The sequence below is a fragment of the Pezoporus flaviventris genome, unplaced genomic scaffold, assembly GCF_033815535.1.
Source record: "Pezoporus flaviventris isolate CSIRO_AGI_PZ_B2104156 unplaced genomic scaffold, CSIRO_AGI_Pfla_v1 ptg000002l, whole genome shotgun sequence".
Lineage (NCBI taxonomy): Eukaryota > Metazoa > Chordata > Aves > Psittaciformes > Psittacidae > Pezoporus > Pezoporus flaviventris.
This window is the reverse complement of record NW_026892550.1, coordinates 86,560,492-87,002,136: the sequence shown is the minus strand read 5'-3', so window position 1 is coordinate 87,002,136 and position 441,645 is coordinate 86,560,492. Positions and strand designations below refer to the sequence as shown.

The following is a 441,645-nucleotide window of genomic DNA, read 5'->3' as shown; positions in this document are numbered from 1 at the left end:
ATCCGCAGAGCAGCAGGATTTCAGAGAAGGTAAAGGCTGTCCTATCACAACCTGATATATTTTATGGTAGTCAATTAAAATTACAAGTTGAAACATGCAAGTGCAAACATCCTTATCTTTCATTTCAGTTATGAATATGTAACCATACAACCTTTTAATGTAACAATCCTGATGACAGATTTGAGGTTTATATTTCACCCTTCACACTGGGGGCCATCAATGTGTAAAAACATTTCAAATTCAGTCTGATACCAGTGGTGCTGTAGCTGGTAAATAAATGCAACGTTAATTTACTATATGGGCGCAGCAAAATCATGATGGAGTCAGGAATACCAGACCCTGTGGAATGGAGGGAAGGACCTTCAGGCATGAATTTATCAGAGGGTCTTTCCTGCAGAGAGCTACACACAGTATTAAACATCTCCTGAATGCAGAAATAAGCCAAATAATCTAGTTAATATTTAAATGGATTTTAATTAATTACCTGACAAGCTATGCTTTCCTGAGATAGGTTCTCCCATCTGGAGATAGGTGGCCTGCACTCAACAAAAAGGCTGCACAAGTGTGAGAACCAAATGCACAAACTAAGCAGCTTGCCAAGTTTAGAAATTTCTCTCTAATAGCCACATTAATGAAGAGGATAATTATCAGCAATTCCTGCTATGCGATGGGAATGTGTAATGGTAGTGGAAAATGCACACAGACTCTGGAGAATAACACATATGCTGAGGACTAAATGCTGGGACAAATTTATCTTATCTGTAAAGGAAGATGTGGTGGAGGCAATAGGAGATGGCTCTTCCAGCACACAGCCCATTGTGGAACAGCCAGCAGAGTAATACAGCCTTAACTAACAGAGTAAGTGCATTCATTTCAGTGACATTTACTAACAAGGGATAATGTAGTCTCAGTGTACAGAATGTAGTCATAGCCCTTGTTTTAATCCCCAAGCAATTTGTGTCCTGGCCATAACTCTAGCTGTGGAATTAGTAGACTACTATCAATCTTTGACTTGTAATATGTTTCTCAATGACTTTAGTAATCTTGTGTGACTTTGTTTCTGAGCTTCTGATTTTTTTTTCAGAAGATTCGCATTCACATTGTTATATTTGCCAAGCTTTCTTACTGTATTTGATGTACCACCTGAAAACTTACAGTTCTAAACCCTAGTATTGAAACTGGTGACCAGAACTGGGAACACAGCAGTTATCAACCAAAATACATGAGATAAAACCCCCCAGTGTTCTACCAAAAATAAGGAATAGAATACTACTTGAAAAGAAAGCTGTGTAGGAAAGAGAAATAAATTTATTATTTATGCCATACTTTATTTTGGGGAAATCCACGCCTAGTGATAAATGGAATTTATTTATGGTGCCTCACACGATGGCATCTTTGGTCTGTCTGCTTAATCCATCATGACGGAAGATAAATCATTAATAATTGTAACTATTTCTTGGTGATATGAAATCCTGTCTACTGAAAATTGATATCATCAACTTTCACAGAGACTAGCTTTCATTATCAACATAAGTCAAAATCACAAGCTAGATGTGAAAGGCTGGTTTCTGCTATCAAACCCAGAAGCCACCGGGTTAACTCGTACAATGCAGTACAGCCAGTTTATCTGGTATAGCAGCAGGTAATGCATACTTGTAAATACAAATCCTGCCACCTCCCATCAAATTCTTAGTTATGCACTGGGGTTAGATCCGCCTCTTAATTTTCTTAATTTGAATTCAGATCAGAAAACAAATCCAGTTGTTAAAAGACAAATCCACTTCAGATAGATTGTCCACTACCAGCACATTCATCTGATTTAACCAATACCTGAACTTCCAGAGAAAAAGGTTTTAATGAGTCAGTAAGGAAAATTATATGTCTACCTGACAGCATCTGTCTCTTTGTGAGCATTTGAACATGTCTTTGTCTTTTCCCCCAACCAAGAAAAATATAAATTAAATGCTCCAAAACATGAATGTCCAAAATGCAAAGACAGATGTTGATGGAACGCAGATACTAATGACAACAGTCATGTTCACTGTTATCTTGGCCAGAAAATGTGAAGCAGAACAAAACTTACGCAGTTGTCCAGAGTTCATTCATTTTTCATTACTAGTCAGAATAATGCGTACTTAAGAAAATTACTTTGCTCTCTAGGAAAAGAATGTTAAAGACATTTGTTGAGAAAAAAAAAACCAACTGATTTTTTTTTAAACTTCCCTTTAGCACCCATATCGGTTTATTATCCCCCTCACTTTAAGATATGCTATACATCTTTTCATATCTCTATGGATTGGTGTCTGCTCCAGTGTGAAGCAATAGGGTGAACAAAGCTGCTTTTTTTTTTTTTTCCTGCTTTTTTTTTTCTCTTCTCTTTAAACTACTCCTGCACCGACCTCTTGTATTTTTATCTTTGGTAACTTTCTGAGAACTTCTAGGATACAAGATTTATCATTCTGTGATGCTGCTAAACTTCAAACATTCATACCTTCAGTGAGAAATCAGGTAATATTCAGGTGCTGATTTGAGCTGTGCAGCTGAACAGCCTCAGCCGTATTTTATTCAGTTGATGGAGACTTCATTGCCGTTTGCTTTTGAGTGAAATACACAAGCAGAAGTGATGAGAATGGATGGATACTAGGAGAAAAAAAAAGAAGTAGGGAAAAAGGAGAAAATGTGAATCCCCCAGATTCTTTACTCAGTTTTCATTCTACCATTAAAAGCAATGCTGATCTAACAGCTTTCTTTTCTATATAAATAATAATGTATTCTGGATCTTCTTGTAATGATATTGGAAGTATTTACATAGTTTTAATTTGATTCCAGTATAATTTATTTTAAAGTAATTATTTATAAAACTGTAATTTCTTATAGTTTATATACCACAGCCCAAACTTTCAGAAAGTAAACCCAAAACATTTTCCTTTGGAGGCAACGTGTGGGAGGCAGGGAGCAGGGTGATGGGACAGGGAGCAACTTTGCATATAGGTCCCTTTGTACCCTGCATGTTCAGCGTTGCAAGAACAAAACGCAAACCTGCTTCCTTCCTTATCTGAGCACTGATTTTAGGGTCCAGCAATGTATGTGCTGCACTGCGGTGCTCTGCCTCTCTCTCTGCTGGCTTTCTGCCTTCTCTCATGTGCCAGCATGAGAAGCTAAAGAAATCACACATTTCATTGAAAATAAAATAAAATAGTATAAATACTGACAGATGTGGCATATAAGGGACCACTGAGAGAGAGCATGAGGCCTGAAACCACTGTTAAGGGAACAGAAGTAGCAGCCAGTAGAAAAGGAGGGGAATCAGTAGAAAAGGGGGAAAAAAGATTAGGTGGAGAGAGAATGCAGTAGAACTAGGCACTGGAGAACAAGATGAACAAGATGTGGCTCTCCTAGGAAATGAGAAGCAAATGAAAATGGGGAAACAAAGGAGTAAGGAGCACTGATTTTCCTGCATGACATACTTTGCTGAAACCAGGACCAAATCTTAATGTTTGAGAAGATTAGTCAAGACAAGATACCTTAGCATCCCTTGTTGTTTCTTTAACATATTCAGCTTGTTTGGATATCTGATTTCTGAGTCCTTTGTGTTGGACAGTGATAAGCTGATCAGCTTTAAAGACTGTATAGTTTTAAATTTCTCACATTATTAGTCCAGTGTGAACAGTCATATTTCATAACTCAAACCCATCCCATTTAGGCACAAAAAACTGCTAATGAGATTGAGTGAGTTCCAAGAAAGGATAGGAAAGGATACCACCCCAAACAAATTATTTTGCTGTTCAGAAAATGACTGTTCATTTATGTTGAAGGATCTTAGGATTTTTTCTTCGTAATATCCAGGCTAGCTGAGTTTCACCTGGCCTGAATACCTGCTGTAATTTGATTCTCCAGCACTTTACAGACAGACTGGTAACTCTCTACACCTCTGATCTAACAACAGTTTTGATAGGAACTGCACCTTTCAGTTTCTAGCCTCTTCACTGAGCAGGAAAAGTCCTTTAGGGTTGGTATTGGCCTGGAGTAAGGAAACTTTGAGAGTCCAAAAAGGCTAAATCAAATATATGAATCAAAAACAGAAACTGCAGGTTTGACATGGACCAGAGAGAACATGGTGACTGATTACGGTTACTCAGAGCAAAACTCCACGTTGCTGGAGTTTCAGGAGTTCTTCTTCCTCGGTGATAGGTCAAATAGGATGGGTGACCTTTTTAAATAAATGATTATATTGTAAAATACACATCTGATGTATTCAAACGTAGGTGTCTTTTGTTGAGAGAGTCAGTATCATAGTTCATAATCCATCCTTGTCTTTTAATCCTTGCTACCTTGTCTTTTAATCCTCGCTACCATCAGAACAACACAAGCCTCACAGGCACTTAGCCTCTCCCATCAAGGCAAGCTGCCTGCTGTGTGGGAATTGGGACAGTCTCATAACCATGCTGCTATATTCTCATTGCTCCTGCAAGTATACACTTGGCCAAAGGCAAAATTTCTGGTGCAGTGGTCAATGACCTCTTGCTGCTGTGGATTGCTTGAAGCTTGTGGTTATGCTAAAGGCCCTTGGATGATGTGGTTATTCCACTTTAATATAATATGACTTCTCCCTCTAGAAGACACATTTGTTTTGGTAAATGAACCCAATTTCTGTTACCCACCTCTAGGGGAATTCTTCAAAGCTCCAGCTTAGATCTTTGGTTTGTCTTATTTTTAAGTGGTTAGCATGGCTAGTCAATACCCTACTATCTGTCCTCAGAGGGCATTAATGTTTATTAATAAACTTGATGATGCTATCAAACAACTTGAGTTTGAAAATACAGAGACCCATCACATTGTTGGCTGTTAACTGGTGTCAGGCAACAGGGCAGTGTTTTGGCAAACAAAATAAACAGCATATAAGCAGAATGACTAAGTGCAAAACCAGAAAAATAAAGAGGCTGCGGTGTTAGTTTCTGGTTGTTAGTAACAACTCTGGTATTCCCTAGCCTCATTAGTACTTTTTGGTTTATGTTGTTCATTCAGAAAGCATTTGTGAAGTTTAGAGCTTGTGAATAACGCTTACTTGCACATCAGTTGCACCAAACAGACCCAGGACAGACAGCCAAGAAACAACACATGCTGCCTCACATGCAGCCTGCCTATCAGTCACCTCCCATCCACTCACACAAGAAATATCATCTTTCTAGGTGGCATCTGCACTGCCTCATTCATGGGCTCCTCTCTGATATAAATGTGTCAGTTTGGACAAGCCAGCTAAATACTGCTTTAGGTTGGAGTCTTCATGTAAATGCTCCTATGCCTACAAACTGAACATAATGCTAAGGAACATCAGTCATATCTCTCCTACATAAATAAAATGCCAGCATAAGCTGTGGCATCTTAGAAATAATTTTCTTAATAAAAAAATACATGTAATAAGCTTCCCTGTTAACTAGCCAGCTTGCTACTGAATGCAATACCCTCGCACCTTCCAGATCATCTCTGTTATTGCCTGCTGATCCCTCTAAGCAGCAGCTGGATGCTGCCTGTCACAGACCCCTTCCCATGCACATGTAGGAATTAAAAATGTGGTACCTTGTCCAAAAGGTTGTAAATAAGATGGCATCACCCAGATGCACAGCACACCTCAACTGTACCACTCTAATCTCTCAGTAGGTGAGGCTTTCCTTAAGCTCTCTTCTCTGCAGAAACCAACTCGTGGTACCCAGACAGCCTAATATGATTCTGATCAACACTGAATATTACTGGGGAAGCAGCTATTGCATGCATACATATGACAGTCTCTAGAGAAATGTTTCATCAGTCCTGTACTGAAGAGACCATCATTAGTCAAAGGCTAAAGGGGCCTACAACCCTGTATGCTTGGCATAGGATTTACCTAGCTATTATGCAGAGGTAAGTCCCATTGATACCAGTTGGAGATACTCAATATTCACACAGCTTCTAAAGTTAGACCACTTCTGCGTGTGCTTGAATCTGGAATCACATTTTAGACATCCACTTTTGAAAGCTGGGGGCCAAGGGACCCCATTCATTTTTATCCAGGCAAGACTACAATGGAAATTAAGGAATGTGATGCATTTGCAATTACATATTTGCATCGACACACCATTGTGTGCGGCAGCAGAATGGATTTTAGACTTTCTGGACCTCAGGTGGTTTTTGCTCCTAATACCATTAAAAGCCTATTTACTGAAACAGCCCATAAAGCAAACATCAGACCCACAGAAACAACTGAAGTGGGAGAGACCCTCTGAACAACATGAAATATTTACAAACAGCTTTAGGAGCCCCGGGATGAAGTAAAGTACTTTCAAGCATAGACAGAAAACCTAATGGATATAAAAATCCCTTTTTAGCTCTTGGTGAGATTTGTTTTCACAGACCTAGCTATGATATGAGGTCATGCAGTCTGCCTCCTCCTCTTCCAGCAGAGAAGTGGTCCCAGTGCTATGTTTTATAGCACTTGGCTCAGCCTAGTACTATAAATAGCCTTGGCTCTGCCTGACTCAGACAACAGAAGCCAAACACACTTCTTGGGAACTTTCTCAGTTTTTCTAAATATTTCACTTTGGGGAATTTCCCCCAGTATTCTACTCAAAACAATTCAATATAGTATGAATAGAGACACTTCAATGTCATGGTTGTTATCCTGTTCATTTCAGATTTATCCCCTCGCACAGCCCTAAGTAATTCTTCAGCCAGTGTGGTGGTGATGTCCCTCTACCATCTGTCTACAGTCATGCTTCTCACCATTTGGACATGCTATAGTTGTGCTCTGCTGTGACTGAGCCTTCATACGCAATTCTTTCAGATGTTTTCATGTCTGTTCCTTTCTTTCTGTACTTAGGACATATTATTACACCTCAGGAAAAGGACAAGTGAGGAGGAGAAGGAAGTGAAAAGATGAAAATGCCTTTCTTCATGCTACCCTAGCTCTGCAAGCACAGAAAAATCCATTCTAAATATCTGGCCCACAAAAATCACTAAGTTTTACCTCTAGGATTTATGATACGGGTTTTGTTTTAATGTCTGCTTCCTTTTATATGCCTAATAGATTCTTTAAAAAAAAATAGACTCTTTGAAGTTTCCATTGTTGTTTGGTCAGTTTAGAAAAGCGATGCTGCCCTTAGAAGAGGTTAAACAGGAGGAGTTTCTGCTCTCACACATCTTAATATCAAGATGACTAACAGAGAATGTCCCATTGAAGGATTTTGTTTCCAGGGTCTACTCCCAAAGGACTGTACCAAAAGTGTCACAATCAGTTACAGAGAAGAACTGAGTCTAAAGGAATTGGAGATCCCCACAGCATTTGTTTGCTTTGCATTTGCATTCATTTGTTATCCTTTGTGCTTTAAATGAAAGAAAATGAAGCATACAAACCACAGTCATTCCCTTATCAAAGCAGCCTTTCAGGTTATGAAGCTTTTCCAAAACATATGGACTTTGTTGATTGATGGTTTTCTGAAATGATCCTAAAATGGCCTTCAAGATCAAAGTGGTAGAGGAGTATGTACACAGATACTTTAAAGTCTCAAAAAAAAAATCACAGTTTAAGAAATATGTGTGATATTTCACATTATTTTTACTTTCTGACCAAAGATTTTTTTCAGCATTTGAAGTCTCTAACATCTAATGCAGAACAGGGAACAGAGTAACTTACCACAGCTTATTTTATATGTTAAAAATATCATCAACTGTTGTGTACAATCATCTCTCTGAAATGAAGCTCTGAAATACACAGAGGTACAAGTCCTACCATAACCAGACTAAGCTGCTCTTTACACAAGGTTCTCCTGGGGTAAATTCTCATCCTAGAAGCAGCTTACCCTCATGATGCTATTCACCAAATTACCATTATTCTAATTTTACTCTTGAGGAAATACACGCAAGTAAGACAAAACATTTGTCTAAAACCATAGAGTCACTCAGTTGCGTTTCGCTGACCTGCATAAACTCAGCACATTGCTTTAATAAGTGGAATTAACTCTTTCTACATCAGGAGAAACTTCTTTCAATTTAATACTTTCCTAAGCAGAGCACATACTTTAACACACTGGCGCCTTTGCCAGAAAGCAAGACTGCTTTTGTGGGGTTTTTTCCCTTTCACCATTACAGTCTGGTCATATGCAAGTGGACTTCTGTCTGTCTGCAGGACTTCCAATAGTAAGAGGTTCTTGCAATAGCTGCACTCCCTGTAGGATATATACAGCAACTGGGGCAGCCTGTTCACAAAATAACTCATGATTATCAAGGAAGTACTCGGCAGCTATGACTGTATTATACCAGAGTACAATTAAAGACAGACATAGTTAAAGCATTGTAAAATAAGGAAGCAGTAGTTCTTAATAAAGCTGTTCAAGATTGGGAAGAAATTAGGGTCAAACTCATTTCCTTGGAGATCAGATAACTAGGTTTATTCCAATGAAGAACTGAAATAGCCATCTAAACATCTGCTGAGGACAGTCAGCTCACACACTCAGGAAAAGAGTGAATTTATTAACAAAACACAGCAGAATTAGAATGGTGAAAAGAATCACAGTAAGGGGAAAGCCAGAAATAAAAATCTAATTGAACTTGATTATTTGTACATAAAATGGATATGCCACTACACCAATAGTTGTATAAAGCATAAGCATTTCCATCTTTACCCCTCAGAATACAGCTGAAACACTCCTTCCCCTCCTAAATATACATATTACATTAATACCTGGCATGATGCTTCAGGGTTGAGTTCCAGTTTGTCTGGACCCTAACAAACATGTGGTCTTCTTCAGGCAATGTCTGTTCCTAAATGACAGAGCACAGGTTAGAAGTGAGATAGGAAAGTGCCTATTTCTGTTGCAGCTATGAAGAGGAGAAGGCTGTATTTTCTGCAACAAAATAATTACGCTAACACTCACAGCAGGCAATGGATTATCCTAATATTAGGATATACTCCAATAATGGCTGAATCATCATTGTTTTATGGCGGAGCCTCAGGGAGGGGAAAACATCGTTTTTGAGAAGATCTAGTTCTAGTAAATGAGTACCACAGAAGAAAGATCATGAAAAAAAAGCAGCAGCAGAGCCTTTCTTACACTGCTCTTTAAAAAAGTTATACTTTTTCACTCCATTCACTTGGCTTTCATAAACACTGCAGAGAAAAGATAAAAATCAGCAGTTCGCTCCAATTGTCTCACATGTGTTTACTTCAAAGGCACTTCCATTGGTTCTCTCCCTTTTTGAACAGACTGTTGTAAGTATCTTCCCAAAGTATGTACCCAGCATTGTGCTTTTAGAGCAGGTTTGCTCTGTCAGGTTGTAAAGGGGATCATTCTAGAGGATGAGCCAAACATGCCTTTTGCTTTCCTCGTCATGAGAGGAACTTCTCAAAATCCATAAATAGGTAGGTGGCTTGGAGTAGGCAAGGAAGAACAGATTCGATCTCCAAACCTAATTATCTAATATTACACTCCTGAGTCCATATCTGTGTCTAGCAAGGTTCACACTAAGATACAGACTACCTGTAGCATTCATTGCTGCATCCCTCCATAGGCTCTATAGATGTTCCATCCTTAAGTAGGCTAAATGTGGATTCAGAAGCATAAGCGTGGCCCATCATGCTGTATTTCATATGTCATTATATGTGTACTCATAACCAGGTCTTCCCACACACACGAAGTTTAAGGCCATGTATAGTTAATTTACTAGAGCAGGACCATAGTTCACTTTGTGATGCATGCACATTTTCTCTCTCTTGCATGTTTATACTATCAAGGCTTTAAGTGTTTCACAGGAACAACAAAAAGAAAGATGCTGTTGATTTTTCTTCTTCAGTTGCAGGGAAGACATCTTCATTGATCTTTGGTTTAATTTTAGAAGACATCAAGTTCTTGCAGACATACCTGTTGTAAGTACAATCACCAGCTGTCCAAAGCTGCCGCAGTAATTCTGCTGAAGAGGTTCAGACCTGGTGTTTTTTCTCCACCAAGGCAAGCAGCTGCACAACTTCACCCCTCACAGCCATAGGCAGAAACACAGTGTCTGGCAGCAGTAACCTTCCTACTCTGGCAATTCTCTCTCTCATCTACATGGGAGTACATGGCTCCATGTTGCTCTTCTTTCTGAAGAGGAATTCAGGGGAACCAGACTGCATCCCCATGGCTGCACATGTGTCCCAGGAACCAAGTACTTCTGAGAGAGCCCATCACAGGATCTGTCCACTTCGATACCAGACAGGGCACAGCCCATAGACAACTCATAGAAAACTAAAATGCCACAGGCACATCAAAGTTGAGCAAATGCTGTAAGTTACTAAAAGGGTTTTAAGTAAGAAACTTACTGCTACAGTATAGATTCATATTTTACTAACTTCCATGGTGTTTTGTTGATTGTGATAAGAACACAGGTGCTTCACCCACAACACTGCACATACCTTACATTCAGCTTCTCTTTGAGCTTAGAAAACCAGGTAACACTTAGTACTGATCAAGAACTACAAAGCTCATCAGGACCACCTTTAATACAGTCAGCACCTCTTCAGTTAATAATCTCAGTGACATACAGCGGTTGAGATGTTACAAATTTCTGTAGATCCACTGATTTCAATGATCAGACAGATCCCTTCAAATACATTTACATTTGAACAATCTTGATTTAGAAATGTCAGGTTAGTACTGCTCCATACTTCAGAATGCCTCTCTATGCAAAATCAAGCATACCCCAAGCTAACTGTGCAAATACTGTCTGCTGCAGTCACTCTACATTTTTAATAGGTCTCCTTTACTATCTCAAGGATGTTCCACATGTTCTGGAAATTAAAAGATGCTGTTTCAGGGTACACACACAGCAAGATGCACACGTGGCCATGCAGAGCAGCACAGCTGCATTCTGTATTTTCTATTCCCTGACAGGGACTGACAGTTAAGAGAGGTAGATGCATGCAGTCATTAATAATAGCCACACTAAAGTGATAGCCACCCTAGTGATAAACTCATGTACTGAATACCAGTAAAACTCTTCATCACCTTATGAAGTATTTCATACACATCCTCCAAGCAAAATAAATTCAAAATCCTTTTATTGCAGAAAATATCATAATTAGTAGGGGGCTTTCAAACTGGAAAACAGGTTGAGCTTTTGTATTTCAGCCTCTTCAGTTTCAGTATCTAAATATTCAGGATACCACGAAGAGTACTGTGGGCAGAAAACGGATCATGAATTATTGCCCAGTGCAAAACACAGAACAAGAGATGCTAACTGTTGACAGGTATTAATCATTTAGCTTAAGTAAGTTTCAAACAGAGTTAGTCACTTAAGAGTCATAACACTGCATGGTTTAGCATGCTGTTTGCTTATCTTTACTTGCTCAGCCTGAGTAGCTAGATTTGCTGAAGCCTTAGGCTGTAAGCCACGGACTTTCACCTAGGTATGGTTTTGGATGGAATTTTGTTAGTAATTTTTCTAGTAGTAAATTTTCTAGTAATTTCTACAGTGCTGTGTCTTGTCTTTAGTATGGGAAGAATGTTGACAACAGTGATGGCTTAGTTGTAGCTAAGTAACATTTATCTGAGGTCTAGGGCATTTTTAGTGTCTCTGCCAATGAGCACAAGAAGCACAAACGAGCAGACTGCAACGATGACCAGAAGCTGCAACTCAAAAAGATAAAAACAGTTAAGGGCCTGTCTGTGTGGAGACAGAGAAAAACATCCAGTAAGTGGTTAGAAGACCCCAGACCAAAAATCCCCATTGGACTGAAAAGGCACGCAAAGAGCCTGTAAGGGCAGGTATGTAAGTCATAAGGGTATAATTGCCCAAGGATTTCTTTGTCGGGGTCCCTCTCCAGAAGCACCCAGCTCTAGCTGTCCCCATTGCTGTACCACTGATTTTTTCCAAGAATCAAATGTCTGAGACTCTGCTGCAGGAAACCTCAGGCCCAGTGTGAAGGAGAGGAAGTACACCAGAAAGTGTGTGTGAGCTAAGGGTCAAAAGGGGCAACATCCATCAACTCACTGAAACGGACTCCAGGCCTAGCCATTTTAACTCTCAGGTGGTGTCTTTAATGGTGTATAAAAGCTCTGGCAGCAGCTTTTCCCCTAAGACCACCAGCAACTTGGAAAAAGACTCCAAAACAATGAACACTAAGGCAGCCTGAAGTGAAACTCCTAAAAACCAAGATGATGAGCAGAAATAGAAGCAGGAAACCTTACTTATTTTGTTGCCACATGCACAACAGTGTTGATATTAATCCAAGAAAGTAAAACAGACAATGAAATTTTCCAGATCCAGAAAAACTGAAGTAGCTACAGGTGTTGGCAAGAAAAACACAGAGCGCTTTTTTTTTTTTCCTATTGTTTTTAATACTTGGGTACATGAGGGCTCTGACAAATCAATATGTTACCTATGCAGTGTATTTAAATTACAGAAATTCAAAGCCAGTAAAACCAAAGACCCAAGTGCACTCCTAGGTGGACTCCAGTATTTCACAGTGTGTTTCTCATGCCCCACAAAGAGCTCATATGCCAAGCCCTTTGTTCGCCAGCATTTACAGAGTAATTCATTATATTGTCCAAGTGTCACTATTTCTTCTTGAGAGCTCTTTTTCCTTCTCCCTTCTTTGGTTTTTCCTTCCCACGGAGCTTTTTCAGTCGCCTCATCTCCTCCTTAAAGTCCTGATGCTCATCCCTAGATGGGGGAGGAAAGCAAAAGAAGTTTACTCTATTTCTTGACATACCCAGATGTGAAAGGTTCTTTGAACTGTATGGTAGTGAAAAACAAAAAGCTTTGCTTAACAGTGAAGTCCATAATGAAACTCACTGCAGTATGTTCAAAGTTACTGCTAGCAGTAATTTCAAACTGAGTAACATAAAAGATGCCTTCTGGTACTTTCACAACTAACAAGGTTGCCCTTTTTTAGTAACAAATGGTGTGTGCATATATATATATATTATTTCCATTGCATTTGTTGATCCACTGCCTTTTAAATGAGCAGTAAATATAAAATCAGCAAAGCCAAGAATAAAAATTTTCCCCTTTTTATTTAGCTCAGCAGTCTAGTAATAGCACATTGTGTTTCTGTGCTAGATACTACATTTGGGTCATTAGCTTCTAAGAAAATGAGCATGCTGAGCAGTAATTACAATACATAACACTGCTCTCAGGTGACTTCAAGAATGAGTTATGAAGAAAGCATCAGCTACTGATACAATCTTAATAAGAGAATAAAACAGGAAGGAGGATGAAGGGGCTGGAAGAGATAATGAATCCTCAATAATGTTCTAATAAACTATTTAATCTCTGTCCCTGTATTTTTCAGTGGGAAGGTATTTTTCACAAGTCACAACTGCGTCTTAATGGCCTAAGAGCACTGTGCTGGTATTTTTAATACAACTCTTCTAAAAAGGAGACAAAAAGCTTGAGAGTTATCATCAAGCCCTACTAGTCTATAATTCTTCATTACATACTTCTGACCAGCAAACCAGATCCTCTACAAGCTCTCTGTATACAGAGCAGCTAGAGAAGAACTTTGACACTAGAAGAGGAAAGAGAAAAGAAAAATAGCATGTCCTTGAGGTTTTCTGTGTCAACAGACAGCTACTCTAGAAAGTGTTTGCATGCCCACCTAAATCAAGAGCATCCTGGATGCAATCCCTGATGGCTACTATTACGACACTAGCAATAGGAATTAATATGTTTTGACTTTACAAGGTTAGTAGCCTCACTCTTAAGGGATTTCTTTAAGGCTACCTGACTGAAGTCAACTGCATTTGACTCCTGCCGATGAGTTTTAGCAGTGCAGTGCAGTTTTTCCTACTTGAGACTGTGGAAATTCATTTAGAAATTAAACAACTGGTTTGGATGAAGCTGGAATTAACAAGGCTATTTAAAACACATCTGAGTTTCATTTAACTTATTTTAAAGGCTAAAATGCCCCTCCAGCCTGACTTCCCTTCTCTTCTAGATTTCACTCATTAGCTGTTGAATGATTGAGGAATATATGGTAAGACTGTCTTAGTGCAATTTTTGCATTGAGGTAACACCACCTCTTTGCAGCTCATTCATGTGCCGTATTTTGAACTACAGACCCATTTCTTGTCTATGAGAAAGCTCTCTTCCCCACAAAGCCAAAGCAACACCTATTTCTTATATCACTGGTTGCTCGTAACTACACCTAAAGTCTCTCTCACCAACGGTTCTAGCTATGATAGTTACCTAGGCAATAGTCACTTATTTAACTCTCCTTGCCCTCAGTGCAACAATCAAGTGCATATTTCCATACATACTTTGAACTAAACTTTTTTCTAAGGTTTATCTTTTCCTTGAAGAAAAAAAAAAAAAGGCACAAAACTGTAATAGAACTCACTCCCACCCCTTTCCCATCTCCAATTCTCCTCCCATCCTTGTAAGCACAGAGATTACCTGTAGAGGCCGAAGTAACGCAGCTTCTTCATCAGGGCATAGTAGGTGTTATGAGGAGGATACCAGTCATAGACCTCCTCCCTCTTGGCCAGAGGCTGCTCACTGAATAATTTTACTACTTTCATAGATTTTGAGTCAGTAGGCCTGACAACTTCTCCAAATATCTGAGCACTCAGCCGGGCCATTCGAAGGGCGTAACTGGAAACATTGGACATCTCCTAAGGTGAAACAGGCACACACAGGCAGGAGAACCTTCCTGCAAAAAGAAACACAAAATATGTTTAACTCTTAAGATGGCTGAGTATTGCAGGCTATTCCAGAATTGAGACAAACAAAATTATCATACCCAGATCACACGTCTGAAGTCTACATTCCTTGCATGAAATCAGTCTTAATTCTGACTACATAATCCTGCATATAAAGAATGTCCACACTAATTCAGGTACAACTACCAGACTAGCTAGGACACCACAAACAGTAATATGGACTATAAAAGTACCTACACCATGGCTGGTTTATTAGCAGATCCCACTCATCTTGTTTAAGGCTACCTTTAAACTCCAGTCACAGGAACAATTACAGCGTGTACTCTACCAAACATGGTGCCCACTGTGATGCCTCTGACTTATACACAGGCACAAGGTAAGAGACAGCTCAAACATATTGAGGGAGCAACCTGGAAGTTTTTCCTCATGAAAATGTGTCACCCTATTTAAAACACTGCATGAGCATTATTACAGTCCATTTAGAAAAAATAGCCTATTAACTGTAAAAATGAAATAAATTATGTTTTGCTGTATGAATAGCACAGATCTTTCCCATCTCCATTCCCTTCCCTTGGTAACTTCCATCAGCTTTGTTTCCATTCTCTTTTATGTCTCTCCTGATATCTAATCTTCTGAAGAGATGAAAGAAATCATTTCCCTATGCTATTCTTTTGCCAAGAAAATCCCCCATCAGCAGCTTCCCATTCTCTTTCAGCCATCTCCAACTTAAAGACACTTCTCAACAACAATACTCTGAGCATAAACCCATTGATATTAGGCCACCAGAAACAACATCTGCTTCCTCTTAAAGGAGTGCAGAGAAGGGTTTTCTCTCAGCTTTCCTACCTCTCCCCATTTTTTCACTTCTTTTACTCTTTCTTTGCAGAACAGGATGCAATGAAGACAAGAGTCCCCTAATCCTATATTTGAAGTTGTTTGTTGCCTGTACTGTGCCTTTTTGAATAAATGATAAACATTAAGTCTCTAGAGAAATCAAATGGGCTTTGTTCCAAGCACACTACACTGATGCTAAAAGTTTAAAATTCTTGTTTGAGGCACAGCTGATTCCAGAAGATTAGCGTAAAAAAAAGAAGTAAAAGAGTGTGGACAAGACTACTCAACAGGACAGGGCTAAATCCATTTTAGCATGATCACAAGGGGCCTGTTGTTTAACAACACAAATCAGAAGTATTCATAACCCCACTTACATACATCTGCCCACTGGATGTACAATTGCCTACTTTTGATTTACTCCTGTTAGCAAAGGACTAGAAATAAAACAGGAAAAAGAAAACCTGTATGAAAATAATGCAAGTATGAAAATAATACAAGTAATGCAAGTACGTAAGTATGAAAATAATACAAGTAATCTGAGTCAAAGAGGATAATGGGAAGAATAACAAAACGGAAATCAGTGTCAGACCTCAAGTTAATGCAGCAGGAATAGTGAGAGAAGACAGAAACTCTTAAATGACTGCAGGGCAGCACTTCAACTTGAGCACCTATTCCATGGGGGAATGATCAGTAAGTCTTGCTAAACCATCCCTTTCAGCACAGCCAGTCCCAGTTCCTACACTCAGAGGTAAAACGCCAAATTGTCCCCAAAACTTTTCATTACATCATCACTCTGAAAGTACCGCCAGACTCAACACAAAGCTTGCTTAATCTCTTCCAACTGCAGCCTTAAAGTCAAATTGCCTTTAGCTCCTAAATGATGCAAACCAGTGGGCTGAGGGATCTGCTTTTCACTTCAGAATCGCTAAACAAGTATATACAGCCCAAGCTGTATAACTCCTTTAACCCTTGCCAGCCTAACAACGTTTGAAATAGAAAAAAGGTGAAGGCTATGAACTCTTAAGTGCCAGAGCTATCCAAAAACCTCTTCTGGGACAGCCTTTGGTTCTGTGAGAATATACCAGAACATTCCTGTTCTCATCGCTTACAGCAACGATATTTTCAGGATCACCTACTGGTAATGCACACAGTGCTGCTTCTTCACCTGTCCCCCTCTCCCTACTGCTACCCAAAGCCTTGCCTTCCCATCCTAGGCTGGGTTTTTACTTCCCAATTTGCTGGCTTGCCTCAGACTGCTTCCTTCTCACTCATCACGGAAAACTCCGTTTCCAGAACTACTTTTGATTTTCCCAGACCACAGAAGGAAATGCAGGCAGCCCCATGCCACCGCCCGGCCAGGGGGGTGTAGCAGGCGAGGCAGGGTCCCCCACAGCCCTCCAGCGAACCCCGCCGCCTCCAGCTCCACGGCCTGGCTCCCCTCCGGGAGAACAAGCTTGGAAACCCACCCGCGATCTGCAACCGCACTTCAGGGTGACCGCCGCCGGCGGCTCCCGGGTGACAGAGGCCTGCGATACCCGCCCAGCAGCCCCAGTGTCCAGAACACGGCGCAGGCTGGGCCGAACCCCCCAGAATCTAGCGCGGAGCCCATCTCCCCCTCTCTGCTCCCGGGCAGCACTCCACAACCCTCCGCCCTCCCCGCGCTAACCCGCGGGCGGCGCAGAACAGCACCGTACACCGGGGCTGGAGGGCCGCGACGAAGGCCTCCGCGGCGGTGCATGCGCAATGGCGTCCCCGCTGAGGCGTCGCGGCGGGTGACGTCGGGCTCCGTGAGGCGGGACGGCCGTTGAAGGGGGCCGTTAACCCTTTTCGCCAGGTTCAGCCGGTACCTGAGTACATGGCAATTACGGTGTTATATTTGTAAGCCAAATGTGTAACGTCATCAAAGAATGAAAACCGGGTTTGGCTGGTTGGGTGTCTTTCTAGAAGAGCTGACTGGCATTAAATAACATTTCTTAGTCCTTGCTTGGTTTTCCCTCACCTTTTCCATGTTCGCTTTGGCCTAGGCACCCTCCTCACTTCTCTTTGCCTTTTTTGAAATAAGCGTGATCTGTCATTTCTCTCAGTCCAAGATTTAATAAAAATTAACATTCCTGTGTTATTTTTAGCCAGTTTTCCAAAGATTGCTACACAAAGGTTCTTTAGATAGCCTAATTTTAAAATGCTTCATATCACACAATCACAGAATGGTTTGGGTTGGAAGAAACCTCAGAGGTCATCCAGTTCCACCCCCCTGCCATGCGCGGGGACACCTTCCACTAGACCAGGTTGTTCCAAGCCCCGTCCAACCTGGCCTTGAACACTGCCGGGGATGGGGCAGCCACAGCTTCTCTGGGCATCTTGTACCAGTGCCTTACTGGGCTCACAGGGAAGAAATTCCTAATGTCTAATCTGCGTCTCCTCTCTTTGAGTTTAAAGCCATTACCCCTTGCCCTGTCATTACACGTCTTTGTTAAAAGTCCCTCTCCAGATTTCTTGTTGGCCCCTTGTGGTACTGGAAGCTGCTCTGAGATCTCCCCGGAACCTTCTCCAGGCTCAACAAACCCAGCTCTCTGAGCCTGTCTCCGTAGCAGAGGTGCTCTAGCCCTCTGAGCATCTTTGTGGCCTTCTCTGAACTCACTCCAAATGGTCTACGTACTTATTGTGCTGGGTGCCCCAGAGATGGACACAGGCCTGCAGGTGGGATCTCATGAGAACAGAGTAGAGGGGCAGGATCACCTCCTCGACCTACTGGACACACTCCTGTTGACACAGCCCAGGTTGGTTTTGTGGGCTGCAAGAGCACACCGCTGTGTTATAGTAAGCTTTGCCATCTTATATTGAACTTAATACTTGTTCTAGTAGGCTTTGTTTATCATCTCCGTTACTCTCTAATGTACTGAAAAGTGCTACTTTTTTTTTTTTTTTTTTACTAGATAATAAAGTACCTCTTCCGTAATCTTTCTAAGGACAGAAGAAAGTTTTTACTATTTTTGCCAGTTCTGTGCTATTTTACCATGTCTATCTAGTTGTACACCTCAGCATTACTGTACTCCCCATGTTACTATCTGTAGTTCATCACTCATGCATTTTCTGTGGCCTGAATTTTTTGCATACTCCAGAACATTTTTTTCCTATGGTTTTGGCTTTCCGCATTGTCCTATGCCAGCCTTTTAACTTTTGAGTGTTTCTGTCATCCTGCTGCTGACCCAAAATTGCCCTTCAGCCAAAATTGTCCATTTTGTTAATTAAGCAATCACCATGACTTTTAGACTATGGAGTAAGATAGTAAGAATTCAAAGTTACATTTCTATCTCTATTTTTGAATCATAGTTTTCTCATAATTCCTCTTATCTTGATGGAGATCGTCTTTCTGAAGCAACTCTGTGTGTGTAGGAGAATATTTCTCCAGCTGGGATTGTCCTTTTTCACTCATTATAATCAAACTGTGATTGCTGGCTCTTAAGCAACCACCGCGGGTTTGTCCCATGATTAAAATTTTTAACATTAGGAGTTCCAAAATATTTTTTCCATATAGACTGGAATAACTTCTCTCATAGAAAATAAGTTTTAGAAAATCTAAGAGCTATAGCTGCTGAATATTTGGGATGTTTTCCTCATACAGCTCCAAACTGAGGACACTTCTTGTGCACTGGAAGAGTAAGCAATCTGACTCCGTAGCCATTTATACTCCATTCCACCCTTCTTCAGTGGGGTTAACTGGGCCAAGTTACTGCCTCTGCATTTCTGAAATAATGGTGGTGGTTTATTACATACTGTTACCCTCTTACATCTTCAATTTTCTTTGTTTAAAAGGATTATGGGAAAATATTTTCTATATCCTAATTGGGTAAATCATCCTGCCTGTTCCAGTAATTACCTCAGTTTGACCTCATTTCTCATCATCAATTAAAATATCCAATTCTTCTTGCATGTTGCCCACACTTAGAATCTTGACCACTGAAAAACATCTTATTTTCCTCAAAGTATTGATTTACCTAAAAATGGACCCAGTAGCATGGTTCTGGTTCTATTTCTGTCTTTCTGCAACTTTATCACCCTGGGGTCTGATTGTCTGAAGTTATTCTTCTGAGCTTCAGGTCAGAGACATTTAGTGGATTAGGCTGAGGTGAGAACTATGGCTCTTCCTGATCAGGGCAGTAGCAAACTGACTTTCTCATTCATAGTTACACATCACAGGTCTGGATCACTAGGAAAGAGTCATAATACAAAGATTTTCTCTTTGGAAACCACCATTATTGGCTTTGTAGGCTCCAGCGTGGCTCTTTTGGCGTGATGGAAGCAGATACATCTGAACAATTAGTGAATTTCTTCTGGCCTTTTTTCCTCTAAAGTCAGTTGTTTCTCCTGCAATAACAAATATTATTAAATCTGAGGTCAACAATGAAATAAAAACGTGTACTCACAGGAGCATTTTTTTGTTATTATATCCCTGTTGTTACTGTGGTTATGAGGTGCAAAGCACCCAGCCAGGGTGAGTGTGCTAGCCAGTAAGGCAGTGTACAGACACTCAGGAAAGAGTATCAAGGTCGCAACAATCAACAAAGTGACAACACATCTGCAGATTTGCAGAGGCAGAGCATGGTCTGTTCTGCAATCCATGCAGCCATAAATGGCCTTGTGCACCCCATCTGACTGTCTGTATATCCCTGGATTATGCCAGGGTGTTGAAGCTCACTGGGGAATGTGCTTCATCCGTGGAGTACACTGTCCAAGGCTCTTTTCCTGAGATGATGGTCATTTTGAGAACAGGTTAGACAGGCCAGCCTGGCTGCCTAGAGTACATCCCTGGGAGTAATTAACACCAGCAGGATACTGGTGGCTGCGCTCCTGTTTTAGTTGGTAGCTATCTTCAGGATGACAGCTGAACTGCTGTCCAAGCTCTTTATTTCTGTGCTTCCAGTCACAGAAGGTACTGCTTTGATAATTTTTTAGTTATCACTATGGGGAAATAACAGGTGTGGACAACATTTATGTTCCACTACTTCATCCCTGTGAAGCTTATCCACCTTCATGCTATTGCAGAATGGTGGGGTAAATATGGAGGTGGGGTGCACGAGAGCTAGACCTCCAGTTCCTGAAGCTGGTTGTATCTAGACTGCTATGCAAAGCCACCTGTCTAATCAAACCAATGTACTACTATTTATGTAGGATAGTAAGTGTGTGTGGAGTGTTTCAGACACATAAAATGAACGTTCCCGCTCTGAGGTTTTCACAGTCCTCATTACATTTGACATGCTAAAGGCATGACCTGTTATGTTGATAACAGGGAATGGAAGGAAGCAGCAGAAGCAGACCATAGGAGCAGGATTGTGGTGAGCTGAATTCTGTGGATGTGTTGTTAGACCTTCCTGAGCTTTTTTGTTGTAAATAGAGCAAGGTGTTTGGACTTGTCAGCAATTATTTAGAGGAAAATCAGTGGCAGACAGGTGAGTAAAAAAGGTGTAACCCTAGAAAGGAGTTAACGTGAGAGTGAGTTGACATGGGGCTGGGAGACAACATGAGCATTCTCTGCATAGGACTGTTGTGAAGGAAGAATTAAGGGAGTGGAGAGACATGCATGGAGCACATCAGAGTAGCAAAAAAGAGGAAGAAAGCTCATGATAAAGCATAGGGAAGTCCTTTTTACAAATTGTTGGCAGTAATTTGGTCTGGAATTATTTTATTTGATCAATAGTGATCTGGAATTACTTATCTGGTTAATTCCTCTTGAGTATGTATTTTAGTTATAAGTGAATGTTGAATAGCCCTAGGGCAGCTTCTTGACAAAATGCAACACTTGAGCCTCTGTGAGTTTCTTAGAACTATCATGTCATGCTGTAAGACAATCTAACATTTTCTTGTTACAAATATTGACGTGAGGGAATGAAATCATTATCTGAGTCAAGTAGAAGGACCTCTGAGCATCTGGTAAAACTACATTGGCTACGTATGTGTTTAGAATACATTTGTTATTCTTCTTTTATGTGAACATGATTAATTGGTGAACTTCAATTGCATTTTGTTGAGCAGGATTCACGCTAAGCCATGGAGATGTCCAGCAATGCAAATTGCTCTGGAGGGCATGTCTTGTTTTAAGACATTGATAGACTCTAGGTGGACATTCGAAGGCTATTTTGACTTTAAAATAACTCTTCAAACCAACACCACAGAGTGAAATCTGCTTATATACTGCTGCTCCGGCTAAGTAACACTGGAAACACTTGGGAGGGAGATGCAGCATAAGAGAAAAATAGGAATTATTTTTCAAAGCCAGTTGGCATGTTGAGTTTATTGCTTTCCCAGTCAGCCAGGCTGTTGAGTCAGCCTTCTTGCCTCCTGGGGAAAGAGAGCAAGTGCTCTTCCTCTCTGTCAAGATGATATGATATTGACAGTTCTCCAGAAGAACTGTAGCATGTCCATTTTTAATGGAAGGCGAGCTGTTTGCCGTGAAGCTGAACAGGCAAGTGAGGGGAGGATACTGTAAATCTCCACACATTTACATTGTCATTTAGACTGACTAATCTGTAGTTCAACGATATGTCAGAAAAAATGATCAGTGATAGGTGTAAATGAAGTACTTAGGACTGAAGAGAAGAAATATTTCTTAGTTGTTAGATCAAGAGACTGGGTAAGAGAATAGTTGAATCTTAGGGTTTTGTAGCTCCATTCCTAACTCACTGGATGACCTTGAGCGACTTAATGAAATGAAAATTTGCCATTTCATCCCTCTGTAAACTAGGGATAATAATGTCTGCTTCAGAAATGGGTTGTGAAGAATAATTGATTCTTAGAAAATGCTTCAGCTTCCCCTAGTGAAAACTTGCTGCAGAAGTAAAGCATTCTTGTTATTTTACCAACAACATTGCACATAAAACTTTCAAAGGCAACACTAACAGACACATCTTTCGTGGCTGGAACAAAGTATTGCAAAGAGAAGGAAAAAAAGGAAAATTATGGAAATGCTGGAATCAGCTGAAAAGAGAAGAAATAATGGAGACATCTAGCTTACTGCTGATAAAAGCTCTTATAGTTTCTCTTCCATCATTCCTTGCAGCACTCATCTGAAAGGACATCCACTAAGGTTTTCAAAAAGGGTCAGAACAGCTGTCCATCTCTAGCTCTGTTTGACCAAGTGTAGAAATGAATAGCGAGTAAAAATGCTCCAGCAATAATACTTTCAGGAAGACATCAATCTCTTAAACAGAAAATCCAAGGAGATTGGTTGAGTCTGTTTGACTTCACATTTCTGCATGCTGAACTCTTGTCAAGATCCTGTATTAGATCTAGACCTCTTGGGTTTGTGAGCTATTGCCTCCTGTAAGTTTCAGCAGACGTTGGTATTGCGTATCCCTGTTGACCTCAATGGTGTATTCCAATGGAAATTTCTCTCTGTGTTTTCCTGGTTTACATCAAAGAATCATAAAATCATATAATGGTTTGGTTTGGAAGGGATTTTAACAATCATCTAGTTCCAACACCCTGCCATGGGCAGGAACACTTTCCAGTAGACTGGGTTGCTCCAAGCCCTATCCAACATGGCCTTGAACACTTCCAGGCACGGGGCAGCCACAGCTTCTCTGGGCAACCTGTGCCAGTGCCTCACCACCCTCACAGTGAAGAACTTCTTCCTGATATCGAATCTAAATCGACCCAGTTGTCCTTGTCCTAGAAGTACTTGCCCTTGTAAAAAGTCCCTCTCCAAATTTCTTGTAGGCCCCCTTTAGGTACTAGAAGCTGTTCTAAGGTCTCCTCTGAGCCTTCTCTTCTCTGAACTGAACAAGCCCAACTTCCTCAGCCTGTCTCCATAGGAGAGGTGCTCCAGTCCTCTGAACATCTTCACAGCCTCCTCTGGACTCACTCAAGCAGCTCCATGTCCATCTTGTGTTGGGGGCCCCAGAGCAGAGGTGGGGTCTCAAGAGAGTGGAGCAGAGGAGGAGAATCACTCCTTGACCTGCTGGTCATGCTCTTTTTGATGCAGTCCAGCACATGGCTGGCTTTCTGGGCTGTGAGCACACACCACCAAGTCATGTTGAGCTTAAAATGTCCCTTCTTGTCTTAGAGTTTCTCAACCAATGCTGACCACAGGATAAGTTGTTAGGTCTTTGAGAGCACTCTAGATACCCACTCTCTGACTGCCTCTATTTTTGCGAGTCAGCTTTATTTTTTGCAGATCTGGCTGGACTCCCAGGTACCCAGTCATCTCAGTAGCACTCTTTGTAGACCTAAATATCATTGATCAGCCTTTCCTTCTTCCACAGTCTTTTGGAAGGAGAGCCACATAAACAAATAATTTTGTTTGTTTTAATCTGGAGTTCATCATTCCAGTCCCAGTGCGTGACTTAAAGCTGTCGTTTATTATGTCAGGTTATCCCAAGGGTACATGCAGCGACCTTGTACAGCACTTGCGACCAACATTGCTCTTTCCTTCAGAATTGCTTGCCTAGAGAAACATAATCAATCTTGCGTGCATTTCCTAGCCTTAGTTTCTTCAGCCTGCATGGGTATTCTGTCTGGCAGCAAGGTTTTGGGGAGTATTCAGGATCTTTCTTCTTGCAGCTTGTCTTTGAGCTGCAGAGGTTTTTTTGATTCAGCCATTGTCTCCTGTCTTGCCATTACCCAGTCTGAACAAACCCTGATCCTACACATGCTCTCTGGATATCTGTTCCCTTTTTCCTGATGAAAAATTCCTTCTTCAGACTTTATGACTTGAGTCCCAAAAGTCTTTTTTTTTTTTTTCTTCCCTTTTCCACCCATTTTTGTCCTTGGGAAATGTGGTTCCTTCGTCCATTTCTCTGAAAGCAATCAAGAGAATTAGCTTCCTGCAGGCCAGGCTCTTTAACATACCTGTTCGGCAATCAGAGAACAGTCATTAAAGCTTAGTACTCCCCATTGTTTCTTGTTTGGTGAGTACTTAGTAGAGGCCTTTACAGCAGGTAAATAAATGTATGTCTTTCTTGGCACAGCAGTTCTTATTGGAACAACTTCAGAGTAGGAGCAGTAATGACTATGTGGTAGATGACTGAATACCCCAAGTAATTGTCAGAAGCAATCAGACTCCTCATTTTCCCCCCCGCTGTGGTGGGTAGTCTGCACAAACTACTCTCTGGAGGTGTTAAGACCTTTTGTTGTCTGCTGCTTTCAACTTGCTAAGTGGTTGAGGCTCAGTCCTGCTCTGTGAATGGCCCTGTTGTATTTAGTGCTAACAGTATTCAAAACAGGGATAAATTTGCTGCTATGATCTTAGAAATGTCCTCCTATTTAGATGTTATTAAACTAGGATTACTGGAAGTGCTGAAGAAGTCTTGGAGTGCTGTTCTTCCATCAGTTAAGCAGCTAAGCAGCTAACTAGTACTGAGTTGAAAGGCCAAGTGTGTCCAGCCTGACTGGTATGGTCCCAGTCTGCCCTAGTAATGGGTCAGTTCTGCTCTGAAGAGGATTGAAAAAAATACGGCAACAAGGGGCTTGCCTGCAGAACTGAGCTTTCCATGAGGTCATCACAACCACAGTTCCTTCTGCCAGCATGCAAATTTCCAATCATAGAACCTTATGAAGACAGGACTGCAGAGATTACTCTGACCCTAAGTCAGATGTGTGGGGAAGAAAGTGACTCACTGTCCTGGCTGGACAGTCTAAACAGCCATTTCCCTCAAACACCTTGTACCTACGCAATTTGCATCCATTCACTGCACTGTAAGCATCTCCACTGTTGTTCTAAGGCACTCTGAGATGCTCAGCTCCTGAAATGTGCTCTAGAAGAGAGACATCAAGCTGTAGGTTTTTGTAAATGCTTTTGTTTTGTGCACTGGATTTAGCTGTGTAATATATTGGATTGAAATTTTCAATGAAAAATTACAATGGCATGTGAAACTAACTGCTGTTGTGATTTCAACTCTGTGTTGACAGAAGAAGAATAGTCCTTAAGGAGCTGCTGCCATCTCTTAGAAAATGAGCCCTGGTAGCAATTCTGCTGAAATGTATAGATATTCTTTCCTCCTCTTTCCTTTATTCTTTGTTAAGACTAACAAACCAATGGCAATTGCATGGAAACTAGGTCTTGCTTAGGCATTCATCTCTTCCTGCTGTGTGTTTCCCACCTGGAACTCTAATCTTCTCTTTGTGATGTAATCAATTCCTCTGCAACCAATTGCAATATCACAGTGTTTTCTATTTCAGGTGGAAATGAACTGCACAAATAGATGACCTCTGAAGAATTAAATACTTTATTTTCATGCAAATACTCTTGGTGATAATAAATGAGAAGTAAATGCACTGTTGAGGATAGCCGCATACTTATGTCTAAATAGAGAGTTTATCATCCTAGATGTCAGCTGCTTTTACAGAAACACACAATGTATATGTAAAGATTTATACACATTATTTTCTTTGTTGTTTTTAAATGAATCTACTCTGCTAGAATTTCACAGCCAAATGAAATACATGAAGATTGAGGTCTTACTTCTGAGTCATGTTCCAAAATTGAGTAGTGCTTTCAGAGAATATAGATTTTCTAAGCAGGTGCTATTTTTGGTTTTGCTTGCTGGTTTGTTGTTTTTTTTTTTTTTCCCAGTGTCTTTTGTGATGATTTCTTATGATCTGTGAATTCTGATTTTTAACTAACTCTTTTCTTCTTCTGCGACTAAAAGAAGCAACAAATTGAATTGGCAGCTGAGAGCCAATCACGGATGTGATTCACTCATTACCAAAGACTGTTATCAATGTACAAAGACTGTGGCATCAGTGTACAAAGACTGTGGCTCTGTCTTTCGGTGGATTAGTTCACAAAACACTGCTGATAGAGCCCATGTCCAGAAATCTCTCTGGGACTGAACAATGGCTTCTGAAATCTGTCAGAAGCTTAGGGAAGGATGTGCAGTGTGACTTGCTACATCAAGCAAACCCACAGTCCTTCAGATGCACCTTCATATTAGACTGCCCATATGAACTAAATATTGGTGCACTACAGCAGAATCAGAATTATTCAGGCTTTAATATATTGAAGATCAATGTGTAGGTGTAATTTTAAGAATGTCACTTCTTACCAAATATGCTTATTATCGTCAGCTAGAAGTCTGAGTTTTTGCTCTGAGTCAGTACTCTTTGGCCCTAATATCTCATCTCTGCCATCCTGAATTCTTCTTGCTATTTCTATAAAAGTGGCAAGATCCATGAATTTTAATGACAAGTAATATCTCCTGCTTTCAGCTGAGCACAATCATGGTGATGTCGGAGACCCATCTTCCTTCTGTAGCTGGCTTTAGGCAGCAAGTAACCTTGCTATACAGCTCCTGCAGTCAGAGCAATGTCACCTTCATCACTGCAGCAGGCAATGGGCTTTTCATGCAGCAGGATCTAGGGTAGGAGGCTGAGCTTGATGTATCCATAAGGTGAACTGGGGGAAGCACAGAGGGGCTTGTATGAAACAGAAGTCCTTTCAGCAAGGCATTTGGGGAGGCAGGTCTGTGGGAGAGAGTTAGTGCAAAACCTAGTCCAACTGAGAGAAGCAGAAGCTGTAGAATATGAAGATGTTGACTACCAGTTGGCAAGACAATAAGCAGGATGCAAAACAAAGGGGCTGCTGCGTTCACAAAGTGCACCAGATTGAATCTCTGCTTGTGAAAGCAAGGACTAAGATGTGTTTTCTGTTGTAGGGAGATGAATTTGAAAGAGGCCTGAGGGCTAAAGCTTGCCTGTGTGCTTTGGTTGAGTAGTCTCTTAGCCCAGCAGAAATGTCTTTCAACACTTACACATGTGCAACTTAGGTCTTTTCTTTTTCTTAAACCTTTTCGTGATGCTCCTCTGGCATTGGAAGCACTCCAGTGTTTATTCTAGATTCAAAAGGCACATGGACAAGGCTGGCTTTCCTGAGTCACTTCAGTGCTCAGGTGCATGCATGGTACATGTTAAAAGTACCATGATCTACATTTAGAGCCTACCACCTGACTTGAAAGCTAAAACTCATGGCAACACCTTTAAAGGTAGAGCAATAGCTTCCAAGTTATTCTGGAGTTTACCAGAGTGCCCATGAAAACCCAGACTGTGTGGAAGTGGTGCAGGGGTGCAGGGATAATGTCTTCAGTTGACTAATGTGTTCAGTAGCTTATAGCTTTACTAAAATTGAACTGCTTGGGCTGACATTTTCCCAGCATGATGTCTGCATTGGGCAGCTTGGGGTAAAGGTTATAGTTTACTTTAAAAAAGTTCATCCTTGTTTTACCTGACCTCAAAAATATTATTGGAGATGCTCTGATGAGAAGCAGTAGTTATCATGCATAGTTAGCTGTTTCTACAGTGTAGCCTTTGGTTGTTAACAGTGATGTGGCTTTGACAGTCGACAGCTAAATAACAAAGAGTAAGTTTTCACAGCAGGAAGCAATTTTAGTGGTGGAGAGCTTTTGAAAAAAAAGTATTATTCTGTAGGGTTTTTTTTTTAGTTGGGTACTGCCTTTCACCCATCTCTGTGTGAGGCCATTTAGTGCTGGCCATTCCCTCAGCTGTGTTGAAGATGATATAGGACTGCTCACCTACATGTCTTCCTGCTTTCTGCCCAGCAATTCATTTTCCTTCTTCCCGAAACAAACCTGTTTTTTTGATGCTCCACTCCATTCAGCTGCTGACCCCCTGATTAATTCTGTCTCAGCTCATGCAGGTTTCTCCTGTTTGTCACAGCTTTGGGACACTAAATCAAGACTCTAAGAAAACACCAGAATAAAAATTGCCCATAAATTGCCATTCACTTGTGTCTTGTGTTCATGAAATAAGATACATGATCTAATCCTGCTTTCTACACAGACTCTGTTTCCATCCATGGTAGATGATGGATGAACTAGAACTCTGGAATCCTGACAGGAGGGCTGTTTGGTAAAGAGTTTGAAGGCTATGTAGTAAGCCCAACAGATGAATACACAGGTAGGAAAAATGGTCACAGGGTTAAGACAATTGAATTAAAAATTGGATTTTATTTCACTCTTTGTAAAATTTGCTATTATGAAGAGAGGTGACTCAAGTAATCATATTCTTCCTAACTACTATCCATGTGGTCCCCATTTTCTGTGCGTCCAGTTAACTCTAATTTGTGGAAATACTGCTCACTGTGTCTAGAGCCAAGGTCACTGGGATCTGTTCTTTGAAGAAGGAAAGTGCTAAGCACTCTGAAAGTTTTGGTTCTAAGCTTCTTTAATTGAGTGCCCAGAATACACTGGCATGTTTGAAAATATTGGCTTTTATCTTTGTTCCTCAGCAGAGAGCTGTGAAGATAAGTTCATTGATGTTTGTTAAAAAACCCCAACCAAACAACCCTCAAACACTACAATGAGAACATCACTATAGAAAACCCCATGAGGAAATTAATCATTTTGTATTCAGTGCAAGATCTGGATGCTCTGCAGTAAATAGTACATGCACCACACACTGGATGATAAGGAGTGGAGAAAATTTGAGTAGCATTCATTAAGTGAGCAACATCCATCCTGTGTGCTGAAAAAAGCAGGAGACCCATGGAAACAAAAAACATGTAATTAAAGATTGTATCATAATGTGTTTGCATAAGGGGTGAATTAATGTTGCATGGGTGATCTTAAATCTGGCATTCACTAACTTAACTTTGCAATCCAAATTGTTTGAGTTTTTTTAGAGCAAAACAAATCTCTTTTGGAGTTGGCAGGGGGAGGGCAGAAGTGTGCAGCTAGATACTAGTGTGTGCACAGCTGAACACCAGTGTGTACAGAGATGCCTGCCTAATCTGTGTTTGTGTGTGTGTCCACGTCTCAGTGCGTGTGTGTAAGGTTAGCTCGTGTTTATGCAGCTGGTTGATGATTCCCTCTGAAAATGCCTTTCTCTATTAGAAAATAAAAAATAAGGAGCAGTAACAACTGGTTTGGTTGCCTGGGTTTTAGATGCCAGGCTTTTATGTGGTGTTTTATTGTCCAAAATCTTCCTTAATAGAGCCTCTGCTTGGTTCTGAGTCACCAGAACACCCAAAATCCGCTTGACTGATGGGTCAAGTATTTGTGGGAGTTACTGTAAGATACTTTATGGGATAGGTGGCATCTTTTACGTCTCTGTTTGTAGAAGGGCTGGCATGCTGAGGATTCACCCACACCAGTATCCAAGGTGCATTGGGAAGATAAAAAATATTAGTAGATATAATTTGTTGTATCTATGTTTGGTTTGATTACTGTCTTGTGTTTGAAATCCTTTAATTAGAACCGTGAGCTGCCTCCTGAGCCTGCGGTACTCCAAGTAATACACCACCAGTACGAGTTCCTTTGGCTTCAGTAGGTGATTCGTTGCAAAGAATGAAGGCTGGAGCCCATGTAAATTAAACATCACTTGTTGGAAAGTGAAGGTCACAAAGAGAGAAACAAAATACTGAGGACCATTTCTCCCTGCTGGGTAACTGAGCTAGCGGTACAGAGCCCTAGAAACGGGAAGCGCATTGACTGGCTCAATCCCCTCCCCCACTAGATGGCACTGAACTCTTTTTCTTTAAAAGAAAAAAAAAAAAAAGAGGAAGAAGAAAAATATGGTGGAGGTCATTTTGGTGTAAAAAAAAACCACAATCGAAGAAAAGCAAATTGCAATTGGTTGTTCATTAATTCTGCCCTTCCCCCCTTCATTAGCCACCCCTCCTGTGTGTACCTTGGTAGCGGCGCTCTCTTTGCTTTTGTGTCTGAAGCTTTCTTGGAAGGTGGTGGTAGCTAAGGAAAGCCGAAACGATCCTGGGAGGGAATGGAGAGGAGACTGGCACTGTCTGTAAGATAACATCCGTGGTGAGGGCTAGCAGGCAGTGCACAGCTTGTCACAAGGAATTTGCTCTGCACAGACTCGCTGGGCTCCGCTGCTCTGTCCCATGCCTTCAGACTCTTCCCTGTGCACCCATGTACTTTAGCATTCCCTCTAGATCACTGAAATTATAACCTGCAGAAAGGATAGCCTTTCAGTTGTTTACTAAAACTGCATTTTCACTCCCCGATTCACTTAAGACTCATGAATTACCTCCCTTTGTCAAGATGCACTGAATTCACTGTAGGGAATGTGTCCAAGTGTGTGTGGAGGTGTGGGGGTTTCTTTATGCCTTTTTCTCAGCTTACACTTATCTGAGGATCCACAAGGATTGTTTTTTCACCCTGTGGTGAGGCGGGGGTGGGATGGGATGAAGAGAATTTAATAATGATCTGTTTGTTCTGGGAAGGGGCTGTCTGTAATAATCCTGGGAAGAGATAGAGGGAAGGTTCCTAATGCCTGCAGCAGGCAATATTCTGCTCCTCCTGAAAGAAAGGGAGAATGATGATGATAATGAGGGAGAGAAATGTTTAATTCTAAGAGTTAAAGTGAAGCTCATCTGAAATCCAGCACTTCCTCCTACATTTATGTGTTTAAGGTGACTTGCAGGAGGATATAGATTGCCATCTGATAAAGCTACACATGCAAGCAAAAAGTAAAAATGCATAGAAACTGCCACTGAAATGCCTTTTCAGAGAAAAAGGTAAAACCTGGAACTGCATGCCAGTGTTTGGCTTTCAAACCCATGTTTAAGAATGAAAAGAAGAACAAGTCTGGCTTCTCCAGGTAGAGAAAAAGTCCCCCTGTCCCAAACTCTCTTGCTGCCTTGGAGTGGGATGGAAAAACCTGGCACCTGGACCTACCTGGGTCCAATCAAATCTTGGATCATTGCACTGTAATTGTAATGTTTAACTAGAAAATAGATGTAGGTATGATTACGTTATGCAATTTCCCTGTCCTCTAAAGTACCTTTTGCCAATATCATGAGAAATGCAGCTCTAGTAGCTGGATCCTCCATTTTGCTCTTACCCCTAGTCTCTTCCAGTTCTTCCTAAATTGGAAGTTTAGACAGCAAACAGTTCTGTCTTCCAGTTCAGTCTAAATAGAGGATAAATGTAGCAGACTTTTGTGCTTAAATCAAAAATCCAACAATCCTATCAGCCAAAACCCACATTTGGTAAAATTATGCTTGTTCCCTGTTCTCATCCTTCAGCTGGGGACTTGATGCTAAAAATGACAGAGAAATCCAGGTGCACTCTCATCACTGTGTGGGTGCAATGCAGGAAACCTGTTTGCCATCTTCATCTTGGACCTAGCAGCTTTTTTGACCACAAACCTCTAGATTTTATCTCCAAACAGAGAAGAAGCATGGCTGCTCCGAGCCCACTATAAAATGAGATTCTTTTTATGGACTGACATGTAGCTGCTCGAGAAATCCAGTTATAGAAGTGGATCCATCTGTGCTTAACTATTTTTAAAGAACCTTAGATCCTTAAATGTTTGCCTTTATTATGAACAACAAAGGGAAGTTACTGCTAAAAAGAAAAAATAAACCAGTGTCTTGTTTCAACAAAACAATTAGTGTCACCTAGAGCTGCCTAGGTACAGTTAATATTCATAATCTAATGCTGAAAGTTTGCAACAGAGCTGTTGGTGATGCAGATGATTGCAGTGTATATGGTGTGAATGACTGACTTGCTTTTGCGAGACATCACAGTATGTTTCAAATCAGAAAGGTTTTAGTGGTAGAGATGCCCTTCCATTTTTTTGTGTTTTGATACACAAAGAGCTACCATGTCCCACCTCTGCTTTCCCCACTGGAGCAAGTACAATTTGAGTGGCTAGGCTTAAAAGCTAGCAAAATCCCAGTAGTCCCCTTTTGGAGCCAAGGGCTGTCAGCAGTCACCAGGGGCTCCAATGGAGTTCTGTGCTTATCTTCTATGCAGATGACACAACTTGGGCTTCAGGAGCCAAAAGCTGGTAGGGTCCAGCGTAGATGGAGATTTTTGCATCACTCATCCATGGAGAGGTGTCCTGCTGTGGACTTTTTGGTGCAGTAGGAGTGACCACGTTCTGTTCTATTCCTGCTGTGGAGTCATTGGTGTGTGGGATGGGGCCAACTAGGCTCCTCTGCCGATTCCAGGGTGTTGTGGTACTCATAGGTCAGGATGTGCCAGGGCAAGGGCAATGACTGTGCTTGCTTCCTTTTAAAACAGTAGTTTGGAGTCTGGAGGCTTCAGGTGCCTGGATCAGAGAAGGTCTTGAATCCAGGTTGTTTTTCAAGCTCACACTCTGTGTTATGTAGTATGTTGGGATTTTTTGGTGCAGTAAGAAACAGCTCCAGTCATCTTGGGTTTGGTTGACACAATGTAAGGGTTTGTGACCAAGAATAAGCAGGATCCAGTTAAATCCAGGTTTTACCTTTTCCCCTCCTAAGAAAGTAAGGCATCGACATTTCCTGCCTGGGAAGTGGTGCAGTTTATCTTTAAGGAGGCTAGAGAAATAAGAAATGAGCCTCACGTTGCATGGGTGACATCACTGGCTTTTGGCTCAGCGCTCTGTATGCTCGGTCTGTCTGCTTTAGCCAAGGCTGCAGGGCTCGGTGTTTGAACAAGGAAAGATTCCCAGGTGTACAGAAGATTGGATTCGCTCTTATCTGGGTTAAAAAAAAACGGTGAAATGAGATTTCTAAAGCTTGGGGACTTCAGCTCGCCTTCTGTTGCACTTGATCTCTACAAGATGGGTGAGTTATTCCCATTAGAGAGAAAGGGAGTGGAAATTTAAGGAGAAAAAAAAAAAAAACAACAAACCAAACCCAAACATGTCTGAATATATAACTGCTGATGCTGGGGATACGATGCGTATGAAGATGCTGAGCTAAAAACCTCAGCTCCAACGTGGAGATCGGGCCATATGGCAGAGAAATGGTGCAGCCCGAAAGCTGTTGACAACAGTTAGTGGCTGCTTTCCTCTTCTCCCCGCTGTAAGGTGTGTAGCTTGCTTTTTTTTCCCCCTTCCCCTGGTTTGTTTTGGTTTGATTCCCCAAGACCTCCCTCCCCTCCCCGCTCCTCAGCATCCTCGCAGCCAGCCCTAGCCCTGCCTGCCCGCCTTCATCTTGCAGATGGCTAACGTGCCGCCGTGTTAGGAAAACTGTGCTCAACACCACCACAGCCCAGCGCCGGGGAGGGAGCAAGCTCTTCAGATACCGGCTGAATAGAAGGGGGGTGCTGGGTGAGTTTGTGGGTGCGTTCGGGGGGGAAGGAAGCGAGATGCCGGGCCCGAGGACTGCTGCCGGTGCTGCCTAGCGGGAGGTGCGCGGTCGGCGGCCGGTCCCGCCGGGGCTGCGGCTGCTCCCGCCGCCCCGCAGCCCTCGGCCCGGTCCTCCCCGGTCCTGCCCGGCCCGGCCCCGGGAAGGGATCTCGGCGTTCCGCTGCCTGGATGACAGCGCAGACGAGAAAAGCAGGCGAGTGAATGGCAAGGCGAGGCTGGCGGAGAGAAGGCGAGCCAAGATGTCAGTGACTGTCAGCGAAGTCTGCTAAGGGAGGGAGAGACCTGCGCGTGCCCGCGCTCCCACAGACAGCCGGGGAGGATCTGTTCTGGCCACGATTTAAAACAGCAGCAGCAGCAACAACAGATTGCTCCCCGCCTTGCGCTCCCTCCCCTTCGACCCCGCTTTAAACCCAAGCAAGTGACGGACCGTCGAGACCATGCAGATGACGATGCTCCCGCTGAGCCACTGACAAAGAAAAGGCAAGTCACCCATTCCTGAAACCGGGATAACTGCCCGCCTGCAAGCGGGAGATCTCTGGCTGTTGAACTTTTCTGTCCTGTGGTGATGCCGTGGTGAGCCTGCTGATCTGAAAGAAAGCCATCTCTTTTGGATCCTGAGCCGGCCAGACTGAAAGAGATTAATGGAGTGATCAGCAGTAGCTGTCAGTTCTCTCCCAGGGGATACATCCCTTCAGCCCCTGTCACTCTGGTGCTTGTGGTGAGGGGAACAGGACATCTTTGTGAGGGTGGGTCACTGGCACGCTCCCCTTCGAGGTGGAAGTCTGTGTTTCTCCTCTGCAGAGCAGAAGAGGCAGATGAGACTCCAAGACTGCCACCAGGGCAGAACTTTGTAGTGGTCTCAGCATCCCTCTGCATCGTGGATGTGAGCCACGGGAGTTGGGGATGTTTGAAGCAGCCTCTGCCAAGTGACACCCAGCAGCTGCTCCAGAGGCTTTTGCGTGGTCTCTCGCTCAAGGGCTTTGCCTGTTGTGAAGATGTCCATGGTGTTTCTGTGAAGCTGAGGTATGGCTGCTGGAAGGTTACTGCTGTACGCTGGCCTCTCTTTAGCTCTGTGTGCCCTGGGCATGCTGGCTGTGGCGATCTGCTCTGACCATTGGTATGAAACTGATGCCAGGAAGCACAGAGAGAGATGCAAGAGCATCACCACCAAGAGAAATGATCCTGGCTTCATTTATAACTCCAATAACAACCTGCCTCTCAGGGCCAGCAGGTCTAGGTTAGACCGTTGGGAAGGGAAACTCCTCTTGGCAAGAAACAGGAGGCAGATCTTCGCTATGAGTGCAGTCGATGAGTGCAACAGACAGTACAACTCGACCAACATGGGGCTCTGGAGGAAATGCCACCGACAAGGATTTGACCAAGAGCTGGAGGAGCTGATTGCCAAAGGTAAGGGCTGTTTTTTTACCAAATGAACGTTTCAGCTCCCCCCCCCCCCCCCAACCTCCGAGCTGAACAGAGGCTGAACAGAGCCATTTGGGCTCGCAGATGGGAGCTGGCATCTCTAGCCAAGTACCTCTCCTTGTGGTGGGTGAACTGGCCTGCCTGTTCATCGCTTCATGAAGCATTGCCAGGGCAGATTCCCATGGGTACTCTACTGCTGAGGTGTGGGGTTTGGGAGCAAGAAGGCAGTGGGGGTGAGAGCAGACACACCCCAGAATGTCTGTCTCATGTCTCTGTCTCTCTAAGCTTAATACAATCTGCCCATCACCATGGTACCAGATTATTTTCCCCATACAAATAAAAAGTATTAATAAAGCAGGCATTGGATTATTATTTTTTAAAATATTCTTTGAACCTGGTGACTCAGGCAAAATACGTATTATTTTATTGGAGGCTACATATGTCTGTATTTCATCCTTCTCTTACTGAATGCTCCATCAGTCCCAAAATACACCATTTGCAGTGCTCACATGTAGGCTTTTTCTATCCTCAAATGGAGAGTAAACAAAGAGAAATGCTAAAGAGCAGGAGGAAACCCAGCTTGCTGTTTACACTGAGCTATGTTTTGGAATATTTTTAATGTCTACAAAACATTACATGAATTTATTAGGAGTGTTAGAAAGGAATAAATTTCTCTTGGGGTAGAGATGCATCTGTTTGCCTTTAGCATTTTTGTGCTGTTTTTTCCTGTCTTTTAGTCCTCCTTCTTCTCTTTTCCCCCAAGGTGCCAGTTGAAGGTGATGGTCAGTTTGCCTCAATGTTTCTTTAAGCCCAAGTATGGGAAGGGGACATATGCGTAAAACCCAGCCTAAACATCCTGCCGATGAAAGCTGTATGTTTTTGTGGGATGCTGAGGGTTTCAGTGGAGGATGATAGCATCTTTGCTATCCACAGCATGGTTACTCCATACAACAACATAATATTTCCCTCCCATGGTTCTGTTGCCTTCAGATGATTCCCCAGCAGTTTATTTCCATTGCAATGAAATCAGTGCTTCTTGCACTATGCAATATTTAAAAATGCTCTTTTTCTAAGTGTGTTCTCTGCCCCAAACTCCCTTCATAGCTTGTGTTAATTCCCTCTTCAGACACTGCAAGCAGAACTATTGCTCAAAGCTATTTATTCAAGAGGGATATACTTTCACGTGTTAACCAATGTATACATTTTGTTCCACGTTTTAAAAGTGAGCAGCAGAGGAGAATAGCATGGTATAGACTTGCACTGAAACAGTACAAACAGGTGGTGTATCAGGGAACTTAAATCTCTAGTTGGGATCTTGACTATGTTTATAGTCACCCTTAATGTCTAGTTGCTATTTAATGACATCTATGGAGAGAATTGGTGGCTTTGGTCCCATTTGTAATGGACAAGCAAACATGTCCAAAGCCTGGCAGCATCCTGGCACCCTGCTGCTGATTTCAGTGCAGAGGGAGGGATTCCTATTCCCTGTGTAGGTGAGGGTGCGGACGTGCTCGGCTGGCTGCAGAGGGCTGGATCGCTCTGCCACGTGTGCTCCCTGTGCTTGGGGCATAAACAAAGAACGTCAACCTTGACAGTGGGCGGACGTGTCACCAGAGCTCACCTTTGCAAGTGGAGTTTCAGTTGTTAGAGAGGTTTTGCATCTTGAAATAAGTGAGACTCGTTCCTCTTTCACCACCTGTCTTGTCCTGGGTTCAGGAACGTCCACTTCTCCTGCCAGAAACTGCTGAAATTGCCTGGCACTGTGTTACGTGCAATGGCAGCTCTGATAAGTGTTAACCATAGAGAAAATGTGGTAACTCAGGCTGAGGTGGTTAAATGCAGGAGATAGATAGTCTTTGAAAGATACTGCTGTAATCGCAGAATCACAATACTTTTAGGGTTGGAATGGACCTCTGGATATCATCTAGTCCAATCCCCCTGTGAAGACAGGGCCTTCTGTGTATGTTCATATTGTGTGTGTGAATGGGGATGTGTGTGTGTGTGTGTATGTAGTGAATTAACTCAAAATATACAGCATCTAGCTGATAGGAAGGGATTCCCAGGCTCAGGTACAGTGTGCCTTCTTGCACACGTATTCCTGGACACGTATGTCTGCAGATGGACAGGTAGCCACTTCATGGAGTAGCTGCCCCAAGATCAGAAATGCATATTGTGCACGTGGGGGACGTACGTGCAAATATCAGTGTGTGTGTCACTCCTTGCCTTCTTTAAAGGAGTTTTGATACACATTTAACAAACTTCATTGTACTTTGAGATAAATGTTAACGGAGGGAGACTTGTAACACTGAATAACATCATTGTAGTTTGTTTGATTGTCTTTTTGGGGTGAGGATCTATCTATACTATAACTCTCAACCATGATGAAGAGTCACACACAGTAACACTAATGCTATAGAAGTGTTTTCCATTGGCATCTCCAGATTAAAACACAGAAAGCAACTATAATGGCAATTTGATAAAAATGGAGTGTTTGACTTGCTCAGAAATAAAACTGGAGATACAGGATTGCTTGTCCACTTTACATTTTGTTAGATCAAAAGGAACGAATGGGTTTTACTCTCCTCTTCTAAAAAAGTAATGCAAAATACTTTTCTGTTAAAAATCCTTGTATGTTGGAATAATTGAATTAGAAGTAGCCATCTTTACATGGGTAGTTAACTAGTGTCCCTGTTCCCGCCTATGTCTGCTACTACACTGTTTCTTTATGAGCCTCAGCTGTATAACGAAGTGGAATAAGTACATTTGCCACTTAGTGCCTGATGTTGAGAACAGCTGTGAGTTCAGAATGAGGCAGGTATTCCATGTTCACCCCAACAGCACCACCTTTATTTTCAGTATTTTTGTTTCATCGCAGACGCTCATCTGGAGTTGAGAGGTTGCAGGGCAGAGCACATGTTGGGCAGGTGTGAAGACCTGCAGATGTTCTCTACCTGTAGTAATCAAATGCTTTGTCTGGGGTACATATTCCTGCACAGATGAAATCTCTCTCTGTATGAGCTCCAGGGCAAATGCCATATAAAGAGGATGTTACTGATACATACAGGCCTTTTACTCTTCTTCTTCTGCCAACTGTTAATTTAATCTAGCACACCTCTTCCAGAACTGGACAAGCTAATGCAAGTTCTGGCCCCAAATATTGTGTGTAATGCTATATGTAATTGAACGTAAATGCTATTAAGATTTATTAATTTATTTTTTAAGCTGGACAGGATCTAAGTGATCCATTTATTCTGAGACAGATCCTACATTTTTCCCAAGGCAAAACTTCCGGTATTGGGAATGGTAAGCTTGTCTATCAAAGGATAACGAAAAATGGTCATTAAGAGCCTAACTAGGTTTGCAAACACCCTGCAGTTATTCTGCTTATGAACTCTGCTGAAATTAATACAAGCTGTAGGCAATGGCTTATGGCAGGATCAGGCCCCATGGTACTCAGCAGTATTCTGATGCCAGTGGTTTAAAAAACAGTTCTTTTTTCTGGATAGGCTGGGTCACTTCTTCAATTCTGTTTTGTGTTTATTAGTTTTTACGTCCCAGCAAATAAATGAAAGCCTTTATGTTGGATTTTGCTAGAAAAATGGGAGATGTGTCACTTCAGATTTCTTATGGATGGATATAATAGACATGAATGCATATATAAAATGGTCCTATTTGTATTTCTACTATCCTTCTTTTTTTTAATATTTCCATAGAACCCACGAGTATATTTTAAGATAATGCAATTAGATAAATAGGCAATGAATTAAAACAGATTGTCACAAGTAAGTGTACTCGGAGAGAGTCAAGCAGGCATGAGGCCAAAGGCCTGAAGAATATTCTAAAGCTGCACCAAAATTAGTCAATCTCTTCTCTTTGTTATCATGAATGAAAAAAAAAAAAATCAAACCAGAAACAACAGAAATTACAGTCATTAAAGAAATTACTGGAGTTGAACACTGAAACCCAAGGCCCTGTCTTGCTGACTTTTACTCACCTGAATAATCTTTATTCCTGTAAATGGGCTACTTGGACTGAGGAAAAGCACCAAATCAAAAAGAAAGAGCTTACAAAGCTGATCCTTTGATTCTGCTTTCACATCTGATCAAGTCTTTTAGCATCTCAGGACCAGAGTTTCACTCCTGATCCCTCAGGCCTTGCAGAGTCAGGAAGTGCTGGCTCTGGATTTGCTCAGCACAATACTCTGAGCTTCTTCCAACTCTCAGGTGCCTGTCAAGTCTCCTCCATGAATTAAAATAGCCTTGCTGCTTAAGACCCCTTTGAATATAGTGTTCCCGATATCCTATCAGATCCCCTGTTTGCCTGTTTACCACTGAGTTTCTCACAAAAATGACATTCCCTCACACTACCAAAAAAATCCCACTGAACCAACCACCTCCACCACGAAGCAAGCAGAGAGCTGACATGCAGGTAAGTGTCCATTCATGGCTGGGAGAAGGCAGAGTTTATGTCCTGCTTTGACAACCACAACTCCTTGTATATGATTTACGGTGAGCCAGAAAAAAAGCTGGAAGCCACAGAGTCTGTCTGCATTTTATGGCAATGTTGCTCAGATGCTTTCCTGCGCTGGTTGAGAGGAAAACAAGAATGGAAGAAAAGGATTTACATCATTTAATTATAAAGGTACAATAAAGTAGACGAAGAAGTTGCACAATAACCAAAGTCTCTTCCATTTAGACGATTACTACTCAGAGGACCTTTCTTCTTGCTTTTGGAAGGCCGCCGGTTAAACCTGTCTGGGTTTGGATGGGGCTCTGCTGCCTGCTACTGGAATCCAATTTTATTAAATAATAAAAAAAATTACAGTGACCTTATTATTTCAATCCCTCTTTTACCTTCATTCTTCCCCCAGCATCCACAGAAATCATAGTAAATCCTATTTTTAAAATATTTTATCGTGAATATACTCAGCCCATGCCACCACTGGGGAAAAAATAAAAGACGAGTAATTCCTATGCAACCAACCTCCACCCCAAATAATATGGAGGATTTCTGGAATGAAAGCATTCTCTGTTTTGGTTAGTCAGATGCACAGCACAACTGAGGAAGAAAGGCTTAACGGGAACACTACTGCCGTCACTAGGGATTATTTCTACGCAACTGGAAAAGCCTGAAGAGAGGCTACTTGCAGCCTCTACTCTAGGATAAAAAGATTTATTTTCATAAAACTATTTCAATACCTTGCAATGCTGTAGATCTGACTTTTAAAATGCAATGGTTTTGCCAAATAAAACAGGACAGCCATTTCTTCATGTATTCTTCATACATTAAAGGGTCCAAATGCTTTGTGTAAAATGTGTGTTTGAAATCCAAACTATTTTCCAAATGGACTCATTGTAAAAGGGACTTTATTGAAGTCTTTTTTCTGATTCTAATAAAGTCAATAGTAAATGTTTTATTGAACGTGGTGACGCAGCAAGTTCAGGCCTTCGGTGTTTCCTCTGAGCTTAAAATCGCCCCGGAAAGAAAGGCCAATCAAGGTCTGTGCTCCCTTCCATCACAGCAGAGTTCTGCTGGAGGGATCCAATGAAATTAAAGGTGTAGACAGCCTTTGAGTTGAATTTTAAGCTACCCAGGTATTTAGCCTTCACCATTTTTGATGCCGTGATTATTCCTAGTCTATTGATGTAGACTGGAAATCAAACAACTGCATGTTTCTAAGTTACAGCAAAGACATGCTCTTGTTCAGAGACTTTCTAAAATCATTTAATGGATGAAATCACCGTTGTTTCATACATGTGAGTACCCCTCATATTTTAAATAAGCAATTTTAATATCTTAATTGCATCAAACTTAAATAGCAATTAATTAAAAAGTATCTTTACCACAAGTAATGAGAACTTGACATGTTCCTCTGACACATCTGAGATAATTGCTTTGATAATATATATCTGCTAAAAATACTAAGAACATATATGTAATTTAACAGAGCTGCAACTGGCTTTAATCATGCTGTTTTATAGGGCAAATTTCAATCAAGCTGTTGGCTTTCAAGCAAAATTTCTGGTGAAGACAAATGGAAATTTTGCCAGAGTAAAAATGATGAGATCAATCCCTTCTGAAGAGAAACTGGCATTTGCAGAGCTGCCTGCAAGACTGCATGCTTAATTCCTGTTCATTTAATTGAGCATCCAAATCCTTTTTAGAAATCTCAGCATTTTTATCCTTCTTGCCTATTGCTTAAAAACTTCTTAAGAAGTGTGGAGGAAAGATTTAATCTGAGTGCAGATGTGCTCTGTTTACTGTAAAAGTAAAAATAGGAAAATTCTTTCACTTAGAGGTGAAATTGTCTAAACTATTTTGTCATCTCCAGCCATAAAAGTTTAAATTAGTGTTGCTTTTGCTCATTGAAAAGGTCTTTTTGTGACTCAGAGTAACTTCAGTAGTGGAATGAGTTCATTAACTATTGCAGATCCAGTAAATGAGGGACAAGACTTTATGTTTTGTAGGTTCTGCAAAAAAATAATGACAATCATTTATAATGTAAGTTACTTAATGGTTCATTGCTAACAAAGTGTTGCTGGAACCCTTGAGTACATACTCAGCTCCTTAACAGCAAAAGAAAGAAACGAGACGGTGTTTTTTAATTTTTAAGGAATAAATAAATAATGTGGATTCTGGAATCCAAGTGCCCTTAACAGACCATTCAGAACAGAATCCACTTAAAAGAAAAGAATATAAACTAACAGATTTTCTCTGCAGGAGAGAAATCAGACTATAAAATGGAAATTTCCCCATTTTCTTTCTCATAAAGCATAATTCTTCCACAAATAAATATTCAGGATTGCCCAGCTGAGCCTGCTGAAATAACAATCTTTTGTAGATAACAACCAAAATAGATGGAAGAAAGATACTACTGCAGTTAGGGCAGGGCTTACAAAGCCAGAATTCAGTCCGAGCTCTGCCGTATCTTTCTTCTTGACCTGAGGCAAGTCACTTAATCTCTTGTAATTTAGCTCAGTAGCAGTATAAAAGGGATTTTGTCCATTATTATTAATACCTGTTAGCATTCTACCGTAGGATTTATGAGCCTTAATCATGGATCAGAAATCATGGATCAGAGAAATGTCCCCATCCTTTTGACATGTTGCTGTGCTTTAAATATTGGCGAGTAATGCAGCCTTATGAGAGAGTACAAGGGGATGACAAGGTAATTATGTTCAGTGTGACCGGCAGTGGTTTTAAAACACCAGCAGGCTGACCACATTTCTGTAAGCACCATGAAATGCAGGATTCCTAGAAGAGTTGTAAAGGATAATGAATAAGAAAGGTGCAGATGTTTACAAAATGGTCTTTCACAGATTGAAGGATGGCACCAGGAAAATCATGGGTCACATCTGCTTGAAAAATTAGTAAGTAGGTGACGGGGATTGACCTCTTTGGTTGACTCAAGGAAGAAGTTGACATTTTCTTAATGAAGACAAGTAGATTACACTAATGAGATAGATATTGGTTCAGCAATCTACAGCTGCTAAAAGAAATGACGTGGTCACTGTGATGTGTTAGGAAAGTGATATTTCTAGCAGCATCCTGAATGAATACATGGAGGGCAAGATCACGTTTGTAAAGGTCAGAAAAAGAAATATTGTAGTAATAAAGGCATGAGATAATGAGAGCCTGGATGGAGAAAGAATATGCAAACCTTAGACAGCCCCTGGATCTATGGACATAGTGAGAGACATGATATGAAGATGTTCCAGTTATTTACCAGAATAACAAGGAAAGTAGTAACTGTTGCTGTGACAATCAAGAGAGAGGAATTACTAGAGTGACCTTATAGTAAAGAAGGGAGAAGAACATTAGGAACTCTGTTTTAGCTATGATAAGCTCAGTTTAATATCTGTATGCCTGTGAGGGAATATTAGAGAGACTGTGGGTATGGACCCAGGGAGACAAGTTTGTGTTAGAGGAGTGATCTGAAAACTGCTGCATGCAGATGGTAGTGTGATCTATGTTTGTGATAGGAATTACAGAGGAGTAAAATACAGAGAGAGAAAAGCCCTGTGAACTTCCAGGAGAGCTAGGAGAAGAAAAGCATCTTCTGGAGAACATGGCAAAAGAAGCAGATTCAAAGGTGGTGCAAAAGAAGTGAGTGATGTCATGGTAGCTGAAGAATGAACATTTCAGGTTAAAACAGCACAGGAGACTCCTGAAGGTAGCCATCATGCTGCAGAAGATGAGAACAGAGTATTCAGACTATGCTGAAATTTGCCTAGTATGTTAGGCAGAGACTTGGGCAGCAGCAGTTGCAGGGGAGAGAAAGCTGCACTGAACTGGCATTGGGGAGAATCAAGGCAGTGTTTGATCCTGGTGTATTCAGAGAGGTGGGTGGTGAAAGGGACGACAGAAAAAGAGATGGTATTTGGAGAGGAAAATAAATGTTTTAAGATGAAAGAATGTTTTATAATGAGAATATTTTAAGAGGAAAAAGATTGAATGGTACTTGTGTTAGGACAGCTAAGAGACAGAGGGGTGTGAGAGGCCAAGAAGAGAGAACAAGATGACAAGAATGGCCTTAAGGAAAGCCAGGGGCTGGGATAAGACTGGGTCTATGACAAAAAGAAAGAAATGAAGGAAGAGAGCTGCACAGGAGGTTTTTCATCTGTGGGAGGGAAGAATGAGGATGGAGTTGTAGGAGGGGAAGAGGAAATAGGATGCAAAGGTATTAGAAGAGGAAGATCATAGTTTGTCTTTTTTCTCATGGAAGAACTGGATGAAATGCTGTGTAACAGCTGAAGCAGGGGCTGGGGGAGGTGGGAGGGTCTAAGGAATGAGCCAAATGTGACAAAGAGGTGACTATGGCTGAAAGTCTGAGATTTAGCTGAGCGGAGCTGGAGTAGTAAGTCTAGGAAATCAGCAGAACTGAATGGTGGAACAATACATTTATAGTGGAGAAAGTTAGCTAGGCAGCAGGGTTCCTATTGGAGATACTCTGTTGTGTGAGACATTGCAGAGACCCACTGGTATGGATCAGTTGGGATTTGGGATAGCAGGAGTAGATAGGGGAATGCAGGGCAAAAAGGACTCTGAATGAAAGGGTGCAGCACAGATAACATCAGCACGTGGAGAGAGGAAGTAAATGATAAAGAGGGTGGTAAAAGACTGTCAGGAGTCATAAAGCCCTTAATACTGATGATCTGAGGTGACTGAAAGGCCAAACAAGCTTAGTGTGAAGGTGGCAGCAGGTGTTTCTTGCAGAAAGAGTCCAGGGGATGGTCCAAGAAGTGGAGCAGGAGGAAGCAGGGAAAACACAGGGCCCAGTATGAAGCCCCATTGTTTTGATAGCTTGAACCTCCAGTGCACATAATATTAACCACAATATCAGAATATTTTCTACAAAGTGGGGGAATGGAGAATGGTATTTACAGAGCTGAGGGGCTTTTATGGGAGAGGTCTTTTAGCCTGTTGTACACCCATGCCAATTCATCTGCACTTAAAGTGCTGCAGTCTCTCAAATAAATGTCAGGCCAGCAAGGGAGTCTTAGGTCAGGAGGAGCTGCTCAGACCATGTGGCAATCTGGCATGTGCCAGGTACTGCTCTGCTGGGTTTATGGTCAGATTTCTCCTTACTGAGTGGCCTGCTATTGTCTGTGCCCACTTCTGTGTCTGATTCCAGTGATGATCCCAGAATCACAGAATCATTAGGACCGAAAGAGATCTCTGGATTTCATCCACTCCAATCCCCTTGCCAAGGAAGAACCGCCTAGAGCAGGTTCCACAGGAATGCAAAGATATAACCTTGAAGAAGCTGCAGTAGCCTGATGAGTTTTGGGGGTGCCAGAGAAGCCAGAAAAATGGCATTCACACTTCCTTAACACAGAGCTGAGAGGATCTTCCAGTATTCCCCCCCCCCGCTTTTTCCAGCAGCTCTACTTCGGTCATTCCTGAGGGAACTCTGCGCAAGGCTGAGAAGGAAAATACATGTCCTGAGCTGGGTGATTATCAGCATGACAGGGAATGTGCTCAGGCTCTGAAACCTTTTCATCCCGCTGTGCCACCTCTGCTCAGTGTAAGTGTGTGTCTGTGCAAAATGAAACATTGAAACAGAGGTTCCAGGATGTCCTGTGTATACAGCAAAGTGGGTCCCATTAAGATATCCCACCAGATTGAGTGAAAGTCACTGAAAATCTCTTCTCACAGCCCTGATTTAATTCTGAGACTTTTTGTTGGTTTTGAGTTTTAAAAGCAGACATTTCAAGAAAAGATTCATAAATGTATTTCTAGACTTTCTAATAAGACGAAACAATTACGCCAATTTTGATGGGTAGCAGGAGCTATTTGAAAAGATCTTTCTGCTTAAATATGAATGTATGATGCTTGCCTCTGTGTCTCCATTAATCTCTGTATATGCAAAAGAGCCTTTATAATGTAGATACTTTTGCTTTGTGCTGAATGGTCATTTAATGACATAAATATTATAACAGAAACAAACAAACAAACAACACCATTTTGCAGTTAGATATTTAAAGTGTAAATTAAGGCTTTGAAGGGGTGATGCTGATTTATGGCAGCTGATGATCCAATTGCATTGCTTTGTCTTGGGTACTTCAGAGAGAGTATCTGGATATTGTACTTCTTGTACCTCGTAACCATAGAGGACTTCTGAGGAGTGAATTATCCCTGTTTTACACAGAGACCAGTTGTCCCACAATGCAAATATCCTGCAGGACAAAAGTTCACACTGGAAAGAAATTTCTTGTTAGTACCTAACTGCATGAGCTGGTGTTTTGTGTTAAATTTCATCCCTTTTCTATTCACCAGGCCTCAAGATTACCCAGTTCTGCTTGTATGATATCCCATAATGGTTAAAGAGACAGGAAGGAATTTTGCACTGATCAGAGAGACAAAGGAATCAGCTAACAGGAACAGGGGAAATGGGAAAACTCAAATAGCTTAATGGCCTCAAATGGGAAGTTGGATAATTTCCATCTCAGACTTCTGAAAGATGTGGTAGGTGACATTGCAAGTCCAGTAAAAAGGATTTTCAATATATCTGTCTAATTAGGATGGTACATTAGGAATGAAAAGTAGCAAATCTATATTTAAAGAAAGGAGGAAAAGTTGTCTGGGCCACAGTGGACCTTTTAGTTTGATCATAATAATACCAAGCAGTGTTTAAAGTAAGTTCTAAAGGAAATATTAATTCAATGCACAAGGGAAATGAAATAAACATGCAAAATACGTTTTTCTATTTGAAATTTTCCAAACTACCCTGATGTATTTTGCTAGGAAGATATAACTAGGTTTTGAGACAAGGAAATGCCTTAGACCTAAGTTATTGAGATTTTGGTAAAGGATTTTATATTTTGCCCCTAAAGAAAGGGTTTGATACAATGTTAAGGTAATTAGTACACAATTTACCTTATGTTTAACTGACTGAAGGAGAGCAACAAGTGCTGACAGAGGGAGTATCAAGATGAAGGGCAACAGTAAAGTTCCTGAACTAGGGGACCAACCTTGTTTAATAATGTCATTAATGAAATTGGAGTGTGGTCTGTGAGGAGAGGTGATAGCTCCCATTGGGCTGGGCACAAAGGAATGAACTTAAGACATTTGTTGCTGCTACAAGAATGAGATGTTGCCAAGAAAAAGAAGACCTGGAATATTATATAAAGAACTAGCTAATGTTGAAGACTGGGTAATAGAAAAGATGTGAAGTTTCTTTCAATGTGAGCTTCTGGTACTGGAGGATGTTTTTATATTGTTGGGCAAATATCCTCTGTGTGGAATTCCTCACTGGATTTCCACTGCCCAGACATCCAGGCTGGGGGGGTTCAAAATTCCCCATCATCCCACCATCATGATGATCTTGGCGCTCAGATAGCTTGGCTTGCCCAGGTACTGCAGAGGGTTTTATTGCAAGATGGAAAAGTGCATACCTGAATCTTACTCAATGTGCAGTTGAGATGTGAGCACAGAGCACATCTCAGTGGTAACAAGAGGTTCTTTAAGGTGCACCTATCTTGAAGTGCGGAGTGGTGGAGCCATGACCAGGAGAAAGGCAGATATGGTTGACGAACAGAGCTAGCCAGTTATTTGATGCAGAAAAACGTTAAAGTCATGGGCAAGGTGTTAATTAAGCCTTCTGTGTTACAATCTTTGCTATTCTTGTCAGCCACCTCTGAGAAAGATAAATTCAAAGCAGGTCCAGAGCAGTGTTGCCAGTGTGAGGAGAAGGGAAAATCTACCGTACAAATACAATTGTTATCTAGAAGAAGTGGGGTTAAGCACAGGAGAGGGAGAAGATGTGTTTAAAATAAGAACAACATTAGCAGGGAAAAGTGTGCGTCAGGCCATGAATGGATGTCTTGCAAATCTTATGAAGAGTGGATGAGAGAAGTGGAGTTACTTAGCCTGGAAAAAGGAGGCTCAGGGTAGACCGTATAGGTGTACAACTGCCTGAAAGGAGGTTGTACTGAGGTGGGTGTTGGTCTCTTCTCCCAAGCAACAAGATGAAATAGCCTCATGTTGCACCAAGGGAGGTTTAGATGGGATATTAGGAAAAAAGTGTTCACCAAAAGGTTGTCGACACTGGAACAGGCTGCCCAGGGAAGTGGTGGAGTCACCGTCCCTGGGGGCATTTAAAAGACCTGTAGATGTGGTGCTTAGGGGCATGGTTTAGTGGTGGTCTTGGCAGTGCTGGAGGTTGGACTCAATGATCTTAACTTTTTTTTTCAACATAAATTATTCTGTGATCCTGTGATATATATGCCTGCTCTACAAGAAAAATGAACATGGTGCTTTCTAGTGCTGCGTCCTTCTGAAACATGTCATAGGACTGTGAAAGGTTAATTTATTATTACTACTAATTCCTCTTTTTTTCCCCCCAAGGAAGACCATATTCACCCCTGTATCAAGCAGGACCTCATGGAAAAAGTGTTTGTCACCGGGCTGTCTAATGCCAGCCACAGGTGCCTGGTCAGAGGAAAGGGACCCAAGACAAGTCCAGCTGCTCCTTCCTAGCTGCTTTGTCTCTTTCACAGAGATACGAGCTGCACTTTGTTTTCTTCCTGTGACACCCCACACATCCAGGAAGGACTGGGGATGAGGACCGTGAGCATTTAATGAACATTTTACGTAGCTTTCCTTTAGATAATGCAGTTAATAGTGTTTTCTGCCTCCCTCATCTGCTTTCATTTCATATTGCCTTAGCTCAATGACAGCAAAGGCCTCTTAGGTTCTCAACCATTTGTGTTCATAAGACGAGAGAATGTGGAGCCTGCAACTTCTTCATTAAAATAGTTTGTATGAAATATAAGAGAATTTCTGTGCTATATTTAAATGTTTGGGGTGGCTGGCAGCAGAGGAATTAAACTAGTATTTGTACATATTTAAACTACCATGTGTATTTCAGTTCACAAAATGTTCAGCCATTTGGCTGGTGATGCTGGGTGAGTTTCCTTATAGTGGGAGGGATTTTGCCACAGGTTCCACCAGCTTATGAGGGCTAAAAGCATCCACTCCTGAGCTTTATTCACTTGTGTGTGCAGCAGTAGACCATTAACTCTGACAGAAGTTTTGGGGAAAGGTGTTAAGGGAACAGAAAAGCTCCACAGCACTAAAGGTAGGAAAGGACCATCTGGGGTAGCCTTCTGGGGTATAGTTCAGCTCCTAGAAAACGTAAAAGTAGGGTTTCATCAATCAGCATGGAGCAAAGCAATCTGGGATGCTCTGCCTGTCTGGATGTTCAGGGAACCTTGCCTCAGACTAAGCAGCAAAGCTTCATTCTATGTTACAGGAAGAAACAGCTACCCAGCTCTGCGCCCAAGTACCTGGAGGGTTGTATTTGGGGTGGATCAGAGAAGGAATTTTTGTTTCCTACTTTTATTGAGATGTGATCACAGCCTTATGAAGAGCAGCCCCATTCTGCTTCAGGTGAACTGGAATGGATGGTGGCAGAGACCAAGGGAGGGAGTCTGCAGGTTGTCGGTGTTGCGTCTGTGGGCATGTCACGTACATCGGAGCAGCCGGATGTGGGGTCCTCTGCCTGTGCCACTGAGCTGTGTGACTGTGAGACAGTTTTCCCTCTTATCCCTGCTGTTAGGAACCCTGTCCTGTCCTTACTGGTTTCCCCTGCACTCTGTGCCACCAGAACTGGTAGCAGCTCTTGTGTGCTCTTGTTCATCAGTTACTGTCAGCATCCTGCCTGTGAAACAGCAACTAATTGCATTGCCAATGTCTTCAAATGAAGAATAAGCAGCAGGAGCAGATGAACTCTTTAGCACTGAAGAGTTCACGTACTTCTTTTCCTGTGCATGTCTCTGAGAATACAAGTACCAAGAGAGAGAAAGGGGGAAGAAGCAGGACTTCTCTTAGCAGAAATTTGCCCATAGTGCTGAGGCATGAGCGAGTCTTTGGGTCCAAGCTCTGCTTCACTTGCTGCCAACCAAGGGGTTGTAGTGCCCATTTGGTAGTGTTACCACACGTCAGCCAGGGTGTGGTTTTTGGTTCATGTCATAGGGGTGAGTGGAAGAACATGTCTTCTTTAAAGATTCTCCTCTCTTTGAATGTAGTTCATGTCATTTTGGGAGTTCCTGGACCAACAATTTGAAGTGACCTGCACCTGATTGCTGTGGTTGAATGGTACATTGTATCTGTCACCTAGAAAATCAAGTTGTTTGAATGTTCATCTTGAGCATGCGAGTTAGGCACTGAAATAGCTCTTCTGAGGAGCAAGACTTTTCAGGCTCCTTGTTATGATGTTTCACTGCATGTCTTTATGGTCCATGTTTTGAAATGAGATCCAACTGTCCAGCTCTGAGAGCTCCATTTCTATCCATCCTGATGGCAGTTCATACCAGGGCAGGTAGCACTTGGTCCTAACGTGGGGATCAGACACAAGCACTTCTCCACTTCTTTCAACACTTTCCAGGGTTTTGGTCTGTGCCAAAATGCTGTTTGACTTGCACCCCTCCTCCAAAGCAGGAGAAATGATAGCAAGTACATAAAGACCATGCTTCCCCTTTGTTAGCAAACTGTCATAGTGATAGCATGTTTGCTAGGTGTGGGGAGACCTAGGTGTGGGGAGACCCTGAACTCCAATCCTGCCTGTGAACCAGACTCACCATGAGGTTTTTTTTTGCGAAGGTGCATTTGGGTCCTTGCCTGCAGTATGGGCAGGACACGGGAAAATCTGTGACCAACCTTGTGAATCTTGAAGGGGTAATTTTACCTGCTACTTATGTCTGTGCAGAGCTTCCTTGGGGACAAGTCTTCCAGTAGAGCACTTTTGATCAAGTTTTCCTCCAGAAACTGAAGCAGCAGCCACAGTCCTTTGGAAAGCCCTGCATATAAATATCTTGTTTAGTTAGTCTAATAAAGGTATTACTAACAGTGCTGCTTGGAGGATTTATTGGGGGATTTCACTAAGACAGTGTTAGCAGTGGAATTATAGTCATTCTCTGGTAAGACCTTGTCAATGCGAGAGAAAATAACATTGATCCAATCAGAGATATTTCACAGGATCAATGTAATATTCCTTTGCATAATCACAACCGAAGGATTATGGACTTGTGCTGGGAGGGACAAAGGATCATTTGACAGGTCACAGCCTCATTTGTTCTCATTGTTTTAACTGGTGAAGAAAAGGCAATTTATAAATGTGTGCATATGTACCCCTGTATTTTAAATAAATCAGGGCTCCTTCCGGCCACAGGCATTATTTTCAGTCTATTGCTTTTAAACAACATTTTGGGCTATGTACATTTTTCATAGCCGAGCCATACTGAAGCATTTTGGTATGACCTTGAGACAATTCCCTCTGCAATCCAGGAAGCCAACTTACATGAAATGGGAGAGGAGGCCCTGAGGCGGGCAGGGAGGAGGAGAAGACAAATCAATATACATTACAAGCCTTATAGCCCAAACAGCATAAGGGACCCTGAATAAGTTTGCGGAATTGAGCTTTTGGATAATGCAGCAATTCTTCCAAGGGGATATGAGCATTGCAGATGGCAGTGAATCCAGGAGGCTCAAGAGCATACTGTGGTATGCTGGGAATAATTCGTAATAAAACAAGTCCTCCTCATTGTTTACACTACTGTCTTTGCATTTTTCAAGTTCTCAGTACTGCTCTATTGCTTTGGTGACAGCTTCGTCATGCATTGTGGAGGCCCTTAAATTCCTCTACTGGCTACAGCTGCCTAGATATCCCCCCGGCTTTAGTGAAGCTTCTTCTGCTGAGGAAGAGGAGCAGTATGTTTGATAGCTTCACTGCATCTGACTGACTGGCTCCTTTGGATTTGCACATTTATCTCAGTGAACAGTGGAAAGGGAAAATGGTGGCTGAGGAGTAGAGCTATGGCTTGGCTGGGTGATAATATCAAGGACCATTCAAACTCCAATCTTGTGGTTTTAGATGACTTCAACTACAGGGCTGCAAAAGTTATTTGGGGAAGGAAAAAAAGGCTATTATAAGTGACATTTAAAATTAGATGGGACACAGCTCTTGTGAAAATACAGCAGGGATCAGCTTGTTTCCATCATGGGAAAGGACAGATAGCTGAACATGTTCCTTCTGCCATCACGGGCAGAGTGTAGCCTGTATCAAAGTATGCAGCTTTGCTAGGAGGTTGTGACTAACATGAGGTGTGTGTACAGAGGAGTACATGAGAGGATCCAAGAGCCAAGAGGGGTTGGAATCAACCCCTTCAAAGGAGTTTAGGCCAGGGTGAAGACCTCCAGGAGACTGTGGTCTCTGGGGCTTTGCCTTGCACCGAGAAGCAAGGAAAGGGGTAGGGGAGGCAAGGCCAGCAATACAGACAGGTCAGCTTCCAGACAGCACCAATACCTGCTGAAGTCCCCTTGCTGGACTTGCCCTTGGGGGCTCATATTTGGCAATGCAGGTCTTCCACAGCTGTCATTGTGGGGTGATTTATGAGGGAAGACTGGCTTGAAGGCTCCACTTTGCACTGACCAGTACCTCCTGTTCTCTGTGGCATGGGGAGGGAACCAGCTGCACACCCCCGCCTTGTGCAGGCTGTGACCCGCTGCAATGCTGCACCTGTGCAGGCTCTTGCTGCCCATGGGAGAACTGCTCCTGCTTTGCTGATGGCTGTTTCCATAGATCTGTGTAACTCTGCCCTGTGTGTAAGCACTGGGACGTCACCACGAGTCTGGCACTGTGGGTAGCACACAGCAGGACAGGCTCAGGTTGCCAAAATCAATAAGTGAGTGTAATCACAGTGCCTTTTTCTTTCCTTGCTACCTGGAGTAATCAGTGATCAGATTGCTTCTACAGAATGCGTTGCTGAGAAATTATCTGTCAGAGTAATCATTTACTGTATCAGCTCTGACCACCACAGCCCTCTGATGTATTTATATCCTTGCCATTCATGGCTGTATGTCAGCTGTTCTGTTGGTGAGCCTCTAGAAAATCCATATTAAATGAGGTTAGGGGTTCTGATTTAAATCAAGAAAAGCATGAAAAAATCAAAACAAATCCAAGCTGATAGTCTGTTCTTTGTTGCGTAAGTTCAGGATGGACCCTTATCTGGGATTTTCACTCTTAGCTCTCAGGGTCCTGGCTCTGGTGAGTCTCCTCAGATCATGGATACTTTTGGACCGTGCATATTTCCGTGTTAGTTGATCCATAGGAGCATGATGATCATGCTTGTGTAATTTGCATTTTAAAGTAGTTTTAAGTAAGCTCTCATGTCTGCAGCTGGGCTTTGAGAGAATTGTGTTCCCTGGAGTTAGCCCAGGGCAATGTGCTGAGGATCACACATAGCTTTTACTCTGTTCTTGCTCAAGCAAAACTGCTTTTAAGTCTAGGGGAGCAAAGTCAGTCTTGCTGGAGCTAGAAGCAAACATGTCTTTGACTTCAGTGGGACACAGATTATGCCCAGCATTATTTTTTGGTAGTGAAAAAACTTGAGGTAAAAAATGGAGAAAAGCTTTCTAGACCCAGCCTGCCAGGGGCTTGCTAATCCCACTTTCTTGCACAGGTTCACTGCCACGTATGTCCCCTGAAACATTTCCTTGAGTTGAGCAGGAGGTTTGCCTAGAGAAAATGACCTACATGCAAGGCAAGTACCATGTGACACTTGCAGTTAACATTTAATTTGTTGGTATAATAAAAGCACGTCAACAACCTAGTCTTGCCAGATTCCACTTGCCTGTTTGGCTGGGATATGTATTTTTTCCTGAGGAGGGAGCAAAATGAAGTTCATTTGTTTCTTTACTGTGATCTTGGCAAGGAAGAAGTTTTTGTTCCCGGGCTGATAAATTTTCAGGTGAGTTTTTTAAGGTTTTCTGAACCACTGCCCCCAAAAATCCAAGGAAAATAATTGGAGACTTTATAGCAATTCATGTAACTACCTTTACAAATGAAAATGTTGGGTCTTCCCTATGTGCTTCTAACATCACTGTCTCTGCAGAGCTCATTTTTCCTGTGCAAGCTTCAAATGTAAACTTTCTCTTTCGGTGTCACTCACAAATAAATAACGCAGTTCTTCCCTGATGCACGTTGTGTTGACCAAATAACTTCCATCGTCTTATGCTTGTTACTTTTTCATTGTTCCCAGAGGGGTTTGCAATCATTACGAGTCACTTTCCATTTGGACTTGTAGCCTAAGCAATCGAACACGAGTGCAAGGCTTCAGTAAGAGCTGCTCTCTGCAGTTAAGTGCGACCCCTGTTAATGAGCAAGGTCAGGCCTTTTGATCGCAAGCTCATTGGAGGGGTTGATCTGTCAGGCTGTTACACAAGAACCATACCATGATGTTCTGTCACTGAAATTTTGATACCGTCCCATCACAGTAGCATCTAAACACAGACATGCACATCTCCACGAGGAAATACAGCTCAGAAACTGTCTGGAATAGATATACCATGAATTATTAATTACCCAGTTGAAGTATCTGTAGTAATACTTGTACTATGCCCTCTGCAGCTCTCCACCCTTTTTAAAACGTCATTTGAATGTCAGTATTTATTTTAGGCTGCCTGGTGACGCCCAGGCTTGAGGAGCTTAATTCCTGCTGTAGGCAGGGAAAGTTAGGCACTTCTCTGTGTGTGGTCCTTGCCTGATGTGGGCTTATTCAGCAAAATGGCCGATGCGGGCAGATGTGTAAATCAGCGAGTGCTGCAAGAAGAGCACTTAATTGAAGCTTTATCAAGTGCCTGCAGAGCTGACCTCAGAGCAGTAGCTGAACCACAGTTGGAATGGGAGCGAGCCAACAGCTTTCACTGATGACTAAGCCCATGTACTGGGAAAGGATTTGCTTACAAAACTTGCCTGCTTTACCCATGGGTGGCAGAGCACTGCATAGCTAGGGGTTACTTAAATCATTCTGCATAGCTCACTAAAATTGTTCCTTTCAGCACAGATTCACAGCTTTTGGTACACTTTGATGACTCTGTGGTTGTGTATGGGGGATTTAAGCTAAAGCCAGGCTGATGACTGTTTGGATCAGCCTGGTGCTAATGACATGGGGGAATGTCAGACCGTATGGTGAAAGGACAGCATGTTCAGGCCTCTGAAGTCTTTTCCTGCTGGTCTGGCATTGGAAGAGTAGATCCGGTATGTTTTTTATCCGTTCTGCATAAGCATCTCTGTGCCCTGCATGTCTGCAACTGTATATACAGAGACAGGCAAATATCAAATAGTTGTAGATATTTGCCTATGGAAAAACAGATCCCATCAAACTCTGCCAGTGTACCAAGGAAAACAAAGCCCTGAAGGTTGAAGGCAAAAGGAGAAAGAAATATGTAATGTTTCACAAAGCTGAAATAATGAAGGACTGAATTAATTTGGAGATAAAATATCAACAATCTTAACAGGTAATTAGGAAGTACAACATTTTACTGCATCTGCAAAAGCAATGGCGCTATATATGAGAAAGAAGACCATGTTGTTAAAAACTACATAACGTGGCTATGAAGGGAAGTAAAAGTAGCAGGAAATTACAACTGTAAATATGCCTGTTCTCGCATACAAGAAGAAGAAAGGGCAACGTACTGAAATACTGGAAATTTGAAGCTAGGAATAGTAAAAGCTAGATAGGAAAAGAAGTACAAGAAGGGAAAAGCAATGTGCAAAGCTTCAAAAGCTATTAAAACCCAGACACTTCAAGTAAATGATTATTATATACTCTGTAATAGCAAAGCATAGTAAGGATAGAAATGCTAACAATAATATTTGTCTTTTGCCAAATGGAAATGATTAAAGTAAAAAATGGAAATCAAGGATATGTTTAATAATTATTTATATTCTTCTTTTGGAAAAAATCTAGATGAGTTATTCTTCCATATGATGGCAACACAATCCTTTCTTCTCCAGCAGTAATTTAGACTGGCTGAGCACAGTTAATAAAGTCAGTCATTTTAATTTAATAGATCTGAGTAATTTGATACCAAGCATTTTAAAAGAGCTGGCTAAGGAGATTTCCAGACTTAATTCATATAAATAGTGATTTTTAGAATTTGTCAGGGTACTGGTGAAATATCAAAGACCCAGGAGAGAGCTGATATTATTCAAACTCTTGAAAAGTGTAAATATAGCAGTACTAGGAAAAGTAATGTAGCAGCTAATGTAATTAATTAATAAATTAACAAAGAATTAAATGCAGATATGCTAACTAATGCTAATCAACATGGATATATAACAATAGATCTCATTAAACTAATTTTTGTTGATAAAGGAGCTAGTGTTGATTAAATATTCCTTCTCTTCTTTTAGGCACTTGACTCGGTACCAGATGACATTTTGAATAATAAGCTACAGAAATCAACATGATGCACATTAAATGGATTTAAAAGCTGGCTAGATTATAGAGTTTAAAATGAAATTTTCTATAGACATGAAATGGATTTCACAGGGTGTTACAGGTAACAGCTTTTTGCATTAGGCTTTAGTTAAATTTAATAAAGAACTAGAAAAATTAAAACCCATGACTAAATGATCCATAAAGTCTACTAATAATAGTTTGGGGAGTGATCAATAATAATTAAAACCAGGTAACACTGTGGAAATGGTTTAGATCTCTTTGTAAAGTGGGCAGAAACAATGTGTACTTTAGGTACATATGTTAGGGATAGTGAGATGGCATATAGAAATAGTTGATCTACCCTAGTGTCTGTCCTCAGCTATGTCTTAGCTGATATGTCTCAGGGTACAGTTGGCCCAGACATCATCCCTTCATGGCACTCCACTGTGCTACAGAGGCTTCATGAGGCTGATAATATTTAATGAAATAGGTTTTGTGGCTTTTCCATTTTTGGCACTCACACACTCAGGAAGGGTTGCAGCAGCGGAGAGCTAAATTCAAATGAGGTATGAGGCCAACAATGGTTAATGCCTTCTCCGCTAACCAGGGAAGGCATTAACCCCAGGGACAGCTCACTCCCAGGGGTGGCAAATTCTCCATTGGAAACACTTTGAAAACTTAGATTGTATCTTCCAAACAAAAATGGATTCAGGACAGTCCCATGGCCTGTACCAGATATCTGAGAGCTGCCAGAGATCACAGAGCTGCCTTCTGGGCTTGTAATTTATGATTTAACATTACAGGGAAGTTGTTGCACTGGAAAACAAGTTCTTGACTCCAAGAGTTCAGATTTTATGTGTCAGCCAAGGGGTTTTCTGGTTTTCCTGAATGTAGATCAAAACTCGGAGTATTTTATGTGTGTAAGTGTGCAAAGCCATAAACATATCTACTTCAAAGCACACATCCTTGACACACTTTGGGTAACTGGGTAGATCAAGTGGTGTAGGAATTCAGCACTCTCAATGCAGGGCCATATTCTTCTGCTGCTCCAAGATCAAGCCAAGAGGATTTTATAAACTTCAGCAACAATTTGCTGTAGCAAAACTCAGAGCTGAGTTTACCCTGGCAAGTCAGCACTGCCAGTTGTCCCACAAGAAGGGATGTGGTGAGTGATGTCAGGAGCAGGCAGTGAAAGAGGGGAAGAATGTAAGGGAAAGATAGTGAGGAGGAGCAGATGGGGGAAACCATCAGGAGCATGATGGAGGCTAGAAAGCAGAAAAAAGGGAAAGCTGCATTTTAAGCCATATTTTTGTGTAAATAAGAAAAAAAGGGGGAGAAGTATTGCACAAAAAAGGAAGATTTGGGAGGGTGAGACTGGAAGAGAAAGAACATGTAAATAAAGGACAGGAGAAAAGGAGAGGAAACATAAACATTTGTTAGTCTTCATGACCTTCCGTTGCAATTACTGAATTATTTATTCTGATATTTGCTGGTATCTTCTTCCCAGCCATTTAGTGTCACGATATAAATAAGAGCAGAACCCCATTACTGCTGTTCCTGGAGGGATTTTGATGTTGAACGGCAATAGCACACCTCCTCCCCCCACCCTGCCATTAGGCGATTATGAATTATATGCCAAGTGCCTCTCATAACTAAAGGGAAAGGGCTGCTCAGCACATTTGGAATGTAAATCTCATTTTTTCCTCTTTTGTAGGTCATGAAATGCAGCCCTTTTTTAAACCCCTGTGCTCACATCACTAGTGCCTGCTGCACACAGATTCCTCAGCCTATCCTCTGCAAGGGTGACGTTTCACCCAACATTGAACCCCTCGGCATGCTGTCTACTTGACATAAGATTGTTATTATTATTATTTTAAACACAGACATGCTGCATCATACGACTTAAGAATTCCTATGTAGATGTTATACCATATGGGAAAGCAGACTATTAAAAACCACGAGATTTGTTGTATTTCAATTAAAAAGCAAGAACTTCATTTATGTTTTCACTGGTCTGCAGACAGTCACAGGATGCAATTTGCAGGGAATCAGCACTTACTAGCCAAAACTTCTGAAGTGTTCACTGCTCAGCCCCTCTCAAGTAACCCATATAATGTAACAAGGCCTTTTGGGGTCCATGTTTATTTTCTGAGCTCTTACATGTCCTGTCCTTTGGACCTCTTTTGCAGAAGCAGGTTCTGGGCTGTTGCATGAGGAGCCAGTGGCTTCTGGAGAAGATAGTGCTGTGGTTGTGCTTTGCAAGAAGTGAAAAGGAGGGAATTATCTCTCAAACACAGATTAGCTGAACTCTTTTGCTTTATGATTAGGGTCATTCAGTTATAATTCAGGTTTTTGTTTTGTACTGTACTGACATTATGGGTTGTGGGGTTCAGACCTCGTTTCATTTTGGAAGAGTGAGCAAAATATGTAAACAGATAAAAGGAGGGGAAGCAGGTCAAAGGGGAAAAGAAGTGAAAATTACCCGGTGTTTGTTTGCTTTTTGGATAGGTAGTTTCTGTCTCTGGGGAGATGTTAACTTTTCTACTTACTTCTACTTACTTTCTACTTTACCTCTGCTACTTAAATTCCTCTTAAACACATAATATAGAGCTCTGGGAGTGATATGGTGCTGAGGCCTTGGTGCCCTTGGTGCTGGCCAACTTCACTTTATCATATTCGCTGAGAATTATTTCTAGCCCAACAGAGTCACATTGCTGACAGCCCTGTGCAACCTCCAAGATATTTCCTTGCTTGCAAATTAAGTTTTCTCGGCAAGCCACCATGCTACTTTAGTTACCACCACTGAGGAATGGATGTCCTAAGGGACTCAGAACGGACTACGAAGTCTCTCACCCAAGGGTTTTAATTTGACCTTACTCACATCACTAGTGACCAAAAGTTATTATCATAAATGGCTTACGTGAAATGTGTTGGTCTCAGTCAATTATTAGGAGACAGTTGTCTGCATTACCAAACCACCATCACAAATGGTGCTTTTTTGGGAAGTCTTAAGCAGAGTCAGGGTCAGTACAGCTGGGCTGAAACCTCAACAAAAGTGCAAGGAGAACAGGTTTCAAGTTTTGTGCTTATTCACTTCCAAGAGAATGAAAATAACACAGAGCTGTAAAAGCTATTTTAGGCCTGCATAAATTAGAGCAGTCCCTGAGGCTGCTCTGACTTACTCATGGGACAGTCCCACTCCCCAGACAGCCTCCATCTTCAGAAGAACAAAACCTTTCTGGCAGCCTCTGCCCTCATCTCTGCTGAGGCAGGGCAGAGACCAGCAGCAGCCCAGGCTGTGGCCAGCACATCATTTTTTACATAGCATGCTGATTCCACAACATGCTCAGCCTTGGTCTACACAGGGTGTCATACAGTGGGCAAATAGGAATGTTCTCTGCCAGGTCTTTCCGAGTCATAGAGCACCATCAGATGTACTATGACTACCCAAAGCTACTTGGCTTCATTGGGGTACAGATGGGGTGAGGAGCAGGGCCAGAGCCATGCCCCAGGAGGAAGGAGAGCAGTTGGGCTGTTTTGCTTGAAGCTACAGGCAGCAGATTTCCAAGCTGGGGAAGGCTTACAAGAACTGATCTGGAAAGTCAAAATAGCTCATTTGTCTCAGAACCAAAACACCAAAGTAGACATTCAGTTTGAATCAGCTGAAAGACCCAGTTTTAGTAGCTGAGATATTTAATTTTGATTTTGCTTTATTTATTCATTTATCTTGGTAAGCAGTTATTGTCTACTGCCTGCTGCTAAATCCCCTGAGCCTCCCTTTTTCCACCACTCTTTTCTCCCTGAGCCCTGACAGTTGTACCATGCCTGAGATGTCTCTGTGCACAGCTATAGGAAAACAGCAAAGGAAAGTGCCTTCTTGGAAGCATACCCTTTGCCATACTCAATCATATCTTTATAGCTGTCCTTACAGTGGGGGAAAGCTTTGCTTCGTGCCTCAACTCTAGCTACTTTGCATCTGTGTGTAGTCCTATAGTTGTGGGTAAAAATTGGATCCAGCTGGCTGGCCACCCCTGTAGAAATGCCCCTGCCCAGTGCCCTAAATGCTCTTCACTGGGGTGATTTGGAGTGCAAAATGCCTCATGTGGCTGTCTGTGCAGCAGTGCTGAACAGAAGCCAGTGGGGCTTTGCTGATCATGCTAACTGGATTTTCAGAGTGAGACCATCTTTTCTGTAGCTGAACATGGGTTGCACGGAGCTATCTGTGTCCACTGACCATCGGTGCCATGGTAGCACAGCAAAGGAGATGGTATGGTGGCAATGAGTCTTACTGAAAGGGATTCTCCAAAAGGAACAGAAAACGTGGGGAGGAGTATCCTGGCATACCTCAGTGGAGCTGCACCACGGCACAGGTATACCGATATCCCAGGGGAGCCTCCAAGGAGCAACATCTCTCCGTTGGCATCTGCTGACACAGTATGTGGCTTGCTGGCACTGGCATATGGTACCAGGTGGGGACCCTCGAGGTGCAGCTCATCCAGGCAGCTGTCTTAGGTGAGCTGAAGGAAATGGTGGTTTCAGTAAATGAGAAGGGCATCACCAAGCAGAAGCACAGGTTGCTGGGAATGGTGCTGCCAGCTTTTGGTAAGCTCTGAGGACTGGAAAAAACATGAAGCTTCAGTGGAACTGAAAATAAAACAAATCCACCTCAAAAGTATTAAAATTGAGATTCAGCATGAGATTTCTACCAAGGGGTCCAGCAGAAGGCTTCATCCTCAGTTAAAGACTGCTCATCTCATTTCGGGTTGACTAATGTGAAGAAAAAGAGTGCCTTAAAGAATTATTGAGAAATTCTGCTTTTTTTATTTTGCCAAGAAACTCAGGATGCCTTGTCCTCAATCACACAAAAGTCTGAGCCAGAGCTGGAAATGTGTCCAAACATCTTGACTGCTAGTCTTATGCCTTAGCTATAAAGGCATCTTTCGTTCCCAAATAGCTCAAGTAATGATCTAGCCAGGGAATGAAGAGAAATGTAGACTCTTGTCTCCAGTATTATAAATCTGAATAAAGCCTTGGGTCAATGTAATCAGACATATGGAAAAAAGAAGGATGACATCCCTACGACATGGTTAGATTACTGGCATTGCAGAGGTGGCCAAATATCTTTTCATAAAAGGTAAGCTTATCAATTTGGCCAGAATCAAAGGCTTTTGTGAATTTTTATCAAGTATAGTGACAAAACGGACACTTATAGTGTTAGAAGGTAAAGAAGGGTAGAGGGAAAAAGGGGTGAAAAAGTACATTTTTTTTCAGCATGAAAAGTAGCAGTGGTGAAATTATGGCAATTTTTAGTATTCTTAAAATAGACTTTCATTTTTTTAGGCAATATTTCTCAAGGAAAAATTGATCCATTTAAAAACACTAAGAATCAGAACATTTCATTATGGTTTGACCAAGACATTTTGGGTTGATCTAAAATGAAATTTTTTGTCTTAACATTTCACTGAATGCTTTAAACATTTTATTCATCTTGATTCAAATTTAATTTTTCCTGATTTTTCCATTTAGCCAGCTGTATATGATGGATCATTCTTTACATCAGCATCTTTACTTTTGCTAGCTTGATCTTGTACGTTTGATTGGACATTAAATATCTTTTTGTTTGACAGTTTCTAGTTTATACTTCTGAATGTGAAAAAAGGCAGAAGTAATTTGAAAATTAAATGCATTAAATATTCATAATGTGTAACTTTATTATGGGTCTGTAAATATTTTATCCCACTTTGGTCCCTCTAAAACATCCTCCCTCCCATTGACTGTAGCAATGGGTCAGGTAAACATCTTGACCTCCATCTATTCAACTTAAAAATCCTATAAATAACTTTTATTGGTTTCTGTCCTCTGCAGCTGTATGTAGTGTCACAGCTAAGAATGTCATTGCACAAAACTGACAAATATCTTTTTTTCTTTTGCTTTCTTTTTCTTCTTACATAATTTAAAAAGTACAAAGACAAGAAAAGTCAAAAGGAAGGTCTTCATTCAAATAAAGGTTAAGTCCTGCTGCAGACAGAAAAGTGACTTTAGAGAAAAGTGACAACACCAGGTTCTGTATTTATTCTCTTCAGTAGCATACAGCATCAAATTTACTTGTTTTTCAAGGGGATGTTCCTAACCAGCCAGCACTTAAACTCAAATTGGGATCTGAAAGTCAAGCTGTGTCCTTACTGACTCATACATAATCATCCTTAATAAAGTTCCTACAGACTGGATTTAGCTGACAAGTTGGTGTTTATCATACAGAAGACAAAAAAGATTAATCCAAGGCATTCATCCGTAGCTAGGCTGACTCTTCATCATTAATTGGTTAAATGCATGCTGTCTGTAAAGCAAGCTGGAACAGGATGATCTGAAGAGCAGATCTCCTAAGATGGAGTTGTCTTTATGTAGTGCTTTCCCTCACCCCAAATGCATTTCATTTTAGCAAAACATTTCCTAGACAAACCCACTGGTGGGTCACTGTGATACTAAGCCTGGGAAAATCCCTTTTGACTTCCTTCTCCCTACCTTTGTGCCCATCTATTAGCTTCCAAGGCAAAATGGGTCCATGGGATTAGAAATGGAGGGGAGGGAAAGGCAAGAGAGGAATATGTAGGGCTCTGTTCTGCAAAATGGTCAGCTGGCCAGTGGAAAAATGGTCAGATTTGGAAGTTCCCAGGCCCAGAGCTCTTCTTGTTGAGCATGGTAACGTGTGGGGTTTGGCACACGACACTGAACAGCATCGCGAGCTCCTTGACATGTGCATTTGTGTATTTAATGTATGTGTGTGGCAGCCTGACATGGGCTGTGACAGAAACTGGCAGTGATCTGTGTGGCAAGCTGCCATCTTCCATCTCTTCAGCGTGAGGTGAGGATGCAATTTGAGCTTGCTTTGAGATCTCGCCTCTTTTAATGAGTGGGAAGTCTTGTCTTAAATGTTATTTTAATACACCTGACATGTGCTTAGCATGCTGAGCAACCAGGCAAGTAGGGAGCTAGGCTGGTGCAGGGTAAATGGGGTATCTCTCTGAGAGGGTTCTGGTCCTTCTCCTTAACCACATTTACCTTCCTCACTTCTGATGATGAATGTTAAAGGGAAGACTGGATGTCACCTGGCTTTTATCCTGCCACCAGGGTAACTGTAAGAACCTGGAGGAAGCATATTCTTCAGTTTGACGTGATCCCTGTTAAGTAGAGAGGGAAGCAGATCACGCTTATAGGAAGCATTGCTTAGCAGCTAGTGCACTAGAGCAGGACAGTGGTGGCCAGTCTGTATTCCTTGCTCTGCTGCTAGACCCCCTTATGAAGCAACTTCAGCCACCTGAGCCTCAGGCTCCTTACCTGTTATTGGCGACGGAGATACCTCTTTTGTAGGGTGCTTTGAAATTCACTGATAAAGGAAGGAGTATTACTGTCACAGTGCTATTAGAGGTACTCAGTTTCTGTCTGGAGAAACATGAGATTTTGTTGGCTTCTAGAACAGACATGTGGCCAGGTTTTATCTCATTAGAAATGGCTGTTGGCTGTTGCTTTCAAACACTTACTCACCTACTAGCAGCTCAGTCTGGGGCTCCTCCATGCTGCATCAATAGTGTTTGAAATGCAGAGGGTGTCTCTTTGGAAGCTGCCAGGGCTTCTTTTGAATTGCATTGGTGAGTGACATGAGATTGTGCTCCTTATGGCCTGACACAGTCTGCTGCCCTGTGGTGTGACAATCTGGGGCTAAGCAGCCTTCTTCTTTGCCTCCATTCTGCTATCTGTTCATATCTGCTATCTGCCTCGTATCTGCTATCCTGCTCCTTTGATCCTGCTGTTCTCTGCTCCCTTCCTTTCTCTCCCTTTCCCTAGTCCTATTTTGTTTTTAATATTGTCCTTTTAAGTTAGCCTGTTATTTAACCCAACCTTCATCACCCATTTTCCATTAATCTTGTGCCTTCCCATGCAAATTGTACAGTGTAACTCATAAGGTTCCCTGTCTTTGAAGAACCAAGATGGCCGGTACATAGCAGTCCTGGCCTCCCACAGCAGGAGCATGCAGGTAACTGGTTTCTCAGAGAGCCTCAGGGTAGCAGGTGGGCTGCAGTCAGTCCAGGGTAAGAGAGGAGACTTACAACTTGCCAACAAGGCAAGGTTGGGAGGCTTTTAAAGAGGGCTGGGGTGATGCTCCTCTGTCCTTTTGTTTTGTCCCTTTGTTTTGTGCCCTGTGTGAGTTGGGTGATTTTAAATCCCCTGCTCCAGTACTATTTCCTCATTGTCTTCTGAATTTCCTGTCCACCCCCCGGCAAGATTTTGTACCACACAACCTGTGATTGGAGGCTCAGCAACTTCCTTCAGCGTGGGAATGCAGCTATATTCAATCCAAGGCTATACAGGTTGCATATGGTATGGATGCTGCTCCACAATGGTCTCAGGACCATGTGACTGTGGGATTTGCTGGTCCTTTGCTGTCCCTGGAGTAATCTCTGCACATACAGAAACTAAACAAGGATTTAGCTAAGAGTGTTTTTTGAAGGCAAAATGCCATGGAGACTTTGGAAAATATGTTGAAGCCTTCTTTTCTGATGATTACAGCTTATTCCAATGGTCTTCCTATTGAGATTTTCTGAGCCCATGAGCTCTGTATCTGTCTACTAATGCAAAATGCAACATATGAAAATAATCTGGAACCCACGCCACTCAGAAAGAAGCAAATACCCAGAGATCAACTCTGAGACTTGGACTAGGACATTACATGTTAATTTATAAAAGCAGCAGAAAAGTGACAATATACTTTTGAGCTGCATACATGGAAGCATTGTATTGCAGCTCAAGGTGGTAATAGATGTACTCTATACAGTTCTGATGCATTCACACCTAAACCCATCACATCCAGCCTTGCTCAAAACTTTACTAGCAAACTGAAAGACTTGGCAAACTGAAAGGAGTTCAGAGAAGAGCAACAAAAATTATCAGGATAGCTTGAGGATTGATTTAGGTGGGAAGATTATAAGTGCTAAATATGGGTAAGAGATGACGAAAGTGGGGATGCACTAAGAGACTGCAAATATTTGGCGGGTGTTAATGCTAAGAGGAGAAGAATTAATTTGTGTGATTCAAAGGGATATGTCATGAGAAATGACACACAAGGAAATGACAAATTAGTCTGAAAACTGCAAAGAACTTTCTGCTGTCAAAATACTTAAGACTAACATTCTCTTCAGGTTTTGTTGTCAGTAAAGGTATCAACAGAGGTAGGTAACAGGCTCTGGAGACAAAACTCTGGAGTTAGCCTGCACCAGAAGGGAGGTAAACTGAAGATTACCCCTTCACGCAACTTCCACCTACCACACATTTTGTTCTGCGTGATCAGTTTCTTTTCCATATATTCTGCCAAACAAAATTAGACTAAAGTAAAAAGTTGACTGTCAGATATGAGATTATAGAAACTGGTCAATACTAGTCACTTTAATGAAAATTAATACGGTAGCAATTCGTGAGGGAACAGTCATCTGCTTCATTAGTACCACCAAAGAAGTCTTCTAATGCCACAAACTTTGTACGGGCTTATCCCATTCATACATGTGAACTTCTGACCTGACAGAACAAGATGCTCAAGAAATATTAAAAATATCTTTGTGAATGCATCGTTCTTTCAACCTGTCCTCTTCTAACCCAACATATTTTATTTGCATATTAATTTATTGCTACATGGTTATGACTTCCATATTATGTTCCCAGTGAGTGTACTTATTTCAGGAATCTTATTAACATAGCTCAATCTTGCAAATATAAATATCTAGTCTAAATATATTAAAACCTGGTGAGTTAACCCATCATGTGCCTTGCCACTCAAGAAGAACAAAGGTGGTTTTCTTCCTTAAGGATGGAACTCTTCCCTTGTGGCACTTCACAAATTTCTTCCTTGCTGGAGACCCAGCTCCTCTCTATCTACCTGCAGCATAGCCTCCAGCAGGAGCACCCATCTTGGGGGTGAGATCTACATTCCTTTTAATTTTGTTTTCTTCCCCAAGTAAACTTTGCATTGCTTTCATTTTGTTCACCTGTAGCACAACAGACTGTTTACATCCAAAGGCTGTCTCTGCATCAGACCTTTGGCTCTTGCTTGCAAAATATCTCTGGAGGGTGTTTTCATCAGGTGTGAAATGTGCCTGTGTGCCGCTGCAAGGCTAGGAGTGAGGACAAGACAAGGAGATGAGCAGGAGGATGCCTCAGCCGGCTGCAGGTGCCCCCAGTTTCTGTATGAGCCAGGCAAGCAAGAGGCAGAAGCCCACATCTGAGTGCTGCTGCAGGGGTGGAAGTTCTGGGTGCTTTTGTCTTGCTCTTTGCTTGACAATTCATTTATTTCAGTGGCTGATTACTGCTGGAGGGGGAGATACAGAAGCCCCCTCGGTGTTAATTGCTTCTGCCAAGTGAATAATCCTGAGAAAGTTTATGGGGAGATTTGTTTGCCTTTTATGAGTTTGAAGTTTTCTTGAAGGAAAAGGAAACACCTCATTTCATTCTCCCCTGCCATTGAAGGGCCAGATCCTGACCTGATACCAGCATTACCGCTTGCTATAGCTGACATCTCAGCCCAGTGAGCACAACTGTAAGCAAACACTGAGGCAGCAGTAGGGAGCACAGCTTCGGGTATGGCTCCTCCAATAAGCCTCACACACCACATGGGCCTAATGGCAAGTACAGATTCCCCTCAGCTGATGCAGTGCTGGCCTGACCACTAGCAGGTCTTAATGGCCTTAACTGACTCCACCTGTGGCTTCCCTCCACTCACACCCTGGGCCATTTTACCTCAGCCTGGGGCTATTATCTTCTTACTGATCTCTGCTGTGAGGTAGTGGTTTTCTCATCCCATCTTTGGGGTGTGCTGTACTTCTGACTTGCTCTTTGTTGTGCTTGCTGGACGCTGTTAGCAGCTCTCCATGCTCAGTTTTTTGGGGCTGTACCTCTCAGGAGGCTTTACCTGCTATTTAGAGCAAAGTATGTGTGTGTTTGGGCACTGTGGTACCTGTAGGACCTGGTTTGTCTGCTGGTGGGAGCTGGTACTGGTGTGTCCCTGAGGGCTGAGGACCTTCAGGTGGTGCTGTGGACAGCAGTACAGCGTTCAATGGTGTCCTGGACTGGGCATAGCTCTCCTTGCTGGGAGGTTGTGTGGAGGGAAGCAGCAGATGGCTGAGACCCCACTGTGGTGAAGGTGAGTGAGACAGGAGAGATTGTGTGCTCAAGAGCGTGACTCCATGAGTATAAATGTGGCATCTCCCTCAGGTGGGGAGCTTCTCTGGTCTGGGAGGTGGCATGGGATCTGCTACTGCTGTAGGGGCCTCCCCCTTGTCCCCATAGCTTGTGCAGCCAGAGAAATTGAAACACCAGATTAGCTTGGGTGTGAAATGGTGTCTTTTTCTTTCCTAGCTCTTACCTTGGCCTAGGGAGACTTTGCTATTTGTGGCATCATCGTATCTTGTGAGGAGCTGTGGGGCTTTTCTGTATAAGCCACTTAATGTGATGTCCACCTGAGGGCTTCTGGTGCTTGGGCTGGGTGATGCACTAGCAGAGGCTTGATTTGTAAAGCAGCAGCATGTGATCCTGGTAATGAAACTGGCTGCCTGTGGGGAAGGCACTGCACTGATCCCACCAACACCATGGGTGCCTGAGGCTCTGCAGGGGTGGCAGAGGGTTGTACTTATGCAGGCTGGCTCAGTCTGGGGAGCTTATAGCATGGGGTGTTCGTATGCCCGAGAGCTTCCATTGAAGCTGTCCCAGCACTGCAGGCCACAATCGGTCTGAGCTTCTGGGGGGTAAAGAGGACCAGGGCCCAGTGTGACTGGGCCAGTGGTGCTGCTGGATGAGCAGTAAAGAGAAAGTGCTTTGTGTATGTCTGATCTAAGTTACTTATGAATAAGTGGAAATAGATTTAAACAAGCAAGGGATTTATCAACACTCTCCCAAGAAGGTTCTTAGTTTAAGAGTCAAATAGGTCAGGAAATATGGGTTCAAATTAATTAACAGGCATGATTGTGTTCATTTTGGTGACTTTGAATGTGGGGATGTGGGGCTGGTGATCTGCTGAAAAGGGCATGGGGGGAGTTAAAAGGTTCTCATTTTGCATTCCTTGCCTTTACCCAGCAAATGCTTCTGTGTGTGATTCAACACCTTGGTGTTGTTTCCTTTATTGTACTGACACTGCTTAATGGGGCAGTTGCTCACACAGGTACGTGTCTGCCAGCACAGAGCTGAGGACTGGCCGGTCATGGGAGTTTCTTCTTTGCTGCCATGTGTGTAATTATTCAGCTTATAACTTGGTCAGCACTACTGCATGTGTCAGCATGTAATTCTCTGCTGCCTTAAAGTAATGGTCGTTGACCAATGGTCCAGGGACTATTTCTAGGGGTTGGTGAAATATGAGAAAAGTGAAGCTATTGTCATTAGGCTTAAATTCATTATCCAGGGATCCATACCTCTATCCAAGATGTTTTATACGTCCATGAGTTGAAATAGGTTGAAAGCCATGGCTCTAACAGCTTTCTTGCCTTTGAATGGTTCCTCAAGTAATGCAATACAACACTTTTTTTTTTTTTTTCCCCTGAGTAACAAATAGCAAAAGCACTAGGTCACACATCTGTAGAGCAAACTATCACCAGGAAGACATAATTGTAGCAGCCTAATTGAATTGACATTTTATGTATTATAAGTTAAAATATTAAATGAACCCTACTTTAATAGGTATCACATTGTGTGTGAGATCTGGGTGGATAACTACTACTTTGTGGTGAGTATTGCTGAGAGCAATATTATAAAAGGAGAAAGTATTAGAAAGGCAATCTCTTTCATGCAGGATTTATGTCTAAGGTCTAGGTTTTAATACTTTTTTTTCATAGCTGAATTTTATCCTGTGCATTACTTGCCGACATCCACTTCAAAAGTGCAGAAAAGGTCAATCTAGCTGAATGAGACTTAAAGCCATACACAGCTGAAAGATATTGTTTTAATTCTTATTTTCTTCTGGTTATTGATCAATAATTATATACCCAGAGTATGTTTTCAGCTGTCCTTCATGAGTATAACTGCTAGGTTCTTGGAGCTAAGACTTTAAAAATATTGTGGGAAGTAGTGGTAAAATAAAGGCTGGCTACTGCTCTGCAGTTGGAGCATAATACAGAATTTGATGTTGCTCTTTCTAAGTACTATAGTCTTGTCAGAAAAGATCATTTTGCCTGAGGTATACTGTTGGTGGGACCATCATCTATACTGTGGGAGCTTTCTTCAGATAAGAATCTAATAAAGCCTACTCTGAAGAACTGGAATAACCTGCTTTTGAATTTAATATTTGTGTGAATCTTGCATATCCAAAAGATATGAGGTCCATGTACATTTTCAGCTTTATTTTGGGTGTTAAATTTATCTTAAATGGCTTATAGGCACTGTCATGGCAGATTGCATAGGGATATTTTTATTTGGAAAATGTGGTAATATTAATAGTTGTAGAATTTATCTAGGCAGAATAAGAAAGCTACTAGAATAGCACAGTGGAACATGGACAGGAAGCAACAAGAGTGCGTGTCTTGTGGGGGGAGTACATATGACTGCTTGTACATTCGGGGAAAAATAATCAGGGACATGTTACCACTGCTAAAAGAAAGTCTTGAGCACAGAGAGAGTCCCAGGGGTGAGGACTGTCTGAAAAATGAGAAGAGAGTTTTTGAAAGATAGTCTCAGTTGTTTTCAGGTAGTTCAAGAGAGGCTTATGTTATTTTGTCTTTCCTCCATTAAATTTCAGTGACATCTTCATATAACCTCTAAAGTTCTTATAATGAAATCCTTATTTTCTAATTGTTAAAATGAAATTTTAAGTAATATTTCTGTGAAAGTGTATAGTCATGGGAAGTAGCATGGGAAGCAGAAATTTAAAAAAAAAAAAAAAAAGACTTGCATAATTTGGTGACAAAGGTGTTTTCTCTTGGAGGCAATGATCCCAGGATCTGATTCACCACTGCCCTACAAGTTTTGTCAAGAGGTGCTTCACAAGCATACTGCCAGTGCCCTTATGAGGGTCCTTGTTGATTCAAGCCTGAGCTCTGTAAAGCTCCTATTGCTGGTGGGCAGAAACAGGAATAATTCCTTTTAGTGAAAAATATGAGCTGTGCAAGAAAAAATGTTAAATTGTCGGGATTTTAAAATGTATTATGAGTGTAGAAGAGGGTAAACCATCAGAGTACTGCAGAACTGTTAATAGCTATTGTCTGGCTGCATGGAAATAGTTCACTCTGCTACCAGAATAATGCTGGGGAGAAGAAGGGGGAATCAAGCAACAGTAAAAAACTGGGACACTGGAGTGATTGTCTTAAGAGTTATGTTTTTTTTCAAAGCTAAATCAGTAGGGCCAGATTTCAGAACTTCTGTTCATGTTCAGTAGTAGCTCCATTAAAGTCTCCTCCTTCCTCTTGACTTTATGCACAATTAAAAGGGTTGCTTCTGAGAGCTAGATTAATGGTATCAAAATCCAGCTTGTATCTTGGTACAAAAAATGGAGGGAAAGACAGGAGATCATCAAGCTCTCCGCGGCTCTAGTAAGAGGAAAGTTTGGAGAAACATGTAGAGGAAATGATTAATGATGAACCGGAATGTAAATGTTTAGTTCTATACAAGATAGAGTTGACTTTGATGATTAGCTATGGAATTAGATTCTGAAATAAATGGCAAACCCTTGTTGCCTGAAGCTCTTAATTTGTTTGAGACACTGCTTGAAGTTATCTTCTGTAATGTAGTTTCCCGTATTTATCTTAAACTCCTGAAATAGAGTGGAGATTCAGGAAGGGAGCAAAGGAGTACATGGCCGATGTTAGGAAGGGAGCAGAGTGTAACCCCAGTCATAGAACTGTAGATTAGTTTGAGTTGGAAGGGACCTTCAAAGGTCACCTAGTCCAGCCCCCTGCAATGAGCAGGGACAGATGCAGAGTTTGTTATGCACGCTTTGTGATACTGGAAGAATGCAACAGCGTCCTGGTATACGTGCATTTGCCAAATCTTGAAGTACTATAGAAAAGATGGAATAAATTGACACTTTTCTGAATTTCAGAATATCATGCTTAAACTGGAAGTTTGAAATCTTACTACTAGATCATAACGATATGTGGAAAAATGCTTTATAGCTTGAAGGCTTGCATTCTTCATTGGGTGTGGGCAAAGCAAGTTTCAAAGCGCATCCTCAGTGAAAGATTTAGTATTTGCAACCTAAGTCATGTGGCATTGTTTGTTTCCTGGGAGGGTGATTCCTGCAACCACCCAACTGCTAACTGGGAGTGTGAAATTAAAAATGTATGCTGTGCTTGTCAGCTGTTAAAACTCTTCAAGCTGATTATGTAATGAATGTCTTCCCCTTACGTAAGTTACACCATGAATTGCAAATTGTTTACTTAGTTGTGACAGTCATAGCTTAAGATATTTGTAGACCAAGAGTTAGTCAGTGAAGGCCTTTATGAATCATTTTGAATAATGAACAGATTACAGATATTTTGCAGCCTGTTAGAAGACAATTAACAAGCAAAAGAAAGGACAAATCTTGTCAAAATTGCGTTTAAATTATTCAGTCTGCTCCAGATTACTGTCTTAAGCTGTGTAGGTGGGTTTGTACTTTTGACTAATTTTGGCAGTTCATATCTTGTTGTCAAACTCCTGAGTCATCTAGACTTTCATATGTTTTTCTGCATAACTGTATAATTATAATGAGAAAATAGAGCAAGTACATTGGTAAGGCTTAATTAAAACACATATATGCGCACATACTTTTGTATACAAATGAAAGTACCCAAGCTTCTATGTTATTCTAATTGAGCATCAGAAGCAGTAGTACTCTGCAGTGCAAATTCTCTGTAAACTTTGTTTAAAGTAATTTCTCCACATTGGTAAAGTGTTTCAAATGGCCTGTTAATGTGTTAGCAATTGTGCTGGTAAAAAAAGTTGGTATCTGAATTTTCTTAGTTAACCTCCAAATTATCCAACAGAATAACTCATTCTAGTTCTGCAACCAAAGTTAACTAGATTTGTACTGTGTGGTTTGCCTCTAACTCAGTGTGCTGGATCTTCTGCTAGTATGATTTTTTTTAAGTCTTGACGTTTTTGCAGTATTGATGTGATAACATTATTTAAATACAGATTAACCCTTGAGTCCGTATTCTAGGGCATTCTGTTAATTCCAGTGAAGCCTTATACTATGGGCTGTTTGCTGAGAAGAGTTTGTGTCAGGTGTGAGTAGTGGTAGCCACCTCCCAAAATAGCAAGTGTCTCTGTCCTCTTTTCCTTAAATATGGCTGACTTGGCTAGCTAAGCTGGAGTTCATGATCCTGTGGGAAAATGTGGGGTCTGGCTCTGTTTTTCTTCCCTTCCACCCTGTTTTTCTTCATCCTGGCCCATGAGAACTCATTAGAGATGACTGAAGGTCACTTGTGCTGACAGCCTGTGGTCTGGCTCAGCTGCTGGGTTAGTTGAGGATTATCAGTTCATGGATGCTTGGATCTCTCCTCTGTTTTCTTGGCTGAAGCTTTTGGGATGATTGACAGACACAGGGGTGCTGTTGGCCCAAGTATGTTTTCTTAAAAGAAAAGTAACTCCTGTGGGGCTGGAATGGCTCACAGCAAGTTGGCTGTATGTCAGCAGAACAGTATGAGGTTGTCCTAATAGGAAATGGCCTCTAGCTTTGTCTCTGATCACCTGCTTGATGTAGTTTTCAAGTAGTTTGGTACCTTACAGGTACTTTGTGGTGATTAATGAATGTTTATCATTCTGTAGATCTTCCAGGGGGAAACATTCAATAACACTCCTGTATACTTATTAAAATGCATTTCACTGCCTAGCAGGAAAATATGTATTTAATTGTTTCTCTAATTACTGGGCAATTCTTCAGGAATGTGAGCTGTATGTGCCCCACACAGAGCGTTAAGGTTATAACCGCTGAAATGGATGGTGGATGGCTACCCAGCCTGGCAGGGGAATGTCTTCAGAACATGACCCATATAAAAATTTCTGGTGTTGGCATGTGTGTCTGAGCCATGTGTACTTTGAAAGGTGGAAGTGGCCTCTGATTCACCCTGAGTTCAGAGCCAATGAACCAAGTCACCTGGTGAATGAAGAAATATTGAGAAAGGTCTACATGGGAGAAATGAGTATGGGAAAAACAAGAAAGAGGCTGGCTGTAATGGTCAAGGTGTACGAGTCCTGCATCCTAAGGTGTTATGGTGTCACTCAGACTGAGAATGTAAACCTGAGCAACTCTCATCCAGCCAAATATTGTTGCTTGTCAGGGAGATAAAGCAGATAAGCATGGAACTCTGGTCTCTACTGTTACCTGGGGTGAGCTGGGCATGGAGAGGACATAGTCCAAGTAAGGTCTACAGTGTTGCTCAGATTTCACATGCACTATCGACCTACCAAACACAAAATAATTTTGAACACAACCATTTCCACTCCAGAAGTCAGTCTTCACTCCAGTGTTGCCATACTAGAAGCACCCATGTTAAATATAAGGGAGAAGAGAACATTCAAGTAGTGAAATATTTGGGGCTTTTTACCCTGGTACTTCCTAATAATACCAATTAATGAGGTTCTTCCCAAAGTAAAATAGTTTGCAGGTTTTCTGTTTTCACTGAGATTGGTCATACCCATCTTGACTAATGTTTTAGCAAGGTAAGAGAAAACTCAATTTCCCTTAATACTGGCATTCCTTTCTACCCTGCTTTTGTAGTATTTTGTCTAGCTTTCATCATGATAGAAACAGATCTGTGAAACAAAGCAACAAAATTAAACTAAGGGGAATACATGGAGCAGGAATCACTATTCCAGATCTCCAGTAGGGTGAAAGAAGATGCAGTTCATTACAGGTAAAGTAATTTTGAGAATCAGTTTTCACCTTTCAGGAGAAAATACTAATTAAAGTATTCTCTGCTGCTCTTTTGTATAAGGCAGCGGGGCTCTGGTGCTATACAGAGGGCTTTGAATAGCTGTACCGATCTAGTCTTGTGGATGAAGATGGGTGGGTGTAGTGGAAAGGAGACTAGAAGCGAGTGATTCTTCTTAAAAATGTTAGCTGAGTGGAGTGTTCTTCAAATAGTGCATTGTGATCATAGTGGCAGAATATACGGGGAAGAATGAAAATTGTTTAGTTACTTGTGTACTTTCCCCTCTCTTCACTTCCAACAAATCCAGATCATTCTTGCTGTCTTCTCCTGACTTATCACTGTGCTGAATTAGTGTAGGCTTCTGCTATTGCATACAACTGCTCTGTATAATCCTAGCCATAAGTGTCTTAAGCTACATATGAAAAAGTAGAGCTTTTGCCCTTCTTGCATCCCACCAAAATGTAAGGCTGCACCTTTTTCGTTTTGTGGGTTGGTTTTTTTTTCTTTATTTATTTTTTTTAAGTTCAGCCTCATTCTTAGCCTTCTGTCTTTTCATAGTTGGTAATCTTGTGCCATTGATTTGAGTCTTCTTGTTTGCAGCTCTTGCCATGAAAACAAGATTTTTCTGTCTCATTGACTTTCCACCTCATCACAAAATGCAGAAAAGGATGTACCCCTTGTTCCTGAACACCTTTCCATACATGCATTACTTATTTGCTTTTACAGTGTATTTTGAGATTTTAGCATGGGGAGTATGCTATAGCCAGGTGATGTGCTTAGCTACAGCTGCTTGACTAGATCTTTCCTTGCCCTTAAAAAGCAAAAACAGGCAATGGATGCACCTTAGTTATTAAGTGGTCCAGTTCTTTCAGGCAGAACTCTTGTGATAAAGATGCTAATATTAACAAATCTCACAAACCTGTATCCTGTGGCGGTAGTAGGTGCATTTACTAACATCCCACATTTGGATTGTGGTATAGTGACTTTGACTACTTTGGAATCAAAGTACTTGAGATTGGTTACTACCATGGGACTTGCAGTCAGTACAGAGAAACTCTGGTGATGCTGAGCCTTGAGATATGGAGCCTGTGTACCTGTCCTAACCTGTGTAATTCAAAGGCAAAATGCTCATATGACATGTGGGCAAAAATGTATTACAAAGGCTTGAATTGTTCCTGAACTGTTTACTCGGACACTTGCTTCAGTTTCAACCAGTGATGGGAGTGCTTTGAGTGACCTGAGAACTTGTGTGTGAGTTGCTGGGGCAGTCAGAATTCCCTCGTATGTAATTTTCCCCTTCTTGATTATCCTTCGCCATTGTCACAACTAGCTCACTGCTTAACTGGCTCCAGCTGCAGCTCACTGGCATGGATCAAAAAATTCAGCAGTTGAGGAAAATATAAGCATCATACTATTTCAAATTGGTATTTGACAAGGAAGACGGCTGGAAATGACCCAATAGTGCTACTTGTAAATGTATGAAAGGAACAGGCTGCCACCCTGAAAAGAGATTTGTCATCTTGCCAGGGAGCCCCAGGGAAAGAAACCAGCACAAGCTGTGTCCGCTCACCTGAGCATCTCAGCCACAGTTAGTTGCACGATAGCTTTGTAATAGAACACTTCAGTTGCCTGTGATCTGTGAGCTGTTTTGTTCAGAGCTTTAATTCTCAGGATGTGATTTTTGTTTTGCCTTTATTGTTGGTGGTTATCTGAATGTAGAGTTCTGCTTGGGAAAGAATGCTAGTCATGCCCGGGAATGTGTATTTGAGAGATGCAGAAGGGGGAACCCTTAACGGTGCTGCATTTTTCAGCTCTCCTTAGAATCAACTCCCTTTGATTTCCAGAACTAGCACAATAGTTCATGTTGAGTGATACCACTTAATCGTCAAACAATCCACTTGGCTTCTGCAAAGAACATTAGTTCAGCAGCACTGGCAGATTACCGATGGAAGTTAATTTTCATGCTAATTTGGAGCCTGGCTTATTTATCTTTTAAAAGGCTTTTACTCATGAAATAAATTTTTATTGCTAATTCATTTCATAATCATCTGGTGTGGGTTTGTGCTAAGAAGCGCAGTTCACACTAAACTTCTTTTTCTGGAGTAGGAAGAAGCTATTGTCCTCTCCTGAATACTCATGTCTTGTGATTCTTGTTTGTAGTTCAGAGAGGTGAACTGCATGGCTGAGGAGCCAAAGGTTAAACCAATGAAAGGGATATTTGTTTTTCATCTTGCAACAAGATGCACTTCATCTGATCAGGTAATTCATGACACAGGCTGGGTCTGTCTGCCAAGACATGCTCTGGAGTCTCTGTCAAGACAGTACCCAGACTTTTCCTATTGCGTTTCTTTTGGCTGATGGGAGTAGAATAGCCCTAACCTTAATGAAAGATACTCTCAGAACCTTCCATCAATCTTTTATGTGATGTGGCAGAGCAGTACAGTTAATGTGTGAATATCTTCCCTCCCTGCCTTGGACTGTGTGAAGGCTTACAACTTGGATCCCAGATGCAGTACAGTTGCAAGTATGTACATTACTGCAAGTATGAAGGTACCCATTTTTGACAAGTGTCCTGGGCTCAGCAGTAGCAGTCATTTTTTCTGTTCCTTGGTAGCTGGCGCAGTGCTGTGTTTTGACTTTTGGCTCGGGAACAGAGCTGATAACAAGGATGTTTTGGTTTGGCCAAGGACTTTGTGAGCCTCATGCTCTGCCAGGAAGGAGGGGAGGCCGGGAGGAACCAGAGACAAGATGCCTGACCCAAACTGGACAAAGAGGTATTCCATACCACAGCACGTCATGCCCAGGATGTAACTGAGAGTTACCTGGAAGGGCTGGGACTGCAGGGTTGGAGGAGGTATCAGTCGGTGCTTGGTTGGGCTGGGGGGTGGGGGGGTGGGGGCGAGTTATCAGTTGGCTGGTGGTGAGGTGTTGTATTCTTGTCCCTTGTTATTTCCTTTATCATTATTATTATTGGTGGTAGCAGTAGTGATTTGTGTTATACCTTAGTTACTAAACTGCTCTTATCTCAGCCTGTGGGAGTTGCATTCTTTTTGATTCTCCTCTCTGTCCCTCCGGGAGTAGGGGGTGGGAAAGAAGGGGGGGAAGTGAGTGAACAAGCTATCTGGCTGGGTTTAAACCACCACAACAAGGCACTCTAGTGATTGTCCCTGTTCTTTCTAACAGTAGGCTGGGGATCCAGCAGTTACCAACATTCCCCAGACAGAGATAAGTAAGAGACAACACCTAGCATAGCTTAAAGAAAAAATTCTCCTAAAAATTGATTAAGGGTGTCAGCGATGTCTGCTCTTCTCCTGTAAGAAGTGAGACTGGCATCCTTCAATTGTTGTGCACACAGAACACATGGTATTACTCAAATTCATTTTATTGGACTAGGAATGATAGCTGTGGGGAAATCATGCTCAGCTTGGTGCCCAGGGCAGGATATTTGCTTGTCTGGTTCTGCAGTGTCAGTGGTGAGAAGCCAGAGCTGTCTAGTGCTGAAATGCCTCAAATGTTATGCGATTGCTGCGGATCATGTGCAATCGTTGGTAGTAAACCCCCTTGTTGATTTTGTACTTCGTGGCATGGAATCAGGGCTAGGGCATGATCAAAACCTTAGATTTAATTTATCCTAATCAAAGGCATCTGATTAAATCAGAGCATCAAACAAGGCTGCAAAGGCAATCTGTAGTTTACATGACCCTATAATACTTCCCCATGGGACCTCAAAAGTCTACGTATTCCTACTTCCTCTTTGGGAACAGGATGATGAGTCTTCTAAATAATCAGGACTATTTCAGACTGTGTTCTGCACTGTTATAATATGAATAATAAAATTACAGGCTTGCGCTTAATTCTTGGGGTAGGTGAGGTGTATGGTTGAGCATAATGATACTGTTTGACCTAGTTGTGTCTTTTCTTGGACATTGAATATTAGTAACACATACAGCTGTTTTATTTTGCTGAGTGTGGGTTTTTTTTAAGTACATCTCCCCACTCCTGTACAAAAACCAGCTTTTTAAGTTTGGGATTGGAACAATTGGAAGCAGTAGATTTTCTTATAAAATGGTAAAGGAATTGGGTCTGGTACAGTTTTAATTTCATTATTGCATAGTGTTTGGCCTCATGGTAACCTGGTCCAAGACTGAGGCTGCCAGACATTGCCACAGCATTGCTGAGATACAGTAAATAACAGAATGTTTTGAGTGGGAAAGGGACCTTAAAGATCATCTAGTTCCAACCCACCTACCATAGTGGGTCATAGTAGACCAGGTTGCTCTAGGACCTATCCAGCCTGGCCTTGAACACTGCCAGGGATGGAGCATTCATTTCCAGTTGTGAATGCTGTTCCAGCACATATCTTCCTTAAGTCCAACCTAAATCTCCCGTTTAATTTTAAACCTATTACTCCTTTTTCCTATTGCTACAGTCCCTGATTGAGGAGTCCCTTTTCAGTATTCTTGTAGGCCCCCTTCAGATACTAGAAGGCTGCATGGAGACCTCATAGCAAGGCTGGAAAGCTGCTCTTCTCCAGGCTGAACAGCCCCAACTTTCTCAGCCTGTCTTCATATGGAATGTGCTCCAGCCCCCTTATCCTCGTGGACCTCCTCTGGACTTGCTCCAATAGCTCCATGTCCTCTTTATGCTGGGGATACCAGAAGTGTACGCAGTACTCCAAGTGGGGTCTGACAAGAGCAGAATAGAGGGAGAGAATCACCTCTTTTGACCAAGTGCCACCAAGTCTGTAGGAGTTCTAAAAAGAGCAAAGGTATTTTCTCCTGCTCCCTTCTTTTGATCCCAACCTAAATGTTCTTAAATATTATAGTAAAAAATGACATGTAGTGCTGCATATTTTGCTTTAAAGTAATTTGTATTGTAATTTCATAGCCAGATTTTTTCTTCATAGCTGAAAGGCTGTGGAGGAATGGAAGAACACTGTTGGTTTTCACTCCTAAAGGTAACTTCCTGTGGGACAAATGTTTGCTGGAATGTAGGAAATACTACCTAGAGATTTCTGCTTTTCAACCTATTGAGGGGTCTCCACTTCTGGGCCATTTGCTTCCTAATTTTGGAAAGATATTTATTAAACCTCTGGGATTCTATATTGCCAAGTTCTCCCTTAATCTATTATGAGGAGCTGACATCCAGCCTCACCCCTAGGCAAGCTCCTGGCAAAGACTTCTCTTGTGTGGATGAAGTCATGTTGATGCAAGCTCCAGATGTTCACTTTCTGGTATCTGAGGATCAGAGTATTTTACCAAAACTGTGTCCTTGTAATGAGAATGGTTATCCCTCTATCCTGCAGCTACTGTGGATATCTTTAGAAAAGATGTTTAATCCTTAAGGTGTAAAATCCACCACATCTGCAAATCAGTTTTAGAGATAAAGGATGATGTTATCAGTTCCAGAAATTAGGCTTCTGTTTTTCATATATCTCCCCTTCTCTTTTAGAGCTTTGTGCTGCTAGCTCCTTTCTACTTGCATGTTGCACAGTTGTGTAGCTACAAGCCTAGTGCTGTAACCCATCCTGTTAACCGTGCAACCCTGGGTACTCTTTTCTCTAGGCATGATTGTGTTAATCAGTTAATGCAGGAGGCCATGTTAGTGTTTGTTTCCTTAGCTGATTCCGGCAATGAAAACCATGTCTATAGCATGACAGTTTGGGGCATTGACTGCTCTGACAGAAAGCCTGGCACTTGTCTACCCTCACTGCATTTCTCCTGCAGTACGAGACTAGCTTTTTATTTCTCCTTCCTAAGCCTCTTTGTCCTAGGAGTGCTTCCCTGAATCTCAGCCCTGTACCTGCCACCTTAATCACTAGGTCCCTTTGAGTTAGGTTGTACTTAGAAATATTTCTGCTGAAAGTGATTTGAATGTAGTTTGCTTTCTGAGCTTGTACTGCAGTCTCTTCCTACTTCTGCATTTGGCTCTTACTCTGGTGGGTGGAATCTCTGGGCAAGATCAGCTTGCAACTCTGTCTCTTTACTGTGATTTTTGTCACAATTGTTATAATTAAACTTGATATTGGAGAACCCTAGGGGATAAGAATAAAGATAATGGCAAGTTTTCTTAAAGGTTTAGATGTTTTCTAAAGAATGTGTTTTTTACTAAGTTGGCATGTTCTCTTCGTATCCTTCGTCAGAATGGCTGATGGCTCAGTGGAGACATGTTAAGAATCATCCTGGATCTTGTTCACCTTATTGTGCAGTCAGTGAACTGAAGCTTTATGCTTTTGGAGTCTGAGAGGCTGAACACAGCCCCTGACAAAATAAGAGGAAAGAAGATTGGGGGGGTATGTTAGTGTCTTCCCAATCCTCCTCTTAAGCTGTGTGGTAATTTAGAGTAGGAAGATCTTTATATTTCAATAAGATGTTGGTGCCTAACTTGGGACAAGTGGTGATTACTTACTGTCCATGGTTTTATTGCCTTCATTTTTAATTGGGATGTTTGAAGGGGCAAATAGAGATCTGCTGCCTCTTAACCTAATTTATAGTAAATAGAATAATGGATAAAGGTCTGCATTAGACCTATTGCAAAGGGATTGATTGTACTGCCCAGAAATCAGCGTCCACAAGTTAGCGTACGAAGGAAGGAAATGAAAGGACTGATTATTTTTGGGGGGATAGTATGTAAGTCCATGCTGGGCAGCAATACAGTCTTTAGCAGTACTGTCTAACAGCAGTTAAATGCTTTGAGATGGTATTAAGAAATATACCGTGCAAGGTATTGTTAGTGGCAATTAAAGCATTAACAGAATTCAACAGTTTATAATAACACTTGGATTTAGACTTAATTGTGCAGATAAAAATACTAGTCCAGAAGAACAGAGGATGCTGAATCAATAAATTCTACAATAAAACATTAAAGTTCAAGACTTATCTTTACATATTAAACAAAATGAGCAACTAGATGGGCAGGAAAGGTATGAAATGGAGGAATAGCGAAAGTCTCCCAAGGCAAAGATTCTGTTCACTGTATTTGTACAGCATGTTGCCTCAAGAGCACCCTTTTTTGTTGGGTGTCATCAAATGCTACTGAGACACAGGGGTTTATTACAGCTCAGACTAGGAGTAAAGATTAAAAGAAAAGAAATCCTGAGCTGACAGTGTCTGTGTAAATGCCTGTTTCCATAGTCCCTTCCTTCCAAATATGAAGCAATGATCAAAACTGCTGAAATTCCAATGTGGAATTAAAGGGCTGTTCTGTACCTTGCAAGTGGTGGTAGGAAGGAAGTACTTCCTTCTCTGATCCTGTGTATGGTGATGGGTCTTTAGGGTTATGATTGGCCCCTCCTCTGTCAGAATGAGGATCATAAAGCACGTTCTTGAGTTGTGAATGTCTGAGTAACACTTAGGGCTCAAAGCCCTTGTGGGGTTCTGTTAGCCTCTCAGGCATAGAGGTGGTGTGGTGAGATGGCTAGTGGCAAAGATCTGTAGAGGTGTGATGCTTACCTTTTAAATAATACTTGTTGCTGCTATCAATAGTTATATTAACTAAGGGCACTCTGTACGTTTTGAATCGTGTCTTTCACACTATGAATCCTTCCTGACAAGCAGCAGAAATATTTAGTCCAGCTTGCCCTGGCCAGGACATCTTATGTTGCAGTGAGTGGGACATTTTTCATATGGTGACCCTGTAATTTGATTTGATGTTTCAGACAGGAAGATGCAAGAAGTGGTAGATTACTTTTCTCAAATGACAAGGGGATGTTATTGGCAATAGAACATTATGCCACAACACCCTCCCTAAGCAAAGCAATATCTATGTGTCCCTGCAAAAATCCCTCCGAAACAAAACCAACAAACCCCAAACCCAATATCAGCAGCTGTCTGTTCCTCAGTCTGCACTGGTCCAGCAGTAGACATACACATACCTATTGGGTGAAAATTCTCATCCCACAGTAACTTTTCTATATTTAAAGGTACACTAGCTCTGGGTCTAAGCTAGGGTCATATGGTTTCACAACAGCCTGTAACTCTTTGTCAAGTAAAGTAATAGATGGTATTAAAGCTACTTGGGCTTTCTCTACTTTGTCTTGCTGGGATGGCTTCTGCCATTTCTTATTTCTGCATTAAATGGCACATCTTGGGTATGTCTTAAGAAATGCCATGAATTTTAGCTAATGCCCTGGGAGACTATAGATGCCTTTGGGATTTGACTAGAGCAACTTAATTCCCAGCTGAAGACCATGCTAGGAGTAGGTCTTCTTACTACTAGGTTTCCTGTTGATGACCAGCTATCAAACTGGTCCTCACAGATTTGTATTGGAAATAAGCAAAAGGAAGGCTTGAGTCTGGAGATGAGTTGGTCCCTTTTCAGTTTCTGCCCCCTCTAGTGCTGTACAAGGGCATTTATTCTTTGAATATTTTCAGCCACTTTGAAACATGCGCTGCTCATCTGGTGCAGTGTCTGCAGTGATGTCGAGTTTCTAGCCATAGGTTGTTGACTTAAGTACATCTGAGTGCAGCCAGAACTTGATGCTAGCACCAAAAATGAATTACTGGAGCATTTGTGAAGAGGCATTCAATATCTAAACCTTCTGAACACAAAGGCATATGATGGTATTGCAAAACTCATCACTGGATAAGTAAGGGCAAAGTCCGGTCAGTTGTAAAAATATATTTTTTTGATCACATCCACCAACCTTTTCTATTTCAAATACTTCAAGAATCATTTTCTTCTGTAAGGGAGAAACCACTTATGATTTCAGATAGCTGCAGAGAGATTAATAATATCTGTGGTTCATAGGTTTTAGAATGACCAAATGGTGCTCTAGCTCATATTGGGTTTCAGAGTACAGTTGTCTGATTTTCTTACCGCCATCTTTATCTTCTTCCTTTCCTTCTAGTTGTGTCTTTCAGTTTGTTTGACTCTTCAAGGACTACTTTTTAAATATCTACACAACATTTAGTTTCTCAAAGCCCTTATCTGATACAAGCCCTCATGTATGATAATCTAGTTACAATAATGCAGTAAGCAGCCTGGGCAGTCAGCTGTGAAATCTTTTGTCTCTCTGAATGCATACTCCCTTATAAAGGAGGATGGAGCATCTTTGCAGTAATGGCAACTCACCAGTTAGTGAATAATTTGAACAAGGTCTATCCCGGAAATGACTTTACTGGGAAAGAGCATGGTCAAAAGTGAAACTACTCCTTACTTTTGAGAGCCATTATACATACTATCTTTATAATTTAATGGTCTCTACTTGCTAGTAAACAGTCCCAAGGTTTATTTCAAGGTGGTTTTAGTAGCTATGGTCTAGCAGGCTGTGTGATCCGAATAGATATTCTCTTGGTAGGGATTATGGGGCAAGAAACATTATGAAATTGCAGGGGAAACTCTGCTCACTTAGGGATAACCTTGTCTGTTAGCTTTACATCGCATGTACATTTAATAACTGTAGGGTACCTTTGCTTGGGAAATGCTTTTTTGTGTGTGAAGTGATATCTTGAAAATGCCTTTCTTCCAACCACACCACCTTAACACTCAATTGAAATAACTAGAATGGGAATAGCATAAAAAAGCTTGTGAATCTTAAGGAATCCAGAAGATAAGGATATGCTTATTAAGAAAGGAATCTTTCCACCAAAGATGATGTCTGAAGTCTTCTGTTTGCATAGTTTTAAGTCTCAATAAGGTCCTTAATGGATGATGTTAGTACATCTTATCAGCAAAGGAGGTTACAAGCCCAGTGTACAGTAGATCGAGAGAACAGTTTATGGGCATAACAGGGTGCGTGCACCCTTTTGGTCTGTCTATGCTATAGACTTCTCATGGGGATAAAACCAAGCCTCGCTGAAAAGCTGATGCTGGATTCCTTCCTCACTTATTTCTTTGATAAGCTAGTTGCCCTCTGGTAGATTTTTTTTATTTGGGGGGTGGCACAGGGACCTGTTATCCTTTCAAATCCTGTGTTTTCTCACTACCTTTTGTTTAGAATGTGCAAACATTTTAAAATTGTTTAAAATTGTTTAGGAAGTGCTGTAGTTCCTAAAACTTAAGGCAAGTCAATTCACCTCTTGCATATAACCATGTGAGTTAGAAAACTGCATCTTAACTTAAGCATATAAGGCAAACACTTTTAGGCTATGAGCCTAAAAATAGCCTTAAGATAGGTGAAGTTATAATTAGTCTTCTAAAAACTGGTCATATCAGTTTGATTCCTGTGAATGCCTGATATATGACCCCTGCCAAGAACTTTATCCTTCTTTTTCCTCACCACAATTTATGTTCAAGTGAAACTTATGAACCACCTCCCCCCCCCCCCCCCCAGTTGTGGGATATAATCAAAATAATGTCATGTAGATATGTTGCATAACTCAAGTCTTTAAATGATGCTCTTCAGAAACTGCTGTAGGTGCTGGATGATACTGAGCCTGCAATTGGAATATTCAGGAAGATTAGTCTGTGTTAGGTCTCATTTTAAGTTCCCTAATGTGGGATGCAAAGCATCTCAATAGTTCTCTGTGTTGTGGTTTGTTGTTTAAACGCGAAGTTGAAGTGCTACAAGAACTTAAAATGCTGAAAGAAAGCTAACAGCTCTCTCCAGCTCAGCAATTTGTGGAGCCAGCTGTAAACTAACAGTATGGAGACACAGAAAGGCTTATGTTCCTATCCTTTTAATAAGTAAAAAGGAGTAAGGGGGTACAGCAAGGCATGTCTGCATTGTAATGAAGCATATAAGATAGCTTTCCATTGTAGACATAAGTGTCCTTAGTTTTCACTGCATGTAATCACAGATCCTCAGCAGAGTTGGTGATATTTGTGGACCCACCCTTATTTTCTTGACAGTCTGGCAACCTGCTTCCCAGACATCTCTTTGAAAGAGGTTTCAAAGCTGGCTCAATAAATACCAATCTTCATGGGAGTATCTTTCTATGAGAATCAAAAGATGTAGATTAATATAAAAGAAACCTGCCCATGGCATAGCCTTTGCTGTGCTTTTTCTTTGGCTTGACAGCAGGGCTGAGATAATGCTTTGTTCCATCAGCTATTGGGTCATCAGTGAATTTTTACTGGTAATTGCTGTCTCAGTGACATTTTATTGATTATTTAATTTCTGCCTCCAAACAAGTAGGAGCAAATATTTTTCAGCCCTTTTAACCTCCTTAACTTTTCATTTGTGCTCTGCTTCCCTCTCCCCTGTGGCCAGCCCAATGCAAATAGGTGGACAAAAAGATTAATAGAAGCAAGGAGATGCCTTCCTCTTCTCAAGTGCCCTGTGGCTTGGAGACTGTTATTAATAGCTGCAGTAAAAAAGTGTTTTGTAACCATCCTCTTGCTCCAGCTTCCTTGCCAACCCCCTTTCCTTGGTCCCTGGAGAGAAAGTGTGAGCTCATCGCTTTCCAATGCAAATTCAGCTTTTGGTCTCATACTTGGTTTCCTTTCTTATCATGGGTGGAATATTTATCTTCTGCCAGCTGGTTGCTTTAAGCAAGCTGCTATGTTCTGGAATATCCAGAGAGCATGTGGGGAGAAGGCCTGGCAAAAGCTGTTCAGGTACTTTGGTTTTAATCTGCTCTGAAAATGTTGCTGTCTGCTTGATGCAAGCAGGTCTGCACCTCTATCTGTACTCACCAGGTGGTTGAAAAGGAGACGTAGATATTTCCCTCTAGAAACAGAAGTTGAAATTGAGGTGTAGGTGTTTTATTCTGAAATATTTGGAACTCCCTGTATGGAACCTGGTCTCCATAGAGCCCGCGGCGGAAAAAGCTGTTGTGTGCATCTGGAGATCCATGGATTGCTTCCGTTTCACATGCACTTTGTATGTGATTCTTTCCATATCTCTAGAGATCTAATGGATCAGTACTGAGAGTAAGCTGGTGGGTTTTCATCCCAGACAACCTGGGAAGAATGGAATTGGCACTCTGTCCTCTATAATGCCATTTCTATATGGATAGTACAGCATGATGGAGCCTTTCAACCATCCCCCGCTGCTGTGTTTTCAGTGGGTTTTTGCAAGACTTCACCAGCTGAGCATTTTCTAACAACTTTTATGAAGCTAGAGGCTTTGAGAGAACCTTATTTGGATCTTGAGCAAGATGAAGTGTAAAAGAAAAATGGGAGGAAAAAAGAGCAGGAATGTTCTGCTTGTCACCCTGAAAAAAACATTGCTCACTTTCCTAATGAAAATCTTTAAACTGAACATTCTGTTAATGTATTTGCTGGGTATGTGCCATTTCGAGGATGAAGTAATATTTATCTTATGAATGTCTCATCCTTTCAGTGGCTGCCAGCTTGGTGAATAGGAGCAAGCTTTTCCTTTAGGTAAAGTAGAGGGTGCTTGTATCTTCTGAATGTATTTTGCTGAAGTTCTGTGTTTTGTGTTTTTTCCTGGTGGTTAGTAAAGACATCTACATGTAAAAAGTAAGCTTAGGTGATACTGTAGAGTTCTGGGTATTGAAATATTCTTATGCCTCTGGTAGCCTTTCTGTATTTTACCCAGCAGGGAAGATGTAGGTGTCTAGTGTGTTTGTAAGTACACTTCTAGTAAGTACAGCTAGCAAACTTATTTATTTTGATGCAGAAAATTGTCTTGGAAGTGAAGAGCTTGTAAAAGACCTTTAAATGTCTTTTGACACCTTTAAAGGTGTCAAAATAAGTTACAGGTAAATACAGTTTTGTGGCTGTATAAAACTTTTCAGTTGATCTGAGATGCTGGTTTATTTTTATTCCTCATTGTGCCAGTTTCCTCTCCTTTATCCCTTCCCCCAATTTTTCAAGTTGTCTTTGAACCCTAAACTCAGACTACTTGCCCACTGGAATTTGAGTTTGGCTGGTGTGAGTATATCAGTGATGACTGCAACTCTACAGAACTTGACTGCAGACCTGTGCTTCTTGCTGTGGTACTGTACATGTCATGGTGGCTGCTCAATATACTTTTCCAGTCTTGGACATCAACCATCTAGGTAGGTAATGTGTCCTTCCAGGTGGCTTTCCTAGAGCTACTGTGACTTGCTGAATTTCCTTTGTCTGCCTTTACTAGGATGATTCCAGCTGCAGAGACACAGCGCAGGCTAGGTCTAACTTTGTAAATAGTGTGATATAATGAAGAATGATTCGTAAGAAACAGTTGGCACTTAGGACCTAATGTGCACTTTGTGTGTGTTCAGGCTGGCTCTGCTCTTGCACCGTTAGCTCATCTTCCAATTTACCTTCATTTGTGAAAAAGCTAGTTAGCATGGCCTTGCAGCATGGAGTGTTATGAACTGAAGCGTGGTAACCAGAGATGATCAGGAGGCCATTTCCAAAAAGAGTGCACTCTTGATACTTGCAAAGTGTTACCATAGACATATTTGTTGCCTTCCCAATGTGACCTTTGGGTCTGTCTGTGAGTGGGGAAGGGAGCTGTATCACATCGTTCTTTTACATGAACCTATAAATGGTGAGTAGGACCTGATAGTGCACCTCTACCCTCTTGCTAGCTAGGGACTAGCAACTTGGTCTTAAACCCCAAAGGCACAAACCCAACCCATTAACTGAAGTGAGGCATCAGCCCTATTTCCTTGCAGCCCACAGCAAGCAACAACCAGTACTAGAAGTTGTTTCACTTTATCTAGGACAAGCAGCAGCAAGTCCTACTGGTAGACCAAGCTGAGCCTCAATTCAGGATGATGCCAGAACAAGACAGAAACAAATATGATCTCCTGTTCTAGAAATCTATCTTGAGCTCCATTAATTAGAACATTGGCTTCTATTTATGCATATAAGTTAATGAATATTCATCAGACATGTTGATTAAGGTGATGCTATTTGCATATTCTTCCTAGATTTTTAGACCTTTACCCTTAGGTATTCTAGTATACAAGATATTCATGTGGCACCAAGGGAAATTCTGATTAGGTACCAGGGGAAAAAAAATCATAATGAAGATGGTCAGATGTTGGAGCAGGTACTCAGAGATGATGTGCATCTCTACTCTTAGAGGTATTTAAAACTTGACTGGACAGGGCCCTGAGCAATATGAGCTATCTCTGAATTTGATTTCAATTTTGAAATCAAAAATTTCCTTTGGGCAGGGAATTGGGCTGGTTGGCCGGTTCTGGAAAACCCTTCTAACACAAAAAAAATGTTGCAATTAATGCATAAGAGTAACATTCCCACATTTTTGTCATGAATAGGTTTCTAGATGGGCACAGATATGTAACCGGTACTTTCATGGTTAGTATTACTCCAGAGGTAATGAAATAATTCTGTTAAATGTGTTGCAGTACTTTATAATGAAGTCTCTGCTTTCATTAAGGCCATAGTTACTCATCATGAGTTCATTAACTAGTCAGCATATCTGATTGCAATTCTGTCATAACAGCTGGTCAAGGAAGGGCTTGATTTCTCCTCCTACCATCCTCCAGGGTTTAGTTTGGCCGATTAATGTGTGCTGAAACTGCAGCAACAACCTTGAATATATTAAGGTAATTTCAGATGAATTCTGGTGATTTGTATGAAATGATTTAGGAGACTGAGGGCAACACATACAACTGAGGGTGATAATTCTTAAGTTGTACCAGCCTGAATGGCCAAGGCTGGCTTGGAGGCTCTATAATATGCTAGCACAATTTAACAATTGATTTTTCCAAGGGAGATGACTTTTTTAAGATATTAACGGATATATATACCATGTGCAAATGGTTGATCCTAGCCCTAATTATGATTATAGCCCTTGGAAACTCTACTGAAATGCTAAGAAAAAAAAATATAGATTTTCTGTTCTTAATATTTTCTGAAGATAATGTGAAACAATTAGAGGTTAAATGACCAATCTACATCTTCTTGCTGCATGGTATGGATATAGTTGCCCAATAAAGAAACAGTAACTGAACCATGGGATTAAAGCAGTATCTTATACAGAAAGCAGTTTCTCATAGTGAATAGCATATACATGTAGTGAGTGCAGTTTGCAAGCCAGAGGTGAGGATTCCTCTTATTAGGAAATGTTTGTGCAGTAATTCTTAAACAGATTTGTAAAAATTAAAGCTAGCACAAAGGATGAATTTTGTGGAATAAATTGCTTGATACAAACAGTTCATCCAGAGGTATCTACAACACAGAAGAAGGAAAAGCTGCCTGGAGGTAGCAAAGGCTCAGAACATCCATGTTAGTCTTTTCAGGGAAGCTCATCATATCAAAAGCTTTGGCAGGCAACATAATAAATGGTAGCTGTACAGCTGGATCCATTGTAGAGATCAACATACATACAGCAAAAGAATGAGTGCTATTCAGTTTCAGATCCTTGCATGTTAGGGGAAGCAAGGTGACTGTCAGTGCTGGATTTTGTAAAGTCTGGAATGTCAATGCCATTGTTCATCCAGAGCAAGAGAGCTGTTGGTTCCATGCATTTGTCTGAGATTCCTGACAGCTTTTACACGAGGAGTGCTGTGAAAAGTTTTAGAGTGAGAAATTCCGTGTGTTGCTGTGAGCCTTCCAACTACCAGAGATAACTTGTTCACAGGCATAGGGCTAATCTGTACCAAAACCTTAAGGATGGTTCCATGAGTTGCAGCCCTGAAAGCTTTCGGAAAAAAATGGGAAATCTTGTAGCCTTCATTGGCAGGAGGGGGATGTAGTCATAGAATCATAGAACGGTTAGAGTTGGAAAGGACCTTAAAAATCATCTAGTTCAAACCCCTTGCCCTAGGCAGGCATGCCTCACACTGGGCCATCTTCTCCAGGGCTCAGATAATCCATGCAGGCAACTGTTCCGTGTGCCATCTTGGGACTGATCTGACATGACATTACTGACACTTACCCGAACTGCTCTCACAGTTTTCCAGTTTAATGAAAAATCATCTGAAGGACTATTTTTTGTTGCCAGCTCTCAGATCAGTTGGTCTTTATTATGCAGAAGACTAAAGTATATGATCCCAGTGACAGTGTAAATTCCTGAAACTTGACAAGCACCTTTGCAAAAGTCAAGCTGACCTCATAGGTCAGCTGCCTCTGGGCACTTCTGTGATCTACATTTTAGGACTGATGTGACCAATAATCTAGTGGAATTTAAAATTTTCATTCTATTTCTTAAATTAACCATGGGCAAAGACTGTTTCTTGGAGCAATTTAAGAGTTTGTAATATTGTATTTCACGGAGGGGGAGGCACTTGGTGAAGCAGGACACTGGCCCCAAAGTTCAGAAAAAAGTTTACCCACCGAACAAATAAAATATAGATACCAGCAGCACTATGACCTTCCTTGTAACTGATCTCAACCCTGTTCAGCCTGGAGTGGAGGATGCTTCAGTTATCCCTTGCATTACCAACAATGTGGGGCCTCTACTGGGGTAGTGTTTACTGCCCTAGTAGTGCAGTGGGAGCTGAGTTTCGCTAGCTGCTCAGCTAACATCAGGGTATTGGGGGAGTTTTGAAAATTGAACTGAAAAAAATTGCACAATGTTTTCAGGTGATATTCCTGCTATAGCGCAGGTTAAGGATTTTTCTTCTGGTGGAGTGTAGAGGAAATATGTAATAATAAGGTTTTAGAGCAATGCTCAATGGATATGGTAGGAGAACTGAGCAGCTAAGTGCATCAGTCAGAGGAATGACGCGTTTGGTGCTGTGAATACTTAGCTGCTCTGGATAAAGCCCTCTAGTTTCTTTATCTCAATTTAACGTGGCATCTGAACTTTGCTAGACCAGGGGGTTGCCAGCTACAGAGTTACAGCTGCTGAATACCCTCTGAGCATCTGTACTTATGTGAGGATAAGGCATAGTTTTGGACAGTTCTAGTGCATCTTCCTGCTGATCCTTTTCCTAGCATTCTATTTGAAGATGTCAGCCACTTTAAGATTATCAGCAAACATTTCCTGTTGATCAGAGAAACATGGAATATGCTACATCTGTCAGTGGAGCAGCTTTGTGGCTCTTTCGTGTTTGTTGTGGCTAGCTGTAACACTTGCTATGGCAGCTGCGTTAAGTGAAAACTGCGTTCACTGGTTTGCTCTAGAAATACTGTTCCCAGTTATATGAGCAAAGTGCAGAGCTCAGCTGCAGTTGGATTTCGTCTTTCTAAGTTAGTGTTGAAAGCTGCAGATGCTCCATAAATTGAAGTTACCCTATGGAGGATATGAAAGGGAAAGGACTATATATATATATATATATATATTTTCTTTTTTGTTGCTGTTGTTCTTGCTCTTCCCTCCCACTCCAAAGACTAGAGTGAGCATAGCTATTAATTTATCTGTAGGTAAGGATTTCTTATGGTTTTTCTGAGGATTTTCCAGGAGGGAAGTAGATCTGCTCCTTGCTGCAGCCACAGCCTCTGCTCTCCTAAGGGGCTTCCAGGAGCTGGATGTTTGGGGGGTCTTGAACCCTTTTCTCTGTTGTGTGGAACAAGTAGGGAAACATCACGAACTATGACATGTCACTGCTATAATCTCCCCCTTTTCCTGTTTTGCTGGCAGGTCCAGGCAAATAACAAGCCTTTTTCTGAGTTTCTAAAAGGTAATTCTCACCTTTAGCTAGATACGTGCTGATGCAGTTGCATTAACTCAGCAGGGTCTCTCCTCCAGACCTGTGAGAGCAAGTTTAATAAATAGCTCATGTTTAAATCCCAGGCAATCACAAATGTTGTCAGTCTGGGCCATGCAAAGCTTGAGGTTCCCAGTAAGATCCTGCCTGCCTCTCCTGTCTGCAGGGGCCATGCAGATGAAGATGGCCACATGCTTTTTCTAGTGATGCTGCTGTTCTAGAGTCTGAAGTAATTAAAGTGCTGGAAGCTAATAGGAGACAGCTCTGAAACACTCTGAACTACACTCTCGTGAGTGTATTAAACTCAGTGTTCACTGGAGAGTTTAATAGCCTAAAGCCAAAAGGGCCCATTAGCTCTTGTGGGCTGACCTCTAGTATGTCATAGACCATTATATTTCACCTGTTTATCCCTTTATTGAGCCCAGTAACTTGGATTAGACTGAAGTATTTTGAGCCCTGTAACAAAAAAAAAATTAATTTGGCTTAGCCATTCTAGCAGTCAGCCTATGCTTAATGCTTCACAGAAGGGTGAAAATCCAGGAGCAGCATCTTGTCTGTCTGACCTGGTGGTCTGTTTCCCTGTGTAAGACAAGTAGTAGGGATAATTCCTAAGTATAAATGAATTCTTTGTGCTCTACTCAGCACTGTTGAATACACACAGTGGCCAGCACTGGTATTTCAGAGACAAATAGGAGATAAAGGAGAATATATCTCACCATGTATGCCGAAGCTCGCTTTAATTTCTGGTACCTACAAACTTTTGATTGAAGTAATGATGTTTATTGGTTAATAGCACGTTAATTAGAGGTGGGAACAGCACTGAAATATGTTGCATGGCTAGAAAGCAGATCATCATGGAATTTACCACTAAAAATTTACCAGTACTTTAGCTGTCATTGAACCATTGCTAGTGGTATTCTTAATTCTGTTAAGAATAGAATCTTTAAACATAGAATCATTGAGGTTAGAAAAGACCTTTAAGATTGAGTACAGCCACTAACCTAGCCAACTGCTAAGTCCACCGTGTCCCTAAGCACCATATCTACATGTCTTTTAAATACTTCCAGGGATGGTGACTCTACCACTTCCCTGGGCAGACTGTTCCAATGCCTGACCACCCTTTCAGTGTAGAAATTTTTCCTAATATTCCATCTAAACCTCCTTTGGTTTGGCTTGAGGCCATTACATCTTGCCCTTTCACTTCTTACTTGGCAGAAGAGACTGACAGTCACCTCACTACAACCTCCTTTCAGGTAGTTCTAGAGAGTGATAAGGTCTCCCCTCAGTCTCCTTTGCTTCAGGCTAACAGCCCCACCTCCCTCAGCATCTCCTCATGGGAATTATTCTCCATACCCTTCACCACCTTCTCTGGACTTGGTCCAGCACCTCAGTATCCTTCTTGTAGTGAGGGGCCCATAACTGAATGCAGTATTCAAGGTGGTCTCACCAATGCTGAGTACAGGGAGATGATCGTTTCCCTGGTTCTGCTGGTCACGCTATTTCTGATAAAGTCCAGGATGCTGTTGGCCTTCTTGGCCACTTGTGCCCCATTATAGAACAACCAGGTAAGGGGCCCTGGTTAGCATGGGTTTATGCAAGGCAGGTCCTGCTTGACTAACCATTGCAGCACTCTGGCTGTGCGAGTTTTTGTGATAGCAAAACCATGTTTTTGTGATAGCAACTATGTCATAGCTTCCTGCTGTGCAATGACTTCCAGCTCCTCCTGTTTGCTACCTATGCTGGTGTGTTGGTGCAGGTGCACTTCAATTGGGCTATTGATCCTGCCATCTTTCTGGGGGGAAAGCCCTAATTCCTACATGACCATTGTCAGGTGCTCCTGTGGTTTCTAGCATATCAATAACCCTTTTGTCTTTGCTACTGCCTGGACCTCCATCCCCTACCATCACTGAGACAGCGGACCAAAGGACCTCACTAACACACCCCATTTTAGGCTACGGTTACTTAACCTCAGTTACACTTCCATGCTGGATGTACCATGGTCATTTTTACTGTTTTCTTCCACTTGCAGAGTCCGTAGCAGGGACCTCCCTTTTATGTGATGGCTCTTGGGCAGGTGTAACAGTCACAGAGGAGATGTCTCCACTCTGCTGGGCAGGAACTTGTCACCATTGCTCCCATCCCTTAAGTCACTGTGTTCAGCTAGATGGAGAAATGGTAGGGAATCCTCCATATCATGAGTCCTGTCTGCCTGCTGCGCCTGTGTTAGGGAGGGTAGGGTGGAATTCCAGTAAGTCAGCCTCTTTCCATCCCTGATACTCCTTAACCTACTTACTCCCTCCCAGACCTCTGGCACTAAGCAGAGGAGCTCCTCTACCTGGATGTACGTCACATAGGTGTGCTCTCTGCTGCTGTTCTGTACTGGCTGAAGAGCAGGGCACAGCCTAATGACTGGGTGGTACAACGGTCCCACCAGAGCTCTGCCTGGGAAGCTGCATCAGCTAAGGTGTGTACAGAGCTTAGCGAGGCTATGGCTTTCTGCTGGGTGGATACCATTGCTACCTGGTTGAGCTGGCAGGGCTTCAATGCCCTTACAGTATACATACCGTTCTGCCCAAACGGTCCTTGCTGGTGAGCCATGCCCTGATTGCCTTCCCTGGTCAGTAGCACTTACTGAGAGCTTCTTTCATATGTGAGCTTAAATCTTATTAAAGCCATGGGGTTGTAACTATAAGCCCAAAATTATATATATGATGAAGACAGAATCTGAATTCAGACCACACCCTCTCTTTCTGCTTTAGGTTTTGGTGATATAAGGTAGTGCAATGCATTACTACTAAGGGTATTTGAAGTAAGAATATACAGCTTGATGAACCTTGCTAGAAATTAGCCTCTTTGGTTTCAGAGGAGGTGCTTTCTGCTGATTACTTTAAGAAATGCCAGCAAATGGAACAGGGTTTTTTTTTTTTTCCTTGCTTCCTTCTGTGCCTTTATTTTGAATCTTGGCTCTGTGTACTTGTCTGCTATTCTATATAAATCTCTTGTCTGGGCAGGTATCTGATAACTTAAAGATTATTTTCTGACAAATAAGCATTTTCCATTTGCTTGCCAATGCTTCTGATCCATGAAAGCAGCTCAACAAAAAGGGATATGAAAACCTTTAAGAAGGCAAGGTTATGATCTGGGGCTTTTTTTTTTTTTAAAAGCTCATTGCACACTAGCTGTCTTTTTTTAAATACTATTCCTGGTTTGAAACTTTAATTCTGGGCGTACATTTGGTGCCCAGATGGTGCAGACTCACACAGAAGCCCATCACGCTGTCAGGGCAGGCGGATACATATGTAAATATTTTGCCTTTTTCCTCTATAATATTTGGCTTTGTCTAATCTAATTGCTGTCAAAGGCAGAATGTGAAGAATACTTAGGAGGAACAAACAATGAGGACCTCAAATGTTTGTATTGCACTAACTTTGGAAGATGCTAGTAGACTGCCATGTAACTAATAATTTTGTTTCCTGGATTTTCTTCTTTCTCTTGCTGTGAATTCATGGTGTATGATCTAAGTTCATGCGAAGTAATGCTTTACAAACTGAAGTATAAATCTGTATTTCTAGCAACATAAAAGCATATTTAACCCCTTGGAGCTGTTGATATAAAGCTAATGGCTCTGCCATTTCAGTTCAGGCTGACAGTAAGCGTTCTCTACCTGCCTTTTGGTGTATAGCACTCTTTCTTATTCATATAATTCATTGCTTCATTTAATTATTCTATTGAGTGCCTGTCAATGTATTTTTAATACATAAAAGCTTTTCCAGCATAGTTGCTTCTCTGACCAGTAGTAGCTAGTAGCAAAGAGTGTGGTCAACCACATTAAGGATACTTATTTAGTTATTGGAGGCCTGATCCAAAAATACCGTAATATTAATGGAAAAAACACTTTCATTAGCTTTGAATGTGAGTTCTTAGTGAGCAGGTCTAATAAAACCAGTATTAATTGAGGATGCTGGGAAAAGAGATGTAGGAAACATTGCTGTTTTTCATCAATGCAAGAATGGTTGCATTATCACGTTTCTGATCACATGTGAAATTTGGCTGGGCTGTAATTCATGGAAAGCATCAGGCTATGCCAGACCTATCCTCTAAGGATACTAACTACACAGAGAGGTGCCAGGAGATTGGGGCCGGGAGCTGTGCTTATTGTAGAAGAAGGAAAATGACTGTAAAAAGATAATGTAATAATGTGACCAGAAGACAAAACAGAAGCAGCATGTGCTTTTTTTCCATGGAATGTGGATGAAATCCTGCCTACTGGGTATGTGTGTGTTGTGTGTGGAAATTGTCCATTTCAGCTATTCATGGTGTCATCTGAGTCATTATTCAGGGATGCCAATAAATTCTGGTTTTGAGCCTGCAATGGAAGTACCTGGATACTTTCAAGAGACCATAGTCTGTCACATATCCTTCTCTTGTGTTGCTGTTTGGCTCTGGGTGGAGGGGGATCAGGAAAATTGCTCACTATCTGTATGTATTATTTTTCATGTGCTGCTTTTGGTTACCGAAGGAAAGATCAAAGATGTTTGCTTTATGCATCTCCTGGAGCATGGGCACTGAGACACATTACTGCACAGTAAGCTAAGATATGCATTAACACTTTCTGCACAGTAAATGCTGGTATGGCTGCTGCTAGTTTACGGTTCAAAGAAAAGAAATAAAAGGAGGGAGTAATTTGCCACATATATGTGTGTATATATATATCTATCTGATGGTGAAAGCAGACACTCTGGCAGCTACTGCAGCGACTTCGGTGTATCGTACATTTGTATGTGAGCTTACCATATAGATAGCTTGTGCTTGTCATGGGCCAAAGACAGTGTTGGATGTCACAATGGACTGATTGTAGGGATTGCTTTGAGCTTAGCCGTTGCTGTTTGTCTACCGTTCTGAGGACGTGTTGCATTAATTTAACAGTGCTTTCTCTTCTGCATTTTGCCCTTATAGGAGCAATTGAGCGGTGCACATACATCAAGTACCACTACTCCTCAGCAACCATTCCCAAGAACCTTACCTACAACATCACCAAGACAATCCGCCAAGATGAGTGGCACGCCTTGCGTAAGTGGTGCTGGCTTTCTTCTCCATTCTCTTCATGTACGGACTAACGGAGGAACTCACTGATAAATGAGAACGGAGGCTTTGACTGACAACCCATTCAGAGCCCTCTTCTCACATGCAGTTTGTCTTTGTAGCAGACTGATCGATTGTTCTTTGGACCTACATCTCTGTTTCTGCTGCTGGCTAGAAATTCTGCTGAGGCATGAAGAAGTGGTGGTGGGGAAGAGGCATTTGTATGCAGTGATTTAATATTGAGATAAATAAATAATAAAATCAATGCCCTATTTTTTAATTCAGTAGAATACTTTGTACGTGAGTGTATTCTCATGCAGTTCATGCTGCTGGTGAGTTTCCAGCTTCCAGGAGAAATTATTGCTGGCTTTTATTGTAGAGTATGTCCTGCTGCCAGCAGCTCCTGGGTGTTGCATCACTCTCCTTTGAGGACCTAGAAAGAGAAATGCTGCATTCTTTAAAGCACAGGGAAAGAGCTTAGCCCTCAGTGATAATTGTAGACAGTGGTCACCAACTTGCAACATTTGCTGAAGCAACAAGAACTGACAGGGCTGGAATTGCCTTGGGATGCATTGGCTGGCCTTAAAGCTTTTCTTCTTTTTATCTTGGAATGATGGAGCTGACTTAGTAGTTTTTGATTTTATCTTTTTTCGATGTTTGACATTTTCAAGATGGAACTTTTGCTCCAAATTCATTGCTTATGACACCAATAGATGGGGAAATACGACTTCACTTCCCAGCAATCACTTCCTTTTAACTATCTCCAGTTAAACAGAGATGAAGGGAAGGATGATTGTGGTATTGCCAGCTTTTGCCTGTCACAAGCACATAAAAGTTGTTCTGATTAGACAAAACGAGCATTTAAATGAGATGGGAGGGAAGAGAGAAGGGAAAGAAAGCCACATCTGACAACTTTGAGCATGAGTAACTGTCTCTTTATGGAAGATGCTAGTGTAATAATATGACCGAGTCACTATTAGGTATTCACCCTGTGACATTTTGGACCCAGCCTTGTGCACGGAAACTTGATCCGTAGTTCTGGCTTCTGAAAAAATCCAGCAGCATCGCTGATGCTTTTTAGAGATGGTATATACTATTTGAGTAGAAATCCAAGAAAATCTGAACAGTTCTATATTTATTCACATATTCAATTCCATCTGGTTTATGCTGCTCTTGTAGTTTCACTTTCAGTAGACTACACATTTGTGTTCACAAAACATCGTGAAAGTGCTTATGGCAGGGGTTTGTGCTGTAAAATATGGTACAGTGGTTTGGAGGGGTGAGAAGCATTTCCAGGTGATGGCATAAGCACTTTAACTGCATGTACATTGTACTTTAAGAAAGCTGACCATAAAAAGGAAGCTATGGGGATGCTTTTTTTTTTTTTTTCATTTCTCCTTGTACCCAAAACCTTCAGGAAACCATTATCTGGTATATTACGGCAAAGATGGTGAAAGGTTGCATTTCTTTGAAAATGGTAGTACCACCAAGGCTATGACTGGATGTGCTATATTCAGTTTGGCTTCTTCAAGGAACCACCAGGGCAGCTCCCTAAAGCCACTGTGAGGGGTAAGGCACTCAAAGCCCAGGGATTATTTAGTGTTCTGGCTTGTTTGCTTCTTGGAGCAAAGCAGACACCTGTTGGGCTGATGCTGGTTTATGCCATCAGGAAGACTTTAGAAAGCAATTCCTGTTTGTCACTTTTGGTTAGTTTTTTTGTTGTTGTAGTCCCTAACCTCTCCCTCTCTGATAGGCTGTAGACAACCCAGGCTTAAATTTCAATTTTGCAGTCTTTAAGAAACCACTTTCTGGTGAAAAAGGGTAACCACAGCATTGTGGATGCATTGAAGATAGGAATTTCTAAGTATGCTTAAGCAAGCTGTCTACATCTTGTTGTCTTTCTGGGAGAGCTAGGATTAGAAATTTTCTTGAGGCAGCCAAGTAGTGCAGAAAAGGGATTAAGACACAGATAAGAGGAGGGGGATGGTCTTCATACTTTTAGAGCCAGTCTAGCATGATGCTGTTTTATTTTTGTCTCTAGCTTCTTTTATTTAAACATTTTGCTTCCTTGATCATTTTTACTTTTGAACATACTCGTATTTGCCATAGGACTTCTTTGTGTACTTATTCCTTGAACAATTTAAATAAGAAAAGCTTTGTTTTTTACTACAGGATTGTGGGTTAGCCTGCTGTGGGCTCAGACCTGCCTAGAGACTGGCAGGGTTAATGCTTTTGGGTCACTGCAGTCGTCCTCATTGTTATCTTGGCAAGAAAAGGGTAAAAGGGGGCTTTATCATGGCCACATTTTCTCCAAGGCAGGTGATGAAAGTATTGTGGCTTTAAAGTGAAAAATGAGATGAAAAATTCTTCCTTTTCTCCAAAAGCTTTTATTTTGCTGACTCACAGAGCCTATTGTGTGTGGTAGATAGCTGGGTCTTTAAGTTTTTTGTTTTCTCTGCATATATCACAAGCCTGAATTTGTGTTTTGGATCAAATGTGGCCACAAAAGAAGGGATTTCTATTTGTCTGCTCTTCTCCAGTTTTTCATTGCCACCTGGGCCTGTCTTCCCCAGTAGCTGTGTTTTGTGTCCAGGAACATGGAGAGTGGAAAGTGCTGCATCTGGGCAGAAAGTGGCTGGAATTGCTATGGAAACTGATCTCTTCCTGCACAGCTTAGAAACTGTCACCAGACTGCTTTAGAGAGAACCAGTTCACAAATAGGTAGTTGATATTTCCTGTGAAATGTTTACAGTTTCTTGGGGTGTTGTTTGGGAAGTGCTCCTTGTCTGGCATTCTGAGATCTCCTTTGCCTGTCTCCTACTCCCCCCACTTCTACTGCAGGATCACGAGTATGGGCTCTGAATTTAGAACATTGGCATGGGGAACTGCATTGTCAGAAGAGGAACTGTAACGCCTTGTGTTAATTGAAATGATAACATGTATGTGCTGTTGAGAACTGCAGTAAACCTGTATTTGTGGTGGTCTAAAAGCTATTTACATGAAAAATGAATTGTAAAGTCAAAAGTAATAACCTGACACATTCTGAGAGGAGCGGGTATTGGAGGAAATGAAGGTTTTCCACAGGATGTTAGTGGTAATATTTTAATTCATATAGCATATATGCTGAAAGCTGAATATATTTTATCAGCCTTAATGGTCCAAACTTTTCAGGGGATTAAGGCTTCCTCATTTAGGTCTACAAAGCACTCAGGTACCTTCTTAAAAACTAGTAAAACTACTGTGGGGGGAGCTTGGAAAACCTCATTTTGTAGCCACTGAAGGTAGTGGCAACAGTTAGCAACCCTGGAAAAGACCATATACTTTCTACAAGCTTCCCAAACCTTCTTATTCCATGGAACACAATGTTGAGATTTTCACAGAAGCTCAGATGATAGCTTGACAATGCATTAGTAACACCAGTAGGCTCATGGGCTTGACCCTGTCTGCTTTTATAAGCAACAATAAATATTTCATTGTTGTATCTGTATTAAGTGCTGACCCAAGAGAATTTTTGCCCTCCCCCCCTCCCCTTTTTTTTTCTGGGTACTACTGCAAGCAGTGTTTTTAACAAATAGGCAGCATCCCACTTTTCTTGCTCCTTTCTTCCACTCTTTCCCCCACGCTCCCTTGGGTATCTTTCCGTTGCTATCATACTCTACAAGGAAGTGCTGTTTCATTTTTAATCAACTGCCTTGACCCTGAAGGTACACCCTGAAGTATGACACTGCCCTGCTGGTCAGAGCCATTTGGCTGACAATATGATGTCATTCCTTAATGCCCTGGTTGTTAAGGCAGATGGGGCAGCCAGCCTGGAGATTAGTCAGGCGGCAGGTGCTCATGCCTGGAGGAGGTTTAGTGGTGGATTGCCACTGTATTCATTGTTCTTATAGCTAATGACCAGGTGGTAGTGACAGACCTTCTCATCCTCACCCCTCCCCCCCGCTGTAAGGTTTTCTACATATCCTGCTATTTCAAGCTAAGGCATAAAAATGGTTGGGTGCTTTTTGGGGGGTTTTGAGGTTTTTTGGGGGGATTGGTTTTTTTTTTGGCATCAAAATGAAGACCTATTTTGAAATCTGTAAGGGATTTTATTGCCTTCTGCTAGGCTTCATCTTAGGATCTGCTAATATGGCTGTGACCTTAATACCTACACTAGTGAATAGCTTTCCCAGCTGTGCACTACTTTATATTTCCTCTACTACCTTTGCTTCTTGGGGACAGAAGAGCAGGGAAGGAGTAAGAAGTCAGTAGACCTCACAGTCCTGAGTTGACAGAGGTGCTGAGTAGCAATCATGGGCAAAATTAAGGAAGGGAGGAAATGAAGACTTGGAAATGGGTGAAAATTTTTACTAATGAGTTGAGAGAAGTAAGACAACGGAGTACCAAACACTGAGATTGGGGTAAGGGTTGGAGTGGGTTTGGGAGGTAAGGCGCAGAAATGGGGAAGCTCTCTCTGTTTGTGTGTGTTGGAGTGGGGTGGGAAATGAACAGGGAAGGGTCTCCTCCAAAGCCTTTTTCAAAGTGCTCAAGTCGGGAGTCTTATTGTACATCTATTCCTAACACACCTGTGGAACACTGGCAGAGGGGAGGTCTCACTCTGCTCCATCAGCCAGCAGGTTCTTCCCCCAGCTTGGGTAATGGGGCTCAGAGGTGAATCGGAAGTCTCATTCTGCTGATGAACCACTTGCCGCTTTTCTGAATCAGTAGAATTCCTGCTTTTGCCTTTTGATGATTACTTTAAAGTTAAAAACTTGGATGGGCATTTTTAAAGTTGCAAACAGAAGCATGTAAAGTTAAGAGACAACACTGCTCAGGCTGCATACCTGACCTTAATTTATCTCCATTCAGCACATTCATTATCAAGTCTTTAATTACTGTAATCACATACTCTGTTTTCCGCAGCACCCCTGCCTTGTTCCATACATTGGGGATATGCTATTTCCATTCAAGGTCTTCAATATTTTTTTTCATTGCTTAATATATTGTTGCTGGTCTTTCTTACGGAATACACAACTCCTGATCCAGAGACAGAGCTAACCACTTCATGGCTTTGTCACATTTTTAATTATTGTACTGAAGCATGGCATGTAAAGATGAAAATACTAATATCTAATAACCTTTTGAGATGGGCTATAACTTCCAAGTTAGGTCTGGGAATCAAAGCTAACTGGCGTGGGGTTTTTTGGCTATCCAGTTGGAGATAATGAAGACTTGGGTTTTGCAGTACTTATTAAATAGTCTTTTTTTATGTTCAAAGCATGCCTCCCCATTGACTTTCAGAGCAACTGTAAGTGGTCTGCACCCTGTAAATCAGACTTTAAGAGGTCACCCAACTCATGCTGAGTCAAGTAAATGAGGAAAATATGTCTAGGGACCACCTCTAAAGAGATTGTTGGACTAATTGACTTACTCCAAAAGTCTTTGGTGTTGGTAAGTGTAGAAAGGAGTTTTTGCATGAGAGGTAGGAGGTGCTCTATGTCAGCTGACTGATCTCAGCTTTGACTGCTCTTTGCTAGAGGGGTTGCATGTGTTCTCGCCTTTCAAACCGATCCTTTTGAAGGGTCACATTCTTGTATTTCTTAAGCTTGGCATGCTTGAGTAAGTGACTTTCATAATGTTTTGATACTTCTGCTTTTGTTTTTCGTTGTATTCTTAAGCGTAGGCAATTGGATTTACCTTGGCTTAGGTGATGTTTTCTGTTGTCTGCAACTATTATGTTGGAAAAAAGAAAGCATGTTTCTTTGGTGAAAAGAGTCTTAAGGTATTTACAGAGCTGTTCTAAGTGGAGGAAAATTGAGAGCAAACCCACTCCAGCATTACTATATTTTGCAAAGAAGTATTAGAGATTTTGCCTGTTGCAGTGTGAAGGTGTTGACAGGTAAAACATACCATCTCTAATAATTTCCAGTCATTCAGCCAGTCAAAATATAGCTTTATTAATATGCATACAGAGCTCTGTTTCCCTTTTCTCCCTCTTGAGAGACACAGAGGGGGAGAAATGGGTGGTTTTCCATGTCTCTTGGCTAATCAAGAATGATGCTTTGTTCATTCTTAGGGTGAGAACACTGGAAAGAACAAACAGGATGATCTAACGGGTCTTTTCCATCTGATTTATAATTTTTGATTCATATACCAATTTAATGCATGGTTTATGATTGATATCTGAAGTTTTTTATACCCCAGTCTGGTTCCCCACCTCATGTTTTAGTGAGATGAAAGCCAGCTAGTTAAATATTTCAAGGTGATTACATGCCACACACAGAGTAATGAGAAGTGCTTCCTTGCTTCAGTGCAAGAAGAAAGACTTAAGTGGAACATTTTGGAAATGAGATTATTGTGATTTGTTCACAAAGCCAGCCACTATCCACAAGGGAACATCACAGTACCCAGCATGAGATAGATGCCAACAAACCTTGAATCAAACAACCTGGCTTTGACCCTGACAGAAGCTGCAGGCTGAAACATGTAGGTGATTTTTATATGTTGAGAGCTACTAGGCAGTGGTTGCTATCTTAATTACTGGTTTGCAGTGATGCTTTTTGTATGTTGAATTGCAGAATAAATGTGATCCTCATTAACAACCAGGACACTTTCCTTCTTGCTACTTTGGAAAGGTCTAAAATGCAGTTTTACATTCAGAGATTCTTATATTAACTGGGCCATAATGATTTTGCCCATGTTGTCAGAGCTGAATGTGGTTTTGGCCTAGGAAGACTGGATGAAGCTGAAGGGTTAGTCTTAGGGACCATCCCAAGACTCCTTAATTGGCTGGGTGAATCACAGTTTAGCTGTTCAATTATTCCCTGCCCACCTCCAGGATCTGATTGCACAGTTGGTGAGGGAATAGGAAGTCAGGAATATAAATCAACTGCAGGTATTTCCTGTGGGACTTTCAGAGTTTGGTCTCACAAATCTCATCTGGCTGCTCTGGATTTAGGTTATATTTAATGGAGCTTGAGCCTGCATGTCCCTCTGCATCACTGGAATTATGACAGCTCATTTGAGTCTATCTGTGGCTGGCATGTGCAGTTGATCAATATCTTTCATATATACAAACTTTCATCTTGGCCTCCATCAGCTTTTCTTCTCTGGCTTGCCCTTTGCATCCCTATTTCTTTTTCATTTTTTTATGCCCCAAAATCCCCCTTGATCCTCACCTAGTTATTCTGAGGAGTAAATCGATGGAAGAATATCACTTGCTGACCTAGGAGGGGCTTCTTTGCCATACACAACTAAGGCTGTAAATAATTCAGTAAGGTTCCTGTCTTTTCTTTCCTTCCATAAGATTGGGTTTATTAAAATTTTATGGGAGGGGATGCAGAGGTGGCTGAATTACTGGTTTTGTCTGATATGATCTTTAGCAATGCATTAGCTTGGTACTAGCTTCTCCTCACTCATCATCATAGGCATCAGTCTCCTTTATAGAATCCGTTCTGCAATGTGTTATAATCACATATTTGAGCATGACGTAATGCCATTCCTTGTAAGTCATTGTTATGCCTGATTGTGTTGCTGTGGGAAGAAAAGCCTTGCCTTGACAATTTAACACTTAATCTTTTTTTCCTGTATTGGGAGGAAGTCAATAGTGGCATGAATCCATGTAAGCAACAATCCTAATCAGAAGAGAGCAAGAGGCTAGAGACTAAGAGTTTGGTTCTGATTATATTTGTACGAGAATAATAATTCTACTGAAACAAGAATGGATATTCTGAAATAAAAACAATGTGAAATCAACATCTGGTTGCAAAAAATATTCAATAGATTGCAAAAAAAGAAAAGATTTTAGACTTTCTGATATTTCAGTGAAGATTAACAGATTCTACAATTGCACTTTTCTGTTAGTGCTACTGCTGCTGCTGACAGTGTGCCTTCCAAGCCAACATCTAGAAATGCTTGGGCAGTGGCTTTCATTCTGTATCCTCCTGACTTTAACAGGGTGCCGAAGGAGGACTACAATCCAAGTACAACTATTGCACGGAGAAAGTTAGAGAAGTTAATTGACCTGATAAACGTCATGCAGAGAGAGTGGGAGAGGCAGAAACAGAACTCAGATCTTTGGACACCCACTGCTGTGAGTGCTAGACAATGCTGCCTCCTGTAGTGCCAAAGATTATGCAGCATATCTCCTAGAAAAGACCACTGCAAAACCCTGTATCAAGGATCATGGTTTTTATTAAAGATAAAAAAAAAAACAAAACCAGAAACAAACAAACAAACAAAACCCCTCAAAAAAAGCACAAACCAAACAACAACCCACCCCAAAGCAAACAGCTCTTAACTTTCTAAGTGAAAGGTTACTGGCCAAATCCAGAATCTGTAACATTCATTAGTAGTTATTTTCTCTTAGAAATAATGGCAAAAGAGCCTTCAAAGACTGGCAGTGAATAAAGGTATACAATGTGTGTGTTACTCAGCACCTGCTGAAAACCAGGTTCTCGCATGTATCTGAGGGTGAGCAACTGGAATAAATAATGTCAAAATGGCCTTCCTGATATGACCTGGGAAGAACCTGCTCTATAGAGTGAATTCTTGTTGGCTAGCAGAGTGATCACAGCCAGCTCTGTACCTCATGTACCCCAAAATGGCATGGGTGAGGAACTGATTCATTAGTAGGTATAGTCCTGTGCTGTGATTGCTAGCTCTGAAGCATCTGCTGTCAGGGTATATTAGAGCTACCTATGATTTATTCTAGCACAAATCTAGGTTGAACTGGTATTTGGCTCATTTCTAGAGTATCTTCATCCCTCATGGAACTTGGCTTATCAGGACCTACATGTTCACTATTTCTGATGGGTTTTGTTGCTGTTTAGATCTTTGAATGAAAGCAGGAATTTTATTCAGTAAGTAAGCCTTGGCTCTAACACTTGACCCTTCACTGAAGAACTAGCTCTCTGTACTGACTTCAGTCAATATAGTGGAAAAAAAAATCTGTGGTGACATCACATCCAGTGAGGGATATGGAATAAGGAATGAGGAAGGAGGAATGAAGGATCCTTCTTAATGTGGAAGGAGTTAAGGATTTTCTTTTAAGAAGCTGACAATTCATGCAAAAGCCTTTTCTAACATGGAACAGGGCAGAGAAACGCAAAACCAACTTGATATGGCAATAGGATTAGCTTTTCAGAGTGGTCCCCCTGAAGATTTCTGGGAGGAATCAGTGGTTCTCTGATGAGCTGAATTGACAGCTCTGGTAGATGAAGCTTTTTTTGATGGACAAATGGTAGCACAGGCAGGAGCAGCGTGAAAATCTGTGAGATGCACAGGTGGATTAGATCAATTGATGTGTCTCTTTGGTTGCTAGTTTGTAGGATTCTCTGGCCTTGGCCTTCCACTGAAAGGCATCCCCCCCTGTAAGTAAGAATGCAGAGTTCCAGAGGTAAATGAATTCTCATTTTATGGCAGTTGAATGGCACCAAGTGCAATTTAATATTCTCTTTATCATTACCGGGGTAGACTCAGTATTTTGCTAGCCACAAAAGAGAGGCTGTTTGTCATCAGCTTATTGGATTCATGATGAGTGTTTTGCTGTCCTTTTCTCACAGACCAGAAAAGTTGATATGCTAATATACAAAAGTATTGTTTATAGAAGGCATAGTAGATACTGTTGTAGAGGCTAAGACCCTGTAGTAAGATTTAGGAGGTCCCCTAAATGTGTTGGTGTAGTCCTCAGAAGTGGTGAATGAGTTGAAAGGGTTCCACCTGAGTGGGAGACTGGTGAGAGCTAATTCCCATGTAGTGATGGCCTATAAGAATTGAAAATTTGGCTCTGAAATTGGCAGAAGGAGCTTCAGTCAAAGAGGGTATAAGTATGATACTGATGTGGCCCTAGGTTATCTGCAGAGGACTCTGACCCATCCAGCAATCTCATCTTGGTGGGGCTGGGAGGAACTAGCTTGGAATAGAAAGACACCTGCTTTGACAGCTACCAAAAAAGCTGTTTTATAGGCATGAGTAGATAAAACATTCCCAAGTGCAGAAGCAGGACTTGCAGCTTTGGAGAATGGTAAGTGAAGAGAGAAACTCTTTGTATGACTAGAGCACAGGTGTTTTGTTTTTTTTTGGGCTGGTTGGGTTTTTGTTCTGAGGAGGCAATTGGATGAACTTTTAGTGATGCCTTTAAGAATATGAATAAGGAAGCTAAGATAATGTATGTAAACACCTGGGGAGAAGCAGAAAGAGAAAGTAGAGAATAATGGAAAAACTGCTGGGGGAAATAAAAATGCAATGTCTAGGTGCTCTTCTGTATATAGAGAGAACCTCTTCTGTGTTTATTATGCATCAATGTGGATGCATTAGATTCATGTGAAAATCAAATAAATTCCTGACATTACTGGTACTGCTGAGCCAACAACCAGAAGCCATTTCCTTTTGCAGCAAAATCTGATAGTGAATGAGACTGGCATGAGTTTGCCGTCATTCACTCATTACTTTCTGAAATTTACTTCTCAGTCTGTGTGTGTCAAGCTCTTGGCACAGCTCTGATAAGCAACAATAAGGTTGAGCAAACAAATTTAGCTTTTCCACACATTGAGAGAGATCGATCTCTTCATTTTGACTGAATGACAAAACAAAACCAGCAATTAGAATTATGTTTGTCGTAGTTTAAACCCAGTCAGGTAACTCGTTCACTCACTCCCAGTGAGTGGTGCCGAGCTGACAACAATCAAGGTCCGTTCCCCCCCCCCTCCCACCGGGCCTCTCCCCTTCCCCACTCCCAGAGGAACGGGGAGGAGGATCGAAAGAGTGCAACTCCTACGGGTTGAGACAAGAACAGTCCAGCAACCAATGTACAACACAAGTCACCACCGATACCACCACCAACAACAATGATAAGAGAAAATAACAAGGGAAGAGAATATGATACCACTGGCCAAGAAATGAGTTCCACCTGGAAGCCTGTGTCCTTCCGGGTAACTCCCAGTTACCCCCCACCCCGGCCATGATGTGCTGTGGTGTGGAATACCTCCCTGGCTAGCCTGGGTCAGGTGCCCTGTCTCTGCTTCCTCACAGCTTCCCCTCCTCCCTGGCAGAGCATGAGCCTCACAAAGTCCTTGGTCAGGGTAAACATCACTTAGCAACAACCGAAAACATCGGCTTCACCAACACTGTTCCCAGGCTGGAAGTCAAAACACAGCACTGCACCAGCTAACACAAAGGAAAAACATGATGGCTACTGCTGAACCCAGGACAATGTTTGATGTCGATAGCTAGCAGGCAGCTCCCAAAACCAAGTACCAAGGGACACATAGGAGAATTCTTGCCTGCACATTATTTATACTGACCCCATCAGAGGGATGATGTTAGTATAGGCTAGCACAACAGGTTGATGTTCCTTGAGTCATATGCATGGAGGATCCTGGATGAAGTTTTTGACTAACGCTAGGTTTATTATTGCTATTTACCTGTTGTCCATGACACGGGCTGCAGTACCATGCAGCTTTTGGGTGCATGTATGGATGCCACACAGAACCCAGGGCAGAGGTGTCACCATGCATATGACAGGAAGATGAGACTATACTTTGGTGTTAGTCAACATCTGTAATGTAGATTGGCTTCAAATCGCATGCAGCTGTCCAGTAATACAGCACATCTGGTGTACTGACTTACATAAAAGTTTAGGAGTGGGGTAAGTTCATTTAGGTGTCATTAGATCATTCAATCAACCCTTTGTGGCATGGCCTCGCCAGCACACTGAACTCCTTAGAGGTATAGCTTAAAGGCCTCCTGACTAGATAGTGTATGAGGTTCACTGGATTCTCTTTCCTGACAGAGCAGTCCATAATGAAAGGCTTGCTTACTGTTGCATTCAAATATCCAAACACAGGTTTTGGTGAAGTAGTTCTAAAAGGTCTGTTAGTACACAGCATTGACAAAAAGACAATTGTCCTGGTTGGATCCACTGTCTGCTTGGTACGTGAATATCTGGGATGGATGTACAACAGGTGGCAGGGGAGAGTAAGCAGTGTAAGTGGAATATTACTCTAGAATATATCAATAATTGGTGCTTGATTCTGCTTCTTGTACAAAGGAGTGGAAAACTGATTTTTCAGTTGTCTTGAATTCCATGTGGTGTTTTGTTTCTCTTGTAATAATGCTGGTATTGTCAAAAAAAAGTAAATGAGACACAGTTGATTATGACTGTTCTGGTGGGCCTCTGGTGTGAATGAAGTCAGTATGAACAGAACATTGGCTCCCGCAATGAGTTCTCTTATTTGGGCGTATGTGTATGTGGGAAGGCTGCAATAATGTATTGGTTGTGAAAGCATGAGAATTGACAGCACCAGCTAAAACCAGGCATGCTGCAGGGAAGTACTGGGCACTTTTCCCAGTTACAGCCACACCAGTGTGCTTAATCATCATGTACAACCTGTTGTTCCAGCAAGAGTTGATCCCTTGTTGGTGTGGTACGCTCCCTTGTCTTCAGACAGCTTTGCTGCTGTGTCTTCTCTTGCAGCATTGCCATGCTTTCACCAAGATGTAGTGCTTTCACAGTTGCAGCCATGCAGCAATGTTCCCAGGTCTGCCACTCATGTCACAACACGTCTTGCTTCAGTGTCATGCTCTCCTAAGAGGAAGTCAGATCCTGTAGACTGGCATCTGTTCATAGGCGATGGGTTCAACTTATGACCCTTGACTTTATCCAGCCCTTAGTTTTGGGACAGAGAGTATCTGTATGATGCATTTATGCGCTTCTCATCATACAGCTATCTAGAAGCATTCTGGCCCCTGATGCAAGTGTGTTCTAACTGAACCTGACAGACATGGCCCCAAGAACTTGTTGCACCAGAAAGTTTCATTGGAGAGCAAAAGCCCTTCGGAGGGTGCTCCAAAGTTGTTAGAATTGTAAAGTAGAAGCAGCAGAGTGTGGAGTCAGTGATTTTTGCTTTCTGTAAGCTGGAGATGAGACCTGCTCAAGGAGGGGCTGAAGGTGCTGCTGCAGTGGTGCAAAGGGGCCATGAGCCTCCCTTCAGCCCTTGGGAAGGGAAGGCTGAGGTTCAAGAGCTGCATGCATCCCTGGACTCCCTTATTTTTCCTGGTGATGTCCCTATATGGGTCCTTCTGGGGACCAAAAGCATGTGCCAAGAAGACGTATTGCTGCTGAATACAGAATAACAAAACAGCTGCTAAAAAGGAGGTCTAAAAGCTTAGGAAGCACCATCACATGGAAAGCACAGGACATGGAAATTTTTTGCTGTAACATTAAGTGAGACAAAATCCAAGCACCTCAGGCAAACAAGCCCCAAGTTGACAGGGCTGCCCTCCTGCAAAGCTTTAGCTGCTGTGGCTGTCCTGCTCTGCCAAAGCTGCTCTGAGGCTGCTCAGCAATGATTGCTTCTCCTCCCTCTTTAGGGAAATGACAAGGGGTGGGCTGGGGGAAAGGTGCCAGCAAGCACAGAAGGGAAGAGAGAATAGAGAAAATTTGATGTTCAATGTATTCATCACCATCTATTCTAGAGTCAGTTGTTTGTTTTTTTTTTTTTGGTGTGTGTGTTAAATGTAGTGTTATATTTAGATTTCCAAGTCCATACATAGAAATTATTCTCAAGTATTCCTGCTTTCATCCTGTATTAAAAAAAAACACCACCAAACAAGCACCAAAACAAAACCCCAATCTCATCTTCATAGCACATCTATTGCATTATTTTTGTGTGATTTCTTCTATTCTTCCTTCTTCCTGCTCCAAAAAAAATTACCCCTTCTTGGGTAATATTACCCTACCTTGGCTAATATTACTGGAGATGCAGAAAGAGAGCTATTCAATGTTTTCACTTGTTGCTTTAGTATTCTTAGAGTTATGGAGGGGAGTGCTGGTGGGCTAACAGGAGGCTTAGCCTGCAGCCCACCCACTTCCTTGTGATTTTTCTTCAGAGAAGAGTCTGACAGAAGAGTTGTTCAGTTGAAGATTTGCTGAGTTCAAAGCAAGTGCCCTACAGATACGACTCTGCGATTAATCCTCAGAACTGGCACATAAAGCTTATGCTATGTCACTGCTACTAATGTTAATGGGAGTCAGGCAGCTTACTCACAGTGCACTGCTTTAAAAAATAATAATTTACCCAGAGAAGTCCTGAGACAAGAGAAGGGATATTCTTTTATTAATTCTTTTGTAAATCCTTTTGTCTATGGTGCTGACATTGCTTTCCATTAATTTCAAAGACATGACATTTTGGTGAGCCCTGGGGCTTGAAATGGGAAGGCAGGATGGTCTTTCCCATGTCCTTGAACTCTGCTGCCAAGAGCAGTTGCGTATAGAATTCCAGGCTATGTTTACGAAGGAGACACAGAAACCTCCTAAGATCCTCTGTTGTACATGCAGAGCTAGTGGCTGGAGAGAAAAATGTGACCTTTAGGCAGCCTCAAAAAGTAAATGAAGAAAGCTGCCCTGTTAACTTTAATAGAAAGCAGTCCTGTATCTGGAGCATAATTTTGACATCAAAGAGAGATTTATTTATAAAAGCATGTGCTTTTTCAAAGGGGAGATGATTTGATGTACTTGATTTTGAGATGGCTGACACGAAGCATGTTTGAAAGGGCCTGATGATCAGGGCTGATACCTCAGCAGCCTGAGTAAGGTTGCCAGCAGCTGGCTGTGCTTATGTGCAGCAATACCTCCCAGTATAAGCAGTTGCCCAGCACAAGTGTCCCTTTGGCAGATTTGGCTGTGTTATTTCTGAGTTAGTTAGACCTGAGATTTCCAGTGAACATGCTGCTTTCTCACTAGAGAAGAGAACTTTGGCTAGGAACCAAACTCATGGAAAAGGCTGTGTACAAAATTGCACTATAGTACTGGATATTTTTTGCTATGTGTGAAAAGCTTTCTCCACACATACAGTAGATGTTGGTGTTCCAAAAACAGAAGTATAATTTTGGGGTAAATTATCACTGTGTTGATTTCTAAAAGCAATTGGACTACTTGGGATCCCAAATGACCCTGAAAATAATCTATTTTTATTCCTAGAGTAAACGAACTACCACAAAACCTGATGGCAATTGGCTTTGGGGGACGTGGCCACTAGCAGCTGAAGTCAGAGGACCCTCCTGAATACTGTTTCTATCTTGAGATGAGTAGTCATGATTGCAGCTATACCTGTAGCTTGCACCACCACACTTGAGATTCCTTCAGAAATGCTATTTGAATAATGATCTCATGGTACAAGCTTAAGTATCAGTTTGGGGGAGTGGGTCATTCATTAGGTAGAATTCCCTTTCCTTCACACCTTCCAGTAAATATTTCAGATTGTTTCTTCACCTTACCTGCCTGTTCCTTCCTTCTTTCTTTCCCAAATGCATCAATTTTATATTCTTTCTCACTTTAAATTATCTAGTATCCATATGCATATCCCTTTTGTTTCTGTATGTAGCTATGGAATCATTTCTCAGCTGATTTCTCCTTTTGGTTTTATTTATTTACTTACAGCAATGAGGCTGGTGCCAAGTACCTCTTGATAAGAGAATTTTTAGTTATTTTAATAATGGCACCTCTAATACCTGGGTTCATTTCCCTGCCCGCCTCTGCCTGTGGTAACAGTCAAAGGGTAGAGAAGTGATTGAGTTTCCTTTGATCCAAGAGAAGTGAGTAGTGGCCAGATGACTTCCTAGCAGGGTGAACTGGTGAAGAGTTCTAGATAATTCTCACTATGAAGCATTTAAACTACCAGTTAGAGCTTAGGGCAGCAACACTCAACTAAAAGCACACATCATCCCTTCTTTGCTTGCTGGCATACCTCTGAGGGATATGGGGGATAACCTGCAATACGGTGCTGGCCATAGTGGGGCTGGCAGAGGGCTTGGGAGCAACATTTGGTGGCAGCAGTTGCTGCTGGAGCATGCAGCTGCTATTCCAGGTAGCAACCTGCTTGGTATCAATTCTTAGTTTGCGTAGAAGGGCTAACAGACTTTAATATTTCCTATTGAGCTGTGCAATAATCTTTTGTCCCCTTTCCCCATTTTCAATCCTTTAACAAGCTTTTGGAGTACTATGATTACCAGCAAAGCCTGTTTTGAATTTGGAGTGGGAGTCATGCAGAACTCTGGTTTAACTCCAAATGGGGCATGATTATATTGCAGGCAAAGTCTCCATTGCTCAGGCAACATAGGCTCTACTGTCTTGTTGAGTTCACAAGAGCAAGAATGTAACCAAGCAAGATGTTTGGCAATGTCATCACGATCTATCATTATTGTAGAAAAATGTAGTTGTTGAGTTTTATTTCTGACAACACATACAAGAAATCTGGAATAGACCGGAACTTTTTTTAAAAGATGATTGCTTATTTTCAGAATTCCCCATAGACCAAGCGCAGGAAAACCAACTTGTCTTTCAGAAGAAGATTGAGGTCTGTAATTACATAACATAGCAGTGAGTTGAATTTTCAAATTTATATGTTTAAAAAGAAACCATATTCATTAGTTGTCCTTTCCCCAAACTGTAGCATGAACTGCTGCTCAGAGCATAGTTTTTTCTATTATTAATTTCTAATCCATAGCAATTAAAGAAACAAATTCTTCTGCAACTCCCTAATAGGATTTAGAAGTTGCCATGCACAAGTCACAGCAGCCAGACTCTAAAATCCTTCCTTTAAAAAGTCATTGTGAATCCTTCCTGTAATACTCAATATGGTTATTAAATTCTCATAGCGCTTCCTGCCAACCCTGTTCCTGTGCTTTCCTTGGCTTCTTCATCTCTCTGATGTTCTGCTAGCACATATTTATCTATCAGATATGGGTATTTTTTTACTGAACATGTTTCTCTAAGGGAGACAGCAATTTGCTACTAGAAAGCATGTAATAGGGCAGTTTTTGTGAGCTTATGGTTGAAAATTGTTTGTGCACTTTGTCTTTGCTCTGTTTCCCTGTATTCTCTCTCCATGTCTGTTTTTCTGTAGAAGGGCAGACTTGCACCTTGCTAATAAGACGTGCAGCATATAGGCTGGGGCATCTTCCAGGAGGTGCTACCAATGCATTGGCCTAGTGAGCCCCTGATGTCTCAGGGGGCAGCAGGAGCTGCGTGGTGGTGGCTGTGCATGGGCAGGCAGGAGCTTGACTGTGCCCAAGCTGAGAGGTGACTTGGGCTTCTGCTTTCTTACCAGCCAAGCTCCAGAGCACATGTATGACAAGTTTGCTCTTCAACAGTTTGATTATGAGAGAGATTTAATGTTACACACAACTTACTGTCAGCATCCTGTCCCCATGCTTTCAGCCTCAGGATCCTGCAGGCAGCAGTTTCTCTGCATGTGCTCCTGCCCAGGGCTGCTCAGGTCCTTCACAAGCTGCTTTGGCAGCTCTCAGACCCTGACTGCACAGCTCTATCTTTAGAGTTGCAGAAAGTCCAGTTACTGCAGTGCCACATCCTACAGAGCGGGTGGTACAGCAAGCTGTGATCTGAATTTGAATTTCTTGCAAATTATATCTTGGATAGGAAAATTTGTCTGGGTTTGTGTACCTCAGTTTTAGAGAAGCATTAACTGTAGAGAGAGCTTTTGATGCCTGCTTGCTGCAGAGTTTAACAGCAAGGAGGCTATCTGCATGATGGAATTACTTTTTGTAATCTTTTGATGTCATTTCCTTAACCTTGTGCTAGTTTTATCACAGGGATATCTTTTGTTACACCCTACTTACAAAAGAGAAGAAAATAACTGGTTATTATTCTAGTTGAATCACTTACAGAATAAAATTCAGACAGCTGTCACGCAGTATCTGAGGAATATCAGCATTATGAACTGAGTGTTATTAGCATATTTATTAACGGTGCACAGAATTTATTTATTAGCAGCAATGCACAGATAATTCACTCTTTATGTGCTTGCACTTCTGTTTTGATGTAGCTAATACTGAAAAATGCTTGTGTTTTTCAGTTTACATGAAAAATATTGATGATTAAGATTGAGTTAGTTTGCTGTTACTGTGTGCTGTGTGTCACCTCACACTCCCTCAGGGACAAATTTAAGGCTTCACTTTCTTAATATCCTTTAAGTATGTGGCAAGGTGGATGTTCTCAGCTAGTATTGATTATTGCTGTTAATTCTTGCAAATTTCAAAATTGCTGTAGTAAACATTTGATGTAAAATTTAAATCCACTGTAAATGCTGAAATCAACAAATACTTTTTCACCTTCATATTTTCATAACATAGTGCAAAACAAATAGCATGCACTGCACTTTATAAATTTACATCACAAGAATAAATTATTTTTGTAATTGCTGTGGATTTTATTCACTGCCAGGATTAAGACATAATGGCACAAGCTACACAAATACCCCTGGTTCCAGCTGTGGCTGCTCACAAATAAACAAGACTATTTTGGGTAGTAGCAGAACCAAAGCGATGGGAGAACGTGCTGATGCAGTATGTCTTTGGGAAGCCCTCAGCAGCAGTGAGCTGACAGATCTCTGGTTGGAAAAAAGCCCCATGTGTTTTCCTCTCTGGGGAAAGCAGCAGCTGGCCCCCTCCACTGGGATTGCATCCTCCTCTGTCCTAAATAGTCTCATACGTTTGACTGGCACTGTGTTTGCAGCATGATCAGAAATAGTGTAGCCAGCAGGGCCAGCTCAGTGATCATCCCCTTGTACTCAGCACTGGTGAGGCTGCACCTCAAATACTGTGTTCAGTTCTGGTCCCCTCACCACAAAAGAGATACTGGGGTGCTGGAGCAGGTCCAAAAAACAGCAATGGAAACCCTTAAAGGGTCTGGAGCACAAGTCTTAGGAGGAGCAGCTGAGGGAACTGGGATTGTTCAGTCTGGAGAAAAAAAGGTTCAAGGGGGACTACTACTACTTGAAGATGGAGTGTGGAGGTGGCTGATCTCTTTTTCCAAGTAACAAGCGATAGGACAAGAGGTAACGGCCTCGAGCTGCACCAGGGGAGGTTTAGACTGGGTATTAAGAAACATTTCTTCACCACGAGGGTCATAAGGCATTGGAACATGCTTCCCACAGCAGTGGTGGAGTCACTGTCCCTGGAAGTGCTCAAAAATGTGTAGACAATGCCCTTGTGACATGGTTTAGTGGTGGTTTTGGCAGTTCTGGGGTGAAGGTTGGACTTGATGATCTCAGATCCCAGCTAGTTGATTCAATGATTCTCTTAACCATTGTTCAAGAACATCTTGGTGGTGGTGATCAGTTAGTGCTGCATTGGACTGTTGTCATGTTGTCATGTCATGCCTCCCCAGCATGGATGTGACTCTCTTGAAAGCTCCATTTCCCAACTTAGGGGCTTCCTTCTAGGGGAATTGGAACAAGACACATTGTGTGTCATCCAAAGGGTGTAAGAAGTTTCTGTGGCTGATCCAGCCTTGTGGTGATTGTTGTCTACTTGAGAGTCTTAACTGGGTTTTTAATATCTGCAGAGGGGAGAGATGCTCTCTGCTCAGTTAGAAAGAGCATTGATGGTTTGAGAGAGACTGTTCCCTTTACTTGTAGGGGATGGTGAAAATAAAGCATATATGGAGGAGCTCGAAGGATTTTGAGAGCTGTTCTCAGTGCTTTGCTGAGCTCACGTGCAAGCTCTAATTTTCTGGGATAGTATGTATCTTGGATTTTTTTGAAGCATGTTGTTAACTCTCACTTTCTAATCACTTGCTACAGTTGTCATATTAGACTAGATTCAGCCTTTGAGAAAGCAAAGAAAACAGAATGACATTTTCTATGTCATTTCTGCCATAGGGAACATCCTGTGGCTGGCAGGAGAGAGATCAGGCAGTACATGTACACATTTGTGCCTGTTAGCTACAGCCCTGCAGGGGACTGTTGGAAGTTTGCTTGGCTGGTCTGTTATCCTGGAGGCGAAAAGACTGATAAGTAGATTGCACTAGACTTTGTACTGGGGAGCTCCTTAGCCGATTGCTGCTAATTTAGTTATTGGAATTTTTGTTAACCCTTTGAAAAATGAAGACAGATCTTGTTTTACATTAAAAATCCATGAGAAATGCATAAGCATATGAAACAACAACTCGTAGCCAGGGAGTGCCCAAGGGGTTAATCTGCAGTCAGGGGTTTCTTCAGGACACTTGATTTAAACAGGCTGCTTACACAAAATATCAAAGGTGTTTTATTTGGAATTAGTTAAGTGGCTAGACATAAATTTAGAAGTATAGCTCCTTATCCACAGGCATCAGTTCAAGTTCAGAAGTGTGTGTGTGGGTTGGGTGTTCTTAAAAACAGTCTGGCTGAGGCACTTCTAGTCTTTTCGGGCAGAAATTTTTAGCTACAGTCTCAGTGGTTCTGGGCACAGATTGATATTGCCCACTTTCCAGTGGCAGGAGCCTTACAGTGTCTGAATGAACTCTTCACTTTCCAATGATTTCCTTATGTTGCAATTGTCCGGCTTTCCCTGTGCAATAAATATTCTAAAGGAGAGCTTCCCTCTCTTCAGTTCAATTCTCCTTTTTCATCCTGTAAGTATTTGAATATAATTTTTCACAGGGTAGTGAAAGCAGAACCATACTGACATCTAAGGATATTTACTTGGGTTTAATCCTCACAGTTCATGTCCCATTTCATTTCCAAAGGAGGGGACTGTCTTTCCCACTGAACTTACCTAAACTAGTCCATGAGCAATGAGGCTGCTTTTCCTCCTCCACTTCTGCTGTACCAGGCCCTTCTGAGTCCTAAATATCCTCTGGTTTGAGGGAATACAGTCATACCAAGAGGATTCTTGGTGTTTTGTCCCCAGTGCTCTGCTCATTGCAGGACTGTGTTGCTGGTATTCTGTTGTTTCAAGCAAGAGCTTCATTTTTTCCTTCCATGTGATGGGATTCCCTAATTTGAAGTGTAGCTAATAAATCGCCCTCCCCAGAGACTGTAATCTTCAGTTTTCATTCCTGGTAGAATGTGTCTTTTTCCAGTTATCCTTGCTTACTCTCTACCTTGTACCCATAGCACATCCGTACATGTGTGTGTATATATGTATGGGACTGAGGGCAAACTGATGTTGCCTAGATATGTCTATGTGTCCAAGAGATGAATATAAGGAAACATTTAGTTGTTATGCAGCTACTAATGCTGACTATGGATGTTGTTGTCTGTAGTAAGGAACTGTGGAAGTCAATGGAACTGGATAGTCTGAGAGCTTGTCACATGTATGCTGACATCTTGCACATTTTCCCTATGCGTTCTCAAGGTTTAGTGCCCTTAAATGAGTGTCTTAACATTGATATACGAATGCTGTCAGTGAGAATACAACATCCCTGAGTTACTCTGTGCTTAGACAGAAAGAGCAACGGCCTCAGTGTGGAAAGGCAGGTGCTCTGCCTTCTCTTTCCATGAGCTTCCCAAACATTTCACACAACTACCTCTGCAGTCGGCACCTTGCAGCAGTCTCGGAAGAGAGGCCAAGAGCTGAATCAATTAAGGGACTGCAGTGGTCTCAGTCTAGCAGGTGAGCTCCCTCCTGGTCACAGCTGAGTTTTTGCTCTTTTTAAGTGTGCTTTTGCAAGCTGCCACTCAGTGAGCTGTTTCTGCTGTGTGAATAAACTGGGGACTTCAGTACAGCAAATTTTCACTCACACTACACAAACAGCAGGTACTTGACAATGTTCTTTGGCATCATCCTGTACTTTTTGCAGGTATTTATGCTGCTAAGAGAAGTTATCTTCATTCTGTTGGCTCACAGAAGGAAGACACTTCTAAGATAAGGAGCAAGAGGGACCGGGCTTGCAGTAACTTTGCAGTAACCCCAGAAACTGGGTTCTGAAGAGGGCTCCTGGGCCTTCTGAAATGCAGAGAGCAGGCTTTGGCTGAACTTAGATTTAATTTTGAGGTTTTTCCTCCCTTCCCCCTAGAAGATTGCCAGAGGGAATTTACATAGTGCTGCTGAGCAAGCTGAGGAATAGAACTGGCAATAAAACTGTGCCACCCGAGTAGCATATATGAGGCACCTCCTGTATATGGGTGTATGAAAGATGTCTTGTGGAAAGCAGTTCCTCCCCCTCCCCTCCATTTTTACTTTTTATTTTTGATCCTATTAAAATACACTTTGGTGAAAACAGGCTTGGGCATATCTGTGCCACGCATATTGGATTTGGCTCATGAGTACTTGTACTCAGGATCTTGGAACGGCCGCATTTTTTGAGGCTCTTAAATTAAGAGGAGTCAGCAGTATTGAAGGAACTACCTAAGAAAAAAGTGTCATGGCATGAAGGCATCATCCATCTTTTGTTTGCAACTAGAAAGCATCTCATCTGTCTGAAAGTTTTTGGCAGCCATTCCAGTTAGTGCTGTTAAAGACATGCATGAAGAATTATTCTTTTTCCTTTTTTTTTCCTAATATGCGTCATTCAAGCCTGTTTATTCTAAACTGTTTCTGGGCCTTTATAATAGCATGAGATAACCTGAAAAGCTCAGCAAACACGGGGAGGAGAAAAGCAGCACAGTGCTGTCTCATGCTGCTCTGTAATCCTTAACTCACTCCCTGCAAGCTTGCTGAGGCCCAGGTTATCTCATGGGAGGCAGAAAGTTGCCTTGCATTTCTGACATTGTACAAATGAGGATGGCTGCTACTGATGTGATCTTTGTAGAGAAGATGCCCGTATTTTTGACACACTCTTTGATGGAGGATACCAGTTTCTGGGATGCTACCACTTCTCTTTCAATTTCTTTATTGCCAGTAGATTTTTACTTGCCTTTTTTTTTGTCAGATAAGCTTTTTAAACACAGAGCTGAGTTATTTCCCACTGTGACTTTAATGCTTCCTGCTGCGATTTCATTGCCAAACCTCGTTTACAGTTGCTGAATGTCAGTATGTACTTACAAAAAATACACAGAGAAAGAAAAGGGAATGTGGAAATGCTAGCTGAGCAGGGTGGTATTTTTATATTTACTCAGATGTGTTTCATGGGCCAATGGAAGTGAATGTCTTCTAATGAAGGCTTGTCTCCATCGTCAACTGTGGACCAGGTTGGATGAGGCTTTGAGCAACCTGGTCTAGTGAAAGGTGTCCTTGTATGTGGCATGGGGGTTGGAACTAGGTAATCTTTAAGTTCTGTTCCAACTAAAACCATTTTATAATGCTACTAGCGCTTGGGAATTCTTGTGGAGGAACCTGGGTCCCGGATGACCATACTATTTCTTCTGCTCATACACGAGAAAGAGCAATAGGGTATCATCTTGTTTTGTATGTACACCTGTTCTGCAGAAACCTCCCAACAACTCACAAACTGCATCCAGGTTTGGAATTAATGTGATTAGTACATTGCCTCAGGGAGGTTGAGCCTCAAGTTATATCATCGGGTCATAAATTACTGAAAGGCTTTTACAATGTAATGCTTCTTTAAAGATGCGACATGTGAATACAGTTCATAGGAGTGAGATGCCCATAGCACAGTTAAACAGAGCAAATATCTTTGCTAGCAGCTGAGTACAGAAAATTGGCATCATTGAATCGGCACAAACACAGTGTCTTCTTGGCTGAGATGTGTGTGTGGGCAAGTGTTTGCTTCAATGACTATTTTTGACCTATTCTGTGAATAAATAGGACTTATGCCTCTAGAGCTTTCAATCTGGCAACTTTCAGTAGCACTACAGTAACAAGGAGACAGAAAATTATTAGTAAATACACTCGAATAGAAAAATTCTTGCATAGCATTCAGAATTCCATATGTAAGCTGATATTGTGTGAAATGCACCTCCAAGATTATGAATAATAAGGGTTTGTTTAAAAAAAAACCTAAAGATCTGATAAAAGGCTTTTCTTCCTGAGTTCCACACATGTTGTTGGCAATGATAGGGGATAAAAGAGCTGTAAAGGAGAAATCTGTAGACAGAAAAATAGCTGTGGAAAGAGTACCAATGTCCCCTACCTGCTTTGGTTTTCCTATTAAATTTACTTAAGATAAATTGCAGTTGCAAAAATCTTGAAAACCTACGTTTGTTCTGAAATACAAGGTGGGTGGTTTTGCTTTTTGCAGAAAGACATGAAGATAAGTTACCAGAAAGAGGTTAGCTAATAGTTACCGTGATGTGCAAGGCTGAATACAGTTCAGTTTATTCATTTTTGAGTTAGCCCGGTAAAACAAAACCTGTTTGCATGAATGAAACAAGTGGCTAGTATAACATCAAGTACAAGAGAAAACATGAACTGAAGCTGCTTGTTTAAATGAATCAAGTTCTAACTGCTCCAAGTATGATTAATAGGAGTGATTGGAGACTGTTTCTTCGCCAGAAGTCCTGATGAAAAAAAGCACTTGTTTTTAGAGAAGGTTGATGTTTCCCAGTAATCCTTTTATAGTGTTCAGGCAAAATCTTTTTGGGTCTTGATCTTTTGTAACTACAAACTGCTAAAAGCTCCCAAACTTCAGACAAATGCTGAAAATTCTCTAGCATTTATTTTTCCAACAAAACCCCTTTTTTTCAAGGCAAGCGAATGCTTTCCACATCACTTTTTGTCAGAAATCTAATTATCTATTTAAGAAGATGTTTCAACAGAAGATTTTTGACAATCTGAGTAATGTTGAGTTAAAAGGCTCCCATTTTAAAACATAATAATTTTTTTGACAGTACTTTACAGCAAGCTGTAATGGCATGTATAAACAACCAGATGCTCTGAAGAGCTAGCAGGGGCTGCACACATTTTGTTTAGGGATTTTTTTTTTTTTTACCTTTTCCTGTGATTTGGTTTTAAGGTGGTCAGATCCAGCCCAAATCCAAGATCACGTGTGCATTGTATGATGTGGAATGGTGCAGTATTCCACCCAAGTTATACTGATGCTGTTTATGTCATGTGGTATAGTGCAGTGATAAACCCACTGGATGCATCACCTTGCACCTGGGGACAGGAGACCTGGCTGCCCGTGGCACTGTTCCTGTGCTAAAGAGATTGCTATCACCCAGACCTGAGCTAACCCATGTTCTGCTGCCTTTGATATCTCAGCATTTCTGTTTCAAAATTTAGTATTGAAATTTGGCTTGGGTGTTTCCATCCCTGGGGTGGGTTTACCCCTAAGTCTTCTTACATTTATGCTGCTTCTACATTGCCATCTGTCAGACCTGTCAGAGCCCTTAGATCCCTCTTCTAGGTCACCTTCTTGCCTTTCCCAATGGGAGTATAGCAAGCCTTAACTCCCACTGAGCTTTCCTATGCTCATGCTAATAAGATGTTCTTAGTGTCACCTTCTTCACCAGAGTTAGATGGAATAATGGTTTTGGGAAACAGAGACTCTTGGCTTTTCCCTCAGTGCTGACACTGCACTTCCAGTGGCTTTTACCAACTCAGTTGCTATCTCTGACTGAGTGTCTGTAATGTTAAAATTGAAATGGTAACACTCGTCTACCTGACAGGCTGGAGGCGAGAAGTGGTTGTAAGGATTAGTTTCCTAAAGGCTATAGCGTGCCAAATGTTATTAATAATGCAAAGCAAGAAATGTTCTGAAATAGAAACAAAATTCCTGCATTTTGCTTCAAAGGAGAGATTTACCAGAACACAGTAAAGACCTTGTTTTCCAGTCAGGTGGATTAGCTGGTGTCTTATGGCATTACATAGATACATGAAATAGAGAGTGGCAGGCCTTGAAGTGTTTCCCATACCTGGGTCACTCTGCACTGTTTAGCACATTAGTGGATGGGAGAAGATGACTCCTGCCCATGAGGTGCACCTGCCAAAAGCTTCCCAGGTTATTTTCTTGATTTAACATGTCATGGTTTGCTCAGGTAGTTATTTATATCCTTTGCTTTTAACAATCCCTCCCAGAAGAGTCAGTGGAAGTGTGAGAGAGGAAAAGGCTTGTCTCTGTGTCACTATAGGGGTGAGCAGAGATAAAAGGAGGGAAGGATGGCAAAGGACAGAGAAGAAGCCAGTGAGTATATGGAGTGAGATAGAGGGGAAAGGAGAGCACAAAAAAAGAGAGGAAAGAGAGATTCAGTAGCACAAGCTAAAAATAATCAGTGAAAGGAATGAAAGTTGTTTGCAAAGGATGGAATGTCAAAGTGCAAGAGATGGCAAGGGAGAGTGAGTCAGGGAATAAAGAAGAGAGGGAGAAAATTAGTTGTCTCTTTTATCTGGCAGTATTGATGAAGAGACAGCAATTACCCTGATCCATGCAAGCCTCTGCTTAAAAAGTGGTGAGGAAATAAATATGATTTCTGATCAAAGAGAGACAGCTGTGTTCTGCCATCTCTTGTGTGCTGTGGGATTTCATACTTTTCTGATGGTTCTCCACTTTCCCAGCTAAGCTGCTAGCATGCCCATCATCTAGACGCTAGTATTATGCAGTGCCTAGAGGGGGTCTCATCCATGCCAAAAGGGACAATGTAGCAAGCACTGGAAACACTCCTAAGAAGCACTAGGGACCAAGTTACTTCATTAATTGGTTTTGTGCATTGGCAAACCCCAAAAACTTACATGCTGCATATCACATCTCTGTTTACACAACATCTCGGAGGCATAAAGGGTTGGGTTCATACCTCTAAGTGACTTCCTTCAACACTGATACCTGTGGAGGCTTGGGGGATTTCTCTGGACAAAATCTCATTTTACTCTGCTGCTCTGCTGCAGTCCCACTCCCTGTCACATTCATTAACACTCTCTGCAAGAGGTAACATGCACTTCCATGTCCCTGCTGTAGGTACTGGAGTCATCTGTGGTTCTTGTGTTTGCTGCTGCTATAAGTAGGCAATGCAATCCCATGGACCAGCTCTACTCCTACAAAAGCTGCTTGTGAATTAGAAGGGTGCAGCACCCAGGCTTCAACCAGGAAAAAGCAGAGAAATGTCTTCGTAGCCTGATAGGAATTATGGTAGCTCTTTCAGCCACTTCCACTGCAACTCCATGTGTCCCTGGCACATTCCTTACATGGGACTAGTAAGGGTTGGTTCCTCTGCAAGCCCACTGATCTGGTGCTGCGGGATCAGCCTTTGGCTCCTTTGTCTTCTGTGGCTCCAGCAAACCAGTGCAGCAGTCTGGGCATTCTGGAAGAGGGTCCCTGTTCCTCATTTTTTTTGTAGAAGAGGTTTTGACCTTTGACGAATGAAGATGGTGGTGTAGTAAAAACTTTGGGGCAACTGCTGATTCCATCTTTTTATTTAATTTTCAAGGAAGAACTTTCATCTCTACGTCTTTAGCTTCCATCCACCTCAGAGGTAATGGGTGTCAATCACTACCACTTGATACTCTGGATGTGTATTATTGCTATCTGATCCACTGCATTTTAAACCATGCTGATAACATACCTTGCTGACTATCAGGTTAGGAACTAGTCAACCAGGAGCATAATTTCATAGAAATGAGCTGTGAGGAGAAGCAGCGTGAAGGCTTGATTTGAGTCTAGAGTTCTAGATTTCATCACTGATGCCTGCTGATGTGGCTGTGTGCAAGCCATGTAACGGCAGCACCTCAGCTGTTTTCTCTATGATTGGGATATATATTGCTTCCTTGATGGATGTTATAAATTATAAGGTACTTAATACTATGTAAATGAAAGTCCTGTAAATAATGCAGAAGTGTAGATGAGAGTAACTGAGTGAAGATGAGTAGAATGAAAAGTTCAACCTGAGGCAGAATTCCAGTCTGCTGAGTGAATATATATGGGGGGGTCCATAAACTGTACTTATTTTCCAAGTAGAGCTAATTGGTTAGATATAAATCTTTAGCACTAAATAATTTTAAATATTTATCTAGTTGGTTCAGTCTGATTTTCTGAGTTATTTAAGAAATATGTTTCCGAGAGCATACATTAGGTTCAGACCCTGTATTTTGATCTAGGCCTGCTTCTACATTATAGGGACAAAATTCTGCTGTGAGGTACATAAGCACAGCTCTCTGGGATGTTGGTGAGAATTGGATCTACAGAGCTAAATTTGCTACTCAGTATTTTTTTCATAGTGGCAAACTTCAAAAAAAATTTGAAAGTTTTTCTTTGTTTGTTTTGTTTGTTTGTTTTTGTTTGTTTGATTGGTTTTTTTGTTCAGTAGAAGCAGTGTTCAGTGGTGATGTGCTTATTTCTGCTGGGCGAACTTAGAGACTGAAGAACTTACATACTCCATAGTTTCCAGGACAGCACCAGTTTCAAGCTGAAGCTATGGGTCTGCTTATGAAGTGGATGGGTGGTGCGATGAGCCTTGTCCTGTGTTGAAGGGTGAGCTTTATGATCTCAAAGCCTGCTGTGACTTGGCAAAAAAGCTGCAGTTTTTCTATGTATTGCAGTAGATAGAGCCTGGTTATAGACTTGTGAGAGATAAACATAGTCAATCACATAGATGCAGTACATGAAGCGTGACAGTGGGAAGCATCCTCTGTGAATGTTTCCAGTGGTACACCAAATTTTGCTGCTTTCATGTTTCACCACAGGACTTGCCATTTCATTGAAAATGTCCCTAAAAGGAAGCTGGAAAAAACCTAGCTGAGAGTATAAAGGCAGAAGCATGTGCTTAACCATGGGCAGTGCTGTGCCTATGTGTGAACATGATCTGAGTGTAACCTATGAACAGCACCCAAATACTTATATTTTGGTAAGTAGATAATCTTATTTTAGATATAATGGTTTCAACAGAAATCATTGATTAGATGATTTCTAGATAATCTAGATAATTATCTAGATAATCTTATTTTAGGTATAATGGTTTCAACATACAATTGCATCAAGTCTTGTAGAAAGAGGTAATGTCTTCCTTTTGGTGGAGGGAGTGCATATTGGCACTTCTGTCAGCTGCTCTAACAAAAAGAACTGCCTTTTCCATTAAAGTGTTCTTTGCTCTTTTTCTGATACGAGCGCTTCAGAAAGTCTAAGGAACAGCTAGTCAGATCAGTAATGCTTATGTATGGACATAGCAGAAACCAAACTGGAATTACATTGGCGCGTGAGGCTTTGGAAGGACAGGGAATTAGAGCTGTCTGCCAACTACTTAAAGGAAAAAATACCACCAGAGGCAGGAGCACTGCTTTTTTCCCCTGCAAGCAACACAAACTTGAAAAAATGAGAGTCAGTTTAATTCCAGTGCTAAATTGCTAACATTCTTCAGCTGATTTCTTTCCTTGTATTGTAATACACAGTGAAGGTAAAAATGCAGCAATTCAGACTGAATTTTGGATTGTGGCTGGACAGCCAGAGAGAAAAGCTCTGAATGGTGACTTTATAGGCATTAGTGAAATTCTGGCTCTTGAATGTAAAGGGAGCTCTGAAACACCTGTGTAACTAACTGCGAAAAAGCTAATATGAGATGGAGTCAGGTTTTTGGCAAGAAAATAAGGATTTAACTTTGCTTTTTATTTTGGGGGTTTTAAATTTTCTCATATTTGTGAATTTTCTCAAGGGATCCTCCTCCATTATGCCATGAGGTATATATGAGATAGAGACACATTATATGAGTGTCATTTAAAGTCTTTTTTATAGCCCTCTGTTCCTAGTAGGTGTAAAATTAACCTGGCTTTAGTGCATTATTGAAACACCTGCACAATGCTGGATAACATCTTCTCTGCCTTGGGAATTCATGTTTTTTTTTCAGTTGACAGATGCTCCCTCTGCTTGTTTTGAAGCTGGAAAAGATAACACAAGGTAGGACCTACATAAACAGAGAAAATTACTCTTTCAACATTTCTTGGCAGCAGTTGTAGGTTAGATACACATGGATGTCCCCTTGCAGATGTAGAGGTGATATTAAACTGAGAAGTCATGTGATACCAATTAAACACATATGTCAACTGGCTTCTTTTCAGTAACTTATTTTTCTGAGTGTATTCCAGCATCTTTAAAGAAAAAATAAATCTGACACTAAATAAAAAATAATCAGGTTTGGCAGAGTAGTATCTCCTCTTCTAGCATGTGCTTACAGTTTGTTTTCCTTCAGGGTTACTGACATGGCCTAATATTGTCGCTGTTTTGTCTTTGAACCTTTGGACATAATGGTTTGACATGATATGAGTCAGATGGCTCAAGCTCTGCATGGCTGCAAGTTAAGAGTTTTGTGCAACTAAGAAGGGAAGTCGCCCTCTTTTCCCAGTAGGACCAACTCTCTCCTACAGCTTTCAGAAGGTCTGAGGTAAGAGTTAAGGTATTTTTAGATAGAGGGAAGTTATTTTTAAGGCTTGTCTAACCCCTCCCCACCCCCAGTTTTAATGGCTTCCTCTGAGCTGTCTGTGATTGGGGTTGTAGCTAAGGTACCTGGTGCTTAAGCTGAAAAAATGAGTAATACAGTCCTAGCAGTGCTTTAAAAAGCTCTTTGTATTGTCCCAAAAAGGCCTTTTTTTTTTTTTTTAACATGTAGTGTATAGAGAATAGAAAATAGTATAAAGTTTTGGAAGTAGGCTATAAAGTCTAGTTGAATACAGAATAGATAACCTGTGCAGTTCATGGTTTTGCCACTTAAGTGGTCCTGTGATGTGCATATTTCTCAGTAATGTGCTGTTTCTCATCCACTTTTTCCTACCTCTGTACCATCTCCTTGGAGACAGTGCAAAGCCTTAGGTGTCTGTACAGTGAACTAGATGAGGGAGCTGATCTTCCCTTCATAAGAACCCAGAAAGGAGGGAAAAGGCTTATTTTTTTCTTCTGAATCAGTTTCCTAGCGCAGATTATTAGAGGCCCACAGCCCATGAGATGCCTGATGGGCAGCGGTGTAGTGGTGTGAGAGCAGGGGGAAGTGGTGCTGCAGCATCAGTGCACGGCTGCTCATATACTCTGGTCTCTGCATCAGTATTCTTCTGCCAAATGTGCACACTGTTTTTTCACTGGGATATATAATCAGATGAACAAGTGAGAAGCTATAAAGACCGATACCAGAATGGCAGTTTTTAAATTAAATGAAAGTTTGAGCCCATGTAACATAGCCATTTTCACTAATGGATTACAGCCACTTATTCCCCATTAACCAACACATTTACTTTCATCCGTATGGGCCAATAGGACACATAAAAAGTATCAGTTTAGACTTCTGTGTAGCCCCTGCCAGGCAGACAATAAATAAATTTAACCTTCTCCTTGAGGCTATGCCTGATCACAGTATCACAGTATGCTAGAGATTGGAAGAGACCTCAAAAGATCATCTAGTCCAATCCCCCTGCCGGAGCAGGAACACCTAGATAAGGTTACACAGGAATGTGTCCACACGAGTTTTGAATGTCTCCAGAGAAGGAGACTCCACAACCTCCCTGGGCAGCCTGTTCCAGTGTTCTGTCACCCTCATTGAGAAGAAGTTTCTTCTCAAGTTTAAGTGGAACCTCTTGTGTTCCAGTTTGTACCCATTACCCCTTGTCCTATCATTGTTTGCCACTGAGTAGAGCCTGGCTCCATCCTCGTGACACTCCCCCTTTATATATTTATATACACTAATAAGGTCACTCCTCAGTCTCCTCTTCTCTAAACTATAGAGACCCAGCTCCCTCAGTCTTTCCTCATAAGGGAGATGCTCCACTCCCTTCATCATCTTCGTTGCCCTGCGCTGGACTCTCTTCAGCAGCTCCCTGTCCTTCTTGAACTGAGGGGCCCAGAACTGGACACAATATTCCAGGTGCGGTCTCACCAGGGCAGAGTAGAGGGGAAGGAGGACCTCTCTCGACCTATTAACCACCGCCCTTCTAATACACCCCAGGATGCCATTGGCCTTCTTGGCCACAAGGGCACAGTGTCGGCTCATGGTCATCCTGTCATCCACTAGGACCCGCAGGTCCCTCTCCCCTACACTGCTCTCTAACAGGTCGTTTCCCAACCTATACTGGAACCTGGGGTTGTTCCTGCCCAGATGCAGGACTCTACACTTTCCCTTGTTATATTTCATCAAGTTATTCCCTGCCCAACTCTCCAGCCTGTCCAGGTCTCGCTGGATGGCAGCACAGCCTTCTGGCGTGTCAGCCACTCCTCCCAGCTTAGTGTCGTCAGCAAACTTGCTGATAGTACACTCAATTCCCTCATCTAAATCGTTGATGAATATATTAAATAATACTGGTCCCAGTACTGACCCTTGAGGCACTCCACTAGTTACAGGCCTCCAACTAGACTCCGCCCCATAGACTACAACTCTCTGGCTTCTCTCCTTCAGGCAGTTCACAGTCCACTTCACTACCTGATCACCCAGACCACACTTCCTCAATTTAGCTGTGAGGATGCTGTGGGAGACTGTGTCAAATGCTTTGCTGAAGTCAAGGTAGACCACATCCACCGCTCTGCCATCATCCATCCACCGTGTTCCATTCTTTCCTTTGTGTCCCCTATGAAGGGACATATTTACTTCAGGTGTTTTCCAGTCTGTATCCTTCAACCTTCACAGGGGGCAAAACCACAGAGCCTCCTGGGGCAAGGCACTGCCCTCAGTCCAGCAACATGTGCTTCCTCTGTGACATGAGTGAAAGGCTGATTAAGGTTGCAGAAGAGGAACACCATCCTGTAGATTTCACACATGTCCAGGTTGTTGGTGGCTGATCTGTGTTTTGTGGGTCTGTAAATCCAAGCTGTGCTTAGGACAAACTTCTGACAAATCCTATAGATATTCCATACTGCCTGTTTTCTGTAGGGAATTGTCTGAACTGTTTTTCTCTGGTGAGACACTGAAAAAAGCTTAATTTCATAGTGTTCTCACTGTTTACAGTGTTTCTCACTGTAAAGCTTTGAAATAGTTTCTCACATATATACATGTGCATATGTATGTGTGTATATAGGTGTGTATACATGTATGCTAATATAAATGGAGGAACAATGTATAATGAAAGATCCGATTGTGCTGTACATCCAGAAAAGGGTTTTATTTACTGTTGCACTCTACAGGTTGGTTTTAATTTATTTTTTTTTTTCAGCTATTGCTGAGAGCTGAAAGAGCCCTGAGCCTGATTTAGGCTGTAAATTTTGGCAGTCTTTGCCACCATCCTCATCCTCCCTTTAGTGACATTTTTAAAGCTTTCAATACGGAAGAGAATAACTATAGTGAAAGTCATTACAACTTTGTTTCCCTTCTTTGGCTGCAAACCTGATGAGGCTTGGAAGCTGCGTGGATTTTTTTTCTTTTTTTTCCTAACCTGTTGCAGATTGCTTTCAAAAAGACTTTGCATCTTTTCCCAGCACGCAGTTCAGGGAATTCTTACACTTGTAACCTATTTTTCATGTGAGATCTGTGTAGGGGTATCTATCTGATAAGCTCAAGATCACTTGGAGACCCCTCACACATTATGCATGGAGGCAAGGGAGAGTTCCTATACGCGTTGTGATAATTCTGTCAATCGCATTCCTTCATGAGATTCTTCCTCTGTCCTTTTTTGCCCTAAAAGGGACAAAGAATTTATGACTCACAAGCAGTTTGAAATTTTATTTAGAAGGTCCTGTAAATGTTAGTTTAGGATTTTCCTTTTCAACCATACACCAGCACCACCTTTACTTTCTATTTCATGTTTACCATCTTTTCAAGCTTTTTCACATTTGAGTTACATAAATCTTGACCAATCTTTTTTTTACTAGCACATGGATTTTTAGGACACATTGAAACAATAGGTATATGCATATATCAGCAAGAGAGTTGGGAGTGAGGCTTGTGTGTGAGTGGGTGAAAAGACAAGCAGTGTCTTGTCTGTACAGCATTAATAGGGTCAAGTGGGCTTGCTCTTCCCCATCCCTCCAAGCTTGCTTGGAGCCATGTTCATGCTGAGCATGGACAAAACAAAAGTAACATCTACCTAGCAAAGATTATGTAGGTATATGCAGGAAGAGGAGGAAATGTGGGGACACAGCTCATGTTCTTTGTTGTTTTCTGGAGAATTAATAGCCTGGTCCAGCTAACTGAAGAAAACGTTTTTTTTCTGCTTTTCAGGCTTTACCATCTACCTTCACTGATGACACAACTTCAGTTACTGTTACCTATCAAGGCCAGGTTGCACAGAGCCTTGGGTGATATGATCTAGTGGGTGGTGTCCCTGCCCATGGCAGGAGGATTTCAGTTACATCTTCTTAAGGTCCTTTCCAACCCCAGATCATTCTATGATTCATTCCATAGGGAGGTCTGCTCACCCACAAAGGGATGAGGCCAAAAAAGGGTTAGTGCTGATCAGGCTGCTGTGTTTTCACAGACATCATGCAGGTAATAAAGGTCTGTGAGACTCTCATTTTAGGTGCAGCAATGTGCTCCATTTGATAGTTGTCAGACTCTGAATTTGGGTTTCTGCATGAGGGTAAAATAAAGCCTCTAGGGCTGTGTTAATTTGGGATTTAGTACTGTTCCAGTATCTTAAAACAACAGAGCATAACCAAAGCATATGTGCAAGCCTGTTTCTTCTGCATTCATTCATCCAAGCATTGATCTTGAAGAGAAAAAGTAGTTCTAGGAAATCTTTGGTATTACCACTGTATCCTATAAACACTTTTTTTTCTGAATGAAATTTAATAAGGTGTAAAAGGCTGCTTCCTTATGCTTTTTCTTAGCTGTCTTTCTATTTACTGAGGAGATGAATGTAAGGTCTTCGTTCTTTATTTGCTGTTGGTTTATATTAACTTTAGAATCTCAGAAAAGGATAAGGAAGGTGCTGGTCTTAAAAAAAAAATAATAAAAAATTAAAAGGTTCTCCACAGTATAGGTATAGTTTTAGGGCTTTGAATTTTTGCATGAGATCCTGGGCTTTAATTGGGAATGATTAGAGATGGCTTTAATTCAGTGCCACTCTAGAGTACATTTCATGTTAGGTGTGCAGTTAGCAGAGCATCACTTACCATCTGGGAGAAATAAAGCTTGCCCTATGCTGTCAGATATTTCCACCTCATGTTTCTGCCTGAATTCGTGTCATTGGTCTTGCTGCATGTGGGATTTCTGTGTGAAATGGAAGTGCTACGTTTCCTTGGTGCATGTCTGGTGAGATATCTAAACCAGGGAGATGAGATCTTTCTGAAACAGGCCATCTCCACAGCCTCGTACCACTGCTCATGGCAATGGCAGGGGTTGTTTTACTGTTAACCCACACTAGCATTTTGCTCGCAGTCCTTGGTGTTAACTGCTTAGGCCCCTGCTCAAATGAGGTGTGATGTGCTCCATTTTGATATCTGTTTGTTAAGCTTTTAGGCTGGCCTTTTACCTAGCATGAGTGATTCAAAAGTACCACGAGATGGCACTGCACTAGCTCTGCTGCAGGCAGCAGCACACACTTCTGAAGGGAAAATCAGTGCGCCACTACGAGGTAGTGCTGCCGATACACCTTCCGACCCCATGCCTACGGTATTACTGCTTTAGAGACAAGTCAAAGACCATTTTCTTGCTTCCCCGGAAGCTGGTGATGAATCTGCCCCCTAGCAGGGGTTGTTGTGCTAGGGTTTCAGGTGGAGAAGACAGGAAGGTTTGCAGAGGGAAATTTGAGAGGTGGCAAAGGCTGCTTTGTATGTTAGTTCATTGTACTGTCAGGCCACCACACTTTGCTGTCTAGAGAGAAGGTGCTCCCTTTCCCTGACACTCTGCTTCTTCTAAGGCTGTGCCATGAATGTGCAGACAGTGTCTTCTCAACAGAGGTTTTGTCTTAGAAAATTATACGCCGTCCTTTTTTGAAGGGGTTTTGTGCTCTTTTGTGTGCTTGTGAGGCTCTAATGATGAGCTGGGCTGTTCCCTCCTTTTCTTCCTCTTCGCTCTGGCATCTTTAATTGTTCCCTGACCCTTCCAGTTTCTTTGCTGCTTCTGGTATTAATTGATTTCACTTTAGAATCTCCTTAGCAGGAACTGTAACAAGGAGTCCCAGAGTGGCTTTTGAGCCATATTCTTTTTTTTTTGACAGCACAAGACTTCAGTCTTTACCCTATTCCCAGGCAAAGCTGACTTTGCCAGTGGAACAAACTGGGGACAATTGCAATTGCTGAGCATGACTTTGCAGCACCACAAGTTAACAGCAGAGCAGGGAGATGACCAAGTGGTGCCTGCCTGCCTTGCCATGTGCGTGCCCTGCTATGCCATCTGTTAGCATTACCCAGGGCTAATCTGTTAAATTTTCAGGCTGTCTAATGGTATTGACCGTATTTGTTCTGAGAAATGTAGGTCCCTTGATTTTTAGTACAGGTCAACTCATTTTTGCTGTTCTGAAACAAGCTTAAAGCTAAGAACTGACCTCCAGGTTCCCAGGGAACAAAAAGTTGAATTTGAGCTCACTATCCCCTTGGGAAAATCCTTAATGGGATTTTCTCCATTTCCTGCAAAGGATGCAAAGGTTGAGGTACAAACCTCGGACGATTTGCTTAGGGCACATCCAGAGAACTAGTACTGAAACTGTGAATCCTTTTTGGTCTTGTGTTCAGTCCTTTAACAGATGTATCGTGTTAAGGGGTATACCACCGATATTAAAAAATGACCTGCACATGCTCCATAGATGTCTGCTGGTAAATGCTCTGATACAGGGAGCAGGACTGCCATGCTAATAATTCTATTTGGTAGGTAATTCCTCTGTTGCCTCTTGTTTCCCTTGTCCCTCTTCCTTTTCTGTGTTCCATCTCTCAATCTCTTTATGATTCCTTGGTCTTTCCACACCTGTCTTAATTCTTCTGCCCTCTTCTTTGGTTTCCTTTTCTTCTTCTGCTACTTTTTTTCTTCCTTCCTGGAGACGGTCACACTTGGGCCATGGAGCATGGGCCAGACTAGCTCACTTTGCAAGCAGCAGCACTCTCATTTTCTTACCCTCTTTTCCTATTTTGGGAATAGCGGTATGGACAGAAGTCCAAACCTCTATCAGTGGGTAGCAGACAGGGCTCAAGCTGCCATGTGTATGCACTAGAGGGAAGCTGGGGAACAGGCTGCAGTGAAAGGGCAGGCGCCACTGATCTTCTGCTCTGAGAGAGGCAAGAAAGGAAGAGTGTTAAATCTCTGCTTCATTTAGCATCTCTCTACCCACCCACCTTTGGTAGAGCTGGCTCCAGGTAGCTGAGCTGCTACATGGTTAATAGTCACTATGCTGCCTCTACCCCCAGCCTGCACTTTTCTGTATTGTGTTTTTTAAGCCCCTGCATTCTGCTTTAATTTGGGACCAACAGAGTGCTTCTGTTGCAGTCTGTGACCTGAAATTTAAAGGCCATAGGAGCCCTTTCTCCTCTTTAATGAATTCAGCTGCAGGAAACAAGGGACTGGGAAGGGGTTTTACTGACTTAGAAATGGGTTGTGGGCCCTTCCAAGCATATACCTTCCAGACCTGATGAGAGCCTTCCAAACCCATCGCACTCCCCTTCTAACTTCTTCATTTCAAACAAAGTCAGGGGAAGATAGGAATTGCTCCCAGTTCATATGAATTCCTAGAATGAAACAGGGCATTTTGTATTTGTTTTCCAGGCATTTTTTTTTTTTTACAAACACTGGGGACTGTAGATTCTGCAAAGTAGTGCACAGTGTAACTGACCTTGTAACCTTCCTCTTGGACTTTTCAACTACTCTACCTTTGCACACTCAAGTTGGCTTCTGTATGTCTCAGCAAAATGATGTGTAACGAAGAAGCCCTTTTAACAGCTCCCTGTGCTGGACAAAAAAGACAGTCCAACCTTCCTAAGACTAGTGTCTTTAGCTAGGGGAAGAATAGCCTGCCAAACAGAGAAGAAAAATTTGTGATGAACATGCTACATGGTTTTTCTTGTCCGAGTCCTTAGTTGTAATTTCACCATCACTGGGAATGTTTTTCTCTTGGGTATGTTTGCAGAGAATACCCCTAGTTAGCACTTATGTTGCCAAGACAGTTTGCAAACAACAGCTGAAAAGTCAATGAGGAAGAGAAGCAAAAACCTGTATTTTGGAGCTAGGGAAACTGAGTCACACACAGACATCTTGCAGAATATTATAAAACAGATCAGTTGTAGAGCTAGAAGAAGCAGCAGTTAAATCTAATGTGACTCCATGCCCAGTGCCAGCTCCTCTGTGATCATGACAAGATGATAGCTGAACCCTAACTCACAGCTCTGGAATATGGCACTTGATATTTTCTCTCTTGCCACACATAAAACTTGGAGGAGCTTCTGGAAAAGTTGTCTATCTTCTTTCTATACTCTTTTCCACTTCTCACAGCAAGCTGTGTCTGCCTATATAACTGTTTCTCAAGGACAGATTGCTTTACAGCACCATTTGGCCAGACTCAGTCAGAGCAGCTAATAGCTGTTTTTTAATAGGTTCCTTGTAGTCCAGTTTGTTGGATTTATTCTGCTTTAATATGTTACCCATTTATCTCCCGCACTGTGCAGTCCCCATTGTGGAAATGCCTCCTGTTTGGCACTCTTTCATGTTTTTTTTACTTCTTGAGCCTGGTGGTAGGAGTTTACATGATGATTTGTCCCACCTGGCACCATGGGGTACTTTGCAGGATCCACAATTCCCTCAAAGCCAGAGTGTTATGAAATCCATATTGAGCCAGACTGTCCAGAGCTGAACCAGGGCAGAGGGCAAGTAGGCAGCTGGCTGAGATTACAGCTGGCCTGGTTTCCTGGGGAAATGGAGAGGAGCTCTTCCATCCTGCCCCTTCCTCTGCTTTACAATGCCTTTTAGGAGCTTCTCCTGGCTCTGCACATCCAGCCCCTGCTTTGCCATACTTTATTCCAGTGACAGTTCTTGCCCTCTGTCACCAGGCCAGTCCCCTTCCTGGCAGTCTGCTCCCTCAGCCCCAAAGCACAGCAGCCCTTATGTCACCCCAAGCAGAGCCCAGGCAGTTTGAGCTGCCAGGGAAGGGACAGGGGGAGACTGGAGGGGACAGCAACTGGTGTGGATGTCACATCTCCTAATTGCAAAAAATCACAGGCCCTGCCTTTGCTCCTGGCTCACTCCTGGCACAAGGGAAGCAGAAATCCCTGCCCTGTGGGGACCTTGCTCTTTCTCTGCCCTGTATCATGTGAGAGTGGAGCTGATGGCCAGCACTGCACTTTCCTCTTTTTAAGCCCCTTGTAGCAGCCAGAGAAGTAGGGGAGAGTAAAAAGAGGTTTGTGGGGTTGGAGAAGGAGAATATTGTGGAAGTTTGTTGGAAGCGACAGTTTAGGGATCTCAGATTAGACAAAGGGAAGTGCTGTATCCCAGAGTACAAAGATAGGAGGAGAGGGCCAAGGAGGAAGAGGAGAATGTACAAGTAAAAGGGTTCCTTAAAGCTCCTTTCTTCTCTCTTGGCTCCTGCCTAGATCCATTATCTCCTGAAAGCCTTCAGCTCACTCCCAGCCCTCTTGACCCCTCTGGTGTCCACTGCTTCTTACTCCCTGAACCTGCTCTGTTGCTGCTTAAAATTTAAATTTTACCAAAAAAAAACACCCAAGAATCTTTGAACAAGCTCTGGCCCGATGTATATGCAAACATCATTGTTTGCATTCTGTGTTCTGTGTCCATGTGTTGTACCAGAGCTGCATAGTACTCATGGACTTGCATCCTCTTCTAATTTCTGAGCCGTGTGTAAGGTCTCTGGTGGGTAAAGCAAAGTCATTAGCAAACTGTTGTTTAGAAAAGATAAAGTTTATGTAAACCTCTGCCTTGCAAGTGCCTAAGGTTGTGATGCTGGGTATACAAAACACTGAAACTGAAAAGCTTCTTTCTGGGGTTAAGGTCTGATAAAGTGATTTTCCTGCATTGCAGACAAAATGCAGGCATTCAGAAAGAAACAAATATTATGAATTTGAAAAGTAGTACTAGCCTAAATCCCATGCTTTAGCATACATACTTCTTGTTGAGAACTGGTCAAGTTTTGCAGCAGAAAATGTAGTATCTGCTGTCTTAGGTGACACTAGCTTTTTGGTTTCCCTCTCTCTGATGTTTCCTGATTCTGGGAGTGTTGAGTTAAATGTTCAATGGATGTTAACATCTCTTTCCTGTGCAGTGCTTCTTTTTGACTGTCCTACTATCCTTTTGGAACAACTGGCAATTCACATAATTTAGAAGGGTGTTCAAGCTTACCTGTGATAGCCTGGAGCAGTTGTGAAAACATGAGAAATGTAAGTTCTGATCTCCTCTAAAGGCAATGGTGCATGTCCAGAGTTCAGCCTATGTCAGGACCAAGTACATGATCCAGTGGGCCAGCTGTTCTATATAACTGAATGGCAAAGGATGCAGATTCTTTAGAAATGGCTTGTTTTCCTTCAAATGCTCTATAACTTATTTTAGAAATTATGTTCATAAGCAAGCAATATCCTTTGCACATCTGAACCCAGATATCAAAACCACAAACCGCCGAATCTCCAAGCTTCTAAATAGCACCATTGTAATCCTTTCCACTAATCACTCTTACAATTTCACTGGCTTTAGACTTCTGATAAATAATACTTCACAGTCATAAATACTCCTCAAGTCATAAAGCATCTTCCAGAAAATATTGGGACTTCACATGTAACATACCAGCAGGAATATATCATTTAAAATGCAAATGCTTTTGAAAAAATATTTGAATCTTCTTGTAGTTCATAAAGCAATAAGGAAGGAGCTCAAAAAAGAGCTGGCTGTCCCTTTACTGATCACCTTCAGGGTTGCTGAGCTGTGATGGAAGGTATTTCTTCCCACTTGATGAGAATAATGCATTTATTGCATGGGCAGAATGGAGTTTATAGGTTCCTTGGCTTTTTGTTTCTGGGGCTTGAATTGAGCTGGGTCATATTTGTTCTCCAGTTCCACACCCTTGTTTTCTTAAAGGAAGTCACTGATGTTCCTATCTGTGGAAAAAAAATATGAAAATGAGTCGGCAGCCTCCACCTGAGTCTGCAGGCAGCCTGAAACCGTAGCTTGTGGATGTGTCAGGAGCTGTCTTGGTAGAATGCAAGCTTGGTGCCTGGTTACTTATGATTTCAGTGGTAACATCACAGATTGCTGCACTGCTAATCAGTGTGTGGTGCGGTAAACGGATGAACGCATTACAAATTGATGCTTTTTTGTCGTTGTTCTTTTCCCTCTTCAATGAGTGGAAGTTGTTTATTTCGACTGGTGTTATCAGGATCACCTGGCATTCTAGGGAATAATATTCCTATACCCAGGAAAAACACCCAGTTAAATATTTCTTAATTTTAGTTCCATCTCTGAAACTCTCCCAAGAGACGTCTGACAGAACATGTATGAAAGTAGATTTAAGAGCTGCAGACTTTGTAGCTGATGCAAGTTAGAACAGTATTGTACTTTGTGAGTGATGCTTTAGAAAATATTGCTGCTTGCTTTATCCCAAGTTCAGCTCTTGATAGCCGTATTTTATGGATAAACAAACACTTCATTGTCATTTAGCTACATTAACTGTTGGTTAAGTCAAAATGTCTTTGTTTATGATTTTTCCAAGACTTTACATATTGCATAAAGCATTTAATTTCTTTTTTGTTGGTACACAAAGGGACGGTCGTGCTTTAAAATTTATGAAATAGCAATTCAGTTTAAGAATCGAGTCTTTCAGTCTAAACTAGTAATTTCTGTAAGTGACTTTGATACACCTGTAATAGCTTTGAAATTGTCACAAGAAAAAAAATCTGCTAGTGAAAATGTATTTTATAAAAGATCTATTAGCCCAGTATCTTTTGGCCAAAAGAAAGGATTTGTGAGTGATAAGGGCTCTCAAAAATATATGCCTTGTCTTTCTTCCATCAGGTTCTGTTTTAGAGAATTATGTTAGATTTTCAGATACTGGCAATTTGCTGAATGTTTTGCTGTTCCTCATCTTTGAAAAGTGCCTGTTACACTAGCAAATGTCAAAATCCATGGATTTTGCCCTTTTATTTATTGCCCTTTATAAAGTGCTTATCACTGATATTCAGGGACTGTACATGCATTAAAAATGGCAAGGAAGCTGTCTTGGAGAAGTTGGCGTGACTTGGCGTGTTAGGCATGTTACAACATAAAGTGTAGCATACAACTGGGATGGGGAATGGACACAGGTAATCAATAAATATTCTTTGTAGGAAAATGTAAAATATAGCTACTTAAAACAGCAATCTAGGGCCATAACCACATATGTGCTGTGACTCATAACTATACCCTCATGTCTTAATTCCCTCTGCCCGTTTTGCAGAGGTGAGCACAATGCTCTTCCCCACTGTGACACTTCTCCTTCAAGTGAAGTAAGTATCGGTATCATCTGCAACATGGAGAAAAAGGGGTTATTTTATTGCTTGGGGGAATAATTGCCTGGGTGGCCCAGGCTGTGCCACCTACCTCCTCCTGTTCACTGCCAGGGTGCTGTCCATGTGATCCTTGGAGGTGAGAGCAGTGGTAGCCACACACCTCCCAGGTGATGCCCATCAGGCTGTCTGCAGATGATGGCTGTCAGTCACCCCAACTTGGAGTATGGTTCTTCACAAATTTGAAGGCTTTAGTATTTTCTTTTTCTGAGAAGCTGAAGTATACCTTCTGAAATGAGAAGCTTTTCTAAGGATAAAATGGGCAGTGCTTACTGGTGGTCATCTTCCTGTGTGGCCCCTTCACTGAGGTGAAGTCCCAGTGCTGGGACATGGTGCAGAGCTATGCTTTAGCCTAGGCATAATAAGAACTTCAGCCATCTTTGTAGTTCATGGACCATGTTTTTAATTTGTCCTTGTCAATGCCATTTAGTTATAGGAAACTGAAAAAAAATGAGAGTTGAAGCATGGTTTTTGTTGAGACACGTACTAGTGAGTGGAAGGTCTGCAGCCCACACCATGGTTGGAACATGGGGTCAGCAGCCCGAGGCACAGCTTCATCTTTTGAACCCAAAGCAAGGTATTCACCTCTGCTTAGCTCATGCAAATGCTTTATGGGCAGGCACTGGCTTCCCAGCCACCAAAACTGCTTCTTCTGCCTATGCCAGAGGGTCCTGCAGTCTTCTCCTGGTCATTTGATTGTCAGCCTTTTTTTGGAAAACAAACAACAATACAATAACAAAATAACTTCCATAAAAAGATGCCCTTGTGAGAAAAATAAACAAGCTTAATACCATCATATGTGGTATATTATTATAAATTGAAAGGTGGTTTTCTTTCACCCCCACTAAATTTTGAAGAAAGCTTCATTTCCAAAGGAAATGTTAATTTTAGAACTTCTTTAAGTTTATTTTTGTAATGATTTCAAATGTTGATGTTACAGTTACTGCTAAAATTAAAATGTTAACTTCATCTAGTTTTAAGAAGAATACTGATTTCTGTGTATGTTTGCAGCTTTGAAGCACAGGGGATGTCACATATTTACCCTTCATGGAGATGAATGTAGTGCTCGAAGTTCTCTCCAGTTTAATATTGCTTTCATGGGACCACACTTGGAGTATTGTGTACAGTTCTGGTGTCCTCAACATAAAAAGGACAAGTTCAGAGGAGGGCCACGAGGATGATCAGGGGGCTGGAGCACCTTGCATATAGGTAGGGGTAAGATAGGGGAGGGACTCTTCATCAGGGACTTTAGTGACAAGACAAGGGGTAATGGGTTCAAACTTAAACAAGGGAAGTTTGGATATAAGGAAGAAATTCTTTCCTGTGAGAGTGGTGAGGCACTGGAAAGGGCTGCCCAGGGAAGTTGTGAATGCTCCATCCCTAGCAATGTTCAAGGCCAGGTTGGACGAGGCCTTGGGTGATATGTTTTAGTGTGAGGTGTCCCTGCCCATGGCAGGGGGCTTGGAACTAGATGATCTTAAGGTCCTTTCCAACCCTAACTATTCTATGATTCTGTGATTCCTGAAATGAAAACTTATGATGGCACTGATGTTATCTTGATGGGTGGTTAAGAGCCTAAATATTAGATTGTCCTATTTAGTTCACACTGTCCTATTTTATTACCACCGTAGAACAGTAGCACTGCATGCTGTAGAAATACCAGCAGCAAAATAGTTAAGAAAAAGGAATAAATAAAAATAATCCCCTTACAGTGAAAGAGTTCCCTGAAATAATGTCTACTTGACATAGTTTCTGACCTTATGCCTTTGCTTTCCCTCCTTTCTCCCCCTCCTCCTCAATCCAGTTTTTCATTAAGATGTAGGTACTGGATCAATGGACTGAGGGCAGGTGGCTGCTTAGGTCCCATAGTCCTGGGTGAAATTGACTGTGATGATGAAGTGGACCCTCATTTTGTATTAAAGGCTTATGCTAATCCTTCTTCTCCATTAAGAAACTGCCACCAGAGCAAACTTATTTCCTTGTGTTTTGACAGAAGATGAGCAATTGCATTTGCAGAAGCAATTTGGGAGAGTGTAAAAGCTGTCACCACAGCTAGAGGTGTCTTTCACTGTGTGTGTTCACATGCAGAAGCTTTGTCTTTTGAAGGTATCAGCTTTTTCCTGACTGCGCATGTCCATACGTTCTGGTGTATGTGAAAGGATGGGCACGTACTGGACTGCAGGAGACTGCCTGCCAGTGGCTGGCCAGACTTCCTGTTTTCGTAGTTCTAGATGTGAGAGGTTTCTCAGTGGCTGACAGCAAATTTATCTTCTTCAGGGAAAAAGGCTAGGAGATATATTCTGATCCCTTGCTGCCTTGTGCCACATGCAGTCCTCTGCATCACTGCAAAAGGGACTTCAAAGTACCACTATTTTCATCTGGTGGCATGCTGCATGCCCAGGAGATTTGCTCCACACAGTGCTGGAGACATTCTGGTTTTCTTTTAAACAAACTGCTTTAGCATTTTGTTATACAGGAAAGAGCTCCACAAGACTCCATGAGAAATCAGACATGAAAAACAGAGTTAGGAAATAGCTTCAGAGGTAAGCATTGCTCTGCAGCCTACAGAGGTGGTGCAGATGAGAGCTGGTTCTTTCACTCCCTCCCTTCAAAATAGTAAGAGCCACTGAGGACTGCAGCCATCAATTCAGCTTGGTGTCTCCCTTTTGCTACATGGTCTTGGCAGTGCTACAGGACTTCATTGTGTGGTCTGAGAGGCCAGAGATGGTCCTTTCCTCCCTCTCATTGCTACAGAAGATGCTGTAGCTGTTTTGTGCATTCACTTGTCATAGGGAAGCTCTTGGCAAGTGATTGTACACAAGGGAAGCACAGTACATGAGGGCATATGGGGATCTGCAGGTGTGTTTCAAGGTGTGTGAGTGCCCAAGGCAACCTGTGCTTGTGCTGGAGTTGGCCTGCTGATGGCACCAGACAGGACAGAGGGATGTGACTGATAAGGCTAAACATGTGGAAGATGAGGGATGTGGTCCTGCTTGTTCACAACTCTGGGAGTTGAGGGGCTTGGATTCCACTCCTAATCTTGCCACCACCCTCTGTGACTGTAACCCAGTTGCACATCATCTCTGTGCCTCAGTTGTCTTCTTGATAAAAAGGGACCACAGCTTTTTTTGCTGTATTGTTCTGGTACTTCATCTTAAAATTTGCAAATGGTTTTGAGATCCCAGACTAAAGGCTATTATGTAAACATAAAATATATGATGCTTTCTTGCAAAACAAACACAAAATTTTTAATTTTGCATTGTTTGAGCAATCTTTTGTTGCAGGAATACAAATAAAGATCACAGCTTTTCACATCATTTGAAAGAGGCAGTTTGTAGCAGTGTGACAGTAAAATACCTTAGGAAATTCAAGCACAGTTATCTCTGCGGAAAATACTTCAGGTTTTGCCCTTTTATCTTTCCTTTTCAATTCTGAGTTTCTTCCCCACACACCCTGCAGACAGTATCCCTGCCTGAGGAGATGCCCCCCTTCCCAATACCCAAATCTTCATTTTTCTCGCATCAGTGGGTGTATATTAAGGAGTGGGTGGTAGGGGGAAAGATATTATTTGACAGCTAATATTGTAAATGCTGTCTAATATGGTTTATATGTAGGAACAGTAATAGCTACTGCTGCTGTGATTTTGTTGCTGAAGGGAAAATGCAATAAATAGGAATTTCAGAGGAAGATGTGGTGATGAAGAAAGGTCCTGGGATTTCCTTTGTTCCTTTGTGCTACCTCTGTTAAATTTTCCTTCTCATGTTACTGGAATAAAATATAGATTAAACATATCCTGGCGTGCTATGGATGTACCACATGAAGGCAATATACATACCTGTTCCCATTAAAATTTATCTGCGTGATCCTCTGTGGAAAACAATGACGTTGTGTTTCATAATAACTTCCATTTCAAGATCTCAAACCGCTCTCCAAAGACCATTCATCTTTATACTGCCCTGTGGTAGGTTAGCATTACTGTTCGCCTTTAATAGGTGAAGAAGGTGGGATGCTCCATAACCACATCATAAGCCAGTAGCAAAGCTAAGAAGAATGCATGCTTCTGACCTTGTTTGCTTTATCCACTAGGCTGTACATTTTCCTTGCAACCTCAGCAGTGTCTGCCACTGCACATCATTTATTGGTTTTCTTGCTCAAAGCGCCTTTTGTCAAGGCGCCCAAGCATGTCAAAGACCACAGCACATATTGAGGAACAAGACTGTAAAGGAATAAGGTGCTTGGCTTATTAAAATAAAGGAATTCATTTAATGTGTCCCCTGACAGTAGAAGTAGTAAACAAAATAGTGCTTTCCTTCCTTTTCTTGTGTAGGCAGTGTTTCTGGAGACCCTTGGAGGAAGCTACTACCTGACTTCTGATGCTGCTCAGGCACAGTCTATGATAACAGAATATAAATCAAATATTTTATTATAACTCCTCTTCCAGAATCACTGAAGAGAATTTGACTAGCCAGAAAGTTGTATGATGTGGCCTGTAGATGCCATGGGTGCACTCACAAACTGGTCTGGTACCTTTTCTCTGGCTGTCCATTGCTGCATGTTGGAAGGTAGGTGGAAAGGACCACAGGGTTTCTCATCTGACCAAAAGCTCTGTGTGCATATCTTGTGCTGTCTTATTTTCTACAGGGATACTTGGGGTTTGTTTTTTTTTTTTTTTTTGAGGGGGGGCAGTGCCAAGATACTTCTGCATACATTTCAGTGAAGCATTTTTAAGGGTAAAGCAAGGGGTTGTTTCTTAAGCCTTAACACTGTTCTGACTCAGGCAGGGCTTAAGATGTATTTTTCTTATCTGAGGCTGTCATGGGTGGCCTGTTACTGCTTTAAAGAACTGTGGTATTTGCACATTTAAGGACAGTTCACAGAGTGGACTCTGTAGGGTTTTCTGCCAGAATGTGATCTTCTCAATCCTGAATGTTACTTATGTATTGTTTAATCTTTCCATAGTGTCTTAACATGACCTATGTCAGATTCTCAGTCCTGGATCTCTCTGCATAATCTGGTAAACACAGCATATTTCTGTCTGCCTTCTCCACCGTCTTGGATCTTCACTGAATTTGATTGAATCTTGAAGAGATTCACTCTCTTGAATCTCCAGTCAGTCTGAAAATCTCTCAAACATTTCTATGTGATCAAATGCATATGTTTTAATGAGCAAATCTTTCAGCACTTCTAATCTCTTTAGTTTAAGTTTTCCTGGAGATTACCTGCATTATCTGCGTGATGGCATCCTGCTCTTTCTGTGGCCACCTGAAGTTTGGCCCTTTACAGCCAAAGGATGGGAGTTCAGCAGAATAATTTAAGAGCAGTCTTGATGCAAACTCATTTCTATTTAGGATAATTAAACCAAATTCTGTTTCTCTGAGTGAACCAAATTACAGTGGGGGTTTTCAAAGTTTATTCATCAAAACTGCCCAAGCTCTTCCTTCTGATAATCCCTGTGCCCAAGGAGGCCCACACTCTGACTTCATTCAGGGTTTCTCTTGTGAGGACTTCTGCTGCTTTCTATCTCCAGTACACAATCTGGACACTGGCTCATCCCCTGACTTGCAACATCTGCATGCGGGAAATCCTTCAGTAGAGACAGCTGTGATCTGGCCAGTGTCCTGCTCTTGCTGATGCAGTCCCTTCTGCTGTTGTTTGGTTTAATTTTATTCTATGAAATGGCTTATCTGCCTCTGCTGATGAGTCTGAAAGATCAAGACCATTGTTTTTAGCATTGTGGCTGATCATTTTCAGATTGCCCCAATGCACACTTTGATCATTTGTTCTTTCCCATTATTGAACTGGAGAGTGTCTAATTCAGCCCAGCAGTACTGAGTGCATCTGCATAAGGCTCTGCAGCTGCATCCCTCATACCTAATCCAAATTTTTGTTCATCCTAGTGCATAACCTATCTTGGTGAATGATTGTGGGTGCAGAAGGGTTAACAAGATGCAGGCTTATTCTGAGCTGCATAAGACACTGAGACCCAGATGGTGTGCTTAATTACTCTGGCCAGCTCTGGCACCATTCTGCTCCAGAGGGAATTAAATGAGGAATGGTACATCAGAGAGTGTTCATTTCCATCTCCCCAGAGCACTTCAGTAATACAAGCTCCGCAACACATTAGGCCCAGCCCAAACATCCCCTAGACAAAGTGGCTTTGGGGTGGTGGCTACCCTTGAGGTTCCCAGCTGGGCTTTGACACACTCCACGTAACATCAGGGCTTCACTGGGAGTACCTCATTACAAGTGACTTCACAACACCATTTTCTTTGCAGAAGCAGTCTAATTTTGATCATGAGCACAGCTATCATTCTCACAGCTTGCAGAGCCTTAAATGCATCATGAGAGCTTGTTCTACTAATTTTATTGTTAATCTAGTTCCCCCACTGCTCGCTGTCACTTGCATGGAAATACTATCTTGGTGGCTTGCTTGACAATATACTTGCCCCCATACAGAACTTACAGGATTGATCCCTGTTTGCTGTCAGGAGGGAAAATCCAAACCACATGCGTGGAATGTGGACTCTATTTTAGCTTCTTGCATGTGTCTCTGCAGAGTAAGGCTGAACATCAGGGGAATGCATGTGGCCACATGGCAAGATGTGAGCTGTTCCCAGATGGTGCAGCTCAGCCTTTCCCAAGGAGTTATGGCCTGGCTGCAGTGGTTGGGTCCCCAGTTAGATCTGCTCTCGCCTGCAGCACCAGATCTGGTAACCAGCTGTAAGGAGGAGGCTGGCTGTTCGTTGCTTAGCAGGGCAGTGGCAAACACGCATATGCCTTGATTTACTTCCTACATTCCTTCTTCCCATAACCACCAGGAGTTTTAAATGATAAAAATGCTAGAGAATGAATGCTTTTAGTAGGGGCTTGTGCAGTTAGAATTGCACTTAAGATTATCAAGGTGCTTTAAATTTCAAAGTCCTGTTTTTTAGACTGAACCTGGGAAGCATTCTGCATTTGTCGTACTTAGTTTATGGTCTGAAATAAAGCTTTCCTCCTCCATCCCATTCCCCACCCCCACCCCCCCCCCACCCCCTTTTTTGTTTTTCCTTCCTTTTTCTTTCCAGTCCCATTTTCAAGTAAGAGCAAAGTTAATTTAGTTATTCCTGAGAAAAATAAAAAGGGGCGATAGGAAGTTTCCTTTAGGTGGTGGTGGTTTTCTGAAGCTGTTTTTCAGTAGTTATGCCAGATGTTTGAAAGCTGTGATTTAAGGTAGAAATGTTCCTCACTGAGGAGTGTTTCCTATTTTTCCAGAGGAAATTGGGTTTGACTTTACCACACTATTAGCACCAAAACTCACATACTGAGCCTGAACTGTAGAGTGTTTTTCCTGGGCTGAAGTGTACATCTTGGGAACAAGGCACTGTATGTGAGTGAATAACTTCACTCTGCAGTCAACTAGGCAGGCCTCAAAAGGGATTTAAAAGCACTGGCTGCTTTTCACGTGGCTTGGAAACTTAGGGTAAGAAAAGCGTGTCCCATAGCGCCTGCTGTTCCACCAGTCAAATAGCCTCGGTTGCCTGGGGAAATGCACTCAGCTCTAGAAGTCAAGAGGGCATGAATCCTATTTCCAGGTCTGTGCTTCACAATTTTCTGTGCTTCACAACTCCTCCTTACTGTGTCTGGCTGGTGCCAAGCTGGCTGGAATTTGAGAGCTGAAGTTCATTATGGAAATAGTTGCCACTGGGGAACAGCATTATGGCCCTGATCCAACAGCAACTGATTTTTATTTGACCAGTTTAAAGGGTTTTGAAAATCCCACACTGAATGTGTAGAGCAGAGGCTTTAGTTGGCACATTAACACAGCCCCTGAGGATGGCTGTGCTCCACAGAAGTGTCTCGACTCAGGTTAGGCAGAGACTGAAGTCTCCTATCTCCTCAGAAATAATGAGCCTGCGCACACTTTTCGAACAAAAAGGGGTGAGAGATAGCACAGTTCTGGTGTTCAGTAGATTAGTTTATGTATTTTGGGAGCTTTATATTCCTGCAGATTTAAGATTATCTCTTTCAATATTCTGCTTCTTTCACAAGCAGTTGTAAATACCCTAAGAAAGTAAATGGAGAAACACATATTGCATTTGAGTTTAAATCTGTATGTTGTCTTGAGTCATGCACACACTCATGCTTCTGGTTCAAGTGTTGCCACTTGGCACTGGGCATGCATTGCCCCAGGGACATCCTGGTTTGTTACCAGGACGTAGAGGGGGAGACACTTGTCAGTGGGATTGCATGACCTGTTTGATTTGCTGTCACTGAGCATTGGGTGGTAGTGGGGAAGGGGGATGTGTGTTGCTTCAGGCACATGTTGCTGGCTTTGTCCTCTGCAGGTTAGTCATCTAGATCCACCTGCACCCTGAGTGTGACAGGCAGGGTAGCTGTGAGAGGCATGTAAAAGCTTCCTACCCTGGCAGATGGAGCCTGGGGGCACTTTGCAGCCAGCCCTGGAAGGCAATAATCATGAGAGGGATAATGGCTTGTTTCTGGTTAATAGATCCTGACAGTCTAATTTCCCCTGGTGAAAATAAAAGGGAATAAATCTTAGAAATACTGTAAAATCAATAGCTAGCAGTGAAGGGGCTGACAACAGGACCCTATATCCACAGCACATTTTTTTTAAATTGTGAATTCTTCATTTCACATTTCAAGCAGATCAGTTCCCTGTGGCTTTGCTAGAGCTAGGTAGTCCTCCAGTCTCCCTTCTGTCACACCAATCTCTTCAGTGCTTGTTTTACTGGCCTTTGAGTAAGGAATCTGAAGCCTTGAGCTTGTTGAAGGGAAAAAAGGTCTTGCCCAGGTAAGACCCACAGTGCTCTTGCTTCTCAGCTGCCCTTGGAGTCTGCTCCTACCTCTTCTCATAGGTATGCATGATTAACCTGGTTACAGGTCTTTATCTGTAAACAGTCTGACAGCCCTATCCTGATCCTCCAAAATAACCAAGCCATAGGGACCTTTGCTCAGCGCTTCATGGCTGTGCTCTCCAGAGGAATACCCGACCCTCTGTTATCTTAGTGATCTGAAATATTGACAGAGTTAACACTTCAATTCTTTGCCTTCCCAAGGTCATAGTTTAAGATTCATGCACTAAGCAACCAGACTCTTCTGCAGGTAAATCTCCTAGTCCACTGAGCACAGTCTGCAGTGAGTGTGGATGGATTGGCAGCATTACAGAAGTAGAAGATAATGAAATAGGGAGTCGTTAAACACATAGTAATGTGTTAAACACATGCCTAAATTAATGCTTTGGGGAGTACCAATGTGCTGGTATTCAGCTTTGAGTTGTTGGACTAGGGTAAGGAAGCAGGGAATGGGATTTTCCTGTTGTTCTGCTGTGTTGGTAAGGGGTGGGAGCTTGCTGAGAAATGCTGATGGATCCTTGCTGCCACATGCTTTGCAGACAGAAGCACAAAATCTTTCTGTGCAAAGTAAGCTTGAGGGGGGACCTCAAGATCCACGCTTCAAGAACTCCTGGCTCCTTGGGCTGGCATGAGCATGGCTTGAGCAGTCCACCCAAAGAAATGTAGATGCAAGCTTGAGGAAGAAGATTTGTGCTGGAATGAGTGTTTTCTTGTCATTAGCTTCCCTGTGAATGAGGATCAGTGGGAAGAATGGTTTCTATTCAATACTCTCATGGACCCTATTTTAAAACAAGGGCAGAGAAACTACGTCTCACAATTTTCAAACACTAAGGATTATTTAGGTTGGTAAAAACAGTGGTAAAAAGCTATCTTTTTTAAAAAAGTATCACCTCTCAGATATAAGAATCACACAACAAGGATTTAAGAGAAGCCTGCGTGAGTGGTTGATCCAACCTCTCAAATGTAGGATTGGCTCTTTCTGGTTGAGGTCTCACCTTTGAGCTCTCGCTTGAAATTATGTCGTTCATTAAAAGGAAAGAAAGTTCTCACTTTCTTTATTCCCAGAATGCAGACGTTCTTGGATGGAGCCAAGTGAACTTTTTTCCTCAGCCTGTCCCAGCTCCCCCCTTCTTCCTCCCTGCTGAAAGACCCTGGAGGCAACCTGTGTTTCCTATGTCAGGGTACTGTCCAGGGTCTTGGATCTCAAACTCCCTCCATTGAAACAGGCTTCTTCTGTGATGTTGAAAGTGTTAACTCTTGGACTCAGTTTTAAGTCTGTCAGATGGTTCCTTCCTACTGTTTCCCTTTTCTTCTCTTCATCATGTAGTTTTCAGACTTTTCAGGCTCTCTCCTCACTCTCCATGTGTAAGTACGGTGCCCATTCTGTGATATTCTTTCTTTGCTGGCATTTCAGTTACTACAGGTAGAATTAAAGTACTGCCGGGAGAAGTTTGGGAGAGTTTTTCTTCACAGATGGCTGTGGTTCTCTTAAAAATTTTCTCCCCTGCCAAGATGTGCTCTTTTATGCCCTGATTTCCCTTGTTATTTGCTATTTATAGTGCTGATGACCTGGTGCAACACCTTTTGCTCTGTTTTGTTACTACCCAGGAGCTGTGGGGAGATAGTCTGCATAAAGTAACTTAAACTGAAGTATGTTTTTAAGAAGCAGAGGTACCACTCTTGTTACTATGTCACGCAAGCAGTGGCTTAAATCACCATTCAGAAAGGGCTGATCATTCTGCTGCTTACTGTGGGCTCTTTCTCCCCTCAAAACAAGAGAGAACCTCCATCCCCTCTCTCCCACTAAGAATACTGCTGATTCCAAGTGACACCAAATGCAGAGCAACATTAATGAATTTATGCAAGGAAGCCTAGTTTAAATTGTACATGTAATTATGGTTCTTGGGTGTTGTGAAAAAATGAAGAAACTGATGTGTTAGAGTTTTACCTCTCCATGTGAAAGGTAAACAAAAATTAGCGTAACAGATAGTCCATGCTTACAGAGAAGAGGCTGGGCAGAGACTCCCTTAGTGACTCCTATTCATAGTACATATTTTCCTCTGTCAGAGTAAAGAATGAAATAATCATAATATTTAATAATATTGATAAATAATGGCTGATTCATATGCAGTTTTTTTTCGGTTAAAGATTACAATGCTTGCTTGATGTATTTGCATTTTGAAGATACAGTAAAATACTTCTCGGAAGTTGTCCAGAAAATAATCAATGACAACCTTGGGAAATGGGATCACTAGTGATGTACTTCAGTCATTACAGAGGTGGTTTTGTGGAGGAAGGGTCTACTGGGTGGGAAATGAATCTGTAGTCATGTAGTCATGAAGGCGCAGGAACACTTTTTGGTCCTCAGGAGAGCTGAAGCCTCTTTCTGCTGTGCAGAGCCTGGGAAATGATATCCTTGTGCCAAGCAATATTTCATGTCAGTGGAAGCGGTAGAAGGAAACATAGAGGCCTGAAATGGAAGTGGGTTTCTTGACTTCCCGTGTTTTCTGTGAGACATATGCAGGTGAACACTGAGTGTGTACATCTGCTGACAGTCCATGAGTTATGTCTCATGGAAGAAGCCTTTGTGGACATATCAGGCCTTGAGAAATGGTGAGAGAGCTGAGATAGGTGCTTTTGACAAATACTTCTTGTAGCACTGAATAATTCCTCCTGCTTTGGGCCCCTGTATGCCAGACACAGCAGGTTGGCATGTCAGGAGGGGACTGGTAAGCTGTAGCTTATGTAAGGGATCAAGAGGCAGAAGAGAGACCCTAACTCTGTAAATGTGCTGGATAGAGGTGCTACGAAGAGACAGCTTGAGGAGGAATAGGAGAGTGCGAGTCTCATGCTCGCTGTGTGAAACTTGGCAGATGTGTTGAAGTCATTTATCTTGAATCATTCAGCAGGTCAGTGGCAGAGGAAGAAGCAGAATACAGAATGCCAGGGCCACCATCATATCTCCAAAACCATATTGCCTCTCCAAAGTTGCTTCAGAAGTATGTGAAGTGTCAAGGGATACTGCATTTTTCTACCCAGTGAGCTCTTTGACATGGCCAGACAGGTGCTCCTTGATCATGGCTGCATATTCAAAAGCTGTAACAGGTCAATTTTACACAAGAGTTGTGAATGAGTTTTTCATGTGGTGAGGATCTTTTCCTACTGTAGGCAGAGGCAGGACTGTGATGCTGGAGATAAAATGAGTTAGCTCTTTCCACTGCAGCTTTCAAGGTGACCTTCATATTAAAAGAAAAAAAAAATCTTTGAACATAAATCAGGAAGTCTTATGTATGTATTCGTTTATGATTTAGGAAATGCAGTTTAAATATGTGGTGCTTTACAGGCACCTAAGAGAAAACGTCTAGGAAGCTTCTGCATGCATTCTGACTCATACACTGTGCTACGTAACGATGCAAAATCATGAAGACCTGGCTGGTGTGGAAATCAACCCTGGGAGGATTTTTAAAGCAAGAACCTGAGCCCAAGTTGTCTGAAATCAGTCCTCTGGGATTTCAGTCAGACTCTGCATGTGCTTTTGCCTCTTCTTACCCCGGTGCTGGGTTTTAACTGCAGCTGTGACTGGAGTCTCACCACAGATCTCCAGTGATTTGTTCAGGCTATGTGTAAAACATATTCCTCTGCCAAGAAGACTGCCTTTACTGAAGGGCTTTCCTCTGATGTGACACTTTTCTATACAGTCTTTCCTTTTAGGCCTCCCATACTCGAGGAAACCTAACTGCAGCCAAGTGGTATAAGGTATGGCATGAATAATCATGGTTGCAATCTAAAGGGTCTTGTAGCTTTGCCATATCAATAAAGAGTGCAACAGTGAAGAATAGGCACCATGCTACCTCAAACACTGCAGGCATCAACATGGAAAGTGTTGATTTTTCTTTCAGCAGTGAATGTTGTGCTTAGCAACCTTTTCACATCAGCTGTGCGGTTCTCAGTGATGCCTGGTATTGACTGCATCCGTTGTGAGGTGGCAGAGGCTGAGCACAGCCTGCAGGCAGACTGTGAAGCCTGAACCCTTGCCATGCTACAGTCATGCCTGGAGCTGGTAATGATAGGGCAAAACGTGGCCTTTTCAGTGCTGCCCTGCCATATCCTGTGCACCCATGAAACACTAGTCACCCAAAGGATTTGGTTTGTCATGTCTTGTGTGCTATTTCTAAACCCCTTCAGGACCTGGGGGAGGGTGAAATGCATTTTGTACCTGTGTGATTCTGCTACTGCTATATTTGTTTTCCCCAAAAGAAGGTAAACCTGGCATTGCAATCCAAGCAAAACCAAGGTTAAGAAATCCTGAACTGCCAAGAGAAGCTGAAACAATGTTTCTAGGATGGGACATCTGGTCTGGTGCTATCAGGCCCCTGTGCTCCCCTCAGTGGCTTTTGCTTCTTTTTTTTTTTAGACTTTAATTGAATATTTGTCTTGATTTGGCATTTATTGTTCATTTAACATTTAAACATGCTTAATAAATTCTGAAATGAAACCACTGTTGTATGATCATTGGACTTCTAGTCTCAGCAAGGGCAGGCATCAGCAGTAAAAAGATAAAAAGGCCAAAGTAGGGGCAGTGACAGCATAAAAAATGCTGTTCTCTGCCTCGATAAATATGTTGTGGGCTTGTCTCTGTACTGGCAGCAGCAGGGCAAAGGGTCCTCTGGTCATGCAGTGCTGTGCTGGTTGTAGCCCCAGTGCCAACTACAGCAGCAAGGAACTCCAGGAAGAGATGGCTCCTTCTCTCTCTGCCCCTCTCCCTGTGGACACAGGGTGCCACCTCTGCCCAGGTACCAGTGGTACCTCCTCTGTAGGGGTGCAGCAGAAAGTGCTGATGGCATGGCCTCAGGCACAGCGGGTTTTGTCACAGATTTAATTTCTTGACCTGACACTCTCAGTGGTTCCTTCAGACTGCCTCCAAGCTGTTATTTATCCCTCACTGTCAGGAGCCATCTCTCTGCTCTGGCTCCATTTGGGTCAAACTCTTTCTGAAGACAAATTCCTCAAGCCTCCATGTCCCTGCTGTTTCAGCTGCAGGTTCTGCTGGTCCAGGCACTTCAACTTCCTAGCCTCTCACTCTTCAAAACATGCACTGTCCTGGGAACTTGTTTTTGCAGAAGATCCCCCTAAATCTAGATGTAAAGGCCTTGAGAAGATCCCTATAGCTTTCCTCCTGTTTCCTGTTGGTGTTTGTCTGGGTGCTCACATCTGCAATAAATGGAAATTCAGTTCAGCGGCCTCATGGTCAGGAACATTATGTGTTTCCATGATAAAGCAGTCATGAGAAAGCTTAAAATAACAACAAAGAAAACACCCCAACACAAAACATATGTAGGACTGTTCTGCCTTAAATAAGTTAGTCCTGTACTATGCAAATATACTTAGTAGGGGATGAAGGAGTCTTGAGTTTAGTGTACCAGGAGACTCTTCTTTATGAATAAAGACATTGAAATGCCTACATCAGGAAACAGCTCCGAGCTGTACAGACACAGGGTATCCTAATGTCTGGTCCTCGCCTTCGTTTTCTAGCTATGCTTTCCTCAGTGGATTGAGGCTGTGCATCTTAGGAGTCAAGATGTGCAGGTGATGACTTGGAATGGCCACTGGCCACTTTCAGGCCTCTGGAGTGCAGCTAAAAAAGCTCAATAGAAAATAAGATTTGGTCCCATATATATAATCAGTGGGAACCCTACATAGCTATGTGCAGTGGGTGCTTTGTTGGTGTTAAAACTGTTTGTCATGGTAGGGCCTGAGCAGATGCCATTTTCCAACTCATTCCTGTTTCCTTGGGGAGTAAACCTGGGAAGACGACAATGACAGAGCTGCAGTGGTTTCCCCACTTAGGTGGACCCCAGGGCTTTGGGGTGCACTGCAGAATGCACCTTCCTTGCAGTGAAGATGAAGCCAGAGAGAACTAACTCAGATGTGGCTTTCCACCTTCTTTTTTATAGCTATTAGGAAGTGTTTTAAGAGCAATATGTGCCCTTGCTCAAAACCTGTGATGAATATTTTCCACCTGGTGCTTTCACTTATGAAATCTATTGCTCCTCTTGGCTATTCGGTGGAGCTTAATAAGCCCTATCCTGAGAGATATTTAGCTGTGTGCTGATGCTGGGAACTCTGTTTCAGACTAGAGAGCATGCATTCTTCACGCTGAGCCATGTACTAAAACACCATGCTGCAAAATATACATCCTATCTTCTGTGCAGACACACAGTGAGCATACATAAAAGGTAGGGAGAAGCCTACAATATAATAATCAAGTGTTTAACAGACAACACTCAAGAAGCTCTGCTGCTTATCTAAGAGAGGGAAGTGAGGAACTACTCCCTGTTCTGGGAGAAACTGTAGTAGTGGTAATAAAAATGTTATTGGTTGTTAATATTTCAGACTATTCAGAGCAATAATGAGATTTCTACCAGTTTTGAAGTCCATATGCCTGAATACAAACCTTAAATCTCAAAATCCTTGGAGTTTTTTTTGTGAAGTTTAGATTATGAATTTGAAACTACATTTTACAGATGCAAATCTGTGTGCAGTTGGAAGAGTCTGAAACTTGGTCTGACAGTTGTAGCTTTGAAACTTCTTTGCACATTTGTAAAGACCCCTCTCCTCCTGCCTTCATCCCATGATCTGTCAGTAGTTCTTTTTCTTTCCTACGGTTCTGCAGCAGCTCTGCGATGTGCTTTATATTAGGTGTAAGTTAGAATAACATCCTGGACTACCACAGGTTTGGGAAGAGCACTGGAAAAGCACTTGACTTGAGGGGGATCAGAAAACTGTTTTCCCACTGTGTAGCTGTAGTGGGAAAACAGAATTTATGAAGGCAATGGAGAGTGGTACTGGCTAGCTCCAGTGCTTAGTCAGAATTACTATTATTACAGCCCTGTTGAAATATTACAGCAAAATATACCAGTGATTGTGTGTGTGTGAATTAAAGGTAAAAGAGCACTGATGCTGATTATGGGAACAGGTGTATAGGTCCATCCTCATTCTCCACTGAGATCTTTTTCAATATGTGAATCTCACCTAAGCATGTTAGAAGGCTCTGAGACAAATTCATTCAAAAAGTTAACCTAGGTCATGTGCAGAAGCCAGCATGGATGTCCTTTTACCCCCATTCCACACCTCAGCCTATTATGTGATTGGCCATGTACACTATTACCTTCTGAAGATCAGTCAGCGGTGGGGTTCAAGGCTCAAAGAACCAGTGACCCGACCAGAGATGGAAAAATCATAAGAGGAAGAACTGAATGTCATTAATTCCTGCACTAATAACTGAGAACACTGACAGCTGGGTTTTATTTGGTCTTCATTTTCCTGATTGTCCCTACTTCTGCCAGTACTTTTCAGATGCTGTCTCCAGTCTGACATTCTCTCTACAGTCTTGAACACCAGTTGAAACACTACTACACCTGGGAGGATGGTGTTAAATGGCCTGCTATTCCAGTGGCTGCAAGGGTTGGCTGCTAAAGAAATTTGTTAAAACCTTCAGTGACAGGAACAAAACTATGCTATGTTAATATGCAAAGGCTCTAAAATGTTCTTTCCCTAAAAACATGCTGCATATGACTATGGTGCCTTTTAAGGATGCTCTTTAAAATATTTTGTTCTTTTTTTAATTGATCTTGGAATTGTACTGCTACTAGTTTATAAGGAGTAGTTGTTGAGTGTTAGTAAAATGTATTCATAAACAATTTGGCAAATTTTATTTTGGGTCATATTTGTTCCTTTTCCATGTTTTACACAATTGTTTTCTTTCCTTGTAAGTATGATTTTGGTACCTGTTTATGAAGGTTTTTTTATATTGAAAAACAATGCAGTCTGTCAGTAGACAGACTTCTGGAATGAAAGACTTCCCACTCTCTTCAGTCTCTGTTTTTAAAACACTTTGGTTTCTTCTTAGCATTTACATTCATCTTGTTCAGAGAACTGAGGCAGCTCTGTGGGAATCGAGTGATCAGTCGTATAATTGATCTTATAGCAGCCTTCCAGTACATAAAGGGGGCCTAAAAGAAATCTGGAGAGGGACTTTTTACAAGGGCATGTAGCAACGGGAGAAGGGGAAATGGCTTTAGGCTGAAAGAGGGTAGATTTAGAGCAGATATGAGGGAAGAATTCTTCACTATGAAGCTGGTGAGGCATTGGCACTGGTCGCCCAGAGAAGTTGCACCTGCCCCATCCTTGGCAGTGCTCAAGGCCAGGCTGGATTAGGTTTTGAGCAGCCTGGTCTAGTGGAAGGTGTCCCTGCCCATGGCAAGAGGTTGGAACTGGGTGAGCTTTAAACTCCCTTCCAACCCAAACCATTCTGTAATTCTATAATTGTAACAGTTGTTCAGAAAGGGCTTTTAATAAGCAGTTCATAGGTCAGATTTGGTCACACTAAATCTTTGCTCGTCAGTATTAAGAAATGCATTTTTAGGAGTTAGTTTTTTCACAGCAAAATAATAAAATATCACGGAATATCAGCCTCTAAATAAATTATTTATTTTCAGTAATTCACATATCTCTACAAGAGTCTAATCCAGCATCCACTGGAGGTAGTATGAATTTATAGTGATGTCGGAGGTCATTGCTTAATGCTGTCAGTGATTTCAGTGGGGTTTTCTTCTATTTTTCCATCATTTGGACTTTCTGAAAAACCTGTTCTGGACTCCCTGCATCTTGTGCTAAATAAGGAATAGATCAGTTGTGGTGGTCTTTGTTGCATACATAGACTTTGTACTCTTACCAGGAATAGAATTACGCATTTTTAGCTTGTGTCATAAAAGATCCTTATTTTTTTGCTGGAGGTTCTGATCTCTCCATCTGTCTGATAGGTGATAACTGGGGTATCTGCGTAGCCACATGCTAAACTTGTAACGTCATGGGGGTTGTGATTACCACACATCTTGTTTTCACTGAGACCTGCCAGGAATGGGGAAACTTTGGCATGCATGCTGAAAGCTGACTTGCATTCCAAGTCTCTGTTGGGCAGGGAAAGACTGGACATTTTCCTCAGAAAGCAAGGGAAAAAATGAAAAAAGGTTGGGTTTCAGTATTCTTCCTTAATTGTACCACTGGGGCTTTGCGGTGGCCTCTTTCGTGGTTGATTGTGTAGTGTTCCAAAACAATGCCACTACAACATCTCTTGACCCCATACTCCTCACTGGCAGACATATGGGGCTGTGCAGTGGCCCGCAGACCACCACTTCCAGAGCAGAGGTTTCAGCCCTAAAGTTAAGGGTCCCCAGCTGTCCTTTGTTGTTTGTGTCAGGGACGGGTAGCAGTAGCTTAGGAAACACAGTGGGGTGGGAGAGCTCTGCAAAGCTTAACAGCTAAATTAATGCAAGTTGGTTGTTTTTAGAGGCCTGAATCTTAAGGACTCTTGTACCTGCCTTTGCTCAGTTTCTGCAGGCTGAGCTGATGTGTTTTTAAACCCTTTCTTCTGCATAGATGTCTGTACTGTGCTTTTATTTGACTCTTCTGGCGCATACCACTTCCAAGTCTCCTAGGCCTCCAGGGCCAGTTCTGGTCCTCACAAAATATACCATGTAAACCCATTTTTTTCCCAAATCTTCGTTTTATGATTGCTCCATTTGATGGCTTATTGCCCTGGGTCATTTGAAATACTTAATACTGTCTGAGAGATTCCAAGTTGGTTACCCTTCAGCTCACACATCACAAGATGTGACAAAATCAATAAGATACTAAAAAAAATTTTCTGCTTCAGCTTTCTTATTCCTTTGGCATGTTCCTTGTGTTTTGGATTCTCTTGTAAGACCAGGATCCTTCCTGGTTTTCTGTACATGACCTCTTCTCTGCAGTGGAGTATCTGTGGCATATTCTGCCTTTCTTTTAAGTAGGTGATGAGCAAAATTTGTGTTTAAAACTTGCTGTCCCACTTGACAGTAACATCTTGGCTGGCATGGTTGACTGATCACATTGCCTCACCAGCTTTCTTACTGTTTAATTACCAGCTTATCAAAGTGGATGTTTTTTCCTGATCTGACTGTCATTTCAGCTCAAAGTATTTCTTCTAGCTGAAAATTATCAAGGTTTATTGGTTCTTTTTCAGTCCAGTCCTGCCAGCCTTACAATTTCATTTAAAGACAGAGATCTAAGAAGAAAAGAGGCAAGCAAGCCGCTCATACAAAAGCTGTTTGCAGTTTGAATGCAACTCTCCAATATTAAGCAGATCTCTGAGACAGAGGAAGCAGATCATCAGTGCTGCTGTTAAGAAAATAAGAAAACAATTCAGAGAGGCCATACCAGTCTGAAGGAGTCTGGAGGCCTAGGGGAGGTGGCATGCAAGAGATTTTCTTCCTTTTCTATTTTACAGTCAACTACAGAGATTTTTTTTAGGATAGTGACATATCAGTATGCCTTCTAGCATTATTCTCCTGTCCTGTTTTATTGGGGTTATAGTCAGTGATGCCTAATGGAATTAAGCACTGGCTCTTTTCTCTGCAGCAGTCCAACTGGTCATGCAGTGGTTAATGTGAAGAGATGTAACAGGAGAAATAAATTGCCTACTTGTTCCTGATGGCTACCAGAGTGCTTCAAGCACCCCAAACCCAGTGTGTGCCCCTGTGCTCTCATTTCTGCAGGGATAGCTGGCTTCATTCATTGACTGCTTTGTATCTGATGAAAGGAAGAGGATCTCAGAGAATACACACCTCAAACAGGCCGTGAAATCTGAGGCAACATTTTTGCTCCAAGGCCTTCTTTGGGCCATGAGGAGTCAAAAAATAACTGCGAGCAGGGTTAGCAGAACAGCCAACCTTTGTTCTACATTTTCAGGACTAAAAGAAGGTTGTTGCCCTTAACATTATCTCCTATTCCTAGCCAGTGTTTTTGTTAATGTTTTCAGTGTGCATTTGCCACAACATCCATCTTCCTCCAATGCTTTTTTTGAAGCTAGTGAAATAAAAGGGAGAGAGAAAAAAAAAAGATATTTTAATTTCTAGCCAGAGGGGATAGCGCTATCTCTAGGATGAATTTGGAGAATGTAAAATATGTTAAATAAGCTAGCTTTGTAGGGGTACTGGCTGCTTATAAATGATGTTTTGCTTCTGGTGCTCTCTGACATGCAAAGAGCTTTGCCCCGCAAGTGTTCATGTCCCTCATCTGGTAGTGAGAAAACACTACATATGCAGTAGCTGATGTTATGGGAAAGTGTCCTTTGCTGCTCTTTGGGCTGCAACTGTGTGAGGAGTGCACAGTGAATCTCTCTTTTTGTTACTCTACATTCTCTTCATCTCTTTTCCTGTTTTGTGGTGGCTTTGCTGTGGGCTTTACGTCCCCAGAAACTGTGCTTTTCTTCAGAATGAGGACAGCGCAGGCAACAGAAATGCATGTTTCTGCCTCTCACCAGAGCACTTCCATCCTTAACAAGAAGATAAAAGGTGAGAAGATAGTTTGTTTTTCAGACCTGATTTCATTATTGGGTGGTAGCATTGGCTTCAGATGACTGCACAGTTTTCTATTGATGTATTTTACTTGTTTATTTTCTGTGACATGGAGCTCAGTGTTTTCTGAAACTTTTAATTCCTTTCTCACAGCTGTCCAAAAAAAAAATCATTAAAGTAGAACAACTTTCATTTTTCTTTCATTTTGTGTGGAGATGATTTGGGTTCTTTCTGGTGACCTCAGTGGAAAAGCTTATTGTCCCATTACCACTCACCCAATCTGTGCAGTCACTTATTCTTACGTCATCTTTGTGGTTAGATAAAGATTTTCTTTGTGTGGTGTGATGTGATGCTGGTATGTGAGCTCATCTTCTGCTGTGTATGACAGGGGAAAAAAGCAAGTCAAAAGAATTAAAAGGTTATAAAGGAAAAAAAGTGGAGATGAAGAGGAAAGCCAGGCAATGAACTTCAGGTATTCCAGGTCCCTGTGGGACTTACAACAGGGGTTTGGCATGGACTTCTCTCTAGTGCATTAAAAGAATAAGTATTAATATCAGGACATCTGCAAACAAAGGGCTGAATAGCCACAAAGGGCATGTATTTTGAGTTCTGGGGACTTAGTTTTTTCCCCTTTACCTTGTAGGACACTTTCATACCTATTAAATTCAGGGCAATGTGTGTATAAAATGCTCTTAAATCAGCATTCTCTATTCCTTCGCTGCAGGCATTTTACACCTGCTTGATACTCACAATGTGTGGGTGAAAATCACTATACAAGGCAATCAGGCCCTGTACTGCTTCAGAATGGCTTCAGTAATTCACAGTTTATTTCAGTTGTGTTCATGGAAGTGTACAGGTTTTTACTTTACACCTTAAGATCCTCTAATCAGTGTGTGCAGCTGGCTGGCTGAATTGAATGATTTTAACTTCTAGAAGCTGTGAGTTCACACCCTTCTCCAGGGTTGTCTTTCAGTCAGAATATGCCACAAAGCCTGTTTTCCTCAGTGTGAAACGAAGGACTAAATTTCCTACATACTGTTATTCTTATCAGCCCAACCATGCTGCATAGGACTACAGCATTTCAATGGCTTTTTGTACTGAGGAAATAAAACCTATGAACTCAGGTCTGATTTTCCAGAAAAGGTGCATGCATGAGGAGAGCTTTGCTCCATATGAAGGAAGGGGTTGCACTTTGAACTCGCTACTGCTTTGCTTGAGGAGCCCTCATCCCCTCCTATTGCTGTTCCCCTATTCTTCTGTGCAGACCTTTTAAGCAGCTGTTGTGCCAAGCTCCATGGAATGAGAGTATTTGCCGGTGTGTTTGCAGCAGCCCAGGAGGAGATGCTGAGCAGCAGCATGCATCTAGTGTGCAACTGGCAGAAAGGAAGCAGTTAATTAGCTTTTTTTATGCCAATGTCAATATGTTTGTATTACAATCATGGGTCCATGTTGGTACCCTCAGGTGGCTAATTTACATGAAATTTCTTGCTTGTGTTGAGCTTTAAACAACATCCTGGGTAGCCTAGTGAAAAAGGTTGTTGATGGCTTTTATACAAAAGATTGGAAATTAAGGCCCTGTTGGGACTGTGCAACAGCACAAAAATATTAATACCTGTCTTTCTCTCCCTTTTAATAAACAAATCCTTATTGCTGTTTTTTCCCCTAAACAAAAGAAATGGTCCAAAGCATTTAAGACATACAAATCCAAGATGTGCTATTTATAAAAAGAGGCAAGGCAGATAAGGAACGATTTATGATGCTTATAGAGCAACTTTCAGCCAGCTGGGTCACACTGATTGTATACACTCTGAGTGACTCTGTGTGTTGTGAGATAAATGAAAAAAGTAACTTTTTCCAGAAGTAAGTAAAAGTAAAGTATATTACTATAACAATAGTTTAACAAATCTGCACATTAATTTGAAGGAGGCAGAAAACAACTGAACAGCTGGAAAGATAAATGTACTGTAGTTGAGTGGGACTTGAAGCAGCACTAAAACCTTTATTTCAGTGAGCAGTGATGTGTTACATTAGTAATGATGAATGTCTGCCACTTTGAGTGTACTCTTGTGCAGAGCTTTGGCTACCCAGAATTCAGGAAACCTGCAACAATTTTTGCCAACCAGAGCATATGACCAATTCTACATTGTTTCTTCAGTCTAAATGAATTCCTGAAAACCACAACCTATAGCTGTTTTGGCAAGAGTTGGAAAGTTTTATTGGAGAGGATTTCCTTGGAATCCTTATTACTCTCTGTTCATTATACACCTTCCCTAGAAATATACTAGTTTAACTCCTTCCTGTGGTGCCTCACCTCAGTCATCTTCATGTCAAGGTGTGATCCCAGCTGAAAGAAACAGCAGTTACTGTTTGTAAGGAACACTGTCATTGAGTGTTTTCACTTGGAATGTGGTGAGCCTCTTTCACCATGGGCCCTCCACTCTGAATTTGGTGGTTAGAAATCTGAAGATGGTGGATGGGCTTGCCATCACTGCTCCATGTTTTAGTTTTCTTCTGGCATTGGAGAAGTGCCAGACTCTCCTGACTGCTCTTCTTTCACTGTGAATTAAGAATCTCGTATCACTGGTTGTGTTAACAGCTCTGGCTGCTCTGCACCCCTGCTCTTTGCAGACTCTTCTGTTTCCTGAATCTGTGAGTTTCCCCAGAGCATTACCTGCCTTTGGAAAGCTGTCTTGAAATTGTGCTTTTGCTTCTGCATCACTATGTTGTCATTCTCTGGGGCCAGGACCCTTTATAATTGCAGAAGACTGTAGGGGCTTTGGTTTTTCTGTGCCAGGGTGACCATGGGAAACATGTACGAGATGCATCCTCTCTCTGTGCCTATTTCTAATGAGATAGCAGTATAAGAAGCCTCTCATCTTCCTGACATCAGAAGGATTAATGCATTCAGTGCTTGCAACACCCTTGTTCAGTTTCTTCTGTAAATCAGGCATGAGGTTTTCACATGCAAGTTGCTGCATCCTGCATTTCATTGGTGCTGGTTAGCAATGTCTGCGGTGCATAGTGTGCTTTAACACATCCATTCTGCAGGATGAATAACTGGAACAGAGTACGGGTGGATGGGCTTTTCCAAAGATGTATGGCAATCAACTGCAGAAAGGAGAACTTGAGAATTCTAACTGACTCTGTTCCTGTAATTGCCAAGCTGGCTCATGGTTGGAGAGATGAGGTAGTTTAGGAAGCATCAATGTTTGATGATTGCTTTCTGATCAAGTAACCCAGCTAAAGAACTCAGTTTACCATGTGAACTCCAATAAAAAATGACGATATATAAGTTGAGAATCTTTCAAAGATCATAAGTGCAGCTTCATTCAAATCCTTGGTATTTGTAGTGAGGAATGTGAATGCATCTATTTCCACACAGTAGCTGAATGTGCTGTTAGAAATGACAAATATGTACATGACAAGTAGAGGCTTATAAGGATCCTGTGATTGTTAATACTCATTTAGTCCAGAGAAACAGCTGATACATCTGCTTTTTTGTAAGGTATTTGAAAGATGCATCTTTCTTTTGTCTTAAGAGATATAATCCTGAAAGAATTAAAGGTGAAAGACGATCAGTTGAGCTGTTGATCCATTGATTGATCAAGATATCACATGAATACTTATATGACCTTGTAAATAAAGTGTGTGAGCTTCTGCTAAGGTATTAAAAGGGAAATAATATTATTATTTTTTTTTACCATTCCACAGAATGTTCATGTACATGCATATGTATACGAGTATATTACAGCAGATGAAGGCGTAACTTGCAATTCCATTGAGAGACAGTTACAGAGATTGGTTTTGTGTTCAGCTCTGAATGTGGGTAGACCTGCACTTTTAACAAGTGCAAATTTAACAAATATGTGAATGATGCTTATAGCATGTAATATATCCTGTGATATATTGTATCCTGGAAGCCTTCCACGGCTAGCCGGTGGTGTAATTGCTTAGGTACAGTGCAGTTATCTTGGAGGTCGCAGTAAGGCCCCTGAGTAGTTACTGTCAGGATCATGAAAAAAAGCCCACACAACTTCAGCAGAGGACAGAAAAATTGAAATGGCCTGAATCTTAGTGAGGAGTCTTTGATGTGTACAGAGACCTGATATAGATAGTAATAAGCAAGCAGGTTCATTTTACATGACCTGAAGTTTCTTCTCATTATATGGATGGATAACTAAGCACAACGAGTTGTCACAGTCAAATATTGACATCATGGATACCCAAACCATTATGGCCAGATATGTCTGATAAGGTGGGATATAATCCTTATGGCAGCATAAAGGGTATAGTTTACATTTTTCCTGGCTGTTATTTTGGTATCCAGTGACCCCAGGATATAGAAAATGCATGTTTTTAAATCCAGATTTCTTCTCAGTCTTGCCTCCTGCCAGCAGGCAGAGGACAGTGAAAGGGATGAATGGCTGGGGGACGGAAAAGCAGGGCTGCCTGTTGTGGAGGTAGACTGTGAGGTCATGTGGATTTAACATGTTGGGAGAAGACTTGCAATATTAGTGGAAGAAAGGTCTTTGATGTGGTTCCTTCCTTCTGTAAGCCTATGTTGAAAAAGCTGTGAATAATGCTGTTGATTTTGGTTATAAGGAAGATAATACACCTTACAGTCATGTGCATTTCATGCTGCATGGTTTTATCACTAATACCAGCAGCTTGAGTAGGAGGAATGAACACAAAAGGGCCATGGAGGTGGACAAAAAAAATAACCGTAGTGACCATCTGTCTTTGTTATGAAAGAAAGGACCTGGGTTATTTTGGAGTGGTTAAAATAAGCAGTAGTAGGATTTCTGTGGTCATGATTGTCTAAAATACATAAGTAAGCAAGTTTTAAAGGGGGGAAAAATCTTTTATTAGATCAACTGATAGACCTGGAAAAAACAAAAACAAAAACAAAAAAAACAAACCAACAAACAGGTTTTTCTGGCTGAAAGTTTTTTAATTTCTTTCTTCAAGTTATACCAGTTGATCTATTAAAGGATACTCTCTCTATAAACCTTGCTTCAAGAATGGCCCTGAACACTCCTGCAGCCTCTCACAGGATGACATAACCCAGAAGAACAGAGAGGCACTTTGCCTGCCCTTCATCCCACAGTGCTGCCTGTCCTGTCTTCGGGCTGTGCATTGATCCAAAGGTGACAAAACAGCATCCAGTGCCCTGACACGAGTCTGGATTTGTACCAGGTTCTCACCCAACTTGTTTTGAGGAAGGCTGGTGGCTTGAGAAGGTGCTAGTGTCAAATATGGTTTCTGTATTACCCAGCTGCTTAATGGTTAATTGGGATTCTCCAGTTGCTAAACTAGGTATCCATCATGTATGTTGGGAGAGACCTTTAATACATTCTCCATTCCCATACAGCTAGGAGGAGAAGTCACTGACAGTGACCATGGTTAGGCACTCTCCTCCGGACTAGTCCACAAAGCCGTTCTGCATGCTGTGACCCTTTTCATGAAGTATGACATCAGTGCAATAGTACTTCCAGCTTCTTGAGCTGAAAGGTGGCAGCCCAGGTTTATAAAAGGGTTTATGAATAAAAGGTTAAGTAAGGAAATGTTTCTCCTGCACTTTTGTCTAGATGTCATAGACTTCTAAAGGAGCTCATAGGAACAGTTCTGATAAAGTAAAGAAGTTCTCAAAGGAAATTCAGACATCTATTTGCAAAGTGCCTTTGATACAACATCTAGCAAGCTCTGATAAAAAAAATGACCTTAATTCTCTCTCTGTCAGTTTTTGGATCTCTAAATACTTGATTTCTTGAACAATGTCCTGTACTGAATCCCACAACCCCCCATGCAATTTCAGGCTAAAGAGGGGCTGGGTGCTCTCATATTGAGGGCAAAATTTCCCCACAGACAAGGAAGTTAAAAGGGCCTGGTGAGGGTAAAAATCATGGGCCTCTAGGACACTACGGAGCTGTTCCAGCAAATAATTCGTCTCTGTATTTAAAAGTAATAATAAAACAAATGTACTTTCTTTTTTACTTAACCTGAGAAGATCAAAAGTGAAGATTAAGGTAATATTTTTCCTTTGTCAGTATTCATGTTGTTTGACCACAATACAGTTTCCTCCATTACTAAGGTGTTAGTAATTTTCATTTTTGCCTCTATAGGCATTTTCTACTCAGTTTCAATTTTAGTCTTTATGCAACATCACAGAGGTGCAATCACCAGAGCAAATTGTTGGTTTAAATATATAATGCATCTACTGTTACGTTTTTGTTTTTTTTTTAATTAACATATAACCCCATGGAAACAATTCCGTTGGGCTTGAGCATTTTAAAAGTCATTTAGAAATGAAATTGTAGAAGTGTGAGTTCCAGTATTCTATTAAATTAGGAAATAATTTTTTTCCTAATAAGCTCTAGGACAGCCAGTAGATAAAACCCAACCGTTGTGCCACTGCAAGTCAAAAGGAAATCTTGAGGTTGTTTTTGTACATTGAGAACTTACAAAGCATCCATTTGAATTTTCTTAACACATCATTTTACTTATATTAAATGCATTAAAAAGGCTCTGGGCAGTTTTCAGGTCAATACGGGCAATTGCACAAATACTTGAGAAGCCACCACTGCTTGCAACTAGGCATCACTGGGAGCAGACTAGAATTAACTGTTCAGTTTGGGATCTTAGAAGTGACTAATAACGTTCACCTTCACTTGACCCCAAATATTTCTAGCCATTGGAAACAAAACCTTATGTACGAACTCTAGCTTAGACCACATGTATATATATTTCAGAATTCATCGGTGACTTACATACATTTTGCAATATTGTAGTATTGACTGTAGTGTAACGGATGTGTACTGCTAACGCCAAATCTGTCTCAATATATACTGAAGCAAAGGTTGTTGCTTATTCCTCTCATCTTGGCAAAAAGTTACATATTAGACAAATGAGTGGTGTAATCTGATTATCAGGATTGAACTGGCTTTTTGGAGTGATGAATATGTGGAAAAAATATCTCTTGTGTATGGAAATAAGTGCAGGATGAAAATCTAGTTGCCTTTGTTTTCTATTGAAATAGATTAAAAATAGCTGCATGGAAATCATGGGAGTCTCACACTTATTATCGTAATGCAAGACAAAGAGGAAAGCCATTGTTTTGAACCAAAAAAAAGGTGCATTTAGCAAATACAGTGCACTAAAGGGAGTTTTAAAGAAAGAAGGACCATTTTCCTACTGCAAGAAGGACAATTTTGGTTCTACCATGTGTGATCCCATGGGATTTTTGAAGGGTATACATCCTTCTGAAGCATTGCAGATTTAACGTCAGGGGCTAAGATGACATAAACTTGCTCATCCATGTTCAATTTAAAAATGCCCATTAACTGTCTACTCTTTGCTAGAAATCTCCAGAGATAAAGGTTTTTTACATGTGCAGGTAAAGACTAGAGGTCAAGAAGCTGTTTAAAGAACTGGGTACATTTGTGAAAAAGTATAAGCGTTATAATTTAGGAGGAATCAGGGCTGTAAGATTTACAAACAGAAGGTATGAAGAGTCAGGTACAAGGCCATGGATGCTGAAATCTGCTTGAAAAGCTGCCCTGGGAAAGTGCTAGAAGGATGTACCAATCTATCCCCATGTGGAAGAGGTCCCAGAATCCTTATCGGTTGCATAAAATTTGGGTAGAGTGGGTAAAAAACACACCATCTATCCAGGGCTTGCTTTGATGTCAAATTTGATTTTGGCTTAAACTACATCTTTGTTTTCAGAAAATAAATACTTCCTTACAAGAATATATCTATGTTTACAAATCATTAGCAAAATCCAAAAACATCTGGACAAGTATTTAATCCAAAATATTTTTTTTTTTAAAGTTTTATTTTCTCATAGAAGTTTTCATTAGTAGTGTAGCAGTTTCTGCTGTTTTGTTTTGTTTTGTTTTGTTTTTTTCATTAGAAGTGTCTGTAGGAAACAACCCAAGCAGACCATATTTCAACCTCCTGCAATGTTGTAAAGCTTGGAGGCTAAAGAACTCGGTGAGCTTTGCCTTGATCTGTGCCATGTGTCCATTAGACACTATGGTTTTGGGAGCTTTTAAAGGAGGGAACTGCCAGGCTGGGTCAGCAGCCTGTGCGTGCATATGCCATTGAGCTATGAAAAGATCAGCATCTTCTCAGGATGCCATTTCAAACTTTCTGCATTGCTGACACTCTAGGAAGCGCTCTCTGAGGAAATGAGTGTAAATATGTTGATTTCCACCTAGATTTCAGCATGGTAACCAAGACACTGAAATAACCAAGAGACAAGATGCTATGGTCTTTGTCTTCTCTTCTGTCTCCCTTTTCTTCATAGAAGAGAATTGACAGGACTAAATATCAGTGCCAGGTCAGGATATGGGGATTTTATATGGTTGCTACAACCATCTTATCATCAAGAGGCTTAGTTTGAGATCTTCCAGTCTCAGCTCATCCACAAGTCTGGAATCAGACCCAACTAAGAATTATTTTCAAAGGCCAAGGTACAGAGGCTGTTGGTACTGAAAGTCCTGTGTTTGGTTCTTAGGGTCTGCAAGGATGTGGCTGAGTATATGGAGCTCATGTTACCTTCTTCCTCCCACAGGTTGTCAGGATCAAGACTGTAAGAGGAACTGCTTGGGAGGCAGAGAAAGGCTGGTTGGAAAAGCAGGCTTTGTTTCTCAAGGTCTTGGGGTTGAGCTTCAGCCAAGGGAATGCTCTCTGTATCAATTAGATTGTTTTGATTATTGGTTATGAATATTATCCTTAGAGTTTCTGCAAAAACTTGGCTTTGCTGAGACATTGCCCTGTTGAGCATGCAGTTGAGACCAGTAGGGAGGACAAGGTGCACATTGCAGTGTGCCATGCAATCACCATAAGATCATGACATATCTGTGTGCTATGGTTCAAATTTAGCTACATTTCTGTGTCATGTAGGGGCGAATGGAGTATGTTTTCTGCATGCATACTTGTCTGACACTTTGTGACATGCCTGCAAGAGATACAGTGTGAGTCTTGCAGACCTGGAAGGAACTCAGCTTCGTGCCTGATTTGATGCATTTCCAGTGTCTACCAGCAGTCTGTGGTAAACCGTGATGGAGCTGTGCAAAAATCCCATCACACAATGTGCCTGTCCACTCCTATACTCATTACTTTCCACATTCCAACATGCTAATGGCTGCCTGGCATTCTCCCTAGGTAAAGGAAGTCCTCCAGTGACATTCAGGGACCATAGCAAGTTTAGAAAATCTAACTATAGACTTGCTAGTGTTAGCGTTATCCTACTTCTGAAACCAAGTAGTTTGGTACGGTTACAGGCAGCTCCAACATGCTGAGTGTAGTAAGTCATTGCTACGGATACGCAGATGTAACAAGGGTTGGTAGGCCTTGATAGTACTAGGTTTTTACATGCCTTCAGACTTTAGGTCCATCTCCACCAGTTCTCTCACCAGAACTGGTAAGGAGCAACCAAGGCTGATGAAGAATTACCCTCCTATTAGATGTTAGCCATGCTGACCAAGGGCATGGACACAAGCCATGTTGGTAAAGCCTTACCAGATACTTCTGGTTTGAGGATGAAGAGAGCAATCTTTGAAACTGCTGAACACCTATGAAGAGAGGCTCAGCACCCTCATCTTCCATTCATGGCTCAAGTGTTTTCAGAAGGCTCTCAGCAGCTTGCAGAATTAGACACAGAAAAGGGCTGTCTGTAAATCTGGTCCTGTCCACAAGCAACAGAATTGTTTAAGAACAATAGAGTGTATCCGAGTCTTCCCAACTCGACTTGTAGATATAAATATATGTATGTTCAAATGATTTTTTGAGTCTGATTGTGAGTGGCAGCTGAGAGCAACTCAGATGCCTGGATTTTAATGCAGTTACTTCATCAGGAGAGTGGAATAAGTAGTAATGAAGCCTGTTAAAAGGGAATATGGCTGCTGCTTGTTTTGCTTCATAAATATTCATGACACCCCGCTTTCCTTTCTGTGCCCTTTGACTGGTTCTATTAACCGGGAGCCATTAGCTGTGGATTAGGCTTGAACCTCATGAAACATTTTGTGGTCATCATATGCATTATTGGAGGAATTTACAGGCATGGATATTCTTGACATTCACATCTGTTCCATCTAATTATTCCCAAATTGAAATTGTAAGCCCCTTTTTGTGACAATGCAGTATATTTCTGTGGAGTTGATTGCATTATTAGAAGCAGGGGTTTGCAACTTCAGCCAGGGAATGAGCAAGGCACTGATGAAATTTCAGTTTTTTCTTTGCAGTATTTCTAGCAACATCAAGTAAGTTTAAGAGCACATATATAATATATGTACGAGCCTATGGAATGTATAGAAAATCATTAATTTTGATATGACTAGAAGGTAGTAGTAGAGAGCTTATTCGTTGCTTTGAATAAAGAATGACTAAACCTCTTTCATTTGGATAGTAGAAAATATTCCTCTGTCACGAGTGCATATGCCATGGGGAAGGTCTAAGTTTTGAAGTAGCTTCATGCTTGGAGACTCCTAAAGAGGCATGTCAGGCAGTGCACTTCACTGCCTTGGTGCAGCCCAGGCGCTCTGTCAGAGAAGACTGTCAGTGTTCAGGTCTACAAGCTTTGGGTGGCTAAGTAGTCATGAGGAGGATGGGAACATAGCCATAAACAGTTTAGCTATGTGGATCTTTAGTGGGAAAAGCAGTCATGTGAATCACTAGTTCTGCTTTTCCCTTTTCTCCTTTGTCCCACTAACTCTTCCCCTCCCCCTGAGTATTTTTTAGCTCCTTTTTCATTTTGGCTTGTATCATGGCCTGGTAGGTAACACATGCTGTAAAGTTTGCCTTTGTGGGGTGAATACCTGTCCAGCGCGAACCAGATGAAATCATCAGCTCATTTTACAAAGGATGCTAGATGTCTAGTAAATGCTAACAGATTTTGAGCAGCTCTTGACTAGAGAAGAAATGCTGAACTGGAGGTAAATGTTCCCTTAAATGGTGTGTTATTTTATTGTGCTCTCACTTTTCTGCATCCATTCTTTTCTTCACCCACAGACAGTGGGACAGATCACCAAAATCAGATGTGTCACCCCAGTGTTGAGAATAGGTGGAAACTGATGTTGTTCTTTGTTACAGCAGATTAGCTGTGGGGATTTAAGGATGAAGAAATAAAATGACCAGCTGCTTGCCTGAAAGGAAGATCCAGTCCATGTCTCATTTATAAAAAATAATTGTTTGTTTATTTATTACAATTATTTACAGACTGCTGATTCACTGGCACATTTCAATTTTTATTCTCCACGCGCGCACACACACCCCCCACTGCAAATATGTTATAGAAAAGCTGCAAATTACAGGATGTCTAATTAGAAAGCTTTGAGAAAAAGATGACAAAGAATCATTCACCATGGAGACAGAAGTTGCTTGCTGGTTTATAGCCAGCTAAACAATGCCGGAGACTCTGATAAGCTATTCCGGGGGAGAGTAGGAGTTAGCCTGTGTGAAAAGCAGGGAGCTGGTATGCAGCGTGTCATGGAAGAGCAAAGCTCACTTCTCGTAGAGAGAAACCAGCAACAAAGATACATGATTCAAGAGTGGTGAATGCTACATCTTAGATCTGTTTTATAATCTGATACAGTGCCTGATTCAGACCTCTGAAGACAGCAGAAAACCACTCTGCTTTCAGAGACTGCTGTTAGGTCACAAGCAAAACAAATCTGTGTTTTTTTCTGTAGACCTGGTCATCAGAGAAGATCTGGACACAGTAGATCTGAAGTGCTCAGATAGGAGGATTTTTTAACCTCAGCTGCAAAGTCGAAATGTTTGTTCTTGATTTGTATTCTCTGATTCCTGTGGAACTGGCCAGAAAAAGGATATTTGGTTCAGGGCTATTTTTATATGTGAGATGTTTTTCACTGGGAGAAAATTTGGTGTGATAGGCAGCCTCTGCGTAAGGCAGTCTGGGACAAGAATAGCAGAAAACACTGCAGATGAAGATTGAGGCACATTGACAGTGGTCTATTATTACGTGTAGAAAAATTGCACTGTGCATGACTGAATAGAGCATGTAACATAAGGTTCTGTATCCGTTTCAGAGATACGTCATTCTGAAGGTTTCAGATTTCTGCTTTTAGTAGAAAGGGTTCCAAATTCTTCCACATTTCTTGCATTTCAAGAGCTCTATAGTGACTCCTGTTCACAGCTTTGAGCTGTGGGCATGCATGTTGTCATCACTATGGGATGTCACACGTGAACCCAGTGCAGCTCCACAGCAGTGCTGCACACAAGGTGTCAGATCCATCACAGTACTGTGTGAGACACACTGCTTTCCTCAGAGATACAGGAGGTAGGGGTACTTTCACTAATGGTTTGAGTTAGACTGTGTTCAAGCTAGAGACCAACCTGATCAACCAAGACCTCCCTTGCAGCAACAAACCCTAAAGCAACCAACCAAAAAAAACCCCGCAGATGTTAAGAACCTACCTTAGTTACCAAGAGAGGGGGTAAATTTCCCAGGTCTGAAAACGTTACAAAATCCTTACCGTAAAAACATGTGAGGTCTAAATTTATACCTTTCTGCTCAAAATACTTGTCTGCCTCTTTAGAAGTAGGTTTTGACTTGCAGTTGGAAGTGATCATCAAGCTTTAACTGAGTGAGATCAGAAGTCACCGAGGGTTAGGTAAAAGGGTTCTTATGAGAACTAGGTGAAGTTTAGATCCTGCTTCAAATAGATGTGTATCAGGTGAGATGAAGGAATAAGTTGACTGTATTTTCAAAAAAACCCAAAACCAATCCAGGATATTTTGCCATTCTGAATTGCTGAACAAGCTTCATTAACATAAAAAAGAACAGGTTTGATAATATCTACACTCAACTTTTCACTTCAAACGCTTGTACCCTTGGATTGCTTATTGCTGGAAACTGTAGACAAAATTTTACTCAGTATAGCAATAAGCCCTGGAGAAATATTTTGTCATTTAAAAAGCCCCAAATATTTCAGCTGGTGTAAATTAAACTAAGGCAGTGATGTTCCTTGATTGTTGGGACCTCTTCGTGAAAACAAACCTAGTAGATCTGGATATACATATTTCTCAGGAAAACTTTGCTGTCATGTATCATGGAGGGAAAAAAGGACGACTTCTTGCAACATATGTAGACTAAGCTTCAGTTGATTTTGTTTCTGGCTTTTTTTGTGCAGAGCTGCCATTTTGTCTGATCATCAAAGGGAAATAGTTTGGAGATGTTGCTCAGAACTTCTCAACAGCACAAGCAAAATGGGATATTTTCATTCCCAGAAATCTGAATGTGAGTTAATGTAATGTGCACTAATGAGTTTTCCAAAGTTTTGGACATTTTGGATATTCAAAAGTCGAAGTCAAGTTGCACAAAGTTGTGTGAACTGTGCTTGCTGAGACTCCTAGGAATGTCCTCACATTCACATGCCACCTTTACTTCATGTGCCTGTATTCAGTGGTCCATGCCTGGTTCCCACCACATCTTTCACTGAGATTATGCAACTCGCAGCAGGCAACATGGAATAAATGATCAAAGAACTTGACCTTGAAATGAAAATTCTCCGTTTGGGTTGTATATTCATAAGGAGACTGGAGAAAGGCTGAATGAAAGCCCCAGTTAGTGGTGGTGGTCTCCAGGATGGCATCCTAAGCACAGGAGAGGGATGTATTGCATTTAAGGATGTCACATTTGACAAATGTCAGTACATACATGCTGAGATGGAAGAGAAAAACAAAGGACAAATAGGGGTTTAGATAAATAGAAAAAAAAAATTCTTTGCGAACACAATTGTGTTCTAAAATTGTAAGGAAAAAATGGTGGATTGCTTCTGTATAATTAGGTTGCTTATGAACAGAGCTCCTGGACATTCATATAGGATGAACTAAGTTGGAAAAGACCTTTAAGATCATCAAGTCCAACCATTACCCCAGGACTTTCAAGACCACCACTAAACCATGTCACTAAAGGCCTCATCTACATGTTTTTTGAACACTTCCAGGGACAGTAGCTCCACCGCTTCCCTGGGCAGCCTGTTCCAATGTCTGAGCACCTTTCTGGTGAAGAAATTTTTCCTATTATCCAGTCTAATATCTACAAAGCAGTTGTGAGCGATACAACTCTGCAGTGCTGTTGGGTCAAGAAGTCCCTCCATTGCAAATAGTTCTACCATCAAATCAATGGCAACAGCGAGCTGATGAGCTAATTAAGATATGGACCTTCTTTTCAGCACCTCTTCTTCTCCCACAAACTCTTCAGGTATTGTCAAGGCAAAAAAAAAGAATAGCCTTTTCAATCTGTGTGGGCAGGATGCTGCTCCCTCCTAGAGTCAAACCCAAACCCACCTGGAGTAGGAGGGCACTGTCAGAGGAGAGTCTCTAGACTGAAATTTCTCCCACCTTAAGGTTCCAACAGATTAAAAGATTGTCTGTGTGTTTATCTGTGTTCCTGGCTGGGTGTACAGTATTCTGTAGAAGGAAAGCACTTGAGCCAGGTAATTAAACATGTCAGCTCTTTATCCAGGAGAGTATTATATCAAATTATGTACAGTAAATATTTTTGGAAGGTGGAATTCTAAAGAGAACTTATCGATTTATGGCAAAAGGCCAAGCTGCTGATGGGGTTGGCAGACGTGTTCAGCATCCAGGGTGAGCCTGGGTATGGTGTGTGTTTGGGAGGAACAGTGAGCCGGGCGGATTGGCACATGGGGAGGCTGCTCTGTGCTCTGCAACTCTCCCTCCTGTTTTGCAAGTGCACAGAAAAACTGTGGGCACCCCTCGGCTTTTTTTGTATGCCTGTTGAATCAATAATGGTGGTGTGGAAGCGCCTGATCAGCACTACTGTCACAGCTGCTCTTGCAAATGGCAACATTAGCAGGACTACCCGACCATAGCAAGCAAGGGTGAGAGTGAGGGGCGGGCGGAGAAAAATGTCAGCAATATGGATGGCCTTGCCAATGCTGTCAAGGACTGGAGGTGATAAACAGGCAGCTAGAGATGTCATTTTGGCTCCCCAGAGAGATTGGGGTCAGGCGTTCATCATATCTCTATTCCCAAGGGAAATGCTATATGTGAGACATAGGTGGTGTACTTCTGTATATCACCTTCCGTTAGGGCTGGTCAAAGAAGTCTAGAAGAAATCATGCTGCAGTAGCAGAGAATAGGTTAGGTACCTTGAAGAGATTTCTTATTTGTAGTACCTTTCTTTTACTCTGTGGGGATTGTTTGCATCTGCATGTGTTAGCAAAGGGCACAGAATCCTTGCATGGCATTGTAGGAATGTAATGCTACATATGTCTGCCTGTGGTCATGGTGCGTGCAGCATAATGATGCTAACTCACCTTACAGCTGTGCGATCACAACATGGTGTACTACAGAGGTGTGTGTAGGCAGGAGCACAAATATATTATGTATAAGCATGTAGAACTTTACCCTTATATTTGCTGGTTATTAGGGTAAGGTATATATTTCAGAAATGCATGTTACTTATGCACCTATAGATACGTTCAAGTCTATGCTTGTGGGTGTCAGAGTTTTAGGTAAAACTTTTGCATGTATGATATCCATATTTAAGCTTTGTTGCATACGTGTGTGTTCATGTGTTCTTATATTTTTCTCAGGTAAGTGCTTAGGCAGGCAATCTGCTACACATTTTGGTGGTGTAAAAAATATTATGCATACGGGTGCATTTTTATAGTAAAGTATAGAGACATATGAGTATATTTTCCTGAGGTAATTTTCTTTTCTGCTGGGAAGTTAATAATGTTTGTGATAGTTTCTCAAAGGAAGAGAAGGATCCGGTGTATGGCATTATGTTCTCCACAGGGAGCCATCAGTTTGTTATTTAAAAACGTCTCTTCATTTCGCAGCGTAAGGTCACTTCATGTCTGATGAAAGTCCATTTCCCCCCATAAAGATTTTAATTTAAAGTGCCCAGTGCCTCTCCTCAGCAGGAAAAGAGCTATCACTGGCTTCTTCTGTGGCTATCATAAGAAAAAAAATGACCCAGGGCAAGCAAAGTGGCTTCTATACTGACACTTTCATGGATATCATGTGTATCCAAGGGAGCTCTTCTCCACTTTGAAGTGGTCAGAGATTTGGTGCAAAGAAATGTCATCCTGTTTTCAGAACACTTCTTCATTTTTCCAAAACTAAGGTGAGTTTCACAAGGACACATCTTTGAAGAGGTTTGTCAGTGTTACCTTCTTACAGCTGGAAAAATAAGCAATATCAGAGCAGGCTTGAAAGGTAATGCATGCAAAGTTGGAGCACTTGCAAAAATAAATGGTGAGTGAATATGCAATTAATCCAAAGTTTGGCAGCCAAAATACCACTTTGAGGCAGCAAAGGAACATGCATGGAAATGCTGGAATTGGAGTGTAACATGAAATTTTCATCTCATGAAGTTTGAGCTTTGGCCTTGAAAAGCATGTCCCTTTCTCCCATCTCACAGCATAATAACTCAGTAAGGTTTACCAAGATCTTTCTCCAAAATAATTGCTGAAATACCTATTGCAGTTTGACTGAATGTTCTTGGAGGCTGCCAGACAACCCAGATAAGATTTGCATTTCCACTCTCCCTCTTCCACAGCACAGTAGGCAAATGAGTCTTGAGGTCATATTTAATCTGCTGACTTCACTGGAGTCCTTCCAGGTTAGGCCAGCTGTGAAAATTTGTCCCTAGGTCACTAATAAGAGCTCAGTCACTGGAGCGCCAACCTTGCAGCAGTCCTATTGACACTGCTGGCACTTCTCTGATGCAAAAAAAGCAGAAGAAAAATTTTGGTTATGATGCAGTTAAACCCTCTTTAATTTGAAAGTGATTATAATCAGTGGAGAAAATCCTGTTAATTAGGCAATTATATACTCCACTTCTCTTCCAGCCTCCCTCTTTCTTCATTCTCCACCTTGTTTTCTACTTTGGAAATCAGGAGAACAGACATGTTTTTCTTGGCTTCTAATTCTAAATTCATCTCCTGGGTCAAGCTCATTCCAGTCAGCTCACCTCTCCCTTCAACAGCAGGACGATTTAAAACCTCCACCCTATCACTGTGATTGTTTAAAACCAAAAGGTGACACCGTGTGTGTTTGTGTGTGTTCCTGTCTTTCAGTACACCCTCTCAGGATATCGCAAGCGTCTCTCACAATAAGACTTTCTGAGATAAATTGACATCTGTTTTCACTGCAGTTTGAGGATGCCTGTGAGTGAAAGCTTTACTGACCAAACATCCAAGGCTTTCCTGTTCTTGAGCTTATTAACTGGTATGCTAGATGTCAGGCAAAACTCACACACATAAAATATGTACCTCAGTGTAGCACGCACAAACATAGCTGTATAAGGATGGAGTAAGGTCCTGTCAGCTCATCACAATCCTTATCCTTTGTGTCCCCTTTCATCCCACCTTGGTTTTGTTTGATACTGGTTATCTTGGGGAAACAAAGCTATGTTTTACTTTCTTTAACAGCATCACTGCTTTTACCCAAAACCTGAAAACCCATGCGAGCTTTGGGGTGGTCTTGTCTGTAAAGGTACCTCTGAGGTTTCATGCAGTGCCTTCTGGGCTAAGGAAATACTGGCTCTTTTAAAGCTTTTCCAAAATGCTCTCGCAGTCCCTGCAGTGATGGTTGCTTGTGAAGAAAGACCAGACGGGTAATCAAAATCAGCAGTTATGCATGCTTGTTAGAGAAACAGGCCATCAAGACAGTACTTAAGGGGAGATTAAAGTATATCATCAATATAAACAGGTGCAAGGTTGGAAAGACAGAAGAGAGAGGAGCACAGAGAGTCTGCAATAGCTCAGCATTAAGGTTGTCAACCCTTCCCTACCCTAGAAGTGGGATGATGCACAGAAGTAGAACAGGAGTGGGTCGAGTGAGTGGAGACAGAGAGGAAGCAAGGGGGAGGCAGGTGGAAGCTAAGACTACATGGGACCTATGGAAGTGGAGTAGGAGTGGTTTTGACATGTGAAAACAAGTTTTGGAGAGGGTGGAATGAGTGGGAATGGAGCAAGTGTGGGTAGGGCCCACAGTTGCTTAAAGGCCACTTTCGTATTTCCAACAGCTTTCCATTTTTTTTTTATATGGGAGAGCAGTGTCCTCTCTGGAGCACATCGGGAGCTGATGAGAGGATGAGGAGAGGCAGCTGGCAGCATCCTGCAGCTGAGAAAAGGGGGAAGGCAGGAGACATTTCAGAAGCATTTAAAAACTTTGTTCACCAGCAAGGAACCAGACACCGGGATGCCGTCAGGTACCACGCTTCTTGGCAACAGAGCCTCCCAGCATGTGTGGTGACAGCGTTAAAAATGTTTGTTTCAGTTTTTAGTCTCCTACTGCCCGGGGGTGGTTCCCCATCATGTGGACGGGTGACAGTTAGTTGGCCTGAGGCCCTCCCAGCTCCCAGCTCCTCCTACCCACCCCTGCAATGGAAGCAAGAATCTAGGGTTGGGAAAGAGCACAGCTCAGCCTTGGAGCCAGGGCAGACTTAGACATATCTTCTGACTCCAGTCTTCTCCATAGCATCAACTCAAAATTGGCATGAGGCTTTGGAAGGGATTAAGAGGGCTGGTGAGTTTATAATAGGCAAAGTGGGAATGAGAGGGAAGGGGCAGAGGAACAAGGGAGCAATTTAACCACCCTTGTCTCTCCCAGGGATCTTTCAGATAGAGCAAGATGTTGAGCAGCATACAGCACAGGGTGATGTGTTTTGGATGTGGGACTAGTGTTGTTCCCTTATATTTATATTCATGAGTGCCCTGTGGTGACAGAGGTGTTCAGAAAACACTGAGCCATTTAGCCATTTATCTTTATGTCTCTGCAGTCTTACAAAAAGCTTATTGTCAAACCTAAAGAAATCAGAAAAAGAAGTGGAAGAAGTTTTAGCTCCAGGTAAAATATTCAGTGAATATGGCTCATTTGTGTTTGCAGACTGATTCTGATTATGGATATGGCTAATGCATTCTTTCTGAGTATTGTCCAAGTAGTGTGGGACTTTTTTGCTCAATGAATATTGCTGCTATCTGCTGCACAACTGACTCATCCCTGGAGTAGGTTTTCCAGTAGTGCTTTTGCTTTTTGACCAGATGCCCGAAACATTTTCAGTAGAAGAAATCCAGAAGGAGAATAGCGAATAATACATTTCTGTTGTCAATTTGGACAATGTTAATTGAACTTCCTGGATTTTAAAATGAGATATTTGAATAATAAGGCAACAAATAACAATTGCAGCACTTATTAATGGCTCATTGGAGCCCCTCCTGCTTTTATTCATAAATCCAGTGCCCGCCCCCCCCCCCCCCCCCCCCAGTGTGCTGCATGGCACATGTGCTGGCAGCCAGGCTGGAGCCCACTGTCCTGGCCTGGGTTTCTCTTGATGTGTGTGTCTCAGAAACATTCCAACTTGCAGGCAATATGGCTGATCTGGCTGTCTGGAGAGGCACCTGGAAATAACCCACATTTCTCTCTGCTGTTTTGCGAAGGAAACCAAGTGTGATAGGTTAGCTTCTGTCCCAGTGCACCAAAGAGAAAATAGAAAAACAGAAAAGAGGACAGCAGTGGGAAGCAGGAGGAAGGAAGACAGCATGTTTTCTTGCTTCCCTGAAAGCAAGGACTACTTTTGACCCCTGGTTGAATTTGTCTGTACTGGAGCCGAGGAAAGAAGGATGCTTCTGTCGGGCTGCTGTTGCCATGGAGACCAGCAGAGACAAGAGAGGCAAAAGACTGCCGGAGACAACGACTTCAGAATTAAAAACAGGGTATTTCTGCCCTTCGCACTCCAATAACCCAATTCCCACTGGTCTCTGCTCTTTGCGGGCTGTGGGTGTAGTAGCTTTGATGGAAAGGGGGAGGCAGCTCTTTACTTATCTCATGGAATGATTATTTCCACACCTTTCACAACACAGCAAAACAAATACAGCTTTTTTTTTTTTGTCTCACACTTGGTCCAAAAGAAAAAAAAAAAGAAAAAATGACTGTGTGAAATTGCTCTTCCCACCCCTAAAACTCTCCACCCCCTCCCAGAGACTAAAAGGAAGTATCATGATTTTAATATGAACTATCTCTTTCAACTCTAGTGGGTGGGTGGAGGTGGGTGAGAGCTGAATTTCTAATTTCTCTCTCTGCCATCAAGACTGAGTGTGAGGATCAGGATCTGACAAAGTCTGTTACCTGCCTTTTCCTGTCAGGTGTGTTTGGGGGAAGCGGAGGAAGGGAGGCAGAAAAGATTGTGTTTATCTTTTGTCTCTTCCTCACTTTACCCTAGATTTCCAGTTATTCTAGAGAAGCTCTTGATGTTCAATTTGTTTTGCTTGTCTTGTGCTGTCAGGGTTAGGAGGAACTCCGAGTTGCAAAAACTTCCCAGCCAAATGCACTCCTCCAAATCCTACTTCTCCTGTTTCGATCCCCATCCCTACACATCTCTGAGTGGGTATTTCCAGTAGCTGACTGTCAGCATACAGAGTAAATGCTGCATTAATACACATCATTTTAATCACCCTGCAGGCACTGGCTGTAAAAGACTAAGGAGACATGAAAATTGCTGTACAGGAAGGATAAATAAGGAAGGTCAGAAACAGAAGCCTTCAAAGTTTTACCCTGTTTTCCCAGGCCCTCAAATGGCTCTAATTTTCCTCTTTCATAATTTCTGATGGGATTAGCTCCGGCCCCATCAAAACATCATCTTTGAGTTGAGGAAAGGCCTCCTTAATCTGTTTGAGATCTTTTTTTTTGCATTCCCTAGTCTGCCTTTTCCTACCAACCCCCAAGAATCCCAATCCTAACCTTTTCTTTGCAGCTCTCTGCACCAGCTGGTGGTGAGGAGATAATTAGGATGGGTGACATTTGGTGTCTAATCCTCCCCAAGGCCTTCCCCTGAGCTTCACTGTCCAGTAGCAGTTAAGAACATTTGTTATCTCCCAGGCTTTGGGCCCAAGCAGGAAATAAGTATTTTTAGGAGACAGAGATGCATTTGATATTGACATCTGTTCTTGTTTTAATGAGGAGAATTAGAAAAGAGGATGGGTTTCAGATGGAATTAAGTTTCCCTTTTCTCCAGCTAAAGACCCCATTGCGAGTCCTTCTAAAGACATTGTTTTGTTTTTAGTAAAGGAGAAGGAAATCCTTTACATACTGATAGAAATCCAAAGACCAGTTCAACATTGCTTCCCTCACCAACTCACTCTCCTGCCTCCCCTCATGTCTCTGTTAGTGATTCCTCCCAGGAAGTTTTGTTTTCTGGTGAATCACAGGTATAACTTCTCCACTTCGACTCACCCACTGCTTTGAAATGCAGGTCTTTCCCAGTAATCTTCACAGAGATCCTTCTATAACTGTTCTTCTGTAATAAAGACTGACTGAGGAGTGAGATTGATGTCTGACATGATAATTCAATCACTGGCCTTCAGTAATCTATTCAATCAGCCTGTGATACCTTCTGATCTGCCTCTTGCTGGAAAGAGCCCTTGCAGCAGTGGAATCGCTTGCTGCCTCCATTAGTTTGTAAATAACCTGTCCATTTGGACGTCATTTTGGTATGACTTCTCTGGCTCAGCAGGTGGCCTGCACCATTGAGCCCATTGAATTTTTGAAGGCTTTAAGTCAGAAAGAATAACTGAGAGAAGAATTTAAAAAAAAAAAAAAAAAGAAAAGAAAGTTCCCACTTTTCTGTCCTTCCAAATGGGAAGTGTGGGAGTGAAACAGTGAGTCTCTGCTCCCTGTCCTTGCCCCTTCACTTGCCTTCCTTGCTCTGTTTCTCCCATTCCTTTCCTTCCCCTCACATCTCTGCTCTGACCTTCTACTAGGATGGGTGTATTTTTTGTAAGAAACTCTCATCCAAAGATAGGCTACTGGCTTGTGCTCATAACTGTGAGAGAAATGCCTTTGGGTAGCATCTCTGGAACAGACACCTTCCCAGTGCTGATGAGCTTGACAGCAAGGAACACACTGTGCTGATTTTTCCACTTTCTAAGAGATAAATTCCACCTTTACCTCTACATCATTTCTGCTTCTCTCTCCACTTTTGAGAGGATTTTGGGCTCAGCTTTGCATGTTGGCAGGTGTTGTCTGGGAGTCTGTCAGCATGTATGGAGTGGTTTGGGAAGGCTCCTGTTTCCCCTTGTGAGTTCAGTGGCTGTGAGAGCCCAGCTTACCTCTACTGCTGCAAAATGCAGGGTGAACATGTAGGAATGTTTTTCCTGGCTTGCTGGTTGTCCGTGGTTTGGATATAGAGAGAGCCTGAACTGGGAAGGGTTATTAAGTGAGGTACAGTGCTGTGCGCATGAAGCTGCATTACATCCAGGGCCATATGATATCCACCAAGAGTGCAATTGCTTGATGTGTCTGGGCTGTTCTTGGACTTGGAGTTACTGGGTAAGAAGGGATTGGTGGCAGGAGAGAACTCTGCATGGAACACTTGTGAATCCAACTGATTTTAGAAGCTCCAGCCATGCCAGACTCATCTGGGCTCCACATGCAGAAGATGCTGAAAGCATGAAGAGGCTCCATCCTCTGCCTGGTACAAAGATTCCTGGCATCAGGAACACTGCAGAGCATGATGGAGGTACACCCCTCTTCAGAGGCTGTGTGGCAAGTAATCTAGTCCAGGGAGGATAACATTCAACTGGAGTTAATAAATCCATTTGGACTTAAGCTGGCTCCATACAGGAAACCTGTATCACATTCCTGACTGATTTAGCATGACTAATCTTGTGTTATCTCAGGTAACCCAAGTTCTCCCCTATTTCTCCTGGTAGCAGAACATTGATTGAAGTTCATTTTCCATGAGGGATCGTAGAGGCTGAATGGCCTGATCACCAGTTAGAGATGAAAGGTGTCTCTTCTTTGGCAAGTACAACATGACTGTATTTAGTTTTCATTACATAGCATTACATAACAGAGGTGGTATCACTGATAATGCTGCCATGTGGTGGACAGATGAAAGACACCATTGCAAGCGTAATAAATTGGACAGGCAATTTCGTTTGCAGTAACTGCTTCTGTGCCCTACTTATACATCTTGAGGAGAAGTTCCTGTTCACATTGGGTAAGAATATGTGTTTGTGAAGTGTACTGATGTTGTTCTGGGCTCAGACTGAAATTATCAAACCTGTTGTGCTCAGTTAATGTGTGAATTAAGGTTCCCAGAGGCCAGTGTCCTGACTTACAGGGCCATCTCTTTCTTGTAACATAGCTGTTGATGAAAATTCCCCACTGAAATCTATCTGTTTTCAAACAATATAGTTCTCAACTTGTATTGAAACATTTAACTTGTCAGGTAAATAGGTTGTACTGAATGGAAAATAGTTTGGTACTGGGTTATAGTGCTTGTGTTGTACCATACTTCCTTTCTAGTTGGGATGTTTTCTGCAATGCTACTAGAAATATGGAAACTCCCATTATATTAATCCTGAAGATCTGAAAATGGCCATACTGTAAAAAGAAAATGGCAAGGCTATAGGATTCTCCATGTGGGTAGAAAAACCTCATGCCTATACAGTATAGGGTTCATTTACTGTTTCTGAACAAGCGACTGATAAAATGAGTTTTAAAACTTAAAAATGAGTTCAGATTTACATCAGTGCAAATAGGACGGAATTTGCTCTGCTATTTCTACCCCCTTCCTCCTTTAGCTGTGTTGCCAATTAGGGCTAATTACAAGGTGCTGACTCACCACTCTCCATTACTGCTCAGGTTTATGCCACTGTAGCTACCATTTAAGTGAATTGGGCTATGTGGCTGTCTCAGCCCTGCCCTTGTTCTCCTGCCTCCTACCCAGCTCTTTTTGCTCCATTTTCAGATGCTATGTGCCTTCCTTAACTCTTTCCATCCAACGCACCTGCCCCATTCAGCTCTCTGCCTGTGGTCTTCTCTACTTGGCTTCCTTTTGTGAAGCCCTTTTCCCAGCTAGTGCTGCCTGCCACACTTCGCAGGAATTCAACATTTAGCTGCTTCGCCTAGGTTGCAGTTGTTTATCATTCATCATTATTTTTGTAAGGCTATCATAAAGATCATTTGCCAGACTCTAGGAGAGAGCTGTGCAGGCAACAGGATGGCAATTACCCAGCTTGGGTCAGTCCCTACTGAGCTCCCTTCGCAGGGCAAGAGAGACAAGTTTCATAGTGGAAAGCTGAAAACCTTTCTTATTTCACACTCAGTCCTTCAGCATATTTTCAAAGAGCCTTGCCTTGCATAACATCCTCTCATGTTTCCTTTTGATATTCTCAACTTCCCACCTCATATTTTATTCTACCTTTATATCAATGCTGTGTGTGGTGGCTGGAGAGTAGCTGGATAGCTGACACCACAGGCTGGTATTTGTTGTTTTGATCATGGATTTTAGATTACAGAGGTACATTAGGAGTATCGGGTGGTAGATCTGCTGCTAGTTTGTGAGATGTAGTTTCTTAAGGAAGCTTTTTAGGTTTACTTAGGCTGTCTCCAGGAGAGTTGAAAAAAGGAGCAGGACATACTGCTTCTTCTTGGCTCTTTTTTGAGAGTGAATTGTTAGGCTGCAAGATGCCCATGCAAACTGGAGCTGCTCATGGTTTCTTTGGCAAAGTCAAACATGAAAACATGTATTTCAGATATAAAAATGCAGGTAGGATTTATACGTATCTTAATGGAAAGAACATGGCTTGTGTACTCCTTCCAATTTGCCATCCTGCACAAGCTCCCCCAATCGCTGAAGAATGCATTATTTCCTTGTGGCAGCAGCAGCAATTGCCTGTTGAGGAAAAATGTAATTTTTAAAGGGCATGCGATGTGTTTTTAGGTGGGCACTCTTTGAACAGACAGCTCTTGGCAAACAAAGAACTTGTGCCCAGCAAGACGTGCATGGTTTGTGGCACATCTCTGGGGAACCCATGTGCTGGATTTTGCTACCCTGTGACTTTCTACAGCAGTGCCACAGCTGGAATTCAGTGGTTTTGGGGGACTCACTCAAAGGCCAGGAATAGAAGTGATATTCACTCTAGCACTGAGAAGTGAAGCACTGTGGTGGAAAGGGAGTCCCCAGGCCAGAGTTAGAAATGCTATAGCTGCTATTCTTAACCACTTAAACTCAGCAAGGTCCAAGGGCCAGACTTCAAGAGAAATTCCTACATTGAAGGGCCTGATTCTCTTTCATACTGGTGTGGCCTGAAAAAGAACTATCTATTTTGAAGTGGATACAGCTAAAATAGTCTGAGAACAGTACTGAAAGCTTACTCTACTAATTGCACCAATGTATCGATGCTAACTGTATACTGAAAACTTGTTTAATATGAATTCCAGGTATGGAAAACCACAGACTGTATTACAGTTTCCACTTAACAGCAAAACAGCTTCAGAAACACCTTAGGAGTCTTTGACCAAGCTTGTTGGTTTGTCCTGCTCAGTACCTACTACCCAGGGACAAGTCAGTGCTTATTAATGCACAGATCCAATGAAACAGGAAGCTTATTGGTGGATATCCTATCCCTGGGCAGGACTTCCCAGAGCAGCTGGGACAGAAGAGTTGCCTAAAAAGAAGATAGTGAGTTTTGGGAAGGCAGTTATGACTGGCCTCATCCTGCAGGGTGAACTTCTGTGGTTAAAAATTTCTTGGTTGCTCCACCAGCAGAAGCATGTTCTGCACAGTAAGAAAGAATCCTCTACACCAAGTGATAGCTCAGGGAAAACCTTGTTTTAAGCTTTGTACATAGCAAATGGGTGCTGAGCATGCACACAGATTCAGCCTTGGCTTGGAAGTACGACAGTGTGTTTGCATGATGGTTACCAATGCTGGTAAGTTGGTTGGATCTATATAGAGCTAGACAGAGCCAGCTCATGTCATGAGTTGTCATGTCATGTCATGTCATGCTCAATACATTCACAAACCAAGAAGTCTGCTTGCAGGTAATTAAAGTAGACCATGCCTTTCTAATGACCTTTTTACTAGAAAGAACTGCAGCTGGAACTTCTTCCCCCATTGAATGATCTAGTTAGAGTATTTCCATAGGCTTGGTCCCTCCTGTAATGGGGGAACTCTCAGTCTCACTGTGTAGCAGGGATCCTCACATTCATGCACTGAGGAGGGAATGTCTACTCTTTGCAAAAAAATAATAATGATGGCATATGTGCACGTAATATGTAGCTATTTAGTAACTGAAAAATTGCTGATTTGGAACTTACTCTCTTCAGTTGTGTACAAGAATAATTTGAGTCCGCATTTTAGGTAGCTTGCAAAGTGCAGGACCAACCACTTATGTATTCACTTCTTGCCTGCTGCAAGTCACCATAACTAACCAGATCATCATTTTGTGATAGAATGTATTTACAGGACTGGAAAACCTTTAGTTACAAATGAGTTCACATTTTAAGAGAGCTAAGACATGCAGGATCTTTTCAGTATTATCACAGATTTGGTCTTTGGAGTTTGGTTCATCCTAATAGGACACAGCAGGATAACATCAGTGAGACTTTTGAGAGCAGTTTCACGATCAGAGGCTTCCAACTCTGAAGACCTAAACTGGAACGATAAAAGCAGTTGTTTTAATGCCCCCACAGGGTGTGATGCCATTATGCTAATTTGCACCACAATGCCAAAGACTCTACTCTAATAACAATAATGTCTTAGTTAGACCAGTGGCTTAGTAACTGCCTTTTAAGATGCAGTTGATGAATCAGGGATTTGGGAGCAAGTAAAGCAAATTAGCTTTGTCAGCTTATCCTTGAGTGGAGAGAACCACTTCTCTTTGCACTCACAGACAACTTCAGAGGTGGGGGAATTCAAAAGAGGAGAAATAGTCAAAATGGAAAATTGAGTGCTACTTATATGTGCTTTACAGACTCCTGTTGTCGTGCCTGTCAGTGACAGAAGACTGATTTATTCCCTTCTCTGTTTAACTCCAGGCAATATAATCATCACCACAGTCATGATGTGTCAGTGCCATCTCTATTTTTCATCATTCTCGGCAAAGAGACCATTGTCACTGACACCAACATCTTTCTATTTTCCTCCTGTTTCTCCCAGCACATTGTGGTCAGAAAGCACAGCATGGTGTCTGGGAGCCAGAGGAATTTTGGCCAGAGATCCTACCACTCTGCTTCCAGGAGCACTGAGTCCCAGTGCCAATCACAGCAGGGATGATGGTGGCACTGGTGAAAATAAAGGCAATTTTTTACTCTGTTGAGGCTGATGGCAACATTTATGGAATAAAATGGAAGCTCCAACAAATTGGGTTTTTTTTATGTTCTCATCAGTTCTTTCTCCAGTACACACTCCACAAAGCATGGGCAGGTGTACCCATTTTTTCCACTGCCAACCACTGTTCCTCCAGCTGCAAGTGATCACTAAAGTCTCTCCAGCTACTTTAGTAGAGGAAAGGGGCCAGCAAGTCTCTGTAACCAAGCAACTGGGATAAAGTTGAGTTTCTGGCTTGTAGGTACTGTACTTACACCTCATATTTTAGGCACAAGGAACGTAACCAAAAAGGAAGGACTATGTTCCATAGTCACCAAGCGCAGTTCAGAGCTATCTGGAGTTGCCAGGATTATGATAAGGCTATAGACAGTTTCAGAGAAGTTCTTGGCAAGTCTCTCTCTCAGCTGCACACAGCATTTTTGTTGGGTCAAAGTGCGAATTGAATGCCCCTGGAGTTCAGGTGTGCTTTAACACTCCCTTGTTGCATCATGATCCATTTTTGGGGAAGTGATTCCTTTGCCTTTCTATTTGTTTCAGGCTTTTTGTAATGATCACTTGCCATATTGTGCATTAGTTGATCTCAGTTCTTTCACAAATAGACAGATGCCAACACCACTAAGTGCAAATTGCATTGGCTAGCAATTCTTCCGTCACTTTGAGCTGTATAACCACAGACTGAATTGTATGGACAACTTCGGTGTTGGCCTCTCCAGCCAAGGGTACAAGCACATTGGCAAGACAAAGGTTATAATGATGGCATCTGAGAGTCACACGGAAAAAACCTGGATCACATCTCCACTGGCAAGGCAGGCCATCACCCTACATAGAGGCAGGATCAGCCACACTCAACACCCATTCTGCCAGATGTCTGCATGATTTTTTCTGCCCTGGAAGCTCTAGTCAGCCTAGACACCCTGTTCCCATGTGAGCCCCCACTGGAGACAGTTTCCTAAGGTCAAATCCACATCTTGCTCACTAAAATTGATTCAGACTTGTGTCTTGTCCTTCTGTGAACAAGAACTGCTTATAGCCTGCCATTGTGCAGTCAACTCTCACATGTTTGAAAGCAGCTGTATCTCCTTTCAGCTTCCTGGAGACTAAATACTCTGAATTCCCTTCAAAGTCTGATCCCTGTGGTCATGTTTTCTAGATATTTTAGCACTGCTGTTGCTTCCCTGTGTTACCTGTGAGATGCAGATGGTGAGCTTCTGTCTCTAAGGCTGTCAGCACAGTGCTTTTCACCAGCATCATCTCATTTGAAATAAAAGACATGAGTAAAGCAACACTGACCCACAGCATCTGTACACTTCTGTTGAAGGAGTGAGGATCATGACTGTCACCTAATGAATATTGGTTTTAACCCAGACTGCATCAGTCCTTTCTTGCTATGCATTGCTAGCCATGTTAATCATCAGAACTGGAGATAAACAAGGTCTCAAGTGAATAAGCTTCTTGGCTCCGTTTTATGGACTCCTGGGAGATAATGATTTATCTTCCATATGATATTGAGGACTGGCATCTGTGAAAGATGAAATGACGCAAACAACAAAAGGACAGATTTGTCATTGCATAGTTACATCTTCCTATATGAAGACAGGCTGAGAAAATTTGGGCTGTTCAGCCTGGAGAAGGCTGCATGGAGACCTCATAGCAGCCTTCCAGTATCTGAAGGGGGCCTATAAGGATGCTGGGGAGGGGCTATTCATTAGGGACTGTAGTGATAGGAAAAGGGGTAATGGGTTAAAACTTAAACAGGGGAAGTTCAGATTGGATATAAGGAAGAAATTCTTTCCTATGAGGGTGGTGAGGCTCTGGAATGGGTTGCCCAGGGAGGCTGTGAATGCTCCATCCCTGGCAGTGTTCAAGGCCAGGTTGGACAGAGCCTTGGGTGCCATGGTTTAGTGTGAGGTGTCCCTGCCCATGGCAGGGGGGGTGGAACTAGATGATCTTAAGGTCCTTTCCAACCCTAACTATTCTATGATTCTATAAGTGCCTTTGGGAATACTGAGCTGCGTGGTTAGAAATAAAGGAAGTAAATTAATCATAGTTACTAGGTGTATAAAGGGAGTTAGTTGTAAAAAGGACATGAAGGCTTCAAAACCATAACCCAGCATAAAGCAGTGGGGATTTAAACCTCAGTTAGGCTGCTGGTCTTGTCTTTTGCCTCCTTGGCAAATATTTCCTGCTATTTGAGGAAAAATATAGCTTAATGCAAGCAGTGTTAATAAAAGGTTCTCAGATGTTTCTTTGAAGAGATTAAGCCTGTACTGGAATTTGTTTGAGCGTGACCTGTGGCTGGCTGTCCCTTGTCAGCCATACAGTACAGTTAGGAAGTGTTGTTATTTTGGAAGTACCTGGAGGAAAGCTGCATGAAAGGTACACAAGAGAGTACCATTAGGGTAAAAGCTGGAGTAGAAAATCACTTACAATTCAGGCTGCTTTAATAAAATGTTTCTTTTATGTAAAACTGTGCTATGCCATGTTGTGTGCGTATGTGGAAGCAGGGAGCAAGAGCTTGACTCATGGAGAGAAAGAAACAGTGGAGGAAATGAGGGAATTAGCACTCAGTGTCAGTTGTATTTCTGCTCAGCATTCTCTTTTGCAGTCAGTGGGTTTTACAGTAGATAGGAATGTGGTCCACACAAGCATAAAACAGCCCCCAGGGAAGGAGAGGAAGAGAAGCTGAAAGGAAGAGAGAAAAGGACAAAGACTATTGTTTCCCATTGTAGAAAGGGAGAATGATAAACTCATTTTCTTAAAAGGGGATTCAGTTTGTGAAACTGTTCAGTTGCAGGACAGATTTTATTACTTACATGCATGGATGGTTTCTGTCCTCTCATTAACCCAGTCCACATATTCCAGATGGCCATAGTCAGTGCCCTGTATTTCAGTTCCTTCACTGCATTCAGAGGCAGCTGAGGGTTAATATTTCCTCTAGGAAATAGCGTCCTTTTCCTACATCTGCTCCTTGTTTCTTCAAAGGACCCTGAAAGGCAGGTTTGCAAAGTGCTCCCATGCCAGAGGAGAGCTCAGCAGTACTGGGATTTGCAGCTAATGAAACTGCATCAGAGAGAAAGCACCAGGACAAACAGGTGTCAAAGTGCCTGCATGGTTCTGATCTTTCCTCAGCCACCCAGTGTCAGTGCCACCATGATGCTGGTACTGTACTATAGACATACATGGCTCTTCACAGAGGTACCAGTAAAGGCCCCCGCTCTGAGGGGTCTGCAGACTGGGGATTGCACAGAGGAGACAAAGCCACCAGGCGAAATAGTGCACATGGTGGAGTGCTGTGGGGATGGGGCCCCTCCTGGTGACACATCACTGTGAGCATCCCTGAGTAAATGGGACCAAGGAAAAGTCCAAGACGGAATGAGGGACAGCGCTGTTTGTTGTAAGAGTCCTCTCCATCCTGTCATGTCCTCAGAAGCTTTTGGCTCTCCCATTGCTATTCCCTCCAATGCTTCTGGTGATGGAGAGGTCACACAGTCCAGAGTAATAAAGCAGTGTGCTTGTCTCAGCCTCTCACTATTTTACAGCCAGTAATGCATTTCTAATGAAGTGCCAGTAGGTGCTACCAACTACTGTAGAGAGGCTAAACTGCTTATCTGTGGTTCTGTAGGTCTCAGGCAAAGCTTCTTTGGCTCAGTTTGTGAGGGGTTATGCTTCTGGGATCAGAAGAGCCCAGGCTCTGTCCTCAAGTGACTTTGCACAGTTTTGTGTGGATGCAGTGCAGTGTTGGTGATAATGGTGACATCCCAGGAAGCTATAGGTTCCTTGGGACGGGTACTCCATACTCACACAGGGTATTTTACAGTCTGTAAAGGTCCTCCTTATCTGGTATAAACTCAGTGGTCCTTCTCATGGGTTCAGCTTTAGCTCGTGAGGAGGTGGGATTTGTGAACTTCTCCACTGCAGTAGTGAGCGTAAGAGGCACGTGCAATGAGTCCAGCCATAGTGTTGTTCTGGCAAGTTGGCTTACCTTGTCTGCTGATCTGGGAGCAAACAGAAGTGGCTTAGTGGCAGAATCCCCTGGGTGAGCTTTCCTAGTTTCAGTCTGATCTGTGTGTGGAAAAGCCAGCAGATCAATGCAGGGTATGTGAGGTCAAGCTCCTCCACCATGGGAAGTCTGAGGACCTCTGGTTTCCTGGGTTTGCACACCCCTATGTCATAGCTGTCTCCCCTGACCTTCACCCTCCAAGAAAAACTTTTACTCTTGTGCTGACAGATACAAGAAAGGGCAAAATGTTGTTCTCTTTAATTTTGTTCTTATTTTATCTCTTTCACCCCTCCTCTTCCCCAGGGTTAAAAAGATAAAAGAAGACATCTGAGAGATGGCTAGTAACTAATTTGTGTAGGGTATTTTGTTTTTAAAATCCTTCCCTATTTCCTGCTTTGATTACATATTACTCAAGGGGGTGTTTTCTGTTATTTAACAGCTATGCCTTGAAGAGAGCTCATAGAAGCCTGGCTTGTTTGTTTAGCCAGGAAATAAATTGAAGTCACCCACCAAATTAGTTTTGAAACAAATAAAATGGTATTTTCAAATAAAACATTTTCTAGCTCTTTTGTGCCTTCTTTCTCCTCTGTACTTGATGAATTCCTGGTTCTTTCCTGTCTTTTTGCAGGCATGTAAGAGAGCCCCAACTACCCAGTGTTTTATTTTCATTTGAAGGTTTCTATAAAATTGCATGTTGCGATATATGGTGTTGCTCTTGTGTAACTGTTTATAATCTGCTTTATGGACCTTAACACCATCTAGTTCTCTTACTCCCTTCAGACAGGTGTTGAAATTAAATTGCCCGCAAAGACTTCTTTATTTGTGAAGTTTTTTTAGGGAGGGCTTGTTTATTTTTTTGCATTTGGTTAAATTTAGTTTTTGTTGTTTCTTTTTCTTCATGTTCAGATGATGTAAACTAATTGCTCTGTTCCTCCAGATTTCCAGATTTCAGTCCCATGCAGGAAGAAGAGGGATGGAGGTGGACAGAAAGACAAGGCAGGGGAAAGTGTATGATTCTTGCTTTGTTTGTACAGCAAGGTATTGTCTGTGAAAAGCCAATAGCCATCTACTCACTGTAGAATGATGTGCAACCTTCTCACTGCTCATATCATCTTGTTCAACAGGCACTAAACGACACTGTGGGCTCTGTGTCGTGTCCTACTCTGCAAGCTAAACAAAAGGTCTCCGGGTCGCAGCTATGCTGCACATGTATCTATAATGATTTTTTAAGGATGTGTGATGAATGGGAATTAAATCTACTTAACTCCTTAGCTCCCGACACTCCCTACTCCCACTGTTTTCTGCTTCTGTCTTTTGAACTGGCTCTCAGCATGAAGGTCTCCATTTTTGCTCTTCTTGCTACTCTTTGGGCTATGAAGCCTTTACTAGTTTATGGCCATCTAAATAGGAGTCAGTATCTTCAAACAGCACTAAAAATCTACTCCTTTTTTTCTTCAGCTCTCTAATTAGATGAGAAGCTCCAATGTTCTTTACTAGGTTTTTCTTTTCTCAAATAGCTCTGCTGGTGGGCTTGCAGATTTTTGTATAAAAATAGAAATTTTTTAGACAAGAGCATGTTTGTTAGTTGACACACTAAGAGTAAGACAGTTGGATTTTACTTCAGACTTTGCCCACGCTTTGTTCTTAAATGCATCATTTGCCCTTTTTACAGGCACAGTTCAACCCTGCAGTATGTAACAGGAATTTAGCTGTGTTGAAAACTCACCTAGACTGTAGCCAGGTTTAGTGCTGCCTTGTAATTTTCTGATCTGCCAGCTAGGGATAAGAGTACTTGCCCATTAATGGAGAAAGGTTCCAATTTACCAGGCCAGGAATTAGAAATCAGAAGCCAGCCATGCAATAAGAGAATTGACTTAAGAAGCAATGTTGGGTTTTGTTGTTCTTATTTTTCTTAAGTGGAAACTGTTTTTCGATTAACCTAGGATTTTTGAGTCATAAGACTTGATTTTCACCAACCCCTGACCAATTCTATAGCTACAGATATTGCATATCAGTTGGTTTCTGAAAATCAGGGCTTCTCATAAAACATAGGAGAACAAGCAAACTTGTGAGAGAGGATAAAATGAGGTTATAATACTGATGTTGTAGAGACAAGACTTCATTTGTTGGCATTTGTAGACTGTTTTGAGAGCCTTGTGTGACATGAACTATAGAAAGAAGCATTACTGTGCCATGTGCACCACCAAATGATGCACCACATGTCTCTTCAAAGTGTCTGTGAAGTGAGAGCGTGGGGCAGTCAAGTATTTCCATCTCCATTCACTAATGATCCCTGAGCAGGTGCTCATCTCCTAGGCTCCCTGCACACAGACTGCTTTGTTGCCAGACTAACTCTGTATTCTGCTTTTGTGTTTTTAATTTAGCAACTGCAACAAGATGTAAGATTTCTCAAAAAAAAAAGAAAAAGAAGAAATATGACTAAGATAGTCTTTGTTGTTGTTTCAAGTACCGCATTCACATTTGAATCCAAGATGTGTAACTGATTTTCAGCATTGTAGCGCTCTTAACGGTGCAGATTGTAACCTGGAATGTATCTTCACAGCTTCCACTACCACCAGTGAGCTTTACAGAGTTAAAGCTGAGTGTTCGTTGACCTGTAAGGACTGAATCTTCTTTACCCCCACAGTGACATTAATTCCTGTAATTCCTATAGCAGTAACCCTTCTTGAGGGTTGGTGGTTTTTTTTTTTCCAATTGCATGGCTGAAGGATTTGTGAGCCCACACCTCCTGTATGTGAACTCTGGCAGTGTCAGTGGGAAGGCTGTCTGGGCAAAGAGCAATAGGCTTCAAAAGACTTTGCTTGAGTCAGGCATTTTTTTCTAGGCCACCACTGCTGCTGTTCATGTAGATGTGGCCACACTTGCTTAAAATAGCCAGATAGGGTCATCCTGCATGGCATCTGCCTGTCATCAGCATGAGCTGCAAAACCTACCTAACAGGCTGAGTAAATATTTTTTAGTTAACACATATTGAGCTGCTGTAGGTAGGTGCTAGCATTACCCAAATTAGCTACGTCTACACAAATGTAGGTATATCAGGCATTTAAGGAGGAAAACTGGCTTGTGTTGATGTGCACAGGTGGCTTCTGATAATTCCTTATATGACTGTAGATTGGAATATGATATCATCAGAGAAGAAAAATATTTTTCCTCCATTCTTTTAAGTGGAGAGCTTCAAATAGTTTCCCCTCCCTTCCCCTCTAGTACTCTCCTCCTCTGTTCATTTTCATGCCAGGTCACTTATTGCCAAATTTCCCATCTGCTCATCAGTGGCATTCCAGAGCAGAATGTGCTCTGGGGACTTGGTGCTGATTAATAGCCTCAACATCATGCATGAGCCTGTGTGTGAAAGGAGAGGGAGATGGTTCCAATCAGCATTGGACTAGCAAGATTTAGGAGGTTTCTCTCTAAAAGCCGGTGATCACTGCGCATCCTTTCCCTGGGTAATACAGGTTTCACTACTGTTTCCTCAAATACAGTCTTTAGTTTAAATGTCAATATGGAAGCAAGGGAGCTTCTGCCTGGGTCAGAGGCAGGTTTCAGAGTCAGAACAGCTTCCAAGGAAATCACTCCTGCTTTTTATTATGCTCATTTTCATCTCATTGTTTCTAAATATTTGCTTAACTTCACTCAGTAAAAAAAAAAGACCACAAACACACAGATATGTATGCAACCGCTTGTGTCCTTCTGGGGACATTCTCTTATCTTGCAGCACCCATTGCTTGCCTTTTGCACTCCCCGTGTGTTTTTTCAGATGATCACCTTGTATGTAGAGCATTTTGAGGTCTGGGTCCCGTGATATCACATGATGGGCTCCGGGTACCTGACTAGCATCCTCTGTGATCTTTCTGTACAAAGAATACCTTATGCACAAACCTTTTTTATTTTCCTTATTTAGCCCTCCTATTTATCTTTTGCAGTTTTCCTCCGTTAAATAAATTAGATTAGGTAATAGTCCTTACCTTTCCATAATCATTCTGTTGAACAACCTCAAATTACCTACTTTCCTAAGAGTGAAGTGCTCTATATCTAATAGCTTTGTCACTCTATCATCCTGTTTTCTGTCTTTGCCACTTTCCCATCTCTGTTCCATTTTCTGTGTCACCTCTTCCCTTTCTGTCTCCTCATATTCCTCCCCCTGATCTGAATGAGCAGTGGGAAGAGGTCTTGTTCAGCCATGTCAGTACATCTGTGACAAGAGACTCACGAGACTGGCCCACAACCAGTAGTTTTAATTGGAAGGAAAGGCACAGAGGGAAGTAAAGCTAAAGAGGTTTCAGTCCCCTCAGCCTCTCCAGATGAATCCATGCCTGCCTTCCACTCTGTTTACCCTGAATTCCATCTGCAAGTGTGCTTTCTGTATTGACACCCCCTTTTCCATCAGTTTTGTCTCCATTAACAGCGCTTCCCCCGCCCTGCTTTTCAGTCTTTTCATCCTGCTTCTATTCTTGCTTCCTTCCTGTTAAGGGTCACCTGCTCAGCTTCCTTCTATCTGCTACTGCTCCACTCCTACTTCCCCCCCCAACACCACTTTTTCACTTTCCATCAGGCTTCAAAAAGCACCTGCTCTTCTGGGTTATTTGTTCTGTAGCAATTTCATTTTCCATTAGGTCCAGGAAAAATATAATCGGGTATAAAGTGGGGAAATTTGAGGGGTCAGAATTCTACTCCTTTGCCTGTATTTGCAGTAGGGCATACATATACAACATGGGTGAGTAAGAAAGAAAAATTGTGTTAATTCTAAAACACCTCTCTGAAGCTATACATCTGGGAAAAGATCCCATTGCTTGGAATGGTAGATCTCTATTTCCTCTTCACTGGAGGTGACTGGGATGAGTTGGAAGACAAGACTTGGCAAGTTCTGAGTTGAGTCATGTTTTCTTAAAGGTTGCGGTGGAGGTGTATTTTAGTCAGCAGATTGGTAGATTATGTATTATTAATTTACGTGCCCCCTGACATGTTAGAAGTAATTTGCCCCTGTCTATTGGAACTGGCTGGTGAGTGGGGGTGATGACACAGGGCAAAGGCAGTTGCTGGCTGTGTGGGTGCTCATCTGGCTGCTGACAACACCTTTTGCTGTTATCATAGCTGCTAGAGCATGCATTACCCCTTGCCTTAAAACTGAGAAGGAAAAGGTAAAATGGGGAAAAAATTGTCGCAAAACTCAAAATTATCTACACATATACATTGGTGTGGCTCTTTTCAATCACCAAGGTGATCCAGCCTGAACAATGTCTCTTTTTTCCTTTTCCATCTTACATTTGTTCATCATTGGTACCAGTTTTTTCCAGGAAGGCACATTTAATAGAAAAATCACTGCTACTATTTGCATTCACCACTTCCTCCGAAATACAAATTAGACTTGGAATGGAGGTCTTGCAAGTCTTATGAGGAGCAGCTGAAGGAACTGGGGTTGTTTAATCTGGAGAAAAGGAGGCTCAGGGGGGATCTTATTGCTCTCTACAACTACCTGAAGAGAGGGTGGAGAGGTGGGTGTTGGTCTCTTCTGCCAAGTAAAAAGACAAGAGGAAATGGCCACAAGTTGTGCCAAAGGAAGTTTAAACTGGGTATATGGAAGAATTTCTCCACCTAAGGGTTGTCAAGCACTGGAACAAGCTGCCCAGGGAAGTGGTGGAGTCACCATCCCTGGAGGTTTTTGAAAGACATACAGATGTGGCACTTAGGTGCATGGTTTAGTGGTGGACTTGGCAGTGCTGGGTTAATGGTTGGACTTGATGATCTTAAAGGTCTTTTCCAACCTAAACAACTCTGTGCATTTCTGGGCTTGTGCACGCATGTGCCTCTGCACATGCCCACTGCCTGTGAGGCAAATGTTTACTGTCCCACCCTTCTTTTCCTTTTATGTATTTTTCAGCCACTGTATTTCCTTGAACTCTGTTTTTTCTTAACCAATACTATTTCCTTACAAACTTATTAACACTGAATTAAAATACAAAAATGTCATATTAATGTTTCAATGTTAACTTAATAGGTTACATGTGGCCACAGAGTAGTTAAAGGCGTCTATGACTATAAAATAATTTATTGTGTGGTCTTCTAAAGTATCTCCAATCCAATCTCCTTAATGGCAGAAAAACCATGAGAACATAATACAGTCACAAGCACGGATTAATACACAATTACAGAAAAGTTGCTTGGTTTTGATCAATAAAGCTATGGTAAGAATAGCACAGTTATAAACACCAGCTAGTATTAGATAATTACTTTCTCCATATGCTAAAATCAGATTTCCAGAATTCCTCATAAATCATATAAATGAATGCTGATCAAATTCCAGTTGGGCACGGACAAGGAAAAAGATTAATTCCAGAGTCAGGGTCTGTTGCTGGGATGTTCTAAAGAAATCAGATCAAAAATCTTATCGTTTTCACTTGTCAGAGACCAGTGAAAAGGCAGCATAGCTTAGAAGCTAGGCACAGGAACCAAACCAAAAGCACCTCTGGGCAAAGGGCTGCACTGATTTACTAGCCCACAGGCTACTCTGAAGCTGCTTTACACACGTAAAGTAACAAACCAAACCAACCAACCAAACAAGAAAAGCCACAAAAAACACATTCTGGTTTGCATTTTACATCCCCTTCTCACAATGAAAATGTTCAGTCTGGAAGTTGTCTTTTCTGTAGATACATTTTGTACTTCACAAGAGGTTTGATTCTTAACATGCCAGGTACTGTGCAGCAAATACTCTGTAGATCAAAAGAGCTGAAGAAGGAATCTCTGTTGATCTCTCTTCGCAGTCATCCTCAAGGCAGGAACTGGAGTTTTGGAGGCTGTAGGCCCCAAATACCTTATGCATATCCAAAAGGGTTGATACAGTCAGTATGTAGGCATGCTGTTTCTGAGTTAGAGTTGACATTTTTAACACCACGTTACTCCTCTTTGGTCCCTCACTTTTAGAAACCAAGTGAAAATCATTCCTATGCACTAGTTTCGGTTGAAGCCATTTAAAAAACCCACCAATTTTGCAATGACTTGGCATGTACAACACACGGAAGGCCTCGATTATTCATGAACTATTGGTAGCCTGTACTGTAGGTTTATGTTTGCCTCCTCCTTCCCTTATTTCATTGAAATTCCCATCTCCTGCTATTCACTCTGGATCCTGTGTGTTTCTGGTGTACCTTTCCTGGTAAAGAACATCTGAATACAAATCTGAGCAGACTGTACCACTGGCTAAGCAGCACTGCACTCAGCTTCATTCCATGTTTGATAGTTTAAATCCTGTGTCTTCATACACGGTAGATAAACACATGGAGATGCCAAATCCCGCCAGCTGCAGTAGGCAGCACTGATCCCCCCAGAAAAGGACGCTGTGCTTCCCAGTCCTGGCAAGAGGTAATTTGCTGTATACATCTTGAGCTAAATTGCTGATGCTTCAGTAGCCAGACGCGCAAGCATGTGTGTGTGCACATGCACTCCCTTCCAGGACTTGACAGTCTGTGCTGTCAGGAGATTAAATTATACTCGTGGAAAATGGTGTGAGGGAAATAGCCTGAGACAGATTTCTCAGATATTGGCCAGTTTTCTGCAAGACCTGTTAGTGTTAATTCTCTCTTCTTTCACTCCAGTTTTCCTCAGTAGCAGTTAGGTGCAAAATGTAATGAAGTCAGCATTTTGGGGGTGACACGTGCAGAGCATTAGCCATGAAAAGCAAGTCTCTTAGATTAGCCCCCAGCTCAGGAAAAGTGTTAGGGTTATGGCTTCTAGAAATGCTGAGCAGTCTAAAACATGGGAAAAATCAATGAGGGCTGTGGGGCTTCAGCTTCTCTGAAACTCTGGCCCTTGATGTACCACTGATTTAGCAAAGATTTTATTTGGTCTGTCTACTAGTAAACCAAGTAGCCTTCCTACATTCCTTTCTTTTCTACCAGTTTCTGCCATTTTTCTGCTCTCTGGCAGACTTCCCCTTCTATTTTTTCCTCTATCTTGGATTTTTCATGTTACCTAGCTTTTACTGTCTGAAAGTTAGGCTATTAATTTAAGCTGGCTTTGAGGCTATCTTGACAGCCACCCCATGTGAGACAACTATTTATTATGGAATAATTCATTCTTCAGAAGTGCTTCCACTCTCTTCCCATTGCCTATAGCATAAAAATACAGCAGGATTAGACAAGACACCTACCCTAAAGTCACCTGAAGTTAAGGACAATGAATCCTGCCCAGTCTCATTTCTACATATCCATTTTAAAGCCTGAAGGACTGTGTAGCCCCAGCCAGACTCTTGCTGGGTATTCAAAGGTCCTCAAAGATGCTGAACACTTGGTGCCACTGGTTTTATTCTGTTTTCCCTTATGGCTGTGAATGCTGAAATTACAGGCCTGCAGAATAACATGCCACGTTCAAGGCTCTATAAAGCTGGCTGGCTGGGTTTCCACATAGGCTGCCTGACTCCCCTTATGGCACTGTAGCTGTAGAAATACCTTGAATTATTCTCATGCACTTCTCTGGGTACAGGCTGTGGGGAATGGATTGAGGGGGCCAGGAGAGGTAGCAGTCAAAAATGGCAAAATAGAAAAATAAGAAAAAAGCAGAAGACAGAAAGTGTAGAATAGGAAAATGAGGGGAAAGAGGCAGGATGGAGGAATAAGTGAAGAAAAAGAATCAAGGTAGAATAAGAAAGATGGAAGCAGCATGCAGAGATAAGGGAAGAGTATAAGGAAGGCAGATGGAAGGAGTATACGAGGGAAACTAAAGAAAGGAGAAAATGAGAACCTGACAGAGCACAAGAGAAATGTTTATTAAGAGTTAATATTCTTCCCAGTGGAACAGTCCTGTTAGGAAAAACCAGTCATCTAACAGACAGCATGTCAACTTGAAATAACACACAAAATTTAATATTACACTGCATATGATTTGCTAAATTCCACGCCTCTGGGGGACATCTTCTGGTGGAAACAAACTTTGGATTTGTCAGAATGAGACTTTCACTTCAAATTGTTCTGTCTTTGTGTGTGTACCTGGCAGTGATCCATAAGCTGAGAAAAACTCATGCTGGGGAGAGGTAGAGGTGAGAGTTCTTTCCTCTTGTCATGCTTGTGTGCTGGGGTGGAAGGAAAGCAGAGAGGACATGGCACAGTGAGAGAATCTGTGCAGATTAATGTTTCTAAAGAGAAACATCTGTAAGGGACTGGTAAGAACAGGAGGAAGTGTACAAGAGAGAATGAAAGACATGAGATGTAATGCAGAAGTATAACCAATGGGCAAGGAGGGAAAGGTGTCCTCTTACTTTCCTATCTTTTCATCAATGAATTCCCTTCTGATTATTGTTTTACTCTCTGGCTTCCCTGGCATTGCTTTCATGCCCTCAAACTGCCCATGACTTGGCAGGCTAGAGTCTTGGGAATGGCTTGGTTTACTTGAGCACTATCATGAAATAGGTCTCCTGAAACCCAGCTGCCCCATGCTGATGAAGGCAATAACATAAAGATTGTTAAGTGGATCTAGCAGATTAGGATAGGGCAGGGTGAGTTCTCATGGTGAACCATGCCAGCTTCAGGCACTCACTGCAGCCCTACTAATCCCTCTCTCCCACTCCTCTTCATACTAACTCGTCTTTGCCCTCATACCTGAGAGGGCACAGAGTCAGCAGTTTTTCTGGAACCCCACAAGGAGGCCAGAACTGTGGCGAGCACTGAGTCTGCAGGTAACATCCTTGCTGAGACCAAGAACTCAGCATCTTATAGCATAGTCAGCCAACAGTGTGTGGACAAAAGTTCCCACATTCTGATTTGAAAATCTCTCCTATTCATGTTTTTAATTTGCTACCTTTTTGGTTCATTGAAAAGTCTCCTTTTGCAAAGACAAAGAGCTCAAGGACAGAAGAGTCAAGACACTGTATGGAGAGACCTTCTGTAGAACACAGGCTATGTAATTTTGTGGACTTCCACTTGTATGGAGGCTAATAATTTGTGTTTGGTGAAAGCATATCTTCCAAAAAGGCATAAACTCTTGATGAGAGATAGAGAAGTTACTGTTTCTCTTGGTAGTTTGTTCCAGTAGCGAAACACTCAGTGTGTAATCTGTGCCTCATTTCTAGTTTGAAAGTGTCTTGCTTCACTTCTGAGGCTAGCATTCACCCATTTTTCCATAGCTATGCTTATCCACAGTGAACTTTTATCTTCTTCAAGGTCCCTGCTTTCCCAGTTGCAGTCTCTTGCTTTGTAGATGTGGTCTGCATTCCTTGGTCCTTGATCTATTACTCTGGCTGAATTAAAATATATTCAGTTTGAACAGGTATAATTTAGAAGTGATTCACTTTATTTTATGTCTGCTCCACTACCAGTCTCTGCAAACTTCACCTCAAGTATTTTGCATTTATTTCCACATCAGTGATGAGATGTAAAACCATGCTCTGTTTACTGACGATCTATGCAGAACCTTACACCAAATCCTCCTACTGAATGATGATTGCCTGTTCATTGTTTCTTTCTGAGATTCCTCAGACAGTCCTCAATCCATTGAATAGGTACTTTATTGTTAATGTATAAAGCAATTTAAATCACAATGATATGAGTTAGTAAGTCACAAGCACTACAAAAGCCAAAATTCTTCTAGGTATTCATTTACTTTTGTCAAGCAAGTTTTTAATTAGAGTATGAAACCGCATTGCTTTAAAAAACTTTGTCCCCACAATCCTGTGTTTCTTGGCATGAATTTTATTGATACCAATTAAGTATTTAATACTGACTCAGTATTTCTGTGATCTTCCCTGGGAGTAATGTTAGGCTGAGAATCCTTCCTTCTTCCCCTGCTCTTTTAGACTATTAATTCAACATTAGGAGTCTCCTGGTCATGACGAGTTCCTTGATATTCTACAACATATTAAAAATTAACGTCAGGAGGGCTGGGATGTCTGTGAGACAGCTTTTTAAGAACTGTGGACGTAGGCTGTCTGGCCTGAAGAATCTGTCCCTGGTGCCCAATATGTTATTTCCTAATGGAATTAATCATTGCCAACTCAGTAAAGTATATTAAATATCTATTGTAACGGTTATAAGAGATTTTGCTACCATGGCATTAACAATTTTACCACTTTTAACTAGTATCACACTTCCTCTTTTCTTCAGATTTCTTTTGTTCCCAGAATATTTTCAGACAGCTACCTTTTGCCATTCTTAACATTGTGAGCCAGGCACTTTCCCCTAATGTCTTCAGCTTCCCTTATCCGTTACTTATGCTTCATAACTTTCATTTATGTTAGCTGCCACCTGTAACTGCTGCCTTACATTTTGCCATATGTTGCTTTTATTTCTAATTACCGCTTTATTTGCCATCAAACCAAGCATTGTTTTCTTATCCAAGGCTGTACGTTTTCTTGACTGTGAGACTAGCATTTTGACTGGTTAATTAATCCTTCTTTTATGAAGTTCCTACACTTTTCAGTCATATTACCTGTTTCATTTTTGGACCCTCTCAGTTTCACTCTAATTTTCTTCAAATACCTTGTCTTGAAGCCTTAAGAGTATTTGTATGTATCTGTGGATTTTGTATGTGTGGGGGTCTGTACATGAAGGTGGTATTAGTAGGTGCTGACCTTTTGTTGCTCTTATTGATTGTAATCTGGTCATGATAGTAGGTTTCCAGGCAACTGTCATTTTTCAATCCAGTGATAAACTTATCTTCTCATAGGAAGAAGGGAGATAAATATAATATCTTAATTTAACTTTTCATCACCATTTCTTGTTTTCATGCTGTTTTATTCTTCTGAACAGAGACTCTCTCAGTCTTTAAAATCTTTTTTCCCCCTCAGTGTTTCCAGTCTTCTAACAATTACTCTTTCTGGTGCTGACCCCCTGATATTTTTCTTCCAGTGATACTTTTCTTTTTTATTAAATTCTTCTCCATGCATGGATGTCATGGGTTGCTCTAATGAAATTACAATATTTCAAGTGTTCTTTTTTGCTCTTCTCTTCATACATCTTGATATTTAATTTGTCCCAAAGATTGCCTTTGTTGCACACTGGACTGTCCACGGAGTTCATAGATAATTTAGAAGCCAGTAATGTGTGCAATGAGTTCAAATGATTTCTTCTGGTAGCTCACATTTTTCAGCACTGAGTTTCATTTCTCCTTTTTTGTGTTCGTTCTCATATCTTTGCCAGGTTCAGCTTAAAGTCTTTTGTCATCTCCTTCACTCTTGATTAAATGAAATAAATGGCATTGTTGGAGGTTTAATCACCCCCCTCTTCACTCCTTTTCATAGATCTCTACTCAGCATGTTTATGTAAAGTACTAAACAAATATCACAAATCTCAGATCATTTGCTGTGCAATGTTCTTGCTACTTCAAAGACAGGAAAGAAAATTTTTGAGATTCCAAAATGTATTTTGGAGCAGTGTAAACTCTGTTTTAAAATCCGGAGGTAGGAACCATTCTGTTGACCTGTTGTTCACTGACTGGGTAGTGCTGAATTCTCTCCTTAGCCACTAAAAGCCCCCCTCTTCTTCACTTCATTTTCTGTTTGGAGAGATGGCCTCCTTTGTCCTAACAGTTCATTTCAAGGAGTTTTGATAACAATGAGATAAACAATCTTAGATCAACCAAGAGTACTTTCCTGTTAATAAACTGAACAGACATTCTCACAGGAGGCCATCAAATATCGATTTGTCATTATGGACAATATGGACCAAATTCAGCTCTCAGTTACCTGACTTCAGCAAAGCTGTGTTAAAATAATGGGAGTAGAATTTAGCTGAAGATGGAGTTTTTATATTCGCTTGTGGCTGCTTTCAGCTAAGTAATGAATAAGGAACCTGCATGAAAAAGACCTGATTATCCATAGTGTTGAGCACTCTTCACTGCCCTGCCCCCCCACCCCACTCCCACCCCCAGCATGGCTGCAGTGATCAGCTTAGTGGTGCTAGAGTGATGGATGCCATCCTTTGCTGGGAGTTTGAATTGTCATTCAGACTGGAAAGCACTTGCTTTTAGTCTTTATTCTTTCCTTGCTTGGATTTATGTGCAGGACACTTTTTGGATCTGAAATTGGGTCTGTGGAGGGCTTTCTCTGCTGAAAGGCATGACGCATATTCAGTCAATCGCTGTTATAAACAAAGGACATCTCTATAAGGTAGGCCTTACAGCTCAGTATAACTGACATTAAAAGAAACCTTTTTAATGCTTGATTTTGGAGGAGTGGGCTGTTTATGAGAATGGAGCCTGCATACAAATAAACAGACTGTGGAGAATCAGTGTTACTTGTTCCCCACACAGGATGAGGAAAGATAAGGAAAAGAAAGTGAGAAAAGTACCCCCTGGTGCATCTCTGCCAGCTTTCAATTGCAGTCAGGCAGTAAGTCCATGAACGCATCAGTTCTGATGAACTGATAAACAAATCTATCAAATTTGCTAAGTCGGTGGGAATCCCAGGCTGTCTAATGGTAGATGGAGGTAGGGGTTACAGCAGGATAGAATTTACTATAGCTGGGAGCTGAAATACAATAATCATATAGTAATAAATATGTTGCTGCTCCAGCAGAGAGAGCAGAAATACTAGGACTGCATGAAATTTGGGTATAAAAGGGGCAGCAGTGGGAGACCTGGAGGATATTTAGCATAAGGCAGCAGGAAATATCCAGGAGCTTAGGAGATGTGGCAAATAGAGGAAGTTGTAGTCTGTGAGGCACAGTAATCCAAAACCTCGATCATGCATTATATTTAAAATGAAAATGATACATATTTTGGAAAATATTATAATTGTATCATGGTGTTTAGTAAGGGGATGAAATATTTGGTCTCTCTATGGAGTATTACCCTCTTTAGTTTACCATCTGCTGAACACGCAAGCATGTACACAAATGTTGTATCAACCATTCCTTTCTTGCTTTCAAGGAGAATTAATTTTGAGTCAGGGACATTTTAGGCGATGTTGTATCACCTGAAAATTTTTCTTAGATATGCCTTAAATCATTAATTGTCTGTGCACGCAGCCTGTGTATGGTGTGGCTTGCTTTCTGCTTGGGAGCTAAAATCACACTGTACAGAGGCCTCTCTGAGGGACTTCAGTTCAATTAGTGGGGGGGTGAAAGGCTGTGGGTGTTGTGTACCTGGATTTTAGTAAAGCCTTTGACACCATTTCCCACGGCGTTCTCCTGGAGAAACTGGTTGCTCACGGCTTGGACAAGTGTACTCTCTGGTGGGTAAAAAACTGTCTGGATGGAGGAGCCCAAAGAGTGGTGGTGAATGAAGTTAAATTCACTTGGTAGCCAGTCACAAGTGGTGTTCCCCAGGGCTCATTACTGGGACCTGTTCTGTTTAATAACTTTAACAATGATCTGTACAAGGATATCTCAGTAAGTTTACAGACAACACCAAGTTGTCTGGGAGTGTTGATCTGCTGGGGGGTAGGAAGATTCTGCAGAGGATCTGGACAGGCTGGATCGATGGGCTGTGGCCAATGGTATGCAGTTCAACAAGGTGAAGTGCTGGGTCTTGCACTTGGGTCACAACAGCCCCATGCAAGGTTACAGACTTGGGGAAGAGTGGCTGGAAAGCTGCTAGGCAGAAACGGACCTCGGGGTGCTGATTGATGGGGCAGAACATGAGCCAGTTTGTGCCCAGGCAGCCAAGAAGGCCAATGGCATCCTGGCCTGTATCAGCAATAGTGTGGCCAGCAGGGCCAGGGCAGTGATCATCTTCCTGTACTGGGCACTGGTGAAGCTGCACCTCAAATATTGTGTTCAGTTCTGAGCCACTCACTACAAGAGAGACATTGAGATGCTGGAGCGGGTCCAGAGAAGGGCAATGAAGCTGGTGAATGGTCTGGAGCACAAGCTCTGTGAAGAACGGCTGAGGGAAATGGGGGTGTTTACCTGGAGAAAGGGAGGCTGAGGGAAGACCTTATTGCTCTATACAGCTACTGGAAAGGAGGTTGTAGTGAGGTGGATGTCAGTTTCCTGAGGTGGATGTCAGTTTCCTCTCCCAGGTAACAAGCAACAGGAGAAGAGGAAATGGCCTCAAGTTGTGCCAGGGGAGGTTTAGGCTGGATATTAGGAAAAAATTCTCCACCAAAGGGCTGTCAAGCACTGGAGCAGGCTGCACAGGGAAGTTGCTGAGTCACCATCCCTGGAGGTGTTTAAAAGACATGTAGATGTGGCACTTGGGGACACGGTTTAGTGGGGGACTTGGCAGTACTGGGTTAATGATTTGACTCAATGATCTTAAAGGTCTTTTCCAACCGAAGCAATTCTTTGATTATAAAAGCATTTGGCACCAAAGTTGTTTTGACCTTCTGTCTAAATACGTATTAACTTAAACACGGGCATGAACAGCTGAGGAGAGACGTGACGTGAGCATTCAACGCTTGGTATGTCTGACAGGAAGGATCAGCAGCAGCTCCTGCACATAGAGAATTGTGGAGACGGTTTCACTGATAAGAGCAAAGTCATGTTGATGACTTGTTTGAAAAGACAGAGAAATAGAGGAACGGACAACATGACATTTCAATTACATCAGTGTTTAAAAAGATATTTAAGGAAGTAGATGGAAAAGGATAGGGAAAACAAAAACAAAACAAAGTCCCCAGCAGCTCCATGGTGTTAATCTAACCTTCAGCATGATTGAAAACTGCACGGGCAGGTGAGTAGAATTATTGATGTTTGAAGTAATTACTTCAGCAGGCACTGCTATCAAAATTCATGGTGATTGATTTCCCACTAGTCAGCTTATCTCTCTGAGAACAAGTTCACTGGAAAGCAGTTTATAACCTCGTCCTAATAAGCCATGGCACATCACTGGAGAAAATGGCATCAGGCTCATTTTGTTTTGCATTCATGGCTGTTAAAGGTTGACTCATTCAAATTTTTAAGATGCCAGGCTATTTTCTTCTCCAGACAGCCTAGGAACACAGAGATCTGCATTCCCAAAACAACCCACCCTTGTCCTCCTAGGTGCTGTGAGAAATGAAGGAGTCTTTCAAGCTGAATTTCTTTCAGTAACAGCGGGGAAAAGTCATATCTGAACACACACATAGACCATAACTTTGTTTTTAAAGATAGGTTTCAAATATGGAACATTTTCTACAGGCTGACTGGGAGGTTGTTAAATCAGGACATGGGAGGGTATCGCTGAGGTGCCAATCCTTAGGCCACACCAGTGTTTTTGCTGTATATATACGGCATCAGCTTAAATCCCTGTTCCTGCAAACTGTAGATCCAGGTCTGAATGTGGGGTAAAGTCTTTACAGTCAGGTTGGTTGAAGATACAGGCTCTGCTAGGGCTGTTTTCACCCGGAGACACAGCATGTCATCACAGCTGCAGCAAAGGACCACAGTGTTGTGACAAGAATGTGATTACACATCTTTCATGTCCCAGATATCCCAAGTGATGTTAGGAACTAGGAAGTGCTGCCCATGACATTACAACAAATATTCAGGCAAACACAGCCTCCATCTCACCTTGACATTGGTGCATGACTTACAGGGAAAGCCTATCTAGCTGGGGTGAGAAAGGTTCTCTTTTTCCCTCATCCCTTTCTAAAACAGCTGTGGACTCAAAAACAACAGCAAAGACATGGAGCTTTAGCACTAGTTCAGTGTCCAGAGGAGCTTGGACCTTTAGCTTTGCTTCTCCTCAAGCCTCTGTCGATTGGCAGTCCACTACTGCCACAGATCATAGCGCAGGAAAAACTTAAATGAGGGACAAGTGCAAAGAGGCTGAGCTATCTATCCTCCTGGGTTTTCATCAGTCTGTGTCAGGAGGCCCATCACTGGAAAGTGTTTTTCCTTTTCCTTTTGGCTTGTTTCCCATGCATAGACAGCCAGAATGCTTCTTTGTGCACATAGTTGTTTCACCCTGCCGTCTGGCAGGCTGCACACACATGGGAAGCAGATAGTGCTGTTTGTCAGGAAGCAAAGAGTTATTTGCCGATCAGTTTCATGGAGGAAAAGAGGGTGAACAAGAACATGCAGGAAGCCCATTTTGTAGAGTTGGCAGGGACAAGAGCTGGGTGAGATAATTTCTTAGTGCAGAGGTGAGCTGCTCCTTCCAGAACTCAGCAGCTGTCTGCTTAGAAGCTGTGTGTGAGAGGTAGAAGTAAAGGCAGGAGAGGAGTTAGGAGCTGAACTGTCATGGAAAATTTAAACGGCAACGTTTTTAGAGTTTTGGGAAGATTTGGGCTAGTTTTTCCTTTCATTATTTGCCTATTTAACAAACACTTGTGTTTCCTGGTCTTTGGTGACTAGTACATATGCAACGCATGGGGGTGGCTGACTCTCTGTGGGTATAGCGCTTCCCCTGACATGCCTGTGGGTTCCCAGCCTAGAGCTTTTCTGTTTGCACTAGTGAAGACTGAAAGGGTGAGATGGCAGTGGCATCACGCTTCCAGAGGTACATGGTATCCCATAGTACCCCATTATGAAACATCAGTACAACTACACCTCTGCTGTATGGTCAGTGCTAACCTTGCACCCTGCTCTGTGCCACACTTTGGGGCATAGCTCAGTCCTACTTGGTGCAGAGTGAACTGGATGGGTCTCTGCCCTTCCTCCCAGAGCTGAGGCAGCTGCTCAACACTAGCTGCTAGAAAGAGCAGGTGCTGGGTCTTCCTTCTACTGCCTCAGCAAAAAGCGGTACTGCCTTGAGTGCCAGAGGTCTCTGTGTCCAGGAGGGCAGCGGAGGAGGCAGTGATTTTCTTGACGGGTATGAGGCAGAGCAGAACAGCAAGGTCTCTCAGGGACAGGCTCTGGCCTTTTGGCCTGCAAAGACCATGTTCATAATGGGAGAGAGATCTCCACACTGAGCTTCTCAAAATCCACCAGCTCCTCATGAAAATCATAGGATCATAGAACGGTTTGGGTTGGAAGAGATCTTAAAGATAATCTAGTACCAAGGACCCTGCCATGGGCAGGAATGCCTTCCACTATGCCATGTCACCCAAGGCTCAGATGAACCCTGCAGGCAGCTATTCTGTGTGCCATCCTGAGACAGATCTGAACCCAATCCCATCCAACCCAAACCATTCTATGACTCTGAAGTGACTCTAAATCCCTTCTGTGCTGCCAGAATGGTACATACCTTCAGTGCAAATAATAGGCAGTATTAACATTGAATAAAACAACACCGCCCCAAGATTTTCTCCTCAAGGCTGCTCTCCATCCAGAAAATACCCAAGTGTGTCACAGTACATGAACACACTGCAGTTCTCCAATGGCAGCAGCAGTATTCAGGGCTCCTTCCATTGCTCATCTGCACTGTTCAGGCAACCAGGAGAGGACAGTAAGGTTCATAAGCTCTTTCAATAGAAAGCATCTGGCAGTACTAGTATGGGAGATCCGGGCTGTATGAAAAACAAGTTCTGACAGTCCCAGGTGTCCTGTGATTCTTCAGACACTGTGACAGAGCTGCGTTAAGGCAACCCTTCTCTCAGCTGTACCTCACAGATGTACCCTTATTCTCATGGCTGTTTCTTCAGCTCCGTTCTTGTGAGTTATAAGAGTGCCATGTACTGTTGATATGTTCCACTACACACACCTCTGCTCTTTCATGGGCCTTGTAGAGTGGTCTGCAAACCAATATGCCAGCCCTGGGTTTTGGCTCACTTTCCAATAGGCTTCTGTGCTCTTTTTATCCTTCTGGGTTTCCAGTGCAGTGGGCTACAGCAGAGACTGAATTCCTGCATTGCCCTTCTGGCTTGTAATGTGTTTCTGTTTCAGTGCCTGGCTGCCTGGTCAGTGTACAGTGATCCTTATGGGCCACAGGAGTCTGGCAACGGTAGGGGAGCAGATGGTCATAATAGAACAATGAGGTTATATGAAAACTGCCTCTGATGAAGCCACATTTGTCTTGGATGCACAGAGATAACTGTGTCTTATCACATCTGAAGAGGAAGCTAGATGAGGGTCCAACTGCTTTCCCTTGCAGGACACCACTGTTTTAGCTCCCCAAACCTTCAACATCTTGCCTGCATGTTTGTATCTGTTTCCGCTTGTCTCCCTGGATGGGTGCTGCAGCAGCTCACCTGTTCCATTCCCAAGGAGTCAGGAGGTGAATCACAGAATGCAGACCGGATGGTTCCCCCATGGGGCTAGAAAGCCTCTCTCTTTCTGTAATTGTTTTTGACATTTCACCCGTCACATCCTGAGCTGCTTCTAGGGGGAGATAAAATGTTTGGATCTCTGAATATGTAGCTGTGTTCCCTGTCAACAAGATATCAAAGATGTCAGAGCTCTGAAAAAGACAAAAAAGAGAGACTGAAAGTCAAAATACATAAAAAAAGAGAAAGAGACATGGAGAAGGAGAAGAAAGTCAAGTAGAAATAGAACAACTGCCTAGAGACAGGTGGACAGATGCCTAGCAAACCAGATAGACAGACGGCTGTCACAGAAAGACAGCATGCTCCTTGCTGTTCTTGGGCTGTAATTATCAGCTGTTTAGGCAGTAAGCCCAGGCAAACCAGTTATTATCAGTATTCAACAACTCTGAGGTGAAGCCCAAAGCAATTAATGCCCTTTGAGAACTGGGGACTAACTGCAATGAGCACTGATTTCAAGCAGAGTGTTTGTAGGGAGGGAATGGGTTAGGGCTTTTTCATTATATAAGGAATGGAGGGGGAATCTGCTGTAGAGGAGGTCCACACAGATGAGCAAAGCAGGTATGAACTCTGGCAGAGCTAGAAGCTGTGAGCAGGGAGCAGCTGTTGATCACATCTCTACAAGCAGCCCCTTTTCTTTAGAGGAGAGATTCGTGTCTGAACTGATAGAGTTCTTCTGAGAAAGCAGAAGCACTCAGAAATATATAGCCAGGAGAGCAGCAAAAATGCTCTGTGAAGGTCAGGAGTGCCTAATTCCTGTCTTTTTTTTCAGCCTGGTGTAACTGTAGCATCTAAAAAGGAGACAGGTTTCCTACTATGGGGTGAAGAGAAGAAGAAGGGATGGAGGGAGGGAAGTGCACTTTCCTGAGTGGAGGGCTAAAATCCAGGAGCATGACTCACCCCTCCCAAGTATTCATTCCTTGCCTTAACTAGAAAACCATCGTTCTGCTGACCTGGTCCTATAGTGATGAAGGATGCTTGGCATGGCATTACAAGACTCTAACCATTTAGGTTTTTCGGGGAAATACGGAAGAGTATCCCAAAGGAAGCATTTCAAAGCAACTTCTGAAAGACTGCATAGTCTGCAATCTCATTATTATTTTTTCTCATTAATAGCACACACATACACATGTACACACATCTAGCTGCGTCATGAGTCTGATGCTTGACTGCTGTAAAGCACTGTAGCTCCCCTGAACCATGCTGATCTGCCCCTAATCAGGGTCTAACCCCTCATGGTGTTAGTAAGCAGCTACATGCAGCTCTCTGCCTTGTGTGATGGCTCGACAGCCAATACTGAGTGCTTCTGAGTCAGAAACCTTGAAGTTCCAGAAATACGAAGTTTGAGGCACAGACAATTCTGTCTGTCAAGGCAGCCTGAAACTCAGGTTTCCCCTTGACCTGCTGCTTTTTGACTTGGAAAATAAAGTGTGAGCAACTGAGATGAGAACTTAGTGGAAGCTGTTACACTGGGATACTTCCCTCTAGCTCTTACGCATGCTTAGGGGCAAACAGCAGAGCCAGCAGTTTATAACTCAAGATACACAAATTAATAGTGTATTTTGGTGTTTCTAATTAGCCCCTCAAGCACATCACAGAACCTGCTTGGAAAACCCAAGCTTGTGAATTGCTGCTTCACTGTGAAGCCTGTCTGATATATGAGAAGGAAAGGGTTTCAAAGAAGCCGCAAATGTGAAATGGCTGCTAATCCTCCTTAAAACCACCATATTTCTTTGTGATAGTCTCCTGGAAAACACTTTCCTTTATCTTTGAGCTGTGTTTTTTATATAAACTTGATCTTTGAAATTTTAGAGTACAGGAGCAGCCAGCACACAGCAAGAGGGGCAGGGGAGAGAGAAACAGGCAAGAAAGTAAGCCCGTTTCCCTGAGATTTGAAAAGATGGAGCAGTGAGAAGCTGGTTGAGTGAATGGGAGCTGGTGGCCACAGCTGCAGTGAAGGAGGTTTTTTCATCCCACGGTGGTGAAGCTGTGCAGATTGCAGCCTGGTGATAGCAGATGTTGCGGGGGAAAAAGCAGTGAGGAAAATATTTCTTCCACCAATGCAAGCTTCAGAAGTTCTTCCACCGTTGCATGCGAAGCACCCGTGCCCAGGAGGCCCACTTTTGATTTGTGGAATCCCCTACTAGGCTCAAGAATTGGGCAGTATGCAGCTGCTGTGTAGCTAACCATTCCTTGCTAAATAAACTGGGTGACAGACACTTACTGAGTGGGGCATGAAGGGAGACACCCACGTGTCAAAAGAGAGAATTTAGGTAAATGTTTGAGTTCTCTAACCTGCTTATTTATTTGTTCAATCTGCAGCTTTTCTCAAGAGCTGCACAATCCCGAAGCAGAGCTCTAAAGCTGATTCAGTGAATAATGCTGAGATTTGTTTTCATTTTAGATCGACATTAGTAAGAACCAAGCAAACTTGGGAGTGGTGGAGGCACCATGTTTCTTAATCCACTGGCTAGGATCAGCGCTGCACTCTGTGTTGTTCAGCCAGTTGTCAGAGACCCTTGGGCTTTTTGCTACAAAAACTGTTGGAAATGCTTGAAAACGGAGTGTTTTTTCCACACTGGTTTAATCTTCATTTCATTATTTTTAGTTTATCGCATCCATTGCTTTCCTCCGGATATTTTGAACACAGCTAGAAATTCATAGGGCTTGATTGCTCATTTTTATCTTCTACTTTAGATTCTGGCATGGTGTCAGTACACCAGTTGTGATTTATTAGGCCCATGCTGTTGCCTGACCAGTAGAACAGACCAGTGTGTTTGCTTGGGACTATTCATCCATTAAATGGAATCCTGCCCTGCACGGCAGGTGCATGTGGGTGTTTTACTTCTTCCTTTGAAGCACTTGCTCTAGTCACTTTTGAAGAAGACAGCATGGTAAGGTGACAGTTGTCTTTTTCTGATATAATAGTTTCCATACCACATTGGGTTTCAGTCTGGCAACAAGAGGGCTTTTTAAAAAACACCCATTTAAATGTCAGAGGAAACATCACCTCTGTAAGATGTTTGGAAACGAGGTGTCATCTGGATGCCTCACCAGACCTTCGGAAACAGTGTCCTGGTTTAATCCTGTGTAGCTTTGTGCTGAGTCTACTACATGATGAGATGGGGTTTGAGAAGTTTACTGAGTGCTGTGGGAATGCTCATGCAGTACAGACTTGATAAATAAAGCTGGCAGATTGTGTCTTTTCTCTCCACGTTGTATCTTGATTTACAGAGCTTTCAGTGTTTTAGGGCCCCACAGCATTAGAATTCCAGATCATGCAGGATTTGCCTACTTTGGGATTTGATCCAAAACTCTTTCCCTGGACACCAAAAAGCTTGATATTGTTTGGAGCAGATAGTTGAAGCATTTCTTATTGATTCATTCCTCCGCAATAAAATGGAGGGAAATCTGTCATGCTGCTGCAAAAAAAGAAAGGAAATGTTTGGAGAAAACCTTGCTTTTTTTGATCTCTGGGGTTGTTAGAAATCAGGCTCAGAGCAGAAATGCCAGGTGCCTGCCTAGTGGCAAATGAGGATAGGCATGGGAGGTGGGAAAAAAGAACTCGCTTAGAAAGAAAAGTAACCTTTTTCACCCAAATTCTGCTAAGCACTTTAAAAATAATTTTGAAGAGCCAATTAGGAATGTGTCTTTGTTCAGCAGGCTGTGTAAGGATTTTAGATGTGACTGCTGACAGTTTGGCATCATTTTGTCTCCAGCCTGCCCCACTCTAGCTTTGCTTGGAGGGAGGGAATGGAGGCTCCCAGTAGCATCACTCGGAGCTCTGCTCTGCTCCCTGTCCCTTCCTCCCCCCTCCCCTCCACCTTCTCCCCTCTCACTCTGCCTCTTTGTGCAGCATGTTCCCTTTTCAGAAAGTAATTTCATGGCTTATGCACTTAAGATTCCATCAGAAAGTCGAGTCTTTGATCAGGCAGACAGACACCCTGCTGGGATTTCATTGGCAAATCACAATTCCCTTAATTAAGACTATGTGTCTTTATATCACTAAACTGGTTCCAGCTGGGTCCCTGCTCGTTTTACATCTAGATTTACCTAGACTATGGATTCTCACCCCCTGCGACACTGGAGGAACAAAACCCATTTAAAGACTTTTCGTTTCCAGCTTCTTCCCCCCAGCTGCTTCTTCTCACCAGTGCAGCAGTTGGTGTGGGCTGGGAACTAAATCTCTCCCTCAGCCTTGTTTGCACTCTCCTCCAAATCATGAGGTATGGTCATGCGAGGGATTTGCTCTGCTTCTTTCCAGTGCTTGGAAACTGGGATTCAGTAGTACAAAGAGAATTGAACTTGCCTGGTGATTTTTTCTCTTTTCAGAAGCCATGTTTTTACGGAGATTCAAGACGATGCTGAAATTCAGCACAGTTTTCTCCTTCCTGGCTTTCTTTAGCTATCAATTAAAGATGAAACAGGTTAAGAGTGCTCACTTATGGTAATTACAGGTCCTGTGTGGGAGGGACTTCGGTGACATTTCTGCTGTGCTGGGTTTGCTTGTTGTGTTAGTCATGCCAAGGCAAACATTTCTCTGGAGACAAAAAGTCAATAAGTCCTGACTTTAAAGTGTGTGGTCGGCTCTTGCCAAGGAGATAATGCTCTGGGGGGAGTTTCAGTGGGCAGGGCAGTGGTTTTTTTCCCTTCAGTCATCTGCATTTTCCTTTCCTCCTCCTTAATTTCCTCTGAGCGGTGCCCTGACACCTTCTCCAGGGAGAGGAAACTTCCATAGCAACCCGCTAACGGCACTAATTACAGGGATAGCGGCTAGCACGGCTGCCACAAGGCAGCACCAAGCCTCTGACCCGAGAGTCTAGCCATTCCCTTCTATCACAATGCCTGTCTGTGGAGGTGAAGGCGATTCAGGGATGGGGCTTCTCAGTGCGCCAACCCTAGTGGTACAAGTGCGTTTGCCATGCACCAGAGAGAGAGAAGTCTGGCTCCTCTGGGGCAGATATTTTAGGCATTTTCAAAGCCTTCTGTTGCGAGATTGCATGCACTAACAAACATGCCCGGAGTCTGAGAAATGTCCGTGTAAATGCAATTGCAGGTGGGTGCACTCAGACTTTTCCCTACCTGTGAGCAATGGCTGTCCCTGTGCGAGGCCCATGAGATACCACCCCTGGGCTCTGAGGATCCCTCCGAGTGCCAGCTCTGCAGCCAGGAAACCTGGCCGCTGGCTGAGCAGCGGCAGGTAGTGCTGTGGCACATGGGAGGCTGTTGCTGCTTATGCAGTCATGCTTAAAATTAAAAACTAGCCAGCAAACAGGGCAGCTTTAATGGCCAGCAAACCCTGACCTGGCGTTTCCTGAAGCCAAGCTGCCCGCTTAATAAGTGAATCCACAGTCTTGACTCAAGACACATCCTCTTCTATGACTGATTCATCTTCAGCTTTATCATACGGAATTCTTTACTCAAAAATGCCTATTTAATTATGTGCCAGCAGAGCTTTAAACCCTGTCTTGGGAATATGGTGACTCTGTAATGAGCCATAGCGGAGTGTGACTTTCAAGGGTCTTCATTTTAAGGGTCTGGTGTATTTCCAGCTGTTACTCGCAGCAAGAAGAGTTTTGTTTCAGTCAAAGAGGCTGCAGCCTGAGCTAAACCTTATTTAGCATTTCACTTGCTAGCAAAAATGTTCACTGAAAACCCTAATAGGACTTTGCACTTACATGGGTTTTTGATTTGAGGATTCCAAAGGTTTTTTTTTAATGAGAATTGCTGATTATGACTCCATGGTAAGACCAGATTAGATCAAAAGGGGTTCAGGATCTCTGTTTCATTTGAAAGGCAACAAACCTATCCCAAATGTAGAGAAAGTATATTCTGTGGCTAGAAAATTAATTTTATGAGCCTTTATAATTAACTTGGTAATTAATTTTTGTTAAAATTAATTTAAAATCTCATACTTTAAAGAATGTTAACATCTATGTTTATTTTTGTCTAGTCCCAAATCATCTTAATGGAATGATAGAGATGCATTAAACTTATATATAGTTAAAGTTAATTGAAATCTTTCTCATAGGCTCTACATAAAGAAATTAGGGTGTAATTAAGCTAAGTCGTTAATGATTGCTTTGTGTAGATGCTACAGTTATTGGGGCCTGTGCCAGACTCAGGTCACTGGAGGTACAGACAAAGGAGCCAAATCAGTTGCTCTTTCCTCTGTGGTTTATTGAACACAGCAGGATGATGGGCTGCAGGGACTCGGTGGCACTGGGGATGTCTCTGTCCTTAAGGAACAGGTCTCGGCTGGCAGGGGTACATTGGGATCCAGAAACCCAATGTGGCTGGTTGATGGCATCTCTGTGGCTAGGGCATGGCTACTGGGAGAATGGAGCCTCGAGCACAGAGAAACTGCTACTCAGCTGAGTATCCTCTGCATCCCCTCACTGTAGTGGTAGGCTCAGCTGCAGAGCCCCTAGACAAAAACATTGATCACAGGCAAAAAGCCAAAGTCACTAGCGTGCTCTGGGGTGTGGCACCACAGCAACATGAGTCTGTCCTCAGAAAGGACACATTAGGAGGAGGAATGTAAAGCTGGTACTTCAGGTCATTAAGCCATTAGAAACATCAGAAGGTAGAATTATCTTTGGCTTTCCAATACAGCTCGTTATGCGTGATTTTTAAAAATATAATTAAAACAAGCAGAGTAAGAAAATTGCTAAGCGAAACATCAAGCGTTGTTACAGTTAAGAGTATCAGTAACTTCTGGGAAAAAATAGTAGAGGACACTATAAACCAGTAGAAATCCAGGATATTCATAGCTGAGTTTATGCATAAGAGAAAACAACTATATTAAGGTAAGAAATGCCAAGATAAGGTACTCAAGCTCTCTTACCTCAGACCTAGAGAGATACTACAAAGGGAAAAAGTGGAAAATCACTGATGTTGCATTTTAGCAGCAGTTTAATCTCATCTGGGACCATTAAGACTGATGTCACTGTTGTCCCCACTGAACCACAGTCATTGCATCTGACTTCCCTAATATTTTCTTTTAACCTGATAAGGAATCTAATACCTGAATACTGCTTTTCAGATGTCTTAAAAGTCACTGGGAGGGTGTTAAAATGTGTCAACTCTAGAAAGAAACGAAATGGGAGGAAATTATAGGGGAATGTTAGATAAGGGAAGGTGTGCATTAAGAAAGGAAGAGTGAAAGATGATGAAAAACCAGAGCACTACAAGGCAGAGAAAAGCAGATAGAGAAAAGGAGGGGATCTGTACCAGAGATGGGAATAAAGGGATAGATAGGAGCAAAGGCAGGGAGATAGCTGGAGGGGCAGGTGGGCAGCTGTAAAGGGAAGGAGGTGTGTTTACTTCAAATACAGATATTACATGCATTGGACACGCATCTTGGCTCTCTAGGTAGACAGGCCCCAGTTAAAGGAGAGGAGAGTGGGATCCTGGACACTGCTAAAATACAGGCCATCTTTTGGCAAGTAAGCATTTGTGGCAGGATAGGTTCTCGTTGTCTGAGGCATAGCTGTCTGCCTTCTGCTCTACTCCTAATAACTGAGTGGAGAAGAGAGATAAATCATGCCTGTAGCTTAGCATCGGTGCAGCAGAAGCGAGTCCAGTGTTCATCACTTCCTGATGCAGTGCAAGTTCTCTGGATTTTTTTTTCTGACTGCACATACATGAGCACTACACAACTCAGAGAAAAGCATTTCTTTCCCAGTCAAAAGATGCATTCTCCATCTATGACAAGTATATTTACTGTGTCTGTTTCCTGCTCTGTACTGTGCTGAGGCATGTGTTTTGATATGCAAACGTAGCAGACCTGCCTATAATCTTTTCATTACCTTTCAGTATTTCATACTGCATGATGAGATCAAAGAGGTTAACTGAATTAAGAATCTCCTAACCACAGCTTTTTGGAATGGTGCAACTGTTAGCAATGCACAGTGGGCTTTTCTCTCCTTTTGTTCCCCCTCCTTCACATATGTACCCATCAGAGCTTCAAACGCTCTATCAGATCTGGAGAGACCCATTAGGAAGTGAGCAATCCAGCCAATACAGGTGAACTGAAAAGCTGCCTAAAAGTGAGGAAATGTGCTACAAGGATTTCACATCCTAAATCGTTTGAATCACTCGTGTGTAGGCACAAAAATGAAACCATATGTCATCTCAGAAACAAAATATTTGAGGGCTGATGCCGTTTTTACTCTGCTGTCAAAGCTTGGCTTCCAAGTTTAGCCTTCTCATTCTTGCCAGTGATATTATTAGCCCTCTGCCACTACTTAAGTGCCACACTGATGGACAGAGCTGTTGAAATGAAGGACTTTCTGTCTGGAAGGGCAAAATGAATAAAACAGCATTGGGTAAGGGCTGCAGGTGGCTTTTACAAGTTTTTCAGCAAAATGAACAAAATTTACTTTGGAATAGTCAAGATCATTTTGGGTGAATTGAGATGCTTTGGTTGTCTTAACCCTTACAAATCTTTTCTCCTTTGTCTTTTTAATGTAGGTGCAATTTTAAAAACGTATGTTAAAAGAAAAGTCAAAAGTTTTATTATTAAAAATGCCCATATGAGATATTTTGAGGTTTTTATATGGAGCATATAAACACTTTTTAAGTGACACTTAAATTTCCTTATTTTGTAACATCTCAAAGCCAGCAGAAAACCAGAATTGAGCAGGTAACTACACAGACACTACATTGCACTGCTTTTGGGGTGCTCTGCTGCCAGGGAGCTGAGAGTGCTGGCTGCCCCTCAGGGAGACCAGCATTCAGGCAGGGCCACAGCAGCCAGGCAGGTCTGATGGCCAGCAGGGGCAGGGTCTCAACTGAGATTTGGGGTGTTTGTGGCCAGGCCTAGGCCTGGCTGTGATGTGGCAAGGCCATAGCACTCATGGGGCAGGGACTCTCACCCTGGTTGAAAACAGCTCCCAAGGGCAGGCATCAGCCCATCAACCAGACTGTCTCTGAGCTGATCATGTAGATTTAACATAGGACCTTGTGTTCCCCTGGTTCTTAAAGAAGTTTTTGAAGGAGGGGCAGGAGATGGTACATCTGGCCAAATGGAGAATTTGGCCTCAGCCAGTCCTGACTTGCATGCTACCATCCTGGGGTCATGGCTGGGCCCTGCATCAAGGAAAGCAGCCTCAAGGCTGCTCTGATAGTGTGCAAGGGGAAATGGACCACCTACAGCATGTTTGTGCATGTCTCCACTTGCAGCACCACAGCAGCTGGGCAGTGTGAAGAAAATGTCAAGGTAGTTTGACAGCTTCCAACTTGTGTTGAAAACACATCTGATCTACATCAGTATCGCAGACTCAGCCCTTAAGGTGAACACATAAAGCAAGCCATGTAGCACAGTGAACTTTCTGACTTTCGAGTGCAGCCATCAGACCATCACCTAGTGAAAGAAACAGGATAGCTGTGCCTTCCACAAGGAAGAGTCCCTTGGGTGGAGATGTTACAATGCCATGCATCCTATATTGGTATTTCTAGACTTGGAAGCTTACTAAAACTCTCTTCTGGGGCACAGAAATGAAGTACATGTTATATGGAGCAGGTTTTGATAACTTAGATGCCTGGTCATTTCAATATGCTTGTGAGGAATTAAACTTGATATGGAGCTCATTGGAATTGTTCTAGATTTTCACTAAGTCAGGATCTAAGTACAGGTATATTTCTTTTTTCTCAGTAAAACTAGAAAGTCTGTTTCATGGCAGGTTCTTCTAGATCACTGAGTGGTTTTGTGAAACTGCTGTCAAACATGGTATTTATTAGGCTTGCGCACAAAGACCTAGTGTTGTGAACACGCTGCATATATATATTAATGTCACATTCAGGTTGCAAAACATTTATAACTGTCCCCTCTTTCCCCATCTCTCTTTCTGCATGTCTCCAAACACACAATCAGCACTGCTCCTAGCTGATTGATGAGCTAGGTAGGGTAAAGTCAGATAGCATCCTTTGTCCTCTTGTTGCTGCGTGCCTGCCTACTTCAAAGCCTCTGTGCACAGAGACTTCATTTGCTGAGTTGGTGGGTATATGGCAGAGACAAGAATCCGCCATTTGAGATGGCAATTGAAAATTATATGGTAGGAAGGAATGTCACCAGGGTCTGTTGGTGATGTTAAGAGAGCTGTTTATTAATTTTAGGTGATTTTAGATAATCTTATAGAACATGCAGTGGTATCTTCAGGAATCAGGGCCCTTCTAACCTGTTTACCATGCAAGCCTCAGTCCCCTCAGAGACCTCAAGCCACATTTCACAGTCTCACACTACTCTGTCAGACGCTGGAGCTATAGGCAGAATGCTGCCGAGCCACACTCACTGTTTTTCTTAGCAAAAATCAAGGGGTGCTTTCTCCGAAAAGGTAACAGCTCCTGTGAAACCACATACAGCCGCATGACTTTTCATCCTCCTACCACGTCAGTCAGCACACAGAGGCTGTTTGAACTGGCCAACTTCCACTAACGTGTGGTCATTTCTCAGAACATCTCCCACAGCTGCACCGGTCTGGTGTAGGCTTTTGTAATGGTAGCAGCAGCAGGAGCGCTGACACGGGCCATAGAAAGATCTGCCACTAACCGGTGTTTTCACCGCAGCTGCCACCAGGGGAGCCTATGCAGGGGTAGGGCTTCCCTGAGAGAGAGCAAATAGCAGCACAGCTCATTAGCAGCTTGGGAAGTCAGCGAAGCCAAAGAGGCTTTCCGGGAGGAGGGAAATGGGTGCTGGGGCACGGAGGCCTCTGCAAAACTGGGAATGAGTTCACTTGAGGAGAGCAGTGAACATCCATGGGCTATTCTGTGCCACCAGCATTGCCAGGATAAGGCGCGGGCTCGCTCTGTTCCATGCCGTGTGTGGAAAGCCTGCCTGCTTGCAGAGCTGTGGCCAAAGAATGACTAAGTCACACTTTTTTTTATTTGATGAGATGAGGTATTCTTACATGCCAAGTTGGATCCTACCAGTTATTTTAGATGAAGAAATGTGTTGCCAGAAGCAGTCAGAGCTAAGTATGGTATCCTGGCTTTGGAAATAACTTCCTGAAGCCTGACAGGTGACTGACTTCAGATCAAGCATACCACAGTGAAATCCAGCATGCTCTCTGCTCAGAACTGCTGGACACCCTACATCTGTGACCCCCATCATCCTCCCAGTCCCATTAAGCATAACCCCTTACAAATGTCATGCTGGAAGCAGTCATCTGTATCCTGCAATTGCATGAAACACCCACTCATGGTCCAGCCTTGGCCACAGTCCCCTGCCTATCAACTGACATTACTTCAGAGAGGTCTTGGGCTTCGCACTCCCCATGAGCGTGGTTAATACAGTGATCCAGCAGCTACCCTACTATTATTTCTTCAGCACAAAAACACTTCAGGGAAAATATCTCAAAAACAGTAAATCTGACTTTTCCATCAGGCTTAACCCTTCCCAGCACGTGTAGAGACCCAGCTTTCTGAAGTCAGCCCACTTCCATCAGCAGCTGCTGACCTGTGGCTCCCACTACCCTTGCTTAGGGAGCATTTTTGGTTCTTAGAGTTCTTTTGGGCTCCACATTTGGCTCTGTGTTTCTAGAGATGGGAAGAGCATGTCCCCTTGCCTCTCAGTTGCAATCTGCAGTATGCTTATCTAGAGCTTAGTGCTGCCTCTCTGCATGATCTGCCCAGATTCTGCAACATGGCGATTGGACCTCTTTCTGCAAGTTAGTTTTTAGCCAAATATTATGGCATTCACTATAGATGTAATTAGGGGAAGGTGTGTGATCTGTGGTACATGAGCTGAGTAGCTGAGCCAGTCAGTGAACTGTCAGTGATGTTTTGTGTAAAAATACCTTGAAAAGTCAATTCAGACACTTTACAAAACAGTGTTCAAAAACATTTGTTCCCCTATGGCTTGATCACATTGGCGGAGATACTGAAGATTCCTTCTTAAAGCAACTGCTGAGTCCTGTAACGTCTGACATTAACCAGATAGTTTGCACAAATTCAATGCTGTGTCCCATTTCCCTTCTGCTAGGAAAGGGATCTAAATTTGCCACGTGAGGAGAATCTGCTGGGAGGCTTCTTAGGCTGGACTGGGCTTAATTGGTGTCTAAGGCTTTTTTTCCAAGCACATCTTTACTGGGGTACTCCAGCTGTGGATATGCTTTTCCTTTTTGCTGTGCATAACATCTGTGCAGTGGGCTTTTGTTTGGCTGGTTGGCAGTTTCCTCCTCCTTCCCCCAAGCTGCTTTGGCTGCCCACCCAGCTTTCTACCAAATTGCAAATTTATATTCCTTCTGCTTTCGGCAAGCCCATATGTGGAACTGTCAAAATGTCACTGGCATCACTTGTGAAAGGTTAGTGCCACATTATAGTCAGCGAGCTTATTAACAGAGAAATTATTGGGTGTTAGAGAGGGGGAGGGAAGGACAAATGGGAACCCATTTTCCAGGCACCTGCTTCTTCTACTAAACAGTTCTTCTTGTCATGTATGTATTTTCAGAAAGTAGTTGCCATCTGCATAGGAAAAAAGTAGCAAGAGACCCGAGGAAGGGTAAGGCTGTTCCCTGTGAGATCGTGGCAAGCTGGGAGGAAGAAGTGGAGGGGCAATGAGAGCAAGCTGGCCAAATTAATTCAAGTGTTGAGTGACAGGAGGTGTTCATCTTCACTGACCCAGTGATTAGAGACAGGATCATGCTGCAAAAATCAAGTCTGATGGGAACCCAGTGTCAAACTGGGAGACTTTGGGTCTTGGTCCCATGAAATCAGCTTGGATCAAGAAATAGTCATGATGCTCAGTTGTTTTCCCCAAGTTGACATGTGCCTGTATACAGATGAGAGCTACCATTTTGCTTATTTACATCTCTGTGCTTTTTCAGATCTAATCACATTTACTTCAAAATCACCACAGGAAATAAAAAAAAATCTCATATCCTACTGCAAAGTTTTTATCTGTCCAGGGCATTTTTAGGGCTTCTGGTACCTTCACTGCAGAGAGCCTGGCTCACAGTCTTTAATGTATCAACCCTCAATAACCTGGTGAGATGAGGTTATCCCAGTTTATCATAACTGGGGCACAGAAAACCTGACTTTCTTGCCATGCAGTTTTGTGAGACAGCAGAAAGTAGTACCTCCATCTTTAAAGGCTCTCTGCTAGTACTGGATCACTGAGCTGTCCTTCTAATGTGTCATTTTTCCCGTCGGCTTTTCCACCTTGTTTTTTAAAGTCACCCTGTTGAACAGCTGGAAGCACTGGAGAGATTAGAGAGGCAGGAGAAGAAGCGCTGTTAATCTCTAAAAATAGCCAAAGCATGGTGTAGGTGCTTGTCCTTCGAGTTTGTATGGAGCTGCGATTTCACAAGAACCACTGCCCAGCTTTTGAACTATAGCTCACAGCCAGCACCAGCTTCACTTAGATTCAGGCCAGGTGAAAGATAACCAGAGTCCATAGCCTAGCCTTGGGGACACCAACCCTCCTTCACTCCTCATTATTCCCTTTCTGACGTGGCAGAAAAGGCCCTTAAGGTGGCCGATAGTGTACTGCTGAGGGGTAGTATATGTTTGACCTTTTCTGTAGCAAAGAGCTTGAAAATGAGGCAGAGAATAAAGGAATGAATATTAATAATTGGATTGTGCTTCAGTGGCAACGAGGTCCATTATGCTCTGGAATTAGAGGAAGCACCATGTGCTGTGGTCTTTGTTGCTGCCTGAATGCTACTGATAGGTGAAATTTAATTTCACCACTCATGACAAAACCCAAGAAATAGGGATTCTGCAGCAGACACAGTCAGTGAAAGGCCCCTCTCTCATGGGGCAGGGACTTCCCTGCTCCTCTCCACACTCCTGACCATTGCTCTCTATTTCAGTTGATGGCCGACACATGGAATGTGGGGCCCTGGCACATAGCAAGGCTGAGCCTCAGGTTGGTTACTTCGGGTAGAGAGGAGGCAGGCATGGGCACGTGAGGGAGGAAGGTCGGGAAGGCATGCATGTGACATAGGGAGATTGCATTTATTCATTCCCATCTTTCCGCCTCTCCATGTGTGTGTTGGGTATTTCAGCTCTCCCCCACTCAGGAGGCTGCTCTTGCTCTTTCTCATTCTTGCTGATTTTGCTGCAGGAGAGGATGTAGAACTGTGCGAAACACCAGATCCAGATCTCATCCAAGGTTTCTGGGATTGTGATGGACATGTGCTAACATACATGATGAGAGCACAGAGGAAAATGTGGATCAATCTGTGGACCTTTCTTCTTGCCCAAGGACTTATTTCCAAACCCTTTGAGTGTAGCCACCCAAAATCTCACTGATTCCTCAGTTGTAAGCTCTCCTCCTATGACACCACAAATTAGAGCAGTGCTAAGGTGGCTTTCAGGGAGGTGCATGTCCCTGTTTTCTAGATGGTGTCCTGAGGGCACAGAAATGTTTAACAAAACTGAAGGAAGTCCGATTCTCTGCTGGGACTGAGGCCCCCGGTGATGTCCCCAGTGAGGCAGGCATTGTGGTGGGAGTGTGCTGCCCCTTGGGCATAGGGACCATGGCACCAGGACCAGGCAGGAGAGGACCCACTTGGTCCTGCCCCTGGCTGGACTGCCTCCTGCAGGCTCCAGAGGCCCTCCCGTACAATATCCAACCAAAAAACTTAGGTTTTGGGCAATTAAGCAGCCATCCCCCCTCCTCCTTCTCGTGCCAAGCAGAATTTTAATGTACTTCCAATTTCTCTTTTTAGCACACACAAAGAAAAAAGAAAAAAATTAATAATCATCTATAAGAGAAGTTCTTTTCAGACAAATGGAGAAGCATTCAAGGCTGATATATATTTTTCCCCACATTTAAATGGTGTCTATTTAAATGCAGATTTTCTGGTTTCCTATGTGGAGCTTGGAAGAAACGCCTTTCAATTTAAATGTTAATAGAAGAGTAAACTTCAAAATCAAAATTTCTCCATAAGAGAGAGTGTTTTCTCACAGCTTTAAATGTCTTTCTATAATTTCTCCCTCCTTCTCCCTCGTCCTCTTTCTTCTCTTTCCAGTTCCCAGTCCAGCCTCACTTACATTAAACAGTCTTTTTTAAAGACAAGAACGTGCCTTTCAGAGTTCCTGAATTCAAATGCTTAGTGCTGGGGTCTGTGGAATGAGTATGTTAGAGCAGAGTGCTGGGGCACTGATAAAGCAGAGATACCATCCCTCCACCTCCAGCCTTTTCCATGCTGGCCATTTATCAAACCTGCTGCTCTGAATGCTTTATGATGGGATTATTCTCAGGCTTGTGCTTCATAATATTGCACCAGTGGTTGGAGCAGGGGTTTAAAAAGAAGAAAAACCTTTAGGATAATGTTTTTGTTTCTCCTGAATGCAAGCAAGGCTTTGGTGCTGGGATGGAATGGGAAGTCAAATTCAGAGGGAAAAAGGTAAAACAGATGAGGCATTACAAAGTCTTTCTGTATTATCCCTCCTGCTCCTCCTGTGGTCCATTCCCACATACCTCCAACTTCATTTATATTCAGGAGGAGCTTAAGGTAAACCTGTGTTTTAAAAAGATCCTTAACCCTGCCTGATACTGGGGTTTTACATGCAATTATGTTTCTTGCTTCCTGTCACACTCCATTTGTCATCTTTAATACAGACTTTATCTCATCACTCTCTTCCATTCTCCATCTGGTTTTGTCCTCTCTTCCCTCCTCACTGAAAAAAAAAGGGAGGGATAAAAGTATTTCTGGGTTTTTCCTTCTGCTTCCTTCTGCCCCTGATAAGTCCTGGCCATCAAGAAGTGGTTCAAGAAATACTAACTGAAGATTAAATTCTGATAAACTTCCATGTGGACATGTAGATACTGCAGTGGTGACTGGCATATCAAAAGCAGAGTGTAACAGAGCACTGCTCACTGTGGAAGGAGACTTTTGTAATCTAGACAATAAACCCATTACTGTATATAATAGGATATAGGGATTTCTGTATCCAGATTATTTTCATGCAACTGTTACTGCACTCTGTATGTTAATAGCTGAATTTCTCTGAAGAAGAAGTGTTGAACTGGCTTCCACAGCACCCCTGGGAAAGAGGAAATGTCTGCTTTTCAGAGGAAAACTTTGAAGCACCCAACTCCCCCACTGATTTCAGGGAAAGCAGAGCTCACTGGGCTCTTCACTGTAGATGCTCAGTCCCTTGCAGGTAGGGGTGCTGGAGACATCGCTTGCTCCCAGGGCATCTCTGGGTGCCTGTGACACCCTGGCAGGGCTGCATGGTGAAGCTTGCCCTGATGCCTTACTCTGCTTTTCCTCCTGTGCACTCTACATAGTGGGGAGGAATATATGGAGTAGTTGAGTCTTTAGTGGTGTCAGAGCAGTGCTTCTCACCAGCACTGAAAGCACTTTACAATAAAGGGTGTCACCTTTGCTCTGAGACCCAGAGCCCATTGCAGCTTTCTTCCAGACCATTGGAGACACATTTAGAAAGCTGAACTTTCCACCTGGGCTCTCCCGGTGCTGCCAGGGCACAGGGAGATGGTGCCTCACATGCTTCATGAATGATCACTCTGGGCAGGCTGACATGGTGCTAAGGGACTGTGTTGTTCATCCTGCCCAACAAGATCGTATTTGTATGGTGACTCAGGGGAGAGGTCACTCAAAGTAAGAGATGACCAGTATAAGGAAGTGTGAGCTTCCTGAGTTCTCCAAGGCAACAGAAGGGGAGAAAAATGAAAGAAAAAACAAACCCCAAGCTCTGATCTGATAAAGTCCCAAAGTTCACACTGAAATTGAGCAGAAGCTATTTTATTATATGTGCTTCAAATTCCAACACCTGTGTAATCCACCAAAACTGCGTAACGAAAAGCCTCTTGGCATGGCTACAACTGGCAAATGTTTCCTTTATGTGGCCTCATCCAGCAGAAGCAGGAAGGATTAGAGTTTTGAATATGAAGAAGGATGGCCAAAAATGCAGGTGCCTTAGACTTTCTTCCCTGTTTCTAGGGAATGAGAGAGGAAAAGGAGAGATGAAAGGGTTGATTGGGCAAATTACAAGTGTACTCTGCTGGGACCGAAGCTTGGAAATGTTCCTAGATGATCACATATTGCAGTACTAAAAGCCTGAACAGTAAATCTGGAGAGTGAAAGACTCTTCAAGATCAGCTCTTGAGCATCACTGAGTAAGCAGAAATTACCAACTTCAGGTACTTTCTGAGAAAAAAAGTTCTCTCCAGAATCAGAGAAGGGGCAGGAATGGCTTAGGTTAGAGTAGAGCAGAGCATAGTGGAATAAAGCTTTGGCATATGCTCAGCTCGTGTGGCCAACTACATCAGGGATTGCAAGGTTTTGATTCCTTTCCTAGTCTGCTGCCACTCAGAGCAGATTAACAACACAGCAGATAATAAAAAAACCCTTTTCTGCTCTGGCTGAAGTTTCTTTTTCAGCAGAAGGGAATGTAGGATTGGAGCAAAAGCCTGAACCTTTCTATGGGTATTCACAGGCATTTTTTTCCCAAGATCTAACATAAGTTTTCTTCCTTCTACAGTACCACTGCACCTGCTATGTTAAATTTCTTCTGTGCAAATGTCTCCTTTATTCATTGACCTCTCTAATACCCATACCATAAAGTCTCTTGAAGACAAATCCATCTTTTCAGCCTCATGAGACATATTTTCCTAGCCTTTTTTCCCCCTACATTTAAACAAGTCTTGTTTCCTTCCTTTTCTATTGCATCCTTAAATCTCTCCCTTATTATATATGGGTTCTCCTTTGTCTCCTCTCTGCTCTACATGAGCAAAAGGCAAGATTTAAATCGGGACTTGATATTCAAGCTCCTGATGGTGCTTTCAGCCACTGCAGAAATGGAGAGTTTCTTAGGCCCTGGTAATTTTCCCAAATACTGAAGTAATTGCTTTCAAACAGTAATGCACCAGTGCGTGTCCTGGTCTGGGAAGGGCCCCCACCCCCCGGTGCTTTACGAGACAATAAATTGCAGTGTCATGTGGAGCTTGCTGTTTGTCAGCATGAACCTCTGAAGGTGTCAGCCTTTACAGAAGACAGGACTTCATTTCATTTCTCCTGTGATGAACTGCTCACCTGGCTCTGAAGTTGTGGGATTTCTCATGAAGGAAGGCAGACAGAAGTGCTAGCAGTGCACAGGTGGCACCTTCCTTTTGTAATTGTTTCTGTTTCCATAAGAACACTGAAGAATTCTGATGTAGGAAATCCAGATGCATGGTCTGTCCTGACAAGAATTAACCATGTGTAAGCATGTTCATTCTACTCCCCATCCTGAGGGATATGTTGACTAGCACAGACCACAGACAGTTTTTGAAGCTTGCTATCAGCATTTCCATATAGGTAAGTTCATGCATGCTGGCAACCAAACACTTAACACTGTCACACCACCAGCAAAATCTAGTCAAGAGAATTTGATGGAATTTCCTGGTCTAGAAGAAGTTATGTATGTATCTCATAAACACCATTGCACCTCTTGTGATACTAAGGCTCATCTAAACTCTCCAGTGTGATAGTTTCTCTTTCTGTGAAGGGCCTTCTCTTCTTTCTCTCAGCTTTGAGAGGGTGTGTGTGTTTGTGACAGACGTATTTCTGAGTCACTGTCTAGTGCAGAGTACTTACATAAAAATATAATCCACTGTTACTTTTGTTGAAGTGGGTTGTACTCATTGTGACTGCATTAAGAATAATCTTTACACTGAAGACCGAGTTGCCACATGATTCAGTAAAAGGCACTCTGAGATTTAACTGAGTCTCAGGTAGACTAATGCGTATTTCTTTTCTTATCTCTCCATACCTGAAGCAGAAAGAAAAGATTAAAGCCTCACCCTCTATTTGCCCGCCTCATCCAAAGTAGTCTTAAGCTGTGCGGAGAGAATCACAAGGCAGAAGATGCCACTCAAAATCACTTGCATTAATCCCCACTTGTCCATTGTAGCTGCGAGCTGCCAGGACTGGCATCCAGTAAGACACATCTGTCCAATTTTACATCTTGCCCCCCTTGTAGTTTTGAGGTGAGGTAAGAGAATGGATGATGTCAGAGAAGGGTGCCTCTGTGCTGCTGATTCTGTGTAAGAGAAGTCATTTAAACAAAGCTTGATGAAATCTGGCAAATTGTGCTCTTGGGCTGTGTGCAGTTCTTGAACAATTTCCAATGCATATATTTGTTTGGAAAAAGATGAAAAAACAAGTGATTTAGACTCTTTTCAAGCACAAATATTTTAAATCCCACACTGGTAAGGACAAATGAGAATGAACCTAGCACAGAAGAGTATAGATCAAAGTGACCTGCAATGAAGGATTATGCTGAAGAATGATGCTATTCCAGTCTATTTGTTTGTGGTAATACTAGGTTCTGACATTTGGTTCTAGAGGGGCACATACATACAAATGTGATTTGGTTTTTAGTTTCCCCGTTTGTCAGGACATCTCAGGAAAGAATGGCACTATATACAGAAAGTTTCCTAAACTGTTCTAGATATTCTGTATACAGACTTTAAGGTCCTTAGTCCTTATGGACCTTTCTCTACTGGGAGAAGAAAGGAGAAGATGTAGGATGGACTGTCTGAAACACTATTTGCAGCAGTATTGCACTTTCTGATAGTCTGATAGCAAGCGCTGCAGTTTGATGTGATAACAAACTCTTGAGAACAAACAGTTCTGAAAGCAAAAGCAGTGCTGTGCAGTTAAAAGGCTGTCCAGAAAGCCCAGTAGTATAACTTCAATTATAGGCTCCTGCACAAATTTTCCATGTAGCCATGGGCAGGTTGACTATTCTCATCCTGGTTTCCCCATCTTTCATGAAAGGCTCATATTTTCCTTCCTATATGTGATGTTGTGAGCAAAGAAATCTCTAATATTTCAGAAGTATTATTAAACTCCTCTGTGGAAAGGAAGATAGATATCAACAAGGAGACTGAGCCCTTGCTTTAGAAAGATGACTTGCAATTTCAAGGAAGAGGACAGAACATCAGAAGTCAAAAAGGCATATCGAAAATTTCGAGATGCAGCACTGATTCAAAACATGTTATGTTTGCAGCTGCTGGGGTGTGAAACTTCTTCCATGATGTGACAACCAGCATGAATTACTTTATTGCTCATAACAAATACAGATGGACAGATATCAGGGTGAAATGAAGGGCAGGGGCATTTGCAAACTGACAGGGAGAACCTTTCACCAAATGCTGCTTGGAAATAAACTGATCTTAATCAGCACTTCCTTTCTTTATCTTCAGAAAACCTTTAGAGCCAATATTCTCTAGTGGAAGACTAAAATGCTTTTAGGAAATGCATGTTGTTTTATGAGAATCTGTCTCTGTTTTAAGGAGGCTTTCTAAAATGTTTATATTTCTCTTTTCATCACAATTAACAAAGCTTGTGGCTTTTAAATTTACCATTTCAGTTTCAGTCATACTTCACTCCCTGTCCCTTCTCCAGTGTTATCAATCAAGAAATTTGTTGTTTCCAGCTTACATGTGCATGATGCATGTCTGTACTCCTTGTCTGATGATCGACATTGGTTTTGAGTCAGGATTGAGTTCCCTGCCTACTACATGCAGCAGCACCTGTAGCAGTGCTAGGCATCGAAAGTAGTCCCAAGGGGAAGATATTCACACATAGCTTTTAATATGTTCACATAAAAACAGGATGATGTCTCTAAAACAAGAGTGGAAAGATAATACTGCACTTTCAGCCACAAGTGATGGTGGTATGTAAATCCATGTAGTAAATCATTGAAAGTAGTGGTCATACAGGCAAGGTATTGAAAATCAACTTCTGTCTTATAGGTCTTACCGAACAAGCAATGTAATACCTTCCTCATTTGCACCCTGTAGGTGCATTTCTAAAGGTTTGGATTACTAGATGGTAGAGAAAGGGGATTCATAGTAACCCTGCAATCTGTGCACTTTTCTAGTGTGAGGATTTGGGCTGGCTATCCAGGAGGGGATCAGCTGTAGAACGACCAAGCAGTGCACATGAGTGAGCTAAGATAAGGTATGTTTGCTGTTGCAGCTCCCGGGTGGCTGCATAAGATTCAACAATGCATTTTTTTCACTCCTTCAGTTGATTAGGATTGTCATTCCATGATCTTGAGATGCTATAGTTACTCAGAGAGGCTTTCAAAGAAAGAGTGCAGAGAACCATTTATTTCATAATTGAAAAAGAAATAAAAGCAATTTCATAAAAGTAATAAATCCAAATCCAGGATGTGTTGAAATGTCATAAAGTGGTGTTACATGACAAAGTATGACCCTTTTTGCCTTTGCAGAATGTATTCAGGAAAGGTCTATCAGGGCAAATCAGACAAAACCCATCAATCTGTACTGATGAGCTATTTTTTATTTATATGGTGTCCCTTCCTCCTAAATTAGTAAAAGGAATTTATAAATTGCTTCATGTACACAATGCAAACCTTTGCTTTTCTGCTGTCCTTTCCATGTGGAACTCCACACCAACAGAACAGTAGTCATTAAAAGTACCACTAATAGGGGTTGGTGTCCAGACAATATAGGTTCCTGTTCCCTGGTCTTCTCCTCACTAAATACCCTGAGGGTAATGAACTGACCTTGGGAGAAGTAAGATTTCATAAAGAATTGCCATTTTGATTATTTCTTTGTGTGTGCTATTAAGTGCCTGTCAGAGGTTAGCTTTCTGTTTTTTCGAGAGATAATGTAAGCCCAGAGTTACAGTGCTGATGGATTTTGCTGTGTTGTTAGAAAGGGAATTTTGGTTCCATCGGGAAGAGAGGTCAAGTGAAACAAACCTCAGAATTTGGCCTAGAAATCTTGGTCCTGCTACTTTAACTCTTCTGTTCAATGCCAAAACTCACGCTGATTTTAGTGGGGTAAAACCTCTTCCTCAGTTTGGTATATAGAACGTGGGGATGCTTTGATCCCCTCTGGGACCTATGAAAAGTATCTCCATCAGCTAGTCACTGGGGTAGGTCTGAGGAGTTACTGACATCTTGCAGCTGAATAAATCTATTTAAATCCAGCTCATTAAAAGCAGACTGTTAGGATATGTTTCCGTTAGGATGAGCAAATGCTGTTACCTAGAGTCAGCAGTCACAAGTTAAAATGCAAGGGTTTTGCAGAGCTGACACAAACAGCTGTGCAGTGCTTCTGAGAGATGTGTTGTACTGTTACTGAAGATGACATAGGAAACAGTGAACAGTTTATGTTTCTACCTGTCTTTCAAATTGAGCCCAGGCCTTCATGGACAGAAAAGTAAGAAGACACTCTGCTGTCAAAGATGCTTTCTAACATTTACTGCTTGTTTTAGAAAGCACTCTCAGAAATTCCCAAGGAAGATGTTGCCTGCGGGAATTACAAGTTTCCACAGGAAACGATGCATTTTTTTTCTGCACTAGACCTCCTTGAACATATTCAGATACTTTGTGGGGAGTTTTTGTTTGTTTTTTTCCAGTGGGACAGTCACAAAATCTAAGATAAAAATACGAATTTTAAGACGTGTATCTTGTTAATGGGCCCTGGTCAGTGGTGGGCTGAAGTCCTGGTAACCTTTACACTGTCAGAGGGACTCCTTGGAAAAAAAAGTGACAATCCACAGAACCAGTTATAGTTTCAGTGGATGGGTTGCGTTCTGCAACTCGATCTTGCATAAGAACTTCTATAATGAACACAGCCCTGAGCAAACCTTCCACTGAATCGAATCGTTCTGTCCCAACACACTGATGGACCTTGTGGGCACTTAGCACTTTGGACAAGAAGCTTTATAAATCTCTGATGATGCTAACCTGTCACTGCTCACAAATTTTACTGAAGCTGCACTGCTGGTATTCATAGTACTTTTGGTCCACTGTGGGAAAAACGTAAAAAGTATCAAAACTGAGGAACAGCCAAAGGAGAAAAGCTGCTACGGAGACTGGTGGATGAGTCACAGTTTTCAAATCTTCCTGCCCCTGTCATGAGCATTCTGTTTCTCAAAAAAAAAAAAAAAAAAAAGAAAAAGAAATCATTGCTATGCAAAACAATTAAAAAAAAAAAAAATTCAAGAAGGAAACAAATGTTTGCTGAGCTGACTTGGCTGGAATTTTCCCTGCACATACACTCTTGACAGATCAGTGCTTAAACTTCCTATGTGTGCATGAGAGGGGATAGGGAATAATTGAATGCTAGTGAAGGTTGCCCCATCTGTTCCATTATTTGAGGGTGTAAAGATGCTCTTTAGCTCTCACAGTCCTTGTGATTTTGGTTGCCAGGTGGTCTCCCTGCCCAGATTTCACATCCAACACAGCTGTGAAGGTATTTTTTTTCCATCACATGCATCTTTTTTTGCAGAAGGCAAATATACGATACAGCCAGGTCTGAATTTAAGAGTTCCTTACACTAGGTCTTGGGGATCTTTTTCCTTTATTTATGAAATAAATACAGGTAAGCCCCATGGACCCATATCAGATGTAGTACTCTGTCCCTGCTTTCAGAGCACAAAACGCTTCACTCCAACCCCCTCCCCTTCTTCTCCTCTGAGTGCTCCCTGGAGCACTCAAGAACATCCTCATCAGAAATCATCTGACAAGATCACCATCTCAATACAAGACAGGGCAATAAAGTGTCCTATGCCCCAGCTGTGTATCTGCAGTTGTCTCTGACACCAGAGTATCTGCATGCATCACCATCCTGCAGGTACCAAGTTTCACACACACAGTGAGGCACTGTGTCCCAACTTACACATGGGAAAACGTGGCCCAGCAGTGCTCAATGAATTCCTAAAGATCATACAATGGGTCAGAACTAAGGTGATTCCTCATGTTTGCACTGGAGCAAAGCATAGAAACCACTTTGCATATCAGTTTGAGCAGGTGCATCTACTGGATGCAGTGGAGTAATGGATGGAGATGAGAAGGCAGGATTTAAACAGACATTGTGCTAGTACCCAGAGACTAGAAGTATTAGGCACAGCATTGCACTGAGGCTATTTTACAACTTCTAATTCCTGAGCAAATTGCCACAAGTCCCTTGGGTGCATCTGCACTGAGTTTCATTGTGTGGTGAAATGGTCACCTATTTTCTTTCTTTAGCCCAAGTTAGTATCTTAATTTAAGGAATGTCCTCCTTCTGAGCTATCCTTACTCAAATCATCCCATGCCAACACATAGTGAAGACCTTTCAGACCATAGCATTTTGGGTTAAGGTTGTTATGAACCTCTGATGATGGCTATTTACCACTGCTCACACACATGTTGTTTTTCTGTCTTCCCACTGCAGATCTGCGCAGGATGACAGCTGGCTTCATGGGCATGGCTGTGGCCATCATCCTCTTTGGATGGATTATTGGGGTGCTGGGGTGCTGTTGGGATCGAGGCCTTATGCAGTATGTGGCAGGGCTTCTCTTCCTCATGGGAGGTAAGTGTGTTGGTGTTTGAAGAAGAAATGTGTTTTCCTTGTTGTTTTAACGTTCCCTATTTCCATGTGCCCCTCCTTTTCTAAGTCACTGAAAACATTTCCAGAATTGTTTTAGGTGATCTGGACTTGGTTTCATTCCAGACTCCTTCTGGTGTACATCAAGGATAACCCAACTGTCATTACATGTTGTTTTCATCACAAAGCAGTGCTTATAAGTCACAGGGCTGAAAAGGGCCTTTTGAGTTATTTAGTCCAATGCTCTGTTGCTGCAAGTAATACTATCACCCTTAAACATAATGGGCTTAATTAAATTTATAGATTATGCAGATGTTATTCCCACAATTATCATATTTCATACTGAGCCACATTGATAACTAGAAATTGTGCTCAAAGTTTTAACCTGTATGCGTTCCTTGTGAGTTGTTTGTGAGTCAGATGTACCCTTTAGTTTACGTGTCTTTCTACTTTCTCCGGTGTACCTGTGAAAAGCAGTGGTATCCTCTGTTTTCCTTTTCGACTTTACATATGCTGTTTCTTGTAGGCTTTTCTCTGTAAAACCCAGTATCAATCGAGCAGCCCTCTCTGCCACCTGTTCTTGTTTGTACTTACACTTCTCAAACACGGATGAGAAGGACCATTACCAAACAAGGTCTGATCAATGCCTTGTATGAGTGATGTGATGGCTCCCCATCTCTGCTGGAAATCCCTTGCCTGAAGTATTCTGGGGTTTTATTTGCCTTCTTCATGCCGTGTCACACCAGAGATCCTCAGTCATCCTTCAGCTGGATAATGCATACAGGCCTTTCTTTTTCTTAATTCCTGGTGATGATCTCCAAGTTTCAAGCAGAGATTCTGTTTATTGCTCCTGAGACACATGCCCTTGCACTCTGTGCTTTTGAGCTTCTTCCTGTTTCAACTACACCAGCCCTCAAGGTCAAAATACATCTCCCCTGTAATAGTTCAGACTTTCTTACTACAGATGCCATGCAACTTCCTGCCATCAGCATGTTTCGAGGCACACTTGAAAAGAAGGGTGTGAGAGTTAAGTCCCAAATGTAGTGCTGACAAAGAGAACAGCCATACTTCTCTTTCCTCTGCTGGTGGTTTTTGTTTCTGGACTTTTGCTCCTCAGGCAGAGCATCACTTCAACACATTTTGTTACCTGTTCATCTGTACTGTGGTGTGACACAGCTATGTGTGTGAAATACAGGAAAGCTTCTGTAGTCTCAGAAGAGGATTTAAGCGCTCGAGTAACAAGTGTTTATGTTCCAGTGTTGTTGGTGTTGGTGACATAGACATTAGCGCTCTCACTGACCACGAACACATATGAAATCTGTTAGTATCTTGTGCAAGCACACACTGGTCTATGTGTGGATGTCTTGTGGTGGGTGTTGATACTTTATGGGCAATGGGTCTGCTAAATTAGCTTGGTATTTCTTATGTAATTAAAAGCTTAGTTTGCACAGGGGGGCTATTTTGCTTTAATATGTTCAGATATCTGTGTGATTTTAACTTACTACAGCACAACATTCAGATTAAAACATTAGGACTATATTAATACAGAAAACTTAAACTTATTAGAAACTAGCTAAGTCTTGTTTACTAACTGTAAACTATCACTATATATGGCAGAGTTTCTTGTACAGCTGCAGAGATTACATTTGGGCTTAATGTTATTTGTTTGTCAGTAATTTGAAAGATAGCTGATAAAAGTTTTCAGGTGAAACAAGACCCAGTGTAACCATGCATAATGGGATGGGTCACCCATAGCTTACAAAGCCATCTTGGTATGCTCAAACAATACACATTTCAGTGGAGACAGATCCAAGGTCATGCAACTGGGAACAAAAAGTGTCAGTCATCCTTGCAGAATGAGAGGCTGCCTCTCAAAAAGCAGCAGCTCTGAAAAGGTCTTTGGGATCATGGTTGCTGGGATCATCCAGCTGCACAGCAGCTCTCAGCACAATACAGCTGCTAAATGTGCCAGTTTTGCTGGGAATATACAATAAGAGCATGAGGTGGGGTTATCTCTGGGCAAAGCAAAACTATTTCTGGACATCCTAATCTGGTGTTTCTGCTAAAGAAGGATGTGGAAAGATAGGGAGAGGTTTGCAGAAGAGCTACAAGAATGATTCAGGGTCTCAAAACCAAGAAAGGCACACCATGCCACAGAAAACCCATTGCTTGAAACTATTTAGCAGAAGGTTTATAATTGACTTGAATGCAGCGTGGAAGTACCTATACAAGAAGCCATCTGATAGTAGCATGCTCTTTGCATAGACAAAATAAGAAGATACAGCAGTTGGAATCTGAAAGTAATTGTAATGAGAGGCACCAGATTATTTTATCTACCAAATTCCATCAAGATGTGTGATTTTTTAATAAAGATGTGTTGGGAGGAGCTCAAATGTATTTTCTGCTTCAGGATAGACACATGGGTCAGGTTTACAAGAGGTTACTCTCTTGTTTTTGCACAACTCAGTGGCAACTTCTATTGTTTTCCTGATTTCTTTCAACAGCAAAGGTACATAAAGTTACATCTACAAACTGAAACAGTCAGTTAATAAAATACACAACTACTGCCATCTAATCTAAAAGTCAGTAGCTATCATTGTTTGCAGGCTGTGTCATGTTACATAGGCAATCCTTCCATAGCCAACAAACCTTTAAATTGGAATCTTCAAGCTGGATGGTGCTCAAATACAAAGCTGTTACTTCTGTCACGACATAAATGCTATCATCATATTGTCGTATTGGTCCTCAGAATGCACAGAGTGCCTTTTAGTTGTACCTAACTTTGTCTCTGGTCCAATTATAGAAAAAATGCTTTGGGAGGCAGGCTTATGACAATTAACCTAATTGCAGATGAGACTGTGTTAAGTTGGTAGCTGTATAATCAGCCTGAAATCTAACTTTCGCTTCCATTTGTAACACGACTTGTCTTGTCTCTGTGTGTAGCATTTCCTCTATTTTAATTTCTAGACAAACAGCTCTTCTGTAATGCTTAAACACTGCTGGCTTACCATATCTATGGGTTTTGTCCCATATTGCCCATAATTCTTTGAACAGGAAATCTCAGTGGAGCACTGAGAAATGTGCTGTGATAATCTAACAAGACCAGACATGGTTTCCTTAGACCTCTAGTTCTTTATTATATTTACTGAACTGTATTCTTGCTAGCCTGTGTGGCAGTGCCTAATAAGTACTTGTTGTAGTGTGCTTGATGTAATTTCTCAAGCAAATTACTGAAATAAGTCATTAGCAAAATGCAGGCCGTTATCTGGTATTAGCTCATCTGGAATCCAGGACATGTAAACTGTGATTTAGAGTGTGGTTTACACTGTTATTTGGCATGTTTTGTAACAAGTTAAAAACGATTAATAATTCATCTTTTCTGTTTAGTCCAAATGTATCTGTATCAACAGCAATCACAGGTCTCTTATGGCTTCCAAAGTTCGTTTGCATAATTTTCTGTATTTACTGCAGATTTCGTACTTGGATTCCTTATCTTGAACAACAGCATTTGCCTGACCACAGTAGGAATTTTTTTCAGTCCCTTATCTTGTACAGAGCCAGATGGATACTGCAAATTATGTTTAGTGGATTTGACCTCATTTTGCATGATGGGACTATTTCCTAGCCTCCTTTTATCCTGCAAGGTGGGAGAGTTTCTCAAGAGTTTCTCCATTTGGAGTTGTTGTTATTCTTCACTAAGACTAGTTCATTTTATGCATCTTATTTGAGACCATTTAATTCTATTACAGAAGCGGGTCATACTCAAATTATACATTACTCCAAGCACATCCTCTTAACAGCTTCTTGCATTTTCTCTACATGCAAATGCATTAAATGATTGAAAATCTGTGCACCAGTAAAAGCTCCATACTGGGCATGTCATCCAGTAATTTTGCAACTTTATAATAATTCTGGAACCTTAGAAGCATCTGTAACACTGCTTGCAAATGTCAGAATCCTAGTTCTATTGCCAGGTCAAGGCCGATTTCAGTTTTACTTCCAGCTTCATAAACCTGGGATGCTGTGAACTGTCACACTGGCAACTGTTCCAAGGCAAATTCCTATATCTTCAGGAATCCCTTCTTTTAGTTCTTCATCAATGTGTTTAAGAATATTTTCTGTACGATCGTAAGGTCCTTTCTAACCCTAACCATTCTATGATTCTATGATAAATAGTCAAGCTATATATCCATCTAAACCATTGGGTTTTCCACCAGCTCTGCAGTACGTTCATTCACAGCTTTTTCTTGCTTCAGCATCTCAGATTTTGCTAGGTTAATTTTCTTTCCACAACCATGCAAATTGAATCTTACCACGCCTTCTATTATTGTACTTGCTTTATAAAATTAGCTTTTAAAGGCAAACTCTGATAGTCTGTTGTTTTCCCAGTTCAGCTCTGATTTCATTTCAGTCAGCTGTTTTGAAACATCATGTGGCTTGCTTTATTTCTGGTTTTGAGGGCTGGGCTGACTTTGTACCTAAATGTTCCAAAACTCCTTTCCTCCACATCAGTGCCTGCCACAAGGAAAGTGGGGTGAAAGGGCCGCCCCATGGTGGCATGCTCCAGTGTTTTGGCAGTGGTTGCCTTCTCCCCTTCCCTAGCCGGTGCACCTCCACGATGAACTGCTGTCTCTTGTCCCAGCTGGAAATATAAAGTGGCACTTCCAATATCTTGCTGTGGTACTTGCTTCATCACAAAATTATCCCTGGCCAAAGCTACATCACTTGCTTTTGTAGATGTATTAGAAGACCAACAAAGAATGCCATTATAAAATGGCCCTTAGTAGAGCTCTGTCCTTCAGATGCACATTCATGTATTTCCTTTTGTAAGTCTGTAATTTGCATTGAGAACACATTTCAGTGAAATAGAGAGGGGGTTTACTGCATGCCTAACAAGGCAGCCCTTTGGGGAGAGAATACTGCGTTGTCTTATTTTGTTCCAAATTTACTGCAAATAAATGCAATAAATCATCTCTGCACTTGTTTACTGTTTTACCTGCTCTCTTCATTCTTATCTGGTCTATGCCAGTTTTGTCTTGTGACATGCACTTTTGGATCACTTTAGGGTTTTTTCCCCATTTCCTAACAGTTTCCTTAGAGAAGCATATAATTTTACTAGTCTTGCAAATATTCATTATTCTTTGCAAAGTCAAGCGTGTTTCTTGCTGTAACCTTGCTTTGAGCCAATTATAAGTTTTACCATTAATAATTCAGTCTCTAATTAGTCTATTGGAAATTATTCCAGCTGTTAAATGCCCTTATTCGTGTGATTTAGCTTTGCCATGCATATCTGTAATAAAAAGACTTGTAGTGTCACGTAGCAACTCATGTCTTATCTTTGCCTAGTGACATTTTTGCATGAAATACTGGGCTTGGGGCTTTGCTTGGGAGTCTGAAATTCCCGTTTTTACTGGCACTGAAATGCCTGAAAGTCTTGCTGTACACATACAACAGTGCTATGGAGTTGTTGCTCTCTGATTTTCTGCCCTAGCATTTGCTTTCAGAAACATCAGAAATTTCTTTCATCCTCTCTGCCTGACTCCTCTCCAATGATGATTTTCCAATCTAGGGGATTCGAGCACCATTTGCCAGCTCCGCTTTTGCCACTGATGTGGGTTTTGCCTGATCTACCTAAGAGTGCTTTGGAGACATTGCTCTTTGCAGCTCATCCATACTCACAGGACTTAGGTCAGGGTTACAAAAGCTTTAAGCGTTTTCCCAGAACAGAGGTGAACACCTATTCTTTCCAGTGCTGGCTGCTATGGCAGAGATAAGCAGGCAAGAAAGATGTGTGAGAGGGAAGAAAAAATAAAGTTATGTAGGTGTGCTGGCAGAATTTAATGCATTAGTTCAGATAGGCAAGAAAGGATGTTTGTTAAAGAAATAAAGAACAACCCACTTACAAATGTTATCAGTTCATTCTGAATTTATATTCTAATCTAGGGAGAAACACCCTTTTATAAATAATTTCTATTCTCCTCCCTTCTCAGAAGTATTTCCAAAATATGCCTTCCCTCTGTCCAGGGATAAAGCAACAAACTGCTTTATGAGCCCAGAGCCAGAGGATGAACTGACCATTTATACTGGGTGAGTTTCTCTTGCTCCAGCCATGTCAAGCTTGGCGTAGGTCTGTCGCAAGGTGCTGGGGGGAAAAGATGCACTTAGGGCTTTGGGCAGTGCCTGCTAGATCCCAGCAGCTGCCAGAGCACTGCTCGCTGTGTCCAGGAGCTGATAGCCAGGATGATACTAAAGGGTGCAGACCTTATCAGAAAGTGGGACTTCAAAACAGGGCTTGGGAGCCCATGCAGCACAGTTGTTGGTACAGACATGCTGTACATGTCTGTATCGTCTTTTACTCCCCACCTCCACAGAGAGTCTTGTCTTCAAAATCCCCATGCTGTGCTTCCTTTGCCTGTGCTGTGCATATGTTAGTAGATGACAACTGAGGCATCTGTGTATTTGCGACCATGGATCGTTACCAGCTGTTGAGTCATTTGAGTCCCAAATTTAACTCACTGTACTTTGAAAATAGCACATAGCTGAAGAAAATAAGAGTGTTTATTCTACACAATTTGGTCCTGCCATCTCAAAATAATCATTCTGCTGCTGAATAATTTAAGAAACAAAAATGGAGCAATTTAATATAGCAAGTGTAACGCAAAGCTCTGTGATTGACATCTCCTAGGCACTTACAAAGTACCTTCGTAGCAGCTGCCGAGAAGAGGCAAAGAGAAAGATAAACAAAAAGAGAAAGTAAAAGACATGCTTTGGAATTCATCTGGAAATACAGTGGGTCTCACAGGGCGCCTAGGATTTCTACAATCAAGGTCTCTACCCACACTTCAGAATATTCACTTCTGGTGACATAATCCACGACAGCACTGAAGATGGAAGATATTTTCCATGGTCATATTTACTTTTTTCTTTTCCACAACATGAGTCTTTGAAAATCCAGTTTCTTATACTTCTTCCCCCAAAAGAATAGCATTAGAGAGTTTAGATAAAATCTTTCTTACATATGGACATGTGTGTGCACAACTGTATGCATTCAGATCTTAAGAAACAGCACGCAGTCTTTACAAGGACAGAGGTCTACAATAAGTGGCTGTAATCTGAGCTATGAAGCTTGGCATAAATATAGTTTTCACAAAGGCATAATGCCCTTTGCCAGTTTGAAAAGCATTTATAATTCAAAAAATGTTGGATCACTGGAAAAAATGAGATGCCAAACATGTTTTAATCCTGCAGGAGATATTAAATTAGTGATGACTGGAGAGGAACTGAAGAATTCAGCAAAACTCCTTGCAGACCACTGTAAGAACTTATTTATGGGGATTGACCTCCAGATGGAGACAAAGGATGGTTTGTATCAAGAGATGCCATAAATTGGTTATGAAAGTCTGAAACAAGCCTCAGGGCGACAGGGTCAGTCCCCCCTCTGCTGTGCCTCCCACACCACACGTACACTTTTGTTCCTACTTGTGCTTTTGGTTAAATTTTGCATTATGCTCTAAAGTGATTTAAGGCCTCGAATTGGAATGAACTTGAGTTAATGTACAGCAGTAACAGCTTTTAAATGTTTAAACCTCTCTAAGGCTCTTGACTGTTTAAAACCCTCAAAAACATTACAAGGGTGTTGCGGAAGGCAAGAAAGGAGCTGATGAAGGTCTTTACGGACCTGTGATGAGACCCAGAGCTCAGACCAGCCATGCAGGCTTTGTACCTTAGTGCCCACTGGCAGTAATATAACAAAGCCAAGTGCATGCATATGAAGGTAATAAGGGTTAGCCTGCTTTTAAAGATGTCCTTTTCCATCACTTTCAGGAATTTTCAGTCCCTCTTTTCAAACAGCTTTCTCCCGCATAGCTTGTGGCATCCCTCACAGATGGAGTTGTAGATGACGTTCCTTGGTCTTGTTATAGGCTATGTTTCCAGGGCTTAAAGAGTGGCCCTTCTTCTGTATTTCAAACCTGGTCACTGATGGATATATGTCCAGATATGGATATAGGTCCACTGGACATACTTGCAAATGTGGACTGGACTGGGAGTGCTTCTTCATCCTGACCACCTAAATATTTGTAATCAGCCTTTAGAAATTAGTATCACTTTCTTTTTGGAAATTATCAAATTTCCAATTTTCTCTCCCAGAATAAACACTTGGGAAATGATCCATGCAAACAGACAGCCCCCTTGCCACCTTTTGGGAACTTAATACGATGCCAAGGTAGCCTGTTTAGCATTTGCAAGCTAGAAAGCAGTTGCTCAGCTGATGGCATGACAAGCCTCACAATACATTCTGCTTATCTTAGGCAGAGCTAGGATAGCGTGTTACATCTCTACTTCTAGTACTTCTCTGTGCTTACTGGTGCACTGAGAACATATTTTGCATTTTATCTATTAATGCTGGCACCCATTTTGAAATGGGAATAGGAGACCTTAGATGAAGTCAGGTCGACGGAGCGGTTTGCCTTAGTCGATGAGGAATGGGTTAGAGACCAGTTGAGCAATCTGGACATCCATAAATCCATGGGTCCAGATGGGATGCACCCGCGGGTGCTGAGGGAACTGGCGGAAGTCATTGCTAGACCACTCTCCATCATCTTTACCAAGTCTTGGGAAACGGGAGAGGTGCCTGAGGACTGGAGGAAAGCAAATGTCACTCCAGTCTTCAAAAAGGGCAAGAAGGAGGACCCGGGTAACTATAGGCCGGTCAGCCTCACCTCCATCCCTGGGAAAGTGATGGAACACCTTATCCTTGGTACCATCTTAAGGCATATCAAGGATAAGAAGGTTATGAGGGGCAGTCAACATGGCTTCACCAGGGGGAAATCATGTTTGACCAATCTCTTAGCCTTTTATGAGGAAATAACACGGTGGATGGATGATGGCAGAGCGGTGGATGTGGTCTACCTTGACTTCAGCAAAGCATTTGACACAGTCTCCCACAGCATCCTCACGGCTAAAATGAGGAAGTGTGGACTGGATGATCAGGTAGTGAGGTGGACTGCGAACTGGCTGAAGGAGAGAAGCCAGAGAGTTGTAGTCTATGGGGCTGAGTCTAGTTGGAGGCCTGTAACTAGTGGAGTGCCTCAAGGGTCAGTACTGGGACCGGTATTATTTAATATATTCATCAATGATTTAGATGAGGGAATTGAGTGTACTATCAGCAAGTTTGCTGATGACACTAAGCTGGGAGGAGTGGCTGACACGCCAGAAGGCTGTGCTGCCATCCAGCGAGACCTGGATAGGCTGGAGAGTTGGGCAGGGAGTAACTTGATGAAATATAACAAGGGAAAGTGTAGAGTCCTGCATCTGGGCAGGAACAACCCCAGGTTCCAGTATAGGTTGGGGAATGACCTGTTAGAGAGCAGTGTAGGGGAGAGGGACCTGGGGGTCCTAGTGGACGACAGGATGACCATGAGCCAACACTGTGCCCTTGTGGCTAAGAAGGCCAATGGCATCCTGGGGTGTATTAGAAGGGGGGTGGTTAGTAGGTCGAGAGAGGTCCTCCTTCCCCTCTACTCTGCCCTGGTGAGACCGCATCTGGAGTATTGTGTCCAGTTCTGGGCCCCTCAGTTCAAGAAGGACAGGGAGCTGCTGGAGAGAGTCCAGCGCAGGGCAACTAAGATGATTAAGGGAGTGGAGCATCTCCCTTATGAGGAAAGACTGAGGGAGCTGGGTCTCTATAGTTTGGAGAAGAGGAGACTGAGGGGTGACCTTATCAGTGTCTATAAATATATAAAGGGGGAGTGTCACGAGGACGGAGCCAGGCTCTACTCAGTGGCAAACAATGATAGGACAAGGGGTAATGGGTACAAACTGGAACACAAGAGGTTCCACTTAAACTTGAGAAGAAACTTCTTCTCAGTGAGGGTGACGGAACACTGGAACAGGCTGCCCAGGGAGGTTGTGGAGTCTCCTTCCCTGGAGACATTCAAAACCCGCCTGGACGCATTCCTGTGTAACATTATCTAGGTGTTCCTGCTCCGGCAGGGGGATTGGACTAGATGATCTTTCGAGGTCCCTTCCAATCTCTAACATACTGTGATACTGTGATACTGTGTAATATGAAAGATCACCTGCTTTCACTATACAGGTATCTTGTGTGCACTGGCCACTGGAATGCTCTTTTATAATTTAGTGTTATAATACTCCTCAAGGGGAATAATAACACCCATCTTTGCATCTCATACAGCATAAATTCAAAAGCAGAGCTATGTCCTTCTTCTCACAGAATACTGTTTTCACTTTTTTTCCAATACCTTGGGAATTTATCTGATTCTTTAGGTCAATGTTGGCAGGCCTAGCCCCCAAAAGTCGGGACCTAAGAGTTAACACCTCCATAACAGAATGGGGGTGGGATATAGAAAGAGGTTTTTCAAATCAGTAGCACAGCTGCACTGCAGGGTGGAGTTATTTAGAGGTGGGTTTTTTTACTGGAAGGAAAGGCACAATGAGAGAACTCATTGTCAACTCCATAGCATTTGATCTCCATGGAAACAGGATCAGCTGACTTCAAAGTCAACCTTCAAATGTGTCAAATTTCTACACACACACACACACACACACACACACACACCGGCTTGTTTCTGATGCTGCTAGATGTGTGCTTGCACGCTGGGAAAGAAATACCAACACAAGCAATCCTGGCAACATTGTACGTGATCACAGAAGAGCACTCTCATTTAGGAGATGGAGAAGAAAGGCTCATAATGAGGTGCAGAGATCTTATACTCTGGAGCAAAACAAGGACAAGTAGTGTATGTGCACTTCTAAACTTGTTTTTCAGTCTTAAATCAGTCTCTCTGAATTTGGTGTACAGTAAATTAAGGAGTCAGCTCACTCTGGCTTTTCAGCAAAAAGAATTGTTCATATTCATGTGTGTTCATTTGAAGTCAGGTATACTGACTTGCAATTTCTCCCTCACCAGCATGGCAGGTACTGACAGAAACCTACAAGTACCTTCTAGAGTAACAAGAACAGAAAGCGTAGCGTAGTCTAAAAGGGACATTAAATCTAGTTTGCTTCTCACAGACTTCGGTAGATCTTTGGAGGGGCTGACAGAAAGTGAATTAAAGTAGAAGCAAAGCTGGGGAGACAGATCCAATAGAAATACAAAAGACTCTCCCACCCACAGCCCTGGAAACCAAATTATGTGCATTTTAAAATTCTGTGGTTGTTCCTTATCCCTTAATAATGTCACCAGGTCTCTGATCTGTTGCTGCTCTCTGAATTCCAATGGCAAGACACATCAAGGCCAAAGGAAGACAATGAAAATAAAAGTGGCATTTATTACTGGGTTGTTTTTTATAAAAATATTCAAAAAACCAACCAAAACCAGTTTGCTGAGTTGCTTGCATGCCTGGCATCAAAGAGGAAAGAAGACTTCACATGTAACAGGAGGAAGAGTAATACTGGCATGATTTGCTAGATAGAAAGAATTCTTTACTGAGAGAAAGGGGTGCATATTTCTCTGTGTGGCAGATCTTGTTAAATGCAGAGGCCGTAGCAAGGTTTACATTCACCTTCTTGGCTCCTCAGGTTGTCAACTTAGAAAAACAACATTTCCCTTGAACAAATCATTCCTACACTTGCTTGTTCTAATCTGCCTGGGTAGTGTCCATCTGGCTACTGGAAATTCAACAGAAAAGCATCTGAACCTGGCGGAAACTTGATGAGTGGGGCCTTCCTCATTTCTGCCCTACCTGGCTCTTCCAGGGGATGGGAAGGCAAGTCACGCCAATGTCCTTGTGGGGGCTACAGGGGCTGCAGAGGTATTTCCTTTGTAACAGGAAAGATTTCAGCAAGTGATCCTTTAAGACAATACAGAGCCAGGGTAGTTTGTTGCTTGCAAGCATTCACATGAATGATGTTAACTTCATAGGGGTGGTCTGCACTAAGTGGTCGTTGCTGACAAGATAATTGCATCTTATTTTGATTTCTGTCTATTATATCTCAAGAACTGTATCACTTAGCACATATAGAAAGGATGCTTCTGTTTCTGGCAGATCAGCTCAGGGAAACAGTAATAGAGCCCAGAGCCTTTTGCAGCAAAGATCCTCAGTTCACATTCAGTACAAACAACTCAAAGTTCTACAACCAAAGGGTCCTTTGGTCACTTGAAAAAATTCATGCATAGGCTTCTCTTCAGCACCTGAAGGGGAAATTACCCAAACCAGGTAGCCACCACCATCACCCAGAGCTCCCAATGGCTCTTTAAGTAGAGCCTTCAGCAAACAAAAGTATTAAAAAGATATGTGAGTGCATACCTTTAAAAAGTATTAAAAGTATTCTCTTTAAGAGTATATTTAGTGTCTCACACTAGACAATGTGGAAGAAGGCTGCACTGAATTTGTGCTGTGTCTGTTCTCCAGTTTCACTTGTCTTGAAGAACATCTTTCTGAAGACTTTTAAGCAATTTAAGATTTCCTACAAAAGAAATATTCCACAAACCCTCTGAGGCTCCTTCTCTTTCTGAGAGAGGTTCAATTTTTTTGACTGGAATAAAAAAAAACCTCACATGGAGAGAGGCAGAATGATTTGGTTGCTAAAAGACCAAACACAACATGGTGCATGGTTTCCCCGTGCTTAGGGAGATATCCTGTGGCAAGGCAAGCCCAGCCTGACCCGACAAGTTTCCCTTCAGCTCTGGAAAATGCCTAGAATAAGAAGCACCTGCCTGAGGTACAGTTTGATACTAAACTTATGTGTCTTGTCATCTGGTAAATCTGAGATGTGATGGCGTTACTCAGGTTTGCTCAGACATTCAGTGCCCCTTGCCATTTAATCTTCAGCCTCTGCCAGGGCCATCCTGGGGGGGGACTGTACTGCAGGGAATGAAAGAAACCTGCCAGCAGCCTCTGCATGTTGCAAAGCATGGTGCTTGCCAGCACAGGGATAGGACAATTTCACTAACCTTTGATTAGGATGTTTCTTCATTTCGACATTAAGAGATCTTTTTCTTTCCCTTCTGCTCCCAGTAAAATACTGAATCACACTCCACTACTACAATTGGCACAAATTTTGCTGCCTCCTCTGTTGTGGCTGCAAGTTCATGATCCATTATGTTTGCTTAATGGCTTTAGTCAAGTACTCAAGTCACTTTATTATTGCCAAGTTATTTTGGATTGGTCATAGGAATCAGCATTGCTAAAGTAATCAGAGGGTTATTCAACTCAGGCTTTGATCAACTCCCCTATTCCTTCCCAGATCATTTCATCAAAACAATGTGCCTTTAGCTAAGTAGTGTTGCTTTTGCCTTACATACCAACTCATAGCTTCAGGCAGTGCTTGCTCATAGCTGGTGTTCACGGCCTGCCATGCACAGCATGGATATCCACTACCAGTACAGTCCCATGCCCCATGGTATATGGTAGCATAAATGTCACCATGTGCAAATCCGCAGAATGCTATAGTGTGCAATATAAACTGCATGTCAGTTGTATCAGCATAGCAAACCGGAGACCAGCCCTCAACTGCTGTAATATTGTTCCATATTCTGTGCTGATTTACATGAGCCTAAGGATGGGATCCATTATGTATTCACACTCCTGACAGGATACATAGTCCTCTGGTGCCATAACTTATGATGGCTTGTGCAGCGGCAGTTCAATAGACAGGAACTGCTGCTGAAGTAACATGCAGCAGGCGTACAGCTCTGGTGCGGTGCAGATGCCACTGGTACGTTTTGAAGTAGGAGGCCAAAGGCCAAATGCAAACCACATTCTGACAGAGCTATAATGCAATATCACTGCACCACTACAGACCCTGCAGTTTACTCTGGCTCATGGTGTAAAATAAAAATGCATGAAGTTCCAGCCCAAGTGCGTATATGGTCTCACAAGAGCACTGCACCGAATCTCCACCACCCAGTTGGACTTGTCCTTCCATCTCAGCCTTTTTTATAAGGACAGTTTTCCAGTAAACCCCTGGCTATTCTGCAGCCTATCGGTGATGCTGCAAGCTGCTTCTGCTGGAACAGTACATAATTAAGCAATAATTTATATTCTGTGCGTGTATGCACAGAGCAATAAAGTGTTCTCAAGAGCTGCGTGCTGCTGAGGCGTTTAATCCATGCACAGAAGGAGTTTACTGCAAAGCTGCTCCCTCCAAAAGGCTTTTGTCATCACTGTGTTGGGAGGGAATTTGGCTTATTCTTTAATAATTTCATTTGATTGTGATATAATTTAAATAGCAAATGGTACACACTCCACTTTAGGATCAGACCTCATTTTATTTGTTTGTTTGATGTACCTTGAAAATAATAAAAGCTAGTAGGGCAGAGGGAAAGTAAAGATAATGTTTCACTTCTGAGATTTTTTTCTCCCCAAACCCTATAATAAAAAAGTGATGATAGTTAAATAAACAGCAGTCCTTCCAAACACATTAGTGGCCACAAATTGCCATCAATCACAGCTACTAGGAATACTTTAAAAGGCAGAGATTTGCATTTACTTGAGAACTGCATGGTTTTAGAGGACATCTTAAAATCCATACCTTTCTGCTTCTCTTCTTATCTACTGGTGTTTATAAGTAATACTTGACATTTCCATCTCTGGGGAAAAAAAAAAACAAACAACAGCCCAGAAGGGGAGAAGAATCAGGATTTTGGGTTTGTTTACTTTGTACATCTGACAGCACTGTTAGTATGTGAGTCATTTCTGCCTGTTGTGGGGGGAAGGGAGAGAACAAACATCTTCCATCAGGCATGGAAGAAATGTTTTCCAAATAATGAGAAAAACTATTTGCAGAGGGGAGGGTCTCAGAGGTAGGATTGGTGCCTGGATCATTTTACTTACCATCTTTTTGGATTTCCCTTGATTTCAAATTGCTGATGCCTCCTTCAGTCTAGTCTGACACCTTATCCTTGATCCTAGGGAGAAGGATGTTTAGTTGAATCTCCTGTCAGCAGGGTCTGTTTGCACACTAGCACCACTAAGTCTCACCTTCATTTGCACTATATCTAAGAAAGGCAGGAGTTCTTGTCTGGCCAGACACCACAGACCCTGGGAAATCCCTCAAGCTCTTATTGCTATGGAAGCAGACCCAGGTCTGTGGGCAAAGGATGTGGCTTCTGACATGGTTCAGGGGGTCACTAGCATGAGGCAAAATTCAAATGTATTTGGTATGGATGGTTTGAGCTTGTCTGTGTTAAAATCAGTTCACTCACAAGCAGTTCTGCTCTCCCCTGGAGGTGAGGTTTAAAAACTGCAAACGGAGGCATTGCAGCCCCTCACACAGGTAGGCTATCAGAAAGAAAAGGGATGTTTACCAAAAAAACTCAAAAACAATTCCCAGGAGCAGAGCCCCACAGCTCTGCTTGATATAATCATGCTTAAACCAGCTACAGCAAAGTTCTCTGACTCATAATCCACACCGAATTAGGCTTTGACTATCAATGATATTACCTTTCCCAGCCATTCCTCTCCTCACCATGTCTGCCCCTGCAGCAAGGATGGAAGGACCCCAATCTTATACACATCCATAACAAGTAAGTTCATCTCTGTTCTAAACAAACTTCCAGGCTAATTGGAAGAGACATTTAGTGTGATGCTTAATATTCTTCTTCAGTAATATATGAGAAGGCAAAGCACAAGATAGCCACAAGGTATTAAATAGCTCAGGTGCTCAAACTGCTGTTTACCATCAGTCTGTTAGCAAGACAGGCACTGTCAAAACTAGCCCAAGAGGAACCCAGCTGTCTAATAAGGAGTCAAGATGGAGGTTTAAATACATGTCAAACAGCAGTGTCTGTGGCTCAGACATGGCTTTACATGAAATTTCATCTCTCACCTGACTGAAGCGTTTTGCAGTGACGTGAATTTTCTTTGTCAAAACCGCCACTGTTGCCTTGTCTCATTCATTACTGTTTTGCTTATGATGATGTGTAAATCCCACCACAAAGAACTTAGCACTTCTGCTCTCTACAGCTGCTGAAGGAGATGGTCTTTATCTCCCCCATCCAGCTTGCATACAAGCACATCCACGGTGAGCTCTTATTACTTCCTGTCATTCACATTCCGTGTGCCAGTGTTACAGCTGGACCACCAGCCTTCAGATTTGGTCAGAGTTATGGGGAATGTTTTTAACAAAGAAATTGAAGTTTACATTGCTGCCTCTGTCCAGGGATCTGGGGCATTAATACAATGTATGGGGGCACCTCACTGATGGCAAGAACCTGCCAGGAAAGTGAGTAAGGGTTCAGTTTACTTTCTGGGGAGAAAGAGAATCTCAGCGTTGGGGGTGATCACAACTTGCTGCAATCCTGCTGCCTCTGAAGCATTGTGTCCATAGCGCAGGCAATGTCATGGGCAGGGGTGACAGCCTCCCTCCTTCTGCTATCCCAGCTCCATGTCTTATCCAGATTAGTACAAACTGCGTTTTCAAGTTAATCTCTGCATCACTTCCACCCATGACTTTTTCACTAGGATAGCCAAAACCCGTGCAATTTGCATGGATGAACCTTTGTGTTATTATGATTGCCGGTTCATGAGGAAAAGTTACCAAACAACCGTGAGATAGTAACTGTACTCAGTTTTCATCAGTAACCCTCCAGGTGAGATGCCAGATTAACTACAGGTGGGGAATTCCTCCCTTGGCTGAATACAAACAACACATAGGACTCATGTAATGACCATCAAGATTCCTGTAGGTGATATAAAATGGCATTTTTGTGTCAGTAATGAATAGCAGTGTGCCATACAAAACATTCTGAAGAAGCATAGGGGTGTGACTGGCTGAGGACTGTACTATGCATCCTCTAACATTGTGCATGGCACTCAGTATTTGTCGTCACGGGATTAGCCCATTCTCCAGTGAAGGGGCAGGAACGGGACAGGCTTTATTCGAAGAAGTCTCATGCTGATGATTTGCTTTATTGTCTATTGTTGTTACTCATTCTTCTTTATTGTTCGTTTGTTATGGGCAGAATACCCCCAGCAAGATGGAGTGCCAATATATTGGGCACTGTTCGAATACAAAGATAAGCATCACTTGCTGCATTGTAGAGCTTGTGATCAAAACAGCCAAGACAAAGCGTGAAAGCACGGGGAGTACTTGAAATACAAAGTTATTTCCTTCCCTTTTGTACTTAGGAAATGCAGCTCCAGTCTGGCCGCACAGATTTTCCCACCCACCTCTCTTAACAATCTTATATTTTGAGAGAGCTTAAATTATCATGTTCTTGCTTGCAAAGAAAGGCCTTTCATGTCATGTTCTAACCACAGCCAGTTGAAATGAGCCATGGAGCTTGGTTCAGAGCACGGTGGCTCTGATGGATCCTATTATCCTCGATCCAACAGTGTGCTATTCATGTTGACATGACTAGCACAGAGAAAAACTGCGTACTTGCCAGACACCTTCATGTTACTGGATAACCCAAGTGACATAGTAAAACATGGAACAGGGTGTGTGGTTTCTAATCAAACTACCTGATTTTTAGTAAGGAATTCTGCAAGGGAGGCTCCCCCATTTCTCCTCAAAATCTGTGAAGACAGCTCCGCAGCTTGGGATCTCACAGTGCTTTTGCTAAAGTCCAGAGAACTGAGTGTAGACTAATTGGGTGCTGGTGAGAGGCAAGAAGGCTGGTTTTATTTCAACAGGCATAGTACCTGCTACAGCTTGGGCCTTCTGTGCCCATGGCTCTCAGGCAATTCAAAGAGGCCCACAAAGGGAGGAATTAGAGAGTAAAAATAAACTGCCGAGTTTATGATGACTTCAGTTGTTATCTCTTGAGACAGACGCATAGCATCTGTAGCTATCCATTATTTGGTGTGTGGGTGGCAACTGTGACATTTCAGGAACTCGAGAGTTTAGCTTTGATGAAGCTGGAGGCCAGAGATCAAAACTGGACTCATCTGGGTGGGCTAAGGTTCAGCCTCATCTGATGCACGTGTCTTCCCATAACACCACCTGAGAGAGTTATGAAGCCTGTCCTCGCAGTGCTCTCAGGAAGAAATGAAGTATTGCTGCAGAGATGGAAAACAAGAACAGGATATTTTGAAGATTTCCCAGCACAGCAGAGGGCATCTAGATTGGGACTGGAGTCATACAGAGAGTAGAATCCGGATTTTGAAAGAGAGTTTAAGGTTTTGACAGTGGTATTTAAAAGGGGGGTGTGTAATGAAGGATTTTAAATTTTTATATAAGAAAAGTCTGGAAAAAATCTCCCAAGTCATTTCAAATGTATGTTTCATCAGAGCCAAGTATGTGAAGCATTTTGTACTATTTTCTGCTATAAAATCCATCACGGAAAAAATGAAATTAAACAAAAAAATCAAGCTTTTTATCCCCCCAAGAAAGTATTGAAACATGATGACTCATTCTGTAGTTGTCTAAAGCAAAATTCCAGAAAAATCCATAGTCTCACAAAGCATTCAGGTTCCCAAGGGAGTGCTCATAATGAAAACACTGTTCCTGCTGAAGTTTTTCCATACAGCTCTGTTCAGCATCAGATCAGTATTCAAGGCTCCTTTGGCACTCAGTTCTTTCCCCATGGAGCCACTAGACTAAGCCATTTCCTATATAAACATCTTCCCCTAGGTATTTCCTTACTGCTTGCACCAGCTTTTGTCAGGAGACTTGGAAAGTAGTGTGTCTATCACTCTTCTAACTTCTCTTTCTTTTTTATCTCTCCTTCTCCCCTTCCCACTCTCCTCCAGGAACCTTCTGCATCATTTCACTGTGCACGTGCGTGGCTGGAATCAACTTTGAGCTCTCCCGCTACCCCCGCTACCTGTATGGACTTCCCGATGACATCAGCCATGGCTATGGCTGGTCCATGTTCTGTGCGTGGGGGGGCCTGGGCCTCACTCTTATCTCTGGCTTCTTCTGCACTCTGGCCCCTTCTGTCCAACCTGTCCCCAGGACCAACTGCCCCAAATCTAGACCTGAGAATGGGACAGTGTGCTAAAACAAATAGCAAACAAATACACACATACATATATACATATATATATGTCTATGTATACCTATACATGCATATATATGTATATATAATTATATATATATCTAATCTCAAATTAATGCCAGTGCCAAGGTAGAGCTGAGTCCAACACAGCACTCACATCTCCACTGGACTCTGTTGCTTCGTTCTTTCTCACAGCGATGGGAAAGCTTTTCTCTCACATGGCTCTTCCATCCAACTCTTTTCAGCAGCATACCTTAGAGATCGAATGAACATACAGTTGCATCTACCTACTGCCATTTGGGAAGGGGAACAGGGGGTCCATGTGGGGGATCTGGAACCAGAATCTGTACAGGACATGGAGGGTGGGGTACGGGGGGCAAAAACCTGTCCATTGCATCCAGAAAAAAAAAACCAACGCAAACAGCAAGCAAAGGAACAAATCAAGCATTTGAGCCAACTTTACAATGCACCTCCTCAAGGCCATTATCAGAAACCCGCCCTCTTTCCTTTTCTTTCTTGAAACAAAATGACAAAAGCCTGCCCTGTCATTGGTTTGGGGTTTATGGGTTGGGGATTTTTTTTTGCTTAAACCACAGAAAACAAAATGGACAGAACGTGTGGGGAAAAGCAGAAAAGCATTTTCTCTTTGCCTGCCAAACTTCAGAGAAGCAAACAAGTGAAAATAATAATAACAAAACCAGAAAACAACAACAAAAACTTCATGAGGACATCTCAGCGGACTTTCCAACAATGCGGTTTTAATCTTCCAGCTGCCTTACATCCAGGCTTACAACTGAGGCTGAACTGCTAACGCAAACGCAGCAGAAGGCCTTTTGAAAATGCTGTGATACATGTGTGTATAACCTTTTCTTCCCTCTCCTTTTATTTATTTTTTTTTTTAAGAAAAAGAAAAATTTAAAACATTGCAATGTGATTGTCCACTAAACCCATCCATGCTGTGTTTGTGGCCCAAGACTGAGGCACCGCAACTGCGGAAGCGCGAGGACAGCCATCAGGTCTGAGACAGCATGTCTCCTCTGGTGGATTTCAGGATGTTTTTTTTTGTTTTCACGGAGCATCTGAGAGTTCAGGATGGTGGATCCAAGGGAAGACCGACCAAGGAGAAGGGAGGTGGGGGGAGCCATGGCTGTTGTTCTTCCCAGATATTTGCTGGAGTGGGATTTCATCAAGTTTCTAGTTCGGATGTTTAAGACAACTGGGCAAAAGCCATTGCTGAGGAGGAAAGGGAGCCAACTTTTGTAAGGGAGAAGTAAGAGACGCCTCTTGTTGTGTTCATGTATGCCAAATAAGACGTTCCCACATCTTGTCTTTGGAAATCTCCCCGGTTCACTGGACATCTCCACTCTCCATCTGGGAGAACTGTGTACAGATGGAAGCAAAAAGGTCAGATGCAGAGAACAGAGATCCATTTCCCAAGAGCTCAAGCATTGTATGATATAATTGTGAATCTGCAAATGGGACTCTCTCTTTTTTGGTCTTTCTCTTTTTCCTGTTACTTCCACTTCCCCAAAGTGTCTCTTTTCTCCTTCCCTCTGCTCTTCCCATCCTATGATCTATTCAAGTCATAGGTCCAGAAGAGCTAAATGAACAGCTAAGTCTGGAGAGGTGGGTGAATGCTGTTAGAGGAAGCAAAGCATTTTGGTTTTGATGGCAGTGGGTCCTTGCAGGGGACCAGTGGCTGAGGGGAAGGTGGGGAGGAAGGGCCAAAGGAGTAACTAAAAGGAGTCTTAAAAGACAATGACTGAATGGCCATATGCAGGAGTAAGGGTGCCACTGTCAAATGCACAGGCAAAGGGAGAGAAGGCAAAGTAAAAAGGCCTCCCCAAAACCAACTCAACCCAACATGCTCTTAATTCAGGGATAGTACCAGCAATCCTTTCTTACACGATATCTGCATGCCATCAGCTCTCATGAGCCAATAAAAAGTCACCCTCTGCATCTAAAAAAATCTCACCAGGAGACGAAGGAAACCTGTTCAGACTGTGCTGTTGCACAGAAATTGAGGCATTCATTTCCAGGTCATGGCAGTTACACAGCAAGAAACAGTACTTTGGTTAAAAAAATCTAACCAATGAATAATTCTTATGCAAGACCGTTGCATAGCCAGATATTCCTCTGCCAGCCCTGCTTCCCTCCCTGTTACACCTTGTGTCTTGTTCTTGCTTTATTAACAGTGCCCAAATGAATGAAGTTTCTGGAGGTCGTGTTGGAGTAAGGTAGATTTGGTTTTCTTTCATTCTCACCCAGCCACCTAGCTTTTGTTTTCCCTATTCTACAAACTCCCCAGACATGCCAGTGCCATCTGACAAGTCAGTGTGTTGCCATTAAAGTGCCACCCGACAACTGAAGTTTCATTTCATTTTCCATTTGACATGACCAGAGAAAGTATTTATTTATTCATGTTGATTGATAATGCGAGCTTTTTGAAGAAACTTCCTTTTTAAGTCGATTAGGGAGGGTTTGGGGTTTTGGTTTGTTGTTTTTTTTTTTTTTTCCTGGCAAGGTTTTCAAATAGAGTGGTTTTGAAAACCTTTGAAACCATTTGACTGTGCAAGTGCCTACTAGGTAAGGAGGCTGATGAATTACCATTGAACAGGAGAAGGAAATTAACACTAAACAGCTCTTGGAAAGCAAAATGAAAACTGAAAGCAGAAAACCCATAAATGAAAACCAAATAAGGACTATAAAAACATTCAGAAATTTTTTGAAGTATGAAAAGTTTTGTGAAAAAAAACCCTAACTTCCCATTAAGATATTAATGCTTTAGGAAAATGATAACTTTCATTAAATCAGCTTTGAATGCAAATTTTCTTCCTCCTCTGCAGTGCCGAGTGTGATAGGGAAGGTGTTTCATGTGAACACAGATACCTGGAGTGACCCAGGCAAACTAAATAGCACAGAGGTATCTGGTTGGAGTCCACCTCCAGGCCCTGTGGCACGGAAAGCAGCATGAGAGCTCCTGTGATGATGTATGCTTCTGTGGTCTGTGACTGTTCACAGGGTGTCTTCTTATACAGATACAGTTTTGAAAGTGGTATTGCAGCAAGATGTAAAGAAATTGACATGATTTTGCTGTTTTAAGGATTCTCAAAGCTTTCCTTGCTTTCTGCAGCTGGCACAAATAGTTCTGCCTTGATGGTATTCTTGCCTTCTCTGGTGTTGGTTTACAAGCTGCATATGAGCCTGTGCGTTTGTCTGTGTGTGGCAATGGTGGAAGAGGGTAATGATTATTTTTTTTACAACAGAAGAGTGTTAACCCTGGATCTTTGGGCCAATTCTGTGATTTTCCACTTGCTATACCATAGGCTCTGTAAGGCCTGTGTGGCTATGGAGTATCTTAAAAACTATGGGAGTGTCTGAAGCAGCAGATAATCCTGTTACCTTAGTCTCAAACTGGATCCCCAAAGGGACCATTTCTCCAAACACCGGTTCTCTTGTCTTTGCCTCGGGTAAGAGCAAAACCCCCTTGGGATACTGTGAATTTCCCCCCATGCTACTCACAGAACTGGGAGGAGCTCTGTGTGCTTTCAGTACTCTTACATGGGGCTCACAGCTTTCTGTTGGCTCAGGCTCATCTTTAGAAAAGGGTTGACTCAAAATAACATCCAGATCCAAATTTGCAATGGTTAGTGTCTCCATCTGTCCTGAGCCAAAGCACACTCGCATCTAGTCTGAGTTTCTGCATTCTGGGGAGGCTTTGAATTGTCTTTCTGAACAAAGATTCAAGCTTTTTGATGAGTGTTTGGTTTTCTATTTGAGGAGTAGTTAATTAGACATGTTAGCTGTCATCCCAGCATTAAACGGCTTGACCCCCATTCCTCAGATCTGTTCTGGCAAAGCGCCTAAGCATGTTCTTTACTTGGAGCATGTGACTAATCACCTCAGCTTTGGTAGTCTGTTCATATGCTTAAAGTTAAGAATATTCTTTCCTGGATGATGTTCAGCTTCCTGCAGAGTCCAGCCCCGCTCCTCTCTTCTTACCCTCCCCTTGTAGATAAAGTGACATTCTTGTCCTAGCCTGATATACCAGGGCTTGTTTGGTCTCCCTTTCTGTGAGGTGGGAATGCAGGGTCCATAGGCAAAAGGCTCTTTCCCTCCCATGGACTTTCATGTTGCACTGCTGGGACAACATATCTCTATGCTCCAGAGACCACAGAAGAACTTGACTGCAAAGAACATAGATGTCATAAAATACGAGTCCCAGGGACACAGGATGAATTGGCTCAACCTATTGTGATCTGTAGGCTGAGATCTTGCGTGTGGTGATTCAGTTATAGTACAGTGAAGTTTTCCTGTGACCACGATGAGTTAGCTACAGGGGATTTGCTATCCATCTCTGCTGGGAGCACTATATATGTGATGGGGCTACATGGCAGGAGTACATGTGCTCTGAATCTCATGTACTGTATAGGACACCCTCTTCTTCAAGCTAAAGCTGTTTGTGTGTTAAAATTTCTGACTCATATTGGCCACCTGTATTTATCATCTCTCTCTTCTCCCTCTCTGCAAACACACAACTGATCTTTCCTGATCTAAATAGTAGAGCCCCTCCAGTTATATTTCTAGTTGGGATTTTTTTCCTTTCATTCTATTCCAGGGGCAGTCACAAGTGGATCACAAACCACCAGTGACCAGAGCAATTCCTCTGAAATATTGCTTCTGAAAAATTGCAATTACTCTTTTAAATGTTATTTCAGCTGCAGTAACAAATAGAAGAGAAAAACCCAACCAACCAAAAAACCCTCACAAAACAAACACAAAAAAAGCCTCAGAGTCCTCCAAACAGAGGATGCTCATCGTCTAAGGAGAAAATTGTGAGAGTTCAGGTATTCTGCTTTCCTGTAGATGCAAGTCATTTGGGACCACTTTCAACTATGGCATGTTAGCTGTGCAGTTCATTGGATGGTGAACAAAACAGCATTGGTGAGGGAGAGGATTGATATGCAGAGGGTATCTCAGATTCCTAAGGGTTTTTCTGGAAGACTGTGTCTCCATGGCTGTCCATTTACCCACTATGCAGCACCACCAAATCAGGCTCATCCCTGGAGCCCACTGATAAACAGAGCTCAGAAGAAAATCACTGTAATCTGTCCTTAATTCTTGAGTGCCAAGCTAACTGCCAGCAGTGAAATGGAGAGGAAATAATATGTTACCAAGTATAGCTTAAATAAAGACATACATTATTTGGGCTCTTTCTTCTGTGTGTCTCTACATAAGCCTAGAAGGGCTGTAGGAGTGCTCAGGCACATTCACACAAACCAACACTGTATTTCATTGCCCCCAGGTTTTGCGCTTTTTCATGGCCCATACTGCTGTGCTCACCCAGCCAGCAAGGGAAGGCTCAAGGTGAAAAACTGAGACAGCTCTGAATGATTGCCAGGCGCCACTGAGAGACAAAGAGTAAAGAGCGTGTGTGAAGCACAAACAGCATGTAAAGATTACTGATGGATGAATTTCCAAGGTCAGGAACTCAGTTTCAAGAAAGCCTAAAGTTTGATAACAGACTCCAGGCCAGATCTATACAGTCTTAATTCTGACAGTCTAAACTGAAAGCTCATAAAGACAGGGCTTAGCTCAAAACTTATAGCCCTACTGTTTCGAGTTATAGCCAGGAATATAATGCATCTGTTCCATAGTCCGTTGAAGTCCATTAGAAAGCTTCCCCTTGGCTCCAGTGAGTTTTGGATCAGGTGCCTTAGAAAATGTTTTAGTGCTGTCTTGGTTAACACTGAAAATTAAATGCGTGCTTACACACAGTATCTAATCTTTGGCTTTAAATAGTTGTCAGATACTACCTTTCCTTCTGGAGCCTGGTACAATGCTGTCAATTTAATTACAGTGTGCCTTACACGTGTTTAGGATTTAACTTGGAGAAAGCCTAGACGATTGCCTCAATATAGGCCACAAGAGGGAAATGAAATGGTGGTCACCTCTAGTAAAGCACTTCAGAATCACAGATCTGTTGTCCTTCCTTGCTCAGGGAAGATTTGCAATGAAAATAACAGAGGCTTAGATAGATTATCTCCAGGGAAGGTGAGGGATTGAAAAAAAAGGAAACCTAACAGCAGTTGCTATAGGTCAGAATTGACGAGCATTGGTAGAATTACGTGAGGACGCTCCAATGTCGCCCACAGCATCAGCAGCAGGAATTGTCAGACCATCCTAGGACTGCACTTTTATATTTCCTTCACTGATTAACACTCCTGCAGAGTGGCAGAAAGTGACTTCAAACGTTTTCTTGCGTAGGGTGTATATACATGGGCACCCTCACTCCCCTCCTTCCCTAGACACACACACATGCACAACCCATATGATGTGGGTGCTAGTAACCTGTGAATATGTGTACTATACAGAGAGGAAATACATGGCAAAATGCAGCATGAGAGTTTGTTTTCTATTCTTTTATAATTAACTCACGAGTTAGAGCGCAATTCAGATGCCATCTGTGTCTGTGCTAGGTTGTGTATGCAGAACCCATGGAAATTATCCGCTGAAGAGACATGGGGAAGCACAGTACAACTGGGACCATTTGGGTATTCACCATCAAAATGTATTTGGATATGTAAGAAAGAGTTGCCAGTATTGTTCTGATCCCAGAGATGCAGGGGAAAGGAAGCAGCTGAGATGACACAAATACGTGTTTCTTTCTGTGCATTTTGCCTTTGGCCAGATACATCCCCCAAAAAGGGAGGCAGTGAGCAGCTCAGGGCAGAAACACCCTGAAACAATGCAGCAAGACTCCAGAGCTGACCATCAGTGCTCTTCAGTGTAGGGTTTCGACAGAGCTACTGCTGATCCAGTCAATCCTTGAGCTAGCCATCCTACCTCCAAAAATGCAGTTGTGTCCACAAGTCCTACCTGCCTTCAGTTGTGCCCCAGAGTCCTTCCTACCTTGTAGTGCCACAGACCACTCATGTGAAATACGTACAGGCATCACTTCCTGAGTAAGGCTGAAGGAAAATGAAGTCCCGTCAGGCCAGCCTTGTTATTCATAAGATTGATTCTTGCAACCTGCTGTTGCAAGGTGCTTCTCTAACACAGATGGCCTCAGCCACAGGAGAACAAATTGCACCATATCACTTCCAAATCAAAAATGTTTATGATCCTCTGGTGTACAAATCCCTCTGTGCTGAGAGGCAGCGCCCTGGCAGGACACCACCTGAGTCTGTCCTCTGCAGACGGCTGGTGTGGGCTGTCAGCAGCATGAAAACTGCAGTTAATGCTGCTTGGCACAGCAGGAAGCTCCATATCCCGTGGCTCTGAGCCCTACCTGTGGCAGCATAGCATAGGAATATCTCTGTAAAGGCAATCCCTTCAAGCAGCCTTGTTATTTTGCCAGCTGGTCAGAAATATGCAAACAGTAACAGTGATTCTGCTGTGGATGAGATTAAGAGCCGAGCCTTCATAAAACTGTGTCACCCGTGTTTTGCCCCAGTTTCAAAGTGATGTTAGACACCAAGGAGCATGAATCAGGTATGGCTCGGTCTCCTGGGGCCAGCTCCACAAAAGAGCCTCAGCATCCAATTTTTCCTTAGGCAGTGAATAGGAGTAAAATACTATATGCCTTTGGTACCCACATATTTAAAAGCCCCAAACATATATGCTCCTAACTGGCTTAAGCTTTTGTGACCTTTTATCTCAAGAACAGTCTTCATCTGGCTGTTGGGCATAAGGCTGTATTTTTTTAAGAAAGGCTATTCATTAACAATATAGATTGCAAGGAAAAGGTTCAAGTAATCAGAACAATGAAAGTGCAGCCTTTGACCATTCAGTTAGAGCATACTGAATTATTTATAACTCCTGGGCACCAACAACAGTCACAGACGTCTAACAAACTTTTCTGTCACTTACATTGTTAACATTTATGTATTTGCCATTTGATCTTTTGCAGGACAAAATTTCCCCCACTTTACACAGAAAAGCGTATTTGGGGACTTTTGAAGATATTTTTCTGCACTGACTTGGATTTTTTTAAAACTTTTTGAGGCCTAGTAGGACACACTTTACAACTTTCAAAGCTGTAAGCTGTACTTAAAATGGGCTTGAACTTTCAGTTCTTCCTCACGTAAAATTCCCTTTGATTATAGATCATTGGAATCAATGGGAAATCTGCTTCATTAACAACTGTAAGACTGGATCCTATTTATGAGTATATGTGATGAGGGGAATTAGGTAAGGGGGCTGTACTTGTATGTTAGCCCACTTTTGATGTTTTGCATAGACACGGGAACAGTCACTGATAGGTCACTCCAACTTTATACCAATCTGTTTTTGTAAAAAACAACCATTACACTTGTGTGTGGCTGGAATAAGGCAGTGGTAAATCTAGCCCCTAGGCTGACACACATATACATGTAGATATGTGTATATATGTATATACATTTGTAAATCTATGAACAGTGTCTATAGCTTCATGATTGCCTGAGATAAGGTGAGGTTGATGTACAGAATTTCAGGCAAAGGACTGTTTCTTTTTCACAATCCTCATATATCTCAGATTTAAATTGAAACAAATGAAAAAGTTCTATTTCCCAGGAAAATACTCATTCTGCCACTGTGCCCCACTAAAGCCAGCGGCACGCATATCCAAACACGTATATCCAGTCATGAATATATGAGACTTAATCTCAAGGGCTTTTTTAAGAAAAAGAAATAGACTGAAAAAGCCAACAGCAGAATTTCTGTTCCACATTAGCTCTCTCAGGACACTCACCCTTTATTAAGAGGCCCTTTGTATGGATGCTGTTCTTCTGCACCAGGTGTATGTTTGTGTGGAGCATCTTTGCGGATGAAGTCAAGCTACACAAAGTCCTGGATTTTCTGACCTGCATTTGTCCTCGTTAACCTTAAGCACTTAACTGAGCTCTTTATGTTAACAAGCTCATCTTTTTCATTTCTTGTATAGGTAATGAAAAAAGAAAGTTGCTTCTAGATGGTAAACCAGTGAAACTGACATCTAAGACTGCTTTAGGAGCTCTCTCTTGCTCCATAGAGTGACCACTCACGTATCTTGGGTATTCCCAAGATCTTAAAAGATCTTAAATCCTGGTGAGATGAATCAGGGACTTAGTGTAGAAGAGCATCCATATGGGGATTAGCCATGGCCCTGTGCTTCAGACACATGGCCTGGCTCACCATGCAAAACATAGGTATTCATTGTTCACTGTTGGAACAAAAGGAGATGTTCATGGGAGGCTTCTCCTCCCAAATTGCAAAATGACTGCAAAGGATAGTGTTTGCCCCAACCCCTGGAACCTGCATTTAAGGTGAATTCCTTGTGGTGGTCCTAGTGATGGAGGTCAGAGATCTCTGGTCTGACCTCTTCAGCTTTCTCTGCCAGTCTTGGGCATTACTGAAGCAGTTCAAAGTGTGAATTTACATCCTAAACGTTTGAATGGCTGAGCTGTTCAAAGGTTACTTTCCTGCTCCATCCCCAAACTTGCCTGTAAAAAGTGATCTAGCTGGTAGTGATAATCAAAAAATTCTCCTCCAAGGTACAGTTTGGGTAGTTTAATATTTTTTTTTCAATCGTGATAACTGCTTTACAGGCAGCTTGTACGGAGATGAAAGTGATTGCAATTTCATCCCTTATTGTTGGGATTATAGTTTTCCTCAGAAACACTAAACTGAGGACTCAACAAGCAAATGAACTGTGACTGTATTCAGAAAGCTGCTCTGACAAGGCTGAACATACGTCTCCATCTTATGGTTAGAGTCTCTCAGAGCCAAACTCTGGAATTGCATATTGAGTCTGTCTGAAGGGACCAGCAATTTAATCCAGTATAAGAACTTTGGAGATCTTGTATATTCCCATATTTCAGCTGAATAAAAGAAACACAGCCAGAGGAGTGGGAGAATTAAACTGATTTCTGGAAACTCGAGGGCTAAGTGAACCAACATATGGTCACTACTACTTATTTCTACAGCTAAATATAAGTCAGTGAGTTGACGATCTTCACCCATCTCTCAGAACAACTTGATTTTAAAAAATATGGTTAGGGTTATGGCAAGACGGACTTTGGCTGCCCTGCAGGGACCTGTAAAGAAAGGATTCAACACTGTGTATCAGTACTTAGGGAAAGACTTTAGCTAGAAAGTGGAAGATAAAGCTGAGTTCCAGGGATTGCGCTATTTTCCAGCATGGTACCACCGTGACCAAACAGTACTGTTTCATCCTGACATTTTTCTCCTGTTCTCCCTTTCCTTTTTTTGAGGAGTCAGATATATCTCCCTTTCTTCCTTTTCCTCCCTCTGTGTGAGAATATAGAGATGCTTCCCGTAAAGACACATTTCTCTAAATCCTATTCAATACCAACTCTTGCATATGTGGCTGCTTTGTTATTTGAAATGTCTGTGAAAAAGAAATAAAGGCTTTAAGAGTGAGCTCTGGAAATGAAGAGTAGCTTGAGGATAAATCAAATATAAGGATGCAGCTCCATTTTCTGAAAGACTTCTCAGAAGGGTCCTAAATTCTCATCACTGCCCTCCTGCCCTCCCTCTCTGTGAGAGGGGTGGTGAGGGTCCTGGAATACAGGACTCTCAAAGGTTGCTCTTTTAGCTGTCAACTCACTGTGTCCCATGAGGCTCTAGCAGACTTTTCAGAGTTTTACTGTCAAAGGAAACCTCTTTTTAAAAGGTGATAATGTTCAACATCAAATGGGAAGTGGCTCTAAAGGGTGGCTCTGTCCCAGTTTATCTTTCTTTCCCATTCTTTACAACAGCCCTATGTGTCCATCCTGCACTCTCCTCCCAGCTGCACTGACTTTGCCAAGGGTGTAGCTTGCCAAGAGGGGCCTGCCTGGCCTCTCATCCCCATGCTGCTCTTGGATTATCTTCTTGGATAATTCTACACTTTCTCTTAAAAAAAAAAGTCTCACCTCCTAACAAAAGCCATAACTACTCCTGTGACCCTGCAGCAGGGAGCCTCGCATGGGACAGCAACAATGCCTGGCACTGGAGGGATCCTAGGGGATAGGCAGGAAGATGGGTGGAGCTCACGTGGCCCTCTCACATCAGAGAGCTAAACTATCACCTTGCCTTGCAAGCTCCCACCATGCTTCATGAACCACTCGGACAGTTCAGAGTCTGGATCTGACTTCTCACTGACTCACACTTACGCCATCGCACACCCCTATGGCAAATAGGTGTAGGCATGGCAAAACAAGCCTATGTGAAGGCATCAGCGGTTTGCACAAGGGTCAGTGAAAAATCAGACTCACTGGACTCTCCCTCATCCACAGCAACTGCATCTCATGCAGGTATTTGCTCTTTAGGATTTCTTCTGCCCCAAGTGATATTCACCCTAGCCATGAGCTACCACACTAGCCAAAAGGTTTTGGAGGGCTCCCCTTCCTTGGTTCCTACATTGGTCCTTTTATTCCTTAAGGAAAAGCATCTTTTTGTTTAGAAGAAATGAACCAATTCTCATAACCATCCTTTGGTGATGACAAAAGCTGAAATCACCACTGTCTCTAATTTACAGTTTGGGAGGCTTAGGATAATAATTTACTGAAATACTTGTGAATTGAAGCATGTCAGCACTTTTCTAGGACATTCCCAAGTAAAATAATATGACTGGTAGAAGACATTCATCATGTAAATGCATCTTGGCCAGATGTTTATGTTTCCTCTAAGTGCAGCACACACATAACAAAGCTGGATTAGAAAAGACCTAGAATGCCACAATATTCAGGCATACTCAGAGAAATGCATTGATATGATGCATTTATTTGGCATGTTTTGTCTTCAGAAAGTGTTACGAGTCCCACCAGACCTGTCTGAGGCAGGTAGTTATTATAGCCATTTTAGAGATGGGAAGCCAAAAACCTGAGAAAAGACCTGATGTTCAGTGGTTTGATGCCCCCTTGGAATTTCTGCTAGTTGCAGGTGGAGCCTTCTGTTTTCAGCACTCTTGAAAACCCAGACTGTAACTGGTTTATCCAAATCTGCAGTGGCTGTAAAGGTGAAAGCCAGGATTAGGACACTCAGGATCCTGACTTCATCAGAGCACTGCTACAGAGCTTTGATCCCACGAAGCACATGCTTAATTCCAAGCACGAATGTTCCATTAATGATGCTATTGCCATGCTTCAAGCTAGGCACCTGCCTAATTGCTTTGCTAGATTGGGAATTACATTAAAATATATTAAACTTCAACATATTTTGAAAATCAAAAAATGTGGCCATTTCTCATTATGTTTCGAGCATTGTCAAGGATATTTGAACTGTGTATGCAGCCTCTCAACCAAGTGGAGCACTTTTTAGCCAATCTGTGCACAGTTTAATGAGTTTTGGGTAGCAACATCCAGTTGTCACAAGTATTCAAGAGTGGCTTGTCCTGCGAAGTTTGGACTCCTGTGCTGCTACAAGAAGCAAAGTGGCTCCTGTGGCCATCGGTGCTAACAACACATCAGCAACAACTGACTATTGCGATAGGTCGCTCTGGTAAGATGTGAGTGTGGTGGCTGATTTCACAAGTAATGCAGGATCTTATCAAGTGTATTGTACTTTTCCATTTCTTCCTGTAATCTGTTTGAGAAGAGGTGAACAGAAGTTGTTTAAACGTGAAACAACCCCTAACTTCTTGTTCTGTTACTTTAAGGTGCTAATCTGCAGACACACGGGTGTTTGTGCACGGGCATCGGTGTTTGCAGGACTGTTGCCCTGAAGGATCATTTTAGTGGCAGGGTTGAGATCAGGGAACCAACAGGGAAAGTGAGCAAACCCCTATAACTTTGAAGAGACAAAAGTCGCAGAAAGCATCGTAGGACTTTGCCAAAAAAACTGGCTACATCTTACAGTTTTCCTTTTGTTTTGATTTGGTTTGGTTTTGGTTTTATCCAGATCGGCACAGAAGACTGTATTTCCATCGATTAAAATCTTGTCTGGTAACTAACTAAACAACTTGTTCATGGAAAATTAAAGAATAAATAAGTAAACTGTCAGTTGTGGAATGTAAACTGATTAAACAAATAAAAAAATCATGTTGTGTGTTTTAAGCGGCTGCATCTGCTTGTGTTGGGAGTGGGGCTGGAGACCTCTCACCATCCCCTTCCTCAGATGAAGGGAGGACAAAGAGCAGAACAGGAAGGTGGGTGGCCTCTGACCACTGGAGCACTGGAAAAGGACTGGAAATGCTCTTTTCAAACCACTAGTAATAATGATTATATGGCTTCTGATCAGAAACACTGTAAGATGCTGCATTCCTGGAGACAATGAAAGCCAGGCTGGATGTGGTTCTGGGCAACCTGATCTAGTTGAAGATGTCCCAGCTCATTGCACGGGGGTTGGACCAGATGCTTTCGAAGGTTCCTTCCAACCCAAACTATTCTATGATTCCATGACACTATGAAACTACAAGCACAACCAGTATCTCAACCTGACTACTTATGAAGAGGTTTTTCTGCCTGTCATAGAAGGGATTGATTCCTACCAGAGCCTTGGGAACTGTATGTACTTTAATACCATTAATCTCTTTCTGTGGCCACTTAACATCTAGAAGCCTGTGAATTGACTGAAATGTATAGAGACATCGCAGTAGATTATCACCCACCTTCCCCTAGTAAATAAAGAAACAAAAGTGAGTATGAAATACAGCCTTTTGGGTTTTCAGTGCTCAGCTGTAAAGGCTTTGGGCAATTTGGCAGGTACAACCCTGCACTCATATTAGTGCTTCCTCATTGCACTTGCGTCCTCAGGCCAACAATAACAAATCAGACAGGCATTTTCTACACAGCTTTGAGTGTGCAACTAGAGTTGGGCTTCATGTGTCCCAGGTTGAGCACCCAAAGATCAGGGTATTCATAACAACTGTAAAGGTATAAAAAATAGGCCAAAGGTATAGAAGGAAAGTAAAAGGAATGGACAAAAGTTCTTTAGAGCGTGCAAGCAGAGGAAATGCAAGAGTAGGTCTAAGACAAAACCACAACTTTTTTATCTTTTAATCAATTACTTTTAAATTAATTAACTAGAACTAAATTATTTAAAAAAAAATGCTGGCAAGGTATTTTTAAACCACAATTACTTTGTTGGGAATGGTGTTAAATATTGAAATTGCCAGTGTTGGCTGTTTTTACCTGGTTGAGCAGCTGTACCTACCAAGACCTGACAGTCAAAAAGAAGGAGGCATCTAAACATCCTGCCAGAATGTGCCTGGCACATTCTTCTGGCTGATGGCTTTTCCCAAGCTGACTGGTTTTTAGTGACAGACTTTGGGCTGTAGCAATAACAACCAACCTATCTGCTGCAGTTCTCAGGATGGGGTCCATCTTGTCGCCAAAGAGGTGCTGTCTAAAATATCAACTGCAACAAGGAACCAAATGAAAGGTCTGAAGGGAGGAGAGTAAGAGTGAATTCTCTGTCAAAAACCTCATTGGTACTAACATATGTTCCTTGACCTCTTCTCTGTCACTAATGGCTGAGGAAGTGAGAAATCTTGCCACATTTCTAGTGATATCACTTGCATTACCCGTACTTATGACATGCCTGCTCCTACAAATAAAGCACAGAGTAAGAGGGGAAAGAGCTTGCTGAAGGGTGCAGAACCTGGCAACTCCCCCAAGACACATGAAGGGAGTTAAAGCTGTACAGTGGCATATTCAGCACCATGAAGAAGTAAAACCCTTTCAATTAAAACTCTCATCTTCTTGCTTCTGCTGCCTGGCACAGCTGCCCACCCAGCCATCCATGCCTGCTCAGTGAAACCTCTGGTTTAGCAGCAAATAACTAGGGGCTGCTAAGGTCTTTTCTCTCTGCCATGAGCAGAGACAACGTGATTCATTGGTGCTAAAAATGGAAGCCTGTAGAGCTCGCTTTGTTGCAGGGCAGAAAGCAGGTGCCCTGTCTCATGGCACTGATGGCAGGGAAAGCTTCAGGAACATGGCTGCCAGATCAGAGGATTTAGCTGCTCAGCACCTATACGGGGAAGGGGGAAGAAGAACACAAATGGAAGGAGCTGAGCTACAGACACTGTCATGGAAGGGCCTGCAGGAAAGAGAGTGCTGCAGAAAGAGAGTGGCCTGACATAGGGGAAGATTTGTGCATAGAACGCCAGGGTTGCATTAGCCCTGTGAGGGCTGAATGTTAACCCGCAATGCACTGTTGCTCCCTGCAGTGTTCAGGCTGCCCACCCCTACTGCTGTCAGCTCGATGGTGCTTTGCTTTGCTCACTTCTGGGGGTCCAGCCCTCTGGTGCGAGAGGAGACACCAGGTAATGCCATAGCACTGCACAGGAGCCTGCAACCCAGCTAGACAAAGCAGACAGCGAGCAAGAGAAGGAAAGACTCATTAGCTGTAGTTCACCACATAGGACGCAGAGAACGGAGGGATTTGAATAAGTCAACATCACACAAGCCGCCTGTGGCAGAGCAGGGGCTTGCTGTGCCCTTGTCAGGCTATCTCAGTCGGGAAGGCAAGGGCTGAGGCTGCCTTATCTCCCCATCTTGCTGCACTCAGCAGCTCACAGTTTGGGAAGTATAGCAGGAGTGCTCATCTCTCGTGGTCCAAATCCCACTTTGAATTAGCACCATTGCCCTCAAAGATACCTCCATCTATTCAAGACTCTACCTGGTCATGAAGGGAAATAACTACTCACTTGGGAAGGAAAGTAGTGAGTATTTTAAGAATTAGGTTTAGGAGAGAGAAAGATACCCATTGGCTTCCTCTGTGACACAGCGGGGCCTCGGCAGGTTGAACAGAGAGGCAACAACTCCTGTTCTTAAGAGCAGTGAAATTCTTTGCTCTTCCCCTGAGTAGCACCCCAAAGCGCAGTTTTCCCTTTGCTTTGGGTATCTATCTGCTAATGCTTTCTGCCTGCAGTGGAGTGAAGACCCTCTCACTGAAATGCAACCACTCTGTTTCAGAGGCAGGATAATCTCACGGTGACCTTTCTTGTGAAAAGCACATGATAACTGCAGCAGACTGGTGCTGCATGGGGTGAGGATGCTGGTAATGAAATGCTTTCATAGCTCGACACTCATTATTCCATTACATTATCAGGCTCTTCCCCAGGGGCCCTCTAAAGAGTCACGGCTGAGCTCTTTTCCTGCAGAGACCAAAAGCAGACCACCTCAAAAGCTGCATTTACTAAATTTTTTGCTGCCTCCCTGCTCAGGGGGAGTGTGCTCTTGTTCATTTGCATCAGACAGAAGTGGAAGAACTACGCCAGCTCAGCTATGACTTTATCAGCCTGCTAACCCACGCCAAAGCAGTCAGCCTACCGCCAGCCAGGAGCAGACAAGGCTGCTGCTACACCAAAGCTTAGCTTGCAGGGCCCATGCTTGCCAAAGGGTCTCCAGCGTTCCTCGGCCACCCTCTCTCTGCTATCCTGCATTTGCCATTCACTTGCAAAGGCTGTCCGTGAATTCTCTGTGAGAAAATGCGCTTTCCCTTTGCTTAATTCCCTGTGATTTCTTCCCATCCTCAGATAAACCCTTGGTCTTCTCAGTTCTGAAATTCAAAGTGGCTGTCTCCCGGAGGCGAGGACCTCACCTGCAGCTGGCTGCTCAGAATGAAGCCTGCATTGGCTGTGATAGCAAAGCCCTCTGATGGAGCTCAGCTCTTCACCAAGAAATGAGCTGGTGGCCAAAGGGCAGGCCCAGCGGCCTGACAGCTTACTGCCAGCAGATACAGCCCGAGAGAGGTCACATAGTCTAAGCTCTGGGCAATCACCTCCCCCCTGCTCAGCTCCCCAGAGACAACCCTTTCAGTCAAAGGTGATGGTGAGTATTTTGGGAGGTATTAAACAGAGAACCAGAAGCACTACAGAGCTTGCTTTGGTTTATGCTAACTGTTCACAGCAATGCTCACAGTGTGTGCCAGGAACATAAAGGGAGAAATAAACCCTGCCATAAGGAGCATGTGATTTGGAAAAGCAGAAGCAGGCAAAGGGTGAGAGCAGGGACTAAAATGCACAGGTAAAGTCTTCATAGCCACAGCTGGCCATATATATTTGAAACAACCCTGCACAGAAAGCTGCTTAGTACTTTAATGCCTTCTGAGGGCTAAATAAACTCCAAGTGAGCACACACAGCATGTACACATGCAGGCACGCACACCCTCAACTGGTAGGTAAAACATGGCACAAAACCAAATACCCATCTTCGCAGCAAGGTATATTTCCTCCTTTTTAGCTTTGTTTTGTTACAATCTTCCTGCAAACCTGTCAGAGAAAAGGAGGCTGAGACTGAAATAAGTTGCTCCGTGCACTGAACAAAACCTCAACTTTTCAGTTTCATACTTGGGGTGCCTGTCTGACATGCTGCAATTTCTGCTTCATTCAACATACCTTGTTCCCTTTAGGAGTTCTCTACCCACCATGTTTGCAGCAAAAAATACCATGTGCTGAGGTTTATAAGGAGCTTTCAAACAGAACAGGTGACTGCTGAGTCCTCCCTCCCTTCCCTTCTGTCAGATGGAGATTCATGCATTACCTCACACTTCGCATCTCTTCCCAGATACTGACTGCAAGTAGCCAGGGGATTCAAGGGTTGATGGGGACAGATGGGCAGACATGAAGTGACAGAACATTCATTTCCTTAGGAAACCAGGATAAAAATACTATGCTCAGAGTTCAGCTTTTTCTGTGAAGATACTCAGTTTCCCGGGAGGCTGAGCCAGTGGTCGCAGGTGGCAGCAGCAGCTCTGTGTCCTGGGTGACACCCTTCCCACCACAGCTGTCATTGCTGTTCCTGCCAAAGGTGCATCATGTCAGTTTTTCCTTTCGGCCAGGAGGCTCTGCAGTTGTTGAGATCTTCATTCTGGGTCTGAGCCCCAAAGAGATGCCCATCAGGGCAGATGATATGGAAACATTCACCATCAGAGTGGAGATCCACGTTGTCTGAGGCAGGATCTAAATGCTCCCAAGCTAAACCTGGCAAGCTGGAACATCTACAGAGACAGGAAGATGGCCCTGACGGAAGCTGTGCCTCAGGATGGGCAGTCAGCCAGGCTTTTCCCCCTTCTCCAATAGCACCATCCTGAAGGGCCTCGCAAGAAACCTTGCAACCCCCCTGTCTGCCTTGCTTTGCTCACCAATAGGCAGGGATGGAGGTCAAGATCTGCAAGAGCTTATTGCGAAGACTTCTAAGGAAGTGCTGCTGCAAATGCAGCATAGTCCCAGCCTGTACTAAGCAGTCCCTTTCCATCATTTTGCCAGCAGCAACCAATTAATTTTCACCATCCTTGCTACTTCTCTGCAGAGTTAGGTCCGAGTCACACATTTATTAATAACGTGCTCATCTGTTATTGAACATTGAGTGTGCTCCTGCAGCACAAGGCCTTGCAGGACTCACGAACAGGGGTGCAGGAGGTCATGCACCAGGATCACTGCCCAGTGAGCCTGGGTAAAGAGGAGAAGACAGAGAGGAGCTGTGCTGTACCCACAGGCAGTGCCAGGATGGCTGCCAGTGCTTGGCCTCCGGGCAGTGTTCCCAAAGGCACTGTGAATGGCTTGTGATTGTGCCATCAGACTTCGCTGACAAGTACTTAAATTGAGTGAGTTCATCCCATAACATTTAAGGAGGAAGTGGGAGGACAGAGGAATGAAAAGCAATGTGGTTTTCTTTTAGCACCTCTCTTTCTCATTTTGTCCTGAAATGTCAGCACCTTAAATAAAAAACCTTTTATTGCCTCCCTGCTGCCTGTGTCCAGTCACAAATAGCGAGGTCAAGGCCAAGGGCCCAGCTATCCAGCTCTGCCCTCAAGGGTGTCACCTCTGTGCAGAGCCCTGCATTCGCTTTCCTCTCTCATTTCTCCTTTGCTGTCATATTCGCTCCTGCCAGCTCAGAAAACACTCGCCTTTTGCTTCCAGAGATCAGAGGAGGCTAAGGGCAAATCCAGTTCCCAAGGTCTGCTGTTTTAGCTTCCATCCTACCAACAGAATGGCCAAGAGGAACCACACTACTGATTCCAGTTTCTCACAGTGCATTTCCAAACTGTGAACCACGCTGAGAGCTGCCCCTTTCTCCTGCAGCCCCGAGGAGGGTTGGCTAGAAAGGGGTCTCCTACAATTCTGCTTCTTAGGGAGCCCCCATTAAGCAGTGCGAGGGTGTTGGAGATACTCAGGAAAAAAATTCCAGGCCAGAATGAACATCAAGTATGAGTAGAGTTGATAAAAATAATGAAGTTGGATGAAGATGTTTTTGATGTGCCCAGAGAGGAAGCAGTCATAAATGTTTCCATCAGGTGTGCTATGTACCCATAAAATGTTCCAAATACGTATTTCATGCATTTGCAGCTGGACAAGAAAAAAAAAACAAACAAAAAACCTTACATTTGTCAGCAGTTATTTTACCAGTGAGAAAAACAATGATCTGTTGTTGGACTAGACAGTATGAAGCAAAGCTAGAGAGGGGAATTGTTTTGACACATGTTCAAGTGGCTCTGTGCAGGTGTAACACAGCTAAATATAACCTGGCACGGCCAATAGGTATCAACAGCTTGAAAAATCTTGCAGTCTGCTCGTCGTGAATGAATTTTCATTTACTTCCACAAGCTGAGGATCATGTCCCAAACCTTTTAAATTCTGATGGCTCAGAACTCCTCTGAGTTTTTGCTTCCTTCAATGCAACATCAGGAGATGCTGTGTCAAGAAGAAGGTGATGGCTTCCTGGTCTGATGCAAGACCATCCAGTATGTCACCTGGAAGTATCTGACATACTCAAGAGATGTCAGATCACTGTTACAGAGTTCAGCTTCACTGTGTTTCCAGCAGGACTGGTGTTTGCCATGGAAATCCAGCAATGCTGTCTCTGCAGAGTGGTCTCCCTGCTCACATGGGAAGGGATCTGTGACCATTTCTCATTCTGACCATGGCATTTTGTGGCAACCAGGTCACATAAAATGTCCTGTAATTGAAATAGGATTTTCTTGAGCTATTTAAACCTTTATCAGAAAATAATGGGCAAAAAATCTATCAGAACAACCTACTCCAGAACTATCCATCACTCACTGAGATTCAAACTTAATTTGATTGCTATTAGTGCATGTACTTTTATTGTCCTCTGTTTGCTTAATGAATGTTGCAGTTGTAGTAATAAGATTATTGGTAATATGAAACAGATTTGCAGAATGAAGAAAAGATAATTAAATGATACCTTAAGGGTGATTTCTGTTTAAGACACAGTAACTCTGTCACAGAGTAAATAAACTTGGTGAAGGAAGATATCAATGGCTACTAATCTGAGATACAATTATTCCCAAATTAGCAGGATGCACATTTCATTATGGTGAAATACCTGGTGACTGATGCTTGGTCCAGGCTATTTCACCTGCCTGTGAGGCTGTGGGACAAAGCCTTACCCAGGAAAGCAGGCAAGCAGATGTGGTTCCCCACAGCCCAGGGTGGGACTCAGCACGCACACCAGAGACAGCCCAACGTATTAATGGGATTGCTGTAAGTACACCGGGTCATGAACTGTGGGGTTTTGACAAGTCCAAGACATCAGACTGTGCCTGGCTTTCAAGAGCTCTGCCTTACACCTTGTCCAGCTCCCACTGCCCATGTGTAATGGCAACAAAAGCCTGACAGCACAGCAGTGACAGGGGTGCTTGGCCATCAAAGTCATAGTCTTAAGACCACATCTTCCTTTCTAAAGTGATGCTTAGTGAAATTTCAGCATAAGCATTAGTGGAAGGAATCTGCTGCTGCTGCTTGGATCTTCAGTACTGGCTTGGGACAAAGCAGTTGCATAATCATGAACCTGCAGATGCTGAGGCTGCCCACCCCTCCCAGAGGAAACAACAGACTCATTGCCCCCTTCTTCCCCCCCTTTTGGATTTGGAGATGATCACATAACTAATCATGTGATGGAGGTGACAATCTCTGGTGAATACAGAGCTGCTTATGTCCCACTGTTTCAATAAAGCAATGGCAACTGCTATACATACACAGAGCACATAGGCAGCTCTGCAGCTTGCCCTACTTCATCCAAATGAACCATCTAAATTGCTTGCATTTTCAGTGTATGTGGTGAGTTTTACCTGCTTCCTCAGTGCCTTTAATGTCTGAGGAATATTTTCCCGGATCTTTGCTTAGATTTTTCAGTCCCTAAAGGACTTTCACACAACCATTTTGATCCTAACGAGAGTTTCTACATAATTTTGAATAGCAATTCTGCTAATAACATTATTTTCTCTGCAGTCTCCCAGCTATAGCTCTGGCAATCACAGTCTGTCTTTTGCTCAAGGTTGGACAAAAATTTGGATATTCAGTTGGTTGTTTTTCTAAGTCATATCATTTCCCACCAAATCTAATTCTAAGCTGCACTTACTGCACTTGCACACAGGTATCTGTGAGTGGGTCTGGGTCCCCCAGATGCCTGCCAGCTGTGCATGTAACTGCAAACAGTAATTCCTATGAGGAATTGGCTTGACTGAGTGTAAAAGGCCAATTTCAGCAAGCACTCTTTTCTGTAAATTAAAGCCAAAATCTCTTTATTTACAAAAGCATGCCACTATCACATTTCACTGGCACAGAAGTCATTGTTTCTCAGCTTTGAGCATAGCTTTGCAGCACCACTAGCAGCATCTTTAGAGAAATAAGTGCATAACTTACCTCTTGTGCTGTGAACCACTGTAACAGAGTCCCCTAATGAACTCCTTCAGTTTCTCAGACTGATTAATATTGACATTGCACATCCATTAAACATCACTGCACAGCAGTGCTCCAGGTGGTTGCTGCAAGCAGCTAGATTAGGGGCAAATGTCTCTGTGTTACCGACCTTCCCAATGAATGTATATATTTTCCTTGTCCATGTGGACAGGCCCTCCTCTGTCATCTCACCCACAATCTACTCATTTGACTTTTTCAGTTAATGTCATTTATTCGTACATTATTTGCATTGCCTAGAACTTTCCATATTATTTGCCTAGCTTTGTCCTAGCAGGTCTGGCACTAGAAGATACTGTGTTTTGTTCCTACAAAGAGGAACGTGACAGTACCTGTTGTAACATCCTCCGTCCAACGATCCTACTAACATCCCCTGCTTTGCATCTAATTTAAGGGTAATTTTCCTAAAGACAGTAATTGCAGAGAGGAGGTAGTAGCACGAGGCTAAAGGAGAGAGACTTTTCCAGGTCTGCTTTGTATTCAATTGAGATCTTTCCTGGGTCAGTTTCATAAATTATGACTTTTCCAATATATTTCCCAGTTTTGTTCACATACTTCTTAGTGCTTATTAAGCTTGTCACTGTCCATTCTGGTTTCTGTATTTACTTCCTGCTATGTCTGACTCTCCTAAGCATCTTCTAAAACTACCTCTAGCAACAGATTTGCTTCTGTGAAACAGTTAAAAAATAAATGTCCTATTTACTTCCACTTACACAATTTCATCTTTGGCTGCTATATTGTACATTTTTGCTATACAATTTTCACCTAAGCAAGCTGCGCTGTCCTTGTTTTCCTTACCTATTCTATATATTCCTTCTGTCAGTATTCATATGTTTTTGTAAAACAATGTAATCCTTAGTACTCCTTGCATCTTTCATCATATAATAGACATTGTACCAACTTATGTTACCTGCTCCATTGTACATAAACTGCTTTACATGTTTGACATCTTAAATATCCTTTCTTCTATGACTTGAGTTTCTCCATGTATATGTAATGTCAGCCCTGTTCATCCTCTGCAAGATTCAGTCTGAACCAAGTGGTTTCTGTCTCTTGACAAAGGATATGTTCTCTGTTAATTCTTAATTGTAAATCTCCTCTTAGAGGTTTAACTGCTTCATTCTTGCATTTATGGTATTTCCTTAATTTACTTTACTCCAGGTACCTTATGGTATTCACTACTGAAATTACTCTTCCCATCTGTTCTTTGCAAAGGAAAGCAAGAAAACAAAGCAAGCGAAGATGTCACATAAATGGAGTTAATAACGCCTGTGCATTTTGAGAGCATGGATAGCAGGTTTGTAACTGTGGCTCAAACTGCTTTCATTTAATGTAAAATACAAGACTGTTCTAATCTAGCCTTGTTAAGTCCCAGAGTCTTACACTGCCCCCAGTATCATCTTATCATAGATCCTTACAGCAGCATATTGAGTGAAAAGAATGCCTAACCAGTGCAAAAAGCAAAGCCAACCTTTGAACTGACACCAGATCACAATGTGATATGAATTCAAAGAAAATACACTCTATGCAGTAAAAGAAACTACAAGGAGTTCAAAAGCAATGTCTGTGTTATAATTAGAATGTCAGTTAGTAACACAAGAATAACAACAATAATGTAACAATTTTTAAAACCATATCACTTGGGAAATTTCTGGAAGATAAATGCAATGTGAAGCTGTACAAAACCCAAACTAGCTAAAGAGCTCATTGGAATACATTTGCTGAAAATGCTTATACAGAGTTTATAAGGAAACATGTTTGGAAGAACTCTCTAATGTCTTGCAAAACCTAAGGAAGCAGTATGTATGACAGGATCTCCAGCAACCTTTCCCTAAAGGGAGGAGTAAAAAGGTAACCTTTGAAATAACTGAAAGCTGGGAGACAATGAAAAAGCTGAACATCAGATTTTATTCTAATTTAAAAGAAAAAAAAACAACAAAGTATATTTATGCATTCATCAGCACATGAAAACATCAAGGCCTTTACTTCACAGACCAATGAAATGGCCAGTAACAATTCATGAGCAATTGTCAGTATTAGATGTGGGATATATCATTTGGCAGGGATTGAAGTAGACCAATTGATAGTAACTCAGCAGGATTATATTCTTCCTAAGTGGCCATATTTTGTGCTCCAAAATCCATGATAAATTAATCTTTTAGCTTCTACAGAGGCAAAGATATTTCGCTGGTGAAGAGGCATGGGAATGGTTCATCATAACAGTGATGAATCTTTTCAGCCTGCCTTTGCCTGCAACTGATTCTGTTGCTCTCTCAACTCCACCTAAGTAGAAGGATAAACCAACTTGCCATCACAGAGCACTGCCACTGACTTTGGAAGAAGTGAAACTTTGAGCAAACATACTAATGTGCTGGGTATGCAATCTAAGATGTCAGCCAGATGTGTTCAGTGGGCCGTGGTGATGCACACAATTGAGTCAAAACAAAATGAAAATAGAAGCATTTAATAGGAAACCAACTGGGACTCTCTCCTTCAAACTGTGGCTGCTGCTCTTTGATTACAACTGCCCAAGGCCCCACTCCATCTGGTCCACGGATTAGGCTGTCACTGCCTCAGTGAAAAATGAATCATTGTTACAGATGTAACTGTAGTTTTCAGAAGCTCTTCTGAATATAGGATCATCTGGCTATAGAATGTAACCAGGACGGCATATAGCAGCAGCTGGATTTTCAGGTAGGTGATATCTTAACGTAAACACAGGTAAGTAGTATGCAACATTACATTCCAGGACAGACAGAAATCAAGAAAAGCCTTAAAACTTACAGTGTCTCATCCCGATGTACAACAGGGATAAATGGAGAGAATATGACATTTATTCTGGCTATTGAACAATGAGCATTAATGTCTGCTAGAATCAAAATGCTGGACTGGAGATTCTCATGGCTTAAATCACTCAGATTCTGTCTGCAGAAGTGGAAATACCTGCTTGCAGGTGTAAGCCCAGAAGAGGTTATGTATTACCAGCAAGCTGGTTGATGGCTACATCTCTTCCAAATAGATGCTGCTTATCGTGGCACACACACACCATGAGAATGTCTGCGCTATGCATTTGGTCTCTCTCTTTCTCTCTCCCTCTCTGTATTGTACTATTTGCTATGCAAAGTCCCTTAATATGTAGCAGCGCCATAGTAACAACATGAGCTCAGAGATGAGTGGCCTTAGCTTGCATCAGCAGGACTTTCTTAAGGGTCATTTTGTCTGTTGCCCTGCTATATTTAAAACTTAGGGTCCAGGGCTGCTCACCCTAACCACAGAATCACAGAATGGTTTGGGTTGGAAAGGACCTTAAAGATCATCCAGTTCCAATCCCCCTGCAACAGGCAACGACACCTTCCACTAGACACTTCCACAATGGCACCTGCATTTACTGAATCCAAATAGGTTGGGAGTGAGTGCAGAGCCTTTTGAAACCTGTCTGTGCTAAAGGAACAAGTTCCTGACAAGATTGCCACAGAGCAATTTAATGGGTTTCTGCAGCTGTTCAAAAGCTGTGAATATTTCTATTCATTCCCTTGGAAAAAAAGGTTAATAAACTTTGAGAATCAGGGAATATTTCTATGTAATAGCTCAGTCATGGGAAGAGGGGGCAGGGTGTAAAGGTGGTGGTTTTTTGCTGCAGAAATATGCTAGGCACAGTCCTGAATTTCCTTCTAGGGATGGTGAAGTGCATGTTGTGTTCTGCGTACAGAAGAGCCAAAGAAGAGCAAGGAAGGGAAGAAAGGGGAGAGATTATTCTTGTGCAGAGTTTCTCTGAGCTACCCAACAAAAAAACCTGCCAGTGGGATTCAGATCTTTCTCCAACACAGTGAAGCAAGCACTCATTTCTGACATGACTACCCCGGGGACTCACACCTCTAGACAGAGCTGGAAATGAGGGCTAGAGAATCCATCATGAACTTTCTCTGCTCTCACAGGTAGGAACTTTCTTTGATTAGCTTTAGTGGCTGCAGTGCTCTCTTACACAGGATGGTGGCCAGGGGTGGAACAGAGAAAGAGCTCTGTCTGCAGCCAGCCTGTGCCCATGGCTTGTGGGGAGAGAAGAGCTGGAGGGTGATGATCCTGTAAGGCTGGGGCTTCAATCCCACAGCCTGATCTGGAGAGACAGGCCTGCTGCCATCCACCAAGGAAAAGGGCTCTTCCCCACCTTAAATCATGCTTGGTGTTCAGGTGCTGTAGAATTAAAGTAAAGCAAATTATAACCTCCCTCGCTGTGCCAGACACAAGAGATTTACAGCCTGGGTTTTTCTCATCAGCTGCACAAAAGCTATGCACTGATATTAATCATGTGTAGAAAGCGGGGAGGCAGACTACAATCAGTAACAACCTTGCCTCACTCTAGCAGGAACACAGGCTTACATTGGTGTGACAAACACACAGCTTCTACACAGCAATAAATCTGGTCTCTTTGCAATAAAAGCAGCTATCTGCATTTTACTTGCACAGAAGCACTTGAAGACATACGACCACCTTGATGGCAAGAGGTATGAATGACAGCACTGCTATTTTATACCCTCAGCCTATCCTTAGCTGAGTCACGAATGCCAGAATAACCAGCAGGCAGAGGGGTCTCAATTCTTCATCACGATAAGGATGACAGAACGACTACACTGTCTGTTTCTTTTGTGCATGCATAGGCATATATCCTTTACGCTACCATCACGAAAAACTCTTCTCTGCCCTTGTACAGTGCTGATACAGGACTTAGTGGAGATGCACATGGGGTCATCCACTTCAGCCATATGAGGCTTACCTATGGCCTACCACATGGCTACAATTAGCTTTCAGACCATGAATTTGAATAAAGCCCCACTGGTACTAAGTGGTGACTGTGAGCAGGACTTCTGTTCCTGATTCTGAAGCTCCCACGCAAAACTACATATCAAATGATGAAACCAGTAACTTCAGCAAAATGAATATATATGGTCAATCTCATTGCCAGAGAAACAGTAACAACAGAAAAACAGCAGTCCAGATGAGGTAGCTAAGATGAGGACCTGAGGACAGATTGTGCTGGACAGAAGACTAAATCATTCTCTGGCCTTGTCAGTTGTAGGTTATTGCCAAGCAATGGACAAAAATATCTATATTATTTCACCCATATTCTCTGGCTTAGAAGAGCAATTAGACAGTTGAGCATGTGGCTTTCCTAAAGTTACAAACAAGTATGTCCCTGAAGCACAGTCATGTATCTGAGGCCACCAGGCCTGGCACTGGTGGTAGAGGCACAATGACATTTTTACTCTTCAAAAATGGGTTAGACCTGAGCAACAGGGATTAGGTACTCACCCGTCTTCACACACAATTTGTGTGATAATTTTAGGTGACACATCACCAGTCAAGTATTAGAATTGCAGAAAAGCTTTTTGAAGGACTATATTTTTTTCCCCTACAAACCATCTAGTAATCAGAATAAAACGAAACACGTATTCCAGCCTCCTCTGAGCAGTTTTCTGAAAAAGGTAGCAGTCATTTTAATTGGCCTATAATACATAATACACTATATAATCTAGAGGATGTTCAAGATCAACGCTTTATGCTCTCATTTTCCAGTACACATACTCTAATACCTCCTTCTATTGATATGACATGCAGAAAACTAGGACAGCTAAAAGAGAAGTACCTGGTGTGCACAGCAGCATGGCAGGTGTGATCTACCTTGAGGGTGATCAGACAGCCACAACCAAGAACGAGGACATACATGTCTGCCAAGGGGGATTTCAGAATGAATGCTGCGTCCTAAGTAAAGCCAAGTAATGAGACAAGCGCACAATCTGTTATTGTTGTCTGCAGTGTTTCTGCCTTCTAAGAGCAGTTCTCTTAAAAATGCCCCATCTCAAAATCACCAGCCCAAATTCTCAGACATCACACAGTACCTGAATGGTAGAGGTGGTGCAGGACCTCTGGAGCTCATCTAGTCCAGCCACCCTGCTCAGAGCAGGGTCAAGTCCCTCTGCTAGGGATATTGAAAGACATACATCATTGTGAGCTAGAAATTCTCATTTACACTAACCCTGATGTGCTTTCACACGTAGGAACCCAAGAACATTTCCATTCAGACATCTTAGTGATATTCAGTTCTTTCATACATTCAAACATTTTTCTGACTGCTCCAAACATGTACTAGCATATTAAAGAGGATTTATTTTAAAAATTCAAGCTTGTTTTGGAAGCATCATTAATAAACACAACTGTACTCAGTAGAGTTGATTGTGAAACAGGAAGTTATATATGCTTGTAAATTATTTATGGCACCTCATGAGAATTATGAATTTGAAAAGTATTTATTGGCACATAATATTTTTCTAAGCTAAGGAAAAGATGGGAGTACTAGTATCTGTTGCCACCGTTGCTGTCAGCAGTTGACCACACTACCTGAATCCTCACAAAAACTAGGACACCACCAAAAAAAAAGTAGGACATTTAATCACTCCACATTGCCTGGAACATTCAGCAGTGCATCAAGCACTCGTACTCAGCACACTGAGATACCCTGGGCAGATGAACCTGGAATATTTATGTGGGAAGCAATGGCTACTGGACGGGGTGTGCCTGAAATATTCATCAGGAGCTGATCATTTAATGTTTTTCTTAGAAAAACAAATCCCAAATCTTCTACTCTACAAAATGAAGGGAAAAGAAAACCGAAAACGTCATAGGGAAACTAATCCATAGGGTTTAATCTGCTTTCCTTATCACTAACAGCAGAGTGTCTTCTGGACAATCTTCTGCATCAACTCGATTTTTGCAGAACAGACTTTTGCATACCCATAGTCCCTCATCTGGCCCCAAGCGGCCCCCTTATGTTGCCACTCACATACCATCCGGACAGCATTAAGTAGAAGGATTTGGGCAAGCTCTTCACAGAAAATCCATGTTATTGACTCACATTTTTGTAAATGTTGAAAACTGCATTTGGCAAGAGAGAAAAAACATTCTGGAGAAAAAACCTTCTGTCCAGTGCTATGTTCATTACCCTGACCTGCTGGTCCCTGACAGACTGGCTCCTTGTTGTCCTAAACCCTCAAGTCCGGTGCCCTGTCAAGAGAAGGGCTGTTGTCTACAAAAGCAGTGTTGCTTCCTCACCCCACTTATTTAGCCAGTGGTTCATTCTGAATGGCCTGAAATGTCTTCCTTCTTCATAGGACAGGGTCTCTGGCTATCAGCCACACATGCCTCCACTCAGCACTGCTGTGAAATCCCAGGCTGCTCACCATCTTTCAGGTGTTAATGCTAGAAGAGGCCGCCACCACTAGGTTGTCCCAAAGTGAGTTCAGGTCACACAGAACTACAGACTCATAGAATGGTTTGGGATGGAAGGACTATAAAGCTCATCCAGTTCCATCCCCCTGCCATAGACAGGGACATCTTCCACTAGACCAGGTTGCTCCAAACCTCATCCAACCTGGCTCTGAACAGTGCATCCAGCATTCCTGGAGCTGGTCTTGCCAGTTGGCTGTGTTTTCACTTTTCTCTGGCAGGATGTTCATGCTGTTCATGGATGCATGGCATCCTTGCGAGCACAGCCTGTTTTCCATGCATGGTTGGAGACATTTCCCCTAGTGCCTCTGGTCATCCCATTCATGGGGCTTAAAAAGCAAACCCCAGGTACTCCCTAGTCAACATTGCTTTAGCTGAATCTTCTGAAATATTTCCTAGGGAGTTTTTTTTTGGGGGGAAACCATGGATATTTCTCATCAGCGTGGAAAAAAACCACCTATTCAATTTTGCCTTCAGCTACACAGAAAGTCTCCTGCGCCCCTTGCTCGGGCCTGCTGACAATCACCGCTGGATGCAGGTCACTTCATGTGCTGGAGGACAGCCACACAGGGAGGCTCGCTGAGGGCTGGCACATAGGTGAGCGTGACAACACTTGTCCTTGGGATCTGTGTGTCGCTTCTTTTTTAAACCGAGGGAGGGAGGGTGCCGGGGCGGCATCTGGGGGCACTGACGGCCCAAGATGAGATCTCAGCCCTGCACTCCATGGTGGGGTGGGGGGGAGGGGGCAGGTTAGGCAAAGACCCCCCGGTGCCGGGATCCGGAAGGCCGCAGGGCCGCGACGGCGTCTCTGTGCGGAACGCCGGAGCCGGGGCAGCCGTTTCCAGCCGAGCCGCGGCGGGCTGGGGAGCGGCACGGCGGTTCCCGCCGGCCTTTGCTGAGGGGCGGCCGGTGTGCCCCGGCGCCGGGCGGCATGGCCGCAGCGATGAAGGTGTTCGCGACGCTGAGGACTCACTGGAAGAAAACCACGTTCGGGGTCTGCTTGCTGAGCTGGGGCGGGAACTGGCTCTATGGGAAGCACTGGTAATTGCTGCTCGGAGCTGGGCCGGGGCGGAGCGCGCTGGGGGGCGGGAGAGCGGAGCCACCGCCCCGGCTGTGTGCCCGTGGGCTGCCTCAAGCGGCCGGACCAGCTGCCGCGTTCTGCTCGGGTGCCCAGGGTGCTGATCCGCTGACTAAGACGGGGTCCTCTCGCTCCCATGTTCTAGAGACCTGCCCTCGGAGGGTCCGGCAGCTTGAGGGGATGGCTCTCCCTCCCACTCAGCAGCCATGATCTGGGGAAGGCTTGGTGCCTGTTTGTGGTTTCCCGCCTTGGCCGTGTTGTAAGTTTGAGGTGGTAGTTTTAAACAGAGATGTTGTCATGGTGGCTTGAGTAGTTTTGGGGCCTATTGGAGAGGCAAAAGATGTCTCTTTTCTCACTTAAAAAGCAAATGTCATCAGCCAGGTGTGTGTCATTACCTTGAACCAATATAAGGATGAATAAAACCAGAGGCCCTACACCTGCAAATGGTGTCAATGGTACCAGCTGATGCAAATCATGGAATCACAGAATGGTTTGGGTTGGAAGGGACCTTAAAGATCATTTAGTTCCAACCACCCTGCCGTAGGCAGGGACATTTTCCAGTAGATCAGGTTGCTCAAAGCTTGTCCAATCTGGCCTTGAACACTGACAGGGATGGGCAGGGAAGATGTGCAGAGGGTGGCCACCACAGTATGGTGGTCTTGAGCCTGTTTTCCCTCTTCTGTTTTTCTCTTCATGGTGCCATACACCTCGTGAACGATGCTAGATTTGTGTTGCATCAGCACTTGTGCCTTGAGGCCTGGTCCTAGCAGCAGCCGCTGTGCACTGTGCCTCCATGATGAGCCTGCTTTGCCGTTATCACCCACTTAGAAGGAGCCCGTCAGCTGCTGCATAGGTTATACCTAGAAGGGTGTAATTTCCATTGTCTGTGGACAGCATGTTCCTTATAGTGAGCAAAATCCTCTTGCAATTTTTGAATAGCCAGGCTTATTTTAATCCCTGTCCTTTATGGTTAATACAGTTCACTAGAATGCAAGTATAGCCAAATTACTTTTAAAACCTTCTGGATATTTTTGGTGTTGTTTATTCTGTCATTGTCTTAATATCTGTTTAATTATTATGTCATGATTTTAGCAGTGTTCTTTTCTGCTTATATGAAAATGCTGTGGAAGCCTTGGTGGAAAACTTAGGAAAATAAGCCAGTTTATGTTGTTTGCTATACTTTCCTTCTTTGCTTCCTTTTGGCTGGAGACTTTTGCATTAGATCAGTCTTTGTTTTGAATGGTACATCTGCTTTAGTTGCTTACTTTGTACCAGAGGCAGTAAGGCTTGGTTGGCTGCAGGGCAAACAGCAAAAAACCCTCTCCCTCATTACCTTTTTCCTTGTAATTGCTGATTGTAGGGCAGGCTATGGTAGGATGGAGAACAACTGTGTGAAAGCAGTGGTAACAAGGTCATGGTTTCAGGTGTATATTTGCATGGACAGAGAAGTACATAGTATACTGCTATGTTGGAAGCGTTGCAAGCACAGAACAAGTTGAGGAGTTTTGATGCCTTTGTGTAATGTCAGTGGACCCTTGAGCTTGCATTCCACTTGACTGAAGTAAATAAAGAGGAAAATATGAAAGGCAAACAAACGGGAAGCTTTTGGTATTTAAATTTCAGTGCTTGGGAGTTATTTGCACCAAGTTGTGGGCTTGGTGCCTAGCCCATACAATGTAGTGGGTGAAAAAAAAATTGTTTACACATCCCATTCTTCAATCTGCCCTCATATTTGAAAGGGAAAAAACAAAAATTGGAAATGCAAGGTAGGAAATCCTGTGATGACAAACAGGTCTGTGTGATTTTGATGTAGACTGAAGCACAGGTGTAAAGTACTGCTTTCAGATGTTTAAATACTGTTTGGAAAAAGTGATAAGCATTTAGCTGCAGGATTGTTTTAGCTAGGGAATAGAAAAAATGAGCAGTGACACAAGAACCTGATGGCAAGAGTGTAAAAATTCAGAGGTAGTCTCAGCAGCCCTACCGTGTGTGGTACACTGTGCACAGTGAAGACCTTACCTTGTGGCTGCTGGGCAGTGGGGAATAGGTCAGGATCCTTCTTTACAGCTTGTTGTGCCTCCAGATGTGGTAATGGCTTTTGGTTTGGGTTGGTTTTTTTTTGTTTGTTTTGTACATTCTCTCTTCCCAGTTTCTGTACCATTTGTGTGGGGAGCATGAGGTGCCTTTTGCCCCATGCACAAACTGCTGCAGGCAACACTTGAAGAGGTTAATGAGGGCTATTTTGGCCCCGAGGCTTGCTGTTATTGACATCAGAGGCCAAATTACTATGCATGAGTGTCGTGGTTTAAACCCAGCCAGCCAGCTCATTCACTCACTCCCCCCCCTTTCCTCCCTCTTTCTTCCCCCTACTCCTGGAGGGATGGAGAGGAGAATCAAAAGGAATGCAACTCCCACGGGTTGAGATAAGAACAGTTTAGTAACTAAGGTATAACACAAATCATTACTGCTACCACCAATAATAATAATGATAAAGGAAATAACAAGGGAAGAGAATACAACACCTCACCACCAGCTGACCGATAACTCGCACCCCCAGCCTGACCAAGCAGCAACACATACCTCATCCAACCCTGCAGTTCTAGCCCTTCTGGGTAACACTCAGTTACATCCTGGGCATATGTGCTGTGGTATGGAATACTTCTTTGGTCAGTTTGGGTCAAGTGTCCTGTCTCTGCTTCCTCCAGGCTTCCCCTCCTCCCTGGCAGAGCATGAGGCTCACAAAGTCCTTGGTCAGACTAAAACATCAGCATTATCAACTCTGTTCCCAGGCCGAAAGTCAAAACACAACGCTGCACCAGCTACCAAGGAGAAAAATGACTGCTACTGCTGAACCCAGGACAATGAGGCATACTTCCCTGGACTTGTATTTGCCCCTTTTAGAACAGATTAAAGGTTTAGTGAAGTCTTGTGCTTTGGTTTCTGGCATCACTGGAGTGTCTGATGAAGGGGCTTGCTTTTAGCACATTATCAGTTTAGATTAGCTTCTGACTTCTTGGAATTAGCTGTCTGAGACGTTGATCATTTGTTGGCAGCTGAGGAAAATTTTGTTTCTCATCCTGCATTCCTCTTCTTCCCTTTTCCATCCTCATGGGTTTTCTAAGATATTTCTCTTGCAAGGAAATAATAATTTGCCTTTTTGACTTCTCAAGGTTCATTCCCCTTTTTCGATGCAGAGCCTATGATGCCTGCATTAAGTGGAGCTATTGTAAATAACGTGTCCTGCAAATAAATGGCAACTCTTCTACAGTCTTTGTGCCCATCAGAACAGAAATGCTCTGTGAGACTTTATATGATGCTGTGTGGACAAATAAGGACAAAAATAATGTTACTTTTCCCAGACTTGTTTCCCATGAGTCTTCCCTGCCCGGAAATGGATCTGTGTGTCTCCCTCCTGCAGCCTGTGCTCTGGGGTTTCATGTGGACAGCCTTGTGCTCCACAGGCTGTAGAGGAAAGAAGGGCACTGGTGTGTAATGGTTCATCAACAGGTTAGTCTAAAGGTTGTGGATGACGATAACTTTAAAAGCTGAGGAGCTTCTTAGTCCAGTCTTGTACAATACTTTCCTCATGCAGCATTTAGTTTCTGGGTCAGTGTGTTGGCCTTTCATCTTTGGAGGTATCTGTTCAGATACTGACTGATTTAAAAATAAGAGAGTTTTGGATGAATGGGAAGAGTAAAAAGGGAACCTTATACTGATTCCCCCTCCCCTATTTGTGGTACAGTTCTTAGAAATATGTAATAGGGCAGAAGGTGCCTCCTCAAAAGAGACATTGATTGGGAGGTGGCAAGTAAAATACTTGGCTTTATGTCTGGTTGAACTACTGTTAGCTAAAATCCTATTGCTGTCCTTACAAAACCTTAGTGAGTCTTAAAATTCCTTTATTCCTCATAAACAGATATGTTTTAAAAACACATTGTCTTGCATTTAGGATAGCAAATACTCTTGTAGCATTAGAGAACTAAGAAGATAACTCTGTCACATGTAAGATTGTCTCCTTTTAATTTCTCTGGGTTGCATGAATTTTTGTATTATCGTGATTTCAGCTTATAGTGTATCCTACTACAGGTACGAGGTACACTGAATTTAATGTACTAGATCAAAGCTTAGAGGGTATGCAGATTGTCAGATACATGCTCATTCACATAATGTACTTCTGTTTAACATATACATGTGGGGATGATTACAGATAAAGATACTATATGATAGTTTAAAAATCTCCACCAAATTTGGAAGCCTCTCTCACCTGTATGTCCTGGGTCACCTTTCCTGAACTGAGCTGCTGCTGTTCTTTGTATGTCCAGGTGGGGCAGTGATTCACCAGCTGCGTCAAAGCAGCAGAAATTTAATCTCTGACATGATGGACATCAGTTTAACTCATTGTCAGGTTTGGCCAGACTGTGGTGTCACTGGGTGAGTGATCATCACTTTGTCATGATGGGGAGGGACCTTTCGTACTGCACTGAAATGGTGGACTCATCAGATGCTCAGTCTTGCTCTGTAGATGTTAAAGTATTGACTTTCTCCATAGAAAATGCTGGCAAGGCATCTTTGACTGCTTGCCAGTAATCTGAGTATTATGGTTATCTGTAATTTGGATGTGAGTCTCTTCTGCTTGTTTGCCAACTGATAACTCAGTTTGCCACCTTTTTGCATGTAGTTCCTGAGTGGCTGACTTTATTTCATCAAAACCTTGTCAAAAACCAGTATAAATTCTGAGCTGATGAAAACTAAGATTTGTCTTTCATTCCCTTCTGAAGCCAAGCTGGAAATAAATGCTAATATCCAGTAAAGAGGATGCTGTGCTCTTGCCATATTGGAAGCAGCCAAAAAGCCCTCTGCTAAGATAAAATCTCTTTTAGGATTTCTTTTATAGCTCTTGAGGCAATGAGCCTGTATGCACAGCTTTAGTCATGTTTCTGCTCACAAAGCTGTCTTTTGAGGCAGACACTGAACAGGAGACTTTAGCCTGTTTCTTGCTTGAATATACCTAACAGTTTTAGATTTAATGCTGATAAATTTTTTTTAAATGGGATCTCACACATGAGCTTCTTTATACATTTGTAGTATGGTCACTTTTGAGGGAGTTCCTGTGGTCTGTAAGGTGAAGGCTTACCCTTGATGCAGCTGTGGGCCTCAAACAGCTTCTTTGTTTCAGGTTTGCTGTCTTCTCCTTGTTGAGTTCATTGGTTCTCTGGCTGACTTTTCTATATGGGAACTGACCTTTCAGCCCTGGCCCCTCCCGGCACTTGGGCAGAGGATGCAGCCTCAGCTGGAGGAGCATGGATGCTCAACTGTATGGATCTTTGTGGTTTTATGTAAGACTGTTAATTCCCTATTCTAGCTGAAAATACTTACAACAAGAGCAGTGACCACCAGTCCTGTGCCAGAGATTTTGCAGAGAAATCAGAGCAGCCCCTGTTTAAGCAAGTTGTACAGATGTTGTGCTCTCATAGCCTGCTGTGTTCTGGCAGCCTGACACGGCTGACACGTGGTGAGCTCTGCACAGTTGCTCTTTATTTCTGTGTTGGTTCCTTGCTTTGGCATAAGACTGCTTTGTTCTCCAAAGACCTCACACTGCAGTGGCTGCCAGCCTTTCAGGATTGACTTTATCTTTGTTGAACCAGTCAAAGTTCTGCCTGTGGGTTCAGCTTAGGACAACTTCTTTCTTTCATACCCCACTGCCACTGCTTGTTCCTCTCTGTCTCCCAGTCTTTTACTGCTTAAGCAAGTTGGCTGGGCTATAAACTGTGTGATCCTTAATTCTTACAGTGGGAAGACAGCCCTGGGTTGACCAGAAGGTATACTCTAGCCTTAGGCTAGAGTTGTGTCTATAAGCCCTTCGGGGAAGCATTAAGTAAAAATTGATTTTTAGTTTGCTGTGGATATGGTGCAAGTCAGAAGAAATCTCTTTGTGTTCTTTAAGGCAATGCAGCAATTTCCCTCAGCTTCCACCTGCCCATGTTCTGGTATGGTTAAAGAGGCTTTGTTACTACTTAGTATTCGTCAACAAAGTACAAAAAATCAACAGAATCTTATGTTTGTTATTAAAGTATTTTCTCTGGGTGCTGATATGCAGCCAGAGAATAATCTAATCTACATTAGAATATAGAATATTTTGATAATCTGTAATCTAATATGTACCAAGACAGAGGGCATTAAGAAACTACCTCTTTGCTATTATTAACATTTTTCTAGCTGTATTTATTATTTGATAGGACCCGCACAGGACTTCCAGACCCACTCATCATGAGATGAATGAAGGCAAGAGCCTGATCCAGGAGGATGACTGCTGCTTTCGCAGATACACTCCTGTGACTGCACATGTGCTATTTCTAATGAACTGTGAAGATAAGTTAAATGTTGATGTAACATTTTAAGGAAATATTTTTTTTTCCTATTACATGGCACCTTTAAGCCAAACTTAGAACATCTTTAAGCCAAACTCAGATGACTTTGAAATATATGTCCTATTTGAATCAGTGGAAATGCTTTGAGTATGGCTGGGATGGCATGGGATTCTGGGTGCTATGCTACGGGAGAGGTGAGACAAATAACCTGTATATTACTGGACAGGTTCTTCTGGTCTCAGAACCCAAACTTTTCCTTTTGACACCAAAATGATACGTGTCAGGGTAGACTTCTGTGTCTGTAGATGCTTCAGTGTAGGGGAACATAAGCATAAATTTTGACATCTAAACTGTCAAGCCTTAGTTTTATGGTGAAGACTCCAGTGAGTTGAATCAAGCTTGCATCCTTGACAGTTGTTTTGAGGGTCTTTGCAGGTTGGGTCAGAGAGCACAGTATCTGTTACTTGCATTTGAAAAGCTGTGCTGGACTCCATTTTAAAGGTGATTAACACTGCAGTATAAGGTTGCAGGCACCAGGAAAATGTACTGGCTGGTGATGTGACACAGCTTGACTTGGGGACAAAATGGTATCAATATGAAGTAAACAGATAACATGAATCTGACTAGAATTTTTTAGTATGGTTAGGACAGCAGTTGTCAGCTGTGCAGCCATCATTTGAGAGTGGGTTTTTCTTGATACCCCATCGTATTTCAACTTCACATACTGAAGTTGCAATTGCTTTGTGTTTGCTCTGGCCACACATAGTCACAGGGGAAAAGAAGTCCCAAATGAGGGCTTGTGCCCTCAGTAGCACAGTGTGGACAGCCTGCTATGCTGTCTTGATTGAACTGGAATTAGCTGTGACAGTGTTGTTTAGCTTGTAACACAAAACCTTCTCAGAGGTAGTTATTGTAACTACTGTGCTTTCATTATATTATGGCACCCAAAACCAAGTTTGTTGCTCCTCTAAGTAATATTTTAGGAGCCTAATACAAATGACTTTGTCCTTTTGTTTTAAGGAGCAAACATGATAGTTAAGAGCATTCCCTCTGAGGAATTTGGTTTTTTAGCCAGTTACAGGCAGTTACTTGTTGAGGTATTATTCACATATTTTCTTTCTCCATGCTTGAATTCTTCCTTTGTCTTTCTATTATTGCCAGGAATAAATCTGTGGCTTTTTTGAGATAGAGTTATTTTTTCAGAGCCAAGCTTTGTATCTCACATGAAGTCACCCTGCTTCTCCTTTTATGGCATTGCAGCATCTTTTGGTGGCGTCAGAAAGAGCAGCTTACATAGCTCCATTAACAGATAAACACCATGAACGCATGGAATTGAATAGATCACACTCATGTTTGGATCCATAGGTCTGACCAAGGCCTTGCCTTCTGCCATTCCCATTGCAGGGATTTGGCCTGGTGAGCCGCACTTTGTGGCAGGAGTGTTCTGCTTTCCTAGTCACTTGTTTTTCCTGGTTGGCCTTGAATCCTCTTAATTGGTGTATTCAATTTGATATGCTGACTGTAATTGGAGTTTTTTTGTACTAGATATTTTTGAGGCAATAATATACTCTCTTGCCAACTACTGACAAGGGCATGCTGAAGGAGTTCTTTGGTTTTAGCAAGGAGTGGGAGTGTCTGGTATCTAGAGGACTGGTGAGACTTTGAGCAGTGCAGAACAGGACTCCCTGTTTTGTCTGCAAGGGCATTTTTTGGTCTGGGGAAGAATGGAATTTTGTTCCTCACCCAGTAGCTCTGTTTCCAGTTTGCTTGCCAACTGTACCCTGCTTGCCACCTTGCTAATGTGGTCTGTCACCAATGGCAAGCACAAGGATTAGTCTGGAATTTATTTCTGAAATGACTGTCAGTGACATTGCTAATACTTACCTTTTCTTCTTTGTTTTTAAACTTCACTTAAGTGAGTTGAGTCATTTTTCACCTCTCTGGAATTACTGCTTTGAGCCATGCTCAGACCTAGGTGGGTGGTAGGTCCTGCATTAACATGTGTTCAGTTTACAAAGAAAAAAATGGAGAGGGGAGTTCACAATTACAATGCACAAAGGTTTAAGTCTGTGGTCTTAAGTACACTTAAGTCTACTCTAAACCCCTTCTATGTTGCCAGAATGGTATGTGCCTTCAGTGCAAAGTGCTAACATTGGAAAAATAAGCATAGTTCTGGAGAACAGTTATGTATGTATGTATAATAAATCACAGTTATACAGTGTCTCGTAGTTTATGTAATCACAGTACACTGGCATCCTGGTCTTTGTTTTCATAAACTCACAGAATCACAGGACGGTTTGGGTTGGAAGGGATTTGGTTTGGGTTTGGTTAAAGATGACGGACAGGGACAACTTCTACTGGATCAGGTTGCCCAAAGCCCTGTCCAGCCTGGCCTTGAACATTGCCAGGAATGAGGCAGCCACGGCTTCTCTTGGCAACCTGTGCCAGTGTCTCATGACCCTTGCAGTAAGGAATTTCTTCCTAATATCTTACGTAAATCTACTCTCTTTCAGCCTAAAGCCATTACCCCTTGTCCTGTCACTACATGCCTTTGTAAAAAGTCCTTCTGCGTATTTCTTGTAGGCCCCCTTTAGGTACTGGAAGGGTGCTCTAAGGGCTCCCTTGAGCATTCTCTTCTCCAGGCTGAATGAGCGAAGCCCTCTCAGCCCTGTCTCCGTAGGAGAGGTGCTCCAACCCTCTGAGCATCTTTGTGGCCTCCTCTGGACTTGCTCAATAAGAAGGTCCATGTCCTTCTTAAGGATGTTTTCTGCTATTACTATAGAAAGGGTGTTTATGTGCACATGCAGAAAGAAAATATGCATGTGTGCTTAAATAGGTGTGTTTCATCCTTAAAATGTTTTAAATAAGTCTTAACCTGTTTGTTTGGTTTTATCTGTCCTGGTGCTCAGAGTGTGTGTAAAATGGGTATGTACCTACATTTAAAAATGAGCAAATTGTTTTAAGCTTACACAACCTAACGTCCACTTTCTTTTCTGTCTTACCTAATAGTGATAACCTGCTACGAAGAGCTGCATGCCAAGAAGCCCAGGTAATACTGTTTAAAGTGATAAAATTAGATTAAAATCTTCCTCTTATCTTGGTTGTGCAGGGCTCCTGAGATTTTTCCCAGTGGGCCCTCTCTACGTGACAAGCTTTATAATGATGCCATCTGTGTTCTTTTGTAAAGTGCCAAAGGGTGGATGAGGCCTCCTCTGTCCTGCAGCTGCGTACTGTACGCTTTGTGCCCTGACTGCTGTTGTGATGGACGGTGCAGTGTTACCATTGAGGGAATCTTAGTTACTGCTGTAGCTATGCAGACCTCCATTTCTGCAGGTGTATTCTATTCCTGTAACATTGTGATATGAAGATGATGTGTTGATGAAACAGGAGACTGAAATCTGCACTACGATGGGTATAGGACAGAAGCGGTGCAACCTGCTTCAGGTTAGTGCTTAGCTGGAGAGACCTTGTCCTTGTCAATTCGATCCTGAGTGACTTTATCAAGGATACTAACTGTGATGGGTGACCCAGCACTTCTGAAAGCTGTGTACTGGGACCTTAATGGAGACAACCCATTTGCTGATTACTGACAAGAAAACTAGTATTCAGAGAGAGTTATTCTCTGAGTATACTGACTGTTGCATTTTGTAGTTTGTCACTTGTATGGGCAACCAGCAAGGAACAAATTCCCATAATGTAGTATTCCCATAAATAAATCTTGTTCTTAATAAGCAGTCTTTCAGGGGCACAGGTGCTGCTGCCCATGGATGACATTGCTGCACAGGTACTGCCTACTTGCTCTGGTTACCTTGGTGCTGTGCTACAGGATTTTAGGGGTCTTTTTGCCTCCCACAAATAAAGTTTATTCTAAACTTGCTTCTCCGTGCCAGGTCTTAGAGATTTGGCAGGGTATAACACTGCTCCCATTATTTCTACATACTGATGCCTGAGAAGAATGGTGAAAATTAGTTTTCTTCTTTTATTGAGATTATCCTGCTTCTGAGGTGCACCTGAATAATCCCAGTTTTAGCCTGCCTGCTGTTGAGGGAAAGATATTCACAGCACCTTAGTGTGGGCAGTAGAATTTCATGCCAGAATAAATGTAAGAATGAGAAATAAATGAAAGAATAAGAAAAAATGTTTCCCTGAAAGTACTGTTTTCATAAATGAAACTTGCAGCTTCCGAATCAAAAGCATTTCCAACTCATACTGTCGTTTGTTCTTGATTGTTATGTTTTTGATACTCATTTTTATTGCATAATATCAAAGTGATGGAAGTTTTTTTATATCACCAAATATAGCAGTTAATACCTCAGTATTTGAAGCATGCTGACCAAATTAAAAAAATACAGAAAAAAAAAAAAAAAAGCATTGATGAGATCGTATATAAGGAGAAGTCCTTATAAAGTCCTAAGTCAGAAAGGTGTAACTGCTAAAGAAAGACTGTTACAAGAAGATAGTTCTGTTGTGGAAATTCTGGCTTTCCTGTTTCTTAATTCCAGCTATTAAGTGGTGGGATCTGTTCCAATATGGCTTATTCTCATAAATGAAAGTGCAAAAGCACTGTCAATAAAGCTTCCTGCAGTTTCAGTGGTTAAAGCCTGGGAAAATATTCTGCAGAAGACTCCTGCATTAGACAGGAATGAGCCAGAAAGCCTAGTAATCAATTCTTGCTGTAATTTTCATTCTCACTGATGTGACAGGGCCAAATACTGCTTGAAACCGCAGAGCAATGCAGCAGTAAGGCATTAAATGTTTGATACATTCTTTAGAGAAACAACAATCTGTAATTGTTTGAAAAATTGTACTTGCTTTATAGTGCTGTGTAAGTATAGGGGGAAAATAGAGACAGACTCACCCAAGAAAAGGTTTAGTCTGAGTGAAGCGTGGGGGGGGGGGGGGGGGTGTCCCTATTATTTTATATCAGATTTCTAAGTTTTTAAGCCTGTCACAATACCAAATTAATGAGGTACCCACTTTGCTGCTGAAGTATCTGCTACAGCAGTATTTCATGCAACAATTCCACCATGCATGTCTGAATTTAAATATCAGTTTATGATGACAGCCTTGGGGTGGCAGATGATCATAGAAAGAGCCTATAATAAAGAACCCATTGATCATATCTTAAACCTTTTCCACCTTGCTCTGTGGAATAAGCCAGTGTCAACTGACTGTGAACATCCTCTGCAGATATGACCTCGCTGATTGACCTTGTTGGTGCTGAACTCTGGGCATGTGTTAAAGAGGGCCTGTTTAGCTGAAAATTAATTCACTATCTGAAGCAGGGACAATTTCCTTTAAAGGAACGTAGTTTCTCTGTTAGTTTTCATAAAGCTTTATAAAGCCTTTGTATAAAAGAGTTTTCATAGTTGCAAAATAGTGATTGTCATCTTAAAAGTCCAGAATACAATACCTGGAAGTGTGCATTTGACAAGGAAGTGAAAAAGACATTGACTTTCCTAAATTACACCTTCATATATAGATTTAATAACCATTTTGAATGCTTGGCATTAAGTTGTCTTTCCTTATATTGTGTTCTGAAAAAGAAAATAAAAAAAAGGATTTCTAGAATGTTGCATTATTTTTTTATTTCCTGTCTTAAAAATCAGCATTTGCTGGAGCAATGCCCCTGTATGTAACATAAATGTCTAAGTACCTTACATAAAGAGGTGATTATGTCATTACTCATAAATTCTTTATGAGTCTTGTTAGGCTGTTTAAAGCAAGCAAATACAGCACATTGTCCCCCACAGACAAATAATTAGTTGTTTCTAACAACTGTAATGGGCTAGACGGGACCCCTATATTTCCCAATGCCTGCCTAATAATTGCAGTAAAAGAAGTTGATCTATTTTTGAGTAAAGGTTAAGAGTTACTGATTTGTTTCCCTTTCTTTGAAGATTCCTTTTCTCTCGGCACCTTCTCTCATCCTTTTTTTGTCTTGAAGAAGAAATGTGAATGTTTTAAGCAACACGGCCAGCTTTGTGCTTCTTTTCGTTGAGGTTTCCTAAGCAAAGTTGGCAAGTGGAATGGATTAGAAATTTAAACAGCTAACATTGGGTACAGTGTCCATCTTCTTCAAAATAAAAATTCCTGCTAGGGGGATTAATTTTCAAGATAAACAAAAAAAAAACAGGGACAGTTGCCTGTGTCTTATGTTCAGCGCAGTAGTCTTCTGTTCCTACTTTTTTTCTGGGGCTTCTGGGTGCTGCTGCTGAATATGTTGTCATCATTGCACTCAAAACCAGTTTTAGTGTAGAGGTGAGGATGACTTTAGGTGACTTGAAAGGGGTTTGCTTTCTCTGGTAATTGTCTTTCTTATCTTCAGAAACTTAAGCATAGAAAATACAAAAATGAGCAGAAGAGATCGAAGAAGTGAAGTACAAAAGTGGAAAAAGATGCAGAAAGAAGGTGTCAGGCAGGTGTATGAGAATTACATAAGGAAGGAGAATCAAGTAACCTTCAAGTCAAGGATAGCTCCCTGGATCTGTGCCCATGGCAGAAAACCAGAGGTTGACACAAACAAAATGTTGGTGGATTTATAAAATGAAGAGTACTTGTGACAGTGGTGTGAGCTGTTGATAAGAGGGCAGGTCTTTGAAGTGGAGACCTGTACAATGGCTAAAGATGGAAGTTGTTTGAATGGCATGAGGCTTGAAAGCCCATTCGTGTTTGTAGAGATGCATTCTTTTGAAATGATTTACCAATGTGCTTTAAAGATAAACTGAACTCTGCTCTTCTTCTCTTGCTTAGGTTTTTGGCAACCAGCTGATCCCTTCCAGTATGCCATTGAAGAAAGCAACAGTGTTCCTCAACCCGGCAGCTTGCAAAGGGTAAAATTCCCTGTTCCCTACACTCATACATGAGGCCCTCTTTCTGTATTTTTGTTCTGCCATGCACTTTAAAAGCCAGCCAGATTTTTGAGCTCATTTTTACCTCCCTCTGATGCCAAGCTGGTGCTATGTAAATATGCCAAACTTTATTTCACTGAAAATATTGGGATGAGAAATAGAACTAGATGCTTGAGGTGAAAGAGTGATTTCTAAACCTATGTATATATTTAATTTTTCTTTTATTCTGTGTTTCGGCCTTTGTCATTCCTTCATGTGTGGAATTGTCTCGTATTCCTTCCAAACTTCTGTATGTGATGCATTTCCGGCCTCAAAAACTATAGAAGTAAAGAGATGACCTTGATTGCTTCGAGAGTTGAAGTCAGCCAGCAGTGCCCTTACTTCTTTGGGAACCTGTCCTTGAAAAGGGTTGTGTCCACAAACTGAGAGGCTAAATATGGGCTCAGAGCAAGACTTCTGGAAGAGGTCGGCTGCTATTTTTGCATGCTCATTAGCAGAAAAACAGTAATCTTGGATATGCTGTGTGTCTGTTTCTGCTGATCAGCTAAGCTTCATATCGGTTGCATCTTGTGGGAGAGGCAGGAAGTTGGTAGTAATAATATGAAAGGAATAATATATCTTACATGGAAGTGCTTGGACTTACGTGCTTTTGTTCAAAACTCATGACTAGAAAATGCAAATTGTTAATAAATTAAGTCTCTGACTTCTAGACTCATGTTTGCTTGTAAGCAATTTATAGTTAATGGCATAATTGGTTTATTATGCAATTACAGGCAGAAAATGTATCAGTCCTTTAACAAAACAAGGTCACATAAGATTTTGCTTCTAAACTTACAATATTTAATAGTAAATGTTTTTTAAAAAATGTTTCTGAAAACCTACAATGAGCTTTCTTTGTGGTTTTAAAGCTTGGTGCTCTGGAAGGCATTAATTTTCTAATAAGTTTCTGGAGATTTTGTTTTGTTTGTTTTTTTTTTTTATATTATTTTTGGAGAAAGCTAGATAACCTCTTCTGCATTTATTAAAACTGCAATAAAAACCTGACATCTGAGTGATGAGTCTAGAAATGTAATACATTTGAACCAAATGAAATCTCATCTTTCCTGACTGGCAGGTTGAGTGACTGATTGTGTAGATTATATGCTCGTTTTTAAGTAGATTTTGTGTTCTTATTAATTTGTTTCTTTCCTTTTTAATTTTTTTTTAGCTACCAGACTAATGGAATGTTTTTTACTCTGTTATTTCTAGCAAAGCCAGAAACCTTTTTGAAGCAAATGCTGCTCCAATTTTGCACTTATCTGGCTTGGATGTAACTGTAGTTAAGGTAAGAAATGATAGGTTTTGCTTATATTGATATATTGTCTGCTCTGCTTTCTTCTCTTGACGCATTGAAATTAAATTCTGTATTCATTTGAAGTTCTCAGTTGTCCTCTAGACATCTTGTGGGAAGAAATAAATACTGAGTTATTAAGCTGGTACTTAATATTTTTCTTTTTAATTCACAGATAATTTACAAACTGTGTACTGAGTTTTTAATTTTCAGCTAAAGCAGTACACGTGCTTATCTGTCAGTCTAAAGCAGCCCTTCTATAATTCATGTTTGAGAGAAAACTCTCTAAATACTTGTGCTGGCTAATGGTACGTGCCCATCACTGTTGAAATTGTCCATTCTGCCTGAACTTGCAGAATTCAGAAGCGAGGAACTTTGGTGTGCAGTAGACCTGTTCAGAATAATTAAAAATAACCTTCTGTTTTTACACTGAAAATATCTCAGTGTATCCCCAAATAATTTGGCATTTCATCATGAAGGCAGATCACTGAGCTCTAAATGGTGTGAATTAGCAGGGAGGTTTTCTTTTGAAAAAAAGAAAAACAAGTAAACATGAAGGATTCTGATGTTTTTGCAGGTTTTTGAGGCTGTGATATGTGGATTGTTTAACAGTTGCTGTGTCCTAGCAGTGAAGTACTCTAATATGTACCTTTCAGTCTTGGAATCTTTTTCACAAGGTTTAGTGTTAAAATGCTGGTTTTATTAGTGCCTTTCTCTGATCATTGAAAATACATAACCTAATCCTAAGAGAAAAAATTATTTTGCAAGACTTAAACCTGATGCTTTGCAACTTCAGACCTACAAGTTAGCAAAGCAGAGTGGGGCTGGTAACTGGGGCTGAGATATCCCTGTAAAAAACATTGATCTTGCAGAAAATGTTTTGGATGGTTTCAAAAGTCAGTGTACTCTTTATTGCTAAGCCCCTTGTCAACAGCTTGCTGTTGGGAAGCAGCGTTTTATGTAGCTTGTGTTGTGTTTCAGGAGACACACTTGAGCACTTTGGCTGCTAGAGCATCATTTGCTTCTGTTTTTGTTGCAATGCAAAACTACCTGGAAATAAGATTATGGCTTCAATATTCTAGCTCTATTCAATGAGATTTACTCTGATGTTTCATTTAGTCTTTATATGCTTGCACATATTGTATTAGGCAGCAGACTTGTTTTATAAATTGAAGAAATTTCAGTGATTGCAAGTAATGTACAGTATTGTGTGCCTATATGAGAATAACTATTAAGCAAATGGATAGATGATTCTTTTCTTTTTCCTATAGAAAAGAAATCCTAGAAATAGTCACTTGAGTTCTCATGTTTGGATTTCTGTTTCTTCAGACTGATTATGAGGGACAAGCAAAAAAGCTGCTGGAATTGATGGAAAACACAGATCTCATCATTATTGCAGGAGGAGATGGCACGGTACAAGAGGTACTGCAAGAGCTTTGTCCTGGTTTGTTGAGAATCCTAGGCTGAGGGTGAGAAGACTGAGTCTGTTTAATGTAGCAGTATCATAAGAAGTATTACTAGAGATTTGTCCATTTTGCCGTTTGTGTTTTCAGCCAATATTACAGTTTTCTGGGAGCAACTCTGCCAATTGTTACTAGTCTAAAAGTGATGATGGGAGTGGGGGCAAAAAGAGTATGTGACATAAATATCTTCCAGAATTGTATTATAGAATGAGAAAATTATTTGGGGACATATGGTTTCTGTGTAAGACTTTTTCTTTCTGTGCAATGTAGCTGTAATGGTTTAATTTTCAACATTCATTCCTGTCTGTACTTCCCAAGAGGAATGTGTGTTTTGCTAAGTGGGAATCAAATAATATGAAAATTACCAGGGATTGATGACAAAGCATGGTATGTATCTAATAAATGCCTGTTGTCAAGAGAATGAATGACAGGAACAAACTGGGATACTCTATTTTCCAGGGAGGGCTGGGGGATACTCTATTTTTCAATGAAGGCTGTATTTTATGAAAGCATTTCCTGGGGTGGTGACTACTGATTTCATAAGGCAATGGATAAATGAAATGCAGTAGCCTTAAGAGAAAATGGTTAGAATATATCTGCAAGTTTCTCCTGGCCTTAGAATTGACCAGTGCTAATTTTTGTATTATGCAGAGCACTGTTCAGTGTTTAAACATTTACACTGGCATTGGTTGTGGTACCAGCATATATACTCCTGTGTATTCAGAACCCTGTTTCTACCATGTTCATACATTGAACGTGCCTCCTTTCCCATCTAAGCAACTGTAGTACCTTCCATAAAAGAGAAGCTGCTGCTTAAGTCTTTTCCAAATGGTTAATGAATTTTAGAGCTTTCTGCTGTAACTAAAAACCAGAATTCTCAGAGCAGAGCATTTTGCATGTTTTTCAGGTCATAACTGGACTTCTGCGCAGAGCAGATGAGGTGAGCAAGTGTCATTTTAAAAATGTTATTTATTTATTAGAGGAAGTGTCATGTGCATCCACTTTGATCTTTTGGCCTCAGCTGTCTCCTACAGATAGGTTGCTTACTTATCTGGAGCCAGCTTGCTGGGTAGTAAATCAGCCATGTCAGTGTCCTGCAATTCTGCCCATTGTTCTTCATTCCCTTTCTGGGGGAGTGCAATGGCTCCCAAGCCACAGCTTTGGGAGGTTTCCAGCATCAGACTAGGGTCTATGGAGAAGCCAACTGCACAACTTTCAAAGACCCATGGACCAGCTGTGTGTGCTGCTTTGTTTGGCAGAAGCACTGGGCGAAAGTACATGTTTTTCTTGTACAGGCTTGAAACAGAATTCAGTTATGGCCATGCTCCTATTGCCTTATGATTGTTTTGCTATTTTTTTCAAGGGGTGAATATCTACCTATGCAGATGGCTGCAAAAAGCAAATTTTAACCTCTCAAGGTGGATCATTCCAAATGGAAATGAGATTTTTCTTTTTTAAGAGGGAGGACAGTGTTATTGAGGAAAGAAGGGAATCATTGTTCCCAAAACCTTCTGGCAGGAGCTGGCAAAAACTCAATTAAATGATCCAGACAAGATTATGATGATATCCTTGGCAGCTAGAATTGTATCTGTTTAGGCAGTTGCTTTGTTTGAATGTGACAAGAAAAACTCTGCAGCCAAGCCAGACTGTTTAAAGGGGAGCTGGCTATATCAATTCTGAGACATCAATTTTTTAAATTTATTATTATTATAGTTGGCTCCTAAGACTTCTGTAATCTAAAGATCTGGAAGAAAAGTTCTTGAGGCTTTACTGGCTAGTTTTTCATCTTTATTTTCTGACTTTTCTTGGTGGACCTTGGGTTGATTTGCCATAGAGTAGAAAATTCTGCAGCTGGCACTATTTCTGGTGGAATACTGTGTTGCAGTATTGCCACTGTGTAACTTTATGTCTTTGGCCAGGAAGTTCTTCTTGTCCTTCGTATCAGTCTGTCCTCGGAGTAGGGATCTGCAGTTCAGCCCCCTCACTCTGGCTCTGCTTCCCTTTTGGCTTGGGTATGTCATGCTGCTGTTGCCTGGATAAGAAAAGCCTGTGCAAATGTATTAAAACACTGTTCCTAGCAGCCAGGGGAGCAGAGCATGACTGCATGAGCTGCAGCCATCCTTTCATCTGCACACTGTAAAACTATTCTGAAGAAAATGAGAGAAGGGTGTTTGAGATGTGTGAAGACTTGCAGGTGACACAGAGATAGCAAGGGTGAGCATGAAGTGAGGGGGGTATCACTTAGTCAGTGCAGATTTGCAGTATCATCATGCTGCTAGCAGCAGTGCCCAGGAGGGAGATGGTACATTGTGATATATGGTAGTTTACATTGATTTGCTGACACGCTTCAAGAAACACAGCTTATTATGAGGTATAGTATAATAAGTTGATCCTTCAACAAGGTCTTTTGTTGAACTATGGTACAGAAAAATAACATGGTCAATGACTTCCGAAAATTAGACCTTCTGCTGCTTCATGATTTGGATGCCTGAGGAATCAGTTAATTTCCTTTCCTTAACTGGGAAAATCTCTTTGCCATGCAAGGTTATTCCATCAGAGGGGGATTTCTGCAATGGTAAATGAGTTTCAGAGCTTGAGATGCCACTGTCAGTATTAAGAAAGATTGCTGACAGAATCCATGCACTAGTTAGGACGTGGCTGCCAACCTGCATGTAACAATGCTCTTAATGGTTACAGAGAGCTCCTTTGTACCCAGTTGGCAGTGGTGGGTTCACAGATTCAGATGCCATGTTCTGAGTCATTACGTATTACTGCCTCATTTAAGGAAGCGCCTGGCTGTGGAGTGCCAACAGGCTGATACCAGACACAGCTGTGATCTCCACACAGGAAGCTTTGTTCAGCTTATGCAAATGTTAATTTGCTCTCCTCATGTGTCCAGGCTGCCTTCAGTAAGATTCCCATAGGATTCATACCTCTTGGAAAGACCAGCACCCTAAGCCACACGCTCTACCCTGAGAACGCAAACCAAGTTGAGTAAGTATTACATGTTTCTGAAAGGGGGCTTTTTGTTTGTTTGTTTTCAAGGAGCAGTGCTCCTTGGTAGCTTGATACTTCGCTTTTTCTTCTATGTTACATAGAGATTGACAGTCTCTGGGCAGAGCCTGATAATTCTCTGGACTTGCCTGAGTTAAGGACTTCCAAAAACTGACTAAAAAGAATGAAATGTATGTATTATGAGAACATTAAATAATCTGCTGTGGCTAGTTTATATGTGACTGTGTGATACTCAGATTGAAAAAAAATGTTAAAAAGATCAAGCCTCTTAGGAATAGTCAGAAAGGATATGACAAGGATATGACAAAACAAAACAAAAAGAAGTCCTTTTTCCATTCTTTCTCTAGTTTGAGGATTCTAGAAACTGGTCTGCATATAACCTATTTAGTGCCTGCAAAGTAAGGCATACAGAAATACCTTCATGGGAAAGGCTGGATCCCATTACTGATTTTTTCAGGGTTTCTTGCCCATCCCTCCGATGGGACTGATACTGGCAACTCTGCAGCAACCTGAATCTTCTCTATGAGCACCCTATGGGTATGAGCCAATCTGGCAGTATCCTACTGGGCGTGAGCCAGTCTGGCAGTAATTGCAGCCTGCATTTTGGTTTGTTACAAGATTATTTTGTCCACTTCTAAAGTAAAAAGGCCAGTCTTCTAATCTTTCTTTTCCCCACACTTCGTTTCAAGTTTTCCTTTTCTTTCCTCCCATATTAATGAATGTATTTCTCCTTGTTCCTGAAGTCTGTTCACTCTGGTTCTCCCATTAACATTCTTCTTTGTGGAACCCTGCTGGTATCCATCACATGTAAAACCCTGCTTTGAAGCTCAGCAAGATGGACGAGCCTGTAATCAGCAGCTAATATTAAAATAATAATTTATGTTTGGGTTCTAAAGTTTGAAATTAATGATCTCCTTGTCCCAAGGTAATGAACTGTGCAGGTCAGACTGCACAGTGAAGTTGTTGGTGAAGTTGAAAGGAATTCAGTCAACAGACTGCTTAACAATCCACACCAGTAACAAATTCTGACTTAAGTGCAGAAGTGAGATCTTGACAATAAATACTTGGGCTTTGGTTCTTTCAGCATTATCTTACCTTTGGAGTGTAGGAATTGTAGAGGTCTTGCAGAAACTCAAGAGCTAGGAGAAAAGAAGAATTGAGGGAAGAACAGCTTCCTCCTCTGCCTTAGTATTCTAATCCTGATGAAATAAGGGCAAATTTGGCTAATTCACAGGGATATGAGATTGGATCTGAAAACTGCTTTGTTTTGGTTTGGTTTGGGGTTTTGGTTTCTTTGTGGTTTTTGCCCCTGTCCAGCTGAGACATTGGAAATGTGTGCAAGATGGAATTTAAATTTTACTGAACTTTGAAAACAAGGAAGGGGTTTTAATGAAGTTAATGCCTCAAAAGTCTGGACATAGACTTCTTTATAAACTTGTAGTTACAAAATCTTTAGTACCATGCTTTATGACTTGAAATGAGAAAGTGTCTTAGCTTTGGTCTGCAACTTACGGAGACAAAAACCATATGGGTGCTGCTGATAGGTAGATTTATGTTGATTAAAACTTCAAAATGAATTAACATACTCAGGCAATTCAATCCCAAATACATGATACTGGTCTCATGACCATTGTCTCCCAGGTTATCATACTTGCCATCAGTAAAATAAAGCCATTGTTCGGGTCCTGAGTGTGGTAAGTATCCAAAATGGCAGATAACACGAGTTAGCATGATGTGCCACATTAGCTGAAGAAGGAGGAATTTCTGAAAAGCTTAGGTGGAGAATTTCCTTTTGCTTTTCAGGTTTTTTGCTGTTCATCATGTGTTGCAGCCACCCAGTTTGCTGTCTGATTTCATGGAAGTTCTTTGCCAGAGTTCTTTCTCTGGAGTTGTTGTGATTGCTGCAAAAAAAGACCCACATGAACTTGTAGGGGGGTTTGCTGAACAAAAAGTGTAATTTTAAAGCTTACTCTTTTCCTTCCTGATTGTTTTCCTTTGCTTCTTTCCTGTTTGTTTTGCCAGACATATTACTAATGCTACATTGGCCATTTTGAAGGGAGAGACAATTCCACTTGATGTGTTGCAAATCAAGGTAAAAGCATCTGCTCGTTTGGCACCCAGTGTGCCTGAAATTTTCCTGTTCTGTGTTCTGTTTAGGTGGACTGCTTTTCCTCTGTAATGCTGTCATGAATTTTGGTTTATGATATTAGCAGTTCTGATGGCAATAATTTCTCCACTGTATGCAATGACGTCAGATAGTCTAAACTGGAGAAAACACTAGAATGCCTGAAAAATCTTTTCTTGAGGGACGGGCAGTATTGATGAATACAAAACTTAATAACACTGGTATTTCTGTAGAAATGGTGGGAGATAACAATAGCTGTCTGAGCTGATTTAATGCATTCATATGTATTGTGAAGTTAATAGCTTTCTTTTACAAACTGAAAAATATAAAAAAAAAAACACCAGCCTTTAACTATGCCTGTATGGTTTCTGAACATTATTTTTCTGTTATTTTGTAAATGGACACTTCTGCAGGAAGAACTTAGTGTCACTGTGTACAGCTTCTTGCTTTTGGCTGACAGTATCCGCAAAGTCACATGGCTATTGCTGGGTGTGCAGTCAAACTCAAATCAGCCTGTTCAAAACTTCAAATCTTCTGTTCCTCTCTGGGACCAGACAGAATGTATAATGCTTAAATTCTGCTTAGCTTTATTGCTCTTAGCTACTTATCATACCTGTTCTGTGAAATTTTGGTTTTGGGATTAATCATAAATCAGGTTTTATAGAGAATTTTTTTTTCTGGCTGTGAAAAACAGGTGGAAACAAGAGAAAGCCGTTTTGCGATGTTTGTATTTCTTTACAGGGAGAAAAGGAACAGCCTGTCTTTGCAGTGACTGGTTTAAGATGGGGATCTTACAGAGATGCAGGAGTTAAAGCTAGCAAGTAAGAAAATGCTGGGTTTTGAAACTGTACCTTTTTTAGCACCTGCTGCCTAAAAAGACATACCTCCTCTCATAAAGAAGTCATTTTTGAGTGTAGGCATTTGACAGGCAGAGGCACTCACTTGTATTAGGTCTTGCATTACACACATGGGCGTGTAAGATATTTCAGCTTTTTTGTCATTTGAAATAAAGCCTTCTTTGGTGCTATCCTGTTCTTTTAAGTATTTACTTTCTGCTTGCCTTGTGGTGCCCACTTCTGAAACTTTATACAGATTGCATAAGTGGAAAAAGCTCTCCCTTGAGTAAAGTCTAAGTAAAGTAATTGGTCATTGTTTTTCATCAGCGGCCAGTAAAAAGATGCACACAGACTCTGTAACTCAATTCCAACAAGGGACATCAGATGCAGTAGAAATGCCTTTCAGTTCCTGCCAGAAATGGCATGAACTGTGCCGTCTGATGACTGTTCTCTGAATGCTAAACTAATAATTGTTGGGCTTTCTCCAAATGGACATTTAATATGCCACTGTCTGTGTATCAAATGACTAACATTATCTGGTGTAGGAGCAGCAGGGCTAAAGCATTCACTTCTCAAACTGTTAAGGAGGATTTGCAGCACATGCCTCTTCCATGCAGCAGTATCATGTGTTTTGTGAATGAGCTACCTTTGTCTGAAAGCAAGAGGTACCAGACCTGGCAGTAGGTTTGTGAGGTAATGTGGGGTGGGGAGAGTAAATGGTCAGCGTGTTTGTTCATGGGAGGCAAGAGACGTTCTTGGTAGCCTGTGTAGGTGCCGACTTAGTTGTGCTGCAGGCTCTCCTGCTAATTACAGCCCCAAGAATAAGGAAGTGCACTTCTCTTCCCTCTCACAGCTTTTTTGACCATACCCTGCTTTTGCCTACTGTCAGTCTTCACATCTTTTCCTGCAGTAGTTCCCTTTCATAAGAGTCCTTTGGCTTTGGTGCTGGAGGCATGACAGCACCTTTTGCATGTGGGGCATCATGAACATCCTCAAACCTCATTTTCTCCAAGAATTTTCAAATACAGAAGACGTGCCCAGTTGGAAAAGCACTTCAGGCACAAATGAATGGGTGCTCAGAGTGTGCCTGGGACACGAACCATATGTACTTGTCCTGTTTTTTATACTTCTGCTTTTGGTGCCCATAAAGAGATGGGTTATTGGGCTAAATAAACATTGGTGTGTTCCAGTACAATTTATCTTACTCTGAAAAGAAGGCACCTATTACATAGGGTGTTAACCCATAAGACACAGCTCCAGAAATCTGTCTGACTGTCCCTCTGCTAAGCACTGTCCTGGTGCAGACATGCCACTGGTTTATGTTTTTGAGGTTTTATTAGTTTACAGACAATTTCATAGCTTGATGGGAGGGGTGTGACAGTTGCCTGCCTTAGTAATTAATAGTATACTTAGATGTGCAGTACTCTTGAGCTGATGGTGTTTAATGTGCTTTGTTGACCTTCTTTGGTGGAAGACAGTGATCAAAATGTGTGCCAAGCCTGTCTAAATATAGTCACATCTTTAGATTCTATACAATGCTGTAAGGCTGGCAGGATTTTTATTTTGTAAAGCATTCATTTGTCCCAAGGGATTCTCAGATCAAAATCAATATTTGCTGGCTCTGTTCTTTTTTCACTGAAGCTGTTGATTTTTGTTTGTTTGTTTCCTCTAGCCTCATTCTTTATTGCATATTGTGGAGATGCATTCCACCAGCAGTTAGACCGCAGACCTTTAAATCATTCCCAATTGTATCATGTAACTAGGTAAAATTCTGCTAGTGAGATGTCATGCTGCCTGTAGTGAAGATTGTATACTGCATTTTGCTGATCTGTAACTTGGGAAAGGGGTGGCGCTGCTAAGCTGTTGGTGATACGAAATAACATCTTACAGTATTGCAAAGCTAAAGGTGGTAGGGGAGTGCTAACTTCAGAGGCAAACGAGTCTGTGTGATCTGACTTCATGCAAGATTAATCCGTTTCCCAGTATCAACCCCTGGATATTCTAAGGTAGTATTTATGTTCCTTATTTCAGGTACTGGTACCTTGGGCCTCTGAAAACCAAAGCAGCTCACTTTTTCAGTGCACTTAAGGTAAAAAGTAATTACTAGGAAAGTGGTTTTGTATTTGGGAAATGGAAAGGCTGACTATGCTTTTTATAGTTTATCTGCAAGTTTTTGGGAAGGATTATGGTAACAATATAAAATGGGAGTGAAATTCAACTTGTTAAAAACTTACCAACTGACAGACTTCTGAAGAGATGAAGGAGAGGAGGAATACTTAAATAATTTCTTTACTGTAGGATCTGTTGCTGCAAGATCACCAGGGGGAGCCAGTAGCCACCTTTGAAACTGGAGAGCAGTAGTGGTGGTGAAGATAACCATTAAGTGCTCTCTCTCACCTTTCTCAACAGCCTTTCTTATGATAACATTTCATTCTGATTTATTAGTCTGGCAGAAGTGTCTATAATTAGACTGCTCATGCATGTTGATAATCAGGCTTTCATGTGTAGTAAAGTGAACATGAGGATTAATAGCTTATATCTCAACTTCTCTATTGCTTAAAATTGGTCCTGGAAGGATTAAAATTTGACCTGCGTGAAAGGTGAGGCATTTTCATTCACATGCTTTTCCTGGTTTCTGAACATATAAGGAGCCTCATGAAAGGCTGTGGAAATACCCAGGAGCTGGGATGGTAGATCAGACTGTGCAGTCCAGCCGTGCTGTCTGTGATAGTGCCAGTGCTTCCTTTATAGGAAACTTCTGTAAAGGGGAGTTAGATTGTAATGCATCCATTAAAGACATTTTTTTGTCTTTGCTGCTGTGCACTTCATCTTTTCTGGTTTTGCTGTGGCTGTCCTTTGAAACAGGTTGACCTGTAGCCGAAAACAGTATAAGAGCAAAGTGCTCAACCCTGATATTGGTAGGGACATTGTTATGCTGCTTTTCCCTTTAATCATTAAAACTTATCATTTGTGTATTGCCCTACTGATACAGCCTCTGTTTGTACTGTTTATTATGTGAGTATGATAGGGGAGTCTCTTATTGCTCTCAGAGGTGTGAGGTAAATTCGCTTAACAACCTGTACTATATGATCCAAAACTACTTCCAAAGTTCTGTGTGTAGAAAAACAATTGTATTGAGTACATGTGGGCTCTTGGCTGTGTTGTTTTAGTATCTACATTTAAAAAACAATCATACTTTTCCCTCCATAAGGCCTGTGTTTTGAGCATTTCAGAAGTCATTTTTAAAACAAGATGGGAGGAAATAAACTTTGTCAGCACCTGGAAGTATTTTTGGAGCTAAGCCCATCAGTTTCTGGCATGAGAATCTGAAATATCACAGAGAATAATGTGTTACCTCCCCTCCCCCCCCCCACCCCAGATGCTTTATAAAGCTCACCTGACTTGCCTTAAGATGTGTTGTATTGCTGTCTATAAGCACCTGACTGTAAGGTCAGATTTTGATTGTTTGAGTTGTTGGAGAACAAAGGCCTGCCAGGTTTTAGTGCCCCTTGGCTGCACACAGCACTGTAATATTTGTTTGCACTAGACCCCACTGTGTAGTTCTCTTTGAGGTTGCCTTGTGCCATGCAGAAACCAACTGTGCTTTCAAACATTAATGTTGACTTTGCCCGTTTTGGTTGTTCCCTCCAGTTAGCAGCAGCTGTGTTACCCTGCCAAACATCAGCAGCAAGAAAAACATCCCTTTACCTTCTGCTTACAGAGAAAATACGTCTCTGTAAAATTCCTTCTGTGTGGTGAAGGAATAGATTAGTAGACTTGGGAACTGTGGGTAATATTTCTAAGCTGCAAAAAATGTCATCTCATGAATGAATCTGAAGGCTGGAGAGGCATGGGGTAGGCTTGAGGCAGTGGTGGGATCTGGGTACCTCTGCAGGCGTACTTGGGAACACAGAATAAATAGGCTAAAGGACTAAGAAGAATAAACAGGTAGGTTCTAAATAAAAGGCCCTTTATCTTCTGTCTTTTCTTCCCATGTAAATCCAAGGAATGGCCTCAGAAGCATCAGGCTGCTCTCATGTATCTGGGTCCAACTGAGAGACCTCCAGAAGAGCCAGAGGAAAAACCGTCCAGACCTCCTTTGTATGTGAGGCTTTACAGACGACTTCAGTTATACTGGTCCTCTCCTTCAAAAGGTGAGGTGTGTGTAGTTGGGCATAAACTTAAAGGCAGGCTTTACTCTTTTAATAGATCAGAAGAGGAAGGGTTTATGCTTTACTTTTCTGCTTTCTCGTTTTTATACTTGTTGTGGTTATTATTATTTAAAACTGTGACTTTTTCAAGATAGTTACAGTGTTATCTGCCAGAAATGGAGCAGAGCAGAGTAGGTCCTGCCACTGCTTCTGGTCTCATAAAGAAAAGTGCATTTGTAAAGAACCCAGGGTGTTTCCTAGGCTCACAGTTGCTTGTCATTGCTATGGAAGCCTCCACAGGTGATACTTGGCACTTATGAGTGAGCTTCTTGAAATCTTCCTCCCACAGAATGACTTCTTAGTCAGCTGTTGAGAGAGAAGCAGCCCTTGTTTTCCAAGGTGAGGGAGTTGCAGACACAGAGCAACAAATGTTTCTTAAAATAGAACAATGAAACTTGGGCCATGCAGAAGCCTTAAGTGTCTTCACATTTCTTCCTGTACCATAAATTTTCTTCTGTGTGCTCTGGCAGCCTCTCTTGGGTTGGGTTTCCAGCTAGGCAGTGAGTGCAGCAGTCTGCTGAAGGAAAAGGACTGTGTATTTTGCATAATCTGGTGTGATGCAAAGTCCTTCTCACTCCTTCTTGGCTAGCAGAGGTGATTTAGATGGAAGCATGGGCTAAGTGACCCATATATGAGAACTGAACCGTGGAGTTTCCTCCCATAGAAAATATATGTTACCACAGCATCCTGGATATTGTATTCTGTTTGATTTTCTTAGCAGCACTTCATGTGTTTTCTAAATGTTCTCACAATACTAGTCCAGGAGACCTGGGTTAATCCCGTGCCATAAGGACTCACAGAGCTGCTGTATAATGTGATTAATATTCTTTTCTACTGCTGTGTGAATGCTGGGGGTATTTTTTTTTTCTCTCCTTCAGTACTCCCAAGCTCGTTTTTTAAAGGCTTTGACGTCTGAAAGAAACAACAGTAGCGGTCACAATGGGTCAGAGTGATTTTTTGCAGCTGGCATTGATGTTTCATGCTTCATAGCAGTGAAATAATGATCTGTGTAATTAAATTCCACTTAATGATACCTTCTTTTCTTGATTCGCAGAAATCCCCCAGGAGGTAGCCCTGGAGGACTGGGAAGAGCTGAAGTTGTCCACTGTTGAGCTTTCCATTGCAACTCGGAACAGGCAGCTTGATCTGACAGTAAGACCATAGTATAACTGGATTCCAGGTGCTGCCTTCCCACACAGCTTTCCTTTCTTACTAAAGTACCATTCTTGTGTCTACGTAAACAAAACTTACTACCACATGCAGGAGGGGCCCGGGACTGAATCCAGAAATGGGTGAGTTTCAGAGTCAGTGAAAAAGCACTGGAGACCCGTGTAAAATGGAGATGGAAGAATTACACAACAAGGAGGTTCCACTATCCAAACAGAAGCTTAGGTTGCTGTGAAAGCTATTTGGATAGGTATCAGTCTTTAGTTTTACTGGAAAATGCTAACACAGTGGTCCCGTAATGGTGAGCTGCTCTTCATGTCTTCCTCATGGCTGCAGGAAGCCACTGCCACTGCACCCACATTAACAGGAGATGCTGAACTTACTGAAGCATGTTTCTTGCTCAGAATTCTGTGTCTTTAGGAACCTGAAAATTTGTGTTATATTGATACATTGTCTTTGTAGGATCAGACAAAAAAACCCAGGCAAATCTTAAAATGTCCTCCTGTTTTCTCTTAGAATGTACCACGTAAATTTTAGTTTCTTCATCAGTGGCTTATGATTTGGATCACAAATATGTTAGTAATGGTAGAAGCTAGACAGAGATTAGTATTGGGTTTTGCAGTGTTTTCTAGATGGCACTTCAACACAACAGTTTTGGTCACTGACTTGGAGTGGAGTCAGTGATGTGAAGTAAAAACAGGCCTGCCAAGAAAAGGGGGAGTATCCTATTGCCACAGACTAGCCCTTACATCCTTTTATTTTTCTTTTATGCCTTCAAGATAACCTTAAATACTGGTATTGAACAAATAAGTGGTGTGGGGTTCTCTTGCATATCCTAGAGAAATGGACAAGTTTATGTTAGGGGCGTTGTACTTTTCTGTTTCTAGGGCTGGAAATATCTTGATGCTGCATCTTTTTTTCTACAGATGTGGACTCCTTTTAACTTCCGCTTGTGAAGCCATTGTCCCTGTAGCCATCTAAGCTGAACAACAGCTTTCTAATCAATACCAGGGCATGTCTGCTGAGTATTGTCAGACTCCTGTCTCTGTCTCACCTCAGATTCATTATTAGGCTGCCCTGTTGAAGAGAAGCTGGTAAAGGCATACAGGTGCAGCTCAGGCAGTGCCAAGACTACCTCTGCAGATACAGCAGAGAAATAAAACAAATTCTGCTAATAGATGCATTTACCCTTACTTCTGTCATTTGATTGTATCTGCACTAGGACTTTTTCCAGGACAGAAGTGTTGAAATAAATAAAAAATGAATAGTATCTTAATCTGAGTTGCTTTCCTGGCAAAAGCATTACTGTATACTTGGCTTAAGGACAGGTTGTAAATAGAAAAGAAGCTAAGTAAGGAGTTTCAAGGAATGATATCAAGAACACTTTGACTTCCAATTTACATTGTTTAAAATTCTCTTACTGAAGTGTTTGGTGGCTAAATGTTGCATCATTGTACTATGGCTTAAATTCATGAAAGACCCATTGATTAGAAATCTTTGTGAACATAAGTTAACCCAAGTGATGTGCTAATTACTGTCTTTAATAAGTGTGAAGTGTAACAAGAAACCAAATGTGTGAATCATTTCACTTGTGGTATTTATTTTTGAATAGTCATCAATGAGAAATGACTACTTACAATTTATAACCCAAATCTCGAGAATGGAAAAAAGCATAAAATGCATCTTCTGCCTCCTTTTGGGACAAAGGACTGGGCATTGTGTGAACATATTGCAGTATCATGGGTGTGGTACTTTGAAATGTTAACTGCTTGATTTCTGAAAGTGTTTTCTTTGCACAGCGCACAGAAGACTTCATGGATATTTGCATTGAAGCGGATACTGTCAGCAAAGGGCAGTTTGTAAGCAGAGGGTGAGTATGGGAAGGCTGCAAAAAGATGACACTATCTCTGTATGACTTGGAACACTAATTCTAGGAAGTGTGCTGTTTTTCCTCTAATCTTGTGCTGCAAAATTCAGAAGCAGAGGACTACAAAGGACACCCATCAGTGATGCTTCGTAGGGATTACTGAGTATGTTCTTCAAAATTCTTACTACTTTTTCTTTCTGGAAACAAGGCAGAGAAGTCTGCCTTGGTTCTTCCTCGCTTCTGAGTTTGATATACCTTTAATCTTTTTCCCCGTTGCTATTGATCAGTGGTACTTGGATAATACTGTCATAACCAAGTTTTATAGAAAGCCACAGAGACTTATCCCCAGCATCCTTCAGCCTTAGCTGCTCAGTGGATTGAAAGTCGGGTCACAGAGCTCATGTGTTTGTACCAGTGGTGCCCAGAATTTTGAACCTTGATTAGATAGACCCTGCTTCTAAGTGAAGAGCTCCCTTGATTCTTAACCCTGATGAGAAATTAGGTCTGAGCTGGAAGAACTTTTGAAAGATGAATTTCAACAGGGACTTTAAGCGAATATATTGGTACTGCTTGTATGTGGAGTAAGAAGGCTGCAGGTATGAAGTGGTAGAATGTAGAGAAAGAAAAAGCAAACGTATTGCTACCTTTGGGCTTGGATGTTATCTCATAGTGCACTTGTTCCCCCTGCTCTCACTGAATACAAATATGAGCTGCTTTTTCAAGCTTCTCTGTACAGTCCCCGTAGCAAATACATTGCATCTTCAGTGCAGTTTTTGCCAGCACCAGATTTTCCGACTAAATTAGAGTGCTCTTTTGCATGTTACTTTTTTATTTACTAATACCGTTTTCTAATCCTAGAGCTCCATCTAGTGAAATCAATGGAGATTTCAACACAGTTTTACTTGTCATCCCCCTGATAATTCCTGCATTATGTCCTGTATATGATGTTGATAGCAACAGCAGGCTTCTTACTGAGCATCCCATGAGCCTCAGTGGGTATAGGATCTTCTGAGCTACGCATATCCAATAGGTCATGTTACCACATGCAACTGCTTCTAAATTGCGTGAGCCATGTGGACCATAGGTTACTTGGAACTGAAATTTTTGTTTTGAAGGCCAGAGAAGGAAAGGAGATTTCCCATTAACAGCAACAGGAATCTGGCTTCTTAAAGGAGGGGAGGCAAAGGAGGTGCTATGCTGGGATGTGGATGAATCTGTGGGACTTAAGGGAGGAGTATTTGAGTGTACACCTACTATAAAGAATGTCTCCTGTGTGGGCTGGGCATGCTTCATGCAGTAGTATGTCACATTTTCTGGCTGGAAGTGCACTGTCATGCAGAAAAAAGCCTCTGCTGAGGGTTAATGTGCCCTGTTGGCTGGAGCTAATTAGAGGCAGTACCAAAGGCTTTGAGCTGCTGTTCAAGCAAAGTTCAAAGAAACAAGCTCTTTTGATTAAAGTATCCAAAAGTGTGTTGATAACAAAGAAAGAGTAGTGTATGGGGTAGAGGAGCAGCAGGAGGGACTGGTTAGTCCTACAGAGAGGGGTCAGAATTCACCCTGTTTTTGCAAGGTGAAATTGGGGTGTTCAGAAATGCTCTTCACCACACAATGCCCTTGGGCAGCTGGGTTTGAATCAAGCCCATTGTGAAAGGTTTCCCATTGCTTAGCACCAAGTTTGTCTTTGGAAATGTTTGAAGAAGCTCTTTATTTTTTCTTCTTTAGAATGCATAAACTCCAACAGAATTTGGGGGGGGTGGCAAGGTTTTTAGGAAAAATGCCTTATCAGTGCAGATATTGAGGGTATTTTTTTTTCATATTGAAGAGGGCACTGACACGAGCTGAGCAGAACTGATGATCAGAGAGAGGAAACAACATATCCAGCCGGAAACTACTGTGCAGTGTGTGTGTGTGGGGGGGATGCATCAGAGTGCTGGAGAGCAATTACTGTTGGATTTCAGAGAAAGTAGATCATCTCAGGTGTATAGAAGTGCCCTCTGGCTGTGGATGAGGTTTGTGTGAACAAGAGCATCTGCAGAAAGGGTGGAGCTGATGTTTAAGATAAGGTGGGGGAAGAACAGGTAATGTGAAGCGTTGGTGGTATAGTGGTTAGCATAGCTGCCTTCCAAGCAGTTGACCCGGGTTCGATTCCCGGCCAACGCAGAGTTCTGTTCTTTTTCCACTGAATTACATCATCCTAGCTGAGATCATAAAGCACATGCAGGAAAACGGGGTGATCAGGCCCAGTCAGCATGGGTTCATAAAGGGCAGGTCCTGCTTGACCAACCTGATCTTCTATGACAGCGTGACCTGCATGGTTGATGAAGGCAAGGCTGTGGACATTGTCTGTTTGGACTTTGATAACGTATTTGACACTGTCTCCCACAGTGTCTTCTTGGAGAAACTGGCTGCTCATGGCCTGGATAGATGTGTTCTTCACTGTGTTGGAAACTGGCTGGATGGCTGAGCCCAAAGAGTGGTTGTAAATGTCACATCTAGCTGGCAACCGGTCATTAGGTGTCCCTCAGGGCTCAGTGTTAGGGCCAGTGTTGTTTAATAACTTCACTGATGATCTGGATGAGGGGATCGAGTGCACCCTCAGTAAATCTGTGGATGACACCAAGTTGTCTGGGAGTGTTGATCTGCTGGAAGGTAGGAAGGTTCTGCAGAGGGATCTGCACAGGCTGGATTGATGGGCTGTGGCCAATGGTATGAGGTTCAGCAAGGTGAAGTGCTAGGTCCTGCACCTGGGCCACAACAACCCCATGCAGTGCTACAGGCTGGTAGAAGAGTGACTGGAAAGCTGCTCAGCAAAAAAAGCCATGAACACCGCCAAGGATGGGGCAGCCACAACTTCCCTGGGCAGCCTGTTCCAGTGTCACCACCCTCATAGTAAAGGATCAAATGGAAATAAAAGAATCAAATGGAAATTATTTCTGATCCTTCTGTACTGAGTCACTAGAGGCAATCACTGCAAGTGGAGTTGTATCTGCTTGCTTCTACCTTTGGCTGATCTTTAATTCCATGTCTTGTGGTTTTGAGCTTACCTTGACTCTATAATTGCATATGTATAGAGCCTTACTTACCCTCGTGAATCAAACCCATCTACTTGCTCATCAAAGTGCAATATGAAAGACCTTGTTTGTTAAACTTTGAGTAGGTTAAACTTTATGTGGGGAATCTTGCTGCTTGTTTGTACAGCACTGTATAAACTGACAGTATTGCATGCCATCAATGATTTATAATTTATACTGCCAGGAGGATGTTTAATTCCCTCATATTCACTCATTAATCTTTTACTATATATGTATTTGATTAAAACCAAATTTTCCACGCTTAATCCGGCTTCTGTCCTTCTCTGCCCTTTCCTTTGGTATCTTAACCTTTCTTCCTTCATCTTTGTTTATCACCTCTTGCTTCAACCCTCTCTTCTCATGTTGTTTCTTTAAGGGGTGCTTGCATTCCTCAGGGCATAGGTAGCTTGGTGTATTGAGAGTGCTTGAGAGCTGTGATGTATTAATGCTGTACCTCTGCTGTCCCCTCTGGTACTACTTGTTTGCTGCTGTGTTTTGGGAGAGGGACCCAAACTGAAGGGTTACTGCCTGGGGTGTGGTGTCCCCTTTGTCAAAGGTCAGCCAAAAGGTTATGTGTGTTTTCAGTCAGGAGGCCGGAGGTAGGTCAGCATACCCAAGAGCTTGTGCTTACTCTGCAGCAGCACACATTGATCTCTAACAGTTTGTCCAGTGACAGGACAGCAACTTAAGTCTTCAAAAAGACCATGTGGCACTTGCACCACCAGCTTTCTAAGACAGGCATCTGCCTTTGCGCTTCAATTTGACATCTACAGAAATGGAAGAGTAGCACTTCTCTAAGTATAGTACTTAAATAAGAATTTCACAGGTACCAGAAGAGACAAAGACAAAACCAGATAGATCATTTGGGATGTATAAAATGATGATTTTTCTGGGGGGTTCTTCACATGGAATAATATAAAAGCAGCTCATAAGAAATGTTATGCTGACTGGTGTTGATGTGAGATGAGGGTTCTTTGGGGTTTAGATGGTAATTTAGTGGTTCAGTTTAACTATAATTCTATCTGGGTTTTTTGGCTTAGGGTTGTTTAGGTTGCTGGTAAGTCATGTGGCTGCATGGGATATGAGGAGTTGATAGTCACTGCAGGAATTGCAGAGTTCAGCATTTAAGTGAGGAATGCAAACTGTGCTGTATGTTCAAATATACAAAACTGTGTTCAAATATATTCAGTGAGCCTCAGAGCAGAAGTGGGTTGGAGGCTGTCAGTGCATACCGATATGTATTGACTGCAGCAGAATAGGGAATGTCTATTTTCCTTTCTCACATTTAAACCCACAAATATTTGTATATACACATAACCTCCAAATTTACCAGATGCGCAGATTTACCAACCCACAGTGACATGTGATTCCTAAAGATGGCTGTTTCCAAGAGAAACATCTCCTAACATCACCTCTCTTTTGGTTTGAACAGAAGTCAAAAGATGCATGATCCACATATGTGCCCTGAAGGGAGTCAGTGCATCCAAGCCAGCAGATGCATCTTGCAACTTCCAGAGGTGAGAAGCTGAGCGAGCTGGAAAACTGTCCCGTTATTTCATCATACTAGTTGATGCTACACATAAGGAAATCCCTACTCCAGATCTGGAAGGTTGATTACACTGCCAGTAAGACAGTCGGTTCCTCAGTGCAGCATCTAAGTCTCTAGCCAGGAGACACATACTGGAATTTCCCAGTGGTCTGAGTCAAGTGCATGCCAAGCAGTCACCAGATTTGTTCTTAGGTAAAGTCAACCTGCCATTTTTGACAAATAGTTTTAATCATTGGTGACTTTATCAGCATTAAAGAAAACACGAAAATTCTACTGCTGAGTAATTCCTGAGCCATGAATTACTTTGCATCTCACATTCAGATCGATATAGTAAAAGAATACCAAAAGATGTTTGTAACTTGGGTTTAATAGGAGTTATTTAACAGGCACTTCTGCAGATTAGCTTGTGTCACCACTGGCAGACCAAGATCTAAGTGCATATAATTGTGATTCCAATAGCAAAGAATCCTTCAGTATAAACAATGTGGGTCATTAAGGCTCCCTAGCATTTAATTACCACCCGTTAGCAACTAAGTGAGGCAACAGATTCTGAATCTGTTATGTGAAGAATAGCCCTCACTGCGTTGTTGGGACCAAACGGGCTGGAAGGCATAGGGAGGGGGTCATCTTGGTGTTAAGACTTAGATAGTTATTCAGCTGAGTTGATCAGTAAAACCAGGTATCAGCATTACAGCATTGCTGCAATAATGTGTTTGATGTTTAACCCTGCTCACACTGTTATCTATACACAGGGCACTGAGGGATCCTTTGGCATTGATAACGAGGAGTATGAAGCTATGCCTGTGGAGGTGAAGCTATTACCCCGGAAACTCCGGTTCATCTGTGATCCCAGAATGAGAGAGCAGACGCTCCGTGCAGCAGTACAATGAGAATTCATGTCAAAGGGGCCAGTGTTTACCAGTCTTATTGGGGTCTCTTCAAGGCACACAAGACCTTGCTAACTTGATTACCCCCACCAGACTAATAAGTCTATTTGTCTATATAGCCATTTGGCTATTTTTATGTGGGAGGCATTTCCATTGGAAGCAGCTGATTTGGCTGGTCTCAGAGGGGTAAAAAATGCAAATGAAAATTCTGAGAAATGCATGTTAATTTGATAGCTTTTTTTTTTTTTTTTCCCCAGAGAAGCCATCAGCAGTCACTTACAGCACTGCAGGCTGAGTGCTGTGTGCCAGATGCTACTGCTTTAATGCGATTGTATATTAAAAGTAAAATGAAAGCACACTTGTCCTTGTTTTAGGAGGTGAAGTCTACTTTAGTTACCTATGTATAAACCTTGCAAAACCATGGATCTTGGAAAAAAATTATTTTTGGATAGTAATACTAAGGAAGTCTATGGAACATTGGAGTTGCTACATTAAAACGGTTATCTGCTCTGTCACAAAATAAACTGGAAATTGATCGGGGATTCAAAGCTTCAGAGGAAGTTAAAAAAGTCCTATATGTACCTGGGTAAGATACGTTATTTTTCTTCCATCTTGCCAGATACAACAGCACAGCGTTCCAGTTAATAATATAGTAGAAATCTATTCCTTTGTTCAAGTTCAGGTACATTACAGAGCAGGAAATTGGAAAATGTCATCATTGACCCAAAGCTGTATCAAGCACATGTTTTAACAAGCCAAATGAGTCTGGGTTTTTTGTAAGTATTCTTTTTATTCCCATAGTTGAATAACACAAATAAGGGCATCCAAATAACTTCTATTGTTCATTGTGTCTGGTTGCTATTCTCTAATGTAAACAGTGCTCACCATTTCTTACACAATCTACATCCCCTTGAGCCTCAGTACTGTAATTAGTTTTGTTGCTTTTCCAAGTTTTTGTTTATAGCTTTGCTTTAACTGCTGAAACATTATTGACTTAGGCAAGGTTATCTGTTGCTCATTTTATTACAATTCACAAGTTTACATGATTCTGCTTTGCTTACTGGAAGAAAAAAAAAAAGGGTTCTTACTTTTCTGATGTGACTGTTGCTTGTACGTAGTCCCTGTGTTACGCTGCGATCTAGTCTAACTTCATCTGTTGATTCTTTGCTGTAATCAAAATAAGGCCATTAGTGAATTGCAGCTTTGTTAGACTGCATCCTGGATGCTGCAGCAGCATCCTCTGCTGGAGACTTGCTGAAGGAAAAATGCTTTGCAAGGGGAGATAGGGTTGTTTTTTCCACAGGATGCTGAAACCAAACTGAATGCTGTCCTACCCTTGGCTGTATGGCAGAAAAACTAGTTACTTCAGCTACTGGGCAAGCACTCATCCCTTTCTTAAGATCTAATAGGATAGAAGAAGCCTGCTAGTTCTTTTTAATAGTTATGCTGGTGATAGGGCCCAAGTTGTGCTGTCTTTCGATCTGCAGCAGTTAAGGGTGCTCAGTGGACCCCCTGGGTCACTCTCCAAGGAGTATGTTGGCTGTGCGACAGAGACACTTGGAAGATTGCTCTGCAGCCACTGACTCCTTCAGAGTCAGAGGCAGTTCTCACCTTACTGAAGTTTTCCTCAAGCTGATGCTTCTCTAATAAAATCAGCAATGTTGGTTTTATTTCTCTCAAGTGGCAGGACAGAAAGGCAGCAGCCATTTCAAAAACATACACTTTAATTGTATTAAAAAATACCCATATTTTAGTAAGCAGTTTCTCCTCACAGCCACAGCCCTATTGAAGCAGCCACACATCTGCAAGATGCAGACAACATCAGAACTGTTATAACTACAACCAGCCTGCTGCAAGAGGTGAGATGGTAAGAACTAGCTTCTGGTTCATCTCTACCATTTTACAGGGAAAACAACTAATTCTCTTCCACAGTATCAGACGCATGGCTCCCACTGCAATGCTGATTCCTTGCTTGAGGATAACCGAGAGCTCCCTTCAGAACTGGTATTGTTAAAATACCAGTTAACTGATGTTAAAGTACTAAAGATCATCTGAGACGCAGGCTGATAATTAAATATTCAGGTCAGCATAGGTTGAGTGGCTTGTATAAATACCATTCAAGTCATTTTTTTCCCCCCTCCTCTATAGTTCAAAGGCCTTCCACTGTGAGGTGGTTCTAGACCTCTGAATTGCAACATTGAGAGGGGGGTTTGTGAGGCAAGCATTAAATAAAATAATCAGGGTCTGAACCTGCTATCTGCAGTGCTGAGAAAAGGGCTCAGTTCTCATGTTTCTGTCTGACAGCAAGACAAACATCGTATAAACTCCAAGACAGGAAGGACGAGTAGAATCCTAGGTCCCACTCTTGAAAATGCTTATCCTGGCTTCAACTTACAGTCCATTCTAGAAGGGCTTTGAATACTGTAACATAAATAAAAAGGCAGGATAACAACTTAAGGATGGACAGCCCAAGGCACCTGTTTATTTTAACCACAATTAAACACTCCCATTTGAATGGCATGTTGCATTAACCAGGACATGAAATCCTGACCCACAGGCATTTAACACCCTCTGTTTTAGACAGATATATCATTCTGTTAAGTCAGTACATCCCAGTCCCTTGCAAAAGACATTTATGTTAGAAGATAACATAATCAGTAGGCAGGGATAGAGACAACAATCAACTTACTTAGAAGTAACAGCTAGGATGAGAGAATTTGGGTTAGTGTGCATGCTTTGTACCTAGACTGCTGCATTAGGACAGAGTGCTCTTGCTCTACGATTCCAGAAACCGCTGCCTTTCTATGTCTTGAAGCAAAACATGCCTGTCCCTTGTATAGCCTGTCCCCAGGAAGGCCATTAACTACTCCTACCTTTTGCCCATTAAATTTGGCAGTTTTTAAAACTGGAAGCAGTATCACAGTAACTGCTTTACAGAATATGCTGTAGAGTAAGCTGCTTTCTCTTGAAAAGGTGATGGAACTTTCTTCCACCCTTAACGATGCTGGATAGGTGAGCTTATCTCCTGCGACAGACATGAGCATTGGCGCTAACATACATTGGAGTAATTACTTCATATATACTAGAAAAGAAGTCTCTAAGCCAAATCTAAACTCAATTCAGTAAAATGCCTTTCTCGTAGTATCCATTCTAGTTCTTAGTTGTACTTGGCTCTATGCAGCTTGTCCTAACCATGCAGTGAGAAGACTTTTGCATGTTTTCAGTGTCTGATATGGTATCCCTTGTTCAGATTGAAAATCTAGTTTTTATTTCTCTCACGCTTTATGCTCCAATTGAGATAGTACAAGTAGTAATAATTCATTGCTTCTTATTATACATTTCTAGTGCAACTTGAGTTAACATGCAGTTATGAAGCTCTTGCTCTGCTGTTTAAACTCAAGTGAGTACCAACTGAGAACCTGCAGTGGCTATACTATGCCTTGGGTGTTTGTTAGAGAGGAACATTCCAGGTTCTGTCTACCAGGGCACAGGATATACCTGGTTACAGTAACCACCATTCAACCTGGGCTCTGATCACAAGCAATTGACCAGAGGCCTCACACCACAGAAACTGAAGGCACCACTGTAAAGGCAAAGTATGGAGAAGAAGATTTTATGGCAATAAGCTATACCCTACCTTATGCCACGCTTTTCTGCCTCTTTTAATTCAAAATACACTCAGTAACTGCCTTCCTTCCAGCTGCTAGTATTCAAAAGAGCAAGTATTAAGTGCCAAGGAGGGGATTTTAAATGTCTGCACTTAACTGTTCTACCTCGAATTATGTCATCTCCTGGAAAGGTAAGATTCAATTAAATTGGTTCCAGACGAAACCAGCCTGCTGAACAAGCCATCAGGTCCCAAGCTGTAGCCATTTGTTTGTATTATGTACCCATTTATCAAGGATTTTTTTTCCACATGTGACAGCACCAACAGCAGTGTCTGTTAGAAAAGGAGAGTGCAGGTGGAAAGTTCTGCAGCAAATTAAACAAGGAAGGATGAGGAGAGAGAGATCATCTTCTTGTTTTCTGTCTGGCAACTTCCTGACTTTCATAGCGGTCACCTGCCAAGAGAGGCTGTAGAGAAGCAGTGTTACAAAGAAGAGCAAAACAGGCTGTAGCCACCCAGACAGGATGTAGCATGAATGCTACTTTTACAATAACCTGCTTGGTTTGATGTTTCTGCACCCACACTCCTGCCAGCAGCTGAAGACCTAGTTTCGGGAAAGCAGAAGTTTAATAAATGTCAAATAGTAATTTCATGAGACTCTGCTCAGCTCTCTAAGCTCTTAGCAGTGCTATCTAGTAGACCTGATGTTCTGACAGCTTGTGAACAGAGTGCTCTAATGCAAGTTGTTAGAAAGCCTCCAGCTGCAAAGGCTGTAAAATTTCAATGACAAAGGTTTGTTTCTAGTTAGTTCAGCAAAAGAAGACTGACATCAAAGAGAACGGAAAGTCATTAACAGCTGACCACAGCTCAACTATGTAGCAAACCTTCAAGAAAGTGAGAGGAAGAATTGCTAGTTTCAGTTCCTTTTTTTTGTATCTGAGGGAAATCGAGTAAGTGACAGCTACACTTCCTCATGTATGTTCATGTTCACTGCAGACAGCATGTTACAACTGAAGTGGAGGTTAGAAAAAAAACATGGAGACTGTGGCTCACTTTTATACTAGAGGTGCCAATTTAAAACCAAAGCCTTTTCTTAAGGAAAAGAGACCAATCTTTGCATTTAATGATACTCAGCTCTGGTTTTCTCTTTCTCAATTTCTTCCCCTTTTTCTCCCTTTTCCCCCCAACCTTCTAAGGATGATAACATTAGAGCTGTGAGCAACTGGCAATACAAGCAGTAGCACGTTTTATCCTGTAACACCCAAAACCATCGAAAGCCCTGAAAAAGCTGGCAGGGGAGTGACTGCTCGGAGACGGGCAGATCACAGGAACAGAATATGCTGAAGCTCGTACCAAGAACTGTGCAAAAAGCCTTGTGAGGCCCCCAATTCCCCATGGCACTAAAACCTCTGAATCCACAGCAAGCAAAACTACCCCTTTGCTGCTGACAGCCTTCAAGAAAAAACAGGCCATGCCAGCCTCCTTCCTTCCAGAGGGAGACAAGCCACAGAGAGTCTACAAAATGGTAGGATAAATGGATACGTCAGCTACAGTTTACATTCCTGCAAACCACTGAAAGCCTCCAAGGGTGCTGAAGTCCGTTATGGTAGAAGCAGCAGCTAATTAACTATAGCCAAAGTTCAGGAAGAACAGTTAGCTTAAAGCTGATGCTTCTACTGACTAAAGGATTTGGGGCAAAGCAGGATGTCACACCTAAAACCCACAGTACCATTCTTGGATTTCACACAGCAAAGGGATTACTCTTTACTGGGATAGCTTTTGTGGAGGTAACCACTGGTCCTGCATGAACTGAATCCTACTCTTTCCACAGCACAAGAAGAAAACACTGTTCTTATGGTTCTACTGCTTCTCTATCCAGGAAAAAAAAAGGTTTGCTGTTAGACACTGCAGCTGTGCCAGTTAAGAACACCAAACTCAAAGGGAACTTCCTGCAAACTGTGAAGGCACTCTGCATCACACTGAAAGCCAAGGACAGCTGCAGGCAGTGCTGAAGGCTGCCTGACAAAAAGTGGATCAGCAGACAGTTTTAAAGCAAAGGAGTGACAAGTACCATGTGCTACAAAGGAAGGGCTAGTGACATTAGTTAAAGCATACTTATTCAACCCAGTCCAGCCCAGCGCCATCCAAACTGAGGCTGGAGAACATACTGACTGCAAGGTGGCTCAGTGATATTGGTCCCTCTTAAATGGGAGACCATCTTGCTAGTTTGAAGATTTTAAACCAAAGCAGCAGGTGTGATGCAACTGAAGACCAGAAGAAGTGGTAGGAGGGATCATGTAGAGATGGTGCTCTTCTCCAGCTATGAGATAGGGTAGGTGTAGTCTTTGCCAGTTTATACCACTTCAGATGCTGGAAGTGAAACCGTGCCACTCTGGCAAGCAAAGTCATAAGGTCCTGTAGCACCCCCTTATTCCAAACTTGCTTCTGCCACTGATGAGGACGGGTAGCTTTATTCCAACTCAACTGCTAGAAGCTGGTGAGGAGTGCTTAAAGGAGTCCTAGTTTTTATCATTGGCTTAACTGTCCCCACCAATAAACATGGTAGGACAGATGTTTTATGAGACTGAGTTGTGCTGAAGCTCTCTTCAGTCCCCAGGTGGAAGAGGGGATGATAGGAGGGTTTTCCAGTCAAGGCTTGAGAGCTCAGTTACAGCAGTTCACATTGGTCCCTATCAGACAAAGTGCTTTCCTGAAGCCTTAAGCCCTCAGGTATCCAGGCTAGGCCAAACCCTAGCTATCACTGGCAACAGCAAAGACTGCTGCAAACATGCCCCTGGTCCTATCTAAACAAACAAAAAAAAACCCAAAAAACAAAACACAGATGAAAGAGAAAGGAAGACAAAACCGAATACCAAACAAAACCAAACCTGGAGCAGGTACTCACTGGGAGGTTGAGGGAGAGAAAATAAAATCACATTTTGTTTTAAAATTATAAATATTCTCCCTTTAATATTATTTAGTAACTGTGGCTGCGGCGAGTTCCAGTGATCCTCCTAAGCAATGTCTGGTAGTCTTTAAAAAGTGATCTTTGCTCCCCATCTCTTGCCCATGGTTTAAGTGCAGCAGGGGTTGTCAATAACTAGCATAACATCGATGCCATATACTTCCAGCAGGTCCAAAAGGAAACTTCGATCCCCTTGGGGATCCAGGCCCATGCCTCGTGCATGGTCAGCTGTCAGTGTCTTGTCCTGGCTGGCCGACACCTCCATCAGCGTCTGAAATATGCGGTTGTTCTGCTCCATGAAAAACCTACAGGATAAAGTCAGCTTAAGATGATGGCGTTGGACCCCCCAAAAGACAGCATATTTACCAAACAGACAGCAGAGCCCCAGAACTGCATTTAACCCCCTTTTATCATAGATCCCACCTTCTTAGGTGACGCCCTATGGGTGACCTAGAATAAACAAAGATAAAGCAGTAACTTTCAATTTATAGCAGTGCTTCTGTCGGGCTGATGATTTATGCTAGGCATTTGACTCTTGAGAAGTAAGCCACGTTATCAGCTAATGTGTACTTTGTGGTAGCCAAGTGGGTACACCAGACCTATAGCTCCCATAATGCAAAGGAGGAAGCGGTATTCTCATCCATTAGTAAGCCACTGGGTAAATAAATTCTCCATTACTGGTGCAGAACACAGCAGTGAGAGCTACTTCTGACCTAGTGCTTTCCTAGGAATGTGCAAGGCTGTTCAGAAAGAGCTCTGACTACATCCGCACAGTTCAACCATCAGAGCTCTGTCCTGACAGCCCTTCACACAGTTTCATCCCATTACTTGCCTCCTGCTGCAGACTCTGAACAATAGCAACAGGCAGTGAAGGGCTTCAGAAGTGGTAGAGGTGTGGTTTTCATCTAATTCCATACCTCTAACTCTATGCCCAGTTCTGGTTCCTCTGTTTGCCAAGTACAAAGCCAGACACATCAATGGGTCAATCTTTCACATGCATTCTTATCTCCACAATGTACCTCCCCCAGCACAGTACAGTGCCTGCTTCCCGCACTCTTCTTTCCTGAACCAAATGTTCTGGCATGAAAGGTCCTATAGTGCTTAGGTTTTAAAAAATGGGAGGGGATTCCTGCATTTCTAATTGTGTTTTTACAATTTCCTTCTCCCTCCCAGCACCTAAGAGACTCCAGTGGAGACATATATGGCTGCATCTGGCTTGTCAAATTGAAAGGAAGGTGACCTGAAGAGGAAGGGTCAGTTTGGTTCTTGGATCCCTTGAGGAAGAGAGCTGACTATGGAATTGTGTTAACCGTGATGTTTCATAATATACCAAACCAGCGCAACATAAAAATCAGTGAAAGAGGCTCAGCTCTCTAACAGAGACCAACTAAGAGGTAGCTACTCACAAGATGAAAAGGTCCTCTTCACAGGAGTTACAATCATCACCCACTTCCTGAGAATACATTAACATCTGCCTGAAAGAAGGGAGACAGTTTAATTGCACATACCTACAGTGAACCTTGAAGCATTTTGAGAAGACAAGTACAACTAAAAACATCACGTCCATTTCTTGGAGACCAATCAGACTGACAGTCTTGCCCCAATATATGAAGCAACAGGGTAGTCTTTTAAGGCACCGGACTCAAAAGCAGGCTGTTTGCAGTTGTGCTACTGATCGTTGGTGACCGAATGGTGAGTCACAACCTCTGCTTCAGTTCCTGCCCTCTACCTGCTCCATCAGCTGTGACTGTATGTGCAGTGCAGTGCAGTGACTGTATGTGTGCAGAGTGCCCAGGGGCTCTCATACCAGTCAGCTTCAGTGCAACCAGAATCTCAAAGAGATGACCTGAAGCAGTGCGCAACTCTGAAAATACAAAGTACAAAGGAGCAGTGTCCTCTTTATCCCACATCACACTGCTGTCCTATCAGGACCACCCAGAAGTCCATTGTTACCTCTGGTCATTGAGCCGCCGGTACTTCTCCTTGTCAGCATTATTAATTTTCAGGAGTGGTTGGAGATGCTCGTGATGCGTCTTCACATTCTGGTTGTCCACATAGACATCATAGAGATCCCGTTTCTCCTCAAAGATCTTTTCTGTTGTGCCTGCCAAAATCAGAGAAGATTTTCAGAGCAGCTTGCTGCTTTCCCAGCAGACCAACTGTTCTCTCCTGCTTTCGTAGTTAGTCATTCCACACACATCCAGTTTCTCATCAGTTTTATTCCACAGTCTGGTGTCTCAAGACACTTTACAGCCTGAAGTTAACTTCACACCTAATCCATCATACTTACAGGCCACATAGGATACTTCTGTCTCCAGCATTTCTATGTCTGCCACATTCACATAGAAGAATGGTTTGGACTCTGGGACAGTTCCTCCAAGACCAGGCAGAGAAACATTGGCAAGGCAACAGCAGCAGTAGACTGCAGACAAGAGAAGTATATCCTGAGATGCTTTCAGTATTCCCTCAAGGGTATTCTGAAGCCCAGTTACACAGTTCTCCCATACACTTTTTTGAGAACAATGTTTAGAACTTAATGCCTCTGAACACCAGAACTTCTCAAGTGGAGAGATGCTGTTTTGGATAAGAAATAATCAATCAGTTCTCCCACAGGAATCACAGAATGGTTTGAGTTGAAAGGGACCTTAAAGCTCACCCAGTTCCAACCCCCTGCCATGGGCAGGGACACCTTCCACTAGACCAGGTTGCTCAATGCCCCATCCAGCCAGGCCTTGAATACTTAATCCCATGTTCTAGTTTCCACAAATTCATTCAGCACAATATTGTCTTGTGCTGACAGGAACTGCGTTCAACAGTGCCAGGTATGTCTTTACCCAAAAGATCTGAAGAAAAGCATTTTGCAGGAAATGGGCAAATGGTTGCAATGGATACCTCTGCAGGATGTCTGTCCCCTCAGTACCCACAGGCATTTCTGCAGTGCTTCAGCCTACTAGAACAGAGCTCTGCAGTGTCCCTGGAAACATACCTCTATAGCAGACAACTCCAACTGGGGGTGGTGAAAATATCAATATGCGCTTGCGCAGCAGGGCAAACTTCCAGAGGACAAGGATCTGCTCACCGAAGAATTTGATGAACTGAGACATACAGCCAGCAGGGTGTGTGATCTGCAGGTGGAGGGAAAGGGAAGAAAACAGCTCAGAGGTGAATCAGGGACACATGCACAGATGCTAAGTCTAAATGTGGGAGCAAGACCAGCACACAGCAATGACAGAGAACTGCAGCTTTCAACAGTCCAAGTAACAAAATCTTACTTAAAGCAGCCCACAAAGTGCTGGAGTCACTGCTTACATAAAGAAGTATGAGACACCAGCAAGAAGCAGGAGCACACTGACCGTTCCTGCAAGCCTCAGAGCACCTTGCCTCACCTTCATCTCTGGGTACATGTATCTGTGGATGGATGGCAGCCAGTGGACAGGTTGCTGAGAGTTGGAGGTGCCGTTGCTACTGGGGAGAACTCCTTTCTTGTCATCATAGAATGCCTCTAGATGGGAGTAGTGCCCTGGCATCTCCAACTGGTGTCTGGAAGAGAAAGTAAAAAAGGAGAGGTCTGTAGTGTCTCCAGTCTCTACTTATTCAGTGTCTTGCCACCCAGCTAGCAAAGGAACCCTGGGTGTCTCAGCTGCACAGACTTATCCAGGAGGGCAGCTGAAGAGTCAGGAGTAACACCAGCTTTCAGTGCAGCCAGATGGAAGCAGACAGTCAGCTGGTGTCTGCGTAGTACTGGTCCTGTTTTAAATACGCTTAGGTAGAAACAGGTCCACTCAACACAGCTGAAACACACAGCTAGCCACAATCACCACTGCAGATTTAGAAACCTTTTGTGAGTCCTTAGTAAAATGGTTTTCAGAAGAACAGTGAAACTTCTTGTCCTCTCAGCTCTCCCCGACACTTACATCTACACAAAGCAAGTAGGGTTTGGAACGCATCTGACTAGCCTGTTAGCAATGAACAGGCTACTGCTAACCAGTTCCTTGTCTCCTTCCCATTGTGAACATGTAACTCTTTCTAGAGAAGTAGTCATTCAAGGAAATCGTGGCTCAGCGTTGTAGTCAAATTCTCATGCCTAAAACTGCCCTCCATCGAGGCAACATTACTACCTCTCCTTGGCAGGGAGTGGCCAGTCCCATTCCCAAGAAAACTTACCTCACCTGGTTCTCCAGGAAGTGCATGTACCTATACAGCAGGGTGTAGGAAGGGGACAGAATCCCCACGGACTTCATGCGGGCACCACGCTCTAGCTCGCTCTCCACAGGCATGTTGGCAAAGCAGGCCAGGCCAAAACAGAGCCCTTTCCGGAAATAACTGGAAACAAATGTTTGACAAAAGGATTAATGTTAAAAAAGAGGGAAAAGGAAGAAAGCAAGGTAACTGACCACTAAAATATTGATTTGGGAACATAGTTCCTTCTTAAGGAACCCCCTTAAATCCCACTGTGCTACCTGAAAGGCTGAGGACAGACCTTGGGTGTCCTGGTCTTCTCAAGAACAAGACAGGACATTCAACGCAGTTCCCCTCTTTCAAGGAAGAAAAGCCTGCAGTGCATCAAGTCTGGAGTGTAGTCTAGCTACCTAGTCATAATTTGGGTGCCAGCACATTGAAGCATGCTCTAGCTGAGTGCAAATGTTCAGTTCACATGCCTTTGAGAAAGTAACTGTTATTCCTGACCAAAAGGAACCGTGACACTGCAATTCACTGCAAAACACTGCTGCTTTGCAACACTGGGTCAGTAACAGGATGGGAATGAAGAAAATTCCAAGCTTCTCTCTTTCCACTGAAGGAGGGAGCTGTCAAAGAAAGTGAGCAAGCACACAGCACAACATTTAAAGGACCCAAAGCATTGGCAGAATTAAGAATCTTTATCTAAGTCCAGTTCCTGTAAAATCCTTCCCATTTCAGTTCTGCAATTCTTTTCCCTTCTCCCTAGGCCGCTGCTGACAGTCCCAACAGTGGCAGTGCAGTACGATCTGCACAATGTCCATTCAACTTTGCACACCACTGCAAAGCTGCCCTGCCCCACTCACAAGCTGGCCTCCAGAGCCAAAGCTGTCATACAGCAGATCCCCACAGCTCGCTGGTACTTCGTATGATATTGACAGTATCTGAAGAGGACTTCAGCTCAGCTAGGTACAGTTTAGCAGCACATTTATGCAGGACTTAACTTTATGGGTGGTAATTTTCTTGCATGTTCTGAATTAAGGGATGGTGGTGTAGATACAGAGGTAAGAAAGAAGTAATTTAGATGAGACATACTCACATGAAATCCGACTGGATTCTGTGGGACCCACTTGCCATAGATTTGAATTCCACGCCTTCCAAATCAACATCTTGGGGTAAACACCACTCCACCATGTTGCCTGCAGTGAAGCACATTTATTTAGGTAAACTTGAACTCATTTCCAAAAGGACAAACACCAGCAAGTCGCTGCTTTTACATCACCATTAACAGTGCACTAATGCAACTCCTAAACTCCCAAATTGTCACGGGCAGTAGCTAACATACTATACTCCACACAGATCTTGTGAATGTTACTTACTGCAGCACAACACCCAGATACTGCAGGACTTCTAGAGCCATTTTTGAAGCTAGTGCTATTTTGTGGGTTTATGCTTTATAAGTTTGATCACAGAGCAGCTACAATTTTACCTGACAGTGGATGAGGTATTAGTGCTGTTCCACGCAGGCTGTCTGCATGAGTATGTTATAGAAAGCATCTGGAGTATAGGCTGCTGCTCTTTCTCAGGATGAGTTTCCGTGATAGCTCATACGACCATCAGCATTGTCCTTTGGCTGTGCTTGGCAGGGCTGGTCAAACAGGAACCCCTAAACTAGCATCCCAAACACCACTACTTCCCTGGAATCTCTCACATTTCGTTTAGGATAGGAGGATCCTCCTTTATATGGAGGCTGAGGTGATCAGAGTACTGCAACACGTCTGTGCACGCTAGAATGACCAAACAAAACCCACATAAATTACAGGCTAGATCAAGATTGGGAAACATCTGTCACCTGCCAAACCGGCCAGAAAGCACACTGTTGTTCAGGGGAAAAGGCCACCCAAGGATCCTGATCCTGGAACGTGAGATCAGAGAAGTCACAAGGAGTCCCTAAAGTCCTGTTCTGCCACCGCCAAGTTTATCATGGACAAAAAAGGGGACTTCTCACGATTTCCCATCCCAGCACTTTGGAGTCTAACCTGCTCCTCTGGACACTCCCACTGTACGGAGATGTGCTCCAGGTTTACACACTGAGTTTCTGTCCTCTGCCAGCCTGCCCATAGCAACAGCATTTGAAGTAATGTGGCTTAGTTTTAAAAACAAAACAAGCATTCTTCAGTATAATGAAATAGCAGATGCAGCGCAAAGATACTTTATACGGGTACTGTCCTTCTCCTGCCCTTTGGGATAAGCATCCCATGGACTGGACATTTGGAAGAGCCTTACACCCAGCTGAGACTTTTAAAGATATTTAAATATCTTTAAATTTCTGAAGCCTGTCTTGTGTGTCATTACTCATACTTCACAAGTATATGCATGCACTCTCACACAGGAATCGGGCTTAGCTGCTGACATTTAAATGGGCTATTTTTCTTCTCCATAGATACTGTGTTCAGCAGACTTCCCCCAACCCTGCCTGGCAAGGACTTCAAAACAAATCCCCAAACAACAGCGTTAAGCATGGCAACACGAGAAGTTTTGCATCCAAGTAACCACTTCCAGTGCACAACCAGATCTCTCCCGTGGAGCCGGCTGGCTGGGGAGTGGTGGCAGCCTCGTGACCCCTCTGTGCAATCACATGTGGAACCACAGAGCTCTGCTGTGAAGCGGCTTCGCCTCTGAGGCATGTGAAAGGCTGGCAGAGAAAGCCAGTGACATCATGTCAGCCTGCACGGTCCCCTGTAGGGTTTGCATATTATATATAGATATTGGCCTTTGTTGTTTGGGGGTTCCGTATGTGTGTGTATTTGGTTTTCTTTTTAAAGGCACAAGACCCTTCCTTGAAAGGGTGAAGAAGGCAACTCCTAGCTCCTTCTTAACCACAAAGTTGTGGTTAACGCTAGATCCGCTTTTAAATCTCGCATCGCAGAGAAGCACTTATTGGTTATTACCTACCAATTAACAGATTGATACGCAAGAGCACCAGCGAGCAAAGGAAACCGACTTTGTTTAGCTTAGTCACAAACACTACTTACTGTCAGGTTTAATACCCACCAGTGAGGTGTTGAAGTGGACATGGCGCAAACAATGCCTGTTCTGTAGCAGTGTGTAAGGGAAAGACACCTTGAAACAGCTCCTTGCCCTCTGTGTAACCACAAAACCAACTCACACATCATCCAGCCATTTTTTTTTTCCCTGGGATCTGTGACAAGCAGCCTACACCTGTGCTCCTGGCACTCCTCACACCACCTTGCCCCATGGACGTACGGGTGACGTGGCACTCGCAGAACAAACACGGGGCTAAGAAAGGGAACTAAGGAAGTCAGTCTGGTGAAACAGCAGAGCAAACAAAGGAGAGACTTCACCCAGACACGGCAGTGGCTCCCAGCCTGCCTGAGAAACCGGAGGAGGGAGCAATTGTGGAAAAACAGGAAGCACTGCCCTTCACTGAGCAGAAACAGGTCTCGTGCGCACAGGAAACTTCCCCAGTGAAAGTCACCCAGCGTTAGGAAGCGGGCGAGTGGTTTTGCTGAGAGTCAAATCTGGAAATCTCCTGGGAGCTATCTCCCAGCTCCACGCCAGGTCAGAAGCAGCACTCTCTTTCTCGTGTGCAAAGTTAAGGATGTTCTTCCTCTTTCTCTTATATTTTCTCTTCTCTGGATTCTCACATCCTTACAGAAATGAAGGTGGCACTAGCATTTGGTAGCCATCACCTGGCTCTCCTCACCATTAGATCTTTCAGGTCCCCAGCTGTGCTATACTACCGTGCTGGGCCCGGACACAAGAGGCACAAAGTGTGACTTAGCTGTCACTCTGGCTCTGTTTCCTGCCTGGAAGAAATGCGGGACAGAAAACCACAATATTTGCCTGTTCACTGGTGCAATACACACTACTTCCCTCTCTTCCCTCCATGTCTCCCCCCATTACTCACACCACCTTCTAAGCCAACAGATAGTGTGGGACCTCCAGAAGGCTGACTATCATCATCTCCATCACAGAAAAAGACTAAGAAGGTTCAGCCTCTTTTCAGCTATCCTGATCTGACACAGTCGATGTGGCCATGGACTTCAGTTCATCTTCTTTTATCTTTCAGAGAAAAATTTATTGTTCCACTGTTTTCTTCACTTTCTTTACCCAAGATGAGTTTTGTAAAGCACATGTACTTGAACCTAATGCCAAGTAAGTCACACCTACCACATGTATCCCCATTGCTGCCCAAAACAGTGTTGGGTCTTCTGTTACTACCTGCCCGAGGGACCACCCACACAAGGAAATCCAGCAGCCTCATTAAAGCCCCTTGTGACCATGCTCTTTTAAGGGGCAGTGTTTGTGCAGACCTGGTGCTCACACCTTTTGAGGTGTCAGAGCATTCCCAACTCCTCACTCCCCAAAGGAGGGGGCTGCCAAAGGGCAGGGAGCAATGAGATGATGGCACTGTTGGCTCCTGGCTGTCACCGTTCTGAACTTAATGTACGGTTCACTTTCTGCATCAGTGCAAGAGCTGCTTCTCAAGTGCCACAAGGTTTGCCCTGCTGGAGGTGAGGACAGTACTGCTGATTTAGAAGCTGCCTCTGGCTCTCACGTTCAGCCATGCACACAAGCTTCAGTAAGAGTCCCTGGGCACTGAAATTGTAACAGTGGCCTGGCAACCCCATTACTTACCTTCACTAACTCACATGCAGCTGCTAGATACACGAGTTTGTCTGCCTCAAGCCCTTCTAAATTTAGGAGGAAAGCTGTTAGGTTCTTTAGTAGCATAGTTACCACTTCATCCTTCTACAGTAAAACATCAGTTGCTTGTCTGTAACTGCACAGACACTACTTGGCACAACTAACCCTCAGCCACCACCAGAAATTCAGCCTTTTGCATTCCTGAACAAGCTAGCAAAGGAGATCTGCTGTGTTTTCCTGGACAGGAGCAAGCAGGTTCCCAGCTCAGATGCTGACTGGCAGATCTTCAAGTCACACATACTGACAAGAAGGCTCTTCATGCCATCTGATGTGGTTGACCCAGCACTCCCGTATCCTCTTTGTGACCCTAACGAGTTCACACTACTGCAGCTTCAAGACCTTTTCTCCAAGTCATCATCCTCCATGAGGCACTCTGCACTCCACCTGTGATGGTGTCATGTGTTCCTCACAGTCCTATCATGCCTCCTTACATTCCGTATCCATGTTGAGTATCAGCAGGAAGCTGAATCTCACTGGACTTGACAGAGTGCTCCAAGGGTGATGACACCAAGCATCAACTGCACATCAGATGTGAGAAGAGCTGTTTCCCAACTTTCCCTGGACTCCATTCAAAGCAACAGCTGGTTCAGACAAGCTCCTGAGAAAGCTCAGCTTTCTGCCGACCAGAAAATCTCACCATTCTGTACAAGGCATATGCTCTCGGATCGAAAGACAACCTGTTGCTGCTGCAGTCATCCTGACGCTTCCATGTTTTGGATACTTAGGAGAAACACCTCCCCTTCCCATCTCCTGCTGGAAAGATGGCATCCAGTCTCATTGTGGATTTTGATGAGTCAAGAGCCTCTGACCTCCAGACTGCAGGGGGGTAACTTCTTGAAAGCCCTTTGGTGTTTTAGGACACAGTGGCCATGCCGTTTCACAGCATGCATTTCTGACAGCATGTCACACTTGGGCTCTGTCCTCTTCATTACTTCTTTGAGACTTTCAGCTCAAGACCAGGATTCAGTCTTCACTATCATGACCCTCTTGTGAGTGTAATGCCAGTCACCTGCCCCCTCCATGACAAACCCTGCCACGGTTCACAGAGCCCTTTCCTGTCCCTAGCACTTCTGCTATGGATTTGCTAATAAAGTGTTGGCCTACAGAGGAAAGAGGAGCTCACTCCCACATCGGGATGCAAATGGATTCCTGCATCTCCCAAGCTACTTCCTAAACTTTCTGGTCATAACAAGCCTTTGCACCCCAGGTTGTTGCTAGGCAGCAGAAAGACCCAATGATCTGTCCTGGAGCACTGGCCTCCTAAAGCACAGTACCTGTGTTAACAGATGTGCGGCAGGTGCTAACCTTCTGTGTCATAATGCCCTGTTTCCTGGATACCAATACAGCAGCAAGATTAAGAAAAACAAGATCTTTTCTGAAATGAAAAGATGGGTTTTATAAACGAATAAAGGTGGAAAACACATTCCCTCACTCCTCTGCCCTCCTGGGCTGTAGCATCACACTTCAAAGCACTGAGGGTCCCAGAGATCCCACCAGAAGCCACCCTCTAAACACAGAGGCCACCAAGAAATACATAGCCGAGCTGCTGCTGCTGGGGATCACGCTCTGTACCCCTGCCAGACTGATGCCTGCCATAGCCGTCACCCATCGCTGACAGCCGCAGGCAGGTCTATGCCAAGCTACGGCACCGCAGGATGCTCTGGGGATGCTGCTAACAGGTTGGTGCCCCCCAGGCAGCGCTCGGCCCTAGGGCTGGATGCCGTGCGGGCGGCAGGTGGTGCCCCGCCACCATCCCCAGAATCTCCAGACCGTGTCCTGCTGCGGAGCTACCCCCGCCCCCGCCGGTCACCGCTCTCCTCGGAGCGGCACCTTCCTCGCCTCCGAAGTTCTCGGTGGGATGGAGATAAAACGCAGACCCTGACCGTCTCCGCTCCCTCGGCGCTGCTCGGGAGGCCGGCCGCGAAGCAGCACTCTCCGGTACGGGCAGGGGGCAGCCCGGCTCCCGCAGGCCGCTCTCCACGGGAGTCCCGCTCCCGCAGCCGGTTCCCAGCCCACATCCATCTCACACCAGCGGCACCGGGAACCCCAGGCCCGGCCACCGCAGGCCCCGGCCTGCCCCCCCCCACCCCCCCACCCCACGCCGGCCCCGCCGCCACCGGCGCCCCTCACCTGTGCGGGGGTCGAAGGTGACCACGAACACGGCCACGATCTGGTCCTCCTCCGCCTCCGCGCGCGGCGGCCCCACCGCCTCCTCCGGCCCCTCGCCTCCCCACGGAGCCGAGCTCCAGCCGCCGCCGAGCCGCCGCCCGGCACTGCTGCTGCCGCCCGCCTCGGCTGCGGACGGCGGGGCGGACACGGCGGGGCCCTCGGCCGATAACAGCAGCGGCGTCTCGTCTGCGCGCTCCCCCATGGCCACGGCGCAGAGCCGAGCCGAGCCGAACCGCGCCGCATCGGCCGCCGGCTGGGGGCGCTGCCGGGGCGGTGGAGGGGGCGTGGCTTGCCGCCGGGGGCGTGGCTCGTCGCTAATAGCGCGCCGGGCAGGGGGCAGCTTGAGGGGTTGGAGAGCAGCTGGTAGCGCTCGGGCTGGGCTGCAGGGGTCCCTGCGATAGGGCACCCCCTGTTCCTGCTGCACCGCTTCCTGCCCCCTGGCCCAGGCTGGTGTGTTCTGACCCCAGTATGGACCCGCTGCCTTCCTGAGCAGGACCGGTCAGGGACAGCCCAGTCAAGCCCATCTTACCGAGGAGCTGCAGGAGCTGAGCAGAGCGGCCGGCACCACTGACGTTCCCAAACTGCTGCAGTGGAAGCTGCAGGGCACAAACCTGGAAGGGTCATCCAGAGTACACTGGGCTTTTGGGGGCTGCGTGTAAATAAGTATGTGGTATAGAAGGCTGTGGAACAGTTGTCAGAGAAACAGGCAGAATCAGCTTGATGTTGGAAGACGAAGAGAGAAGTGTGATCAAGGCATCCACAGGCAGCCAACTTTTGTGTAATTACCATCCTCATTATGTGACCGCCAATGTCATTAAGTGTCATTAGGTTTAAGTCGGTTCCCTAGGACTTTCTGATTAATTGAATCACCCAATTAAGCAGGCCACAATTAAAGGGAAGATATTGTCGTAAAAGCTTTAATTGTCTCTCTTTGTTTCCTGTTGAGCAGCTCTGTGTGTTCGATAGGCCATTAAGAAACTCATCATCCAGTCTCCTCAGCAGTGGGGTTTGGTTTCTTCCTCCCATTTTTTTTTCTGGTAACATTAGGGTCCATTTGCTGTGAGCTCCACTTCAGACAGCTCCAACCCTGAGTGGGCATTCTGTTACACAAAGCCCATGTACAAACTTACTTTGCGGAGCTATAAACTGCAGTAGGTGGCATTTAGCAGATGGAGTCTTTCGTGGAAGGTGACTGGTATAGAAAAAACCCAAACTCTGCACATTATTTGTTACTGTATAAAGAAAAGCCGGATTCTGCAAATACTTGGCCACATGCTTCACTTTACCCATACAGACAGTGCCAAGCTTCATTCTGATGAATATTTTCTTTGCACGTCAGTGATGCTAAAGCGACAGCTCGTTTCTCTCCTCTCCATCCCCACAGTGGAGCTGGCACGAACGTCAGTCTGTCCCCCAGAGATCCAGGCAGGGGAAACAAATCTGGAATAAGAATTCCTCCACCACACACACGGGCTATTTGTGGTGCACCCAGGCAGGAGGAGGGGATGCGGTGAGGAGAGCAGCCTGCCATGGGGAGCAGAGGCTGCCAGCGCCGGCTCTTCTGCGGTATGTGAACTGTCATCACCCCCCCCAAGCTCTCGGCTTCTGGTGACAAGAGACCTGGTGGCACCAGAGCTATTTACACTGCTTTGGCCTGCACTCTGAGCATGCTGAGGGCATGCTGGACACATACAAAAAACAAAGGCCACATTTTCTACTTTGTTATTTCTCCAAATACGAAAAGAGGTAGGACAGGAGAGGATGTGACCCTTTCAGGGGAAAAACTCACCCTCAAAAGAAAATGAACACGTGTTCCCTCCTGAGGGCTAAGAAAATTGACCGAGATCTTTAGGTAGTCCTCCTGAAAAGAAACAGAAATGGGGCCTTGAGTGACCTGGTCTAGTGTGAGGTGTCCCTGCCCATGGCAGTGGGTTGGAACTGGATGATCTTAAGGTCCTTTCCAACCCAAACCATGGTTCTACAATTCTATGATAAAATGTGGTGACTTTTAGTTAGAAGATGCAAGATGAACAAGTGGGGCCTTCTTGGCAGCAAGTGCAGCAAGTCCACCTTTTCTCCTTTACATATCACATTCCTCCTTAGAAAATGGACACGGGGGGGGGGGGGGGAATAAATCAAAAAATATTTCAGATGGGATTAAAGCTTTGGTCAGAAGGGGTTTCATTGCGGGGTTATTCATCAAAATGCAGATGCAGCGACTTGAAAGCATTATTTCTTCAGATTTAAAATGAAATATTCCTATTCAAGGCTCCAAGTATTGAACATCTCATTAATACAGTCAGATCACAGCAGAACTAAAGTGGTCCTGTCCCATGATCTCAGCTACTCAGATGCTGCAGACAGCTTTTCACAGAGAAAGCAGCCAGCACCAGCACTGCAAGGCTTTTGGATCAGGGAAAGGAGTCTGCATAGCAGCAACAGGCTCTGTGTCTGGAAGAAACACTACATCCTCTAGGACAGATGCAAGCAGTAAAAAGCACTACTGAGCTCCTGGCATGTTCCCCTGACACTGCTTGGGTGTCTTGTACCAAATGAATTGTCCATCACAGTCAACTTCAGAGACCTGTGTGGCCAGACATTTAATTCAAAGACCAGGTTAGGAGGACTGCATGACCTCAGATCAACATGGCCCTTTATTGTCCCATGGGAATGCCCCCTGATCACAGGCTACTTAGCCCAAATTAGCCTCTCCATGCAGGCTGCAGTGCTTGTCTAAACATGCATCTAAATTGCAGGAAGTGAAATTCAGACTTAAGGAAGCACAGGACCCTGTTATCATTAGAGTAATCACTCATACAAGTAAAGCCCACAAAGACTACATCTCTGATGGGATTATCATGGAGCAGACTGGCTGTCAGCAAACATCACCTCCCTGCAGGCCCTGGAAAGCTGGAGGAGGGAAGAGCGTGCAGAAGCAAGATGAGTCAGAGGGAGCCCTGCCTCCCTGCAGAGCTGGTTGCAAGCACATAAAACCCACATCCACAGCAGAACCCCTCGGCCACCAGGCAACTGTGCTCAGGTGCTGTCAGTTTCCCATTAGCAATGGTCCAGCTGTGTGGGGTGGTTATATATGTGCCTGGCCAGGAGAAGAGTTGTCTGTAGGGTATCTGGTAGTTACCTTGGGGCACCCTCTGCTTTTACAGCTGTATGTGGCATGGGTTTTTTTTCTGGTTGTGAAATTTGGAGGAGAATAGGATGAGGGCTGGCGTGTGTTGTCCACATTTAGCATGATGGAAGCTCTGTTTCTATGTGTGATGAGAGTAGTGGATAAGGTATTGGTAGATGGAGAAGTTTTCCTGTGGGTTTACTGGGAAAGGCACTGACTTCTGAGCTGTGCCTGACTTGTGCCAGTAAGACACACAGAAGATCTGTTACATGAGCAGTAGCTGAATGGATTTATACTTGATAATTTTGGGGTACTTTCCCTAATCAATGCCATCAAACAACGTCAACAAGTGATCAAGGCTTCTGTGTATGTGGGATTGGGTGGGGGGTGCATGTGACGAGTAGAGCTAATGTCTTGATAAGGCAAGGAAGAGGATAAGTTATTCTGCCTGTGTAAGTAATGTTCTCTTCCTTTCTCTCTCTCTCTGTCCTTCTCCCTCTAACAAGGCAGGCCAGTATCATACCAGCTCTGTTCTGTTTCATATGGTGAGATGGATGACTGGGACAACAGTGACGAATTCATTCAGCGTCTGGACTTTTCCAGCTGTGGTGAAGAGAGTGAAGACAGAAGTATAAATGAGGAGGACAGCCTGAGCTCCAGCCCCTCCAGGAGCTGCGAGCTCCTGAAGTGTCAAGGGAGCAGCCCTCTGCCAGCAACCCCTCCGAAGAAGCTTAGTGACATCTTCCTGAACAGGACAAAAGCCTGGATGAGTCCTACCGTGGTGCATTCTCCAGTCGCGTGCAAGAGGCTGGGTGATGCTGAGACACCACTGCACATCACCTGGAAAAAGCTGCAGCTCTGTGACACCCCGCACACTCCCAAGGTAATGGCATGTATTCTCTCTGTGTCTGAGTTGGCAAGATCTCCAGCATTGTTGTTGCATTGCTGCATAGGTGGTGAGGAGATCTGTTGCTTCTCTCTGCTCTTAGAAACCTGGACCATGAGCTCCTTAGCCATCAAAGGGTTATATTGTAGGTGTGAATAGACACCTGTGTGTAGGAGCGAAGTCTTGAATCTTTCCAAGCTGCTGCTAAAGCTTATTAGTTAGCATCAGGTAATTCTGAGCTAAAAAAAACCACAAAACTCAGGCAACCAAGTGCCTTGGTTGCCCATGCGCCCCTTGCGTTCTGTTTAGGGCAGTGGACATCTATGTAGCAATGTTCTCCCAGAGGGTAAGTGCATCTCCCTCTCCTTTCAAGGAGCTCATCATTCTAAGGGGAGCTTGGAGACGGGCACCTTTCCCGACTGCTCTGTTCAGTACGTTTTTTCAATGCAAGTGGGTTTTCTCTTGAAAGAGAAATTTGGGAATGGTGTGGTGGCTGGGGTATACTTTGGCAAGTCTTGATTGCTTCCAATGAGGTTGCTGTCCACTGATGCTCATTCTCTTTTTCTGTGGAGCTGAGCTGCTCAGTGAATTTGGGGAAAGCGAGACTTCCCCAGGTTAGCAAATCCCCTGTGGGATTTGGGGTAACAAATCAGTGTGTGCTTGTGGAGGAAGGTTACCTGTCTTCCTTTTGTCACTGTCCTAAAATGTAATTTATCTATTGAGTTTCTTGGAAGAATACTCCCAGCACCTGTTTGCTGTGAAATTTCTTGTATGGAATATAATGTATCTGCTTTGTCTTCTGTAAGCACAAGTGGAGGCTTGCCACCAGCTCCTCTGTTCCTAGATAGCTTCTGTTTTATGCATGGGCTTTTAGCATTCAGAGACTTACAACAAAAGTAGCTCTTTCAGTCCTCTCTCCTGCTCTATATTCCTGCTCTACTGATAGCCTAGTTGCTCCTTTGCTTAAGTGGTAACAGAAGATCAGTCCTTTTAGTACTTCTGCCCTCCAGAAAGCTGATTGTGTAGGGAGAAGGATGATCCTGTGCCCACATTTGACCTTTTCTGTGGCCATGTTTACTGAGGAATGGCCTGCCACTCCCTAGGGGAAAGTGGCTCTAAATTGTGTCACTCCAAGAATTTTCTGCAATGACCATTTATATGAAAACTCCCTGAATCTCACCTGAACATAGGTGAGAGGTTTCAAATCTCTTCCAGACCAGATAATCTACTGGTAGTGGAGGGTGCTTTCAGTGTGTGCTTTTGTGTAGCTGAAATGTTGGCTGGATGCTTCAAGACTTGTGGCTTGTCACCTTGTAGCCCATGAGCAGCAATTGCACTAAACCAACAATTTCTTCTCCTTTGCTGTCTTATGGGATAAAGGTCTTTGTTTCCAAGTATGTTGCAAAAGGTGGGCTCTAAAGAGCCTAAATCTGCTTATAAACAAGGCTGGGAGCATTGATCTCAGAACACTTGAAAGCAAGAGTAAGGGTAAGAGCAGAGTCGCATCCAGCTGCAGACAGATGAGCACTGGGGCCCCAGCTAGGATGCGTGTGTCTATGTGATACATTATGATTGCAGACTTACCCAATCCTGGAACAGATTGCTAGAGCTAGTTGCTTACACTATATGGCAGCAGCTACTCTCAGATGATGATACTGGAGGCAAGTCTGTTTGATTACAAAATAGAGCCCTAGTAGAGCAGATGGGAATTGCATGCACATAACAGCAGGCTACAATGGTATTTTAGGTCCCTTTCTTGCATTTACACTAGAACATAGCTGCAGTTCTACAGAGCTTCTAAGCTGCTGGGTAAATTGGGCTTGGACATCTACTGCTTTTGATATGTTCATATGCAGAGCTTTTCCATCCAAGAGCAAGGAGATGCAAACCAGAGCATGAGAAAGTGATCAATAAACACTTCCAGATTCATGGTAAACAAGTAGCTGAAATTCCAAGTGTGGTATAGAAACAGAGTGATGTCCCAGAAGTAGCTATATCCATGAGTGCAGCATCAACTAGGTGGATGCAGGATACTACATGCAGCTTTTAAAGGATTTTATCCTCAAAAGCTTTTAATAAGAGACGGGAGAAACTCTAGATATGATCCTGGAGCGATGCTTCTGGTCACAAGAGTAAGACCACTGTTGGATCAAAAGCATAGAGAAGTATCTTGATCTTCATGACAGGTAGAGTTCTGGATTCTTGAAGGACTTTTAACTAGGGGTGGTATATATTAAAACAGCCTTTAGACCTAACACCACTCTGCTGAAGTCAAAAAACAAACTTATATTTCAAAAGGTTGAGGGTTACCCAAGGGGTAAAATCACAGCAAGTGTAGATTCTTCTGTCTTCAGATCAAGATAGGGTGGTTCTCTGAAGTTATGCATTAATCAGCTCAAGGCTTTGGACTGGTAGGTGAAACCCAAAGTTCTTCTGTGGGAAGCTGAACTATAGAGGATCCAGAGGTTCCTTCTGAACTTAGCTTTCTGAAACTTTGTTTTCTTCCTGACAAGAACTGTTTTCTGGTCACTTTGCCAGTAGCCATATAAAAATACTTTTACCAACTTCCCCTATGCTAATGCTGCCTATTGCTGGGGAATCAAAAGGAAACTTGTTCTATCTCATCTTCTGACAAACCTGTCCTGACCAAACTGATGCAACAGTCCCTGCTTGGCAGAACTGAGTCTTCCATGTTAATACAACATATGATGTAATTTCTGTGACTCTGTAGGTGGGAAAGATGAGCAGCTGGCTCCTCTTTAGGACTGTGCTTGCCAAAATGGCTCTGCAGGCCTCACCCAAGTGAGCAGAGAATAGAGTCTGAAAGCGCTTAGCAAGCAATGTAATACTCTGTAGAAGGAGAAGAAAACTGTCAGGACTAAATCGGGGATGCAGGGATTTAATGATTCAGCTGTTCTGAGGAAGGGAGCAGAGTTCTCCTTGATTTGCAGGAGAGCAAAGACTTTATTCTGATACTGCAGCAACAAAAGCAATGCTTGGCTATCTTCCCCCCCCTTTTTTTCCCCCCTCAATACAGAGCCTGTTATCGAAGACAGCTTTTCCTTCATCTGGGACAAAGGTCCCACACAAAGGCTTCCGACATCTGAGATTTACTCCTGGTGCTGAACTGGATGACTCTACCCAAGCACCTCTTGTCAACATTAACCCCTTTACACCAGAGTCGTATCGACAAATGCTCTTTCTTCCTAATGCCAAGCAGAAGACCAGAGGAGAGCTGTAAGTGAACTACCCTTAAATAACAGGCTGGAAGGAGGCTGTGAGTAGTAATGATGGAGATGGTCTAGTACCTGGACTTGTTTGCTAACAATGAATCATTCACTTCTGTAGTATTCATTGGTGCAGAGCAAACATTATCAGACACACGAAGGTATTAGGAATATAAATAAAGTAAGTTGTTTCCTTTTGTTCAGAAATGTGAGGCACCAACAGCTAACCTCAATGCTATGGCTGTAGGGGAAAATTGTACCTCTCTTTCTTGGCCATGGGTGGAGAGGAACTTGATTCAGTTAGGATTATACCCACAGCTTGGAAGAAATTAGATGCATGTTTGCATGAAATATAGCTTTTAAGATGGGTGCAGGCTATTGCTGACCTGCAGAAGCTCCAGATCTCATCCAGGTTAACCAAGACACAAACACAGTCAAATACCTGTGCACTACAACTCCTGGCCCTGACTGTAACAGATGCACAGCTAGGATTCCCCTTTGAAATCACAGTGGAGCAGTTCTCTTCTTCACTAGGAGCTTGTTGTACAAGGTCATTGTCCAGTGCAGCTTCACCAGTAATAAGGTGGCCAGGAGAATGATGCCCTGAACAATCAATCAGTCCTGTGAGCAGTACTGAAGTTGATATGTGGAGGCTTTCTAACGGAAACAGAAGGCTTCCTAGCCTGGGACTACAGTCTTTAAGGCCTCAACTAGAAAGTGGTTGTATATTAACACTCTACAAAACACACAAGGTTTGGAGGTTCTCTTGAAAAATGTTTTCATTTCAAATCTCAGTTGGATTGCTGCCTTGAAATGATAAATCCAGATTTTCCTAAACTTCTGTTATAGGAGGGATCCTGATCCAAGAAGTAAAACAAAACGGGAGCTACCTACACTGGTGAGTGTCTGTATATTTCACCCCCACAGATGGAGTAAGATGCTTGTAAAGATTTGGTGCTTGATAAAATCTATTCTGCTTTTGGAGTATAAATCACGGTGGCAGATCTGACACTTTGACAAGTAAGCCTAAAAACTCATTGATTTTTGGTCAGGAGGTCTTTCTAGGAAATAGAATGTAATTTAGGTTCCTTAGGGAGAACTGTACTGCTGTATTATTGAGTTGGTGTAAATAGTGACTGTACCTTTGTGGTTTGAAAAAGCAGGTTTATTGCTGTTTGTATGAATTGGTGTACTGAGCATCTTTGGATACTTCTATATTGCAAATAATATATGGATCTGCACTGCAAAAACACAAGTGGTGAGCTGAACAGCTCTGGTGTGGGCAAGTACTGAAGGCAGAGTTTCAATTGCAGTAGTTACAATGGCAAACTTCTGAAGCAAGGCAGCAAGTTCTGTACTTCAGTAGGAAAATGTCCAGCTGCAGGGTGTCTGTGCATCTTGGGGCCCAAGGGAAGGTCCCTTCACAGATTATGTAGCTACAGGACAGCAAATGCTGTCTTGCAATTCAAACCTAAGTTCTCTTGCTGTTCTTGATGTCTGTGCTTTCCTGGCAAGTCTCAGTGGTAGGGTGTGCTGACCTGGCTGCATGGGGCAGGGTGTAAGGTATCATGTACCCCCACTTGCACTGGCAGAGATGGGCAGCTGGTGTGGGAAACCGTATCTTGCAGCCTTCTTCCTTATTCCCAATTTATCTGGGGGAAGGTACTCATCCAGCTGGTTTATGGAAAGCAAGCCAAGCCTGAATTAAATATCTGACTTCAGATGAGGAAAGAATCTCAATTTTCCTGAGCAGCTCCTTGAAGGAAGTCTCTTGTCTTGTGAAAGTAAGTAGAATTGTTCATTGTAACTGTGAAATACTTAGGCTTACTAAAGAATAATGGTACCCTCTGGCCGACGAGACTGGTATTGCAGAAAAACTTATCGGCATGGAAAAAATACAGCACCAGGCTAAATATTCTACTAGGTAATACCCGGGGCTACCACAATTTATCACCCCCCCCCCCCCCCCCCCCGGGAGAAAGCCTCAAATGACTTACTGAAATATTCTGATGAAGTGCTGATTAGAATGAATATGTAATATAGACACATAATTGTGTACTAGTAAGTATCTTTATTCCCTGAGCTTTTTAAGATACGATAAAATATAGCTGCCTTATGAAATACAACCTGCTTTGAAGGGTTGCTGGTTTGTACGAGCCACATCTTGCTGGCTGTGGGGACCAACTCTTTACTCCCACTTTTAAGGTCATATATACCATATACTACAGCAATCACAGAAGGGGTTTCTGTGGAAACCAGTGTGCAGAAACTAAGAGATGCAGGAGGATGAAGAGAAGTTACTTAGTTCACTCTCTCATTGTTCACTTCATGCTTCACTGCTTATCTCTTCTTTACTTATCTCCCCTTCAGTTATTTTCCTGTCGGTTGGCATCACGCTACAAGCAGTACCAGCAGCTCCTATTTCCCTAATGACCCTTAGTGTAGCAATAATGATGTTCCAGCTGTTCTGCAGGCTTTCAGCCTTTTGTGGAGAAGTGGCTCCTGGTGAGAAATTGTTGGGAATACAAACAGATACACTGAGATCTGCTAAACTGCTATTAGTTAACAGCTGGTACTTCGAACATGATGAGAGCCTGAAATCGTGCAGAACGTCCTTGCTGCAGGCTGCCTTAGATGCCAGAGTAAAGCAGTTCTTGCATAGCTGTGGTTGCATTAAGCCAACACAATGAGCTTCTCTTCTGAGCTCAAAGTAGGCAATAGCACTTGTTTAAATAAGTTCAGTATAGGAGTCTAATTCAGAGGTACTGGATGTCCATCTAGCAAGGCTGGTAATGGGTTGTCTTGAGCCTGCAGTAGCTGGGCAGAAGACAAATATTTTGTTGGTGCCTGCTGTTCATCCCTGACTCTGTTAGCCGCAGGTCTAGAAAATGGGCAGGGTGGCAAAGAGAAGAGGCGTGTGTGATGGTCATAACTCAAGGAGGCTTAGGCACATACAATGAGCTGACCACCTCTGTCAGGTGGTCAGGAAAAAAGCACAACATGCTTAAGTGAAAGGGAGCATTTCAAGAAGGAACTTTCACAATGGGAAAGGGAGCAACAATGGTGCTTTGTGACAACAAGCGCACACCAGCTCTAAAAACATGATGGGTGTTACTATCTAAATATCTAAACTCATACTTGCCTTGTTTTTGTGACCTTGTAGAGATACCCTCTGAAAGAGAGCAACATGGTTTCCCGTTACAAGAAGGAGTTCCTGGAGCTAGAAAGAATTGGTGTGGGGGAATTTGGCTCTGTCTACAAGTGCATCAAACGCCTTGATGGATGTGTTTATGCCATCAAACGCTCCAAAAGGCCTCTGGCAGGATCCTCTGATGAGTGAGTGTGCTAGCTAGAAACTGCCAGATGAAATGATGGGCATGTTCTTGGGAGGTGTGATGGGAGGGAGTGTGGATGTAAAGGTATCTGAGGGGAGGCATAAGCAAAAACTGGCTGCTGTTGCATTGCCAAGAAATAGCAGGGAGAATGGGGGAAGTTACCACTTTAGGACTATCAGATATAAATGCCTGAGAAAGGGAAGAAGCCACATACATTGCAAAGAGAGATGACAGCTTACCTGAACTCCTCATGTCCATGCAGCTGGTATCTTTAAAGTAAATGTCAGACAGCTGATTTGTGGTATGTCCCTGCCCTGCTGTGCAGCCAGCACTGCTTACATTGACCAGCTAATGTTGTCCTGCATGCTAAAGCAAAGCCTTTGAAGCTGCCTTTACCTCTTTAACAAGACTTGCTCAGTGATTTGTGTTTTTGACAGCTGCTCAGTACATTTGAGCATGGCTAAGTTTTGCTTCAGCAGCTGTGAGAGCCAGACAGTCTGCCAAAACCGAACAGAAAGTTCTAAACACCTCTACTTTCCCTTTCCCAAGCCAGGCTGCAAACCAGGCTTCCCCTTCTCGCCCCAAGCAGTCACACCTTGTCACACTGCTTTCCCTGTGCATGCTTCTCCAGGCACGTGGCACTGCGCGAGGTTTATGCTCATGCTGTCCTTGGACACCACCCCCATGTTGTACGCTACTACTCGGCATGGGCAGAGGATGACCACATGATCATCCAAAATGAGTACTGTGATGGTAAGAGCTGTGGTGTTGTTAAAGCCTGAGGTCTTGGGATGGGTGCAGGTACCTGCTTTTGTACTTGAATATGGAACATTTTGGTTTACAATTAGGCCAGCTGCATTGGGGCTACAGTGCCATGGAGAATCCAGTAAGGGTTCATAATATTTAGACAAACCTCTGAATGGTGCTAATGCCTTACAAGTAGTGAATACCCTGTAATTTGTGGGAATTTAAGACCTGTTCGTCTGTATTGGCTGGCCTGGGAGAAGTATTCCTCATGCTGATGCTTAGAGCTGTGTCTGGGACCGCTCAGGTAAAAGCTGATCTGAGTGACTCGAGCAGGTAAGCTAAGTGCATGTATCTTGGAAACAAACCCTTCTTAATGGAGGAGAATAATGATCTGAAGAATGACTAGTGCTCAACAGCTGCAAAGGAACTGAGCTAAATAATGAGGTAAACTATAAGTGGGGTGCTGCAGGCAGGGTGGTACACTTGTACTTGAGTTTGCCCTTGGCAAACTCCCAAACACTGGGAGACGTTGTAAAAGACACCTCTGCTACCAGAGGAACTGAAGGCAAATATGTAGCTCTCATCTTTCAACTGCTTCTGCAGTCCTGGGACTCAGTGATGAGTGGTGATATCTGTTTGGAGTAATGACATCAAATCTGGTGGAGGTAACCATCAAATTAGTTATCATTGCTGCAGCACTGATGCATTTCTTGTGTTGTAGAGGATGAAAACCAGAGACCAAAGGAAAGGTGATGAAATGCAAGTTGATGAGGAAGAAGGGTTATGGCACTGGCTAGTCCTGAAATAGCCAGAGTGCCTTGATGGAGACCCACAAAGCTCTTTTGTGTGCCAGATGTTACATTCCTCAATCAAATCTGCCAGCGGGAGCTTAACTTCCTTGCTCCACCATTCACATACCTGTTTTTTTTTTGCCTGTTAGCATGGGAAAAGTAACTTTTACACTTTTGGCATGCAGCAGCATCACTATCAGGTCAGCCTTTCTGGTGCTGTAGTTAGAACTGCAGTTGCTCAGTCTTTGGCTAGCAGAAAGGCTGAAGCCAAATGGTGATATCCTAGTTTGATCACTAGAGCGTATGTAACTGGTCTGGCCAGGGTTTGTCACTAGGAAGCCTGCACTTTCTCTGGGCAACAGTTTCTACTAAGCTGTTTTGAACATGCTGCTCCATAAAATCTTTGTCAGGTCTGACTGACCATTTTTCACCTAGGTGGGAGTCTCCAGGATGTGCTGCTGGAAAATGCAAAGCTTGGCCACTATTTCTCAGAAACAGAGCTGAAAGAAATATTGTTACAAGTCTCCATGGGGCTAAAATACATCCACAACTCTGGCCTTGTGCACCTGGATATCAAACCCAGTAAGTATAGCACTCCCCTTCTTTGTGGAGGGGTCTCCAAGTGATGCTTCAGGCACAGCACCTGTAACAGGTCCTTCTGGCTGAACCTATTACAATGCCTCTAAGGAAAGAGGACTTTGCCTTACAAGGTGAATGTCTTGTGTTTTTTTTTTTTTTGGTTTGGTGTTTGGTTTTTATCTTGTCATTATTGCTGATCTGAGACTGAGACTTTGCTGACAGTTGGCAGCATTTTACTTCTGTCTCACCATCTTCGTAATCCTAGCTCATGGGAATCGCTTTGATACTGGTGGAGCGAGTAGGGCTGCTAATGACGATGATGATCCTTATTTGCAGTTGTCTAGTTCCACAACACTTGACCTTTGCATGTGAGAGCTGATGAGTGAATATTCATTGTACCTACTGTGAGAGATTAAGTTCCTGCAAAAAAAAATAGTACAAGCTTTTCTCTCTGCAGCTGAGGATGGGTACCCCCAGGGCACTACTCTCCCCAGTGTCACATAGTTATATTCTTACAGCGGAGCTCACTTTTCCTGATGAAAGTGCTTCCGTCCTGGGGTGGGGGCAGAGGGGAGGGGTGGGAAAGTTGGTAACACAGGGATATTTTATGCATAAGATACAGCTGTCTTTTGCCAGCTATATTGCTGAGTATGTGAGCTGGGCAGAAAGCAGACTAACAGGTGGGAAGCATGTATGTAGTTTCTCTGGCTGCAAAGCTTAACTAGCTTAACTGTGATTTCTTACAAAGCTGTCAGGCTGCTGCAGTGTGGCTGCTGCTATCACGCAACTGCTGAACTTCACTGTCTTGCAGGTAATATCTTCATCTGTCACAAGCCGGCAGTTTTGAGCCCAGCTGGGCAGGATGAGAGCGACAGCGAAGATGAATTCTCTTCTAGTGTGGTGTATAAGATTGGTAGGTTTAAGCCCACTTTACAACCGGCTTAAGATTAGGGCTGCTCACCACTGCTTGATATTGCTTTGTCCTGCTGGCTGAAGAGACTTGCATAATAAACTGTGAATACAGTCATGAATGCTTTTGCTACTTACCAGAATTAATTCCTTTAAAGAGACAAGTCCTAGAAAACTCATGTGCTTGTTTCCAAGCCCAGATTCCTGAGTAGGTGCAAGCTTGCTCTCTTACACAATATTTCCCAATTGATCTGCTGATGCCTATGAAATATAAGCTTTTATTGACGGACACCTACAGTTTGCTACATTGGTTGCTTGTTCTTTCTCAGGTGACCTTGGTCATGTGACATCAGTAACAAACCCCCAGGTGGAGGAAGGAGACAGACGGTTTTTGGCTAATGAGATTTTGCAAGAGGTACTGCTGCTGGCAGGGTGGTGAGAAGTGGGCAGAGACCAATTACAGTAAAATCATTACTCTGACATATTCCTTGCCTTATTTCCTCTTTTGTCTGGTCTGGCTGTGAAATTGGCAAAACTAACACTTTAAGAACAGTACAGGCATAGGGCTTGTCAAGAATATTTAACATACCTTGTAAGTAACTTTATCACTAAATTACTACAACTATTGAATGGGACAAAGCCTTTTATCAGTTTGGAGACACTTCATATACACACCCAGATGAGACTGAACTACTGGATGTGATTACTGAAGATTAAATGGGGGAAGTTTAGATTGGATATAAGGAAGAAATTCTTTACTGTAAGGGTGGTGAGGCACTGGAATGGGTTGCCCAGGGAGGTTGTGAATGCTCCATCCCTGGCAGTGTTCAAGGCCAGGTTGGACAGAGCCTTGGGTGCCACGGTTTAGTGTGAGGTGTCCCTGCCTATGGCAGGGGGTTTGGAACTAGATGATCTTAAGGTCCTTTCCAACCCTAAGTATTCTATGATTCTATAATATATGATCCCAGGTAGATGCCTTGTACAACAAGCACTGATCAGATAGTGTGGAGAGGTGGGAGGCACAACACACCTCTTACATTGGCTGTGGTTTTGCCACTGTGGTCGGTGAACAAGAAGGGAATCAAAAGGTAACAACCAGCCTGGATGTGTTCATCAGCTCAGGTGTTTAAGTGACAGGATCTTTTTGTGCTGCAAACAGATGAGGAACCATTAGGTCCATACATCACATACGTTCTTTAGTGTGAGTTGGGCATGGCTACCGTATTCCCTTGTGGTGTAGGCTGGAGGCACGCATTTGTTAGGCCATCCTCTGGATTTGTTGGGATGATCCTAATGTGGGCTACAAGCTCCTCATGACTGGGTGAAAGCCAATTTGCTGTTAGTTACCAATGTTATCTGCTATCAGTGTTTTTATCCTAAAAAGAAGAAAACTAACTGGGATGGTGAAGGCAGTGTTGTATGTATATTTGTTTGGCTGTTTCTATTTGAGTTTGTACCCCAACCCACCTTTGTTCAGTGCATCAGGATGTTCCCTTTCCATATCGGTTTTTTCTCTTTGCAGCAATACTGCTGTTTGCCGAAGGCAGACATCTTTGCCTTGGCACTCACAGTAGCACTAGCAGCTGGCACAGCACCACTGCCTCACAACGGGGCCATGTGGCACCATATCCGCAAAGGCAATATCCCACCGATCCCCCAGAAGCTTCCTCAACACTTTCTGGAACTACTCAAGGTGAAGAAATAGTCTTGACAGGGTGGAGGCTTTTCCAGTTGGCATGTGACTAGAGGGAGTGTTAAACCCTGAATTCCTCTGCCTTCCAGCTCATGATCCATCCCGACCCAGTGGAAAGACCTTCTGCCATGGCTATTACTAAACATCCAGTTCTCCGTCCTTCACGTGGAAAAGCAGTGCAGCTCCAGAAGCAGCTAAATGTGGAGAAGTGCAAGACTGCCATGCTGGAAAGGTAAGGCTGGCTTCAGCATGAAGGCAAGAAGACATGGGCGTGACAAATGCTGGTCACCAGTAGTGTTGGGAGACCAAAAGTGCAGAAAGACCCAGTCAGCTCCTTTGCCTGGAGCTGGGAGGGTGATGCGAGGACCTGTAGTGCCCAAGCAGCTGTGGCTCACTTCTCACTTGGAGGAGTTGGCTAAATTAGAGCAGTGAACTTGGATGCTTATGGCAAACTGGTGATGGAAATTACTGATACAATATACAGCCAATGGGCAATAGAGGAATCTACACTGCACTGAGACACTGGTCTAGCACAGCAGGAAGAGAAGTTCCAGGTGGTGGCAATAATCCTCTTTCCCCTTGCTCCCTCTCACTGCTCTTGGCAGTAACATTTTGAGGTACTGGGATTTAGGATCTGCCCCATGACCCCTCTTAGCACAACAGTCAGCTGGGGAATAGGTTTTCCATGTAGACAGGACAGAATATGCTCTGGAAGCCAGGCATTAGGGAGAAAAGGCAATAGAAAAGAAGCATGTGCTTTTAGGTATTTGTGCTGCATGAGATGACTCTGATCAAAGTTCCACCATTCACAAATCTGAAAAAAATGGAGTGAGGGACCCTTCACAGTGATGCCAGTGTGTTGCTAACCTGATGCGTAACTTTCTTTTGTTAAACCTTCAAAGCTGATCTGTTCTGAAGTAGATTAGGTATTTACAGAGTTTCTTCATCTCGCCCCTTTGGGGTGGAAAGTCGCCCTTCTCCAGCAATGCTGGAGTACTGCAGTAACCCCCTTGAGTAAGATTGTTCATAGCTTTCTTCTGCAGCTGATGGGGATTTTCTTCCTCTCCTCTCCCGTCTCCCCCCCCCCCCCCTGCAGGGAACTTAAAGCAGCCCGCCTTGCCCAGACCCTCATGAAGGACCAGCCCTTAGGAAGTGTCAAGTTGCAGCAGTCTGAAACCTCTCCTAAGCACAACAAGCGCCTGGTGGGAGGGAAGAGCTGTCGCTCATTTAGCTTTACTTTGGGTTACTGAACTTGTGTTGTCCAAAAAGCTCTGAATGGCTCTGTGAAAGCAGAGGGTATGCACAGACCAATGCCCCATATTAGCTCTCCCTGTTGTGGTTTTCGGTTCCCTCATTAGTTACCATGAAACATTGGCTGAGGGAAGAATGACTAGTTTACAAGTGTCAGATCATGAGATAAATTATTGTCCTCTCTATCTTACCTAATTTCTTGTGTAATTGGTCTTCTTCTAGACTAAGAATACCTTTGCTGTACAAGGAAAAGGATGGCATTTCCTCTACTCATTTCCCTCTTTAGTTGGGGCCTGTTACTTATGTTTTTTGTAGTCTTAATGCCTGGCCACCTGTGTATCTTTAGAGGGGAGATAGTGGCTGTACATGAAGACAGCATCCACACTGGGTCCTCCTAGGAGTGAGGAGCTAGAGACTATGATAGACAGTTCTAACTACACATCAGGAGACAGACTGGTTACTGGCAATTGGAGAGGCATTTCACTAGGGAGGACAAGAAGGAAACACTTTTGAGTTAAGGAGCCTTACTTGTGGAAGTTGATGGAAAACTTTCCCTCCCTCAGCTTCCAGCAATAAGCACAAAATCCTCTAACTGGTTAAACTCTTGCAGACTAGCCCTTGATGCTTGACTTGTTTTATGCCTGTCAGCAAGGACTCCTTGCCTGAAGTGGGGTAAATTACTGTGGTGTGCTGGTAGATGGGTCTCTACCTATTTCCCTTCCGTATCTTGCATAGGGTGAAACTACCTGCCTGCGGCCTTCTAGGAAATCAGAAAATGTGTGGGTTTTTCTTTTTTAATTGCCCATGTAAAATGTGCGTGCTCTAAATCTCACCCCCCTGCTAAATGTAACTTCCTCAGTCCTTGCTGGCCGCATGTCTACCTGTGGCAGTCGGACACGAATGCTGTGCTGGTACCACGGAGAAGCTAAAGTTGGTAACTCAGTTATTTTCGGGTTTTACTTAAGTTAGTTTTCAAACGTCGCTTTTAGAACGTGTTAGACCCTACCCTTTAAGAAGGGAAACGTGCAAATAAAGATTTTAATTCTTTTTACCTACGACACCATGCCTCCCTTGCTCTTTCTCTCCTTGCGCCTCCCTCCGCGCCCCAGGCTCTCTCGGTCACACGCAGCCCGCCCCTTTCCCACACGCGGTGCTCAGCACTTTCTCGCCCCCCGGGCCTCTGTCCCCGCGGCCCTCCGCAGACCCGCCGGCGGGGTCTGAGGGCCGCGTTTCCTGCCGGACCCTCTTTGGAGAGGACCCGTGGTTTCCCGTTCCGTTTCCGTTCCTCGGCGAGGCTGCGGCGGGAGAGGTGCAGAGGGCGGGGGGTCGGGCGGGAGCGGGCGGCCGGCCGGACGGGACCGGGCGCACTCCGCCGCTGCTTTAGCCCTACTTTTCCCTCCTCAGGCACGGCGGCATGTTGCGAAGACCAGCGTGGCAGGTAGGGCCGTGCGGGGCGGCTTAATGGGTCCATAAGGGCTGGGCTGCGGCCCCGGCGGGAGCTTGGCCCTGGATTTACGTCCCCGGGATGCCCGCAGCGCAGCCGGGTCGCTCGGGGCGGGGGACCGGCGGACCGCTCGATCTCTCCCGCCTTGGGGCAGGGTGATGGTGGCGGCGGCGCGAAGCAGCCCCAGCTCTTTCTCCCGCCGCGGGGCTTGTAATAACCCTTTCTCCGGGCACGGGAAACCCGGGACCCCGAACCCGCGCCCCGCGGCAGGGAGGCCGCTCGCCTCAGCACTGCGAGCCGCCCGGCCTGGAGGAGCGCTCCGCTCTGGGGCGGGGCCTCGGCTTTTTCTGCCCGAACCGGCGCGGTTCTACCTTTAGGAAAGAAAGTTTGGATTCTCCCGTGGGACTGCAGGTGGTGTTTATGTTATTTCTGGAAAAATATGTGGCGCTACCCATGAAGAACGGAGGGGGGTTCTGTTTGCACTCGTGCTCTGTAAACAGTGCGAATGCTGGACATTAATTACTCAGCTACTGAAAAAACAATGCATTAAAAGACGTGGCTTGCACATGGAATGAGTCTTAGATTTGCATCTGCATCAATGAACCATGCAGGGATATCAAAGAACTTTAGTTTTGCAAGTTGTGTTTAGCTCCTTTGTTTAGTACAGGACTGCCAGCCTCGCCTTCCTTTAAGTTTTGCAACCACTTGTAACAGAAGATGGGCTTTTCTTGCAGTTGCTGTATGTGGGTCTCTTGCAGAGGTGTTCCTGGGCTCTTATTGTCTCCTACTTTCCACTAGGACATTATATTTGCCAGAATCAAGTCAGTTCCTTTTCTTTTTCTCACTTGTGTTTAGCTGCAGCACTTGGGTTTTTGTGGCCTTGATTTGCTGGTTGCTTGGGAACCAGGGGTTATCAGTGCCTCATTGTATTCCGTACAGGGATAGGTAGAAGTACATTTGGGGCACATTGGGTTAATTTCTGAAGTGAAGCAGAAAGTTGGTGAAACTGTCAAAACTGTGTTTGTTTCCAAAAACCAAAGCTCAATGAACTAAACAACCCCCCTGCTTCAACCCTTTCCTGTTATGTACTACAGAAGAGCGGTAATTACCACATGTCTCAGAAATAATTGCTGGAGACATACCTTTAGGCCAGTCTTTTTTGTAGATAGCTTATTAACCCCAGTTTAACCAGATATATTTTTAAATAATCCTATTAGTTTCATGTAGCTGAATGGTTTTCTTCTCTCAGTCCCCCTGTAAGTGGCCCCAAAAGAATGTACTTGCAGAACCTCTGTGTTTAGAAAATGAGGTGCAAAAGCACATGGATACTGTTCATACTTTGTATCTTGGAAACTGACATCTGTCTGTTCCTTCAGGTGCTTCGACAGTTTGTAAGACATGACTCTGATGCAGTTAGTACATTGGTACTCGAAAGATGTAAGTAGCTCCTGAGATGAACCTTAGATGTTACTCTGTGTGGTTTTTATCTCAGTTTTAGAAAGGCCAGGAGAAAATCAGATAGGAGTGGTAGCTTCTGAATGCAGTAATGAAGAATGCGTTGTTTCAAATAAACCCTCTTAAGAAGCTTTTTATCTGGTCTTTGGTAAGTCAAGCAGTCGTTAAGGGGGAACACAAAAAAGCCCTGACATGGAGTACAACCTGTAAAAGGCATGTAGCTGTGCTTTATTAGTGGCAGTGGCTTGCGTGTGCTGCTGTTATGTGTTCTCATACCTGCCTTTAGGTGTCTTGTGCTTGTTTCTCAGAATCCCATGTGCCTGGGGGACTTGTGTGGGTGCTTCTGCCCCAGCATGATTTGCTCCAGGTGTACGCTTTAGACTTTGCCATTCAATTCACGCACTCATTGTGCAAGAATGATGCTTCCCTGACCACCTCCAATTGTCCTGTAACAAGGAGAAGGAATAAATTGTGACCACCTAGTCCTGGTATCTGTGTAAAAACAAGTGACCACCTAATTTAAAGAATAGGGTGTAATAATGCTATCTTCTTGTTTTTAAGATACTGTTTTAAGGACAAAACAATGCAATGCTATGGTCTCATGTCAGGTAAATGCAGAATAGTCTCAAGTGACATTTGGTTGTGTCTGTCAAAAAGATAACAAAGAAACAGAAAGAATGAAGAACCTTTAGCTTTCTAAATGAGCTTATTCAGCAGTGATAATGATAGTAGAGGCACAGTCAACCATCTGCAGGGCCTGACTAAGCCAAAAGTCACAAGAGCTTGAAAAATGGCTAGGAGGTGCAGAAAGGAATTTTTCTGGCCCATGACAAAACCTGCAGACTTACGACTTGCGGTGATTAGAAACATCGTAATTCACCTCTATATGTATTTACTGTCTCATGTTTCAGCCATGAATCGTGTTCAGTTACTTGGTCGGGTTGGACAGGACCCTATCATGAGGCAAGTGGAAGGAAAAAATCCCGTTACCATATTTTCTCTTGCAACCAATGAGATGTGGCGAACAGGGGAAAGTGAGGTAAACCAGGGAGGTGAGTCTGCAATGAGCAATGTTCTTCTGCTGTGTTTCAAGGTCATCTGCATATTTGGTAGCACCATGCTTTGTCTTCAGGCTGCCATGTAAATCTCTCAGGTGCAGGGAAATTCCTTTGAGGTCAGTAGAGAAGCTGTTGCATTTATGTGTCTTACTGATCCCCAGCAGCATGTACTGAAGAGAGGTCTGCATATTGGCCTTCCTCCAGAGGAGGGGAATGAGTGTTGAGTTGTAGTTTTTCACTGCTGGGGTTGCCAGAGGTGTAGCAGGTTCCATACTATTATTTATATTCCAAGAGGAGGGGGGAGAAAAGAAGAATGATGTCGTTTTTTTTCTTTGATTCTTCCATCAGTCTAAGGCTACAGATGTCACTTTCTTTCTCCAACTTTTGTTCAATGTGGTGTGTGTGACGAGGAAAAAAATTGTAGTATGAGCACTGGCTTCCAGGAAAACTGATTGCTTGGTTTGAGCTGTGTTTCTGCACGATACTTCCGTTTGGATGCACATGAGTGGAACACTGAGTTCTAGTATGAAGAGGGAGACTGAATGCTCAAATCACTTTTCATAATTTGAGAACACCAACACATTGAAACTAACTTCTGAGATTTGCATCAAAAAGAGGATTTAGCATCCAAGTTTGCTATTTTTATGTAACAGGTGATATCAGTCAGAAGACGACATGGCACAGGATCTCTGTCTTCAGACCCGGCCTCAGGGATGTTACCTATCAGTATGTGAAGAAGGGGTAAGTGAATAACAAATGTGGTTGAGGATTTAATGCCCTAATAATCAATTAATGCAGTAACTATGGTGACCAGAAGCTATGCTCAGATAGAAGAGTCCTAAAGTAAGTTAGCAGACCTGCTTCAAACAACTGATGCAAAAGCCTATGTATGCAGAAACAGAGGAGAAAACAGCAGTACAGTTCTCTGACAAGAACCATATTCTTGATTTTTTTTTTTTTTTTTCAGTGCTCGAATCTTTGTTGAAGGGAAGATAGACTATGGTGAATATACCGATAAAAACAACGTGAGGCGTCAGGCCACAACAATTATAGCAGGTAAGGAACAACACACTAAGGCCTACCTTGCCCTTTTAAAATGGAGAATGGGTGGAGGACCTTTGAAGTAGAGCGTGGCTTGTCTTATCCTCAGTTTCATCACCTGAGGATTTTGAGAGAATGAATAGGCTGTACCACTAGGTGTCCTCTGGCACCAGTTGGGAAGACAGAAAATGAGAGCATGTAGTTGCAAACTGTTGCATCTTTTGCTCATGCAAACCACTTGGTGCAGGAGGTATACACTGTGTGGAAGGACCAATTTTAAGGACTTCTATTTGTGAAAGATACTCTATGTGGGGGTGACTTGGTGGAGACTTTAGAAAGACCTCAGTTGGGTAGACAGTAGTAGAAAAGCACAGAATGGATAGGGAGTAGACTTGTCCCTTGGGTAGACATGAAGAGAACTGGGAAACTCAACTTTTTCTGTTTATGGAGGGCTAAAATAATTGGGTAGTACAACAAACATTTCTGAAGGATAAATGGAAGAAGGGAAGAAGGAAAAAAATAAACCCAACCACAATTCTGGATGTTCAGCTGTGCAGCCCCTATAAAACAATAGTAATCAGACTTTCACATGAACAGTTCACCTAGCAGGGCTGTAGGTTGATGTTGATAAACAGCTGGAGGGGAGAAGCCAGTCTCTTTTTTTAATTAGTATTTATCCTAATGGCTTATTCTTCGTGTTCAATATCGCCAGACTCAAGATGCTTTAGAATTACTGAGGCTTAATGAAAAACAAGCTTATAGGCCTGTAGGCTGATGACATGGTAGCACATACTGAAAACAACGAAGAAGAAAAAAGGGGATAAGCTGTAACTGATAGAGATCATAGTCAAAGAATTAAACCATTATTTTTAATGTTTCTGGTATCTTTGACTTCAGCAGCTTTTCATCAGGTTTAGAACATTTGTTTCATAGTATATATAGTCACCTTGAATTGTCAGCTTTTTAGGGGATCAGAGCAAGAGCCCTGTATCTAACACTTTTATGATCTGCTGTTTTCCAAAATACACGTCTTTGCAGCTTATTTTAACACTAATATGTTGCCTTTGTGGGTGTGCGGGTTTGCAACAGAGCAAAACAGTCCTGAAGATTAAATTTTATTTGTGTCTTTTCAGATAATGTGATTTTCCTGAGTGACAGTGGTATGAAAGAAAAGGTGTGAGGTCATTAGTGCTTGGACCCAGGCCATGTCATTCCTTCTGTTTTACAGTGCTTCATAATTCTGTAATCATGTATGTTGCTGTAGTTTCTTTAAAAAGTAAATAAAATCTTTGATACCTATAGGGTATCTGTGTGTATTTTGTTTTTGTTTTCCTGTCTGCTTTCTCTGTTCATCATCTAGATATCTTTTTTGTGTTCTGAAGAGAAAAGGTAGCCTGGGCAGCTGTATTAATTCCTGAGCTGGTGAATATGTAAATAGAAGTCACTCTTTGCATCTTCAGCCAGTTTCAAACTTTATGTATCCTTGGCTGCCTTAACAATCTCTGTTGGGTCTTGTGGAGCCTGACTGCCAGGCCACGTCTTGCTCTTAACATCATTTCTGTTCTGTAGGCGTCATTTGCCATTTTTGCTTAATGAAATCAATTAGACAGTAAGTTTAAAGCAGAGCTGTTGGCTTCAACTGGTGCTGAGCTTGGAAGTTTCTCTGTTGTAGACCAAGAGAAGGACCTGTGTGGATTTGTGTCTGTGCCTCCACTGATCACAGTGTTTGACCAAATCAGGTGCTGTCATCCACCAAACCGCGTATGTGCTTAGGTCTTGTTAGGGTGCTATGCCCATCGTTTGCCATCAGGAGGAGCTGGAGGAATGACTGCTGTGGCTGTACTTTTTGAGATGCCTGAAACTCTGTGAACAACATTCCTGGTCCAGGATTCTCAGTTAGTGTAGGGGCGGCATTTATTTTGCTTTAACTTAATTTCATTGTCAGACTGAGAGTTAGTAGTATTGTTAGCAAAAAATTGCAGAACTAAAAGGCACTGCATTCTATTACATGGAGAAGCAGTGAAATTCTCACTGTAATACAGCAGGATGCGAACAAGGAAAGAAAAACATTAGAGGTGACAATTTTCTGCCTTCAAAGCTGGTGGGATTTTGTATCTCATCTCTCTCTGAGCTCAGTACAGGGCATGCTTCTTCCTAGTTTTTGCAGCTTTTCCCCATACGGAATAAAGATCTTGTTTCTCCTTCTCTCTGATCATTGTCAGTACAACCAAAAACTTAACTTCTTTCAGTTCAGCATTTATTTCTGGTTGAAGTTAATGCTTTCACTGGTATCCTAGCCCATGTCACTGGCACACTGAGGTGTTAGATGTACTGAAAAAGCTTAGCTACTTAAATGGGTTGTTATCCACAGGAAACTGGTATCTTTTTGAATAGGAAGTCCCAACTTTAATTCCCTTAAGTACTTCTTGTTCAGTCTGAGCCTACTGTACTGCTGGGAGAAGTTGTGACGGTGCACTTCTTTAGTAGTGATCCTGTTGTGGTTTAACTCAGGCTGGCAACCAAACCCCCCACGCCCGCTCATTTGCTCCCCCCCTCAACAGGATGGGGGAGAAAATTGGAAAGGTAAGAGTGAGAAAACTCGTGGGTGGAGATAAAGGCAGTTTAACAGGTAAAGCAAAAGCCATGCACACAGCAAAGCAAAACAACAAATTAATTCACCACTTCCCATCAGCAGGCAGGTGTTCAGCCATCCCCAGGAAAGCAGGGCTACATTGTGTAATGGTTTCTTGGGATGACAAATGCCATAACACCAAACATCCCCCTCACTTCCTTCCACCCCCAGCTTTACGTGCTGAGCATGATGCCGTATCTGGGATGTCCCTGTGGTCAGCTGTCCCAGCTGTGCCCCCCCCCCCAACTTCTTCTGCACCCCCAGCTTGCTGACTAGTGGGGTGGGTTGAGAGGCACAAAAAGCCTTGACTCTGTAAGCACTGCTTAGCAGTGACTAAAGCATCTCTGCATTATCAATGCTGCTTCCAGCACAAATCTGAAACACTGCCCTATAGGAGCTACTATGTTAGACTAACTCTCCCAGCACAGATTCCAACACCATTTGTGTTTGATCCTCACAATTTTTTCCTGTTTGCTGAATGATGGGGCTTGTCTTCATCTTTCCTCATATGTAAGAGGCCTCAAGTGAAATCTGCAAAGCCTTTGTTTGTTCAGTGGTTACTTCCTTTTTTGCATTCCGCTGTGGTGGTGGAGCTGGATACAGCTTGTAACTGTGTCTGCTGTGGAGCTCAGGAAATGGCTGATGACTCTCCTCACTGCTGCAAGTGGTGGGGCTACAACTGCCAGAACTTCTCTCAGGACTGAGCAGCTGGTTCTTATCTCTGCCCCTGGCTTGGGATGGAGACAGCTGAGCTAGCACAAGGTATAGTATTAAGTGCCAACAAAGAAAAACATCTGCTCAAGAACTGCAACTTTTCTTGCTTTTCCAGTTGTTCTATTTAAGGTTGACCTGCTACAAAGGCTCACATACCTACTTTGAGAGCGCACTGTTTGATAAGCAGTACAGTATCTTGAGCATTCATCACAATTTTGCAGTAGGGTAGATTTTCACAAATGATTTTGCATTAGCAGTAGCCACAGTTACAGCAAAAATAACCAGTGGCAAAGGTATTTTGTGTGTACGCCTCTTACGTCTGCTTTGCTGCTGTGGGGCAAAGTTAATCTATAACTCAGTACTGTTGGTTATGAGAAAATCAGTGTAGCATTTCTGTTGGGGGTTTCCTTATGGCCAAATACTTGTTCCATGAGGAAATATTAAAAAATGGAAGTGGGATCTACTGAGTTAAATACAGTGATACCTTGTTTATAACCAGGCAATGAGTATTCTTCCATAGGGTCCTTTGGTAAACGGCATTCAGCTTTTGCTTGTCCCTGTTAACCTCTTGTGTAAACTGGATTCAGCAAACCCCGATTGCTTGCATCAGCCAGGACATTTAGAAGTGTTTGATCTTAACAAGGAATTTACTTCATGTATTTATGTGGATAAATTAGAAGAAACAAAAAATAGAGATGATTTATTTTTAAAATGACAGAGCATTTCTTAACGGCCCTGAGACAGAGCTATTCTGGCCTGCAATGCAGCTCAATGCCACTCAGTTATTTTCATCAGTCTGGTGTAAGGCATAGGAAACCCTCTTCTCCCGTGTGTCGGTTGGAGGAAGACATGGACATCATGCCTGTGTTACACAGTGAACATTTTCAACTTTAATTGATGTGTGACTTATGTTTGGGCACATATTTTCCCCCAACCCCACGTAAAACAGGAATAATAAGAGGGAAGTGAAGCAAAGCTTGATTTCTTTGGCTGAAGCATCTTCCTTTGCTTCTGTTTAATGGCTCATCATTTCTTTGGACAGAGTAACAGGATGAATTAAGAATGACTGATGGCTTGGACTGGTAAAGAATTGCTAGAGGTTTTTACCAGCAGGTACCTGGCTTGGGTTCTAACCAGGCCAAGAGACTTGCATCCTGGTAACTGTATGGTGCCCTGCGTGACGGATAGTCACTTGACCCCTGTCCCAGCTCTGCTGTGAAGACCAGCAGTGGCTGTGGGAGCATGTAAGAGCCCCTGCAGAGAGGCTGCGAATTGCAAAGGCAAGGAAGCTGAATTAGTGCTTTGAGAAGTCCCTGGGTACAAGAACTAGGAATATTCTGGTAAACAGAACCTGCATTCCTGTCAGTGTACCAATTATGTGTTTTTTAGCAGTTGGCTGTCTCCAGAACTGGTGATCCTACTTCTTTCACAAGTATTCATGTCAGAAAAGGAATATAATGCCAGCATTGTGGGAAGAAAACTATTCTCAAGCACACCTTCTATTTTTAACTCTGAAATTTCTGTGGTAGAAGCCTTTTTGCCAAATAGTTGAGTGTGTCTGTATGTATGCACTGAGATTTGGTGGCTGTTTTATCTTGGCAATAGTGAGCTTCTCCACACAGCAGCATGATTTAAATCTCATTTACTCAAGGAACTGGCTTTGTTAATGCATTACCAGGTACTGGGTAGTGCAAGTAATGTGTTTACACATGACACAAAGAAATCAACTTTTACAGGATTTTTTACAGAGACGTCCTTTTGTGGGAAATGCATGCTGGTGTATGTGACATTTGTTTCTGCTGCTTGTTGCTTTATGTCCAAGACAAAAAAATCAGTGCATTGCCATTTTGGAACAATCTCCACAACTACTGGGATTAGAAGTTAGTCGCTTGGTCACTCCTTGTGTTCTTAGTCCTAAATTTGTGCCCTGTACCTTTAAGAGGTGCCGACTTTGTTGAAGAAACCTCTAACAATGGCTTTTTTCTGTGGCTTTCAAGGTTAAGATTTTTCATTTTAGCTAGTCAAAAACCTAGCAATTGTTATCCTCTTGGCTCTGTTGCTGTTTGTTCTTTTCTCGCTGGTTGACTTCTCAAACTTATTTGAACAGAATATTTGTAGAAGATGGATGGTTATCTTGATCCTGGTTATCACAAGTCAAAAAAATGTCACTTGTAAATATTTAATGAGCCTTTATGCAACTGACCTGATCTAGAACTGAGTAATGATGCGGTCACAGGAGTTGCTTCTGTAACCTGGATCTGCAAGGAAAAAAGAGCACCTTTCATTTGCCAGGCTTTCTGTGATTTACAGGCTTGTATTATTGTTAGCTTTTTTTCTTTGATATTTAAAGTAAGTGGTGTTTGTTTGAACCTCTGCCTTAAAAGCCTCCTCTTTCTTAGCTAGTTCGGTTTTCTGTGTGGGTTTTCTGTATGTTTTTTCTGTGTGGGCTTATTACTGTTCCTTGCAGAAAGGCAACAATACTCAGGAAAATAAAATTGAGCTCAGCTCTGCTGTCCTTGAGTCACAGAATTGTAGAATGTTTTGGGTTGGAAAACACCTTAAAGATCATCCAGTTCCAACCCCCTGCCAGGGGCAGGGACACCTTTCACTAGACCAGGTTGCTCCAAGCCCCATCCAACCTGGCCTTGAATACTGCAAGGGATGGGGCAGCCACAGGTTCTCTGGGCAACCTGTGCCAGTGTCTCAACACCCTCATAGTGAAGAATTTTTTCCTAATATCTAATCTCCTCTCCCCTCAGCCCTATCTCTACAAACAATAAGCCCCCACCTTTTTATCTTTGTGTAGATTGTTGTCAATTTTTGCACTGCTTCCCTGTGCTGGAGAGTGAATTCAAACCCAGTTCATAAATCTGTGGTGAGGAAATGGTCTTACACAAAAGGAGCAATCCAAATGCTCAGAATTAGATGAGTTGGAACTTAAAAATACTACTGAAGCAGCTCTGAAAGTTATGAAATAGAAAACCAGCCTTCATTAGCAGCATGCTACTAACTATTGAAATCTACAGTTTAAAATCCTCCAAGCAATATGGGGAAAAGCTAGGAGGATAGCTGGGTTTGTGTAATGTCCTTGCTGGTTTCGTGGTGCTTTCCACAGTGCCTCATTTCTGGTGTAGCACCAGTTTGAGTAGCAATGAATGACACATTAGACTGCTATCCCATGTGTTGTATCAGGACACTGAATAATTAATATTCTTTGGAAAGGATTAATTTCTTCCAGTTTTGTATTTCTTGCTGCCCTGTATGTGCTGCTAATTTTTAGCAGAAATTTGCTAATACAGGTTTCTTTTCCCTGGAAGAACAAGTGCTGCAGCACAAAATCATCAGTGTGGTCCATATGCTGTTAGTTGCCACCAGACGGGGCAAATTGGTCATCTTTCCTCACAAAGTCTCAGGTTTTAGAAGAGTTGAAGCTCAAAAATGAGATGTAGCCTTGAATACTGATTTTAATAGTATGGCAGGAACTGGGCAGGATGCCCAGTTACCAATGTCTGGCTACCAGTATTATGTTTTTTATCTGTGATAAGGTCCAAAAACGGAGAGTCTGTGTATCAAAATCTTTCAGAGCCAGTGAATCTTCCAAGATACTTACAAATACTCAGCAGCACTGTGGACCACAGCAGCAGCTGTGCCTCAGTACCAGTGTCACAAGACAGCCTCTGGGGAAGCGAAGAATGGAGACCACTGGGTAAAGCTGCACCCAGGGTGCCTAATTTCCCATGAGTATTTCATCCAAGGGAGAACAACAGAAGTATGCACTGTGCAACTTGTTTCCTACATAAGGATTGCTTCCTGAGAAATGTGTTAGGACGAGAAAGCACAGCCCAGTATTCTTGGTCAAATACCAGTCCTTAGGAGACCCTCATCCTCAGCAAATGAAATGTTTGGCAAATGAAGCTGCAGTCACCCACCTTCTTTTAAGGTTGCTTTTACTTTGTTGGCTTACAAGGCAAACATGGCTCTCCCTTTATGCTTCTCATACAGGCAAAACATTAATTTAGTGCCCCAGCACAAAAAATCCCCTAGTCACAACAGTAATTTTAGAAAGATCTAATATCAGCCAACTATCTGATGGAGAGCCTTTTGTTAAGCAGGTTATCACAAGGCCATGAAAGCTTTGAAAGTAAGAACACATGTAGTGAAAACACAATGGTTTCTGGGTAAGGAACTGACCTTTCCAATTTTCACAATCTGCACCTTGGGACTGGCACAATGTAATTGCTTTGAAAACAGTGCCTGGCAGTGCCAGGACACAAGAATTCTGTACCTCCAGTTGGGCTTGCCACAGTGGTAGGAAGCAATTCCGGCACTAGTAGTTTGGCTTTAGATGTTTTCTGTGCTGTGGAGGGCATATATACTGGGCTGACCTGTTTCACAATGATTTAAAACAACTTATTTTTGCAGGAGATCTTTGGTAGGGGCAGTTAAGGATTTTCCCTTCATATCCTTCATCAAATAATATAGATTTTGTAACTCTTTTTCAATTATTTTGTTTTAATCAAACAAAAAAGGTTTAAGAAATCTTAAAGGGGCAACCCTGACAAAATCACCATTGTTTTTTGGTAGCTGTTGTGGCTGCTGGGTGCCACGAAGTCCTTATGACTTGGTTTTCCTCAGAGAGCTAGTCTAGGCTCTCCTTAGCAAGGGCTGTATCACTCAGGCTGCACAAATGCTCTGTGAGTGAATGAAAGTGATGTGCTGCAAGAGATGAAGGCTAAATGAGAGGTCTAGAAGAGACAGGATGTACCAGGAAATCCACATATGGTTCATGCACACCGCAGCATGGAAATGTGAGTTAGCGTTGAACTGACCCACACTGAAATGCCTCGACAGAGCTCCAGGAGCTGAAATGAAGCACTGAAGAAATGCCTGGTTTCTTGAATCATTAAGATTTGACATCTTTCATTTTTAAAGAGCAATGAAATAGCAGTGTTGTCTCTGCTTGGCATGAAAGCAAGTCCTAAAATATCAGAATTTTCCCATTGACTGGGATTGTTTTCACTGCTGGTTCATCAGCAGGCTGGGAATGCTGTCTGACAGTGACGGAGTACCCATTGCTGTGAACACCAAGGCTGCACACAACACTGATGTGGAGTTCAAAGCTGAGACTTTGAAGGTGGAGGGCCTAGATCACAAGTCGTATGAGGAGTAGCTGAGGGAACTGGGATTGTTTAGCCTGGAGAAGGCTCAGGGGGACCTTACTGCTCTCTACGATTGCCTGAAAGGAGGATGGAGAGAGGAGGTCTCAAGCCATGCCAGGGGAGGTTTAGATTGGGTATTAGGATGAATTTCTTCACCAAGAGGATGATCAGGCATTGGAACAGGCTGCTCAGGGCAGCGGTGGAGTCACTGTACATGAAGTGTTCACAAACCATGTAGGTGAGGTCCTCAGTGCCATGGTTCAGTGGTGGCCTTGGCAGTCCCGGGGTAACGGTTAGACTTGATCTTGAATGTCTTTTCCAACCTGATTGATTCTATAATTCATTGTAAAACTTCTGGTTTTTTTTACGAGATATGTTCTGACATCTCTCAAATAAACAGGAAAACTACATTCAGCCATAACAAATCTCGAGCATTACCTGCTTTTCCTGCCTCCTTTTTAACAAAGCCAGAAGACCAAGTAACCCTGCTGAAGTCCACTGGAGCCTGGCAGCGGCACTGCTGGTGCTGAAGGGACTGAGGAGCTGCCTGTGGTTGCCCCGGCCGCTTAGCCTGAACGCTCTCCTGAGGCCGTGGACAGGCCCCGGCTGGCCTCGCTCACTCATAGTGAAGCCTCCGCTCCCTCCCGTGGGCAGGACACCTCTGCCTCTGCCCTGACCGGCAGGGGGGAGCTGACGGATGCCTGAGCAGAGACCACAACTCCCAGGCGGAGCCGAGCCCTGCCCGACCCCCCTGGCCCTCACACCACCAGAGGCGGGTGGGCGGTGCGGAGCGCGGCAGCAGCAGTCTTGTCGCTGTCTCATTGGCTGGCGCGCCTGCCGCTCCCGGTGCCCCTGGCGCCCCATTGGCAGGGGGGCCACGCGGGTCTCCCTCCCGCTGCCGTGACGCGCCTGGGGAGCTCCCGCCCACATTCCACAGCTGGAGCTGTGCGGGGGCCGAGCGCCGATTGGGGCGCGGTCAGCCGCGCTCCTTGCCCTCGATTGGCGGCCTCGGCGGCGGGGGCGTGGTCAGGCGTGGGCGTGGCGTTGGCGCGGGGCGGTGGGGGCGCGGCGCGCAGCTGGCGGGGTGACCCCCCCGCCCGCCCCGTGTCCGCACACTCCCAGCGGGGACGCGGCGCGGTGTGAGCGCGGCTCTGCCGCCCATGGGAGTGGGTGGCTCGGTGTGAGCCGGTCCGCCGCGGGTGGGCGTGCAAGGGTCAGGCGGTGTGTGTGTGTGTGAGGGGAGGTGGTGGTGGATCGGCAGGCGGGGGTGTCCCGTTGCTGGCGGCCGCCATGGAGGTGTGCGAGAGCGGCGGGGAGCAGCCGCAGCTGCTGCACTGGGACCGCAAGCTGAGCGAGCTGTGCGAGCCCGCCGACCCCGACACCCTGCTGTGCCACACGGTGAGGAGCGGCGGGCGGGAGGCGTCTCCGGCCGGGCAGCGCCCCCAGGAGCCGCGGGGAGGGCGGGATGGGGCGGCCGAGACGCCCCCTGCTTTTCTGGGCGCCGTGGCGAGGGTCGTGCTGGCCGCCCTCGGCCTCCCCTGAGGCGGGTGGGGTGTCCCAGTGGGAGCGGGAGTCGCGGTGCGGAGGCCAGGAGGTGCTCGCCCGCAGCCTCTCCGCGTGCCTCTGGGCCCGGTGTCCCCCGGGGGAGCGAGGTATTGCCGGGTAGGCGCTGGGGCCGTGGCTCGCTCTGTCTGTGCCGGTGTCACAGGTCCCTCCCTCCGTGCGCAGCGCTGGTGGCTCCGGTCGGGGTCTCCAGCCTTTCGCTCCTTGCCCCCTGCCCGGGCCTCGCCGCCTCGCTGGGGCCGGTAGCCCTTAATTCTAGCCTGGGCCCCACTTCCCTTGCGGCACCGCCGGCTTCTCCTGGGATCCCCTCGGGAGTCTTCTCCTCCAAAGCGAGACTGTCCCGGCACCGTCCCGCTGTCTGGTGTCCCCAGCGCAGGAAGGAAGTAACAGAAGTTTTGGTGATTATTTTTGTTTGTTTGTTTTGGCTGCAGTCCGCATAGTTGGGATAATCCCATGCAAATGCGTCCTGTTATCTCCGCTCTGTTGTTTCGTTGTGAGTCCGGAGGCTTTTTGGAAGCACAGAGATACATTATACAGATGTGCAGCCACAAATCCTAAGTGGAAGTGAGCTGGACCGCTTTGGGACAGCGTGCATAGAAGGCTCCTCTAGTCCGCCGCTTGTGCAGAGCAGGGGGCAGTCCAGCTTGGCGCAATTGTCAAACTGGTACTCGAATGAAGACCCAGTGTAACATGGTGGTGGTGACTAGCATGTGGCAGGGTGCCTTGGGAAAGGTGCTAGATCAGGCTCTGCGTTTCTTCCTTGTACCTAAGAGAGCGATGTGTAAATATCACCCTACAGAGAGGGACTGACCCAGCTGTTCTCGTGGGAGGAGGGGTGATTCCAGAGAGTGATGTGCGGTGAGGCACCATTGCTGGCGCTGTGTGGAGATGTCAGTGTTAAGTCTTGAAAGGCAACCAAGGAAAATCTTGTGTGCGGTGCGCAGTGGCCTCGCTGATCCGGGATCGTGTCCGGCACAAGCTCCAAGCCTCGTTTCAGCAGGAAGCAAGCCTGCTGCACATGTGACCGTTTATAAATATTGTTTGGCTTCCTTGTCTTTGAAAGTGCTTGGGATACTTGCGCAATGTGTATCTTCTGGTAGATCTGTGGAAAAGCAATCATGCATGATGGTGGGTTGTCTTGTTGGGTTTCTTTAAAAAGCAAACAGGAGCATTTAACAATGGAAAACTCTTCTTTCAAACAGCTTGTTTCTTGTGTTTGTTTTTTTCTTTACCATGACGGAGACTTTAACAAGGGGAAAGCTGTGAATGAAAGGAGAGGCTCTTCAGAGATTTTACAGTTGTGCTGGAATACTTCCTCCTGCTTTGGATCCCTGCGATGAGAATGGAGTTGCCACTCTCTTTTCTTATTTAGTGTTCTCATATTTTTTTAATTAGTGCCCTGAAGGGGATCTTGCGCTTGGGCTAGATCTTGTGGCTGCAGTGACATGGATATGTGTGTTTTCTGTACTATTTCAAGGAGCCTGGGACTTGGGCTTAAGTGTAGCCTGACAAAAAAGCCATCCTGGCTGTTGGGTGGATGGAAATGCAGTGCTTTTCCCTCTACTATTTTCACATTTTATTGGACATTTTAAACTTCAAATGCTGTGATGATGTGTGTTTTGCCAGAGGCAGTGCATAGGAGGATCTGCAGAAACTTGGGCTATGAGCCCCTTTGTTGGGAGTGACAGACTGCCCTTGATTTATTTGTGTGGTGGTGTTGTTTGTTTGTTTTTTGGGGGGTTTAAAACTTCTTTAGGCACTTGAAGTCAAATAAAAAGGCTTTAGGGCCTTGGAAGACAAAATAATAAGTTTGAAACAAATTTATCTTTTTTTGGTTGTTTTTGCAATTCTGAAAGAAGGTATCAGTAAAAAAAATAAAAGCAGCTAAATACTGTGGATAAAGCAGTTGTAGTGAGGTATTAGGGTCTTTAGAGGGGAAAAAAGAGAAGTTTTCTGGAACCTTGTCAAGTGGGACGTGATCCTGCACATGGCAGGGGTGTTGGAACTAGATGATCGTTAAGGTCCTTTCCAACCTAAACCATTCTACGAACATTCTCTGGGGGGGGGGGAAAAGTACATGTTCCTGCATCCTGCAGTGTGGAGGAAAATACGGTGCTTGGTATCATGAAACACAAGTTCTCTGTTTACCTCTGTCCAAAACTTCATGGAATCATTTTCAAAAACCAAAACAAACAAACCCTCTGGATAAAACATCTGTTCTTCTCCTGGCTTATACTTTCCATCTGTGAGGACTGGTTTGACCCGGCTGCTTCTGCTGTGCTTGTAAACTTATTGCAGGATGTTTCTGAAAAGACTGAGATGATGTACAGATAGAACACAGGAAGGTCCCCTCGGGTGCTCACCACTGTGCTGTCATCTTCAGGGCTGAGGAACATGTGCCCTATGTCATCTTCTGTTCTTTGCCCACTTCTTAGGTGTCCCATAGCTGGATGTGCAAGGAAACTTCAGGTTGGGTTTAGGAAAGGTGCCTGGTATGGTCATGAAGCCTTGGGAGTACGAGTTGGGCTGCCAAGGGGAAAGAGGGAGAAGATGACAACTAAGGGGAGAGCTCACAAGGAGGAAGAAGGATGAGTGTCCTTTGTCAGTTGCACTCTGTGCGCAGGCAGTTGACAGTGAGAACTCTGTCAGCCAGCTGCTTTTTGTGTATCTTAAGTTACGCTTTAACCTTTTTATGACCATAAAGGCTGTTCCTGGGTCAGGTTGACTTGAAGCTAGTAGATGAGTGTGAAAGTATGCATACACTTAAAAACTTGACCTCTGTTTTAAATCGTTCCAGCCATATTTTAAATTGTATCTTAATTACCAGGGGTGAAATCCAGCCTCCCGGGGATTTACATTTCTCTGTAGCGGCTGATGATTTCACCAGCACTCAAAGCAGTGTGAGGAGTGGTTCCCTCTCTGCTGATGCTCTTGGCGATGTTGTCACCTGTGATGGGAGAAAGCAGGACCTCAAGGAGCTCAGCTCTGGTGTTGGCAGGCAGCAGTACTTGAGGTGGCTCATTAACATCTTCATCGTTCATAGTAATCACCTGGATGCCAGATAGCTTTATAGCTGTAATTTTTCCAGAACGGCTTAGCTTCCCATCTAAGAAAAGGGTGAATGGTTTCCTATAGGTGTGTTCATGGCATATGTGATCTGTCTGCATATATCATCTTCATATGCCCTGTAGGTTGTTATGATTGGGTGTCGGTAATACCATACACTGGCATTGTGCAAGGTACTGTTATTGTTATTATATGCTGCTTCTTTTTCCTGGCAGTCAAGCAGAAAGGAAGCACAAAGCCTGCCACTACCCAAAGGGAGCAAAAGTGTGGCCAGGTTACAAACTCTTCACCACCTTGCTGCTGCTGTTATTTCCCGTTACACACAGGCGGGCATGAAGTGGGAGAGCTCTGCTTGTGGTCGTGGGCCTCTGTTGGAGGTGATTGGCGGTTGTATGCAGTCCAGCTGGGACAGCATCTTCAGTGACAAATGCCAGATCTGATGCAGATGGATGTCTGACAAACACACTGTGAAATGCCAACTACCTGTCCTGTTGCTGGATGGGAGCTGACAAGCAGATGGTTCTTATGAGCTTCTGACATTTAAAACCTCCTTATTTAATATTGAGGAGGCAGGTTCTCCCCCCCATTTTCATGATTATTTTAACACATTAGCTGCTGGCTGTTGCTTCCAGATGATAGCAGAATGCAGCTGAATGTCAGTGTAGCTGTGATCTTGGCATAGCAGTTATAGAACTACACCTGCCCTACAGGTACGTAGGGCAACAGCTGGCTAATATATTTAGGACTAACTTCCCACATGTCATGTCTGAGTGGTTAACTGGAAGATATTTCAAATGCTGAGTATCCCAAATTGCTTTTTCTTTAAGGAGCCTGACTATTAAACTTGAAGCTCATATGGAAAAAGTTGAAATGCCTCAAATATCACATTGCTGATGCCATTATCCGAGTGATGTTTGAGCTGAGCAAGCCTGTTGCCATGTCACTGGTGATGCTGTGGGCAGCTCAGCTCTGGAATATAGGTGCAGCATAGGCTGGCATGAGCAGAGGAGATATTCCAGGCTTTAGCAATCAAATTACTGTCTCCCTGCAAGAGCAAAACCAGAGTGATCCACCTCTGAAGGTTAGTGTTGAGTGATGGCTTGTGATAGCTTGTGATTGTCGTCTTAAGAGGAGCTGTGGAAACATTGAGCTGGCCTTACTTCCTTGGATAAAAATCACCCATTAGAAGCCTCTGAACCTCACTGGGAGCTTGCTGTGACTCATTTCCTCTGCCACAAAACTCATGGTCGCTATTACTTTGTGTTCTGATGACTTCTGCAGAAGTGTTGCTTCTGAACAAGCTGCCAGGGATTGCCTCTATTTTTCAGAGTACAGCACTGGCAATAGTTAATTTAAATGGGTGGCGGTGCTTGATTTTTGCAGTCTGAGTGTATTTAATTAAACGTTGTGGTTACCACAGCATACATGGTTGTGGAGCTGCATGTAGCTGTCTAAAATCTTGGGTCAGTACAGCTTGATCCATTTATTGATTTATTTTGGGGGTGGAAGATACTTCATTTATTTGAAAGTGGGGTTTGGCCTGCTGCCCTTTAAACAAGAAAGCTGAAATCTCACATTCTTTCTTCTCTATACACCTGCATATGGAGGACCAGACAGCTCACTTTAGGTGAAGTATTTATAAAGTCAGTACTTCCAAGGATTTTTGACAAAATCTTCCAGTAAAGAGTGGAAATGTAAAAGTGTGATTTTTTTATTATTATTTTTATTTTAATTTTTACTAGTTATGTGCAAAGTTTGCACAAAGCAGTAGTGTTAAATTTTGAGAATTACTTTCCATATTAAAAAAGCTAAAGAGGATCACAAGTGCTGAACAGCAGAACTGGTTGTGTTCAGTGCTTTGCACTGAAAGCCACCTCCCACTTCTCTCATTTTCTTCCCAAATTTAAGAAAACTATTCCTGCTTTCCAAGGGACATGTCAGGTACTCATAAATGGGCCTGAATGATCTACAGTTCCTCTAAAAGCTGAGATAAACGCAAGTGGGATACTTTGAAACTTTACCCTCCTATTTTCTGACAGTTAAAATTAGAAAAATGAGGGTATTGAGTTGCTGGCTGGTTTCATTTGGACTGGCTGTAACTTTATAGTGAAGTGCTTGATCTGCAGCGAAGCTGAGAGCTTGGAAAAAAACTTAGTCTGTCCTGGTACTGACTTTGAAGAGTGGTAGATAAGAATAAACCTGCTTTTAATGTACAAACCCACTGTTTTTTTCTCCTGACGGATGTGACTGATGTGCACTGTCCTCTGTAAATGTTTCCTTACTTCGGAAAGCCAGTCGTTAAGCGTGGAGCAGGTTATATGCGATAGCTGTGGTAAAAGAATTCATTCACTGCCTTACCAGACAGGGTTTTCCTGTGTCTGGAGTTGTTGAACTTATCTACGGAGCCCGGGGGAAACTTGTGCTCTTTGCAAGTCTTTGTTTGCACTGTGAAGAGTCCCTTCTTTGGGATCTTTCAGAGCTGGGGGTTAAGTAAGTTTCCCATCCTGGGGTGGTGTGTGTGTGTGACTGGTGTTTTATTAAAGCAGTCTCGCTTTTTAGGATCGCCTGTGTCTGTGAAAGAGGCTGATCTGACTAGCTGCAGACCCCAGATGGGGATGTGCAGTTTGATTTGATCTTTTTGTGTTCCTTTTGCTCTCTGATGCACTCTGACTTCAACCATAGCAGTTAAATTGCAGCTTTATGACCTCCTCTGCCCGTCTGCCTTCGCACTTCTGCTTGTACACTGTGAGGTCAGATCATCTTTGTGCCAGCTGTGAAATAAAGCAGTAAAAATAAATATAAAAAATAAAGCAAAGAGGCCTTTGACTGATGTACCACTGGCTGTTTCTTAGTTTGTCTCAGCTTCTTGTGGCTGTCACCTATACCACCACCTGGTAAAGCCTCTTTATGTCAGAGCTGCCCGACGGATATGGGAGGGAAGTAACTACTGCAGAGTAAAAGTGCTTCAGGAGCCATTGTGCACAGCAGTACCATGTTGTGGTAACACAAGATGGTGCCCCTGGTCTTTTGGGGAGCTTGTAAGCCGCCCTTAACAGGCTTTTTTGCAGTGCTAAGCTAAAGTGGATGTGCTCAGCTTTGTTACGGCAGGAACAGGGAAATGTTGGACTCATGAGGGAGAGGGGTTTTTACTGGGGCATATAGTGACAGGACAAGGGGCAATAACTTTAAGCTGGCAGAGGGGAGATTTAGATCAGAAGTCAGGAAGAAATTCTTCACTCTGAGGGTGGTGAGACACTGGCACAGGTTGCCCAGAAAAGCTGTGGCTGCCCCATCCCTGACAGTGTTCAAGGCCAGGTTGTATGGGGCTTGGAGCAACCTGAGAGGTGTCCCTGCCTATGGCAGGGGGGGTAGAACTAGATGGTCTTTAAGGTCCCGTCCAACCCAAACCATTCTGTGAGCTAGCACCTTGTCAGCAGCACACGTCCCATGGCCCTGTTCCTGCAGAGCCTACAGACCTACCCAGGACTGCAAGGACCAAGTCACCTAGCTTATACTGTGGCTTGCTATTCATCCCTCCAAAGAGCTGCATGGTCTCTGTCACTGTGGGCTCATTTTCTTTTGGTGCCTCAGCTACCAAAGGACCCCTGAGATGCTTAGTTGTTGCTTTGCAAGTGGATAGCTGGTTCTTTGAAAGCAGCTCTCTGTCTCTGGGCAAGTCATCTTGCTGGCTTTGCACTTGCAGATAGATGTTGGTTTTTTTTGTGCTGTATTCAAATATCAGTTATCCAGCCCTGCTGTCCTTCGTATTGTCTGTACTCCTTCCTCCCTGCATTCCTAAAAGCTGTTTTCCAATCACTTTGTAATACTTGGTTTAAATATCCATCATCTGTTTCCTCTGTCTTGGGTTGCTTCTCTCCCTTCTGGAGATGGATCATCTTGTGGGCGAGACTTTAGCAATTATTGATAGCCAGTCAGATAGGGTGACTAACCTAGCTCAGTGGCATTTTTCACAGACCATATTGGCTGCTTACCCTGAGCTTATGTGGCCCTCCCTTTAACTCCTCCGGTTACCAAGAGCAGCTTTCCTTTTTTTCCAAGGGAGATGGGTTCTGAGTGAGCACCTGAAGGGCTTTCTCACAGTAGAGCTCTACATCTAGTTTTTCAGGGAGGGCACTTTTCTGCTCCCTGTTCATCTCTCTGAATTATGGGTATGAGGAATCACTACTATCTGGATGCCCTTTGGCTGTGTATTTTTTCTGGGTTACAAGACCTGAACAGCCTGCGGTTCTGCACCTGGTTTAACCGCAGGCTGTTATGGTAGCTGCTGGGGAGCTGATCCAGTTTAAATGACTTTCATGCAAGAAATAAGCTTTCAAGGGGTATCAGTTCCCTGACACAGCTTACCCTGTAGCAGCCCAGGTTCTGGTGCTGATATCGGGAGGGCAGGAAATAATGTTTGGCTGGGAAAGGCCTTGTGGAACTGCTTAGTGGGCTAAAATGGGAATAGTAGACTGGGTAGCTTTGTGGGTTGTGCGTAGATGTAATCCTGATGTGTGTATGTGTGTATTTGATGCCAGTGGACAATGCTTTGGATATCTCAAAAGAAAGGGAATTACCTAGAGGAGGCAGTTGTTCAAAGATCAGTAGGAAAAAGGGTTGTTTGAGAGTAATGTGGATGTGTAGCAAAGAAATGGACAGACCCAAAGTTCAAAGAAGCACTCATGTTGGATCCAGTCAACGGTACTGCCACCCCTCTGTGGTGCTGAGTGTTAGTGAAAAGTGGAGGCTGTCTTGAAAGCTAAATTTTTTGTCTTGTATAAAAGTGACAGAAACAGAGTGCAAAAATTAATCTTGGCTTAGGGCCACAATTTTACTGGCAAATATATTACCCTTTCACCTCATTTAAGCGAGTAATAGGCAGTAAAGAAGTCAGGGCAAAAATGGTGAGGTCTAATAAGGCATAGCAGATGCCCTTAAATAAGGGCATTGCATCCACTGTCTCCAGACTGAGTTGCCAAGCTCGTCATAGCAGGAGTTGTCATTCTCTGTGAGCTGTCAAACGTAGCTTGTGACTGCAGAAGAGTCACTGAATTGAGTTGCATCAGTACTAAATGTGTGCAGGAAAGATATAAATGCTGTATCAAATAAGGAATGCTCCCTGTCATGAGGGAGCAGGGAAGGCAATGTGAGAAAATAAGGAAAGGCTGGTTAAATGGGATAAACCTGAATTGCTAGAGCTGTGCCCATAGCTGCCTTCCATCTAAATGTGTAGCTTACTAGTGCCAGTGACCTCTCTGTGCCTTCGCTGTGTCTTAGAAACTACTTACTTTTTTTTTCTGCCATCTGCTGCTAACTGGCTTTCAATCTTCTGTACGTGATCTGGCTCTGCTGTGGTGACAAGCAAAAATCCAATGGAAAAATGTGACACCCACTTCATCTCTTTCCTCTCTGCCAAGGCAAAACATTTCCCTGCGGCTGTGCTTTGTCCCTCCACACAATCTGTTAGTCATATGGGGTGAGAAACAGAGACGAGGATGATCTGATAACCTCTTAGACCTCTGGACAGGCACCTGAAGGAGCTTCAGGCTTCCTTCCTTGTGAAATCTGATGTGTCTTGAGCAGAGCTGCAGGGGGGAAGTATACTGGTGTTGGCGGAGGCTTCTCCCTTATAGCACGGGGGCAAAAAGCAATATTGCTAATGTGCTTTAGTGGCTCACCTGGAGCTGCATTTGCTGGCACCCTGCAGCTCTGCCAGGACAAACCCTGGCTGTTTAGTGACACCCTGGAGCATCATCTTCCAGCTTTTGCTGGAGCTGGGGTTGTCTGCAGAGGTAAGGTGTGCGCTCCCTTGTGTGAGATATGCAAACCTCCAAAAGAGAGGTCACTTGCCCTTTTTCTGCACTGAAGACATTAAGTGCTGCCCCTCATTTTGGATGCAAGCAGGGTCTTCAGCTGTGGCAAAATGCTTTTAAGCATATGGTGTCTTGTGAAACAAGGATGTTTTTAAGACCTGACTGGATAAAGCCCCAAGTTACCTGATCTGAGCTTAGCACTGACCATGCTTGGGCAGGAGGCTGGGCTAGAGACCACCTGAGCTGCCTTCCAGCTGGAGCTGTGCTGTGGTTCCTTCCACAACAGTCCTGGACCCGACCTTGCTCTGGTTTAGATACGGCATTGCTAGTCAGTGATCTGATCCCTGAGTTTTTCATGTCCTTGTTACACTACCAAGTGATTGAGGCCACCTGGTTTTGCTGATTTTTGTTAGAAAACTGTTGTTTCTGATGACCATAGTTTCACAAAAGCAGTGTTCTGGTTTGGATTTACTGAAATGGGCAGAAGGAAAACTGAACTGAGTTCCAGCTGTCCTGGACAGATGCTTGTTTCTGTGTGTACATTTTCCTTCTGTGCAGCACACATGATGTGCAGTGGTGTGCTGGACTTGCGGTTTGGGTATGCACCCATAATTTTGTTCCAGATTTTCCTGATAAAATTCTGGGAACCTTACCTGCTTGCTCTTCTGCTATATGATAGGACCATATAAGAGCCTACACCATTTGTGTCAAGGCTGTTTGTCATTATGCAACCTCAAGTCTAGAAGGTCTGGCTACTACCTGTTCTAATTCCTTTTTGTGGCTAGTCCTGAAACTGTAGGTGTGGGATGAGACCACCCTGTGTAGTAGATTGTGTGGCTAGCTTAGAGGTTTATAAGACTTAAAACCTGGAAAATAGCCAACAAAAAAAATCAAACACCCCAAGCCCTGAATACCAAGCAGGTCTTTGTTCCTCCACCCCTGCACAAGGGGAAGCTTATCCCAAGGCTGCTTTTTTCCCTGGTCTCCTTATATTTCTTCTGTTGGCCTCAGTAATCTGCTTGCAATGTTCTGATTTTGTGGGGGTTATCTGAAAACATGCGTATTCTCATTTTTGGAGCTTGTATTACCCACAGAAGAGATTTGTGTGAGTAGAACCAAAACTCAAGAGCAGTAAATTGCTGAGCTGCTCCTGCAGCTTTTCTCGCTGTAAAAGTGATGTGACTGTTGCCTTTGGGGAAAGCTTGTGTTAATAATGGTCAGGATGAGATCTTCAGGAAGGACCAAGTCTAAGAAGGTCATTATTTCTTGCAGCCAGATACCTGGCTTTTTGGATCTGTCCTGGCTAGCAAAGGATGAAGGCTGAGGAAAATATGATGTCTAAGCTGTCTGCTTTCATACCTCCTAATAAGAAGCAGTGGCTGACTTTCTGCAAAACATCTGCCTTTCTCATCACGGGTGTAGCTGGCCTAGTCATCAGCAGTGACGGTATGTCTTGCTCCAGCTCCTCAGTGCCGCAGCTCCTTTCTCCTCCTCCCCTCCAGCATCCATCCGCCCCGCACAGCTGCGTGTGTGATTCAGTGTTGTGACTGGTGTGTTTGGGACAGGCTGGGAAGCCGTGTTTTTCAGAGGAAAGCCATAAAGCGTAGACTTGGTTTTGCTTGGTTTTTCTTTTCGAAAGAAGAAAACTGCGCTGACTCTGCTTACAGTCTCTGATGCCTCCCTGGTGAAATGCTCCCTGGTGAAATGCTGTGGGGACTGAGGGCTCTCAAGGGATGTCTGTTCTCACTGGCTCTGGGCCATCTGCCATTTCTCTCATCGGAAATCATTTCTCACATCCCTCTCCAGACCAATGCCTGCATGTCTGCCTGCTCCCTTCCCTCCCAGCACCCTTGAAGGAGCCAAAGCTGAGACTTGCTGGGAAGCTCCTGCCCAAGGTTATCAAATCAGTAACAACAGTTCTCCAGTCATCTGGGGAATGCAGAAGCAGGGGGATGCAGAAGGGCTCCAGATATGCGAGGGTGCTGTGCTGCAATCCTGCCCTTGGGGTACTCAGCTGACTTCTCCCACTGGCAGGTGGAAGGCATGGCTCAGCAGGACTCCTTGGATAAACAGGCATGGCAGAAATGAGCTTTGGTGTTATTTTTAAGGCATGAGCTTTCTGAATGCAAAACTTGTCTCTTCGTGCCTTGGTGCTCTTGCAGTTCTGTTTCTATTTGCCTGGTTTGCATCTCATGGCTTTCAGTGGATGCTGTCACTTACAAGAAGGACTAAAAGAGAAAGAAAAGTCCTATTTTTGTACTAGCCCAGGGTGACTTGTGACTTCTCATTCAACTGTACTAATTCAGCTGAATTCCTATTGCCTATTATCATTCTCTGCTGAAAAAACACAGTAGGGAGTCTGCTCTGGGACTTAGGAATGTTTCTCCATTGCTGTTGCTTGTTTGTTGGGTTGTTAGAAATACGTTGCAAAACTACAGGGGAAAGATGGACTTAATTTGTGTTGATGTTTTTTCTCAACTGCAAATACGTCTGCAACATCAAAACTTACAAGAAAATGGCACTGACCTGGAAAACTGTGCAGTAAATGTCTTGTGTTTTTTCCTAAAAAGAAAATAAAATTGAAGTCATTTCATGTCTACAGCATCCTTTTTAGCTTTCATGAGAAAGATCTGGAAGAGAGGCATGCAGACAGCCCTCTCCTCAGTTCCTTGTTTGTAACAGCTTTCTGGAAAGATTAGTTGGGAATGAGAAATCTTACTTGCTTTTAAGGTGTGGCTTCGGTGTTTCAGAGGGACATTATATGACATGGTAGCTGGGATGGAGCTACTGGAACTGCAAGGAACTTCTGGACTTTCTTTCTTTTTGTTTCAAATTTGCAGGTATTTGAGGGGAAAAGGGAGGTTGGAGATACAAGCATGAAATGAGAATCTGCAGAAACTTGCGTTGCTGAAGGCCAAGGGAAGAGACAATTGAAGTTAGTGCAGAAAGCTGTAAAGTCAGTGTGTCAGAGGAGCCAGGGTTGTGACTGGGGATGGCCAGTAACTGCACCACTGCCACTGCAGTGATTAAAGTGTTGAAAAAGTATGGTTTGGGGAGATGCATGGAAACTGGGGCTTGTAGGTGTCATTATGCTATAGTTTGGCTGTGGGCTTTTGAGCCTTGATGCCAGGATATCTGAGAGAGACAGGCTAATTTGAGAGAATTCAGAGAACAGCAGCAGAAGTGGTTGAAATAGCAGGTTTATGAGGAAGGATTAAAAACCTTAAATACGTATTGCTTTGACAGGTGTTTGGAAGAGGATGTGGAAGTGATATGATCAAAACAGTTTATGCTAAGCTTACATTAATATTATGGAAACTTCGTTCTCAGTTTCATATGATGTATATAATATAATTTTCAGTATCAGTACCAGAATAGAGAGTCTGTGAAAACTTTGGTTACAGCTGTGGTTCTCATAACACGTTGATAATGAATATTGTTGTACCCACGGCAAGATCCTTTAGAGCTTTGTGCTTGGAATAAAATTATCATGCAGGGGATTATGAATCTTAAGCTATCATTATGCTATTCTTTTTTTAAACTGCTAATGTCCTCTGAAAATACCTTTTCTCATTTTGCCCAAAGTAATACCTACAAATTAGAGAGGAGTAAAAAAGAGTGAGTGTGAAGTAGGGAGGAGCTGATGATGATCAGCTAGGACTATCCAAGGGGAAAAGATGATATTGGCAAACATACAAGTAGAAATGGGACTTTTTTTTAACGGTGTAGTGTGAGAATTAACTATTGCCAGTAATCAGGTTACAAAACGTCTTGGAACCAACGAGTCTGGATAACTGGAAATCCAGATAGGCTGAAAGGTCCCAAAGGAGAAGTTTGGCTTGTTGACACTGATTTTTGTTGGGTCATGACATCATGAAAACATAAAATTGATTAAGAAAGAGTAAAGGGAGGAAATAAAAACTGTGCACTGGAGATCCTGGAACCAAACATATTTAAGGATACATGGAATCTTGCAGGATTCAGTATTTAGAGTGGAAGGATACAAATATGATTTAACTCTGGAAGGTAGGATTTTATGAAAAGCAGTATAATTGGACAAATCTGATTTGATTCTGCCAGATGAAAAAGAAAATGAAGACCCTTTGCAAGTACTTGGATATTTATTTCCTTGTAGTGATTAAAAATTTATACTACAAAATGTGTGAAATTAAGTGTTTGACTCCAAGTAGTTGCTACTGGACAGTTGGTGTCAGAAGACAGATTGCTTCGGTTCTGCAAAAAGGTACTAGACAGGAGGCTTCTCATGGTTTTCATCCATGATCCAGAAGCAAAGTTATGTGTCTTAGAACAAAAAATGTGTCTGTATCTATGGGACAGGTGAATGCGTGTTTTGGAATCAGACCTTGGGGAAAATGGTCTAGAGTTCAGAGTAGACGAATGGCTCTGTGTGCTCTGTTAAGGTGATTCTGAAGGAAAAATACTTTTTTTTTTGAAAATTCATGTTAGAACTGGAAAGCATAACAACATTAACAACAACAAAAGCTAAAAATACACTTGAGTTGGGGAAAAATGCTCATTTCTCAATCTTTGAAGCACACCCATGTTCTGTTCTAGCAGTTATATTTCAACAGAGGACAAATTATCAGGCCCTATAAAAGGGTACCTCAGGGAAATTGTGGACTGGGACATGTGGAAGGGTCATATTGGGAAGGTCTCATAGTCCTTTCTAGCTTTAAATGCTATAAAACGTTGTTGCTGGGCCTGTTGACTCTCTGGAGTCAACATATTCATGATCAACAAGACAGAATGTACAGAACACCCTATGTGACTCCTTTAATCTGTCCAAATGCATCACAGCATTTGGTCATTCTCCTACACTGTGTTGATTTCAGTGGAGTCTAAGCAAATGCTTTAATCTCTTCAAGCTATTTTGAACAGCTTATCTTTGTCATGACACTCCTTGGCCCATATAAAAGAGGAAAGCATATACAGCATGTGGGAAGGATAAGAAAAAGGTAGAAAAAGGCATTAGTCCTGAAATATAAGGCTACCTTTCTGTATGTTCGCTCTTGGATGTGAGTACTAAAGGCAGCCTTGTACTCCCTGTACCTCTGTCTAGGACGGACTGGCTAATTCACATCTGATCAGTAACAGTTTGTGCAGGGTCTTCAGCCCTGGCAGGTGAAGGAGGGCAGAAGAAAGGAAGAAATGAAAGCCGTTATGGTGAGATGCGTAGAAAACCCAATAGACTGAACATACAATGAGGTGGGATGAATACCCAGACAGAAAAGGAAAGTTTAGCTCTCATTTTAAAAGTAGAACTAATTGAAGGTGGCAGCTGATACGATCCCAGTTGTACCAATGGTACCAATTTTAACCCTGATTTTTAAGAGTGGAAGATTGTTGTTGTCCCTCTGCCTCTTTCGTTGCAATACTACAAGCCTGTGCTTGTCTACACCACCAGCTGGAGGAAGCTTAAAATCCATTGCCTATGGCAGTCCTTACCTTATTGACATCTCTCCAGAACTTTTGTAGCATTTTAACAAGCCAGGTAGTTTGTATGTGATGCGGGGTTGGTCTCGCTGTATTTTATATGGGACTTGTGTTTAATTTTAGCACACAGGTTGAGGCAGAGGAGAAGAGTGCCCGGGGCGTTGGGGAAGGGTGAGTGATTTGTCTTCCTTAACATGCTCTGTGATCAGGTAGCTGGCAGACAGAAGACACTGCCTTAAATGTCTTCCATGGTATGGCATACCCTTCTCCGGTGGTGGTGCTGCTTTGGATTTACTTTGGAGTATGCTAGGAGGAAAATATTTTATTCAAGTATAGTGTGGACAGCAGATGTAGCTTGGAAACATGCAAAAGCTGTACTGGCAACATGCAAAAGCTGTATTGGAAATGCAGTGATCGCCAGGAGAGTGCCCAGCTTCTCTAAAGCAGCATTGCTTCTCCTTTGGGCATAAAGCTCCCATAGTGCCTGTGATTGTTTTTTTGAGGGGGGAGTGGCAGCAGTCATGAAATGACCCCTTCCTGACCTAATGCTTGACATGGGGTGCCTCCTGGAGAAGCACTGACAACAGGTCTGGCTGGGAATGAAGCTCCTCCTCAGCTTGACGGCCCTGTCAGGCTGGTTGGGCTCAGCTGGGTCTACCAGCAGAGGCTGAGGCTGCGTGTGCTGCTGGGAATCACCACTCATGCCTGTCAAGGATGGGAGAGAGATGAGCAGTGCTGGTCCTTCAGCACCAGTTAATTACTGGAGCAGAGGGGTACTCTGTGACTGCCTTTGCCATCCTGCTGCGGGAAGATAACCTGCGGCAGTGGAGCAATAGCACAGGACATTCAATGCCTTAAACTGCTCTAAGTGCCCATAGCTTGGACGTATGCTTAACCTGTGATTGATGGACAGCAGGTTTATCTTTACAGAGCTGCCTTATCTCATTTCTGCTTGGCGTATGTAATGGAGCTGAGCTCCTTGCAGCAGTAGACACGGCAGCACATGGTTGGCAGATTAGGAACAGATCTTTGCTTCTTGGACCTGGTGTGCCTGTACAGGAGCAGCATGGGGGGCAGTTCTGCTGTTCTAGACTGCTGCCTGCACCCCAGAAGCAGCCTCTTTGCAGTTGGACACCTGGGTTATGGACAAGACAGAACAGAAAATACAGAAATAAAAGCACAAGTGAGGTGTAAAGCTTCCCCCCCCCCCCAAGAATAGTGATTTTTTTAAAGACCTTGACTTTCAAAGTACTGGTATAAGGCCTTAGAAGGCCTTCTTTTTCTATTTTCAATTTCAGTTCTTTTCCCTAACTTTTTCAATTATGTGTCCTCTCTTCCTTGAACCCTTCTAAGGCACTTTCAGGCAGGTGTCCCAAAAAACTCGATTCATGCTTCTGTGTAGATCTCCGACAACAGGTCTGTTTTTTGAGCCATGAGGCTGCACTCCGTCAGTTTAGTCTAGCAGCAAGGGAAGAATGTGAGTCAAAGGCCCGTGGAGATAATCCAGAGTGAATGAGCACATGCCAGAGAAAATCTGGATCAAGTAGGGGTGGGAAGAAACCTGGCGACAAATGGGACAAGGAAGTGTAATGAGTTGTGTGCAGGCCAGGCTGTGACTTCAGTGGCCTGCAATACGTACCAAAGAGAAACGGCTGTTCAGGACTGCTGGGAAATGGCTCTGTGGCTATCTAAAATGTGTCCATGAAATGCATTGCTTCAGAGCTCTTGCTTTAAGCAGGGATATTTGAATGATCTTGGACTTGAGTGTGTTTTTGGCCATGACAATTTGTACCCATAAGGGTGCTGATCTCTTCCTCTGTGCTTTGGAGGGGAGAGGGGCCTGGTGTGGAAATAGCCCTGAGGTTACATATAGGCTGGTGCAGCGTTTCATAGCAGCAGGGAGAAGGTAGCTGTTACGGTTTTCTTCTAGTCTTTAGACAGATAGTGAAAGATTTCTGTCAAGTACAAGGGCACAATTAACGTAACCAGCTCTTTCAGGCTCCTAACCACAGCTCTCAGCAGTCCCATCTGTGACCCACAGAGATGCCCAAGCCCCAGCCATCAGTAAACATGCAGACAAAAGTCACACTTCCCAGAACATGCTGCAAGTTAGTTTAGCTGGGGACCCAGCAAAGACTCAGTTCCTTGAGCAGCATCCTCTCTTTCTTCCTGGCTTGGTTTGAGGGGGGGTGCCTGTGTTACATCACTCCTCTGAGCCTCTTCTTGGAAGCTCCGTGCAAACCCGCCTGTTTCCAGTTAGTGACACAGTACTTCAGGAGGCTGAGCCAAGCCAAACAGGGATGTTCCTGCTTAGAGAGTGAACGGTGAGGCCTCTATACTAGGACCTTATGGGCAGTGTACTGACAGGCAGTTTGTTTAAATGTTCAACAACCATGTTAACTTCTCACAGTCTTCTTTTTAGGAAATAATTTTTCTATCCTGGTGGTGTTCATTTGAAGGAAAAAAAAACGTTGGGGTTAGGGGGGAGACGAGGAGGGAAGGAGAGAGTTTTTTCCATCCCTCTCTGACAGTGAGGGAAAACAAGGTTATAAAATGTTATCCTTCACAATTTTATGTGAGGAGCAGCTCTGCCCCATTAGTGTACTTTCTCCAGTATTATCTAGTGCTCAGTCTCTCAAACTGGTGGACAGGCTCATGTGAAAGGGCACTGTGTAACAACTCAGGGGAGTAAAAAGGGCTTCTAGTATTTTATTGGGAAATGATATAGCTGTAGGATTTGTTAAGGGGGTCCAGGGAAGGGCAGAGAGAAGTAGAAGAGCATCAGAGAAATGCGTGTTATTTGAGCTAGCACCTGTCCTAGAAGTTGTACAGCGCAGGAAGATGGTCAAGGCAGGCGGGTGTTGCTTCTGCTCCCTACCTTGCCGGTAGACAAGGTAGGGACAAAGTAATGTTGAAATGCTGTAGTTTATATAACTTTAAGAAATTTTGGAAGCTGTAAGTGGAAGGTGCGTCTTTTGCTTAGTTATGGTGATGTGTAGCAATAAGGGAAGGTGAAGATCTTGCTCATTAATATTGTGAAATTTTGCTAGATAGATGTGTATGTGAAGAAGAAAACATGGAACCATGAAATATTTTGCAGTCTACCTTGCATATGCAGTGCCTAAAATGTGACTTATTAACTGTTTATTAAAATAATTCCTTTTATGATTTTATGGTTGTTTCCAACCAGCTCTAATCCTACAGTGAGCTTGAACAACACAGGAATTACACTGCTGTTGAACCAAAGATGTTATCCAGGTGGCTTGTTCTATTTGCTAGGCATTGCTCCTTATACAGGAGCCACAGATTTAATATCTTGTGGCAGGGCTGGAGCACTAACACTGCTGCAGTGGTGGCATCCCGGCTTGTCACACTGTGTAAATAGGGAGGGAGGGAGGGACTCGTAACTTCTGAGTACATTTGCGGTGTGGGTGGGTGGTTACAGATTCAGTGGGCTATGGGAGGGCGGCGGAGCGAATATTTTACTGCAGTTGTCACAGCTATATATGGAAGACCAGAAAAAAAATCATTGCAGTGGTCAGGCTGCTTAGCAAAAGAGCCTCAGCTGAATTTTCTTTACCATTTGCTTCAGCATGTCTGGGTTGTTTCTGTAGTAAGAAGCAAGTTGGGTACTTTGTGTCTGGTTGATAACAAACAGTCCAGAGGTGAGTAGATACTTCAATCTGAGGCTGCCCATGGTGACCATAAACAATCATAAAGCACTTTGTCACCTAGTGCAGTCTTTTCTGATGGCATTTAAGAACATTGTATGGCAGAAGCAGATGTTGTCTTCACTGGGAAGGCTTGAATAGTTGAGTACTGCTTAGTGCCCTCCCAGGGCTCACAGTGGCAATCTTGTAAATATAGCCTGCAGGACTGATTATTTGATGGGAGCCAAAGCCCAAGCAGACAGAGGCAGCCCTGTCATGGAAGATGGTCTCATCGTGCAGCATCATTGGTGCAGAAGCAGTGCTCATGCAGGTGGTGGGTTTGTAAACAGATGTGGCTGAGCAGATGTGGCTGCTCTCAGTGAGAATAAGCCATGCAGGATTTCACTAGATTTCACCCCATACTGCTCTGCCAGGGTGGTCTGTGTTCGCTAGAATAGTGGACCTCAAGTCCATCTTAATGGAACTGGGCTGGAGCAGCAGATGTAGAGTTAAGCTGTTCTCTCTGAGGGAACAGAGGCCACTGAGAAGGATGGTGACTCCTGCTGAATGTGGATAACAATTCAACACAGTTTCTGGCAGGTTATGCCTGTTAAAAATTTTTATCTCAAAATTCCCAGTGGCACAGCAATGCTAGGATTTTCTTGGTGATGCTCTTTCCTGTGGAGTACTGATGCCACAGGATGTTGAAAAGAGGCTGAGACAGCTGAGCCATGCCTTTCAGTGGAAGAGATAAGATGTAAGGTCATGGTGTAAGAGACTGCATGTTTATGAAGTCCATTTGCATTTGAAATCCGGTGTGATGGCTTCAAACTCAGTATTGCATTTGGAATGTGCCTCTTTGTTGTGCTCAGTCTGAGTTTTAATGATAGAGCTGGCGGTTCTGAGTAGTTTGCATGTGACTGCCAGAACCTGTTCAGTTTTCAAGATGTGCTCTCATCCATTGCATATGGGCAGCATTTAGCCTCTTGAGGTGTAAAAGACAGGTTGCCAAAGTTATGTTTCATAGCTTGATATTGTTATAACACTCCTCCTTGCATGCTGGGTTTTCAGGCACGTCAGGGTTTTCTGAAATGTGTTCCATCAGTTTTGTTCGCACTGGTTTGTGTCCTCTGAAAGGCCTACTTTTTCCACCACTATGAACAGCGAAAACTGACTTCTCAGAGTTTGAGAAAACCCAACTGTTACACAAAAATGAGGGTAAGATCAGACTGTCGTCACCTAGTCTTGAGGATGTTCAGGGGAAGTTCAGGTTAGATATAAGGAAGAAGTTCTTTACTGTGAGGGTGGTGAGGCACTGGAAAGTTGCCCAAAGAAGTGGTAAATGCTCCAACCCTGGCAGTGTTCAAGGCTAGGTTGGATGGAGTCTTGGGTAACATGGTCTAGTGGAAGGTGTCCCTGCCCATGGCAGGTGGGATGGAACTAGATGATCTTAAGGTCCTTTCCAACCCAAAAAATTGTTTGATTCTGTGTCCCTTCAAAGCCTTAGAATAAGCAGGGGAGCATGCCATAGCAGTAGCCTGCCTTATAATTGCTCCCCTTACCCTTCTTTCCCTGTCCACATAAGATCAGGATGCAGGGAAGAAGAAAAAGAAGGCAAAAAAAGAAACCAACCCCCGAAAACACGCATCCAGGACAGACTGAAGCGTTGGAAGCAGAAGTATGCAATTAAAAAAAGCTGTGTGCGCCCGGCATTCCCAGACATTCCTGCAGCTGCAAGCTCCTGGCTCAGTATCCAGGCGGGCTGGACCCCTGCCAGCCCCCTCCCTGGGCAGGGGCTCTGCTGGGGAGCCGCTGGAGAATGGCGGGGAGGCTGGGCTTATTGCTTTTCCTCCTCAGAGCGATGAAATGGGGTTTCCAAGGTCCTGTCTCTGCTCAGAAAAGTCTCATTCTCTATGTGCCTTGGACAGGCTGCACTGAAGGAAGAAAGAGCCTCAGAAAACTATCTGAAAGGGAAATGGAGCAGCTTCCCTCCAGCGGGGAGCCCACCTCTACCTTAAACCCTGCCTGCACAGTCCCTGCTCTGTGCGCCTGCAGTGGAGCAGTCTTACAACAAATGTGTCTCTGTTTCATTTTGGGTTGGTGGGGAAGGAGCAGGGGTCAGCACCAACAGTCAGGCTTTTGAGACTGTGGGAGCCTTGCAAGAGTTTGTAACTTTTAACCAAAACCTGTTGAACCTGCATGGTTTTATTCTGCCAGAGGAATGATGTAAATACAGGGGACTTAACACATCAGTTACCAGCAGTTAACCATAAAGTGTGAGAGCAGGGTCGGGGCCGTGGTAGGGTGAACTGTGGGGATGCTCTTGTCTCCTGAAGACAGCAGCTCTGTGTCTGTGCTTTGGGCTGAAGTAGCTCTGAAGCCACTCTGAGCTTGTCTTTCTTTGCTGGTTTCCAAAATGTGCGTTCTTCCAATGTGGTGTTGGGACTGAGAGAAGCTGTATTATTAAATCAGTGGCTTGGCAGAACAGCTCTTGATGTTGCTGTGATGTCTGAGGAAAGGTGATCAGCTCTATCATTTGGGCACCGAGTAGTTTTTAGTTTCAAATATGGGTTTTAAAGTGTGCCTGTGTGACTTGGGGAGCTGTGGCACAGCATTGCTTAGCCATGCTGCTGCCTCCAGTTGTCCCTCTCGCTTCTCTGCTGGAGGCTGCCAAAGGAAGAAGTGCCTGGGCCTTATGCTCTGGTGTTTTACCTTACACCACTGAGGAAGGCAAGTAGGCACCTTTTCGCTCCTGTAAACAGAAATGGCTGGGGTGAAGACCTCCTCCCGTCCTAAGAGAGCAATAGTCCTGCAGGGAGCCAGAGGTCAATGTCATTTATCTTAAACCAGGGCTGTTTTACTGGATATTTTCCCAGAACTTGTTTGCCTGAGTTTTGGGGCAGTGACTGAAGGGTACAGTTATCCCTGGGGCTAGGTGGGTATCTTACTCCAAAAGCACCCATGGTGGCTCTTGACAAAATTTCATCCCTTTTCCCAGCATCCCCAGGGCTCTTCCCATTACAGGCAGCATGCTCTTGTGCCACCCTCGGCAGAGGCTGAACGAGGTGAATGACTGCCTGACCTTTTGGCTGCTGCAGGCTGTCTTGCCAAGGACAAAGTTTGGGTATGTCAGCAGAGGAGGCTTGCCTGTAGCTGTTCACTCACTGATTACACAGGTGTCCTCTTGTTTTCAGGTTAAGAAAAAAGCCATTGCCTTGGGAATTTGTGTTGGAAAGCAAGATAAGGAGCTGCATACGTTCCTTTTCTGCTCTCCAGCTGTGCCTTTGTGCCTCTATTTCTGCCCATCTCGTCACTGAAGGCTTTAGTAGGTCAGTGCTGTGGTTCTAAGTCCTGACAAGGAGCCTCTCTGTCATCCTTCTTAGCTGCTTGATTTCTTCCCTAAACAAAACACCAGCTTCAGAGTGTACCAGGAGAACATGTGAATAGGGGTGCAGGCATCCCTTAGTAATGAGAGATTTCATACTCTTTGGCTGGGTCTGTAGTCAATTTGCTTATTATTGCTCTGGTTGCCTCTCTTGGAGGTTTATGGTAGAGGTGTAGTCTAATAATGGGAAGCGTTATTTACAATGATGTTGTATGAAAAGTCCTATCAGGCTTTTATTTCTTCAGTTACAGCTTTGTGTACAGCCTCTATCATACCAACAGAAAAAGCCGTGAATACAAATTCCTGCACATCAAAAAAGGCTTCTTCTCAACACGTATCCTTATTTACTCCTTGAACTTTTAAAAATGGATTTGCATCCAGATCAGACAAATCATTGTTTAAATAAAAAATGGCTAGAACACTAAACCTTTAAAAGCATATCAGATTGTCACTGCTTTTATTTAGTATTTTCATTTCAGGTGGGGAATATGTGGTTTGAATTACTGTTAGCATGGGCATCTGGTCTAAATCAATTTCCATGTTCTGTCTTGACCTTTCCTTACTGGCTTAACAAAGCCTGTCAAAAGGGGAATAGTTTTAACTGCTGCTACATGAGCCAGCGATTGGACCAGTGTAGACAGGATGAGGAGACTGATGATCTCTCCTTCCCCCGCCTCTCCCACTCACCTGGCAACTGATAAAATACCACATGTGGTGGTTATACTGAAACCTGGATGGTCCATTTAAATTTCTATTATCTCCATCTGTTTGCAGGCTTTTCTGAGTGTGGCTGGCTGTCCCCATGAAGCTCAAACTGGAGATTTGTATAACTGGAACGTTTCATAGAACAGAGCCATTAGCTCTTTCTATAACATGGCCTAGGGGCTCCTTTTACAAAATGCTACCCTACTGGGCCTTTTGAAGTGCTAGTAGGTGTTTTTTATTGCAATATTGTAAAAATAAAGATAACTGGTAGTGGGGAAGAGGTGGACAGCTGCTCTTTCAGAATAAGAGTTGTAACTTGCTGCATATTGTCTTATGCTTGAGTTCCCAGTGTGTGCATGCCAGCAACTTGCTACCATTACAGGACAGGTACAATTCAGCTTATGGAAATCCCCAAAGTGCTGACTTCCCATTTGGTATTCATGCCAACCATGCTCATTTTAATTCTTGCTGAAGACCATCCTGAACCATCTGGAACCACAACTGGTCAGTAGAATCGGAGTGGTGATTTTCAACCCTTTATTGGTTTTGTAAACTTAATTTTCTAGAGAAGTTTGAGGATTCTGCCAGCTTGAGCTTGCTTCATCTTTAGTTTCGTTTGTTACCCTTTGCAGATCTTGCAACCAGGGAAAAAAATAGAGAGTGTGCTCAGCAATTCTGAAAACCTGATGATTAGTTTTGGCTTGTTTGTAGTGAATCTGCATAAGACATGGTCATTATAAGCCTTGATTTATAAAATCTTCCAGTTCATAAAATTTTGCTGTAGCCTTTGGAGAAGAGGAGCTAATGAAGGGTTTAGAGAACAAGTCTTATGAGGAGCCGCTGAGGAAACCTGGGGCTGCTCAGCCTGGAGAGAAGGAGGCACAGGAGAGACCTTATCACTTCCACAACTACCTGAAAAGAGGATGGGGGAGGTGGGTGTTGGTCTCTTCTCCTGAGTAACAAGAGACGGGCCAAGATGAAATGGTCTCAAGTTGCACCAGGGGAGCCTTAGATTGGATGTTAGGAAAAATCTGTTCACGGAAAAGGTTGTCAAGCACTGGAACAGGCTGCCCAGCCTGAGTCACCATCCCTGGAGGTATTTAAAAGACATGTAGATGTGGCACTTAGGGGCATGGTTTAGTGGATTTGGCAGTGCTGTGTTAATGGTTGGACTTGATGATCTTAAAGGTCTTTTCCAACCTGAATGATTCAATGATTCTATCTCCATGTGTGCATCCATCTACATTATGAATATGAAGCTGTCTTAGAAGGATATCAGAGTGCTTTACACATGAACCATTTGTTCTTGCATGTTAATTGAATCAGTAGAGATTTGCTGTGGTTTTTAGTAGCTTTTATTTTTTGATGGAACCTTAAGGTACTCCATGGTAACCCGCTGAACATCAGGTACCACTTCCAGTTCATTGGGGCAACACCAGTCCAGTGTTTGATCTTCTCCCATACTGATGCATGTCCTGAGAACTTGGTTTTGTGTGTTTTAATGATGCCAAATTTCAGTGGCATGATGTCAGTAAACTGTAGCCAGCTCCAACCCCCACAGGAAGCAGCAGTTTCAGGATCACATCCTCCTCTGTTTTTTTTCTCTTCTTTTAGTTAAAGAACCTTCCTGATACCACACATTTATCGATGTACCTTACACAACACTTTTCTGCGTAAAATCCACTGCAAGTTTCACATTCCTCAAAAGTCCCATAGCGTTTTGCTCTCCCTCCCTCCCTGTCCAGATGGTCTGTAGCAGATGCTCATCCGAACTGTTCCGCAGCCAACAGCACCGTACTAAAAACCTGAGCTATATTTAATACACACAGACACATACACAAGCGTGCACACACACACACACACAAGTATATATCTCTGTGTATATATAGCCTTAACTGCTCTGGAATTATGCATTGCTGATAAACAGGACAAAGTTCCTGATGATTTTTCTGGCTATGTACCTGTGTTTCCCTAGAAATGAGCCGACTCATTTAGCTCTGGGAGAGTGTTTCCCAGGTGCTCTCCACTTGAGCTGTGTAATGTGGGGGTCTGTGCTAGGTTGGAGCTCAGCAGCCAGTGTTCATGCACCACAGGTATCTTACAGGCAGCATGGAACAAACCATGGCACCTGAAGTTTGAATGGGAAGTGTGCTTTCTGAGCTCCTGAGCTTGCTCTTTTCCTCTTGGTAGCCCTCAGAGCCTGAAGTGGCCGTGTGGGTCCTTCACTCCAGGCTTCAGCACAGTCCTAACTCTTTGACACTTTTATGATCCCAATAATCTTGGCATTGAATGTGGTGCAATCTTCCATGAAATCTCTTGTGATAGGAGAGTATCGGTTCACTGTTGCCCTTAGCATAGAATCAGAGTCATCTAGGTTGGAAAAGACCTTTAAGATCGTCAAGTCCAAGTGGAATGACGAGGCAACGTGCACCTTTGTGCCAGGAGGCAAGAGGCCTGGGCCCACTCAGGCAGTGTGGGACAGCAAGCTGAGCTGCATTTCTTTCTTTACAGCAGTGTTGACAGAGCCTGGAAAAAAAACCTTGTATTTTTATTTTTTTTCCCCTCTTTTAAGGTGTGGGATAACAGGTACACGTGTAGGGGCTGAGGGGCCTCCGGAGGCTCGGGGCTCATGCTAGCTGGGTGCTGGTACAGCTGCGTGTGAGCAGGACCTGTGCCCTTCCCCAGGCAGGGCCTCTCCCTTCTCCCGGGCGCCCAGTTGCCTCTGAATTAGCTGGAGTAGATCTTGGCTGCGACCTGCAGGGGTCTGGGTTAGTGTTGGCCGGGAGAGAGTGAACGGGCGATTACGTGTGCCTGTGCTTATGCAACGTCTGGAACTTCCCTCTGCCCGTCTCCATCCCCGGGACTCTGGCAGGGCTTTTTGGCAGTCTCGGGAGAGTCGTCTTCTGCACCGCACAGCACGCGCTCGCTCAGTGTCTCCAATTAATTAAATCACAGCGCTCCAGATGAAAGCAGCTTTGTTTGTGCATTACCGTTTGGGGGATGTGGACTGGGGGGATGCTGCACAGGGGTGCGCGGGTATGCGTTGGCTGGAGGCACCCTTCTGCTTTCGTGCCAGAGGCTTGCGTTGCCTGGTGGGATTAATCTTGCAATTAATCTTTGAAACAAGATGAAACTCCTCCTTTCCTTTAAACCCTTCCTCTCCTTTTATGTCAGCTTTTTGCTTTTAATGTTTTATCAAACTAAAAAAAAAATATATGTTTTTTTCTAACATAAGAGGCAAAGTTATCTTGTTCTCTCTGTGTGTTTGAACAGGGTGCATATTACACACTTGTGTTTGTACTGTTTCTCAGGTTTAAAGAAAGAATAAAGTAACTTGCCTCTGATATCTCTGCTCTGGGCAGGCTGCTGCTGCTGCGAACTTGTCAGTTGGAAAGGACCATGGGCCGTGGAAAAGATGCCCAGACACGTGCAGCTTTGCTAACTGGGAAACACTGTAAGAGAGACTCTGAAATGAGCAACTGCTAAATGATTTCTTTTGAAGTCAATCCATTTTAAAGCTCCCTTTTAATTTCCCTATGCATTCTGGTATTCCCCTTGTCTGGGCTTGTGTGGAATCTCCCATCACCACTGAAATCAGCCATGTATCGGATGTGGTTTGTTTGGAAATTAAACGTGGACTCTGAAAGTGATCGTGACACTCTGTGCTTGCGAGTCCTCCCAGTTCATTGCAGGCATTTGTGCTTTTGCATGACTGCAGCTGCCCTTCTGTTCCTGACAAACAGATCAATATCAGAAGGGTAGGGAATGGTTCACACGTGTAGGACTTGCTGGGTGTTTGTGTTTTCTCTCTGATTGAGAAACCCTGAAGTCCAATGCAAACCTGACAAATTTTTGCTCTGTGACACTCTCCCAGCTCTCTACTGAGGTGCAGCTCTTGGGGTGATGGCAAGAGGTAAGGGATCCCTCTCCCAGCTGGTGCTGGGGTGTCTGCGGCCCTCACCAGCATAGCTTGGGCATAGGGAGGAAAGCTGACTCACTTGTGTGGTAGGGCTCGAGAACCCAGCCATAAAAATAAAAGAAGGGAGGAGGCGTTCGGTGGGCTAGTACTGTGGGATGTGCTGGCCACTCAAAGTTTATCAAGCACTCTATTTAGAGTTTACTTGGGTGTAGATCAGTTGTGTCTAACACGAACAACCTTTGGTCTTAAACCTAGGCTCTTGAACTGTGTTCCATGACTGCCTTCCTGATAAGGATATCGAGTTATCTGGAATATAGGAATGCAAAGCAGCATCAGCAGGTTTCACAGCTCTGGGTTTGTATTGGGTTCTTCAGAACATGCTGCTGCTGTAGTAAACAGCCTTGTTTTGTTGCAAGAAGGCCAAAGGAAACAGTTATGATTAATTAGTTTAGTCTCATATAAATCAAGGGCTATAAAACTTCCCCAGATCATTTCCTGTTTGAATTCCTGTTTGAATTCCTTTGTAGGGAAACCTACACTCTTCATTTATAAAATGGCTTGTGTCAAAGAATCCACTCTATCCCTTCATGATTGATTGTTCTTCCTATTTTTAATATTGCAACCCTGTATAACCACTATGAATGAATCTGGCTTCAGCTTGTAAACTTAGCTGCAAGCCAGTAGAGCCATTCTCTAAGACTTATTTCCTGTTTCAGTACTTACAGAAAGTTCATGTTCTGCATTCATATCCTCTTTGACAAGCTGAATGCATTGGTTTCTTCTTTTATTATTATGAGGCAGGATTTCCAGCTCCACAGTGGTTCTCTGAACTTATTCCAGTTGTTCAGCATCCTTTTTTGAGAATTTGGTGGTTTAGGATTGCAGCCTGGCTGTGGCCAGTAGTAGCTGCATCCACTGTGAGTATGGAGTAAATGAATTCCTGCTTCATACCTGTCTTGTCTGCTGAAGTTCAGAACTTCATGTCCTCTGGGCTGTGCAGGGGACACAGACTTGTGCAGCAGGTTGTTTGGTCAGCATGAGTCTGTAGTACAGAGCTGTAGCTGGGTGTTGAGCTTTACAGGGCAACTTCTTTTAAATATGAAGCCTCATTTAAGAAACTAGCACAAACAGAAAAATCCCCTAAAGGCAAAATTTCTACAGCAACACTACCTCTTTGCTGTTCTTTGGCTGTGTAACCTGGCACTGGCCCCACAGCATGGGATAGGCGTGCAAGGGTCCCCATTTCTCGACTGCTTCTGGGCCTGCATGAAACCTCAGTGCTCTGTCCAAGGGGCTCGACCTGGGGTGCAGCAAGGGCTCTCGCATTCAGAGGGTGAGCACACCTACAATAATTCCTCTCCAGGCCCTCCTTTGTGCATGAAGCCCTTGTGGTCCTGTCCATGGATGGTTCTTCAGCTGTAGGTTCTTCAGCTGTGTTTCTCCCAGGGTCCCAAGTCCTTTTGAGATCTCTGTTTCCGATTGTCAGACCCCCAGGCATGAATTGGGGCCATCTGTTTGCAACAGTAAGATTTATTTTAACCTTCGCCTTTATTTAAAACATGTCACTTGTTTATGGATGCTTACCAAGTACTCTGTGTTTTGAGTTTGTGACCTGACCTTTTTATTAGTCGCTGCTCCTTCTGATGCTGTGTTATCTGCAAACTTCTGTGACTTTTCCTCTCAGGTCATTGATAAAATATTAAAGGCTGCAGCCAAGACCTGGTCCCTGTGGGAACCCACTGAAAATATGTGGTGCAATCAGCTGAGTTGTGTTTTGCATCTGGAGATTTTTTATTTCTTTATCACACTGAATGTAGCCTGTTGACTTCATATCGCTCTGGCTTCATTTTGTATAGCACCATGTCAGTTGCCTTACAAGAGACAAGGGGTATTAACATTGTAGCATTACTACAAAAAAAGATAAAACTTGAGAAGCTCAGTTACCAGTTATTGTGGAATTATAAGCATAAATTAGATTTCTCTCCCTTTTAATTCTTGGACTCAACTACTGTATTCCCTTCTCCATCTCTTCTCTTAGTCAGGAATGAACAGTAGGTAGGTTAAATTGTTGTTACTTTGCTTGCCTTGTTTACACTTAAATATTTACATATTATTTTTTACAGTCCATATCAGTATTGTCTCATACTGAAAATAGTTTCAAGAGCTCCTTGAAGCTCTGATTAGACTTTTCAGATGGAGGCTTTCTAGATCTGCTAATTAAAATGGCCAGCTTTGCATAGCTGTTGGTTTTATATTCTCTTCCGTTATTGTTGGGATGAAAATAATTTCATTACCATCCTGTGGGATGTCTGTATCATCTGTTCTTGTATCAAGAGCAGTAATTCAGAACCACCTCCTCCCAGGAAAATTCAATTAAACATTTTGATCTTCCTCCCTCCTCCCCCAATAACTGCAGCCAAGCAATGGCCTGATCTATAATTAACATTCTTCTGGGTCCTGACAAACTCAGAAGCAAACTTCTTTCCCCTCTGAATTGTGTTTTCCATTAACTCTTTCTTGTTCTCTAGGTTCTGATTTATGTTAATATCCTAATTTTTCCTTTCTTCTGTTAACCCAAATATGTAATACTTGCAGGTTTCCATGGTAAGCAGGGTTGTTTGCCCAGTGTGTCTTTCTCTTTGCCTGCTGTGGTGAGATAGCAAGGGTTTTGGTTTTTAGGCATGTGCTGAAATGTTCATGAATGATTTATATCAATCAACATCCATGCTTTCTTGGTTAAAGACTGTCAGGTTCTCTCAATCCTCTGTTTTATGAGGGCAGATTAAAGAGCTTGACCATCTCTTCAGGACTGCAGAGCATGGGCTGGAGGAAATGTTAATTGAAGGAGAAGGGTCTGCCTGTGCTGGGTGTGCTGGCACTGCTCCCGCAGCAGCGTACCTCTGCCTTGCTGGCTCAGGAATGCAGGAGTTTTGTGCCGGGCCCTACTAAGTCTCCTTTCCTTCTTGAAACTGCATTTTGGATGGGGAAGAATAAACTAGGGTAACGCCATAGCAGCAATGAGAATAACCACTGTAGGATGGGCAGTTTTAAATGTCAAGGTGCAAAAGTCAGTGACGCTTGTCAAAAATACGCAGCTGGGGATGGAGGAAGTTCTTGCACAACCCTAATGCACTACTCAACTGCTGTAGGTTAATTTTATCCCTTACAAAGCACTGTGACTTTCCCTCCTCCTCATGTTGCTTTCCATCTGCACCCTTGCTCTTCTGGCTCTGCTTCTCCGGAGTCTTTGCCTGCAGCTTGCAGCTTCCTTCCTAATTTCACTAATTTTACAATCCTGTGAAGTTATGAGTTAGGCTTAGGCCTCTTTTTCACCTGCTTGGGACCAAAAGTCTGGAAATGGGAGGTACAAAAGAAGGAGAGAATGCTCTGAATGGGGGAGGGCTAAGAAGCTGAAATGCCTGTGCACAGGCAAACGAAGGCAACACTGGTTTGAAAGTCCCCCTATATTACAAGGACTCCTGAGGTGAGGCAGCTAGCACACATGTTTCTAATTAAGCTGTTCCACTAGACCTGAAACCCTAGAAAGAAGCATAGAGGAGAACTGGTTTTGTTTGAAGCATGGTCTAAGGACACAGCTGTTTCCATGTACTACTATTTTGGGTCCTGAACCTTAATCCAAGTGCCACTCCTATTTAATTTATTTATTTATTTTTATAAAATTGACTGAAGTGATATTTTCTGGCATGGTGACAAAAGACTTGTCATAGGAAATTGGAATACTGGCTCTCCAGTATGGCGTATCTTAAAATAATTTGTCTAGACAAATGCTGCACATGCTTTTAAGTATATATTTATTTGATCTTGTTCACATCTTGTCTCCTTGTTTCCTTTCTCTCAGTAGAGCTTGAAAACGAACTGGTTTGTCTTTGGCATGAGTAAAAAACGGGTGACCACCACCACTCTTGTGGTGACATAAAATGAAATGCATCTTTCCTCAGGGGGAGGCTGCCGAAGTACCATTGCTGATCAAGGTACCAGTTGATACAAAATGAGGTGCCAGAATGATTTTTGTGGGTTCCTGTGTGAATTTCTGCAGAGTTACGGCTGTATAAGTGCAACTTTGGTGTCTTGAAATATCCATCTTGTGGTATGGAGGACCACTGGAGGCAGCTTCCGAATGCAAGGGTTTTTGCTTAGGTATGGGTTTGGGCAGGGCTGGCTCATTCAAAACAGCTCTACTGTCACAAATTCAGGTACAAGGTAGGCATGTTCTTTCCTGGAGTTGTTATCATCAAGTAGTATTGCTCCAGTCTTCTTTGGCTTCCTGAGGCAGTAGCTGGTTTGACATGAAGCATGTTGCAAAGTTGCAAGTGAAAAGGTTTTGACAGTTTGAGATGGGAAGTCTTTGATTATACCTGCTGTTGGGAAAGTATCAGCTCTGTGTGCATCCGCAATGTTTGGGCTTAGTGCAAGTTAATGAGAAGGATGAGAGGCATGTCGGATCAAATCCTAGGATGTTTCTACTGAAAGCAAGGCAAAGGCATAGGACTTACTGGAAGGGGGTTCTTTAATGTAGTAATTTGTTCTACTGTCTGCCGAGATCAAATACTGGAACAGGATTTGACATCAAACTAACTTGTTTAGTGTGTGGTACTTAATGTGTGATGCTCAGCAACAGCAGGACTGAACAGAAAGTCCTGACAGTGTTGTTTTTCTTTCTGCCCTGATAGTAAATATCTGACTGATAGAGGGGGCAGCAGTTTCTGCTGGGCAGGGTCTAAAACCCATGGCAGCTAAGGTCATGGCTAGCCAAAGGCTGCTGATCCTTGAGCTCTGATCAGGCAGGGGGGTTCATCTCCTGGGTAAGGTGATATGACCTATGGATTTCCTCACATTTGTTTTGCAAAACCACACTGTTGTTTTTTTTTTTTTCTCCTTCCCTTGTGCTCAAGCATGTGCTTCTCGAGTTCAAGAAAGGGTTATATGCGTGTGGTGTGTTTTGTCTTCTTAAAACTTTACAGGCATCTGCAATTTTAACCATCTAAAAATGTTAGACAACGTTTACAAAACCCAGCAGACCCCCCCCCCCAGTACAAAAATAAATCTGTAAACCAAGACCTACTCACTCATTAGTGAAATAAAATGCTCAATCTCTCCTTAAGCTGCCAGTACTGATAATAAAGCCTTACTTATTTTATAATAATGAGACAGCTTTAATTTTGACGGGTGGTGTGTAGGTTTGCAGCCAGCATTAGGAAAAAGAAGGAATGATCACTCCTGCAGTCTGGAACCCTGCCATTTAAACTTTGCAGCCATTACAGAAATGACATTGTTGGGGAAGAAAATAGCTATTTTATTTTAAATGTCAAGTGTCCTGTCAATCAGGAGTGGCAAGCCAGAGCATGGAGCAGAAGTTGTTGTTTCCTACCTACACTGCTCGGACTAATTTAAGATCCTTCATTGAAAGATACTGGTTTGGTCCTCGGGGAGGAGGCTGTTACAAACACTTTAAATGTGAAACAGCTGAGCTGTCCCGTGCACTAACAGGAACCTGCATGAGGAGTTACAATTTTACTGAGCTCTCCTAATGGCATCCTGGCTCAGTGTGCCACTGGGATGGTTATGCTTCTGCAAGGTTATGCCCATAGGCAGAGGTTGGCAGCTTCTAGTGTTGCCTGGCATGTGGGAACTGCGTTGAGACCTTGCTAGGTGATGATGAGCAAACTACCAGTGCCCTGCAGGGCAGGTTACAGCACTTCTGTTTTAAGTAGCCACCCCTGAATTGCATGGTGCTAGTCATCCCTGGGAAGAGGGTTTTGTGTCTGTGTAGGCCGTTTGGACAATCCCTGTGACTTCTGGCTTCTTTCCCTGATTATCCTTTCCTCTTTCCTGTTATATCTGTAAAGTGATCTGGGAGACGTATTTGATGATCTTTATGGATCCCTTCCAACTTGAGATCTTCTATGATATCTAAAATGAGTGAAAGACTAGTGGATTCTGTTTGAAGTACAGGAATTGTGCTGGCTGTGCCCTTCACAAAGGGCTTAGCTGTGTCCTTTGACAGAGGATGCTGTTACATAAGGACTGAGATGAATTTTCTTTGCTGTCATCCCCTCCTATTTCCATACTGGGGGAAGATGATAAATGAAACTAAGTGCAGTGCTCCCAAATGTTGTAAAACACTGCTGTAATGTTAAGATCTGTCTGCATGCATACAAGAAGAAACTGGAGTAATTGTTTTCTTTCAAAAGCGGCTGTAAGTTAAACCAGCTGTGCAACAACAAAACGTGTTACCCCTGCTGCCGCATTCTTGGGCAGCAGACAAGACCATAAATGCCCACTGGTGAATTGTAAAATTTATACACAAAGGTTTAGCTTGTAAGAAAACTTTCTTGCACTGCTTATTTTTTGGCTAAACACTGGGTAGTTACCCAGAAGACACCACTGAGATGTAAAACGTGAGGTAAATTCAAGTTCCTTCCAAACTGCCTGTAGGTGTACCTGGGGCATAACCCAGCAAGATGATAGTATCTCACAACAAGTATTTATGACTAGCATTGCATGCCTAGCGCATACCTGGGGCAACAAAAAACCCAAAGCAGCTGCATCTGTTCCTTTCTTCACTAAACAGTTTTTTAATAGCGTAAGTGGTCTCTTTAGTATCTTGCCCGGATGCCAAAAATCATCAGACACACCAGTGACTTAAGTTTTGGAAGCTGAGCTACCCTCTCTGTCTGGGGTGAGTCACACTAGCTGGAGTGGTGGGGAGAGGCTTGCCCCTACTTTTGGTGGTTTGGAGGTTTGTGAAGGGCAGACCTGTCAGGCTTGTCTTGCAGGCTCTACAGTCACTGGTGGTAAAGAATGATGACCCTGCTGCTCAGCAGGTGAAAAGAAGGGCATGGGGAGAAGAGATGGAGAGATTTGTTTTTCTGTGGTTCTGCTGCTCAAGCTGGCAGCTGAGAGCTGATTTAGGAGACAAATGAAGTGCATGCCATTTCGCCTGGTGTAAGAGGCAAAAAAAATAAGGGGAAAAAAGTAGCTGAGACAAAGGAATGAATACATCTGACCTGAGAGCTTAATCCAGATGCTTGCTTGCAACACAGAATTAATAATGTATTTTGAGGTCTTAGCCAGGGACAGAGATGGGGGGAGCCTTGTTGAAGGGCTTTCAGCTCTCTGACTCACCACTCTGGTGCTCTGGTCCCCTGGTCCCCATGACTCACTCCTCTCTTTGGCTCTTCTGAGGAGAGGGTGGGAAACAGCAAAACACGCGCCCAGCCTGTTGAAAACTTAGACTAGATCCAAGAGCTATGCACTAGGGGAAGGGCAGGGGAATGTGAGAAGGATTTTCCTAATTTATTTGACTCTGAAGAGGCTTAGGCTAGGAGTGAGCAATAGCATCCTTTTCTCTACATGCAGATAGTGGACTTGAGAGACACTGAACTTCAAGGTTGTTTCTCACCCTTGCCTCAACTGCACAAGGGATTCTTTTTTTTTTTTTTTGTTGTTGTTCTTTTTTCTTTCAACCCATATTATAGAGTTTGATTTTGTGGGGTTTTTAAAACTCTCTTTTAAAATCCAAAATACTTTTGGGGGGGAGGAGGTGGGTAGAGGAATTTAAGAAAACAGTATTTTGCAATAGGGAAAGGCAAAGGAGTAAACATGGTTCTTGAGAAATCCCCCTGATTAGTTAAATACATCTTTACTAGTTGTGGGTTGGAAATATTTGAGCGTTTGCAGTGGAACTGTGTGCATGCATTTGTGCAAAATGGAGTGGATTATAAGATTTGCTCAGCATGACCTTCAGCATTTCCAACTGTGTAACCTGAGCAAGTTGGGAAGATGTGCAGGTTTAATTACCATGTAAATCTATTAGCTCTGAATTTCCTGGCGTTTATTTTGCTGATGACACAACCTGAAAGTTATTCACTTGGTGGATTTTTTAAAATCTGTCAATTTCATTATTTATTTATGTTTAAAATGAGTAAGTGCTGGTGTGAGACTGCAAATAATCATATTTGCTATTATGGTGGATCTCTTTACTGTTTGCAAATACCAGTTCCATGTTATTCTTCATATCCTCCCTCAAATGATGTAATTGCAGTGTAGTTAATGACTAAACAGTAAAGAATTTTACAGTAGAGTAAAATAATTGAGCAACTATTTCTCTGCATCTTGTTTTTGATTTTTACACTGTAGCAGATAAACACTAGAAATCTACCCTTCTTTCCTTGGCAGGTACAAGGGTAGTGTAAATTCCTCTGCTTTGTTGTTAGCATGTTTTAGGTGTGACTTGGGGGACTGTTTACAGTCTTCAGGCTATCTGTTCTCTGCTGTGGCTGTATCTAAGACTTCTTTCCTGCCATCAGAAAGCTCTTCCAGATATCCAGTCTTCCTTCATCAGATCAGGCTGAGAGGGAAGAGGATCTCTGTGTCCTGTTTAAGAGTAAGCAGTTAGATATGCCAGCAGTTGCATGCTCAACACTGTGATCTGCCCAAGGGGTCTCTCAGCAAACCAAACTTTAGCTACTTCATCTGTGGTTGCATTAATTTTTTCAGTTATTCACTGCCAAATATATTTGGTGTTCCTGTTCCTCACCTTGCCCTCTCTCCCCACAAATTAATGCATACCAAATGTAAGTACCCTGGTGTATCAAACTCTATAGGGTGCAGCCTTCTGCTCTTCCACTCTTTCTCCCTGTGGGGATGTTGGTAAATGACTCTGTGGGGTTGATCTTGTCTCTCTTTTAGCCTTCATCTTTGGAATCAAACTTATGAAAAAATACTGTACTGCTGCCAGGCTGTCCTTCACTTCTCATCCTTCAAAGAGCAATGCAGCAGGAGCTTGGATCTGTGCCTTGTAACAGTGATATATCAATACACCCTATGCCAGTAGAGGAGCTCTTCTCTGCAGGGCATATGTGAGTGAATTGCAGAGGTGAGGCTACAGGGTTTCCATCAGTAGCTCTTCTCAAAGCTAACAAAGAGGGGTATCACAGGATGCCACAATATGTGGTTGAGTTTGGAGAAGAGTGAGTGGTGGCCAGCTTCCCTGCTGCAAACATAAAGGATTTCTAGAAAGGAAAGATATTAAGAGAAGTGATGTACCTGAAAATCTGCAGAATTTGTGTTTTAATCTCTGAAAATTAACTGATGCCTAAGTGCCAGTGAGTATTGAGAACAGTTGTCTTGGTTGTTGGAAGCTGGTTCATACTGACATCTCCAGACCATCACTGATAGCACTGAACTTGCAACTGGAAAGTCAACAGCACCACCAGCAACATATGTGGGAAGAAAACACCTGCCTTGAGGAAGCTTTTTAACCTTGTGCCTTGGGGTTTAACCTTGGGATTTGGCATGCAGAAAGCCACAGAGTTCTCTGGTGCGATTTCATCATTGGTAGGCTGGCGTGTGCAGTCCTTCTTTGTAGGGTTCTGGAGAATGCACATCCCAAATTACAGTTTGATTGTAAGCCCTCTCTATCATGTGACCCAGAAGAAGAATGATTTGAAATGGGGCCCTGAGCAACAACAAGCCTTTGAGCAGATTAAGTGCAAGATAGTTCATGCAGTAGCCCTTGGACCAGTCTAGACTGAGCCAAACGTAAAAAATGTACTCTACACCGCAGCCAGGGAGAATGATCCTACCTGAAGCCTCGGGCAGACAGCTCCACGGGAGACTCGAGGTCAACCCCTCAGCTTTTGGAGTCAGGGATACAGAGGATCTGAGGCCAGCTATACTTCAACTGAGAAAGAGATACTGACAGCCTGTGAAGGGGTTTGAGCTGCTTCGGAAGTGATTGGTACTGAAGCACAGCTCCTTCTAGCACCCCGGTTGCCTGTGCTGGGCTGGATGTTCAAAGGCAGGGTCTCCTCTACGCATCATGCAACTGATGCTACATGGAGTAAATGGGCTGCACTAATTACACAATGGGCTTGAATAGGAAATCCCAGTCGTCCAGGCATTCTAGAAGTCATCATGGACTGGCCAGAGGGCAAAGATTTTGGAATGTCTCCAGAGGAGGAGATGATGCGTGCTGAAGAGGCCCCACCATAGGGGCAAGGCTCACCCCTTGCACTCTGGATGTGCTGACCCCTGTGATTTCCCCAAATGCGGGAAACTTGACATGCCTAGAGATATAGGCAGCATCTCTAGGCATGGTTGTTCATTACCTAAAAGGGGGCAGGTCTTTGCTCCAAGCCCCTGTGGGTACATGCTGCACTTACAAACCCAGACAGAGCTGATAGCAAGGTGCATGATGTCTTTTACAGCTCTTGCCACACAGTCAAGCCTAGAGCTCAACCCAGGAAGGTTGAGCAGCACGTATGTGTCATCTATACCAACTGTTGCTTTGCCTGTATGCCTCAGAGTTTGAAGCCTTTTGTTAGCAAGTGTGACACCTACTCAGACCTCCTCAGTTACTATATAAGCAGCTGCTGGATGTCTGTGAAATGTGTGTTTGATTCCTTGAAGAGGAGATGGTATCTCGATGTAGTCATGCTTCTTGATCTGTTTGATGCTATTAACTAGAAATGCTGCCATCTTTTGTGATAGTTTGTGTTTTATCTCCTACACACCTTTGTTTATGTAAACCACGAAAGAGTTGCTGAAGAAATTATTCCCTTTTTTCTCTGTTATCTTAATGTGAGATGAAATTTCGGGGGAGAAGAAGGCTAGGAAGGAGGGGACAAATTAATGTCTGCGGTGCATGTTTACTTCCCCATGGATGTGGGCTGGTTTGTGGTCTCCCCTTTTTCCCCTCTTTCCTCATCTTCTCAAGGAGCACTGCCTGTAAATTACATGGACACTGATTCCTTTGATACAAAAGTAAGGATCTTGCCCTTCTGCCCCCATTACTGCTGTTCAGGCTTTACAAGGGATAAATATTAGGCAGTGTTGTACCTGTGGGTAGATGGTGGGCTTCATTTTTGTCCTGTGAGTGTATGTTGGGTAGAAGGGATCCTCTCACCTGAGCAGCTTCTCTTGTGGAAGGGGGATTGATCCCTTCAGGAAGGGGAGACCTCAGGGTGAACCCGGAGAGAGCCATTAACTCCCAAGAGGGGAATATCTTGAGTTTGTGGGTGGTTCTCACCCCAGCACGTTGCATGTAGGCTGGCTTGCCCTGCGCTGCTTGGAGAGTGGGGCTTGTTTTTTAAGTGTGTCAGGATGCTGCCGCTGCAGCATCCCTCTGGGGTGGTTCTGCTGGAAGGGGTGAATTGTGCTGCTGCAGTCAGTGTGTGGGACTTGGAGCTGACACAGAACGTTTTCCAGGCTCAGCAATGCCTGTCACTCCTTTGATAATTCAAGTATAGTTATGTAGTGTCATCTGGGGCTCTTGACTTCCCTTCATTCCTTTTTCAGTGAGTTCTTAGTCAGTTTTCTGAGCATGACTGTTTCATTTTAGTCCATGTCACATCTTTAGACAATTGGGACTAGTGCTTCTGGTGGAGAAGTCAGCACTGCCACTCACCTCGCAAAACCCGAGTCTCTTATTTTACTTCAGAGGTGTTCGTTTGATTAGACAAACCCTTGTCCCTTAGGCAGAGCTGGAGAAGAGGGCCTTTGTCTGGCAGGAACAGGCAGATGACGTGGAGAACTGAGCCTGCGGTGCAGCTGGATTGCAGCCAGGTACTACCTTCGAAGCTATCTTGAACCCACCGTGCACCCGGATATAAGGGCTCTCCTCTGTTTGCTTACTGCAGGGTGATTGATGTCTGTAGGTGTTCTGTGTTCCCCAAAAGCACCTGGGATATAGGTGAGAGCAAATGTCCACCCAGATTGGTGGTAGAGCTTTGAGGCTGTAACTTACTTTCTCTCCTTAAACAGGAGCACTGCTAGTTTGTTTGTCTTCTCAAGGCTCAGGGGGAAGGGGAGGCGGAAGATAAGGTTACAACTGTCTTATATCCCTGACTTTTTAGAGGTTAAAATCCCAGCTGGACACATCTCTGCTATGTAGAGAGAATAGTTTAATAATTCAAGCAGAGTCCTTGTACCAACACACGTCTGCAATTAATGCTGTAACTACCAGTGAGGTGTGAGGATAGCAGGAAGCTGGCAATGGGGCTATTTAGAGAGGTACTAAAAACGAGGAAAAAAAAAAAAAGAAAAAAAAGGCATGTTTTCAATGCACATGCTCTTTTCTCCTTTGTTTTTTTAAAGGTGAGGTATCTGGATGAAAGATGCCAAGCTGAAAGCCACAGACAAAGAATTTCTTTTGCAAGCAAATATGTATACAGGCTGTAAGGGTAAAAGTCTCAATTTCCTTCCTGAAGTGCCGTTTCCTGTTCCCCAGAGCAGGGGTTTGGTTGCTACCATATCAGAATTGAGGGTTACTTTGTGGCTTTCCAGCCCTGGAAGTGGCTGATGGCTGTGAAGTTGCAAGTGGAAGCCCAGAGGAGAGAATGGAGGAGAGGGGAAGGAGGGTTGGCAGTGGGAACTTGCTTTGAAAAGACAGAGGGAACAGCTTAGGTGTAGGTGGAAGTTTTGAAGAGCTGGGGGCCTAACTGCTCCTGGGTGTTTTCTGCTGTAGCTGATGCTCAGATGCCTTTTCTGTTTAATTCTCTGGGAAAATGGATGTGCTTTTAATAGACAATTGTTTTATTAAAAAAAAAAATCAAAGTGAGCTGGCTTTAAGCATTCAGTGTAGTAGGAATGCGTATGACATATGATAGATTCCTGTAAATCAAGGATGGTGTTTTTTTGTAATCACTGAGTGAGAAGTCCGAATTCTTAAACTTGTCTGTGCACAGAGTTCAGTAGCTGTGTTGTCTGACCTGAGGCAATTTTTGAGGCTTCTCTATGGACTGGTATTCTGAGTTGCATCACAGACCATTAAAAATAAGATTAAAATTTATAATGAAACTAGAGAATCGCTTAAAGAACCTGATTGACCTTTTATGTGATATCAGACAATTCTGTTGTAAATGCAGATTGTTTTCTTCCTCACAGTTTGCTGCTATGCAGCTGCATGTGAAAAGGAGAAAGCGCGCAATGCTGATGAACATGTTGAACATCCTTCCCCACCCTAAGGTCCTCTTTCTCTCTGGCTTTGGGAAGTTGAATGTGTGTTTCCTTCTTTGCTTTTCTTGAAGTGGTTTTAGGAAGATTCCTTATTCAGAAAGGGAAAAATAATAAAAATAATTTAATGCAGCTACCTTTAATCATATGGAAGAAGTAAAATGACATTTGATATTAATTTCTTCCATATCAAAGCAGTAACAGACAGAAGGCTAATAGAAATCTTTATTTTCAGTTTGCCAGAAATAGCCTGTTCAGCCTGTGGTCATTTTGTCTTTCAGTTGAGTCTTTTAAATTAGAACATCTAAATAGCGTCAGATTAAGTCAGCACTTGGGTATGATATTTTCAAGCCTCAGATTGGATGACACTGGTGACACTAGCTGTGTGTAGAAACCAGGGTATAAACTCTATTTGCAGCCCTATTTCAGTATCTGCTAGTCGTCAGTCATAATAATGCATGCAAGAGCTAGGAAGAGGAAAACACACAAACAAATAAAATTGTCTCTCACCATTAGCCCAAATAAAGTGTGTAGACAGTGGGGAAAAAATTGTCCTTAAGAAAAGGATTGCTTTTTTATAGGCTTGTCCTCCAACTTTTGTCATAACTGGGGAGCATCCCTTGTTTGCACTTTAATGACTGCCTACCCTGTTTTACTCAGTGTCTTTATTGATGCCCCAGGGTGTTCAACTATTCTTGAACATCCTTTTTCTTCTTTGCATAGTGGGGAATTGTAGTTTATACATTTATCCTTGCAGATGTTGGGAGGCAGCCCTGGATGTCATGGGCTAGTGAGTTGCTCAGTATCAAAATTAAAATTAAAATAAACAAGTCTTTTTAAGGTGGTCATGACCCTCTTGCTGAGTCATCTGAGAACTTGTTTAGTACTGTTACCATTTACAGTAAGTAAATACGAAGCTACAAATCTGTTTTGCCATTTGTAAAGGCTTTCCTTCAGCTAGCTTGCTGTTCCAGCATAGCAACTGTGGTCCTCTGTTTATTGCCTTATGTTTAGTAAATATTTTCTTTTCCTCAGTGTCAGTCAGAATTGACTGAAGCCTTATTGATTGTGAAAGAAGGCACAGTTAGCATTCGAGAGCATCTTGGAAGAGGTGCTCAAACTTCCAGGGGACTCTGGAAGCCAGCAGTCCTCAGTGTTTTCCAGCATCAGGCTTCAAGGCCACAGGTGCTGTTGGAGCTGTGAAATGTGTGTGCGTGGGGCTGTAAACACACCGCTTGTCTCATGGGTTTGTACAATATTGACTTGTTTAATTCTTAATTTAGCCTTCAGGAAGCTGAATCTGGAATTTCAGTGTTTGTTTCTGCAGGAGAGAGCCAAGATCAATGCTGCTTGCAAAAACAGAGCAAATCAAACAACATAGACTTTCATAGGATCATCCACAAGTTAACAAAGACTCCTATATAGGATTGTAGAGAATGCCTGGTTCAGAAAAGCTGTTACAATTCATTGTACAAATATTTTTGTACAAAAATAGGATTCTTTGTGTGACTATGATGAACAGGAATGGTTTGTTGCAGTGCAGTTTCTTGGTCTGTCAAAGGTGTAATCTTCTGACCTTGGAAACAGAACCAAGAAGAGTTTTGGCTACTGATGGGAACTGTGCTGAAGTCTCAGGGAAGTATATGGCAAGAGTTTGTTTGTGGTTATTTTGAATAAGAAAAAGTGGTAATTAGTACTGGCTGTCAGGAGCTTTAGCTCTGGGGCCTAGAAGATGGATATGGGCTCTAGTTCTAGGTGGAATGTGACACCTAAAATAGATACATAAATCAACCAAGAAACCTGTTTTATGGCAAATGTGTTAATTGCTTCGCTAGGGATGTGCATGGACCCGTTTTCCTAGAGCGCACTATATGTTCTGCACAGCTAAAATAGTCATATGTGGTGTCAGAGTCTGTCTGAGTATATCTCTTTTTTCTTCTCTGCTTCAGTGAACATTAACCCAATATGTTCTATTCTGTACATAAAGCGTTCTGGTGATAAATCCTGCAGGATCATTCACTACTGACTGGGTTAAATCTGCTTTCCAGGACATGGTTTTGGTAGCATGCTGTAGTCAGTGCCTTTGGTGGGGTGAAGAGGCTGCTTCAGGACATGATTACCATGCTTCTATTTAACGTTTTCGTTACAAGTTAATCACAGGCTCTTCTGTTGTAATGTATGCTTCTGAGAGGACTTTTTGTTCTAGCTGTAGCTCTTCAGCTTAAAGTAGTGATTGGAGGAGGAGGAGGTCGTTAGGCAGGGCTGGTAGATCCTGCCGCTGACTGGCACGGATGCCTGTCGCAGATACTAGAATTGCTCTGATCAATGCTCTCCTGTTGGCATGACAGACAAGCAAGGAGATGAACTCCCCCTCCTCTTTCTTATCTCCACAGCACTTCACAGAGTTCCTGGATGAGTTTTCACCCGATGTCCTAGGCCAGCTCTTGAATGATCCCTTTTTGTCTGAGAAGAACGAAATAATGGAGGTGGAACTGTCTCCGGCGTCCCCAGCGCCCCTCATCCAGGCAGAGCACAGCTACTCCCTCTGCGGGGACTCTCGACCCCAATCTCCCTTGACCCACATCTCGACTGATGACAACTTTAATGAAGGTAGTACACACTGAACCGTTGTTTGTCATCATGATGCAGCAATTAAGTGTTCCTGATGAGGTCATGATGCGCTCAAGGTGCATGCTAATGCTCTATGCCAATTGATATACCTAAATGAAATCACAGAAGGGCTTTTTTTTTGTTTGAAGTCGGTAGGCATTGTGAAGAAAGAAATTTGTCCATAGATAGGGAAATTGTGCTTCGCAGAAGTTCCTAACTGCACTATAAGCATCTTGTATTAGAAGTACCTATCAAAAAGAAATGGGAGAAAGGCCAGAAACGCGCTTGCTTTCATGTATCTGAATCTGTGGTTGTTGAAGAAAAATGGAGACTGATAAACCAAATGAGAATCACCGTGAAGTCTGGGTACTGAAGAACATGAAATGTAAGCAAAAGGGTAAGGTGGGTTTTGTTTAGTCTTCTGAGAAAAAGCAAAGTGGTGATCTTACTGCTGTCTATGACTATCTGATGAAAGGTTGCAGAGAAGACAGAGCTGGACTCTTCTGAGATACGTGATGATAGTACAAGAGCTTGCAAGTTGCAAGAAAGGAAGTTCCAGTTGGGTGTTAGGAGGATCATTTTCACCATGAGAGTAAGTCAGACATTCAAACAGGTGTCCAAGGAAGCTATGAAGTCTTTATCTGTGGGGATATTCACAGCTGAGCTAGGCAAGGCCCTGAGCAACCTGATCCAAATTGGCCATGCTTTGAATGAGGAGTTGGGCAAGATGGTCTCCAGAGGTCTCTTCAAAATGACATAATTTCTTGTTTATTAAAACCAAGCAAATAAACCTCTTAAATTACCCTTATTTTCAGTAGTGAGTGTCTGGAGTTTTCTGGTGTCCCAAAATGAAAATCGGGAAATCTTACATCGCTATACACGTATTTTGAAACAAGTAACTTCGGCTGTCTTGCTGAAGTCTTACAGTCTTTCTTTTCCTTTTCAGGAAAAAAAAAAAGGCAAAAAAAGAACAAAAGCCCATCAAGAAGTTATTGGTGATCTTGTAAAGACATAATTGCATTCTTACATAGATTCTGTGGTTGCGGGAAATGGTGATGCACATAAAACTAATAAAACCAAGAGCATTTTGTAGCAGTTATCGTTAATTCAGCAGTATAAACATCTGGAGAGACAAAAAGGGAAATGCAGGAATGGTGGAAGACATCCAGCCTGTTTCTTTTGGTGTGAAAATGCCTGCTGGCAGGAAGGGGAGTTCAAGGTGAAAGCTAGTGGTTGGTGGAGGAGCAAGGCCATAAATATAACTATTAGGAATAATCACCATGGCAGACTTTCACTCCTAATAACTAGTTTGTCTTCAACTTTAGCTTTACAGTAAAAAGCAGTAGAGCATTTAGCTCCATCAGAATAAAAGGGAGAGAGATTAGTGCTTAGTCTAAGCATTAACAAGCTAAGCTGTTTATGAAGATCCACCAGGACATGAGTTTTCAGAGGCTGGCAGTTTTGTACTCCAAAGCGCTCTCTTAAAACAAGATGTGCTCTGTTAGAGATTTCACGAGAGGACAACTAATAAAACCTGTAAGAAGCCTTTTCAATGGTAACATCATCTATATAAAGCCTTCCTATTTTGTATTTCCTAACTGTTTTATGTTAATATCTTTAATACATACAGGAGATATTAATTGCAGCAGGAGAAATAAGCACAAGAAACTTCCAAAATGAAGCTTCTCTGAAAGTTAACGGGGAGAAGATTCAAACTAGGCTAAAAGTGAGGGGAGTTTCCTCTGGGGAAAAGTCCTGAAGAAATTCATACTGCTGAGACCACTGGGTAATTAATAGAGCTGTAGTCAAATGGTGCTTTAAAAAGCCAAGAAACATTAACAAGTGAGTTTAAAAATAGAAAATGAATGGAAAGCATTTCATGTTCTGTTCACTCTGCAGAGTGTTTCATAAGAGAGGAGGAGGAGGAGGAGTTTTTCTTGGTCTGTGGGATTTTATTTGATCTTAACCTTTCAATACCTATTGACTTCAAAACAGTGAAGCTCAGAGAAATACTTGAGGAAAATGCAGAATTACAGTTCACACATGGCTGGCTGATAGGTGTTCAAAGTCATCACCCTGACAGTTTTCAGTCCTTAAGTCCGTGAAAGCAAGAGTGGGGGATTTTGTGGGTGGCAGTACTGCATGGTTTCACACTGGAGACTGAAAGCATCTCTGCTGTTAGGTGGTGGAGGTACTCAGTGCTCCTGACAGCTCTGGTGAATGCCAGTCCTGAGGGTGGAGTAAGGGGACAGAGATTTGGAGCACCAGTGTTTTCTTGGGGAGCAGGAGGTACAGGGTGTGGAGGGGCAGTTTGGTATGCTCCAGCATGATCTCTTACTGCTGGGAAGCTGGGAGTGGTCTTGTGGAGTGGTAGGGGCTGAAAAATGGGATTGGCTGAGGGACATATGAAAAATATGCAAAATATTACATTCTCCATATAAGCACCCCACTGCAGATTGGTGAGCTCTTACAGCTGTTGTGTTTCCATGTTTTTTTCCATGACTAGGCTTCATGATTCTGCAGGACCGGGTTTAGAAGCAGGCTAGTGAGGATGTTCATGCATGACACGTGCATGTTTGCACATGTGTTATGGACACACGTGCTGTGGACCTGCGTGCCTGCAGTCAGCAGCAGTGCAGCAGTGAGAGGATGATGGCACAGAGCAGTTAAACTGGGTCTGGATGCCATTTCAGAGCTTGGCCCTTAGCTCTAGAAGACCAAGGTGCTGGTATCGTGCACAAAGCATGTGACAAACAGGCTTTCTTCTTGCTTTACAGTGAAGTCAGTAATGTGATGTTTTTTCTTTGTAACTCTCAGCAGTGCTCTTGGCTATGAGAGGCTGGTGGGTTATTTCTCAGGGAGTGCAGAAATGCCATCCTCTCCTAGGCCAGTGGGCATTCATGGGCAGGCAAAGACAGGGGAAGAGCGAGGAGGGGAAAGACCAGGATTTTCTAGGTCCAGGCCCCTTATCCCATATGGCCAAATAACCCACGCTTGGAAGCGGTGCCTGTTACACACCTTATTGTCAGTGTCACACCAGCAGTTACTCTGTTAGCGTGACCTGGAGCTGCTAACTCCTTTCAGCAAAGGCAGCTTTTCAGGTGCCACGTGCTAGTGTATGTTGAGATGCCAGCTGGCTCCCCATACCACTTCTAACTCAGTGCATGTTAATTGTGTGATGCTGCTCAGCTGCTCAGCCCTCGGGTGCCATTTCTGTGCCAGGAGTGGGTTGGTGGCTACCAAGCTGTGTGCTGGTCTGGCCTGCCAGTGAGTGGTGCACTGCCAAACAACCATGGGGGACAGGAGTGTCTTCTACCACACAGGTCTGGTGTCCTAACGGGAAACCTATCTGCCTGCCTTTAAAAACAGCCTTAAAAACTGAAGTTTGTTTCCATGGCAGCAAGTCTGTTGGAGATGTCCAGGAGGCAGGAATGACAGCAGGGTGTGTGTGGCCTATCCAGGGGCAGGGTCCTGCCATCTGCTGCCAGGCCGGTCCCATGTTTTGTTGCTCCACCAACCTGCCTTTATGTCCTCCTTCAGTCCATGCCAGCCAGCTGGAGAAGGGAATTGAATTTTCGGAGTTGTCTCCATCTGGTTCAGTGGCACCCAACATCTGCAGCAGTTTTCATCTGCGTATTCACAAGTGTGGGGTTCCAGAGCCCAGGAGTATCGGGAAGCTGAGAAAAAAGCCTGTCTTGCTAGACACATGATCTTCAAGGCACGTTTAAGCCATTCAGTGTCTATTTCTGTCTTTGGTCTCCAGCAACCTTACTGAAAACGTTATCTAATGTTTCCTTTCAGCCGTTGCGGTGGAATGAACAGTCACTCTGTCTCCATCAGCACCTTATTGTCCACTGTTGCAGGGGAACAATTAACTTCTGCCGTGAGCTGTTCTTGTTGGCCACTACCTGGCTATTACCACAATTTCTACAATTGCTAAATTGACCTATTCATGTAATTGTAGATCTTAATTATAGAAATAAAGTGTTTTTTTTTTTTAAAGAAGTGCTAGAAGTGTAAAACCTGTCAAACTCATAATCCTGGGTTTAACTTTTCCAGTAAGTCCTGTTGACCTCAAGGTGAGAGCACATTTATGCATCCGTAGGATGAAAGACCCAACACCAGTTTTCCCCACTTATTCACTCTTCCAACTTCACTGTATCGAGGCTCTTTCCCAAGCATTGTGCAGAAGAACTTCCGTGAATACTTGCAGCTTGTTGCTAGTGTGGGGTCTCTGAGGGTGTCAGTTGCTAAATCTCTGGTTTATGAAAGCATTGGCAAGAGCAACTATTTTAAAGCACATGTGTTCAAGACATCTGGCATTTAGTTATTTGGTTTCCCACCACCCCCGAGAATCTATTCTTATATTCAATTTTGCATAAACTTTTAAGACTAATGATACTAGACAGAGATTTATAAGCCTGACCTTCTTGCTTATAGCAGGCTGTTTGGACTTTTGTTTGCCTGGTCTGGTGAATAAGGCATCTGACCTGAGGAGGGGCTCCAGGTTGTAACATAAAAAAGGAGCCTGTAGCCCATGTACTAATGATCTCTCACAGCAGGTTTCCTCTTTCTAGTTGTGACCCCTGGGGTTTTTGAGAAAATTGCAGAGCAGCTGTGGAGAAGCACACTGGGTATTTGTGAACTGGAAAATGCTCTTGGAAGGAAATGAAGAAGCTGGGTGGGGAGGCTGAGAATAGGGCTGATGGATAAGGGAGACCTCCTGCTGTGCTTCAGGGCCTTTTGGGACACAGATTCACTTCTGACAGTTGTAAACAGTTATGAGGAAAAGATTTATTTTCTATTACAGTTGGTGCATGTCTTTGTTCAGTTTTCCAGTCGCTGCAGCCTTTTGGAAAGGGAGTGCTGTGGGTCAGAGAACCAGGAGCAAGGCAAAATCTGAGTTTCAGCCTCCTATCTGACTTGAGATGCAAGTTTGGGGTCCTTTCCTACCTTTCCATGCTTTATCTTGCCAGCTGTAGGCACAAACTTTACAGTAGTGGCTGACCATAGCTTTGGAAGTGCGAGATCCGTAGGTGATAGCTGAATACAAGTAATACTGTGGGGCAGCTGTACAGCAGGACCATGGAGGCAGAGACTGCATGGAGCTCTTCATCCTCTGATGAAGTGGTGGGGTGGTTCTCAGTGTGTGTCTATGGTTTTTGTGAGTGTGTTTTACTTTGTGAGCCTTGCAGGGCAGCTTACAGTGGTCAGCCGACTACTCATTTGCATGGTTCCTCTCCTCAAACTGTGGCCAGGTGGCTGGGTGCCTTCCTTTCCTTGTCCCCTGAGGGCTCTGGTTTTGAGACTAGTCTTGGTCCCCACCTGCCCCTCCTGTTCATGCTTTCCTGCTTAGGAATGCTTTGAAGTCACTGCTGGATTTGAAGCAGCTTGCCTTGGCTAAAGGCTTGACAGAATGATTGCAGAAATGGCATGTTTCTATTTTATGCTTAGCTGTGCCAAAACTGGGGCTGGCCCCAGCATATGATCTGTATTGTTATCGGGGTTTTTACTGCTGAGGTTATGGTTTCCTGTAATGCGCTTTTAAAACTTGAATTTTGTTTTTAAACTTCAACTCTGTCTCCTTACATGGTTTGAAAAAGAAAAAACAAACAAGAAACCCAGAGGAAACAAACAAAACCTCATAGTATGTGGTTCCCACTTCTCCAGAACAAATAGGCATTCGACAATAAATGCAGGCATCACCTCAGGCAGTGCTCTGTTCAAGGAAATGCTTGCTTATGTATGGAGTCCACAAGCTGTAATCAGTGTCGTGCTGTCTCTTTGTGTAGAGGCACCTGTGGTCTTCATACATTTTGTAATACACACACATAGTATATGAGTATATATTCTGTATATATGAGACAATATGTGTAGTGGATTATATATCCTAATTTTATTTTTTTTTATAGACTATATCTAGGGAGAGATATGTTGTTCTGCCTCTGCCTTTTTTTTTATCCAAGTACTGAATCAGTGAAATGAAAATGGAACCTCCTCTGCTTTGACTTTGAAGTGTGGACAAAGAAATTCATTTGTGTTTTGAAAAGACGCTGTCAAAGCCGTACTGATAATTTTTGTGAGCACATTCCAATACAACTTTTGTCCTGTGTGGGTTTTTATTTTTTGTGTTTAAGAGATGGGGAGGAAGCCGTTTGATGGTGATGGCCTATATTTGGGTGATTTTTTTTGTGGAAGGGTAACAGCATCTTCGGTTTTAAAGGATGAGAAGACTTTTGAACTTCTATATACCAAGGTGTTTGAAAGGTCCAAAATCTCAGTGTTTTTCAAGCCTGTAACTTCTACTTGGGCAGCAGCGTATCTGAAAAACATCAGTTTTGATTTAGAGGTGAGCATTTTGGTGCTTACTGTTAATAATTGACAACTTTATTTGCAGTCAAACCTCCTTTAGCTTCCAGTTCCACATATGAGATCTCCTTACGGCCTTTATTCCTGCTGGAGCAAAGAATCATCTGCTCTTAGAAACCTCTTTCTTAGGTGTTTGTAGACTGCAGTTAAGTCACCTCTCCTCTGATTTGTGCTTGGATGCAGTTTAAATGAACTGCACGTCCTTGGTGTTTCTCTACAGGGGCTGTCTTCTGGCGACTGAGCTAGTGTAGTTCCTTTCTAAGCAAAGGGACATTTGCTGTTCCTTTCCAAAACTGTGTCAAGTGACCACAGAAGCTGATTTCCCAGGAATAGTTTCCCTAATGATGTATATTAGGGGAATACTCCTCCCACTTCCAGTCCTGCTGTTTCTGAAACCAGTGATCTCATTTTCTCCGCAGTGTTGCGCTGGGAGTTCATGCTCACTTAGGCACTGTGAGCATCAAGTCCTTTTAATGCCAAAGCCTGATTGCTGCCATAATATGGATATGCCTTCACAATATCTGCATGGGGTGTGGGGAGGAAAGTGGAGGTGGGTGAGAGGGAACTGTTTCATTTGAATGTAGTACTTCTTTGGTAATATTCACATATCTCATAAAAGACTATGGTTTTTTTAAGGCATTTAATAGTATCAAACTTTAAGGCTGCAAATCCAAGCTACCACCTCAGTCTGTGCCTCACTCCCTTATACGTAAAGGGTGATGATATAAAAAATAACATTTTTTTAACCCCTAAGTAAAAGAATTAAAAACATCAGGGACTGTATCACAGCTGACAGCTATGCTTGGGTAAGGTTATAGTGGGAAGGGAAGTTAAAGCAGAACCTGTAACTCAGGCATCTGACTGAAAAGTGTCAAAGTCTTTGGAGGAAAGAGGGCATTAACTCTGATTATTTAGGTATGGGAGGAACAATGTGCCCTTGTTTCTATCTTAATAACTTTGATAGTGATACAAATAATCTGGGGGGTTTAGGTGGACTGCATGCTGCTCAGGGAGGGGAATGCTGGTAAGACAGGTGATCCTTTGTTAGGAGAATGGTTACTTCTGCTGTGTGAAGTGATTACTGTATATCACTGCCTTTCATCTTTGCCCATTTAGTTAATTTTTCCTTCCTGGCAGGCACTTTAAAAAATGGGACCCTGATGTTTGATATTCAAACAGTATCTCCTTTGTCGAGGCTGTTTTGCTGGGTTTAGTTTCATTATTCGTGGTGAGAGTGTATGTGCATGCTGGGATGGGGAAATGCCATCTGGAAAGTCTGTGAGAGGAACTGTTTGTCAATGAATATGGGCTCTTACCTCACGGGAGTTGGCGGGTAGCTTTAGCAGCGTTGGAGGTCAGCATTTCAGTCATAATAAACAGGGCTTGTTCCTGCCAGGGTGTGTTACGTGATCCCAGAGCTGGGCACTAGGTACGGTGTGACCCCAGAGGGGAAACAAGGAAGCAGTTATTCCTCTAAAAATGTCCAGTTTGCCTTTGGGAGGCTGGAGAGGCTCAGACTGCAGAGCTGGGGACTCTGAACTTCCTTGCGAGTGGCATGTACACCAGCACACCCAGAATCTGTGCATCAGCAGAGGCCCCTTTCAGGTTCCTGATGGGATATTTCTGCTGACAGAGATGGAGCAGCCATTTTCCCCACAGGCAAGCTGTGTCCCATTTCCAGAGGTGTTTTCCCCTTGCAGCTGTGTTCCCAGTTTGCAGCTGTATTTGTGTGGCATAGAGCTAGTAAGCACCCTTAGATCCTGCTGCTAGCTCTATAGGGGCAGCAACCTCAGAAGTAGGATGCAGGCAAGGATGCAGTGCTTATTCAAAGTACAGCTTTGCAAATGTGGACCCTTGGTTCAAATGTAAATGCCATCTGAGTCAAAGGGTCTTATTTATCTGTGATGAGCTGAGTCTGAGACTGCATACTGTTGTGCAGAAGCAATGCGGGCTGTGCATCTAGGCTCTGTGGTTCATAATGGCAGTACAAGGTCTGTCATGGACCAGAAGGAATTAGTTGAAGCCCTTTTACTCAAATCCTTGACACAGCTAAGAGAGAGATTATTTAAATACGCTTTGCTGGAGAACAGTTTAACTCATGAGGGATCTTCTTGCATTACGTTGTCCAGAGAAGTCTCTTCTGTTACCTGTGCAAAGCACTTCGACCAGTAGTCTGTTGTGGTCTCCTTAAGTTTCTGGGTTTGTCTTTCTCTAGCTGTTTTATCTGTTGGTTGGATGGTGAACTTGAGAAGGTGAGATCTGCCTCTTCATTCTGCTTATGCAGATAAGCATATCCCTTGGTGCTTCTACAGCAGGCTTGTTTCAAATGACATGCAGTCATGCATCTCTTTTCTGTGTGATTATGATCTGTCATGGTGGTATGGGGTTTTTTTCTTTCCCCTTCAAGTTTAGGTTCAGTGGTATACCCCTCAGGTGGGTTTGTTTACCTGGTGGTGCTGTCTTCCTTTTTACTGTAGAGGGGAAAAAAATGTGAAAATGGTGAAATGGTGTTGTTTCTCTGAGTACTTGCATTCTCTGTACTTGGGAGGGGTGAAGTTGAGATACAGAGTGCAGTTCTACCGTAATTTGTTTAAAATTACACAGCAACTCACCAGTGCAATGTGGTTATCCATGCAGAAAGTGTCTCTGATAAACTTTTTAATGACTAGTGCTGAAATGAATGCGGGGAGCAAGGCAGATCTTTTTATTTACTTCATAAGCTCTATTTTGCTGTACATCTATCACAGAGGGTGAAATTTAGTCAATATTGGAGAAGAGCTATTTTTTCTCTGGAAAGGAGGTGGTATGTCAGACAAGACTGAAGGCGCACTTGGATAGAACAATGTTGGATAGAAATATTTTTTAAAAGGAAAGCAAAACTTGCTGGGAACTGTGATACTAAAAAAAATGTATGGTTGAAGTAAGCATTTTTGACCTTGTTTTCCACTTTTCCTCCCCTGCCTTCTTATAATACTATATGGAACAAGGAAAGAAACAAAATGTTGAGGTTCTTCAGAGAAGTATGAGTATCTTAGAAAGCTGCACATGGTGTTGTTAAGAGATTATGTTTAATTTTTTACATATTACAGATACATTAAAAAATTGGTTTTGACAAACACAGAAGTAGTATTCTGCCATGTACAAACACAGCCCTTCTTGGTTGTGTATTTTTCATGTACACCTAAATCACACATACTGATTATCGCTTCAGCTGTGATGCATAGAGGAGCACTGAAATCCATGTCTGCTGAAAACTATCATTATAATGTATATGGTGTGCAGCATAGAAAGAAGTTGACTTGGGTGTGTTGTGCACCCAAATCCAGGTGTATAACTCAGCCTTCATAATGGACTTTAAAGATCTTAAGTTTTCATTGTGCAGAATGTTGCATAGCCTTTTCCCTTTTGGGTTTAGTGATCTGGAGAAAGAGAAGAGAAAAGGGAAAGTCAACTTGTGGTATATTGAGTAGATCCTACTAGCATTGCCCATCTTAACAGCAGATGGTGGAACCTACAGCAGGATTAGTAAATAAAAACAGAGGAGAGGAGTTTGGTACTTGGACACCTTGCTGTAGATAAACACAACATGCAGTGCTTACGCTTACAGTTCTGAGGTAATTATGTCCTATTTTGAGCTTCCCCTCTTGCATTATCTCATACACAGCATTTTGGAACATACTGCATGTTGTATCTGGGACCAAGCTGGACTTGCAAGGAGTGGAGATGTGAAAGGACATGTTTAAAGCTTTTCCTATCAGTGTTAACATTGCCTCAGTTCACTGATTGCACTTATTTTGTCACTTTGTAAAGCTCCTACATTTTGTTGTTGTTGTTGTTGTTTTTAAAGTGGCAGATGCATACTAAATGTGAGTCTACAGGAAAAGTGGGATGATCTTGGTAACGGAAGCGGCACACAAGCTTTCTGAAGGAATGTAATCTTAGGCACAGACACAGAAGACAAGATCTTAAATGCATGTGTCACCCTGGGTTGCTGTGATGAATGGGTTGTCTGGATGCTTGGTTTGAAACTCTGATGTTTAACTTCCAGAAGTGGTAGCATTCACAGCTGCACCTGAAAATTTGATGCATGCTGAATTTTGATAAAGTATAACAACAGTGCTAAACTGTTTGAAAAATCCAATTCCAGTTATCTCCAGTTAGCCATTTTAAATTACTAGATACTTTTTAGCCTAAATTTCTCCATGGTTTACTTGAATTTTCAGGACCTCTGTGGAAATTAATTCAGGTTTGTGAAGCATCTCCCTAGAAGGGAATTAAACATCCCTGTGGGAAGAGAATTTGAATTGTATTGGGTAAAGGAGAGATGAGGCTGTGCATGAGACAGTGAGAATAACAAAGCATGGAATAACTCCCCAGTTAGGGGAGCACCATGCATTCATCTTGTTGGGTAAAGCACAGATTCTGTAGAGAAACTGTTTGATCATGTTGTTAAAACATTCCTATTTTTAGATATATATAATGTGCAAAAGTATACTGAATTAAACCTTCATAAGAATGTCTTAATACCTGGGTGCTTTGCAACGTTAATGTTCAGTTAACATAGTTTGTATGTGAAATTTATCAGTTCTAGTTAAATTATTGCACAGAGAAATGGTAGCTGAGATTTTGATAAGTACTGTGTAGACTCCTTAAATGCCATATTTTGTGTGCCAGAATGCCTACCATTCATGGACTCATGGAAGGATAAGAGAGGAGAATTCTCCTCTAAACAGTCAGTGCATGATAGAGCTCTGAAGTTCATGGGAAGTTTCAGCTAGGAATGGGGACTAGCAGCCTGCATCGCTTGTTCAACAATGAACTTCGGGATCAGTGTTTTGAAGCCTGAGAAGAGATTTTTACCAGCCAAAGTGGCCACCTTTAGGATGTGGATTTTCCTGGCCATTTGAATAGCTAAATAAATCTCATGGTTAGGCTTTCTTCCCCCTGAAGAAATGTAGTATCTGAATGGTTTGCAGGCATGTTTTGCCTCATCTTAGCAATGCAGTGTTGCTCTATTCATATCTGCCTAGAACACTGTCACCAAGATAATTTTCTCTGTTTTTTGTTTTGGACAGTCTTAACAGTTCAGGATCATGTCAAGCATAAACACCTGTAATTCGTCAACACCAGTAATCTACTCTTTCCATACCATGTCTTTCTTTTTTCCTTCAGTGGGTCCCTTGAGCCAGCCTCTGTCCTTTCATTTCAGTATTTCATGAGCACCTTCTTGCTTGGCCTCTTTATTCCATGAAACCTCTCTGATGGTTCCCCATACCCCTCCATCTGACTCTTGTCTTGGAGAGGGTATGCTGTGCCTCTCAGTATGACCAGTATTCTATAGCCCGCTCAATTTTTCCCATTTGCCTAAATTTGTCTGGTTTTGGCAGAGTAGACTGAGGTCCTATGAGGTATTATAAGAGTAAACTAAGAATGATTTACAAATAATGTCAACGTGCTGTGCTCATGAAGAAAAGGAAGGAGAGTGGGAAATGTCCTGGTAGCTGTCTTAGAGCAGAGAAGAGAAAAAGTAGGAAGGGGGAGAGTGTCAAGGTGGGATTCCAGCAGTATATTGCTTCATCCCTACCTTTTGCAGGGTTATTCATTTGGAATGAAATCTGTCATAATGCATCATAACAGGCAGTGTCAAAGAAGTGTTAGATGCAGTTCTTCAAAATTATTTTGGTGTTAAATGCAACGTGTTGCTGTCGCTGAAAGCCATCCATAACCTTACAAACTGGTTAGACTGGATTTCAAGCCTAGAATAACTCCAAGCAGTTTGTGCAGATCTAAGTGGTGATGGCAGGGATGTCAAGTTAATCAGCAAAGTCAGATTCCAGAGGACTAAAATGGTCAGCTGAAGGCCTGCATATCTTACAGTTTTACAGCAGCTGAATCCTTGTGATGAGTCTGAGTTAGAGGTGAGAAACATCACAAAGTGCAGCCTTAGAGGACATGCCCTGTTTCGCTGGGCATCCATGGCTAGGTTTCTCTTCTACTTGCATGATGATACAAATCAGAGCTAATTACTTGCTTCGCTGATAGCTCTCATTTATATGTAACCTTCCTTCCCAAAAGGCATCTACAGTAGATTACAGATGATCGCATTGCTATGTGTAGCTTGCCCCAGAGGTACAAGAGAAAGCAAGCGGAGGCTCTGCACACCATGATGCGGGGGAGATCTTGGCAGAAGTTATCCAAACAAGTGTTTTAAAGTTGCACTTGCCAAGGCATTCTGGATTTCCAGGCAAAGATACCACTTTAAAGCATTTACCTGAACGATCCTCACACAGCGAGGTACAGGTAGTCCACAGATCCACTGAATATTTCATTGCAGTCAGCAGGGATTGACCTGCGGTCTCCTGTTTGTGAGTAGAGAGGCTCAGGGAGGGTTGAAGGAGAGCAATGTCCTCTCTCCTGAGTTAATATTTAGACAATGCTACCTCTTTTTTTCATAAATACTTCTATTTTTATATATCTGCATTTCCCAGAAAGCTTTGGGAGTAAGCTCTTCAGAAACTTAAATACGGTGTTTGGCCCTTGCTGTAGAGTTACTCCTTTTGGCAGAGCTGGGCTCACTGTTCTTGAGCTTCTGATTACAGGATACATATTTTTTCATTTTAATTCCTTGGTGTGTCTTTACTCAAATTACCTCCTTCCTTGCCAGTGGTGGAGGTTCGGTCCCACCACAGAGTAATTACTAGCACTGGAGATGTACATTCTTCTCCCTTCTTCCAGTCACCCAGCTTCTGCCCAGTGCCTGTGTGCCGTATATGTGTGTGGTGTTAACAGCTTGGAGGGTGTAAGCCTGCTTTTATTTTTGTTACCTGTTTGCAGCTGAACTCTGCCGACATCTCACCAGCTTCATAGGCTTAGATGTGTAAGGAAGGGTCTTGTGTCAGCCTTGCAGACTGCTGGTGGCACAGCCACAGCACTGTGGCTGTCTCCCACAGTGTGGATGCAGCATGAGGTTAATTCAAAGCTCTAAGGTGTACGTGTTTGCTCTCTGCTTTAATGCCATATATGCAGTAAACACTCTGTTTGAAAGCAGAATAAAGCTTTGAAAGAAAAAAGATCAGCACTCTTATCTCTTGTGTATATTTGGCCGCAGATTCCAGCTGCTCAATTTAATGAGCTCCCACAACTACTGACTAATTGTAGCAGAGGACTGTGCTGTGTGCTCTTGGGATGCAGTACAGCTGGTATAGGGTACTCTTCTGCAAGAGAAAATAATTTATATGACTGAAGTCTGGCAGTAGGGATGGGAATAATTTTAAGTCAGAATTACAGTTGCCAAAAATGCATTTGTTTTTTTTTTTATCTTTTTTAAGTGGGGTTGTTAATAGCCTTGTAGGAGTGTTTTAAAAGTTGAGATCTTCCAAGTTCCTCTTCTATCATATTTTAGACCTGGGATAGTAAGTCCCTTCTCAGCAAGCCAGACAGCAGCTGCTTCATGAGTGGAAACTACCAACTTACCATGCCAGCTATATTCCAGTTCTTTACAGGGCAGGGCAAACCTTTCAGCTTTGTTCAGGAAAGAGTTGCCTGACTTCCTCCTGAGTAGTAAGCTTGCAGTAAGTGGAGCTAAGGGACAATTCTGTCAATGCATGATGCACGTTTCATTGCTGCCAGTCAAAATACGCATCCCATGCTGTGACTTCCAGAGGCTCAGGGGAGGAAATTAGCATGATCACCACAGCATTGGTGCTCCTGTGAGATCATCAAAGCCTTTATCCTCTTTTATACTTTCTTAATGAATCCTTGGGAGAAAATTTTGAAGTTAAAAGTATGAAAAATCCCTTGGTTTTAAAAGTATAGTATCACCACTCCAGCTATTTGATGATTGCAAGCAGTAGAAGGAACAGAACTGGCTAAATGCTGTCTCTACAAGGAGGAATAAAACTGAATCAGCAGGCATTAGCATGTGTAGGACGTAGCTCCCTGGCTGCTTTACCAAATGGCTTGTTTAGTCTTGTTCTCCTGTGTGTAAGCAGTTTTCGGCAATGTACAGTGATTAGTGTCCTGTGTCTTTCCTCACTGCTCCTCTGCATATCCTGGGGCTAGGATTAGGTTACAGCCCTGAAGTGGCATGGTTGTCTGCATTGACTGAGAGCTGAATAGTAAGGGCAGAGTTTTGTTGATGGCCTTCTGTGTTTGTTTCCCTTCTCTGGAGGAGGACTGTCATTATTTTCATTTGTAGTCTTTCTGTCGCTGACCTAAACATGTGGTGTCCAATTTCCTTCCCTGGCAGGTGACCTGGAAAATGAGGAATGGTGTCTGGCTACAGAGCTTACTCCAGCAGCAATAAAGACTGAGCAAGTGTTGTGCGAGACATCAGGCCTTGCTCCTTCAGTCAGTCTCACTGTCACAACCACGTCACTGGAGGGGGAACAACCTGAGCTACAGACTGATGCCCTGGTACCCGCAGTTTTTCTGTTCTCCTCTCTGCTCAATTAGCTACAGATTCTCCTAAGACTGCATACCAGTGTAGCCTTCTTGGTGCCAATGCTTGTCAATTCAGGATGCACACTGCAGTCTGCTTTAATGGTTTTTAATGTTTGCTGTAAGAACTCGTGCTTCAAAACCCTTATCTGTATCTTCCGTTCTTAATGGTTGAATGCACAATTTTCTCTTCTGTGCCAGCCCCAAAGCTTGGAGCTCATGTGGCTTTAGAAGTATTTAAACAGTTTCTAATGAACCAGTCCCACCTGAACTAACCCATTTTCCCTGTCAAGCCTGTGACAAGCTAAGTGTCTTCCATAATAACTTGCTTAAGTGCTGCAGTGCTTCACCTACTCAGAAGAAGACTCCTTGTTTGAAACAGTTGGAGAGTTTCCCTTGTTTGCCTGCTAAGTCACTTCTGTCAGGTCTGTGAAGTTTGACAGTGCAAGCTGCTGCTTCCACACCAACCTGCCTCATGAGGAGCATTTGTGATGCCTTTCTGACCACAGCTGGAGCAGCCAGTGGGCATTCTCAGGGGCTTAGTTTGGTTGTGGTTGGGTTAAGGAGAATGAACTGCTGTAGCTCATAGCTCACCACGGTCCCCTGTTTGTGGAGGAAGAAGCATGAGCGTTCTCACTCCCCAGGGTGTGATGTCAGTCCAGGCTGGGTCGAGTTAGTATATGCTGAAATAAATGTTTCCATTTGGTTGTGGATCAGAAATATGTGCAACAAATTATTTTATGAGAAACTGAAGAAATTCAACGTAAGTTTCCCATAATTCTCTTCTAGTCTAGATGTGCTGTACATAGTCCTGGTGTAGTCTGCGATGCAGTGATTTGCAGAGTACACTAGGACTAGCTGGTGGCTCATTACCATTGCGTGGATTAATTACACAGTTATAGAGAGTTTGGCTGCATTGAGCTTGCTGATGTGTCAAGACTGACTTCCTCAAACCTGGATCTGTAGCACACAGGCGGACTCTGGGCAGCAGCTTGTCAGCCTAGTGCCCCAGCCCCATCAGCAGGGCAAGCATATGTTTCCTCCAAACTTCAGTCATCCATGACTGTCTCTTTTCCTGCTCCTCTACATTGTGAAATGAATTTAGGTCTGATAATCTGGTGCTTCAGTAACTGGCACCTTATTCTTGCTCCCAGATGACAACACTACCAGGAGTGTTTCTGTCTCTGCTCGAACAGACTGTGCGGTCCGGCAAATCCTAGCGGCAGCTCTGTTGCTAAGAGAAGTAATTTGAGTGGGTTGCATGCTAGCTTTCAGTCTGAAATGTCATCTCTGAGGCGTAATCTTTTATTTAGCTAAATATAGTAGTAAGAAAAGCCATAGTGGGAGTAGTCAGGGCAGTATTCTCTGTAGCCTGGTTTAGCAAACTGTGTGAAGCAGCTAAAGCTTTGTCTGTAGCAGAGCAGGAGCAGAAGGAACCTCTCCATTTTATGGGGAAGTCATCCTCAACTCCCTCTGTTAAGATTTTTAAGATGTGTGCTTAGGGTTTTCATGCTGTTAATTTCTTTTTTCTAGATGAAACCACTGAGCCAGAAAATTCTTCCAGAGATTAAATTGGAGCCCCATGAAGTGGATCAGTTCTTGAATCTCTCTTCTAAGGAAGGTCTGTTAGTTATCAACCTGAAATGTAGTGGGAGATGACCAGAATGCATAATAAGTGTACTTTAGCCTGATTAAATATTTGGCTTCCTCATTTGCCATGTTAATCTTTAGGCTGAAGCTGTTGCCTTCTAGGGATTCAACTCAGGCTGTTGAAGAGCCAGACTCTTTTCTGACCCATTTTTGTGTTTTTCTTGTGGAGGGAGCTTGAATACTTAAATTATTTAGGCTTAATTAGGCTTTATCCTTACTTATTTAGGCTGCAGATCAATTTGAGGGGACTTAAATAGGGCTTAGAAAACATGAAGAGTGTAAGTGGAAATGCTACTGCTTTAACCTCTGATACAAAATCAAGGATGTGAGTTCATGGGAAATTTAAAGTTAGGTGCATCTTTTTGTGGCATATTAGTTTTAGTAGAGTTTTTAAGAATTACTAGGATCCCTTTGCACTAATCTGTGAATGAGGAATGAGAGACAATGATCCCTGCCCTGAAAGTTGAACACAGTTTTGTGGCACATAATATGTTAACACAAGAAAATTTTGAAGGAGCCAAATATTTGGGCTGAAATTTGAGCTGATGACTGCTTCTCATACTTGATACTCTGTTAATGAACTCATTTGTATAGGTAAGTATGACTGCTCTAGGGAGAGAAACAAGTGATGTAGCAGGTGGAAAAAAGGAAGGCTATATCTCAACCCAGGGAGTAGATTCAATTGCTCAATCTGTGGGATTAAGGGCCTTGCTGTTTTTCAAGTGTGTATCTTGTGACAAGTACTAGAGTTCAGATGCTAGACAGAAAAAGCTCATGTGTGATAGCTTTTCTTTTTTTATTTTTTTTTTAATTCTTCCCCCACCGCCCATTTGATTTTTTCAACTCCAATTTTCAAAGTATAACAGAAGTGGAAGGTGGCAAATTCATCCCTGTATATTCCTACTCCCAAGTCTCATTGCTGTAAATCTATCTTGGAGAAAAAAATTGCTTAGTTATGGCTGGTTTGAACACCTGTGAAATTATCCATGTGAGTGAGTGAGACATTGCCCCATTTCTCTTGGTCCAGACCCATTTGGAGATAACCAGCACTTTGCTTGCCAATTCTAGCATAGGTTCTTTTGGCTGCAAGTGCAGTAGAAGCTAGCTTGATGTCCCTGGATAGCACAGTGTGAGAGGTTCCTGTGCTGGTTGCCTGTGCTGCTCCTGCTCCGTTAGTACACTTGCTGTCACAAGGTTATCCCTTCCTTCCAGTTGTGCCAAACCAGGTCCTTTGGAGGCAGATTTCTCTCCTCCCTGTTCATAGAACACCTTGGATGAGATCCCTGCTCTTGAAAAATGCTGACAATTAATTTAATCCACAGCGAAGTTAGGATAGACTACTGGTTTTGGAGAGAAAGTATGCTGGCTCAGAGCCCCTCTGTTGATGCAGCTTCCCAGGGACAAGGGACCTCTACTGCAGGGATATGCTTAAACCTCCAAAGCATTTGGAGAAGAAGCTGTAGTGTAGGTAGAAATGTCTGGAGCATATGTGCAGAGCCCTGTTTTGTCTGTTGAGCCTAAAGATAGCTGCTGCATTTCATTCCTTCTTGGGAGACCTACATGCTCTGAAAATCTTCCAAGATGCCACTCTTGCTAGTGCTTTTGCCACTTTTTAGCAGACAGTCCTAGACTTGGAAACTGGATGGTGGCTGTGGCTCTAGTGGAAATTGAAATTAGCACCTCAAAACCTTATGTTATATGTCTCTCTTGCCATTTAGCAGTGGATCCCCTGCATTTGCCTCCAACCCCTCCGAGCAGCCATGGCAGTGACTCTGAAGGAGGGCAGAGCCCAGCTAGATCACTCCCTCCTTCAAGCCCAATCCAGCTGCAAGCCACTGCTAAAGTGACATCGCGCACAGCTTCAGCGCTCTCCAATTCCCCTCTCCTGACTGCACCACATGTAAGTTGGGCTGGCTTTTTCCATTATCTCTTTCTCTCTTTCTTTAAGTACTGGTTTTGCCATGGATTTGCTAGCTTTCTGTTGTTCTCTAGAGGAGTAGATCTCTGGTCAAAACTGCACAGCCAGTAATTCTTGCTCACTGGTCTGTTTTGTTCCCACAGAGAACAGAGTGTGCTTCTTTCTAAGTTGAGACAGGGTTCAGGAGTGCTTTGAGGTTTGTCCCACCATGGATTGTGTTTCACATGAGGGCCCAGCCCTTCTAGGTTAACCTGTCCCTGGTAGATCTGAATCTGTCCTCTTGTCCTGTTGAATGCAAGTGGTGATTTTCAGGGAAGGATTATTTCATTTGTCTCTTTCCATGTTTGAGCCAAGAGAAGTTTTGCTTTTGGCCTTAGTGTGTGCAGAGCTGGGCTGAGAACAATCCTGTCCCAAAGGTTCAGTCTCTGAATGGAAGCTACCTAAAAGGTCTTCCAGTTCCACACATTCACAATTGCAAGAGGCTGCTGGTTTAGTAGGCAGAGTTTTCTGAATTGGGAAGAGCTGCTGCCTCTCTTCCCTTACACCCTTTTCTCTAGGGCTGTGTGCACTTACTGGTACATCATTTCATTTCTATACCACTTGCAGAAATTACAGGGGACCGGTCCACTCATCCTGACCGAGGAGGAGAAGAGGACACTGATAGCAGAGGGGTACCCAATCCCTACCAAACTGCCCCTGACAAAGGCAGAGGAGAAGGTGCTGAAGAAAATCCGCAGGAAAATAAAGAACAAGGTAAATGTTAGTTAGCTTTGCTGGGTCATTCTAACTTACTCTTCATTTAAAAAGAAGCTGCAGCAGTTCTGCAGCAGTGATCTGTGGTACTGCTGAATGCTGTAAGATGCCTTTTAATACAGTGTTTTTCTTTGTTCCTAAACACATGCATCACATTGTCTGTCACTGACTCTGTGCCTCTGTCTAGTTATTTACCTGAGCACATGAACAATAGAGTATTTAGCAAGCAAGGTATCAAGTTGCTGTTGCTTGGCTCCATTTTAAAAATAGGACAATCCTACCCTTATGGTAGGCAAAGACCTCTGTATTTTTTCCATGGTGATGAAGGTGTTCTTTTCCACTGTTTCATGTTTTAAAATCTGACTGTGTATTTCAGTGCCCTAGTCTTTTATCATTGAATTTCATGACCTTTAAATAAACGGTTGATACTAAGGCTGTGAAATGCCCTATACAACTGTTCTTTCTTCCAGCTTGGGGAAGTGCCTATTGATAGGGAGGAAAGCATTTTATTTCAAACGTGGCCAGCTCGCTTGTTGAAATTATCACATATTTTAAAGTTAATGCCTTCTGTTACTGGTTTTGCAGATAAAGGTGTAAATTTGCCCACACTGAATTAGAATTTGGTCTTGTAATACAGTTTTGAAAATTTTTGGAAGTTAGCTTGTGTATTTTATTTACCACTTTCATATAATCAGAGCCATTTATATTGGAGGACATCTCTGCAGGTCCTTTGGTCCAGCTCTTTGCTTTGGAAACAGGCTTAGCTTAGAGCAAGTTGCTCAGGGACTCGTCTAGTCTCAAAGGTTGATGAGTCCCTTGCCAGCATCTCTGGGCAACCTGTTCCCATATTAGGCCAGTCTTGTGGTAAAACCAAATAATAACTAATTGGATTTCCCTGGTTGCAGCTTGCATTTAATGCTGTACACCTCTGAGAAGAGTCTGAATCATTTTTACTGCGCAAGACAGTTGAAGACAGCAATAGGATTCCTTTCTTAGCCTTCTATTCTTAAATCTGAACAAACCCAGCTTTCTCTGCCTTTCCTGATATGGCATGTGCTCCAACATGCTTATTATAGCAGTGGTCCTCCTCTGAGCTTGTTTCTGTACATCCAAAGTATTTATTTCAGAGCCACAAAACTCTACACTGTACTCAACTGTGGTCTTGCAGGCACTGAACAGAGGGGAAGAACCACTTCTCTCAACTTGCTACTTAATGTAGACCTGGATATGGTTAGCTGCCTTTGCTACAGAGGCACATTGCTGACTTACATTTGACTTGTTCTTCAGGACTCCCAAGTATTTTTCTACAAAGCTGCTTTCTAGTGCATATATGGGCTTTACTTTCTCAGATGCAGGACATTGTCCTGGGATCATCTTTTAGTGTTTGTCCTAGGATATTCTCTCCAGATGAATCTGATTTACTTTTTAAGTTTGGTTCTGTGAGAGCAGGGACTGATCTTTTTCCTGCTACTGAGAGAAGCTTCAGGATGTGGGAACAGACCAAGTCAGTGCTTTGGTTGCCAGAAATAGAAATGAGAACAGCACAGAGGCTTTAATCTAATGACATCAGGTCTTTTCACCAGTTTATTAATTCATCTCTGATGCTTTTTTTTTTTCTACACAAATATTTGGTATTTTTCTTCCTTTTTCCTTAGATTTCTGCCCAAGAAAGTAGAAGAAAAAAGAAAGAATACATGGACAGTCTGGAAAAAAAGTAAGCCAGCTGCCTTCCTGTTTCAAGCAGGCCAATAGCACTAGTTGCTGGACTGGGAAGGGATCCAGCTGTTGATGCTGGGACTGTTTCTTGCTCAGAGTGCCAGCTGCCATCTCGTGGTTATGACTGAGAAAAGGCCCTTCTGTTTTCCGCTTGAACGTGTGCTGGGGTGCTGCATTCGTTACTGTGTCTACCTGCAACACATTGCTAGCATGCTGACAAAGACTTTAAACATTAAATAAGGCAAGACCCATTTGCTATCAGCTGCCATCTCATGCAACCCTGTTGGCCTGGTGGGTGGGCAGTGTCCAGAGAAAAGTGGATTCTGAATGAATATATTCTGTCTTCTAGTGCAGGTGAAGACAAGAATAGGAAATGGATGAGTCAAGTCTGCCTGGGAAAATAAGCAGGATTCAGGAAAACAGCATGTGACCCATCAACTTCCCTTAGTGAGAAAAAGCCAAACCCCCATTTAGTGATTTATATCCCAAATTAATATTTTTCCAAGAGGCAAGCACTCTAGTATTTGTCTCCACAGATGGATCAGTTAAACCCCTTTTACCATCTTTGGTGATACCCTTGATGTAATTTCCTTTTTTTCTTCTTATCTCTTTATAGCTGAATCTTGCTTCCTCAGAGTTACTCTTGTGAAATTCCACCCTATGCATTTTCCCTTCACGTTTTTCCTTTTTGAAGCTATTTCAAGTGGTCATGTTTGTCTTTTTAGGTGTCCCATAGTTTAACTTGGATCTCTTATTTGGTTTACTGTATGATAATCTTTAGTTTAGGGGGTTTCCAGGGGCAGTGTGGAAATGATCACTCTATTGGGAATTAGTCTCCTGGCTTGTTTAGCCTCCATACACTTGAAGTTTGAGGATCTGATTTCAGAAGCATGGTATTCGCCAAATTGCTTGGTGCCTTGTCTTAGCAATGAAATGCAAGGAACACCTTTGCACAACATATTAGCTAACAACATCAATATAGCATGTTCTGTGACTTTAAAGTAGCTATCCATGGCCCAATGAACAGAGAAAGCCAGAGCAGGGTGTTTGCTGTTGCTATTTCAAAGGGCAGAAAGTAGTTACGATCCATCCTGAATGAGCTGTACCTACTTGGATGTAGTTGAGCAATGTAAGCAGGTGCTCCACAGCTAATAATGTCTTTTACACTATGAAGTATGATTAAAGGTTATGATTAAGTTTGGTGGTGTCACTTTTCATTAAATATAGGCAAGATCATAGAGTTCTCTGTGAAAGCAAGTTTGGTTTGCTTTACAATCTCTTTAATAAATGACTGATTTTATGTTCCTCTTTCTTTCCTGGTGCTGTCTTCAGAGTTGAGACCTGTTCCAATGAAAATAGTGAGCTGCGTAAGAAGGTTGAAGTGCTGGAGAATACTAACAGGTAAGGTATGAAGGGTGTAAACCAAAATTTGAGCATAATATTACAGTGAAAAGTGAAAATGTGGTATTTAGGAGATCAATTGAAATGTGAACAATAGTGGTATCTGATGTGGTTAATGTCAAAGAAGGATGAGGAAGACCAATTACTGTGATGGAGGTTTTGATGTCATGTCTTAAGTTGTTTCCCTAGCCTGTGTTGCACTTGAGAAACCTTTTAGATTTCTTCCACTGCCCAAGGCAACATTATTAGTGGTACACAACAAAGAGAAAACAACAGCCCTACTCTCCAAATAGTCTTTATTTAGTACTTTTACCGGAGAGCTTGACCTGGAACATAGCACTTCCAGAAATTACAGTGCTGAAGCTCAAGAGTCATCATTAATTCTTTCTGGACTACTAAATGTTACTTCAATTATTGCTCACCCTTCTAACCAACTCAGATGCCAGAACTTCTTTCAGTTGGAGGAGGAGAATGAACTCCTTTCTTCATTTCTGAAGAAATGGGTAACTCGGTGGTGGCTTTCCCAAAGGACACATGGCAGAAAATTTTGAATAGCTAAGCTTTTAACTGGATGTCAGCCAAGAGTGAAGCATCAGTCATGACTTACGCTTGTTGTGTTCTCTAATGATGGCAAATTCCAATTAGTAGGTACTAGATAAAGCCCACTGTTAGCACCTTCTAGTTACAGGCATTTGTAATGATGGTTGAATATTACCATTGAACATGATGGTGGCACTGAAGTGTGGGAGGAGGCTGGGTTTTGAAGATAAGATCCATGATCATGGAAAATGGCCCTAGAGCTTGTCTTGCAGCCAGTGTATTGCTAATTGAGTGGCATGTGTTGTTTCTAATCTCTGGATCCAATCTCTGATTTCATGGAGCCAGACCCTGCAGCTCTGAAATTTGCTGGGAGAGTGTCTCCCACACACTGCTCATGCATAAAGACATCTGCTGCTTGTTTGAAGGGAGCCAAGCCATTTCTGTGCTGCTTGTATCTTCCTCCAGGGATTTACATAAAAGAACCAGGAATTGTTCTGTAGGTGTGGAGTAGGGTTTTATCTCCCAATATCTGTCCCAGGAGGTGCTGAAGCCTAGAGTTGTTCTTGCCAGTTCATCTGAATTTGGCCAGCTGTTTTAATCTCCGAGTTGTTGTGGATGTGGTTGTGAGAACAGCTTTCTTGGTATTGTCCATCCTTTTGGGCAGGACCTTTAGTATCTTCTCTATTATTTCATGATCTTAATTCTCTCACATGAAATACTCTACAAATATTTAGCGAAGTGACACTATCTCCAAATTCTTCATCTTCAGGGCATGTGGGATGGTTTGCATTGTTCTGTTGCCTCTGCAATAGCATTGATACTGATTTGTAATCTCCTGCAGAGAAGCAGATCTTCCTGACCCTCTGCACAGAAATTCTTATAACTGATGGCGATGTTATTTTGGCTCTTTAGATAGAAATTGTCTCTAAAATCTGTTAAGGCTTCGAATTGAAGTACTGAGAAATTTGGTGAAATTTCACCAAGCCTACATTATGTAACATATCACTTTATGTTTGTTTTTTTTTTTCAGGTTAACCCCAGAGCCACTTCTCTTATTCAGTGTATAATTGTGCAACTGTATAATTCAGAGAATGGTTCCAGGCCCTTGTTTAACATATGTTATCCACTTCCTACAATGAATTCAAAACGCCCGGTTTCCTTATTAGTATTTGCACAGAGGCTTGATGGGGCATCCAGAAACTGTTCAAATATTTCAGAACTTGTCTTCACAGCATCCTATAACTGGTACTTGCATCTCCTATGTACAGTCAGGAATCAAAGTTCAAAGCAGTGATGGTCAAAATTATGCAGTATTGATTTATTCTTGCATGCCCAAATTTATATGTTTATTTCTCAGAGTACCTGGCATGTAGTCATACACACATGTATGTTATTTGATATGCTCAAAGCACAGCCCCAGTTGACTTTAGCTGCAACGTTTAGTGTTCAGTGCAGCAAAAAATTAAGACGTCATTGAAGGTATTATCTAAAAGTAGATCTACAAACATTAGAGCTGTTATTTTGTTGCAAAAAATTGCAATAGTGGAAGAAAGACAACAGGAAAAGAAGAGTTCATGCATTCAAGTGTAGATGAAGGCAAAGTTGGGTTTTTTTACCTTGTTAGAAAATTGGGTTATAGCTGGGTATCTGAAAAGTCATGCATGTGTATGTGCTGTAAGTCAGTTTCATGTTCTTATAGTCTGGCTGGAGTTAAGATGAACTGAGGGGTAATTTCCAAAACATAAAATGATTGAAGAGCAGAATTTCCTTTCAGTATGTGCAGTCAGTTTTTTAGAGCATGTTATTCTATATATAGAACACGTTTTCACAGGTACATACCTAACACTTCAGGGAAACCCTGCTTACGTTTCAAAATCTGGCTCCAAACCATGGAAACAGTAGAATTTCTGGTAAAAAGTTCCTACATTGTTATCAGTAATATGAAAAAAATTAGAATGATCTTCCCTCAGAGCCTGCCTTAGCTTGAAATTCTGGCTGTGAAAAGATGTATTGTAAAAGGTGCAAGTGTGGTCAAAAAATTTGCATCCAGAAACACCTCCCTTGATATTCATGCATCTTAAAAGGCAAAGCAGGAGGCTGGAGATCAAGATGCAGGGGAGTTTTTAATTCTCATTACTCTTGAGTGGGTGACTGCAGCAATTTTGGCATCCTTAGTATTAGAACACTAGCATATGTTTCCTCTCCTAATTTATGTGACTCAGTCCCTTAAAAGAAACTCATCCAAGTTCCTTTCTAGGCAGTTTTCTCAAAACTAAGGAAGCACATTGTTACATGTTTATCTGTTACGTCTTGTAGCCACAAGTGAGCCAGTCTCTTGTTGATTCAGAGTAGCATCTAAACACGTGGGGCACCCCTGTCTTAGAAAGCAAAGGGTGTGAGAAGAAGCTAGCACCAAGAGTTTAACTGACTTGTCCCAGTCCCCAAGAAGGCTTGATCCACTCATGTTTTGGCGCTGGGCCTAAAGGCAGAAACTGCCAGTGATCTAGGGGCTTGAATATGGTCTCTGGCGCCAGTGTTGTCTAGCTGGGAGCTATGGGAATTTGGGTTTAAAGGCAGTATTGAAACATCTGGTACTGTGTATGACATATGAGAAGTATTTCTGCATTTTCAGTTCTGTTGAATCTGTATTTATAAATATATTGATGATCGCTTTTCCTGGAGAAATGATAGATACAGGATCCAATTGGCATATGGGTGAGAGTGTCACACATGGACAGTGCATGCAAGTAGCTGCTAAAGTTGTTCCAGTGAAGTAATCTCTAGCAAATTGTTTAGATCACCACTCTGATAGGCACCTTAAAGGCAATGGCTTTATAAATACAATTGGGATGTTCATCCATTTCTCATGCTTCTGTTCAAGCTATTGTTATAACTCTCAGTTATCTAAAGATCAAATCGTATATCAGTCTGACCCACTAAAGGCTTATCAGCACCAAAACTGCCAGACTTCACTGATTTCACTGGTTTGTTTGGCTGTTCCTTTATTTGAGGCTGGTAAAGTCATTTTACCAAGTTATTTTCAGGGAGTGAAGGATCTGGATTTAAGTTGCAATGGGATCTCTTGCACTTCATTTCAGACCACTCTTATAACAGTTGACAAAGCATGGCAGCCCTGGAGCAACTTCTGGTTTTCAAAGCAGCAGGATCATGGGTTTTTATGCTGAAACATCTTTGATGGGAAATTGCCGATTTTTTATTTTTTTTTTTATTTTTTTTGTAATTCAGATAAGGAAAAATTATGGTTTGTTTTTTTTTTTTTTTCTGCTTTGAAGTATTCTGGTCTTTCAGTGAAAACCTTACTTTGGGATTTGCTCTCTTTCCTACAAAATAGGACAGGCAGAGAAGGAATCTGTGTGTAAAGTTGGAAGACAGAATAATTTTTCTCTCCCCTTATGAAAATCAGGTTTTGTTTCTCACAAAGTAGATGCGTTCTCTGAAAAATCTTAATCAAAATAAGCAGTGTTTGGTGTCCCCTAGCAGCTGTCTGTCTGTGGTTTTGTTTGTTTAAACTGATGTTGGATTTTAGACACTGACTTAAGAAAGTCATGTCCCAGGTTGCCATGTCGTGTACTGACAAATTTTCTCTCCTTAATCAAAGTGTCACTGGAAGCAAAGGAGAAGCCTTGACTTGTTCCTTACTTTGGCAGTGAAAGGGGCTCTTCTGAAGATGAATATGTCAATGTGCACATAAAAACAAGACATCACAGGCAGAGTGAATTTACTGGCAGGGTGTGGAAGGGAGAGCAGGGGTCTTCAGTCACTTTACAGCTTTCCTATGAGGTGCTTCCATTGGCAGAGAAAAGCGTGAAAGCAAGTTCACACCTCCTACCGAGGTGACCCTCTAATTGAATATCACTGAGAAATGTGTCAGACACAGTGAAAATAATCCTAGTGGGTGCAAAGCCCCTTATACACGTTGCCTTGGGATTGCATTTTCTCCTGGTAGAACTTAGCCACAGGCAGTGTGTTTCACTAAAAGCACTAGTGGCCTTCCTGCTGCTATTTAGAAGCATCTGAATTTAACATAAATCCCTGTTCTACAGAGCAGAGAGCTGTTCTCTTCCCCTGTCTTAGTTCAAATAGTTCTTGCAGCTATCCAGTAACAATGAAGGCAGCTTTTGCATGAGAAAGGAGGTCTTTTGACCTCAGAATCCAGTCTTCCACCATTCCGGATTCAAATAGAGAATAAAAGCACCAAGGAGTGGCAAGGTAAACTGGTATCATCTCTGAACAAACAAACTTGTTTCTTGCTCTTGCCTTGGTTCTTTCTCAGTTTGAAAATTAACCTGTAGCCTGTCAGCTCCCAACACAGTGTCCTTGTCTGTTGAGAAGACAGTAGCTCTCTAACAGATAAATGACTTGGGAGAGAAAGACATTTTATATGAAGATAGTTGGTACATAAGGTAGAGGATGAATCTTCCTCTCTGTATAGGACACCTCAAAATACCTGCCTAATTATGCTTTCCAAAAAGTGAGTCTTTTGGAGTCGGCTTTCTGGGCCCAGTCTGCCCAGCAGGTTTTTAAATTGGGCACAAAAAGGCAGAGATGAGGAAAACGAGGAGAATTGCCTCTTCTCTGTTCGTTTCCTCACCAGCCATTAGCTGTTTTCTCACTGACGCCTCCACAAAAAGTGGCAAGAAGCATCAGCATTTCAAGGCTGCTGCCAGCCCCCGAGCTGGGGAGGAGGAGTGCTCTTTCCTCCTCACTCTGCAGAGCTGTTCCATGTTGAGCCCAATGAGTCAGGCCTGAAATGGGGGCAAGATTTAGTCTTCTAAAACAGCACAGAAATTGGGGGGTTAAAAAGGCATTGCTCTGTAGCATAGCTGGTGACATATGGTGCGAATAGTGTATGCAGCATGTTCTGTGCCAGAAAATGATATATGCCATGTACTGAAGTCTCTCTGAACCCCATGCTTTGTAGTGGATAATAGAAGGAATTGGGGAGAAATACAGAAGAGAGCAGGGAATTAGGATGGTCTCATTTATGTGATGGACAGTGTTTTCATCTCTTAATTTGCCTGTGGTCTCCCTAATAGTGAATAAAGGCCTGAATTAGACAAATCAATTTCTGTTTTTAAATACTGAGTTGCAGAATAAACCATCCTCTCAAGAGCGTGAAAGACATCCTTCCTTAATAAATTGAGAAGGATCTGCTGGCCCAGATAAATGTGTGCTGTGAGCATGCCTTGTGCTCATTTCAGAATGTATTCCTGAAGTCCTTGAATTCATTAAACCCTAATTAGCAGTGAGCATTGATGATAAAAAAAAACCCTATAATAGGCAGACCAGTGTATATTGAGCTGTGAAGGCACCTCTGGGTCTGTCCTACAATTAGCTTTTAGCCAGTTTGATCTTAAAATAATCCTTCTATTTTCTGTGACATCCTGACCTTGCCTCTTGCTTTAGCATTTGACGTCACAGCCTCCAAACCCATTGTCTGGAGTTTTGTGGGGGTTATCCTCTGCAATAGATGTGAGACTACAGTAGGAGTGAAAAGTAAAGTTGGAAACAAACAGCAAATGTAACATTGGTACAAAACTGTACTATATTTCTGTTGAGGACAGGCATTTAGGTTACTCCTCATCTGTTAAAAAGCTTTAATGAAAACTGCTGTGAAAACTGTATACCAATCACACTTTGACATCATTTCCCACTTAAATGACTAGTATCCTGACTATAGTAATTGATGATACAGCAGAAGAAAATCAGCCAGAAAGACAGAAGAATATCCTCCTGGTCTGGAACTGTTGATGCCAACCACAAGAGAATTGTCATTGTGGTTGGGACCTCTGAAAGACACAGTCAAAGTGGCCACTTGAAGCATCCTTGATTTTTGTCAACTACTGAAAGATTTAGGAAATAGCAATAAAGTGCTTTATTTATAAAAGAATTTGAAAAATGGAGTCTGTGCCTGTGCCTGGCTTTAAGACCTTCCCTTTGAAAATGGTCCAGCATGTAGACCCCTGTGCATCAGGTGTTCAGAAAAATGAGGTAGCCATGTACTCTACCACCAATTAACGCAATTATAAACTTGCTTGTGAATCTTTCTAAATAATGGCAAAACTCCTGCTGAGTTCATGACATAGAATCGGGTTGTCTGTGCATCTAGTCACTTGCATGTAGAGCAGCTTCAGTTGTTTGTGTGCTTACCAGAATAATTTCCTGTAGAAACACTGAAAACACAGTTTTTATTTATAAGAGCTTTCTGACAGTGCTAAAGTAGTAATTGTTCAGGGATGTCAGATGGGGGAAAGCTGAAAGATCTTTTTGAAAATCCCAGTGTTACTACGTGTAAAAACTTTGTAAAAATAAAAATATTCCTTGCTACTTACTTCCAGGAGAGGGCTTTAACTATCTGTACCTTATCATACATGCTGTATTATTCCACAGGTGTGGAATGTGAAGCAAAAAGCTATTTAACCAGCAAGTAGACCAGTGTGTGTGATGCTTGTCTGTTGTCTTTGCTTTCCAGAACACTTCTGCAGCAGTTGCAGAGACTTCAAGCCATGGTTGCCGGGAAAGTGTCCCGTTCATACAAGGCAGCTAGCACACAGACAGGGACCTGTCTTATGGTGAGTTTCACTAAAGCTGGGAATTGGGGGGGAATGAGAATTTCATTACACTGCTCAGAGTCACATCCCTTCTTCTGCAAAGCCCCTCACTTTCAAATTCTCAGTTTGGAAAACTTCTCTTCATAACTTGACAATTAATTTTAAGGTAGGGGAGACTCCTGGCTGATGAAGATTAATAGTTGTGGGAAGGCATTACGTTCTGGAGGAGAGTGAACCTGTGCTTTTGGTTAGGTGCTGCAGTGATGAAAGAAGCACTGCTGCTCCGAGTGACCTGTTTTATAATTTCCTACAATATTGTAATGCTAGAAATGTCTAGGGTTGTAAAATGAAAAGAAGGGTGACCTATGCTGCTTGGTTCTTTTGATACCAGTAAAAATAAACATAAGGAAAATTTGATAGTCCAAATAAAAATACGACCAAAGCTGTAATAGTAGTCAGGACAGGAAAACTCTTAGAATGAAACTTTCCTCTTTTCTCTCCTGATACTCAGCCAGCAAGTTCCATTTATACTAATGCTATAAATTGATGGAAGTTATTTTTCTAGTCATGTAGCCTCTCTGTCACTTTTAAGCAAGACTCAGGCCAGTGGCAGGAATAACCTTGGAAACTCCTGACAGTATCTGTAAAACATACATGGTGGCTGTTTGTGCTTTTCAACTTCAGGAGTAAATAAGGCGACAGGCTGAAATGGTGGCAGACATTGAAAGCAAACTCCGATGTTGAAATCTGCCCTTTGAAACACTGAATTGTTATTGTGTATGTACTTTTGCTAGCAGACACTGAATGTAGTAATGAAAATAGCCTCAAATTATTTGTTTTGGAAAAGTGTCAGATCTGTGTTGTGTTAATTTTTAGTTTTGATGTTCGCATGTGGGTCATGAGCTAGTGCACTTACCTCTTCCGCATTCTGCCTTTGCCAGATGGTGGTGCTGTGCTTTGCAGTAGTTTTTGGCAGCTTCTCTCAGAGCTATGGGCCATATCCTTCTGCCACAAAGATGGTTTTACCCAGGCAGCATTCCTCACCAGAGTCCTACACAGACTCCATTGGTAAGTGACAACTATCCCAGTTTTGCTTCTTTCTCGGTTGTGTTTTGGCACTTGTTTTCCACCCCCATCCCTAACTCCCTCCTCAAGCACCTCTTCCTTTTCTGCTCATTAATTTGTCGTATCTGTGTTTTTCAAAGAAGGATAGTTTGGCAAGCTGTGCTGGGGCAGCAGACTTCAAACACAGGCAAAGCCCACTAGCCTGCTTGGTAATTCTGTGTAAAGCAGTTTTGTTTCTATTTGTGGAACTGAAGCTAGTAGTGTGTAAAAGGTAGCAGGATTTCTACTTGGTAGCAAATATTTACACTGTTAAAATATGCAGCTGATATCAGCTGGCATTCCTTTGCTGGTGTCAACAAAGAGTATGAGGACTGAGTGGGAAATTCTTAGTATTACATATCCGTAATGAACCAGTTGTTTTCAGTATATATTATCAAAGCAATTGTTTCATTTTGTTCTTGTTTTGTGAATAGTTCAGAGCTTTTTGATCCCTACCTGGACCATTGCTGTGGTATCTATCTTTTATGAGCTGTCAAATTACCAGTTAATCACTATGAAGAGAAGAGAACTTGCAGCTTTAGTTCTGCTCTGGAATTTTCTGAAATGACCAGGCTTGTTCTCTAAGCTGCCTGTTTCTAATCAGATTTTGCTTCCTGTCTTTATATGCAGTGAGGTCAAGGAGTCTGCTAATTTATGAAGAGCCTCACCAGCTGGAGGAGTCGTCAAGCCCAATCTCCTTTGCAGATCGCAATGACAGGCAAGCAGATACCTCGAAGTACACAGCGCTGTCCCTGGAAGCCATGCCGGGAGCACAGCAGGATGATATCATGCAGTTCACAATAGCCAACGAGACGAGGCTAGAGAAATCAGTGCTGCTGGGCCTGCAGCAGCATAGGTGAGTACAGGGTGGTGGGCTGCTTGTCACACAAGTGTTCAATATCACTGTCATTTGTGCCTGGAGGTCAGTAGTAAGACTAGGGGCTCAGCAATGCTGGGCACTGTGAAATACGAAGTAGGAGTTTGGTCTCTATCTGGAGAGCTTATTTAAAAAGTTACTGTTATCTGGAAAAGTGATTGCAACAGTATTGTAGTAATACAGCTACCAAACTCTGTGCTTCTGCCAGAAACCTAACCCCTGTAAGCCTGTTAGTTGCACTTACCCACTTTAAGCACTTAGCTCTGTGTCTCCTAGAGGAATAAGCTTTTGCCGGTTGGGTAGAAGTGTGAGGCTGTGACTCACTGGGCTTTCTATGAGGTTAGGGTGTGAAGAGTTGGAGCTTCTCACAGCAGTGATCTTTCTAAAGCATTACTGAGGAAAGTTTGCAGGACTCTGTCTAAACAGACCTGTAAAGATATCTGAACTACTTAACACAGAGTTCCTTCATAATTTTTTTTTCTTTTTAGCATAAATTTAAGTTTTTGGGGCCTCTGAAAAGACAGAGATTCACTAATTTAAATATTTGTGTGCATTTTCTTTCCACTGTACATTCCCCTATCCTGTCACTGCCCTGTTGGCCTTGGCCTCTGTGAACAAGCAGTAGCGAGCACACCAAAGAGTGAAGGATTCTGTTTCAAGGCATGCTATTCTGAGGGCTAGGATGAGCCATATCACCCCAAGCATAACTTCTGAGTACTTGTGTCAAAGTTATACCTAGAGCCAGAAAGGTGACTAATTCAGTGTGTTACCATACTCCAACTGACAAGTACTTGGTAAATACTGGGTGCCTTTTTAGCATTCTCCAATTCAGGCAGCATATGCGCTTTTAAAAATCACTATTAGTGTTAACTTTTTTTGTTTTGGTTTTTTGTTCCCTGCAGAGTCAACTCCGAACTAGAAGGAAATGAAACACTGAAGATAATTGAAATAGATAGAAGAGTCAATGCCACCGCTTAAAAATAAAAAAGGCCTTTTTTCTAGACTTCCCTTTTTCCCACATATTTTCAGCCAAAGTCCCCTGACTTGTCATCCTCAGTGAACCAAAGCACAAAAGAGAGGGAGTTCAAGTTCTGCATTGACTGGTGAGGCTGTGACTGCAGATGGGATCTCTTGTCTTTGTAACTCCCTTTCTCACTTCACACACAGTCCCTTTATTTGGTTTTATTCCTTTCCGGTCTAACACTGCAAGGGCAGGATTGAATGATGATGGCAGATGAAGCCAGCAGCGTGCTGGTGACTGGTGGGTGTGTGTGTGCGCATGCATGCACACATCCTAATCTGAGCACAAAGACATTCTTTAGAAGAGTGAAATGTGCAAACCCGATGGGAGCATGTGGGTGATAGGTTTTTTGGGAGAAGGTAATTGAGAGAAAGAGGAGCATGATGCTGCTCAGAATCTAGCCACAGCTCCATGCCTACTGGTCTACAGCACTTGAGCCTTTTATGGGGATTGAGAAGCATGTATGTAGCCTGCTTCTGAAGGGACAAGGAAGGTCCCTGATACTGGGGATGGACAGTGATACTGCTGAATTGTCCTCCCCTAGCTCTTTCTCTTCTCTCCTTCAGCTTCTTTATCATTTAGTGGGGTGGGTTTCTCTCTGGATCAAAAGCAGTCTTGGTAGGTTTCCTTATTGCTTCTACCCTTATGGAATTTAAGCAAAGATCAGTTGCTGTCTTGTCACACTTTGTGTGGGAGAATTACACTATTTTAACTAAATCTGTTTAGAAAGCAGGTTTTGTTAAATTTATGCAATGTTTTGGGTGGATGTCCTTTAGTCTGCTTAAGGATAATCTGTTTATCTTAAATCAGTTCCTTCCCAAGAAACTAAATCAATGTAAGGCTGAAACCAGAAGTGCCTCCTAAGAGGACCATATGGATTTAATTTATTGGCTTCTAAATATGTTGATGGGATTTCTTACGTAGACCTGGTCTCAGATCATCCTGTGTTTCCTTTCCTTGCCATCTTCCTGTTACTGTTGTAAATAGTATTTATTAGCTTTGCAAGATTTTGCTCAGGCAGTTGCAATGAAGAGAACGGAGCTTCCCTAACCCTTCAAGTGGTCTGGGTGAACTGAAATTGGACACACAAGTATCACTGAACACCCATTCCCTCCCCACACACTCGAGTTGTCCTATAATAAAGCTGTCTCTTATCTTCCTCTTATCTCCTTCTGCAGAAATGTGATCTCAGACTAGTTGCTTAGCCAAAAAAGATAGGGATAGAGGTAGCTCCAGCTAGGTACAAGTAGCTCCAGCTAGGCACAGTTGAGACCTGGATGTAGTAGATAATGTATCAACTGTACAGCAAGACAGCCTTTGATCTGAGGAGTTGAGTGTGTAGGCAAGAGACAAGGCAAAAGAGGGATGAGAGGGCACTGGTCCAAGTTCAGTGGAAATGCCAAGAGCAGTATTCAGATCCATCCTGGTCCAGTACTCTTCTTCCTGCTTGCTTTCTTCCTTGTCCCATTTAGCTGTTGCCTTTAAGGGTTCTTCCTCTCTCAGTCTGTGGTCATGTCTTTGCTCAAGCTGCTGCGCTTCTTGCAATTCACCCTTGCAGTGGTGCAGTGGAACCTACCCCAAGATTTGAGCAGGGTTTTATCTGGTTACTACAGAAGGGCACTCAGACTCCACTGAGGATGGATTTAATATGAAAAGCCTAATTCAGCAGGCCAGAATAGCTACTTGACATTTTACAAGAAGAAGCTAATTTAAAAAAAAAAAAATTTTGAAGCTTTTACTTTTTGTTCCTAATGATAAATAAGGGAAAAACTAACCTAGCCTTACAAGTAATTTTTTACCATGTACAGTAGATATCTCCTGCATGTATTCTATTTTGTAAAATACTGGATTTGTATTTTATTACAGTAGCTGCCACACCAGCTGCTTTCTTCTTCTTCATTTTCCTTAGACTTTCTTCCCTTAGTGTCCTATTTGCTAGACTCAAAACTCAGTAAAATGAATGGATAGAATGTGCAGGGGGCTGTG

General features: G+C 42.8%; 6 protein-coding genes, 1 long non-coding RNA gene and 1 other non-coding gene across 18 annotated transcripts; 6 read left to right on the top strand and 2 right to left on the bottom strand.

Annotated features, from left to right (window-relative positions):
• Positions 1 to 12,337: 12,337 nt before the first annotated feature.
• MRPS33 (mitochondrial ribosomal protein S33) lies at positions 12,338 to 17,190 on the bottom strand. 4 transcript variants are annotated; one of them, XM_061444920.1, is made up of 4 exons: positions 16,970 to 17,131; positions 16,093 to 16,171; positions 14,404 to 14,659; positions 12,338 to 12,669 (listed from the first exon to the last, which is right to left on the bottom strand). In XM_061444920.1, the coding sequence occupies exons 3-4, from the start codon at positions 14,616 to 14,618 to the stop codon at positions 12,564 to 12,566; spliced, it is 321 nt and encodes a 106-aa protein (XP_061300904.1). In that variant the 5' UTR covers positions 14,619 to 14,659; positions 16,093 to 16,171; positions 16,970 to 17,131; the 3' UTR covers positions 12,338 to 12,563. The 4 variants fall into 4 exon arrangements, with proteins under 4 accessions (XP_061300904.1, XP_061300905.1, XP_061300902.1 ...); XM_061444921.1 differs by lacking the exon at positions 16,093 to 16,171 and having other exon boundaries at positions 16,970 to 17,132; XM_061444918.1 differs by lacking the exon at positions 16,970 to 17,131 and having other exon boundaries at positions 16,093 to 16,258.
• A 15,566-nt stretch (positions 17,191 to 32,756) lies between these two features.
• Positions 32,757 to 279,250, top strand: TMEM178B (transmembrane protein 178B). Of its 4 annotated transcripts, none has more exons than XM_061444916.1 (5): positions 32,757 to 34,961; positions 95,997 to 96,110; positions 232,677 to 232,814; positions 274,526 to 274,661; positions 277,040 to 279,250. In XM_061444916.1, exons 1-4 carry the CDS (start codon positions 34,580 to 34,582, stop codon positions 274,615 to 274,617), a joined length of 726 nt encoding a protein of 241 aa, XP_061300900.1. In that variant the 5' UTR covers positions 32,757 to 34,579; the 3' UTR covers positions 274,618 to 274,661; positions 277,040 to 279,250. The 4 variants fall into 4 exon arrangements, with proteins under 4 accessions (XP_061300900.1, XP_061300899.1, XP_061300898.1 ...); XM_061444914.1 differs by lacking the exons at positions 274,526 to 274,661; positions 277,040 to 279,250 and adding an exon at positions 251,489 to 252,665 and having other exon boundaries at positions 32,764 to 33,272; positions 33,406 to 34,961; XM_061444915.1 differs by having other exon boundaries at positions 274,526 to 279,250.
• On the top strand, positions 254,217 to 259,442 carry LOC133264861 (uncharacterized). The gene is made up of 2 exons (XR_009741786.1): positions 254,217 to 258,341; positions 258,374 to 259,442. It is a non-coding gene; the product is annotated as an uncharacterized LOC133264861 (long non-coding RNA).
• Positions 279,251 to 281,489: 2,239 nt separating the features above from the next.
• Positions 281,490 to 316,818, top strand: AGK (acylglycerol kinase). 2 transcript variants are annotated; one of them, XM_061444911.1, is made up of 15 exons: positions 281,490 to 281,683; positions 291,098 to 291,137; positions 294,842 to 294,921; positions 296,188 to 296,263; positions 297,599 to 297,691; positions 298,640 to 298,672; positions 300,632 to 300,726; positions 302,770 to 302,839; positions 303,614 to 303,693; positions 305,740 to 305,797; positions 307,715 to 307,862; positions 308,974 to 309,071; positions 310,886 to 310,956; positions 315,457 to 315,541; positions 316,326 to 316,818. In XM_061444911.1, the coding sequence occupies exons 1-15, from the start codon at positions 281,574 to 281,576 to the stop codon at positions 316,461 to 316,463; spliced, it is 1,275 nt and encodes a 424-aa protein (XP_061300895.1). In that variant the 5' UTR covers positions 281,490 to 281,573; the 3' UTR covers positions 316,464 to 316,818. The 2 variants fall into 2 exon arrangements, with proteins under 2 accessions (XP_061300895.1, XP_061300896.1); XM_061444912.1 differs by lacking the exon at positions 281,490 to 281,683 and adding an exon at positions 295,263 to 295,404 and having other exon boundaries at positions 291,097 to 291,137.
• Positions 313,042 to 313,113, top strand: TRNAG-UCC (transfer RNA glycine (anticodon UCC)). Its single transcript has one exon. It is a non-coding gene; the product is annotated as a tRNA-Gly (tRNA).
• A 6,073-nt stretch (positions 316,819 to 322,891) lies between the features above and the next one.
• On the bottom strand, positions 322,892 to 334,315 carry DENND11 (DENN domain containing 11). 2 transcript variants are annotated; one of them, XM_061444909.1, is made up of 9 exons: positions 334,070 to 334,315; positions 328,308 to 328,407; positions 327,197 to 327,355; positions 326,419 to 326,572; positions 326,019 to 326,157; positions 325,323 to 325,454; positions 324,986 to 325,136; positions 324,439 to 324,507; positions 322,892 to 323,337 (listed from the first exon to the last, which is right to left on the bottom strand). In XM_061444909.1, exons 1-9 carry the CDS (start codon positions 334,308 to 334,310, stop codon positions 323,142 to 323,144), a joined length of 1,341 nt encoding a protein of 446 aa, XP_061300893.1. In that variant the 5' UTR covers positions 334,311 to 334,315; the 3' UTR covers positions 322,892 to 323,141. The 2 variants fall into 2 exon arrangements, with proteins under 2 accessions (XP_061300893.1, XP_061300894.1); XM_061444910.1 differs by lacking the exon at positions 334,070 to 334,315 and adding an exon at positions 328,698 to 329,116.
• On the top strand, positions 333,434 to 356,950 carry WEE2 (WEE2 oocyte meiosis inhibiting kinase). Of its 2 annotated transcripts, XM_061444908.1 has the most exons (16): positions 337,742 to 338,118; positions 341,159 to 341,358; positions 342,198 to 342,246; positions 344,512 to 344,684; positions 345,315 to 345,436; positions 346,657 to 346,803; positions 347,612 to 347,713; positions 348,039 to 348,124; positions 349,232 to 349,402; positions 349,492 to 349,634; positions 352,058 to 352,091; positions 353,474 to 353,534; positions 354,464 to 354,604; positions 355,264 to 355,351; positions 355,578 to 355,666; positions 356,785 to 356,950. In XM_061444908.1, the coding sequence occupies exons 1-16, from the start codon at positions 337,786 to 337,788 to the stop codon at positions 356,829 to 356,831; spliced, it is 1,986 nt and encodes a 661-aa protein (XP_061300892.1). In that variant the 5' UTR covers positions 337,742 to 337,785; the 3' UTR covers positions 356,832 to 356,950. The 2 variants fall into 2 exon arrangements, with proteins under 2 accessions (XP_061300891.1, XP_061300892.1); XM_061444907.1 differs by lacking the exons at positions 352,058 to 352,091; positions 353,474 to 353,534; positions 354,464 to 354,604; ... (1 more) ...; positions 355,578 to 355,666; positions 356,785 to 356,950 and adding exons at positions 333,434 to 333,618; positions 350,499 to 350,816.
• Positions 356,951 to 365,246: 8,296 nt separating this feature from the next.
• On the top strand, positions 365,247 to 439,641 carry CREB3L2 (cAMP responsive element binding protein 3 like 2). 2 transcript variants are annotated; one of them, XM_061444899.1, is made up of 12 exons: positions 365,247 to 365,554; positions 407,083 to 407,299; positions 421,917 to 422,083; positions 423,641 to 423,728; positions 425,479 to 425,657; positions 426,282 to 426,428; positions 428,084 to 428,142; positions 429,477 to 429,545; positions 436,579 to 436,678; positions 437,599 to 437,725; positions 438,392 to 438,617; positions 439,541 to 439,641. In XM_061444899.1, the coding sequence occupies exons 1-12, from the start codon at positions 365,447 to 365,449 to the stop codon at positions 439,614 to 439,616; spliced, it is 1,563 nt and encodes a 520-aa protein (XP_061300883.1). In that variant the 5' UTR covers positions 365,247 to 365,446; the 3' UTR covers positions 439,617 to 439,641. The 2 variants fall into 2 exon arrangements, with proteins under 2 accessions (XP_061300883.1, XP_061300882.1); XM_061444898.1 differs by having other exon boundaries at positions 425,476 to 425,657.
• Positions 439,642 to 441,645: the final 2,004 nt, after the last annotated feature.

Coding starts and splice junctions, on each gene's coding strand:
- MRPS33 (XM_061444919.1), bottom strand. CDS start 14,618: ATGTCCAATGTTTCCAGTTACGCCCTTCGAATGGCCCGGCTGAGTGCT. Junction 12,670..14,403: donor CGTTACTTCGGCCTCTACAG/GTAATCTCTGTG, acceptor TCCCCCATCTAG/GGATGAGCATCAGGACTTTA.
- TMEM178B (XM_061444914.1), top strand. CDS start 34,580: ATGGCTGCTGGAAGGTTACTGCTGTACGCTGGCCTCTCTTTAGCTCTG. Junction 34,962..95,996: donor GGAGGAGCTGATTGCCAAAG/GTAAGGGCTGTT, acceptor TTGCCCTTATAG/GAGCAATTGAGCGGTGCACA. Junction 232,815..251,488: donor GCTTCTCTTCCTCATGGGAG/GTAAGTGTGTTG, acceptor ACTCTCCTCCAG/GAACCTTCTGCATCATTTCA.
- AGK (XM_061444911.1), top strand. CDS start 281,574: ATGGCCGCAGCGATGAAGGTGTTCGCGACGCTGAGGACTCACTGGAAG. Junction 294,922..296,187: donor AACCCGGCAGCTTGCAAAGG/GTAAAATTCCCT, acceptor TGTTATTTCTAG/CAAAGCCAGAAACCTTTTTG. Junction 309,072..310,885: donor ACAGGCAGCTTGATCTGACA/GTAAGACCATAG, acceptor TTCTTTGCACAG/CGCACAGAAGACTTCATGGA.
- DENND11 (XM_061444909.1), bottom strand. CDS start 334,310: ATGGGGGAGCGCGCAGACGAGACGCCGCTGCTGTTATCGGCCGAGGGC. Junction 328,408..334,069: donor CACCTTCGACCCCCGCACAG/GTGAGGGGCGCC, acceptor GCTTCACTGCAG/GCAACATGGTGGAGTGGTGT. Junction 327,356..328,307: donor AGAATCCAGTCGGATTTCAT/GTGAGTATGTCT, acceptor ATTTGTTTCCAG/TTATTTCCGGAAAGGGCTCT.
- WEE2 (XM_061444908.1), top strand. CDS start 337,786: ATGGATGACTGGGACAACAGTGACGAATTCATTCAGCGTCTGGACTTT. Junction 338,119..341,158: donor ACACCCCGCACACTCCCAAG/GTAATGGCATGT, acceptor CCCTCAATACAG/AGCCTGTTATCGAAGACAGC. Junction 354,605..355,263: donor AAGTGAGGTAAACCAGGGAG/GTGAGTCTGCAA, acceptor TTTATGTAACAG/GTGATATCAGTCAGAAGACG.
- CREB3L2 (XM_061444898.1), top strand. CDS start 365,447: ATGGAGGTGTGCGAGAGCGGCGGGGAGCAGCCGCAGCTGCTGCACTGG. Junction 429,546..436,578: donor GTGCTGGAGAATACTAACAG/GTAAGGTATGAA, acceptor TTTGCTTTCCAG/AACACTTCTGCAGCAGTTGC. Junction 438,618..439,540: donor CTGGGCCTGCAGCAGCATAG/GTGAGTACAGGG, acceptor TGTTCCCTGCAG/AGTCAACTCCGAACTAGAAG.